The sequence below is a fragment of the Ischnura elegans genome, chromosome 1 (assembly GCF_921293095.1).
Source record: "Ischnura elegans chromosome 1, ioIscEleg1.1, whole genome shotgun sequence".
In the NCBI taxonomy this organism is placed as follows: Eukaryota; Metazoa; Arthropoda; class Insecta; order Odonata; family Coenagrionidae; genus Ischnura; species Ischnura elegans.
Genome location: NC_060246.1, coordinates 149,443,182 through 149,930,989, shown reverse-complemented (window position 1 = coordinate 149,930,989; position 487,808 = coordinate 149,443,182). Strand labels below are relative to the sequence as shown.

General features: G+C 37.5%; 14 protein-coding genes, 2 long non-coding RNA genes and 1 other non-coding gene across 18 annotated transcripts; 8 read left to right on the top strand and 9 right to left on the bottom strand.

Annotated features, from left to right (window-relative positions):
• Positions 1–7,979: 7,979 nt before the first annotated feature.
• LOC124172233 lies at positions 7,980–28,298 on the bottom strand. Its single transcript, XM_046551656.1, has 7 exons — positions 27,126–28,298; positions 26,339–26,551; positions 14,412–14,637; positions 12,185–12,336; positions 11,257–11,389; positions 10,328–10,608; positions 7,980–9,231 (listed from the first exon to the last, which is right to left on the bottom strand). Exons 1-7 carry the CDS (start codon positions 27,870–27,872, stop codon positions 9,073–9,075), a joined length of 1,911 nt encoding a protein of 636 aa, XP_046407612.1. The 5' UTR covers positions 27,873–28,298; the 3' UTR covers positions 7,980–9,072.
• Positions 28,299–48,276: 19,978 nt separating this feature from the next.
• LOC124172219 (vesicle-fusing ATPase 1-like) lies at positions 48,277–117,623 on the bottom strand. Its single transcript, XM_046551638.1, has 12 exons — positions 117,503–117,623; positions 117,276–117,373; positions 74,979–75,312; positions 74,013–74,334; positions 70,331–70,530; positions 69,063–69,287; positions 64,478–64,588; positions 63,124–63,312; positions 62,236–62,526; positions 59,082–59,266; positions 53,170–53,328; positions 48,277–51,692 (listed from the first exon to the last, which is right to left on the bottom strand). Exons 1-12 carry the CDS (start codon positions 117,512–117,514, stop codon positions 51,557–51,559), a joined length of 2,262 nt encoding a protein of 753 aa, XP_046407594.1. The 5' UTR covers positions 117,515–117,623; the 3' UTR covers positions 48,277–51,556.
• On the top strand, positions 86,442–93,179 carry LOC124172226. The gene is made up of 2 exons (XR_006868089.1): positions 86,442–86,913; positions 92,567–93,179. It is a non-coding gene; the product is annotated as an uncharacterized LOC124172226 (long non-coding RNA).
• Positions 117,624–118,042: 419 nt separating the features above from the next.
• On the top strand, positions 118,043–127,284 carry LOC124172207 (cystathionine gamma-lyase). Its single transcript, XM_046551632.1, has 10 exons — positions 118,043–118,148; positions 119,193–119,359; positions 122,529–122,610; positions 122,988–123,193; positions 123,305–123,436; positions 123,556–123,691; positions 123,773–123,925; positions 124,159–124,351; positions 125,516–125,710; positions 126,997–127,284. Exons 2-9 carry the CDS (start codon positions 119,210–119,212, stop codon positions 125,661–125,663), a joined length of 1,200 nt encoding a protein of 399 aa, XP_046407588.1. The 5' UTR covers positions 118,043–118,148; positions 119,193–119,209; the 3' UTR covers positions 125,664–125,710; positions 126,997–127,284.
• A 265-nt stretch (positions 127,285–127,549) lies between these two features.
• Positions 127,550–127,622, bottom strand: Trnas-aga. Its single transcript has one exon. It is a non-coding gene; the product is annotated as a tRNA-Ser (tRNA).
• A 5,888-nt stretch (positions 127,623–133,510) lies between these two features.
• Positions 133,511–169,818, bottom strand: LOC124172198 (histone H2A deubiquitinase MYSM1-like). The gene is made up of 12 exons (XM_046551621.1): positions 169,560–169,818; positions 169,132–169,417; positions 163,474–163,692; positions 162,401–163,031; positions 161,702–161,934; positions 157,997–158,153; positions 150,729–150,898; positions 148,489–148,704; positions 139,909–140,125; positions 139,194–139,413; positions 134,156–134,366; positions 133,511–133,978 (listed from the first exon to the last, which is right to left on the bottom strand). The coding sequence occupies exons 1-12, from the start codon at positions 169,634–169,636 to the stop codon at positions 133,844–133,846; spliced, it is 2,772 nt and encodes a 923-aa protein (XP_046407577.1). The 5' UTR covers positions 169,637–169,818; the 3' UTR covers positions 133,511–133,843.
• Positions 169,819–169,971: 153 nt separating this feature from the next.
• On the top strand, positions 169,972–230,520 carry LOC124172181 (integrator complex subunit 1). The gene is made up of 35 exons (XM_046551599.1): positions 169,972–170,082; positions 170,161–170,376; positions 170,595–170,959; positions 171,786–172,007; positions 175,300–175,628; positions 175,890–176,025; positions 176,158–176,354; positions 178,478–178,640; positions 179,367–179,663; positions 182,038–182,151; positions 182,412–182,558; positions 183,465–183,676; positions 184,029–184,181; positions 186,049–186,226; positions 187,290–187,501; positions 188,500–188,812; positions 191,472–191,840; positions 192,354–192,530; positions 192,778–192,967; positions 194,093–194,327; positions 194,639–194,811; positions 200,783–200,982; positions 201,429–201,599; positions 211,028–211,217; positions 211,512–211,744; positions 212,723–212,949; positions 213,084–213,213; positions 216,440–216,725; positions 218,050–218,217; positions 219,061–219,211; positions 219,944–220,136; positions 221,019–221,143; positions 221,983–222,200; positions 222,391–222,675; positions 230,351–230,520. Exons 2-35 carry the CDS (start codon positions 170,211–170,213, stop codon positions 230,464–230,466), a joined length of 7,041 nt encoding a protein of 2,346 aa, XP_046407555.1. The 5' UTR covers positions 169,972–170,082; positions 170,161–170,210; the 3' UTR covers positions 230,467–230,520.
• Positions 230,521–230,621: 101 nt separating this feature from the next.
• Positions 230,622–239,957, bottom strand: LOC124172189. The gene is made up of 4 exons (XM_046551610.1): positions 239,187–239,957; positions 238,762–238,955; positions 236,200–236,641; positions 230,622–233,012 (listed from the first exon to the last, which is right to left on the bottom strand). The coding sequence occupies exons 1-4, from the start codon at positions 239,598–239,600 to the stop codon at positions 232,170–232,172; spliced, it is 1,893 nt and encodes a 630-aa protein (XP_046407566.1). The 5' UTR covers positions 239,601–239,957; the 3' UTR covers positions 230,622–232,169.
• A 70-nt stretch (positions 239,958–240,027) lies between these two features.
• On the top strand, positions 240,028–240,489 carry LOC124166717 (DNA polymerase epsilon subunit 4). The gene is made up of 2 exons (XM_046544412.1): positions 240,028–240,270; positions 240,349–240,489. The coding sequence occupies exons 1-2, from the start codon at positions 240,028–240,030 to the stop codon at positions 240,487–240,489; spliced, it is 384 nt and encodes a 127-aa protein (XP_046400368.1).
• An 11,063-nt stretch (positions 240,490–251,552) lies between these two features.
• On the bottom strand, positions 251,553–277,618 carry LOC124172161. The gene is made up of 10 exons (XM_046551581.1): positions 275,906–277,618; positions 275,118–275,414; positions 274,410–274,649; positions 273,544–273,670; positions 262,347–262,823; positions 257,770–257,923; positions 255,802–255,926; positions 255,613–255,715; positions 253,323–253,588; positions 251,553–252,525 (listed from the first exon to the last, which is right to left on the bottom strand). Exons 1-10 carry the CDS (start codon positions 277,269–277,271, stop codon positions 252,411–252,413), a joined length of 3,270 nt encoding a protein of 1,089 aa, XP_046407537.1. The 5' UTR covers positions 277,272–277,618; the 3' UTR covers positions 251,553–252,410.
• Positions 277,619–277,719: 101 nt separating this feature from the next.
• Positions 277,720–279,559, bottom strand: LOC124172170 (eukaryotic translation initiation factor 3 subunit G). Its single transcript, XM_046551590.1, has 2 exons — positions 279,412–279,559; positions 277,720–278,778 (listed from the first exon to the last, which is right to left on the bottom strand). The coding sequence occupies exon 2, from the start codon at positions 278,775–278,777 to the stop codon at positions 277,929–277,931; it is 849 nt and encodes a 282-aa protein (XP_046407546.1). The 5' UTR covers position 278,778; positions 279,412–279,559; the 3' UTR covers positions 277,720–277,928.
• Positions 279,560–284,496: 4,937 nt separating this feature from the next.
• Positions 284,497–324,096, top strand: LOC124172148 (calcium homeostasis endoplasmic reticulum protein). 2 transcript variants are annotated; one of them, XM_046551563.1, is made up of 14 exons: positions 284,497–284,706; positions 285,132–285,302; positions 288,326–288,714; positions 292,720–292,955; positions 293,626–293,700; positions 295,123–295,234; positions 297,069–297,284; positions 299,562–299,823; positions 305,648–305,811; positions 309,465–309,598; positions 314,619–314,792; positions 320,119–320,514; positions 321,415–321,559; positions 322,953–324,096. In XM_046551563.1, exons 1-14 carry the CDS (start codon positions 284,682–284,684, stop codon positions 323,079–323,081), a joined length of 2,628 nt encoding a protein of 875 aa, XP_046407519.1. In that variant the 5' UTR covers positions 284,497–284,681; the 3' UTR covers positions 323,082–324,096. The 2 variants fall into 2 exon arrangements, with proteins under 2 accessions (XP_046407519.1, XP_046407527.1); XM_046551571.1 differs by having other exon boundaries at positions 284,498–284,706; positions 299,562–299,691.
• Positions 324,097–327,917: 3,821 nt separating this feature from the next.
• LOC124172142 (CDK5 regulatory subunit-associated protein 3) lies at positions 327,918–335,503 on the bottom strand. Its single transcript, XM_046551550.1, has 11 exons — positions 335,418–335,503; positions 335,070–335,244; positions 334,499–334,737; positions 334,124–334,394; positions 333,911–334,029; positions 333,747–333,831; positions 332,754–332,818; positions 332,421–332,570; positions 332,086–332,297; positions 328,364–328,535; positions 327,918–328,283 (listed from the first exon to the last, which is right to left on the bottom strand). The coding sequence occupies exons 1-11, from the start codon at positions 335,421–335,423 to the stop codon at positions 328,212–328,214; spliced, it is 1,566 nt and encodes a 521-aa protein (XP_046407506.1). The 5' UTR covers positions 335,424–335,503; the 3' UTR covers positions 327,918–328,211.
• Positions 335,504–336,085: 582 nt separating this feature from the next.
• LOC124172140 lies at positions 336,086–336,860 on the top strand. Its single transcript, XR_006868060.1, has 3 exons — positions 336,086–336,324; positions 336,401–336,621; positions 336,711–336,860. It is a non-coding gene; the product is annotated as an uncharacterized LOC124172140 (long non-coding RNA).
• Positions 336,861–340,282: 3,422 nt separating this feature from the next.
• LOC124172133 lies at positions 340,283–342,311 on the top strand. Its single transcript, XM_046551542.1, has 3 exons — positions 340,283–341,016; positions 341,098–342,001; positions 342,084–342,311. Exons 1-3 carry the CDS (start codon positions 340,556–340,558, stop codon positions 342,234–342,236), a joined length of 1,518 nt encoding a protein of 505 aa, XP_046407498.1. The 5' UTR covers positions 340,283–340,555; the 3' UTR covers positions 342,237–342,311.
• Positions 342,312–342,413: 102 nt separating this feature from the next.
• Positions 342,414–464,053, top strand: LOC124172124 (carnitine O-palmitoyltransferase 1, liver isoform-like). The gene is made up of 14 exons (XM_046551531.1): positions 342,414–342,759; positions 374,038–374,240; positions 442,674–442,796; positions 444,474–444,614; positions 445,201–445,357; positions 451,276–451,512; positions 452,722–452,906; positions 453,223–453,362; positions 455,228–455,427; positions 455,516–455,669; positions 457,162–457,403; positions 459,606–459,762; positions 460,441–460,557; positions 462,322–464,053. The coding sequence occupies exons 1-14, from the start codon at positions 342,632–342,634 to the stop codon at positions 462,508–462,510; spliced, it is 2,373 nt and encodes a 790-aa protein (XP_046407487.1). The 5' UTR covers positions 342,414–342,631; the 3' UTR covers positions 462,511–464,053.
• Positions 464,054–465,349: 1,296 nt separating this feature from the next.
• LOC124172115 (solute carrier organic anion transporter family member 1A2-like) lies at positions 465,350–480,488 on the bottom strand. The gene is made up of 13 exons (XM_046551524.1): positions 480,025–480,488; positions 477,669–477,876; positions 477,402–477,578; positions 476,575–476,784; positions 476,013–476,138; positions 474,139–474,339; positions 472,725–472,940; positions 472,314–472,500; positions 471,122–471,311; positions 469,115–469,296; positions 467,598–467,701; positions 466,794–466,883; positions 465,350–465,920 (listed from the first exon to the last, which is right to left on the bottom strand). Exons 1-13 carry the CDS (start codon positions 480,142–480,144, stop codon positions 465,595–465,597), a joined length of 2,337 nt encoding a protein of 778 aa, XP_046407480.1. The 5' UTR covers positions 480,145–480,488; the 3' UTR covers positions 465,350–465,594.
• Between the last annotated feature and the right edge of the window lie 7,320 nt (positions 480,489–487,808).

Below are 487,808 nucleotides of genomic sequence, written 5' to 3'. Positions count from 1 at the left end.
GGATCATTCCATTTCAAATCACCCAGGCAATGTTACTCAACATTTTTAAATTTCGTGATTTTTTTATCATTGGTTCCATACAAGTAGACAATCACAAAACACTATTTGAAAAAATTTACAAGCCATACTTTTTTTTGGTAGACATTTTTAAAAGGGCGGCTGGGCAAATTTTGATGAAAAACATGGTTTTCATGAAGTTTAATTTCGGAGTTATTTTAAAATATATCTGAATAATTCAAAAACCAGTGTGTACAGCATGGAAAGAACTTTAGGAAACCATTTTTTTTAAATTTTCTATCGTAAAAGACAGTCAAAATATTTCTGTAAAAACTCCGGAAAATTTGTCAATAATAACTTTTTAACACCATAAATTTTTTGTGAAGGAAACAAGACATGCTAAAAAAATGTTAATTTTGAATTGAATACTTGGAAAACTTCTTGTAGTACTTATTAGTTTTAGCTCTGAGAATGCACTCTTTTTTTTTCTTGAGCTTGTCAGTGCCGAAAGCCTATTAACATCGGTTTTCGCAAGCCAATATCTAAAAAGGGACTGAATGAAAACAAGTGAAAATTTTACAGAATGTTCTTTATACGCATGAAAATATCTCACAAAGATATGACTGAGACTCTACAACATTTAGAGTGGAGCAGTGAATTTCAGTAAAAATGCAACCATTCTACACACCCCTATAGTGCAAGCAAGGACTTGTGCAGTGCAAGTTAGCACTCAAGGGCTTCATTAAATAATTACATAAACAATGAGTTTTATCTATAACATTAAAATTACATCTAAAATTGTATTTTTTATTTAGGCCTCCTTTACATTACAATAGGTATTTATTTTGAAATACAAATATTTTACATGGTCTGCCATGTAAAATATTTGTATTTCTGCCATGTAAAATATTTGGCATATGTTGTAACCACTACGTATTTGCGGGAGTACGCTGCAGCTCAAAGTAAGGCAGACCTAAATTTTTTTAAATGTCGCAGATTTTTAGACAAATTCACCCATTGTGCCAAATGTTTATCTTTTTCCTTTCACTTTAATACTTGGATCCTTTCCATTTGACTTTTGGTGCGTATTCGGCTGTGAGTGCTTTGTCGGTCACGTCATATACCCGCCACTGAAGTAGCTGTGACTGACAGCCTGCTACTCTTAAAAGTGACTCATACTTATTATGACCAATGCGGCAGGAAGATAAAGTGCATGTTTCTGTCATTATGACTGAAGGGGCAGTGAACGTGCAAAATGCTCAATGCTCATTACCACTATGATCCACAAATTCTTAATCCTTCGGATCTCCAAATATCCAATCAGCATATCTACCACTTCGACCATTTCTGTTTTAACTGCCTCCAATCCTTCCTCTACTCTCCACATCTCATCACTTTTGTTTACTATCCCACACAATTTCTTGGTATTCCTATATTTGTTGACAATGCATTTCGCAGTGCATATCTTGATGCTCTAAAGCAACTCAAGTCCCGTGTTATTGGCGAGAAGAAGGCTGCCATTAATAACTTTCTAAGTAAATCAACTAACATTATTAGAGATACTTGGAAAGTAATTAAGGAGAATACTAACTGCCCTGGCAGCACTAGCATTGATTTTGGAGGTATATTGGAAGATAACCCTGAAAATATTGCTGATAAATTTAATCAGCAATTTTGTTATTTGCCTCTTTCGAATCGGTCTACTCGACCTATTTTGCAGTGGAGGACTTCTCCTCATCTTTTTTTCTACATCCCACTGACCCTCATGAGGTTCAAAGAACCATCATCTCCCTGGGTAATTCCTCACCCGGGCCTGATGGCATTCCTCCTAGTATTATAATAGCTTCATCAAACTTAATTGCTCCTCCATTGACTGATATCATCAATCTCTCATTCAGCTCTGGTGTCTTTCCCTCTGCCCTAAAGCTGGCCAGGGTAATTCCAATTCCCAAGAAAGGCTGCCCTTCAGAGTCTATTAATTTCAGACCTATTTCCATTCTATCAACATTTTCAAAGATCTTTGAAAAACTCTTCCATCATAGATTAATTAAGTACCTCCAGAGATTTAATTTAATTTCTGACTCTCAGCATGGTTTTAGAGCTGGCCGGTCCACTAATTCTGCTATTTTCGAGTTCCTAAATAATGTTATTCTTGGACTGAACAATAAACATCACATTTTAGGCATCTCTTTTGACTTCAAAAACGCTTTAAACAGTGTGGATCATGAAGTTCTCAAGTCCAAACTTCAGTGCTTGGGAATCACTAATAACTCTTATAATTGGATATCATCATTCCTTAGTGACAGATCGCAGTTTGTGAGTTACACTCATCAATCACTTGCAGGAGTGGTGGAAATTAAATCCAGTCCCTTGAAAGTACCGGTTGGAGTACCTCAAGGTTCTATCCTTGGTCCTCTACTGTTTCTCCTCTTCATTAATGATCTTCCTAAACACTTCTCATATTGCTCCACTGTTATGTATGCTGACGATACTTCTAATCCCTTATCCGCTAGTACTTTACCTCTCTTGGATCATTTGGCCTCGACTACAAAAGATGAGATGTTGCAGTGGTGCCACCTTAACAGAATGGTTCTGAATGAGGCTAAAACCACTTGTATTCTCTTTCGCAACAAGTTCTCTCATGAGATTCCTACTCTGCCTCCTCATTCGGATTTCTCCACCTCGTCCACCGTGAAATTATTAGGTCTACAGCTTGATGACACTCTTGACTGGTCAACTCATGTTTTTGAAATTAATAAGAAACTTTCAGTAGATATTTGTATGATAAGGAAACTCTCTCCTCTTGTTTCTATATATGTTCTAAAAGCTGTGTACTTTGCCAAAGTACACTCACTATTGTCATATGGTATCATGTTTTGGGATAACTCCCCCACTGCAGCTAAAGCCTTCTCTTTACAGAAACAAGCCATTAAGGCCATCTGTAAAGTTCCAATACGAACAAGTGGTCGGCCACTGTTTGTGTCCCTCAGGATCCTCACACTTCCATGTGTTTACATTCTCTCATGTGCCATGTTTGTGAAGTGCTATCCGTATTACTTCCGTGTTAACTCTGATTTTCACTGTCACAACACTAGATCAAAAAGTGACATTCACAGTTATCTGTATTCATTTAGACAATGCCAGAAGGGACCATATCACTCTATTGCTGCAATCTACAATAGGCTACCCTCTGATATGAAATCCCTTTCCTCAAAAAAGGTTTTTAAGAATAGATTGAGAAACTTGCTATGTAACAAAGGTTATTATAGTGTCCAAGAATTTTTTTGATATTTTGTAATCTGTGTTTTGTGATTCTTTTATGTCTCTCTGTATCTTGATGAAACCCATGGATAATTGTATCCCTACGGAGTTAATAAATATATTATTATTATTATCTAGTCCACCATAAAGCATCTATACTCCACTTCTTTGTCCTTCTGGGTTTTGGTCTTTCCACGATGAAATCTATGTGATTTACGTATTCCATTAACCTCAAATTCTTCCAAGTGTACTTGTAACCATAATGATGTCGGTGCAAACTCCTTTGGCCCATAAAATTATGCATAGTGCTCTCTTCCATGGGTTCTTATTCCTAATTCCCCTATCTCCTTTCCATCCCTCACTGCAGTATTCCATTCCCCCATAACTTGGAAAATTTTTCTACCCAGGATTTTTTAAATTATTTCCTTGAACTATTCATTTCATCATCTTTTTCTTGTTCTCCATGGCTACAACTCAGCATGAGCCTGGTCCATTGAATAAGTTTGCAAGGTTTATTTGATTCTACTCCATTTTTTCAGGAAAGAGATAGTAGTCAGGATTTCTCACATACATTCTAACTGTATGTTTCATGTTATTCCACCACATGGACTACCTATCCTCTGGTTCTAATCCTTTGACATATCTGACATACTTGGTGACATGCCCACTTAGACTCAAGGAAGAGCAAAAATTAGGGAACTTAGTTGGTAAACTTCTTGGTTCCAGATTCTTGAGATAATAACTGAAATCTAAGTGGAAAAAAATTGGTATGGAGATAATTTTCACAAGGGCCAACTAGAAAAATTCTCACTAGCTGAAAATGAAAACTTCAGACTAAGTCAGATAAAATATTTTGCAATACATATACACAATTTAACCAAATCATCTAAATTCTCAAAAGCCATGGCAGGCAAATAATGTAGTATTGAGCTAATGAAATGCTTAGTTAATAGTGTGTGATACATCAAAGTAAAATGTGATTGATTCAACCCATTTCTATTGATTGAAATTCATTCAACCTATGTTAACAGCATACTATAACCCCAATTTGGCACTGGTCTTTGATTAACTTTCACAAAACTAAATCAATAGACAAGCATACTCTATCTTAAACATGATTGACTTAGGGAATGATATATTGCTATGTCATTCTCCTTGTACCCAGCATTCTAACACACACACCTCTCATATTTCATCATCCAGTACTACCCCAGGCATCTTAGTACATCAGCCAATATTTTTCCCAAATGCACCTCAGCTGCTACGTGGGTTATAGCAAATTCCTACTTCTTAAAAGTAAGTGAATGAGTACCCAGCAGGACTTCTCCCCAATTAGGCCACTAATCACATTCCACTCATCCAGCAGATGGTGCATTTTTTCACAAAACAAGCACATCTGACAATGCCCACATTATTGAACTAACAAAAGGACACTGAAGATGGCCACAAACATCCACATTTTTGAACATGAACAGCAATTATCAGCCCCTTTCACAAAGAATGACATCCAGCACTCTTACCCTTCAAGCAATGTTCTTTAGCAACTTCTAGAGGGCCTACAGGCAGAGATGGGCAAAATACATGTCAAATGTATTTTAGATACAAAATACAAATTACTTTTAAAATCTGTATTTCAAATACAAAATACAAATTACTTCTAAAAATTGTATTTTCGATACTAAATACAAATTTAATTTCAAAATACTCTATTAAAATACGAAATACATGCCTTCACTGAAGTTCTTACCAATTAAAAAATTAAAATAAATTCAAATATGAACTATTTTTAGAATGAGAGGCTCAAACATTCTTGCAACGTATCTATAGGAAACTGGCAATTTGACCATTATCCATGGCGAAATGTCTTAAATAAAATGGAGAAAAATGTCTCCTGCACCTTTGGGAACAGCGTCAGATTCTACAAGTCCCCTCCACAAATTACTCAATGCAAAACTTCGTTTCGCAAAATACTCCACACGCGACTACGTTTTGCAAGTATACAAGGGCCTATGGGTGTTACAGAAGTAAATTAAGCGGCAATATATTGTCCCATAGATGACAGGCTAATACAGACTCATTCGGGATCCCTGCCATCTCGTCGCACGCTCTTTCTACTTATGCACAAAAAACATTGCATGTATTTTGATTTTGAATGTATTTTAAAAATACAAACTACTCTTTAGATGTATTTTCGTTACAAAATACTCACAGAAAATGTATTTCCGATACAAATTACAAAAGTATCGAAAATACGTATTTCAAATACAAGTATTTTCGATACTGCCCATCTCTGCCTACAGGTACATATAATCGATTTCTGAAGGCCTCGCGGCCCAGTGGCGCAGCGAGGGGGGGTTTTGGGGGATAAAACCCCCCCAGAGCTCAGAGAATTTTTTAAGTATAATCCATTTCACTTAATTGGATTGATATTACTAATTAATAGTGTAAGGATTAATGAAATATCCCTCAGAAAGCCGTAAAACTCACCATTTATGTTAAAATTTTGCAATTCATTAATCTCGCAACTGCTGCTTATCCTGGTGGGTATTCCATTCCCCCACACACTCCGGTATTAGTTGCACCTAAACCCCCCCCCCCCCCCCCCCCCCCCGCAACCTTAATTCCTAGCTGCGCCCCTATCGCGGCAACTCTTTTGTTTTTCTGCGACCCTCTCACAGCACTAGCCTTGTCAAAGCTTATCTGATTCTGATCCCAGCTGCCAAACCCCACACCTTCATCCTCTCCACACAACTAAACACAACTGGAACTACTAAATATAACCAGGCAACACTGCCCCTGACCAATAGCCATGATTAAAGCTAATGCCGATCCACCTTTCTTGTAAATAAATTATTTATCTAAATGAATGCCAGTGTCCTCCTTATGCTGCCAAACCCTGAAGGTATTAAATCCCTTAACGAGCTACATGTTAACCAAATAATAGGGACACAACAATGTGCTTGGGTCTGTTTCAGTTTGCTTTCTGGTTTTATCCTTGAAAAGTCTTTAGGAAGAAAAGCTGAGTACACAGTTTTACAAATTAAGTGACACGACTCTACTTGTGACTTTGATGAGTTATTTATGGTAGTTTTCACAATAACCACACAAAAACCATGGAAATTTTTGAAAATCAATCCTTGGATAGGAAATACTCAAGAAAGAATCTGAAATGAGAACCAGGATCAAGAATTGAATCGGAGTCATCACTTACAAAAAAGTGTATTTAACTCAATCCTCATTTAAAGTATCACATTTTAGAAATACCTATTACTTAATAAGATCAAAGGACCTTTCTCACAGCAAGACATGAGACTGAAAAATTTTCTTTCTCCAGACTGTTAAACTCCTAGGGATACAGAGTAATTTTCATGTTCCATAGAGTACAAATAGAATTGTAAGATCCTTGTTCAAAGCATGTTCTCATGTGAATAGGAGGGATTACTTTGAAACCAATATTGTCCCTCTACTCATAAAAAGCATTTATGTTCCAGCAAGAATACAAAGATACATAGGCAAAATTTCTGCAATAATACATACATGGTGAAATGCAGGGAACTTTTGAAAGAACCTACTTTTGCAGCTATTTTTGTGAGAATCAATAGTATACAATAAGTTTTTTGAGGACTGAAGTTACCACTGACAACATCTTACACTCTACCCCAACTGGTGAATGCCAATAAATCTCTGAAAAATTTATGAATGGGCATTATTAACTTCCATAGCCATTTATCTCTGGATCAAAAATAATATTTATGCCTTCTTCACTAAGACAATTAGGTCTTAAAATATTTTGCTCACCTCAAATACTGTTGAGGTGTTGAATGACAATTACATATTTTAAAAATCTCATGATTTTAAAAGGAATTCTCATTCTTCGAAAACCATTTAACTCTTATCATTTACATATGTTTCAGTTATGTCTTAAGTTTATTTTATGCCTAAAATTTTTGCACCAGCAGTGAAGTCCATCAGAATGATGATTTCTTAGATTAATTTTATTGCAGTTTTAGGAAGTAGGTATGTGAGATACAACCTTGGGAATGCTAATCTACATTTTAGGTTATAGGATAACCCACTAGAGGAACATTGTCACCCGGGAATTTTTTTCAACCAAATATACGTCAATTGGACTGTTTACCTGTATGAAATCCTGTTTGACTGTATGAAATCACCAACCACCAAGTCTTTTAATTGTTGCCTCAATATAAAAGATCTCCACAAGCAATCAGTTTTTACCCTCCCTCACATTAACTGAAGGTATGGAGATAAATCTAAGGGGTTAATATTTTTATAACAAACTCCACATGAAAGATAACAACAGAAGGGATTTCATAATGACCATGCCTATGTAATATGCATCATTAAGTCAGCATCACTGAAGAACAGGTAGGTGAGGGAAACAGAAGATAAGAAAACTTCTCATTTACTGCACACAAATGAGCCCAAACAGAGGAGATTGAAGGTATGGATGGAGGGAGTACTTAGCGGGGAGGTGATGTTGAAAACAGAGTTAGAGGGTAGAATGTTAGGTAAATGAGGGAGAGGAAGGAAACAAATAAGATTTTTTGATAGATTGAAAGAGAGTAGGCCTTACTCTGAATTGAAGAAAGGGGATTTTCCTACGGTGCTTCTCAAGTACTCCATGGAAACATAACTTAATTGGAAGAATATAATAATAATAATCATTTAAAAGGATTTATGGGAGTTGAAAATATACAACATTTCAAACAGAAATTCAAAAAGGTCAACTTTATTTCATGGAATTGAAAGAATTTCACAAGGTCACGAGGTTTAGTCTTCATCATTGGCATTTAAAAGGGAAAACAGCAAAATAGAAACACAAAACTTTTGCTTATAAGTAGAATGAAACATTAGCACATTAAGACTTAATAAGAGTGATACAAGAAATTTTAAAATTTCTTGTAAAAATCGAATGAGATGGAATCAAGAAAAAAATGAATAATTTCCATAAAAATTACAATGAGGATACTTTCCCAATAGAATCAAATCATGTGCATAAACAAATACACACTATTATTCCTGAACAGTATGGACGAAGGACACTGGATAACAATCTACACAAATAAAAACAGATGCCACATAGGCAGTAGACTTCGTATCATTGACTATACTTCTGCCTGGAGAAAGCTGCCAAGAACAACAATACTGGACTTGAATGCTCCATTAACAGTGATGTACATTTAATTGATGACTTATTATCCACTCCAACTGAAACACACACCAAACTGAAAGTTTCAAATTAAGGTTCATGACTTCATGATACTGAGTTGAAGAAGAGATCAATCTGTTTCCCAGACACTAGTTCACCAGTTAAATGAAAATAAATATGTATATACATATATACTCATATATATTCACAGTCCGCCAAACCCGTGATTCAGGAATGGAGTTTGGAAATTTGAGCACTTTTAGGACAGTAAGTAACTTAGCTGTAATGAAAGCAACTTATAATAGAGCTAATATAGCTTAAAGCTATAACGACAGTTGGTAACGCAGTCAATGGCTGCCTACAGAAGGTTTCCTTCTGAATTCATTGAGCCAAGTTGGTAAAATCCTGAACGAAGTAATTACAGATCACGAGAAACAATTAACCAACAATGGAAACAAAAAAATTGATAGCAGTGAGCCCAACCACTGGTTATCTTGGGCATCAATGCAGCATGACTTGCTTCAAAGCAGACAGAGGAGTGTTATGGTGTATTGCCACTTAGAAGTACAAGCCAACTATCAAATAGTTGATCATGAATGGTTTAACATTGGTAGGGCAATGAAATATCAACAAATTAAGCAGTTTCAGGTCCAGACAAAGTCAGATGATACCATGTCATCGTGTTGACGCAACTGAAGCCGACGAACGTGAGTATACATCTTGAGCGCAGGACCAAGCTTTAGGCCAAGACCAGTCAAAACATCACTACGCTTCATTAGGAGCAGTGATTTACCATCTACCTCCTGAAATGTATCACAGAAAATATGATATAATTATGAAATACCAATAAATTAAACAATTGATAGCAAGAGCACAGAAATGCAATAAGATGGTGATTCATAGAGTTAAGACTAACATGAAGCAAAATAATGTCTCTTGATTAGAAAAAATTAAAGTTCCTTGCAGCAATAAATAATATTCCAAATAATGAACGTGTAGGTGGGCAGAGAGATAGAAATATGAATACCTAGGAAAAACACACGGCTCAAATGAAAACAAGTTTGGATACCATTATAAAATACCAATCATCATAATACATATGTATTAGAACTAACAGAAAATAATTGGATTAAAAGGAATTAAAAGAAACTGGAACTATTTACTTTCTAAAAGAAAGAATTTGCAAATTATTAATATTGTTTTAATTTAAATAATTTATGATTAGCACCATGATTGTGTGTAGAGGGCTTAGTAGGCCTCCCTTAATTAGTATATGGGCCATGGATTTAGTGATACAACAATTTCAATGTAACTATTCTGAAAATTGAATATTATGTTAGATTGACTTTTTCTTGTAGGATTCCTTGTTAATTGTTTAACTTGCTTATCACCAGCGATTACGGTAAAATTGTGTGCGAAAGTCATTTACATGCATTGCAACCTGAGTGCTCTGCTCTCATTCAGTGTTGCTTGAAAATTGTTGAATCTTCCGCTGTTTTTGTCTCAGCTCTGAATTAAATGAAGTTACAAGAAAAAGTCAATTGTACGCATTTCGGTGGATGTGCTTCAGAGTAAAGAGTTAAGTCTGGGAGAAAGTGAAGAGTCCCTGAGGGCAAATATTGTGAAAAAGTGCTACCATCTTTTATTTAAAAAAACACTATTAAAGTAACGCAAGCATTTTTAAGAGACCTTGAATAGGAAATCATTAAGAACAAGTGCAGGCTTTCCCAGTGTAATACATTGCAGAAGGTTATTTGGAATTTCCACCAGATCAAGTTCATCATTGAGAGACAAAATTGAGAGACCTTGATTTGTGAATGGTAAGATGGATGAGGAAATCATTATCACGGGGATATTCCATTTCAGAAGTTCAAAAATTTTCATAAAAGAATAATTTACCTGCTCTTTAAAGACGTGAGCTTGCTCTGCAAAACCAACACTTCGGAAATACAATTCCACATCTATTGGAGCCCAATTAGATGCATCTGGTGCAACTTTTTGCTTCACATTGATCAAAGAATTCTTGCTTTCACCTTCCCCATTTTCTAAACATGGCTTGTTATCTGCATCAATATCTGAAGTGCCATTCTCACATAAACCATTTTCTGCAGAAGAATGACTATTACCTTCTGGAATTGGTGATTCACGGGGAGTGGGAAGCCCACCAACACCATTCACACCTAAAATTAAAATAAGACCTTAATTCCACAGACAGCTATTAGAGAAATATACATGCATTATGAAATATGACCTTTCCTCAATGAAGGTATAGGAATCTCTACTAGACCACATGATATTACTTAACACTGTTGATTCAAACAGTAGCAACTACATAGAAATGTGCCTTCGTGGAACCTTGAAGATCTCAAGATGAAATGAAATCGGTAAGAAAATTTTATTCTCTCAGCAACATGTTCATCTTGCATTTACAAAAAGCTCAGTTGAAGGTGCAATGACACAACAATTTGTTGCTCAACAAGCTACATAATTAGTTGCTTAATCATAGGCTGAAATGCATAAACCTTGAGCAACTTCACCAAAATCTAAGTTTTTCTGGCACCACATTTTAAGCTATCTTACACTTCATATTTTTCCCTTTAAATTCTCATGATTTCTCTGTCCCCACATAACCATGCCTTTCCCTTATTTACCCTCGAAAAATAATAAAATGGTATCCACTTACAACAGGCCATAGAATGGAAAAAGTGTGCATTGCAGTGAAATGTTTTGAGAGAGCCTGACATACATTAAAACTGAAAATTAATAATGTAACTAAAAGAGTGAACAAAATTCAGATGATAAGTAAGAATAAAAAATTATTTACTCACTTTGAGCATATGCACGGTCTTGCGCACAGTGGTGGCAAAACCATTTGCCACCTCTAGGACGTTCACTGAGGGCTGGGGTGTGGCAGTAAATGTGATACCACTCTTCACAGCCATCACATGATATAATGGAATTCTACAAAAAACAATAATTACATATTTTTCTTTCCAATTGAATTACATAAGTTTCTAACAAAAATAATAATAAACCAAGATTATAGAGTCCAATAAATTTAAAATGCACGTAATCACAAATAAATAACCATTTGGCCAGGAGTGGACACCAAAGAAATTTATAAAAAAATGATGAAGCAACAATTACTGGTAATAAGTGTTATTGGTATTAAGATAACAGTGTTTTGATTAAATATTTATCTGGTCCAATGGACAGAAACTCAAGAGGAATTCAGTTAAACGTATTTCTATTAGTGATGACATCTGGATAACATAAGTGTGAACTGGTATTCAACATTCCTCAATATAGATACGTAAAATGTCCTTGATTAGAGGATATTACTATGCATAAGTGGTGATGGAGCCATGGATAGAATTACTGATGATTTTATTCGAGCACATGAATAACTTCCAGGTGTAAATTGGTCATTTACAGCTGGAAATGGCCGCAGGATAACCACTTTTTCTTATTGGATCATGCTATTTCAAATTGTAAATAAACAATTTCTGGGAGGAAAATTTTCAAAGGATTGTACACAGAAGATTAAAATTGGTATAAATACTATTGTGAGCCTAACTGAATAATGTAGGGAAGATAAGCCAACCACAATTCTATTCCACTCTTGCAATTGATGATTATGAATTCCAAAGACAATGAATTTTGTGAATCATACTTCTCAAGAAACAAATCATGCAGGTAAATGTCAAGAATTCAATACTTAGGATTTTCTAAAATAAAAAATAAAAATATCCTCACCAAATCAGACACGCCTTCACATATGCAGCAACTTCTGCAATCAATACACTGCCAAGACTCAATGTTATTCTGCCTGATGATCCTATTGGGAGAGTCTCGATTGGGGCTACTTGCTACTCCATTATTAAATTGCTCTAAGCACCTGGGATGAACTGAAATGAATGATACTCATCAGCATTCATTTAATGCAGAAAGAATCGATAATTAAATACATACACTGGACCATTCTTCATGAAAATGCAGACCTTCAATGAAATATACTCAACAAATGAATTCAACCTCTCGTCCAACAGGCATTCAAAAAGTAGAAATATATAATGTGAATTCTAAAATATTATTCATGAAGTTCATAATAGACTTACTATGGTTGTCACATTGTTTCAATGTGAATGAATTTCACAGGTCATAGCAATGCAGTCAGTCTTTGGTTCCCTACATTATTACCAACAATAATCCCTTAAAAAACTACAGTAAAGCTAATGGGGAGGATGTTAAACAATTGAAGGCGAGAAAAAAATTACAAAAACATTATGCTCCATGAAGGCCAATTAAATTCTAAAGCAAAGGTGATATACTTAGCAATTCATGAATGTTCCCCTTGCATAGCTTTAAGAGAATCCAAAGGGTGAAGATGGCAATTCCAATCTGCTTTACCACCTAATGTCACAGGTTTTACTTTGCAATTAGGTACAATCATTGACGTCATGGCAAAATTAGCAGTGCCGGAACACACTTTCCTTGACTTTTTTTAGAAGTGAAATATTGCTCTTGTGTTTTTTCATTGCCAGTTATCATTTACATTTTATCACAATTTTTTTGCTTTGGTTACGAATATGCATATGTATCAGAAATTTTGAGGCAACAAAATTGATAAAAATGCTATTTGACTACTATGTCTTTTGTTAACCAGTGCCAGAACAGCATTCCAGGATCATGACACCACTGGGTACAATAGTGTTCACAATGATTTTACAGAGTTACAGTTAGGTAGCCCACTAATCAAAAATGAGAGATTGGAGAAGACAGATGCATTCATGATTACTTCCCAAGAGAGCATTTAAACACTTCACTAAAAAATAGCTGTAAAAATTTCGACTCAATCAAGCCCATTTACAACAAATCTACTTACAACAATGTCCCACTGTTAACTAAGGGAAGGCCACTCCCTGCCAAAATAGGCCTTTCGCCATGTAAAAACTTTCACATTTAATGAAGGCATACTGAAAGGAGTCCCACTTGAAGTTGGTTTTGCATCAAGACATTTTGCATTTGCTAACTCTTCGAAGCTGATATAAAATGTTACAGCAGTGTCCTATTTGTTTTAAGAGACTAAGGGCTCTAACAATAATCCTAGCAATTATTTTCACCCACAAAAGCTAGAGGAGGAATCTAACATTAGCATAGGAACTCCTCTTCTCAGACTAATAAGACACACAAACTACCACCCCACCATGGGCTGAGCAAAACTTATCTTTATAATGCATTAAGCAACTCCCACCCCTTCTTCCTAGCCACTCCTCCTCAACTTCCCCACCAACCCTTCCCGCTTTTGTCAGTCTTCGACGGTTATCTTCTGCAAATTAAGCTACATTACCTAAGAGCGCAATCTTATATATGTTATTGTGATATTGATCATAATGGAGGGCGATAGAGGATGAGGAAAGTGATAAGTTAAAATGCAAAATTTGAAATTTTCATGGACATACACTACGAGATGAATGAGACCAATGACACAAAAAGTATGAGATGTCAAGCAATTACATTAAATCGATTGAAAAATCAGGAGAAATTAGAAAAAAAATGAGCGAAAGACTCATGGAGATCATTGAAAAAAAAACCACCACTCTCAACATGCAGATCTTAATGATTCTGTATTTAAGCTGTATCTTTAAAAAAATCTCTGCAAGTCCAAAATCCTCCCTCCTATTCCCTAACCAGCTTCTTGCTGCTTTTCCCAAAATCCAAGGCAGGGTTCACTCTACCATTCAGCCCACTCCCTTCCCCTCCTTGTGTTACAACCCCTCTGGTTCTGCATTTCACCAAAAATTTATAGGTCAACGCGACTGCAGTTAAAAATGTGGTGTTCACACACCTATAATGTACACACCAGCAGCCACTTTCCTTTGGGTATCACACATTCAAAGAGGAAAATATGTATTATTTTTAAATTTCCCTCCACAAGGACGAACTCGGTATCCACAAAATCTAATACAGCCACCACACTCACCTTTATTAGTAATGCAATCCCTGCAATCTATTAGTCTTTCAGAGCTGCCTCGGTAGTTTGGCCCCTGACCACAGACAAAACAGTGTCCTTCTGAAGTGAAAGGGATTGCAGACCTTTTACTGTCATTGCTTGCTTGTGACAGTGGAGGAGCTGGAACTCTGTGAGCTCTGAATACTTGATCCTTCAGATCCAACTGGTGTCGCCCAGAACCTCCAAGGTGCACTCCCTGTTATAAATTAATAAATAAATTAGCATCACAACACAATTAAAAATTTACCGTAAGAATGACATTATGAAGAGTGATCCATTTTTTACAACTAAATGAACATAAATAAACCAACCACATTTGAGACGATTGCGGAATCAGAAATTTTAACTCAAAGACACTTGTTTTGGCAACAAGTGCATGAAAATTGTGGACCAAGAAACACAGTTTTAAGGAGACATGGAAGTTTTTTTAGACCTACTTTGGCATCAGCCAACTAAAATATGTAACACAATTAATACACATAACATGACCAAAGCTGGAAATAAAGTAGGGATCAACTCCAGCTCAGCAACATGTCCAACTAAACGTATCCCTCTTGATAATCTTTCTGAATGTTAGCATTGTAGTTGCATGGTTTCAACAATTTCACTATGACAGCATCCTGGAAGAACATCAAGAGAGATAGGAGAAACATCACAAAAGCCTTAAAACTTTCCTATGTCCAAATAAACATTAAAAATAACAACCGAAATAGGGAACCAAAATAAGATGCAATCAAATAAATGACCACTAAAATTCTCCTTCCTTCAGACCAACAGTAAGAACAAAAAACATGCCAAGACCTAGGAACCTTCTGCATGCATGTTATAGAGGTAAATGCTGGATTGCAATGTCAGACTTCTTCTTAAAAGTTCAATCTTAACAAATCGCCATCTTTGTACAATGACTGTTTTCTCACCCCCATCCACAAATGACTAGTACAGGAAAAAGAATTCCTCCATAAAAATATACAGAGCAAGGTAGTCTACAAGGTAAAGTAATACAGCTTGGCCACCCAGAATGGTCTCATGATAGGTACAAGGATTGATAGAAGGTTAGGGGCAAGGTTGCCACATAAAATAAGAAAAGGTCAGTGGTCAGTGATGGAGAAAAGGCTTCTGCTAAGACAGGGTTCATGAAGAGTCAATGGCAGAGAGGGTATTTCCTAGTATTACAGATGATTTAAGTCAAAGTGACAATATTGTATGGCAAGGCGAGGGTGCAAGTTGTCCCTATGGATGATAGCAAGTCTGGTTTTGCTAATCATATATGCAAAATGGGTCAAACAAGCTATTACAAGCCATAATTTTACATGTTTGAGGCAAAGGGCCGTGATTTCCTAAAACAGTTTGTGATCGCGAATAGTCTGGATAAATATCTTTCATGCAATAACTGTTTGTTCCCTACCCATTCACCCCTCCTGAAAGTCCTCCTTCCTAAGCGAGTCACATAGCTTTCAACTAACCCACAACTAAGATCACTCATTTTTCTTCCCTGGATAGAAATAACCCATTAGAAATAATGGCGATGCTATCAGTTAATAGGGTAGTTTCCTTCATCAAAGAAAACGAAAGGCATTGATTGCGATTCGTTACCCAACATTAGTGTATTCATAATATACAAATTATTTCGTTTTAGAAATACCGGTTAAGACGAATGGCAATGGTCCATTTTTATCCTCATTTGAAAAAGGCCAGTTTGGCGCCCATGCGATGCCACTCCACATGACGTCACAGGGACCGAGTTTCTACACGAGAGGATAGGAGTTTTACATCGTCTGAGGTTACCAATGCATGCATGAGGCACAGAGCTCAGGGAAACATGTCTTAATAATAACCTATTAAAACTGGCTAGGGTCGGAAAGTTTTCTTCGTTTGATAAGGTATTAATAATCCTTATTTAAGCCAAGCGCTACCAGCTAGCAGGGTACTCTGCTACCTGCTAGCATCCTGCGTCGTACCAGCGCTCAAAGCCTCGCCCAAAGGTCACCTCACTTGCGGCAGCAGGAACCAGAACGACGTCACATGGGCTTTTCCCAGCATTCATACTTAGCCGTCTCGTTTTCGCGCGCTTGAAAATTTTCACTTTTCATTTAATCGCGAAAAATAGATATGGTCATTTAAAAGTCTAAAAGTGTGAAATACGTACTCCAGGAGTAATAATCTTTCAACTTAGGCAATAAAAAAATAATAGGAAACCACCCTATTGAGAGACTTACTACACAAAATGATTATAGCAAAATTTAGCATGAATATATCTTGATCATCTATTTCACCTTTCCAAGAGAGGACCCAAGCACTCTACCCACCACCACCACTCTCCCCAAATTTTTTTGTTAGTTGCAGGGGTGGCTGGTTCAGTGGCATTGACAATTCAACCTCAAGTCAAAATTTTCAGCTCCCATCTTGCAAGATTTTTATGTCCAGTACTGTGCCTTGATAACGACATGCTTAATTGTCAAAAGCTGAGTCAGGAAAGGAACAAGTGTGGAATTGACTACAAGTATTATTACTTCAAGAGAATGTAGGGATTAAAATTCCAACAAGGACTCTGAGTCCTTTCTGATAGAGGCATGAAATCAAAGGTCTATTTTTATTCTACAGCCCTATGCCTGCAATCATTGCCAGTTTGATCTGAAACACATTTATTACACCTATATTTCATTCACCAAGAATTAGAATTCATTAGCCTTTCCTTAATACTATTACATAATGATCCTCACACCAGCTATTTTCTTTTCATAATGTCTCCCTTGCAAACACAAATCTTAAGAGAGGAGTAATCATCTGCCCATAATTGACTTGAGACATGCAAGGGTGTGTCCATAAAAAATTATTTTGAAATATGCAGAGGGGGGAAAGGGAGGGGTCACTTGCACACGAAACACTTAAGATTGCATCAGCAAAAATATTTGTGGGGTTGGAAACCTTTAAGTCCCAATGGCTAAAGCACTGGAGCCAAGATAGGACAATCAGTCACTTTCAAGAATTACACTTCCAGCATATCCTCCTCCTGTAAAAAAATGATGAATTCAGTAAAGCAAGATGTTACTGTCTTACAGACACTATGTCAAAAGGCATTATTCTCCTACTCCCACATCTTGTGGATGAAAGATAATGTTGAGATTATGTTGGTATCTTTGTTGCTCAATAATAAAAAAACTATAAGGTGTCGAGTGAAAAATCTTTATAGAATCACATATGAATCTAATGAATTCACAAGGTCTCAATACTGGTGCCACCTCTTCATTGCCACTCACTCTAGTTGAGTGCTCAATTAATACTGAATCCTGAACAATACTATCACCTTTTTATCCATCGTAGGGATAGGAGCTTCCAAGGAACCACAAAATAGATATCTTCATCCATCATTTCCTAGAGCACATGGTAATTTCCCCATATTTTTTCAATAATTTTTAGCTGACCCTTAATGCTTACAATTCTTTAAAAAAATTAAAAACAAATATATGGCATCTCTAATGGGGAACATGCATGAACTTTGTTTCTCCCGTTATTGTAGCCTATCTTATAGAGACTTTTCTCACCAATCCGAATATATAAACCAAAGTTGTCTACGTCAATCACAAATGCTGTAAAATGCTAATGAAATTCTAAAAAAAATCGACGAAAGTCACGTGACCCGGAACGCTTTCTCATTGGCTTGACGTCACCGAACAATATTCAGTCTCAGTGGCCTCAGTTCTCCGTAAAATTCAATGTCTAAATACTGCTGTTTTTCAATGAATACAGATCTTTAATGTCGTTAGGGAGTTGTTGATGGTAAAAGAGGGGGATTGTTGGAGGAATGAGGTGAAAAGAAAACTGATTGACAAAATGACTGAAGTGGGATTTAAGAAGGCGCAGTCAGACAATTTACCTATGGTTGACTCCTTTATGGTGGCCGCCTTCCTTAAAAACAGTGATTCTTTCGTCACCGCCGAGATGCGTGGAGTGAAAGCAAGCAGGTAAGCAAGCTATTTAATGCATAAGAAAAATTTTAAGTTTTAACATTGTTTTCTGTTTATAAATACTTCGTTTTGAAATAAAATAAACTATCCTTCTTCAGCGGTTAATTATTAGTTGCCCATAATTTTAATACCAAACTTATCATGCGGTTCTCTTATATCAGCTCCATAGTCGTTAGAATATAAGAAATGAAATAATAGACTAATGTACAAATATGTTTCAGGTATGATTAATGCCTAATAATTCTGAATTATTACAACATCTTCACTCACCAAAAATACGATTCGGCATATAGCAAACTAAATGTGTCTCATAATATGACACTATCTCTGAAAAAAAGAAAGAAGGAGCTGCACTTTGTGTTGCTGCTCCTGATTATGAGAAGACAAAGAATTTTTCTTGTCTATGGATTGAGTATGACCATGATTTTGTAACGAATGTTGAGGCTGCCGCCGCAAGGTTTTGGGAGAAAAATATTTTTTCTATTCTTTTCAACAGCTGTAAACATGATTAGTTTTTTTAGTTACCCCAGAACTGGCCCCATATGCTTCTTGTTATATTTTTGTAATAAATTTATTTTGCACTCCCTTTCATTGTCGGCATTTTTTCAAGTATGCTACTTTATTAATGGAGCCTGAAGATTAATTAAGCCACAAGATATAATAATCACATCATCCATCAAGGTAATAAGATTGTGATCTATACAGGCATGAGGAACTAACATTTTAAATTCCCTAATGCGTCTGATAACACGCTCAACATGAATCCTCAAGCTGGCAATATTTTCGTCTACATTACTTCATTTTGGTGCTCTTAACTTCAGACTTAACACTGGGGGGTGGAATTAATGTGCAGCCTTTTGTACCAAGAAAGCTATCAATGTGTTTGAAACCCCGATCAGCCATCACAGCACAATGAGAAGGCAAGTATTTAAAGTAATCACATTGCTCTACAAGCAGTGAATCAAATATCCGACCTCCAAAGCCCTTAGATATGTAATTTATTAATCCATCAGGTGTGCTAGACACCAAGTACTTCAGAATATTTGCAGACTTGTATTCCGACCATGTTAGAGCTTGTTTTACAGGGTCCGATGGTTTTTCTATCTCTACTTCTAAGCAATCAATAATTGATTGCACATGGCTATACCTTGATCGAAATGGTATGGGCAGTAACTCTAATATGTTTTTCTTAGCTGGCCATATAATGAGCTGTTTCATACATTGGGATATTTTTGGAACAGCATCATGAAACACCCTACTTGCTGTGCTGAATGATATGCTAAAGTCATCAGAGAGAATAGTAAAGCATTCATTAAGTCTAATCTCTTTTAGAGTTAGCATGATCATGGACATATGTAAATTTGTGTTTCTCTGAAGAGGTCCCAGAATGAAGCAACAGTTTTCAGGTACACCCTTGTATAGCTTAGGGTTTCTATTAATAAATTTATTCGTGCAATTGCTACTTCCTTTCTTTCAACTGAGTCATTTTCATTAAGAAATTCAGCTTCTGAGTCATTAGATGAATTATCAGAAAAACTGAACTCATCTTCTTCACTCATATCCTCCTCAGAGCTCGACTCCTCACAAGTTTCACTGACTTTCCTTCTCTTCAAACTTTGAATATATGTGTCTGGGTATTTACATATTTTATTTTTTTGGTGATGTCGCCCTATCAGAAACACATGTCTTTATTTGCATTTGTTTGCTCCTGAATTTAGTGCGTACTTGAACCCCAACACTTGATGACACTTGAGAGGAAATACCTGAACTACTCTCCCGGTCATCCTCTGACTCACAATCAGCTTCAAGTTCACATAGTTTGTCAGCTTCATTGCCACTGGAACCTGTGCTCAATTATTTATATACATGAATTGAAAAATGCAAGTATCAAAGCTCCATGCACACGTACTTAAACCGGTAGAAAAATGCTCAGCAAGGTCAAGCCGAAAACCTTGCTGCTCATGCTGCACCACCCCGCAAAAGTCTCCATCAACACGGTAGAAAAATCTTATAATTATACTTTTCTTGAAATATAATAACACTTTTTCCGTTCATTATTAAGTTTTTCCTTTGATGTGATTGTTTGTAACTTTTCAATTTATATTACGTGGCAATAGCATCCTTTGGCTCAATTCAATCTTTTTTAACTCACAAAAATAAGATTTGCAACCTTACTGGCACGTACGCTGAAATGATCCTCACAACAGAAAGCTGTTGATAATTTCGAGATAGAATTAACGTCTCTTCTGCAGGCTCTAAACCATTTTAATCTCTTCTTCGAATCTTTCGGGACATTAATGAAAACCTTCTTCGGCGTGGAATTTGAGGTATTTGAGCAACAGGGCACGACACAAGATTTGTAAAACTTTCTCTCTTTTTTCTCGTTTACATCCATTATGCTTGTTATGCTTGAATGAAATAATCAATTAAGATTAGTGAAAATCACTAATTAAGAAGGAAAAGCAATAATTTACTCGAAATGCCGTTCCATCATTCATCCACTTACTTTCTTGTCAAAATATAAACAATGGTCTCTAGCGATATCGTTCTGTGACGTCACGCGTCCATTGCCCCATGACGCAGTGTTTTCAGGCTGCCGAGAAAGAATTATTTTTAAAGAGTGATATCTCAGTAAAAAACCACAGGTCACCTGTGAAATTTTTACCAAATCCATTTTAGATAGTGGTCTTCCGATTCATCTGGTTATAAAAAATTGTGCATGTTCCCCATTGTTTACTTGTGATTTTGCTCCAATTTATATCTTTCATACTGAGATTACAGCTCCTATAACAGATGTTAATGTTATTGTTCTTCATTTCTCACAGCTATGAGTTTTTGTGAATCAATTTATATTCTTCGGACTGTATTTCTAACATCATTTTCAACTTCTCGGAGTCTCAGCCTTCAAGATTTGGTCTGCTATCTGGACTTCATAGACTGCAAAATGGCTTCTACACGCCCGGTGTGCATGAAAACAGTTCTTGATTCTGAGGAAGGAATGAAATGTTGCAGTTCCTGCCATCGTTGGTTCCATAGAAGTTGTATCAGCATGCCCAAGGCTGAATATCTATGTTTATGCTCCAATAGCGCTCTTAAATGGTACTGCTCTAGGAATGATTGTTTGGATACTTCCAAGCAGCCCATCTCATTGCTCTCCTCTCAAATGACCACTGCTCTCGCTAACCTTGATGACCAGCTGGAAAAAAGGTAACAAGATCAACGTAATTTCAAAGGATGTGATTGATATTAAAACTGAGATGACGGCCATCAGAACTAGGTTACATATTCTTGAGCCCAGAGTGGATATCGTCGAGGAACAGGTACAAAGGATTGAAAGTAACATGAAATCTATTACGTCCTCTTTAAGTGACCTAGATCTAAGTGACCTTGAAACTACAATTACCGTGTTAAATGAGCACACTCGCTGGGCCAAAAATATTATGGTGTACAATTTGGCGGAATCCTCAGCGGTGGATATCAATCTTAAGAAGAGTCATGATCTCAAACTGGTAGTCAAGCTTTTTGTCCCGCCTGTGCCTACTTTTCCATTGACAGGAATTAAAACTTTCCGTGTAGGTAGAAATCAACCTGGGAAAGTCAGGCCAGTCAAAGTTATAATACAGAACCAATCTGACGTGTTTGCTATAGTGAAAAACTTTACCCCTGCAAAGATAATTCGAATTGATCCCATTTTCTCTAACGTTAAATTGTCGCAAGACAGAAAACTTGAAGAATCTCAACTCTGAACTGAATGACTGTCTTCTCGAGGTGAGAAAGGTCTTACAATCAAGTACGCAAGTAATGTGCCCCAGATTGTCCATGCCCAAAAAAACTAGTCTCTTCAAACGCAACACCATCTTAATTGTTATTTTCAAAATGTGAATGTCCTAAGAAGCAAACTACCTCAATTCATTTTAAATATCTCTGTTACCTCCTATGATATAATTTTTCTCGTAGAAACTAACTTGTCTCAAGATATTGCAACATCTGAATTAGGATTGGATCTCTTTAATGTGTACAGATCTGCAGTAACCAGTTTAAAGCGGAGTTGGGTGGAGTCCTAATCGCCGTTCATAACACCATTCCCAGCCTATTACTCTCCATTCCTGCTTGTGGATCTGAATGACTATTTGTCTCTCTGACCTCCTTATACAGCCATTTTCTACTGGGCTGTGTTTATATTACCCCCAACCAACCAGCTTCCACGTATGCTGATTTTAGTGACTGTAGATGAAGTTATTACTGCCCATGGCTAATCTGAAAACGTTATACGGCTGGGTGATTTCAACTTACCTGCTTTGAACTGGTCTTCCCTGACCATGCCAAGTGATCGTGAGCCACAATATTATATCTATAACACAGCGATTATTCACAATCTTCAGCAACTTAACTCTGTTTCCGACTTTAGAGGAGTCTCCCTCGACCTTATCTTTTCTACTGTATATCTGTATATACCTCTCCCATAGTTCCTGCTGAAGACGTCCATTTGGATGAAGGTAGACATCATCCTGCTTTATCTTTTCTGATGAACCTGAAGAAAATACGTGCGCAAAATACTCTTGAAGTATACATTTGACTATAAGAGACGCAATTTTGATGCTATTTTTCGTGCAATTCAAAATATCAACTACCCACTGCTGGAACCAACGTCAGATGTCGAGAAATATTATAATGATTTCTGCACGCATTTAAGTCGTCTTGTAAGGGAGTTTACAGAAATCAAAAGAATCCATTCATCTTTTCCGAAGTGGTTTTCGAGGAAACTCATTCAGTTAGTGATTATGAAAAAAGTTGCTCACAAAAAGTTTAAATCTACTGATCTTCCTTCTTACCTGCAAGATTTTCATGACCTGAGAAAACAGTGCAAGGATCTAGCTGAAGAGTGCCTACAAGTTTACATTAGGAAAGTTGAAAATACCATTCCTCATGACAATAAATCCTGCTCACATGTCAATAGCCTTAAATAATCTCCTGTCTCATCTTCAAATCAAGAGAGGCTATCACTGCTGATGAATTATGTGAGCTCTTCTCCGAGCTTCTCATCAGTATTCAGCAATGCTAATATTATTCCTGAATTCGATTTTGGCTGGAACATGGCTATCTCCAACTGTGTCATCACTCCAGGAAATGTTCAATGTAGACTACAATCTCTTGATCCCAAGAAAGGACCTGGAACTGATGACATCCCTCCAGTGGTGTTGAAGTACTGTGCACCTGTCCTGGCTCCTCATCTTGCTGTCTTATTTTCATCTCTGCTCTCTCAAGGAATTTTCCCATCATCACTCAAAAATGGCTATGTAATTCCTGACTACAAGTCCGGCGATCATGGCAATGTACTTAACTACAGACCAATTGTCATCCAATCTTTCCAAAGCCCTAGATAAGGTTCATCGGGTGCTTTCCATTCATGCGACTCACGCGTCGACTAGTGTCGACTTGCGGTAACTGTTTACAACTCTCCCATTCCTAGGCGTAATCGTTTGTTGACTTGTGTCGATGAATGGAAAGCATCCATCATAGCCTTTTAATAGCTAAGTTAGCGGGATATGGTGTACATGGTTCTTTGTTGGCATGGCTGGATAGCTACTTGCGTGACAGGGCACTGATAGTTAAATGTGATGGATCAACATCTAAGCCATTTCACATTTTATCTGGCGTGCCCCAGGGATCGCATATAGGCCCTCTTCTTTTCAATTTATTCATTAATGATATTGATAAAGCAATTAACTCACACTTCCTCATGTTTGCTGATGACATCAAAATATTTAGTTATGTCTCTTCACCCTTAGAACGCAGCAATCTTCAACTCTCCCTCTCCAACATTGCCAACTGGTGTGACATGAATGCAATGGAACTTGATGTTCAGAAATGTTTCGTAATGTCTTTCAAACGAGGCCTTGGAGTTGTCCAGCATGACTACACTATGTACATCACTGTTTTGAAAAGAGTTAATAAGTTTAAGGGTCTTGGAGTCCTTATGTCGCCTTCACTCAGTCCCTCTGACCACATTTCTCATAATGTTGCACTTTCCAACTCTCTTCTGGGATTCATATTTAGATCCACGGTGAACTTCAGCTCTCCTTTCCCCATGATCAAGCTGTACAAGTCCTTGGTACGCTCGATAGAGTATGGGTCTGTCATCTGGTCTCCCTACCAGCTCAACCACAATCGTCAGATTCAAGACCAACAAAAGAAATTCATAAGAATGCTTGGTGTCCAACTTGGCTCTACCTTTCGTACTACACCAGTCAGCGATTTGGAGAGTCGTTGTTATCTCCTCCCCTTTCAAGTGTGGCACCAATATGCTGACGTAATTCTGTTTAAATTGGTGAATGGCCTCATCGACAGTCTGGTACTCCTGGGTGGTATTGACTTGTCAGTGCCAAGGGGTCTTCGTTCGATGACAATCTTTCGCTGACGGTTCTCTTCTACGTACTAAACCTATCACAGGGGGCTCTCCCACCTTCTTAAACAGGTAGTGCTGCTGCTACGTACTTGGATTTCTTTAAAGAATTTCCAGCTTAAATCAGAAAAAAATTGGGATGTTTTCATAGTTTGGACCACAATTGCTTGGAGTTATTTGATTTTGTACACATTTTTTTAAAATAATTAATTGTTATACATTTAATATTTTTGTTCTAGTTGTTGTTACTTTCTTAATCATTTGTATTTTGTAAAACGGTGTTATCTGTTGAGATAAATAAATTCTTGTTCCATTAAGAGTCAAACATGGCATAAAAATTTCTTTATGCAATATCAATATTTGGGCTCTACTTAACTGAATGACAAATGCAGCAAAGGAAAAAGTGTTACTTCCCATGGAAGGCAAAGCCTTAAGGATTATAATTCTTGCAGCTATCCCTAAAAAAAACTTTACCTTTAATGGTCATTTTCAGGGAGCATTTGATCTAGTAACCATTCAGATTTCGCCTCGAAAGGAACAGAAGAAAAGATTTAAGCTTGAAAATCAAACGTGGATGAGGCCTTGAAAGAAACACTACTTCTGAAAATATATGAAATACCAACAAATATAGCTGCAAAGTAGCACTTTCGGCTGGTTCACTCAGTAACTGATTTATTGACTTACCTGAAAGAGCGGCATTTCATGGACATACATACATTCTAAAGAAGAAAAAATTGTCATACACAATATTTTAAATTATAGACATGATGAATTGTATGCGTGCATCCCTGAATAAATACTAGATTAAAAAGACACATGAAGGAACATGAAATGAAAATGGAGTCAATAATAATGTGACAAATTTGAATGGATAAGGAGATATTTGACTCCATAACCTTCAAAGAAATAACATTTCATCAACGAACCTCATGAAATGAATCCATGAAACAATAAGCGCGAGTCCACAACTTTCAAATGAATTAATACCAATACAGTTTAATTCAAGGGCATTTTACACTGCAATAATTCAGGAATAACAACCACACCAAGGTAACCAAAAAATCTTAAATAAGTTGATAAAAGGCATACAAACAAAAATACTTACATTACAGAACTTGCAATTCCTGTATGAGGAAAGGAGGTTTGCTACAGCTTTGGAATAAAGAAGGGAATCTAAGTTTTCCATCCATGAAACTCATGGCAAAAAGTTTTGTGTACAAACTGTGTGTTATGAGGTGAAACCTGTGTACTAATGTGGTAAAGCACACAGCTGTGCGCAGTTTGTACATACATAGTTTGCAAACAGAAATTCTCACCTTGGTCCTGCAAATTTCTCAGTCAACAGTCAATATTCTAATTTCCCCCCAATGTTATACCACAGAAATAATGAACATCACAAAGATCCCAAATGACCAAAACTAGGACAAACAAGACCACTTTGGAAACCACAAGAATTGACTAAAGTCATTCATGGTAAATAGGGGACAATTGCGGGGAGAATGACGAGTCAGATACCTCGAGTAACTTACCCCGTGTCCATGAGTGCCATTTGTGCTACTATTGCTGCTATTACTGCTGCTACTAATATGTGAATGGTTATTGCTCGAATTATTGCCATGATGAACGTGAACACTATTATGATGTTGATGATGACTGTTTTTATTGCTGCTCCCGGCAGGTCGCCCACGCTTCCTCGGCGCAGGAGCTCGATGATCAGAGGGGTCAAAAACAATCTTAGCACGCTGAAATGGATCATATAAACAAGAATTAGTTTTCTTTCTGCATAGAAAACTTAGACAAAATTCAATCTAAACTTTTGCGAAATCCTCGAATCCGTTGCAATTGTAAGTGGGTAAAAATACGATTTAGAGTGTTTGCAACATGAAACATGATTTCATGTCTTCCAATAGATATACGCGACTCAACCACCTTCTATTTCACGAAATAATTTTTCCAGGCTAATCTATATTTACGCTACGACAGAAGCGCATGATAACTTACGACAGCGAAAAGAGGTCGTTAGAGGAATGGGAGTGTCGTCTTGAATCATATTTTGAGGCCCTTTTCAGTAAAGAATCTAAAACATTTACTTTACTGCGAGTGAAAACCGTTATAAAAATATATAAACTTTTCAAAGTAAAATAACTTAACCTAGACCTAATGACCTCTTTTCTCTTTACGTCGAGTCACACCTGTTACGAAATTGTCGCATCTTAAAAAAATTTACCTAAATAACATGGAATCTTAAGCATAGTAACAAGCGCAAAATCGGAACAGCCTCAAAATGTTCAAACTTGGTGCTAGATAAATAATTACCTTCCGACGCACACCAATCCGGAAACCGCTGACCGTGACAGCTCCTGATTCACTGGCGCTTGTGTTATGGCCCTCGACGTTTTTTCCGTTAACAAGATTAGATTTAGGTACTGTCTTGTTTGAGCTGTTGACACCTTCACTTTCTTCAACTCGAGGTTTCTCTTCAATTTCCTTTCCGTTTTCTTGTTCTACTTCGTCTACGTCCTTAATGTCATCCGGACTCGCTGATCGATCTTTGCCGGCCGCAGTTAGCACAAAGTTTCCATTCTCCAGGCGCAAGATGTTTCCTGCTCTCAATTCACGGAGAATCATCGAATCCAAAAACTTCTTGGAGAAAGGCGCGTCTTTACGCTGAAGATAAGTTTCAATTTCATGGTATGAAACACCGGTAGATGAATAAGAATCCCGAGAAGATAACTCCGTCAGTGCGGCTGCAACGAGAGCGCTCATCCGCTCAGAGTTTAGTGTTAGTATGCTACTCGACTCCGGCCTGGTTTTGTAAAGCGCGTAGCGAGACCACTTAGCCGCATTTCTATAACTTATATTTCCTTTGTACTCCACTTTTATAACGACGTCAGCTTCAACTAAGCGTTCCAAGTCCGCTACTGTCTCAGCTGGTTCAATGAGAAATTTTCGCATCATATAATTGCATATCCTGTCCACGTCTGGCCGCGCTTTTCTCCGCCGCAGCTGGTCGATGGCATCCAATATTCGCTTTTCATTTTTAATCTCGCACATTTCATCCATTCTCAGGTTAATGAATTATTTCCAGTGTTCAGAGTAACAACTTGGCACAGAATTCAGAGCTCCAACTAGTTCACAGCACATCAAAATAAAAACTTTTTTCACTCGCACCCAGACACGAACTCACTAACCGCCCGCGTGCGACTACAACCAAACTAATCCCAGCCAGCCCCTGCGTGCTGTGGAGATAGCAGCAACTCACGACGCCTGCGTAATGGCGGAAGTGGAATTGTAAGGAATTCTGGGAGAGGGCGTCGTCACTCCGCGAAGTGGTCCACCTTAAAGATAATATTATTTATATATTTATTTAAACCTTATTAATCTAATGTGCTAGGGTAAGGAATTAGAAATTCATCGATCAACTGCGGTTCTCATTCCCTGTATGTCATTATATTCCGCCAAAATTGTGACGATAACATGATAGAATCTGAAAAAAGACTTGAACTGCAATAGAACATTAGGTTAGCTAAGACGTTCGCTTTCATCCCTGATTTATCGATTGTTTGCTTTAAGGAAAATTACTCAAATCTCACAGTGTCTGCTTTCTGTTCTTTTGACACCCTGAAATTTGACTGATCTAGTGGGGAGATAAAATATTATTTGCCGCCGCGGTTATTTGGCTGCGTGCGGTTCAATACATGCGCAACCGACATCACTACTTACTGCCGCAGCCGCTTGCGTTTGATGAGGTCAAAATACCATTGCGTATTTTTTTCCAGAAATTTTCCTTGATTATCAGTTTCAACTCTGACGAAAATAGTCACAAGTCAAGTAAGCTTTAATAATATGATGAGCATTTGTTTCAAATGCAAATGCTTTCTTCGAGTAATATAGACTAAAGTAAGCTTTTCTTCATAGTGGCCTTCTTCTGAAAATTATACTACTTTAAGACAATAAATCTCATACTTAGATACATATAATTTGTAATCGCACGTGAATAACGCGGATGACTCCCGCGCATTTAGTATTTTTCAACCATTGAAAATAGCACCTGAAGGACTCGTAATTGAACCCCCATTATACTGAGGCCGATATTCATTGCTTCAAATATTCGTCATCACCAAAGGCCCGTAGCGTAAAACGACCGTAAACAACCGTTTATTCTTCGGTACTATTGGATGCGCAGTTACGAAAGTAGTTTATGGTTGTTGTACGCTAGACCACTAGAACACGTCTTGATCAAGTCCCGAATTTCTTCCAAAGATGGCACTACGTAATCCACACTGCAGCTCCGCTACCCGTCTGCGGGTTCAGCGCGGCAAATAAGTAAATTCTCAAAAAATCGTTAGAATATGAAGCCAGTGGCAGACAATCCATGATTATTCTGTCGTTTTGGATCAAAATTACTGTCATTAAAGTCTATCTCTGTAAAAATATTCTGACGCCAAGGAAGGTTATTAAAATTCGGATGCGTTCTATTGGAATTGATAAAATCTTATTTTTTTGTCCAACGCCATTGCTAAGCGAGAGCGCATGATATTCACCAGGGTTTGAACCCCTCAAGCACCTCCGTATGGGGGAATAGGGATGCCTCTTTCCTCCAAACAGAGTGGACCCTTCACCATCTCAGAAAATAATATTCTGGGATTCAACCCTGACAGTGGCGTAGCCAGGAATTTCGTTTGGGTGGGGGGGGCAATACCAGGGGGAAATTTTTTTGAAAAACACGGTACTTTAGAGGGTTTAAGCTAATTTTAACACTTTTCATACTAGAAAAAACTCCATTTGTTAAAAAATATTTTGTAAATTCATGATTCTTCAATATTTTGTTTTCTTTTATGAAGGAAAATAATTGTGTTTTCATATTTCGGGGAGGGGGGGGGGGTCGGACCCCCACCCTGGCTACACCACTGAACCCTGACACAGGATAAAGGTACATATAAGATATCAGGGTCATCCTCCCAAAAACGTGCATCTTCTACTGGTAAAATTAAAAAAAAATTGTTTCAATAAAAACCAAATTTGTGTAATTACATTTGTCAATAATACAATCTAATGACGTAAGTGGCAGAGATTGTTAGTAATATTAACACTATTTTTACTTGTGTGTTGCCTATAGACATGATATAAATGTCCACATATTTGACAGAAGAGGAATATTATGTGTTTCCCCCCAAGAAAAATTTTATTTTATTTGTCATTGGGACATTTTGTAACATAGTCATGCGTAGACTATGCATATATAGTCAGGGATGGATCCAGGATTTTTTTCTGGGGAAGGCACAGTAGCCACCCCAGAGAAAAATCCTGGATCCGCACCTTATTATGCCATCTTAAGATACAACAATGACTGTAAGAAATATTACTCTTTTTACATTAAGATGAAATTAAATGAATGAGGCTTGAGCCTCATCAGATCATTAATGGATATATGTAATGCACAAAACATAACGAATGTAACAATAAATATCATAATTTTTTTTTAGCATCTGGCGGGGGCACAAGCCCCTCCACCCCCTAAATCCGCCTATGGTTATAGCATATTGTCATGTCCACCAATTGCAGAGTTCACGGAAATGACATCTTTGTCTATACGTTAAGTTATAGCTGGGACAGACAATAGGCTAGAACCCTGTCCTTACTACATTGAAATTGCATTTTATAAACAAAATAAATATCAATAGTAATTTATAAAAGGTGCAGAGACACCTCTTTTTACTTGTCCACAGAAAAGACTGATGATCTTGGCCCCTTCAACAAACTGAACTGAATTGTTTCTTCCCACATTAAAACATTCACTAAACCAAGAATAAATTCAAATAACCCAATACAGCTGACAATCTCCTCTACGCAGTGGTTGTTCAGGGCTGCAACCATCTCCAATGAATAATTCCCCCTTTTTCCTGTGTGTCCATGGAAAATACTTTTTTGGGTAGGACAAATGTTTTTTTTTAATTTTATGATAAATATTATGAAATAAAAGCAACCCAAAAAAACTTGGTATGTTATCATTGTTTTAACTTGCTTGATGATAGATTTTATAATTAATTATTTAGCAAAGCTTATCAATACAATAACACCTCTGAAAATCTTTGTAGGACTGTCTAAGGACATGAACATCATAGTCTGTGGGAGTTCAATTTGGGAATAGAATTTTTTCTTTACTAATTTGTCACTAAAAGTAGTAAAAGGGTACATAAAATAATAAGCCTGTTTAGTTTTAATATTATTGGTGTTTTATGGCAGAGCGCAGACTTAATTATACCTGCGACATTATGCATTATATCCGTAAATATGGTTGTCCGCAGACAAAAATATTTTGTGTGATTATGAGTGAATGATCCATCTATAGTGGCATCAGGGGTATATATATGTTATCTATTGATGCTTTATGTTATTTCCGCTCAGATTCGAACACGTAATAACTATCCTGAAATTCTACAATCTACAATTGTCTTACTTAAAATGTATTCAAGTATGTGTTTGTATATGCATCATAGTCATATTTTTGTTCCTCATGAGCTATGGTATGATAGGTATTAATCATGTTTTGTTCCTTGTGAGCTCCATTGAACATTTAAGATCATGAATGTGACTGCAAGTAAGAATTTGGATTGTAATGAGAAAAATGCAGAGCTATAAAAATTTTTGAAAACTGACATGCCTGGAAATACATTTTGTCCAAATTGCAGTCAATATTATTGAACTCTTCTTAGCTTGTTATTTGGTACAGTTTCGAGTTGAATTCACTTTCAGATTCTGCTGTAATGTTAAAAACTGCTTTGGAGTGTTTGAAATCTCAATGAAAATAACCATTTTGAATTGTTTGACAGGTGACATCCCACCAGCTAATTCCGTCGGAAACATTACGGCTTACAGAATGTTCACATTTGACCTTACTTCATTGGCGTTAGATGATGTCAGAAGGCTGTCCTCTATAGATTCTAGACTATTATCTACTAATTTCCCATGGTAAAGCATTTGCAAATTTTTAATGGTCCCCATATCCATTGGTTGCACCAAGGATGTTGTGTTTGGAGGCAGAAATTCCACCTGATTAAATTTTAATTCACTTTATCAATTAGCATGGGCCATACAATTATCAAGTACGAGAAGAACCTTTCCTGATTTTTGTGCTAATTCCTTAACCCAACTGGCCAACCATGGCATAAAGAGGCTCACAGTCATCCATGCATTGTTATTGGCGTGGTACTACACTTGTAAACAGCTTATTCTGAACCCTTTATAGCATCGAGGCTTAGCACTTTTCCCAATAACCAGAAGAGTTTTTTTATCAGTTCCCCAAACATTTGAACAATACAAAACAGTGATGCCATCTATCGCTTTCTTGGAGCCCGTTAGTCCTAAATAACTGTAACAAAGAGAGCCATTCGGTATTTCTCGGTAATACAGCTCCATTTCATCAGTGTTGTAAATCTCATCAGTACAAAAATTTTGGAGTAACCTGGGCAGTTTGTTCATTTTCCACTCCTCTGCACTAACAACATTAGCACTTTTTTTTCTTCGTGAGCTCTCTTGAATTTTATTTCATTTCTGGTCTTCCATCGAGACAGCCAACCATCTTTTGCCTTAAAATGGTCATTACCAAGTTTCAAAGCCAGTTCCTCTGACTTCTTGTTCAATATTGGACAGCTGACGCAAACCCCTCGTTCACTCACAATGGAAAACCATTGATTTAAAATATCCTCGACATTTAGATCCTTTCTTTCTGCTTGCTTTCCATTGTGGCTCCATTCTTCCCTTAGTTTACCATGTTGCTTCAATAACCAGGCTATCATCGATTTCGACGCCCCAGTTATATCAGACAAATGGCAATGACTGAATTGGGGATAATCTTTAATTTTGACCAGTATAGCAAGTTTTCTGCCAGTAGAAGGTTCTTATGTGATATATTACTCAAGATAGGGAGTGTTATTGAATTATCTGCACTAAAACAATATCACTTATTCAAACAAACAAAAAGCTCTTGGTAAGCAAAATTGTTCATCTCGACCAGTCTCCTCTGCTCGGCATCACCATGTAATCCCTAGAAATTGGCCTGTTCCCACTCGTATACCCTCACCATGGGTGTTGCCACTTCTTTCTCACCATCCCGAGCTCATTCTATCATCCATAGCCCAGCTATCGCCACAGGAGTCCTCTCCTCTTGAATACAACACTACCTCGAATGAGGTCTCATGGTCAGGAAATGGAATCCGAACCCACTAACGTATAATATAACAACAAGACCTTTAAGAATAAGGCAAGAATATGTACACTAGTGGAAAAAGAAGACTAAATTAAAGGAGGAAAATATGAAAAATTGTATTCTGATATGAAAAACTTTTATTTCATCGCCAGCATAGAGTCAATGTCGCCAACTCCTAGACCAATAAGTGGCATGCTGTCCGAGTTAAGCAGAGAAAACTCGAGGATATTCTTCTATGTATTTTGTTCTGTTCTTCAACATCTGCCCCAAATAACTGGTGGACCCATTAACCGGAATCTACTGTACTAAACATCTTTCCCTCAATCACAGGTTCTGGCATTCTAACTTCCCTCAAAATGTATGTACTCCATTCAAACTTTCTCCATTCTCTATCCACCTCCTCTCACCCAAAAGATTTTTTTCTCCCAGCCAGTGATGCCTACAGAATTTTGACATTTGTTTTTCTCTGCCTCCATCTCACATCCTCCACAGCCACATCTCAAACACACGAAGCCTGTTCTTATCTTTTCCTAGTGTCCACATTTCTACTATGTAAATCAGTGCACTCCATATCAGATTCATCACCAGCATCTTCTTTGAAGTCTTCCAAAACAATGTTCAATAGCGATAAATGAAACTGCCCCTCAACAAAATATTCTGGCTATGGGCTTGTATTTGACCTATTATGTGATGAAGACTCAAATTTTCTATCACTGGTGACTGAAGATGATTATTTTTTAATGAAGATGAAGAATCAGGGCATCAAATTCCATGATTAATGGTCAAATATGAAGTAATAGAAGAAAACTTCAAAAACCACAAAAGCATCACTCTTATGTGTAAGGCCATTACGTACGTTCATTTACTTCCCAGCAATATTCACCATCATGGTAATGAAGTCACTGGATGGGGGATAATCACAAAGAGATTTTTTATAGTATTATATAATAAAGCAGAATAGGTATTCAAGAATGACATTATAGAGCAAAATTTTTCAGCAGTAAAGAAAATTGAGTCAATAATTAAACCATCAAAAATATCGAAACCTATATAATAATAAAATTTTTATCTTTTTCCTAGATGCCATTTTTCTCAATGCTGATTCTATTTTGCAAAGGCACCAGACTGTTTATAGGGAGTTCCTGTGAGTTGAGAAAAATGACAAGATGGTAGTTGCCATTTTTACAATGCTACCCTTCTATCAAACTAAAGGCTCCAATATCTCCAGCATGTTATAGAATTTAGAAGAGGTATTTTTAAAATGTATATCAATTAGATTTCTCAAAAATTTGTGTAGATAACTATAAAAAAATCATGAAAATCCACCATTCATCCATCGGTCATACTGGTGCATGCAGTATATATAAGTCTGTATAAAAACTCCTGTAATGAGCTACACTATGGCTTTAGGTATGCATTATTCGTCAGTCTTACGGATAAATAGATAAATAACAATGTTTCCATCTCTTCATTTGAAGATTTTTCTTTAGGTATACGAAATAATGTAGAAGTGGGGCACAAGATGTCATTTCTTTCAAGGCAGGAGAGACATCCTTATTGAAAGTCCCCTCATGAAAACTCTATAGAGTTTTTATCCAGTTGAAATGCAGCAAAATTCTAACCCCCACCCCCACTTTTACTTTAGTTAAAACCCCACTACTACTAGAAAAAGCATCACTAACCTGGTAATGTGAGATCTAAGCCTATTGAACAACTATTTTACTTATATAATGTAAATAAACATTTTATATTTATATAGTATCACAGCAGACTCCCGATTATCCGGCTGCGGTTTATCCGTGCATGAGCTGCTACAATGTTTCCCGCGATTTTTGTAAAAAAAAAATAAAATCGGACGCAAAAGCAGCAGGAATTTGTATTTTAATGCATGGCTACTCAGCGCCCATTTTAACGATTCGAATTCCTGTGAAAAAATGGAATTATTTTACTCACTTGCTGACAGGGAATGTTTCAAGTTTACTCCGACGTCTGATCTAGCATTGCAGACGACGATCAGCGGCGGGAAAAAAACTCTGAAGTAATTTTCGAAGATTCTCTAATTGTAAACGCATCGTAATCGACGAAAAATGTTATCTACGGTCATTATATGTATATTCAATATTGCAAACGCGCAATCATTGCACTGGACCAGCATACGGTTGAATACGGCTCAAGGGAACCAGAGATTTGGTCGCACTCGGCCATATTTACGCCGTGACCAGTCAAGGTCAATCTGGAGAGGAAGGGAATAGTAGAAGCGAGGGAAGTGGAAGTAGAGACAGCATGAGTCATGCGAGACGCGACGTGGTGCCCGACGCTGTAGTTTCTGACGTCGTGCAGTGCTTTTGAAGCATTCGTGTAAACCACGTTTATAGAGCCGTGATCTCGCAGCCACGGATGCGCAGTTTTCGAAAACTCGGTATTATACGGAACAGTAAGAATACGAGTGCAATCTCGTTATCGCCGCTAAAAAGATCGCTGTCGGGAAATTAAGCGGCTAATGATTCCGGAAAGCAATCTAAAATAATATTAAAATGCGAAAATAATAACAGATTGATTGGTTTACGTATATGGTGAAATTTACAAGAAATGTAAGTGAAAGCTTTGATTATTCGTGTTTTCCGATCATTCATGCTGTCACTCCCCATCATAAGCCCGGATAATCGGGAGTATGCTATAAATAAATAGCCAATGATGGGGAGAGGCAGCACGAATAATCAGAAGTAATCCAAACTTTCACTTGAATATCATTTAATTTTCATAATCCGTATAAATTAAACGATTAAATATTATTTATGCACATCGTCTAATATTTAAGATTGCTTTCCGGAATCATTAAGAGCTTTCTTATCCTGACCGCGATCTTTTTAGCGGCGAAAACGTGATTGTCCTCTCATTCCTACTGCTATGTGTCATACTTGGTTTCCGAAAAACCACGTAACCGTGGCTGCAAGATCACAGATTCGGAAAAGTGGTTTCCACGAATGCATCAAAACCACTGTTAGTCCAGGAAATGAAGCATTTTGGCTTGCAATTTTTTCAAACTGTATAGATTTTCTTGAAATTTTCACAATAAGTAGGGAATATACCAAGGATCAAAATCTGTATCATGCCGACGGGTGCTTTTACCCTGGGGGTGGTTTCCACCCCATCTCGGGGGTGGAAAATTTTAATCATATTTTGACCACAGGAATCGATAGAAAAATCAATTCTAAGAATAAAATGTTCTTACCATTTTTTGTGTCAAATCAATATTTTTCGAGTTATTCTCGATTGAAAGTAACAGTTCTTCGAGGAAAAAATCAACGATTTTAATCGGGTACTGGCAAATAGCTTAAAAAGTATTAATTTTATTAGGAAATTGTCAGTTACAAAACTGTAGCTTGTAAAAAATTAAATAAAAATCTTATTTTATATTTCCTTCATGACCAATTCGGACCGAGCTACAACTTGTTGATGGTTATATCTTCTTCCATGGTTATATCTTTTGTTTGTCATACGCTAAATTTGAAAGATTCAATACCAAACAGTGGGAAAAATGTATTTTTCGAGGAAAACTTATGCAATCTGTTTAAAAGTATTTAAATAAAACTTTCTTAAAATGAGAAAAAAAAAATTTTATCATGAAATTTGAACAAGTTATGATTAAAAATAAGATCAGTCCCGACTTTTTTCTACGAAAAAATCAGTGAAAACAACTCCTTATTACCACACTAGTCAAAATTGATCAACAACCTTCAGAATTTCTCTTTATTTAAGTATTGTTAATTGATCCTAGAAGTTTGTTTAATTTACAATTCTAAATTTCGAAAAAATTGCATGTAAAAGTGAAAAGCCATTTTCTACAATTTTGTTAAAAATGCTCTTTTTTCAAAATATCTCCAAAAAAACTGGAGATATGAAAACAATGCAAGAGTAATAAATTGTAGCTTCTTTATTTTCAAATATTTTGGTGTGTTTAAATTTTCTGTACAATAAATATTTGGTGAGATATTGATAATTAAAATCTCTATTTACAAGGGAGCTCCACCTTATTTAAACCCTTAAATCCCTCCCCCTTCAAAATTAAGGACTCGAAAAAAAATTAATTCACATGACCTCGTAGTCAGTAAAAACCCTACAAAATACTGTTTAAATTAACTCTCTATCATCAAAAATAAAGGAGCTATGTTTGAAATACCAATCAAATTTATTTTCGAAAAATTCCAAATCCACAATTCAGAGCATAACATTCCTCATAACCACCCAGTCAACACAACAATTATGGCCACAGTGTGGCCATACTGTGGCCACACTGTGGCCACACTGTGGCAAGGCATTGTGGCCATAGTGGGTTGCCATTATGGCGCCATAATGGTTTTGACCCCCGGCCACACTGTGGCCACAGTGTGGCTAGCCATAATGTGGCTTTAGTGTGGATAGCCACACTATGGCCACATTTTGGCTAGCCACAATGCTCCACCACTAATATATTAATATTTATACATATAATAATTCCTTTTTAATAGTATTATTATGCCTCCTTCAATCCTAGCTATGCCCATCAATGTAAAAATAATGATTTTTTGGAAAATTAGATGCAAACCAAAAATTTTAATTTACCATCAATTTAAATAGTAAATACGATAAAATGCCCTCTGGTTGGCACCCCATACCCCAAGTAGCACTTTGCGATATAGAGTATCAGAAAGGTAAATGCAAATAAAAGTTCCTACTCAGTAAATGATGTTTGTAAGTACTTTATTATTGCAGTAAATTAACCATGAATAACATAATATAACCATTAATGATCGCCTAGGTTAGCCGCTAAAAAAACATAACAACATTGCAGATAGAACAGAATAGATATTTATTATGCTCTGGGAAAAAACCCTTGGAGCAAAAAACACAATTTACAAAAAATGGCTCATCAAAGCAAAAGTTCATGAAAAATGTCAAGTAAAGTTGTTTGATACGCATCTATAAAAAAAAGAAATAACACGTAACAAGGATTGAAATTTGGCATCATAGGCAGACGGAATATTGGGCAATAGTACATAATACATAATAATGATACATAATAGGCTGTATTTTCGTGGGAGTTTATTTTAGCTCTCCACTGAGTAAATCCATGTACAATTTAATTTTAAAAGCATGGATGGAGCCCCTCTGTCTAAGATCCTCAGGGAGAGAATTCCAGAATTTTGATCCCGTTATCAGAAATGATTTCTGGTAGATATTAGTACGTGGAGTAGGATAACATAAATAGTATTACAATAGAACAGATAAGCTAGTATTACAATATTGCCTTGGATTTGAGACAATAACATGTTACACATCCACCTCAAGTTATTTTAGCTAGGCTTATGGACCAATCTGTAACAGGTAAAATCACATATTTAGTCATTACAACATTTACGGTAGTCTATCTAATCCTCTCCACATTTCAACATCACAGTACTCACGGAAAGACGCTGAAATAGATTAAATCAATAAATAATGTGGAAGCCTTTTCTCTTGAAATAAATACATATTATTCTTTCTTTAACACACTTTCTTTATATCAATGAAATCAGCCAACTCTCATTTTGATAACTCATCAACAAGTCTGCATCTATAGCAACCGTAAACAAACTTTATCATCTGTGGCAGTTGTGGCTTTCCAAAGTGTGGCCATAGTTGCATATGTGTATGGCAAGCCACACTATGGCTTGCCGCATGACAACCACAGTCTGGCCATAGTATGGCAAGCTGTGGCTAGCCATAGCCATAGTTGCCACAGGTAAACCACAGTTCGGCCATACTGTGGCCATAATTGTTGTGTTGACTGGGCAGTATATACTTTGTGTGCTTTACGTTAGAAGCTAACAATGCACTCAAATTTGCTACAAAATAAACACACATACCCATAAGATGTATATATACATACACATATGTGAGTATGTGCTCTCGCTCACACTGACCTGTGTGCATGCATTTGGTGGGAAGACTGGAATCCATACAGTCTCCGTTTGATTGTGTTTCATGTAATCTATATATATAAAAGAAAGTCAAAAATCATGTTAGTTAGAACACTTATAACTCGAGAACGGCTGCACCGATTTTAGTGACATTAGGCTCTTTGGATTCGTCTCAGCCCCGGATAACATATAGGACATTAAAAAATAGGAAAAGTTCACAAAAAAATTCAACTTTATTTTAGAGATATGATTTTAAGAGTTGATTGTTAAGACGGTCAAAAAAATAAGATTTTTTTTTCGTTTTTACTAATGTATTGACTGATCTTTTTAACAATATTAAAAAAATTTAAATGTTCAAACATATTAAAAATATAAGAAGTAATATTAAAATAGTATTAATATAATTGAATTAGAGGTAAGCTCAGCTCGAATTGAGTTGTCAACAAACACATAACTACCGTGTGTGTAAACAAATCTCCAAGCAATTGTTGATTATCAGTAATGCCCGTGTACTCTGCATCAATTCAAATCTTTTAACTTTGTAATAAACGAAGACGAAGTCACCAACCATCTATCTGAATATTTAAAGTCCTTGGACGCACCTGGCTTACCACGGCACGATTTACAGCTAAAGGTAGGCTCTGTATTCATGATCTTTCGAAACCTAAACCAACCAAAACTATCCAACGGAACGTGTTTGGTTATTAAAAAAACTGATAATGAAAGTGATTCACGCCACTATACTCAAAGGAAAATTCAAAGATGAGGAAGTTCTCAATCCGAAGATTCCATGATCCCAACTTATATGCCCTTTTGAGCTTAAGCGTATTCAATTTCCAATTCGTGTTGCATTCGTGATAACGATTAACAAATCGCATTGTCAGCCTTTCAGTTTTTGTGATGTTTGTTCTCAAGTGTCAGTGAAAACCCATGATTTTCTCATGGTAAATAATATGTGGTATGTTTACGAGTCGGTAAACCATCCGCTGTATTTCTTCCTTCGCTTCAAGGGCGCAACTAGGAATTAAGGATAGGCGCAGCTAATACTGGCGGGTCTGTAGGGTATAGAAAACTCGCCAAGGTAAGCGAGAGGTGTGGGGGCCCTCCCCAGACATTTTTTAGGATAAAAGGTTCAAAATGGTAGGTTTTGCGGCTGTGTGAACAGTTAAATATTTTGTGACTCATCCGTCCCCCTAATATTAATAACCAAATGTTTTATAAAAAGATTATCTGAGAATTTGGGGGGGTTTTAACCCCCTAAAACCCCCCTCGCTGCTTCGCTTCGCTAATTTTATTTAGCTCCATTCGCTTTATCTTGCGCCTGATAACAAAACAAAAACTGTTGTTTATTAGAAGGGGCTTGACGCAAGACATTAAACCCGAATGTGTAGGGTACACCGTGGTGCGTTTACGCATGCAGCACGTTTACGCAGTGCATTTTTTCCAAGCAGAGATACTATAACTGGCGCGCCTAAAGTCATTTGATACGAATGCTGCTTCATAGGGTCTTTTCTTACACTATTTTGAGCATCAGTCAAGCGTCGGTCTAGCGTTGCGTTAACCTGCCCCGTGAACGAGCCAAGTTTACGCTACGGACTTAGACCTTAAAACATTTTTTTACGGTTAATAACACAAATAGCCAACAACTGAATTTGTATAATTTTTATTTCATCAATATTTTCTCATTTAATTTATACTAAATCAAATATGATTAAAATGATACACTTATTTATGATTAAAATGATACTCTTTATTTATAAATGGTGCAACTAAACTATAAGTTCATTGAATGTTAGGCGGTACGAAGTTCGCCGGGTCAGCTAGTGTCTACATAAATTAACATTTATTTGTTTATGTTACCATGACAAAGTTTGTTCTGTTTATCCTATTGTTATATCTTTTCTGTGCTGTGATTAAAATCATCGGAGAAAAACGTGAATACATAATAAAAGGAGTAAGAAAGTGAATGAGAAGATACAATGTGGTAAATAATTTATATTTTTATGGTAAATATTTTTTTTACATTAACATTCAAGGGATGAAATATTCTGAAATTATTTTCCAAAATAAAAAAAAATTATACAAATAATTTAAACTAAAAATTACCCATTTTAGCTTAAAAATATAATTTTATAAGTTTTAGTTTTTAGGGGTAGTTTTCACCCCTAAAAAATAAAAAGCGCCCTTCGGCATAATATAGATTTTGAAGTAGGGAGTATAATTAGTCCAATCCCAAATTTTTGTGCAAATCGATTCAGTTTGAAAAAATTGCAAGGTTTTGCACTTTTATGAGCTTCATTTCCTGGACTATGTGCGACGTCGGAAACTACACTGTCAGGCACCACGCCACGTTCGCGATGCATGGAAAACAGGAACACGGAACTACCGAGAAGGCAACGGATGTGCAATCACGCCATCGCGCAGCAGCGGCTCTAGGAAACCAGGACTTATGGAAAATTGTCTTCGCAGGCGAGTGTTCGACTATGACTCATGCTATTTCTACTTCCGCTTCCCTCGATGCCTTCACTTCTACTATTTCCTTTCTCTCCAGTTTGACCTTGAATCGTCGCGGCGTTAACATGCCCGAGTGCGGCAACATCTACAGTTCCCTTGGGCCGTATTCAAACGCATGCGAGGCCACGGCAATAATTGCGATTTGCGATATGAAATACGCAATTATGTATCGTTAATAACATTTTCCTAATTTACGATTGGTTAAACATTAGGGAATCTATAAAAATTAATCAAGAGTTTTTTTCAAACCGCTGATCGTCGACAGCACTACTAGAGCAGACATATAAGTAGATTTGAAACATTCCTTGTCAGCAAGTGAGTAAAATAATTCCATTTTTTGACAGGAATTCGAATGGGTAGAATGGGACCGGTGTAGCCATGCATTAAAATACAAATGTCCCGCTGCTTTTCCGTCCGATTTTATTTTTTTTTTAACAGCAGAAAAAATTGTAGGAACTCATGCACGGATAATCCGCAATACGGATAAACTGCAGCCGGATAATGGGGAGTCGGCTGTACACGTATAATTTCTAACTAAAGGCGTATTACTGATTTCTTCCAAAAGAAATTCAGCTCATGCAACTCTCCTTTATCTTTTACCTTCCTGATTTTGAGCCATGCATGCATTTTTTAAGAATACATACGTTAGAGTAACAGCCTTAATGTCACAGCTATTCCAGTGCATTAATAATATGTTTATATTTTAGTTTTAAGGTTTTCGCAGCGATTAGATGCACTATTATAATTCATTTTCGGGAATACGTCTGCTTTACCAATACTTTTTTAAATACCTTGACAACAATGGACCAGTTTTTCCAACGGTATGATAGGTGTTTATATTTTCATTCTCCTGACGACGTTCCCAGTAAGTGGAACGAAACGTTGAGTTAAATATTAAGCACGCAGACGTATTCCCGAAAATGAATTATAATATTGCAATATGTTTATATTTCAGAATACATTTAACTAGCTCAACTAATTAATGAAAACAAAATTAAAATAAAATGAATAATATCATTGAAAAACAACCCAGACTACTATCCACATTTATGAACAAGTTGTAGTCATTTAAGACAGCAAATTAGGTTGGTTTACTATTTTGGCATAAAATGAAACAATATGCATTACAACAGTTATGCAATATAATGCATATATTTTAAATCATGGTAAGAGTAGATGTGTTGTGCACAATGTTATAATGTGCAATATCTGGTTAGGAATGAGCTTTGCATTGTTTAGTTTTTTTTCACAGTGAAAGTTTATATTTTCAATCAAGGCTTTTTAGGGAACAGGAATCTATCCTCTATATATTTTTACGCCATTCGTTGAATCTTTATGCGACTGAATAGCATTCCTTTGAATAAAAAAATCACTACCAAATATGTTAATTTATTTGTGGAGTACTCATATATTTGCATTAAGACTGTGCATTACGGTGTTGCTTATTTTTTATTTTCTCTCAGATTTTTGATTTCTACCTCTTAAAATATGCTATGGGGTGCAGAATGTATATCCTAAAAAATTCAGCTCAATTGTTTAACATTTAGAGGTCGCTCAAAGAGCATAAATGCAATAACATTATATTTTCCAGATTTTTTTAAGTATTACTACCATTTTCAGGGGTAACGCACGATTTTGCAGTTCTTTAGGGCCAAAATTTGCTCCATTATAACGTCCACGCAACAGTTTTCCAGAAATACAATACTTTTCCGCGAGCTACAGCAGCGCGTCACACCCCTGACGGCGAGGTTGCTCGCAGGCCGCATCACGGTCAACTGATAAGTCCTGCGCCCCTCGCACCTTCCCTAACGAGAGTCGGTGGAAGAAGGGAGGAGTTACCTGTATTGTTTTACATTGTTACAAATGCACGAGAATTTCGTTGAGATTAAGCAGAATAGATGGAACCATGGAGAATGATGTTTAGAGACAACTATGTGTATGTTTTCTTACCCGAGTTTGCGTGTTTCACACCCCCTTAACCTCATCGCAGTCGGATTTTGAATGGCATAGAGTAAATTTTCGGAATCGAGAAGCAATGGATAAAAACAATGTCGTTTATCGCGCGCAAGTCTACTGAAGTATTCCTAATCGACGTCCCAGCAGCTATAGCCGCTTGTTTCGCGAAAAATAAGCTGCCTTTGATACGCGAAGTGCTGCAGGTGTTCTATCACCACCACTTTACCCTGAAACAGGGAGTGTGTGCAAACACGAGACTAACGATAAGGTTCATGGTACCATTCCGGACTATTATGTCGAGAATTCAAATTATTCAAGAAATACGTGGAATATATATAATAGAGGCACTGTGCAGAGAGCTGTAATAATTCAAGATTTATTTTTGACGGCGACCTATGCAACAGCTAAAGAATGATATGGAATTGAATGAAAAATTGGATCGGTTGTTTGATATTGCTGCGGTAAATGCTCTGGAATTTATTCAAAATGATGTGGATAAAGTGCTCTTGAAAATACAGAGGCGACCAGGATACCTACCTGCTTCAAAAGGTACTAAGTTAGCACTTAGAGAGTTTTCAAAATATTTTTCTTTCAGAAAAATTTCCTTACAATTATTACTTTCAAGTTTCTGCTAGCACCGAAAAACGAATCTCCCGCATCATAGACAAATGCACATTATATGATATGCATTGTAAACTGGCTGATTAGGGTGGACTTGGTTTACCGGAACAGCTATAACGCGCCTTTGGCTTGCCAAATAATGAGATCCTTATCTCGCACTATAGAGAGCCAGAGAAGTCAGCGCGTCGAGTGGAGAGGAAGAGAAGATATGACGAGTAGATAGAAGAGAAGATAGATGGGTAGGAAAATCCTACATACACCCCAAATTGCACTGATCTTTGATGACTTGGGCATTAGCGCGAGAGGAGCGACAACGGTTCTTGTTGCCACTGTGTTGTGGTAACAGGGGTTACTGTCTACTAAAGGAAATATTTACTAACTCATTGAATCAAGTAAATAGATATTATTTTGCATATTACGTCATGAAATGGTTCTATAAATCTCATGGCCGATTGATAAAATAAAAACAACATTAAAGATTCCATAACTCACCGGAACTGCCAATGGCCGGGCCACTGGTGAGATTGTTCATTACTTCGTTGAATAGTGGAGATTAGCGAAAATAATAAAGCATTATCAATTCATTCGACAAGCGTAAATAGTGTTAACTAACTACTTTCATATCTTAGATTCTCATTCTATCATATTTTTTTTTTATTATTAACATGAAAAATTCTTTTTTTATCATTAATTAGGTTCGAAGAACGGTTACGGAGTTATTTTAAAGGATAAACTACAGCAAACACTCGGAATGAAAAACACCAACATAGTATTCGACTCCTCCTTTCTTAAGCCGACTTTCGCTGGCAAAGGCGCGAGGGACGTAAGGCAATGACGGTCGCTGACTGTGAATGTGGCCTGCGAGCGACCAGCTCGCCGTCAGGGGTGTGACGCGCTGCTGTAGCTCGCGGAAAAGTATTGTATTCCTGGAAACCTGTTGCGCGGACTTTAAAATGGAGCTAATTTTGGCCCTAGGGGCTGCAAAATCGTGCGTTGCCACTGAAAATGGTGTTACTTCAAAAAATCGGGAAAATATAATGTTATTGCATTTATGCTCTTTGAGCGACCTCTAAATGTCAAACAATTGAGCTGAAATTTTTAGGATATCCATTCTGCACCACATAGCATATTTTAAGAGGTAGAAATCAAAAATCCGAGCAAAAATAAAAAATAAGCAACACCCTACTGTGCATGCATTGAAATGTTCTTCCCTAGTAAAAATTTCAGCAAGAATATTTATCAGGATCCAGCTATATCTAGCAAGATTCAGTAATATTCACAGGAAACAAAATGCAGTTGGAGTAAACGTGCAAAGATAAGACAAATATGTTAAACACATAAGGGTTTAATTGTTACCAAAGATCATAAAATGTCATTTTCAACAACATTTTTGGAGATGCAGCTAGATCCAACTAAAGGTGTCCAATGGCTACCTGGAATTTTTACCACGGTTTGCAGCAATAAAATCTTTTTTTCCACTGGAAAATTCTCAACACTATGCTTGTATGCAAAGTTTCTCCCTTTTCTTATTGGGTGCATTCAAGGGAGCGCTCAGAGCTCTTGCTCACTATGGGAGAGGACAGCTGAATTTTACAGCCTCCCTGAACAGAAATAGTTGAATGAGTGGTACATAGGGGCTTTTGAATTATCTAGCAACATATCATTGGCCGCCTAGAACTAATATTTGAGCCTTCACCAATCATCTAGGGCTCAAGTAAGAGGCGGCTGTAAAGACCTTTCTGAGAAATGAGCTCTCACTGAGCCACAACTTAGTGATCACATTCAGGGGATACTTGCACTGCTGCTGCGATAGCACTCTGAGCAGTTACTCTCCCTGAGAGCACCCATTGCCTTGTAAAAGGACAAGTGTTTTGATGAATTCTTCTCAACCAGGTTAACTCAGTCGTATAGGCCAACGTTTCGGAAGACGACTTTTCTCCCATTTTCAAGGCATGCTATGCAATGAAAGTCCAATTTGATACTTACAATTTCATTCCGTAACAAGCCTTGAAAATGGGAGACAAGTTGTCTTCTGAAATGTCGGACTATACAACTGAGTTAACTAGATTGAATACCCGAGAAGAATTCATCAATACAATTCACCAGGAGAAATTAAAGACAAGTGTTTTCTTCAGTTTCTTTATGTACTACTGCAAAAATAAATGCACACTCATCATTGGCTCCCGCAAGTAACATACAAACATTCAAAAGTGATGCTATTGCACTTGTGTATAAATAAACGTTCAGGTATGAGGGTCAACAAAAAAGATGAACCTGGTCGTTTGTTTGTTCATGCAGTGCTAATGAGCATACTTGAACTCGGGATTACTGTTTTTGGGATTAATATTCGGTTAATTATATTCAATGCATTAATTATATAACTGAATCAGAATAAACAGTTTGTAATTCACAGAAAATAGCCAATGTTGTTGCAGACCACTTCTTTAATTACTATCTTATAAACCTTGACATTGTGTACCTCACCAAGACATTATACACTAACCTAAATTTCTCAAGCGTGATTCTTCATGGAAATTGATATTCTGGTGGGTGAAACTTTTAACTTCAGATGATCCTCAAAAAATAATTCGTGCCAAGGTCAAAAAGGAAATTTTTCAGTAGGGTTCATTTGTCGAAATAAAACTGCACATACTTCACAAAAATTAGGGTTATTTGAACCCCATCTGCTCCAATGGGGTAAGGCCTTGAGGTACACCCTGCTGCCTAGAGGAGAGTCAAAATTGCAGTCATTACTGGTCATTCACCAGAGAATACAGCACAATCCAAGATGTTACATCCAGCTCCTGATTTAGAATTTTTATATTTACTGACCTTTTCAAGACTACCTTTAACAAGAGCCAAAAGACCACTGCTCATTGGAATATGTATTTTCTTTTTCAAAACTTAATTTTAGTAAAAACTCGGGATATCTGAAATCGACACACAAAAAGATAATGGCAAATCCTACTAAAAAGATCAAAGCAATAATAAAATTTACATTCATCAAATTCTGATCCACAAATACACACGGTTAACATATATTTTACTATCAATTGGAGCTAGGGCAATAGAATACTCAAGTATTATGCTACCTATTTATGTTACCATCAGTGATTCATGTAACTTGAAGGTGGTGAAATGTTGCACTGAAAGTAACGGAGAGAAATTCTGGCAACTAATTGCAATTTCATAAAAATATGAATATCCAATCTGTTAAAAAAAAACTTATAAGAAATTTTCAAAACTTCAAACATGCCCAGGTTTTTCTGGGTTTCCCTCACGATTGCCAAACTAAAAATTACTATATGCAGTTAGTCGAAGCTTAGTTTATTCATTGGAGGAGGATCAAAAAATACTGGAAAAAGTACGGTGAGATCCAAAAATTATTACTCCCGCAGGTGTTTTTTGAACTTAATGGATAATCATTCCAATTCAGTGTTTCTAATATCAATTGCCAGGTTTCTCCTCAAAAGAAAATCTATGCAAGGAAATCCATCATTTTCTTCCTCATGCAGTAAACAAAGCCAATTTCTCTCCCTCATGCTAGAATTTATCTCAAATATATTAGCGACTGAGAGGCAGGCCAATTTTTTGGGCAGTGAGGGCAATGGGCACCGGACTTCCAGAAAACCAAGGAAAGACTAATACGCAGAGCCTAGCCTCCGGGAAATTCAGTCACTTTCAGATCTCTGTGGTGTATGCTTTTGAGAGTAAGTTAGTTCTGTTGCCAAAGGTCCGTCGCCTTCGTTCACTCGTTGTGCCGTGGTGATCTTTCCCTGTCTTTTCCATTTTCTAATCTTTTACCTATTAACTTAATTCCTTTATCCGTCACCTCATCATCATTCCTTTACAATCCTTATTCTTTCATTATCACTAGTGAAAGAAACTCTGTTCCTCTGGCAATAGTTAGAAATGAACAGCATCTACTTAGTGTTTGGAGTCGCTTTAATCATATTAATTTGCAGGGAATAAGTTTCATTTTTTTAACTCAAGTAATTTGACCAATGTAAATTAAGTTAAATGAAAGAGTAGGTAACATAGTATTGATCTCAAGCTCATTTGAGCTCAAATCCCAATGGTCAATTTCAACAATCTACACAATCCTATTACAAAAAAAACTAAAAATTTTGTTGGCAGTTCAATTCCTTATCTCTAAGCATAGGCTACAAGAAAAATTTGGAGGTAAATAAATAGGCACAAGGGATAATTAGAATTAATATAACTTTTCTTCACTCTCTGGAAATATTTATTACGAAATAATAAATAGACATTCAAAGTAGGACATCTTTAAATACACAGCGAGAGCGATCATCAACAATGTATTAAATAGAATCATATTAAAAACTCAACGGAATGTAATTTACCAATTTATCATCACCAACATATGTAAGAATCTATCAACAAGCTCTCGAATTTTCCATTGAGAGTTTAAACTCTGGCACTGGTTTCCATCAAAACCCTTTACCAACAATTAAAAATTCAGGGGCAGTTCAACGACCAAAATAATTCCTGAAATTTCAAGAATAGGGTAACAAGTCTTCCATATCAATGTTTATGTGTACATTATTGCTCATTTGGTAGATCAAACTATCAAAAGAACCCTAGGCTCCATTTTCAATATACAGTCATATACATGTACATAATGTACTATACACATCAAACACATGATTCGTATGGAAAAAAAATTAACTCCCATACCGACAAACTCATTATGTACTTGGAGCAACAACAAGAAATGTTTACTTTTACTGCAAAGTTTACGATCACAATGCCTAAATTTGCCAATCTATTAAAATCTGTGATCATCTATTTCCACAAACTATGGACCAAATTAGACTAATGATCTGTGGTGTGTATTAACAACTATGAAAGACATTGCAGACAAAATACACAAAACACCAATCAAGTTATTAACTATTCACTATACAAAATTAAGGAGTATGCTGTAGTCATGCACTATAGCATTAAATTTGCAAAACATCAAATAAAATGAGCCATGACAACATGTAGAGATGAGATCCAGATAATAACATTTTTTACTTTAAGCAATCTAAACATGTTTTACTAATTTTTGTATTCCTACACTTCAATATGAGAATGTTTAGTCTCTGCTGGACTTCCAGTTATTAGTAATTACATATAGAGAATAATTAATAATAATACCATTCCTAGAAGCAATTTCCTCAGAATTTCCAGTACATACTTTTTAAAATGATGTACAGTCACTAATAGAATGGCCCAAAAACTCAATTATGACACGTCACTGATAACATAAACCTTGATGACTTCATGGACTACCTTTTCCAAGAACCTCTTCAAAAGAGCGCCTTAAATTTTTTTTTTTACTTCTTTAATCATTTGCAAATTTATCCACAAATCTCAGTTAAAAATAACTTGAAGTTAAAAAAGAAATATTTACAATGAAGGGCATAATGAGAACCTAAACATTTACTGGGTTGCAACTTTAATTCTCCAAATCGAAACCTAAGAAAACATGGTAATCAGCTTAATGGCCTTGTTTTTATTAACTACATAAGAGCACTGACTACCTTCTGGTTGATTTAAAGTTCATTGAATTATCCACCAATCTATTCTGTAGCCAGTCCCCTAAATCTTTCCCTTACAATCTTCTTTCCACCCTTCGCCAATTGAAACGATGAGTGTTTCAATAGAATGGGTGGAAAGAGATTCAGATAAAGTAAGATTGGGAAAAGCAATGCTAAGCAAAACATTGCAAATGGATTTTTCATTTTTCTACCTACCAAATTTAGCTCCCCTCTCCATTACCACACATAATAAGAGCTCTGCAATTCTGAGTCTGTGTGGCAACTTGGTATACCTGGGCAGGCAATCAAGAGATCAAATGAAGTCCTTATGAATAAATTTACTAAATCACTATCCACAATTACAGACCTAGAAGGTATCAGAGAAAATACAGAATAATAAAATTATTTAACAGATAAAAAAGAAACAGCTTTAAAACACAAATATAATTATATCTTGCTTAAAAGTAGCCCCTGTCTCCCCTCATGTGCAAAAAAATGAGGATACATCACCAATTTAAAGGCAAAGACACTGACAGACTAATTAAATTGTAACCCTGAAGATTTATGATGCTCAGCAGGAAAGTTGAATGGACAAGAGCAAGGTATGCACTGCGGAATGTGAAAAATAATATATCCTGAATGATTATCCCCAATGAGCAAACCACTTATGATATATATTGCCATGGCTTGGAGAGGAATGTTAAAAATTAAAATGAAACAACAACCTAAAAATTAAAGTTGCCTGCAATCACAGTTTACAGAGGAAACACTTTAAAAGCACTTCACTACAATCAATCCTAAAATAGATGCTTACAATGAAACAATGAACAGAATCTACTCCAACTGCATTAACACCACTTCCTATCATACATTTTAGGTTCCTCAAGAGATAAAACAGAAAACTGCATCAATTTTCCTATGTGCACCTTATTTCAACAGGGAAAGCATTTACATTGGCCTAAGAACTCCTTTCAGTTTGAAAATTTGGGAAATTATTTAAATTCAACAATTTACATCTATATACATGAATGATTATAAACAAGGAAGAGGTATGAATAAAGAAAAATTAGTAGGTCCTTAAACTACCAAAAATGGACAAATAAGGTATAAGTAGAAAACTTATACAGGGAGTTAAATATGAAATAATAATTACATATAACTGTAATAATATTTTTAGGTATTGGAGGGATATCTAATGCTGCTACCTTAGGAGAGAAACTTATACATTCAGAAAAAATATATACAGCCAGTCTAAGACTGACAAAGATTGAATTTTACCACCCATCAAATCTTTACATAATTTCAAACGTCACATTATTACATAAGGTTATAAATTAAGCTAATAAGAGGTTAACACAAATAAAATTATTCACAGTAAGAACTAATGTGTGTTTAGGAACTTATAAGCCTGAGAAAAATGTAAATAGTGAAAGCAAGTATGGGTAAAATACATTAACAGACCTACCAGAATACTGTACAAAAGTCTACTTGAGACATTTATCGCTTTATTCATAAGCTGGTTTAATAAGTACACATTTCATGGTTGCCATCTGTATTCCTAGACAGCCATGGGCTACATACCAATTGTAGCAAAAGCGCAATATTTTACTTCAGAGATGGCCAATCACTGAATGCCTTTCGTTGGGCATTGAAATTTATAAATTTATGATAAATTTGTCATTGATAATCTAACCCTCTAATAAAACTGGAAACCTGCCTTGGGTAATGCAATTCTTCATCAGTATGAAGTGACAATGGATCAATATCCCCCACATAAAAGGAATGCAATTGATGTGAATAACTGTTTTTCAAATAAGCTTCTCTTTCCGCATAACCTGTATATATATCAAAATCCTGATAATGAAGCTCTAAAATTAATCAAAGCAGCCAGCAATAAAAATCTCAATTTAGAACGAAATAGGTTATTAAATATATGAGCTAATAAATTCAAATTCAACCTAACTAGTGCACAGTGGTGCCCATGTCAATGGCACCTTCTTCTTCAAGTTTTGATATGAATTTAACAACTCGATATTGCTCCTCCATCTGCCTGGCCATGTCAATGAGTGCCAATACCTTCTTGACTCCCACAAATACCCTAAAAGAAAAAAGAGTGAAGGCATTAGTATTAATATAAGGAATAAAAACTTAGGCTAAACAAAAAATATCAAAACAATATCCTCAACCTTCTCTCAGGAAAGGACATAAATAAGCCTGTAACAGCGATTTACATACTCTGTTTTTATGAATACATATTTTGCAGAGTACCTCCTCCCATGACTTCCAAATTGGTACACTATTGATGAGAAACATCAGGATGGTCACTCAAATATCAACCCAATTTTTCTAGACTTTTCCAGGCTTCAGACTTGCTTGCATTTGCTTGATATGGGCCTTAAATGTTACAGTTATGCTTCAAAAGAACCAAGATTGTAATCTATAAAAATAACTCTCGACATTGGATAACCAATGCTTTTATGTTTGTAAATGTTAGTTTCAATGGGCTCTCCAAAAGATAAATACATATCAGCTGCTGCCACGACAATCTATACCATTTAAGAAGAGGCAAACTTGCAGTATGCGTAGGTTTTTCTACCATCACATCCACTACCAACCTAAAGATAGCAATCAGGCACCTGAATTGGATTTGAATGCATAGTACATAAATGTATACGACAGTGGATAAATGAAATGTTAGCAATAATGATTTTGACTGATATGTGTCAAATTTGAAGTTTTTCGCCATTACCTAAAATACTACCAAAATATCCCTGGGGTGATAATCTACAGTCTGGCCACCAAGAGTTTCCGATGACAGGTAGAAGGGTCTAGAAGGGGTAGGGGGCAAGGTTGTCAGGTAAGAAAGGAAAACGCCCACGTCACTTGTAAGCAAAATGGTTGCGTGAAAAAAGGAGCCTGAAGGGATGAGCGTGAAGGTCCAAAAGGAAGAATCCCTTGCATTGGTGATTTGAAGACAGGCCATGTTGTGGTGGTTCAGGCTTATACGGTGCATCATATGCAAGTGACAACGTTCTATGGCTAGGCGAGGGTGTACGGTGCACTTGGGGGACAGCAATTGGCTGCAAACCATGCTGGCACAGGATTTTCTGCCCCTCCTTTTGGACTGTCATCAGAAAACTCTCGCCAGCCAGACTATAATCATCTCTGGTGAATTTCCATACTAATTGATAGTAAGTTATGAGTGAAGTTCAGAATGCCTTTGCTGTGTAGAGCTACCACAATAACCTTCAGAAGAAACACTTATTTAATTCTGAATAACAATTAATATGACTTTATCTATTCTAGCTCAATGATTGTGAGACCATGTGTGAAATTAATATCGATTAAGATTGAATAATTTTTTCTCTGTGGATTTTTTGCACAATAAGTATTAGATATTCAAATATTGACGCTAGCCTTAAATGTGAAATTACATTTGAAACTTTCAGTAAGCATATTCCTAATCACTTCCAAAGCTAAGTATATAGACTTATATGTACTCAGTATATCCCACAAAGGAATAACACTTAAAACTACAAAGAGGAACCAGTTGATTCACATGACATTGAACATACTTGTGGCCATGGATTTTCTTGGCAATACTTTGGAGCTCCTTCTTGCTGAACACATCTGATTCTTCCAAAACAGCAATCAAATGTTCTGGTGTGTTCAGGTTAGGCACATGCAGAACAGCTGTGAAGGCAGGGATCATCTCCATCTCCTCCAGCACTTGACTGATAGACAGAAATAATAGAGTCAATAGGTATGAGAGGACCACAAAAAGGCATAAAATATTTTACTTTGAAACAAGTACAGGAAATAAAAACATCATATTATCAGAATAAGCTCAATAAATATTAAAGGCGTATTAATACTTTCTTGATTTCTCCACTATGTCACGCGGCATACACCTGTATGTCTCTGTATTAATACTGATTTTGGGATCATAGTTTTGGAAATCTGTAATATGTAGTGAATGGTTTGAATGAGCATGATGTTCAACTTAGCTAGAGTACATTTCAAATATCTTTGTGACTGAGAGGCAGACCCAAATTTTTCGTGGGGTGAGGGCAGTGGACACATAACTTCCTGAAAACCAACCGAAGTGTGATAGGCGGAGCCTTGACTACGGGAAATTCAGTCACTTTCAGACCCCCGTGGTATACGCTTTGTGAGTAAGTTAGCTGTGTTGCCAAGTGGAAAAAGGGGATTTTGACACCGTCTTTCCTTTTCATGGCCTTGCCCGCTTCTCTCTCTTGCCATTCCGCATTTCTATTGTCACAGATCCCACCTCCAGCTGCGACGCCCCTCAAAGCATTCCAAGCTTGCACGACTGGGGCAGTTGCAAAGATATTTGAAAAGGATCATAGTAATGACATAAATAAAGGCTTCAAAGTAGCTATACTGCCATGGGAAATTTTCTCACTCATTTTGAATGTCTTCAAGTTTTTAATATTTTTTTCAAATACAGCAGACTCCCGATTATCCGGCTGTGGTTTATCCAGGTTGCGGATTATCCGTGCATGATTTTCACTCTCACTCTATTTTTTCTGCGATCTTAAAAAAAAAAAAAAAAAAAAAAAATCGGACACAGAATCATTGGAATTACTGCATTAGTGCGAGGGAGTATTATTTCCCTTAGAATCCCCTTTGTAAAACGGAAAAAATCGCGTGCTAGCTGGATTCACGGGAGCACCGTGCTCCAGTTTTCCAAGCCTCGCCGTGCGCGACCGTGCTCTGTGATCACGAATACATGTCCCGCAGCAGTTGCAACCCGGGAATCTTGTGCAAGACGCGACCACGTGGCGTGGTGCCTGACAGTGTAGTTTCCGACGTCGAGCAGTGGTTTTGAAGCATTCATACAAACCACTTTTCTGTATCTGTGATCACATAGCCACGGACGTGTGGTTTTCAAAACCATTCCTTACATGGTGCATTAAAAATACGAGTACAACCATGTTATTGCCGCTAAAAAGATCGCGAACTGGCAAAGAAAGGTTTCATTGAGTCCGGGAAGCAATCTAAAATAACAGAATACCTGCATAAATATTAATAATGTGTTTGTTTTAAGTAAATTAAGAACATTACAAGACATTTAAGTGAAAGTTTGGGTTATCCGTGTTTTCCGATTATTCGTGCCGCCTCTCCCCATCATTAGCCATTAGGATAATCGGGAGTGTACTGTACATACATTTTTAAGCCTTTTTGATTCTTTTGCAGGCATGCTAGTATTCCACCAATCAATTTAACTCCAATACTTCTGGCACTTTCAATTGATGATAATAATAGAGATATTTCACCCAAAATGCATACTAGGCCATTAATAGCTCAGTAACAATCAGGCAGACATTTTTGTCATAGAAAGAGAACTATTGAAGTAAAACACAAAAGAAAAGTGATAAGATCAACAAATATGAACATTACAGTAGAACCTCACTTATGAAACTTTCAGCGGAAAACCAAAAAAAGTTTCATAAGTGAGGAAGTTTCATATGTGAGGTTTTTCGGTATTCAGCATGAAATCCTTTCCTATAGGGGCCGGTTTGTTTCCAGGATGCAATTACTCATTTGGAGGCAAGAAATTGAAGCCTAATAATCTTATTTTCACACAAGCAACACCACAGATGATGTGTTACTTTAAGAGAAATATAATTCTACATTCCTGAACAACATTATCTGCGGTTGAACATTCTGCATTCTGCATAGCATTTCTGGTACTGATCTGCAAGGCTATCATACTGGAGAGATTTCGGAATGATGACACTAAATGTTCACAGAGAAGCCAATTTTTTAAAAAAGTTGACTCATTAAAAGCAGTTTCAGGAAATTCATTTCACCACCTATAGGCTAACCCATGATTGTAGATTAAAGAAATGAAATACCTAAGGAAAGTCATCCAAATTAACCCCATAACTAGGGAGCAAAATTTCACTAATGTATCACGAAGGCTTCCCACCCTGTGAACCAGGGTTCATGTCATGGCCGAGGCAGAAAGTTTTCAGAGATGGCTGTATCCCTGCTTGAAAGTAGTGTGGACGGAACTTCCAGTGCAACACCATGTCCGGCAGATGGAACATTAAGCCCTGGTTAAGCCTATTGTTACAACCTGGCTAATTACAACACAGGGTTTCTATACTCCCTCCCTTACCTCATGTCGAAAATGACCCCAGCTGTCGGTTTCTTCCCTCTAAATACCATGCCATAGATAATATGGAGCACCCGGCAGTGGCGTAATTATGGTGGGTCGATGAGGGGATAGATCCCCCTCCAAAGCCGCAGAGAATTGAAAAAAAAAAAATTTAAAACAAAAGTCTAGCTTTGATAAACAACAACTGCATCTACTCAAAGTTAAATTTTAGGAGCCAAAATGATGTAAAACATATTTACAGGCATGCTCTTTTTTTAAATTTTCCGGGAATCCTCGATGCCTCGGGGGGGGAGGGGGGGGCGCCCCTCAGGTACTACCATCACCCCGAAAGCATATTCCTAGTTGCGCCACTGGTATCCGGGATATTCCGTGACTAATTGTAAGACTTTTCCGGTGCTTAGATCACTTTTTTTAAGTGAGCATTTGAAATAACCGCACAACTGCCGTCAGTGATGATTGAACAAAAATATATTTAAGAGCTCGAAAAAATCTCCCCTCTCAAAAATGTTTACGCACTAAAAAAGAATTTTTCCGTGAAATTTTAGCAATAGTAGATTGAATCTACCGGGTATAGCTTCTTTGTCGGCATTCTTACGCGAATTCAGCGCCGGGAACTTCGACTCACAAGCCGTGTGACTCATCTTCACGTAATATTTTGCTTCCCCATATCTGATCACAACACCAGACTGTTTTTGTACTTCGGTATAATGGTTATAAGTCATTCCAGAGTCGAAAGGAACTGCCTTATCTTTCGCGTTTTGAATTTGACTTTAATGATTACGTTACGACTGACGACGCGAGTTATTCTCAGAGGACATTCGTACTAACTCTCGTTCAGTTAAAAAATAAACGCTTGCCAGCAGGCAGACTCAAGCTAATAGCTACTCAAGGTCCAACTTTGTTTGATTTAAACCCACTGAGATACAAGTTAGGTCAATTTTGATCGGCGCGCCGCGTAAGCAACTTTCCCCCGGCTCAATTCGTCCCGCGGATGCGGGATTAGCCCGCGGAATGAGACCATGCATGCTGTTTTTACCATCGTGTTGAATCACCATCGACTTACATCTATACTGCAAATACGATAATCTCTTTTGGATGACCTTGGAAGCCAAATTTTTGGTACGGGAGGATTTTTAACGGCTCATTTAGGTGTTATTTCGCTGGGGCGACGGAAAACAACCTTGGAAAATTCTAGACAATCTTCCGTTAGAGATAGATATTCCGAATTAACGATCATCTACTGCAGTTAAAATTAATATCTAATAAACAGCATCGCTCATTATTAAAACTTAGTATTCTTCATTGACATATCTATGTGATGAGCACATACTACCCCTGCTCCTGTGACTAAAATCGGCGCGCGTACCGCAATCTTCTCGTAGAGCAGTTATCTGAAAAGTCGTATAAGTGAGGTATTTTATCTCATTGGACTGGGAAAATACGTTTCGTAACAGAGTTTGTCGTATAAGTGAAAAGTTTCATAACTGAGGTTGGAAATACATGGGTTCATATGGGGTTATTCACCGGACCAAAAAAAATCGGCGTATAAGTGAGGTCATCGCATAACTGAGGGTCGTATAACCGAGGTTCTACTGTATATCTTAGGACTTAACTTTAGCTTCTTTAACATTAACTTAAAAAAGCATACTGAATGAGAAAGACTGCAAATACATGTAACTAATATGTACAGTCACTTTCAAAAGTCGGTCCACATACCTGGTGCAGCCGTCTCCGCTATTCTCCAAAGTCGACCTTCACATATTCCTTACGCGTTCCTTGTCTAATGGGGATCAATTTTACTTGATAAGGTTGTACAATTGGTGCAACGTGACTACTATAACCCTCGCAAGGAGCCCCAAGCACGATTTCAGAGGTAGGAAAGCCCCGTGAAGCCCCCCCCCCCCCCCCGATTCCGATGCATCACGCAGCATACACCTGTATGTCTGTATTTCATACTATTTAGACATGCGAACTTTCGATCAATATGAAGATTTGAGTTAATTACCTCATGATACCTGGAATATATTAAGCATAACTTAAATATTTGCTTATGGAAATTTTAGCAAAGACTGAAATGAATGTAATACCGAAGTATACATAATAATTTAGTACACATTAATATTTTTGATTTATCATGCGATGAGACATGTAGAAAACTGTAGGATAATATATGTCCCAAGAAAATGCTTAGGAATAATGAATGCGCCTATCAGAGTGTTTAAAATACTTAAAAATAGAGCAATATGCATTGATAGAATTTGGTAATAATGTGTTAAAGGCATAATCTAGACGGTTATTTTGTAGACAACATTTAGAATACTCTTTCACAGTCAGACTTAAATTCCGATTTTTGTTTTTTCCATGTGCGTTGCGACGCAGATACATCTTGGTATTTTTTGGTGCAAGCCAGAAAACTCAGACCATCTATCTCAGAATACTGTCAGGGCGTGTCACTGAGAACTTAAGCTTCGCTTTGTGTTCTGGCACTGGGATTCGGGGAAGTCACGAAGAATTTTGGAATAGAGAAAAATGCATTGGTAAGACTTTCGCGGACGGTGACAGTAAGTCAAACTGGCCCTTTCAAGGTACAGAAGGCATAGGCAATACCCGAAATTCGAGCTCATCGGAAAACGTAGTTGCTGACGCTGGCCGTGGGGACCGACTTTTGAAAGTGACTGTACCATAATCATGGCATATGTGATGCCTTCATCCCATTTCATCAATCATTCGATGAGATTAAGATTTACTCTACCCATACCGTACCTAATATCAAGTAATCATTTAGGTTAATTTAATATTCATTCTCAATCTATTTCTATGACTTTATTCCTTAATTCCTATGAATGACCTGAAATTTAACTGAATAGTACCGAAGTCTTAATTTTGATGATAACATAGACAAGATAATAGATGCAGAAAACACTGCTCAAATTATCAGCAAATGGGTACATCATATACATAGCAAACTGATCATAAGGGATTCAATTTAGATGGGATTATGTCATCTCTGAGTAGATAAATTAGAAAACCAACCCTAAATATCTACACCTGATAAAGAGAGCCAATTAATCAGCCTAAGGATCCCCCTGCCACATGCCTTTTAGGCGGCTTGTGTGGTATTATGTAAATGAAGGAGCAGATTCAATTATTTTGCTCCATTAAATCATAAATCGATAAAAAAGGAAACTTAAAATAACTTTACGCAATTACAATGTGACAAACATTAAAAAAAGGGGAAGATTTTTGACAGGAAGCACCCGATAAGAAAATATTCATGGTGTATTCACAGGTATTTTCCACAACAGCTCTGTAATACTTTCACTCAATACGCCAGCTTACCGTCGACTACTTGTGCAGAGAACTAATAACTTGCGCCCCTTAGGTGGCTCTTTCTTCAGTAGAACCAACAGAGCTTGAAGGGTGAGATTGGAGTAGCGAGGTCCAATGGGGCCATAATCTAGCAATCTCTCAATGTTGTCAACCAAAATGCAACTCAAAGATGAACGATAAGCATCATCAAATACCTGGAAAAAAAGGTGTGGAATTATTTGAAAGTCGCAAACAATTTCACTGCTTGCACATCAAATGACATGCACTATAGAGATGTAGCATAAATATAAAAGGAGCCTATTACAAAAGGTATTTAGGATTCATAAAATGAAAAAAGGCAAAATAATCATATTTTTCCAAAGAAAATTAGAACAATAACAAAACTGATAGGAAAATAGAAACAAAACTTTACAGCTTTACCAATAATTCAAAATACAAATGAAACAGAAAAAAAGATGATGAAGAATAGAAAAAGATAGAAGCTCTTTTGACGTGACTATAGTTTTTGTACAGTGAGTAATACTTTTAGCTTATTAGAACTAATCAACATGTTCAAAACTTAAGATACAACAAAACCAACGAAAATAATATTGGATGAAAATTTCCACTATATCACATGATAGGCTATATCCAACTTGGTCATCAGGGAAACAGGCAATTATAACAAGTGCTAAAGTAGACTCTCGTCAATGTGAACAACGTTATTACGAAGCTAATCGTTGGTCCCAACGAAAAGGCCTACGCAATCTATAGTAAAAGAAACGTTATTAAAAATTTTCGTAATTACAAAATTACAAACCTCAGTCCCGGTCCCGGCAGTTACAAAATGAACTTTATTACGAAGTTCCGCGAATAAGCAAAAGCATTTAGGTGGATAAACACTATCATAAGTTTTAATAATTGTGCCACGTTTAAGTTCTCCTCATGTACTGTACCCAAGAGTGTCAGTTATGGTTCTTTCTTCAGTATACACGCAGCATCATATAATACGCTTCATTCCAGTGGAATCATTGTTACCCACTCATAACCGCTCGTAAATTGTATGTACAGTTAGTCCTCTTCCTATGCACAATCTATTTACAAACTTTCAGAGATACGAGCATTCAAAAATTTCAAATTTCGGATTTGGCGCCTTTCGATTTGGTCGATGCGACGCGGTGTTGCATAGAGGAACTCGCACTTTGTGCATTATCTGAACAAAGTATGTATCATTGAATCCGGTGTGAAGTTAGGAACTGTTCAGCATTTCACCCGTTCTGCCTTACTTCGGAGAGCGATTTTTTTCAGCTCCTGCTCCAGGCAACCTTGCCTCCTACCCCAACTATACCTTTCTGTCTGTCATTGGACAACTCCCGGCGGCTAGACTGTAGATTTATCAACTTACGAACAAGGTCTCAGAAAGCATATAGTTCGTATATCGAGGACTTACTACATTCAGGAAGATATGAACCCTCGATTGAGTTATGCAGCATTCTTCTATTGAGAATCTGAAACAAATTCTATCGTTTTGATATATTTGCTCGTAATTTAATTGCATATATTAAATACTTTTTCTTTTCGATGATTCCTAAAAGAAACATTCATACAAACTTCGTTATTATGAACCTCTGGTTTTTTGGTCTCGTGAACTTTGTAATAGCGAGAGTCTACGGTATCTATTTCAACATCAATTAAGCATACTCCTCTCATAGTTGCCATAGCAGTCCTTTGCCTCTTTGAAAGAAATTATGAGATTTTCAACACTGATAAAAGGGAACTCTACAGTAGAGATAAAAGAAAAAGTGAAGCAGCAATAAGAGTGGTAGGATAATAGCTTTTGCTATCACAATCACAGTCCCTAAAAGCCATTTAGCTCAAATAAATAATCCCTGATGCTGTCACAAAAAAGAGATCAGGTCACTTGCAATTGATGATTTTCATACAGCAAAATGATTCAAGTTTGGCTAAAATGACCAATAAGTACAATTCAAATTCTAAAATTGATATTCACAAAAAAAAAATATTTTCACTATGCATAAAAGTAGCCATTTTTTTTTCATTTACACAGGAAATCATGCAACTCATATGTGCTATGGTCATTTTCCACATAAAATTTTTTCGTGTAATATTTGAATGATGGCAGCTCAAAACTATGCAATTTTCAGCTAATGATGAATGAAGGAACACACACATCTCAGCACGACTGAGGGCTTCAAGAGAATTAAAAGATTCAAATATGAGCAAATAAAAAAAGATTCCCAGAGAATAAGTTCGTGATCCATTGAAAAGCTACTACATACTAGATCTAAATACTTTTCGATCAAAAGAAGACTCCCTTGATGCAAGACAAAACATTATAAAACGGATCATGAAAGACCATTATAAACTCTTAGAACCTTAGGTTCTTAGATTACCGAATAATCAAAGTGCTCCTTGATCCAATTGCAATAATCAATTTTTAGCTCAGTCTAAGTTTAAACTAGGATCAATTTGCCCGATGGCTTGCATGAGTGCAGTTTAGGGGATGCTCAAAGTTTCTAGTCTAATTTGAAGACGCTAACATACAAGCTGTAATGGTTAGGAGGTTTAAGCCTGATTCAGGCATCTCACAGTTAAGGCACTGTTAATTGTATACATCAGTTCTAACAGCCTGATGTATGAATACCAAATGGTTTCATATGTTGAGGATGATTACCAAGTCTGAGAAAATAAGAAAGACTAAGCCTCCACTGACAAAATTGTTGTTTACCTATTGTTCTTCCATTTTAATCCCATTGTAATCACTCAATTACTTATTTACTAGGACATAGCGTATATAACTTATTTCTCCATTCTTGGCATATGTCAAAACATTGAAATTGCTTGGGCATGAATTAAAATATCTGATTCAAAATGTTCACATTTCTGTTAATAAGTATTATCTGGATCAATATGATCTAAGTTCTGCAGGATTATGGACTGCAATTACAGTTATGGTAGGGAAAAGGATTGTACTTAAACAGAAATACAGATTTGGCCCACATACGCAGACATTAAGGCCCGAAACTTAAGTAACTTAACTAAAAGTTAGGATTAAGGTTCATTCAGGGGAGAAAAAATCTGACTCATATAAAACAAACCTGATACAGGAAAATACAACTTAGCATAAAAATATATCTAACTTAACGAATATAATGTAACTTACCTTTCTAATATACAGGCACTTGGCAGATTCTGTGTAGCCCACCATTTCTTCTGGACTGCAAACTTTGACAAATGGAAAATCTGATATTTTTGCAAGCTGTGCTGCAAGAGCAGTTTTTCCAGAATTTGGAGCACCTTCCAAAAGGACTGAAACAAGCCCAGCTGACTCTGGAGACCTAACTTGCTCAATCAATAGGGACCCATCTTCTAGCACACTGCTCACTGGACGTCCCCATATGACAATTCCTCTAGCAAGAGCTCGCTCCAAAGCTTCTGAACTGGTGCCAAAAGCCTGCAAAAAATAAAATATTTAAATACAATTTAACTTGAAAGGAAAGCAAAAATCTTTACAGACTTATGTAAATGATGTTTATGTAAATGTTGCACTTTTCAGGTAGCTCAAACAAATTCTCATGACTGCCTTGGAAGCTAAAGGGCTAATATTTCAAATAGCGAGAACCAAATCATTTATGCAAGAAGTATAGATATTGAGAATTTCATTAGCAACTAATTTAAACTCATAATGAATGGATTGGCCTTCTGAGAGAGCTATCAAATACATCAAGCCATGTAACAAATGGCTTTTGTGCTGTTGACAGCCCATGGTAATCACAGCTGTCCTTCATATCTGGAGCAGCAATAGGGTGTCAATAATGAGAAATGCACTGAGCTACCAGTAGACGCACTTACGAAAGCACTCTGTGCTGAGCTTCATACACTTGGGAAATAACAGCACAGAGAAAAAATTAGAAAAGGTTGGACAGCACATTTTTTGTCTTCTCCACTACTTTATGTCCAAATTTTCAGTACATACTTTTTCAGTACAATATTAGGAAGAAAACAGTAACATCAAAGAGTCAGCATTAAGAACAATGTGTTTAGTACTTACAGGCTTAATATCATTTTCCAGAGCATGAAGAAAATCAGAACGGCAAACATTGAGTTTTTCCATTGCCTCAGGATCTACTTCAACCTTACTTGTGGCTTTGATAAGACGATTCATAGCAGTGGATTGTGCAGCACGAACCAAACCCTCAATTTCAGCTCCACTGAAGTTTTTGGTAAGGGTAGCCAGTTCCTTTGAAAAAACATTCAAGCTGTGCAAAATACACCAAGAATAAAATTTACCTAAAAGTTATACATAACACGATAACAATAAGTGATGAAAATTTAAAGTATAAAGCCATAAATGACAAAAATAGTAAAATAAATTACTAACAGATACAAAAAAAGAAAAGCAATGAAAAATTTAACACATTACATAGAGCAATGAAAAGGTAGCTTAACAGAAAACTGATAGTGAAAAAGTGAGATCTTAGATTATCCTGGCGCATCAGGTGCAGAAACAATAGGGTAGTTTCCTTCATCAAAGAAAACGAAAGGCATTGATTGCGATTCGTTACCCACCATTAGTGTATTCATAATACACAAATTATTTGGTTTTTGAAATACCGGTTTAGACGAATGGCAAGGGTCAAATTTTATCCTCATTTGAAAAAGGCCAGATTGGCGCCCATGCGATTCCACTCCGCATGACGTCACAGGGACCTATTTTCTACGCGAGAGGATAGGAGTTATACATCGTCTGAGGTTACCAATGCATGCATGAGGCACAGAGCTCAGGGAAACATGTCTTAATAATCACCTATTAAAACTGGCTAAGTTCGGAAAGTTTTCTTCGTTTGATAAGGTATTAATAAACCTTTTTTAAGCCAAGCGCTACCATTCAGCAAGGTACTCAGCTTTCCGCTAGCATCCTGCGACGTATCAGCGCTAAGCCTCGCCTCAAGGTCACCTCACCGGGCGGGAGGGGGAACCAGAAATACGACGTACGGAGATATTTCCCGGAATTCATACTTAAGCGTCGCGTTTTCGCGCGCTTGAAAATTTTCACTTTTCATTTAATCGCGAAAAATAGATGTTGTCATTTAAAAATCTAAAAGCGTGAAATACGTACTCCAGGAGTAATAAACTTTCGATTAAAGCAATAAAAAAATAATAGGAAACCACCCTATTCTCAGGTTCTCCATTGGTTAGCTGAGAATGAGGAACTCCAAAATTTTTAAAATAGATTTTTGTAATCTTTTTTTATAAAGATGATTAAAGAATGTTTAAAGCCTCACAGTTTACCTTAGAATTCACCATAAGCAAAACCAAAATTTTGCCACTTTGTCCCACCCCTCCCTTTGTCCAGACATAGATCTGCCACTGATAGTACAAGAATAACATATTTTAGGACTAACCTTCAGATCCACATCAGCAGATAGCTTCTTGTACCTCTTCATCCTGGCAGTATGTATATTCAAAATTTGGAATCTTCCAGTCTCACTGGGAAGACCAATCTCCATTTGAACCTATAAAATTGATTAATCATTGTATTAAGTTAGTCAAATTAAAGAACTAAAAATTATAAAAACAGAGAAAATAAAATACAATCATGAAAAAATACTACATGGTTTCAAAATCAATTGTTCAATGATCCAGATTTAGATAAGCCTGCGCTTTAATAATTTATAGGGTAAGCATCAATTAAAGCCTGTACATATTAAGAATACCAAAATTTAATATTGTAAAAAGTTACTTTGGAATGCAAGACAAAATATTAACACCCAGCACAAACAAACAAAATGTAATTGAAAAATAAGAATATATTCAATCAATTACTCTACAGGTTGGATTGATAGAAGTGGGGAGTGCACTTCAAGCAATGATTCTAAAAAAAATACAGAATGTATATGAAGAGTCTCACAGCTAAGTTTAAAGCTACTGAATGCATCCACCAGGTTGCTGACAGTTGGTTAGCTTCTAGATATAGAGGTTTGCTGCAATATAGGCGATATTTGTCAAATAAGCACATTAATGGATAGCAATGTAAAATGACATCAATCTATCCTTCAGTAAGGTGCGCTGTTAAAATGATACTGAAACCAAAGAAAAGGCCGTGAAGAGGCAACGGGAAGCCAACAACAAATATGCTTCCCATCACCTGGCAAGTCAGCAGCTCTTCTTAATGTGAGTGAAGGAAGGAGGGATATCATTGGGATTGGTACAGTGACTCTCATTTCACTGCAGGTGTGGTAAAATTAACTTTGTGCTTGTAGTATTACCATGTAGATAGAAAAACCACCAATCTTATTATCATGAGGTGTTGAATACAGTAGACTCTCGTTACTACAAAGCTTGCGGGTCCGAAAAACAGGAGGTTTGCAATAACCAAGTTTGTATGAACGTTTCTTTTAGGAATCATAGTGAAAAAAAAAACTGTCCAAATTTCTTGTCCCTTCAACATCCGGTACTTATAGCTGCACTGCGAAATACCTTCAGTCATGTGTATAATATACGTGATTAAATTACGCGCAAATATATAAAAACAAGAACATTCGTTTGGTTTTGTCTATAAAATAATGCGACATGACATAATCGAGGGTTGATATCTTCCTGAATGCAGTAGACCCTCGGTATACGATCGAGATGCATTCCAATACCTTCTGCATAAGTTGATAAACCTTTGTAAGGCATTGACACGTGCGGTTATCCTGCAGAATGCAACACTGCATCACAACTGTGCGTTAACTCACGATTGTGATGAGCTTATCTAGCTGCGCGTGCGATACAGCTAGAGCCAATAAAAATTGCTATGCATGGGAAGGAAAAATGGCTGAAACACTGAACAGTCCCTGACTTCACCATGGATTAAATGATACTTTGTTCCGAATATGCCCGAAGTGCAAGTTCCTCTACGCCACACCACGTCGCACCGGCCAACTCCAAAGGCGCCAAATTTGAAATTTCGGGCATGCTAGAACTTTGCGAATGTTCGCATCTCTGAAAATTTGTAAATTGAATTTCCGTAAGAAGAGGACTTGATGTACGCCAAATTTACGAGCAGTAATGAGTGAGCTACCATGATTCCATAGGAATGAAGCTTATAATATGATGTTGCGTGCATATTGAAAAATCTCCTACTGAAGAAAGAACCATAGTTGACCCTCTTGAGCACAGTGCAGGAGGAGAACTTAAACGTGGCGTAATGATTATAACGTATTGTCGTGTATATTCTCTTAAATGCCGTTGCTTACCAATGGATCTTCGTAATAAAGTTCTTTTTGTAATCGCCAGGACCAGGACTGAGGTTCGTAATTTCATAATAACGTTTCCTTTACTATGGATTAGATTGGCCTTTTTTTCGGGACCAACGATTTGCTTCGTAATAACAAGAACTTCATAATAATGTTGTTCGTATAATCGGAAGTCTACTGCATACTCCACTTATTTTAATAAGAGGGCTATAATTGTTTTTACCTACGATGGGTCATGAATGGAAGATAAAGTGATAGTTTAAATTTATATCATTTACAATTATTAAATACACTTTCGGTTACTTTTCAACATCTCAGCGATAGGATGTGCCCACGGACAAGCTTTACAACACCTTCTGCATAGAAAATTGCCACCAATAACTTCCAGTGAATTTTACCGTTGTCCTGACGCTCATTGTACATTTGAAAATGCTTCCCTTTGAGAGACATTCTCATTCCAGCGAAAATATGGAAGTCAAACAGCACTAGATGGGGAATGCACGGCTGGTAATCGAAAATGTCTCATTGAAAATGCTCAAGGACCAGTCGGCCTGCATTAGTGCTGAGAGGAGAGGCATCGTCATGGATCAGAACACTTCCAGGGGTCAGCATGTCTCTTCTTTTGCTTTGAATGGCTATGTGCAATCAGCATAATGGTTCATACTGAGTAGCTGCATTTTTTGTTGCCCATGCTCACATGAAATCCACAAGCAACACAACAACAAAATAACCTCAACATGCTAAAAATCAGCAAAATGAAGAGGCATGAAGAAGAAGACTTTTGGAGTGGAAGCTATAATACACACAAGATCTTTAAACAGCAACACTGAAGTCAGGAATATGCTCAGAAAGAATTACAGAAAGCATGTGAAAAACTTCCTGCAGTATATTGAAAGGATAGCAATGGTAAAAATAATAACTAAACCTGAGCTACCATCGAGGTACAGGTTCACATGCCTATAAAAGACTACAAAGATGAAGATGCACAAGATGTCAGGGAAGTAATCAAACAGGTAAGAGGTGAAGGAAATTATTTTAGTTGATTGGAATTCAATCGTTGGCGAAGGATAAGACAAGACAAAATGTAGCTATACAAAGTCACCAGTGATCAGATTTTTAAAGAAAATTTACTAAGGGATTTGGAGAAGGGCATTATGATTCCAATTTCCAAAAAGAAGAGAGCTGAGAAGTGCGATGACTTAAGGACCGCAAGCCAGATAACAGATGCACTGAATATTGAAAAGGATTCCTACAGGAGAGTAGGGCAAAAGGAAGAGAAGTTTTTAAATGAAAACCAATTTGGATTTAAAGAGAGATGGGGATTTAAAATTTTGATGGCCCACTGAATGCCATCAATTGAAAACATCCCTGATATTAACTCTAAGGCTTTTCAAGGGATTAAATGTGAGTTTGTGCTATTTCAGATAGAACACCAGTTACTGCAGCACCTGATAGTCGATGTTTCGAGACTGTAACAATCTCTCTGTGACGATGGGGGTAAAACAATGGAGTCGAACAATAATGGAAGACAATTCTTGTTGACAAGATGGAACAAAGAATACGAGAGTATTGATGAATCCTTCTCGGGTTCTCAGCCAGGTTAATTCTTTCGTATAAGCCGACGTTTAGAGAGACGACTTGTCTCCCATCTTCAAGGCTGTGTTACTCTTTGGTAGTCCAATTTCACACAGAACCAATACGACCGTTTACCTAGGACAACAATACGGCTCAGGTGTCATCCGATTGGCTCTTTTGAAATTCTTCATGTTCTTCCCTTATGCTTTTTATACAGCTGATTACAGGTCTCCATGTATTGCTTAGATGAAAGCTGGTGTCCCGACTGAAATTTTTGGGATTGAGGCAGATCTCAATTGCTTCTTTAATTATGCGGTCCCAGTAATGTTGTGCATGGCAAAGAATTTTTGTATCTCCCCATCTAATAGCATGGTCTTCATTAATGCTGTGTGCCGGCTGCCGACTTTTCTGGTTGTGCTAATCTGAAAAATATTCGGTGTTCTTTTAGTCTTGTCTCAATCGTTCGGCCTGTCTCCCCCACATATATTTTACCCCATTCACAAGGAAATCCATAAGCCCCTGGTCTCTTCAGGCCGATTGAATCTTTCGCCCTCACCAAGCTGAGCCTTTCAAGAGACAAGTTGTCTCTCGAAACATCGGCTTATACGAAAGAACTAACCTGGCTAGGAACCTGAGAAGAATTCATCAATAGTATTCACCAGGAGAAATTAAAATTGTTTAATACGGGAATATGGTGATGAAGTGGTGTTTGGGTGTACATGTCGTCGCTCCTGATGTTTTCGCCGGAAGAAATTATAAGAAAGTGTTTGCATTTTGTATCTACTAAATTTGTGAAGTTAAGGAGTAAAAGTGGACATAATAAGACGCTCATCAAAATTCATCTTCTGGGCAGAGTGAGTTCCCAAAACTAAGAGGGTCCTCTAACTACTTCTGCAGCCAGCCGCCAAATATATTAAGGGGCCTTTCCAATCTTTGTGAGCACCAATGTTTACTCTCCCTCTACTGAAATTCTGAATATCTAAGGCAATAAACAAATGACATTGTAAAAATTGGAAAAATTTTTTCAATTTCAATCATTTCCTCTGAAAATCAAGGTTTCTCTAAACTTACCAAGGAACTTAATTTTATTAAATGCACACACCTTAAAATATGACCTTGATAAAACAAAAAAAATCAACATAATTCACTGCAAAAAAGTTGCTGAGCTACAAACCTCTAATCTTCCAGGACGGAGAAGAGCTTCATCAATCATATCTCTTCGGTTGGTCATTCCAATGACAAGGATATTATTCAATTGTTCAACACCATCTATTTTGGCCAAGAGCTGGTTAACTACAGTGTCATGCACTCCTGTAGCTCCAGCAACAGAACCTCTTGCTTTACAAATGGCATCAATTTCATCAAAGATTATAATGTGGAGACCACTGTTGGGACCCATCTGAAATTAGTAATACCACAAAATTTTAAAGATACATTAATAATGTCACACTAACATAAATGAGGAAGAAATTAGATGAACAGAAACAGATTTGCAAGAACATCACACTTTTAGCACTTTTAATGATAAGAATGTTGGATATCCAAGAGGAAATATTAATCCTCCCAATGGGTTCATACTTCATTGTGCACATTCATATGATTTTTATGCAGCAAATTTCAACAAAATGGCATTATTTTTACATTGGTATTATCAAAGCTGGAAAATTATCAAATTTATCCAAAATGTGGTTCATTATTTCAAGCCCAAAATATACTACAAAATGGATATGACTGAAGGCCATAGCCATGGACAAGAACCAGCTACTGACAAGGTCCAAACCTAAATTGGTTTATTTAAACTGTAAAATTTAACTTTAACTTAAGACATTGAGTGATAGATTATTTCGATAATTTTAATATAATTTACAACTCTCAAATTTTTTGGCCTTAATCAAACATTTTTAATATAATTGCCTCATTAGGAGTAAGGGAGAATATGCACGGAAAATGTCTCAATCAAAATATTTCATGAAATTGACATATAATGGCAAATATATCCTACAGATAAAAGCTATGACTGCAATAACACAAAAAAGTACTATTAAAAGGGATCATCAGTGATTAGCTTCCAATAATTAAGTTGGGTGGGACCCCTTATAGACCTTAGAAAAATCAACAACATATTGATCAGAGAAGTATTTTCAATTGGAATTAACTTATAAATAACAGTTTGGAGACTGATAAGAAATCAGTAAATATTGAAGTGAGTTCATGAAAATGTAAAAAAAAACAAAAAATCAAAGAATTTTCAATGATATGATTGAATTCTCAATAGATAATTTGCAATGGGAAATCACCCAAACTAATTATTACCTTCCCACAAATAATGTAAGAAAACAGGCCAGTGATATGCTATTGAGACAGCAGTGAATAGAGGCAAATGCAAAACAATACTGAATGATCTAGGTTCAAGGCACGTGCAATAATCATCCTGTAACTCACTCGTTTCTCTTCTTCCTCTGCATCAGCAAAGAGCCTCCTCACGTTAGCTTCTGACTCACCAACATACTTGTCAAGAATTTGAGGACCATTGACAATTTTTGGCTCACGAGCATTCAACATCTGACCAATCTGCCTTGCCATCAAAGTTTTACCAGTACCTGGAGGCCCAAACAGTAGAATTCCTTTGACGTGCTTGCATCCTAGAAAAAAAGTAAAACATAACTAATAAAATATGATATTTTAGTTTCAAAATTACAATGCAAATAATAATAATAATAATAATAATAAATTTATTGGTGCCAAAAGATATGCAAAAACATATATAGGACCCGTCAAAAAGGATAAACACTTACACAAGAGATTCTGAATGAACAATACATAAAAGAATGTTACACAGTTACAACAAAACAATTAAGAATTGAGGAATTCCTCAATAGAATAAAAGGTATTGTTTAAAAGGTACATCTTTAATTTAGAGGAGAAATTTCCTTTCACCTTTTCATCTTTTAATGAGGCAGGTAGGTTATTATAAATCCTGCAACTCATGGTGACAGGACCAGTATTAAAAATACAAAGGTTATGTTGTATCACAGCATAATTGTCTCTGCTTCTCGTGTTATGATTATGAATATCAAGATTCTTTATAAGTGTCAAGTGAGAATGGTGATTTCTTATAAGCATCGCAGCACAATAAATATAAATACAAGGTAGGGGAAGGATTTGTAACTTTTTAAAAAGATTGCGACAGCTGTCTCGTTTCCTAGCTTTGCAGATGATTCTGACTGCCCATTTCTGTAATTTAAAAATACGAACAGCCTTAGGGGATAGACCCCAGGCTAAAATACCATATCTTAGCCTGCTGTAGATATGAGCAAAATAAATAGTGATAGCTGTTCGTGAGTCGGTTAATTGCATCATGCGTCTAATGAGATAGCATCCAGATGCAATAGAGGATGAAATATGATTAATATGAGAGTCCCAGGACAGATTTTCGTTAATGATGAGCCCAAGAAATTTGGTGTCATTGACACGTTGAAGACTGACGTCTTCAAATTTTAAATAAAGGCTGTAATCAATTATTTTTTGAGCAGGGTGGAAAAAGACATATGCACACTTGGCTTTATTTAAGTTTACTTTGTTGGAGAGGCACCACTTTTCCATGTCGAAGACAGCATTTTGAGCAGTGACTACAGGATTATCATCATTTTTGATTAGATGATTTGTATCATCAGCGTACATGAAAATATTTCCATTCAATGATGAAGGAAGATCATTTATGTATAGTAAAAAAAGGAGGGGCCCAAGGATGGAGCCTTGAGGAACACCCCCTGCCACCTTGCGATATGATGAAGTATGTTTGGACATCTTGTCATGTGTAACAGTTACTGATTGAGTCCTATTTGAAAGAAAAGATCTAATGAGGTTGTTGGGGATGCCCCTTATTCCATAGAAGTGAATTTTCTTAAGAAGAATCTCAAAGTCAACAGAGTCAAAAGCTTTAGTGAGATCATAAAAAATCCCAATGGTATGTAAATGATGATCGAGACCATCAATGACAGCATCAATAAATTTGTAAATGGCAAATTCAGCAGAGAGGCCACCTATGAAACCAAATTGGCTTTTTGATAGAACATTGTTCTTGATTAAGAAAGACATAATCCTCCTTGAAATGATACTTTCAAGTATTTTTGAAAAGACTGATAGTTTAGAGATAGGTCGATAGTTATCCATAACATGAGGATCACCCTTTTTGAGTAAGGGAACCACAGTAGCCATCTTAAGTTTATCAGGAAAGATGCAGAGGAAAGAGAGGCATTGACCAGATGCGTGATAGGAGTGAGAAGTAAGTTCATGCAATTTCCTTTAAGAAGGGAGCATGGAATCTCATCCCATCCAAACTATGAAGGCTCTTGAAAATTTCTAGGCTTATACATAATGATGTTACATACACAGATATATTTAGTACAAATTATACTATAACAACAATACTCCCAATTAAAAAACAGATTCTTGAAAATTTGAAATCCACCAAGTAGAGATGTAATCATGACCTTTGTTCCATTCTGAATCCATGTCAAATAAAAAATAAAATAAAAAATTTCAGTACTTATATGTACCTGTATAAGCCCTATCAGAAAGATGAAGTAAGTAATGCATTTGGATACTCATAATGGATTTTTATATCAATATTGATAATATGAAGATGCTCATATGTACTCCAGCTATCAGAAATTAAGATGGAAGTCTAGTGTAATAGGCCAGAACCAGCCAGGTAGTCTTATCACCAACAAAGACTAACCAAGGGACTCGTTAGGGTTAAAAGCAAATATGTATTCTTCATTAACTTATAGAAAAGCACCAAGTCAGTTTCAATTAAAGCCATACATATCTGGTGAATATGGGATAAAATTAAGATCTTTTCAGGGAATACTAATTAGGTTTCCCATGAACGAAATACTAATTCAACTTTTTCAATATCTCATATCTAACAACTAATATTTTACACTATTACAATATCTAACCAGGAATTAAAAATAAGGACAGATTGTAATATGATGATGATTTTCAAGTCAGATATCAAACCACAGGCAAGACCAAACCAAAATAAGTTCATTCATTCATACAGCAAAATCTGACTTTAACTCAAGACTTTGAGTGATAGATTATTTTGATAATTTAAATATAATTTACAACAATCAGATTTTTGGGTCTCAATCACACATTTGTTGCCTTCAATCCAGTAGGAAATCAAGAACAGTTCCAGGTATTTTAATTATCTTCCTGAATGTTAATTTTAAAATAATTTCAATATTTTTTGTACAAATGAACACAGGCTTGAGATTGTCCACTAGGAGCGGACTCAATCAGAATTGTGAATCAGATAATAGGTCTAACAATTTTGAGTAGCTTGAACTTGCTCTCTTAATACTACATAGTAAAATTAAATCAATAAATATTTCCCAGGGCTGGGTTTTACTTTAACACAATGTGTTTCGTTGTCACAAACAGCATTATCAAGTGGAACGTAAGTCTTAATAGTTCTTCCTAATACACATCTTGGTGCTTGAAGGGAGGGGATAAGGTGGAGGATGGAGTTTGGGTGTCGAGAAGTGGGGATATTGAAGGTTGTGGGAGAAAGGGTCATTTTTTAGGATCTCGAAAGGGGAGCAGAGCGGGCAGAGGTACCAAAGATATTGCTCTCTTAAATCGTTATTGACCTTGAATATCTCTGGATTCTATTAACTTCTTGAGTAGTTTTGAAAATGAGATTGAGGATGTTTAAGCAGGGCAATTCAAATTTATGGATCACAATCATTCAGGAGCAGCAACAAACTCTGAACAGTCAGTTTAAAACATGGTGGCTCCTAGGTGGACATCAGTTTTGGCCATGGAGGAGTCTAATGCTTGCGTTAGCACAAAGCACTTTGCATTCCCTCCTTAGAGGTTTGCCCACCACAGCTGCTTTCCCTTCTACTCGCTAGAGTTCTGCAACATTCAGGGGCCACCAAGTTTTGACCGGATTGTACATGCATTAATTCTCCAACATATTTAACTACAGTTAGGATGCTTTTCTTAAATGAATTGATAACCAGAATACAAAATTACAATGAGGGGAATAGAGTAGCAAGTAGGAATAATTACATCATGGAGTAGTATAACTAAAACTTCTGACATTACTTACCTAACTGCTCAACCACTTCAGGTGGAAAAACGCGAGATGCAAATGCTCTTCTGAAGATGGCATTGAACTCATTGTCAAGACCTCCAATTCCCATTTTCTGGAAGTCCCATGATGGATTGATGATTGACTGCCTGGGCTGTAGACCAACAGCTTGTCCAATTAAACGAATTGGAGAGCTTTCTTCCTTCTCAAATACAATAGCTGTATCTCCCAGAAGAAGACCAATTTGTGCTTGAATGGGTTTAGCTTTCTGTCCAGCCTTTATTGCATTCAAATCTGCAGCTTCTAAGTTCTTCACCACAATAGTTAGTACTGTTTTATCCTAAAAAACGGAAATATCATACACAATTTTATTTAAATAATAGCTTCAAATTTACTTTCAACCAGCATATAGCAATACATATTATCCATTAGTCGAGAGAAATTTAATGAAATTAGGGGTCTCTAAATGCAAAAGCTTTCAAAGAATTTTGAGAAATAAATACATGAAACATAGATTTTAATCATATAATTGAGTATTTAGGATGGCTTCACGGAAGGAAAACCACAGAGATCATAGAAATATGTGGTAAGCAATGGCATAACGAGAAAGTGGGTCCGGAACCCCCCTCTCCCCCCCCCACCTGAATTATAAAAACAAAATTACTTTGCTTCATAAGAGAAGACAAAATATTGAAAAATCATGAATTTACAGAAGATTTCTTTGAAAAGTGAAGTTTATTCGATTATGAAAAGTGTTAAAATTGGTTTAAAACCCTCTACTTATTACCCAGTTTTTCAGAAATTTCCCCTCTGAGTTCGTCCCCAACAAAATTCCTGGCTACGCCACAGGCGGTAAGTTTAATTTTTTCAGGAATTCAACTATAAAATGGCATATTATTTTGGCATCCAATTTTAAGTGCTCATTTTAAAACCATTACCACGAATACTTTGGTAAGCATTAGAATGAAATAACACTTAACTTACCATATAATTAAAGAGAAGCTGCTGTTTAACAGTAAGAGCTTGTCCAGCAAACATTTTCAAAAATTCTAGGGAGAGCTGCTTTGTGTCAAATGGTTCCTGGGTTATATGCTTCTTTTGTTTGAAGCCAACTTCCAGCGTGGCTGATGATAGGAATTGGGGGGTTGGTGAATTAGGATCAAAAAAATATGGCCGGACCTCAAGCATTTGATTGACATCAAGCCCAGCCCACTTGCGGCTGGGAGCATTGAATCCAATACAGCCATGCTCAATGTCATTCCAATGGCGTATGCTGAAAACATATGGCCTTCCACCTCCCGTGTTGATTTCAATGTGTCTGAAAAAAAGTAAAAAATTAAAATGGAAAAGGACATTGAGTTCAAGCAATGTTCCTAATCTTTTACCAAATTGACCCTTACAAAAAATGCAATGATAATGTTTTAACACAGGGTTCCCACTCTTACTAAATTATAAAATTCACGGTTTTTTCCAGATTTTCACGGTCTAAATATCGTCAAATTCACGGTCTGTTGATAAGCCATTTTAGGCAGAAATATTGATGACGTAACAATCACCGCCCGCACGTTAACTAAAAATTTATCAACCACGACAGGTGCCGTGAATCCAAACATAGCAATGAAAGTGCTATTTCTCATGACGTCACCTATCGATATCAAAATTTAGGTGAAGCTTAAGGTTGTGAGTGGCAAAATGGAGGGAGCAGTGAGGTAGCGAAGTAAAGAAGTGTCTGATTTTTCCCCAGGGTTAATGAATAATTTGTTTGCCGGTCTTCCAATCACAGCCTCAAGATCAATGTGTCGTCATGGCACAAGGCACCAATAATTGCACTTCGAATATACATGTGGAGATAAATGTGTGGACAGTGTCTGTATGTGGCTCGGCCTTGATTGAAATATCTTTTTTTTCTTTTGATCTGTCAATTGTAGTTCTTTTTCCATAAGTACGAGAGATTTTTAAGGTTTTATGATGAAATTCAAAGCTATTTCCAGGTTTTTTCACGGTAGACAAAATTCACGGCTTATTCACGGTTTTAAGGTTTTCACGGTTGAGTGGGAACCCTGTTGAAATATCTTTTTTTACTTTTGACCTGTCAATTGTAGTTCTTTTTCTATAAGTTTGGGAGATTTTTAAGGTTTCATGATGAAATTCACGGCAAATTTCCAGGTTTTTTCATGGTGGACGAAATTCACGGCTTATTCACGGTTTTAAGGTTTTCACAGTTGAGTGGGAACCATGTAACATTACGATTGAAATTGTGATTCCCAATTTTTGATATTTACATAAAATAATAACATGATAGGTAAGAATAAGAAATCCAAAAGTAACTGCCCTTCAAAGACCAAAACTTGCTTAGAATACTCTAAGACTACATACATATCTTCCTATAATTTCCAATTCAAACAGTATGGTGAAAATGAAACAAATAACAGTTAAATAACCCAATTTTTAAATAGGGTTAAAATAAATACAACAGACAACTTGTTTGTAGGCTGAAGTACAATTATTTGGATTATAAAAATTCTCTCGCGGCTGAGCTTTAAGCCACCGAGTGCGTCCACCGGGTTGCGGATGGTGGGTCAACCTCTAGATATAGAGGTTAGCTGCGATATAAGCGAGTTTACTTGTCGAATAAGCAGACTTGGACAAAAAGTGGCGGTAATCCGAGGTGGTATGGGTCTATCCCTGGGTGAGATAGGCCATCTAAATGATACATTAAACCTGTGAAGATGCCGTGACTTGGCGATGAGAGGCCGCCAACAATTATGCCTCACATCACCCGGAGGAGAGGGCTGCAGCTCTTCTTCATATGAGTGAAAGTGGAGATCATGATGGTCAGTACAGCGACACTCATTACACTTCAGGCGTGGTAACACTTACTTTAACGGCTGTAGTACTGCGATGTGGAAGGCAAGGGGAAACCACCACATTATTATCCCGAGGAGTCGCAGCTACTCCAACTTAAATTATCTGACATGATGGAATTCTCTCAGGTAAAAAATTCCGGAGGTAAACTAGTCCCCCATTCAGATCTCCGGGCGGGGACTATTTGAGAGGGTACATCGGTCAATTGTGATTAAGTTATGAGGATAGGTGCACGGAACGTGAGATCACTAAGGACTTGCGGTAAGCTAGAAAACCTTAAAGTGGAAATGGAAAGATTGAATATCGACGTGCTAGGAATCAGCAAAATGAAACAGCCTGAGGAGGGAGACTTTTGGAGTGGAAGCTATAGGATTATACACACAGGATCCCTGAACGGTAATGCTGGGGTTGGGATAATGCTCAGAAAGAGTGCCGGAATGCATGTGAAAAGCTTCCTACAGTACAATGAAAGGATAGTTATGGTAAAGATAGAGACTAAGCCGGTAGATACCCTAGTGGTACAGGTCTACATGTCTACAACAGACTACGAGGATGAAGTAGTAGAAGACATCTACGATGATATCAAGGAAGTAATCAAACAGGTAAGGGGAGAAGAAAACCTTATTGTTTAAGGTGATTGGAACGCTGTCGTCGGCAAAGGCTAGGATGGAAGAATAACCGGAAAATATGGATTAGGAAATAGAAATGAAAGAGGAGAAAGGCTCCTGGAATTCTGCACAGAACATAAATTAGTGGTTGCCAACACACTCTTTAAGAATCACATGCGAAGAAGATACACATGGAAAATGCCAGGAGACAAAAGACGATTTCAACTAGACTGTATTTTAGTGAAGCAGAGGTTTAGGAACCAGATAAAGGACTGTAAAACCAACTCGGGGGCAGATATCGACAGTGATCATAATCTAGTGATGATGAAATGCCATCTGAAATTCAAGAAATTGAAGAAATCAGCAAAGAACGCCTGGCAATTACAGAAACTAAAAGAGCCAAAAAATCAACAGGCCTTTCAAGAAGTAGTGGAGCACAATATAGGATTAGATCAGTCTGAAAAATCAGTTGAGAATAACTGGACTAACATAAAAAGTGGGTTTCAGGAGGCCACTAGGTAAGTTCTAGGGAGAAGAAAATGTGTTAAGAAAAAGCCATGGATCACGGATGAAGTCCTAGACCTCATTGAAGAACGGAGAAAGTATAAGAATACGAATACTGAGGCTTCAGGCTTGCTACAAGAGAATGAAAAATGAGATTTGCCGCAAAGCGAGGAAAGCCAGAGAAGCATGGATGAGGAACATATGTGAAGTCGTACAAAAAAACCTCGTACAAGGGAAAGTGGAAGCGGTCTATAGAATAGTGAGGAACCATTTCAAGGAACGAAACACAAAATGTAATACCATACGGGACAAGAATGGAAACATTCTAATTGAAAATGAATACAAAGCCGAGAGATGGAAGGAATACCTGGAGGAACTATACAACGGAAGCAAACTTAGCTCAAAAGTTATCGAAGGGGAAAGTGAAGTTGAAAAGGATGACATTGGAGCAAGCATCTTAAGATCTCGGAATTTGACGCTGCAATAAGAGACCTGCGAAAGAATAAGGCCCCAGGAATAGATGACATTCCAGCAGAGTTAATAAAAAATGCAGGAGAAAAGGTTTTAACTCAACTATATAAAACTATCTGCGATATGTACTTCAACAGGAGATTTACCTAGTGACTTCGAGAAGAACATCATCATTACCATACCCAAAAAGAAGAGGGCTGAGAAGTGCGAAGAATTTAGGACCATAAGACTGACGACACATGCGGCGAAGATTCTGAACAAGAATCATTTACAGGAGAATAGAACGAAGAGCAGAAGAATTCCTGGATGAGGACCAATTCGGATTTAGGAAAAGCAGGGGCACAAGGGAAGATTTTGGCACTTAGGATGATCATAGAAAAGAGAATGGAGAAAAACAAACCGACTTACATAGCATTTGTCGATTTAGAGAAGGCATTTGATAACATGGAATGGAATTCAATGCTTAGAATTCTGAAAGAAATCGGCGTACTCTACAATGATCATAGAATTATTCATAGTTTGTATAAAAACCAAGTAGCTGTGATCAAATGTGGACCAAACGGTGCAGAAGCAAGAATAAGAAAAGGGGTGAGACAAGGTTGTGCGCTTTCCCCCTTAATTTTTAATGTTTACATAGAGAAAGCCATCAATGAAATCAAGGAGAAAGCTTCGGGTGTCAATATCCACGGAGAAAAAATTAGTATGCTGCGATTTGCTGACGACATAGCAGTCATAGCCGAGACAGAGAAGGATTTGAAGAAGACTTTGACAAACATCGAAAGGACAATGGCCAGATATCAGCTGAAAATCAACAAAAAGAAGACTAAGATATTTGTTTGCAGCAAAGGAGAGGAGGCTAAAACAAACATCAACCTAGGAAAGCATAAGCTTGAAGAGGTGAACGAGTTTTCTTACCTGGGAAGCCGAATTACCAGCGATGGACAGAGCAAGAAAGAAATACTCATCAGAATAAAGCAGGCGAAGAGGGCTTTCTACAAAAAGAAGAATCTTCTTACAGCTGAAAATACCAGCATAGAAGTAAGGAAACAATTCATCAGATGCTACATATGGAGTATTTTTCTCTATGGAAGCAAGGCTTGGACGTTGACAGCAGCAGAGAAGTCAAGAGTGGAAGCATTCGAAATGTGGTGCTACCGAAGAATGATAAAGATAAAATGGATTGACCGTGTGAGTAACGAGGAAGTGCTAAGAAGAGTGGTAGAAAAGAGAAACCTCCTAAAAACCTTAAGCAGAAGAAGAGACAACTTAGTTGGCCACACTTTGAGGCACGATGGTCTGATGAAGACAATCGTTGAAGGACAAGTGGAAGGGAAAAAGGGCAAGGGACGGCCCCGAATGAGCTATATAGGACAGGTTACAAAGGATGTAAAAGAGAAGAAATTTGTAGCTATGAAAAGATTAGTGGATAGGAGAGAGAAATGGAGAGCTGCATCAAACCAATCTTAGGATTGTTGACTAATGATGATGATGATGATAAAAATTCTAGTAAAAAACCAATGATGATTATTCCAATACGATATTTAGTATTTCAGAACTATGGCTGATCAACCACAAGAAGGGTAAAACTTAATTATAGGAATGGGTTGATGTAAAAGGCAGAACTTCCTCTCAAATCCTGAGATTCCCCTCTGAAAATTCATTTTCATTTATCATTTAAAGTGGTCTGTTTCACTAAGAATATTTAATTACTGCTTGAGACTTCATTTAACAATAACAATTCACTACTGGTCATATTTTGCATTAAAGAGCAAAATCAATATCAAATACTTATTTGAATGATAATAACTTGTGTACATCGAGAAGCTACCTACCTTTGACTAGTAACTCCTAAACCTCAACTGGAGCAAAAGCCAAAATTTAATGATTGATTGTCTCTTCTATACAAAAATTTAATTGCCATATGAATAAAAAAAATCTCTCAACCAACATACATCTAAAAAAATTAAGACCCGATATTTTTTTAAAAGAAAAGTTTCACGAGGATGCAATCAGGGCATATATTAAGTCCCTTCTGGGAGAGGGAGGGTAGAGACCCTGGTACTTGGCTCTGTCCAGAATATTCATAGTTACCCTTGTTCTCACAATTCCAAGCCTTGGGTAAAAGAAGTAAAAGACCACTTGCTTAATGAAGAATAGAATTTTTATTCCCTTTTTATGAGGCAGTTATGTTTTATCTTTCACCATTTACTTTTAACTGTGCTTCAAGAAGCTACACTACATAATCACAGGATTAGCATATAATTCACATTTATATACGTAAATGTTCCCATAAATTTCAAGTTTAGGCATGAAGTAAGATTAAAATTGGTACAAAAGGAACCAATAAAAGGAACTTAATGGCGTTTGAGGTTCTTCCAATAAATTAGTATACACATATAATGCCAATAAGAATACTTAGAAACGTGACAAAATAACGTAGTAACGTTGAAATCGGTCAATTCGCCACAAGTAAATGAAGAAATTAAAATATTTATTGGTAAAAGGTGGTTTTGTTATCCTCCCTAGTGTCATTGAAACATATAATATCATCCTTAGGGCACACTGATTTCCGATATTTATCCAGCCAACTGAAAAGAGGAGAAGGCTCAAGTCATGAATAATAAAGGACCCTTCATTCAATGGTGTAGAGTGGCGGCGCAACCTGGCACCTAAGTCCCGAGGCTTGAGCGGGGAGGGGATGGGGTCAACCGCAGTCGAAGGCTGATCGAACTCCTTGAAGTGCGAGCGGTAAAGCAAGGGGACAAAAAAAGTTCAACTTCGACCGGAAGTAACCCTAGTCGATATATCCTCGGGAGAAAGGGCAAAACTTGTATTTATGTGGATTCTAACAACATATCTTGGAAATTTGACACGCTTAAAGTCGGATTTGACAACCTCGCGGAGGCCCGACTCTACAATCCTGTTATTACATAATCTCTCACGCATTTCTTACCAAGGGGATCGGAGTTTTGTAGCGCGCTTGGCGCGGAGGTTCGAGTACCTACTGACTTTGTACGAGGGGGCCAATTGCATTATTCCACGGAGGAAAATTTCAGGATTGTAAAATTTCCAGCAAACTTTGCCCAAAATTAGGTTTTGGTAACCTGAAACATGATTTTACGTAAAGTAATCGAGAACAGTACTTTGTAGTACCATCCACATATAGCACTTCGCTACGGGCATTTTAACTCCAACTGCATTCTCTTCTCCTGCATCGCATCACATTATACAATTATACATTAACTTCTGACCAAATCATATCTCCAGTTAAATGCCCCCTATCTCGCAGGAAAGATTGAAAAACACATGTTGAAATGTAACATTTGGTTCATCGTTCTCTGAAGCAGTATAAAAAAGTTTTCGGTGCCCCCAAACATTAAGCATGCGTTCAGACTGCCAATAAGCACGGATAAAAGAGCAACAAAAGAACCGAAGTGTCTCCATGGAGTTTTTATCTTTCAGTCCATTTAAGTTAGATAACAAATGCATCGATTTCAGAGGACGGGCCTTCTGGCGCATTTGCGTCAGCGGCCAAACCCACTCTAGCAAAAGATAAGAGATATTTGCGATCCATAATGCTTTGCTGCGAACACTCGCAGTAGTATCTCGTCCCATGCCCATTCAGGCGCTACGATATGTAATTAAGGATGAATCACCTTAGTTCTTGATCTTCACCATGAGAATGCATGTTTGCTAGGAGAGAGAAAATCTTGGAACGAAAGCGTGAATCGTGAAAGGCAAAACACTCCAAAACTTTTTCCACGAAACAATAATCACCAAAAAGTAGCATCGAAGCCCGAAAAAAATTAAGATCACGCTATTAATTCCCAAATGACCAAGATGCCGACTTGAATGAAACAACAAGCTTAGTGCCAAGCGACACGTAGTCTAAAGAGCGAATGAAACTGCATGCCTTGAAAGAAGGGAGTCGTCGACCTTGGCTGTCTGCATCGATCAAGGTGAAGACACATCGTGCGTCGTGCTTTGGCCTCATATCAGCGATGCTTTTCACATCAACTAGACATCGTAATATGAACGCAAAATGTTTAAGCAACATCGTAATAAGAGCGCTTCGATACATAAAACGACGCGTGTAGTCGGATAGTATCACGGGACATTCAATATAAAAATTGCGAATCCACCGTATATTTTTCATTGAAATTTGCTAACGAATCTGCCGTGCTGCTGATGCCTTCACGTGTTAATGGAGCAGTGAGAGCAACTCAGCGAGGGCAGAATATCAATCAAGATCAGTAATGGCAGTGGTTAGGGCCAACGTGACTAAATAATAATTTTAAAGCACAACAAAATCTCAAGACGCCAGATGAATGTTAAATAAAAGCACCGAGAATGTAATTATTCCCATCATTATCTACATACTGAACTGAGAAAGAATATGCCGCTATGAAATGAACATAAGATAGCTGAAAGGCGATTGTATCATACTACGAGAAACAGAATGCCCTGTTGAATGCCGAAATGTTCTGGCTAATGGCCCAAAAGCAACTTTAAAAATTCCTAAACGTACGTGTACAGCGGAAGGTTAAAAAAAATTGATTTTCCGATAGTCGGCGAACCAGGAGCTTAGAATATCTACCTACTCTCATCATCTGAGGACTTCAAGAAGTCTTCAGCCCATTTATCGGTGAAAACTCATTAGTTAAAATAGGCCAATACAAACTCAATCAAACGCTTCGGAAGTTGATTACATCTCATCGAAGACCCAAGTTGTGAATTTTTCGTTTAATATAGCATTCTTAAGATTTCCAACTACAACTTATCGGCGAAGTTGATGCAAGAGAAGTGCCCTCTTCTCTTTTGCAACTTTCGATAGGAGGTTACTGATAGCGCACGGCTAAGCATGTCGAAAGAATATCAATAGCCTTTGAATGTGATCATGGTGAGAGTGATAAAACAGACTATTTTTGCTACAAAAACTAAATTACAACGGGCGATAATTAGAGTAATTTCGAAATTAATGAGCGTGCACATTGAAACAAGAATTGACGCAGTTACCAAGGGAGGGTTAAAATAAATTCACAAAGCAACTTTAAGATCCTCCAAGTCGAAAACCATTTGCCCTTTAAGAGGCAGAAGAGAAAAAGAACGAATAAGATTTTATGATATACAATTAAAAGTGTCAGGGGCAATGGCTCGCGCTTTAAAAAAGTTTTATACAATAAAAGCACGAGGCTGTACTCCAATGTGAAGAAATAATGTAGAGCTTTTTTGTGGCACATTCACAGCTATAATCGTAATAGTTCGATCAGCTCTACAACAAGCTAGTAGAAAAAATATTTCCAGCAAAGTTATACTCGCATGAACCCCCAATACACCCACTAAGTAAGGACTAAGAAAAGATGGCTACGAAAAAAGAATCAAACACGCCTGGTTCCAATTCATCAGATGGTTTCATGAATTGTACGAACATCAGCCTTGTCAGATCTCTTTTTGATCAAAATCACTTTCTCGTGAAATAATTCCGGAACATGGGAAAAAACACAAGGACTGCTTCCGAGATAGTTGCCGTCACATAAAATACGCAAAGATAGACAAGCATACGAAATCATACGCCGAGAGTACATAAAAAGTTGAGATGGTTAATACATCGAGAAACAACAAAATATGAATCTTTCCGATGAAATGGCAAAAGATATAATTTTTTACCCTAACATTAAGATGAAGTATAACAGGAAAATTACGTTTGAATTATTACGGAGGCTTCCGCGGTTCCGCGGCAAAACATGAATCAACGCGGTGTAAACCCGGAAAACCATCACCAAAATTACGTTTGATTAAGTTAATGGAGAGCACTGCCAGATACATTTAAGATAAGGGAACTCTTAAACCAATGGACAGTTGATTTATATCACAATTTCAGGAAGGATTTGTCACGTGATGTGAAAGATATTCACCGGCGAAATATCAACACGGGAACCGCAATATGTTCCGACAGGAGAGAAAGCCACGAGCAAGAAGTCAACCCGCGACACACAGTCATCAGCATATTCCCGAGATTTTTCCACGCCAAAGAGTGAGATCGATATTACTTGGGAGGAGATATCTTTTTGATGCAAATATAATGGCCGGCCGCACGAATGTTTCTCTGTAGGTCACATCAACCACCTAAAAGTCCACTATCCGTGACATTCAAAACACGCCAATATGGCAAGAAACGGTAATATTCACATCGCCTCGCAATTAATATAGGCATGCATGGCAATTAATAAATGTCAGCTAGGAATTGAGAAATGACACAGTCTCACTAAAAGACCGGTTTTCCCAAGCATATACCTGTAATAATAAATCAAGAATTCAAAAACTTTCAAGGGTAACATACAGACGATCGATTGAATGCGTTTTCTGAGAAATAAAACAAGTTCCGAGCTTTCGGAAGTGCGACATTTCTTACAGACACCAGTTCACCCATCAAAAAATTGCGGCATTAAATTTGTCACATATAAAAGAAAATAAGAGAAGACGATGGGCGAGTTGTTCATCGAAACGTTGGAAGGAGAAATGGAGGACCTGACCCGGTGTGAAACCCGAGAAAACTTCACTGCAATTGTTCGCCGGGAAAAATCCAAAAATTATATAAAAGAAGTTTTATTTGTGTATGCCCGTAGAAGCATAGAAAACTTTAATCGTGACGCGCAGAATAAGACAGTAAAGACCAAGAGTTTCATATTGAACAGAAAAATAAATAATATTTTACATAAATTATACAGAATATTCATTTCAATAAGAGAAAAAATAACGGCGTAGACATTATGACTAAGGGTTGCTTGGTTTATTCATTATTATGCAGAGGAATTTTTATTCAAGTAACGTCATCATCCTGAGTTAGTAATGCGAAAATTGTTTGACGCAGCTCTCCACTCCACTCTCCCTTCGGCTAATCTTCTAACCATAATATACTTATTCTGATTTACAACACGTAACCTCACTGGTTTTAATACCACGATAATTCAACTAACTTTATTGAGACTTAGACGCCAAAGTGAAAAGTCTATCTTTCTGACACTGACCTTTTGTATCTGTTGTATAAGCTGAAAATGATTGTTACTTATGATGTTAATTTTTTACATGTTCATTATTATATTTATATAATTTATTTTGCTTATAAGCCCAATGTAAAGGCCTTAGTGCTGTTTTTGGTGTGACATAAATAAATAAATATTATATCCTACAACGATTGCATCAACACACGTAAATTAAGTTCTTGGGATGAATCTACACGCTGACGCGTGAAAAATACTCTATAGGTCTTTGCATTGTGACTGAAGAATTATTCTGTGCAACGGCTCCACTGCCAATGATCTTCTGTGTAATTTGATGGACTCCAAATTACTAATGACGTACATTGAAATTAATTTATTATTACAAATCGGTGACAAAATAATAACATTAAACAATAAGGTCTACACCAGAGTAGCCATTAATCACATATAGTTAGGCAAAAAAACACGGTTCACCACTGGCACGAAGGTATTAGGTAAAATATCCTATATAAGAGCTCATGATTACCATGTATTATTTCGAAATTATTGCAAAAAAAAATTATGCAGGAATTTGAATTTATATTAAAGGATACAGACAACTGAAATAAAATGATTCACAAAGTAAAATTTCAAAATATGAGACATAGGGGTTGGGGGAGGGACCTTGTGACTCAAGAAGCGTGCAGTGATTATCATGAAATAATTTTTTCAATTATTTTTTCAGCACGATATGAATAATATTTCTAATAAAAAAGTCATTGTCTATAAACAAATTAATGAACGCATGTCAAAAAGCAGAGAGCACAAGTATTCAGCAGTTAATTCGGTTTACGTTGGTCACTCGATTTAAATCCCATGTAAAAAGGTCAACGCAAAAAGTAGATGCAAAAAGGTCGACGCCTAAAGATCGCCTACAACATTGGGGGGCTTGGCCTCTTCCGGAGGCAGATACGCAGGTCTCAGTCTACTCCCATCATTAAAACAGCACGGAGGGCATTTCAGCAATAATGTTGAAGTTCGTGAAGAGTAAGAAAGGGGCAAACCTCCTTGAGGTCAAGGGTTTCTTATATAAAAAAGACAAGCACACTTATAACGGAAGAATTCTTTGGTAGTGCGTCAAGTGCAAGACGACAAGCGTAAGGTGCGAGGGCAGATGCAGCACCATTGGAGACAATGTTGTGTCCACATCTGGAGAACACAACCATCTATCCCGCTAAAGTGACAGGGTGATGGCAGCAGAAGCGATAGGGATGAAGGAAGATCCACAGCGTCAAATTATAAATGACGAGCCGAAACGCGTTAGTGCTTCGACGAAGCGGACATCACTGAACTCCACCGATCAGGGGCCGAGATGCAAATCCGAGGTATCCACACCACTGCGTTCCCATTCTCCGAACAAGGCGGAAGCACAGAAAATCCAGACGACCACCTCCAAGGGCAAGAGCGTCCAGCTATGGTATAGTAAACCAGGTACAGAGAGGCTCTTGGGCATTCGCAGTCCGTTAATACATTGGCGGATACAAATGGGGGGCGAAGGGGGAGCGCGCCCCTCCTTGCGGGGCCACCTGATTGCCTAACATTGCAGAACCAAAATTGCTACTTTTTTGTATCATAAGATAGCATTATCTTGTATATGTGTATAATCATCTTGAATGAAACTTTCTCAAACTTTGCATGCGACTTATTTTTCATTCCGATAAAAGTTCTCAAGAAATATTTGCGCCCCGTCCCTCCTTGAGTTTTTTCTGTATCCGCTACTGCTTTAATATTGATACTGGCCAAAAATAACCCTCTCCCAACTTCAAGTACCTCAAACTTCTCCCATCCCGTAATATTTTTCTCTCTTTGCGGTAGAAAATAGTCGATTCGACGGTGCATGCCGATTTCCTTTTTCTTCCGTCGTCATCACCATCAGTACATACATCATTGATTATGAAGGTGACAAAAATTAGCATTTATCCATTCCTCTACAGAGAAAAGTGATTTCATAAACGATGTGATTTTCTTCCCAATTTATCGTATTGCTCGAACACTAAATAACGACAATATCAATTCCCTTCCTATACCTTCCGGCAGAATATCTTTTTAAAATCCCCTTCCGGGATAATAGTTCTGCGGTTACTTATTTCGTAAAAGGATGATGCATTTAATTTTAAAGGAGTTCCTTTTACTTGAACGGCCTCCTTGATTTTACTCCACTCCTCACCTCCCAAACTTCAATTTTAGCCTAAAGAGGATCAAGTCACACGCCACCATAATAGCAAAACAAATCTAAAGTGCACCTAAAATTTTAGCAATGTGTACTCTTTTCAGGCAAAAAAGATCATCGCCGCACTCAAACTCAGGTGGCTTGCGGAGCAATGAATTCATCTTCACTTATCCAATCATGAATAAGGGTTAAAAATAAAGATTGGTATCCAAGACATCCAAGTAAAAATGACAAGAATCACTCATGACAACAAAACTCGAAGACAACGCCACTGGCATCGTTAAAGTTAAAATCAACCGAGCATCGAGATTGAGGTCAGAGTCAGCTACTAAAAAATTTAATTAATGCAATTTACGCATGAGTAATTATATGTTATATTATTATGTATGTTACAAAACTATAAGCATAGATGGCGGTAGCGATGTGAAAAAAATTGCACGTAATGTTACAAAAACTTACTTTTCTACGCTACGTCTAAAGGTCTAAATACCGGCTAAAACTACGAGGAATCACCCCATCAATTCAATTTATAAACATTTGCGTTACTTTGATAGCATAAAAAAACTAAAATCTACTTCAAATCCAGTAGCTAAGAATAAATATCAACTACAATACAGTGTCGCAAAATATGCTGAGAACATTACATGTCAATCGGATACTTCTATAATGAATTTGCTATAGGCTGGGCGATGATATTATCAATCATTAACACCAAAATTTGATGAGCGAGTTTCGCATGTAGATCTTTAAAATGTGACACTGACTATACCAATCGATCCTCGGACGAAGCAAAGCCCCTTTAAGGCAAAAACATAAGGGGAGAAAGGGCGATCACCCCGGTTAAAAAGAGTACGGGCTCGGAATTCCATTTCTTGCTATAACCACAAGATAACAAAATATATTTGTTATATAAATGTATGTAATTGAGGGTATGACCAAAATTATCATAGAAATACTCCATAGACAATGAGGAAAACACGGCCTTCAGATTTTCCGAACCCGCACGTGGTAAAAAATAATAATCTATACGTTTCTTAACACGCGATCTATCAATTATTTAAGTACGTCAAGGCTGTCTAAACATGTCATGGGTGCAAACGGTTACTCATGATGTCAATCTAGTTGCGTCACTCTCGTGGAGAAACGGGAAAATAAGCTCAATGAAGATCAAGCATGCACAGTACGAACGGAAATTATAACGGAAACCCACAGGATTCTTGAACGAAATCATTAAGTGGCTCCCATAATTGAATGAGACTTGATTAAATGAGCAATTTTAGTGCTAAAATCGACAGAAAGTCTTCAGCAAAAAATGAGGCTCTTTATCAGCATATGGGAATTGATTACGCATGAGGAATAACTAATAACTTCGTCTTAAGAGAACAAAAGCGTTTTTTATTTTAATTTCATCATCACCGACACGTAATGACATTTTAATTGCCAGAAGATTCCGACCTACCTATCAATGACTCACCACTAATCGAGAAAAGAGCGCGCTGATAATCCGGAGAGACAGAATAGTGGTATATCACTTTAAATAGAGCTTATGTAACAGGGAGACGCTGGAGTCGACGGCACACCGCTGAGTTGGCATGTAAGGGACTAAGAGGCTTCGATCCTGTCTTTCGGAAGCATCGCACGCGATTGAAATAAACCAGCAGAGGCCGCTGCCCGGAAAATTAACCCCGAAGCGTTCGCTACGGCCAATTAAACTTATTCTCGGAATTACCAAGTTTAACTTAAAATTGCAAGCAAGAAAAAATTGAAATCAAAGGCACATAAAATAAATGACAACGCTCTTTGGTTTCAGTATATGGATTAAATTAAAACTACAGGAATTCATTTTCCATAATTATATTACATTAAGGTACCCCCTGCCATTGAAATATCAGCAGAACGGGAAGTGAATAAGTTAGGATATTTCACTAAGTAACCAGCAGTCGGTATAAATTTTTTTCCATGGATTGTCAACAAAATGTATTACTAAGTCAGACGAAAAAAATTGATCGCTTATCGATGAATAATATATTATGAGAACATGGGGAATGGTGAGACTGATTTTACACGGCGGCAAGCTACTTCTTTTCGAATTACCTGACAGTTATCTGTCACAATATTTACGTCGCCACTTGAAATCAGAAGCGAAGGGACCGAATATCGATCATGAAAACAACGCAGTGAAACAGAGCGAGCGAGGCGCTACTGACCTTGCATCACGGGGCATGGTTAATACAATTGATCCAACACAGAGAAGAGATATCGAAAGAGGGAGAAATCGTCGACTTTTCGATAAAATCAACATATACGCGCGATTATTGACCTTACCGACGATTTAACGGCGGCAACTGATCATGGGTTAAAAGCAATATAACAGTTATTTTACTAAATGACCATTACATGGAGAAGGCTACCAAATTTCAACCCCGCTCTCTGGTGCGTTTACAGAACGAAAGAGGCCCAAAATGCCACTGCTGCCCTGAATCGTAACACCCATTCTTTATTTGGATGCCTGCTGGAAGTTAGCCCAAAAATCAATGAATGCAAAGCTTTACTCACTATATGGGGCATAGTCGTGAGACTACGAAACGAGAAAAAAATAGCTTCAGAGCTAGTTTCAACCGTAGAGCTAAACGGGACTAAATACTAAAAAATACTCGATGATGTTCCAAATTTAATATTTACATAGAATAATTCAGTCAACTTCAAGAAAAAAATAACAGCAAGTTTTTTACATGTAACCCACGTAGGCAAAAAAAAACGTAGACGAAAATGCACTAATGTGGTCAATTATTCTTATTTATATTTTTCAATCATTACCCATTCTCCATCCTTTTCTTATGACCAAATATGACTAATAAGCTTTGTTACTAAACCAGAGCCCAATAGGACAGCTTTTTAAGTAGAAAAAGTAAGCGAGGAAAGCAAATGGTAAATTCTCTCCACTAAACTTTCACCAAACATCACTTAATATAACACACTACCTCCTTTAAATCAGTTTTCCCAAAACATAAATGAACATTCATAAAATAAAGTCAATGTATGCTGTAAAAAAATACTAATTCATGAATGAATGCCGAATGCAAACTCATTTTCGAAGTTAATAAGTGGATGATCGCATGCGATACCTATCAATCATCATGTGGTGCGTCGATGATTCATTCGGATTCGTAAGATATTGCACGCCCTCGAAAACAAAAACTTCCCTCATCACAGCAGGATCTCCCTGAAAGAGCAAAAAAATATCTGCTCAATGCAAGAGCGATCCCAACATTAAAGTCAGCCTCGTTCGAGTAAATAATGAACCGTCTCTGATAGCTTAATCGGTGATACGTGCTTATCGATACAGTACCGTCTCTTATCAAATAATTTGACGATGGCAATTGAGCGAGTTCAGGCCTAACCTCGAAAAAAAAACGATCACACTGGAATTCCAAGATGAGGATATCTCAACTCTTAAGAGGTTGCTGTTTGCATCCGACTTAATTACGAGAGAGCACAGGTTTACCGAGTGAAATTGATCAAATGATCTTTTAATCAAGCAGAATGCAATTAGAGATCAAGACATTATATAGTAAAAAGTAAACCACCATACAGCTACAAAAGAAGGTGTGCCAAATCGCACTGAATTAAAATTCTAAACCGCACAACGTAATCAGAAAAATTACCAGAAAATGGGTCCCACATATAATACTATTTTGGTACTACACCGTAAATTGCGCGTAAGTGAAATCGTTGTTTTATATTAATTCTTTCAGATCAGTTTCTAACAAATTACTTGCACAAACGAAATATACATCAATCATTAAACCATATCTTCATAATTTTGGTACAAACGGAAGGAGAAAATTATAGGATTAATAATGTTACATGTAAAGATAGGGTTAAAGTAATGGTTTAAATAAAGGTAGAAAAATCATTCATCAACGCCATACGTATTCATGACGCTACTCTTCCATCAAACTTTTGGCTTCAGCACACTTTACGATTTTCCGAATTCAAGTAGATAGTTATGATAACTGGGGTTCAAATACTATCTCCCCGAAAAAATAAAGCCACGTGAAAAAGGAAACTTCGGAGTGAAGAATCTGGGAATTGCAAAATGTGGCACCAAATTGAGTTTTTCTGGACTTCTTTGTAAAGGAAGTTGCCTAAGGGAAGACCGCACTCGGTTGTATGGGCTGTTGGGTATATTCCGTGGAAATCGTTCTTTTAAGGACGTCGCGTCGACTCGCTAAAAGACGCCGAAGGTGACGTAGCAGTTTATCGACGGGGAAATTATAAAGATATCAACGACAAATCTATGGGAGGGTGTTTACAGCCGTAGAGCAGCGTCAACCAACATAAACGTTACTATACTCCTGGAATAACAAAAGATTACAACTAATATCTGCACATATTTCGTAACAAGCTTTCCTGTCGCGCAATTCTTATCGCTCGCCCCAAGCCTACGCAGTTTCCGGAAAAAAAATAATTCAAGATATGCAATGTTAAGCGCAAAATATTCATTTCCGTCACATACTGGGCCCGCTTTAATATCTTGAAAAAATTAGGTGAGTTACCCAGATATTAAATTGTCAGAGTAAAAAAAATAGGCATTACGAAAAGAGAATTGGATTAAATGAGCAATTGAGATCAGCCGAGAGAGAGGTGCTAACTTCGTTTTTATAACGGTAAAGTTTTAGATACTTCACAATGACCCAACATCAACCAAACAAAACTGAATACATCATCAAGGTAACTCACATGAATTCCCACGTTCCCAGAGCATAAAAGACGTGGTGTCATATTATCTTGTGATATGGGATTTCATGATCACATTGACTATATCTGCAACAAGTCAAAAAAGATGCTCGGCTTTATATCAATGTTTTCTAGAGATATTGACAACCCTTCTGCACTACGTTCTCTTTACAGCTGCCTTGTAAGACAACTGGTGGAATACGCAAGTCCCGTGTGGTCCCCACACACTTGGTAACAAGATAAGACTGGAGGCCCTGCAAATACGTTTTATTCGTCTGGTTGGTGTACGAATGGGTTTCGGCTATATGGATGTTCCCTGTGGAAGACCTATCCAGGGATTTCAATCTTCCACCTCTTGACCTGCGGCGTGATGTAACCGATGTAGTCCTGCTAGTTAAAGTTATAAATGGCTACGTAAACTTTTCAGATATCCTGGCTGAAATCGACTTCGGAATCCCAACTACTACAAGATCCCGTGACATTTTGAGCCGCAAACACCATGCAACCAATTTCGACTTCAACAGTCCTCCTGCAAGATTTACCCGCCGTGGAAATCAAGTTGCGTCCGAATGCGACCTCTTTTTTGACAGCCTCCATAAAATCCGCAGGCGGGCCTCCCTTCTCCTGGTTCCTTAATACGTCGTATTTCTCTTGTTCACTTTACTTTGTTTAACCTTCTTCGTTGTCACACTCCCCTTTGATATTTTACTAACATTTTACCATCTTATGTTTTCATATACCACTGTATATTATCTGTAAATTAGCTGCTGCCGTTGAAAATAAATAATTAAACATGATGGCTTGTGTCAATGCGTACCCGGTGGCATATACCACTATATTGTCCACTACAGCAGGGATATGCACCCTTTTCATGCCTGTGGGCCGCATATTCAATTGGGAATGGACTATTACAGTTACCTGCGAGTCCCCTTTTCAAATTGACAATGCTGCATGGGTGGAAGTCATCACTATTTTCCCAGGATATTTTTGTTACAGTTACTGCATTTATCTTCAGTAATAGACGCATCAAAACGATCTCAATTTTATAATATTCACTTTATTAATTGATGAATAACTATTCGTCCGGCTTCGGGGTCCACATGACGGGGTGCCCATGGGTTGCCGATCCCTGTTATGTAGCAACCACATATCCACGTGGATAGAAGAAGAATTTATCGCTATACCAGAGGTAATCGGCAATCATTCGAGGGATCCAGGTTGAGGTCCAGATCAAGTCATAAGATATTTTTCCTTGATGGAATTTTCGCTCTTTTTTAATACAGTAATAAGTATGTTTAATTGAATTTCACCGCCGGTTAGTACAAGGTTATTTCCTTAACAGATATGCGTAATAAATCTGACATTTTTACAAATATTCGGAAGGTCATCATGATAATATGCACACAACAGATACACGGCAAATGTAAAAAAGGATCTGAAAAAATGCTTAAGCAGCTATTTCTCGGTAACAAATTAACTGAAAACCTACGTTTATAGGGCCAAAAATGCTCACAATCTCCTCTCCAACCAAAACCTGCATTTTTGCAGACCCTTCTGGAAACCAACTACACATTCCGTAGCAAAGGGACTCGAGCAGAGCAAGATGGATGTGAAGAGGCTTGCAAGGAGGCGTCGCATCTGCCCCCTTTTACTAACAGAGTAAATAAAAAAGTAACTACCACATATGCAACTATCACTCTTCGCACGCGAACATTTGAGACAAGCCGCTGAGGGTAGGACGACGCTGGAATCACCAAGACATGTTTTCAGACTCGTCTGCGGGGCGCTCGGTAGAATCTAATGCGACAGATGGGGAGAGCAACACAGACCCCCTTCTCCGGACAGCACTTCCTTCACCGGCTTCTTCCTCACATCCCCTTCCCAGCCCTCGCTCACTTTATCGAACCAAAAACGCAATCCACAACATCGCAACCGGAGGCCGACAAATGGCTTTCGAGCCGACTAACCACTTAGCTGAGAAGATTTTTAACGGATCTATACACTTTTTTAGGCGCGCAAAATAATAAAACGGCTAACATATTCTCCTCTAAATCATCACCAGCATTTCCACAACATAAACAGGCAGTGTGAGAGAGAGAGAGCCAGTTTCAATGACGTTCACGACAAAATAATCTATCTCAGTGATAGCTAATCTCTTTCAATAAACTAGAGTGTAAACGAGAAACTTCAATCAATTGTTCACTGGTCCATGAAATGATTACATCATGAATTCGTCTGCATACAAAATATTCAAGATACCAAAAAAATAGAGAGGTCGGCATTAAAATATGCATCGATAAAAGATTTCTCGGCGGTCTCCTGCGCTTATAATATCCACCACATCAGGCAGCATTCTTTTGTTAATTCGCATTTTTTTCCTAATGCTAAAACTGGATCAATTTTAGATTTTTTCTATTTCCTCCCATGGCCTTTAGAAGACGACGTCACTAGCAAAAAGAGAATTGGCGGGCGTCATCCATGCGTTTTCCTTTTGCCTCTCTTCCTAATCAGCCACGATTTGCATTAAATCTACTTTCGATTTTTGAATGCTTCACAAGTACTACCATATTTCTCAGGCACAACCTCATAACAGCCTCCAGTAGCCATATTTAATTCCATAAAATGAACTTTAAAATGATTTCAAATACTGGGAATCGAAATATAATGGCATTCCAAGCAAAAAATAATTATATACATAAACTGCTTATTTTTAACCGATAATAACCTTTTAGTGGAGATGACGGATGCCTCGGGTGTGAAATTCTACAAGGAGACACACGCAACGGCAGCAATTTAATAATTCGAATTTGGTACGTATTACGAAAGCAACCAATAGCACAAAAAATTGACATTCTATTCACGCATTATAAAAGACTGACGAGCGTCATATCTCGTCTATTAGCATGCACTGGGTCGATGAAATTCGCTCCCAAGTATTCCAATAACGATTACATAACATCTGATCACGCATGGTGGGGATAACACAGGAAATGGAGGGGAAGTTGAAGCACAATGAAGAACGCTCTCCGTGCAAGGGAAGAGTGGCTCGTCAGGTAAGGCGAGTTATTTTTTTCCGCTAATATCATGAGTGTAAACGGTGGTGGGTCGGGGGTGAGGGAAGAGTTTTGAGGTTGGGACGGCGACGGTGGAATTTCTGGGATGTGCACAAAATTCTCGTCGTCTCGTGGCTCCATTCGTTAAGTGGAGAGTGCTCGGGGAATCCCAAAGGAAGAACTACTCACGGCGTCGGAACATCTGCAAGCGGAAACTACGTTCCACATGCACGGGAAAGGGTACACCACAAACAACCTCATTTAAATGCGATAAAATCCACCAAATAGCAGAATACCGCGGTGATTTTTCTCAGGTAGAACTATGTGCGGGCATATCTTGCTTATACGCTAGCGGATAACTGAAATTACGTAGAATAACTAACGTAAGAATTAAAATTAACTGATTTGGGCGTTACTTGGTGGAACGATGAGATGTCCATGGTGAAACAAAACCCAGCACTATTCCACAAACTTCTTATTATTTGCAGTCTACTAGTTCCGACGTTTATACGGTCATCATCAAGGCTAACAGAGCAAGTTAGTCTTGATAATGACCGTAATAACGTCGAAACTAGTAGACAGCTAATAATAAAAAGTTTGTGGAATAGTACTGGGTTTTGTTTCACCATGAACGTAAGAATTTCACGGATACAGTAACTTCTTGAAATATGGCATTGCAATACAGTAATCACTACAAAGGTTTTCAGAACTATCAACTTCTGGTAAGGCAAGATATTTTTTTCCGCTAATATCACGAGTGTAAACGGTGGTGGTGGGGTGGGGGCGAGTTCAAGGTGTATTGTCCAAGGTGTGACTTTGTTTTTGGTGTAATGCATACAAGCAAAGTTACTTATTTTGTCTCCTTGACAAAGAAATGAAAAGATTTTCCATTATCAAATTACAGAGTACGCTTAAATTAATTCACTGGTTCGAGTTCTCTCTCATGACTCACCTAGTTACAACTTTGGTTCTCTTGTTCTCCTAGGTTTGAATTGATGGCCTAAAAGGAAACAATTCCAGGGCTTCTTCTCATCCCTAACATGTTGTGGGTGAAAGAATTATTTCAGTGCACTGTTTCATTTTGCGTTAAAGGCCCTTGTCTCGAAATAGCCCCGATTCACCCGCAAAACGGTTATAAGGTAACGCAATGAGTGCTGAAAGCCCTATGCATCGATACGTTTGCCTGTTCCTTTAACTGGTTTTCACTAAGAAAATAAATATCGAAACAAACTGCAATCGGAAAAAATGATAATAATATGATAATAACAATGATACCTGTAATGACCACAAGTTCCCCCATTTACGATCGTTTTGATATAATTGGACAATGCGTTAAAAAAACCCACACATTGGCGGGACTCGAACCCGCGACCATCGGTTTGGCATGACTCTACTGCCACCGAGGCTAGCGAACACTGAACTCCTTGCCCTCCTCTCTCGGAATATTCAAGGTGTGACCTTATTCTTGGTGTAATGCATACAAACATTGGATATTTATTGGATCCCACACCGAGTAATCTTAAATATTAGATGCATGGTTGCAAAAGAGACCTTAATTAAAGTGCGCACCATGTTTATGCAAAATTAATAATATTTTGGCTTAAAGAAGGGATCGTGACAACGAAAAAAAGCACAGTTATATAATTGGATCCATTAAAACCTGCACCGAAAACATGAGAAGGATAGAAGCCGTTTGAAAATCAAGAATCGGAGATCGTAGGATGGCATCTTATAGCACATGGGAACGCAATGAAGCTTCCTAAAGCTAGAGAGGACAAGGATTTTTTGTTATCGCAGCGAAAGAAAGCGAGGACAGGTTATATGATGACTCTCGACAAACAAAATTTAACCGAAGTTCAAAGAAAGGTTAAACTAGGAAATAAGGCATGTGGTCGCAGAACAAAGGAATTGCATGGAGCGGCTCAAGAGGAGAAACAAATTTTTAATTTTTCTGATTTTGAGGAAGAGAAAAAAATGAATCGTAACAAGCAGCGAAGAATATGTCCCATTCACGTGTGGTGTACCGAGGACATAGTGTACCTAGGAATATTTGCAACTACCGGCAAGTTTTGCGACCTAGCGGCTTTAAACTAAGCTATTGTGTGAAAGATGCGCTAGAGTGCAAAACAGGTCAATTATGAGTCCATTTGGGTTATCCTTACAAAAAAGACGCTAGTTTGAAGTTTATGGCGCTGAAAAGTAAATATTTTTAGTTGTATATCCAAGTCTTTTACGGAAATCATTCACATTAGCAGTGGTTATCGTAGTACAGGTTATTGACACATAATTATGAGTTTGGACACTCAATTTTTTTGGTGCACGCTAGTGAGCTATGCCTGATGACGGCACATTTAGTAGAAATCAGAGGCATTTATGGTAAATTAAAGAGAAAATTAGAAAAAAAATTTTAAACGTCCATTCGGAAATTATTAGTTTCCAGAGTTTTGGCCCTTTCACTTTGACCCAAGTTCCAATGAGAAAATTCCCCATGAGGGATTTTGATTTTATAAATTTTACTCCAAAATCAATATAAACGGAATTTAAGTCAGGAAATAATAATTCGGTCAGTAGTATGTGGAAGGGAACGGAGAATTGTAGATAGTCAACCTGATTTCCAACTGATAACATGGACAGTGAATGAAAGCTTACGTCGATTACTTATCGTATCACATTTCCGTTTGCCTCTTAAAAGAAATTTAAGGCATGCCAGCCATTTTTTTAAGACATGCACAAAAGTATACATGATGGAGTATCATTCCCGCAGAATAAAATATTATTAGAGAAATCTGGAAAATTCTGGATCAGCGTAAGTTTCCCCACGAATTGAACACGATCTACACACGTGTCTAAGAACTAACCACAATGTTTTCGACGTAGGTCCACCGACAAAATGAGATGGAGTCAAGTTAAATACCGATGACATCACAGTCCCACTACATTTTTTTTAAAGTGAATAGGTAGAAAACTGGGGCAACCGATTTTCTCCAGGAAAATAGAAATTTTTGTACAGCAACAGAGATATGAGGAGGAAAGAGGGAATTCGGCGTACACGTTCTTCAAGATACTTGTAATTGTTGTTGCAAAGATGGCGTTGAAAACAGTTCCCCTGTTCAATTGATTACCGTAAAAAATAAACATCGAACCTGTTTTCAACTGCATATTCCACAACGTGTTGAGCGAATTTTCTCATTTCAATTACGGTAAATTACCCTTGGGCTCCATTCCAAGGTAACTGTATACGAAGTGGGCCCGGGGGGAAAATACCTTGAATGCCATCGACAGCCATTTGGCCAAATTGAGCGACGAAACTCGATTGGCAAGATAAATGATTGGGTAGGAAACTAACCGCAAACGAATTCCTGCTGGATATAAGGAATTTCTGATGATCATCAAAGAAATGGCGAGACACAGAGCCAGGATCTAATTCTCAAGATGGATATAAAATCGGGCGACAGAAATGTTTAACCGTCGTAAAAATCTTTGAGATACACCAAATCAAAACCGTTTAACGCAATGAAAATTAAGCCGTAAAAAAAACAAGTAAATAAATTATTTAACTATATATATTATTCACTCGAAATGTGGCAAGCATGAAATTAACGCCATTTAACACGAAAATAGAACCGGGACAAATATTACAGACGGATGATAGCATTGAATTCAACGGCTACTTTTCCAGGTGAACATTTCATAAAATGTAAGTTCATGTAGTTTTGAATATTTCCTTTGTTTGCCTTAAGAATCAAAAACGAAAAACATAAATAGTCGGACATGTGTAAATGCACGGAAGATCATGGAAAAATATGCTTTTCCATCAATTGTTCTACGTGGTAACACGATCCGTCATGGGTCAATTGAAGGTTAATCGTTTTTTCATGATCTGTGTAGCAAATAAAGATATTGAAAGAATTTGAAAACATAAAAAAAATTCGTAATATAAACATGAAATTATAAATTTTTAATTATAGGTACACGTAAATTAAAAATTTTGTCGAGCGTTTACAAACTACCAAAATTCACTGTTACCTCAGTTTCAGAAGCACAAATCACAAAAAAATTTAAAAAAAATTCTACCAAGGAGTCCATCACCATTCTGAAGTGCATTTTTTAAATTTCCAGAGTGATGGAACATGAGAATGAAAACTGAAAACTCTTTAACAGTAAGAAAATAGACTTTCTTCAAGTCTAGACATCCCGGCAATGCGAAATACAATATTGCTAATAGCCCGGCCTAGATTGAAAGAATAGCCTCCCCAAACCACATTTTAAAGACATACAGAATGCCAAGTTAGTGATGACTAGCATATAATTGCCATCATGGAATGAAACTACGGATAATAATTCATGATTTTGTTTTCTCTCGAACGGATGCAACTATGGCATATTATGCTGGACCACTGCTGGACATTGTCGCCACGGACGCTTTCGAACTGTGGAACTATGCTGCTTGATCAGCTGACGTTCTGTTTAAAGAAAATGCGGACGAATTTTTCTCGTAACGCCAGTTATAAAAGTACAACCGTAGTCATGACATTACCTTTTGTATTTCCCAATAGCTGAGGATATTTACTATAAAGTGAAATTTAAAAAAATAGTACGCAAACCAACGCATTGCAAAGGGAAGAAAGCATAACGAATACCAACTTATTTCTAGAGTATGTTTCATCATTTCCTAATAACTGACAGCTCCCATTTTAAATGGCATCGGTATTCATGACGCGGAAGGTCACTGGCTTTCAGTCTCGATTATGTATACGAAGGCTCTATCGGCAAAATCCGAAAAGTTGGATCGATGACCAGCTTCATGCTACAGCAAGGATGATTGTAATGCATATTGCCAAAAGTATAGTAAGAAAAAAAGAGATTAAGATTTTTTATTCGTAGGACGAACTTCATAATTAGTGCCCAATCAATATTTTAAATATAGCTCATCACATAATAATTACCACAAAAAATAAGAGGGAAACACTTTCAGGCTTGCCCAAATAGAAAAGGTGCCTTATGAGACCTTTATGGCTATATCATTATTATTATTATATTAGTTTCTTATCATTATCTATTTATATCATTATATTATAGGTTTGGAAAAGGTTTCAGCATATGGACGATAAAAAAACTTTTTCGGAGTTCCTTCATATTGGCATCAACAAATACTGTGAATGGGTGAATATACTAGGAGAATATGGGCTGTAAGAAAAACAATAAAACTTTTACCCAACAGAATCAAACATTAGGAGCCATGGCTTACGAAGGAAAGGGAAGACTTACGAAGAATAAAGTGGTGAGGAGACACTTTCGATACCTGTACTAATTATTACAGACTTCCCTGGATTTTTCTTTGCAAATTTATGTGAGAATCGTGTTCGTTTTATCTTGAAGGGAATACATATTTGGCCACGAGTCATACGCCATTAACGATGAGCAGCCGCTTGCAGGTTCACGCTCAGGTCGACGCTAGGCACTTGAACGACGTCATTATAGCGGTGCGTTGCATTATATCAAATATCGTCAAAGTTAGAGTAAACTAGAATTTAAAAAAAATTAACATACGCCGAAAATGAAATTTCATGCGGTTAGAGCGCAAAGAAAACAGCGCTTCAACTAGTTTCTTACTCGGACCCCGCAAAATGAATATTACTGGCTTTCAACTTCCGACCTTGCAGTTCTTGGAGAAGTTATTGAGTAAGCGCAAAAAGTCTGAGGAATGCAGTTACGCATCAATAAAAGCTCTAAGGCGAAACATCGGAGCCGGGCGAGCGAAAAAATACGTATTAGCGCACGCTATTTCCACCTCGCCGTAAGCGATAGACTTCACTGTCACGGGAACCCTAGGTACCAAGATTCATTCCAACTTTAAATAGCATTCATTACAAGCCCTCGTCCAAGTCTCGTCACGAACTCACAACCAAGGACAATGGTAAGGTTGCAGACAGAAACAGTCAATGCATTCCCAAACCATCGATGACATTATTGGCGGCGTCAGATAGGCAGCGGAAACACAAACTTGGCCTCTCTAACGTCAATCGACATTCAAAATCATGGCAAGAGCCAGATAAACTATTAATGTATTCCTTGCGGAAAAACACTAGCACATTACACTGTAAAATACCTGACGCTCAGCAATATTTCTTCAACCCTGACTCCCGAAATAGATTCCTTTGGATCCGATATGATCGGTACACAAATTCTAATTATGGGGTCCACGGAGACAGAAACTCCAATTATATAACACGCGCCACGCTAAGGGCAAGCAGTGAGGGATAGCACTAACAACTCATTCCTAGTGCGATACGTTTGTATACGTTATGGCACAAGGATTTTCAGAATGGTTATTCTTTGGCAAGCGAGCTGAATGAACGAAGTGACTTTAAGGTCCCTAAAGCTTCACCTAATAACTCATTACATAATCAGGGTGGCCCTACAAATATCAAAATGATTTTTCCTGACTTTTCAAGACTATAATCGCATTTTTCCAGACAGTATCGTCACCTATCAAAAATCCATTTTCTGAGGTGATAAAAATATGGTTCAGGACAGTAAATTATTGACCTTTTTTATTATTACTTTAATATTGATAAAAAATTAGCTGACAACAATGCATTTCAACACTTATGGAACGCCTTTTTAATGACACGCAGGGAATAGGATGTTCAAATATTGAAGATGTGTCTATTCATAAAGAGGACGATGACAACTCGTCAACTGACTTTAAAAGCTAATATGATTTTTCCAGACGGTATTGAAAATTTTCTGGCCATTCTTGACTTTCCAGACACAATAAATTCTCCAAAATTTTCAGGTTTTCCAGAAGAGTGAGGTCACACAAATAATAATATTTCAGCCACAACCAAGATGAGTGTCGAATTGAAAACGTGGACAAGAAAAAATAGGAGAACGATAAGCATAAAGATGCGCACTGAAAATCAATCGTCGAGATGCAAGAGCGAATGATTTACTGTTCAGCAAATAGAATTCATGTTGTCACTTCTGCGCCGTTTTTACGCGGCATTGTGCACGTCTTACTCACTCTCATCCACATTTCACCAGAAGAAGATAAAAGAGAGAAAGGTAAACCGTGAAGTGTTCAGTGTACAGAGAAATGTGTGTGCTTACTGCAGAGAAGCCAAGACGAAAACAAGGTGTTTGTACGTACTCCCCGCGAATTGGTCATAGGTCGGGAGGAGCAATATAATACATGGTAATCAAAATCACCTATCATTGCATGAAAATATTTTGCTATAACGTCCAAACAATGCATCAAGGAAACACACCATAAATAATAGTTATGACTTAAAATATGAAAAGAATAAGCATTAATATTTTCACCTAAACTATTGCTTGCATTACACATTTTTGTTTCAATTGTTTCCTTTAAAAGTAAAGGAAAGGCTAACGAAGGTATATTATATAAACGTCATGGCGCAAGGGTTTTCAGGTGTATTCTTTGGCAAGCGAGCTGAAATCGAATCGAAAGCGAGCTCATCAAAATATCTCATTAGAAGCTCTTAACGAATCACCCCACGGGCTGTCCCCCAAGGCGCATTATGGCAATATTTTAATTTTTCGATGATTTTCGCATTAAACCTGTAAATATGCTACAGAGTTAAATTGATACGGGAGGAGAATGATGTGATTCACATATTTAAACAAATTTTTATACGTCTCTAACGAACCGTAAAAGTAATACAAATTTTCTTACATCGAAAAAAAAAACATTATTTCTATGGAGAAAAAATTATAGTCAAAGGTCTGTGGAAAAAATAAACTGAATTTACGTCCAACCAACTGCTGCTGAGGAATAAAATAATTTCGCGTTGAATAAAATGCGCGCGCCCCCCATTATCCTACTTCCCTCGAGCGACTTCTCAAAGGAGCGGCATTGTGCACGTCCCACTCACTCACCTCCACATTATCACCAGCAGAAGATAAAAAAAGAGAGGTAAACCGCGAAGTGTTTAGAACAATAAGAATTATGAGCTTACTGCTGAGTTGCCAAGACGGAAAACATTATTTGTAGATACTACCCGAGAAATGGTAAGAGGTCGGAAGGAGCTAATGATACTTGATAATCAAGGTCACGAATCATTCACAGTTACAACATGAAAATTATTTACCAACTCATTCACGCTATGAAACAGGGAAATACACCTATATAATAATTATGAAAAGAATACGCAATAACATTTTCACCTTAACTATTCCTTGCATCAGCCACTTCCGATTCAATAGTCAATTATCAAAACACAGCAACGTTTAAGGCAGATATCCGTGAAGCAGTGACGTCATGGTAAAATTAGCAGTGCCGGAACGCACTTTCCTTAACTTTTAGTGAAATATTACTCCGTGTGTTTATATTACAAGTTATTATTTATATTTTATAACATTTTTTGCTTAAGTTACGAATATGTATATGAATTTTTAGTAACCTAAATTGCAAAAGTGTTATTTGACTATTACGTCTTTTGTTAACCGGTGGCGGAACGGCGTTCCGGCACCATGACACACCACTGGCGTGAAGCTATTTACGAATCACTCCGCTGCCTGCTACAAAGACGCAGGCAATGTTTTAATTTTTCGATGATTTTCCAATCTAACACGTAAACATGCTACAAAGATTTTAATCGATAGGAGTAGAAAATCATGTTGATTGTTAATTTTAAATATCTCTCTAACGAGCACTAAAAGCAATAACAATTTCCTTAAAAAAAACATTATTTATACGAAAAAAAACTTGTCCGTGGAAAAATTAACTGATTTTTCGTCCAACAAACTGCTGCTGAGGAATAAAATATGCTAGCGTGGAATACGGCCGCAGTAAGCGCTGCGCCCCATTCTCCTACGTCCCTCTCCCGAATTTTCAAAGGAGCCGAGGGAACAATTTTCCAGGGAAACAATGGATGAATATGAATCAATAGCACATTAAAAAATTAGAGCTGTTTAACCTGTGAATTCTGGCGACTTATTCACACTCTGTGTCTGCATTTCCTATGTGGAGGATATATATATATATATTTCCTATATGTAAAAATAGTGGAGGCAAGCGTCATGTATGCATTTCTTCCTGCGTCTCCGGTACGAATTCCCAACTCACTCCGATGATATTTTTAACAAGCGACTCGCTATGAAACATTACAATGCATTATGTGAGAGAAAATTAATGACAATAAAATGGAATACATTTACCAAAAAGCGTTACACCAACAAATGAGATTGACATATTTCTAATGCTAAGAATGCAAACACACGCCAAAGATTTTATTCGGCGTTGGGTGGTCAATAATTTCACGTTATACAATTTCGGGTTTTGATTGATAGATATCCTCCCAGTAAAGGTTATACATATTATTATGTCATTTTTTATTTATCTGAGAGATTTTATACGAATTGGACGTTATTACAGTTTCTTAAGAGCAAAGATAAACATTTGATATAATGTGCAATTCATTTTCTCCTACTGTACAAAATCTTACACTTGTCTGAAAACTCACGCTTGAGCCCGTCTAAAGCTAACCATCCTCCTTCCATCCGAAATAAAATGCAATCAACTATTTCCGTAGAATTACAAATTTATTGGCTACCAATCACTCTTCATTCGTTGGCTCATTACAAAGACGTAGTTTCTCCAATGATTTGCTACATCATCGTATAGTAAGTCTAGATTTCGTAAGGAAAATCTGCCAACTCATGATTTCTCTGCAGATCGTGCAACACCACTCCCAATCCACCTTCTTTTACTTTTCCTCCTCCATCTTTAACCCTGAAGGTAATTAGGAAGAGCTTTAGCCCTCGGAGTGTGGACTAGTTAACCGTGGAGTATATATACGCTGCAATAACAACCAGAAATACTAAACGGCGTTCCAGAGAACGATTACCAGTAGGTACCTAGCACTGTTAAAGATTATTTCCCGCGAGCGAGGAAATGATAATTAAAAACAATGTTTTTGGGAATTAATGACAATGAAGAGAGTTATTTAAAACTGGCAAGCAAAAATTGACGCAGCGGTTTAGCAATGATCAAGAAAATAGATCTAAGACAAGGATTTTAAAATAGGAGTAATTATAGCGAAAGGTATCGTGAAGAGAAAATAGAATTGCAACACTGCATTGCTATCACCGGAAATGATAAGTCGCAAACTCTTACGAAAAAACTGAGGGCGATAAACCATGTTTTAAAGAAAATAAATAGCTGAGAACTTCTCAGACGAATACTGATGTTAAATGAAATGCATCAATCTTTTACTTAAATATAAAAACTGAATGGTGTTTGTTCACAGACTACTCAATAAAGGAAAAGATAATGAAACGAATGAGACAGAAATAAGAAAAAAACATTGCTGATAACTTAATATCACACAAAGGCTATAAAAAATGGTCGCAATAAGCTCTCGAATTATTGTTTAAAATATCTGTAGACGAAAACTTATTTCCTGCATCAAATACAATCAAAATTGAACGGCACAACCGCACGGCTTTACCCATTTGCCTGATTGCATCAATAGATTACATCACAACAGAGAGCGATGAGAGGGATGAAAATTGAGTTCCCGGATTGATCAGCCGGATATGAAGCTAATAAAAACAGAAATAGAAGCTACAGTAATCATGCGAGATCCAACTCTTGAGGGCAAAACGCGTCCCAGGTATACACGCGTATACTGTGAATTCACTCACTGTTACTTCGAATTAAGACATTTTTACTCCCAATTTTCAACACTCGAATTCAATGAAAACTATGGAAACTAATGTGTATTTCACCATTAACACTCTCATCTACCGTGGTAAAGAAAAATATAAGACCTTATTAATCGCTTGGCGGTACGTTGTGAGCTTTGACTGGCGTGGATGAAAAAGTATAAATGTATGAGGATCAAAGCTCTATTTAAATACTTCATAGCCGTTATCGTGGATTCCTGCAAGTTCTAACGGTCATTAACAATCAATTTCTACATCTACATAATACCCTACGAGCCAAGTCTAGGGTGTTTGGCAGGGCGTGATCAATCACCGGCATGGGACCCCCACATGTACACCACACAGTCCAAAAAACATTACGCATACAAACAAATTATGCTACCAAATTCATGCTCAACTTACACAACTACCACGATTTCGCAGAAAATTTTCTAAACATTATGTACGAAAATGTACCTTTAGCTGTGCGACAACACAGGTATTCCATGTACGATGGCGCACCAGCTCATTTTAGTATTTACGTCCGTAGCGTCGGCTTCTCAATAGTACATTTGCTGTCAGATAGGTCAAGTTGGACCAACGCTTCCACGCCCTCTGGATATAAACACATTGGACCCTAATTTTGGGAATATGAAAGCTTTTCTGCATTCAACCCCAATGCAAAGTGTTCTCTGTCTCCGTGCCCTAATTATGGAGGGCTGAGAAATCAAACGCAACACATACTCCAGCGCATACGACATTCACTACGAGGGATGTAACATGCATCAGTGCTCATTTAGGGCACTATAGAATACATTTGAGAAGGAGTTGCATGCGGTATGGTGGTACATTCTGTTTTTGTGTGCTTCCCTTGATTCTCAGAGACAATGACGGGAAACATGAAAAAAAAAACTCGTCACTGGACCAATGTTTCTGTAACATTTTGCTTTCGTTTAAGTGTGAGGAATGTGTCCTGCAATTTACACAGCACATTTTTGTAACTCACTATATGGCTATATATTAAACACCCCTAATAGTCCCGTCGTTTCTCTAACATACTGACAAATCAACCGTCCCAACGAAAAATAATTTTCAGTGGTCACTACTGTCGCAAAATGTCGTGGAACTACCAGACTCCTAGGAGCCGTCGGAGAGGGAATTCGGCCGACAACGATACAAACGTTATGACTCTAAAATAATCGCGTTGGAGACCCATAATCGGACAGTAGGGTCCGACTATTTTCGTCAGGCGACAGGTCTACATACGTTCGAATCGACCGCCACCGTGGTTAGGGCGATTTGGTCCGAACGTGTGTAGCGGGTTTTAACATTCACGAAGGACCGCGGAAATCGAAAGGAAATCCGGAAGTAGCATAAAAAAGTAACGTAATCACCACTAAGAACAATTCCTTTTTTTATAACCATAATGGCAAACTTTCTAGGATTTCACCCACTCGAATTTCCTGCGGCTAAATCATCAAGTAATAATTCGAGTTTCATGGCGATAGGACATTTACCTGGGAAGAAATGAGGAGAAAAGAATAAAATAGAACAGCCTCCTTGCATTAACAGTAATTTTGTTTTTAAACGGCGACCAATAATTAAGATGCTATGGCCAATCGGTATGGGGTACTCATAAAGGTCTAGTGATTAGCCCATCAGTTTGTTGTTGGAACACCCACATAAATATTTTCAACGTCTGAATTCGGTTGGCTCCAATTCACTCAAATGATGTATCCAACATCTAAATATGACCAAAAGAAACGCACGAGAAAACATTGAACGCACACGCTGAACCATATATGTATGCTTATTTTCTCAACGCACCACATTCGAAAACTACCCGAGTAATGAAATGCTGTTGCATAGGTAAAGGTACACAGAGTAAATACAGATATCCATTTACTTAATGCCTGCGAAACTTTTCCACTCGCTCAAGCTGATAGCGAAATATCTAAGCACTAACCTCATTCAGCGCCCTCACATGTATACATAAAGAGTACAAGCCATCCGGTGCTGACTAATTTAAGAGACTTAATTTTCCCAGGAAATCAAAACCATAAGACCATCGATTAGTTTTACAAAGGAAATAAAACCCCTTATACACTTGTTTCAAACCACTATTAGAGACAAAAGTGTAAGACCAGAGAAAACAAGGGCGGAAGGTGACACCTTAAATAACCACCGCGTGTAAAAAGATGGGGGTAAGAAAAAATATTTTATTGTATAATAAGCTAAAACAGCGTAGGTACACTACTGATCGCGAGGCCTGCAGAGTATTCAATTCCAAATTGTGTTAAAAGAAGACACCGATATAACTACCGAGTTTATATATACCAAGGTATTACGAGAATGGGAAACGGATAGGGGCGATACTTAGTTAATTCTCTAAGGCATAATGGAGAAACGAATAAAAATATCAGATCCTAAAAGTGGAACAAGAGGAAGTCGATGCAAAATCCCTGGCGTTAGATAATTGCTGTCGATCGGAAGTCTCGTATACATAATTACGTAATAGCTCAAGTTATGTAACATTACCTCCGCGACGATCTTACGTAAAACTCGTGAGCAAGAAACCCTTTTTCCAGGCGGGCGGTAATTTCAGTGCGTGAAATGCATAACACACGAGATATACACGAGACTTGGATAATATTAACAAGAGGTCAGACGTCTTACAAAATACGACTTACTTCCTCTTATCCGAAAGAACGCGCAGACACTTCTAAGCGCTTCATGGTTAAATAATGTTGTACTGAATAATTGTCCGAGTTCATCCGTAACACTTAATAAGATGCTAAAAATTTAACGAGATATCACAAAAATTGATACGCCACCGAAAAGAAAAGGGTAATGAAAAAATGGCTGCGACAATAGTGATAAATACCCTAAAGCTAGCGGAAAATTCCATGGGACAATCCTTGAACTGGCCATTCGCAAACTTCTCCTCTAATCAGCGGAAAAAATTTTCACTGAAAGCAACAAATAAAGCAAATTTAAAATTTGACGAATCCTAGAATAAGTACACTATCCTATTTATAAATATGAACATTTTACCCTGGAAAAATACTTCATATTAGCTTCATTCGAAAGAAACTGGCTTACAAAGCGAGACCACGAAACTCCGCCTTTTTCAATGCCGTATTTTTTATGGTATTCGGAATGGTGAACATATCTCCGATCTGGTAGGTTGCATTGAATGGGCCTTAGATTGACTTTAATTAATTAATTTTCATGCGGTACTTTTAAATAGCCTTATATAATTCCAAAATAGCGCAGCACCTTAAGGATGGCACAGATTTATCCCGAATTCGGGAAAACATTCGCCAAGCAATGAGGGAATAAGTATTTTTCGCAATTTAGTGTGTAACGAAACATCTTCCTCTTCATTCTCAATTACCATTTACATCATGACATGTGATTAATTCCTCATGCGCGTGCATAACTGCATTTTTGTTACCATGTCATTTAATCAATCTTCTACAGAATTGTCCTCTAGATCAATGTCGATCAACGAAATATCCGAGTGGCTCGTTGGCTAACTCGAATATCAACTGCGAATGAATTACTAAATATCCAGCATTCTCTTTCCAAGTTCCATTTTCCTAGTATTTCATTTGTTTTTTTGTGGGGTAAAAATTGCACCAAATGACAAAAGTTAAAAATTATCAAAACGCTAAGATGAGACAATGCATATTTCATTAGGTACCTTTCAAATACTGAAACCTTTCCTCGATAGTCATTTCTTTTAGAGCCAGCGGTACCTCGATTTTTCTTCTAGTCCAAAATCTTAACATTGATAATTGATTTTCCTTCCATTCTTTGGTTCACACTCCGGTCTGAATAAACAATATCGGAAGTTGGACTAGATAATACAGTGACATACATACCCCGCGCGTAAATATTTCCGTTATTTATTTTCCGCCATGGATTGAATAGCACTCGCACTAACTATTAGTGAGCTTAAATGATATTGAAAAATAGGAGAGGAAGAAAATCGAATTATAGAAATACCATTGGATTACATAACCATGGATGTACTGTTGTATTAAAATGTAGCGAATTCATTTCCATGGACAATGCGTATTATCAAATAATATAAATCTGGCCGACGCCTTACAAAAAATAAAACGATAAAGCCTCGCAGAAAATTCAAAAACTTTATACTCATCATGTCTAAAATGAAGTGCCAAAACACGTATGTACAAGGAAAGTGAAGAAAGTTTTCGTTGATGTCACCCATATCTTGCACTTGACAGTTTACAGCAAACATTAGTTTCCATTACATTCCCAAGCGATGAAAACTTGTAAAATATTTCAAATCCGCGTATTACTAGCAAATTAAAACCACTGCCACCTAACTTACATCAGGTTCATACACGGAAGCAGAAGGTATCATAATAAAACATGTAGTTATCTTCACTTTCCATTTAAATTCTATCTCAAAATATGTCCCTCTTATTCACACTCACGGCAAGGTGATTTAATCCGAAATAGGCTGCAAAAAATGTTCAAATTCGGAAGATAAATACTACCATTAGAACAGGCCTTCGCTCACGCTAAATTTAGTGACTCACTGTTCGGCAATTCTTGCAGAAATTTTGTTACGTGCGAATATGAATATTTGAAGCACGTCCAATAACTACTCATCCCTGTAGGTCACCGAAGTCATTTAATTGCTTAGTTTTCCTCAGACCCCTCAGTTCAACCTGATTAACTTTCATAACCATGTTGCTGGCATGCAAAATGTGAAAATTATCTTCTCCAATTCATTAAAGCCCATCCACATTCTCCGTTCGGTAGAAAAGTATGACATGACAAGTGGCTGTATCGGTACATGATATTATAATCTAAAAACGACTTTTTTATTTATCCAAGGCTAAAATTACCATATTATGCGACGTTGCAATTTGCTTGCCTCCATTCCTTAGGATTTACCGTATTTCCAGTTAATGTACAAACAACCGCCTCTTGCACTGCCTCTCGCATCTAAATAGCCTTTTACATCGTGGTTTTCAACAAATTTAACGATTGGGAAACTGCATACTTTTTATAAACAGTATGCTGATATTCTACAGTAAATACGTATTACCGCAACATACATTTTTCCGCTTCAAATTCAGTTTATACACTAGAAAATGACTCCAAAACGTCTCCCGAGTTTCGCGGGCTAAAAAATACCGCCCCCACTGATCTTACGCCGCGCCGTGAATCCAAGCCCAGTAACGTAGTAGCTGCAGGTTTGGAAGAGCAACGTTGCGTTTAAAGGAGAACATGGCTGAAAAAAGGAAAAACTACAAGTGGTGCATTGTTCCTCTGTGCAATAACACCCCAGAAAATATTTTCGTCTGCATTCCCACGGAGGAAATTAGAAGAAAAGCCTCGATGCACGCCGTCCGTCGGGATGAGCGTTACGGAAAAATAAAGAGTATAAAAATAGAATGATAAATTTGTGTGTTATGTGTGCGAAGATAAATTTAACACAAATAATATTTCGTCGACTGAATAACTTGAATCTGAGATTTTTCTATAATTCGACCGCCGTTGAATAAAAACTTGATACTTGTTTCTCGATGGGTACGATGGACTCGAATTATTTATGGTACTTGATCAAATTCAGTTAAGGAAGGACATGGAAAAGTCCCTGATATGTAAAATCAAGGGAGGAAATATGAAAATAAAGAGCAACGTTGTTCCCCATACATTCGACTGCCAGCAAAGAAGACATACGTTTTCTCCTACTGTCGGCGTCAAAATGATGTGAAGCTGTACTTCGCAAATTTATATCTAGGCTTCAGGGCATCCTATAATAAAAAAATTTACGTTATTTTTAAGAATATTTTATTCTAAATTCTGATTTATATTTTGTTTTACGAAAAATTCAAAAATGTAGACACGCCAGGGCAATAAATGACTCCGCGTACCGTAGAAGTAGCCGTTTTGTCAACTTCATTAACTTTGTAGCTCAACCTAGGGAAAACTACTGGATTTACAGCATTCATCTTCCACAACAAGTTGTACACATTAATGCAGATTAATAAAATGGCTTTTGCGCATTTTTAGAGCGCATATTTTGTATCAAATTAACGAAAACGTTTAAACATTATCTCATCCAACAGTTTACCCCGAAAGAAAAAATAAAACTGATAGAAACACTTTTTAATTTATTTGTAATTTTTATATGATCCAAAATATGTAAAGATATTGTATTTGTAAGTGTTAATCGAATCTATTAATGCAATGTTGCCAAACGGGGCCGCGGCGGGTAAACCTAAGGAAGATGCTGCGAGAATGGATCGGAGACGCATTATAAAGGAAGTTGTAGATGGAAAAAGAATGGAATCCAGAGGTGGTCATAAAAAATTAATCATATACTTAGCATTCTTTGACTTTATTACTGCGTCGTCGTTTCTTGCTTTTCAGAAAAAAATCTCCCAAAATGTACTAAGGACTCTTAGGCCGCAGAATATTCATATTGCCCTGTAGTCACAATAAATTACTCCAATAATAATGAATCATAACCACGCCGTCGCTTGTACTCAAGTATGCAGCCTCTACCATGGCCGTGCCTCCGCGTACTGAATAATGACGTCACTTTACCACCAGCCAATCATCGGGCGTTTTCGATTCTCACTTGTATTTGAAAATTCTCGTGAACTTTGATGAATTAAATATCGCAAATCACGTCATAAAATAATAAAAAACTTTCTCTGTGATACTCAAACATATATTTTTATATACTTTTGGGGCTCTAGATTATAACTGAAATATGTGCAAGTTCCCTATTACACGAACGACCATTCCCAGGATAGTAGCATCCTACCCAGCCGGGACTCGAACCCGTGAACTCTTATTTGGCAGGCGAGGACTACCCCGCTGCCACCGAGGCCGGCACGCCCAATGATCGGAAGAAAAATCTAAGTCACTGTCGCAGATTGGCCCAAGGAATTCTCTCGCGAAATGATCTCCAATCCTCAAAAAGTAATTATCTATTCCGGAAATATATGCATCCTTATTACTTCCTATAAGCATCACCTCAAGTGTTTTCATAGCCAAAATAAATATATGCTGCCACCTTAATCAGTTTCGTATAAACCGATTTAATGATGCAATACCTTAGACTCTAAGGCTAAGGCTTAAAGGAAAATATCATAGATGAAACATCACGCACTAGGAGGTAACTCCGCACAGATTCACTCTGCATTTGTCACTACGATCAGCCTACTACACTGACTTCGTTGACTTGCAAGGAGTGAAATATCAAACTTCACCTTCAATAACCTCCGTCTGTATTTCATATCAATGGCTATAGTCATACATACGAAAACCTACTGAAAACCCCACACCATAACTTTTCAGCATAATGGACAAGAAATATACGGCAAATTTAATAAAATGTACGATTTTCCAATGCGTGCGTACGTAAACAAAATGCCAGCATAAGCATTCCGCGTACCACCCATGCTCCTCTCGAACCTAATTTACGACTACGCGCGACGTATTACGCTTCTCCGAGGTAGTAGGCTAAATAAATTCCAGTGAATCATACCTTAAAAAGAAAAAATAGTTTCACTTCTGTTGATAGCTCTAAATATATCCTATTTCCATTGCTTCAAACCATCATTTAGGAATCGAAATAGCTATGACAACGCAGTTATCCACGTTTCATCCAGGATATAGGGAAGTTATTTGTACCCATTTCCAGAAATGGCAAGGATGATAGTAACAGAGAGAGGGGAATGAGTAAAGGTACAAGTCAAAACGGATTTTCCATGCCGTTAAATACAATGTTCAGGAAAAGGTATGGATAGATTTTTCCAATACATGTTTGAACTATTCGTTGAGGCAACGTGATTAGCTCCGCGGAACTCTGCTACTATATAGTTAACATCATCTCATGGCTAACGCTAACCAGATACCATAGGTTGGTGGTATTATGCGATGACACCCTCTGAATTACTGGCAGTTAATGAAAACGAAAATAGTAAACCAATGAGTTCTACCTTAATTAACCATGTAAATTACATTCCGCCTTAATTTGATGAATACGAGAATGGCTCATTCCACCAGTCTGCATCCTAAATATGGAGTGATCAAAGCTCATATGAATACGACTTGGATAAAAGGGAAAAATTTCCATCCCTCCGAGAAGGCAAAATTGATTCCCGGATGTTTATCCTTAAACGTACGACACCCGCAACACGTACTTTCATTCTCAACGTATGATTGTCCATCAGCCAAAAAAGAGGTAAGTACTGTTGAATTTTTAAAAAAGTATTCTACCGATTACGGAGGGTATTGATATATAATAATACGCCAAACTCCCAAATGGACCTTTCATTCACACAGTGTAGAGTGATCATTGGAAATAAGCAAGAAACAAATTTGGGGGATGGGTTTAAATAGGTATCATACATTGAAATACCTTGGCATTAGTTATGCTACGTATATGATAAATATATTGTAATTGATGATATCCAACACATTATTGATGAGAAAAATAAAGAAAAAATTTTATAAAAAGGCTATGAACTTGGCATGACCATATTGATGAACTTGTCAATCATACTGACACACAAAATCTGAGATAGACGTTTTAATGAAAAAAAAGTATCCTCCTCTCCTCTTTCCATGAAATACTAACAGCAAAATTCATTGCTGTTTAAGCCATGAGCCACAAACAATCAATGAAGGCCTTACTAAGCTATACATGGAAAATGATCATGTGAATGAAATAATTCGCCGAGTATAATGGAAAAATTCCTGAAAGAGCCATCACACGTTATCATTCACCGTGTATAGCGGCCTTCAGACTTTGCTTAAAATAGTTTTTAAACCATTGAGGAATTGATTTTCACTTATAATGACAAAGAGCTGAGAAGCAGGGGAGTGAAAGCCCTACGTCACTCAAAAGAAACATACCCTGGTTTGGAAGAGGTCATATCTGCTAAGTTACTGTCCACAGCACTAGCCTAGATGTTCTGAGAGACAAGTTTTCTAGTCTATTGACTATCCTTTACTGAGTTTCCAAATGTTATCCCCAGTAGATAGATTTAAATGGGGTTAAGTTAGGCTAGGCACATAAGATGTTGAAGCTATCCTCCTCCACAAGGATTAATATTTTAAACTTCCCCTCTTTCATCTGGTCAATAGAAAAACATGTAACTCAGAGACTTAACCACGTAATTTAAGATATTTGAGTTGGCAAACCATCAACAAACTTCCATTTAGTAAAGCTTTTAACTCCTTTTTCTCATCTATTCCCTTGTATCATTCCTAAATTCCTTCGCCCATCACAATTACTGAAAAGTCTTTATTAGGAAGAAAGAGATCTAAATAGATTTAAGAAATTGAGGGTATTTTCATCTTGTCCTGGCCGACCTTTCCTTGTATATACGGGACAAAGCACCACAATTCCAACTTAAGCCCAAGTCCAAAATTGATAAACTTTGGTAATTTTATAGAAGCTGGTGTAATATTTTCCATTCTAAAGTCCTTCCATCCAATTTCTCTTTAACGTTATCAATATTTTGCTTCCCAACACCACTAAATATTTCCTTGGACCTCTTTTTATCATTCATCATCATCATCATCCCTAACCACATCCACAGAGTGAGGATTCTTTGCTCATCATATTTATAACCTGTACACATCTCAAACCAACACCATCTTTCAATAAAAGAGCACTTAACCAGTTTTTTTCTTTTTTCTTTGCTCTTATGAATCCCAGAAAATCAGCATTTTTTTGTGGAAACTTAATTTGTGAGTCTCTACATTTCAATTGCACAGGACATCTTTACTTTCCTTCTTACCTGATGTCTGAAACTTATCACTAGCAATACGGTACCCTTTCCAGTATACTTATGAGTTTCTATCCTGTTTCCTTAAATTTTCATACACTCATTTCAACCTGAATTCCACACACCAATGTAAGATGAAGAGTTCTCAAATATTTTAAATATTTATTTAGTTTCAGCTAAAACAACTATCATCTGCAATCTTATGCACTTTGTCACACTTACATCACTCTTTCCAGATACATTCAAGTGAAATGATAATGTGGCCATTCAGCCTCTCTACTTCCTCATACTTAACTCTACTTCCAGTTCAAATACATTATTCACTTCATCCACCACTCTCTCTCTCTTGCTGAATGACATATTATCCAAATGATCAAAAAATGAATTGTCTAATTTCCTACAAGTATCAACATCACTCCCTGCAATGACTTTCATCAATCTTGTAGCTAATCCTGTGCATGCTAATAAATCAGCATACTACCTAGGAAAATATTTTTCCAATATAATTTTACATCAAAGAAGATGTGAATTCTAAATAAAACATTTAGATTGTAGCATACTCCTTGCATTAAACTTTTCAATGCGCATTAAACAAATAAAAACTATTAATTTACAATTTGGATTTTTGATAGAGGAGTTCCAAAGCTCCACAATGGAAATGTTGGAGAAATAAACTACTTTGGATAACTATAAATACTCGACGTAGCTCGTTCACTCTTTTGCATATAAAATGCATAAAAATATATAGGACGTTTGCATAAAGATCAGCTGAGAAATTAGCGAGGAGTGAAATACAAAATCTAAGTCAGTACAGATCGATCCCAAAGACAGGAATGGATGAGAGTGCGCAAATTTACACACATACAATTCGTAAAATTATAACACAAGAATTGCAGATTTTTGCGCAACCTTGCGATGTCAAATGAGAGATGTTGAACAAAAAACGCAGAATAGCTTACAGGCTAGGCTCAACAGTTTACTCTCTAAGACTCGCTTTGAGGCCGTGCGATTCTTTAACAATGGTGATCGTGAATTTAATACATATTTTACAGTTGAAAATGCCTGAAAATTTGTCCTGGGCCTGATTATCAACTGTGACATACTAGGGCAATAGAAGTTAGGCCATTCACAAACAAAAGTGACCTTTTCTCGTGGATTGAAATAGATGTGGAAAAATAATTTATGCGAGAAGGCCGCCGAAATCTTAAAAAATTATCATTACCAGGAACAGCACTGTTTTTTACTAAAAAGTCCTACGTAAGTAATGACGTGAGAGGACTGAATGGTCACATGAACCGACGAGAAAATCGAATGAGGACGGCATTCGCATGACTGCCTTCGAAATGCGTTTTGGATACTCACTTGACATCTTTTCCAAAATGTGAAAAGTCAGCGAGATTTACGACGGCACAATTCGTGAACATCAGCTCGTCGGTTGGACATTTGGTCGCTTTCATAGTCTAGAGAGAAATCAAATTAAATCATCAGTCCAATGTCAGGAACGAACAATACATTAAGATAAAATTAAATCACCAACGGCTTCAAGTAACAATTAATATTGATAATAAGATATTTCTGTAAAAACTCACCATTGCCGCCATTTTTGGTATCGTTTAAAATTTATATCCGTCGAATTAAAGTGATAATGTTTCCTACAGTCCGCAGTGCAGATCATCAACCATCTTCAAAAGCTGAACAAGTGAAATACGAATGGCGCTTGGTTCAGCGGTAGGAGTGGGAGGGCCAACTCATGTCATGATTTTCTCTTTTTTAGTAAAATAAAAAGAAGAAATTGCTTAGGGATTTTCTTTTAAAAATTTATCGGAAATATGAAATCCTATTTTCCAATAATCAACCTTTAACATATAATTTTCCATTGACGAAAAGAGTTTGCACCAACCTTTTCATTGATTAAAAGGAAAATATATATTATCCGCATTATCTCCGATTTAACCACAGGCAAAATTATGCGTCTTATATTTTGATATTGATGTCATTCCTCATTGATATCATAATAATCTCATAAATGGTTCAATTTTGAGAGGAGGTCATGCAGATCGATACGGTAGTTGTCTCGAAATTTGCCAGATGTCAGGGTGGCTTGCCTCTTCCTCCGCTCTCCGATTCTCCTACTCCTATAAAAAGAATTTCCTGCCAAGGTGCGTCACTCCGTTTGAGGCCGCAGACACTATACGTTGGCCGGTGAAGACAGGGTGATTCGGTCTTTGCTGGTTGGTAGGTGAATGGACCTTTAACTTATTTTGTGTTTTGAAACAGTGCCTTGTTCTGAAATCTTTACTGATGCATTAAGGTGGCAAAGCCATGAAACCGGTGGCATCTGACATATTTCAGAGAACTTTGTCTCTTATCCGTCCTTTAGTTAACGGTAAACATTGTGGAATAAACTTGCCGTTTTTTTCGCTTTTTCATTCTTGCAATAATAGAATATGTGTATCTTCTTTGGCAATTCAACTTTTAATACTATTTGCTTACACTATTTTATTCTGTCAGCTTGATGGATATACCGGCCAGAATCAATTTTCTTCATAAGTCTGTTGGCAACTCCTCAGCAACAATTTTCTCATTGAAGTACATCTTGTGTAATAGGGGGAAGTTATTTCTGCGTCCACATGGTGTAAATGTCAGTTTGCCGACGTGCATATTTGACTTCTTATTACCAGCTAATGCTTTTTTAAACGAAAATTACGTTAGACTTATTTGTGTTTCAGCGATTAATAGGTCTCGTATCCCCTCTGATATGGGTTCTCTTTGATCGCTTAATGTGTATATTTACTCCATTTGGCGCACATGGATTAATTGCAGGCGGTAGTTAGAACGGGATTTCTGCTAGATTTCACGAAAAATTCGCATTTTCTCCAGTAGATGGCCAGGTGCCCAAAATTTCGTTTTTCAGTTATTAAATAGCCGCGGATTATGAACTTACACAATGGTAGAGTTTCGCGATTGTTCACGTGTTTTAATGTAATCTATTCCCTAGATAAGGTTTCAAGTTACATTTTTTCAATTTTTAGAGTTAAAAGTAACAGTAATGTTGACTTATATGACTTGACTTTCCCCAGATTTGAATTTAACAAAAATATAATTACCGATACAGTCCTCGTATGTAGTTGCTGTTTGCCATATGTCAGCTTTTAAAATGGGTTATATTGACATCCTTCGAGTTTAATATGCTTACTTGTAATGAAAAAATAGTATTATATTAATTGTTACTTTCATAGATGTGATAATTAACGATTTTAATGAACTTATTCTTCATAGGTTGCAGAACAAGTACAATGGCAGAGGGTTTTCTACCTTTTAGTCCTGGATTTGCGACAAAGGCGATTCATGCTGGACAGAAACCAGAGCAATGGTCATCAAACGCAGTCGTTCCTCCAATTTCGTTGAGCACCACGTTCAAACAGATAGCACCAGGAAAGCATAAGGTATGCTTGCCATCATCACTGTGCCTCTTGAAGTATTTTATTCTAAGAAATCTTTGGGGTACTTTGGAATTTTAGAAGGAAATATATTATGCTTGGATGCATGTTCCCCTCTCTTAGGCTTGTGGTCTACCTCCCTGCCTAGCATGATCCAGAAGGTTTGAAATTAAGTGTTTGAGCAACATCTATTTTCACTGACTGTGGTTGTATTTCTGGATGAGTTATATTAGAAATTATTAAGTTCCTGAATGTAATGCTTTCCCATGGTTGCATCATCTGAAGAAATAGAATCTTATTTTTGTAAGTTATATGGGGTAAGGTGAATGTTCTAATTTACATAAACACATTAATTCTTTAAAAAATTTAATGTATGTTTTTGTAAATAGTAATGTTGCAAATGACATTTTCCAACATTTTTTGGGCCCTCTGCTGTCATCCATCTTATTAATATGGCCAAACCAAGATTAATTGCTGCCTTAATTCTACCTCATCAACCATGTCTTTTTCAATTTATATCTTCTTCATTATTGTATAATTTTTAGCTTTATCAAGTCCACTCTTTCTGGTGCTTATTGCAATGTAATCTGTCTAGGTTATCAATAACCTATTTCTATTTACTTACTTAATGTCCCATGCCTCTGCTCCATTTGTTATTGCACTTTCTACTATTTTGTGAATATAGTCTTACTGACTCCATTTCCTGCTAATATGTTGGACCCATGATATAGACTTAACAGCTTTTATGATAGTCCTACCTTGGTAATTATGGTGTTTATCTCTTTATTACTACTTCTGCTTTCATCCAATATCACTCCTTAGTATCTTCTTTGCTGTGGTCACACCCTTTACACACTCGTTTTCTTGGGGTAGATTTGGTATTTCATCACTTTCAGTATTCTGTCTTCTTTCCCTCCCTACATCATCCATTTACATCCCTTCGGAGCCAATACAATAATGCTGTCAAGGATTTCAAGAACTGTGTTGTCTTGGAGAAAAAGGCAGCAATTGACAAATACTTAGGGAACTCAAACAACATTGTCAGGGATACGTGGAAAGTTATTCACCAGCTAACTAAATCTTCTGTTGGTACCTCAAACTCCAGCATTAAATTCAGTGGTAACACTGTGGATAATCCACAAAAAATTGCTGATTTCTTCAACTCACAGTTTTGCTATACTCCACCTCCCACAAACATGTCCCCTGTCTGTCCTCAATGCAGGACCTCTCCCAATTCTTTCTTCTTAACACCCACCGTTCCCTCTGAAATAGTGAACATTATTAAATCTCTTCGCAACACTTCTTCAAAAGGTCCAGATGGTATTCCCTTATCTGTCATTAATGCCTCCTCACAGATGATAGCATTGCCCCTAGCTAATATTATAAATCTATCCTTCACTACTGGAGTCTTTCCCTCTGCACTGAAGCAAGCCAAAGTTACACCTATCCCAAAAAAGGGTCCTTCCTCAGAAGCATGTAACCACAGGCCCATCGCTGCTCTGTCAGTATTTTCTAAAGTTTTTGAGAAGTTATTTCATCAGTGACTTAGTTGCTACCTTGACTCCTTCAACCTAATTACTGACTCCCAACATGGATTCCGAGTTAGTAGATCAACTGATACTGCTATGTTCCAGTATCTGAACTTACTACTACAGGCCTTGAACCAAAAACAGCATGTCCTAGGAGTCTCGTATGATCTCAAAAATGCTTTTAATAGTGTTGATCATAACATTTTAAAATGCAAGCTAGAAAGTCTGGGCGTGACTGGTGTCTCTCTAAACTGGATTACCTCCTATCTTGAAAATATAACTCAAGTAGTGTGTTATTCACATCACTCCACAGCTGGAATAGTGCAAACCATCTCAAGCCCACTGGAAGTAAAAGCAGGTGTCCCACAAGGATCAATACTTGGCCCACTTTTGTTTCTTATTTTTATTAATGATCTTCCTCAGCAGTTTACCTGGAGTCACAGTTATGTATGCAGATGATACAACTAATCTGTTGACTGCTAGCAATACTTCAGATCTAACAGAATATGCTAAAACTACAACTCAGGAGATGTTGGAATGGTGTCACCTGAACAATATTGCACTAAATGAAGCCAAAACTTGTTATATCTGCTTCCTTATCAAGAACCCTCACCAAGCTGAATATTTACCCTTGAATCATCTGCTTACCTTTTCAACTACAATAAAATGCCTTGGAATTCACCTCTCAGATACACTTGACTGGTCATCACATGTTTCTGAACTGAATAAAAAACTTTCTGTGGGTCTTTTTATGATAAGAAAACTTGCACCTGTAGTGTCCAAAAACACACTCAAAGCTCTGTACTATGCCAAAGTACACTCTCATTTATCCTACGGCATTTTGTTTTGGGGAAATTCCTCTCTGTTGTCAAGAACCTTTTCTCTCCAGAGGAAAGCTGTTAAAGCTATCTATAGAGTCCCCATTCGCACACCAGGCAGACCACTTTTTGTAAATTCCAGCATCTTAACTCTCCCCTCAATCTATATCCTTACCTGTGCCATGTTTGTTCGAAATAATCCTCATCTTTTCCCCGTTAACGCCAACCTACACAATCACTACACACACACTCCAAAAACAATATACACACCCTCCAATACTCCTACAGAGTCTGTTTAAAAGGTCCATACCACTCCATTGCCACTGTGTACAATAAGATTCCTATCACCATCCGTTCCATTTCCTCATCAATCCAATTCAAAGCCAAACTGAAAAATATGCTAATTGAAAAGAGCTACTACAATCTAAATGAGTTTTTAACTGGTGTTGTGTAATAACCTATGACCTCAATCCCACTGATAGCTGTGTGTTTGTATAGCTTGTCTGTATCATTTCATTATATGTTAGCATTTTATGCTGTATTAACTTGACAAAACTCATGACTGTATTATCCCAATGAAGTAAATAAATATTATTATTATTTTTGTTAATAGCGAGCTCATACTGCCCATATGCATCCTTAAGTTTCCTAGCCTGAGGTCATCCGTATCTTTAGACATTATTTATAATATTCAGGCCTTGTATAGAATCATTATGGATATACATCTGGTTTCATAAATGAAGTTTCAATGCTAGTTAAGAGAGCTTATTTGGTTAATGTGGTGTTACTGCTGCCCATTGATTTTTTTCGTGTCTTTATTTTCTTCAGGGATTTGAATACTCTCGTAGTGGTAATCCTACTAGAAATGTTCTTGAGGAATGCATAGCAAGTTTGGATGGAGCAAAACATGGTAAGCATCACTACCAAAATTGTTTCCTATGAATTTGCCATGGTTATGACTTGACTTGAAAGAGCATAATGAAAATTATTAATGCTCAACTACATATTTCAACTTTTCTATGGTTTGAATATTCTTTTCATTCTAATGATGCTCAGTACTTCTGCACCAATTCATATCAATAGTCGCCGATCAGTTATCTAATTAATCTGATATGTAAAATTACCTATATTCATTTATGAAGCTGTTTATCTATCTTATTTTTGAATTATTTGCTTTTATACCTCTGCAATATGTAATAAATATGAACTTTTTTGTTTCAAAGTACATAATAATAATTTACAACTACTCAGTGCCATTACTTAATTTGAATTAATTATCTTTTTTAGGATTGGTGTTCTCTACTGGATTGGGTGCTCTTGTGGCAGTAATCAATCATTTTAAAGCTGGGGATCATGTTGTATCAGTAGATGATGTGTATGGGGGTACTGGAAGATATTTGACAGAGGTAGGAGAGAAATTTGGAGTTGAGACAACTTATGTGGATGCTTCGGACATTGAGAAATTCAAAGCAGCAATTCGTCCTAATACTAAGGTATGGTCTTACTCCTGATACATGAAAGTGTAGCCATGAAATCAGCCAAGGCCTGAATTATGGCAGATTTTCTTCTGCTCTTGAGTCTTAATGTGATGTTCTTAATTACAGTTAGTGTGGTTGGAGAGCCCTACAAATCCAACATTGAAAGTTTTGGATATAAAAAAGATAGCAGAAATTGCACACAAGCACAAGGATATAATTGTGGTTGTGGACAATACCTTCCTCACTTCATACTTTCAGGTTAAATTTTCTTCTTTTGTCTGAAGTACAATTCCAGAAAGTACTGATTTAGGGTCAAATCTATTATTGATTCATTGGAACTTTTTTTAAATTCAACTGGTGCTCTTTCATCATTCTAGAGACCACTGGAACTAGGTGCTGACATCGTTATGTACTCTCTCACAAAGTATATGAATGGCCATTCAGATGTTGTGATGGGGGCTCTGTGCACCAATCGGGATGACCTTCATGAGAGTTTGAGATATTTACAAAATGGTTGGTACCCATTGTATTGATGTAACTATTCTAATTTATGCTGGTGATTACAAGTATAAGAGCATTTTGTTTATATTTCAGCTCTCGGAATCGTGCCTTCTCCATTTGACTGTTACCTTGTAAATCGAGGATTGAAAACATTGTCACTTCGCATGAAACAACATATGAGTAATAGTTTAAAGGTTGCTCACTTTTTGGAGTCTCATCCATTGGTGATCAAGGTGATTCACCCAGGTAAGTTTTTACTATATTGTTCTGACAGTCTCTTTAAAGTACAATGAATTTAAACTAATTTTGGCCTCTGCTAATTTTTTAGTTTAGTTCTTTTGCGATGTAGATTGTTTTCTCTGTGATGTGAGTGAGTTGTCAATATGATGTAACCACAAAAGTAACATTCTTACCATGTGATGAGTACTGTTATGGTTAAAGGGAAAAGGATTTTATGAAAATAAGACTTGATCTTGCAGGACTTCCAAGCCATCCTCAGTATGAAATTAGTCGCAAGCAGAGCAGTGGTTGCAGTGGGATGTTATCTTTCTACATGGGAAATAAGGATGGAAAGCCTGCAACATTGGAAGAGTCCACAAAATTTTTGCAGAGCCTCAAAATATTTTCCCTTGCTGAGAGCCTTGGAGGATATGAAAGTTTGGCTGAATTACCGTAAGTTTTGTTTCCTGTAGAATATATGGCTGTAGTGTGCCTCTACACAAAAATAAGGCAAAATATTCAATAATTCTCCAAGTACATTTGAGAGCATTTGTAAAAGGCTTCTTCTTGCTCTTTGATCATGATGTTGATTCTAGAAAGTAAGTCATGAAAATTATTTTGTAAAATGTAAATTTTGTTTAAATTGTGGCCTTGTGTTGTGATGTATACTTTTTTCATTTTTTTACATTTTACATTCTGAAGTTAAATTTTTCATTTCATTATGGGTAGAAACCATATTTTAGCCTAAGGGATTCATTTTTCAATAAATTTATGTAGATGTAAATTTATTTACGTATTTAAATAATGATAAATTGAATACAGCAGACTCCAGATTATCCGGCTGCAGTTTATCCGGGTTGCGGATTATCCATGCATGATTTTCACTCATGCTTAATTTTTTCTGCTACCTTTATTAAAAAAAAATAAAATCAGACGCAAAATCATCGGAATTACTGTATTATTGCTAGGATACACCAAGCTTATTATTTCCGTTAGAATCCCATTCTTAAAGCAGAAGCGATTGCATGCTAGCTGTATTCACGGGAGCACCGCGTTCCTGTTTTCCAAGCCTCGCAGTGCACGACCGTGCTCCTTGATCACGGATACGTGTCGTGCAGCAGTTGCAACCTGGGCAACTTGTGCGAAACGCGACTACATGGCGTGGTGCCTGACAGTGTAGTTTCCGACGTCGAGCAGTGGTTTTGAAGCATTCGGGCAAACCACTTTTCTGTATCTGTGATTGCGAAGCCACGGATGTGTGGTTTTCGAAACCAGGCCTTACCTGGAGCATTAATAATACGAGTACAACCATGTTATCGCAGCTAAAAATATCCTGGCGAAGAAAGCTCTCATTGAGTCCGGGAAGGACTCTAAAATAACAGAATAACTGTATAAATAATAATATATTGTTTTTTAAGGCAAATTATGAATATTTCAAGACATTTAAGTGAAAGTTTGGGTTATCCGTGTTTTCTGATTATTCGTACCGTCTCTCCCCATTATTAGCCCGGATAATCGGAAGTGTACTGTACATGTAATTAGCAAAATGACTTCAATCTTAACTTCATCTCTGTAAAAATGCTAGTTATCCTCTACAGGAGTTTTTCCATCTTGCAGGAGTATTATGACCCACGCCTCTGTTCCCCCAGAAAGGAGAGAACTTTTGGGGATAAACGATTCTCTGATCAGAGTGTCTGTTGGGCTAGAAGAAGCTGATGATCTCTGCAATGATCTTGATCGTGCCTTAAAAGCTGCCTTTGCCTGAATCTTGATAATGTACTGAGATCCATTGTGAAACAATTGTGCTGTGTTGTAAGTATGGATGTATTTGTGGCTATACAATTTTAGAGGAAGTATACTAGTTTGAGTCAATTCTCGCTAAAATTGAATGATTGGAGTGGTCCACGCTGTTGTTATCTATGAAATTACAAACCTTAGTTGATGGTGAAAGTGGTGTTGGGGGAGACAGGACTATTGCTACTCAAGATTTAAGGAATTTTTCAAATTAATGACGTAATGTATCCTCACTAAATGTAAGCTGTAATTATCAATCTTTCCTGCCCAACAGCTATGTCGTGAAAATTTCTGAATTTGCAATCTGTCCCTTGCCAGATTTTTTTGTAGGGAGTAATTGGGGGAGTAGGTGGCACATTTATGGCAGGTGTACACTTTTTGGACTGCATACGTAATGTTTGTCATCAAGTGACAATAAAAACATTTTTTTCTCTTGTGGAATATATCAACTCTGTGGCATGAAAAGTGATAAAATTCACACAAATGTCAAGGGGAGGAAATCAAACCATGGAAGCTTTCCAGGCCACTATACTTTTCTGGTTCCTTGATACTTTCGGAAAGCCAGCTGGCCGTGGTTTGATTTTGGTCAAGGGGAATTTTTTCTCTTAGCAATTTAATTGAAGTTTTCTCACTAGTTATAATATGATTCTTGCTATAAGTGGAATTCACTAAAACAAACTTTCACTTTAGTTAATGTTTGCACAGTGGTTCATTGCCCTTGAGATATACTGTAATGCCCTTGTAATACTGTGGCATATGGCATATGCTGTGGAAGGAACTTTTTCGGTCAATATTAATTTGTAAATAATCAGAGATGAGAGATGCAAAATGTAACATATATGTACTGCAATACATAATTGATTAAGTTCCCTTGCTTCTATTTTAAACTTAATGAGGATAATACTAAAGTGACAACTTCATTAACCAGTGGACTATGAGACAATGTGTGATAAGATTTTGTTGCTAACCTTTTTTGTTGCTTTCTATCGTGACTAGTCCAAGAATAAGTTTAACCCAGTGAAATGCTTCATGTAAATTCTTATTTTGACAGAGGTAGGATGTATTATTTTTGTAGTAAAAAGATTCACTAGCTTTGTTTATGATTTATTTTCGTTTAAATATCATAACCATTGATAAACAGTAGGTGAAGACAACAGTTTACATGTTGCTCCTTATCACCGATAGTTGTCAGTTGCAAATAAGTGAAGCTTTGTGTGGTCAAGTCTTTTGTAAGTCCCATCTGCAATTGCTGTTTTATTATTTTTTTATTTCATTGAAGGTTAATTTTGATTTGCTTCTTACAGGTGCAGCCACAGAAAAAGGAAGAGCTTGCTGGCAAGCTACTGGTGTCTTGGAACCAAAACATATTCAGTATATCTAAGATATTTAAGCATATGTACTTATATCCTTGATAAAATCATCTTCTGTCTGTGCAGAAGTTGACTTATTTGTTAAAAATGTGGAAGAGCATCTGTCAATTGTGATAACGTCATGGCTGATGTGTTTAGTGTGAATGTGCAGTTGAAATTTTTTACAAAGATAAAGCAACTGAAGAAAAGATTACTTAAATGAAATATGTATTTGAAATTTTATTTGCATTATTTATTGGTTTGACATGAATTTTCTAAAGTTTTTTGTGGTGTTAGTAAATGCATTTGCAACCTTATAGTTGTAACCTAAAAACAAGCAATGCAATTATTCAGGAGCAATGCATTTCATTCGGTAACAGAAAAGGTTGAACCCCTGGAATTTCCTGTAGTATGCGGTGTGAAACTAACTGAACGAATGCCTGCTGGCGGTGATGAAAATGACAACAGTAAAAGAGCATGCGAAAGATCCACAGAGAAAATAATCATCCGCCTTGACCGGGATTCGAACCCGGATCCCCCGATTTCTGGTCGAGTGCTTTAGCCAGTTAAGCTACCGAGGCGTCATTCTTCCCTTTTAAACTAGTAAAAGAGCAGCTTCTTCCTTGTACAAATGGGATTAATATTCTGCAACAATTTAAGTGACAACTTGAGCTGTACCATTCTGTTTTCGGATACTCTTTGAGGTATATGACAAAAGCACAGCATTTAAGTGCATGCCTCTGGGAATTGTCGTATGGAATGTTACATCCTTATACATAATGTGTGTTCAGTAAACTATTTCAGGGTTCCCACTCTAAATTATACAATTCACGGTTTTTTCCAGGTTTTCACAGTCTAAACTCTATCAAATTCATGGTCTGTTGATAAGCCATTTTAGGAAGAAATATTGATCACATAAAAATCACTGGTTAACTAAAAATATAGCAAACGCAATAATGCCGGGAATGCAGACGCAGCAAAGAAAGTGCTCTTATGATGTCGCCTATCATTGGCAAAATTCAGGGCCAGCTAAAGGTTATGAGAAGGAAAATGGAGGGTGATAGGGAAGTGAAGAGGTGTCTGTTTTCTCGCAAGGGTTAATGATCACTTTGGTTAACGGTCTTCCAATCACAGCCTTGAGGTCTGAGCGTTGTCACGACACACGGACCAATAGTTGCGCTTGGAATATATGTGTGCAGATAAATGCATGGACAGTGTCTGCAAGTGATTGACCTTGAAATATGATGAACCAATCGATTTTCCTTTTGATCCGTCAATCATAGATCCACAATCAAGTTTGAAAGGTTTTTAACACGTTCGCGGCTATCGTGAAATTTGCTGTTTCTTCCCCGTGGGCGTCAATTTTCGTAAAAATTAAATCGATCCAATCATGTTAAAATTAATGCACACTTCTTTTGTATAGTTGAAAATGATGAATTGCAATAAATTTTGGAAAACCTATGCACCGATATTTAGTAATTAATTAATCCCCTTTTGCGTATGCAACCACGCATTACACATTTTATTTTCTTCTGTATTTATTTATTGTCGCCTAAAACAACTTCAAAACGTACAAAATGGAAACAATGAAATAATTTATACACTTACTATTATTATAAGCCCAGAATGCAATATTTAGCTATTAATTAATCCCCTTTTGCATATGCAACAACGTATTACACGTTTTATTTTCTTCGATATTTATTTACTGTCACATAAATACCTTCAAAATGAACAAATAAGACGTGCTTTTAGGTATGAAAACGATGAAATAATTTATTTACCCTTCTTATAAGCCCAGAATGGAATAATTTAGTTATAAGTATCGGAAAAAATTCGGTATTTCATAGTTTTTTTGCAACTGTTTCGAATTTATCTTCTGAGCCTTCATTACCCTCTTTCTATTTCGCTGTGATGCCTTGCTTCGGTTGTATTGCTTTGGGAACAAAATGCAGCGGGAGGAAATCATACATCTCGTTCCTGCTGTCATTGTTAGAGGTTCTATGCTTTCAGAAAGTCGCGAAAATGCTTATCCCCAAAATACCGGGAAAACCTCTACCTTTGTGACGCTGGCGACCGACCGCTCAGTCCGTAGCACCCGATACGAAACAATGGCTTTCCCTTTCTCTCGCCTTTCGGGGTGGACGTTCCATGGGATTTCGTAGACTTAAGATGGGCCTAACCGCACTTGTCCGGCGCTTAGAAAAGGCTAGGGCTGACGATATTCCGCACCCAACCTCACGCCTCCTAGGAGAGGGGTGGTGGTTGGGGCGGAACCTTTGAATCTATTATTTCCATAATCTGCGGATAAGAAACCAAATTATTATTGGCATAGGTGAAGCTTTGCTTACAATTTTATTGCAGGCAGACCCACTCGTGGGTGCAGTTATTATCGTAAGCTTACCCACAATTGGGTGTTGCAAGTAACCCTTAGGAGGCTAATCCGACAGTTTCGTTTTTGAATAATCTTGTGCGGCATCGCTTCTCACATAGTGGCCTTATCGCAACAACGCAATCCACACGTCGGGTTTCAAATTAGTCGAGCCGAGCGGAAGGCCTTACATGTACAATGGTGACAAAATTTTCCTTGCAGTGAGAGAAGAACTTTCAGTCTTGGCTAATAAACGAGTGCCACTGGATATACGAGTCCATTTTCCTTGTCTTTTTGTGGAGCAGTGATTTTTGAGTTATTAGTGGCAAAGAAAAATTAGAGGAGATGGCTTACTCAGATGCATATCAATTTAGTTCTGACTCCGATGATTCATACATTCCATCCGATTTCGAAGGAGACAGTGAATCTTCATATTCAAAGGACGAAATTGGAGAAGATTCACCTGAAGAGGAAGAGCATGCCGCGTTATCAAGCTCCGATGAATGGGGAGACTGCATCAATCGTACAGATGGTACCTTGGAGAGGTCGATTACATTTTAGGCAGTACCTGCCTGGAAAGTCTCATAAATATGGAATAAAATGCTACAAACTGTGTAGCCCTGACTCATTCACGCATAGTTTGCAAGTGTACTCTAGGAAAAGTGAAGTGCCAAACACGATGGAGAAGGTTGGACATGGTCACAAAGTTGTACTGCAACTGATGGAGGGACTTTTTGATGCTGAGCGGACATTGTGCATTGATCATTTTTAGACAAGTATGGGCCTAGCTGAAGACCTTTTGGGTAGGGAGACCTATGTTTGTGGCACAATGCGGGCGAATCGGAAAGGTAATCCACCAGAGGTTCGTCAAAAAAAGTTGAAAAGGGGGGAAATTATTGCAAGGCAAAGTGGAAAAGGTGTTAGAATGATGAAATGGCAGGAAAAAAGACCACTTATGATAATATCCCCTAATCCCGACCTTGGTGAGATTTTGCAACCAATCACGTCGAAATCTAAGCGAGGGGAAATAATGAAACCGAAAGCCATCATAGTCTACAATAGCGCGAAAAAGGGGGTAGACATTTCCGACCAAATGTCTGCTTATTATAGTTGCATCAGACGATCTCTCGAGTGGTATAAGAGACTGGCATTAGAACTGCTTCTTGGGACATGGATGGTGAATTCATAGGTTTTATATAATAATTATGGCCAAAATAAAAAAAAAAAAATGCTAATTTTTGAGAGAAAGTTATTGATGGATTATTGAAAGAAGATGTCGTCTTTAGCGATGTGGCTGGGGGAGGTGTTTCGGCTTCGAAGAAGTGAAAGTCCTTGCACAACCTAAGTAAATATGAAGGTACTGCGAGGATAGGTAGGAAGAGATGCCTCAATTGGTACGAGAGAATACGTAAAGAAAAGGGAACGAAAGAGGCAAGCGAGAGGGCAAAAAAAGTGAACACATTTTGTGAGGAATGTGATGGACACCCTACAATATGCTTGGATTGTTTCAACAAAATTCACCATTGACATTGTCAAAGAAAATAAGTGAATATATTGAAAATAATGTAAATAAGTGATTATATTGAAAATAGTTTGAAATTATATTTGAGATTCGTTAAGTTTTCGCTGTGCTCATTTGTATTCCCCATTTAGAAAATTGTTTCCATTGACCCAATTAGGATAACCAAACTGAAAATGACATTTATTATAGTTTTGAAATGTTTTCTCCATTTTTGTTTTCGATCTAAATAATTTTTCCGGTGTGTGCTACCCTCTAAATATCTACGGAAGTGGAACATCTTCGATACGTGAAAGCCATGTAATTGAAACGGTGAGTGTAGTAGTATTTCAACGTGTAATCAAGGAAGGTAATCGTCCTTCTTGTAGGTCCATCTTACAGTCTTATGGAAAACGAAAAAATCATTTCTAGCGATGTATAATGCCACGTAAATAGTAGAAATATTTTAGTTAACCTATCTTCATCGTAAAATGTGAATAGAGCAAAACCAACTTGATTTATATTTCGATATACTTTAGATAGACGATGCAAAACATAAAATTTACGTCTAGAGATTGCTGTGTCATAGAAAATAATGGCTCAATAACGAATCAACTATATGTAGCTCTCGTCTACCTTCAATATGACTGCAATATTCTTTATTTTCTTTTATTATTGAATAAGCTTCATAATATTGCCTGTGGAATTGATATGAATGAGAACTTCGTACGTAACACAGCTAGAATTTTTTAAAACGCCTATAATCGACGGATAGGCAACCCGCAATGCAAGAATTACGTATTTCATAAAATTATGGAAGTTGATTACCGATGATCGAGTTCATATGAATATCTTTCCGATTAGTTAAACTAAAATTGAAAATATTTCACGCACAAATGCAAATACAACATCAAATACTGAATCTTTACATCATTGCCCGCCATTTTACTTGCTACCTTTCTCTAGGCAAAAAGTTCGGTTTGGCATCAGTAAAAAGTTTACTAAAAACACCTTCATGGGCGATGAAGAACGTAATAAGTCCGTCCTCATGGGTGTACGTGGCCAGAAGCTCCTTTAATTCGCATGGGAAACGTGACCACCGGTGGGTCATGCCGCCCATAGAGCTTAGAAACGCATGACCCACCGGTGGGTCATGCCGCCCACGGGGATAGACCAGCCATGACCCACCTGAACGTGTTAAAGTTATATGACAAATTCCACGGCTATTTCCAGGTTTTTTCACGGTAGATGAAATTCACAGCTTATTCACGGTTGAGTGGGAACCCTGCTATTTCCATGGAAGGGCCAGGATCAAAGGTAAAAAATTGGTAAAGTAATAGAGAAATTCCTAGTAATAAAATATGGAATTGTTTGGTAAAAGACAAGGTCTCCATGACGTATTAACACTCATGAAGAGAAAATAGCATGGGTGAATGATACTCTACAGTATAATCTGATATGGTTGATTTTTGAAAGGCTATTCAGTTATTTAGTGGAGATAGACAGAACCTTGATACAAAATTGCTGAACATAAAATGACTTCCTATTAAAGAGGACGCATTTTTGTAAGACATATTTTCAGGCTACCTGATTTTTGATGATGAATACGTAGGTTCATTTCAAACTCTAATACGTTTCATTTCTGAACCTTACATTCAATCCATTTCAAGAAGGCCTGATAAATGGAGATGGAATTCCTAAGTTGAGGAGGAAAAGAAATGTACAATTTACAAATCATAAGGGTGGCTTGGGCCCAAGATGGTGTATTTATCCATCTTCACGGGCCAGTGGACAGGCCTTCGGCCTTTAGCATCGAAAAATTCAAGCAGTGAAAACACAGCCTTCGTAAGGAAAAGGTTAAAGTTGCATCCCCGAAAATATGGCTATCTACGAGGTGTTACCATCTCACAGCCAGGCTATCTTCACACTTAATTCTGCCAGAGCTAGTGGACGAATTAGCAATTTTCTTTTCAGCAAAATATTTCATTACGTGACTTTGGATACCCAAATATGATGATTTCACTCAATAGAATTCACGGCATCATACGGTGTCTATTCTTCGAACTTTCTGGAATTAATAAGGGAAGGAATGGAAATGGGTTGAAGTCTAAATTGTGCGTGCCCCATGTCCAAAAATACTTATATTCCATCTGAGGAGATCTGCAGTTTTATGAAAATTATGTGACACATGAAAAATAACGATTTATTTTCTTCGTTGGAATACGATTGCCCAATATTTCATTCATTGATATCCAATTATTATGAAAAGTTACCAACATCTTATTAGTATAAAATTAAACACTATAGATAAAACACTAAGTTACATAGATGTAAAATCACCATCCAAAAACTCCACAACACGATAAACTGGATAAACTTGGTGCTAAGTCAAATAGTCAGTGATCAGCACTTACATCAATCAAGATGGGCCCAGGTGTGGCCATTATTAAACAAGGGAGTCAGGTGAGGGTTGACTACATATTTTGCACCTGTTTACAATCCTCGATTAAATATCTGGTAGATGAAATACATTAATCAATTCGTGGAATAGATTGATTGGTTAGGTATTGATAGGTGAGTAATCTGAAAAGAGCTTTCCATGCTGGTTAGCCTTTTATTTAGTTTTCTATTTTAAATACAGATCTTAAAATTTCTGCCATCGAAATCAAAATATTAGCTCAATACTGCTCATTTTCAAACCAGTTCAATAAAAAATGGCCTGATAAGCATTTTCTAAGAGTGCATATAAAATTTTTGAAATAAAATTATACAAATTCCTATGTACAAGTATAAACTATGTGCATGCTACAGTTAGCAATCATTTTAACTCAGTATGAGTTATATGCAAATGTTGGTTATGAAACCAATGGTACATAAATATACAATAACTAAAGAACATTTGCAGTATCAACTGGGGAGTTAAAGAAACAAGACTAAGTAGTTTCATTACTTAAATAATTCTTCATCTGACTCAATAACGTCTGCAAACCAACAATGATGTCTTCTTGAATATTGCACTGAGGTTTTGGCTGACTCCGAGAAATAAACGCAGTGGCACTCTGTAGAATCTATTTCATGGGCAAATAATACGAACAAATAATGAAGTCCAGCAGTACAATAATTAGAACACATCCACTTGAGAATCATTCATTATTTATAATTATATGCATGATAGAATACAGTTTTAACTAGAGAATAATGCCAAAAAAAAATCTGGCACATGCAATCAAAGGAAATTAACTTGCCTTTTCACGCAGTGTGATGGGCTGAAGGAGGGGTGATTTAGCAGGGGAATCCAAATCAACCTCACCTGAGGAAGACTGTTGATTGATCACAGATAGCACACTTTTTAAATTGGACAGGCAGAGTTCAGACCCTTCCAATCCAATTATTTTACAGTCTAATTCATAGGGAATTTCTTCTCTGGGCTCCTGTTTATTTTCTACAACAATACACCTGAGAATTTAAAATACATAATAATTGTGATTCACTCGCAATTTGCAAATATACATACCTTCACGGAGCTAGAGAAACAAAAGCGCAAATGAACAAAAGTTTCTGAATAGTGATGATTTGACAGTTATTACTTCAATAGTTAACAGTGCACGTGAACACCACCAATCTACTTTCACAAATCATGGGTTTTACAAAAATAGGCAGCAAGTGAAAAACTCTTCAGAAAATCACACAGTACATGGGCGTACCCAGCGAGGGGCAGGAGGCGGCAGCTGCCCCCAAGAAGCAAAATTTGCAAATGTCTTTAAGGAAAATAATATTTTTTCAAGCAAATAACTTTAAAAACCAATAAAGAGCTGTAACAGTTTCCTCAAAATGTTGATTTCATTCACCTTTTCCATGCTTAAACCTTACCTACAACATGAACAACCATAGCTTGCCCCCCCCCCCTAATTTTGATCCTGGGTACGCCCTTGACGCAGTAGCATAATATGCATATCATTCTCTTTGCATTTTAAACTTAGAAGGTTTCTGATGGAGATTAGAGGAAAACTTTGTGCGGAAAATATTAGTTGCTAAATTTTTTTCCAATCCTTAGAGCTTATACATATATTAGCATACAGCAGCCAGTATTTATACAGGGCCTCTTTAATAGCTGGCAAAGACATCTTGTGTCCGACCAAAGACATCTTGTGTCCGACCCTGTTCAGTAAGTTATGAATAAAATATCCACAACTTCATTTTTAGGGGGACAGCTTTCTGACCTCTGTTAGCTATGACCATGACATTGATTTTACTATTTGTACACATACCAAATAGCAGCAAACACAAGAAAAAGGAGATGCTGGAAAGCAAACAAAGTTCAGCTGCCTAGATCAAACAATAAATTATCCTGAGGCTTGTTTATACAATGCATTTACCAGCCTAAGTAGATCTGTAAAACATGTACACCATTAAAATTGCACCATGGAAACACCCAAATTTGTCTAAATGCAAAAATGCATGTCCTGGAAATGGCCATTATTTTAATTTCGTGAAACTAACCAAGCATTTGCCAAGACATGCATGTACTAACACAGGTTAATTCATTGTGTTAACACATCATTAAACATATTACAGGATCCAATGGTGTCATGAATAGCCTACCAAAGGAGTTCAATAGAGTTCTAAGAACCTTCATAAAGAATGGATTTATATAGAGGTCATGAAACTTCACTCAAGGTTAAAAAAAGTCCTTTGAAAAATGGGTTCTTAACCTGGTAACGCCTGAATTAAAAATTTCATCCGAACTTTTTCGTAATATTTAATTTTAAAAAGAATTAAATTTCGATTAATTAGGTCCACATGTTATATATACTTTCATCACTAGAGGTTTTCAGGACACAGTCTGTTACCATGTGGTACCGCTGGGCCCTTAAGGGGTAAAAAAATCAAAATTAAATAAGCATTTCGAGTTTCACATTTTAATGCCAAAAACGTCAAATAGTATTTTCTTTTTCGCGTAAAGAAAGATTCATTTTCATCCAAATTTACTCAAAAATTTCGAATTTTGCTTTAAAAAAGCAAGCTTTTCTGAAAAACGTAGTTATAAATGTGGTTAACTGCTTAAAACTCTCAAAAATGCCTTACAAATTACAATAAAAAAACAAAAAAGGCACGCATAGTATTGCACTACCAGCTGGTACCATATGGTACCACTAGGCGTTAACGGGTTCAGGTACAGATGAAGAAAACTTAAATGTTTTAAATAGACTGCTCAGCTTCTGTATCCACTTTCCTCAATAAATAACCTAGAATTGGCTGAGAACAAGATGGAAAATTTCCATTTAAATATCACACTACCACCTCAAAATATGCATCAAGGATTTCAACTAGGGATGGTCGGATCGGATATCTCGGATCCAAATAGCTGCGGCATTGACCTTCATTGGATACTTCGGATCTGAATTTGCTGAAGGCATTGGATCTGGATCCGAAATTTTGAATTTATGCTTCAGTGAATACAACGTCCCATATGAGGGAGTAGAAAGACTTCCGATCCTACCTTCACATGTGCCATTGCACTGCTTTGCGTGTCCTACTCATGAACCATTTTGTTTGAAAGCTCTCGTAGGGGTTATGCAACAGAATTTCAACAGCAGAAATTTTTACGCCAAAATAATACACGCACATAGTGTGACTCTTACAAAGAGATTGAACAACATGGTATAATTTTTGGTTTTTTCCCAGCAAACTACTGCTGTAAAGTTTTCTTGGCTTTTGCACCAGGTCAGGTCCTCCTCATCTCCTTCCAAGGAGGAGGAAGGAGATATGGAGGACCTGACCCGGTGCAAAACCCGAGAAAACTTTACTGCAGATTGAACAACCATAGGGAGAAATTCAATGCCATAGGATAACAACCACGTCAAAAGTGACTATGTCGCAGATTAAAAAAAACCCTCGGCCATCCATCACCCCATGCCTCTGATATTTTTTTCTTTTCCGAGACAACACAGTCCATAAATCATACCCTCAAAGGAAAATATCAAGTTACACGAGATCGATGAAAGCGTGTTTCATCTCTTCCCCATCTCACACATTGACCTTTTTCATCTCACCTGCTTCAATTCTCCGTTTCCGGAGAACAAATGCTAGGTGAGTGACTTACTGAACTTGAAGATGTCTCAATAGTTTTTGGCAATTGGATGACGTGCACGAGATTCAAAAAAGAATGAGACCGAATGCGTTGCATTTCTAACATATTTAGGTATTTTTAAGCTCAAATTGATCGAAACAAAGTTTATTTAGTTATAACAAGACTATACCAATATTCAACATTGTTCAAACAGCACAATTTTCAAAGAAACAGGTGTGGCATCAGTACCAACAAACAAGAAGATGTGGCCTGGAAATGCCAACTGTATATATCACATTGGCAGCCTTCGCTTTGAAGGCAACAATGTCACAAAATAGTAAGATCTCACATGTTTGTCCTTGACTCCCTAATTAGTAGCCTCATTGCTTGAAAGACAGGGGAGCGCACTACTTCCCCTCAACCTATCCTTTATGCGCTTCTGCTGCTCAGCCCTTCCGCTCGCCGAGTGGTCTCCTCGTTCTGTTCCCGCAACTCATCGCACATGATACTAATGTTGTTCTAAACATTGTTAATTGTATTGCAGATTGGGCAGTTGCAATATAATTTAATGATACACCGATATAAATGTATTTAATGGTGTAGAAAATGCATTTGGATCCGAAAATATCTGAAGATCAAGCTCCGAAAGTCAAGGATCTGATCCAGATCCAGGTCTGAAAGCAATTCTGGTTCCATTCCTAATTTTTTCGCCTAACACCAATCAGAATAGGATTTTCCAACAACCATCAGTTGCCGTACTGCACCAATAATCCACCTTGCACTGACCAAACCTTCCCACGGAATTCTGTACTGAGAAAAACTACAAATCAGTCATTATTGATATCCCTTTTGGCAATGCTGCTATAAACGTCTTCCATTGTGTAGAAACATTTTTATTGTCATGAAGAGAACCATGTGGGTGCAATGTGACGTGAAACTATTGTAAGAGCAAAATACAACTCACCACAACTGAAGCATTTGTGGGTGAAACACAAGTCAGTATGCGATGAGAAAGTGACAAAATTCAGGGGAAACTTATGAAAGGAATATTAAAATTCAGTCAATTGTTAATTCGAAATTGAAACCTACTTTCACTTCCAAATGCAAGCGTAACAGTTTATAACCTGAGCATGTAAAGATTTTATCATTTTTTTTAATTATTTGAAAGCTTATCAAAATGATTTTTTTATCAGTAAAAATATTAAAATGTGCACGTACATCTAAAAAAGCATTCCTTTGATTGTATGTACCCAGAAGAAACCTGAATAAATAATTCATTTTATAGCAGAAATTTGATAATGCATTTGGTTCCGAAAATATCCGAAGATCGGCCTCCGAAAATCAAGGATCCAATGTGGGACTGAAAAAAATCCTGGATCCATCCATCCCTAATTTCTATATATGAGTTGAAGACCCTATTGAGTACGACCAGATCAGATTTTTACCACATGCCGTGCAAATGCCATGAGGTGTACTTCAAAGAAATGGATGGGCTAAACAAAGCAAGGGTAAAGATTCACCAACCCCACAGACAAGGTACATTTATTTACATTGAAAAATCTGCCATTGTTGAACACACCATCACCATTAAATATCGTCTGAATTTCCATGCAACAAAGGCTCTAGCCCACTCCCAAGGATACTGGAATTGGATTATTAAGGAAAACTTTAAATCAGGCTAGAACAATGGAATTCCAATAGAGACCTTGGCTTTTCAATTAGAAGCTCATGGAAGGCATCATTAAAACTGATGGCTGACTCAAAATCTTCCAGTTAGTGCATTAACCTATTGATCCCAATGACTACACAATGGTGACCGCTGATTTTGATTTGAGATTCATCATTTGCCTTCAGAATATAGGCTAGGTCAGACTACAAAATGTTGACAGCAATAAAATGCCTATCTCAGAGGAAGAATTGAGAAGACATCTTGACTTTTGCAATTGATTAGTTTTCCGGGAGTCATAAATTCTGATATTGGGTAATATGATTAGATACTTGATACTAATTACTTATGTAACTTAGGTAACTTGAGGTTACTGAGTCTTCACAGGATTTTATCAACGTTAAAAACTTATCTATAAAATAATTCCAAAGGATTTTTCTGCATTAGTCAACCACATATAATGCATAAACTTATCATTAAATTAATAGCATAGTGAAAATTGGCTTGATATTTTTAGATAGAATATTCAATGAAAAAATAGCCTTACTTAAATGATGATGCCAAGGACCCCTTCTGAACGGTATGAGGTGAAAGGATGATCCCCAGGAAAGGGGAGCCTCTGGAACGCATGAACCATTCCTGAGCATGGGCCTGAGTTTCCATATCTTGCAATGATGGTAAAGGTGGGAAAGTCGGATGGGAGTGATACCAGCCAACTAACTCCAGTCCCTCCAGGTCCAAAGCTTCCATCGCCTCAGTCTGAGATACTGAAATAAAACATAATGAATGAACAGGCATAAATTTTAGGAATCATGGAAATAAAAATTGTGAATTTCATATTATAATTTAACTTTTAAAGGATGGCTTTAAGTCAAAATGCAAGTGTAACCTATTTTCTGATCTTAGCGAGTATCATTCCAGGAGCCTTAAAAAGAAATTTACACTATCTCAGCGACGAAACTCATTATAAGCTGATTTTAAACGAAGTGTGTCTTGGTGGTCCCTAAAGGGACTGCAAGGCTACAAACAAAACATTAGGTGGTCCCTTTTGGGACCGCATGGACGATAAGGTTAAACCACGACCCGGATTCCAACATGCAGTGTCCCCCTCAGATCAGAGTTTTTAAAAATTATTTTGTTTATATCCATCATGGAAATTTTACACAGAGTTAAACCTGAAACCATTGTAAAACAATAAACATGCAACAAAAATGCAAGCATATATTACATGAAAGTTTTTAGGAGATAGAGGAAACATTTACCAGGACAAATATCACAACCAATGTTGGAGCCAGAACTTCGACATGGTACTGCACGGCATACTCTTAGAGTCTCTAAGCCTTTTTCTGCCCCTAAATCAGCCATTTCATGGGTTTTCATGTAACCACCAAGAACACCAGCCACTTCCGTATGCATTAGGTGGGCATGCAAATCCACAACTAAGAGTGCCTCCAAACACAGTTCCAGAGCAAAAGGAGCCTGTTAAGTAACAAAAATCTATTACTAGAAAAACCTTCAACATTTCACAAGAGGGTAGAATAAATTTTAGGAGCTAAGACAAAATATTAGATAACTTAATGAAGGCTACTAAAATCTTAGGTATGCTTTGTAATCTTTTTGCTGTTATATTTCACATAAATACCACATATGTATTCCCCTTTCTGTTTTCATAAATGGAGAAGTTTTTACCATCTTCATGTTTTTAGGAGGAAACAGCTTAAACCAACAACAAAAGAGGATAAATACACAGCACAGCATACCTCAAACATACCGAAGAACTGCAATACAACAAACTAACTTAGGGAAAAAGTTTGCTATTATGAATAACCATGACTGCTAATTTCCGGGTTCTCCAGCCGCGTCTGTCGTTTATGGTTGACAGTCAACCATAAACGACAGACGTGGCTGGAGAACCCGGAAATTAGCAGTCATCGTGAACAACGCCGCGGAAACCTACGCACGAATTTATTATGAACAACATTTGCGAGTGAAAATTTTACCATAAAGTATAAAAAAGCTTCATAATTAACAAATTTTTGATAACTAAGGCAGTCAAACTCTTTCCAAAGGTACAAAAATTGTTAAATCCACACTATAGCAAGTGAAGTTTAGTTCATCCATGGTTTAGTGTTCCTCTGAGCCCCAAGCAGGTGAAGGGGGGAGAGAAAGAAAAGAGAATGGCTGCCACTTAAACAATATGCTTTCTCAGAGAAATAGTTGGAGACAATACTTGACTCAAAAGATGTCGACTTGGTAGCTTATCGACATACTCTCAAAGTAAAAGACCTGGAGAGGAAGGCAAACTTAATGAGTTTTGGTCTTAGCTCTGGATGAAGCTCTCTCAAATGAAGAATCTATTACTGTGATACCAAAGATCAGGGTGAAGAGGGTGGGCACAATAAAATCGGTGATGCTAAAATGACCATTTGTGTATACTCTTTATCAAAACAAATCACACAAAATCAGAGAAGCATAATTGCACTGACCATCTATGACACAGTTAAGTGCTAGCTCTGCCAGCAAGGGATATTTTTTGAGCATTCCATAGGCTTGTATGCGCCCTAGAAGAATGCCTTGCCTAAGAAGAAAACTCGAGGCTGAGTACTTGGGTTGTTTAGCAATATAATGCGCTGAGGTGAAAGCTCAAACAGGCTGCATGCCAGCATGTCCAGTCCCTCACAGAAGCACAGATAGTGACATCAAGTAGCACACAGCATAAAAGGAGGGAAAGCAACTGAAATTCCATGAGGCTTCATACTTCGCAGTCTGGTTGATTCATTTGCAACAACACCAAGATTTACCATTGCTCCAGTCTAAGAAATTTACCACCGCCTATCATTCCATAGAATAGGGTGGTTTCCTATTATTTTTTTATTGCCTAAATTGAAAGATTATTTCTCCTGGAGTACGCATTTCACGCTTTTAGATTTTTAAATGACGATATGTATTTTTTGCGATTAAATGAAAAGTGAAAATTTTCAAGTGCCCGATGACTAAGTATGAATGCTGGGAAAAGCCCGTGTGACGTAATCCTGGTTCCCACTGCCGTCGTGTGAGGTGATCTTGGGGCGAGGCTTTGAGCGCTGATACGATGCAGGCTGCTAGCAGGTAGCGCTTGGCTTAAATAAGGATTATTAATATCTTATCAAACAAAGGAAACTTTCCGAACATAGCCAGTTTTAACAGGTGATTATTAAGAGATGTTTCCCTGAGCTCTGTGCCTCATGTATACATTGGTAATCTCAGACGATGTAAAACTCCTATCTCCTTGTATAGAAACTAGGTCCCATTAAGCATTAGAGGCATCAAAGAACCGCGATACAGTTTTATCAGTAATTGTTTGAATTTTCAGCGGAAAATACCAAAATTATAGAATGTTCATATAAATGCACTAATTAAGTGCATAGAAAAATGGCTTTGGGTTGCGCATTGGCAAAATGATTGACAAAGCAATGCTTTGCATGATTTTTATTTAGTACAGCGCTCATAAATTGTTTGAATAGTTGTTACAAAAGTAAGGAAATTTAGTGAAGCACAATAAAAAGGCACATTTTGTCTGGATTTATGCTTATGTTCATCGGATAGAAATTTCTCCATCGTCACACCAATCCCGATCCTGTATAAGTGTTGACAATAGGTATGTTAGTTACGGTGGTGCAAAAAAACTCAAGTTACAAATTCAGTGTCGCTATAGCGCGGAAAAGTTGCGATACGTTAGTACAAGAAAAACAAAAAGAATTATTAAAATTGGACGTCATCTTCCGTTCCCGCAAAGTACCTGAAAAAATGACAAAAATGAAAAAAATTGTTTTTTTTTTGTTGTAAAAATAATATAAACTTTATATATTTTTAATGCTATAGCTAAAAATGATTACAAATAGTATAGTTTATTATTAGTATATACATATACATGGCTTTAAACAGATGTATCCCATCGTGCAAGATCATTAAAAATGTATAAATATTGCAAATTAGGCAATTTTTCAGAGTTGTGTCATAATAACTTAAGGCAAATTTTAGTGAAGTTTTAGTTATCCCAGTAGATCAAAAAGAGACAATATAGCTGACCACTAGACTTAAAAGGCAAAATTGTGCTTTAAAAAGGCAGCATGTTAACCCAGCATTTTAAATGAAATCGAGAGTGAAGATGTTGAGGTTTTAAATGACGCCCCAGTTCAACAATCAAGGAGCAATTTGATGACTATGAAGATTACACGTCTAGTTCGACCCAGAAAAATTAATCACCATGGCAAATGAGGGTAAAATTACAAACTACAGCTTTGCATTGTGATTGTGACTGTGCAGCTGCTGTTATAGCATCAAGTGCACTTGAAGACATTGGTGTTATAACTGAAGGAGATACTTCTAACAATAAGTTCATTGACTGATGTGAAATTAGAAGGGAAAGGAGAAATACTCTGAGCGATTTACAGCAAATCCATCTTCATTTAGGTGAACTACACGGGTAATACTTTGATGGAAGGATAGACGATACCCTAGTAATAGAAACGAATTATTCGAAAGAGTACCGTAGGACAGTTAAAGAGGAACACCATTCTCTAATAAAATAACCGTCCTCTGTGTATGCAAGTCATATTTATCCAAGCTCCGGGTCTACTAAAGACATTTGGCCTCCATATTATCTCATTTCTCTGATAAAGGAGTATCGTTGAAGTACTTATATTTAGTTTTGCTGTGATGGCACGAACACAAACATTGGATGGAAAGGTGACACTGTTAGAGAGATCGTAGGACACATTGGACATCCGCTGCAGTGGGCAGTTTGTTTATATCATTTCATTGAATTACTTTCCCGCCATATTTTTCAGTATTTGGATGGTGAAATAAGTGGCCAAAAATCTTTATGTGGGAATTCGGACATAAACTGAATGGTTATGGAAAGCTTCCAAAACGGCATTTTCAAACAATTGAAAATGAAATTCTACAAGTGGATGAATAAATTTTCAGCAAGGTCCAAAGATACCTTATTGACATAAGTCAAGCAATCACACGTGGTGACTTTCCAAATGACTTAGCAAACCGTGATCCTGGACCAATTTCACATGCTAGATGGCTTACCTATGCAAATAGAGTTCTCCGACTTTACGAATACCCGTCAGATGCTTTTAAAGATATAGTTACTTTTATTGTAAATCTTACATGCCTGTTCGTGTGTACAGAGCAATAGAAACCTCTAGATACTTGTCTGAAGATTAAAATAAAGTAGTTTTTCCGGTTATTGAACGGAGCTCTTACTTTGCTCACCCAGAGAACGTATTGATGGCGATGGTTTTTGATTACAGAAGGCACATTAGAGAGCAAGGGCTAAAAGGAGTATTATAAGCCACAGACTTAACCAAAAGGCAAACCTATCGGAAACTTAATTACAGTGGAACCTCGTTAAAGCGAGTACGGGCTATAGCGAGACCCCCGCTATTACGGGCCATAGCGAGGGTTTCACCGCCGGAAAAACTTACACCAAGATTCCTTAATCTCTGTAATTGACGCGATCTGTTAAATGGCGATCTGTTAGAAATGAAGTTAATGTAGTGCTCAAATTTATGTGGTAAACTGCAGAAACAAATGCAATATGTTATTTCACTTCACTGCCGCTTAACCTACAGGAACAATAAACATACACCAATGGAAACATTTGAGGCATTAAATAACCGCGATACAGTTTCATCAGTTAATTATTGAATTTTCAATCGAAAATACCAAAATTATAGAAAGATTACGTAAATGCGCTAATTAAGTGCATAGAAAAATGGCTTCGTCGGTTGTGCATTGACATAATGATTGACAAAACAATGCTTTGCATGATTTTTATCCAGTGTAGCACTTATAAATTGTTTGGATAGTTAGTCGTAGTTTGAGTAAGGAAATTTAAAGATGCAAAAAAACTTTGCCTTTCGCCTGGATTTATGCTTACGCTTATCAGATACAAATTTATCTGTCGCCGCACCACTCCTGTTCCTGTATAACTGTTCGCAACAGGTATATTGGCTATTATGCCCCTCATCTGGTAAAGCGACAATTCGCTATAGCGAGTGTTTATTGGTGCACCGTGGGGTCTCGTTTTATCGAGGTTGCACTGTACTCCTACCATGGACTTCAAAGCAACTGATTGTATAGAATTTATTGACTGGAATGTAGTAAAACTATCTACTCCACCTCTTCTTCGGAGAATTGCCAACGAAGAAATTGCTTCCTTCATTGAATCAGGCGATAAAACAGATTGGGATATTAAAAAATTCCCGTGTCACACGCAAACAGTGGAGCCGTGAGTGAAATTGTTAACAGGCATCCCTTAAGCTTTGTGGTTATCGATCCAGAGATGAATTTATTAGGGCTATATTCAAATCAAGGTCCATTATGTCAGACTTAACCACCAAATCGTAGTACAAAGTAGCATTCAAAAACAAAAAGTTAAAAGTAGGACAAAAATGTTAGTATTGTAATTAGCACTAACCCTCTTTGGTTGGATTGAGAAAAGGGTGTGGGTGGAACCCGAAGTAAGGCCACCTCCCCGCTGCGAGTTCAGGGATGTTTAAATATTATTAAATCAAATCTTAACAAAGGAAGAGCTGCATAATCAAACATGTATATTAGACTAAAATATTACCTCAAGTAATTTTTACACAACTCTGATTGCAAAATTTATACATTTTTAATGATCTTCCATGGTTGGATATAACTGTTTGAAACCATCTATATATTAATATTAATAATAAGCTATGCTGTTTGCAATAATTTTTTGCTGCAGTGTTAAAAAATATAAAGTTTATTTTATTTTTTTACCACGAAAAAAAACAACAATTTTTTTCATTTTTGTCATTTTTTCAGGTGCTTTGCGGGATCGGAAGATGACGTCCGATTTTAATAGTTCTTTTTTTGTTTTTCTTGTACTAACGTATCGCAACTTTTCCGTGCTATAGCGACACTAAATTTGTAACTTGAGTTTTTTCGCACCACCCTAATGTTAGTGGATGTTTGCTCCACCTCCGGTAAAGTGACAATTTGCTATAGCGAGTGTTCAATTGAGCACTGAGGGATCTCATTTTATCTACGCTGCACTGAATTTGTATAGTAACATTTTCTCAGCTGCAAGAGGTACAGTCTTTGTCCAAATATTTTAAATTCAGTTCATTAGTGCTTTGATTAGTAGATGCAATTATATATTTGATGTAAGCTCAAGATTAGTATCAATTTGATAATTTTTGGGTCCTTTATTGTGTCATTTTGAGGTTCTAATTTAATTACTTACAGTGGAACCTCGTTAAAGCGAGTACGGGCTACTGCGACACCCCCGCTATTACAAGAGTTAGCCGAGGCACCGTCAATAGACCCTATAATAAGCATGTCTAAAAAATTCGTTTTTACGAGGCCCTTTAGGAGCTTCCATTCGCCAAGGCGAGGGTTTCCATCGACGGAGAACCTTCTCCAAGAGTTCCTAATCTCTGTAATTTCTTGCGATCTGATAGAAATGAAGTTAACATGGAGTGTACAGTCTCAAATTCATGCAGTAAACTGGCGTTCGATAAATAAGTAGTTCATTTTGGTGAAAATGTTGCGGAATTAACATTCGCGAGTGCTTGATTTTCTTTTGTTCCTCGGGCGGCAGAAAGCAGTCGGCAGCGTACCCGCACGTCCGTGAGTTGCGTGAATAGAAAGCATTTGATGGCAGACACCATGGCCAAAAACACCAAACACTTCTAAGCAAGAAAATAAAAATGATAGAGTAATATGAGAGTGGCGTAATTAATTTATCTTCCTATTCGCTCTTCCCAATAAAAAAACAAAAGCGCCCAAGGAATGCTGACTACGAAGAGTTAGAAGTAGCTTTGTTCGGGTGGTTTTTCCCTCTTCAATCTGCAGGAACTTCTGAGAAAGGGCTATGCCTAAGCCTAAAGCGGAGTATTTCAGGGATAGATTGCAAATCAAAACCTTCCGTAGTTCGGAAGGTCGATTATACTAATTCAAAGCACGAAAGCGTTATTTCCCACATATTATTATTGCGTTAGCATAATTGCTGGTGATGCCTGCGGTGTAAACCCGAAGTCGTGGAAGAAAACTCTCAGATCCTAAGTATCTTAAGAAGTATTCCCCGCGTGACATAAAATAGATGAAACGAAACTCTTTTACAACCTACTCCCCGACAAAACCCTTGCAGTACGAGGTACTTCTTGCAACGACGCTTCCGAGGTAGGTAGTGCGACTTAGCGATGATTTAGGATGTACGATGCAATGATACTCAGCGTGAATTTATCAGATGGACGTATTTATTCTCTGTTGCCGTTACAAGTAATAGTCACGATCACAATGTACTATTCAAAATGGTGAATTATTCATGTCAGTGGTTGGAGTCGTAGTGGTGCTCTCTTCCGACACCCGGGCGGCCGAGCCTGGTGGCCGCTGGAAGAACTCTCAGAACAACTGACTCTCGTTTGGCGCCATGCATTCGGCCCTGCCACAGATGGCATATGTGAAGAGCTGATGCTACGCTTTCAGTTTATTTATTGTAAAAATTCTGCATTCCTTTTTCAAGTTTTTCAGTCATTATTGAGAATTTTAAATCAATAAATTCAAAATCGTAAGATTTTTTGGCCTTAGAGTCCATCAGATGCGTATGCCTTTCCGTTTCTTTGCCAAAAATAATACCCATGTGAGTTATATTTGTCGCAGTTTCTGCATCTTGCTTTCGTTTTATTTAAGTGACATCAGCATAATACCTCCGTGATATTTTTTCGTGAAATAATATCACGTATATATGTTTTCTTAAATTACCAATTTTAATTCAAGCCGTTTTCATTGCAGTGCCGTGGTAAACTTATTGTCAGTCTATTATTTCAAATACGTCGCAAGCATAACATTCAAAAAGAGACTTTTTTAACAACGGCAATTTAGTCACATCATTTTGCATGCTTAGCAAACTTTTTACCATAGATAATGAAAACATTACATTATATGGTAGATAAAGTCTTCCAATGCAGGATCGTTTTACAACCTTCCACCATTTTCGTCTGCATAAACAAATGCAATACGTGATTTCACTTCACTGCTGCTTAACGTGCAGTAACAATTAATATACACCAATGGAACTATTTGAGGCATTAAATAACCGCAATACAGTTTTATCAGTTATTTTTTGAATTTTCAGTGGAAAATGCCAAATTAATAGAATGATCACGTAAATGCACTAATTAAGTACATAGAGAAATGGCTTCGTTGGTTGTACATTGGCATAATGATTGACAAAGCAATGCTGTGCATGATTTTTATTCAGGACGGCGCTTATAAATTGTTTGAATAATTAATTGTTTTTTAAGTAATGAAATTTAGTGATGCAAAAAACTTCGCCTTTCGTCTGAATTTATGCTTACGTTGATCGGATATAAATTTCCTTGTCACTGCACCACTCCTGTTCCTGTGTAACTGTTTACAATACGTATATTGGCTATTATTTGCTCCACCTTCGGTTAAGCGACAATTCGCTATAGCGAGTGTTTATTTGAGCCCCGTGGGGTGTCGTTTTATCGAGGTTGCACTGTAATTTCATTCGTGTTGTGTTCCATACATACGCATAAAAAATGATAGAATGATAGCTAGACTCTTTGACAGATATATACATGCAAATATAAACACGAGGGAGAAGTATGAAAGACACACCTGAGATTCCATGGGATAATTTAGGCTGCAAGTCAATGATTTAAAACAAGGAAATTATGAAAATGATATGAACAAATAATTAAAGGTATGGAATTATCTTCAGGCAATTGACAATAAAAAATGTTTAGGAAAAACTAACAAGTGTTCTTTAAGGCAATGTAAAAATAACTCACAGGATGCTCATCAGAATATGATGAACAGCGTACAAGTTTAAGCTTTGATTCACCACTGGCATTTTTCATACGCCCAGATTGGTTACTCCGTTTATATGATGGATTAGCTTTTGTAAAAACAATAATTTCATCATCACTTTGCTCCATTCCATCAACTGTTCCCCCATGGATTATAGTATAACCACCATCAACACCTTCTAAAGATGAGGCAAGGTCCTAGGAAATATAAAAAAGGAGAAAACCATTGATGAATGTGCACTTACACCAACTTATTCACTGGCTAGAGGTTTGATAGCTTTTTCATCAGATTCAACAATGATCAGCAACTACTAGGTACTTTAAAAATTAAACATGCTTTTCAATAGAGAGAAAAGATACTAGGTGCAATGTTTAGTATGGTTATTACATACTTCTATTACATACTGGAATCCTGGACAAAAGAAATGAACTATGTACTTGGGCCTGGATGGAGGGCACCACTATTGAAACTCGGCTTCATACATACGAAGTATTGTCACGATGGATAGTCACAATCTGAAAGCAGACCTGATTATTGAGGCTTAGGAGACTTTTTGATCCCCTACCTTTGAGTGAATAACAATAATAAAAACATAGTGTTGCTACCCTAAGATTGACATTCTGCAGCCCTCCATTTCTCCCTCTCCCAAGCTAGTTATTTTACCTACCAGTGGCTCTACTCCACATATGCTTCTGGATCTGTATAAAGAAATTAACCCTTGGTCCTTCAGTGAGGACTTAACCATCAATTTTTCCTTCCATTGTGTCTCACATATAACTGCTGAGCCTCATTACATGGCCAATACATGGCATTCTTCTTCGGCATACAGTGAACCACAATGTCCTTTCTTCTCCCATACTCCTAGGTACAACCTCATTTCTCAACCTATCCATGAATTTCTCTTCAGCATCATCCTTCAGCAACAGATCACTAAGGCCTCTACTCTTTTATGATCACTTTTTCTGATAGTTGAGTATCTGAATCATAGATTGCAACTGCCCACATGAATGTTTTCATGTACCATATTCTACTACTCTACTGTCCCAGGTAATGGAGCTCCCCACATAGGTGAATGACTCCACTTGCTCCAATATCTCTCCATTGAGGCAAATGTTGGCCACAGTTTTCTCTCTTCTGCATACAAGTACCTCAGATTTCTTCCAATTTATTTTCACATGGTATTCCTGAAACACTTTTTCAATTTTGGTCATCAAGTCCTGTAGGTCTTCAATGCCTGCAATGAATGCTATGTCATCTACAAATTGTAGAATGTTTACTTCATCTCCATTCACCTTGATGTTCTCCCATGCCTTTTATTGCTTCCACCATATACATAGAGCGATGGGTGAAAGGTGATATCCTTACTGAACCCCTTTGTTAATTTTTGTCCCTAGATTTCTTTGGTCATTGTAGTCTAGTCCAAGTCTCTCCATCATATTGAACATCTTTTCGCATTTGACATTATCAAATGTTTTTTCCAAGTCCACATAGGCTACATACAATGGGTTTCTTACATGGATCTTCTTGTCAACCAGCAGTTTAAGGCATAGTATTGCCTCCCTTGTCCCTATATTCTCCCTAAATCCTAATCAGTTTTCCATCAATTTTTCTTCGACTTTGCCTTCAATCCACCTTTTATCGGCTGAGTGAGGATTTTGGAGGCATGTGATATTAGGCTCAGGGTTTGGTGCTCCTCACAGTTTTCAGCCCTCGCCTTGTTTCATGGTCACCATTGCACTCCACTTGAAGCCTTCTAACCAGTTTCTGGATATGTAGCAGTCTCAAATTATTTCTTCTTTCGTTTCTTTAAAAGAAAAACTAAGCAAGAGCCGTTTTGCTAGAGTAACATTATGAATTATATCTAAAGCAGTCTTTCTATCATATTTAACTATAATTTGAATTATTATGAAAGGTAATGAAGAAAATTTTGATTAAGTTCATGCATTCATCACTGAGCTTAGTTCATAATTAAGCAAATAAATGTTATGAGTCTTCTTTGACATCCTTTACCATTTTTATGGTAAGTTTTTCTATGCCTGACTTATCTCAATGATGTCGACCCATTTTTCACGTTAATTTATCACAATAAATTAAAAGATCATTTTCAAGAAATTTTTTGTGAACAGTACAGCCAATATAGAATTCAATTTCTCTTATATATATATAAAAAATCTTTTTCACTATTTCATCAAAACTAAAACAAGAAAATAAAGCATAGTACCATTCCTTTCCTCTTCCTAGGCCTCATTGCTTCAATTCTAGCCTGATGCCTGGCACTTATCTCCTCCCTCGTAGGACCTCTATGCACATCAGCCAACTCCTCACCATCAATTAGGCAAACACCTGGTGTAGGTGAGGTTGGGACATGGGGTCGTAAATACCTTGCTTGCTCTGAGAACAAAAAACACAGCACTGATTAGGAAAATGTCAATCATGGTGGCAAATAATATTTTTAATATATCAATTTGAAAAAATATTATTTTATATCCAGTCCAAAAATGGAGGTGCATGAGCCCATATAAGAAAATGTGCTTTATGGAAAAGAACTGAACGGTATATGATGGAAAAAAAAGTTTAGACTATAAGTTCCATGGAAATGGTTTGACCACATGATTGTTCACATGCAACATAAATATTGACTGCTTTTCCATACCAAAGAAAACTGACAAAGAAATATGACTAAATCATGGAAATAGTATTATATGGTAATCCATTATGCATAATGAAGTTTTCTAAGCACTACATAAGAAGTGACTACAGGGTTTTCCTCAAAAGTGATGCATTGCATTTTCTGCTGATGCAACTGCACATTGCAGACTGACTGGATCCATTGAGGTAAGTGTTGGGAGGTCAAAATTTTCCAGGGATCTGATAGCCAGTTGCCTCTGAGCTCATAGATGGTGAACTCATGTAATTTTATGAGCTGCTATAATGAGACCTCATTGAAGTAAAATAGAGAAATCTCTAGATCAATGAGCACCAATCAATTGATGCTTGACTTAAAAAGAATATGCTGGAAACTTCAAATTCTGAAACAAGCTTTGGTGGAAGACATCTTCTGCTGATATCAGTTGAACTAAAGGTGTTCCTGGAGGCATGAGCGGAGGTTGATGATGAAACTTGCTTGGGATGCCTGTCAACTTTGCAGACTATGGCTATCGTCGTTGATGCCAAAGGGATTGTGCATCATGTATGTGTCTCCTGGAGAGACCAAGAAAGCTCAGTTTGCTCACGAGGTAGATCCACAAAGTGATCTGCACCTCACTTGAGATCAGGAATTTGAGGATATTGCACCATGACAATGTGCCAGCATATATGTACCACCTTTGTTATCACCCATTGCCTGACAGGCCATGAGCCATCACCATACAATACTTCTTTTCATTTCCCTCCCTCATAAGTGAGTTGAAAGTGTAACGTCTGATTTTTTGAAGTTGTTATTTTGGTTGTGAAGGGTTTGTTTGGGAGAGGGGATTGTTGAGAGGGATGTGAAAAGGAGAGGTTTTGTGGAGAGAATTGAAGTAAATAAAAAAGGTTATGAAAATTAATCGTCTTACGTTACAGACGTAAGTGAGAGCCCACGTTTTTCTGGCGACGAGGATGGGATGTTTGACACAGGTTTGGAAAAATTAGCCTGAGTGAAATTGAGAAGACGCAGCGGCCGGGTTGAGCGTTGGAACGGTTGCTGGTTCGAGGAAGCGGACTGGAGATGGTATTTGCTTCAAGGAAGGACGCACATTGAGAAGTTGGAGCTGCAAGCAAAGACGACTTGGTGTTTTTCGGAAGAAGTGGAAGTTTAATTCGTTGGTGTGGCATTTTTGCTTCGGGAAAGGTGAGTACCCTTTTTGCCGGATGGTGTGAGCTTACTGGGTGCTGTTTCTGACTTCCTCATTTTAGTGAGTTGTTTAGGTGATAGATTTGCGGAAAAACTTAAACAATGTCGTATTTGGCTAGAGTCCCTAAAGATGTTTTGTGCAAAATCGCATATGAAGTAGGAGCTGACATGGGGAGGGAAGCTAGAGTCGTAGAGTACAAACAAGCGATACTAAAAAGTAAAGATTATGATGAGGAATTTGTTAAAGAGATGCTGAAGTTTTTGACTGAAGAGAAAAGATTGGAACGGGAACGAGAGGTAGAAGAGAGAAGATTAGAACGGGAAGCGGAAGAGAGAAGATTGGAACGAGAAGACGCTGAAAGACAGAGAAGTTTTCAGTTAGAAATGGAGAAACTAAAATTTTCACAAACCAATTTAAACCGCGAGTGTGATGGATTGGAGACGGAGTCCGCTCAGAGGACACTGCCGAAAATAGATATAACTCGGCATATGGATAAATTTGATCCTCACGGGGAAAACATTAGTTTATATCTTGAACGTTTTGAAAGGCAGGCAGATAGGGCCGGTATTCCGGAACACCAATTAGTATTTTACTTGACGGGATTACTATCAAACGAGATTAATGATATAATTTCTCGAGAACCTAGGGAAAAAGCTGATAGTTATGAATTTGTGAAAAATTTACTGCTTAAGAAATACAAATTGAGCTCAGAAATGTTCAGACAGTTATTTTACAAGCAGTCCAAATCAAATGGTATGGCGTGGAGTGATGTAGTATATAGAATGACTAATTATTTCCAAGGATGGATTGACGGGATGGATATAATTTCTTTTGAGGAGTTAAAAGGACTGATGGTGACTGATCAGATGAAAAGAAAAGTACCCATAGAGGTGCGAGATCTCCTGATAGACGAATGGCCAAATTTTAAGGATCCGAATGTATTGGCTGAGAAGTTGGATAGTTTTGATGCTATTATAGAAAGCATGGGACGGAAAACCACGGATCATTACATTAAGGATCAACAAAATAAAAGGATCCAGTTTACAAAGCCGAAGACTGTTTCTGTAAATTCTGATGAAGAAAGGCGTGACTTGGCTATGGAAAAGATGCCTAAATCATCGTCTTCGGGACTTAATTTCGAAAAGAGGTTTCAACCCAAGTGCTACGGGTGTGGTTCCACTCAACATTTTCTCGCAAATTGCCCAAAGAAAAAAACGAAGGATAACGAAGAAAAAGAATTCGTTGGTTCTTTAAAAAATGAAAATAATAAAAATATGTTTGGCAAATACTTGACAGAGGGAATGGTAAATGGGTATTCAATGAAGATATTACGAGATACAGGTGCAACAATCGATGTAGTGGCTCAGAAATATGTTGCCCCACACATGTATACAGGAGAAACTGTTTGGATACAGCAAGCTTTAGAAGTACGCGATCGTTTTCTTCCTATAGCAGAAGTAGAAGTAATTGGAGAGTTTGGTCGAGTATTTGGGAAGGCTGTGGTAGTACAGAATGATTTGGATCGCGGTGTATATATTTTGGGAAATACCACCGCAGAACTAATTGAAAAATGTCAATTAGAGCAACAAGAAAAACATTGGATAAATACGGTGCAGACTCGAGCGGCAAAGAGAAGAGGTGAATTAGAAGCGGAACGAATAAAACATATGGAAGAAGGGAAAAATAAGGAATCTTCAGAGGAAATAGGCGATAGAGACTCAAATCAAGAAGGAGGATGCCGGTTTGAAGTCGGCAGAACGCCGAAAGAGGCGAATAGCGTGATCTCAATAAGACAAGATGAATTAATTGAAGCACAGAAAAATGACTCATCGCTACAGGAATGTTTTCGGGAATTAAAACCCGCAGGGGCAGAGAGCAAGAATGAAGAAGGATTTTTTCTTAGAAACAAAGTGCTTGTTCTGAGAAGAAAGGATAAGTTAAACGAAATGAAGAATTTAGTTGTTATACCAACGCAGTATAGATTTCAGATTTTACAAATATGCCATGAGACAACGCTAGCCCATTTAGGTGTTACAAAATCAAAAAGTCAACTATCGCGTTATTTTTATTGGCCAAAGTGGTATGTTGACCTGGAAAATTACATACGAACGTGCGATGTATGTAAAAAGGCTGGGAAGGGAGGTGACAGAAAGAAAGCTCCCTTAACCATTGTTCCATCTATGCCAGAAGTTTTCTATCGAATTAACATCGACACTTGTGGACCACTACCAGAAACTAGTTCAGGAAAGAGGTATATTTTGTCGGCGATATGCGTGTCTTCGAGATTTCCCGAAGCAATAGCGATTGAGGATATTTCTTCACCAACGATTGTGGAGGTATTAATTGACTTATTTTGTCGAATAGGCTTCCCACATGAAGTTCAGTCGGACCGTGGAACGTCTTTTACCAGTGAGCTGACTACAAGTTTCTTTAACAAGTGTGGTATTAGTATTGTATATTCATCTATTCAACATCCTGAGTCTAATCCGGTTGAAAGAATGCACCGAACACTCAAAAAGGTTTTAAGAGCTATGAGTGTAGATTTCGGAAACGAATGGGACAAATATCTGCCGGCTGCCTTATTTGCATTGAGGACCACTACACATGAAAGTCTTGGATTTGCACCAGCCGAATTGGTATACGGAAAAAACTTACGTACCCCATTAACGTTGATACAAGAAAAATGGTTGGAAGAGAATCCGGAGGAACAATCAGTGGTGGAGTATGTGTTAAATTTGTTGAATAAACTGGAGAAAATGGAGGAGGAGAAGCTTAAAAGGAAAATATATTACGACCATCATGCAACTCACAGAAGTTTTGAAACAGGGGATTCAGTTCTGGTATTAATGCCGGGAAGGAAGAACAAATTATCTGTACAATGGATGGGTCCTGGTGTTATTGAGAAGAAGCTCTCCGACACAAACTACGTGGTCAGTTTGCCTGGGCGACGGGCAAAATCTCAAGTATTCCACGTGAATATGATAAAAAAATACCATAAAAGAGAAACGATGGAGGTGATAGTAAATTTTTTATCACAAGTCCCTGACAGTGAAACGAAGATTGTTCAGGACAACAACCCCAAAGATCTAGAATGTATCAAAGCAAGTTCATTACCTGATCGTTTAAATTTTTCTCAAATTAGTAGTCTTAGGGAATTGTTGAAGATGTATGCAGAAATATTTACGGATAAACCCGATATTACAGATATAATACAGCATGACATCGAGTTAGTCGATTCAGAGAAGGTGCAAATCAAGCCATATCGTTTGTCACCACGGCAAACAGAGATTTTGGAGAAGGAGGTGAAAAAGATGGTGGATATGGGAATAGTCACAGAGAGCCCTTCCGAATACACATCTCCAATGATTTTGGTGGAAGTGCCGGGGAAAGACCCAAGACCATGTGTGGATTATCAAAGATTGAACAAAAAAATTAAAACACAGTATTTTCCGGTACCTAACGTAGAGGAATGCGTGGAGCGAGTAGCTCGAGCTAAGTACATAACCTTGTTTGATTTAACTAAGGGTTACTGGCAGATTCCCATGACTGAGCGAGCAAGTATTTACGCTGCATTTATAACCAGTTTTGGAACTTTTAGACCATTACGAATGACCTTTGGATTGAAAAATGCTCCACATGACTTTTGCCGTTTAATGACTGAAGTACTTAGAGGATTAGAGAAATTTGCTGTGCCATATATTGATGATGTAGCTGTATTTTCAGAAACTTGGGATGAACATTTGAAACATCTTGAAGCAGTAATGACAAGAATCAAAGCTGCAAATTTAACAATAAAACCAGGAAAATGTAGACTCGCTCAGTATTCAGTGAAGTATCTTGGTCACGTGGTAGGACAAGGTAAACTGTCTCCGGTAGGCACGAAGATTCAGGCTGTGAGACAGTACCCGACACCGAAGTCCAAAACAGAGGTAAGAAGTTTCTTGGGATTGGCAGGATATTATCGAAGATACGTTCCTGATTTTTCTCGTATAGCAGCACCTTTAACAGATGCATTAAAAGGAAAATCCAAGAAAGGCAAGATAGAATGGACTGAGGAATGCAATCATGCATTCAATGAGTTGAAGAAGATGCTGGTGGCGGAACCGGTGCTTAGTGCACCAGATTTTTCCAAAGAGTTTGTGTTGCAAACGGATGCTTCGGATTTGGGAATTGGCGTAGTTCTTAGTCAAGCAGATAATCAAGGACATGAACACCCAATTGTATACTTGAGTAAGAAGTTCAATGAAACCGAACGTAAGTTTAGCACCATCGAAAAAGAATGTGCGGCAATAGTTTGCGGGGTAATAAAACTCCACGTTTATCTAGATGGCCACAGACCTTTTAAGGTAGTGTCAGATCACAATCCTTTACGATGGCTAGATATAACGTCAGGAAGTAATCCAAGGCTGTTGAGATGGTCATTGATGCTTCAACAATACGATTTTGAGATCGTGCATCGGCCGGGGTCAGCTCATAAGAACGCGGATGCGCTAAGCAGGGCGATGGGCGACATCAAATAGATTGGAAGTCGGTAAGTGTTCGGGTGTGGCACCATCTGGCAAGGGGTACTCCAACGGCATCGCAATAAAATTTTGTCCAGTGATTGAAGCATTAAAACATTTATGGACAAATGTCTTAAAAGGGGGAGGAAAGACTGTAACGTCTGATTTTTTGAAGTTGTTATTTTGGTTGTGAAGGGTTTGTTTGGGAGAGGGGATTGTTGAGAGGGATGTGAAAAGGAGAGGTTTTGAGGAGTATTGTGGAGAGAATTGAAGTAAATAAAAAAGGTTATGAAAATTAATCGTCTTACGTTACAAAAGATGCACATTTGGACACCAAGAGAACATCAATAATACCTTGATAACGCATTTCCAGAGCTTCAATGTTTTAGATGACAAGTTTCAGGGTGCTTTCTAGGTGTGGAGGGACCACTGGTAGAGGTGTATCAACGCATAAGAAGATTATTTTGAAAAATTTGAGGTCATTGTGTACGTGAATTGGATCAATATTTTTTTTGTAATTTGACACATTACTTTTGGAAAAACCCTGTGTGATTGCAATCAGGCATGAAGTTGCAAAGATATAAAAACCAATTAAGAGATATGGTATGAAAATATGTATCATTTTACTTGACTGAGATTCCTATGTGGATCTCCCACTGATGCCCAATTATACTACTACTCACGCCAAAAAGTCGTCATTCTAAGGTACACTCTCACAGAAGTTGGCTATGAAGAATGATGACTTATTGATGCCATTGGTAGCACACCTGACCAACGATTGAAGGAGCTGGATTCAAATTCAGGCCGAGGGTTGGGGTTAACAATAATAAAATTTAGCCAATATGTCAACTGGATGAGGAAATTTTCTCAAGTGTGCCAATGCAAGAATTCTACGTTACCATACTAGCCATACTTGTTATGGCAGACCATCTAAGTAAGCCACTTTATGCAATACATACAAATAGAAAGACATTATTGACATGACAGAGATAAGTATAAAAGAAAGACATTAAAAGTACCACCAAACATGGGTGACTGAGTAATTAAAAATTAGAGAAAAGCAATAACCAATATATCAATGATATTTTTCAAATAAAAATAAAACTACAGTAAAAGAATCTAGTTATTCAAATTAAATAAAACAAACATACCACAACCAAAATTGATGGCTCCAGTTTGTTCTAAATAGGCATGGATGCGTCCAATACAATTCACATCCCCACAATTTCGTAATCCAGCACGAACAGATGTTTTGGTGACATATTGAGGGCGACTGTTATACCAGCATTCAAGAATATGGTTGCGAATCTGTGGCAAAACACATATATCAACCTCATTGTGGTATACAATAAGAGAAACATACATCTATTTCCCTTCTACATTTAATGGTACAAATATGGTATGATATATTCATACATAGTATATATCAAATGAGAACTTTAAAAGTATTTTTAAAAGTCTAATACAAATTTGACATTGTTTGTATTTAAAATACGTAGATATTTTGTGTATGCATCAATCTACATAGAACATGGATGTCCCTATAAATTCCTCAAACAAAGTGCTGAAAAAGTTTCATTCAAAAAAAGCTAGATAATAAATTAAATTAAGCAAAAATCCCATCTTCAATTATCATAATTACACCAGCATAAGCCAAAATCTCTTATCCCATAATTATTGAAGAATAGAGGTTCACTGATCCCTAAAAATGAGGTGGAAGAGGGGACTTCCTAGTTTCAACCTCGCCTGAATAAAGACATTTTATTATTATTATTAAAAATTAGCACAAGAGTCAACCCATAAAAGTATTACAATAAAAAAGAAAATCATGATTATAACACTACAGTTGGCACCACGGAGGAAATGATAAAATGAACTTCCACAGAGTTGAGCCTGAGACAAAGGCAAAATTTCTTCCTTTAACCCTTAAGTGCACGCACCTGCAAGTATAGCGCCAGTGCACGCTTGCTGCTTTTTTTGCCACACTTTTACAATACTTTACTTTACTTTTACTATACTTTTCACTTTTTTTTACTTTTACTATACGCAAATTTCTTGATGATTACTAAGATTAATTCTTCTAAAGGAATTGCAGACGATAATCTAGACACTATCAAGTCAAAAAATACACACACACAAAACAGGAAATGGATATGCCAAATTGTTATTGCAATCACTAACATTATAAAAATAACAAACTTTAAAAATAAAATTAATTTTTCAATTTTTTCATCCTTATTGACCATCACTGTCTCTGTAATGACATTCGTGATCTTTTTTGACGCAGGTGGAATAATTATTGCATATAAATCGATAACATTCGTATATTTGCCGTCTTCTAATTTTTATATTTTCCACGTGTAAAACAATGACCCGCCCTACATTGAGGTTCATTTGTAGAAGCAGATACTTCAGGAATTTTCCCAAGTGTCATTGCTAGAAAAGCCTTTGTGTCTGCTGGAAGATTACCTTTTATCACCCTGGACTTCAGATGCTCATCTACAAGGCTAAACGCGAGAGCTTCCATGAACATCATTTTTGATCTTCGATGGATTTTTTTCAATATTATTAGCTACAAAAATCACTTGGTCGCTAAGAGTAGCCATGTAAAAAAAACAGAGAAATTGTGATAGAGGCCACCTTCGTGTTCGTCTAGAAGGGGAGTAATTTACACACTTCTGGTCCACAGAATCGACACCTCCCTTGGTTGAGTTGTAGTTTAGGATCATTTCAGGTTTCGCAGTTTCAAGATCGATGTCCTCTTTGGAGTACATCATAGAAAGCAGAATTTCACATTTGTTTGGTTTAGTGCAGTACAAAACAAGAATGCAGGTATCCTGGAAACAAAGAAATGAAGTTCCAGCCTATCGAATTTTGCAGGGTAGAAACTCTCTGTGAATTTAAGGTTTACTTCACGGTACCTAAGAAAGTTAGACCATACTATAGGAAATATATGGCTAAATCTAGACTTGAATAGTAATGTTTTGCTGTTATTTTCCCATTTGAATTCCCGTATTCCCGTTGCTATCCCGAACGCAGTTCTGCAAATCATCAGGCCTGTTCCATCTGTTTTACAAGCTCTTCTAGCATCTGGCTTGCAACTTTTATTTACAGAGAGAGTGTATTTAATTCCAAATAAAGATATTATTTCTACACGGGAAGTAGTGATGCAATCTCTGATTCTCGAGTACACATGAGATCTCAGTTTTCCTTCAATATAAAAGTTGGTATTCTCGACATTTTTTTCAATCACGTTCAGTGAAATCGTTTTCGGCAACAATTCGAGTTCGGTTGCAGCATTCTTTGGAAATGATGTTGGCCCTGGTGAAACACGAACAATGTCTTTAGCTTTTGTTTTGGTGTTAGCAAATTGTATCTAAGAGTTCAGCCAAAACGTTTAACTTTTTCCGTTGAACTAGATAAACGTTGAAATTATGTAGGCGGCTAACAAAATTTATTATCATCAGACTGCTAACTATCGCTCGAATGTAATGCATCTTCAAAAACATTCTTCCTCCCCTTCACTTTCATGTGAGAAATCAAAAAAATATTCATTATCGTGGTTGACCTGCCCTCCTATCTTCATTTTCAAGGTTTTGAAGCACTCATTAGAACTCATCAGGGTGATAAATACATTCTGACCTTGGAATATCATATACTCTACATTATTCGCCACCGACTCAATTTGTTCACAATTCGATAAAATCATAATACAATTTACATCCATAAGGAGGTTACGATTCCTGAATCTTGTTATAATGCCTTTGCAATATTATGTTCTTTTCCCGCAGGTAGATACACCAAGTGTCGCCTTCAAACTCCAATGCATAATACATTATAATAAATGTGCATAACTTATTTTTCGGTCACTAGTACAGTGTAAATAACACATATTTACACTGATGTAACTCATATTTGAGTATGAAGATGAAATTTTTAAATTGCGACATGTGGTTTGAGGTTGTGATGAATTATACAAATAATAATGCAAATGCTTAAAAAAAATATAATAAATATGAGACAACATATTAACATAGTATTGGAAAAAGAATTATGCTTCCAAGTTGCCAAGGTAGCGACAGATTATCAGAGGTTCCTTAGTATCATGTTAACGCCATCTAGTGGCAAATCACCCGAAATTACGTTGTTCTCACTTTGTAAGATTCTAATGCAATAGTTGATCGTCACATTGAGCAAACATATGTTCTTGGTAGAGGGAAAAGTACAGAAATAGAATACCAAAGTGTGCCACTGGTGATCCATGCGCAATAAACGTGCTATTTCGAATTTTTGAAAAATGTGGCAAAATCCCTGCTTAGCATGCATCTAAGGGTTAAGGGGGTTCTATACACGTTCAAATTTTTTGGCACAATGGTCATTAAGATTTAGTGTCGAATGTGGCCACTGCAGCCTGTGGGAAACCTAAATGGGTGGATGGGGGACTCAGCAGTGACTGATGTAGGGGAAGGCGAGTCAGTCAAGGAAAGTAAACATGCTGATAATAAGTGGTGACATATTTCAGGGGGAAGAGAAAAGTCCTGCACTTCTACCAGAGTTAGAAACTCCACTGGAGACAACTAGCCCACCACCAACTAAACTTAAATTTCTTCTTAAAAGGTCATTATTTTACCTTAAGTGTATCGCCAAGGTTTATGTATTATTATACAATTTGAAAATGACTACTTTAAAAGTTAATTTTTCAGGGTTAAACAAGAAAAGAAAAACTTAGAAAGGTTGACAATTATGAAATACCTCAATTGAAGAAAAAAACCTATGATTCTTGTCAAGGGTACAAATATTAAAAAATTATCATAGGAATAATAATGCACTAACTAAAGCATCAAAAAATCAATTACCTTCATGTAACGCTTAGGTGTTTTTGTTGAACGGCCTTCAAAGAACTCAGTATGTATAAGTTTCTCCTGTTCAGAGATAGACTGCATATCAGGAAAGAACTCTTCAGAAGGTGGTGGAATTGCTGCAATATTGTCCATGATGTCCTGATGACATGAATTCTTATCTTTGCGGTCCTTCATGCTGACTGCAGGAGCTATTTTAGAGGTCAAGCCACTACATTCATCTTCAAACCCTGTGTTACAGCAAATGGGAGAATACATTCTAATAATCCCTCTTCAAACAAAATACGATGAACACACTAAAAATTGCAACAAGATTTCAACAAGGTTCAATTTCAACAGAACACAATTCTAACAAGTACTACATAAAACAGACCCACTGACTCAGACTTTATGATTTTCAAAATCAACCCTTAGAAACCACTTTTACTTTTTCCCAAATATGTACATAGAGGCTAGCAAAACAGTTCCTTCGCAAATGATATGCAACTCTCACTTAACAACTTTTCTTCATGCAAGTTAATTTTTAATATTTCAACAGCTGAGCTCACACAGTTTTACGAAAAAGCAGAACGTAAATGCCTAATCACACCTCTAATTATGGTTTGAAAACAGTTTAAGTCAGCAGTGTAACAAAGGGTTAATTCCTTCAAATCACCACTTCAAGAAAAGGAATCAATGAAAATAATTTTTATTTACCCAAAGATTTAAATCCATCATATTTTTTATCTTCCTTTTTCTCAATTTCAAGTAAAGGTGAACTTAATGGAGCACTGGATGGATTGTCAGCTATCACATCTGAAGTCAAACAATAATTAGAAAAATCATTGGCAGTTTGAGGTAATGCCCCATCAATTTCTTCACCGGTAGCATCCACCATGACAGGCTCATTATCACCAACTTCAATTTCACTGTCATCTGACTCACTGCCCTCCTTGGTGATCCGAACAACCTCTTCACCAGATGAAAGCTTATCTGGTAATTTCGGAAGGGTTTTGGATTCTTCAGTCAAAGCAGATTCATGTTTATTTGATAAACTCTTCATCTTTCCTTCTTTCTTTTTGTTTGTCTCAGGGTCAAACTTCTCAGGGGAGAGTTTAACTTTGTCCTCAAAGGTCAAAGATGTATTTCTCTTCTTCTTTTCCCGTCTTCTCTTGTCTTCAAAATGCCTCTGGTTTTCATGTTTCCTTCCGTATGAACTTTTACTTTGCACATTTTTTCCTGTCCATGTTTGGCTTTTGATAGAGTCTTTTTTCCTATCCCTGCTTTCTCCGGCACGAGGCAATGAAATAGGTATGGTTGGTGAAGCCGTGGATACTACTGCTATAACCTGAAAGGAATTCAATCAATGAGTCACAAAAAGTTGTTATAGCAACAAGACTTCCCAAAACTAAATCCATGCCAACATACCAAAGGGTTTATATAATTCCATGATATAGTTAAGGGTTTTTGGGGATAAACCTACCACGAGCCTTTTAGAATTTTACAAAATAACTTGAAATCACATGTCAACTTATTCATCCATTACATTTTTATAACATATTCATAAATGTTTTGTATTTTTATTACTAATAATTTTTATCACAACTATGGTTTGAGTAAATAACCTCTTATAAAAGTGAATTAGAAATACATTTGAATTAGGACATCAAGGTAATAAAAAAAAACCCAGATTATTTTTTTCTGGACACATTATTAATTGAGAAATACCATTACACAGATCACCATAAAAGGTAAAGATGAAAGCAAGAAAAAGGGAGCACCATACGTACCTCTTCCATCGATGCAGGTATTTGCATGTCATCAATAATTTCTGAGAAACTAAACACTTCTCCAGTCTGCTGATCAAAGTTGGACGAAGAATTTACTTCAGTCACAATAGACTCATCTGACCTGCTATTGCGTTCCCACTTCACATAATTTTTAACCTGAGTGCCAGTTTTTGTACCAATAAACTGCGCTATTTTGTTCCAGCTTTTTCCAAACATTTCCTGAAATGATAATTACTTTTAGCTTATTTCTAGAATAAATCATCCACCAAAAGCTTCTCATTTTCCTACTAGATATCTGCTACACCACATATAAATTAAATAATATAAAACTAGAATGAAAATTTCAAGCACCAAACCACAAATTACTCCAATACATTCCATACATTAGTTATTTTCTTTCCTCGTTTCCTGAAGCAAAGATTTACCAAAGGTTACCAACAAAACAAATAAGCAATATTGTGTAATTCTTTACTTCTCAAATTTTAGTATCACGATTTACAGAAATGGATGGTAAAATCATGAAAAGAAATATGTACATATTTTTCAAATTCATTCATAAATATGGAGTGGAAATCAGTAATCATTTGGTAGGCATACACATGTAACCATTTTCCATTTAAGTTACAATGTTCCTTTAGAGGACATAAGCAAATTAACATCTCATCCATTGTTCCTTGAAGATCATAATGAAAAGATTGAAAAGCAAGAATTTAGGCATATTAAAATAATTTTAATGTTTCAAACGCATCCTCATGGCATAGTCATTCAGAAAGGCAGCTGGTAACTAAGGTAATTTAAGTAAGAAATCCTTGTGGTGATGCTTGCAAAAAATATTACTCACATCATAAAACTTTTCCCTTGAACATGACATGAGAGTATTAAATCTGCATTTTCTGAATTTCCTTTGCTAATTTTTGCTAATTGGTTCAGTTACCTTCATGGAAATCTTGAAGAACTATGTAGTAATTACATACAGTGGAACCTCGTTACAGCGAGTACGGGCTATAGCGACACTCCCGCTATAACGAGAGATAGCCGATGCACCGTCAATTGACCCTACAATAAGCGTGTTAAAAAATTCGTTTTTACGAGACCCTTTTGGTGTTGGCTCTCGCCATAGCGAGGGTTTCACCGCCGGAAGACTTTCATCAAGACTCCTTAACCTCTGTAATTGCTAGCGATCTGTTAGAAATGAAGTTAATGGAGTGCTCAGTCTCAAATTTATGTGGTAAACTGTCGTTCGATAAATAAGTAGTTAATTTTGGTGAAAATATTATGGCATTAGCATTCGCGAATGCTTAATCTTCTTTTGTTCCTCGGGCGGCAGAAAGCAGTCGGCAGCATACCCGCACGTCCGTGAGTTGCGTGAATAGAAAGCATTTGATGGCAGTCACCATGGCCAAAAAAACACCAAACACGTCTAAGCGAGAAAATAAAAATAAAGGAGTAATATGAGTGTCGAAATTAAATTTATCTTCCTATTCGCTCTGCAAAATTAAAAAAAACAAAAGCGCCCAAGGAATGCAGACGATGAAGAGTTATAAGGAGCTTTGTTCGGGTGGTTTTGCCCATTCAAATCTGCGGGAACTACTGAGAAAGGGGCTACGCCCAAGCCTGAAGCGGAGTATTTTAGGGATAGATTGCGAATCGAGAATTTTAAGAGTGCGGAAGGTTGATTATACTAATGCGAAGCACCAAAGCGTTATCTCCCCTCACAACTCCCCTGGTGATGCCTGCGGTGTAAACCTGAAGTCATGGAAGAGAGGACTCCGATCATAAGTATCTTTAGAAATATTCCCCGCGTCATATAACATAGACGAAACGGAACTTTTTTTTTATATACAACTCCCCGACAAAACCCTTGCAGTATGAGGTATTACTTGCAATGATGCCTCTAAAGGTAGGTAGTGCGCCTTAGCGATGATGTAGGATGTACGAAGCAATGATACTCAGCGTGAATTGTCCGGATGGACGTATTTATTCTCCGTTGCGGATGTACAAGGGTGAACTATTCGGGTCATTGGTCGGAGTCGTACTGGCGCTCTCTTTTGTTACGTAGGTAGCCGAACATCCCCTGGTGGCCGCTGGAAGAACTCACAGAACAACTAACTCTCGTTTGCAGTGCCGTGGTAAACTCGGTGTATCATTTCAAATACGTCGCGAGCGTAACACTCAAAAAGAAACTTTTTTTCAACAACGGTAATTTTAATCACGTCATTTTTCAAGCTTAGCTAACTTTTTACCGTAGATGATGAAGATATTACATTATCTGATAGAAAAAGTCTTCCAAGGCGGGAACGTTATACAACCTTCCACCGGTAGAAACAAATGTAATGCGTTATTTCACTTCACTGCCGGTTAACGTACAGAAACAATAAACATACACCAATGGAAACCTTTGAGGCATTAAATAACCGCGCTACTGTTTTGTCAGTTAATTTTTGAATTTTCAGTGGAAAATACCAAAATAATAGAATGATCACGTAAATGAACTAATTAAGTGCATAGAAAAATGACTTCGTCGGTTGTGCATTAGCATAATGATTGACGAAACAATGCTTTCCATGATTTTTATTCAGTGCGGCGCTTATAAATGGTTTGAATAGTTAGTCGTTGTTCGAGTAAGGGAATTTAGTGATGCAAAAAACATCGCCTTTCGTCTGGATTTATGCTTACGTTTATCGGATAGATGTTTATCTGTCGCCGCACCACTCCTGTTCCTGTATATCTGTCCGCAACAGGTATATTGGCTATTATTTGCTCCACCTCTGGTAAAGCGACAATTCGCTATAGCGAGTGTTTATTAGTGCACCGTGGGGTGTCGTTATATCGAGGTTGTACTGTACCAATTTTAGGAGACTACAGAGTACAGCCAAGAGTTAAGAATATGGTGGTATAATAGGGTAGCTTCCTTCATCAAAGAAAATGAAAGGAATTGATTGCGATTCATTACCCTCCATTAGGGTATTCATAATATACAAATTATTTGGTTTTAGAAATACCAGTTTAGACGAATGGCAACGGTCAATTTTAACCGCATTTGAAAAAGGCCAGATTGGCGCCCATGCGATGCCACTCCACGTGACGTCACAGGGACCTAGTTTCTATACAAGTAGATAGGAGTTTTACATCGTCTGAGGTTACCAATGCATGCATGAGGCACAGAGCTCACGGAAACATGTCTTAATAATCACCTATTAAAACTGGCTAAGGTCGGAAAGTTTTCTTCGTTTGATAAGGTATTAATAATCCTTATTTAAGCCAAGCACTACCAGCTAGCAGGGTACTCTGCTACCTGTTAGCATCCTGCGTCGTATCAGCGCTCAAGCCAAGGTGGCCTCACATGGTGGCGGCTGGAACCACAACTATGTCACACGGAGTTTTCCCGGCATTCATACTTACCCGTCGCATTTTTGCGCGCTTGAAAATTTTCACTTTTCATTTAATCGCGAAAAATAGATATTGTCATTTAAAAATCTAAAAGCGTGAAATACGTACTCCAGGAGTAATAATCTTTCGATTTAGGCAATAAAAAAATAATAAGAAACCACCCTATTGGTGTTGCATGTGAATTGTAAAGGGTGGGAAAGGAATAAAACGAAAAAATAAAAAGAAACCTAATATAAGTTAAATAAACAGACAAAAGCCTGCATGGTGCAATAGATGATCTTACCTCATCTTCAGAAGTTACTTGAAGGGAAATTTTGTTCAAATTTGACACTAAGAGAGGCAGACAATAAGGTCAATACCGATAAAAAAATGTCTACCAGGTTCAATATATACCACAACTGGAAGGTTAAAATAATCCATGTCCAAGTGTGTCTAGCAGGCTGAGGGATTGTACCCCATTTGCTCCAGCCAATGAGAGCTGTCCTCCAGTTGACAGAAAAAGCATTCTAGGTTACACCAGAAAATTCATTCGTAATACTAAAATAATGAACTTAAGTTAAAAATTAATTCAATCAAAAATATTAAATTTGACAAAAATACTACTTTTGCCAGCACTTAGAGGAAAATGGACATCAGGAGGAGCATTGTGTTGGCAAAGGAGGCGCTCAGGAACAGGAGGGAGCTGATGAGATGACCGTTGTATAAGAATTGAAAGAAAAGGTTAATGAAGAGTCTGATCTGGAGTCTAGCACTGTACGGTGCAGAAACATGGACTCTTAGAAAGAAGGACGAGAAAAGACGGGAAGCGTTCAAGATGTGGGCCTGGAAAAGAATGAAGAAGGTGAGGTGAATGAGAGTAGGAGGGACCACTGTAATGAGGAGAGTGCTGGACATGTTGGGTGAAGAGAGAGGGCTCCTAGATGAGATATGGAGGAGACAAAACATATGGATGGAGCGAGTACTTATCGGGGAGGGGAAGTTGAAAATATTGTTAGAGGGTTGAATGATGGGTAAACAAGGGAAAGTAAGGAAGAGAGAATAATTTTTAGTCGGGATGAAAGCAAATAGGCCTTACTGTGAATAGTTCTAAGTCTACTATAATCTTAATAATACTTTAATTGGAAAATACTCAAATAATAATAATGTGACTGCATTGAAGGGCATAGGCAGAGTTTTGGGGGCAGAGGGAGCCTGGCCCTCCCCAAATTAAATGGTAATAGGGTGGTTTCCTATTATTTTTTTATTGCCTAAATCGAAAAATTATTACTCCTGGAGTACGTATTTCATGCTCTTAGATTTTTAAATGACGATATCTATTTTTAGCGATTAAATGAAAAGTGAGAATTTTTAAGTGTGCGAAAACGCGACGGCTAAACTGTATGAATGCTGGGAAAATGCCGTGTGACATAATTCTGGTTCCCGCTGTCAGCGTGTGAGGTGACCTTGGGGCGAGGATTTGAGCGCTGATACGATACAGGCTGCTAGAAGGTAGCAGCCTGTATCGTATCAGCGCTCAAACTGCCTGCTAGCGGGTAGCCTAGTACCCTGCTAGCAGGCAGTGCTTGGCTTAAATAAGGACTATTATTACCCTATCAAACGAAGAAAACTTTCCAATCTTAGCCAGTTTTAATAGGTGATTATTAATGCATGATTCCCTGAGCTCTGTGCCTCATTATGCATTGGTAACCTCAGACGATGTAAAACTCCTATCTACTTGTATAGAAACTAGGTCCCTGTGACGTCACGTGGAGTGGCATCGCATGGGCGCCAATCTGGCCTTTTTCAAATGCGTATAAAATTGACCATTGCCATTTGTCTGAACTGGGATTTCTAAAACCAAATAATTGGTTTATTATGAATACTCTAATGGAGGGTAACGAATCGCAATCAATGCCTTTCGTTTTCTTTGGTGAAGGAAACCAACCTATTTGTCCGATAAAGTACAAAACCTGTACATTCAAGTACAATGTAAAATAAAACATCAAAATTTTAAATAAAGTTTAGTATTAGATAACTTACTTACAATGTTGTTTTCAAAGTATAATTTAAACAAATTTTACATGAACACTTATGGACTATGGAATACCACCCCGTTTCCATGGGGGAGTGAATTTTAATCATTTAATGATGAAGAACATTTCAGACTAATATCTTTCATCACTTACAAAGCCATTATATTTCTCTTTGACACGGAATATCCAGCTCGTAGCCAAACAGATCAATAAATGCTAAAGGAAATGTCACTTTAATAATTAGCCAATTGCTTACCAATCCTTTCTCAATCAGAGACTTCTCCCTTTCCGTCCAACTCAAATCGGATTCTTCCCATCGAGATGTACTGGGCGTGCTTTTAGTCGGACTTTCAACGCCACTCAAAGAACTAAAGCCAAACGTATGTTGTCTCTCCTCTGGCAATAATCGATCACTGGTTCCCCTTGATTTATCATCCGCCGAATACCATGGCTGCGAGGCGTCTAGCAGCCATTGAGGAGCAATATAATCGCTAAGGAGATCTGAACTTTGAGCTCCTAATACTCCTCCGTCGTAGCAGTGCCTACAAAATGTACATACAACAACAATAGCCTATGACTTACAAACAATACTCGTTTTCTTAAGGACAACGAATGAGGCCAACCACAAGTATACTCTAATGAAAATTAACAATGAGGTACAATTAAGATGTAGTGTATATTTACAAACGGCTGTCTTCTTTGGGGAATAATGAATCAAGGCTGAAGTCCCCCAGCACATCAACTTCATCCTCATCGGCCATTGTTCCCAGATGACAAATCTACACTATGATATCACTTGAATACATCGGAGAATAACTTATCCCGGGTCAAGTGACAGAAGTAATTAAATTTATCCATTGTTTACTTGTAGTACAACGCTCTACCCTTGGCCCTCCAACATAAACATTTGTTTTCATTCGATAACAAATGACACTCGTAATAAAAATATCTCGAAATGTCGAAGCGGTCGGAATACGTTGTTGGATCGTAGTGGAGAGGGTGGGGAGTAGTGTTTAGTTAGGGCAGCTGTGGAAGGGGACGTCAGGGGAGTTGCTGCATCTCGAAGGCAATTCGATAGATCGGAAGTGTACTCGATTATGCATTTGGGGAATGGTAGGGGGATGTTTGTCGGCGAATATGGCATACTGAATGAGTAAATGGTGTTGATCTTCTGTAAAACTTTACTCCTATTGTGTTATACGAACATGTAAGGTGATGCGTTTGAATCAGAAGTCAGTAGTATGAATTTGTTTAGTTGGTAAACTCAATGTATTTTCTCCTTCAGATTATAGTCTGTTGTAATGCCTACGGTGAAATAAGAGTGTCTCAACCAAAATGGAAAGGGGAAAATCTTCGGTTGGACGAGGTGGCAAGGGAAAGACTCAGCAACATCCCAGTGACATTTTTGCGCTCGGTTCTAAATCCACTAGGCCTGAATCTACCGAAACAAAACGGCCTGGAGTGCTACACAATAGAGCAGGAAACACTCATCCTGCACAAGGTTAGCAAAACCCTTAAGGATATAATGTATTTTGTTATTAATGTATGCTAGTGTATTGGCCTTTCAATTGGGGATGCATGTTTTTTTTACTACACCAAGATTTCATTCAGTATTTTACGTGATGTGCATTGGATGTTTACATATGTATCATGCGTATTTTTATTGGTATTAATAAACATTAAACTGCTTTTGATGAGTTATTAATTTCTTCTTTGCAGGTGGAGAGAGGAAAAGAGATGGCACATCCAGTGCAGTTGTTGCTTCTGCTCTGGTTCCCAAGAAGACCAAAATTACACATAAGACAACACCTCCCCCCGGCGAGGCATGGGAAATGGTTGCTTTAAGTGACTGGGACAGTGGCACAGGTGGAGCAGAATTGGCTCCTTTGGTTTTAGAAGCTGCCGATGCTGATGAAGCCGATCGTGTCGTAGGTCTTCTTTGTGGAGCAATTCGACATCTCCGTGCAAGTCAGCGCTCAAAGGCTACAGTAGCAGCTGTATCAAGTACTTCTGCTGGTGGTGGAATATCGCCCAATCCTCAGCAAGACCTACTACTCTACGTTAGTCTTCTGTACATCGGGAAGGTAAATAACGTCATTGATGATTTCCTCGAGTAGTTCTTTACCCAGGTAGCACAAGTGATAATATGTACACAGAATGTTGATGGATTTAATGGATACTCTCCATCTTGAAATATGTGATATTCAATGCCGAGGAGAATTTTCCATTGGCATTTGATTTTGTATCTCTCGAGAGGGCCCATAGGCATGGAATTTAAATGTACTCTAGGTAAGTATCATCCAATTCGTAGACTGAAGAAGTCCTTTGAAACAATGGTGTCATTCGGTGGCTATCACTTAGAATTTTTTACTTCAAAAGGGTAATAGCATGGATTTAAATAATGCAAATTAATGTCTGATAGTGTGCGCACAAGGAAAACTAAATTTTCTTCGAAATTATAGGGCACTGCTCCATTGCTGAATATGTTTTCAAATTACCTATCTTTAAGAATCCTGCATTTATTTTATGTATCTGCAACCCAAGTAAAAGACAGGCTTTTATACGTCAAGCATGACTTCTTTTGGTGAGTATTGCTCGAATAACAATCAATCAGGGATTGCCTGAGCCACTATTATTCAGAAGAGATATCTACATGGTATACAATAATTCTGCTTTGAATTTAGTCAAAACCATATGTGATGGATGAAAGAGGTGGGTGCAGAATCGGGTGTGTAACTGAATAAAATTCTAGATATAGTAAATCAAATTTGCTAGTATCTACGTGATAAATAATTCCTCTCACAGTATTTCATCTTCAATCATCAACATCTTTGGCATACCTTCGTATAATTTCCCTTTTTATGGACAAATATTATTTTCTGCCTGTTAATTTGTTTCATTGTTGAACAGGTGAGACCGTCACTGTTTGCAGTTGATGTAGTGTGCCATGCTCTGTGCAGTCTCCTTCGCAAAGATCCTCATTCCGGTGGAAGCAGTGCTGTTGGTGGTGGTGTGACACCTGGGCTACCTCCCTTCAAGATAAAGAACAACCCATCTGTTCCCATCTTGGCTGCAAATTTGCTGCTGCGAGGCTTCCAGGAAAAGAAGACTTGGCCTGAAACCTTCTTGAAGGTAGGGGCATTACTTCATTATCACTCACTCTTTCGGTGTTTCAACCAAGAGAGCCATTTGGACTGGTAAGGATAGAGCTCATTCAAACCTATGCCATTGGTGTCAGAGTAACACATATTCAGTTATTTCCCATGGGTCTCCTCGAGCCCCAAGGATATTTATTTGTGGGTATGTAAAGGATTTGTCCGAGAGTTGAACCCAAATCCCTTCCGTCATAAGCCAAGACTATTCACTAGACTACCATACTCACTCCCTCCCCTCAGATTTTATCAGATTGGGTGTAATAATTGTCTTGCAATTGGCCTTTACTTGGTAGCACATGGGGTAAAAAATGTTCATGGGAGCAGCATAGAAAACCATTTCAAACCATAAATTCTGTGCTTTAATGAAATGGTTGCTTAATTGCTTTAATTAAATGGTTGCTTAATTGCTTTAATTTCAGCAATTACATTGAAATGAACGAAGAAGAAAGGTTGATTGTTGAAATTGAGACCTTTGATGGTGAGTCAGTTTTTCTCCCTAGTTGCTAGGGGTGGCATTCTCTGCTAAAAACTGATGACTACCATTTCATTCTTTCATGTTCATAGTTTGATAAAGCGTTAAACTCATAATTATCATTAAGAAGTTCTTTCATTTTTGAAGAGACCACATTTTTATTTATGCTGGGCATAATGGTAGCCTTCTTTCATTCACTCAACAATTTATTGCTTTTTGCTATTGAAACCTAGAAACATTAAGTAAGGCTCATTAGTTTCCTCAGTTTCTTTGAGCCATGTATTAGATAACCTCACCTAGACAATTGGGTTTCTTACAAATGTTTTTCATGATTCATGCGTGATCTGGTTTAAAAATTTTTGATCAAGTATATCTTGAGAGAAGTTGGGCTAAATAAATGGGAAGATTTTTATTTACGATTGATTTTGATAAAATATGGCTTATTCTGAGAGATATAAGAAAAATATTTTGAAATTTTATCTGAATACGTACCAATGCCTTATGAAAATATGTACAGAGGGGAGAAAAATCAACATAAAGCTCTTTGGCATCTGAATGTAGTCATCTCATCAACTACTTGAAGACCTCTGTCTTCCTAAGTTTTGTCAGCTTAATGTTTTCGTACAACGGAATTTGTAAACTACATTCCCCTTGTACCAGACAATCTTTCACTTGCATCTTAGTATGACAACATGGACAGACCTAGCTAGGAATTCTTCCTCGTTGAATAGAGAACATTGGAAATTCAGCTAAAAATAGGTCATTAATTAAATTGCAAAAATAAATTCTCTTTACAAATGGTAAGTAATGATAATGGGTTACTCATTTTTTATTAGCAATATTTTGGTTTGTAACCAAGTCTTTTGAACTTAAAATGACAAAATCTGTATCGGACTAAAAGATGTGATAAATTGGTACGTAAATTTACATTACAGTGAGTCCTCGTTCTACGTCACCCCGTTTAACGTCATTTCGCGATAACGTCATGAAAATTTTGAGACCGTCATTCGTTTATCGCACCTACGCTTCGCGATAACGTCAAGTCTTTTAAATTACGTGCAAAAAAAGGCAAAGCGGCGGGCGTTGCAGGTTGTTCGTTTTGTGGGCGGTAATACAGTCAGTCTAAGCAAAGTGTACAGCGGTGTGTTTATTCTTAATTGCGATTACGTTTTTGGCAAAAATTTCTGCAAAATGAATTCTTGCATAGGTACGCAAGGTTGTACTTGACATAATGGTTTTCAGGAACCTAAAAAGTGCTTTCAAGGCATTTTTTCGTGTAGAACTCGGAGTTTTTGTCGACACTTTTTTTTGCCGAGTTCACAATAATTTTGGTTCCTGTAACTGAGACGATGTTTCAGCGATGATGATGCCCAGACGACGCTCGCCCGGGCGACCATCATAGCGAAGCCGAAAAGCAAATGCTGGAAGATACAAAAATGGAGAAGGATTTACGTCACTGCTGCTATTGTCGTCGATGAAGACAGGAACTCGTATTTATGCATTACTTTGGCATTCCCACCATAAAAATGCCCCAGATATGATACGCCAACATTTTTTTCGCGTAGGAATTGTGAGGTCTAGGAGGAGCCGATATTCACTTTTTACATCGTTTCTTATGGGGTATTATGTTTCGATTAACGTCATTTCGTTTTTCATCACATTTTTCAGGAACAGTAAGTGACGTTAAACGAGGACTCACTGTATTTCATTCTAACCATAGTTTTGATGTAAAAATTCCCACGCATTATTGTGGACTGTAACAAATTATTTCACACTGAATATAGGAACTGAATAAACAGCAGAAAATGCCAATGGTAAAGTATTTTTTAGACTTAGAAATAATGTTAGTTCCTAGGTAATAAGAGAACATTCAAAATGCTATTTATGGGTACTGCACTTTTGTCTGAAAATTTTAGTCCAAAATTCTGTTTACTCAATAATTTGCTCAATTTTTAGGATCAAATACACATGTGGGCACCCAAAAGTTCAAGACTGAAAGCTGATGGGTTATGTGGCTCGATCCTCTGCTTTCACTTAATTTCCTGAATTTCAAGTACATAATTGCCCTTGAAATAGGGGCGGAAGCAGAGGCCATGATGAATTGCACATGATGTACAGTCATAAGACATCCTCTGCACCACATACTTGATTCTGCAAAGTTTTTGAGACTAGAAAAATTTCTATAGTGTGTGAGCAAAACATTATCATGTATAACCAAGATTAGATTAATCGAACCTATGATCCATAGTATCTTTTGTAACCCATTACACCAACAGAATGAATGTGCTCTTGAGCAGTTTCAATTTTCAAAATGTCAGCTGTGTTCACAGATGTCCCAATGAGTAAGTTCAACAAATTCAGTCACTTGAACACTTGCTACAGACTATTCATTCTTTTCATTTTCAACCAGAAGTTCTCCACTTCGAAAGTAAGGGCTCAAGGCTTGATGTTTTGGAGCAATTTGAAATAGTACAAAGTGATATGAATATGCTCATGAACAAACAAGTGTTTTTTACCCACTCTCCTCTCCTTAAGATCCCCTTCCCAAAAACAAATGGTTAAATTCTTTCCTCACTCACTCCTTAACGGACCCAAACTTCCACAGGGTTTTTCCGTTTGCCCACCCACTCTCCCTATTGTGTTGACCATTTTCTTCCGCCTGCAAATTCTTCCCAGTACCCCTACTAATTCTCACTCCTTTCCTCAGGAACTATGAATGTTTTATACAAATGGATGCTATGTATGGATTCTATTAGAAGTTCATGCTCTAAATTTAATCTATGTTGATTATTTGCAGCTGTATGTTGAGGATAGCATTGGAGACAGGATATGGGTTGATGCAGAAGAGTGTCGGCCCTTTGTTGAGAATATATTGACAGCCATTGACACAAAGGCCACACCTTTGCACTCACGACCTCTACTTGGTCCTGGAATGGCTCCTCCTGATCCGGTAACTTTAGCTCTACCCATTGGTCGCACAGAAGGCTGCTCGTCTCCATCCATCATAGGGCCTGATGAAGATATGAGTTTGTCTGTGGATGGTGGTGGTGAGATGAGTAGTGTAGCTAGTGGAATGAGTGTTGGGGAGGGGGCAAAGGAAAAAGCAGACATCGCTGTAATTCCCAGGTGAGTTATTGGTTTTATGTAAATATTACTCCCGTTACTGAAATTCTTAATTAGGTGCATTTAGCTTGTGCATGAATGTTTTGACTGCTATCAGAGGAGATCATTGATCTTGTATGGGACTACTATAGCAAGAATTATTTTTACCATTGTACCACTGAAATACAAAATAGCATGGAGAAAATGTGAAATTATTATTTACTTGATAGGGAAAGCTGTCTGTTCACCGATTAGTCTTTATTTCCTTCATGAAAAATTCAATAGGTATGCCAATTCTTCTGAATCAGTTGAGCAAATTGTGATGGATGCTGTTAGGGAGCAGCTGAATAGACGCCAGCCTCCAGAGAATATCACTCGAAATTTTCTTCGGCTTCTCACTTCCTCAGCTGGCTTGGTTGAGGTAACTATGATTTTTTTTACAGATTCCATTTAAAGATTATTGTAAGATTTGTATGCCTCATTCTTGGTGTTTAATATGTCCTTGAATATTAGCTACATTTTCAGTTTATTTTCCATAATGCCTTTTTTTCAGGTTCGACTTACTGCTGCCTCTAGGTTGGAAATGTGGTTGCAAAATCCCAAACTTACTCGACCTGCTCAGGAGTTGTTGTTATCTGTATGCACAAATTGTTCATCTCATACTCAGAGGGATGTGGAAGTCATCAGCCATTTGGTCAAAATTCGTTTGAAAACTAAGGCTCTCATTAACCTGTACCTTGGTGGAATTAGGTGAGTATCATAGCATATTTTTTCCATTACAGCCAGTAAATATTCATTGTATACCTACCGTGTACTTTTTTATATTCCTCTGTAATGTGTGATTAATAAGGTATTATCTCATTTTTCATAATTTTAGTTTTACTGACCTTATTTTGCCTTCTCTTTTGCAAATTACTTAGTATGTACCAATTTTTTATTTAATTTTTTTCCCAAGCGAAAATGTCTTCATTGAGCTTTCTCTTTCATTTTCACTGTTATCATCTCCAGTCATTCTGCATTTTTCATTATTCTTCTGTAGTTCTGTCTTCCACCACCTGTTGTATGTTGTGAGAAAAATGTAAGGTTCAGACTCACAAGGGGAATACACGACCTTCGCATCGGCGATCGAGCTCAAATTTCGCGAATCGGTAGTTTATGGGTACAAATTTAATATGCCGAAGCGAGACGACGCACTTCTCGTAAAATTCCGAGAAAAAAGCAATTAAAAATCGTTAAAAATGAAGGTACGTTATATAAACTGTTTTGAACGCCTAAGTTAAACAATAGGGCGACAGCCCAGTGGATACGGTGTCCGACTGTGGAGGTGAAGGTAGCGAGGTCGATGCTTGCTCAGGGAACTCTTTTTTGTGTTAATTTTTAAGAATTTTATTGTTTAAATTTTTAAAGTTCGTTTTCTTATCTTCGTTAATACTATGGAATATATTTTTAAAAGAGTTTTTTAAAATATTTAAATCAGGAATGGATCAGCTTGGGATTAGGAACTGAGGATGAAGGGTGGATAGAAAGGCTGATCTATCGGAATGTTGAACGCGTGGTTCGCAGCTAATATAGTTTTTATCGATGAGCAAATTATTGAACATGCATGTTTGCTTCGAAGCTCGCTGGCACGAGACAATTTTTCGTAAATGTAAATGACGTGTGTTTTCCTTCAAAAATTATGGACAGTCGTTGCAGTTGTGGAAAAAACGCCTTTTCTACTTGTTCGTGGTGCCGCAAATCACTTTGCTTTGCATGTCTTTATGATGAGTTCCATCCTGAAAATTGCAAATAAAGGATTAACTGGAGTGGTGAGGCAGTGTACTGGCCTTCCACATCCAAATCTCGGTAAAGAATTAAGGGGCATTCCTAAATTCAATCCCTGCGTGTAATGTGGATTACACTAGTTGTGCAGTACACCGTCCGTCGGATGGGACGTTAAGCCGTGGTCCCCTTGGTGCCTTTCGTTAAGAGCAGGCTAATGCCGACGCCGGGTTTCTATCCACCCTTCATCCTCAGTTCCTAATCCCAAGCTGATCCATTGCTGATTTAAATATTAAGAAAAAAAACTTTTAAAAAAGTAAAACTCTTTAAAAAAAAAAAAAACTCTTTTATTCCATAGTAGTAACGAAGATAAGAAAACGAACTTAAAAAATTTAAACAATAAAATGTTTAAAAATTAACACAAAATAAATTCCTTGAGCGAGCATCGAACTTGCTACCTTCACACCCACAGTCGGATACCGTATCCACAGGGCTACCGCCTACTTGAATAAATAAGGCGTTCAAAACGGCATATATAACGCAGCTTCATTTTTTACGATATTTAATTGCTTTTTTCTCGGAATTTTACGAGAAGTGCGTCGTCCCGCTTCGGCATATTACATTTGTTCCCTTAAACTACCGAATCGCAAAATTTGAGCTCGATCGGCGATGCGAAGGTCGTGCATTCCCCTTGTCAGTAAGATGCTGATTATGTCCTCCAAATTACAGTCATCTAAAGATTTTCCTTCAATATCACTCAGCAAGTGATTAATGAATTTAGAGGAGAAAGTGCCCAACCTTGTCTAATTCCTTTTTACTGATTGCTTGTGCAGATTTTTCATCCCATGATAAAAATCTGTCAATCAAGCAATCATGAATAAAATCATGAATACCACTTTTAGAATTCTGTAATAGTTAAAAAAAAAATACAATCTTATGGAATTGTCTTTGGCTTCATCAGGTTTTGGAGAAGCCAGTTTATTTCTCCGTTTTGCATGTGCAGTATTTTGCATATTTTTTCTTGTGAAGAGGAGACAATCGATTTGCACTTTAAAAGATTTGCATTCTCTTTATAATAGTTAACTATGAATTTGCAACAATTATCTTTTTAGAGAGCTGATTGGTGCTAATCCTGATAATTTAATGACTGTATTGAAGCATACAATATATAATGAATTATCAACTGCAAGAAATCCAAATAATATGGCTATGATAGCTGTAATATTTCAAGCATCACCGGAACAGGCTGCGACTCTTCTCGCTGAAATTTTTCAGGTAGTTTGTTGTGGCATTTTTCATCCTTTTTATTAATATTTTTTAATAAGACTTATAGTAATATAACAATATAAAATAAGGAATAAAGTAAATACATTGTCAACTACTCAACTTAAATTAAATCTTTTGACTATCGCATTGATTTCATAGGCAAGCTGAAGTAGCTTATGAAAAAGATTATCTCCTTTAGTTTTGTGTTTCTTACATTTCATGATTATTTGTCCACTAAAGCATGTTCAAGGATATTCATAAAATAAATGACATGCTATGTGGAGGAGATAATCACAGGTGCCCGAATTGGGATAATTTAATTATATGTATTTGATAACTTATTTTAAAAAACTGATGCCCTGGATAGGTGGGTTTTACCCAGGTGGGATTGGAACCCTCATCCTTCAGGTTGGGAGGCAAGGGCTTAACCCCACTGTCATCAAGACTGGCTATTGTTAAAATGTGTAATAAGTAGTTATCTTTATTTTGCTAGAAATTCAAAATATTGTATTGACTGAAAATGCATGAAAATACAGGTTTCAAATCTTGAATATTTTCCAGTGCACAGGGATTCAAAGATATGAATTTTTCATTTCGAGTCGTGGGTAATTGCTACTTGTAATATTCATTGTCAAGGTTGAAAGCATAGTGGCATATATCTAAGTACGAAGTTGTTTATTTTATCAATAAATTTTATTTTACCAAATAATAATATGAAATGTTTTTAAAATTCAGGATCTTCTTATGAACCGAGAAGATTATCATCGGCCACTAAGAGCACTTTTACGTGAAGTTGTTCGTGTCCTGAGGCATGACGTGGATCTTGGAGCACTTGCTAGAGGTCTGATGCGAGAGAGAACTCCTCCACCTGCTTTAGCTACTGCTAGTGGTGAAATAGAGCATAGGGAACGAATGTTTGTGGCCGTTGTGGACTTGGTAGCTCTTTGTGTGTTCCTAGCAGTATCACCTAATGTGAGAGAAGCTGCAAATTTGATTGCTCGTGGGGACAGGCGAGAGATAAAAGTGATACAGGTATGGAACACAGTACATACTTCTTTCTTTGGAGGTAGTGGATTCAAATTGCTTCTAGAATTGCATGCAATTTCATTTATTAAGTTGAATTTACTTTTTTTAAATATTTTTTTGTGGTAATCATGAATTTTTTGTTCCTTCTCTTCATTGCTGGACCATGGCCACCTAATTTTTGCATTACTATACTTCTATATTTCTGCATTTTTTCAATCATAGCAAAATTACACTTTTTCATTTTTAATATTTCATTCTTTGATTTAAAGTGTGTTAGAAGCTTGATATAGTGGATTGCAAGTTTTGTAGTTGTGCATCTCTCTGAAGGAATATGCCTTGTAATATCCAAAGTACACGTGAGCAGGGACTTCTTGGCCATCTTAAATCCATATTTTTCTCCATATACATCGTAGGCCATTTGATGGTACGTTTCCAATTACACCCATGTCTCGTATAGCGCAATTTCGATTAGCGCAATTTCGATATAGCGCAAATTCGTCCCTCGGGGAAACATTGCAACGCAGTGTAGCCTAATCAAAAATCTTAAACGCTCTCGTGATAAAACGTGAACTTGCAAGTGCACACGAAATTTCTATCAATTTACGCATATTAATATTATTTCTTGCCTCAAATCTTCTTTTTTGTTTATATATTAATCGAAATTCATTGCTGCGCAATTGCCAAAAGTATTACTCGTCATTGGGTCTAGATAGCCGGCCTACCGAACTAATTTATCTCGTCTCCTTAACAGAATGGTAATAAATAATTTAGATCGTTAATTAAGCGTGGGGCTAGTGGAAATGAGTTTTTTTTTCAGCAATACGGTTTGAGACGTATTTTTGCCGTCGTAGGTTACCGGGCGATTGACTTCCAGTAGGTAGAGGGTCTACGCTAAAGCCTTCAAGGTCAACGGTATTCACGGAGCGGTGACCGAGTTGCGCATGAATAGCATCAACACATAAAAGGGTCCGCTATAGAGTCTTAAACACAATGGCTTCGTTCCCTCCCCGCAGTCATAGCCCTTCTGCGTCTCAGGAATACAGTTCAGCAGAAGAAGGTGATTTAGATAGAGCCATACAGGGTAAAAACCAAGAGAATATGGCAAAAAATAGGAATGCGTGTAGAAAAATCAAGAATTTATCAAGAAAAACCATTAACCTAGAACAGGACTTGAGAGAGGTCAATTGCATTGAAAATGGAGAGCGTCAAAGCGATATTGCGCGGAAGTTTAAACTCACGATGCCTTATTCTGAATAAAGACGAAGCTAAAATATCAGTGACCTCAGCCGCACCAACTTCAACCAAGCGGTCTACACATACGGAAAGTTCATGGTGAATCAGTACAAAAAGACGAGAGTGGTAATCGCTCCGAGACATTAAGTGAAAGCTCCGGTTGGTTCCAGAATTTAAACGGCAAGCAGGTATTTTCAGTGCGGCGATATCAGCTGGTGAATCTGCAAGTGTTGATAGCGCAGCCACCACAACATTTTCTGATGAACTCCAAGCTGTTATTGAAAGTGGCTCCTTTCCCCCTCAACTAGTTTTTAGTGTAGATGAGACGATATTCTTTTGGAAAAGAATGCATTCTCGTTCATTCATTTTCAGGGAAGGAAAACCTGGGTCAGGTTTCAAGGCATTTAAAGACTGTTTCACGTAGCTGCTAATGACTCGGAGGACTTCAAATTAAAATGATTTATCATTCATAAACTCCGCTAGCTATGAAATGGCATTTAAAGTTGCATTTTCCTGTCATTTCGATGAGCGACAAAAGGGCCTGGGTGACACAATAGTTGTTTTTAGACTAGTTTGAAAAATCATCAACTGCCGGCAACGCATTACGATCCCCTGAGATAGCAGATGTTAGCCCACCCGCACGACAGGAAGGAATTTCGAAAGCACGTAAGAATTTTTTTTAACGTGAATAAAAGTCTTCGAATGCGTGCATACTATCTTTAAAGATGTTTTTAACTATAAATATTTATAGAAATAATGTTTTCTAAGGCTTTTTATGGGAATATAGATGTTTTAGAGGAAATTCAATACCCAAGACCTATGCTACCAGGAACGCATCCCTATCTTCCCTATGTTAAAACGCTCTCGTATAACGCAAATTCGTATAGCGCAAAGACCCCAAGGAACGCATCCCTTGCGCTATACGAGACATGGGTGTACCTGTTATAAGGCGATTCTTACTATAGGCCATACTCACTATACCTGGCTTCCACTTATTAGAATGAATGAAGTTTGACTTACCTCTAATATTGCAAGGAACATTTAATATTCTTCTGCACTTATGGTAGGATCATGAGTCATTATGGTCATCATTATCATTGATCATGTCGTTTGGAAGACCTTTATTTATTTCACCATGTTATTGCAGGCTTTTCAGATGCAAGTTGCAAAGATTCAAAGGGATGCTGTCTGGTGGCTTCATGAAACTGTCCCAAAAATGTATAGGCCTGGGTCATCTGAGTTTGTTCATGCTCTTCATAAGGTTTGTTCTGAATTAAGTTAATATCTCTACACCTTGTAATTCAAGTGTGACTATCTATATCAGTGATAATTTTTTATGTCCATTAGAAGAGTCTAGCTGATGCTCCTCAACCCCTTCTATTTAGTCTATCTTCCACCTAATTAATTGCTGATTATTTTCTCTGTTTTGCCTCTTAATGTTAGATCTCCTACAAGATAAAAGTAGGCCAAGTCATTTACTCAGTCAGCAACTGTTTCTATCTTAATTTATTTTGCTTGCAGGTCCTTTTCATGGAACAGCCTGAGCAATATTACAAATGGGACAGTTGGCCTGTTGAGAGTGATCGACCTCTAATGCAACGCCTTGCAGCAGAAGTTCCTGTACTACAGAATACTCTAATACGAATTTTTGTCATTGGCCTATCTAAGGTACTCTATGCTTTTGCTAAATTTGGCATGCTATCATTTTTTAAAAATGTTTGTTGAGGTTTGATGGAGACCACCCTTTAAAATGCTACAGAAATGATTTGATTACCTCTTTAGTTTCAATTTAAATTATTCACAAATTTCTATGCACATAAATGGTTTTAATATTCTCCAGTGATTTAAGTTAATTGTCTAGAACGAGTTGACAAAGGGAACGGGTTGGTGTGGTGTCTAGAGTGTTAGCTTTCCACCCCATGGGCTTGGGTTCAAATCCTAGTGGTTGCAGAGAATTTTCAGAGGCTGCCCAATATGTACCTGCTTGAATGTGTGTGAATGCCAAAGCTGGGTTTCTCTCCACCCTTCCTTTCCTTACCCTTCCCCCATGGCACAAATAACATTAGCTGTTGATCACCTCCTCCCAATGCCACTACCACAAGTTGACAAGTACAGGTGTATGTTTACTAGGAGGTCATGCTAATTTTAGCATGCAGCTGGCCAGCATGGAAAGGCTGGAAACCTCTGGTATAAATGAAGGGATGATACCTTAATGGGTGAAATATTAGGCTGATATGTTACACTCCTGAACCAAGTCTTGGTGGATTCCTGATTGTGACATAACCTTGTGGTAAACCAATGTGAGTTTACATTCACTTTTATAGCTGCTCATTCTTGAGGATGTCATTATAATATGAACCTTCTCATGTATGCCAATTGGACATGTTTGATAGAGTCAACCCGCTCTACCCACCTCAAATTTGTAATGGAATTTCTACATTTATTAAGTGTTTTTTGTAATTCTATGAGTTATTTTGTAATCACCATCAACTTCTGTGTGATAATTTTTGAAGTGATGCTTACTTGTTCTGCATGTATGCATGTAAACATCCATTCTCTATTGCATCATCATAGGAACATCCACTGAGTGCTCCTGATACATTGGAACTGGGAGATCAGCTGGTGAAACGAGCTGCTGCTTTAGCTGCTGCTAATGACATGAGTCCATGCACAAATCTCCCACATCCCCCTTATACAATGCTGTATGCTGATAAATTGGAAATAATAGATCTTATATTTAATCTCAGTGCTTATCATCACCCTGAAAATATTAATCTGCCTGCAGGGTAAGTATGGCAAGTAAAATCTCTTTGCATTATAAATTACCCTCATTGGTTTTCCTTATGACGACTTCTAAGGGTTGATGTAGATGAAGATGCAGCTCTTCTGGGCTTTATGCCGTGTTGGTCCATATTTCTTCTGGACTACATTTTTGTCGATATTGCTGCTGACTTCTTCAGATCACTGATGTAAGGATGCAGCATCTTATCTACATTTAAATCCTAGTACATATTGCATAATGATTTATTCATCTTCAGGTTTATGCCTGGTAGTTATAATTTTTCCATTAGTATTTAAAAATTTTTGCTTTGTTATATTGGAGTATGGATGTGTACTAATTGAATTTTTTTTTCTTAGGTACTGCCCTCCTCAGCTAGCAATATCAAACTTGTACTGGAAAGCATGGGTGATGCTACTCATCATTTCTGCTCATAATCCAACAACTTTTGGAAGTATTGCGTGGGAAAAATATCCTACTCTTCGCACTTTTATGGAAATGTGCATCACGAAGTTAGTAGAAGATATTTTTATAAATATTTGGCTTAGAATATTGTCATTTTTGTCCACTATTTTAAGTTTTTATTTTAAAAATACAGTGAAACCTCATCTGTTATGAACCAAATAGTACCAGAGGTTATGTATAACACTGGTGTCTAAACGTTAGAGGTACCCATGTCGCACTACCCTCTTTCTACCCTATTAAATTGGAATCCCACTAAAATTCTCATCTACAGGTCTTCCTAGTCAAATACGGTAGGGATGTGGAAGTTTTTATTTAAGATTTGAGCAAAATAAAAGTACTGCTCGATTCCCTCTCAATTTTGCTATTAATATGCTATATATGACACTGACGTTTGCCTGGAGCTCGGAAGAGTACGCCTGTCATAGGCAGACTGTAACTCACTTATTTCAAATGAGGACTTTTTTCTAAAATTTTCTCTATCATGAGCTTTTTGTGTAGTGATCAATATTTATAGATCCGAAACCGATATAATATGCAGAACACAGTGTGGAATAAATGGTAGTACGTATTATTTTTGTTGGGCTTCTTTAAATTAGAGGCTGAGAAGCGTATAATTTTTCAATTTATACAATTGAAAGCTTGTTTTCTCAAGAAACATGGGGCGAAAGGAGGTTGTGCTAAATTGGACTTTTTTGGGATCACTGTGCCTTTGGGAATATTGAACAGAAATTTCCATTCAAACCATTTTTCCCTCCAGCATTGCACCTCCACATTCAATTATCATTTCTGTCAAGAATGTTGATGTTCAATTGAATTGCACCTTACTTTTATAATCCTTGTATTATTTGAATTACCATAGCCTTTTCCCTACTGAAGACGTAAATATACGTGTGCACATTTCTTGACCCGGGAGACGAAAGCTGTATGTTTTCGTCTGAGATTTTCTTACACAAGTGAACTAATGCCGAATATATACGTTTCCCAGCTCTCCCCCTTTTATAACCGTCGCGGGTGTATGACGTCTTTGTTTCAGGACCCAATACTGCGGGTTTAGGCTTTACCCTCGGAATCCGGAAGCAGGTACCCTGACCCCTCGTCTTATATTACCCCTCTTAGCGGTAAGGGTCATGCAATTGTTTATCCTGTCAGTTTATGAAATAAATATTTGTTCTTTTCTCAAGAAATATAAACTAAGAATTGAATTCTTTGTCTTTTGAGCAGCAATTAAAATTTTTAAACGAAATCCTACGATAAATATTAACTTATATCTCGAGTTCTGTATAAACATCAACATAGAATTGTTGCTTCATTAAATGCGTTAATATTGACCTTAGAACTTTGTTTAAAATTTGATAATGCTTGGAAAAAAATGACAAATTCAATTCAAAGTCTGCAATTTACGTGCAAGCAACAATTATCCATGTGCCAAATACATATAAGCAATCCATAAGTTGACCCTGAACCAATGCCACAGGTATGCTCGTTAACCTGGAAAGGAGGGAGCACATCTACCCTCGGAGTCCGAGATAATGTGGTGTCCTTGCTGGGAGGGGTCGAAAAAGGCTGGAGCTGAAAGCAAGTGTTTATCCGTGAGACCCTTCTTAACAAATGTCCTCCAAAAATGCTCCGTACCACGAGAAAGAAGAGTCTCTTGGAGCTCAGTACAGCTGTCATGCTAAGACGAAAACTCTGCTGTGTCGAAAGGGTTAAAGCATGGAAATTATTTACTTATGATAATCTATATTTATGAATCATTGTAGTTTTGTATATCTTGTGTTCTTGATAGTGATGGTTTTTAAAAGGTCTTTTGATCTCTCTTAAAAATAAGGTGATAGATCTTTAAGGTTGAATATCAGATCATTTATTTTCTTTTCATGGTCAATTTTATTACCTAATACAACATTTGTCTTACAGCCATTTTAATTATCCACCACCAACCATTGGAGGAAATGAGACCATTGAAGATGTTCGAACCAAAGAACTCCAGACATCATCTCTTGAAAAGCAACGCATATTGGAATTTGAGTCACACCTTGCTGCTGCATCCACTAAAATGGCCATCACTGAGCAAACCAGTCTGCTCCTGTCTCAGGTAATTCAACATACATATTTCATTATAGCGATGTAGGTATTTAAAATCTGCGGTGTGAACAGTGGTGAAATTCACAATAATTGCCTTGGGAAAAACTTCCCCTGATCCAGGAATCAAACTATGGACCTATGGCTTTTCCAGTAGCTGTGTAGACCACTACACTATTAAGGGTCTTTGATTCCCGTGACAATATACCAAAGTTCTTAGTTCTAGAAAGCTAAATGTGTGTGGTTTGATTGCTGCGTGAGGCAAATTTTTTCCCATGACAGTAATTGTGAATACTTGGATATGGTTGTCTTCCTTTAAATGATTTGGTAGTTTAGTGTTTGTAAGATATTGATAAGAAAGAATCAGGTCTGTCTATAATCTGTGAGCATTTATTGAAATTTTAAAAAAATATTAGGAGAGAGGGTATTATCACTGATCCCAAAGGACCCAATAAATGCTCCCTGGCATACAATTGGGTGCCATTTATCAGGACCTTAGGAGCACATTATTTTGAAAAAGGGGCTTGGCAGAACTAAGGATGATGCAATACATAAATCCGTTTATTTAAGGAATCTGCTGTGTTTGTCACTATGCCTGTTAGTCACATGCTACAAATTCTTTCCCACCTCTTTATTTCAGTATGGATTTTCGAAGAAACTAAAAATATCATAAAAATATTGTTTTCATGTTCTCAAAATCTGTAATGTTCAGAGTGAAAAAAATTTTCTGTGAGTGAAAATAATTGCTTTGAAATTTGCTGTTATAACATTTGAGTATACTCCATCTCATTGAAATGTAAAAAGATAAGTTTTTATGGGCACTAACCAATTTTAATGGAGTGCCTTAGCCTTGTGGGCAGAGAAAGGTGGCCCAGAAAAAGGAACTGGCCCCTTCACCATGAATGTGTAGATTTCTTATGCCATGTTGTTTTTCTAGTTACTTCTTTGCATCATTTGTGCTCCTTCTTTGATCAACTGTACCTATTGGACAAGCAATATATAATTCCATTTATCTCAGTATATCTTGTATAAAAATGTGTATGCTAATAGTTTATGTGAATATTTTTTTACCATAGCTGATTACTATGGATCCTACTGGTACACCTCGGAAGCCACCTCTTCCTGTTTTAGAACAGTTGCGGACATTAAATACAACCCTCCGAATGGGTCATTTACTATGCAGAAGTCGACGCCCAGACTTCCTTCTTGATGTGATTCAGAGACAAGGCACATCTCAGTCCATGCCGTGGTTGGCTGACCTTGTTGAGAGCTCTGATGGCGCATTTAGGTATGTGTTCCAACTTAATTTGCTGGGTAGGACAAATCCTGGATGCCATATTTACTTTGATAATGAATTCAGAATTAGCATACAAATAATTACCATTTATCTATTCTTAACATCATGCTGTTGTATCTAGATACTAGCACTTCTCTACTCTTTATAATTACCGTATTTATCTGATTATAGTCCCTCCTTTTTTTTCAAAAATGTCCATGGTAAAAGTAAAGGAGGTGCTATATTCAAACGCATCTTTTTAATTTTTTTCCCGAAACAGAAGCCTCAAAATTATGTGGTGGGGGACTTTATACAGAGGAGGATTACATTCAGAGAAATATGGTACATATTGTTATAATTGATGGATAGGAAAACTTTAATGATTTCAGCTAATAGTACTGTTTTCAACCTAGTAATAATTTAGTTTATTCAAAGATACTAAACATCATAAAAATGTCTTTATACAAAAGGTTATCAGTGATACTCATGGATTTGACTTGACTGTATACCTTGTAATGAAACTTGAATAAGGAAATCAGTATTTTACTTTTGGAGTACAACAAAAATGTTATGTTAATATTTACCTATTATGTAAATTTCGAACCCATGAATTTCTTCCTCCAAATTATAGCTTTAAAAAATCAGTTCTTATCCGCTTAAAAGAAAATGGGGTGAGTCGCTGTAATTATCTCAAAAATTTCATATCCTTGCATAACCTCTATACCTCTGACTCAGTAATAATTTTTTTTGTACATGCTGTCTTGGTTAGTGATGTTTATCAATTTTCTGTATGATAGGTTGAAATTTTCTAAAAAGATCCATTTCTAATGTAAAATCTTACTTGGAATGTTTGTTTAATAATCCAACATTCTGAATTAGATGCTAAAATCCCATTTTTATGATGTTCTAATCCATAAATTAAGTAATCCTAATTTTTGTTTGTACTCTTTTACTCAAAATAACTTCTTTAAAATGACATCACCTTCATTGTCTGCTGTGCTTTGCTTCAGTCACTTGCCAGTACAATGCCTGTGTGAGTTTCTGCTCTCAGATGCCATGGCTGGCACTGAAGAAGGTACAGCAGCCACAATGGCAGAAGGAGTTGATGTCAGTCAAGGATCATCTAGAGCCCGTGAGAAACATCATAAGCAACTTCGTCTACTCCGGCATTTGCAAGCTCTTCTACAGGGCTCAGGAGGCGAAGAAGGCATTGAGATATCAGAAGGGGAGGCTCAGGACTCTCAGGCAGCTTGCGAAGTGCTTGAATATTTCCTGCGTCGTTTAAGTTCTCAGCAGGCATCCTCTAGGGCTCAAGCAATCAAGGTGGGTTTAAAAATGTTTGCTCTAAGAGTGGTTTCTGGCGCTTGCCTTAGGGTATTTTGGCTGAATACTCAAGGAAAATTTTTTTCTTACACGTTGGGAAAAATTTTTCAAGAATGTATATGTTTGTTATGGTTATTTTTTAATTGTATTTATTTAGGAAATCAAAATTATCAGCTTGCCGTACGTTTCTCTATATATTTTTTATTTTCACTGTGTTAAATTTGGTTTGTCCATGGCTCGTTCGACAGTATGCATATTATTTAATGCTATGCCATCCAAATGCAGTCAGCTGGAACAGTAATTTTGCATTTATTATAAAATAATTATTTAAAATTCTACCAAATGAATCTTGTAACAATATATAATGATTTCATTGTGAGTTTCTTCATTTCGTTAGCATTTCTATTGGAATTTGGGGGCTTAATCATCAGGTTAAGGGTATAAGCTGTTGAACGAGGGAAAGGGGGAGTGGGCACCCTTGGTTTTATAATGGCTCATGAGTAGAATTCAGCAAAGCCTTAAAAAATAAAAAAATGTAAAGAATCTGGAAAGTTTTCATTTGAAATGTGTGCACTGAAGACTATCTCAAAATTTCAGGGAGATATGAATTCTTCAGGCTTAGCTATAGCCTCAGAATCATGATGATCTGATTCAATTGTATTATAATTTTTATATCGTTGAAACTCTTTCAAGCCAGGATTGTATTTTAATTAAATATCTTGAAAATTTCGTCTGTGCTTTACATCTTGTTGTTTTCATACTTAATGTAAGCAGAATAACTAGTGTGTAAATCATTGTTTAATTGATATACTTAAAGGAATATTGATAGTTAATTCCTAATGTTTGATGAATTTGCACAAGGTTTGAGAACAGTGACAAAGCGTGACATTCAAGCTTACAATTAGTCATGGTATACATGGTTGGTGGCCAGTCTACAGGGTTTTTTTTTCATTAAATTTAGCCTGTGTGGATTAAAAAAAACTCATAATAATTGTAAGGTCAATGCTGTGGGCCATATGGCCAAAGGCTTGCATGGCAAATGGCCTCAGAAATCCCAGGGCTGTTTCCGAACTTTCTATTTTCCTTGGACCCTGCAGATACACGAACTATAAAATGAGAGACCACTATGAGGCCCCAGCAGTGGTTATGGCCTATGTTTCATCTTGCACATATCAACACTCTCAATATAGTAATTATCAAGGTACATAGGGGGTTGGAAGCCCCACCTCCCTCCCTTTTTGTTTAGTTTTCATATTTTAACTCTAGCACTGCATTCTGTTCTGCCTCATACTACCCAGTCTCATTATCCAGTATTACTTGGGTAATCAGTATGCCTCTGCACCATGGGTACTTTTAAATGTAATAATTGATTTAGATGGAAGCAAAATTACTCAATGTGTACAAATATCCATTCATACATTAAGAAACTGACTTAAAAATTATGTAAGTATGTAGTGCTTAAAATATGTTGGGATTCCGAACTTTTCACTATTTTTAAAATTAACTTTGTTACCAAGAATTAATGCCAAGTATGTACCAAAGTTCCAACCATGGTCTTGATGATTTACAAGAATGTAGAAATAATGTTTGAAGACCAGAAGATAATTTTGAATATCATTTAAGGGGGGTGAACAGATGAATTTATTTCCGTAAAAGGATAATTTAGTTGATTTTGATCATTAAAAGCCATGCAAGGTGGGAGCAAATAAATCATGAATATGAACATAATAGCATGATGAAACAAGGGATACTTAATAAAATATATCTGATATAACAGAATAAACCCTCATGGTAAAGGAACAAATGTTAGCTATGTTAATATCAGATGACGCAATAAATCACAATTGGTTTTCAGTATAAACTGTGAGACAGAGGAAGGTATTACTAACAAACTATCGTAGTCATGGCAGCCTTATACTAAGTTATGTATTAGAATTTTTACTGCTAGGCAGATATAATTTCAAAGAAAACTTGAAAATGGGCTCCTCCTTACGTCAGAGAACTATAATTCAACACCATGCTCTTTGATCCAACTGACAAGGGTATATGTGGGGACTGCTTCTTTTCACCTGCGGGAGCCAATGGTCACTCAAAAGTTGGAAAGAAAAGACAGAAAGTCATGATACAATGCCTTAACGCTGGTAAATGGAGTGCGGATGTGCTAATGAGATGTGGCACAGTACTTAACACATGTGAACTGCCCTGGTACCTTCAGATTTGTCTCTGTGCCAACAGCTCTGGCCTCAGTGATGACAAGCTGACCCAAGTGCAGTTCAGTGGAGGTGATAGGCAAGTGTATGCATGGAGAGCAGAAATGCCGCGAAAAGAGATTGTCCAAAACAAGAAAAACCATGGCTTGTTTTTCATCTTTTTACATTGTTTCTTCAGCAACAAATGAAACAATTGTTGTTGGGCCTTTACGTTAAATCGTTTTCTGATCATTTTGCATGCCCTCTTAACATTTTGCATTTGGGTTTAGTCATCGGCATATCCAGAGATGACTGGATGCTTTGTTACTGTTCAAGAACTAAGTTTGCTGTAAATTGGCTTTGATTTGGAATTGAAAAGTAATTTACTGAATTAAAATAAAGGCCTTTCCATATCCATTACATGTAAGACTTTTTACGAGTGCTCACTGTTTGTAATGATTTTTCTTCAGGGCCTAAAATTAGTGCTTAATCCAGTTGGTCATGAGGATGAGGAGCCCATGGAAGTTGAAGGAGAGGCTCCAAATGTTACTGCTCTTGCAGCTCAAAGAATACCTACATCAAGTGTTGGCCATCTTGATGACATTAGTCCATCTGGAAAAGGGATAGTCGGTGCTGCATCTAGGGTGGCTCTGCATGATTGGCTTTTGTGTCGCTTGCCCCAGCTTCTCCATTTCCCTAGGGTTCGACCTGGGGTTGTGAATGCACTCCGTCAAGCTTGCCAAGTAGAGAATGACCCCAGCTTGGTTGATGCTTACATACAGTTTTTAGCGATGAATGCGGCTCATGATGACTTAAATGAGATGTCAGATGTGGTTGTGGTAAGTAGTATTACTGCTTAAGAAGGTAGCTTCTGGTTTTAAGTACCATATGTCATTGGGTACCATGTACTTTAGACCACGATGAATTTTGCAATGATGTAATTTGATTTTGGGTGATAATTTAATGTTATTAGTATTATTTTTTATTTTTCAAAATTTGACCCATTAATATGCACACCTTATGGAGTTGATCATTTTTTTTAAATTATAGTTACAAAATCTCAAATTCAACTTTACCTTTTTCTAACATAGGTGGCAGGTGTTTTTTTTTTCAAAAGTTGTTTTAAACTTGAGTTGAGAACTTTTTTTGAAAGTTAATTGATGAAATTTAATACAGAATTATCACATGTGCTTACCTTAATTGATTTTCACGGATATGCAATCGCTTTAAAATGAATTTTTCATTTTTTTTAGAAACTAACTACTTTATTGAGAAGATTTATTCCTTAACAGTTTCTTCTACTTACCTGAAATGTATTGGTAATTAATTGAAGTTAGTAATTTTCTTTTTAGGATATGGCCCAGCTGATTGTGGAAAGAAGTACTATCATTGGAGCAATATTACCACCAGTTGGGGAAGAATCCCATTTCAGTCAAACACCTGGAGGGGAAGCTGATCCTGGTTCAGAGGCTCCAGGATCAGCAGCTCTTCATGCACTGAGTGTCATTTTCCATTCGTATTTAGAGAAGGTTTGTTAGCATTGGTTCCATGTAATTACAGCTTTTTTATTTGCTGTCTATTATCTTTCTGAAGGTGCTTCGAAGAAGTTAGTTTTACAAGTAGATAAATTACAATTTTAAATGTTTAGAAAGAAGCCCTGCTGTAGTTGTGTTAACTATAATTGTAGACAAAGGCATCATGAATTTCTGTCATAAAAATATTCTATTATGTAATCTTTATACATTGATGTTAATGTAAATATAAATTTTCATGTAGGTAAGGCGTGATGCAGCTCTCAGAAGAGGAAATGGTGGTGGGACTGGTACAAATGGATCAGAAGCCTGCTACCCGTGGTCGGAAAGTATGGATCAGATCCTGGTTACGTGGTCAACAGGAGAAGAGTGTACTTTGCATATTCTTGTTGTGCAAGCAATTATTATACTCCTGACTTATGGACCTGGGCATGGTATTTATTTCATACCCATTTATTTTTGATTCTGTAATTTTCTCATGGTTTCAGAATGTGTATTTTGAATTTATTTCATTTATTCAATGGATTAATTTCCATCCAGTCAATTTTTATGTCCGTCACAAGTTAGTTAGATTGACATATTTAAAAACATGGGGAGATTTTGTTTAGGCTTAACAATGAAGCCTGACTTAATTAAGTTAAAATTTTGTGATAAGAAGCTATTACATGGCTTGAAGTCATTAGTCATTGGCTAGTTAATGTCAACCTAATAGTTAGAATAGTTTACATGGTGATTGCCATTGGAAGAATTACTTAACATATAACTTGAAGGAAGGGTAGGGGGTGATGATACCTACTTAAGGAATTATTTGTCGAGGTATCTGTATGTAATAGTATTTAAAAAATCATATTTATCATACCCATTACTAGTAATTTAATTGGATGCATTACGCCATTGAGCCTGAATAAAAAGTAATTATCCCTAGGCTTGAATGGTTTCATGAATTTGGCTCAATGACTAATAGAAAATGAATAGAATACTATAGACAAGCTTTACTGATCATGTAAGAAATACTCTGTCCACCAATACGTACATTAATTGCCTTTACCAATAGTTGATTTTGTAGGTAGATATTTAGTTATGCAATTGATATTTTTTCTGACACATATTTTTTATACCATTGAGATTTATATGTTTTGATTTTCCCCCCAAGGATATTTTGATGGTCAAGGGTTCAGATCCTTGAATCCTCTGAAGATATTTGAAGTGACAGGCAATATTTTGCAAATATGATATTTATTCATGAGTAGAGTTCGTAAATGTGGGTTTGAAAAAATCCATTAGTTTGTGCCCTTGGTATTATGTACATTTTCATTGGTCAGTATAGCAATTTCATACATTTAGCTAAAATTTTCTACTAGAAGAAAAGCATGGCTTTTAATACTAATAATAATTTTTAAATTGGTAGGCATGCCATTTTTCACTTCTAAATATACCACCCAATTTTCAAGCAAAAAATTCCAGAATTGCAACGTGTCTTTTTTTACATAATATTATTTGGTATTGAAGTGGTGTTTTGCCTATTTGCTTAATGAGGCACGATTATATTTTAAATTTAGATGTGGAGCTGTTTAATAGCTTGCTGGATGCATGGTTTCCACTTCCTCCTAATGAGCCACCAAGAGCCTTTCTGGTGGACACATCTGAGGAGGCACTGCTAGCTCCAGACTGGTTGAAGCTCCGTATGATCAGGTCACCCGTAGAGCGTTTGGTGGATGCTGCACTGCAAGACCTTGATCCATCACAGCTAGTGCTTTTCATTCAATCATTTGGCATTCCCATTGCATCAATGAGGTAAATACGTGTAAATTAAAGAGAAAGTCATATTTTAGCTTAGTTTACCTGTATGCAGGCTGCGAGTTGAGAAAGTGTGGACGTATGTAAATATATACTCACGTAAATGGTGGCTATATATGAATAGATATGGAAATTTTTGCATTCAAGCACAGTTAAGTAAAATGTTCCATCCTACCATACCATCCTAAAATGTTCCATAGCTATAATTTGTTATATGTTACGTATGTATGTAATATGTGCAGTACATTGTTGATTTTTAATGATTATTGGCTTCTTTTAAGAGCAATACAATTTTTTGTACATTTCAGCAAACTCCTTCACACATTAGACACTGCTGTGGAGACTGACCGTTTTGCTGTAGGTGAAGCAGTGCTGGATAAAACTTATATGGCACAATTGGTTCAGGTCCAACGCCACCGCGGAGCAACTGGAGGTTATAAATTTGTTCAAGTCCTTCGATTGCAAGAGCCTAAACTTCCAGGTAATTTCTGCTGCCTAAAATTTGAAGAATTGTTAATTGCTTTTAATTTTTGAAACTTACATGTATATTTTATAAATTTCAAATATGTACAACTGTTGAAAATTGACATTAACCATTGATTGTATGTGTCAGGGTTCCCACTCAACTGTGAAAACCTTAAAACCGCGAATAAGCCGTGAATTTCGTCATGAAACCTTAAAAACCTCTCAAACTTGATTTTAGATCTACGATTGACGGATCAAAAGAAACTGTCCACGCATTTATCTGCACACGTATATTCGAAGCGCAATTATTGGTCCGTGTGTCATGATGACACACAGACCTTAAGGCTGTGATTGGACGACCTTTAACCAAAGTGATCATTAACCCTGGCGAGAAATCAGGCACCTCTTCACTTCCCTGTCACCCTCCTTTTTCTCACTCACAACCTTTAGCCGGCCCTAAATTTTGCTAACAATAGGCGACGTTATCAGAGCACTTTCATTTCTGCGTTTTGCATTCCCGGCATTTATTGCATTTGCTATATTTTTAGTTAACGTGCGGCCAGTGATTTTTATGAGATCAATATTTCTTCCTGAAATGGCTTATCAATAAGACTGTGAATTTGACGCAATTTAGACCGTGAAAACCTGGAGAAAACCTTGAATTTTATAATTTAGTTAGAGTGGGAACCCTGTGTGTACTTTATAATTTGCTTAAACAAATGTGAATTCAATAAGTAGATAATTAAAAGTTACTAACTGCAAAAGCAAAACTGTTGAATATCTATTGCAAGGATGTATCCAGGATTTTTTTCTGGGGGGGCACAATTGTCTGTCAGGCAAACACTCGTCTCACGTTTGGGATCAAGGCAACAATTATTTCACACAACATACAACAATTATTGCACGAAATACTTATTTTAATATAAAAGTTTCTAATGTGAAAATATTAAGAAGTTAAATATATAAAAACAACAGTTTTCTTGTATGTTTCCTGCAGAAGATCATCAAGAAGAGTACAGTAAAAATTCGATTTTACGCACTTTGATTTTACGTCAAGTCTCGTTTTTACGCAGTGATACTCAAGTCCGGCCGGAAAGCATAGGAAATTGCAATGGTGAAATTTCGATTTTACATCTTTTCTTGATTTTAAACAGTTTTTCGATTTTGTGCAGCATAACCCAAGGCCCAAAGAGGCCGCTAATCTTGATTTTACGCAGTTATCTTTCGAATTGTTTTGAAAATCCCGACTTTAGCAATATGAAGTTAGGTTATTTATTCGTCTCAATGAGTTGCAAAAATGAATACAGGAACGGTTGAAATGACGTCCCACTGTTGAGCGTGAAACTAGAAACATCGCGAATCTAATTATTGCTTCCCCCTATGCTCTCTCAGTAATATTTCTGGCTCCTTTATGAACGCGAATATCGCTCTTAGTTCAAATTTGCCGTAGAAGGATATCGAAGCCTAAAACATACGGCAATCGCCGTGTATGCGTAACTACTTTTGATTAAGACAGATGATCGCCGGAGATATTAACATTATCACCTTTCGTTTATTATTTGACTTATTGACTGACGCTGTTTATAATATATTTATTTTAATTACAGTAGATGGTCGTTAATCCAGAATTATGAACTACGGAATATGTATCCCTAACAGAAGGTTTTCTAGAATTTTGCCAATGCTTTTCCGTCGCCCCAGCGAAATATAACGGCGAAATGAGCCATTAATAATCCTCCCGTGCCAAAATTATGGCTTCCAAGGTGATCCAAAAAAGATAGTCGTACTTCTAGTATGGACGTAAGTCGATGGTTATTCAACAAGGTGGTAAAAGCAGCATGCGTTGTTTCATTCCGCGGGCTAACCCCACATCTGCGGGACGAATGGAGGTGAGGGAAAGTTGCTTGCGCGGTGCACTTATCAGAACTGACTCAACTTGTATCTCATTGTCAGTGGGTTTAAATGAAACATGATTGGAACTGAATAGCTATTAGCTTAACTTCGTGTGGCGGCAAGCATTTATTTTTAACGGAACGGGAGTTAATGCCCTCGGAGAATACCTCGTCATGTAATCATTGAAGTCAAATTCAAGACGTGAGTGATAAGGCAGTCCCTTTAAACTCGGGAATGGCTTAGCACCACTAAATTGAAGTACAAAAAGTGTCCGGTGTTGTTATCAGATAAGGGGAAGCAAAACATTACGTGAAGATGAGTCACTCGGCTTGCGAGTAGAAGGTCCCGGTGCTGAATTCGCGGAAGAATGCCGACAGTGAAGCTATTCCCGATAGATTCAATCTACTAATGCTAAAATTTCATGGGAAAATGCTTTTTTAATGCGTAAAAATTATAAAGAGGGAATATCGTTCTGGACTATTAACCATTTTTTATTCATCACTGGCATGATGGTAGTTGCGAGGTTATTTTAATAGCTCACTTTAAAAAAGTGACCTAAACACCGGGAAAAATCTAAATTTCAGAATATCCCGGGTCCTGTGTGCTCCATATTATCTATGGTATACTATTTGGAAGGAGGTAACTGACAGCTGGGGTCATTAGCACCATGAAGTAAGGGCTGGGGGGATAGGAAACCTATGTTGGCATTAGCCTGGTTGTATTGATAGGCTCCAAAGGGACCAGGACTTAATGTTCCAATTGTTGGACAGAGAGGTGCACTGGAAGTGCCCTCCACATTACACTCAAGTAGGGATACGGCCATCTCTGATAAGTTTCTGCTACTGCCAGGACTTGAACCCAGGCCCACAGTGTGTAAAGCCTTTGTGATGTATTAGCGAAATTTTGCTCCCTGTTAATGGGGTTAATTTGGATGACTATCCTCAGATACCTCATTTCTTCAATCTCCAATCTTTGTTTGTCTGCAGGTGGTTTAAAGGATTTCCTGAAAACTGCTTTTAATGAAAATATTTTCGAAAATTAGCTTCTCTGCGAGCATTTAGTATCACCATTCCGAAATTTCTCCTGGGTAACAGAAGTAATCTTAGTGCCAGAAATGCTAGCAATTCAACCATGTTGTTCAACCATGGGAAACATTGTTCAGGAATGCAACGTTGTTTCTCTTAAGGTAACACGTCATCTGTGGTGTTACTTGTGAGTTAATAAGGTTATTAGGAGCCTTCATTTTCTTGCCTCCATAGAGTAATTGAATAAGGGGAAACATATATCTGACGCGATTGAAAAGGATTTCATGCTCTCTTCCATAAAACCTCACGTATGAGACTTTTTCTGGTTCTGGTTCTGGCTTAATTCAGAACTATACAAAAGTGTATGACTAAGCCTTCTAAAAATAAAGAGCAAGTGTTATCCTGAAAACTATACTCCTCCTCAATACCAACTCTTGATTTTACACACTTAGATTTTACACAGTGCCCATATTTCGGTCCCTCCGACTGTGTAAAATCAAAGTTTTACTTTACATCATTAATAACATGTACCTAATGATAACAGGGCCAAATTAAAGATCTTGTCTATTTTTTCAGCATCCACCCCTCCCCCCCCCTGGGGCCGTATTCTGTAACTCCAAACCGATCGGTGCGGCACCGATTCGTCGGGTGCGACGTCACACCGACTCCCGGTAAGAAGTCGTGTGATTCTGTACGAACCCGGTCGGTGCGGCACCGACGAGAGGACGGGAGATCGTCGGTAGCCGTACCGACAGCAAAGAGGTGTCGGTACGGCCACCGACTAGTGGGTTTCATGAATTCCCCGGTGCGCATTGTACATTTTATTTTGTTTTTACCTCATCACCGAGTAAATAATGAGGTTTTCTCCAATGTTATCTTTTTCTGCCCCTTCGAATACGCCTCTATAATTCACTGTGTCATCATCTATATTAATTACCTTGACAGAAATATAAGATAATGGTTAATAAAAATGAGGTTTGCTAACATATAATGACTCTCTCATTTATGTTACCGCACTTTCACTCGCTTATAATAGGCTTTATTTCTCTCTATCATCATTTACTTGCTCCTTTGACATAAAAAAGATATTTTTGATTAAATATGAGTTTTGCCTCAATGTTATCACTTTATCTCACTCTGAATAGGCAACTATTATTTCACTCAATCATCATTTGGCGTTTCTCTCGGCATAGAAATAAGATCTTTTTATTTAAGTATGAAGTTTGCCACAACGGTATAAGTTTCTTTCATTTTTAACGGGCAACTATATTTCATTTCATCGTCAGCCATTGATTCCCTTGACGATAAAAGAAGATATTTGTTAATAAGTATGAGGTTTACCGCAATATTATCATTTTCTCTCACTTGGAATGCGCAACTTATACATATGTATTTCACCCAATCACAATTTATTTACTTCCTCGTCATTACACTTCTTTTAATTGCACCCAGCTCCATATTTTTATAACAATTTCCTAACTTGTTCCTCTAATATTACATTTGCATTTGAATCCTACGTTCACGTTCCATGGTATGCTATTTTCGTCTGCTACGGTGCCAATGGCATAATCTTCCGTTGATAACATTTATACGGAACTTACTTAATGACAACTATATTACCAAATCATGAATAAATAGCATTATACGGAACCAATATTTAAAAAAAGAAACTACGATCTCAAGGATAGTTTCAATAATTCATTCCAGCAACAACAATCTCCATCACATACAAACTTTATTGTGATGTTGTAATATTGTTTCCTTCGATTCTGTAGGTACAGCATTACTACCACACATTATATAAGCATTGTTAACAACTTATCCAATATCGTTTATCTTAATCTAGCAATAAGTCGTAATTTCCGCAAATAAAAAGATTGAGAATGATGACAACAAACTGTGCCAATGAGTCTTCACTTGTTTTTACCCTTCTTTCATTGGTGGAGACACGTGAAACTTCGGATATATTCGGATTTTCCCTGTTTGGGAAGGAAGGGGAACCGTACCGACTGGTTTGAAACCGACGACCTTACAGAATCGCTGAAAGTGTCGTCGTCGGTGCGGAATCCGTTGTCGGTACGGTTTGATGTCCAGTCGGTGGGCTTGAAAGGGAAACCGACCGGTGCGGCACCGACGAAATACAGAATACGGCCCCTGAATCCACCTATGATCCATTGACTGAACTATTATTTTCACTGATAAAAGCTAATGAGAACTTAAATTTCAGGTAGTTCAAGAAACAAAATTGAAATTTTCGTAAAAGAAATTTGCTTGGTGCAGCTTAACCTTGGACCTGTTTACTCAATGTGGCCTGAAGCACCCAACTCTGTGGGCCCCCATTTTTAGGGGATTAAGGGTAGGGGTGCAAAAAATAAACTTTACAGTGTTTAAATTGGCCAGAAAGGTATCTCATGAGGTAATTTCACATAATATGTACAAAATGAATTTTGTGGAGCTGTTTATTTTTCCTTCCATCTACTTTAAGTGGAATTATTCCTACCATATTGGATAATATTGGCCATGATGCGAGATAGGCCCTTTAGTTAATTTACATGGACATGATCGATGTACTTTGTTGGATTTTTTGTTTCATGGCTAAGTTTAAAGCAATCTAATGTGCTTTAAAAGTGATTAGAAGTTTCTTTGGGGGGTAGAATTATTATTTTTTTACCTTCCAAAAAAAAAGAAATGTATAATTGAAAATTGTGAAAAAGTTTTTGAAAATGCAGTGAGTGATTATAAATTTATTTATGTCCTTGGAATATTGTATCCATAGTGAATGCCTCTCTAGCTCATGTATATATTTAAAACCTTTCTCTCTGCCTTAAGCCCACCTTTTCCACCCAAGTAAAATGGTGCTCCATGCAGTTGGCTGCTTCTGATCAAATGAACATACGGTCCATGGAACGCATGTACTGAGTGACTGACTTGTACACAACATATTACATCTTTTTCAATCAAACTGTCTTTACTATAACAGAAAGTGGTATTTTGTGTTTTGTACTTGAGTGCCTCTGGTTTAATTATGTACACTTATAGTTTCTTTTCACTCTTCTGTTTGTATTGTAGAAGTTACTCATATAGTTTGCTCAACAATGAGGAAAAAGCTTCCATCCATTGCATCAGTTCCTCCAGTCCACATGATGCAACATCAAGGTGCTGGGTCTCTTCTTAAACCTGAGGATGTTCCTACCCTCCTAAGCCAACTCTACAGTCCCCTAGCTTCTGATGCTGAGTGTGGTCATGCTGCATTTAGAATTCTTCAAAAGGTTGGCTATATCAGGAATCAATGATGGGAAATTGATAATTAACAATCCAATATTGAAGGATTTTATCTTAATCTTATTTTTTAACGTTGTTTAATTTTCAGTGAACTCTAAAAAAAGAGATTGTCGAAGGTTGTTAAATTTCAAACTGATTTTTAAGTTGGTAATTAAATAATTTTTGTGGCCCTTAGATAAAACACTTGAGTAATCAATAGGAGTTATCTGAAGTTGATATTTGGTGTAATTTCAGTTATAATTTGTGAAATTTGCCTAGTTATTCATCTAGAAGTTTGTTATCCCATTGCAGTAGGCAGTTTGTCAATTAACTTATTATTTCTTTCCTCTTTCTTAGCAGATTCGTATATCTTGACCTTTTAACCTAAATCTTAGTTGTTACCATATGTTTTATCTTTCATATTATCTTGTTTGAAGCTTTAATTTGTCTTTAGGCTTTAGCTGCAGAGCGGCAGATTGGAAAAGGAGAGCCTTTGAAAGCAATTGTAATCTTCAACTTGGACAAAATATTATCACAAAGTGAACAGTATGGAGATTTGGCCCGCTGCATTATGGCTGTACCTCAGTATTCTTGCCCTTTGTTTAGGCTATTATTGCTACCTTTGGTAAGTATACTACGGTTAATTTGAACTTGGTTGCCTTTATATTCTTTATTTTGACTTGAAATTCCATAATATAGAGTTAGTACATATATTAATAGGGAAGTGCACTAATTTTTTTTTATTGCTGAATTTGGAAGTTTAGCCTAAAAAAGAAACACTAGTATAGTCACTTTTATTTCCTGCATCTTGGGTATGCACTTTAAAACGTTTTGAAAGTTGGAAAATTTCATGTTGCGCTGAAACACAGCCCATACACAGTATTTTGCCCATGATATATGCATATATGATAACAATCGATTTTTGTTAAAGTTAATCTTTATTTGTTGAAATTAGTACATTTATAGGTGATTCAGATATAAAGGTACACGGCAGGTCGCGCGGCGTAATTTATACTCCACTGGTGACGGGTTCATCTTGCTGATCTAAAAAATTAGCTATTATACCTCGAAATTTGAAAACTCGCAATATAGGCAGTCAAAATACATTGTAGGAATACACGAGACCATTCTAGCCCAGAATGTACGTACAATGTTGAAATCCTTGGTTTTCAAAGATTGACGTATTTTATACGCCAGCGCGCCCGGTCCAGGGTTATCAACTTTTATTTCATCCTATTTGTTAATTGAAATTATATTTCGGAATGGTTCTTTTAGCACTGCTACTGAGGTGAACCGGTGGGTACTGAGTACAAGGTACTGAGGTAGGTACTGAGTAAGTAAAGTCTCTTTGGAGTAATGTGAATTACAAGTGTTCGAGATATATGGCATTTCATATTCGTTTTGTGTTTTTATTAATTATGTCTGTACGCATATTGTTGCTTGCCGCAAGCCTTTAATGGTATGTGCTCTTGCAAGAGTGGTTTTCATTTTTAATGTGGAAGTTGGTCAGTATAAGCAAAGAAAAAAAAATTAACATTTTAGTGCACACCAACCCTTGTAGTCGTCGTATCTGTGCATTTGTAATGACACTGCTAAAATACCTAAACGCCATTATGATGAAAAAAAAATAGTCTCATGTCAATGATTGCTGCAATTAAAATTAATGATAAATTTGACGCCGTACGATCACAATGAAGACAAAAAATATAATGCCATGACAAAGTCTTGATCCCTGGTCGTCAGGGTGGGAATTGTACACGCTACCACTACCCCAACTGACCCGCCGGATCATGGAAGATGTTTTGGATTTATATATAAGACTTGTAAAAAGTACCGCATGAAAATTAATTAATTACAGCCTAACTAAGGCCCTAGTTGAAAAAGACGGAGCAAGGTACGTAGTCTCCCCTTGTTAGCCTTAACGCCTCGCATTTCTATGGAGCGTTGAACCTGTCCTCCTTTTTCAAAAATTCAGTGACCATAAATACATCAAAGTTTGGTATACCATCTATAAATCGTTGGAATTTTCCTTCTCGCAACCAAGATTAACTTTTCTTGAACTCATCCTGGACAGCGAACCATTGCAACAACCAGCCAGCGCGGAAATAAGGCTAATATCCCATGATTCTAGTTGCGAAGGGCGAACGTTCCAGCCGGCGTGAATACATATGCAACTAATAAGTCTTGCAGCAAACGTCTGAAATAGGTTTATTAGTTTGACTCAGTCCTTACAAAAAAAGTTTTGGCATGATAAATGGCAGTGTGCCAAAATATACCCAGCGAAAAATAAATACCATCATCTGTTTATTAAAGATTCAATGTGCTACTCGCACTACTCTTTCCAAACTTGAAGTTGACACGTAAATGAATATTAATATATTACGCAATGTTGAAGTCATTTACTCAAAAGAGAAGCAGTCACATATATATTCTGAAGATATTTTATGACAGCAAAAAATGGATACCCTCAAATTCAGTAATTTTTCTATTCAATAATAGTGGTAGAACTAAACGGCGTAGAAGCTGCCTTCTGCTACTGCCTTGTGACATCACGGCCAATATTCAACATGGACACCGGTTTTAGCGGCCTTTGAATTTTTCCATATTTTGGACGGTCATCTCGAATCAAGTATTCACTATTGGGATTTAAACTGTGGTTTTACGACATTATGTTATTCTGAACTCTAATTTTAAAAATGTGTTTGGTGCATTTGAAACACTAGTGTACTTCCCTATTACTCTTTGGCCATACTTCATCTTAATTAAATTTCTTAATTACCTTAAAATATTTCAATTTGAGTGCCATTTATTTGTAAATATTATCATGGTTTTAATTCTTTTATAAATAAATACAGCAGACTCTTATTAATTCATTTGCTAGCTTTTTGTAATTCAGAAGTAAAATTAAAATCTTTATCGGAGGTGTATTCAAAGGTATGTTAAAAGATGTATATTACAAAATATCCAGTACAGAGTAATTACAAACTTGAGTGCAAAAAATCCACGGAGAAAAAATCTTCGTCTTTACTAGGATTGTCCTTACCAACTGATGCCCCAGGCTCAATAGCTGTAAAAGTAAACATAATCATGAAATTTTGACATTAACTGTAGTATTTGTTCCTACATCCCAATATATTCTCTAATATTACCTTGCTTTGACTTAATATGATATATAAAGCTTTTCGTTATGTAGTAGACACCTACGAAAACTTTGATGGACGCTCCAAGAATCAAATTTGATAGCCTGTATTTTCAAGGAAAACACAGAAATTGGAGGTAGTGGGAAAGAGAATGGAGGAGGATAGCTATGTGGTGAAACTGTGAAATCGAATCTATTGATGCTCATTTTGTACTTGGAATTAGTAGTTGTCAAAATAAGAATAACGAGCGTGCTGCGCCCGCTCCCAGCGGGCTTCCCCCGCTCTTTTCAATGCAGGTCCACAGAGGGATAGGCACGTTTCTAATTTTAAAATGTAGAAAAAAGGTAGGGTCTTATGTACAAATTCAATTGGAATGTTCATGTACAAATTGAGGTTAGAGGACCTCTTTAAACACAACATTGGAAGTAATTACACTATCCTCTGTTAAACGCACATGATGACTCATACTTGCGTATCAACAGGAGACTTGAATGTGGAATCAGCCGCATTTTGATAAAGTTATTTAAAGAATGCGAGATATTGTTGCAAATGAACAAATGTATCAGTTTGTGCGCCGTTAACGTCAGGAATATTTACAGTTTTTTTTCTAAATTATTTAAAAACCAATTTTAGGAAACAATAGCAATATTTAGGAAGTAAGATATGCCGTCACATGTTCTCTGATAAATTCTGTGCATTTTGGTACCTCATTTGTAGAGTTTGGTTGCGTATAAATTGAGAAAAAGGTATCTATACAGTAGAAATAATGTAAAAGATTACCGTACAAGCGCGTGTAAGAGGCGCACCTTTTTTCCCAGACATTGCAGCCGAAAATAGGGGTGCGCCTCTTACACAAACTTCTTATCTTCCCCCCTCCCCTTCCCCGGTCGCAAGTCTAAGGGGAACTGAGTGGCCTTGGTTTTCAGCGTGAGTCAGTCATCTGAAACCCTAGGTCAAAAACAAGCGGCAGGCAGGGGAGTTTCTCCCTTAGTGACGTATTTTTAAAATGCTCCCGTTTGCTTTTCTTGTACGCATCGCGCCGTCACGTCAGTACCCCAGAGGTGAACATTGAAAAGATCGCGCGGGGTGACTCGCTCCGGAGCGCGCGCTAAATTACTGCCACGAGTGGGCATCCCGCGGCAGTTGTACTGCATATAGTAATCGCTTATCATACATATAGAAACGCGTAGTTTTGAAGGACATACCTGGTTAATAGTCAACATCTGTCTTGCCGAGCAATTTCCATTACGCTGAGCACCTGAGTTTTTGCAACTGAAAATTATATTGGTGTCAAAACCTGCGGTTTAAAAAATTCGAACGAGTGTGTTCATTGTTGGACTAAATGGTGGATAGAAGAAATCGGAAATACTTGTAAGTGAAGAGCGCTGAAGGAGAGGTCGAGGGGAAGGAGCGCGCTCCCTCCCCTCCGTATTTCAAGCTACGAGGCTATGAGCGAAGGAGCAAGGGGAAAACACGTCCGATCTTGCATGTGACGTTGTTGCATTTAACCCCTTCCCTGATTCGGACGAGATATCTCGTCCTAAGAAGACGCGCAAAAACTGACGCGGCTGAGTTAACTCGTCCTATGTCAAGTTCGCTTCTTCTTTCGTGATCTGGACGAGATATCTCGTCCCTTTATTAGAAGTACGTAGTTTTGCCGCGAGAGTGCATACGTGTCTTCACAATGCATGATATCCTGCAAACTTCTACGTTTTTTCGAGGTCCAAAAGAGGGGAAAATCTATTATTTCTCGTAATGTTTATGTTTCTAAACCTATCGTATGTCGAGATGTGATAAATGAACAAAGAAACTTATTTAATGCGTTTTATAAATTACTGTGATGACTTTTCACAGAGTTTTTATCAATCGTTGGAACAGCCGAGGTGAGTCGGCAGACAAGTGCCGTCTTGCTATTCTGAGGGTCGCGCGTTCGAATTTTGCTATCGGAAAGGATGTTGTAATATTTTTATTCAGTAAATAAATTGATTTGAAACATTTTATAAACACTACCAAGCAAATCTATCATTACTTACTCTTCAGTGTAGTCGACGGGACCTCGTAAATAAATTACGTCCAAGCTGCTATTCCAAAGGTCGCGTGTTCGAAAGCCATTTCTGTAAACTACGTAATAGAAGTCGGGAACTTTCTGATAATGTTCTTTTTCAGCAATATGGTGTCAAAATCTTCGCACCGAAAATCAACTTGCTCAGTGATGTTTTATTGCCTTTTTTCTCTATAATGACCAACTATATCTTTGTTTTTTAGTTTTCAGTTTATTATTTAGCTACAAATACAACTGATTATTATTTCATTTCTGTAAGTTCGTCAATATTTGTGACCGTGCATAGATTTGAGATGGAACCTTCGGCTATTCAGCAATTTCTCCCTTCCAGGGAAGGTATATTTTCTATCTTCCAACCCCCTTGTTTATCCATCCCTTCTCTTCATCCATTGTTTTCTCCCCTCCGCCTTTCCTTTTACGTAGCCTTTCCTTTTACGCACTGTCGAGGCCGCCCTTTCATCCTTTTCATCCTCCTCCCCTCCGATCTCTCATTCATACAAGCACTGCACCCTCATCGGTTTTTCCCTACTGCCCTCCACTTTCCCTTTTTACAGCCGCACATGACCCAAAACACTCTTTCTCACCATTTTTCCCTTCCCAATGCCTCTGACCCTCATGTTTTGGTTTCTTTGCCTCGGTCCTTTTACCACTATCTGTTTTTGGTTACTTACACTCCTATTCCATAAAATTCTAGTGTCAGTTCTACGGAGTCTTTTGGAGTGTTCACAGCTAACATTTTTTTCCTCTGCGAATTACTGTACAAACAGCTAGATTCGGCATAAAAACTATTGTCCTCTGCGAGTCCAGCACTGAATACGTCTGGTCAACAATCATTTATACCGGGAAATGCACTACTCTTGACAAAGACTTTGAAAGTAAGCCAATGTCCTCCCAAAGGGTATTGTCACTTATGAAACCACCATTTGAAAAAGGGTATTGTGTCACGACAGACAATTATTATACCTCTCGACAACTAGCGGAGGAACTAGTTTCTCATTCTTGTTATACTTATGGAACTGTGCGCGGAACACGAAAGGGGATGCCAGAGGGGCTGAAGAAGAAAAATATAAAGGAGATGTGGCAGCTTTCCGTAAAGGAAAACATTTGGTTCTTCCCTGGAAGGACAAGAAGGAAGTAACGTCACTCTCTACAGTTCACAACAGGGAAATGAGAGAGGTGCAGAAAAGGGGGGCAGTGGTTATGAAACCAAAGGTAGTCATCGATTACAATGAGACAATGGGGGGTGTTGACAGGGTAGATCAGCATTTGGCTGACTATCCAATCCCAAGAAAAAGAGGGAAAAAATATTATAAAAAATTATTTTTTCATTTGATGGAAATTTGCTTATTGAATTCATATGTTTTATATAGAAAAACAGGTGGTGATAAAACACATTTGCAATACAGGCTGGACCTAATAGATAAAATGATTGAACTGTACTTCCCAAGTGTTCCCTCCCCTAAGGCAGGTAGGCTACCTGCAAAAGCCCATCCCCTCCCAATTACCGAGAGGCATTTCCCAGACATAATCCCACCCACGGAAAATAAGTCAAACCCAACTCGGAAGTGTGCTGTGTGCTCCCGAAAGCGAGATGCGCGTGGAAAAATGGTGAGGAGGGAGAGTCGCTATTTTTGCCCTGACTGTAATGTGGGTCTTTGCGTTGCCCCTTGTTTCAAAGTGTACCGCACAAAAATAGACTTTTAGTTTGTATAATATTTTACTGTGTTTCAAATTTGGAGTTTATATTAATATTTTTCTAACTCCATCGTCTGTTTTTATTGTGAGTATTTTTTGTGACTATATTTATTGTGAAATATTTTACTTGATTTTTATGCAGAAAGACATGAAATTTTTTAAAAAGTGATATAATAAGAGTAACTTTTAAAAGAAATGACTTCGTAAAACACTTAAATGAATGTTATTTATTTAATATCTACCTGTAAATAATTAAAAAACGTAATAAAATAATATGACATTTTTTGTGATATTTGTTGAGAAATATCCGTCAGTGAAGGGGTTAAAGCGAAGGGGCGGAGGCACATCAATGTGATATACGCAGTTTGCGTTGCCTGAAGTTTCCAGTCCGTCTCGTCTTGTTTGAATGCACTTATGCTACGCTTGTTTCTTCCGAAATTGTGCTGTTTGGACTATGTTGAATATTAGTAGCCTTGTTTTAGCTATAAATCTTTGTGTCAATCAATTAGAGCTCAAAAAACTAAAATGCTGTAAGATATACGTCGCGTTAGGTCTAATTCTTTTTAGAACCTCGTGCGTGTCATACAATTGCTGAAAGATATCGAGATATCTTCGAGCTCAGAAGGTGACTCACGTAGCATTTGACCTCCAGAAACTCGGAGAATTGAACGAGGTAGACCGAAAAAGGTCAGTTGGTGAGATGGGGTAGGATGAAACACGTTTCCATTGGTCCCCTTTAACTTGATGATTTCCTATTTTCCTGTGGAGTCTCGGAAAGGAAAAAAACGACCGAGGCATTGGCTGATGGAGGGCCGAGTGTAGTTCCGTTAGGCCCCTTGCACACACACCGATTTTGGACGGCCGGTAAAATATCGGCCGATATTTTACCGGCGAAGCGTTGCTTGCACACACGCCGGATTTTTACCGGTCAAACGATAAGTTGTTATGTTTTTGAGCCGGCGCCGGCGATCCACAGTGACAATGGCCGGCAGCTAACCGGCAATTTGCCGGTGCCGCCGCATGGTCGGTATGTGTGCAAGCTCCAATGCTGTCCCAGTGTTCGCTATTGGAATGTGGACGGCCGATATTTTACCGGCCGTCCAAAATCGGTGTGTGTGCAAGGGGCCTTAAATGTACGACGTGGTTATTGTCCTACGGCGCTGAGATTGCTCCGATTGTTGTCCAATCTCTTGGGAAGGTTCATGCTATGTGGCTGTCGTGTTTTGCCTTAAAATTTTCCACGGCTGCAATTCTATTGCAATACTCCTTAGAGAGCTTTTAAACAAAATTGTTCGTGAGTAGGACAAGCAACGTAGAGCGATGGCGTATGCGAAGAGAGGATTGGAACACTTTCCACTCCCTCTTATGCCGCTATTACTGCCGCAGTTATCAAAATTTTCTCTTTCAAATAGTACTGAAAAAGGAAATTTCGATAACTGTCGAAATTCCAGGCATACGTCTGCAACACCGCACGATAGGGTAAAAAAAAATGCTGCAAAATTTTTTTTCTTTATAGCTTCGATCCTCAAAATAGGGGTGCGCCTCTTACACGTGTGCACCTCTTACACACGCTTATACGGTACAGGCGGTCCTCGACTTTCGTACACTCGACTTTCGTACAATTCGCACTTTCGTACGTTCAAAATTGACACCTTTTACTCGACTTTCGTACGCTAAATTCGGACTTTCGGACGTTGGTCTGCAATTGTTTTAAAATTCCCGCGATGTTTATTGCGCATCCCAACATTCAATTGTTTCAAATGGCAGTATCGGCAGTATATGCGAACAATACGAACGTATATAATGAAGGGAACTGTTGGTAATTGACTCTAATCAAGGTGATTTATTTGGGAGAGAGACTGCCTGCTATAGGCTCCTTTATCAAGAGAAGAAGAAAGCCTTAATTGAAGATATTTTTCAAAAGAAGTTGACTAGACATCATCGAATAGCTTTCAATAAAACTAGTAAGACCTTCTTTCTAATTGTGTTTTTTCGTTTGAGTGCTGTTTAATTCATGTAAACCTTCAGCAACGATATTGCACGAAATATCACCCGAATTCCGTTTGTCTTTTGTCTTTTTTGAATAACATGCGGAATATACGCGATCACGAATGTCACCTGCCAAATATCGAATTTTGGTGTAAAAATTATAAGGTATCCAGAGTGCGGGTTCAACAAATACATTTTGTTATGCTTCTTGATATGTCCTTTTATTTATAGTGGACGTAATAAGTGGAATGTCAACTTAAACGCCAAGAGGAAGTTTCACTCGATAGCCAACGGAGTTCTTGTTTTTTAAACTTTTATTTGCATTTTCTGCGTATTTTCGAAAGAAATTAGATGATTTGAGGAGTTTTATTAACATATTATGAAAATTAAGTCAATTGAAATGAATTCCGTGAAAAAAAAGGTTTTAGTACATATACTCCGCACTTTTGGAACGTAACCCCTACTTAGTATGGAAGTCAATGGTTCGACTTTCGTACATTCGACTTTCGTACAAGTTTTCGGGAACGCATTGTGTACGAAAGTCGGGGACCGCCTGTATATATTGGCCTCATTTGTCATTATCAGAATCATTGGAGTACATATTTACATTGGAGTCTCATAAATATGTAGCACATAAGGAGAAACCAGAATTTTTTTCCATGTTTGCCAATCAGCCTTCTCTTTTTGAATTTTCCTGATTTCCTTATTGGGTGACCACTCTGATAGTCCCGCAAGGAATGATCTGCAATGAATGAATGGTGTACAATCATCTCATCTCACATTTGATAAAGTATGATTTAATGCACTTGTACATTATTTGATCCAATCTTCCAACTTATTGATTATTTAACAGCTGTACCCCTATGTAATATTATAATGATCGAAACATTGAATAGGCAGCATTGATGGGAATTATATATTTTTGTGATATTTCCAAAAATGTTAGTAACATTGATTTTCTTCACTTCATGATGTAATAACAAGAGTCTGTAACTGTAATGAGACTATTATGAAGTTCCTTTATCGTTATGGCTGTGCTGAGGTAGATAAGTTTAATTATGTTTCAATTGTGTATTCAGTACTGTAATTATTTAATTTGCTATTGTATTAAAAAATCTAAAGTGTAGTTTGCTAAATTTTTTATTAGGTTGGATTTATTTTTTGCAGGATGAAGCTACTTCATCTAGGGAACTCATTGATGCCCAGTATAGAATTTGCTCTACAATACTTCATGTAAGCATTTCATGTCGAATAGACTCACCTGTAAAAGGAATATTACAAAATTTCATTCGAATCAGAAAAAAATCCAATCCTGGGACTGTTATCAAAAAGTTGCGTAGGCAGTTGAATCCTGAAGGTAAAATACAATTACTCTAAATTATGTTTCTTCACAATTTATATATTTGATTTTTAAAGAATGGATTTTGGCTCATAAGCATGACTTATCTTATGCTTAGGTTGGTTCTTATATTTTTATTTCATAGCATGTCCAAGATTTCAAATGGATAAGGTTTCAAGTCATACGGAGTGCTATTAACTGTTAGGAGTTTTGAAACCCTGCATGAAAAAATAAAATTTTCATTTCTGTTATAGTTTTTTTGGACTTATATATAGCATCAGAATATTGATACTTACGTTTTTCTGTTTCTAGATTTACAAAGTATTCCCTTACTTCAACTGGAGCGTCATGGTAAATGGATCTTAGAAGAAGGTCTACAGCGTCGTCACACCAGTGAGTTAGTAGAGGCAATGGCCTCTCTTCTTCTTGATCAAGATGAAAAAGCACCGGTTGCATGCAGAGAAAAAGGCATGAGAAAGGGTCTGTTTTTGGATTGGCTTGCTACTTTTGAGCCGGAAATGATTGGCTCATGCCCAAAGCTTCAGGTTTGCTATGTTTTTATATATCACTCAAAATTTGTATCCATATAAAAATAGCCCATTAGTATTAATTAGTTTATATAAATATTTCAATTTGGATTATTGTCAGCTTTCATGCAAGATGAAAAATGTAACCAACAAGGGGATAACATATTTACCTAAAGGTAATTTCTGGGAGTATCTGATTAATGCAGTGACAAAGACTTCAGATTATTTTCATGGTTGGTAATTACATTACTGGCACTGATGTTTCAGATTCTCCAATTTCATATGCTCCCGTCAGCCCCTTAAAGTGTCAAATATGCCTTTGGGGACAGATAGGGTGATATACTCTTAAATAGGAAAATACTTAATATTTTATTTAGCCTTTAATGGGAATATTTTATCGAGTTATCTTTTCATTTATAATCTCTCATTAGCTTACAAAGCCCTTTTTAAGGTATTGCTTTCTTTCTTATCTTCTACTGTACTGACCAGCAGTAGAATATAAGATAGAAACTCGTAGCATTTCTTACCCTTGGTGGAAAAAGTAAAGAGTAGTGTGATGTTATGTTTTCCTGATAATTAATTATGGTCCCAGAAATTCTCTCATAAAAATATTTTAAATTCGTCAAAACTCTCTCTCTCATTTTTACGTTTGGAAATTCATGTAATGAAATTTTTTTTTTTTTTTCCAGCCATGAATGGTGTCATGGTGCCGGAACACTGTTCTGTCACTGGTTAAGAAAGGACATGATAGTCAAATGACATTTTACCAATTTTGGTGTCTCAAAATTTCTATTAAATACATTCTTAACCAAAACAATTTTTTAAATATGTTTATTCTGTATTTGCTGAAATAATTGAAACGCAGAGTAATATTTCACTTGTAAAAAAAGTTAAGGAAAGTGTCTTCCGGCACTGCTAATTTTGCCATGACACCACTGCCAGTCATGTCAGAGAATTAAATAATTCATTTTAGTAAATTTTGTTCCTTTTCTGTAGATGAAACTCCTATTTTCCAAGTCAGATCCTGAGTTTCCAACTTCAGCTCTCATCAAACATGAGTCATTGGAAGAGTCATCTATGGAATCCAATGTAGAGCGAGGGAAACTGATCAAAAAGGGAACAAGATCATTCCGGCCATATCTTCTTACTCTCCTAGCTCACCAGGCGGGTTGGGGCACATTACATCAGTGTGTCTCCTGCTTTTTAGAAAAATGTGATACCAGGTTAGAAAAATATGAAGTTCAGTGATTCTAAATTTTCACCTTGGTCAATATCACTTTTTTTAAATATAAGTTTTGAGTCACTTTGCTTTATCTTGTGATATTATAATAAGACTAACATTAAGGTTGCCTTGTAGTTATGATCCAGGTGCAGTTCTTGACTTTCTATGGGCCCTGATGAGCAACCCTAAGCTATGGCAAGGGCGGGAAAAACTCACCCCGAAGCATTATACATTGGAGGACATTCTGGGCTTGACCAAATCTCAGGTGAGTTTTATTTTTAGCTGGCTTGGTATTTCTAAACTTGGTAAATAATTATTGTGAAAAGTTCTTGTGGATGTAAATGGGAAGAAAACATTTTTCTATACAAATAATTTGAGTGCCTTTTCTTTACATCTTTTTCTACCTTTTGGTGCCTCACAGCTAAATAAGATCAAGTCAGTCCGATAGCCAGAAATTTTTCTCAGAGAAGTTAAGTTTACCACAAGTATAGCAAGTTGGGCTTCCCTTTTAGTTTCTGAGGGCCAAAAATTTAAAAATTCCAATGAAGCATAGACCACTTTCTTGTGGCATTTGCCTCAATTGCAAAATATGAATAAGTACAGTGGAACCTCGTTAAAGCGAGTACGGGCTATTGCGAGGCCCCCGCCATTGCGAGAGATAGCTGAGGCACCGTCAATTGACCCATAATAAGCATGTAAAAAATTCGTTTTTACGAGGCCCTTTTGATGTTGGCCCTCGCCATAGCGACAGTTTCCATCGCCAGAAAACCTTCACCAAGAGTTCCTAATCTCTGTAATTTCTTGCGATCTGTTAGAAATGAAGTTAACATGGAGTGCTCAGTCTCAAATTTATGTAGTAAACTGTCGTTCTATAAATAAGTAGTTCATTTTGGTGAAAATATTGTGGCATTAAGATTCGCAAATGCTCGATCTTCTATTGTTCCTTGGTCGGCAGAAAGCAGTCGGCAGCATACCTGCAAGTCCGTGAATTGCATGAATAGAAAGAATTTGATGGTAGACACCATGGCCAAAAAACACCAAACACGTCTAAGCAAGAAAATAAAAATAATAGAGTAATATGAGAGTGGCGTAATTAATTTATCTCCCTATTTGCTCCTCACAATAAAAAAAACAAAAGCACCCAATGAATGCAGACCATGAAGAGTTAGAAGGAGCTTTGTTCCGGTGGTTTTGCCATCTTCAATCTGTGGGAACTTCTGAGAAAGGGCTATGCCTAAGCCTAAAGCGGAGTATTTCAGGGATAGATTGCAAATCAAAACCTTCGGTAGTTCGGAAGGTCGATTATACTAATTCAAAGCATGAAAGCGTTATTTCCCATCATAATTGCTGGTGATGCCTGCGGTGTAAACCCGAAGTCGTGGAAGAAAACTCTCAGATCCTAAGTATCTTAAGAAGTATTCCCCGCGTGACATAAAATAGACGAAAGGAAAATCTTTTACAACCTACTCCCCGACAAAACCCTTGCAGTACGAGGTATTTCTTGCAACGACGCTTCCGAGGTAGGTAGTGCGACTTAGCGATGATTTAGGATGTACTATACAATGATACTCAGTGTGAATTGTCCGGATGGACGTATTTATTCTCTGTTGCGGTTACAAGTAGTAGTCACGATCACAATGTACTATTCACAAGGGTGAACTATTCGCATCAGTGGTCGGAGTTGTACTGGCACGCTGGCGCTCTCTTCCGTCACTCGAGCGGCCGAGCATCCCCTGGTGGCCGCTGGAATAACTCACAGAGCAACTGACTCTCGTTTGACAACATGTCGTATGCATTCGGCGCCGCCACAGAGGACATATGTGAAAAGCTGATGCTGTGCTTTTAGTTTACTTAATTTAAAAAAATCTGCATTCCTTTTTCATGTGTCTCAGTCATTATTGAAAATTTTAAATCAATAAATTCATACTCGTAAGTTTTTTTGGCCTTAGGGCCCATCAGATGCGTATGCCTTTCCGTTCTTTGTCGCTAATGGTGTGTGTGTTACCCATATGAGTTATATTCGTCGCTGTTTCTTGAATCTTGCTTTTGTTTTACTTAAGTGACATCGGCATAACATCTGCATTATATCTTTTCGTGAAATAATATCGCGTGGATATCTTTTCTTATAATACCAATTTTAATTCAAATCATTTTTACTGCAGTGACATGGTAAACACAGTGTATTATTTCAAATACGTCGCAAGCGTAACACTCAAAAAGGAACTTTTTTAGCAACGGCAATTTTAATCACACCATTTTGCAGGCTTAGCAAAATTTTTACCGTAGATAATGGAGATATTACATTATATGATAGACAAAGTCTTCTGAGGCAGGATCAACCTTCCACCGTTTTCGTCTGTAGAAACAAATGGGATAAGTTATTTCACTTAACTGCCGCTTAACGTACATGAACAATAAACATACACCAATGGAAGCATTCGAGGCATTAAGTAACCGTGATACAGTTTTATCAGTTATTTTTTTGAATTTTGTAGTGGAAAATACGAAAATATTAGAATAATCACGTAAATGCGCTATTTAAGTACATAGAAAAATGTCTACGTCGGTTATGCATTGGCATAATGATTGACAAAGCAATGCTTTGCATGATTTTTATTTAGTACGGCGGTTATGAATTTTTTGAATGGTTGGTTGTTGTTTAAGTAAGGAAATTTAGTGATGCAAAAAAACATCGCCTTTCGTCTGGATTTATGCTTACGTTTATCGGATATAAATTTATGTCGCCACACCACTCCTATTTCTGTGTAACTGTTTGCAATAGATAGATTGGCTATTATTTGTTCCACCTCCGGTAAAGCGACAATTCACTATAGCGAGTGTTTATTTGAGCACCGTGGGGTCTCGTTTTATCGAGGTTACACTAGAAATAATTAAAAGATTATCAACTTATAATTTTAATACATGGTGATTTTATTGGTCAAACTTTAATTAGCATCGTGGGCATTCAGTGATACTCAATATATTTTGGATGCCTGAAGGAAATTAGGAAGGGTGCTGAAGCCAAAGCAGCATCTTTCTAGTTTTGTGCCTGTATGACCTAGGTTATTGACCTTCAAATGTCAGTTTTTCTTTGTTGTGTTGTCAATTGTTTATTTTCTCAGTTCTATGGTTCTCCTTATCACTGGGCCTTGAGCATAAAATTTGAATCAGAACTGGTGCTTACTGAAATAATTCGCTCACACACTAGTTAAAAAACATTTCTTGAGAATATTTGCATTGTAAAGATTAAGTAGAGTGATATTAAGGAACCAACCACTCATGAGGTAACATGATTTATTATTTTGCGTAGTTTACATAATATCTTAGTGAGAATTATTTATGTTTTTTTGAAATTCAATCAATAAAAATGAAATGATTAAGAATTGAAATAGAATTGGGATGTATAACCAATGCCAGGAGACTAACCTTAAATGAAACCAACAAAAAAATGGAACTGACTAATCCTTAGTATTTTTTTTAACCCTCTACAGCTATTTGTGTTGGTTGAGTACATTGTTGAAGAAGCAGCAAATGTCGGATCTAAAGGAAGCACCAGGAGTAGTAAGCCTGAGGATGGTGGAAATCAGACTGGGGACACCCTGTTCTCGCAACTTGGAGAGGAGGAGGAGAGCATTGAGGTTGTGACATGCAGAAGAATGCCTCTTCTACTGCAGTGTGCTTGTGAGGACCCTGCAAAATTAGGTGCTGTTGCATCTCATCTTGCATCCCTGGCTGTTGCTGTAGAGATTAAAACTATGTCATCTGAGGCAATTTCAGGTATTGTGAAAAATTTGCTTCATGATATTTGTATATATTTTTAATATGAGTTATTATGAAGTTGCTATTAGTTTTTTATGCGTTTTATTTATTTTTAATGATTACTTTTTTTAGCTATTAAATTCTATCTAATTAAGGCTGTACACTCACGTTAAAACGAACAACGTTATTATGAAGTCATTGGTCTCGATGAAAAGGCCAATCCAATCTATTGTAAACAAAACTTTACTACAAAGTTTTCATTATTACAAAATTACAAACGTCAGTCTCGGTCGCGGTGGTTATAAAATGAACTTTTTTGCCAAGTTCCATGAATAAGCGATGGCATTTAGGAGGATATACCCTTTGCAATGTCATAATCATTGCCCTGTGTTTAAATTCTCCTCGTGCTCTTTGCCCAAATACATCAACTAAGGTTCTGTCTTCAGGAGTATATCCTTCAGTATCCATGCAATATCATATACATAATAAGCTTCATTCCCGTGGAATCATGGTGACTTACTCATTACCGATTGTAACATTGGCTCTTTAAGTCCTCCTCTGATGAGCATTCAAAAAATTCAAGCGTGCCCAAAATTTCAAATTTGGTGCCTATGGAGTTGGTTGTTGCTACGTGGTATGGCATAGAGGAACTCACACTTCGGGCATAGTCTGACCAAAGTATCAATGAATCTGCTGTGAAGTCAGGAACTGTTCAGCATTTTGCTCGTTCCTCCTTCCTGCGAACAGAGATTTTTTTGGCTCCAGTTGCATCACACGTGCAGCTATATCAGTTCGTTACAATTGTTAGTTAATGCAAAATTGTAATTCAGTGTTGCATTTTGCAGGAAAACCACACTTTTTGATGCCTTACATAGGTTTAATAACTTACGAACAAGATCTCGGAATGCATCTTGTTTGTATATCGAGGATTGCCTGTATTTTTTCATAATTTAATCATGTATATCAAACACATGACTCTGAATCTATTTCACGGTGCGACTGTAAGTACGGGAGATTGAAGAGTTAAGGTGTTTTAGCTAGGTATGTTTTTTTGCGAAGATTCTTAAAAGAAACGTTCTTAAGAAGTTTGTTATTACAAACCTTCAGTGTCTCAATCCTGTGAACTTCGTAATAACAAGAGTGTTATCAAATCAGAAATGGTGTTACATTAAAAAGGAGATGATGTCTGTAATTGAGAGAAATGGACTTATTTCAAAGCTAACATGGACTTTTATGAATTGTGATTAAATTGTCTAGTGTTCATTATAAGTTTTAATTTTGTGTGCTCCAATTATTTTGTAGCCAAGATATATGTATACAGTTTACTTTTTTCTACAAATAGACCACCAGAAGGACGTTGCACGTGCGGCTCAGATACTTCTAGTCCAACTGTATCTTCACATGCCGAGTGTACTGAAGAGAGTTGGAGGCATCTGGTGCGGTATTGGGGATGAGAACGTCATAAGTGGCAATAGGGACTGTGGCCTTATCGATGGAACTAGAATATCTGGTATGTTTAATCATGTTCAGTGGGAATGATTGTTTGAAAAACAAAATTAAGTAAAACGTTAGTATTTTTGTTTAATTTTTTACTTGGAGTTTCATATACTTTTAATAATGAAATATGATTTTTATTTACGAAGTACATAAATGGCTAGCTTTTATGATTTGCTTCTTTTTCAACAGTTTTCCTCTTTTCTAGAATGATTACATTTATTGTTAGTCGTACTCAGACTTGAGGGACCAAAATGAAAACACTTTTTTATACTGGAATGATATAGCAGGTCTTTACTATGTTATTTGATGATTATTGTATGGTGCAATGCTTCTCTGGTCATGATATAAACTTCCGCAGGGTAGCCTGAAGAATATTCACTGCCTGCTGGGTGAAAGCTTTATTCCTGTGTTGCTGAATAACAGTGATTACTATTTAAAAAATATTACTAGTCATAGTCATGCCAAAAATTTAAAAAAATACCTTACCTTTCAACATTGTATCATGCGTAATGAGAGTGATGTAGTAAAAAAAATTGCATCACAAATATCAACTTTATCACTTAGCCAAACTTCAGTGTGTTTTAGATTTGTGAAATAACAGTCGAGAATCCTCTAAAAACAAAAGGAACCCATATGAGTGTAAAATGACAGTTAAAAGCATGTATCCAAATCTTATCAATGTTAGTCGGATATCATGTGCGTACATATTTCAGTGATTGATTCTCAGAGTCATGGCCGATTATTTTTCTGTAACTCATATGTTTACTTTAAGAGCATTGAGTGATTTTCTTCTTTCTGTTATAGTATGCTGGGGTTTTTACTTCATGGAATAGTACTTCATATTATTTTTCAACAGATTGGAGTAGCAGCATCCTTGATGGAGTGTCTCACACATTGCTGACTGCTCTTGGAGCTACAAATTCTGCTAAAGACTGGAGTAGGCGAGCTCAAGAATATGAATTATCTGCCAGAAAAATGGCCTCTGTTCATCCCCTTCTTGTTCTTAGGTAATTAAACGTTTTTCTTTGGGTGAACCTTAGGATACATTGTGGATATTAAAATACAATTGGGATGTATAACAGTGCTTATGAATTAGCTTTGAGATAAGTACATTTTGTCCTTCATTCACATGTTATTCAGTAAATAGTGTAGCCAAAATGAAACATTTGGCAAACCACTTCTTTAATTCAATTTAGATCCTCTGCTTTGGGTAATGGATGCTACAATAGCCTACCATTCTTGGAAAGAGTTGTTAGGTGATACATTGAAAGTTCATTTAATTTTTAGAGATGAGCTATCTTTAATACATGTCTATGACTTAATTTTATTCATATCCAGCCGTTGAGTTGGTATTTGATGTTTTCGTGTGGTACAGGTTTAATTATCGTCTAAGTGCTTGATCCATTCTGAAAACATTAATTTCTACCTAAATTTATCTAAAATCATTCATGATATGTATCTTAAAGGATATTTTATCCTCCATTGTATGGTTCTCTGTTCACTGTGACAGTGGCTGTTAATCTCTACCTTTATAGTTGGTAAGGGGAACCTTATCGATTTTAAGATTTCACTTAGTGAGGTTATGCCTTCTCCTCTCAATTCATATACATGACTGCAAGTTATTAATGGCTTTGATGAATTTTGATAACCCTTTATTTTCCTTTGAAAATGTCTTTATAATTTGTGTAACATTTAAAGTTTTCACTTTTTTATTTACTCTAATATGTTATCTCCAATAGGCAGCTTCCTATGCTAGGGTCATCCCTCCAAGGAAGAGTTCATTTTGATTGGGGAGTTTTTCGTTCTCGAAATCATCTGACTCTATTTCAGCAAGTATTAGGACTTCTTGAGCTTTTACAGCCTCGAATATTTGCTTCTGAATATTCATCTGGCTTGGAATATACTTTGGATGCCTTCTTCGCTCTTTTTGCTGTGAGTACACATTTTTTTATTTTTAACATTTTGGTTGATAGGTTTCATGTTACTTTCTTTTAAATATAGTAGAAGTTCAATTTTATGAAGTTGAAGGACTGCAAAATATAAAATTTGCAAATCGGTGTGATTGTGAACTTGAGGTTACCCTTCACATGAAGGCAACCTCCATTCAACAGCTTCAACCTCATATTAATAATATTTGCTACATCAGGATGGTGGGGGTTGAAATATGAAAACATTGTTGATTAATCTATTAAATACAAATATATATATCTATACAGTTACAGACAGCGTATTGACTTTAGCTTTGTTAATGACTCAGTCAAAAATTCTGTTTCCATAATTAAAGATGATAGTATCTTCTGAAAAAAATTGCTATTGGTGAAAGTGAAATAAAATCTTTGCTATTAGCGGGATTTAGCTTTCTTCACGGAACCCTTTTGTTTACAAGCGATGTGGGCGTTTCCCTTTCCTACCTGGCAACCGTGCCCCCTATCCCTACTAGACTCTTCTGCCTGTCATCGGACAACTCTCGGACTGTAGGTTTATCAACTAACGAACAAGGTCTCGGAATGCGGCTAGTTTTTATATTGGGGACTTGCTGTATTAGGGAAGATATGAACCCTCAATTGCGTTATGCCAAATTCTTCTATTGAGAAACTGAAACGAATTTTCTCGTTTTTATATATTTGCACGTAATTTAATTGTGTATATTATACACAGCTTTTTTTTTCAACGATTCCTAAAAAAACTTTCATGCAAACTTTGTTATTACGAACCACCGGGTTTTCAGTCCCGTGAACTTTATAATATCGAAAGTCTATTGTATATGTATATTTTTTTAATCCTTAACTATTGTATTCTTTAAATTCAAATTAGCACCATGGACTCATGAAGGATGTGGTGACTCTCTTGGTTCGAGTGGTGACTCTTATCCAAGGATTTATTTCATATGATGCTCAGAGGGCTTTGAAGTATCTCCAGAAACATGCAAATGTATTGAAGTAAGTACTATTGAATACTTTATGAATAGTTAATCTTAAAGAAAGTATCAACAATATCTATTGCTTGGTAAAGTATTCTTTAGTTTTTTTATTTGATGACCATTTACCAGTTACCCTGCCTTTGTGCCCTGGTCAAGGAGTCTATTGAGTAAATTTTGGTAGTTTTCATTTCCACAAATAGCTCTACCAATTTCAAAAGTATTCTTTCCTCATAAGTCCTTAAGTGCTCAATCTCTCGGTGCTTTTTCTCATCCTTCACATCCAGTTTATTCACCTACCAACCCTCATCTTGGTTGCCAAAAAATGTAATGATTTGTATTCTTCAAAATAGGTTTAGGATAAGTCAAGAAATTGCATCACCATAAGTCAACAATCCTAAGATTGGTTTGGTGCTGCTTTCCATTCCTCTCTCCTCTCCACTAGCTTTTTTGTAGTGAATATTCACTATGAAAGCACCATGGTAAGGCAAGAAATTGCATCATTGTAAAATTTATTAAAATATGAAAACACTGACAATATAATAAAAACTTTTTAAGTATTTAACAATCAATGTTGACGATGGGAGGAAAACAGTGAGTCAGGCGATAATGGACAGCTAAACTATAATGGACCTATTGTTGTTGACAGTGAGGGACAGAGAATGGGGAGATGGATGTGAAAATTGTGGCGTGTGGGTGTGCACGTCGTCGCTCCTGTTGCATTTGCATTTCGGGATAACTTTTAAAAGTGTTTTAAAATGGTAGTAATAAGATATTTGTGAATTTTATGGGGAAAATAAAGCATTACATATAATTTTAATATTTTTATGGTGTAATCAATCTTCTCCATTTTATCTCTAGTGATCTTCAGCTGAATCATCCTAATTTGCCAAGCTTGCGAGCTTTACTTTCTGGCATTTCACTCCCTAAAATGGATGGAGGCGAAGGTGGGAGAGGAGGAGAAATGCTTCTTACGGCTATAGCTCCTATGCAGTCAACTGTGGAGCCTAGTCTTCCTCACTGGAGTCAAGCCCAGTTAGCACCATTACTTTCAAAGCTGGAGAAAACAAATGGCGAAGGTTTGTGTTTGATTAGCGATTGATGTGAATGCTTTGAATAATACTCAAGTAATTTCTATCCCTGAATTATTAATGATTTATTTCCTGTTTACAAAGATTTTATTAATGGCTAAATATAATTCAAATTGTACCCTTAGTGGGAGTAAAATGCTTCTTTTTAATTTACTCTTTGTCTTTTAACCTGTTATAGATGTGCTTGCTGCTTTACAAGAATTGGAGCATGCATCTCTTCGCCGTCCCTCAATTCTCGATCCTTTCATGGAATCTGTTTGCCAGTTAGTACTCAACCTTTCTAGTTCTATTCGTACTCTTGCCTTAACTCTACTGCTGCGTCACCTTCGCCATTCGCCACCAAAATCAGCGTCACCATCTCCTGTACTTGCTTCATTTGTACGCTGCCTTGACCATTCCAACCCTCCAGATGTTCTTCTGTCAGCATTGGACAGGCTACCAGAAGTGGTGGTTTGTGCTCAAGGTAAGGACTATATACACGAGGATGTGAATTATCTTTTTTGTGTGTTTTTAAGCAAAATGACTGGTTGTTGTTCTCTTTCATTATCTCAATGATGCTTTCACCGTAAAAGTTGGAAAAGTTTGGTTGGATATCAATGTTCCATATACAGTGGAACTTGGTTAGTACGTTTCTGAAGGGACCACGAAAAATGAACGTACTAACCAGGAAAACGTACTAACGAGGAAAGTAAATAATAGCAGTCGGGGTTATTGCAATCAGTGAAAAAGTCGTCATAATTACAATTACTATCGGTAGTTCTCATAGGATCGCCTTCCTGAACTCTTTTCATATTTAAAATCAAGGAAATGGGTGCTACCATGAAAAACAATACCACGTGAATAAAAATAGCAATTTTTCATGGACATCCCGGAGACGATTTCATGATTACGGCGTCTATCTCCCGTGATTAATCCTATATATATTTACGGAACGAGGACGAGTGAAGCTCAGACAAGTCATTTTTATTTCTCACAGCGTACTCGGAGAATATAACAACGACCCGGAGTAAGTCGACTGGTTTTTTAAACATGATAAAAATTGGGCAAAATTATATTGACTTTCAAATTACGGCAACAGCCGTAGACATTCGCTTCTGGAATGATACCATTTCGATTGTAAAATCGATCGATATATCGACTGATGACACGCAAGATTATTAGATTACGACGTAATTACAAGAAAATTTTATATTAAACATTTGAAATTTACTTTCAAAATTTGTCTAATGTCGTCTGCTTTCGTTCCGAGATCAAGTATTTTTAAGCTAAGCTTCGCGTGGAGATCCAGAGGATCGTCTGCTCCCGCAACAGTAGTCAAGTAAATACGCACGACGTCAAGTTTATGGAGCAGTACTGCTTTAGATAATGTGGGAATTGTCTAATACCGTTAAGACTCATTTCTTCATCATGATAACTCGTGCAATAGCAACAATTGCCCACTCACGAACTTTATGCGCAGCAGTGGGCACTCCCAAGCGCTCCAAAGGCAACAGAAGGTGAGGAGCTCGGGGTGGGGAAAATTGGGGCTTCTTATTGGCTGTCGTTTTTCATAGTCAGAAATTCCCGAAAAATATCCGCATTTTATTATTCAGCACGTCACAAGAATTCAGAAATGCATTTGGATAAATTACGGTAGAAGAAAGAGATGTGGAATGAATGGAAGAATGTAAATGGCTAATAATAGTAAATTAAATCATGAATTCAGACGTTTGCGACCCTTAAGAAGACACTAGAGAACGAATTGCGGGTTGCGTCACGGCAAGCAATTGAGCGTACTAACCAGGAAAGCGCAATTTTTTCAAACGTACTAACCAAATTCTTTTACCTGTATTTTGTTCGGATGGTACCGGGACCGAGGGAAATCGCCGTACTAAGGAGGAAAACGTACTAAGGAGGAACGTACTAACCAAGTTCCACTGTATTTTGTTGTGTGTGGCATTAGGGTGGCATTGTAAATTTTTTATTTCCCTTCTGGACATCCCCTCATTTCGTAACATAGTGAGGAAAAAATTTGTGAAATATTATCATAATGGGTCTTTCCCTTGGCCTTCAACCTTGTTTCGGTGGAAAGGCTTGCATGTTCCAATAACCCCTAGAGCTGCACTGGCAGGACTAATTCTCAATTACTCCTGGTTGGGCCACCCATGCCACATAGGTCAAAGGGTAGGGGGCAGAGGAAAGTTCGTGCACATGACTGTCTTGTAAAAAACTTTTGGAATGGAATAGAGGAACCCCTATAACTCCCTGTAAACATGGAGTATAATCAAATTAGCCTAGGAAACTCATTGAATGGGAACAGTCTGTTTAGAGCAGGTTTTGTTCAAGGCAGCAAGGTTGGCAATGTCCTCAAGATCATGAACATATGAAACCCTTACGTAGACATCAGCAGCAGCATCTGAGAAAGAAGAAGGGAAGACCAAGAAGATGGAGGAGAAGAAGGCAGCAATCAATGCAGGATAATGGGATGTTCGGACAGTGATGAGGGAGGGTAAGCTAGAAAATATATCTTTTTTGGTGGGGAGGGAAGTCAATGAGGGATAGCTATCGTATTAAATGGAAACGCAGTAATATGATTATAAGTATAGATCAGGTAAGCAATAGGTTTTGGTGATACAAATTCAGGTATGACCCACCAACCTTGTGTTGGTTCAAGTTAGCGTGGCTGCTAGTAATCATGAGAGTAAGAGATAGTTGTGATGTGTAAAAAACTTGAGGAAATTATCATGGAAAACCCTGTTGAGAAAAATGTAATGGTACCGGAACGCCTCAGTTGGAGAAGGTAAGAATGGAAACAAAATGGAAGAATTAGAAATCAGGAATAGGGAAATAACAAGGGAAAGGAAGCAGCAGAATATTTGATGAAGAGATAAGTTATTCATCTCAAACACTTGGTTCAATCATCATGAAAGACGAAGGTATATATGGGAGTCCAGGGCATATGGGAGATATCAGATAGACTACATAATGATAAGACAGAGGTTTAGGAATAGTGTGAAAAACTTGCGCAGCTATACCGTTATTGAAAGTGGTGGGGAGGAAAGTCAGCGCGAGGTAACTTGAGTATTAAACGGAAAGATGGGTAAGCACAAGGTAGGTATAGACCAGGTAAGCGATAGGATTCTGGTGGTAAAAATTGAGGTGCGACCCACCAACCTTGTGGTAGTTCAAGTTTTCATAACCATTAGTAATCGTGGGAGGAAGAAGTAGATGTGCAGGAACAGCTTGAGGAAATAATTAGAGAAATCCCAGGTAGAAAAATCTAGGAATGCGGAATGAGAGGGGAGAGAAAGCAGCAGAATTTTCCAGGAGAAACAAATTACAGTGCAACCTCGATAAAACGACACCCCACGGTGCACCAATAAACACTCGCTATAGGGAGTTGTCGCTTTACCGGAGGTGGTGCAAATAATAGCCAATATACCTCATATTACTCCTTTATTTTTATTTTATCGCTTAGACGTGTTTGGTGTTTTTTTGGCCATGGTGTGTTCCATCAAATGCTTCCTATTCACGCAACTCACGGACGTGCGGGTATGCTGCCGTCTGCTTTCTGCCGCCCAAGGAACTAAAGAAGATCAAGCATTCGCAAATGCTAATGCCACAATATTTTCACCAAAATTAACTACTTATTTATCGAACGACAGTTTACCACATAAATTTGAGACTGAGCACTCCATTAACTTCATTTCTAACAGATCGCTAGCAATTACAGAGATTAAGGAGTCTTGGTGTAAGTTTTTCCGGCGGTGAAACCCTCGCTATGGCGAGAGCCAACACCAAAAGGGCCTCGTAAAAACGAAATTTTTAACATGCTTATAATAGGATCAATTGACGGTGCATCGGCTATCTCTCGTAATAGCGGGGGTATCGCTATAGCCCGTACTCGCTTTAACGAGGTTCCACTGTATTCATCACAAACACGAGGTTCAGCCATCATAAAGGGCGTAGGTACACATGGAAAAGTTCAGGAGATATCTTATACACTACAAGGGTTGCACCAAAAGTAAGGTTCCCAGTGAGCTACTATGTTGAAGGAAGGTGCTAGGCTAATTCCCACAACATTGCTGTGTGCAGTGGCTCCCCTACTGTCGAGTCAGCCCGTCCACGATTTATTATGTTGTTTAGTATTGGCTTCGTGTTCATCGACAATGGAAGTGTTGGTCCCCGTTCCTGCCAAGTGTGAGGTTCGAGCAGTAATCCGATTTCTCCGTGCAAGGAAGTTACCGCCCCTGGAGATTCATCGGCAGCTGATTGAAGTTTATGGTGAAAAGTCCATACATCACGTCCGCCAATGGTGCAGGGCTTTTACTGAGGGTCGCACAGAAGTTCATTATGAAGAACGGAGTGGAAGACTGCCGGTTTTAGAAAGTCCAGAAGATCAGCAATGGGCTGCTCATAGATTGGAGTGTCACTGTCCGTGTACTTGTGGAATGGATTCCTGAAGTTTCCCACGGCACAATTGAAAGAAATTCAACAGAATTCTTGGGTTATTGCAGGATGTGTGCTTGCTGGGTCCTTGGGATGCTGACTGACGAACACATGGAGCAATCCCTTGACAGTGCTCACAAATTTCTTCAACAATGTTTGGGGGGGTGGGAGGGGAGATCAAGAAGTTGTTGGACTCCATTGTTATGGGAGATGAAGCGTGGGTGTTTCATTATATCCCCAAAATAAAACTATTAGGTGGAAAATGCTTCAAGAGCAACGATGAAGTCCGAGCAGAGGTCACACGCTTCCTCAACGGATTGGCGGGAGACTTCTCCAACTTAGGGATAGAAAAGCTGGAGCTCTGTCTTTAAAAGTGTGTAAAAAAATGGAGACTACGTTGAAAAATAGGCAAAAGTGTAAGCTTTTCAACGATGCAAAAATTAATAACAGTTAACAAAGTTGTGTAATTATAAAAAATATGGGAACCTTACTTTTGGTACAACCCTCGTATGTCATGGTAAGACAGAGGTCTAGGAATAGTGGGAAAAAGTCTTGCAGCTTCCCTGAGGTGGATGTAGATTCAGACCATAACCTAGTGCTCATGAAAAGCAACATAAGATTAAAAAAACTGTGGAAAATGAGAAAGGTGAGGAAATAGAACGTAGAAGCCCTGAAGAGGACTATGAGGAGAGAATACCTGGAACTGGTGGAGAATAGTATCTGGAGGAGATTCGGAAACCTAACCTCACATGCAGCAAAAGCTCTGAACGCATGGCAGGGAGGATGTAAAGGTACGTTCACAGATGCTGCCATGCAAATGTTCCAGGTATGTACATTCACAGCAGCGAAAGGGCTAAAATCTTCAGGCCCACTTTCACTACATGCGATATTAAGCTAATAGTCCTATTATCTATGTATTCTACTGCTTTCTTCATCTGTGGTAGCAGAAATAGAACAGTTTTCACAAGATCCTCTGACCAAGACCCTTCCTCATAGATCCTGTGCACTAGTTCAAAAAACCTTCTCTTATCATGGGACATCTCTCATATCGAAGTCCACCCTCATTGCTTGCCTAGCCTTCATATCACAAAGGGCTCTCTAGATTTCAGTGTCTATGATGCAAGGCTGAAGATTATCCTCCTCTACAGCATTTTCCTCTACCAAGTTCAATCTCTCAGGCCTGTTCCTGCTGTCATATAGATCCTCCACATACTCCTATCTAATCTGAACCTTGGGTGGTTCATTTAGCATCCTTTCATCTTTACCCTTAATTTTTGGCATGGCTGTATTTCTTTTGCGGCCTGATAGTGACTCTACCTTGGTGTACAAAATGCCTACATCTCCCTCCTTCTGAAACCTTTCCCAAACCTCACACTGTCTTCTTCACCAAGCCTCCCTTGGTTTCTCACCACAATTAATTGTTTATTTGGGTATTCATTCTATTGCCACTCAGTGCCCTCATTCTTCCACTTCCTTCTCTCCATTTATTTTATCATTGTCTCTGTTATTCATGACTTCTTTATCCTTCTACTGTCAATGTATCCAGTGGACTTCTTGGCTGCTTTGACTTTTCCAATTTAAATCTTATTCCACCCTCCCTTAACAGCCTGTATATCTCCAATCTCCTCCAGATACTATTCTCCACTAGTTCCAGGCAGTGGTGCAGCTAGAGGGGGTTTGGGGGATAAAACCCCCACCCCAGAGCTCAGAGAAAATTTTAAGTTTAATTCATTTCACTTAATTTGATTCATATTACTAATAGAATAGTGTAAGGATGAATAAAATACCCCTCAGAAAGCCGTAAAACTCACTATTTATCTTTAAAATCCCACAATTTATTAATCTCGAACCTACTGCTTATCCTGGTGGGTATTCCACCCCCCCTCTCATAGTCCTCTTCAGAGCTTCTACATTATATTTCCTCACCTTTTTGATTTTCCTCATTTTTAATGTTACGTTGCTTTTCATGAGCACAAGGTTATGGTCTGAATCCGCATCCACCTAAGGGAAGCTGCATGAGTTTTTCACACTATTCATAGACCTCTGTCTAACCATAATGTAGTGTATCTGATATCTCCCCATATTCTCTGGACTTTTCCATGTGTACCTTTGCCCTTTATGATGATTGAACCACGTGTTTGTGATGAATAATTTGTTTCTCCTGCAAAATTCTGATGTTTTCTCTCCCCTGTCATTCCGCATTCCTTGTCCATTATCTCATATTTCGTGTGCCTCCTTTCCCTCCCCGACTGAGGCATTCCAGTCCCCCATCACTGCTAGAGTTTTCTTACCTGGGGTTTCTCTAATTATTTCGTCGAGCTGTTCATACACCTCATTTACTTCTGCCTCATCATACACCTCATCCCTATGATTACTAGTGGGTATGTAAACTTGAACCACCGCAAGGTTGGTGGGTCGCACCTCTATTTGTACCACCAGAATTCTATCGTTTACCTGGTCTACACCTACCATTTACCATACATCTTCCTGTTTAGTACTGAAGCTACCCCTCGCTGACTTTCCTCCCCACCACTATATATAACCCTGTAGCCATCACTCCAATAGTCCCCACCATCTTTCCACCTCACTTCGCATAATCCTAAGATATCTATCCTCCCTTTTGATATTTTTTTTTAACTTCCCCACCATCATCATTGTCCTCACATTCCACGTCCCTACATTTATAGCAGACTTCTTCTTCTCCATCTTCTTTTCTGCTGCTGCTGGTAGTGATAAGTCTCTGCAAAGATCTCACATGTTTATGACGCCGAGGACCTTGCCGACCTCGCTGCCATGAACGACACCCGCCCTTTGTGGACGGGTCTCGTTAAAGAGTTTCTGAGTCTCATTTGGATGTACTCCATGTTTTCAAGGGAGAGATAGTTGATAGGGTTTCCCACTTTCATTTCAACAGTGTTTTTTACGTGACACCATCACGTAGACTACCTTTCGTCTAGCTCCTACTCTTCGACCTATCTGACATGGGTGGCCCTACTGGGAATAATTTAGATTTAATCCCGCCAATGCAGCTCTCGGGGTCATAGGAACGTGCAAGCCTTTCCACCACGACAAGGTTGTAGGCCAAAGGAAAGGTGAACTTGATTAATTGAAGTGATTTACGAAGCTTGAATCAACTGCATGTTAGGTGTTGCCTAACTACATGCACATGTAGGTACACCAGTTTGATTCATCGTTGATCATGAATTTTTGAAATGTTTTAACAGTAAGATGAGTTTTCCATGAAACATCAAGGGGGAAATATAAAAAGTTCATGCAAGTAAAAAAAATACGTTTTATTATATACACTCGTTAAGTTTTTAGATAGTTAATTAGCTATTAAAATTAAGAAATGTTAATTTCATAAGTTACAATGTGTGCAAGAGCTTCTGAAAGACAGTGATTGTATTGAGAGGGTGGTATATAATCTCTCAATCTGGGGCAATATCATGGAAACCTTGTGGTAGAATTCGATAATATGTACATTTGTTACAGCTCATTAGATATTTAATAAGTCAATTTGTATGATTACAAAGCAATTGTGTGTTGCTATTGCCCTATCTATTTTTAAAATGGACAAATATGTCAAAATTTTATAGCTGTAAGTGGGATGCTGCAGGGATATTACAATAACAATAGCACACAAAACTCATTAATGGATTTTTCAATTTTTCATGATGATCTAAACACATTATCTTTTCAATTTGTTTCAGAACATGCTGTCATACTTCTACAGAAGGCGTTCAACTTGGGAATGTACTCCTATATCAACACAGCTCCCCATATAAGCAAAGCCATTGCAATGTTGAATGTTCAGTCTGGTTACTGATGCATATATTTTCTGTATGTACAATTTTGTAAAATAAACTTTATTGAAATTAAATGCGTAATAATGTCCAGCATTAAATATTTTACCCATTAAATTACCCTAAGTAATAATTAGGTCAAAATTCTTCTTACTTCTTAAGTAATTGCACAGTCATAAAAGGATGAATCCATTTAATGGTCTTGTTTCTGATTGGACTCATTCATATGTTAAATATGTTTAAAAGTAACAAGAATATATTTGCTACATGATCAAAAAATCACAAGTGATTGCCATTTTCAAGTAAAAATATAAATATTTCATGCTGTAAAAACTATTTACAAAGATTGAAAAAGATATCACAATGTTGAGCAAACCATGATTAAACATGGTCACGCATTAAGCAGTACAAAATGAATTCTTCAAACATTGTAGTAAGTAAAAAGTCCAAAGCAAAGATAACATGGAATATATATGTATTCACATTGGCTCTCCAGTCGCAGTGCTTGCTGTTACACTCAATTAAAAATGGCACGTAAAAGGAACATTGTCTAGATAATCACAGAACGGAGAGACAACAATGTAACATGTTTTTTCACTTATCATCACTTGAGATCTTAGAAAACTTGCTATAAAATGAGGAAATAAACTCCTACCGATGACTTATTATTTTCATAATAATATTGAACACAATAGTTTTTAAGTAAGAAATGCTTCTTCACCATACACTATTTCAGGCTTTAACACTAAAAGGATGGTAGGGGTCATTTGACTCATTTCTAGAATTCAAATTATTTTTTCTCTCTTTAATATTATAAAAACTTTGGGGACTCTTGATTTTTTCATTTTTATCTGAAATTAAATAAATTGGCATAGATTCAACAATAATATACATTGGACCTATAACTTTGAACATATGTATATAATTACCATAATCTTTCAAAGTTAAACCAAGAAGGACAGCTGGGGATAACTTGACCCACAACTGGTTTTCCTGCTGTTCTACTTTCTCTTTTGCCCTAGGGTTTTTATTTTCATGCATGTCAACTTAATTAGCATGAGTCTAGCTCGGCAGATAAAGTGCTTGATTTTCAACCACCAAGTTCCTGGTTTAATGTTGCGTCCCTTCCGCAGAGACATCACCTCGATAAATAGCTGTGTCCTTCACAAAGACAGTATGAACAAAAAACTGAGTCACAAGAAAATATATGCAAAATTGGGAGGAAAAAGTTTTGGGAATCTCAGCAACAGAACCCTAAATCTTATGCTGTAATCAAATAAGTAACATGTCTCCAAACATGACTCAAATCTCAACAAGCACAAAAAAGAAAAAGGTTCCAAATATCACCAAATTGTGCCAATAAATCATCCAATCTATTCATTGCAAAAAATTTTGTGGAAAGTGCACTAAAGAAATAATTGTGGGTCAGATTTCATTATGCCAATTGACAAATTTTGAATAGAACTTATGTATGAAGTGCAAACATGGTGGTTCATAATTTGATTTATGTAAATGTGACAAATAGATATGATTCAATTCACGATTATTTGAGTTAACTGTTGTTGATTTTTTACTTGAAATATTTTTATAAAACATTTAAAAGTATTTTTGATGAAATGATTTATTCCCATTCAATAAATCTTTGTGGGTCAAATGACTCCTATCTGCTCTGTTAGTGTTAAATATACAGTTTATGGTTGATTCTAACTTCAAATGAAACTGTTATTCACATTAGAAACCCACCAAAGTTTTTTGCAGGTGTAGACGAAGCCAGAGGAGGAGGCGAGGAATGCCAAACATCAGTCATACTTTCATCATTATAAATTGATACTGCAGGAATTTTGTTGAAAGACAGACTAGTATAACCATCTTCATTAATTCTCATTGGACAAGACTGTATTTTATCAGCCATTGAAACTGAATCTGTTGGTATCACAGCACCACTTTTAAGCCTTAAGGAGTTGTAGGATACTGAGGATCCAGGAAGTGTTGTCATGCTAACAGTCTGATACCCAGTGTCTTGCATACGACTGAGACAAGTGTCATCTGCACGTATTGAATCAAATCTTTCGTAAGTGACCTGTGATATTTGTTGTTGATACTGAGAAACAGATGCAACACCAACTTTCTGGGATTGTGTGATAACATTCTGCAGGGAATGCGAAGAGGAAAAGCCATTAACTGATTTACTTTCTCCCATACTGCATCCTTCCTTTGATGAAGAATAGTCGTCCTGACTCAGGGGTTGATTCCCATTTCCCGATGAGGCTTGTGCGCAAGTCTCTTTTTCATTTTGCTCCTCTTCATTCAACTTATCTTCATCCTTTTCAAGTAATGGGGCAAAGCTGTAAGGGAAAAACGGCCTTTGTCTAGTCCTACTAGAAGGAGGGGTGTATTGAGTCTGCATATCATCATATTTGCTTTTCATCCTGGCCTCATCTTGCGGAGAACATTCAGGATTCAAAGAGAGCCTTTGGGATGCGATTGGAGATATATCAGGAGATGATGTGGCTTTCCAAAATGTTGTCTTAGAACTTTCCAATATGCCAGAGTGGATTTCACTTTCATCCTAGAGGAAAAAAGATATACAAACTATTAGATTTCACGGTTTTCTACAGCATAAAATTATTAAGGCCGCTATACACGGCGAATGATTTCATTCGCATGATCATTCACTGTGTATGATGGAACAATTTGCGAATGAACCTTCATGGGCATGATCATTCAGTGAAAATTAAAACATGCTCTATTTTGCTCACATGATCCTGTGAATGATCATCTCCATCATGATTTTAGCTCCACAGATCGCACCTTATTTAGAGATCATATTCAAGAAGTCACTCTCCGAAGGGAAGTTACTGCCAGACTGGAAAATTGCAAGCGTTACACCCATATTCAAAAAGGGAAACAGACATGACCCGGGCAACTACCGTCCAATTTCATTAACATCGATTATAGGCAAGATACTGGAGCATATCATCGTTAGCAATATCATGACTTTCTTGGACAGACGTAACTTCCTCCATGACTGTCAGCACGGATTCCGAAAAGGTAGATCATGTGAAACACAGCTCACGCTCTTTCTTCACGACGTTATAAAATCTGGTGAATCGAAAAGACAAGTTGACGCACTGTTTCTAGATTTTAAGAAAGCTTTCGACACTGTACCTCACAACAAACTTTTATACAAATTACAGTCATGCGGATTAAACGAAACAGTTTTAAACTGGATACGCGACTTTCTCAGAGATCGTAAACAAAAAGTTGTTCTTGACGGAATTAGCTCCGATGTTGTAAACGTTACATCAGGTGTTCCACAAGGAAGCGTAATCGGCCCCCTGTTGTTCATTATATACATTAATGATCTCTGCTCCCGCATTAGCAGTAAAATACGTTTATTTGCTGACGACGCTGTCATCTATCACGAAATTAGTGATCACTCTGACTATGAAATTCTATCATCTGACTTAAACAACGTTCATTTGTGGAGCCAAGAAGGGGGACTCAAACTTAATCTGAGCAAATGCATGGCGGTACATTTCTTGCGGAATTTGTCCAACTCTAACCACGTTTATGCAGTGGATGGCATTAATGTAAAGGCAACAGACGAAGTGAAGTACCTGGGAGTTACGATAACCTCGAACCTCACGTGGGGAACACATATAAAGAATATTTGCGGCACAGCCCTGAAGAAATTAGGATTCGTCAAGCGTATTGTGGGAAGATTTTCGGATGAGAAAGTAAAGGAAAGGTGCTATTTCGCTCTCGTCCGACCGCACCTTGAATATGCAGCGAGCATATGGGATCCGGTGCAGAAAGACTTAATCCGCGAACTGAATAAAATTCAAATGAAGGCTGTGCGTTTCGTCAAAAACTGCTACGGGCGTACAGACAGTGTTACCTAGATGTTAAGCGAGTTAGGCTGGGAGCCGTTGGAGACTCGGAGGCTGCGCACTAGGCTTAGATTGCTTGAACAAATGAGAATGGATATCTTTAAGAGCGATACAGAGAACATAATATTAGAGCCACACTATATTTCCAGGTCCGATAGAAGTGATAAATTAAGAGAGATGTTTTGCCGAACGGATAGATATGCGAATTCGTTTTTCCCCCGAACCATAAAGGACTTTAATAAACGCTAGTCCCAACTTCGTTTGAGCACTAAATTTTTTTTTTTTTTTAAGCTGTAAACGGCTGGTGTCCTAACACCCCCTGCCACACGCCTTTTAGGCGGCTTGCGGGGTATTATGTAGATGTAGATGATCACGTGATCATTCAGCATGATCATTCACTGTGTATAGCAGCCTTTACACATATATTAGCCAACATGTAAGGCTTTTGGCTGGCATTAATAATATGTGGCTTTTTCTGGTGGTAATAATTGTTTAAATTATTCATAGAAGCATATCTTGCAAAAACTAAACCAGGAGAAAAAAAAAGAATAATTCGTATAATTCAATGAACACACTTAGACGAGGATATCAATGTTTAACTTGTGGAATACGACCCAAGAAAAGAAAGAGGAGTACTCCAAGATGAGTGTATTCAGGGGTAGTGAACATTCTAATAACTGCTGTGGAATATCTCTTGAAAATTTGTGAATTTTCTGTGAAGGACCACAAAATATTCATGCAAAATGTCCAATGTTGAGTAGCTAGACAATTTCAAACAAAACTGTAATGTCTCCTCATACAGGGAGGCATGGTTATGCTTAGGAGTTGTCAACTCTCACATCAGCAAGAGGTCGGAGCACTCACTGCCTCAAGATGTGCCCAATGTCCACAAACCTTGTGTGTGTGCCATTGTCACTTGCTTACTGATTGGGACGTCTGACACAAATGAAACAATCACTTGTTTTCATTCTACAAACTTATTTTTCTGTAGGAAATGTTTGGATGTGCCACTTTTTCTAGCTATTTTATTTCCTGTTACATATCGAACAAGCTGTAGTGTATTATTCAGTTGATTGGGGAAGTGGATAACATATGTACATAATTAATGAGTCAATTTTGGAGGTAAGTGAAAATCATAAAACCTATCACGAAAAACAAAGATGACATAGGTTGGTTAACAGGGCCGGATTTAGAATGTGGCCAGGGCCCATTTTCGTTGGAGGCCTGGAGGTGCCACTAGTTACGTTCAGAGCTACATTAAAAATACCAACCGATGAAGTGTTTTTATCAGCTGGGTAAACTATCTATTAACATCAATGTTGACGACTACATGTTACCCAAAAAACAATCCAGCTTCACTTTGAATCCTCTCATGCATGAAGGCATTTTCTGTTTTTCCGATTCGGTGAGATTTATCTCTATGTTGGCAGAAGGCCTTGGTGGGTTGCCCAGGGCCAGGACTCCCCCTTTGATCCGGCCCTGTTGGGTAATTAAGGGGTGAATATACATAGAAGACATTTTTGTAAAGTAAAAGGATCCAGGCATTGTGGGGTTAAAGAAAGTCCAAGCATAGCCATCCACTGAGTTACTTTCTGTAAGCCAATGAATTAGTAACTACAGAATCTACTGAAACGCTTAAGATTAACCTTAACTTCGTAACTAAAATGCAAATTATTCATTAAATCAAACATTTTTCAAATGCCATAATGATATCTCCACTGCACAAAAACTCAACAATCGCCCACCGGTGGGCGATTGTTGAGCATTTGTGCAGTGGAGGTATCGATAATATAGTGGTAAAATGATTGGCTGATAAGAATAGGACATTAATCCTTATTTCCCAACTTCACTTCAGTAACTTACCATGCTGTCACCACAGTCAAAATCAGCAACTATAGTTCCACCTTTTACAGGTGATGAAGAGACTGCTTTTTGATGTAGCAAGGAATTGTGGGTAGGCGATTTCTGTGAACAGCTACTTAATGAGCCAGCCTGTGAAATGCTCATGTCCTCCACATTAAATAATTTACGACGCGTGGAAGTACTAAAACTTTCTGATTCCACGCCTATCATTGATGAAGATGCAGAACCAGAATCTCCATCATGAGGCAAAGTGTACTTTTGCAAAGCATACACGAGTTCTTCAGGAAGATTGAGGGGCAGTGAAAGCTGAGTTTGAGTACAGGCCTCTCGAGTTGGAGGTGCACAAGGCTCTTTGTGCAGCATATTTCCAAGTTGCTGAGTCCTGGGGCTCAAAACACTTGTATCGTTTGCTGCACAATCAGATAATCCCCTCATCAGCCCACTGAAAGTATACAAATTATCTTTGCAGAATATATCACAGAAATTTTAATACAAATACATAAAACTAATCATGTTACTCCTAATTTTCTTTCAGTTTTCATTCAATTTTGTTAACATATAATTGAATGGTACTAATCACACAGGCACATCGAAATAAAAAATAGTTGCACACAAAAGTACAACTATATTTTATTTAAATACTATCCAGACAGCTATCAGAATACTATCAGATCAGGTTCCACCTACAATACAAGTCTAGAAGCAGAAGATGGCATACAACGCATTTACTTAGGCTCACTAAGTTTTAACCCTTATAGTGCCAGCAGGCCAATCAATCGGCTATTTGTTGAGGAGATTTCTCTGCGGAAGGTGACGCAACATTAAACCAGGAACTTGGTGGTTGAAAATCAAGCACTTTATCTGCTGGGCTAGACTCATGCTAATCATGTTGACATGCATGAAAATAAACACCCAAGGGCAAAAGAAAAAGCGACAGCAGGGAAACCAGTTGTGGGTCAAGTTATCCCCAGCTGTCCTTTTTGGTATAACTTTGAAAGGATATGGTAATTATATACATATGTTCAAAGTTATAGGTCCAATGTATATTATTGATGAATTTATGCCAATTTATTTAATTTCAGATAAAAATGAAAAAAGCAAGAGCCCCCAAGAGTTTTTTTATAATATTAACCCTTTTAGCTGCTGTTCAATCTCCGAAAACCTCCTCACATGCGGCGAAAATGTTAAAATGCGTTTCCTGGGCCCATGGAGCAGGTACTTCCAGGATGGGTGTGGTACACCCTCCGAAGGGTCGCTAATCCGCGGCCCTATCCTTGACGAGCTCACCCACGCAGGACCGTCTCCTCGACCCTACGAGCAGGCAACTTACCTCCCGAAAAGTGACCGCTCTGACTGCAATTTGAAAATCAATCACTCAATCCAATCATCAAAAAATGATTGTTTTCATCGCAATCCTGCCAATCAAGCATGTCTTTTAACCGTGTTTCTACGATGAAAAATAATGATTTTGTTAACTTTTCTAGAAACGTGGCTGCTGACAACCGGAAAAATGACCATTTTAGCAAAGTTAACAAAACCGTTATTTTTCATCGCAGAACCACGGTTCAAAGACGTACTTGATTGCATGATTGGCAGGAGTGCGATGAAAACAATAAGTTTTTGATGATCGTATTGAGTGATTGATTTTCAAATTGCAGTCAGAGCGGTCACTTTTCGGGAGGTAGGTTGCCTGCTCGTAGGGTCGAGGAGACGGTCCTGCGTGGGTGAGCTGGTCGAGGATAGGGTCGCGGATTAGCGACCCTTCGAAGTGCTTCAGCGAAAGTGCTGACCGCATGGCAGGGAGGAAGAAAAAGTACGTCCACAGCAGTGAAAGGGTTAAAGAGAGAAAAAATAATTTGAATCCTAGAAATGAGTCAAATAACCATGGTTGGTAGGAACATGGTTGCCAAGAGCAAGCACATGAATTTTTGTTCGGTGCTTTCCTGGCATATTAACTGGATGTATAATTTTGGAATTTCGTCATGCTCCCGAATACTCTCATTCTGGATTCTAATCTGTTACTCAATGCCAAGGAGAATTAAATATTTCCGTTAGATGCACAATTTTAGGAGTAGGATGAAAATAGTAATGTTGACAAGGAGATAGTGATCATGTAATCTTCATTACCAACAAGTTACAGGATAATGTGCCTTGGAGTTTTTATTATGCCATCAAAACCCAGTTTTATTATATCATCATTACCAAAAATTATCTCATAGAGGCTGTTATGCATTTAATTGGCCTGCCTGGGTGCGGGAGGGGCAGAAGAGAGCAGGCAAATGCTGCGCCAAAAAGTGAGTCAGTTTAGCACTTCACCTCTGTAGAATTCATGAGGTACCACTAACATGCATAAAACATTTTTCAGCAACAATTATAAGCAGAGCAATCATAGGGAAGCATGTACACATGAAGATTGGATTAGTGTGTATCAGCTTTTTAAATTAAATGTACTTAGGCTAGCCATGTATTTCATTGCAGGAGAAGGAAATCTGGCTATCAGTCTTGAATCGAAAGATAATGAAAAATGTGCACATATACAAAGATTAGGAACAGCATACTTACCACTTCTTAGCTTCAATCCAAGGGCTAGGGGCAATTACACGGCCTTCATAAAACCTGTCAATGGCTTCTTGAATTTTGGATTCCAACTCTGCATCATAGTGTTCATGCATGTGATGATTAACATGCAATTCCTCTTCTATAGGAACAGGAAAGAGTGTTGCCTGTTCTTCTATATTCCACTGAAACTCTTCTTCCTGAAAAACAAACAAGAATCAGTAAACCTAACACCAATCCAAAGAAGAAGAGCGAATAATAGTCCAAATAGGTACTTGTCGCCGAACATCATGGATGCACAGTATAAGCATGCTATCAAATGAAACATTCAAAATAGAAGAGATGGCTTCATATGTTTTTGCAAATTCTTAAGTAAATTCTACTTAAAATCAAAAGCCGATAATTTGATTTCAGATATATAATTTTCTTACTTCATAATCGGAAATTTTGGTGAATATGGACGGACTACATATTGGCAAATGCAGTCTATCGAGTAACACGGCATCGAAAGGATTGATTGGTACTCTAACAGGAGTTTTCTTCCCGTTGGTGACAGGAGTTTTCACAGTCCCTTGTTGATTGCTATTTAACTCAATAGCATGCAATGACTGTCTCTTCAAACGAAAAACCCTTAAAGGAGTGCAGTTTGCACTACCCTCTTCTGTACGGGGAGAACTTCCTTTTATGGTTGCTTCATTTACTTCCTTGAATATCACTGTTCCTTCAGTAGATTCAGGAGATGTACAACGGTTGAAGTGCACGTTTTCATCATTGAGTCTGAGTCGCTGCTTATCACTAGTGTGTGCAGCATACTGCAATTCCTTTGCGGACTGTGGCGATTCCATTTCAAACCTAGGTCCGAAAATACTTCCTTGTGCCGCTTGAATTTTAGCCAACGCCGTAGCTCACTAATATCAGCGTACGACAGGTACCATTCAGAAACATTATCTCTCGCGTACTTAGGCTAACAATCCCAAATAGCGGATATTTTACTTATGTATTCCATAATCCAACGGATAGCGAGATAAATGGAAGAAAAGGCTCATGTAAAGATAAAGTACATCTCACATAAAACTTGAATTATGAACCATTTAAACATCCGCTACGGAGCTGCAGCGTAAATAATCTATTTTCCACACTTTTCGTGGATTTAAAAGGGTTTAAATCGTTTAAATGTAACAAGTGGGGCAGCACCGTCGAAATAACGGATCGACGATTAAAAGAAACAAAAGCATCAAGAAAATTGCAAGAAATCCCCGCGAAATACGCGACATGGAAGAAGATAACAATGAAGTTTTTGATTGGAAACAATCAGACGAACCACCGATTGATAATCTGGAAACCTTCGACAGGGAAATAGAAAATGATGCAGATGGAGAGAAAAATGATGGAGAAACAGACAAAAGTGAAAGAATTTCCAAACTTCCGATATCCAGAGTGAAGCATATTGTAAAGATGGATCCTGACGTAAATAACGTCACATCAGAAGCAGTATTTCTGATTTCGAAGGCCGCTGTAAGTATCCTAAACATTTAATCGTGTAATTCGAAATAAATAGATACCATAGATACTTAAAGAACTACCTTTTTGCAGGAGTTGTTCATCGAGTCCCTAGCACGAGAGGCTTGTTCCTTCACTGTGCAGTCTAAGAAGAAGACCATTCAAAGGAGAGATATCGATGCTTCAATAGGAGCAGTGGATGCGTTATACTTTCTGGATGGTACATTAGAGTAGAATCTGAGACTATTTTGTGATATTGTGATTAAGAAGTGCTTCATTTAAGGTATTGACAATTGTTTTATCGATATGAAGCTCCATACAATCAGTTGCCATGATGCACGGATTGGTGTTGCGATATGGGGAAAACGACGAAGAAGTACATGATGATGTATTGCAGGGAGGCCATTTTCTTATTTTGACTTATTTGCCTGTTAAATTATGAATTTACAAGTTATTAAAAGTTTCCTATGAGTTAATGTTACGTCTGTACAATTGATCATTTTCGTGTGAAGATGAAGTGTATATGGTTGACAAGGAAAAGAGTATGAAAAGATATGCCGGTTGGAGAAATGAGTGGAGAGTCGCGTCAAATCAATCCCTAGGGTTGTTGAAGATATGTTGCCGTCATCTTCAAATATTATTCTGTATTTTATTGTTTACGGAGACCGCATGTTGGCTTTACATTAATGATATTCTGCCTTCTCCCTTGAAGATTGGATAGCAAGTTTTTAAACTTCTCTCTAGTGGCGATAAGACATACTGTATTAACTTCTTCCCATTTTTGGGCGTTGCCGCCAGTCTTCTCAGGCCATCATGCAGGTAGTTCTTTGTACGAGCCTCCTTCACTCTTCCCCGAATCCTGAAATCCCATAATTTCTGTTAATTATGTATTTGGACTTCTCCTCTCCCTTCTGGTCCTTCCTTTTTTGTATATTTCGTTAATCTGGTTCATTGTATAAAGTTATCTTTCCTATCTCGCCATAATATTGGTATCGTCAAATTTCATGTCATGCCTTGTGGTACAGGGTTGCTCTGATATGAGAGCCAGCTGAAATTGTCAGTTATATGGGTTCTGGAATTCTCTATCAATTGTACTTTCAATGATGGGAAAGTCTTAAGGAATGATTTTCCTCGTATTAGCAAGACCCCTTGGAAACACCAATAAGTCTTGCTTGTTTCTGTCTTTGGCCTTGGGTATTGTCACCAATATTTGTGGCATGATTGAACTTTTGGTGATGCTGTGCTTCTTCAAATCTCTGACGACCCATTATTTGGTTCCTGCAGTGTGAGAGAGGATGTTCCATGCTTTTCTGTCTTCATTTCTTATCTTTCATGTGAGTTAGGTTTTTTATAATCTTCACAGTTCTGCTCAGGCCTTCATCTTGTCAATGTTGATCCTTCTTCATTACTGCCATAAACTGCCTCTTTTCCTCTGCCAATGACTCAGCATTCAAAGTACGATGGGTACTATGAAACAGTATATTCATCAGCTATACCTTTTGTATGAGAAGGTGCTTCAAGATGACATTGAGCTATTAGTTTGTGCACTGAATGTCCCAGCTCCCTCCGTATCCATAGTAAACTGTAGCCTTGTGCTGTGTTCAAATGGATTGGGAATTCTTAAGGTTTCTATTTGCAATGGCACTATGTAATCAATGTGTTATCCACATAACAAAAACTATGAAGTATCTCTTTATCAACAGTGTTAAGGGCTGTAAATGTAACGTAAAATGTTCCATGTATGAATAGGTTTCCTGACAATGGTGAAACTGTTTCCGAACCTTCTCTAGAAAGTTATTCCTGCTCCTAATAAAACATGAATTACAGAGGTAATACTCTACTTATGATGGGGAATCTTTCGCTCCAATTTTGAGGATGTAAGTGAACAGCAAAGTAACATAAAAAGTGACCAAGAGACCATTTTTGCTGACATTAGTGCTCTATAAGACAAATATTAAATGGGTGGAGTTTTTAACAAAGGACTGAGTCTTTCCTTTGTATTAATGAAGTGATTGAGAAAGGTATTTTGGAAAATACGGAGGAGGGCATCGAGTTTACGTACTATTGGTTACAGTGGAGCTACCTCCTGATGGATCCTCAGTCCATGTAATACAATTTCAGTGTTTTGGTGGCATGGGATAGAAGAGATTGTCTCTCGTGAGGAATGGAAGATCTCTTGATGACCTGCTTACCTTGCCATTCTTTCTTGATGGTAGGATCCAATTTCAGCTTTTGGTAAGCTAGTTACAATAATTTGTGCTATTTTCTTTGTGTAGTACTTACTCAGTCATTAGGACTATAGAATTTCCTTTGTCTGCTTCTATTACGAGAATACTCCCAAGTTTTGTCTGAGCCTTCGCTCTGCAGGTGACAAGTTGGTTTTGGTGGTTTGGCTGTTTGGAGATCGACATAGACATCCTCTCTGATCTTGGCTTCATCTTCTCTTAAGAGCTTATTATGTCGGACTTAACCTCAGTTAAATTTGATGAGGCCAAGACAGTAATGAGAGTGAGAGGATATTACCCTAGCAGGGTTCATACCGGTCAAGGAAAAAAAGGCAGGAAGTCTGGGAGATTATGGTCAGAGATAGCTTAAATGGTTGAAAAGATAGTTGAATGTGAAGAGCATTACTGTATTTAAAGGGTGCAGTGGGCATTTTGTTTTGTTTTCATTCAGAAAGAGGGAGAGAAGAAAGCAAAAAACATTCATTTGTGCAAAATTTGGATGACCTGAAGGCCAAGAGGCTAAGTTAGCATCTGAGCAGGCTGCTGAAATAATGCAAATTATAATCAGATTGCTGCAGTAATTGTAAGTCAAGGATTCTTCAAGGGTAAGCTTCTCTTTCCTCTCTCCTGCATGTTCCATTCATTGAGAAAGAAAAATGGTGGAAGATGCAAGTAAAAGTTTTCGGCAACGGCAAATTTATGAAAATAATACGATACAAAAATGAAAATTTGTTCTAACACAAACAACTAAGTTTAACCAAGAAAATTAATTATGAACTGTTAACATGATCATGTGGTTTCGCAGAATATTTTGTTACAACAGAATTTTTTTAAATTGTTGTCATCTCTAAGCACAGGAGATGCAATACATTTTCCGTCTTCTATGAAAGATATAACGTATCGGCCGAAATAGTTCTCACTTATATCACCTGTTAAACATTGTGACTATGCAATACGTGATTAATTGGAAATCAAATTTTCAAATTGTGATCTAGGAAATGTTTGTTGCATTTTAACCCTTTCCTGCCGAAGACTACGAAAGCAAAACTTTACCACGCTACGAGTAGCATAAGAACATTTTAAAACTCTCCGTATGGAGCTCTTTTTTGGGGGTGAGTTGCCCGGGTACACTCGTCCCTCGGATGTGGGACCCAACTCAATGGGGTGCCCGGCCATTATCCCTGCCTCTCACCCGACCCTCGGACCCTTCCTTAGCGGGAGTCCGTGGTCAACTTATTATTTTACCGGTGTTTTCTATAAATAATTATTGATTACGATTTCTGAGAAATTACACTTACATAATAATAACTGACATATTTTTAAGCATTGTGAAATTTTAAACGGGTTTCTATCGTTGATAGTAACTTAGTTAGGACCTTTTCATTTTTCAGAAGGTTAGATTTTTGAAGTTTTTTAGAAGGTAAGGTGAGAAATTAGAGGGGGAATGCATTCTCGTATGGGCAGGCATAAGTACTAAGAAATGGGTTTTAGTGGTAACGTTTTCATAGAAGTTGAGGATGCATTCAGCAATAAAGGGAAAAGGGTAGGGAAAAAGGAATGCAAGCCTGAAAACCCATGAAAGAACTAGCACAATAGCATATTGAGGATCGCTTTTCTTAGAATCGGAGAGGGCCATCGAAAAATTAGGTGAAAATGTCATTAGCGCTCAACACCTGGACTGTATGAATGCACGTGCGATATCATTGTGAGAGTGGAAGGTTTAGTTTTTCCGCGAGGTTTACCCGAGACATCGCCAGTCAGCTGAGCACATGTTCCACCCAAAATGAGTAGCTAACAATAGGGCATACAACACAGGTACGAAGTTGGATGCACAAGTTACATTACTTTGGAATACCGGCGTATTAGTAATTACTCGGGGGAAAATGAATGGATCAGAAAATAAAGGGTATGTAATGTAGGAAGTTATTTAGATTGTAACATTCATGAGCGATAAAACAATAAAACAACAGCATCTCCCCATTACATATTTTTCATCCCATAAGATGAAAGAACAAGGTATTAAAGCATTCACATGAAAAGTTCGTTAAAAATAACACTAAAATTTCATTAAAAATTTGCCTACGCACAGAACAAAATGAAGAATTCATTACAATAAATAAAAAATTTGAGTTTGCAACAAATTATTCTTTGCAAAAACCATTGCCGTTTCAACCACTTCACCGCAAGTTCCTGCTGTGGGAAGGATCATAAATGAGTGGGAGGGTCGGGCTCAATTGCCTAAGGGGAGGCACAAGGGTCTCGCTAAGCTGGGTCTCGGGCCGGGCCTGAATACAACGGACCATAGCTACCGCTGCGGTCGGTTCCCATCCCCCGCGACAGCTATACCCGACATCAGGTCGTCTGTGTAGAAAAGTTTGCGACAGCTATACTCGACGTCAGGTGTTCTACGTATAAAATGCCCATCGGCTCCACCCGACGTCCGGCACGAAAGGGTTAAATGTTATTTTAGAAATCCCCCCTCCCCACCTTCCCTTCCCTCCACTCCCCTCAACCCAGAAGCACTTAGCTGATTGTGAGTCACACTGTGCGAGTGGCTCTCTGGAGTGAGCGGTGAGGTAGCTCCACAAAAAGAGTCGTTTATGCCATCTCTAGTTCAGAGGTAACATTATGGCCCAAGTAGAAATGTTTTCAATGGGTCTCAACGGGCACACCCTCAACTTGGTGGGGAAAACTCTGGGATGGGGCCTAAAAAAATTAAGCCTTGATTATGTTGATGTGATTGCCAAAAAAAGTATCAATTTCATGCAAGTCGTGGTTGACACCTTAACAATAAAAATGACTTCTGCTCAGAAACTATAGACTTCCTCAGGAAGAAATAAATTAAGGAAAGTTCTTTTAAATTTAACCATTTGGTTAATGAAAATGGCACTGCAGCATTTTCCTTCCTTGACCCTTTCCTGCCAGAGCCTACAATAGGAAAACGTTTTCCGTACTTCGAGTAGCATGAGAATATTTTAAACCTCTCCATACAGAGCTTTTTGGGGGGGAGGAGTTGCCTAGCTATTTTCGTTCCTCAGATTTGGAACCCAGCTCAATGGGGTGCCCACCCCTTACCCTGGTCACTGGACTACACCCTCTAACCCTATCATAGCATGCATCCACAGTCAACTTATTGGGTTACAAGTGTTTTTTTCAACCAAACAGGATATATATTTGAATTTCAATGATTTACTCTTCTAAAAGAATTACTAACATTATTTTAAGCATTATGAAATTTTAAACGGGTTTCTAGCATTGTTGTAGTATGCACAAAATGTATCATTGAATAAACTATTGACAATATCACCACCTCGCAACAGATTCCTGCGGTGATGATGATCATAAATGAGTGGGAGGGTCGGGCTTAATTGCCATGGAGTGGCCCTAAGGACTCGCTAAGCTGGGTCTTAGGCCGGGCCTGAATACATTCGACAATTGCTACCTCAGCGGTCACTTCACTCGCGTCAGCCAGAGGTGACATGCGGTCGTTTGCAATGAAAAATCTGGGACAGCTATACCCGACGTCAGGTCTTCTATGTATGAAAATGCCCAATGGTGCCACCTGACATCCGGTGTGAAAGGGTTAAGACTGGAAGTTATCGTAAATGATATTTTCCCAAGAGGTTCTTCAATCTCCAACTTTACAGTGTTCGAATGTCCAAGCCCTCATAAAAAACTTTAATGGTTGAGGCATATGTCATTCTTTAATTGTATAACATATTGAGCTTCTATGACCGTTGGTTGTGTAATAATGAGATGCCCTTTTTCTGCATTGATAGCTGAAACTTTTTGTCCTAATACGTACTTTACATCTGAGGTAAAACATGGGAGAACAGTGATATATATATGTATATGAGAACTTGACTCACAAAAAAGTTTATAACAGCAGTCCAGTCTCTCATTGTTATTGAGATCCGTGAAAGTGGTTTTATTTTTTGCTAAAATTCGTTTTATAACTATGTGATTTTGGTGTTACAGAAAATCTTGGCAGTATTATTATAATGTTAAACTTTTTGCACATTTTAGGTGTTTTACTATTTTTTGGTGCACAATTCACGATTGCCTATTCTTTTACATTTGCATTTTACATAGTATTAAATACACTTTCAACAGTACAAAGTTACTGATAAAACCAAATGGTTCAAGCATTAACATTAGAGCGAGCAAGAAAAGGTGCACCGTGAACACTTTCCTTGATTGTCTTTGTAAGGAAGACTAGAGCAAAAATTGACCAAATAGTACTGAAATTTGTTTTCAGTTTCATTACAATAATATAGACCAATAACACAAGCTCTTCCTGCTTCTTTTTCCCTATAATCAGAATGTATTCTTGGTGAATACGATTGGCAGATGGCAAATCCCCACTACCCTTCATGTATGTTCTTCAAGAGCCTTTCCCGAATATTTGGATTATCAAGTTTCTTTACATTAATGCCAGCATTTAATAATGCTTCTGTAGTAGGGTCAACAAACTCCTCTTTCGCCTCCTTCACTTTCTTTGACTAAGTATCTGTCTGTCAAATGATAACTGTCATTTTGGGGGTCCCCTTTCTTTCGCACGTTTATGTGTATTGCAATTGATGTGCTTTAACACACTCAATGCTCAGAAAATGTATCATAACACAGCGCCACGCGGAAAAAATATTTTGCCATCATATCAGATATTATGTCTTCCTTAATCGTAAACAATCATACATAGTTCAAAATTATTAAAATTTGCACTATTAATAAAGAAAATATTAAAAATTATAATAAATATATTATAATAAAAAGAAGGCAAAAAATCTGCTGCAAGCAAATGACTTGTATACAGTCACAGGAGAAGACACACTGAGACGCTGGGCACAATTGCAGGGTCTAGTAGAAAACGCGGAGGCAAATGGCGGGCCGAAAAACCTAACGGGACCGATGCCTTGTATTCAAGGCATCCGCGTCCTAGGCTAGCACGGGATGCCTTGAATTCAAGGCATCCGCATTGAGTGTATTAACTAGGTATCATGTCTTTCAGATTCAAGTCTTTTATCACAAAATTTACACTGTAATACTTTGGCTTTCACATAAAATCCTTCTGAGCCGAATTCACTTGCCCAGGTATGAACAGTATAATATCAATGGGTCAAGAAAGGCCATAAAAGAAGCATGTATAACTAATCACAATCGGATACAAATAAGCTTGAACAATTGAACGAACGGTGTGTTGAAATGATTTTTTTTTCCATTGAAGTAGAGCATCGAATATCCGAAGATCCGTCTGCTAATAATTAGCACCCCCTCTCCTCCAATCCTTTCTGTTCCTTCCTTCCCTTCTCCCACCTGCTAGCGCTTCGTGCTTTCAAATAACAATAGGTCTTTGTGGATGACTTCAAACGAGACGAATTGCACCATTGACTGCACGGCGCTGTCGACGGCCACTGTGGTCACTGGCATGATGGTGCATTGTCTACGGTGTGAAATGTAGGCAGTGCTACATTGAGGCTGCTTTCTGACGATATAACTTTTTGCCAGCCGCCGTTAATGGCAGGACGGCGTGAAATTCAGGCCGCTTTCAGAGGAGACGACTCGCTTGCCACGCCGTGTGCCGTGAGCGGTGGCAAGTCGTCTCGTCTGAAAGCCTTCCGTTCCCAGACAGCAGCCATGTTTAAGTCCACAAAATTATAAAGTTAGACCCACACTTAAGTTTTTCCTACAACAAGTTATCCAATAACACTGTTTACTTTGTCACGGTGAGTCACCGGAATTACTGCTCGGCATTGACTCGTTAGCTCTTATATTTATGCTCTTTCGCAGCCGCATTAAATTTATTCCAGCACTGTATTGATTCAGAGTATCTAATTCTTCAGGAGAGAAAACACGTTATTCAGTACATTTCCGAGAAATTCAAAATTGATAAATTTGAAGCGAAGAGAGAGGTCATGATTAATTTAACGGCAAATTCCAGTGGATACATCACTACAGTGTGCGATTCTACCCAAATTCGATATGCACGAGATAAAACAAGCAAATTGACCTTGGAATCGTAATAATATAGAGCGAATGAACGTCAGTAGCGTTTAAAAATGAAGGCTTAGGCTTTAATATATAATGACCCATTATATGTGATTTTTTTGCTAATTCACCTGAAATTGCAAAAAAATGCGAAATTTTGTTTTTATTTACTGATTTTGCATTATTTCCCAATATCGCGTCTTGCAAATTTCACGGAACTGTACTCATTGGGAATGGTAGGTCACCCCACCGAACACATATGACAAACATTTTGCGAGTGTTCATCTTTCTGTGTCTCTATATGTAGTTGTCTTGTTATTTATTTATTTATTAAATCTCAGAAAGAGCTTGGGCCGTCATTTCCTACGTCGCAGGGACCACCGAAAGGATTGCCAGGGCCCTGAAAAAGCACGGCGTCACCACCAGGTTTAACTGTACGACAAAAATTGGTGACTTGCTGCCCACAGCCAAAGACAGACTACAGCACGACCTTCATGAAGGTGTTTACAAGGTCCCTTGCTCGTGTGGAAAAGCGTACATCGGTGAGACTTGCCGTTCACTCAAGATACGGATGCAAGAGCACCGAAGGGCAACGAAAAACAGGCAATTCCAGCTGTCTGCCATATCGGAGCACGCCTGCACCCCTGGACATGACATTAAGTTTGACGACGCCAAGATAATAGTGAAAGAAGGCAGATATTTTCCCAGACTCATCCGCGAATCCATTGAGATAGCCCGGACGGACAATTTTAACAGGGACGACGGCTACCATCTGGATGCCCATTGGAGGAGGCTCATTAGGCGGACCAATAAGAGAGCGGCAGCCACAACTGGCAGGACTGACCCCCTATATAATGAGGACAAAAATCGTGGACCGGCATCATCTTCGACCTGAAAACGCTGGCAGCAGTGCCACTGAAACTGTTGGAAGGTATTAATAAACCTTTTTTAAGCCATGCGCTACCAGACAGGAAGGTACTCAGCTACCCGTTAGCATCCTGCGTCCTATCAGCGGTCAGAGCCTCGATCAAGGTCACCTACCAGGCGGGAGGGGGAACCAGAAATGCGTCGCACGGACTTTTTCCCTTCATTCCTACTTACGCGTCGCGTTTTTGCGCGCTTGAAATTTTTCACTTTTCATTTGATCGCGAAAAATAGATATCGTCATTTAAAAATCTAAAAGCGTGAAATACGTACTCCAGGAGTAATAATCTTTCGATTTAGGCAATAAAAAAATAATAGGAAACCACCCTATTGCTGAAAGCTATTGAGATATCTTTGAGCTCAGCCCAGTGAGAAATGGGTGGTGGAACCCACGTGGAAAATTAACGTGGAACCCACGTGGAGAATTAACGTGGATACCACGTGTTTTTGGTCGTGGAATCAACGTGGAACCCACGTGGAAATTTGGTGGAAAAATTAAAACAGCAGTTGGTGCTGTCCTAAAACCATTAAAACCTCAACCACTCTATATCTAAACCTTCTATATATGTGTCTACGATTTTTCATGTGCTCTCATGGCTGCCTTTCCACGAATTATATAAAAATAGAATGTGCGATACATTTTCACATAACTAGCGTGGTTTCAGGATGATAAATGACGCAATGTCACCAGAGAGTTAAGTTACACAAATTAGAAATTCTGTTTAACATTTTATGATAATCACCACAAATCCACTTGAAATCAACGTGGATTCCACGTGGGTCCAACCACTAAATATCCACCACCACCAAATATCCACCACTCAACGTGGATTCCACCACCCATTTCTCACTGGGAGTAGGTGACTCACCTAGCATTTGGCCTCCAGAAACTGGGAGAACTGCACCTGGTAGACCGAAAAAGGTCAGTTAGTGAAAAGGGGTAGGGATGAAACACGTTCCCATTGTTCCTGTGTAACTTGATATTTTCCTTTGAGGCAAGTGATTTATGGTCTGTGCGATCTCGGAAAGGAACAAAAAATGGCAGAGGCATTGGCTGCTGGAAGGCCGAGTGTGGTTCCGTGAAATCTATGACGTGGTAATTAGTCTACGGTGCTGAGATTCCCCTGATTGTTGTTCAATCTCTTGGGAAGGTTCACACTACGTGCCTGTCGTGTTTTGTCTTAAAATTTTCCACGGCTGCAATTCTATTGCAATACTCCCACGAAAGCTTTTAAACAAAATTATTCGTGAGTAGGACAAGCATCGCAGTGAAACTGCATAAGCGATGAGGGGATTGGAACTCTCTCTACTCTTATGGGACATTACATTCACAAAAGCATTCTGGAAATTCCGGATTCAGATTGAATTTCTTCAACGAATTTGAATCCGAAGTATAAGGTGAAGGGCATTATCTATGGATATTTGGATCTGTGGTATCTGATCCGACCATCCCCAATTAGCACCATAAGTATATGACTACAAGTGAATACATACATACTTATCTCCAAGCACCTTGCCTATCGTGAAAATTTAGCTGAAAAATGCAGCTTAAAGTTTTGCATGTTGCATAGCCTTGATAGCTGTCAAAAGTCCAGGCATACGTCTGCAACACAGCTAGATAGGATTAAAAAAATGGGGAAAATTTTTTTTCTTTAGCTTCAATGCTCAAAATAGGGGTTCGTCTCTTACACGGGTGCATCTCTTACGTGTGTTTATACAGTACACAGGGACATTAAAATAAAAGGATGTCAAAAGGGATCGAAATTGATAACAAAATAAGGCAGTAAAAGTTTAGACTGACAATTAAAAACCGCCATGATTAGTATACTTGTCACACCTTGTAAGGGAGAAACAGGCCATGATGAGTACACGGAAGATTTAAAAAAGTGGAATAAACATTTGATGCACCAAAATAGCATGTCTGCTCCTTCCTGACAATTGAATAATCTGGTCATTCTAGTGTTAAACCCAAGAATAATTTATGAGGTGAATCCAAATGATCGGGATCAATTAATGGGCGTGAATGCACTTTCCCCAACCCATTGATCTTCTGCAGCATCAATATTCATCTTATCACATGTAACAAGCAAACAACATCACAACACAAGGCAATTGTTAGTGGATAAAAAAAAATAAAAAATGGGAATTTTCATAAAAATACCATTGAGTTTTCAACATGACTTTACTGCTTTCCTAAAGAAAATAGATGCACTTTTGATATTGCTGATTAAAATAGGAATTTTTATGTCAAATTTTAAGCAAACAAGGACCATCAGATATCAACAATTTTAACATATGAGTACACAGGGTATCCATTGCTGCTATTGCTTTCAAATTTTAGAGTTTAACATTACACTTTTCTCAATATTGATAGCATTGTCCATCAACTTAATTGCTTCCAAATACATCTCACTGCTCCTTTTAAATCAAATCAGAGCTATTGCACGCATGCATTATTATAATTTCTTCTAATTTCATCATTTTAAAGGTTTCGGAAGTATTTAAAATGTACATACTTCATAATTCTTCAAGACTGAATTCAAAGCTACTGAAACATTAATCCAAACACCACTGCCAAACAAGTGATTAAGCTAAATATGTGATTTTTACAAGGTTGAAGTAATTTTAGAGTCATTTCAAAAGGAAATTTGTCCAATGTTATTTTCCAAAGTTAGTACCTAACTTATAAAAGCCCCCATGAATGTTTATTAAGATATATAATTGAACATTCTTGTCCCATGAGCACAGCCAATAGCAAAAAAATAACAGAAAGAGACAGCTTGAATACGATCCCAGCACTGAGAGGGGTGATTGCACTTTCCCCAACCCACTGATCTCCTGCAGCATCACAATGCATCTTATCACATGTAACAAGCAAACAACATCACAACACAAGGCAATACTTTTCTCTTTTGATTAAATGCTGCCTAGCTCATTCAATCATGTGGATACCAAAAGCCTTAATCCCACTATTCCAGATCATTTACTCAGTGAACATTAATGTAAAAATGCAATCAGGCTTCACTTCTTTCTTTTGCCTTTACGTTTGCGGGTTTGTTCTTGTTTCTGAGAATTATCTCCACTTGCACCCACTCCACTGTATAAAGTATTTATAAAATGGTCCAGGTCTGGATCACTGTAAAAGAAATGTTTTTATATAAAAAGATTTTTTAACATTCCTCAGTCTACAACAATTATCTTTATTCCAAAGCAATCATTTTCTATTTCTAGGTGAAATGTACGTGAAGAATGTGTTTAATTAAATAAAGCGATGAGTTTCAGTGAACGCATTGAGGCAATACTCGAATACTAGAGTCCCAAATATTATAAGCACATTTACTTCACCACTGGGAAGATCATATACACATCTCGCATAAGAGCAGGTATTTTAGAAATGCAAGAAATAGGCAAGCATCATTTAAATCAGTAGATATTCCATACAAAATAAGTTAAAAAATTGTCAAATTTTTATGATGGACATAGATTCTTTTAAAATTTTAGACTTTTTAAAAATTTTAATTCTCGACATTGAATAACCCAAGATGTCAAATTACAGGAAAGAGGTTTGCTCTTTGCTACCAGGCTCTTGATCTATCATCTTTGATATCTTAACACTAAGATATATTCATTAAACTGCCTCTATGGGAATGAGCCAACAATGTAAAATGTGCAACAAGCCTAGAGTGCCAATAGGAGTAAAAAAAATGTAAAAGGAGGTCCCACAGATAAATTTAGTTTAAATACAGAAAATTTTGATCTACCTGAAAAATTTTGCCACAAAATACAAATTACAGAGCAATAATTCAAATTATAAATATGAGCTATTATTATAATAGTTTAAGCTATCCATGCCATACTATGTAACTAATAATAAGGAACAAAATTCAAAATGATTTTAAAAGGTTAAAGATGGATAATTTAAAGACACAATACCTAGGACTCTCAGGAGATCTAGAAGACTTAGGGTTATTTCCAGATGGATGGCTAGCAGATGTTGATGGAGAGCCAGCAGGTCCACTATTTCCACCTCTTTTTCCGAGTAAAATCCTATATTGAACATTGTGTGAGTTGGGACGCAAATGGCGTAAGTTATCTCCTTGGCAAGCAGCCCATTCAGTGATGTCATAAATGGCTCCTTCCATGCATGCGTAATAATGCCACAAGAAACCCATCATACTGCTCTCAGCCCAAATATCACCCTGTAAGATAACATGTAAAAAATAAAACGTCTTCCGGACTGAGACCACAAAAATTTTCTGCATTAATACTAAACACCCATAATTGTCCACTACTTATTAATGTAACCACCACAATAGGTTTCAATACATTGGCTGATATTAAGAATTTGAGTTTGAATTAAGATATAGCAAATATTCTATTTTAACATGAAAATTTTTTAGGGATATCCATGATTTTTTTCCGATCCGGATCGGATACTTGATTGCATCTGTCGGATCTTCGGATATTTGAAATCTGCGACAAAGTTACTTTTGACATGGTTACTATCTAGAGATGTGCGATTAGTATTCGCGAATACTCGAATACTAGAGTGTATTCGATATTTGAGATCTCAAATAATTATGCTACAAGTACGATCTCGAATAATTTGAATTTTGCGCCATACAGTGTCGCACGCACATAGTTGGTAGTTGACGGCGGAAACAATGTAGAGGACTCTGGTCGGTTAGTGCATGCAGCAGTGTTTTAAGCAAGTTGACTTACTACATCAAATTCGCGGAAAAGAGTGGTGAAATGATATTGTTCGACGTGGGGAACCAAAAATGATCGGGGGAAAAATCCGAAAATAAACGTTTAGTCTGGTTAATGCAATTCTAGTATTCAATGTATAAAAAGAAATATTGAGTGAATACAACAAAACACTGTCAAGATACGCACTTCCTCCTTGGGAGAAAGAGGTACGTCGGGCTCTTGAGGGGACGTAACTGAAGCGCCCGTCTGGGATGCCGGAAGGGGCCTGAGAGGGCTTACAGACTTGGGTTGGGAGACTAGTATTCTCCCAGGCAACAAATTGTCTACTTTCTCTGCCAGAAAGCTTAGAGACTTGGGGCGGGCGACAACTCTCGCGCAGGCGCTTTATGAAGCTCCTATCTCCCATTTTTGAGAGAAAACAGAGTTATAGACTTGGGCTGCTATTCTGGATAAGCGATGTAATAAATAGCTGACGCTATTCCACGAGTCATTATTACACCGACCCCGTAGAATAGAGCACCAAGTCATTTCTAGGAGTATTCTTTTTGGCTTTACGTAGTTCGCACAGAGAAAATAGAATCCATTATTCGCAGCTTACAGATAGCCAATGTCACCTCATCAGATGGGGAATGTTAGGATTATGTAATGCAGCAGTGTCGCAAATTCAGGGTTTCAATCCATTGTTTGACATTGGGTACACGGCAGATTTGGTAAAAATGACACTTATTTGTGGTTATAAATTTAAAAAGTAGTAAAATGATCGAAAACCCTAACCAAATCACACAACAGGTCACAATAGAAGCCATAAACCTTAAAAATAGCATAAAACAGAAATTATGCTTAAAATCGCAAAAATCAAGGTGCTCTACGAATGAGTATTGTGCAAGTTCTAGGAAGAGTAAGAGAAAAGAGGAGTCTTCTGAAAACAATAACAAGAAGATGCAAAAAAATAATCAGCCACATAAAAAGACAAGATTCTAAGATAGTATGATGAAGACGGTTATTGAAAGACAAGAGGACAGATGGGAAAGCAAAGGAAGGCCTGGGATGAGATACATGGAACATGTGATGAAGAATTTAAAACAGACGAATGATGTAAGAGTTAAGTTATCCGACAGGAGAACTTGGTAGATAACTCTGTTACACCAATTCCAGGATTGATGACGAAAGCTTTCAGATGAGTTATATGGTTGTTTGCTGTTTGCTTTAGATAGTCTGTTGTTCACTGAAAATATATTTAATGTTTGAACTTTCATTTTTAATGCCTGCTTAGTTAGTAGTGTCCTTAATTTGTCTCAATAAAAATTGGAAAGAATTTCCTAACACAGTGGAAGAAAATCACTTTGCAAAATTATTACACCACACTCAAATGATAAATTACATTCATTAACAATAATAATAATCAGTTCCATAAATAGTCTAATAAATGTAAAAAAAATCACATAGTAGATTTCATCCATGAAAATTGAAAATGAATTGTAGCATTTTAGAATGGTGTTACTCTTCCATTTACCTCTCGAGCGGCATGATGAATTTTACATTCTGAACAAAGCCGTGCAGCATAGCAAGGGCGTGGCACACTGATGCGACGGTGACGCTTACAGCATTTTGTACATCTGAAAAATTACCAGCAGAAAAAATAAGGTAAAAAAAAACTTACACAATATAAAGGATAAAATAAAGTTCAGCTGAGCATAAATACCTAATGGTATTGGCAGCTTCTGCCATCTTTTCTTGCAGTTGAGATAATAAGTCACTAAATTCACTCCACGCATTCTCAGCCTGCCTAGTTTCTATCACACGTAGGTCGTATGCTTGCCTTTTCTCCTGGAATCCAAATCATACATTTAAATAATTGTTATAATTCTAAAAGAACTGCTAACTATACAAGTTTGAGGATCGCTCAATGAAGTTTTTGCTGTGGATTGCCTCTAGTACATGCTAATTCTTAGCCACAAAAATTCTTATTTTAACCCAGTGAATTTCAGCACAAACACAGCTAAAATGTGAGGATAAATAGTCAATATATATGACTTCTCCAACATCTCCTCATTTAAGAGAACAAATTTTAAGTTCCTAAACCCAGTTGAAATATTTCATGTTAGAGTCAAATAACTTTCAGATAAGAATTCATGCCATCAGCAAGGTTCACGACAACTTTCTATGTTAGATTTTCCTGACTATTCCCAGATTACCAGTCTAAATTTATAAAATTTCTTTGACTTTATATCAACGGTCAAGTAGTCACATGATTTAAAGAAAATAGCAACACACACTGACTGGAAAACCACCTCAATAGGCGTAACTGCCAGGCTTTTACAAGGAAAATAGAAGAAAAAAGAGATGCACATTGGAGTAATTTGACCACTGCATTTCACCAAGCCCCTAAGACCATTTTTGTTAGGAGTAGGAACAAATTCTTAGAACGAACGAACACTCTTAAACAGTTTGGCAAAATATTTCTCTTCTCAAATGATGTTCTCTGAGAAGCTTTAAAAGATATCTGTTCTCAATAGCTCAAGCAATTAAAGCCAAGCACGTACCCTTCTAGTTCCAAACGGCTTATACACTATTCTTCGAGTAGTTTCTTACAAAATTGAGTGGCTGTCCTTTGTACTCTATTATGTTCATGAGCGAAGTCATCCCGAGCTCGAGATATCAAGTATTCCGTGATATAAAGTCAAGTAGCTACATGTCGGCACTAACCCGTACTGCCCAGCTATGATGGCAATAAAGTACCAACCTCGCTACTCTAACTCAACAATCCTCTGAGCATTCAACCACGAATTTTGTATTTTTGCTGCACTTCTGGAAATTTTCTCCGATCATTATCTAACTTCCCTGACAATTACCAGTTTTTTTTGGCCTCCTGACCCCTGTAGTCATGATTTTAATTGCCCTGAATGGTATGAACCCTCATCTGGCTTTTCCAACCTACTAATAAGCATCAATTCAAGATGGCGGGCAGTTTGGTGCAGGAGGAGTTTGGGGAATTAAAAATGATAAGTGAACTAAGACCTATTTTTATAACACCAGGGATGAAGTTTGCTGGAATCTTGGCTAAGCCAAATATTTTTTCATGGCAAACTTCATCCTTGATGTATATAAATTTGCACCCATCTGCGAGACTTTATGTCACTTGTTTCATTCTAAGACCTGTTTGTTTTAAATTAAAATTGAAAAAATATTTCCTGGATAACTGTTTCTATACTGTGAACGAATTCTGGTCAACGGGCAAATGATGTACTTTGCATCCAATTATTTTATTTTACAATTAAGTCTACAGCCATTTAACTGCTATACTTTATTTAGTGAGGGGTCTTACATTGTACAAACATATTTTCCTGCACAAATTAAACTATAACTATTATTCTTAAAATACGGAAATACACATGTCAAATAAAAACTTTGACTTGGAACAATGCATATGTTTTTGGGAGAAATTGTCTCTTTTAAGGCTTTTAAAATCAAATTAGCCCTCGTAAAGGGCAAATGAGTAAAAAAATAGACTACAAAACTATACCATAAAAAATATTAACATTATTATACACTGGTCTGATGGATTTAATGCATCAAATTCAAAGTTTCCAAAGGTTTGGATATGAAGGGTCAATTCGTCTTCTATTTCACATAGGAACAATTAGAAAATAACAAAAAATAATATATTTACCGGTTCTCCAATGAGGTCAAATGCATGAACTAAGATCTTAAAGGCTTCTTCTGCTCCTGGTTGCCCATTTTTATCAGGATGAACTAAAAATGCTTGCCTTTTGTAATACTTTTTCACATCATCATCAGAACAGTTTGGTGTAACTCCCAAAATGCTACATGGAAAATGAATCAGATAATGTAATATACAAATAATGCTCTCTTAGGGTATAAAAACACAAGAAGAAATATATTTCAGGGTAAGTGCAGAAGTGCACCTTTGTTTCCTGTTTAAAAGCCAACACAGATAACTTGGGACTTTCAAACAGATTTTAAAATTTTATTAATCTCTGAATATTGTTTATTTATCTCCTTCCAAAGTCTACATGACACAGTTATAGGGAGGAATTAATTCCACCACAAATGCCATAAGTAATAATTGAAAGCATTATTAGGCCATAAATAATACCTAAGTAGACAATCCAGCAAATTTTCCATTTCACAAATGATTTCAAAAATACGACTCGACCTCAGTCCCCCAGAAGTAATGTTGGTCTTTATGAGCAAAGGCAAAAAAACTCGACACCAAAGCTAATAATAGTAATGTTTATATGATTAGGGTCTGTTTTATTATATATTTTTCAACAGTATCCTGCAATTGATGGAAATACTGGATGTCAGAAGTTACATGGAATGATTGATGGGGGACAGGACATGGCCGAATGGGATAACATTCATAAAATTCTCATGCTATATACTGGTAGCCTCCCGACTAAGTTGATGCCTTTAATTGCTTGGTCACTTTGGGCACAATTTTTGGGCGTTCCAGTGTATGATGCTATGAAGTACAGGCAGTCAATTGCCCTAAAGTGAAAAGGACCTGCTGATTATCTATGGCGGCCAACAATGGATAGGGGGGAACACAGAATGACAAAAAGAAAGAAAAAATAGAATATATTTCCCAGTATTATAAAAGAGATTTCTTCAAGTCATTCATGGTGGTGCAAAATCTGCAATCCTATTTTTGCTTCCTAAATCTAAAAATGCTGTCCCCTCCACTTGAAAATAATTTGAAGCAGCCCTCTCGGGCCCTTTCTTGCAGAGGGTCTTACTTATGCAGTGGGCATGCAAGTGTTTATGGGCCAGGGACTGGGCTGGGACCCGCTTGTGAGGACACCTCTGCAGTGTCAGTTATGGTCCTAAAAAAATTCACCTTTTTTGCACCAATATATTTTTCACGCCTAACCAAGAATTCTGAAATTATATTTATTGTATAAAATAGGACAATGTATGATTTGTTTGCATTTCAAAATTACTCAGGAATTCCGACGATGTGAAGATCGTAGATTGTTTAAAACAAGGTGCAGTACATATTTTACAATAATTCATGTCTATAAATCTCATTCAAAAGAATCTATTTAAGTCCTCTATCAGGGGCGGATCCAGGATTTCTTTCTGGGTGGGGCACAAGCAAGGCCTATCCTGGATTTTTTTCTGGGGGGGGGGGGGGCACAAGGATACCTCATAATACAAAATGAGTGCAATGATAATGGGATCGTATTAAAAATCTTGCATATTTTTTAAGGGTCTGGGGGGGACACGTGCCCCCGTGCCCCCCCCCCCCCCCCCTAGATCCGCCTATGTCCTCTATCACAGAAAACATTCAATAACGTTTAAATCGATTCCATGACAAATGACCATGTAAAACCAAAGCAAAATTTTTGAGACTTGTTAAAAATTCTTGAAGTAACGTGGTTCAATATTACAAAGTGCCAATTTTTCAATCCCTAAGACTCCGTATTTCCATGAGTTTACTGTCATTACCACTCTTCTTTTTCAAAATCTAGGATAATAAGCTATGCTACTCAACACTTGAGAGAAGTTCTGTTAACCCTGGCTATGGAGTCTTTAAAACAAATACTAAAGCTCACCATACATTTTATGCTTTTTCCAAAAATGGTGCTTCATTATTTGGGGGGAAGAGTAGGGGACTTTTCAGCAAGGAAAACATAGAAGTTACTATAAAGAGAAGTACTTTTACATAAAAGGTGACAATATTTCAGACTGCATGTAAAAAATAATTGCCATTGAACAAGGGTGCACACATACGAGTTTACCAGAATCCTCAATGACCTCTGTTTTATAACTCTACTAGCTGACCCGGCAAACTTCGTACCGCCTGATAATCAATGAAAATTTAGTTACACTACAGGCATCCCCCGAGTTACGTAAGAGATGCGTTCCGGCAGACTATGCGTAAGTCGAAATTTACGTAAGTCGAACCTTTGCGTTGGCGCTTCAGAGATTGCTGTATAACAAGTTGTATCGTACAGGAATGAGCGCAACCACATACGCCACCACATCCATCGCTAGAACTGCAAATTTTCACGTTGATTGCTGACTTGGGATTTATAAGCGATTTTTCTACAGAAATTAATGAAATTTCCTTCGAGGAATGACAAAAAGGGGTCACTTTGTTATTTTTAGCACGTAAAAAACTCTATAACTATTCGATATTTTTTCTACCATAGGTTGTACGAGCGAATATCTACTTCTTCGCGCTCGCATTTGAAAATTAACGTAATCATTTGAAATACGGTTATCGCTTACGTAAGTACGGATTTACGTAAGTCGAGACATACGTAACTCGGGGGATGCCTGTATTTATAAATCAAGAGCGGCTATATTGATTTTAGTTATTTTTGACTCATTATAATAAGAAGAAAATTCAAATGACTAATAAAATTAGTATGCATTGCAATGCCTTAGTAAGACATTTTCTTTATTCAATCAATATAGGGTAGACCGGGACGTATGAGGATTTTTTACAGTGAAATTTCTAATTTTCATGTTTTAATTTGGGAAATTTTAGAGTTTGTGGTCCTATGAAGCATTAAATAAAGTCTAAATTCCATGCATTCAGTTGCTGGCCTATTTGTGCTTTTAACCATAAAAAATTCTTTTAACTCCAAGTCTATTGTGTAAACTTGCCTAGTTCTTGGGGCAAGTTTAAGCAATGCCAAATCGATACTTGACTGATGCTCAAAATCTTGTGAGAATGCCCCAAAGAGAGAGCAGCATTAATATGAAAGCATAGGTATAAACTCAGTTCGGAAAAGTGCACAGCATTAATATGCCCCATGCGTAAACCTGCCCCGGTCAACCCTACACAGTCGCCTTTATTCTCTTGAGTAAAGTACCTTCTGATATTCAACTGTTTCTGTTTTCTTGACAAGTGTAAGAACAAATAAAACAGATGGTTTACCAACACATGAACAAGTCACAAATATTTGACCATGAGAAAAACATAGGTTTTCTATATTCAGACCACAAACACTCACCTTGTGATTTATTTGTCGTTGCAAATGCAACACCAATTGGAAATTGAGTTCGTTCAAAATCAAAGGGCATATCGGTTGGGATAATGGGAATCCTTTGAATGAAAATTTCCTCATAATTGAATTTTCCTTTGAGAATTGTAGTGTGAATCACATTGATTGTTAGTGTTTTTTTTAATCGCCAAACACGTTCCTTTGCAAAGTTTTATTTGATTTAGTTTTATATGATTTTGGTTTATGCATCATGAACACTGAGTCCACCTTCAGCTGTAAATTGTGCGATGGTAAGCCAGGCACATCCAAGAAGTTTGAAAATTCAGGCAGACAGTTGGTAAATTTGTCGTTTGTTACACAGTCGGTGTACCTTAGCGAATGCAGAATACATACGATTTAATTCAGAATAATGAAGTTTGAGTTATCCACATCTTCCTTCTTAGCCACCGAAGTTTCTCGTTAAATAACCATTGTGATTTTTCTGGTTATCAATCATGTTGGGGAACACTTTGTCGATGAGCTCATCTTTCAATGAAACGATACAGCGAAAATTCAGAGGAAATAAAATCAATCTGCTCGATTCGTCAACTAAAACACGGCCATTACCGATTATCATCAATTGCTTGGAGATTTGTTTACAAACACAGTAGTGATGGGTTTGTTGACGACTCAACGAGTCGTTGACGAGACATAATTAAAATGGTAAGAACAAAAAATCATTCAGATTTGACAACTTGATAGTTTTTCCAGTGATACAAACTCCTAATAAACTACCTATACATTCAGGATTAGTTTTTTGTGAACTTTTACAATATTTTAATGTGTATTCTGTCATTCGCAGCAGAGACAAATCCAAAAAACCAAATATAATTAAAATCTGTTGAGCCGTTCTTGAGTTATAAGTGGTGTAACTAACACAATTTTCGACCTTCTTTTATATGTATAGATTAATTGCACCCATCCAGTAAAAATTTGGATGACTATGAATTAAACTATGAATTTTAATCTGCACATGAGGCTAAGCAAACAAAACCTCTGTTTGTTTTAACAATTTGTGCATGTCCTTCTAATAACACCCTCAACTTGGTATTTTTCAAACATCTTACTAATTTAAAACCTTTTAAACAATTACTATCAAACATAAGGTTATTGAGAATAATTATGGGTTGAGAGATCAAATCATGAAAATATTTCATCAGATTAAATTTTTTTTTGGTCAAGAAAAATAATTGAAGAGAAGAAAATAACAATTAATTTTAATAACAACCTGTACGGATCTTTTCCTTTACAAGCCAAAAGCCTCTTCATTGCCTCTTCTCCAGTGCTCGGAAGTGATATATTAGTCTCCAGACTTCCTGGATGATGGAATCCAAATTCTCCCCTACCAAATTTGCGTCCAGTGCCCTTATCTCTCCCACTGAATGCTCCATCTTTATCATCATCATCACTCTCCCATTCCTGATCCCATGTATTTCCACTCGCACCACCCCACCACAAACCCCGTCTACCAAACCAACTTTTCACTCTCCAACCAGTTTTACGGCAACATCTTGCTGTGCTCCTCCACATCCTCTCAATCCAGGAAGATATCCACCACTTCGACTTTACACTCCCTAATCCATTTGACTTCCTATTGCTAGTTGAGCTCTTGGATCCTCGACTAAACCAAGGAGCAATTCGATCATGGAAGGCACTAGCAATTTTTATGCGAGTGACACTCAGCCACTTCCACACATTGTCACCCCTAAAAAAGTTAGAAAAATATGATCATGAATACAACAATATACCAAACTTAATTCGATAAAAAGGCAAATGAACCAATTGGGTTCATCGTTGTTCAAGTGATAAAAAGGTAATTTAACACCCAAATTACATTACACAGAATATCAACTCTTTCTGCATTCCCTCTAATCTAATACAGTTTCTGTCTTCCAGGAAAGTAATTGAAAGAAGACATGCCTAATGAATAACATAGAAGGTTTGAGCAAAAAAATGCTGCATAACAGAAATATAACCTTTCAAAGTCATAACAGAGATAAAATAGATAATCACTAGATGAACTAAATGAAATTAGGAATTCATTCCTTCAGCTAATGAATAGGTTCATAATTATACTGCGTACTTATGCTATTGGTGCCACATTTCCAATTTTCTAAAAAAAAGGTTTAAATTAGATTTTATACATATGTAAGGACTGCCACCTAAATTTTATGACTGATTAAAGGCTAAGTTACTGAATACATATTCAGAAGTTTCCTCCATATGATTTGATGACTCTTCACATGTTTTGATCTCTGCTAGTAAATTGCTCCAGGACAAGTGGCGTAGCCAGGGGGGAGGGGAATTAAAAAAAAACACGGGTACTAAGTTGAAGGTCTTAAACTAATTTTAGCACTTTTCGAAATAAAAAAACTTCATTTATCAAAGAAACCTTTCGTAAATTCATGATTTTTCAATATTTTGTTTTCTTTTTTTATGAAAAAAAGTATTTGTGTTTTTAAATTTTGGGGGGGGGAAGTGGAAGGGTGTTCTGGTCCCCCTTGACCTCCATTAAGAGTTTGGTTGGTCATATATAATCAATGCAATGCATATTTCATTTGTCCCCAAACAAAAAGTGAAATGTCCTTGTAAGAGCAGATATTCATTGAGTGTCATATTAACTGAGGAAATTGCAGTCTCACCGGCTGGCTAAATCAATTCAACCTGGAGTGTTTTACAGCAAAATGCCACAAACTATCGACATAAATATAGTGCAAATTTTTCCATTATGCATAACCTCATTACACCCATGCCTCGCTTAGCACAATTTCAATATAGCGCAAATTCATTCCTCGGGAAAACTTCCCAACGCTACTTAGCCTAAAATAACCTCAACATTCTCCTTGACCGGGATTCGAACCCGGATCCCTCGATTTCCGGGATACTTAAATTCGTCAAAGAGAGAACACCTATATGTGTTCAAAGTTCGGACTTTACTCTCCGGCTGTGGCGCCGTGCGCACGATTTGGACTGCTCGTCGCATAATATGCTCAGCAGTCCATACCACCTTGTCCGGTATAGTCCACAAATTTCCACAGGGATGAATGATACCTCGGTAGCTTAACTGGCTAAAGCACTCGGCCGGAAATCGAGGGATCCGGGTTCGAATCCCGGTCAAGGGGAATGATTTTTTCTCTGTGGATTTTTCGCACAATTATGCATTGCGGGTGACTCCCGTAAAAGTTATCACCGTGGCTAGTCCCGGTATACTTAAATTCCTCAACATTCTCTTGATAAACGTGAACTTGCACTAAGTAGACACAAAATTACTCTCATTTTATACATGTCAATAGTATTTCTTATTCTTTGTTTATATATTCGTCAAAATCCATTGCCTCACAATGGCCAAAAACATTACTCTTCATGCGGTCCAAGTGGCCAACCTACGAAAGTAACTTTTTTTTTACTGAATGATATTAGTTAATTTTGATCATTAACTAAGTTTGGAGGAAGTCAAAATGAATTTTTTTTTTAAACAACACGGTTTGAGATGTATTTTTTGCCATACTAGGTTATTGGGCAAATTGACTACAACATGAAGGGCCCAGCTTAAAGCCTTCCATGTCATAGGTATTAACGGGGGAGAAATGGAGCGGGAGCTGAATTGCATATGAATAGCATCAACACCACAAAGGGTCCGAGAGAGATTCTCAAACACGTTGGCTTCTTTCACTTCCATCAGCAAAATACTTGTGTGTCTCAGGATTACAGTGTGGCAGTTGTTCAGCAGCTGAAGGTGATTTTGATAGAGCTATACAGAGAAAAACCAAGTGAAAAATGGCAAAAAATAGGAATGCGGATAGAAAAATTAAGAAGTTATTAAGAAAAAGCATAAACCCAGAAGAGAAATTGAAAGTGATCTATTGCATTGAAAATGGGGAGCGTCAAAAGCAATATTGCGTTTAAGTTTAATCACACTATGTCGACAGTCCGCACTATTTTTCTGAATAGAGACGAAGTTAAAATGTCAGTGACATCAGCCACACCAACTGCAGCCAAGCAGTCAACACGTACACGAAGTTAATTGCTGGATAAAAAAATGGAAAGACTTCTAATTACCTGGATTTATTAAAAATGGTCTAATGACGTTTCTCTATCATCGGCAGTTATTTGTGCAAAATCTTTGGATTTATTTGAATCTATAGAAGAAGATGAGGGCAATGATTGCTCCATATCAAGTGAAAGCTTCAAGACTAAAGGGCCTGGGTGAGACAAGAATTGTTTTCATACTGGTTTAAAAATTTGTCACCTACCAGCAATGCATGGCAGACCCCTAATCTAGCATGTATTTTTTTCTTAGATGTTAGCTCACCCGCAGATATTTCAAAAGCACCTACGAATATTATTTAACGGGAAAAGAAGTCTTTGTATGCGTACCTATTATCTTCAAAGACATTTCAAACTGTAAATGTTTTTATAAATAAGGTTTTCTAAAGCTATTAACAAGAATATATATAGTTTACAGGAAATTCGGTACCCAACACCTATGCTACCGGGAATACATCCCTATCTTTCCCAAGTTAACCCCTTTACTGGGGAGCGCGTCTCTAGACGTGCACCGAGGACGTTCGTGAAACGGGGAGCGCGTCTGGAGACGCGCTATAGAAAAAGAATTTTCCTTCACTGGGCAGAGCGTCTAGAAACGCAATTCTTTCTTGCCAATGCTCTGCATGGGTCTGACATCTAGCGTGATTTTTTTAAACTCGGTTCTAATATCTGCAGGGGCACAAACATGCTTTATTTGGGTGAAGGTTTTATGGTATTTTTGGGTCCAAAGAACCCCTAACGGTTCTTTTTACTGCACTTACCCCTTGTCACATTTCTTACAGAGAAGTTTAGTTTTAGCACGCATGTTTTTGTGGATAGACGTGTTTCATTTAGCAGTGTTTTTTTTCTTAGTTTTGTCGTGCGCAGTTACGAGGAAATTTCGAACATTTGAAATTTCTTTGTATATATCGCTTGTTTTGTGAGTGGCAATTCAGTTACAATTTGCTACAGTGTTTTCGGTGCTTTATAAGTTTCTATATTCAGTTTTCTTTCTTTTGCACAGCTTTCAAACGTGTTTTATCTATTATTTGACAATCCCATCGAGTACTTTCCTCCTCCAGAGTTTTTCATCTTGCGTGTGCTCCCATTCTCGGTGTTTGTTTTTTGGCATTTTCATAGAATATTTCATCAGTGTTTAGTTTATAATTGTTTTGGTAATTTTCCTTAGTTATTGCTATAATGGCTAAGAGACCACCTACTCTGCCTGAAGATATCATAAATGAAATGTTGGAGCTTAGTGAAGAAGAAGAGAGTACGGAGTGACAGTAGCGCGGAGGAAGAATATTCAAATGTGTCAGTGGGAACGACCACCGCTGGTACTAGTGGCACATCTACAGGGTTTCCTCACAGAATCCAAGAACTGCATGTTGATTCTGATAGTGAAATAGATAGTGAAGCTGAAGAAGGTGATGAGGAAGACCAAAATTTTCCGCTACATTCTAGTGTGTGGGTTGAAAGCGGACTTCCTAGGCCTAGGTTCCCGGCTAGATTTGAGGCTGGTGTAAAAGGAAACTTGGTTGGCAAGGATGACTCTCTCGAAATTTTCGAACATTTTATTGATGAAGAGATCTGTAATTATATAGCAGAGCAGACAAATTTGTATGCCCTGCAAATGATAAATGAGAAAATTCTGCATAAGAAAATGAAAAGGAGAAGCCGTGATAAGGATTGGGTTGATACCAATAGGGAGGAAATAAAGTTGTTTCTTGGAGTGTTGCTTTTGCAGGGAGTTATCCAGAAGCCCACACTATCAAGTTATTACTCCCGTAACCGACTTTTAGCAACCCTCATCTTTTATGAGATAATGAGTGAGAAGAGATTTTTTCTCCTTTTGAGAATTCTGCATTTTGCAGATAATGAGCTATTTAGTGACGCCGAACGAGTTTCTCCCAAACTTTACAAAATCAAGCCTTTTTTTGACCATTGCATCAGGAAATTTGCTGAGAGTTATATTCCAGAGGGAGAACTTTCGATTGATGAAAGTTTACTGCTGTGGAAAGGCCGTCTAGGATGGAAGGTATATTTTCCAAAAAAAAAGGTCACGTTTTGGGATGGAATCCTATAAACTTTGTGAGGCAAAAAGTGGGTATGTGTGGAATATGATGATGTACAATGGAAAGGACACAGAACTTGTGAAGGATGTAGGAGGAGTTGATGTGAGTAGTTTTACGAAACCATCACCGGTAGTTCTAACCCTTGCAGAGAAGCTACTGAACCAGGGGTATCTCTTAGGACTTGACAATTATTATAGCAGTCCTGAGCTCTTTGATTTTTTGAATTCGCTGGGAACAGACGCAGTAGGAACCGTAAGAGTAAATAGGAAGGACTTGCCAAAAACGGTAATGGATAAAAAATTGAAATCGGGTGAAATTGCCGCTGCTTTTAGAAATAAGTTGATGGCACTGAAGTGGAAAGATAAGAGAGATGTATGTATATTGAGCAGTGTGCACGATGCAAGTACAAAGACTGTGCGAGACAGGAAAGGAAACTCAAAACAGAAACCTCTCGCTGTTATTGGTTACAATGAGTCAATGAGAGGAGTTGATCTCTCAGATCAGTATATGGTCAACAATAGTACAGCACGGAAAAGAATCGTGCGAAAGATCCACAGAGAAAAAATCATCCGCCTTGACCGGGATTCGAACCCGGATCCCCCGATTTCCGGTCGAGTGCTTTAGCCAGTTAACCCATTGGCTTAAAGAGACGGCGATTCGCCGGCCTGCGGGACTTTGCCGTAAACTAAAGAGCCGGCGATTCGCCGGTTGAATGCAGCGCTGTCTTTCAACACGCCTAATTAATTAACGGAATAAAATATTTGGATGAAATCTTAACATTTGTATCACAGAAACATTGTTCTTTAGGTCAAATGCATTTGCAGCTATCATTTTACAGTATTTTTACTCTTTACCTCGAAATATATAACTGCCATTTTTTAGGGGTGCGTCATTCCGCCAGTTATCTTTACTCACAGATGAAGGCCTACCCGCTGCCTTTCATAGGCACTTATTATTCACTGTTTATGCAATTTTTTTCAAAGTGATTACCTTTAGTATTTATCGGAGGCAATTTTTTGACTGTCTATTCATCTCTGCTGACGATAAGAAGGACGCATAAACGAGACCACTTCGTTTTCGTGGACTCAGACGCACCCATTGAAATGACTGAAATTTGGCTTCGTGCGTGCATGACATGACCGACAAACGGCTGTAATGATATTACTTTGTAATGTCTAGTTATCAATTTCACGAATCACTTAGTATTATTGCCTTGCAAGTGAGCAGTTCATTTCGGATTATGAACCTCTCTTTCTCCCGCAGATGGCCGCAGAGGCCCGTCTCCCTTTCAAAATCACCTATCGGTTTACTATCAATGCTGACGTAGTGTTGTGTTTCACTTCCACTGCAGGTGCCTAACCTGATCCTTATACAGGTGTTTTATTTCTTTATACTTAGCTGACAATTGTGTTTTGATATCGGATTCATGTCTCTGGTAATATAATACGCAGTTATTTGAGAACCTTCTTTTCTGGGTTGAAAATTGGTGAGAAGCAATTACTTTGTTTTCGTTCGCTTTTTTATCAATTTGCTTCTTACTCAGACCTTTGTTGCTCACGTTACATTATCAGAACTAATCACATTGTAAGACATTCTTCTCTTCTCTACGGCTATATAAACCCTGGGTTTGGCATTCAGATGGTCAGTTCGGAAGCACGTAAGGCTTTATTTCGTCGGTGTTTGTGCTCCTAGCGAAAATGGCAAGCAGAAAAATGAATTACTGTGAGAGTACCGATATCGAGAATGCTCTGTTTGACAGTAATAGTATAGGTAGTGGTGATGAAGATTCGTCCGATGAGCGGGGGAGCACCAATGAAACCGCGGACTGTGAGACAGGTAGCGAGGACTCTAGTGAAGAAGAGGTTGAGCGTCAACCAGTAAAGAAAAAAAGTAAAGGAAGACAGCTGAATGTGGAATACATGTAATAACCTCGTGAAAAAGTTTAATTTTTGTGGTGCACCTGGCATGAACTCGAGAATGCTTCGGCATTTTCCGGAAAATGCCAATGAACGGGATTATTTTTTACGCTTTTTTGCAACCTGACTTTTGGGAGTTGATCTGCTAAGAGACCACCAGATTTGCTGAAACGTTTTTGAATGCAGCGATGAATCGCAGAAGTAGTTTGATGGGCGAATGGTTTCCAACCACTTCTGAAGAATTACGAGCATATTTTGCATTGTGTGTTTTGATGGCACAGGTGAAGAAAAATAAAATTCAAAAGTATTGGAGTCCGCGAGCGGTCACTGAAACTCCTTTCTTCGGTAAAGTAATGCCCTATCAATGCTTTCTATTGCTGTATAAATTTTTGCATTTCACTGATAATTCAACTCTCGATGAAAATGACAGGCTAAGAAAGATTTCTCCCATCATTCAGTAAGTGAACAAAAAATTTCAGTCTATATATATTGCCCTTCACAAAATCTTGCTGTCGATGAAAGCCTTATGAAGTTTCGCGGCAGACTTAGTTTTAGAAGTATAACCCCAACAAGAGAGATAGATTTTGGATAAAGTTTTACAGCATTTGTGAAAGTTCCTCAGGATATTGTCTCCAGCTTGAAATATAGTGAAAGTCGGTGGGAGTGTGAGCAGAGCTGTGTTGCTCTTCAAATACCCGAATGCTTCAAGGATTTTTATACCAAAAAACCATGAAGATAACGAAATTTACATTAAATAGTATTAGTTTATATTATTGTTCAGAGTACCTACCAACCAGAAATATACATTTAACATTAAATACGAATAAAAACAAAGTATGATGGCAACTTTCACTCAAGGAACTGATAAGTCAAAATTTTTTTTACAGATTTCCTGAAATGAATTCAACGTTTGATTGTTTCCATATAAGTGATTTGATCACTGTTAAAAAGAAATATATATAAAAACACACATACCACTATTACTTTTTCCAATTTTACCTTCGAAATTTCACTTTGTTGCATTATTACAACAATTGTTGTAAAAAGTTACAATTTTGCTATTGTTAATAATATCGCTTTGTAAATTCAAACTTCTTGTAACAAAAAATTAAATAACGTTCGAAATTGTTTCATTGTAGTTAAGTGAAATTTTCAAGTAAATAGCAACATTATATGCGTAGATAAAAAATATTATTCATTTAAAGAATTTGGCTGAAATAAATCGTAATCCTCGGTAAGAGAAACGCTCAAAAAATACTAAGCCAATGGGTTAAGCTACCGAGGCGTCATTCTTCCCTATGGATATTTTCGGACACTACCGGACAAGGTGTTGCTTAGTTGCTTAGTGTTGGCTAGTCCCGGTATACTTTAAACTAGTCTAGAGCGAACACCCCTTGTGTTCTATGTCCGGGCCTGCTCTCCGGCTGTGGCGCTGTGCGCACGATTTGGACTGCTTGTGGCATCATATGCTCAGCATTCCAGCAACACCTTGTCCGGTAGTGTCCGAAAATATCCATAGGGAAGAATGACGCCTCGGTAGCTTAACTGGCTAAAGCACTCGACCGGAAATCGGGGGATCCGGGTTCGAATCCCGGTCAAGGCGGATGATTTTTTTCTCTGTGGATCTTTCGCACGATTGTGCATTGCGGGTGACTCCCGTAAAAGTTATCACCGCGGCTAGTCCCGGTATACTTTAAACGGAAAAGAATGATGAAATATTATCATAAGATATTCAGACATCTTCTTGATTTATGCGTCTTCAACTCTTATGTAATATACAGGAAGAATGGAGGAAAAGAAACTCATCTCATATTCAGATTAGATCTTATTCATAAGATTTTACACAAATACGGAGGAGCAACATCAAAGGCATCTGGAAGCCGCTCAAAAATTGACCCACCCTTACGGTTATCAGGAAGGCATTTCCCTCACCCAAATTCCCCAACAGCAACGAAAAAGCATGCCCATAAGAGATGTGTGGTGTGTTTGTCACACAAGCAGAGAAGGGAAACAATATACAGCTCCAAGGACTGCAATGTACCTCTCTGTGCCGCGCCGTGTTTCCAAACGTACCACACGAAAATGGGAGTACAGTGGAACTTGGTTAGTACGTTCCTCCTTAGTACGTTTTCCTCCTTAGTACGGCGATTTCCCTCGGTCCCGGTACCATCCGAACAAAATACAGGTAAAAGAATTTGGTTAGTACGTTTGAAAAAATTGCGCTTTCCTGGTTAGTACGCTCAATTGCTTGCCGTGACGCAACCCGCAATTCGTTCTCTAGTGTCTTCTGAAGGGTCGCAAGCATCTGAATTCATGATTTAATTTATTATTATTAGCCATTAACATTCTTCCATTCATTCCACATCTCTTTCTTCTACCGTAATTTATCCAAATGCATTTCTGAATTCTTGTGACGTGATGAAAAATAAAATGCGCCCATTTTTCAGGAATGTCTGACTACGAAAAACTACAGCCAATAAGAAGCCCCAATTTTCCCCACCCCGAGCTCCTCACCTTCTGTTGCCTTTGGAGCGCTTGGGAGTGCCCACTGCTGCGCACAAAGTTCGTGAGTGGGCAATTGTTGCTATTGCACGAGTTATCATGATGAAGAAATGAGTCTTAACGGTATTAGACAATTCCCACATTATCTAAAGCAGTACTGCTCCATAAACTCGACGTCGTGCGTATTTACTTGACTACTGTTGCGGGAGCAGACGATGCTCTGGATCTCCACGCGAAGCTTAGCTTAAAAATACTTGATCTCGGAACGAAAGCAGACGACATTAGACAAATTTTGAAAGTAAATTTCAACTGTCTAATATAAAATTTTCTTGAAATTACGTCGTAATCTTATAATCTTGCGTGTCATCAGTCGATATATCGATCGATTTTACAATCGAAATGGTATCATTCCAGAAGCGAATGTCTACGGCTGTTGCCGTAATTTGAAAGTCAATATAATTTTGCCCAATTTTTATGATGTTTAAAAAACCAGTTGACTTACTCCGGGTTGTTGTTATATTCTCCGAGTACGCTGTGAGAAAGAAAAATGACTTGTCTGAGCTTCACTCGTCCTCGTTCTGTAAATGTATATAGGATAAATCACGGGAGATAGACGCCGTAATCATGGAATCGTCTTCGGAAATCTATGAAAAATTGCGATTTTTATTCACATGGTATTGTTTTTCAATGTAGCGCTCATTTTCTTGATTTTAAATGTGAAAAGAGTTCAGGAAGGCGATCCTATGAGAACTACCGATAGTAATTGTAATTATGACGACTTTTTCACTGATTGCAATAACCCCGACTGCTATTATTTACTTTCCTCGTTAGTACGTTTTCCTGGTTAGTACGTTCATTTTTCGTGGTCCCTTCAGAAACGTACTAACCAAGTTCCACTGTATTGAGTGAAAAAGATAAATGTGTATATATATAGTGTAAATAGTAAAACTAAAATCCAATGTGAATGTGTAAAACAATGAAGAAGCATCCTGGTCGGTAAGTGATTTTTTTTCTATAAAAAATTGCGTGAATAAAAGGAATTTGTTATAAACAAAAAAATTGTTAAAAATTTTTTTAGTTGTTTAAAAAAAATTTTTTTTTTTCAATATTTGTACTCGAAATGCAAAAAGGTATTATTGTAGAAAATTTCAAATATTTCTATCGAAAGGTAAATAACCCCCACCAGGTAGGTGACTACTAAAAAATTGGTCCCCATTAAAGGGGTTAAAATGGTCTCGAATAATGCAAATTCAATTAGCGCAAAGACCCCCTGGAACGCATCCCTTGCACTATGCAAGGCATGGGTGTACTCAACATAATTACTATATGTCACAATCACAAAATCATGACTTAAAATCCAATTACAAATGGGAGAATATCATTAGTGAATATATAAAAAAAGAGATGCATTACATGCCAGCAATTATGATTCCTCACTAATTTCAGTTTCACAAAAATTATGATTCAATCTTGTTGAATTAATTGGTCGTTGGTAAAAATTACATATAGTAGACAGTTTGATAGTTATATGAATAAACTTAATGAAGTGGAGAGATAAAATTTGAGATTCATAAACTGATAAATGCAATTGCATGAAAAAAATGAATATTTCAATAACACTAACACAAAAGATGGGTAGATAAAATAGAACTAGTAAAATGCTGAAAACTACAGAAAGATGAAAATGAATCCAATCGTTCATCTTAATAGTCTACAGCCAACAAAAAATCACCTAACATCACTCCTTTGATGCAGGCATTAAGTTTGAGTTCCTTCATCCATTAGGGATAATAAATTAGTACTTTTGGAACTATTCTAATGATTCGACTTATACAAAAGATAAGGCATTCTAGTGAAATGCATACATTCATACTCTACACTTTAGCTATTAATAGGAAAATCTTACATATTCCATAAAAGGTGTGAACTCAGGGAGAGAATATCAGATAAAAGATGAAGGAACCAAAGAAGAGCCTGCAGTATGATGGTACCCCACTGGATCACATGCTGCCTTGCTGTTCGGCAGAAATTCACTTGAATACAATGGAAGTAAAAATTTCAAGTAAGTAACTTGGAAATGATTATATGTAATAGTAAATTATTTTTTCAGAGTCATTAAGGAGCATTAAAAAACAATGATTGATTTAAAACTTATATACGAAGTAATTACCACAGATTTAGTCAATGATGAATACTAAACACCATTATTTTTCTCAATCTTGAAAAATCATGAATGATTAAGTTACATAGATGACAATTCAGTTTATTTAGAGGATGATATTTCACTGAGAAGTCATTTAAAAATTTTTCTTTTGGAGGACATCATTTGCAAGGAGACTGAGTTCATAAGGAATGAGTAAAATTATTTGTAACCCAACAATTTTTATATTTTGGGTTTTATAAAGGGTTACATTTCTCTATTTTCACTACTACATATATTGAAAAATGTAGCTGTGATAGCAAGGTAATAAAATATTACCTATCAATGTGGTTAAATATTTAGAAAAGTATTCAAATATTGGACACAATGAAAATATACAACTGCAGTGAACATGCATTGATGTTAGTTACCATTACCATAATATTGGTATATAGCATTTCAGAAGCTTATGAAAAATTATATTTTGGTTGCTTGTAGCTCAAAAATCATCATCATCTTGGCGATAATTGCTGCTGAGAATTAAATATTGAAACAAAATACAGTGATTTATAATCATAGGTTCTCAAAATCCAAAGAGGAGCAGACACCCATATTCCTATCATATAACTTACTGAGTGGAGCTTGACCTTCTCTCCTTCGATTTCTCTGACCTCTCTTGCCCAATAATGGTTCTCTTGAGGTGCGCTCTGGAGGAGGAGGAGGAGGTTGAGGAGCCCCTTGGCCTCCGCCACCACTTGAGCAACACCCACCCCCACGGCCACGCGATGATGTTCCACCACTGTTGAAATTCCTGCTGCTATCACCTCCAGAGCTTTTAGTTGAACCAGAACCAGATGAGGAAGCTGATGTGGCTGCAGGTATTGAAAGAACATATTTTATGCAAGAACATTGATAAGAAACTCGGTGGAAGCTTACATTATCCAAATTTTTTTCATGCCCATGAATCTATAACAATGGATTTCTCTCTTTTTCTCGTGTTATAAACCACCAATAAAGTAGGTGAAACATAGCATTTTAAAGTGCCATAAATCTTAATTCCCATGTAAACCCTTAGGTGTGGTGACCTCCATCTAAAATAGTAGAAGCCTGATATGTTGACACACTATAAAGATTTTTTTCAGGTTCATAACACTGAAATAATGATATTAATTTTTCATAAGACATGAAATAGATTTAGAGCAACAACGTTGGGCTACGGAGCATGCATTAGTGATAATTGACATCTAATCATCATGATCGTTGGAGATTATGCTTCATGATTTTATGAGAATTCTCGCAATCGTTAAATAAAAGGGAATTATGAAGAAATTTTGCCGCACCTTTCCTCTCTTCTGAGCAGGCTTTACAATTCTTGGATATGCCAGTCCCAACATTGGCCACTCCTCCTGCATTACCTCCCTTAAAAATGTTTTTTTCTCCACTCAAGTGACCTGATAAGCCCCATATACCAGCAGTGCCCAAGTTGTTATTTATGTGAAGAGGTCTCTTGGTTCCTGATTGACCTTGGTTCTTCCCAGCACCACTCCCCCCAGATGCTTTGTAATTGTTCAATGTTGGTATACTTGATGCAACACTATTAGATGTTGACAATGGATCTGCTGCCTCATCATTACAACCTTTGAAGGAATAACAAGAGATAACTGCCCAGAAAATAATGTGAGGTGTGATACGAACTAAATAGAGACCAAAACTTTAAGTTACTTTTTCAAATGAAAACATGAAATTAAGAGAGCACATATGTATTTCTTAACAAATGTATCAAATTAAAATTATTTAAATTTAGGTTAATAGAACGCCTTACACAAGAGCATTCATGCTTTCACATTCTAGTTCGTAAATAGGTAATTGATAAATTCATTCTGCAAATTTCTCACTGAAAAGAGAACGAACAAAACTAATCTAAGATCAAGAGGACGCCAATATAATTCGACACACAGCACATGAACACAAATTTAGATAATTTACCAGTTCCGAGTCTGAGAGAGTTTGAGGTAATTTACCACAGTACCAACTAGACTCTAGTTCAATACATGCACTTCAACGGGGATAAAAATTGCCAAAGGACAAATGAAACTCTCAAATTAAAGAAAAAAGTACCAGAATTTACCTTGATTACTTCCCCCAGACTTGGTCCGACTTAATCCTCTGCCTCCCTTCTTCACACGCTCATAATCAGAAGAGACATTAAGCCTAATTTGAGCTTCTGCAATCTGTTCTCCCTTCAAATTCCTCTGACACCTGGAAGTTTCATTCCTGCCACAATCTTCAACTTCCCCATCTCCACAATCCAAATCATCTAAGGAGACCCACCTGCGAGGCAGGGCTTCCCCGGAAGACTTGCCCAGCTCCCCTTGAATAATAAATTTATCGCCAACACCCGGAACATTATCTTGGAACTGATTAAGTTTCACATTTGCCAGGGAAATTACGTGCTCGTCACTTCCAGAGGAATACTGCCTCTTAAGGCATCCCTTACGACCACCCCCACTTCTATTTCTAGTAATTCCTCCGTTTGCGCCCTTTACCTTTCCTTCGGATGCATTTCCAACAGGATTGGTCATAGATTTATTCGCCAAAGTCGGGCTGGAATGAGTCTTCGTTGGTGGTGTTTTCGACAAGACATCGGAATAGGAAGGTCGTGCTATTTTTTCCTCAATATTAATGCGGCATTTGGGCTTCTCAGCGGTTAGAATGCCATTAATTTCAACCTTTTCTTTCTTCAGTATAACAGACCCATCTTCTCTTAACTTTGATTCCGTATTTCTTGGAGAATTGTGATTTCCGAAAGGGTTGTAGTTTCCACTAGGAGCAGGAACCCACTGACCGACTAAATTGTCAATCAATTCAGTCTTCTTAGATTGATTCGGAACAACATGGTCTTCAATTCTAACTTCGGTCTCCTTTGCCATCAATTCGGACACAGAGCTAGCAGGAGGCGACCAATTGTTTGACTTTGAAGTATCATCCGTAACTTGAATTAATCTCACCTGACCTTCCCCAAAGAGATTATAATTCCTTGGGGTGCCATCAAAATGATCAGGAACGCTTTGATACGGCACAAACCCACCTAAAGTCCTAGGTGGTTGTCCAGGGGTGACGTACGGGATACCACCAACATGATTTTCACATGTCATACCCTCAGGATTAGCTGGCGGAGAGCCGTGAACGTTGTAAAAACTTGGTGTGACTTCCACGTTGGGAGAAATCGAAGTCGGAATAGTTGGATGCTGGCTCTTAAATTGCATTGGTCCGTCATGAAGGAAAACAGGGCGAGCATTATTGGGTTGATAACAGTGGATTTGAGGAGTACTATTGTAGTTCTGCACGTAAGACTCACACCACGATTGAGACGAAACAGAGTTTGGAGAAGCCGAGAAGCCTAATTGAATATAATGTCCTTCACTACTTTGAAAATCCGCAGTCATATGTTCGATCATTTCGTCGATCGACCTTCTCTTACGTCCTTCTCCCATAGCTAATATGTCAACCGTACATGCTTTGGCAGATGCTATTCCGTCAAACAAAAATTTTAAAATAAAATACCTTAATTTTTACTGCCGTGAAGCTGTAATGATTGAAATTTGGCAAACAACGATAGAATCCAATGATTTGCTAACAACACAGGCGAGTTAGAAACGAACGCATAGTATTTCTTATAAAAATATGCTGAGTGCAAGACGAGCAAAAAAGTAATTATGCAAACATATCTAGGCAGTACAATACACAAAAATTCATTTGCTCTTAGCATGCGGCAGTGAAATTATTACACACAAAAGCAAAACTTATCTCCCTCACATCCGGCGGGTACACTACGTAAGTCAATTCAGAGAGTGACGTAAGCAACATGTCTTCCAAATTGCTCTCATTCGTCGTATAGATGAGTAGGAGCGGGTCGAAGCTTTTGGTAATAATGAAAAACAATTACTCTTCCGACAAAGAATTTATTAGCACAATATATACAGGTTTCATCAATTGGAGGGTGAAGCTATAATAAGGAAAGACATTAGACCCAACTCATCGCTTATACCATGCCGTAAAAACTGTAACATTATGGAAAACAAAGGAAGATATTCATAGGCTGATACATTTCAAGTTATAGCGCAAATAGCTACAAGGGAAAATTAGATTTATTACTGTGGAGTTTGAGGCTTCGACCACTCAACACTTAAAATCAAATGGTCGTACCCGTGCCCACTGAGCTTGGCAATAGCTTTAGCAGCATCTTCTTTGTTTTTGTAGTGTACGTAAGCATAACCTTTGCACAAGCCTGTTGCTCTATCTTTGCCGAGATGCATTTTACTAATCTGTCCAAATGGTTTCACCAGTTCCTCCAGATCAGCATCTTGCGTATTTTCAGACAAGTTAGACACACGGATTGCAGCATTAGAGTACTCCTCCGGTTTCATCGGTCCACCATCACGCCTTTTGTTGGCACCATCACGCATACTGGGGGGCACATATTTACCAGTAGAGCTACCTTTGGCCGATTTATCTTCTGTACTAAGGGAAGTACCCGGGCCTTTGTCATCGGCGAGCATTCCAGCGGCGGTGTCTTTATACGGGCATTTAGTTGTCCAGTGATCTCCTTTGCAAAAACGACATTTCACCACTCCCTGATCCATATTTTTCAACTTCTCCAAGGGGTCATCGTCTTGCTTATCCTGCTCCTCTTTGTTAGACACGAACTGCATGAATACGTCTTCAGCTACAATTGTCGTGGCAGGATTCGGGCCTGGCTTGTCGTGCTTAGATGCACCATACTTAGGCCATGTCTTGCGCTGCGCAATAGTCTTGGAAACTATTCTTTTTTCAATTTTAAAGGTTCTTACATACTTCTTCGTTTTCTTCTCTTCTTCATCATACTTGTATTCCGTAACGGTTTTGATTCCCTTAGATATAACTTCCGTAGGAGCAGGCAGAACACCCGCATCATCATCTACATAATCTGCCCAGGATTTGTTTTCAGTTTCTGACGGCATTCTGTCAATAGAAACAATTTATTAATAATAATAATATTAATTAGACATAAAACAAAACACAATTCGCATTAGTCTTCGTCATGATTGGTAAACAAAATATCACAAATACAGAAAATTATTATATAATTTGTGCAATTTCTGAAAATATTCAGTCACAAAATATACAAAAAATATTAAAAGATACAAGAAATTATAATGAGCATTTTGGTGAAATTATGGACAATATTAAATCACAAAAAAATTAAATCACCCTTGTCGCTATCAAGGAATTCCTCGATTGAGTAGAAGGCCTTTTTTATTAGCCAGGCATGCACAACTCTCTTGAATTTGTTAACACTAACAAATTTAGCTTCGGAGGGTAAACTATTAAACAGGTGCGACTTAGTTACATGAAATGATTTATAAGTTTTAGATAGTCTACAGTAGGGAACATTTAGTCTCTCCCTGTTCCTGGTGAAATGCTGGTAGACATTTCCTCTTGTCCCCAAGAAGTTTTGATTGATCTTTACATCAAAAAGACACTTCTTTATATATCAAGAATGAAATGAAAGCATATGCCAACGACACACTAACAAGAAACGATAGGGAAAAAAACCCAGCGGAACAAAAAATCATTACACTGAAATGAACTTACTTGACTGGTAGTGTTAAATCACAGTTAATCTTAAGACTTAAATCCTTTTGAAATATTTACTTTAAATATCATACACTCAACGTTGACACCTCGCGTTTATGAACTCAGCCTTACTAAGGGAACTGTAGATGGCAGAGGGATACAGATACCAATCGCGAACAAACGAATCACCTAGTGCGTCTGCGCGGATTTCAAACATCGCGTTCCATAACTCAGAGTAAACTTACCCTCATAAAGACTTTTATTACGGATTCATTCGTACCCAATCGAGTGCAATATATATATATATGTCTTATGTGATGTGTCAAAGAACTAGCAGGGCCTTGCATTACGGAGCAAGTTAATAGAGCGTCGACGTACATTTATTGCATTATATTCTAGAATGTCGTTGATCCTATATACGGCAGAAATAATGCTTAAGCGGTGAGAGAAATTTTATTTTTTATTTGTAGGTGTCAAAATCTAAGGTTCATATTTCCAATAATTCTTGTTCAAGGTCCAAAATACCCATCTATGCGTTAGTACACCGTCACTTGGGTACCTAATAAGTAGAATGAGTTAATATGATTACTAGTTTGTGGTAAATTCAGGGATTTACTATGTATTTCATTATTCTCTCCTCTATGCTTCTATCAAAGACCTTGAAGTACTGTTGATGAGTCTCTGACTTTTGACCAGCATATATCAACAGGGCTCCTACTTAACCGTGAAAACCGAGAATAAGCCATGAATTTAGTCTACCGTGAAGAAACCAGGAAATAGCCGTAAATTTCGTCATAAAACCTTAAAAATCTCTCTAACTAGATTGAGAGATTTTCAAGGTTAGATAGTAGAACTACGATTGACAGATGAAAAGAAAAATCGATATTTGGATCATACTTATAAGGCCGAGTCAAGTGCAGACACTGTTCACGCATTTATCTACACACATGTATTTGAAGAGCAGTTATTGGTCCGTGAGCCATGGCAACACATTGACCTTAAACCTGTGATTGGAAGGCCGGTAACCGGTTAAGTGTTCATTAACCCTGGTGAAAAATCAGTGACACTTCTTCACTTCCCTGCCACCCTGCTCTCTCCATTTTCCCACTCACAACCTTTAGTCTGCCCTGAATTTTGCTAATGATAGGTGACGTCATGAGTGATTACACTTTCACTGCTGCATTGGCATTCACGGCGTCTGTCGTGTTTGGTAAATTTTTAGTTCACGTGCGGCCGATGATTGATACGTGATCAATATTTCTGTCTAAAATGCTTTATCCACAGACTGTGAATTTGACAGCAATTGGACCCTGAAAAAAAAAAACTGTGAATTTTATAATTTAGTTAGAGTGGGAACCCTGATCAAGCATTGCAGCAAAAGCCACTTTCTTGTCATATAAAAAATTTTATATTTAGCTACTATACATTCTTTCATTTTCACATCCTCAGCGAGAACCCTCACATGATAGGTCACTTTCCCTGAATGTGCCCAATTTCCTTGGAGGTGAAAAAAAATTTCTGCATTGAAAAGATTCAATACAGGAAATATCTACAAAGCACAAGAGGAGGTCAACATTCCACCACCTGGAAGACTTTAGACCTTTTGTATTAATTATATGCCCATTCAATTGGTTATCAAAACAACTAACTTAACGATAGCAGCTAATAGATAATGATGGTATTGTTACATGGCTAAAAGTTGCATTGTTTCTGTTTCATTAATTTTAGCACTGATTGGATCTTGAAAATTCGGACATTGGCTCCAAAAATTGAAATTGGAGTCACGCTAGTTAATGCAGAGATTCTAAATAATGTTGTTTAGGATTCAACCCACTATCAAATTTATTTTACACATAAATTATTCCACAATTTTTTGGCGTGCTGCTTTTTAATCATTATTGCAGTCCAAGCTCTATTGGTTAGCGGGATGGAGGAAGAAAACTCCCATATCCCTGCTGATTTACCTTGTTTCGCGAGAGTAATTGCTATTTACTTTAGAAATGAAATGCTGTTCTAACTACTTCGCCAAATGTATACTTTATCAAATTGTTTTGGTGGCATTAAGAAATTTCAGAAAATATTTCAATAACCATTATCTTAACTGGTCAACAATCCTAAGATTTGTTTGATGTAGCTCTCCACTCAATTCTCCTGTCAGCTAATCTTTTCACATCCACATATTTCTTCTTTTTCGCATCCTTCTCTCCTTGTTCCATATATTTCATTCAAGAATTACCTTTTCCATTGTTGCCATCTACTAGTCCCTCAATTAATCAAATCAAATTAATGTCCTCATCAGGCCATTGTGTCTGAAGATAGAGCCTATAGAGTCATTTGTCTTCTTCTTAAGGCTTAATGAGGCTTCTCTTCTCTCCTACTCTTAGGACTTCACATACTTACTAAGTCGATTTTATCCTCATCATTCTTCTTTAGCGCCACATTTTAAAGGCCCCTACCATGGATTTCTCCACAGCTGTCATTGCCCATGCCTCACTTTCATAGGGATGCATACTACCAATGTAAGTTCTTATATATTGTTTCTTTAATTCTACTATTAAATTTCCTGCTCCTAGAGAGAGAGAGCTCCTTTCCTGTAGATCTTCCTTATGGTGGAATTTTTTCTTTCGCAAAGCAATTCTGCTAGTATGTAATTTCTTTCTCGATTCTCCCATCGCTAGCTATCCTGCTTCCCAAATAACAGAATTCATCAACATCTTTCGGTTTTTGTTTCCCTATTTTAATGTTAGACTCGACTTCTTCTTTTCTGCTGCTTACAAATACCTTGATTTTCCTTGCGCTCATTTTCAGCTGATATTTACCCATGACCCTACCCCTATGAACCAGAATCTTTTTCATATCCTTCTCTGTCTCTGCTAAGACGGCTATGTCATAGCAGAGACAGAGAAGACAGAGCAGAGACAGAAAAATCTTCTAAAGCTAATTTTTTCCATGGATATTCACTCTTAAGGCGTTTTCTTTTATTTCATTAATGGCTTTCTCAGTGTAAATGTTGAAAATTACTGGTGTCAGAGCACAGCCTTGTCTCACTCCTTTCCTTATTCTTACTCCTTCACAGCTGGACCCTGATTACAACATCGCTACTTATATTTTTGTAAAAACTGTGGATGATTCTGCTGTCATTGTAAAGAAGTCTAATTCATTTCAGTGTTCCATAATACTCATGTACATAGGCGGATCCAGGGGGGGGGGGGCACGGGGGCACGTGCCCCCCCCAGACCCTTAAAAATATGCTAGATTTTTAATACAGTCCCATTATCATTTCGTTCGTTTTGTATAACGAGATATCCTTGAGTCCCCCCCCCAGAACAAAATCCTGGATACGGCCTTGCTTGTGCCCCTCCCAGAAAGAAATCCTGGATCCGCCCCTGCTCATGTGAAAACAAAATTAGTACATCTATATGAGTTTGAAATTTGTTGGGAAAAAGCATGTCAGAGTTCATAATAATCATAAGCCAACAATCCTAAGATTGATTTGATGCAGCTCTCCAATCCACTAACCTTTTAATGGCAACAAAAATCTTCTTTTTCACATTCGTTATAAGCTGTCTAACTCATTTCGGGTTGTCTCTTGCCTTTGAAGCTTTTTACTGTCCACCTGTCCTAGACTATTTTTTTCAATAGTGGCAGGACAAGTGGGAAGTTCAATTCGACTATTTTCTTCCAAGGCCAAATAAGCTATCCCGTCCTCTTCTTACAGTTTTGATAAACTTCTCCTTATCACCATGCTTCTAAGCACTTCCTCATCAATTACTTGGTCGATCCATTTTATCTTCATCATTCTTTGGTAGTGCCATGTTGCAGATACTTCCAATTTTGACTTCTCTACTTCTGCCAACATCTATGTGTCGTTCCTAAACTGAAACAAGCTCCATATACGTATAGCATTGGGTGAATAGTGTCCTTACTTCTATGCTGACATTCTCAGCTGTATGTAGGCTCTTCTTGTTGACTCTCCTCGTTGCTACAGCTATGTTACTATTTTTTTCTGAGTAGTCCATTGCTGGTCAATCAGCTTCCCAGGTAACAAAACCCTTCCACCTCTTCGAGCTTTCCTTGAGCACCCCCCACCCCCCGAACAAAATCCTGGATACATGCTTGTGCCCGCCCCCCCCCCCCCAGAAATAAATCCTGGATCCGCCCCTGACTGCGATGTTATCACAAATTCCAGCGTACCAATTCATTCTCCGTCGGTAACGTCCCCTGAAGCCTTTGATTTCAATGACGGATTTCTTCATATAAATATTAAAAATCACGGAGAACAGTGTATATGCTTGTCTCACTCCTTTCCCGATTTTTGCTTCTTCACAGTTGGGTCCAGATTATACCAAATCTACAAGGGTTATAAATAAACTGCACAATTATTTGATTTCTTCTTCACAATTCGATGTAGAGAACTTCACATCCTTTCAGAATTCTAAGACCTGGATTCCATTCCACGTTGTCTGAGACCTTTTCAAAGTCGACAAGTGCTATGAAAGTCGTCGTTTGGTTTGTTCTTCTCATGAATTATATATTAGTACATTGCGATAGAATACACGGTCTCAACACTAATAATTATACCATGAATTGAAGATATTATCGTGAGGCTCTTGAAAATTCAATGACACGATTACGTTGAATAGCCTGTAATAGTAAGGGAGGGAAACGTACTTGAAAGGCGTTAAGGGCACTACTCATGGGGTCATCTATTGCATGAACACAGTAGAAACACAAAGCAGACAAAAATGTAAAAAAAAACAAAAAACAATTATGACACGAGTACGTTTGATTACAGAGTCTTCCTTAGGCTAATGCATCAAATTACGCATCCGAAGTCAATTCACGATGACCAAGTCATAAACATTCGTGCCCACTTTTTATACCATAGATTATAATCACAACACGCATTAAAATTCTGTGAACACCTATTGAAGGACAAAATGTCAAACTATAAGATGCATGATCCAAACTCACTAAAACCAGCATGGATAATATATTACATACATAATTTATACTCCACGAACACCACTTTGTAGATTTGTTTTACTGGTTTCATCTGTTCATACAGCCGCAAAAAGTTTCATTTTGCGAGCGGCAGGGTCGCAGCGTGAACATCGAACGTCTTTTTGAAGATATGTGAAGTACGCTTACGCTTCATGGCGATCGGCGTAACGGGCGAAAGAATGTGTGCCCGCCGATTTAGGGTGTATGTGAGTGAAAAAGAGATTATTTGAGATTTATTGATACAATAATATTGTTGCTGTGAATTCAGGATTTTTTCTTCAGACATGGAACTCCCTCAGCCACCCCAAGGTACTTGTTTTTATTGTGCTGTGAATTGTGTTCTGCAGTGGAAGTAATGTAAATTTGGATGGATACTTTGCAGGAAAGTTGTAATGATACCATTTTCTATATTGTAGCGAAGTTGGAGGATTTTTTCAAATTTGTTGGTCATTAGTTATAGCGTTTCTTCGTGCGTGTATTTGATAAATAAAAGTCGTTTGGAGTCTAAATTCCCGCGTTGCCGGTCCACTAAGATTACATGTTATTGTGTAGTAGACGACTTAAATTCAATCAGAGATTTTCACGTAATTAATTTTGGAGTAACCCCTTGTCATATATGACCGGCTTTACATATCAATTTGCTAGTTGCTTCGTATTAACTTAAAATATAGCATTTACTATTAAATAATTGAACTTATTATGGGTATGTCACCCATTCCTGTGTTTATTTACAGATCAAGAGCTCCGAAATATTATTGACAAACTAGCACAGTTCGTTGCTCGAAATGGACCAGAGTTTGAGCAGATGACCAAAAACAAACAGAAGGATAACCCTAAGTTTGGTTTCTTATTTGGAGGGGAACATTTTAATTATTACCAATACAAGGTTACTACAGAACAAGCAAGTGAGTCTGCTGTTTACTACTGCACACTTATTGTTATACTACTGTGTGTTTTCCTCACTGTAGGCTTGATGTGCATGTAGTGTTGTTTGTTGTTGTTAAACCAATGTAGGTTCTAGTCTTTAAAAATATTGATAGTATTTCTTATTAACTTTTTGTGGTGAGCGCATGTTAGCAATCGATTTAGTCGTCGAAATTCTTTACAAGAATTATTCAATACTTTTGTATCAGTGCAGTAATTTTGGCCTTGTGCCTTTTTTGTCAGCAGTTTCATTTGCTGATTTAGTGATTCAAAGTTTAAAATATCTCCCATTTTTAATTGACATCACGTTTATCTACAGGTTATTATTTGCAGTTATTTCTGTTTAAACGTTTTATCATAAATCTGAGTTGTAATTGTGATGCATTTTATAACTATGGGAAAAAATAGGCCCCCTGTTTTATCCACCTGCTTCTATGTTTTTAATTTAGACTAAGAAAAACGCAGGTTTATTGCATGTTATGACCTTGTATTCACTGCCAGTGATTAGATTTTGCTGATCGGTGAGTGATGCAATGATTCCTTTGGATATGAAAGAAAACACTTAAGATATGATGTTGGCTTGTCAATGCCTGGCTGTGGTATATGGTACTAGCTGGTAGTGTATTTTTGAACTGATTTTTTAAATGCATGTCTTTATTGCATTTTTCTTTTTTCTAAACTTAATCCAATTTTAAATGTAGTTTAAATACCTTTGAAATAAGGTTTAAAAAAAGCCATTTTTACATCCTATGATCCCCACAAGGTACTACTGAATACAAAATGATGAGAACCTCTTTTTAACAAATTTTTTCCAGGTTAGATTTTAATAAGCCTGTCAAATATCAAGATAACCCTAGTAATCTATTTGGAATCTACTGCTCAATTATGTCTTTTCCAGGAGTATTAAGCCACTTAATGGGGAATTTTTTTTCCATCATTCATTAGCTTGCTTTTTTATTTTTGTTTATTTTCATATTTCTATAGATTTTTGCACTAGCTATGCCACAGTCACGCATCTTCCCCATGTCTTTGACTCGTCCATTTTTTTCCTTTGGGCTTTTAGGAATTGACTTGAAAGTAATATCTAAATGGGGTCATTTACTCCAGAATTAGAGAAAATGGCTGAAAATTTTTTTGCGCTTCCTAGCAATTGCTATTATTATCTCGTTGCTCTGTGTTAAGTTAACAATTGTACGAAAAGTGGTCATGAAGCTGGATTATTGAGGTTTTTAAGGTCATTATCCATAATAGTTGATTCCTATTAGCCAAAAAAATATTCTCACTGACTGGAAAAATTAGTGATTTTCTTGTGCTGTTTCTTTTATCAAAAGTTCGAGGAAATATATAGAACAAAAGATACCAATCTTTTATTTAAAAAAATCAAATTTGTGTGGTTTGAAATATTTTCCTTATTGCTCTGAAGTGCTCTGAGAAAAAAGTGGCAAAATGTGGCACCTTATTGATCTTGTAACGTTTTAATTAATTTCTCTTAGTTTCACGTCACTTACAAATATTTTATTAAACTTTAAATGATACAGACTCGGGAGCAAGGGAACACCCGTCCGCCATAACTATCACAATCCGACTCCCCTCTTCATACTCCCTCCCGCGCCGTCAACAATCACAACAATTACCTCACTCCACCTCTGCTGCTTATTATTGCTTGTATTACGTCACACCAAAAACCAAAACAAACCACTCAAAATTAGGTGTTACAATCTATTATTGTTATGTGAATTGATTGAATATATTTTAAGGACATAATTGACTAACTATGTTGTAATTGTCTATGGTAGTTCATGATAGCTTTTTGAGAAATAAATTCCAACGATATTTGATCTGAAACTAAAATATTTTGAAAGCATGTATATATTTCAATAAAATAGGCTGTTAAAACTCAGAAAAACTTCCTTTTGGGCTATTACCTTGTCGCAATGAAATGCCTTGCATGTTCCAGTACAATCAAATGAGCCTCGGAAACTCATTGAAAAGGATCTGTTCACTAAGGGCTGGTGTTTATGGCAGCGAGGTTGGCAAGGTCCTCATGGTTTCCAAAATGCTACACCCTTTCAGAGACTTTCAGACTGATTGTGAATTGAAGACGGATCTATAAGTTAGGAGGGAAGATGAGCCAGGGTGATCGGCAAAATGCTTCATGTAAACCTACCTTGACGTTAGAGTACTTTCGATAATGCCGAGAAAAATCATTTAATTGGAGCTTGGGTCAAAACTGTTTCAAAAGTTACTATTTACCAGTTATGTATTTCAATTGTTGGATTTGGACTTCGTCTTTTGTGGCAAGATATACTTTGTTCACCAGCAAGGGTAAATCATCACCTAGAAACCGATACTATGGCCGAACAATTACACAAATCCATTTGAGTAGAATAAGTCTTTTTTCATTGAAATTCAAAACAGCTCAACCTGTAGTTCTGAAAAATAAGTTTTCAAAAAGTCAGTGGAAATGAAAATGAAAAGGGGTTATTCTGACCTCTACTATGGTTCTTGTTTTAAGGGAAGATTGCTATTTTCACTCAGATTTCATCCGCATGTTTCCTCTGCATACTTCGGCTAATATGAGGGGCTCTCAACATTTTCTTTCGCTCAAAAACTGCCTCTGTGGGGCTCTACACATGGTAAGTAATGTGTAACAACTTACTGTGGAACGCCCATGCTTTGAATATGAATATCATTTATTTATTTATCATCATTTGCCAGGCGAGATTTGAACCTGTATCCTTCAATTTGGCAAGTGAGGACTTAACACCACTGGATATGGGGATATAATACAGAAATTTTAGAATTTACCATGAGTAAGGGATACTGGAAAAAAAGGAGAAAAATGTTAGGTTTGCCCCATCCTGCCTCATAATTTTTTGGTTTTCCCAGCCTACCTTTGTCTTCTCTCAAAGCCATCCCCGGCAATGACATATTTTTCCATTATTATTAGATGTAACATAATTACACGTATGTAATCTCACTACTTTTAATTAATTACTTTCAGTATTGAAGCATAAAGGAAGGACTCGTACCAACTCAGCTGATCTCAATGCAGGTGCAACGCAGCTTATGTTGCCTGGAGGTGGGGGTGTTTCAGGCAGCTCTACTGTGGGGGTTGTTCTGCCAGGAAGTGCAGTCACTCAAGGACCAAATGCCTCATCCTCTTCCCCAATTCCTTCAGGCCTGCAGGCAGCACAGTCAGGGGCTGCTGCTGGTTCCCATCACCACGTCGGCTCTTGGATGGTGTCCCCACGTCAGGTGGCCCTTGCACCCCCGCCTCCACCTCCACCACCACCTCCTCCACCTCCTATCACGGAAGCTCTCACTCTTCAGCAACAGGCACTTCACGATCAAATTCGTCAGAGTGAGCAGAATCTCGCTGCTCAGCATCAGGCAAGTTTTTTTTCATCACTGATAGTCGTGGCGAAAATGTTGTCAATAAAATTCCTTTATGTTATAGAAGCTATTGATGTATAAATGTGTCTTTGAGAATGAGGGTGTGGAATAGGATGATTCGAAAGAGTTAAAAGTTTTATGTCAAAGCTATACTGCTGAAAAATTGTGACAGGTGAGTTCTAAAAAAAAGTTTAAAAATTATTGAAATTGGATAATATTTTACGATCTCGCAAAGTATTTGAATATTTGAAAAATTGGGAATATCATCCATTTTTTCATATTATTTTTTTAACGCCTAATGTTTTTCTCATGTGCTTTAACAGAAGAAAATGATGCAACTGGTACTGTATATTATAAAAAAGAAGTAGTTTCTTATTTAAATAATATCTTCCGACCGTGAAAATACATACACTATACAAAATATGCAATTTTTGAATGATTCGAATGTCAAGATGAATTAATGTAATACAGAGTGGTTCTGTGTTAAGACAGCAAGTCTGTCATTAATTCATTGGATACTGGATGGATAATGTGTTTAGTTATCATTAGGGACATGCAAAAGGTGGGGTTATTTTATAGCCAAAGTGGTGTTATTTTTCTACAAAAGCGATGTTATTTTGCCCTGAAATCGGTGTTATTTTAACGGCAAAATAATTGATGTTGATTGAGAGCCATCCTTCCAGTGGCCCACCCATTGCCCTAAATTTAGGATATTATTGACCAGGAATAATTTAAGCAATAATATACATGGAGTATTGACTGAATTCACCTATTTTACATATTTATCCTTCACGTATACATATATCTAGCTTACATAGAGAGAATTTACTTTTAAATGTCTGTAATTTCAAATGAAATATTGCTATTGTGATCAAGTTGTCATCTTTTACATTTGTTCTCTTATCTGTTAACACAGTGCTATAGTAGGAAAGAAATCTTTCTCAGTCCATGCTTGCAGAAGGGATCCAAATTGCTTAAAGGCACTTAGATGCAAACGATGTCTCAGACATTTGAGCTCCTGGATTGCTTTAATTACACCCCATGAACCCCGGGAATTTTGCTTTTGTAGTAATTTATGTAATTCTCCCAACCCCAATATCAACTTCTCTGTCTCCATTGAATCCAGGCCATGAATTTTGTGTTTTTAAGTCAGGGTTCATGTCTGTAGACGGAACTTCTTGGGGATCAAAAACTGAGATCTTTTCAAATACCAATTTTTCTGCTTAGGTCTTCTACCATAAGAGAACTAAGTTTTGTTGACGCTTTTTCAGCCATCTGCATAGGTATTGACTTTACAGCAGCTGCTTTAGAGGTTTTCATGTTTTGCAGATGTAATAAGTGGTTTTATCTAAAAAAAAAAGTACTCTTATGAATTTTCTCGTGGCTCATTTTTAACTTCCTTAACTCTTTCAAAATGGTGGAGTTCTCTCCTTAACATGAATGCAGGACTGTGCTCCATGAGACTCTTCGGTCCCCTCTGTATTTATGTTGGACATCTGTTAAGAAAGGTCTTGCAGATAATCAAACACACTCAACACCAACCTTTTCTGATCCTTCCTAGTGGGCATTTTGCATTATCTTGGACTCTGAGGGTAGTTGGTCTCCCTCCTTTCGTGGTTTATAACCCTACCAGCGGCATTGGTTCGCTGTCAACTCATGCTTTGTTTATGTGAATTAGCTATATGGATGATTGTTGCTTGCACGTAAATTGCAGACTTCCTATTGAATTCCTCGATTTATTCTGAGAGTTTTAAAATTTTGAATGAAGCTCTACCATTAGTATTAACGAATTTAATGCATTAACAATTTCCATGTTGTTTTTATACTGAAATCGAGATATAAGTTAATATTTATGTTAGAATTTTGTTTAAAAATTGTAAACGCTACCAAAAGACAAAGAATTCAATTCTTAGTTTATATTTTTTGAGAAAGAACCATATTTTTATTTCGCAAACTAACTGAATGACCAATTGTATGACTGCGGTCCCTTGCCAATAAGAGACGAGGGTCTAGGTTAATGCATCCGGATTTCGGCAGTTACAGATTTTGCCAGTCCATGGTGTTGGCCTGTGTTGGGTCCCGAAACAAAGACTTTGCGAAGCCACGAATGTTATAAAAGGAGGAGAGCAAGGAAACGTTTTTCGGCATTAGGCCTGCGTAGGAAAATCTCAGACGAAAATTTTTGCCTTTCGTCTCCCGGGTCAAGAAACGTCCTGCTGCATATTTACGTCATTAGCAGCGAAAGGGTTAACTCTTTATAGAATGTGAGCAATTTCGTGTTAATTGCAATTTTCTCTAATCCAAGGGCGATTTTCACCAACTCAGACGCGATTTTCATCATTTTTTTCCTTCTGCTCTGCATGAAATTGTTTTTCGAGGCGTATATTTAAGCCGTAATTTTTTCACGGCATTGGCCGCTCACCGTCGCGGCTAATTTCCGCGGGACGCTGTTCCCGTCACAGCGCCGTAAAATCCAGAGAGTCGTCTTGTCGGAATGTGGCCTGAATTTTACGGCGCTATGCCGGGAACGGCAGCCGGCGATAAGTCGTTTCGGCTGAAAGCTGCCACAATGTAGCTCCATGTGTATTTCACGGAATAGACGGCGCACAGCCACTTTTTGTGGATTTCAGACTTTTGCTTTACTCCGGCCCTCATCAACGGCAGGGCACTGTGCTTTCAAATAACCATTGGTCTCAATGCATGTCTTCAAGCGAGTCGAATCGCGCAGTTGATGGCACGGCGTCGTTGACGGTCAGCAAGGCAAGGTTCAATCCGGCCCGGCAGTGCGCCATTTATGACCTGAAATATACACCGTGCTACCTTGAGGCTACTTTCAAACGCGACGAATTTTCGCCGGCCGCCATTCACGGCAAGGTTCCGTGAAATTCAGGCCACTTTCAAACGAGACATCTCTCTCACTTTCAAACGAGACACTCACGGCGCTGTGCCGTGAACGGCGGCCCATGGAAATTCGTCGCGTCGGAAGGTGGCCAATGCAGTGAAAAAATTACGGCTTAAATGTACGTCTCAAAAAACAATTTCGTGGGAGGAGCATGAGCAGAAGAAAAAATGGTGAAAATCGCGTCTGACTTAGTGAAAATCGCCCATGAACTGGAGAAAATCGCAATTAACACGAAATTCGCCTATTCGCGGGAAACCCCCGGAATTCGCGTTATCGCATTTGCGACTTTAGCATGTCCCTAGTTATCATCATCACTACTGTCACTAGTCAAAAATTCTCAGGTCAGTTTGATACATTCTCCTATCAGCTAAGTGTTTAGTTGTACAGAGTGTAAATATGAGACTTCAGGAACATTGGAATCCTGGAAGTACCTTGGGTACATTAATTTGTTGGACTAAAATGCAGATATCCTGGGCAAAGGATTGTTTGGACCTCAGATGGTGAATCGTTAAGGTATGTTAAGGCAGTGGTGCAGCGAGGGGGGGGGGGTTTTTGGGGGTTAACACCCCCCCCAGAGCTGAGAGAAATTTTTAAGTTTAACCCATTTTACTTAATTTGATTGATTTTACCAATAGAATAGAGTAAGTATGAATAAAATATCCCTCAGAAAGCCATAAAACTCACCTTTTTGAACCATTTATCTTTAAAATTTCACAATTTATTAACCTCGCACAGTACCGCTTATCCTGGTGGTTATACCATACCCCGCACACCCCGGTATTAGCTGCAACTAAAAACCCCCCCCCCCCCAAGCCTTAATTCCTAGCTGCGCCCCTGTGTTAGGGTATTGGAGTATTGAAACAACTCAAAATCTAAGGTGAAATTTTTTAACAAAATCTATTCTTTTGGCTGGGTTACACATTGCGTGCATATCAGTTTTTACAGTTCTTCTATTTAAATGTTATATGTTTGATTAAACCTTGAATTTTGAGTATAGAATTTTTTTAATGATACTTTATTTAAGAAGTCAGCTTTTCATGCATCTTGTTGATGTTAATGCTATCATTTCATCAAAATCCTTTTCTGTTTTGTTTGTGCAGGTTCTTATGCAGCAACAGCAAAGTCAAATAGAAGAAACCCTTCGTAAGGCTCAGGAAGATCAACTTGCTAGGCTTGCTGAGGAAGGAGGGGTCAGGTTTGCGGAGTTAGACACAATACTGCAGCCCATCATTGATTCTTGCACAAAAGATTCAATCTCCGCTGGAAAGGGGTGGATATTTGCACGGTCTTCTTCTCCAACATGTAATAGAGTGGTGGCTCTCTATTTGTTGAAAAAGTGAGTGCATATCTAGAAAAGTTATTGTGAAAGTATACTCTTTGTTCAATGGATACCATGCGAAAACATCCCTGATTTGTTATCTGCGTAATTTTATTTTTACCTCGTTGATATCTTAATTCAAACTAAGTTATTTTTGTATGATAGATATTAATGATACTCGAGCAATTTTATTTCAAGCCTGATAATGAATTCAAGGAGGTTATTAACAAGAATCATGTACAGGGGGATAAAAAGAAAAGGTGTCAGAATTCATAGGTGAAGGCGAATTCAAATTCAGGAAAATCAAGGGCGCAATAGGAGAAATAGTTAGTCTTGAGGCTAATTTTACCGTTTTTTATTATACCCTCAAGATATACGACAAGGTTAATGACTCTAGTTACTCATTTGTGATGTATTCAACGAAGTGAAGAGAGTGATTGAATAAACTGTTAGATTGATATATTTACTTCCAGTAAAATTAATTGTGCTCCAATTAGGTCATATTAGGCCAATTAGGTCTTATTCCCTGAATAAATATCTGTGTTTGATTGAAATTTGTTGCTATTAGAGCTCAGTTAAGTAATAAAAATAATGATTGTTCTGCAAACACCACCTTTGAAGATATCATTGTTTTATTTGTATTGAATCTTTATAATTTATTAAAATAGTTGTGCAATTTTTTTTCCAGGGTCATTGGTCCAGGTGCCCCTTTCACTCAGAAGCTGCATATCATATACCTAGTCAATGATGTTCTTCATCACTGGTAAGTGTCACTAAACCACCATTAGTGTATTTTTGTGTTATTTCATGTGCTAATTGTTTTTACCCCAAGTTTTATTTTGGTGGATAATGGTATCTCGTTCTGAACCTAGCCCTAACATGTGAATATCACGTATTCAAGGTGGAGAGGCTAGTTCCTTTCCCCGATTTACCTCTTTGGTATGTTGCCAGAAATTCTTCAGAAAGGCTGATTGTAAGATTTTCAAGATATGAGTGTCAAAAGGCTCACTCTGATTTGAATCCAATACTTTCTGCTGGGGTTGGCAACAGAAACATAAGTGCAAAAGTTTGGTTCTGCTCATAGAACCCATCGTTGGGTTCCAAAATGGGTTTATGTTTTTTGTGAGAACCCATTTAGGGTTGTCAAATTCAGTTCCCCCCCTGTCATGACCCCATCTTGGTTTTTGCAGAAAGGTTCTCTTCTGGGAGGAGAAGCCAATTATGATTTCAAAGAAAGGATTCTGTCACAACTGAGAACCCGTTGATAAATTGTGAGAAAATTACTTGTACAGAACTGGTTCAAGGGGTCCAGCATAAGATTCCAAAAAATAGCAATACAAGGGTTTTTCCATTCAAAAATTGTTAATAACTGAAACTGGGATAATCAACACAAATATTACACTTGTCTCAACTGCAGACAATTAGCATAGCAACCGTTTTTATGATGAAAATTCTTTCTTTTTTCATTTGGCTGTTGATGATGAGAAATGATGAAAAGTTACGTAGCGTACACCTCCACAATAATCATAATAACCCTCTTATCATAAATGCACATAATTTTGTTTGAATAAGGCTCAACAATTTTTAAATATTAATGACTATGTGTGTATGGATACATTTATTTGTTCGCCATTGCTAGGATGTCTCTAATATACTTTTCAAATACATTCTAGGCTTGTGAAAGATCTTGTAGCTAATGATTTATCGGAAGTATTCCTAAGTTTTCTTTTTGTGTAGTGCAGTTTTTATAGTAAAATTGTTCACATCACTTTCTTGAGTGTGCTTTAAAAAGAAATGGTCATGAAATTATCAGGTGGCTTGCTTTTATGTCAATTGTTTTAATCTTCCCATCAGGAATTTTTTTATGCACTAGGTTTTGAGTTTATAAAACTTGGCAATTTGACTGTGAATTCCTTTACATGAATTTGTCTCTTTGTAATACTTGTATTGAGGATGCTGTATAAATTGTAATTCAGCAGAGGCGAGCTGGATGTATGTTGCCATTGGTTTTCAATGTACAATCTTTTCTTCTCATTACTCTTTTTAGAGAAAATCTTGTTCCTGGAGAGATAGGAATGAATGGAATATTTTGCTTAGTTTTTTAGAAAAACAGTTGCTAAATGCTTAAGAATTTATTATGCTACATTATATGTATGTTGCTAAAATCTTAAGTCTTTCTTTACAGTGTCCGCAAGAATGCTGAAGACTTAAAGAAGGCTTTGGAAGGAGTTGTTGTTCCAATGTTTTGTAATGCTACTCTCGGTGTTGGAGAAGAGCAGCAGTCCAAATTAAATAAGGTATATTTTTATTTCTCTTTGGTATCGCATTTCAATTACCGTATTCCTCCGAATATATTCCCCCTCTGAATATAGTCCCTCCCTTAATTTTGAGGCTTGAGTTTTGGGGGAAAAAATGGGTTTGAATATAGTCCCCTTACCTTTTATCATGGGCATTTTGGGAAAAAAGGGGGGATTATATTCAGACAAATACGGTATTCACTTGCTATATGCTTCGGTGTTGCAGTTGTTTAATCAGTCCTCATCCCAGTACCCATCATGTGTATGCACATAGTCTTTTTTGTCCTGAGCTTGGCCAGGGTGGGGTTCGTAGACCTTCTGCAACCTGACCTAACCAGTTGTGCTTAAGTCAATCAATAGTCTTGTCTGCTTAAGGAGTTCTTTGGTTAAATAAAAAAAAACATACTCCTTAAGTTCAGTGGAGCACATGCATGCTGAAGTTGAGGGAGCTGGAAGTTTACTTCATTGTATGTGGGCCCGCTCTAGTGAATTTTGAATTGGATATCGAACCATACTTACGGTGGCAATATTATGGTAATTATTTGTGAACCTCACATATGTATTGAAACAAATTTCTGATACCATTTAGAAAAGAGCAACCATCCAAAGCAACAGAGACAACTGTTACTTTTCTCTATGTCAGAGCATGCCACCTCAGCCTATTTCTAAACAATTCTTCACCAGAGATGCTCTAATGAACATTACAATTCAACTGTCTTCAACACAGTTTATTGATCTCTCTTTATATCTATGTGGCTACTCAAACCCCAAAAGGTTTTTGTCCTTGTCAACAGCTCCTCACCGTCTGTCTTTGTCCTGCATCAGCATTCTTGCCAGGTTTTTCAAAACGTCATAATCTTCAGATATTAAACCTACATTGTTAGCAAAAGTTAAATATTGTATTTCTCTCCAAGTTTTCCAGTCTCTCTCACCATTCCCCCTCCCTCAGCTCTCCATCGTCCTTTTCCAACAGTCTTATTCAGTCTATGTCCATGAACATTTCTTCTTTTATGTTCGAAAATAAAACTTTTCTTCTTCTTTTATCACCCATTATAATTATCAATATCTTAAGACCCTGTGATATATGATTGCTCCCTTAGGTAATGCAGCACTAGATTCAGAAGAAAGATGCCTGAGACTGACAAACATGGGAAGGGTTGCTGTGGAGTATTTGCGGAAGGGTAGCTAGGGAGGAGTGGGAATTGCCCAGTGCATTGCAGGAATAGGTTTTGCTCAGCCCGTGGCAGGGGTGGGAGTTTGGGTGTTCTAGTTTGAGAAGAGGATTTCTGGTGCTGATGGTAGATTTCTCCTCAAGCATTCGTGGATGAAAATGGATATTGTTGGAGCTCTCTGTGTCTTAAAATGAATATCATATTGCTATAATGATTTATAACAGCTTAGAAGAGGTTATAAATATTAAATATATCTTGCTGTGAGACCAACTTCTTTATATAGGTGACCCTAATCCGTTTGCCTTCAATAGAATCGGGAATTTTTCGTGGTAAAAGGCCTTTTCTGATGGGGAAAGGCCTTTGCACTGTTAAAAGCTGGTCTTCATAATAAATTGGCGGCTGCATAATAAATCATTTCCTTGTGTTTAGTCTCCATGCTTCCAAATTGTTGATTTTTTAATTTGTGGCATGACCCAAATTATGGTAAGATTTTTCACTGAAGATCGTTTGCCTTTTGGAAAAAATAATAACACTACAGTTAATCGAATTTATTTTAATATTAATAAATGCTGCATTCATTTTAAAATTATGAGTCTATAGTCTTGTACTTAGTTTTCAGCTTTGTAAAGTTAACTGAGTACATATGTCTTTCTGTATTTCAGCTGTTAACATTATGGGAGTCAAAAAGCAACTATTTTGAACCTTCAGTGATTGAGAGGCTGAAACATCCATCTCAGTCATGGTCAGAGTATCAGGCTAGCCTTATCACTGAGCATGCCGCTGCTCTCACTCCTGTGACAACGGCAGTTCAGCGAACGTATGAAGGCTACCAAGCCCAACATCAAGCTTTTGTTCGTCATGCGACTCAGCAGATCCAGGTAATTGATATTGTTATTATTTATGTATTCTACTGATTAAGGTAGGTTTGCAAGGAGTATTGAAGTAGTATTCTGGCAGTCTACCCTCCCTTCATTCACCTCCCTCTTCAATCCATAATGAGGTCTTCTCCTTTCTTTCTACATAAAAGTCCTATTCTCTTCCTTCCTCTGACAGACAGACACGTATACAGGTGGTATAACTCTATTTCCTTGAGAAAATATTAAATTATATTTTAATGGAATATATATGTTCCTTAAAAAATATGTAAATAGAAGTCAGGAAAAATGAAGACAACAGAAAAAAATTCTAGGCAATATGATTAAGAAAGGAGAATTTACCCGTCAAAATAACGGGTCTGGTACTTCTAGTGTTAAGTTAGTTAGAACTAGTTAAGGACTGTGCTAAAAGTATGCAGCAGATGTCAATTAACATTTTTATCATCCAATTTTAGGTGGTAGATAAAAATCTGAGTTTAAGATTGCTTGTTCATATTTTCGCAAGAGATTTTTGTGGGAGGGTCCTACAGGGTGCGTTCCTAAAGTAATGCAATTATTTTTTTAAGAAACTAATTGAATATATTTGCAGAAGCACTTGAAAATTTTCAAAATACTGCTCTTGGACTTCAACACATTTTTTCTAGTGACTCTGCCATGACAGGTATGCACCCAGGAAGGTTTCTTCAGGCACCTCTGGCAAGGTTCTCGTCATGACTGTTAGTGTCTCTTGTATGGGCAAAAAATGGGTTCATTTCTCGGCTGCTTAATCTTAGGTAATAGGAAGGAGTCTGCTGGGGCGAAATATGGACTTTGGGGGTTTGGGGCATTGTTCGAACCTTGTGTTTTGCTAGGAACTTGCGGACTCGTAGCACGCTTTGGCAAGGTGCGTTGTCGAGGATGGGATTATCAAGTAGCGGAGATGTCTTTTCTTGTGCTGATGATCCTTTTTTTGGAGTCTTTCCTGCATGTTCATGTAAAAGGTAGCGTTAAATGTCTGTCCTTGAGAACAAAATTTCCTTATAGACCACTCCTTTGCTGTCTAAAAAGACAATAAGCACTGATTTCACTCTTGATTTACTCATTCTTGGCATTGAGGGCATTTACCTCTTCCTGGCCCTTCTTAAAGGCCTTCAATCACCTCAAAACGTACAAGTTGGACAGAGCAGAGTCCCCGTATGCCTCAAAAATAATTTTTTTTGTCTCCTCAGGAGATTTTTATCAATTTAGCTCAAAACTTTAAATTGTCGATTCCACTTATTTCGAGACGCAGTTGGCATGCAGAGGTTTACAAAAACTGACGTCCTGCCACTTCTGCAGCTTGGAGAGAACGGAGACTGGTATGGTGGAAAGCTTAGTGTTGACCCCCACCAACTGCAAATGGTTTGATACCACTCCGACTGGAGCGGCACAGGAAATTTAATTGCATTACTTTCTGAATACACCATGTATATTAATGGAATTTATGTGCAATGGTTACCATATAAATTACTTTAGACCTGAACGAGCAAATTTTTGCGGGTTAAGGGTAAAATATATATTTATAATTTTTGTCCATTTTTACCTATAAAGGTACGTGTACATTGTAGAGTTTTTAGCTAGATTTGCTCTAGCTAGAGTAGTCTACCAGAAAAGTCTACAATGGAAACATCTCTGAGAGCAATCTAGCTAGTGCAACTCTCAGCTCTTGTGGTAGAGCTGCTCTCATGCTTGAGCAGCAGTGTGAACATATAGGTAGAGTGTCTTGCTAGCCTGCTATCGCTCTATCAAGTTTGCCAGGTAGAGTATTTCCTCTCGCGAGAGGAAATCAATCTCTCTGATTCAATTCAGCCGTTCAATAGTTATGCAGAAGAATGATTTGGTTCTTTCGTGGAGTCTCAATCGAATGAAATGCCCTCAAATTGCTCTCACCACGTGAGTTGCCTGGGTACTGTAGACGTTTTATATTTATATAATTATATATTTTTTCTCCTCTTTAAAATTTATAATTATAATAAAATATAAAATAGAAAATAATTTTATCTGGAATTCAATGGTTGCTGAATCTGTTCATTACTTCATAAATAACTAGGATTTATAAGTTCAGTGTTCTGCATCAATCAGTGGAGCCATGTCATTCTATTAAAGTCCTATTAAAATTGTTTTAGAGAACATGTTCTCTTCAATCTATCTCCTCTACCCTTGATGGTCTTTTTTTCGTATGTCGACACCAATATGATATCCATGCATGCATACATGTTTCTAATTTGTTTTTGCATATTTTTTTTTCAACAAAACCTTAAGCAACTGGAGCAACAGAAACAGCAAATGGAGCAACAGGCAGTTGTGGCTGCTGCTGCTGCAGCTGCTGCGGCTGCCGCTGTGGCATCAGGTGTTGGTGTAGGGGGCGACGGCTCGGCTACACACATCGCAGGTGGGCACATGCCAAGTGACATGCAGGGCCAGCAACAGGGGCCTTCGTCAAACCAGCAGCAGGGTCAGGGTGGTGGGGAATTAAGTTTCAACCTTCCCCCTCCCGGTTTTGCCCCCTCAGGATTTCCTCCAGGTAATTCATGTGCAGGACTGTGCATGAAGCAAGCTCCAATAATGCCATGAGCAATGGGCAAGTTACTTAACTCCGATCGATAGCTGCAGTACGATATTAATTAGTATGTGCCTAGTAGCATTTTGAATTACTCACAATTTAGCATGTTAAGCTTTCACAATAGCATATAAATGGTGTTTGCCATTGATATATTCAGGTGAAATCAGTTGAACACAATGCTCAGTTATTCTAACATACAATTTGGATCTTGAGGAAGTATGAAATAATCAACGTTGGAAAAATCCTTGTTTTTTTAATGTGCTGCTTTACCGACACGAGTGTGTTAGATAGTTGGAAAGAATTTTAATTTGTGTAATATGAATTAGAATTTCATTTCATTTTTAGTTCATAATAACATTTTTATTTAGAATAAATGTAACTGCAAGGGAGTATTCATTTCGTTGAATTATGACGTGCCATAACAGTTTTGGGAGTGGGTTTGCCCTGCAGTGGGATTGGGGAAGGTAACAGTCATTTGGGTAGAGAAAGGTTGGTAACTGTGGAGGTAGGTTCATATGTGGGTGAAATTACAGAATCCAGGAAATGATCAAAAAGAGGAGAAGCATTTGGCAAATCCATGGCAGCAGAAAGTGGGAGAGTCAGAGTTAGGGGGATTTTGATTGGCTAGATGATTTTCAGCATTCTGTCTGTTCCATCCATTTTCCACCCTGTGAATGAAGCAGCTCAAAGAAAAAAAATGTTTTGGAAGAGAGTGGCCAGGAAACCAAAGTACCTTTTAGTTAGATATTTGATTTTGAGAGAATAGATGAAATCAAAGAATAAAGTTTGTTTTCAAGACTAGACCAATGTGAATCTCTTAGAAATAGGCATATAATGGCTTATTTGATCTCACAGAAAATGGCTTTGAATTAATATATAAAAATGGAAGGTACCAGCCAAAATATGACTTAGTATTATATACTATTTTGTATTTCATGTTATTTGCTCTGTATAGCATTCAATTTCTTATAGCATTTGCTGGGGACTGCTCTGAGCTTTGAATGAGACACTATTGCCCTCTAAGTGGGTTAGATTTTACAAGATTTACTCCATTAATATTTGTAGCAGTATATCTGCTCCTAATATTTATCATTATCATGCAACATGGATGAAATATTTGCGCATTGAATTTTGCATCATGACCAGCAAGAAAAACCTCTTTGTTTCTTTCAATGGCCATTATTTTAATATTTGTTGGTGCTGAAGAAGTTATTTATGTATTTGTTATTGTATCGTGTGATATCTTTGGCCCTGATGCAAGCATGATAGTAAATATGCTGGTGTTAGTGACATACAGTTTTGGTAAAATCAGATCAGAGGCCACTCTTTGCGTTTGTGGAGCTGGAGTAGGTAAGTGCTTTTGGGGTTAAAATGTGCCACAGACTACCAAACTTTTGTGCTGGTTTCAGTTCACTTCCCATTTACTTATCACAATATCCTTTTAAACTATATTTTAAAAAATCACAAAGAAAGATGTTTTATTGCCCCTGGATTATATCCACTTTTCTTATTGGCAATATTACTTTCTCAAACCTTATTGCTATTATGGAATTGTGCCATAATTTATGGCCTGGTAATTCTAACAAAGAAAACGGTGACGTGTATGTATATAAAATTTATTTCCATAGTTCTTTACTAAATTCGTAGTTTGTTGCAGAAGTATTAATGTGGAGGAAGTAGTAGGAGAATAGGGTATGGGTTGGCTCAAAAGGTATGGGTTTGGTTGAGGACGAAAAAGGTGAGATGAATGTAAAAAAAAGGGATTAGAAAACTCTTGAAATGGCAGGTCATCAGTGTAAACTGGTGGAAGGGATTAATTGGAGATTGAAGGCTTGGATTTAGTATGTAGTCTATGGCAAAGGCTATGATGGGGTAGGATTTTAGGGAAGTGGGTAAGGAGTAGGAAAGGAAGAGAGTTAATGAATGAGATGAAGAGATAACCTACTAATACCCATGCTGAGCTGGAGTAGGTAAAAATGGTGGGTTTGGAGTCCTGTGGGTGTGAAGGTTAATATTGGTTTGTTGGATTCCTTGAAACCACCATGACTGGTATATTGGTGTTGTGTTGATAGTTATAAAAATAATAATGATTATAATTAAACTTTAATTTTTATAAAAATTGCACATAGTATCGAGGTTATTTCTCTGATGCAGTATTTATTCCATTTTAAATACATCCTAATTAAAAATTTGTTGATTGTCTTCATTCTACAAATCTGAGATTGGTTTATCATAGCTTCCCTCTCACCTTTCTTTTTAGTTACCTTTTAATGTTCGAAATTTGTAATTTTCCAATTATTTTTTACAAATGTGTAATTTATCAAATTACCTTTCACTGTGGTAGTATTTTCTTGTTTTTATTTTGATCAATCAACTGATGAAGTGGTGAAATGGCTTTTTTGATGATATTATCAGTTGGCTATTCAGTGAGTGTGTTTCAGGTTTCCTTTTATCCTTTCCATATCAAAAAGTCCATGGATAAGTAATGGTCAATAAGGTGCCTTGTTGATCCACTTGTTTTCTCGGAGTGGTTAGTAATCCCAGTATAAGTTGCGAACTCATAGTTTTTACATCATTTTTTTTCTCTAACTCTGTATGGTGCCCAACCAGTTCATCTTCGTAGATAGTTGGCAATCTACATTGTAATTTTCCTTTTTCCCTCCCTCAGTTGTAATTGACCCAACAAGTGTATTTTTCCTTTGAACACTAAAGAATTCATGTGAAAAATTGAAGCAAAAATCCATAGAAATGACATATTATTACATTATGCCATGTCTGGCTTTCCAGTTTTCCCTGCCCAGCAAGCACAAGTGTAGCACAATTACATAGAATATACTTGGATTCTATGGAGAGGCATATTCCATGCATATATGCATATGATATTACATGTGCTGGCTGGGTGGCTTTCATTTTTTTTTAATTTCTGGACTACTATGTACAGTGGAACCCCGATTTATCGTTCCCGCATTCATCGTTTTCCCGCATTCATCGTTCGCTGCTCCTGGTCCCAAATTAAGTTCCATAAAGACAATGTAATTTTTTCCCACATCTATCGTTCCCCGAAGTATCGTTTTCCCGCATTGATCGTTTGGAGATCGCGGTCCCGTCGAATAATTTTCCCGCATTCATCGTTTGATAAAAATGAGACGAAGTGTTTACAACGTGTTATTTATGGCTATTAACAACAGACACATAGTTTGAATCTTCCCCAGGAGATTGAAATGCGATAGGGAGAAGCAGAGTGCCGTGGGATAGCTAGCGCCTTTCCCAAGATCCGGTATCCCCCTCCATTCAGCACTCGCCTCCCCCCGGTTGAAGCTTTCTTCTTCTCCGAAATAAAAAAAAGGTCCCAGCTCGAGCAGGGATCGTATTACAATGACCTTAGCTTCGAAAGAAAATATCAAGTTGCTCAAGAACAAAAGAAACCTTTTTCACGCCTCCTCCTCTCTCAACCGCTGACTTTTTTTTAGCCGACTCGCTTCAAAGGTGAAGGTCAACTGCTGCATGAATCACCAATTAGCCCAAAAGGTATCTAAAAATGAATTTTGGCAATTGGTATTATACTTTTATTAAATTGAGATATTAGTGATGTGCACCTAATTCAGTAAAGATTGATACCAAACACGACGTATTCCTAATGTTATTTAAGCATTTTAACCAAGAAATATTTGGAATAATACGATGATGATTTCTGGCGAATAACGATATCCTCGCAGCTGATAGTATGCTTCACGGCAGTTGATATGATTTTTTTTTCGATTATTTGTCTGGTTACAATTTACGAGTTATGCTACAAGTCTCACTCGTCTGAGTTGCTAACGAAGCGATGTCTTCTCAGGATATTTTGTTTCTCTCTACTAGCAATCTGAATTCATATGCTCATCTCCAGCTTCGCTACTTATTGTTAGAAATGAGTGGGTAAGTTGCCATTTCTATAGGATAAAAAATTTCATTGCGCAGTCATATGGTCATGCTTCACCCTCTGCAGTAAGCTCTGCCTACGCCGTACGCGATAGCATTAGTGCCGAACTTCACCTCGTACGAGTGGTTCCGTACTTTCCGGGGTGGGTTGACTTAAAACCAGCGAGTGTTTTCCGTGTGGGTTCAATGGAGTCCGGTTTCATTTTTATTAGTTTTATTCTTATTCGTCTTCGGACCATGGCCCTTCCGAAGACACAAGTGAGAACTTTAAAAGATGGACTGAAAATAATTGATGATGAAGAAAAGATTCCGGGCTAGAAATGCGTGAATATTGCAGAACGCCTCGGTATGTCCGGTAGCACATGATGGCAGGGGTGGGGGTAGAGCGAGATCCCTGGTGAAAACAAGAAGTGGGATGAAGCCGAGGATCAGGTGGGCGTGCCGCTGACGATTAACGCCACATTGCCTCAATCATATTAAAAATTTAATTGCTAGAAAGGAACATTTCAAATAATAAACTATTTTTGGCCTTCTTGATCCATTTCATAACCAATCACTGCGACGGCAAAATCAGTTGTTTGAGGCATAACACGCACATTTCTCTCGTAAATACGTGTACTTTAAATGACATTTAATGGATAAGAATTTTTACATCAGACAGAAATGCATAATGGCCGTGAAAATTCCGAGTGAAGTGCAAACATTTTTTAGCAAGGTGGCTTGTTCCTTTAGGATTTTAGAAAGAGAGATAAGTCGAATCAACAATATGACCTAAGTGTTTCGACGAAGTAATAATATTCCTGTAATCAGCTGGAATCTCGTTTGAATCCATTAATGAATGTCATAATTCGCAAAAATCCAGCGGATCCTGGGATATAGGCAACCCGGACAAACGTTCCCGCATTGATCGTTTTCCCGCATTCATCGTTTTTTTCATCCATCCCCCTGAAAAACGACAGATCGAGGTTCCACTGTACTTGCATAATCAAGCAACTTTCCCTTCTCTTTGACTCACATGAATTTTTTTTATGTTGTGGCGTCAACTAAAAAAATTCTTCATCCATTCATTTACTGCAGAAGTACAGATAAAGGTGATCGTTGCTGGTTGCTTGTCACTTAAATGGATGACCTTAAGGGGCACCATATTATGTCACCTAATACATAGATGAAAAATTGGTACATCACTACATGGGTTGATTCCTGAATGTAAATATTCGTCCTTATTTATGCTGTTTCACACATGAATATGTTCACTTTTGCCAAAAAATAATGGTTGATTGTTTTTTTTGTCAAAATTCCAAAACTTTCACCCTGAAATTTAAGCAAAAATCAACCGATCAGAAATGAAATCAGATATGAAAATCGTTATGGGTTAGCAGCTTTTGGGAGGTATTAAGATTCCTTCGAGGAACAGGTGGCAAAATCAGATACCCGGTCAATTAGGACTTTACAGATTTGAATTTATTTCCTTTTATCTGTTCTCAGTCTATATCCTCCATAGTTTATTGTGATGCATGCCAAGTAAGAAATTTGTTATGGATACAGGTGTTGAGAAAAGTACATGGTGCATAAAAAGTAGCTGCTTCATAGTAATGAGAATTATATATCTCTCAGATATGAAAAGTTACTCCTCCGTGGACATTTTGATTTTTTGAAGGCTTTATAGTGTTATGAAGAAGATAGTCGCTAATGGCAATGTTCATTAGTAATACAAGGAGTTCATAACGACTTTAATTTTTTTACGCATTGACTTCTTTGTTTATAACCTTTACCTTGGGGCTGACTTGCACATTTATTTTGTAATTAAGAAGTCTGCAATTGCCTTTCAATACCAAGTTAATTTTATTGGTTAATTTTTGTGTAGGGCTTGAGTTACCTGACCTAAGCAAACCACCTCCTGGGTTTCCTGGTGGACCTGGGGCAGCTCAGCCCCCTGCCCCTCTCACACCTGAACCAAGTCTTGACGACCTGCTTCCAAGTGTACCATATTTTGAACTTCCAGCTGGTCTGATGGTTCCTCTTATCAAGGTGAGGACATTCTCTTCTCCTCCAAATGTGTGTATTTTATTTATAACATGGTAATTTGGTTAATACCAACATTTATGTAGTTAATTGTTTAAGAAATCACTTGGGCTATTCAAGCAGGTAGCTTTTTGTTTAGCAAGAATAAAAAAATATATTAAGAGCAATATCGAAAATCAAGCAAGAATTGAGTGCAACAGAATAGCAGGACTGAAATCTTTGTTGGAATTCTGAGCGTATAAATTACCAGAAATGTAAGATATGACCATACTATATATTTGTGTGAATAGTGATAAGCGTTAACCATAGTTTAGGTGGAGAGCTCTTTGAAGAAAATTCTTTAGACTCAGTTGTATTTCCTTAGCGTGAAGAAAACGGTATGCCCCAACCCTGCCTCAAATATGATCTAGGAACTCACATGTAGGTATATTCTGGTCACACTCACAATCAGAATGATGAAAGGTGTGAGGCCATATTTATAATTATTTATTTCACACGATAAGCACTCATTTTGTCTCCATATTGGTTGACGGCTTTTATCATACCTCTTACTTTAAGTATCAAAATAAAACTTGAAGAATGTCATGCTTATTGTCCTCAAAATCTGATGAGTGAAGTTAGAAAAATTTGAAGTTTTATTTTTATCACTATACCTTTTATTGTAAGTATTAAATTTTGCGAATAAAAATTGTTTTAATTATAAAATTTTTTTAAAGCTTGCTTGTATTAAAGTGGCAAATATAATGGTGAGCGCGAGGCCATCCCTTTATTCTCAATATTTGAAATAGAGTACATGTATTCGCGAGGTTTACACTGAAAAATCAAGAATTCGATAGATTTGACCATTACTAATATAAAGTGAAGGTAACGATGCCAATTATAGCTTCATCATGAAATTTAGATCGCTCTACCATAACGACGCGAGTTGCGACTTTTGTTGGCCCATTAAGCGCAGTGGGTAGCAGCATTTCTTTATAGTAGTCTAATCCAGAATACTCCATTGCAATATTTGCGGTCGCGAGCTTCGTAAATAATTCATTGTACTAGCATCATTTCCATCGTGTTCTGGATAGACAACTGCAGATAAGAAAACATCTTGTAAGGCCTTATGCAGGAGTTCTCGAAGTAAAATACGTCACGATTTTGTAAAATGAGTTTTCGAGAAATTATATTCTGCACCCCTCAGTTCACTGGCTTCGCGGATAACTAAATATTAGTCTACTCTAGTGAACTCATTAAAACAACCCTTCAATATTCATGTCTTTTGAGGGACCCTGCCAGGATTCACGGATTTGGCCATCACTCTCCATCGCGTGGTCGCAGTTGACTGCGAACCGGATAGACAACTGCCGATAAGAAAACAGCTTGGAAGGCCTCATGCATGAGTTCTCAAAGTAAAATAAGTCACAATGATGATGCTGTTGACTGCCAACCCAGTTTTTGCAATATAACTAAATATGGTGACAGGTGCGACACGCTTCCAAGCTTTGCAAAGCCGCTGCATTACCTGCAAAATGGTCCTCTTCAATGTCGCCGATCCCTTACATCCATTCGACAGACCAAAAACTCCACTAAAATCCAACGGTAATGCCGCTTTGCTGCAGAAATGACCCCACGGTCGAGAGGTTGCAACTTAGCTGGTGCAGTAGGGGGGAAGAAAATAACGCGCACATTTCTTATTGTTAGTCCTATGTTAGGCCCCATGCAGCGATTGAGGAAGAAATCTACTTTCCCCATTAGTGCATCAACTCCCGCCAACCACCGCTGAATTAATCCCGCTGTCATTCATGAATTTTTGCTGCTACCGCAGGGGTGAGGCATCACTCTCACCAGTGGCCCAGTCTAAACATGACTGTTTAGACTGTGCCAGTGGCGTAGCCGGGGGGGAGGTCCAGGGGGTACAAAATATTCATTTGAAAAATGAAGTTTTTTCGATTATGAAAAGTGTTAAAATTTGTTAAATACTCTCTACATAGTAGTACCAAGTTAGTACTTTGTTTTTCAAAAATTTCCCCCCCATATTTTGGACCCCCCGAACGAAATTCCTGGATACACCACGGACTCTATCATTCTTAAAACAGTGGGGTTTCACATACTTCCCCTCTAAAAACGGAGGTAACTTCTCCAAGCCATTACTATTGGTGCATAGGAGTACTATAAAAAGTTCTTTGCTCATTTTTCCCCCGCGGCCCGCCTATTCCTTTAGAGTACGGTCAGGAAGCAAATTATTAAAAAAACGCTTTGTGAGTATTAAATATGTCCTTAGAACTGTTTTTATTCAGCTATCCATTCCCAACTTCTTCCTTGCTCCTGCAAGATGGGCCCTGAAATGGGGATCAGCTCCAGAAAGATAGTTGAAGACATTTGTCCATTGACATTGGTAATGGAGCGTTTTCGGTTAGGCCCCTGGGACAATGTCCGACCCTTATGCAAGAATTGTCTGCAGTATTGATGACCGAATGCGACTGTCGTCTTCTTCATGCAACAATCGACGGCCGTCGCAAACCTTTTCCTCTGGAGAAAATCAACACCACTTCACATCGCGTTAGGACATCGCTACAACCGTATGACAGAGACCGACCTTTAGAATAAAGCACTCAATTCAAGTAGTGTCTAGATCAATGGGAAAATGTTGGCTTTCGTCTCTTAGGTGCGAATATTTTTATGCAAGATTGCGGCATATGCAAAAGTTTCTCCTAGTTTTTAGATGATATTGAAATAAACAATGTGCATGAAACAAGAGTTACTACTGAGTCATATTCAAGATAATTAAGAGAGGCAAATTTTGGCTTTCATCTTCTAGCGCGCACATTGAATCTTCCGTAATTTAAAGAAGTTATCCAAGATGGAGGCGAGTGGAAAAAAAGGCTTCTCGGAATTTACGCGTTGTAATTCTGTAAAGTATCTTAAACAACCGTCAAAAGAATGCGATTGAAGTACATAGCTCTAGATTTCATATCTTTGAGCGTGTAAATATTGGGACATTGAGTTATTTACGAAAGTCAGCGTTAACATTTTTCGCAATTCACCGCATGCCGCGAGTTAGGGTCGGCGGAAACACACCACGAATGGCTACGGTTAATAACGTCGAATTCTGATTGGCTTATTCAGTGGAAGTCTCTGATTGGCCCTACAATGCTACGAATATTAAATTATTCATATGAAAATAGAAATTTAAGTGGAAAAATTTGTTATTGTGAGGTGAATTTCACTCGATCGCGCCAAAATTTCATTTCATTGATCGGGAGTTTCCGTAAAAGAGGAGTTCGTTTATCGGGGTTTTTCACTACTGTGTTTACATAGGCAATTGGCCGGACCAATAGCATTTGTTCGTTGAACGGAGTTCTTCGTTTAGCGGGAGTTTGTTAAGGTAAGGTTTTACTGTATATTCAGACAAAATATATTTTCAATTATCTCCAAGCATTCATATGAAAAGTATTTGAAAGTGTATAATTGACTATGTAGGCACCTATCTAGAGGATTATGCTACTTCAGCCAATAAATTGCTGATAATTCAAGCCATGTCTTAATTATTTTGTCAATTTTTTTTTCCTATGCAAACAGAACATATGAAGCACATTGTAGTTGTTGAATTTGTATCACTTCAAAAACGTACTTATGATTAAAACTATTTTTTATGTCTGTACCATTATTGTTAGCTGGAAGATGGAGAGTATAAGCCTTTAAATCCAATGGACATCCGACTTCCTCCTCCTGCTCCCCCTAGTGAGCGTCTTCTGGCTGCTGTGGAAGCATTCTATGGACCACCATCTCATGACAGACCTAGAGACAGGTAATATATTGAAAAAGGATGTTAAATGGTATCGCCTAATTATACCCATTCTACAAATTCTACCGAAGTATTCCCCAATCACTTCCAAAACAAATTGATCATTTTATACTGCTTAGTTGTTACTTTTAATGAGACATATGAGGAAACATAGCCTCTTACAAAAAAAGTGATTCATTTCCATTTTAATTTTATTTTCTCACAATTTTGCCTATTGGTGCTCATTGCGTTATATTATTTTGTATATACAGTAAACTCTTGATTTTACGAAGTCAGTGGGACCGGAAAATTGGCACTTCGTAAAATCGAGTTTCGTAAATTCAAATCTTTTTCATAAGTCACGAAAAAAATGTTCGCTTTTGTTTCTTCCGCCCTATTTTGTCTTTAGTGGTCTTATTTAAATGTTTTCGGTGGTTATTCTCGGTATTATTCTCGGTATGATTCACAGAAAAGGCTTTTTGTTATCGATTTATGCTGTGAAAGATCGTTAAATAATTATACCACCATAAAATTCCCATTTCTCGTTCATACTTCAACATCAACGATCGCTTAAGAAATTCCCGACCATTTTAGAAAACGTAATCAAATAATGAATTGCAAAGTTTATTATAAGAATTTAATGTTATAAATATGTGGTTAGGAGCGAATAACAACTATTAAGTCCGCTTAAGATATATATTTGTTTCCAGCACCCACGGAATTTTAGCGGCAGCCGGCCTAACCGCCATTTATGTCGCCCTCTATCGCTCAGTGACGAGAAAAAAAGAAAAACAAGGGTCTTAGCCCGTTTCCAAAATAACCTTCGTAAGTTAATATTTCGAGTTACTTCGTATTTTCAGCAGAATGTGCTCTATTTTCACTGAGATTCAATTACGATCATAAATAACGAAGGATGTGATTATCTTCTGGCGAATATTTGAAGTAAATTCTGTTTGAGTTCTCCGTCCGACTACTGTGTTCCATCATCTTCGCAGACGTTGCCATAAAAGACTTAATTCTTCATCAGGACTGTATTCTTCATACCGGGTGTGAGGTGATCTGTTCATATAGTATGTTTCTCTCCTTTTATGCCGACAGGAGCAAGGTTCCAACCGGAAAACGACAGGAGAAACATCTTACAGTATCGGAGAAATATAGATAGAAACGTTATTATCCACATTGATTGTTTTCCTACAAGAGACGTTTTATCATTTCTCAACGTGGTTAAGTATTGGTTCACTAGCGTGAATTCCCAAAAAATGACACGCAAAAACCTGTACCGTCACCTCATTTAGTTTTCGTGTTCCTTTCTCCGCCGTATTGAAAGTTATGCAAAGGATCATTGACATAGAGAAAAGATTTTCTTAGTTTTAGCACTAAAAAATAGTCGCGCCATAATCGTAAATAAATATAGTGTGGAAAGAGCAAAGAAAATAATTTCAATTGAAAAGTCAGCTGAGAAGAAGAGAGACAATTATAAGCGCGGCACCATTTTCCTAATAGTGGAAGATACTTCTTCCGCCTCTCTCCGGTGAATAACTTCCCCCCGTTGCACGTAAAGATGAACCATGCCCTTCTCCACAATCGGGGAACGTTCCCAGTGGGTGGGGTGAATAAGAGTGGGATGGGAATTGCCTGAGGGAAGAAGTGTGGTCATCACAAGGACTGGTGAAGGGGGCAGGACAAAGAAGGGTGGGGAAATGGCCTTCAGCTCTGCCTCAGTCTACTTTTGGGGGCCGTATTTTTTTGCGACGCACACAAGCTCAGTCACCTTAGGGAGGGAGTGAATGGGAAATGCTGGGGAAGGAGGGGTTTGGGATGCGTAAGGTGGGTGTTAGCAAGATCAGCCAAAGGCGGCAGGAGGGAAGGGACAAAGGCTTTTGAAAGACAGAACTCCAGCATGGGAGAACGGGGAAGCGCGTGAGAAGAAAGTTCATGGTTAGACTAGGAAGTGCGTCTTCATTACGAGAAGCCTGAAATATAAATTGGCGGTAAATAGAGCCCAATACTTAAGATATTTAAGTTGTTCATTCACAAAGGCCAATATATACACGAAAAGATATTATGGCGCGGATTGCATGTATCAACGTCCATTTCGGGATGTTATTAATTTCTGTTCCCATTTATAAAAGTAGCAAATAGATTTGAAAGAATGATAATCATGAATAAAAATATCTAAATCGATATCCAAACGCACATGAGCAAAATAGATGAATGTATACATACCGATCCATCGCAAGTAATACCGCTCAAGCTTCTTCCGGTACAGGACTTTAAAATCTTGGATAATGCCTTGGTCCAAGGGCTGGGACTTGCTAGTCGAGTTCGGGGGTAAAAAGAGGACTCGAACATTAGCCAATTTTAGATCTTCCACGTATTTATGAGCGGTGGCATTATCCATTATTAAAACAATTTTGCTGTTCTCTCCAGCAATTTTTCTCTGTAGACGTATAACCGTTTGCTCGAAAATTTCTCGGGTCATCCAGCTGTTTTTATTTGCATGGTAAAAAACGGGGAGGGCTTCCAATTTTACATGTTTTAAGCACCGTGGCCTTTCAAATTTCCCAATGACAACGGGCTTATTTTGTCCGTGCCCGTTTGGTTGACGCACAGCCTCACAGTAACACGCACTTTACTCTTTTTCCCCCCATGGCACCTTTGCCCTTTGAAACCCAGGGTTGCGTCAGGTAATGCATTAAAAAATAGCCCAGTTTCAGGGGCCAGCGAGGGTGAGCTCGTCGAGGAAAGGGTCCCGGATTAGGGACCCTTCGAAGTGCTTCGGCGAAAAGTAGTCAAATAGTCTTCGAAGTACGTTCACAGCAGTGCAAAGGGTTAATTAGGGGTGTACGAAATACTCCGCGCGACCTTCCTGGCATGTTAAACTACGAATTATTGTCGATGCTATGTTTACGAACAGGCACGTAAATAGGGGCATAATGTCAGCCGCGATATTTTAACTGAACTCCTACTCCCCCTAAATTCCCACAGTGAGGTTTTTGGCGAACCATTTCTCTCCAAAGTTGCATTATCATTTACGATTTCGCACTTTTGATGGACCACAGTTGGAAGCGCTGATTTTTTAGCTACTTACGCCGGCGTAACTAGTTTTGTTGACAAATTTTTCGCCGTAGTTCGTATAAACGAATGCCATTTGTTCCTAGGGACCGAGCCGAGGTTCGTAAATTCAAAAAAATTTCGTATAATCGAAACTTCGTATAATCGAATAGCGCCATGTATTTAGCATAGGCTTTTCACCGGGACCGCAATATCACTTCGTATAATCGAAAACTTCGTAAAATCCTGCTTCGTAAAATCAAGAGTTTACTGTACATATCTTATTCAAACTATTGTGAAGAATGTACTTTTGGTTCACTTTAAAGCTAACAATTAGTCTAAATTAATGATATTTAATATTCATTGGGTAAATTGATTTTCGTAGAATGGTATCTAGTGGGTCGAGCACTGGCCTCTGGTAATAGGGAAATAAACTGCCACCAAACCATGGATGAGTATTATTCACATGCCAGTGGCGTTGCCTGGGGTGTGTGCTATCCTTGCCTATTGAAATCAACCTTCAGATAGAATAAAGAAGTGAAATAGCAACTATGCAGGCTCTTTTGATTATTTGACGGTAAGGTTAAAATGATAGTTCAGTTATATTTCTCAACTATTTCATCTCTGAATAGGGTAGTTTCCTTCATCAAAGAAAATGAAAGCCATTGATTGTGATTCGTTTCCCACCATTAGTGTATTCATAATATACAGAATATTTGGTTGTAGAAATCCCAGTTTAGGCGAATGTTAATGGCCAATTTCAACCCCATTTGAAAATGTCTAGATTGGTGCCCATACGATGCCACTCCACATGACGTCACTGGGACCTAGATTCTGTACCAGTAGTCAGGAGTTTTACATCATCTGAGATTACCACTGCATGCATGAGGCACAGAGCTCAGGGAAACATTTCTTAATAATCACCTATTAAAATTGCCTAAGGTCAGAAAGTTTCCTTTGATAGGGTATTGATAATCCTTATTTAAGCCAAGCGCTACCTGCTAACAGGGTACTCTGCGACCTGCTAGCATCCTGCATCGTATCAGCGCTCAAAGCGAAGGTGGCCTCACACGGCGGCGGCTGTAACCAGAATGATGTCATACAGGTTTTTCCCAGCATTCATTCTTAGCCGTTGTATTTTCGCACACTTGAAAATTTTCACTTTTCATTTAATCGCAAAAAATTGATTTAGTCATTTAAAAATCTAAAAGTGTGAAATACGTACTCCAGGAGTAATAATCTTTCGATTTAGGCAATTAAAAGAAATAGGAAACCACCGAAATTTAAGATTAAGGGTTTTATTATGCATATATAGGGCTATTCCACATTAAGTATAGTGTGATTTCAGAGAAGTGACTATCATTGATTTTATTGAAATATTCAGCAAGCAGTTATGCATGGTTCAATTGATGGCTGGTAAAATTTTACCTTCGTTTATAAATTACTTGCTGATATATGGGTCTTTGTTTAATCTTATTCCGCATCCTCCATGGTGAGAGTTGGCATTTTTGTCAAATTCAAGATGTTGTACTTCCCGAAATATTTGATGAAGAGAAATGAAATACCGTTCGGTTGTACAACTTTTGCATCTCTATTGATATAAATAAAAATATAGTGTCCATACTCTAATGCTGCTTAGATAAATTCACCCAAAAATGGCCTCAAAAACCAAATGAATATAACTTGGAATCTCTGGAAATAAACACTAAATACTCATTAAATTTTTCATGTGGTTACATATAAGCCATATTTTTTTGTAAAATAGTTAATATTTGCCATGGCTTTACTTTTCAAATTGAGTGTAAAATTTCCAGTTTTTGCTGAGACACTAAAATAGTGGCATTTTCGGACACTCAATTTTTTCTTTCTTTTCTTAAGGTGCTTATTTATATAATTTTTCTCCATGTGCTTGCTGTGTATTACATTTTTTTATTACTAAATTATGTAATTCCAAGTCTTTAAAACTTGTATCTCTTTTTTGCACTTTCAGTGAAGGGTGGGAGAAATTAGGCCTGTATGAGTACTATCGTGCAAAGAATGCAGCCAGGCGGAAAAAAGAAGATGATATTCGTGATGGGTTAAGGCCCTTAAGTAGGTCTCCATCACCTATTATTCGAGCTCGTTCTAGAAGCAAAACACCTCCTCCAAGAAAGAGATACAGAAGGTGAGTCCAATGTTGAAAGAGTCAATTGATCACTGATTTCCTGATATCCTCATCTCACATTGATTCAAGTTTTTCATTCTGGAATCCTCATGCTAAGTTGTTCAATTGTTACTTATAGTATTCAAGAATACTGTAAGTATTATTTATTAATTCAGCAATTTTAGTTTATATGGAAATCAGGTAAATTTTATCTCTGTCTTATTGAAGGAATTTAAGCATTTTTCCTGTACATTCCGAGAGACGAGAGCTGAAAAATTTCGCCCAAGATTTTCCTACACAGGTGGACGAATGCCGAAAATACAGGTTTACTTGCTCTCCTCCTTTTATGACATTCGTGGGTTCACAAAGTCTTAGTTTTGGGACCCCACTCAGTGGAACACAGGCCGTACCGCAGAAATCCAGGAGCATGTACCTGGATCCCTCGTCTCATATTACCCCTCTTTGTGGCAAGGGGCTGCAGTCATACAATTCTTCATGCAGTTAGTTTGCGAAATGAGTATTTGCTTCTTTCTCAAAAAATATAAACTAAGAATTGAATACCTTGTCTTTTGAGCATTGTTTAAAATTTTTAAATTTAATTCTAGCATAAATATTAACATATATCTCGGTTTCAAATAAAAATCAACATGGAAATTGTTAATGCATTAAATTCGTTAATACTGACGGTAGAGCTTCGTTCAAAATTTGAAAATTCTCAGAATAAAATGAGGCATTCAATTGGAAGTATGCAATTTACGTGCAAGCAACAATTACCCATATATCTGATTCATATAAACAAAGCATAAGTTGACTGCGAACCAATACTGTTGGTTGGGTAATAGACCACAAAAGGAGGGAGTCCAACTACCCTCGGAGTCCGAGATAATGCGGAGTCCCCACGAGGAAGGATTGAAAAAGGTTGGTGTTGAGAGTGGGTGATAGTAGGAGAGTGGGAGAAGACCCTTCTTAACAAGTGTCCAACATAAATGCTCCATACAGAGGGGACCGAAGAGTCTCTTGGGGCTCCTGTATTCATGCTAAGGAGAAAACTCCACCGTCTCAAAGAGTTAAGAAGTTAAAAATGAGCGTTTAGAATATTCATAAGTGTACTTTTTTTATATAAAACCACTTACAGTAGACTCTCATTAATACAAACAATGTTATTACAAAGTTCTTGTTATTACAAAGCAAATCATTGGTCCTGACGAAAAGGCCTATCCAAGCTGTAGGAAAAAAAAATATTATTACGAAATTTTCATTTTTACGAAATTACGAACCCAGTTAGATTATATCGTCACAATAGTGAGTTAGCGCATACGTGTAATGCAGTGTTGCATTCCGCAGTATAACTGTACTCCTCGATTCCTTGCATGCAGTCTGGCCGGTGAGAGTTGTCCAATGACATCACAATAGGAGGGGCAGATAACCCTGGGCCAGCACGGTTTACAGCCAATCGCTATCCCCCAAACGCACCTCATACCTTCGCCTAGTCATACTACGTTATCAAATGCATATGAAGCACTGAAACAAGCCTGAACCACCAAAACAAGCCCTTTCTTCAAATCACCAAAACAAATGGTTCTTCCTCTGGGTCCTTCACGCTCGTCGTCCCTTCCGGCTCCTTTCTTCACGGAACCCTTTGTGGGAGTTTCCCTTTCTTACCTGACAACCTTGCCCCCTACCCCGACCTAGACCATTCTGCGTGTCATCGGACATCTCTCAGCGGCCAGACTGTAGGTTTATCAACTTAGGAACAAGGTCTTGGGACGCATCTAGTTTGTCTATCGGACTTACTGTATTCGGGAAGATATCAACCCTCGATTGCATCACGCCACATTCTTCTGTTGAGAAACTGAAACGTATTTTCCTATTTATATATATTTCAGCATAATTTAAATGCGTTTATTATGTACTGTTTTTTTTCGACGATTCCTAAAAGAAACATTCATACCAACTTCGATATTACGAACCTCCAGTTTTTCGGTCCCGTGTACTTCGTAATAACAAGAGTCTACTATGTTACATTTGCAAAACTTGATAACCTCTGAAGTAGCTGCTGTAAAGTCAACACTAAAGCAGATGGCTTAAAAGGCATGGTAGAAGACCTAAGCAGAAAAATAGGTATTTCAGAAGATCTAAGTTTTTGATCCCCAAGAAGTTCCCACTACAGATGTGAACCCTGAATTAAAGACAAAAAATTCATTGCCTTGAGTCAATGGAGACAGAGAAGTTGGGGTTTGGAGAATTACAGAAATTACTGCAAAAGCAAAATTCCCAGGATTCGGTGGATAAAATTAAAGCAATGCAGGAGCTCAAATTGTCTGAGACATAATTTGTATCTAAGTGCCTTAAAGCAATTTGGACCCCCTCTGTAAATGTGGACTCAAAAAAATTTATTTCCAGCTATAGCACTGTGTTAACAGATAGGAGAGCAAATCTAAAATAAGACAATTTGGTCACAATAGCAATACAGTAGAATCCTGATTTAAGGTTTTTCAGCGGGGACAAAATTTAAAGCACTAAATGCGGAAAAACACTAAATGAGGACCTGCCATTTTTTTCAGGTTTTAGGGCCTGTAATGATTGGAATGGCTTTTTATGAATAAAAAATATTATTTTAAGTAACTAAAAGGTGCTAAATGCAGCAACAAATTCATTGATTAAATGTTCTTTGCCCAATTAAGGTTGGATAATACTTTTCAGGAATCAGCTAAAAAATGGGTAGTAAAAATAAGTAATGAGAGGATGACAATTGTTTCAATGAAATATTTTAAGAAAATTATAATATTCATCAACTTAAAAGCATTCCCACGCGGAATATTATTATGGAAATTAGTGATTCCATTTTACGCATATTTCAGTGGCCTCGAAGAAATTTTAAATTTTTTTCTGGAAAAGTGACATGTAGTGACTATGGCATTTCTAATATAATAAAAAAAGGTGTAAGTAGGTACTCGAAAAATCGTCATTGCATCAGTAAAGATGAGTGAAATAAAGGGACAGCAGAAGATCGCTAATCCCGAATTATAAACTACCGAATATATAGGAAAAGGAAGGTTTTCTGGAATTTTGCCAATTTAACGTTTTCTGTTGCCTCGGCGAAACGAGCGATTTATGAGCCTCCTGTGCGCACATTTTGGATTTCGAGGTCATCCAAATAAAGGAGAATCTTTTTTCTAGTATGCGTACAAGTCGATGGTGATTCAACTCGATGATAACACCAGATTCGTTGTTATATATCCGCGGCCTCATGCAGGTCGAATGGAGCCCGGAGAAGTTGCTTACGCGGCACGCTGATCACCTTGACTCCGACTCACCATGTTTCTCGGCAGCTTTTAATAAAATTTGGTTGGACCTTGAATAACGATTAGCTAAACTGTGTTAAGTTAAAAGGTTTAATCTTCAACAGAACTGGATTTCATCTGAAAAATTGTCAGTGCCTCTGCAGTTTTGGCAATTTCGTCCGAGTTATGGTGTCACAGTCAAGCACCAAGGGATTCCTGCTGGATTTTCGTATTTTTCCGCGCTCATCTATTTTACCGTGATGTGTGGTGATTTTTTTTCCAGCATGAGCGATTTATTTAGAGTCATGGACATGCCGAGGCCAGCCCTCTTATTCCCAACCGAGAGGCGGGTTTTCAAACACGTTCCGGGAGAGAACCACAACGTCGCCTCTCCCGGAAATCCACTTCCACACTATTTCACTTCAATTCACATACATAAAAAATATATTCTACATTTAAAACAAAAAAAAAGAAACCCTTCACACAGATTTTATGCCGAACTCTGTTAAAAAAATGCCAAAAATGTGAGCGTGCGAGCAGACGTAACCCCAGCCGCAATGTTTTATATTGACGCGTCGGGCCGGCTCCGGACCGTACCGCTACAATACGGACTAGTCGAAGATTGTTTATGTAGTTAATTTCTTTACACATATATAGCTAAGACTAATAAAATTAAATTTAAGATTTGAAATTTGCAATCGGTTTATTATTACATATTTACGCCAACATATTTAAAGTGGGATTACCTCAGATCGGAGGATTTTATGATTCCTGATAAGTTTATGTTAGTAGTCATGAAAGTGACATGGAATTTGCGACAGGTGCTTGTTGAAAAATATGGAGGGGCAAAATGTTGATGTTCTAGTGGGATTGTGAAATTGTCGTGCCATTTTCCTTCCATTTTCCGGTGGTCTCATCAAGATTACTTTCACGACTTACATACCTTATTGATTTACGGATAAATAACTTTTTCAAATGTTTTGAATCTTGTTTAATCATGTCCTTAATCATAACTTTTGTGAATTTGATTGAGTTTTTCTCATTACTTGACTCTTTACTCTACAATGCATCATTTCCACAGATGCTAATGCATGTTACGAAAAAAAATATACCGTATAAGCACGTGTAACAGACGCACCCCTATTTTGAGCATATAAGCTAAAGAGAAAACATTTTGCTGCATTTTTTTATCCTATCGTGTGGTGTTGCCGATGTATGCCTGTACTTTCGACAGTTATTAAAATTCCCTCTTTCAATACTAAAAATTAACGCAGCATTTTTTCAAGTAAATTTACGAACCTTCGAAATGGTTGACTTGAAGTGGCTGCAAAATCTCAATTAATAATGGGAAAGGAAAAAAAGAAATATTGTGCAATTTCTTGATATTGCTCCTATTCATTCTGATTTAAAGGTAAAAATTATCAAATTAAATTTTTTTCCTCAAAACAATAACAGTGTGTTAATAGTACTCCATGGAAACCTACCTTAATCGGTAGAATACTTTAATAATAATAAAAACCAGTTATACAAAGGCGGAAAGTTCTGAAGCAGAGCTTCGGGAGACCAAAGGGAAAGTTGGCAGTCACGTAAGGGTCTCAAAGATGGGGAAGTTATTCTCCCAAATCTCTTCGAGGATGAGTATGTATTGAGGAAATCATAAGAAGAACAGGAGAGAACAGAAGCATCATGAAAACCTTCATAAGAAGACGTAACACAATCATAAATTTAATCTAATTTTATGTTTTTAAGCCTTAAGTATTAACATGTTCACTGCTGCTTTGGTCATAATGACTGAAACTTGTGCTCCATCTTTACACCCCTTTGGTCATAATAACTGAAGAGTGAGTCACTCTTTTGGCCTCTCGTGGCACGCCATTGGTCACAGCTACTTTGGTGCCAAGTATGTGGCTAGATTGACACAGCTCACATAGCCGAATGCGACTCAATAGGAAAGGATCTCAGTACATATTAAAGAGAAAGGGAAAACACCCGACGGGTGATTTCATCCAAAAATCCACAGCCTGGAGCACGTTAACTTAATTGTTTCATCCATCCATTTACAGTAAATCAAGAAGCAAGAGTCCAGTTGTGGAAAATGAGACTCATGGTGAGTTGGCACGGGCTACCTCCTCTCCCTCCTCCTTATTGCCAAACTCGAATGCTCTCAATTCAATGGGAATGCCCATGCCCCTCCTCCCTCGGCCGGGCAAAGGATCCCAGGGTCCTCTGCTAACGGCTGCAGAAGCAGCTGCAGTGGCAGCAAAGAACAACAGTCCAAGTAAAAGGAATCCCGGTGCACTGCCTACTCCTGAGCTGTCATCCAACAGTCGTCATCGGAAAAAAGGAAGTGACCTTGGACCTGGTAGGTCACGGTCAAGGTCACGCTCAATATCACCTCCATCAGGTGGTTTATCTGGAAAGAAGAGCCCTGAGAGGAGTCCAACGCCACCATCTTTCATGTAAGTGCATTCAGCGTTAATGGATCAGCTGATGTTTTCTCCTTTGAATGGGATCTATTTGTTTGATGATAGCTGTAAAAGGAGTTTATTGCCAAATGATGTCTCCTCCAGTATTTGTCCAAAGTTAGAAGGACTTATACCTAGTACTGAGGGTTGGCTTGGTTGTATTCTCCCAATTGATGTTTGATAGTAATGGCATAGTATTATAATATTGGTGCTAGTGATTTTTTAAGATTGCTTGCTTATTCCAGTAGTCTTATGGTTTTCTGAATTGTTGTTCTCGAAATGAATTCTTTCGCAAAAAATGGAAGTGTTTAAAGGTTGTAAAATTATATAAAACTTTCGGAAATGACTTCGTATCCACAATTGTCTAACTAAAAGAAAAATTATTTTCACTAGTTCCTTATTTTATTGCTATGCTGAAACTGTTTTCACTGGCAGTAACTGTGGCATCTAGCTTTTGAGTAAAACTAAATTCTAATCAAGAACTACTCTCCATCATTTCATTATCACTCAGATTTTCCTGCTCTAAGATATATTTTATTCTAAAACCTTGTTTACTCTTTTGCACTATCTTTACTTTTCACTCTATGTGCAACCCAATGGACACTTTCTCACCTATTCACTGTTTCCCATTCACTTCTTTTGTGATGAAGTTTATCTCCTGGCATAGAGCTGAGTTTCAAAGTAAATCATCTCTTTCTGTACAAGAGCCTATTCATGACCATTTGGACAAGAGTGGAGGTTTCTGTTTTTTCATTTAACTGGTTCTTATAATCAAGGTTGCTCATTACAAAGGTTAAAAAAGGAGCCTCCTCATTTTACGCTTTCTTATACAAATCTCATTATTGAAATAGAAGTGATAAACTAACTCAAGCATTTTTACTGCTTACTTTACAGGGGCTCAACATATGGTGGTAAAGGTCCTGAACGGGTTCTAGATGAGAGCAATAAAGGCCATCAAATGTTGCGAAAAATGGGTTGGGGTGGAGCTGGTCTTGGAGCCAAGGAACAAGGCATTGAAACACCTATTTCAGGAGGAGAGGTAAGTACATATATTTAAGTAGAAATATTTAATGAAGAACTTGAAATAATGCTTGTACATGATGTGACATACTATCGTGCCAATATGGCTTGAAGTCTTTTCTGCTGGCCCACACAGTATGTTTAATACTACTCTCCATTACCTAATTCTAGCCAACATTTCCTGTGATCCTAATTTAAACTAGTGATTCAAATTTAAAAGCTTACATCTAAATAAAAAAAATAATGGCAAGAAGACAAAACATGAGTCAACAGAAAGCTTCTGTTATTTTACTTAGGTAGTTCAAGTAAACAAAGGTTTTCTGAATTTTCACTATATGCCTTAAGAGTGAAAAAAGTTGCCTGTATTTTGACTTGTTGGCTGAGGGTTTAACTTTGGCAACACGTAGCTTTATTTTTATCTCACATAATACAACAGCACCTTGCTTGCAGGAGACCCTCCTGGCGTACTGCACACAGAAGTAGGCCCTCCTGGACAGCACAGCCCAGGCCTCCTTTGTTTTCTTTCTTTGATATTTTAATAATATATTCCCATGTGACATGTGATATTCCCAAAGGTCATTCTGAAGGTGCTCCTTAACTCTTTGAAATTATTTCATGATTTAATTTTACATTATTTATTTTGAGGTTAATATTTAATTATGCACTTAATCACTTTGTTAACTACTGTGGTATGAATATTCTTTGAAGTACATACCCATTTTGAAACTGTCTGGATAGTTTACTTTCTGTTTGGGAAAAAGCCTGGAAGATTCAAGGAATTTGATTAAATATTTGAGTGACTACCACCCTGTTTACACAACAACTGTTTGGGTGTCTTGTTCACATTCTTGAAAAACTGAAACTCTTTTTGGGTGAAGGAAAACTTCCTGTAGATTCCTGAATTGCTGTGGTAGTTGCTCAAAAAGTGTGACTCATGAAATGTGTTGCAAGTTCTTTATTCATTTGGTAGCTTTTTATAAGTTTCTTTGAAAAATTATAAATTGAATAATTAACTTCAACCATAGAAAAATTATGCGTAGTTTTCCGCGGCGTTGTCTAGATGATGTCTCCATGTTCCTGGGTTTCACCGCGTGGATTTTCTTTGTGACGACAGTTTCGCCGGTATTCCAACCGGCGTCTTCAGGTCGATGTCACTCTCAGGTAGATGTCACTCGATGAAACTGTCGTCACAAAGAAAATCCACGCGGTGAAACCCAGGAACATGGAGACATCATAGAAAAATTATGTATTGTGGTAACACTTGGCATTGGTTAGCTTTGTAAGTAATCTCAAAAGGTGTTTATGTGGAGAAGCAAGTGTAGTGAATTGTGGTATGGATTTGATGATGACAATTGTCTGTTGCTTATCTCTTTATTGTATGGGCTGATCAAATTTTCTTTTCTTTTTCAAAGGTGAGAGACCGGACAGATCAGTACAAAGGATTGGGTGTCAACCTGAATGATCCATATGAAAATTTCCGTAAAAGCAAAGGACAAGCATTCATCAACAGAATGAAAGCACGTGCTGAGGAGTGGTTGTAGTGTTGAACAGTTTTGTGTGCATGTGTGAGTATGAGTGATTAGTGCCTGTGCATCTCCCAATAACAATCTGTTTCATTTCATAATGAGCAGGACAAAAGGAATTCTAATTCAAAGTGCTATTGAGTATGAGGACTTGTGTTACAAAAATACTCATGAACACCCAGGAAAATAAGTTTTGAAATGCTTCGAGTTTTAAAATTCAGTTGTTTCCTTGCTGTGTCTGTGAGACCAAGCCAGTGCTGTTGAGTGACTAAGCAGAATTCAGACATCCTCATTCATTTTTTCATCTGTTGGTGATAGCGGAGTGGTGTTTGAAGATTGTGGTGAGGTGTGAATGGATGCATTAACAGGGGTGATTCTTCATGAAATATGGAGTAATCATTTGCTACATAGTATGAATCCTCTGTGGCTGAAGTGTCACTTATTGCATTCGTTTACCTGTTGTCAAAGTATTTCGAAAGGGGAGATATATAGTTATTTGCCCGGCTAATACGCACCCAAGTAATGTTTTCATCAAATTCTTTAAAACGTTATCTATTCTTTCTGGTGTGATGGTGCTCGTAAAGATCAATTAGCAGTTAAGGTGGTTCGGAAGTCAGCAGTCTTGTTTATCTGTTGCCATTAAGGTGAAGAATCCAGTAACAATTAGATGCTTCTTCATTCATTTCCAAACAAGTTCAGCGAACTGGGATAGTAGCTATCTTTGTGATTTCTGTTGTTTTGTTTTATTAGATGTTATGTGATAATTGGTGAACTAAACTGAATGACCTCAGTTGCAGAGGATGGAATGCCTGTTTGTTATAAATGTTTTTAAAAAGTCTTCTATCCTTTCTCAAAAGAAAATATCTTACTTATTTTGTGGATCCAGCCGTAGTCTCATATTGCCTAGAGCTCTTATGACTACAGGTTTTATACTTGCTGCCAAGAGTGACATGATCACTCAATCTATGCGAATGGAAAAAATAGATAATTATGCATATATCAAATGAACTAATAAAATGAAGTCTTTTAGAAATTTGAATTTTTATTTAGTTTAATAGTTGTTGTTGACTTAGTGAGAGATTTGAACTCTTAGATTCAAGTAACGTTTTTTTTGTTGCATGGTTTGAAAGAGATGTATCAACAGCGATTAGTATGTATGTATATGAGTTTAGAAAAAGGGGAGGCATCATCTTGTGAAATGTAAAAATTCTATTATTTTCCCAGTTTCATTACGGATGTCTCAACCTTGGTAAGAATGTGCCATAGTTTTGTATTCACGGGCTATAGTTAACAGTGATATTTACTCGTTGTATTCAATTATAACTTTAATGTATTTAGGTTCCAAGGTAAATTTTCTCTACATATTTTTTCCTCTAGCACAACTGTTATTTTAGGTTTTATGGCAGTAATGATTTTGAAATGAACTTCATGATATCTTCTAGAAGAGTTACCTCAATTCTGAAAGAGTCCAATCAACAAGAAATCTATCTTTCTTCAATTATTAACATAATTGTCTCTGATGTTTGACAGATAAAAATCAAGATAATTTATTTTTCTATACATTCAAAAATAGGAGCCAACAAATAGATGACCCAGGTTGACAAAACATATTTATTTTAACAAAGAATATGTGAAATTGAGGATAAAACTTAATATTTCAATGCAATCACTTGCCAGAGTGATTCACAAGTCCTTTTAGTTCTCTGAAGGAAAAAATTGACGTTACAGTGAAAACAATCATTCATCTTCCTCATGAGTCCACAATCCTAAGATGGGTTTGATGCAGCTTTCCATTCTTCTCTTTTACATCCTTAATAACGTGTACAGTGTAACTCATTTGGGGCTGTCCCTTGCCCTTCTTTCATCATGAGGCCACCATGCCTCATGATATGCCCAAATAACTTTTCCTGTTTTCTTTATAGTATTTTTGGAAGACTTCTCTTTTCTCCAAAACTTTGCACTTCCTTGGTGGATGCTTATTATGGTGTCATTCTTCACACTTCAAATGCTTCCATTCTTTACTTCTCTGCAGCTGTCTTTGTCCAACCCTCACTCCTATGCAGAAACATGCTCCATATCTAGCAGCTGATATATTGTCCCCTTACTTCTAGGCACCGGCGCCGACTCCATGGGGCCTGAGGGGGCCCAAGCCCCCTCAAAAATTAGATTTGGGTGTGAGGAAAAAATGTGCCATACTTGTTGATCTTGCCCGGGGTGTCCAGATATCGAAATTCGAGCTATCAGGGTTCTAATGTTGATCATGTGACTCTTCTAAAATGCTTAAAACTCACTACTTATAAAATTTCTCAGGGCAAGATCCCCGGTTTGGGCCCCCCCAATATTTTTTGTAAGTCGGCGTCCATGCTTCTAGGGTTGTATTCTCAGCTGTCAGTATATTCTTTTTGTGAAATGCTCTATTCACTAATGCTATTCTAATATTTCTTTCCTATGAGTTACATAGGGCATGGCAATATTTCCACTGAATTCTGTGGGAATACAGAATACCGTATAAGCTCGTGTAAGAGGCGCACCTTTTTTCCCAGATATTGCAGCCGAAAATGGGGGTGCGCCTCTTACACAAACTTCTTTTCTTCCCCCCCTCCCCTTCACCGGTTGCAAGTTCAAGGGGAACTGAGTGGCCTTGGTTTTCAGCGTGAGTCAGTCATCTGAAACCCTGGGTCAAAATCAAGCGGCAGGCAGGGGAGTTTCTCCCTTAGTGACGTAATTTTAAAATGCTCCTGTTTGAATTTTTTGCAAGCATCGCGCCGTCACGTCGGTACCCCAGAGGTGAACATTGAAAAGATCGCGCGGGGTGACTCGCTCCGGAGCGCGCGCTAAATTTATTGCCGCGAGTGGGCATCCCGCGGTATTTATACTGCATATAGTAATATTAGTGTCGAAACCTGCGGTTGAAAAAATTCGAACGAGTGTGCTCACTGTTGGACTTAATGGTGGATAGAAGAAATCGGAAATGCTTATAAGTGAAGAGCGCTGAAGGAGAGGTCGAGGGGAAGAGGGCTCCCTCCCCTCCGTATTTAAAGCTACGAGCGAAGGAGAAAGGGAAGAACACGTCCGATCTTGCATGTGACGTCGTTGCCTTTAAAGCGAAGGGGCGAAGGCGCAGCAATGTGATATACGCAGTTTGCGTTGCCTGAGTTTCCAGTCCGTCTCGTCTTGTTTGAATGCGCTTATGCTACGCTTGTTTCTTCCGAAATTGTGCTGTTTGGACTATGTTGAATATTAATAGCCTTGTTTTAGCTATAAATCTTTGTGTCAATCAATTAGAGCTCAAAAAACTTAAATGCTGTAAGATATACGTCGCGTTAGGTCTAATTCTTTTTAGAACCTCGTGCGTGTCATACAATTGCTGAAAGATATCGAGATATCTTCGAGCTCAGAAGGTGACTCACGTAGCATTTGACCTCCAGAAACTCGGGGAATTGAACCTGGTAGACCGAAAAAGGTCAGTTGGTGGAATGGGGTAGGGATGAAACACGTTTCCATTGTTCCCCTGTAACTTGATATTTTCCTGTGGAGTCTCGGAAAGGATAAAAACGGCAGAGGCATTAGCTGATGGAGAGCCGAGTGTAGTTCCGTTAGGCCCCTTGCACGCACACCGATTTTGGACGGCCGGTAAAATATTGGCCGATATTTTACCGGCGAAGCGATGGCACACACGCCGGATTTTTACCGGTCAAACGATACGTTGCTAAGTTTTTGAGCCGGCGCCGGCGATCCACAGTGACAATATCAGGCAGCTAAACGGCATTTTACCGGTGCCGGCGTGTGGTCGGTACGTGTGCAAGCTCCAATGCTCTCCCATTGTTCACCATTGGAATGTGGACGGCCGATATTTTACCGGCCGTCCAAAATCGGTGTGTGCAAGGGGCCTTAAATCTACGACGTGGTTATTATCCTACGGCGCTGAGGTTGCCCCGATTGTTGTTCAATCTCTTGGGAAAGCTCATGCCATTTGCCTGTCGTGTTTTGCCTTAAAATTTTCCACGGCTGCAATTCTATTGCAATACTCCTGCGAGAGCTTTTAAACAAAATTGTTCGTGAGTAGGACAAGCAACGTAGAGCGATGTCGTATGCAAAGAGAGGATCGGAACTCTTTCTACTCCCTCTTATGCCGCCGCAGTTATCAAAATTTCCTTTTTCAAATAGTACTGAAAGAGGACATTTCAATAACTGTCGAAATTCCAGTCATACGTCTGCAACATCGCACGATAGGACAAAAAAAGTCGCAAAATTTTTTTTCTTTATAGCTTCGATCCTCAAAATAGGGGTGCGCCTCTTACACGTGTGCGCCTCTTACACAAGCTTATACGGTATGATGTCATAAGCCTATCATAAAAGATATTTCTTTCCTGCTTTGGCCATTGCTGGTTAATATGCTTTTTGAGTAGCAAAACTCTTCAAGCTATTGTTTTTCTAGTTTAATGTTCGTTCTAGTCCCATCTCTTCTGCTGCATACTAAAACCTTTTTTATCTATTGATTTTCAACTGATATGTGGTCATTGTCCTTTCTTTAATTTATCATTCTTCTCCAACAGAATTATTTACTTTTATAATTACTTATGCTGCATGTAGGGCTGAATGAGGAGGATACATAATGTTCTATGTTCCACCATGTTCTATGGCATATTAGGTTTACAGAGGCTTCAACTTGGCAAACTTAGACTCATGACAGTGAGTTATAAGTTTCAAGCCTCAGTAGGCTTAAACCCATTTGGCTACAAGCCTTTTTTGAAAATTGTAAGCTACACCCTCGCTTAGTATGAATTTTATTTTTGTAATATTCCTATGTCCACTTTTTCCTAAAGGACTTCAAGATAATTTAAACACAGGAAATGAATTAAACAATAACAAATTTTACTATAGGAAAAATATGTACAATAGAGGTGAACAAAAAATATTTGGTCATATAACTCACCACAATCAAATCATCATACCCTTATCCAAAATAATAGAAAAAAATATGAATGTTAATGAGTATGAAATTTTATAAAATCATTCCTCATTAGGTAAAATCAAGGTAACAGATTTTATATAATTTCTTGAGTACATATACAATTTTAATAATTCAAAACCAAAAAAGAATTTATAAAAATGAATTGGTAATGCAATTATGTACAAATGTTTTCATCATAGTGTGTTGGCTCCTCCCATTATATTACATGGACGATTTTTATACTTTTTAGAGATGTCTGATTCAATCTGAAAAAAACAGCAGGCACTTCAATAAAATGTACATTGTAATTAAAATCAACATTTTCCCTTATTAGCTGATTATTCACCTCCTTTTGTAGTTCCTTCGTTTTATTTATGATAAGTCTTAATTTAGGTTGAATAGCAATAGCATCCTTAATTGCTTCTTCTTTCTTTGTTTTTAGAGCTTTTTTAGATAATTGCATTTTCTCCATAATTGACAATTTCTGCTTCAGGGAATAAGCCAGCTGATCAACATATCTGCAACAAAAACAAATGATGGAAATAAGTCATGAAAATATTCTCAGGATAGATCCAGGATTTATCCTGGATTGGTTGGTTTCAAATTTATAGAGGATGATACAAAACTAAATCAATGGGGAACTTGCATGAATTTTTTTTATTTCACAGGCAGACAGAAAATTATTTTCTAATTTCAACAAAGAAAACCGCATGTAAATCTGAGTTTTCCTTCGCGAGATATACAATGATAAATATAAGGAATTTTAAAGTGCGGGAAAAACTCCCTCACCCCCCAAGCCACTGCCGATGAAGCCTCGATGACGTCAAAGGTTCCTAAACATCACACGAAGCTATTGTTGTGATTGTTTGCAATAGTTGCCAGCAGTTGTGAGAGCTTCGTTTGTAAGACGTGTTGATTATTTTCTATTTAAAGATAAATATCCGACGATAGAGGCTCGGAAGCCCCCATATTTTGCATTATTTATAATATTAATATCTGAGTAAGGGCATAAAATGTAAAACTGGAGCAGTTAAACCAAAAATTTTATAATACCTAAATAACATCGTTGTAGGAGTCTTGAGCCACGACCTTTGGAAGGGGGATACGTTAATTGTAAGTTAATGTAATCGATGACATATCATTCATTTAAGTATGTAATTAGAACAATTTTGATGTTTACTAACGTCCGCTATGCTTTTATATACAATAACTTCATCTATTTACTCGTAGGTACTGGAGAATTCATCGTTTAGGACAGCCTGTGCTTGTATTATGAGGTGAATTCCAGTCAATGCAACTTTTGCTCGCTGATTGGAGACATCAAGGAACATTTTTGTGCCAAAATAGTGTTATTTTAAACGTGACATCACCCATTAAGCTACTGCTAATAATCACGGTGCCAGTGGATGTACCACACAAAGTTTGACAAGGTTGAAAAATATCGGCCAAGAGTTATCAGTGTTCCATCGTGATAGAATTGTAAAAAGTGCTATTACGCTATCGATAAATGTCTAACAGTAGTGTAAAAATTGTCGGTGGCGTGTTCATCTCCGTTGTCCACCTTAGACATGACATTTCACGATCAAGCTATGAAGATCGAAATTGTGTGTGAAATTTGTTATTCTATTATTTCAACGAATAGTAGTGAGAAAAGTCACCTGTGTCACTTGCGTTCGCTAATTTAAGGCTTTAAATCAGTGAATAAATAGTTGTTTTCATCATAACGAGCTGTTATTGTAAGTTGCACGTGATGAATATAAGGATGGTAGTGACTTCCACTTTTTGATAATTGTATTTGCCTATTTTCCATTATATTCTTATTGCATATACTAGTACATTGTTTATGGCTTTACCTACATAATTGAAATAGGTTGTAGCTTGTGTGTGTGTGTTGGCAGCGGAATCGATTCGCGATCTCATACGTGGATTGTGTGCCGACTGTTTTGCTGTGAGTTCGTACCGTAGGACCGATAGGACTATATTCTCCGCTAATACGGCGTTGCCAAATTCAACAGCACAGCTCGTAAGCTTATGATCGTTATCCTCCAATATTACAAGTTTCTTTTACATCTCGATTTGCCGCCGACGCATAGCAATAATTCGTAATAACAAATTCCATGAGGGTCGTGGCATCAATTTTGGTGTCCTGAAAAAAAGGCTGGTGACCTAACACCCCCTACCATACGCCTTTTAGGCGGCTTGCAGGGTATTATGTAGATAAATTTCTGGTGTACTATTCGAACGAGCGGCATCGTTATCATCCATTTTTCTGGCAACTAAAACATACGAAGTGAAACGCTTGTACTTTATCATCCCAATGTCGCATTATTAATATCCCAAGTAATAATCGTGGCACACTATGGATAGGAAAACTTGCCCAAGAATAACAGAACAAATAAAGTGACGATGAGCGGCTAAATACTCCATCAACACAAATTTTACAGCATGCGCTCAGCGTATTTCCCAACTCCCTACGGTTGTTTAGGATCCTATGACGTCACGCCTGGCCTCGGCAACGCTCAGGTGTCTTCGCGCAGTGGTCGGCTCAGAGAAATTTTTCTCGATTTTAAAGTCAATTTTTTTATATTTATTTTGATGATGAATGGAGAAACTTTTGGTATTTTTGCGAGCTAATGCATCCATTTTACTTCAAAATAGTTTTTAGAGCAATCGACGACCCATGCAAGTTCCCCATTGTAACACAGAAAAATAAGCCACAAAGCTAAGATGAAACTATTTTTATGGGTCACCGACATAATGTAGAATTAAAAGAAGTGGAATTAAATTATAAAATGATGCATGTTGCAAAAGCATTCAAAATACTTTAAAGTGAGAAAGTAAGGAGCTCATAAAAATGCCTGCAAGTTCATTATCATCAACATATTAACTGCCATTCTGGTCCTAATGATAGGTAACAGATGGCTCCGACCATGATGCAAATCAAAGTGACCAGGAGCAGATCGCTTGGAACGTAGGCTTTCGTAACGAGATGCATTGTTGTCAACGGCTTTCGGGAGCAGCTTCATCTTGGGCTTTGTCACGCAAGCTTTCGTGGCCATTGCAGGTCACATCATCAGGCGATGAATGAAAGATCGGAAAAAGGTTGTCAATTAATATAATCGACAACCCTCCTCACTCCACCGGAGTAGTGGGGGAGGAGGGCGATGCTGATGTCAGTGGAACTCAGCCCTGTCCTTGAGCAACGAGCAAACCATTCCCCATTGTGGTGAGGTGGGCAGGTGACTCATAGCTGAAACCATGGTAGGCACATTGTCGCCGATGTTTCTTCCAGAAGATTCTCTTCCACGTCTGGCTTACATTAGTTTAACGCCGTCCACTCTGTTGGAATTCTGGGGGCATTTCTCAATTTCAATTGATGAGTTGACGAGTATATTAACTGACAACCTTTTTCTGATTTTTCATTCATTGCCTGATGATGCGACCTGCAATGGCCACGAAAGCTTGCGTGACAAAGCACAAGACGCAGCTGCTCCTGAAAGCTGTTGACAACAGGAGAAGATCGGCTCTTTGTGAATTCCCGATGCTGTGGGTGACCGGGGGAAATTTTTCAAGGATGGACTGTCAGTGATGTGGCATCAGTATTTAATTTATTTCTCATCCAAACCATTGAAAAACATGAAAAGAATTTATACTGAAATACTGAGTGCATTTTTACACATCCTTCAATGTAAAAAATTGCAATAATTACAAATGCTGACAAAAATTAAATAAAAAGTTCAGGTATTAAAAATGACCCAGAAATATAACTCAGAAAAAATATTTATACCCATACAAAAAGAGTTGAAAAATAATGAAAATAGCACACCCTTGACTTGCATTTGGCATAATATGGCAATCAATTTCAAGCTAAAAAAAATAAATCAAAAGAGCAGGATTATTTACTGTAAAGCAACTGAGATTCCTTGTAAAAAAATAGGTACTTTCATAAGCATAAATACACTTTCACTACAAAGAGTACTAGAGAGTATGTAAATTCAGAACAATTTCTAATATCATGACCTTTCAATTAACAGGAAACGATAGGAAGAGCATTGATTTGACTTTTACCTTGGAGAATGTTTGATGCTATGCAACTGACAGACACGCTTATCCATTACAGCAGCTATGACATCTTGGGTTTGTTTTAACATGGCAGAAGTGGATCCAGTAGTTTGCATTTGTAATGTTGCAGGTGCCTCTGACATTTGGCTCAACCCAATTAGGTGATCTGTGTCACTTGCTGACATTTCTGATAGTCGGATAAGCAAAAAGGACTCCAACTAAGTTTCATGGAGCAATTGAATTGAGAATATATAAACTGTAGCATTAAATACTATAAGTTAGGTCGAAACTTAATACAAAGTTACATCCATATTAAACAAAATATAACTAAAAATACACACCTCCAGCAGCTCATCCATTAATTTATACCTTGTTTCAGGATTATCCAAAATAGTGTAAGCCTCTTTCTGCTTAGCTACACCACCTGCCATTCCAGTTTCTTCAACCACAATGCCAGATTCACTCAAAGCAATATCATTTAGGTCTATTTGCTTGAACAAAATGAAGAGTTAGGCATATATATTTGAGTGAATTACCACATCTTTACATGAACAAGGATCAACAAATTTTACCTATAAGACTTTGACATACTTTTATGTGAAGGAAGATACACTTAAGTAATGCAAGGAAAAATAGAACAGAACTTCAAGCCAAAAACCATCTGTAATTCTTACCTTACTAACATCATCTACTGAATTCCAATCCACTGCTTCATCCACTGATCCCCAATCAATGCCACCTAAAATTAAACAAATTAAAAAAAATATATTTAAGAAATATTAAGATCATACTGCAGTAAAACAACTTTGATTTTAATTTGAATAATATTTTTTGTCAAAATTTAAAATTTAAATTAAATAAAAAATAAATCTAGCTACTTCGTCAATTTTGGCTTTCCTGAAGCCCCTGCATCTATGAAAGTTTGCTTCACAGTCAATGTAAATCAAACGCCTTGGAAAATCCGTGAGGCTGATGGACTAACTACTTTCAATAAAATGAGAAAATATATCATTGAAAGATTAGGGTGAAAGATGCTTTAGGTCTGGAAGTAACAATTAATGCAAATAGAAATCCTTTTGAGTAGGCAAGAGCCTCATAGACACACCGTCTCATGTTAAATCACCAAATTTAAGGACTGGAACTGGAATTCTGGGACTGGAATTAACCTGGAAAGACTTCGATTTGTGCCTTGAAAAAGCTTGGCTTCAAGGCCTCAATAAAATTACTATTACATATGAGCCAAGAATTTTACCCAGCAGTACACTGAGTTGCCATATGGTGCATCACTAAATATTACATTTTTGAAGTCACATGAGACACCATATGGTACATAAGGCAGGAAATGTGTTAACCATGGGCTCTCATCCCCTGTCAGCAAGTGACAGGAAAGCACAGCATAGGGTAAGCAGAAATGAAAATTTAAGAGTACAATTCATATCATGAGAACATAATACCAGAATTTGGGGTTATGGGGTTACAGAATTTGAATGAGCAGAGTCTGGATAGTACTAAACCCTCACCAACTCGATCAGTACCGTAATTATTGGGGCAACATAAGATAGCACCATAATTAAAAAGTTATATCACCTTACAGAAGAATAGAAAAACTAACAAGTTTCCCATGGATCAAGATATCAATAAAGAATCGCCCCACTATAAAAACTCACCATCCCCAAAATCTATTTGATCTGGTACACCTTTTGAGGCATCATCCACCGCTGAAAAATCGATTGATTCTTCTCCGAAGTCAATCTATAAAGAAATTAAGAATACCAAGTGTAACCTAGAGGCATATTTTTTGCAATACATACAAGAGTGAATTCATTGTTACCTTATCATTGTTTTCAACAACTTTTTCCTCATCATCAAATGCAATATCTAATTGAGGCTCTTCAATTTTAAGGGGAGGTTCACCATACATCCATTCATACGTAGTAACATTTCCATGTTCTAGAAAAAAATACATAGTACATAGCTTGGAGGCACAATATTATAACCTCAAAGGCAGAATGAACAGGAGATAAGTAATTTTAAAAATACCAACCTATGATATATTTCAAAATAGGTAAGCAACCTCCAAGATGTTCTTGCCCAATAATAAATATAACAAATGCTTCATAAAATTCCTGAGCAGCCTTTAAAGATTTTGCTTTCTTACAGGCATCATTCAAAAGCTTCGGGAGACTGGAGAGACAAGCAACAAGTTCACGCTTAATTTTGATACCTTCAATTCCAAGTTGTTTACACTGACTGTTGAATTCACTTTGAATGGAATTGGCATTTTTGGTGTAGTCGGCGTCCTTTTTTTCGCACTCCTGCCGAAAGAAACCAAGGTATGCAAAGAAAATTTAATGCTACATTTGACCGATTACACAGGATCACCATGATTACCAAAACCTGTATTTGAATCATAACTCACCAGCTGTACTTGTTCAAGTTTGACAAGTTGCTTTTTTAAACTTGGCACTTCATAATTTATGTTTCTTATCAACATATTAGCAGCTTCAATAAGATAAACATTGTCTCTTTCATAAAGTTTAATTATTTCTTGCCAATCTTTCATCCTTTGAGAACCATACATTCCAAATATATTTTTTGAGTCTTTTTCAGTTTCTTTCAAAATTTCTACAATTTTTTTGCAATGAAAATAGTTTATGTCTATAAGGGAATATATTATAGTAAATTATTAAATTAATATATTATTATAAGGAAATGAATTAAATCACATATCTCTTTTAATAATAGCATTGTCGAAATTGCAATCGGCGCTAATGATAATTCGCCTACTGGTACGACGACTATAAATATCACAACGCTTAAAATAATTATTTAGGCAGTGGTACTCGATAAGTAGGGGAATACAAGGGCTTCTAAATAAGCCATCTGGGGGAATGACATAAAGAAATTTTACAACTAAAGTAGACAGAAACCAATGCATCACAGAAGGTATTTGCCAAATACTAGCATTAATCAAGGTGAATACAACTCACAGGAGCCAGAAAGCAGTTCAGCTATCCCTTCATGCACGGGCATGTCCTGGATGGCATTGTTTATCTTTTCCCGTATATTGATTATTTTATCCTGCCATTCTCTTTTACAATGCCTTCTACTAATCAACCAATCCACAAGTTTATTTTTGTGGATATCAATTGGAATTAGCTGCTCCTAAACGAATCCGGGTAAAAGAAAAACACCAGCATCAAAACAGTTAGATGTTTTCTTATTGACATATGGGACAACATATTAACAATTTTCATCCACTAAAATCCGTTATAAATTATCTCTACACTGCATATTAGGTTTCTCTTGATGAATACATCCACCTAATAGATAAATACCTCCATTTCACAATTATCCTTTTTTAAGTTCACCTCCGTCCAGAACAACACTGCACAGACTGCACATGCCAACACACCGACGAACGCAAGGCACGGCGAGTTTACTTGAGGGTGAGGGGGGGAGAAATTCGCGGCGAAGCGGGGTCGAGCCGCTACCCCGGCCACCGTGGCGTAGCAATCGCGTGACGTCAGGATAACAGCCAATCGGCAGCGACTAGCAGACAACAGCAAACCGTTTGTAATCGTTTGAATCTAAACATGCCTTCGTCTCAACCGGTCTCATCGTTGTCATGCTTTTGGATACGGCGCGCGGAAAACTCCTGATAACCCTATCAAATTGCATTCATTTCCTCGGAAAGAACATCTGTAAGTACATAGTGAGAGAATCTTGTAGTATAAGTTGGCCATTAATGCACTGAAAGCCAGTAGGTGAGAACGGCGGTTCCGCTGTGTATCCCTGTTCTTCCAATTCACTTTCAAATTAATGAAATAATCTGTTTTTATGTGACATATCGTACTTAGCGTATAATATTCTTATGTTCTTGGAGTATCTGTGGATTTTTTTCATTAGTGTCATACTATATATGTGCTGCAAATGGTGTTATGACGGGGTAAATGCAAGTGCAAAGGGTGGGGACTTAAGTACGATTAGGTCAATATTTTCTTCCATGCGAGAGACAGTCATTCACTATAAGATAATTTTCCACGGGAGTACCCTTATATTAGGGAAGCTGGCGTGATGAGTAATCCCTTTGAAGATAGTCCTTTCTATTCCTCCAACACTTTGGCAAAGATATCCCATCTTTATTTCAGATTTGCGGGTGAAAAAATGTTCACCATCGATGACCCTCCACATCTCCTGAAGTGCCCACGAAACATGTTCATGGAATATGACAATAAAGAAGAGGTATAAACATAAGCAAATTCTTCAAAATTGTCAGTATTATGTAAATAACCATAATTAATTATAAATTTTGTTGTAGATGACAGTTGGTGGTGTAGCTATTACAAGGGTTGGAAATTAGACCCACAATGAGGAGATTGTGAATCTGAGTAGAAGACTCACTGAGAATATCGTTCACTTCCCCAAGATATCCACCTCTGCTCTTAATCCTAGGTGAAGAGAGAAAATGAAAGGGAGCCTTGCCGCCCATGTATTCTGTCGATTACTGTCTTCTCCATTTGGACATTTTTGTTCGGTTAGGTGAGTATGATTTCATATAGACATGAGAAACTGAAAATAGATAACTTTAGTAAGGGGGACATTCATGTTATTTTTACTGTCTATTGCAGGGTGGATTGATTAAGGTGTGAGTGTGACTGCAGAAATCGTTCATTTCATAAAGCAGTTTTGCAGCTTTAATGGAAGTGCCCAACAGAAGAACTCGAATGGAAATCTTGTGGCCCCTTGCATGATAAATGTCAGCATCTGGAATTTTAGGAAGAAGGTACATATTGAAAAAGTTGATATATTTGTGATTTGCCAATTCTGTGCAGTCTCTATAGTGGGTATTTCTATATTATGTTTTATTTATCAAATTGCATTTCTTTGGCAATTTGCATTTCTCTGACCAAGCATTAGCCTGTACCTCTCCTGATGTTTTCACAAAGTTGTATGGTATGGTTTTTTTGGAAAGTATCTTTCCCTGGTACTCATTTAGTCTGTTTAATTACTCATGCACCAAGATTCATTAGAACACATCAGTCAGATTACACAACATAGTCAACATTCTTAGCACACCTTACAAAATTATTCAGTACATATAATGGCCTGATTTATTTCAACAATCAACAATGGAAATATCATTCAAGATATGTATAAACATACTGTTTTCTGTGTAAGATGAAGGAGATATTATTTCTTTGTATCTTATGAGACATTCTTTTCTCTGTCTTTTAGGGAAGTGTAATGAAACTTTGTCTTAAGGCCTCACCCTTAGTGAGCAAGATATGAGAAATATTAGTGAAAACAGTAGTTACAGTTTTTGCTACCAACTTTAATAAAATAACCATTACTCAAAGACAACGAGTACCAAAACCTCTAATTTTTGCATGGCAGTGGTAATACAGCCAACTTTTTGAACAGAGGACGGTAAAGGGCATCATGTTTTAAAAAATTCATAGCCTAAATGCCTCTTTTTTTGATCTATAAAAATGGCCATTGTCTTAGACGAGGAACTCCAATGTATTCAATGAGATAGGTAGAGAAAGTATGACTCACTTTTTGCATTTTTCTTTCAATTCTCCAAAATTATTGTTGCTGTGAGAACAATATTGGTGTCAACAGCATAGGGAATGGATTGGAACCATTTATTTGTAGAAAACTATTTATATGACCATTTATGTCTGAAAGTAATATGATAGTCACAGGGAAAGAGCTTAATGGAACTCCTTGATTTAGGCCTGTACCCAGGCAAATGAAAGTTACACCATTTCCTGAGGTAATGACTAATTGAATTTGGTCCGACAAGTAGGTTTCAATCAAAATTAGCTATGACACAAAAACCATCAAGTCAAGTTTATTGAGTATCAATTGGTGGTCCACAGTGTTAAAAACTTTTGAGAAATCGAAAAATATTGTAGCAACTTCCATTTTATTATCTAGTGCATTGATAACCTGGTTTTCTAAGTGATGGATTTCAGAAGATGAGATTACTGTTTCCTGCCCTTGGTATTTATGGTTAGGAAGTAAATACCTATGTCCTTATTGATGTTGAGGGAATATGAATTATTTAATCAGTATAACTGCATATATCAAGGGAGATATTATCGTGGGAAGAAATAGATTGCTAGACATGTGAATCTCATCTATTTGTCAGCGTAAATGTGAAAATTATAACTTCATATCTCAAATGAAACTTGCCTAAAATTTGGGCAATTTGATGTTTGGAGGTAGTTAGGCAGTCTCGGAAGTATCTCCTTGGTATGATATGTGGAGGTTTTATGAGATAAAGAGGTTCACTACAAAGAGGTTTGCCTATAAATTTACATGTAAAACTGACCGCAGGGGTGGTATGAAGTGTGGAGGTTTATGATGTAAAGAGGTTCACTGCATAGAGGTTTTACTGCATATGTACATAATCCTAACAACAAAACACATTCGAATTTGTAAGGGAGTCTTAAATCATATGACATTATTGACAATGGTAAGATATTTTCATAATAATATGTTTTGTACCTTGGCTTTACTTCAACTCCAAAAGTCACCTCAATTCAAGTGATATGTAATAACGTCCCTTTCACTATAGTAATTTCTCCTGTGTTTCGAAATTTTGATTTGATTACTAATTTTGTGCAATATGGATTAAAAACTGGAATGAGATACCATGGATTAGTAGTGGTTTTCTGTTCATCGTACTCTACACTGTACAGTGCAGTATAATCTCCTAAGTTTGATGTATGATAAGTACATTTGAGAGATTCAGCCATAATAGTGTGTGTGGAAACCAAATTGGAAATAGGAAAGATTCACTTTGTTACTTTTCATTGATACGAATGCACTTTGAGATATGAATGGATAATTGCAGCTGAAAATTTTTCCAACCGGTTACAGTGGGCTATATGCTTTTTGAAACATCCTACCATGTTCTGTAGGCAACTAAAAATCGTCAGTAATAATCCCGATTTTGTTGACAACCGAACATCATCTATAGCCGACCGGGTTCTGTAGGCTACCGAGAATCATCTGCCTGAGTGAATTCTTCCCATTTCCACTTTGATTTCCACCCTTACCAATATGTCTGAAGCCTTCTCATTTAAACTCAACTGATTTGGGCGTTACTTAGTAGAATGATTCATGGTGAAACAAAAACCAAGTACTGTTCCAAAAACTTTTTATTTGGTATCAACTATCTTGTATGATGTTGGGCACGATATGGTGGAAGTTCTTAATATTAGTAAAATAAGACATTGCAATATTTCCACTGACTTTTATAATGACACTAACATTTCGTCATTACAAACAACATTATCAGGTGTTGCTTGATCATACTTGATAGCGTTGTTTGTAACGACGGAACACGTAGTGTCATAATAAAACTCAGTGGAAATATTGCAATGTCTTATTTTACTAATGCTATCAACTAGTTTCAACATCATTACAAAGACAATTTGTCTTGATAGCAAATAAAAAGTTTGTGAAACAGTATTTGGTTTTCGTTTCAACTTCTAATTTAATTATATTGCATCAAACGTAGGACATTATACTGTAGTACACATTACGTTATATAGCCTGATATTTACAATAAAATTTTGTACATTAATTGTTATGATGGAAGCTTATTTGTTAATATAATGACTAGATTTTCAATGTATGAATATTATTTTAATGTGTGTTGGTTGTAACCCATGTTTATTGATTTGAGCTTTCCTAACTTTTTACAATGTTAGTTTAGACTGGTAGAACGTACGAGTGGTACGTGGGAGTTTCGTTCCAATTAATTCTTACAAACTAATCCTTATCCGCTTTACGTGTGAATTTTGTGGACTCCTTTTCCTGCTTGTTAAAGAATAATTTCTGTTGTAATAACGATTTTTCATGTACAGACACCAGCTCAAATAAAGGCTTTTGAAGCGTAATCGGATTTTTTACTTATTTGAAGCAGTAATACCCCTATCCTTATAAGATCCCTACAAAATCCTGTCCCTAAATTCGCGCTAGTTAAAGGAAATAAGAAATAATAATAAGTAATACGTAAATACAGCAATATATGCAGACGACATTGGCAGTCAATTCCGATTGGCTGTTATCCTGACGTCACGCGATTGCCACGCCACGGTGGCCGGGGTAGCGGCTCGACCCCGCTTCGCCGCGAATTTCTCCAAGCGTACAAGCGCGTACAAGCGCGCAAGGCGTACAGCATTTGGAAAACAAGAGCTGCGTGGCTGCGTCAAGGATTGTTTTGGTTTTTATGCTGTTTCGTGTGTTGTGCTAAATTGTCCATTTTGTTATTCTCGATCATATAGGGGATGGAAATTTATTTTTATTGCCAATTGCAGATATTATCTCACAGTTGAGGAGCAATAATCTCTGCCGTATTTAAGTGTTATCAATCTATAGTTGCTGTATGTAATCTTTGCTATTTATGACAACGTTTTAGCGTAATTCTCATAAAAAAACGCGTAAGTTTGCATGCACGATGCCTAAATTAAAACAGCCGTCAAAATTGGAATCGATCTCGATCAAACTGGTAGCCAAATATTTTCAGGCTTCATTTACTCATATTGAAAGTTTGAAATGTGAAGGTGGCAACCAAGAAGATGTAATCTCCAAGGAGTTACTTACTGATGTAGAATCACTACTTGATGGAATACCAGGTCCTATTTTAGAAGTAGTTTTAATTGAAGTTATACATCAGTTGTTGGAAAAAATAACCAGCAGGAAAACCACCAAAGGTTTGATTGTTGCCCTGGATGCTCTTTTACGACCTAGCTTAAAGTCAGTCGACTTAGGAAAGCTTTTCTATGGAGCGAGGCTTTCTCGAAAAATTTCTCAGCCATGTGAAGTTCTTCTGCCGAAAAAATTAATGCTGATGAAAAATTTATGTGAGTTGGACCTCATCAGCCGGTGCACGGATGATATTTTATTAACTTTAGCCAGGTGAAATCCGTCGTCTACGTTGTCAACTGTTGTGCCATTCTTTAAAAGTATTTGTAATCACATCAAAATTTGTATCTACAGGTGCTGCACATCTTTGAGAAAGCTTGACATATCGTATTCTGACCTTGTGACTGATGTTGGACTACGCTTTTTGTGTGGCGTTACCGATAATAAGGAGACAGAAAATAATGATGGACCTTTGACGGGATGTAAAGAAATCGAGTGGCTAGGTTTGCAAAAACTCTGGGAAACAACAGTTGATGGTGTCATAGTTGTCGTGGAGAGTATGCCTAAATTGAAGTACCTTCGGTACGACCAGCTCGGTGAAATATTCTTGAGGAAGCTGAACGGTAATCAGTCCTCGTGTTCTCTCTCAAAAATGCCCAAAATTTGTAAGGAATATGGGTTAACTCTCTTTGATCAAACCTACAACGTGTTTACACCTTCGGAAAGTTTAGTGAGGTTTATTGCAGATTGTTGTCCAAATCTTCGTACTCTTCAAGTTTATTCTCCCGATAAATATTTACCTTCGTTTGGAATTTGGAAATCGATCGAAAACTTCGCGTTGGAAATCGATGGAGTTTGTGGACAAGGACTTATTGGTTATTTTGAATGTATAGGTTTAAATCTTGTTGTCATAAACATAAGCTTTGATTCTCTTGAGTCAAGGCATTTGAAAGCTCTTGGGAAGTGTTGTTTAAACGTGAAAGAATTAACATTAATGGGAAGTGAAATTAATGAGAATGAATTCCTTAAGAATGAGAAATATTTTACCAAAATGGAAGTGTTCAATATGTCCATTTGGTGTGATGAGGGAATAACTGGCAGCCTTCTCTTGTACTTTTTCTCTTACAGTGGAGAACTGAGAGAGCTATCACTCTCTGCATCAGCAGGGTTTCTAAATGATAATTTCTTTCAAAATCAAATTTTAGCTAAGTGTCCATGCTTCAAAATTGAGGTGATTTCTATCTTCGGGAACCCCAGGGTGAGAAACTTTTTGTTTGCTACATTTTTAATTTAATTTAAAAAAGATTTTCAGGTGGTAATAGAATTAATTATTTTTTTAGGTACCCTTGACGATTAAAACAGCGCGTAGACTTCTGCGCCTTTGTCCAAACTTGAAAAAAATATCCTTGTCCCGTTGGAGGGTTCCAGAAGCAGCCATCAAAGACTTGCAAGAGGAAATGAAATCGAGTAATTATGATATTCTCATCATATAGATATAAATATTTTAATGGCTGTAATGCTATTTGTTGTTCAGAATTGTGTATTTAAAATTAAAAAGTTTGTCATAGTGAAAAGTTTCTATAATTGAAAGCGCGCCCATAAAGCGTGTTGGAGTTCTAATATCCGTCACCTGGTGGAGCCACAAGTCCTGCGACCAACAAATACCAGCGCGAGCTCTCGCCGCTGCGAAAACACTGGTAGTACCGATCAGCTGTGAGAGTGTATACACACGCGATGAGGAGACTGAGATGACAGGCGCCAGTGACCAGGTACGGAATACCCTTTTAGCGCTGGACTCCGCAGTTGACCCTCAGGTGTAGTTATTGGACCAAGGAGAAGAACACTCTTCAGGCTATTGTGTTGGAAGTCGAAAGTTACGTTGATCGCAATGGCTGAAGCCCGCAGTGCTGTCAGTGAGCTACGAGTTCCGCCCAATTTAGAGGATGGAAGAGACTCATGGAAAATCTTTTTGAAAGAAACGAGGAAGTCTCTCATTAGAGGTTATTACAGAAAAAGGTAAGCATTTTGTGCCCGGAATACTTATGTGAATATCACATCGCCCTGGGATTTCGTTATTGATTACTCCGAGGGAGCTGCAGAGTGTATGTTTTCCACTTCTCCTTATGCGTGTCTTATGAATTTCACTGTCACGGGGTTATCCGTCAATGTTATCCTTCGTTTTGAATTGTCGATGAGCGTACATATTACTATAACCCGTAAGCAAGTAAATGCGGGAAATGTCTTATTTTATCGATTAATGTTGTAAGTCCGGAATGATGTTAAATAGCAGCGCGGAATCTGTCGAAGGCGCTCCATTGATAATTTGGGTTTGAAACTCTGTTGAATTCTTACATATGTTAATGTTTGTATCAAATTTTTTGACTGAAATTGGTGAGCGTCCTGTCTTTATGTTGTATTTCTTTGGTATGATTGTTCTGTTGTTGAAAATGAAAGTGAACAATCGTTAATATACTTAAAAATTAAATCTCTCAGTCGAAACGTAGTAGGTCTCTTTTATTGCATACTTAGTGGCCTATATGCTGTCTAAGTGAGCGAAGACAAATCGGAGTTTGTCATTTTGATGTTGCGGAGTGCAAAATTCATGTATAGTGTGAACAGAAAGTGTGAAATTATACGTTATTCATCACAAAAGTCGCGAGGCCACCAATGCTTCATTTCGGCCTCTGCGTCGATATTATTTTTTATCTTCTTAAAGTTTCATACTGCTATGCAACAACTCCTTTAACCTTATCTGTCTGACTTTAGATCGTGAGAATTTCGTTATCGTAAAAGGTTCCATTCCATCGACTGAGGTTGGCTTTCGGAATGATCCTAAGTATGTATCTGCTATTCATTAGAAAGATTTTCTTCCTCAACCTGTATAACTGAAAGATATGTATTCTTGTCGTGATATTACTTACCCTTTAAATAATCGGGATGGGAGTGACACACCGAGGAATATAATTGGATGCCTCATAATATCTATGATATTAACGATGAATTGGATCATTTTCTTGCTGTTTTCTTTGTTGTCTGTGCAATTTAAGAATAGCTAAATAATTTTCCGGAAAACCACGGACTTACCACGAGAAAAAGAATAGGATGTTTCAGGTTTACTGAATGATAGTGGATTTTCGTTTGATTCACGTCGGTATTTCATCCGGATGCTATATTATAATTAACAGCGTAAGTAAATCCGTTGATAGGGTTTGTTTGCAGAAATAAAAAAAACTAAGCTTTCGATCAATATATTACTGCTGCAGTTACAATCTCCGTTATTACTTCCCTACAACTTTCAAACGGCATTTGTTATCACCCCTAATTCAAACTGCGGCCCGCCATCTGCGTAGCGGGTACTTGGTTCCGTCGAGTTCCAGTGAGAGGATCAGTGGAGGTAACATGTTCGCCGCATCAGGGGCGCAGCTAGGAATTAAGGCCGGGGGGTGTGTAGGTGCAACTAATACCGAAGTGTTTTTGAGTATAGTACACCCACCAGGATAAGCGGTAGGTGCGAGATTAATAAATTGCGTAATTTTGAAGATAAATGGTTGAGTTTAACGGCTTTCTGAGGGATATTTTATTCATCATTACACTATCTTATTAGTAATATCAATCCTATGAAGTAAAATGGATTAAACTTAATCATTTCTCTGAGCCCTGGAGGGGGGGGGGGGGTTATCCCCCAAACCCCCCCCCCTTCGCTGCGCCATTGCGCCGCATGAATGTTATGACCGCCTGCATATGTGTTTCGAGTTATAAACCTGAATAAATGAAAGCCTCCACTCGGTAATTTAGTCTGTAATCGTGCCTTGCCGTTTGGCGTATATGGGTATTTTCACGTCAATTCAACCCAGGAAAGTGACATTTTCAACCCGACCATGTCAGATTTATTTCAAATTTGGTGTATTCAATGATGCTGGTAAGTGATGGAAAAATACCAATGTATGGAGGTAAATGATGATTTTGACAAAAGTGACAGGTCCGCAAATGTTGGGAATTGGTCGTAATTTCAGCGTGTCTCTCTAAAGGTAAATGACTATAATTCCGGTTCTAATCAAGGTAGAAAAATGTAACTTATGTTTCTGGACAGGAAATATGTAGGGCTTTACAATGATATGCAACATGGCCTATTTATAAGATTTCAATACTCGTGGCCATTGACCTTGACCTTTGACCTTGAATGTTTAAACACCCCCCCACCTTCAATTTTTTAAAAAAAGTATTTGTTATTGCTCATACATTTTACTACAGGTGGCTTGTGTCCTAGTAAAGTCGTGGATATAAACCCTTCTTAGGTTACATACCGCGGATAGGTTTAAGTCTTAAGATTTTTTTTTATTTTTCTTAAGCTTGTGAAATAATTGTAAAATATACTGTCATCACTATTTTCTGTCCGCAGTGAATTATATACGCTCTAATTTTTTACTGGGTCGTTAATATTGTTTAGTTTATCTCTGTCCAACTTAATATGTAAATATAAAATACTGAAATTTTGTTTATCATATCAATCACTTCACCAGTATTACAAATAATAATAAGATCCCCGTGGAGAGGAATGCTAGATAACTTTGGGGAAAGAGCCAACAGAACACTGTTAAGTTATTATTACGGCGACTATAAAAGCCTTCTTGAATTTCCCGCCTTTGTGAATGCTGTGTCCGGTATCGGCATTGATGTAATGAACAATTGCTAGTCCTTATTACATACGAAAAGCGCTTGAAGAAGTGATAAGACCCTATGCTTGAGGACGTTACCAGGATTCCTTCCGAGTTAAATTGTGGTGCGTCAATCCAATATTTTGCGTATTTTCCTTTGAAGTTAGAAGAACGATTTGTATTCGGGAATGTTATTTTCGGGGTCCTTATTACCAAATGCTCCGCGTCTTCGTATTTCCAGGAAAAAATCGTTAAATTTTGCTTTGCAACGTGGGTGTTTTAGCGCTTTAAAAAACGGGTAACTTATACAGAAAAAATACTCCTTCCTTCTCTATGTTCCTCATGAAAACTGAAACTCATTCCTATGCTTGAATTGAAAGATATCCCTGGAAGAGACGCAAATAGTTGTAACCACGTTAATTATTTGATTATTCCGCGAGTGCATGATCTCCTAAAAGGTATGATGCTAGCTAATCCGCGGTGGTCCCTAAAATATTTCTTCTTCATTTAAGTTGTTGGAATATAATGTTCATAGTCATAGAACTAGTACGTAGAGCTTTAAAAGATGATAAACCCCTGAAGATAAGATAAGTTTATGCGGGTGTTGAATATAAAGTTGAATCCAATTAATCTCAGGATTGTTGTCTAAGGGGACTCCTCATCCATCAGGCCTTGTTTCACCTTTTTATTTTCATAATGCAGTGTTCCCAGGCCATTTTTAAAAACCTTCCACCTTTCAACCCTCAACAGGAAAATCCAAACAATGACACAAATCTGTTTGGGGAAATTTGAAAGGTAAATTTAGTCATATTTTCTTAAACCTAGTTGATTTTTCGCGAGGGGGACCATCATTATTGAGCAGAATTGACATTATATTGCGTTGGTGATGCTGAGAAGCTTTTTATCTTGGCAACGCGTTTCAGTCTCTGAATATAGTAATGCCTACGCTGAGAATGAATGTTTGCTGCTAATCCTGGGATTTGGGCTTATAATTAGTTTTTGCAATTTTTTATTTTGACAGTTTACGGAAAGTGTAAACCAGCGATAATCTACATCTGCGTCTACAAAATACCTTGACTTGGAATGTTTAAAAACCAGAAGCTATAGTTTCCTACTCATTTACGACAGAAGTTCGTCAATGGATTTGGCGTGGAGAAATTGGGACTCTTGCGGAATAAAACTGAGCACCTGACCATGATTTCCTTCTTTTTCTACGAATCTATTTCGACCTGCTTATAAAGGTCAAACAGAAGATTAGGCAGACTCAAGATAATTTCCTTCAAATATCCTGAAATTTTTAGATGCTCATCAACCCGTGCGGTAGAGATAAATACTTTCCTTCGTCACATCCTCATTCCTTCATTTTTATGTAATCGCTTCTTATGCAATTTCATCGCGTGTTGGGAGCTCGGAGAGTGGCGAAGTCTCGAGTGTTGTCGTCTGGATATGAAAGTGTTAACTCTTTTGAAGAACCTTTATTTATCAGGAAAATAGAGGTGGGTTCTCATTCAGACATAATTTAGCCATTTCCGTACGATCATCATGTTATGTTGCCTGAAATTTGGGACCCTGGTTAGAATTTCATAGTCATGGTTTGTCATATTGAGTGCTCGTTGTTAGTATCCCGATAGTCAGTGACGAATTGAGGTGGGTTCTCATGCAGACATTTTTGAGTATGTATGCGTTATTGCTTTGTGAAGGATAAAGAAATTTAAGGTTGAGTTAAATAATTTTAAATTAAGACACCTTATGATATTTCATATTTAGATAAATATGAATATTGATGCATACGTGGCAGAGAATAATGACATTCCGCGGCCATGCACTCGTGTATGATTTCTTTCTCTACTAATTCTGACTGCAGTCTTATTTTTTTCTGACTTTCCTCATGTAGGGAAGGGATAATGGGGTAGGATGAAGGTCTGGTCCCCTATTTTATATGCCCCAGCTTATTGTTTTTGATTTTTTTCTCCGTGAAACTGATTCAAATTTGTTCAAATTCAAAATTCAAATCTGGTTAATGTGATGAAGTATAATAACGGTGTGTTCCGTATCTACGAGGTTGATGGGAAACTGGCCCTTTTTTCCTCCCCTTTTCCTTAGACCTACACTCAATTAAGTGAAGTTTCTTCGAACGTTTCACGGAATTAATACCGTATCTGCACACAGATGGGCTGAATTTCGCTATATATTTTGGTGAACTTTTTAGGCTGTTTATACTATTATAACTCGTGTTTATTCGATATTGTATTCCTGTATATTTTCTCGTTTTAACATATTGACCTCTTTTTATACGATATCGATGAATGCATTTTATTGTATAAGATGTCGATGCATATTTTCACCGTCCCTTTTTCAAGAGCATTGGCGATAACCTTGAAGTACGGTTTGTCGTCGACTATTACGTACGCTAGGAGCATCTAGATCAGGGGTCTTCAACGTTTTTTTTTCATGCAAGGGTAAAAAATCGATTTCACATCGTCCACAATGCTCGGCGTCATTTTACCTACACGCCAATAAAATAAAATAAAACTCATTATTTCAAATTGCTATGATCTTAATTGGTTAAAAAGTTCAATCAATCAGTGCGAGTTTTTGCATTGTTTTTGACGAGTGTGTCGATATTTGGTTCGTGATACAATATTTTAGTCTCTAGGTGCAGCGGGTTGAAGTACCTTGATCTATGTGGTCGCGTTGGATTTTTGGTTCTCGACGGTCTAACCGTGCGCATCCCACTCGTGTCATTGTACTTGCCCGACCCCGCGAGCGTGGGAGAAATAAATAATGGAGCCTAGGTCGGTTGGATGGAAGTCTTGCGAGGTAACAACATATTAAGCCATCATCTTACCAAACTCATTGATCAAAAATCATTATTACCCGCTAAGATTAGCTTGTTCAAGTATGGACCTATAGTTACTGTCTACCTACTTGTCTAAACCCTATACAAAATAGTGAAACAGGAAAGTAGTCTCCGATGGCCGTAACGTTAGGTATCACGTCATATGTACGAAAAAGATTTCTTTATTGGTTTGCTGGAAGGGGAGGATTCGCAGCAGTGCTTCTCAAATGCAAATTGCTCAAAGAATATGCTGGTTTATGGACGCAAATTTATTTTGTTTTTAATATTTGTTTATTTAATTTTTTGTATTTAAGTTTCTATTTGTTAATTTTATGGATGGTTTATAATTTATTGAGACAGAAAGAAGATGGTAGGAAAAGAGAAAGAAAGATTTTCACACCCTGTATCAATTTTAAAAACATGCCATTGTTTTCAGAAACAAAAGAGGCAAATAGTATTCAAATAATTATGTCTTATTGGCTCATAATAATTGTAAAAGTTTAATAAATATCAATTTAAATAATTCTGATCAGTACAATCCCATTCGATTGCTATTCACTACGTCAGCTTCCCATTTCATTTTTAGCACCACTTTATTCGTATCAGAAAAAAACGTATCAATTATAATATTTCTCTCTTCAGACCTTTCACCTTCAAATTCACTTCACCTATAGGTGGCATGTGCCTTTAGTAAGTACTCAGCCAATGTTCAAACTGACATCAACCAGAGATTCGTTTTTCATATTGTACAAATAACAGACCTACACCCGTTCCATTCCAATGCATCAATTCTGTCATTCACCAGCCATTCTAGGAATAAATTTACCAAAAGTATATTGACAACATTTAGGATGTTCTTATCTCCTTGCTTTTCTGATTCATGTTCCAAAAATCTGTTCCTTCAAACAAAACACCCGTTACGAAAACTCCCACCTGAACTTCTACAAAATGGGAAACACTTGAAGTGGGGCAGATGGGGGTAAGTTTCCCAAGGGCTTTAATTATATGCGGCATATATTATTACCAAGTATGAAGGTAGGGGTGTTCAAAAAATTGAACTCCATGCACATATGGTAGTGTAATAGCACTCTTAAAATGTAGCATGTTGTGTGGTGTATTTTGTGTGAAAAGAAACCTCACCTCCTGCAAGTCACCAACAAGCGCCTTGCAAGGTACCACAAGAAAATTATCAGCGATGCAGATTGGTACATATTCTGCATGATGATTGAGCATTATATGAAGTTTGTCTCACTATTTCAAGTCAACCATCCGTAAATTTACCTCGCCTCGCACGATTTCTGCTTGGCAAGCGTCCGACACCTCTAATGCCCATCCATATATCCGTATTTTATTTCAATCACTCTACCACTTTAGCTCCCAATGTTTCACGGCCTTCTGAATAATATATCTCCAAATTTATTAGGTACATTTCTCCGCTTCCAAACAAAAGTTTTTCGGCGGGTTCGGCTTCTAACTAAACATACCGCGAAATATTTTATTTTTTCATTCAAGACTATAACCTCTCCATTTCCCGCTCATGCTTTCATATTTGCCGGAGTTAACAATGCTTACCGTCTCAAAAAGTAACTTCAAATTACTTTACCCTGTCATACATTAGGCAGTCATATATATAAAATTAACGAAAACAAATACTACGGTTGGCTGGTGAAAGTGAACCAATAGTCCATTGGATTTCATTGAAGTTTTTGTGACAATAGTTAAATTTGAATGGTAAAAGGATAACAAGTTAATGACTAGCAAAGATGACTTGAAAAAAGGAGGAATAAACTGTTTCTCTTCAAGCATACTGTGCCATTGAAGGCTATCCGGGATTAAAACCGAGCTGCTATTTCTTTCATTTTTACCGACTTTTGAGTAAATCGAGTGGGCACTAACTCTGTGGGAAACCCAAATAGACCGCTTCAACGAGGCACGGCAGAAGACCTACGTGGAGCAGACGGATTTCACAGTGACTCATCCCCACGACCGATCAATCATGCGTGAATGTCCCATCTGCTTCGAGTGTGGATATAGGATGATAGGATCGACAGACTCAAAGCAATCAACGCAGCAGGGTGCAGCATTCGTGCCTCCAACTGAAAAGGAAGCAGCGGCACCCGATTTCAACGAAAGGGTTAGGGGGTCGCATCTTTTTAAGAAAAAAAGCCGCCCTCAGATAAACATCGGGGTTAGCACAGCTACTTCGGGGTATACTGACGGAACTTCCCTCGGAAGATTACTACGCAGGTGTCCACTTCTCAAATATGGGAGGTGACGTCCTCGCGGGAAGGAAAACTAATTTCCGTCTGCGCATTTTACATTCCATCCAGAATGTTGCCCCGATTTATTGCCCTACCACCCCACTTTGGTGGAGGCTATCAGGCAAAAAGAGAGAAAATTTTAGGCGGTCATTCATTTGGAGGGGCGGAGGGGGTGACATTTCGGGGATCCATGTCGTGGGTGTTCACTTAACACTTATTAAAGGGCTTTAAGACGAGGCAAGAGTTCACAGGCTCTGATTACAGACTAGAAGGGCGATAGTGTGTGAGGGAGTAAAAATAGGAACCCAAAAATTAGAGTATGAACATGTATTAAACGTGCGTGCGTTGTTAACGTATAGTCGTTTGTTGAACTGTCAAGCCCGTTTTTTATAAGTTTTATGAATCAATCCTCATTATTAGTTATAAATCCTAAGATTGGTTTGACGCAGCTCTCCATTTCTCTCTCCTATCCGCTAACCTTTTTATAGCGACGTATTTCCTCTCTTTTACATCCTATATATCCTGTCCTTCGTTCCCTTGCCCTTCTTCCCTTCCACCTGTCCTTCAGCGATTGTCTTCATCAGGCCATCGTGGCTCAAAATGTGGCCATTTAAGTTGTCCCGTCTTCTGCTTAAGTTTTTTAGGAGGCTTCTCTTTTTTCCCACTCTTCTTAGCACTTCCTCGTTACTTACACAGTCAATCCATTTTATCTTCATCATTCTTCGGTTGCACCACATTTGGAATGCTTCCACTCTTGACTTCTCTGCCGCTGTCAACGTCCAAGTCTCGCTTCCATAGAGAAACATACTCCGTCGTTAGCATCTGATGAATAGTTTCCTTACTTCTTTGCTTGTATTCTCAGCTATATGATGATTCTTCTTTTTGTAGACAGCCCTCTTCGCCTGCGCTATTCAACTGACTTTTTCTTTCTTGCCGAGTCCATCGTTGGTAATTCGGCTTCCCATGTAAGAAAACTCTTTCACCTCTTCAAGCTTATGCTTTCCTAGGTTAATCTTTGTCTTAGCCTCCTCTCTTTTGCTGCAAACTAATATCCTATTCATCTTTCTATTGATTTCCAGCTGATATCTGGCCATTATCGTATTTATTAAGAATTACGAACTTGCTTACGTTAGCTTCGATTCAAGTCGACTCTAGCATTATTCTTACTTCCGCCCATCTCAATCCACATATTGTTTTTCCTTCTAAAGACCGAGATGAAATTCGATGTAGGGAAGGAAAACTCTTCATTCTATCAATATACCTTCTCTTCATGATGGATATACTCGTCTTTACCCGCCTGCCCCACGGCTTCCTCCCTATTATGGTTTTCAGTGTCCCGCTGTACACCTTCACCCGTACGCGCCGTCTCCTCTTCATCTCCTTCAATAGTCTTTTTTCTTCACCCACCTTGCACAGCGTTTCCTCAAGCCCTAAATCTATCCAACATTCTCCTGCAGAAATCTTCCTCTCCTTCTATCCTATTTTCCACGTTACCACGCAAACAGCGCCGCGTTTTATATTAGACTCTTCAGCCTTTCCACTATACCCTTCAACTATGTTATTTTCATCAAATCTTATTTGTGTGAACATCAGGCTCTTCCAGAGCTATTCTCTCCCTGAAAGATTTACTTCCCTGTCCGTTTTATTCTCACTTATCACCTTTATGGTGTAATTGTTTTACCTGCTTACGTGTGAGGCTATCTACCTTGCTACGAATGCTCACCTTCGTTTCTCTAGAGACTTTAGGGAACTGTATGACTTTTTTGTTTTTTTTTGTAAGTAATATTCAGTGGTAGTATGATATACCAATTATTTGCCAATCAACAAGATCTAGATCTACTTTGCATATGACGCGTTAAACTATATGCGAGAAATATACAAATAAGTAAATACATACGAAATATATAGCTGTAAAACCGAGCGAGTAGAAGAGTTACAATGAACAGAAGTCATGTTTAGGATAGAAATTATAGGATATTATAGAAACTTCGAGCCTGGATCATGGTTCCTATTGGTGTTTTGAGTACATTTCGGAGGCTATTGAACATGTGTATTCATCTACATCTACGTAATACTCTGCGACCACCTCTTGAGTGTTTGGGAGGGGGTTATGGATTTAAAGCCTCAGGTAATTTTCATTGTACGATTGAAAGGGAAATCAGAATTCTAATTTTCTCAGGTACCGAGTTTATACAATGGCTGTCGTTAGTTTTACTTCGTTGCATTACATTTTTCTTCGGTCCAAGGTGTAGTGCGTTGGAGAATCGAATTCCGAGAGCCTTCCACGCTCTTTTGGAAGTCTGCAAACCAGTTTTAGTGCAATATCCTACGGGCCATGGTTTTGAAATCACCTTGCGTCTTGCCACATTGTGAGGTTAGACCTAAAAACTGTATACGTCCTTTATCATCTGGATTTATTTAATAAATATAAGTGTTAATAAAAAAATTGTAAACCCATCATCTTTTCTCGTCATACCAGTCTGCGAATGAATTGCGCTCCTATTGAGTTAAATTTCTGAAGATTTCACAGAAATCCTCTCATCGTGATGGTTCCATTCAATTGTTTTGGTCTCAGTAGCGGATCCAGGATAGGGAAAAGGGGGGGCTAAATAAAGGGTATAGTCCCAGCAGTAGTGGGGTCTGAACAAAAATTACCATTCTATCTAATGTATATTGGATATGCAAATGCTATAACCCTCCCCCCCCCCCCCCAATAGATCCGCCACTGCTTGGTCTTATAATGATTTGGAACCTTTTTGATAATAATATTGGAAGCTAGTGGGGAAAATCGCTGTTGGAGTGTTACTCCTAGATGCACAGCTACAGTAGTGCTTGCCAATAGCAAATTATATGCGCTTAGTTGCCTAAGAAATGCGAGGTGTAGGAGAGATAAAATTAGCAGGTTGTATATCCCTTTAAGTTCATTCTGAGTAACTCGTGGCCCTCCCCAGACCTGATTTAGGATTGCTTATCGTTTCCGAGGTTAATAATCTGGGATTATCTATAAAACCACTCTGAGAATTTCGTAGATCTGTGTAGCACCGAACGAAAAAGAAGGAGGCCATATTTTGATATTATTTTGGACAAGCTAACTTTTCGTTTTGTCTCCTGGGAAATAGCTTGTAAGAATTATGCATAACAGGTTTTAAAGTATCATGATAGGGAGATTGTTAAGTTGAGATATTATGTCCCCAAAACTTTCTGGGGATATTTAACCTCCTTACCTCCTCTGATGGCATAAGGTCTTGATTATTCTTGTATCATTATTTATGTAATGAACTAATTGGAGTTTTATAGTGACCCGGAGTCCCAGATCTGACACCAACAGAATAGTGTATCATTGGTCTATTCATGTCGAGTTGTGCGGAGGTGATGTACTCTATTGCTGCATTGTGTCGATTTTTATATGTGTTCACTTGGGCCAACGAAATAATGTCCACTCCAAAACAACCAAAGGTCTTACGAGAATGATTTTGAAGACAGAAGCGGAGCGAGCGGGGGCAGTGACCCCAGTCCCATGGCCCCTGTTTGCAAGTTGGACCTCCTCAGGCGGAGCAGTGAAATTCCGCTTTGATCGAATTTTCGGATAACTTGGGAATGAGATAATTTTTTTCTGCGCCGCACAGCTCTGAGTAATTCGTTGACTGTCGCGATGGCTATTAAATTAGAATACAATGAGGTAAATGCAATTTGAATTTATGCTGACCTGAGTTTTGTTTTTTTTAATTAGGCTTAGCCAAATAAGTGAGATGCAGACTATTAAACACGTATAAATAAACGGAAATCATTTATCCGTATTATGTAAAGGTACATCGAGAATCGAGGGTCACTTTACAAAAATCGCCTCCGGTATGATTACTTCATCATTGTAGGGCTTATCTTGCATCGGATGCACAATCGACATGCTAGTTGGTTTATGATTTCAACAAATTTTCATGTTGCCGATGTATGAAATTAAGAGGATGGCGATATAGAAACCAATACCCTTAACCAATTATACGAGTCTTCCAGCGTCTTCGTAATCTTCTATTGGAAAAATAGGCACGCGAACAAGGGCGGAGACTTTGACTCAATTCCGCATTCAGCTTTTGAATTTATTCGTTGTATTAATATCAGACGTGGTACTGTCCCTATGGTTTTCCGTCGTTCTCCCACCTGTATTCTAAAGATTAAATTAATCCTCTGTTTGTGGGTGGTAGATCTTGATCTATTTAATGTGACGGACTGCCTATCTTAAATCCTGCATTCGGAAGCTGATGATTAATTTGCTGTTGATTTATAAGTTAAGTATGAGAATTTTGTTTGCTGAGGGTAGGCCGAATTAAGTTTGCAGTGATTACTCGGTTTTATTTCGGTATGTTTTATAATAGAAATGCCTCGATACCCTGATTTATATGTCGTTTTTTAAGGTGATTGAGCCGATCATTAGGCTTTCATTTTTGGGATTTCTCAACAAGGAAGCTGAGAAATCGACTGCGCGTGAACGACATCGACCGAGGAGCCGGTTTTTTGCCTTCATAACTGGGTCATTACGCTCGAAGTTTCGGCAAGGACGACCTTTCATTTTCTCTCTCTCATCGTAATCTTGCCAAAATGCGTTAAGGACTGCACGGATGGTGAGAGGCGACCGTCCAGTTGTTATCAGTTAGGTTGTTAGTTATGACTTAGGTTGGAGCTCCTCGCTCTGGGGGGTACTTCTGGTGAGGATCGTAAAGTTCCAAGATTTAAAGGTGACACGTATTTGTCTTATGAATGGGAAAATACGTGGAGGTAAGGGTTATCCGTGAAACATTCGGAGAGCAATAGAATTCCTCTCGCTTCCCTGTTATGCAATTTGGCTAATTAACCGGTTTTCCTCATAAAATTCTGGCTCGCTCCGTGTTAATGTGATGAAGTAAGTTGAACTCCGTTAATTATATTAATTGGCTACAGTAAATTCATTCAAATCGAATTTTCCTTATTCTGATATGTCTTAGAAAAATTCATTTTTATAGTCTTGAAGTCTTTAGATCGTTAATTTATCTTTTGTATTCCTATTTCAGTATTTCTACCTAGTTGAAATATAGGTGAAATAGGTAGGTAGGTGAAATAGGTAAACGTAGGTGAAATCTCCAGTGTCAGAATTTCAGTGTGTTGTATGCCATCTCCCTTTTTCATTTTTTTAAATCAACTTTAACGAAGCGATAGTGTTTATTTTCCGATTATAAGGTCAGATACAATCCGGTGGATGAGTGGTTGCAGACGCTACACTAATGCAAGGTCCGCTCATAATAAGTGTAGAGTGAGGCAGAGCAGATGACCTCACATACCGGCCCCAATAGGCTGTTTTACGCGAGGTAAATAATAATCTACTGACGAATGAATCTTACATATCTGAATGGGATATCTTTAGGTTATATTTCCCAATCATTAATTGGTAAATTAGTTAGAAGCAGGTTTACAAAATGGAATATACTTCCCCGATTCAAATTACGATGGCGAATTATATCAAAAAATCTTTCACCTCGCCCCCCACGGAGATTGATACTGGTATTTAATTATGTATTAATACGGTAATATATACCAGTTATGTGATATTTAAGGCGTTACCAACCGGGAAATTTTTAAATTTTAAAAATTTACTTATTTCCAAATTCCCCGCAATCAAGCGCATATAGGCCTTTACCACGGAGGACTTAACAAAGCACGACACAAACATCCATGCCCTGGTCAGGGTCACCTACCCAGGCGGGATTCGAACCCGCGAACTACGGTTTGATAGGCAAGGACTTACCCCACCGCCACCAAGGCTGGCATGGTTAATTGCATTACTCTTTTCGTTTACCATTTACTGTTATTTACATCTTTTCGTACATAAATTAATATTATGGATACGAATGTTTATATTTAGTGAGTATTTTCTTGAGTATACAACAAAACCGCAATATTTTGGGCTCCCCGCCTCCAACTTCGGCATTTTTCACAAGCTTTAATGCTATTTATCTACCATTTTAAACGTTAAAATTTCCCTCGTGCAAACTTTCATCCCAGGGATTGTTTAAACATATGCGTCATGCAAATGCAATTCTCGTTTATTCGTCTCTGAGCATGTACGGGAGAGGAAAGTAGGATTGATTAATTGTGGTTGGGAAAATTATGTTATTTGAGATGCTGTGGAATGAAGTATTTTGACTTCGATGCAGAGGAGACCGGTTGAAATATGGAGAGATGATTGCCGAGGCGTGGGGCAAGGTAGGTATTTTTGTTCGATTTAATCGTTAAGGATTAAAGCTAAAGAGATAATACAATATCCCCACAACATATCACTGGTGTCTATATGGTATTAATAATTTTCTATCTACTACTTCTTTCTATTACTACTGAATATGAATTTCCTTTTCTCGCTAAAACAAAGATTATTCGAGGCATCGCTTTAAATAAAATAATGTAAAATATGCGGCATTCGTGGGACTGGCGTTAAGAAGTGGAAACGTAAATTGCGCGTAAGCAATGCTTATGGCGCTGAAATGTGGTTGTTGTTCATAACGAAGACAAAATGGTAATTTCATGCTTAAAAAGCAGTTGTTGGTGAAAGACGAATCGTTAACGAAAATCAAGCTATAGAAATATAGTACTGCAGCTCTTCCTTTCCCCACATAGTAAATTTTAAAGTTATTTTGTGTTTAAGATATTGGAAGAAGCAAGAGACGATGCAACTATGATTTCAATGCTAGTTTACAGTTGTTAATTTTATAGGTTTTATAATAACTACGTAATTTGCTTCCCAGGTGATAAAAGCCCGCTAATACTATTCGAAAAAATCCATCCAAGGACACCATAACTCTGCAGTACGGATATTTCTGAATATCCGAAATGTAGAGGAATGTAATATTTAACTTCAGACGGATGTCTGTGCGCTGGTTAATCATTGGTTTAATCACATCACGGGTCTGTTATATTTTCTGCATATCGAGTTATGGTTTTCAGCTAATCGCTGATTCAGACTTATTGCCTGATTCAAAACTTGCTGAGTAATAGTTTCAGACCCAAGGGGAAGGTTGGTAGTGGTTTTGTCCATACTTCATTGCATCGTATTTTCTATTCCTCTTCAAATTAAAATAACATACCTATGTGCATTGGGAAGCAAAATCAATTAACGCTATTAGTATGCATTCATTAGTAGTGAGGTTGTTACTTCGTGACAACTTCTCATTTCTATTTAATTGAAGGTCACCACATATGTAGCGTGAAATTGTCATTTTCGACTTCCTTTTTGGGGTGATTCAGCTTCCCTAAAGGTCTGTGCCTGACTGTAATTATCTCATATGAGTGGCGGATCTATGGGGGTGGAGCGGATCTAAGGGGGCAATAGCCCCTAATTGGGTCGAAAAACACACTAGATAAAATGGAAGTCTTTGGGGCAGAGCCGGCCTTAGGGAGGGCGACCGGGGGGACTGCCCCGGGCCCCGCGCTTTGGGGGGCCCCGCGTTCGTGAAAAATATTAAAATATACGATAGTTTGAAAACGCAATTTCAACTATTACTGTATTGTTAAGTCCGTGCTAGACAAAAAATAATATTATGAAAAAGGAATAATAATGCAGTAATTTAAAGTAAAAAGCTCGCTTTTTATGTTTATTTTACGTTATAATGTTATGAATAAATATAATTATAAATTTAATTTGTATTATACTATTTTGAACTCAACTGCGTGATGGTATCATAATGGCGTAATTACGAAGTCTGAATTTGGGAGGGGAACACATACTTAGCCAGAGAGTGGTTGGGATTCAAAATGCTCGAGTTTGTAGATGGGGTATAGAGTTTAATATTTTAAGTGAAGGGCCCCGCACTGAAGGTTCGCCCCTAGCCCCGCACCTGCTAGCGCCGTCACTGCTTTGGGGGTCACCACTTTGTGCAAAAGTATTTAGTTTAATATTTTCCTACGTATTTACCTACTTTAACGAATTGAAATATAAATAAGGTCTAAACTTAGAGCCTATTTTACACGCTTTTGGTATGTTTCAATCAAGTGATAGATCCAGAGAGGGGGTAGGGGGGATATAGAGCCACCCTTGGGTATCCAATTTACACTAGATGGAATCGTAATCTCAGCCCCCCCCCCTTTGTCCCTATCCTGGATCCGCCACTGTCTCATATCTGTGTGGCAAAAATTTATCTGCTTTGTAAGTGTTTAATGTGAATTTTTAGGATTTGATAACGCGAATTCCGTAATAAAATTTCCATTTCTTGTCTCATTTCGCTTGTGTTCTCGATTGGCTCGTTGGAGAAGGTGTTCTGGCTCTATTTCCCCCAATTTTAAGCCATATGTTATGACTAGGGCTCTGGAAGTAGTTTAGAGGACGGTAATGGTATGTCGCATGTTAAGATGTGGGCTGCAGCGGAGCGCCTGGCATGCACCCACAGAGAAACTGCGTCTCAACATGTAGAGCGCCCGTCGAGCTAACGCAGGGGTCGTTCACCCATGCGTCGAAATCGAAGTTTCATTTTTGAATCGTCGTTTTGAGAAGTTGGTCAATGATTGGGGAAAAACTTCTGCACAGTCAGCCGCCCTCTCACAATATCGAGAACTCATTCTCAACCATTTTCTCCACTCATTTTAATCATGAATAATGAAGTGGGCTGATCGTTAACATATGCATTCAGTGCAAACTTGAAAATTTCCTGGTTCGGTAAATCACAAAAGAAAAACTGGTGGAAATAAAATTACTTCACCGTTAAACACGGGTGAAACACACGTACTGGTTTTGTATGTTTTAATAAAACATTCTGCGGGCCGGTTTAAATGAACAATTTTCAATAAATTCCATACTCTAGAAAATATTTTATTATGAATTCTACTATTCATGAAAAGATGGACTGATTACTTTAGCTGAAATAGGACATGGAAATGCATTCAAGTTGTGACGGAGCGTCTCCCTTTTACAGTATGATGAGTAGTCGTTACCGAACTATCATTAGAACCAGTCAGTTTATCGGCTGAAAACCACGTTCATGTAAACTATGTTGGGTAGGCGTTGAAGGGGAAGGAACAGAATAGGGCTCATGGATAGAATTAAAGGTTTTCGTTGCGAATTAGAGATCTATGTGGGGTGGAAGACAATCCAGGGTGATTAGTAAATTTCAATCTGCCTTAAAATGTAGAATCATTATCCTACATCAGCAGTCTGAATATTGGTTTGACATCCGCTCTCCATATCAGCTAATGTTTTCATATTCACGCTTACGTTTTTTTACATCCCTTGTAACTTGTCATGTCATTCATACGGGTTATTCTTGTAACTTTTTACCCGTCCACTTGCCCCTCGACGATTGTCTTCATCAGGTCAGCATTCCTCTTGAAAAAAGTTGAACGGCGTAAATGAATAATGTAAAATTAAAAGGGCGAAGGAGATTACCTTATGTCTTTTCGCGGAAATATTCATTAAAGCCAGTGAGAGTGATGTCCTGCCCGTTTAAGAAAGTGTCGTAAGACCCAACAGGTATTTGCGGGTCCTTATATCGCTCCTCAAGTGTTACGTCGTCGGCCCCGGTTGTGAATTACGAATCGCATAGGACGGAAAGGGGTCAGTGCCAGCAGTCCTGACATTGCGTTGGCTCCGCTCTCACTTTCACCATTTCGGCCGAGCGGCTAACCGCGGTGGCCTTGAGCCCTAGATGCGAGTATCCCCCTCCGCGAGGGTGTGAGAGCTCCTTGGCGTTCCTTTTATTCACACAACCTGACCACTCCCCCCCTCTTCTCCCTTTTATTTGCTCATTGTACCCGACGCGTCGCTTCTGTTCCACGTACTGAGGCAGCAGCATCAGCCTGCGAGCTGAGTGAGTTAAGACAACAGTAGCCAGAAGCCGTGACTAACATTGAAACCATCCAATCAGGCTTTTGATGACGACAATTATTCTTCCATCCTCCCCGAATTGCACAATTGCACTTCCTCTTCGACTTCTGGAAGGACTTTTTCCTTGATTTGATTATAAATCTCACTCTCTTTCCCCCCCCCCCCCGCTCCTCCCCTCCTCAGCTTAGTTGGTACTCGCACCGTCCAAACCCCATGTCCCTTCCGTATCTCCTCTGCAAGTGTCCTCTGCTCGCCTATGTAACATCAACCTGTGCCGTTGACACTTCGTCGTTCCTATTCCTCTCCATCCACTTCTTTTTCATTCTCCTCCACGCTTGCATCACGAATTCCTCTAATATTTTCTTGTCAAACCGTCTGGATATTATCTGGATATTGTGTGGAATGGAAAGAATTGGGAAAAGTATTTACTTAAGAATGATGATTGTTGAACCACCCACATTTTGTGTTCCTAACCTATTTTTTTTCTTTTTAACCTCGATGGATGTCTCATATGATGGCTGAAAATTTTCCTGATAAACTGCGCGAAATGTTTTTGCTGTGGATCGCGTAGTCGCGAACTTAACTCCTTAATGCGGTGTTGTTTTCCTTCGTTATTCAATCCTGGGATTACTCTTAAGCTGGAGCGTCCTCCCACCTTATTCCTTCGCTCATTCTCTTCCCCACCTGACGGTGCTTCCCCCGTCCTCCTCGCCCTCCCTCGAAGCCTCGGAATGTGTCCCCCGCACCTCCCTTCGAGCTGCCTTCCGCCTTCGCCACCTCTCGCTGATCGTGTATATGGACCCGTTTTCACGAGGACGACCGCCCGAATCGCTCTGCGCCTCGCGGAGGGACACCTCTTCGGCATCTACCCTTTGTACCTTGTTGTCGCTAGGCTGGTTGTTTGAGCAAAGGATCTTTGAGCGAGGTCGCTTTTGCAATTGATGGCTATCACAATTCAGTGTCCTTTTCGGGCGAGATTGGAACAAAAGTCACCATTGTCATTATTAATTGTGTAGTACAATGCTTAGATTTTCATTGTGATTCCTTGTATTCATACATATACTTTGCTCACTCATAATTACATATTTCCCATATCCTGCCTGACGTGGCTCTAACTACTTGTCTCCTCGTTGAATTTTCCTTTGATTGTCCCCTCAATAGTATTTTCACGTAATTGCTGTGTTTGCGAATGGAGCCAGTCTTTCTCGTTCTTATTTGGTATTGTTCCGGAATGTACCATTCTCCTTTCTTTCCGATTTTTACTTCAATAATTTTTGGCTTCTCCGTTACTCTTGGTTAAAGTTGTCAACTTTCTTGTCTTCTGCCATCGCTCTCTTCCCTTTTTCCGAGAACGAAACCTTTTTTTAATTGATAGTATTTAGAAATATTTTTCACAAGAAATCAGTATTTTTTCCTATTTTATTCAAAATTTCATTCATGTAAAATGTCCACAGGCAATAAGAATTTGTTTTTGTTTTCCATTTTTCGGCTGAAAATTAGGACTTGATAACGCTTAAAACACAAATATCGAAAAATATTTTAGCGACATTCTGGCTAATTCTATATCAAGCTGTTGCTCCTTCTCCATAGAGCTTTGGGATACGGGACAGGAGGAAAATGGGACTTGTTATCTTGAGGAATATTTTTCCAAACCTGTTTTTTCCCCTCGGCGCCAGTCACTCTTCTATCTATGTATTTTAGAAGGTTGCTTCTGGGAAGCAGTTTTCGTTTTCAAAGCCTGTTTTGGATTTTATTCTATGTGTTTTATTGTTTCATTTGCAGTTTGGGAAATATATGTTCACGAGGTCAAATATGTCTTGTATCTTATTTTTCATTCGTTTCGTATGTGTATGTATTTTTGGTAGAAAAGTTGTTTAATTATGAATGTAAGACCTATTTTGGGAAATTAAATTTTATTTCTTAGAGTATCTGTATAATCTACCAATCTACCAAAGTCTACGCCATGTTAAAATGATCGTATGAAACGTTAAATATTATTATTTTAATTATTGTCAATTAGTTCGGTCAAGAAACTACAGACTGCCATTGTTTGTGATGCAAACAGAAAGAATTTCAAGCTTCTGAGAAGCCGAAAGCCATGACGTGGCTTTATCTTAGATTCACGCTTCACGTCGCAGAAAATTTGGCCACTTGCGTAATTATATGGATTCAATTTCAAACTGAAAATTTCCAAGGTGATTACGACAACGCCGAGCTTGGAACTTTAAGGGAATTGGTAAAAAAACAACGGTTGTGAACAAATCGTGTTTATTGTCATTGATTTTATTTTCTCGTTTTACCTTCAGTGTGAAAAATTCAATTTTTGCTTCACTGAATCCATGTGCACTTACTTATGATATGGCCATCGCATGGCTATCCAATCTAATTCTTTACCACAGCGTTGGAAGTGTCGCGACGTTAACCGCAAGGCTGTTTGGGAGAAACTGCAAAAATTGCAGGAAAACCGCTGCAAATGCTGAGTAGGCTTTTAAGCTAAATATGCATCAATATATATATCTATTACCTATGTAGTTATGAATATATTGTATTTTTTAACGTATTAACTATGCCAAGTGGTTGCGTATTTTCTCTTTTTGGAAGTATGCGGTTCCGAGTACTATTTGAATCAGGTGACGTGGATAGTTAGCTTTAAAGCGTTTCTTGGATATACTTATGGAAAGTGGAATGCGTCAAAGCGTTGTCCTTGAGTCTTTGTTTGCATTCCATTAGCCTTTGACGAGAAGCCCGAAGGACATCGTTTTTGGGGCGAGGGTACCCATAATACGACTTTGCAGAGTACACTCACTCCAGGGATGATTCATATTTTCTTTTCGCCTGATATCATCCATATGGAATTTTTAATGCCAAATGAATGGCGTTTGTGACCGTACGTTAAAATAGGCCGACAATACGAAATTATTCAGCACAGGAGAGCTCCAATAAAATCCACTTACCAAAACTTACTTACGTGTAAAGCACAACTTCTTGGCTCGCATTTGCTGCAGTGGAATCTTTTGGCCGATAGTGTGAATGTTTCTTATTACAAAGGCAGACAGTCAACCCTCACTCAATTTTTTTCAACGGATGATGAAAATGATGATCTGATTTTCTGCACTGATATTGAAGGACTAATGAGGGAATTAGCGATTACGAATGATCCAGACAAATGGAGGCTATTCATCGACTCGTGAAAGACAAGTTCAAGGGTTGTTTTACTGAACAACGGCCACAATTTACCTTCGGTTCCTGTTGAATATGCCACTGTTTTCAAGGAAACCCATATTCCAGATTTTTGTGGCAGCTCTTTACACCACCTCCTAAACCCCCTCCTATACCCCCTTTTATACCTCCCTTCCCCTCTTATATTTTATGTTATATTAATCCTTTACAAAATGGAGACGAACAGAGTATTCGTCCCTTAAAAACTTTCCCATTAGCTACCATATCATATGCCATAAAAAGTGAAGAAAAATGGTTATTTCAATGTTTTTTAAAGTTATTTTTTCAATTTTCACCCCCTAAATCTTTTCAACCCCTGTCAAGTTTGTCTCTATCGTGACCCTGATAGCCTTAAAACGTCAGTTTTTTCAATCAGAAGCAGATAACATTATTAAAAGTCCCTTGAAAAGCGATAAGTTTAGATAATGGGTTGTTTCCCCAATTTAGGGGTTGCTCGTAAAAATGGAGGGTGTTAGATAATAACGAAGGTCATTTTCGGATTCAGCGATCTAAAATTAGCCAGAAACACCCTAAATTGTGGCCAGGCATTTTCTGAACTTTTTTTTTGCCGAACAGTGTTATTTGTCTCAAGTCCGTATCTGCCAGTATGCGTCGTTCCAGAATATCCCAAATTTGCTGATATGTGGGATCCTATATTTTGTCCCATTTGTTGTATTTACTTCGCGGAATTTTTGCATTTCAGGGCTCTCATTTGTGATTCCCGGTGATACCTGGCACGTCTGTAGTTGTTTTCAAAGTCATACGATATGCCTACCTCGTCCTCATGAAAATTACTGGCCGGTTTAGATATTTTTACGGAGTAGAACGAGTTTTATCAGGTTAAAAAAATTCCCTCTCTCTTTTAATTTTTTGGTAATTTTTTAAATCTCAGGTTATAGATAATACTGCGATGTCTTCGTATGTAAGTCTTGAGAGTCGGTGTAAGTTCGCATCTTTCGCTTTCATGTAGTAAAAATTCAATGTATTAAAGTTTCAGTTGTTCCTCAGTGACCATATCACATCAAAGTTGCATTACAGCTGAAAAATAAGTAAACAAAACTTCAAAAAATTTTTATATCTTAGTCTATAAAATCTATAGATCTTGAAACTCAAATAAAAATACCACCAGTCGATGCTTTATTCTTGGTGCTATATTGCATGAAAAAATTTAAAACTTGGAATTTAACCGTGAATTTTTATAATTCATGGGCAGCCACTATAAAATCAATCATAAATTCTGTCCAAGGCTCGTTTTTCGGTATTTTTTCTCTGATATTTGAAATGAACATCACTCAGAGTAATACTGCGAGAAAATATTTCTCAATTGTTTCATTTTTCTCTGCGGCAGTGGGTCAGTGGCGCAGCGAGGGGGGTTTTGGGGGATAAAACCCCCTCATAACTCAGAAAATTTTTAAAATTTCACTTAATTGGCTAAATGTTACTTATAGAGTGGTGTAAGGATTAATTAAGTACCCCGCAGAAAACCGTAAAACTCGCCATTTTTAACCATTGATTTTAAAAATTTTCTGAGGGAGGGCACTCCCATCTCCCGTAATCCATACCCCCTCCCCCCCAGCATTAGTTGCTTATAAAACTCCGTCTAGACTTAATTCCTAGCTGCGCGCCGGCAGTGTGGAACATTTTCATCTCGTGGTTACCAGATCCCTTGATCCATTTCGATGAGTAATTGTTCTTAGTAGAAAAAATTATTTTTTAGGTGTGTCTGTTATTGTTTTGAATGCTCTTTGCAGAGACAGTTTGCTGTTGTTCTTTCGGGGAGGGTTTTTTCACTACTATTAGAGGCGCCTTTTGGGCATTCAGTTCCTATTTTCTTTGGAAAACCACGTTCATGATATCCATTTTCAATCATAACGAGGGATAGGGGTTAAAAACGCCAGGAGGCCTCCTAGAGTTTTTAAGCCCTTCAAGGTAACATAAATTGAGATTATAATGTAGTTAATGGCATTATATATTAATCGAGGAAAACCTTCAATTGCATTAAAAATTTTAATTTACGTTACGGATCGTAACTTGTTTTTTTGTGAATTAAAATGGTTGCTGGAAATCTGTGATAGATTTTCTATGCAATGAATTAGACTATTCTATTCGTCGATTTTTTCTCCAAAGTCAGGACAGGTGGTTGTATATCGTACGACTTTAAGTCGTTTACCTCACTATATTCTATGGATCATACGGTTTCATCATTTGATGTTATCTAAGAGAGTAGGTGCACATACCTCTTCTACACATCATGTACTATCATGAACGCCTGCCGTATCTTATCGCAATATCGTTTCTGATATCCCACCGTTCCGTATTTATGTGATAATGTAGATCATTAAGGAATGCCATGTCATACTTAACGACGAAATGGCTGATGATTTGGGAAATTTGGCCAGATAGCAACCTGCTGATATGCTCCCTGTTATGTAGTAGGTAGTCAATGAAAAAAAAACGGTGGTGAGTGAGTGGGTCATGTATATTTGGAAATAAGAGTAACCATTGAGTCAAGTGCTGCCTATTAGTGTGCTGTATAATGATTAAAAATTTCTTGTCATTGTGATTGGAAATGAGTCCTCCATCATTTAATGCCATTTTTTTTATTTCCAAAGTTTACAATTTAGCCGCTATCTCATCTGCACGAAATCTCTGTGAGTGGTAATGATCGCCAGTTTTTTTTGTTACGCCTCTAGAATATCCTTATACAATCAAACTCATATCGATGAATGAAGGCGGATTGTTGAAAAAGTAGCTCTTAAATGTCGCAATTACTTGCTATAAAAATCCTTTGGTTCTCCCATTTGCATCTCTACTTGGGCCTACTATTCAATGTGAGTAGTAGGAATACGTAGAGACCCCACGTTTTGCCATGTTTTAGCGATGAGAAAATTTGATAAATGATGATACACCTATAATAACGGAAGTAAATGAATATGGTGGTTTCCTATTATTTTATTATTGTCTAAATCGAAAGATTATTACTCCTGGAGTACGTATTTCACGCTTTTAGATTTTTAAATGACGATATCTATTTTTCGCGATTAAATGAAAAGTGAAAATTTTCAAGCGCGCGAAAACGCGACGGCTAAGTATGAATGCTGGGAAAACTCCGTGTGACGTCGTTCTGGTTCCCGCTGCCGCAAGTGAGGTGACCTTGGGGCGAGGCTCTGAGCGCTGATACGATGCAGGATGCTAGCAGGTAGCAGAGTACCTTGCTAGCTGATAGCGCTTGGCTTAAGTAAGGATTATTAATACCTTATCAAACAAGGAAAACTTTCCGACCTTAGCTAGTTTTAATAGGTTATTATTAAGACACGTTTCCCCGAGTTCTGTGCCTCATGCATGCATTGGTAATCTCAGACGATGTAAAACTCCTATCCTCTCGTATAGAAACTAGGTCCCTGTGACGTCACGTGGACTAGCATCGCATGGGTGTCAATCTGGCCTTTTTCAAATGAGGATAAAATTGACCATTCCCATTCGTCTAAACCGGTATTTCTAAAACCAAATAAAATGTATATTATGAATACACTAATGGTGGATAACCAATTGCAGTCAATGCCTTTCGTTTTCTTTGATGAAGGAAACTACCCTATTGTATGTAGTGAGGATTAGTGGTCTGAATTAGCAATTTTGTCGGTTCGCAGGGTCCTTTTCATATTCACCGTTTCAAAAGTTGTACAGTATTATCACATCCATTATTGTCGCTCTCTAAAATACTAGATTAGATATCTCGTAGCTTTAATGAAGCGCTTACGGTTTCAGACTGAATGTGTTTAAGTTCAAGGACAAGAATTGTTTTTTCACCTGGTAATTCCATACTTCTTTAGTAAATTGCATCACCATTATCTATATGAATTAAATTCCAAAATAAATGATAATTACTCGTGTAACTCCTTTAATTAATTATGCGTGAGGCAACAATTCGCTGAACATTCCAGTCATACTAAGGGCTTCAGGGGATTTGATAACACTAGGTAACCCTTGCGAAAACTTTACGCTTTCACCCTATCTGGTAATAAGTTTGTTAAGGAAACGGTGTAGTTGGGTTTTATATAGAGAGGAAGGTGTACTAATCAAGAATGTGTACTTTCTTTATTCTTGTTTTCTTGCAAAAACATACGAAGCATGTGAATACAATACAGGCAAGAGAGTTTGATATCAGTGGGAACAATCATGGCGTCTGTTACTGAATAACGGCATGCAATTTACAAAACTTCTTACAAGACAATATTTGAAGTAACAATGTTGTCGCCTGTAACGTTTTGGTCGTGAGTTTCATCATCACGAGTTTTGAAACCTTTTGTTGAAGGCTAGAATAAAAAAATTGTGGATTCGATACACCTGTACATCGAGCGAGTAATCGACATGGATAAATCGAATCTTTTAAGTCAAATTAATGGGTTAATAGTGAAATTTGAGATTGAAGTAGCATTTTTCGGCAGAAGCCGGTGATTCAGTTTAAAATATAATATTTTATCTATCACTGCAGTTGCCGTATTATCGGAGCATATATACGGAATGACAGAAAAAGACGTTTCCATAGTAATATATATGATAGGAGGAAGGACAAGAGAATATTGTGGGGTCAGCTCTCTGTTGATCTGATGAACTCTCGGGAATGTGGGTCTAATTGGTTTATCAAATTGGGAAAAAAACTTTCCGATCGTTTAAATGTTTGCTTATGTTTTTTGTGAGAATTCTGAGAGGGTCAAGCAATTATTTGCTTAGTGGCAGCGTGAAACCTTCCCTCGAAATTTACGATCATTCCTTCGGTAAACATTGTTACTGTCGGGAAAGAAGCTATAATTCTTCGCGCTTTTTCGCATATAGCCATTTCTTTTACCAGAGAGCGCTGAACAAGGTAAATTGCTTATCTATACCTTTTTCTGGCGAAGGAAGGAAGATTGTATTTCACTGTGACCATAATTATTGGATTTATATTTTCTATTTTTCTCACATTAGAAACCTATGTGGTTCATCTGCCTCAATCACCTTTAACGTCCATTTGCATGTTTTGGAGGAGAAAAAGCGATCGCCTGTCAATTTCCTGTCAAAGTGTATAATATGCTGAATTTTATCAGAAAAAAATCTCCTTACGACCGCAATAATGCTAGGTAACCATCTTTTAATGGCTAAATATGTGGTCATAGAATGGATAATGTATTATTCCATTCTTGAAGTTGAGAAAAGAGTTGTACCCGAAATTGCAGCGATGTGTACCTCGCGGAATATAGGCTAAGAGATGACAATGTTAGTGGCGGTCATTCCTCGAGTTTCGAGTTTTGATAAGATATGCGTTTTTACCTTTCGAATTTCCTTCATTAAGTATTCTTTCCTTTCTTCCCTTTATCAAGTATTTTTTTTAATGTATGGAGAAAATGGCGACAATGTTTTTTGAAACCTACCGGTATAGGTTGAATTATTTAAAAGAAGGCAGTATTTGACGAAGTTACGAAGACAGTAGCCGCTGTCACGTTGAATTCCCTTCTTCAGATCGATGTAAGTCCAATTATTCTTTATTGTTTCCATGTATTATATTTTTTCCCTCTCCCACCGTGGTGAAATTACGCGTCATCGCTTAGACATTAAAAATTTATTCACATACAATGATGATCTTTTAATTAACCTGCTGTGACGTTTATACACAGTGAAGATGTATTTTTTTTGTAATTTGCGGATACTACAAGGCAAATTATTCTGCTGATTACTTACATTTTGTGATTGTGTCGTCTGAACGTGAGGGTGCATAGACATTCCGAGCCGATCGAAAGAAAAGCCTAGCCGATGAAAGCGCGCTAAAGCTTCCTATCGAGCGTTAATGCCTCGAGGCATGAAAATAATCCACGGTAGAAAGTACCTGCATAGTTAGGTATATTCTAATCGCGGGGAGTTGCTTAGGCCTGTGGGTCTGTGAACCTAGGTGTTAAGGAATTGATGCCAAAGCCATCGTGATACCGTCAGCCTGAAGGCAAGATTTCTCCCAGTCTACTTTCGCGTGGCATTGGAGAAGTTTCTTGTGGAATGAACTGAGTTCCTCCCATTAGATGAGATCTAATTACTGTCCTAGCGTGACAGGCATTACTTGCCCCATACGTACCTGCACTTGAGTCTTTTCGCGAGGTATGTAGTGAAAGTGTTCTTTAGAAATATTTCATTTCACATTTCGAAAAATATATCTTTTTTTAATTTATCGGGATGAGTTTTTCAGCTCAAAGCCAAATTATTATTATTTTCCGAAAGAAAAGATGGCATAAATAATCAATAGGCTATTTAAAGTCATGCTTTTATCTCCTAGTATTAAAAGACGGGGAACTATTAATAAAAGGACATAACTTAGAGCTACCATGGTGTTTTCAGCTAAATACTCAATGCAGGTCTAATTTGGGTCAGCAAAATTATGCACTAACAATTATCCGTAAATTCATCTCATGATGCTCGTCGAAAGTGAGAAAGCAGAGTCTATAAGTTGATGAGCGCCGTTACTCATTCATGTAAGTAATTGCGTGGTGGCGGCAGGGTTTATCATTCATGATCCAACCCATATTACGATCGGTATTACATATTTTTGGGTTACGAATCTCAGTTGTTTTTGCTGTTTTACTTTTATTGTATTTTGGATGTTGAATCGACGTTGAGTTTCCGGGAATGCTTCAATATTTTAATTTGTTCACATTTCTTAATATATTGGGCATGTCGGTTACCAAGCTTGTATTTGGTGATACCCTACCTGATCGAAATAATTATGGCTATCTTAGAAAGAAATTATTACATGTCATATATACCTTATAAAATTCAAAGATTTCAGAAAACAATATTGAGAAGTAGTTACATCTCTCCTGTTTTTCCGTGGCACTAAAGCGCTTCTTAATATAGCAAAACACGTAAGTTCTCTTAATTTTTAGGAACACTTTGTCCGTGATGATGTCTCATGCCCGCTAATCTTTCAGCAAGAGGAAATAATGCGTTGAATGCAATACTGTATCTCCAAGATAAGCCCGTCATCGACACGGGATGGCGCCAATGTTACTCAAATATTTTATATCTTTCCTTGTGACTTATTAGGTAATCGAAGCCCTTCGCAGGGAAGCGAATATTTCGGTCAGTTTATTTTTTGGATGTTCGATAATTTTTTACGCAAGAGTTCTGCTTCCCTTGCCGTCTGAAAAGTTTTACCGTTCTCAGGATTGGGATTTCTTAACCCCACGAGGAATGTAAAGGTCGCTCCTCCGGCGGGGAGGGAGAGGAAAATAAATTTCCGAGGAAACGTAATCGCGGTGTGCATGGGTGAGGGTATTGCGTGAATGTGCATAACCGCAACCGAAACGTGAGTGTGTCGAAGGATCGTTGATCCCAAAAAACCTGGAAAACAATGTGGTCTACCCGAAGGGAGTTGTAGGGGGTGAGAGAGGCATTTGGTCCGCAATTCGTGCCGATTTTAGGGAGGGCTATAGGGAGACATGTCATTACGACATTAGAAAGGCGAGGAGCAATCAAGACGGCGAGACTTTCCGGTAGTTTTTTTGTGCTGTTCCCCCTGAGAGCTGGTTATTTTAAGTGGGCCGAACTGGTAGTTTTAGGAACTCGTTTAGTGTGATGCTGCTGGCGTACTTTTGTATAAGAAGTATTGTTTGCCAATGGGATCATGCCGAACGATACGCTTGTTTCGTCGATCGGAGAAGAGAAACGACAACATTGCGGCTCGCTGTTCTCAATGCTCCAGTGTCGTCGGATCAGTAGTTGGGGTGTAATTATACCGAATGATTTAAGCAATTGATGTACAATGTGTGTTGGTTATGGAAATTTAATATTTTACCTTCATTTTCATCGGACTCAATTCAGTGGTCCACCATTTTTTGAAGGCATCTTCGTGCAATGACAGAAATGCGGAGAAGTTAAAATTTTTAATCAGCTTTGGTCTTATTCCTCGTATTTTTTTCACGTCCCGTAAGAAGAAACAGTCTTGCTCTGCAACTAGTCGGGAAAAATAGCCGTAAAGTTGAATTATTTTACTACCTTCATTTATAGATGTCTATGTTTTTGGACCTTTCCCTTGGGCTACAACCTTGTCGCGGTGGAAAGGCTTGCGCGTTCCTATGACCCCTAGAGCTGCACTGGCGGGATTAATTCTAAATTATTCCCGGTAGATCCACCCATGCCAGATACGTCGAAGGGTAGGAGCCAGACGAAAGGTCGGTAGAATAAAATAATAATAATGTTTTTGGAGAGCTCCGTGATAAAATAATTAGTCATTAATTGTAAAATAAATTTGTGAAACTGGAAATTATTGTCGTTACTTGCTCTTAAAATTTAAATGGATTGTTATTGCTTGGCTTGCGGGTCGAGTGGCTCAGTTTAAAAAAAGCTACGATATTAAAATTTAATTTTCATAATTTTCCGATCTTCTGTCAAGGTGACTTACAAGGAGCTCTGCCTTTTCATCGGAATTATTTTCGGTAAAACGGATATTCTTTCCTGAAAAAAAAAACTAAATCATCGATTAGGTTGGCCATCAACTGCGTACTCCGGAGGCCAATGGGAATATAGTAGTTGCTGGGATGCATATTTTTAACGGCCGTCGACTATTGGTTGAAAATGGATCTGGTAGTTTCCAGTGTTGTAAGTGTTCTCTGCTATTTCTTCAGTTTCATAAGTTAATAAAAAATATCGCCCTGTTTGCGAAATTCAAGGTTACATATGCATTCTAATGCAAGGCATCTGTATGTTCTCCGGATACTTTCCCAATGCAGTTTCTTCCATCGTTATATGGTTTGGTTTTCCCTTTGATACTGTGAAATGAATCAGATAGCCTCATATTATTATTATTTTATGGCGGCAAGATTAGGTTAATGCAGTCGTGAAGACACGTCTATGAATGACTTGTGGTGATGATAGGGAAATGGGATTTCTTGTTAAGTGCAATTTAGAAAAATATCCGGTGAAGTCATTGTTTCCGGTGAAAGAGAATATTTCTGTGACTTTTTCTGGCATATGCGCATGAAAGAGGCAGGAAAACGAAATCACTTCACATATCATGCAGTGGTTGGGGGTTCTCCTATTTTCGCGTCTATCAAGGAGGCAGAGCAAAGCTTTAAGGTGTATCAAACATTGAAATATTTACTGCCACATGGGGAGGTGGAAGTATATTGCCGAATGATGCGTGTTATAGATAATCCCACGTGAAATAGGTTCTATATGTGAGGTGACTTTCCTTTAGTAAATTAAAGCGTACACACCAAGGAAAGTATTAACTATTTTCTGCTCAAAATATTCCTTCATTTTGTATTTTTAGCACTTTTGAGGTAAGGGTTACCCCATAGTATTTACTTACTCTATGGTTACCCTTATTAAGTCCTTATGTTGACTATTTGAGATTTCATAAATTTTTTTTGGATCATAGCAACAGGGTTTGGTCACATAAGAAAATGATTCTGTAACTTAGTTGGCGTCTTTCTTCGAAAATTCCTTTCAAAGCTGATTGGAAAATGTATGTTCTTGTGTAATCGAGTACTATTTTTTGTTTTAATACGTAAATTTACTTTCTCCCAAATTCAATTTATGTTACTCTGCTTCAAAAAGTATTAAATTTATTAAAAGTATTAAAATCCAGAACAAATTTCATTCTTAACTCATGACTGGCGTAATTTTAATTTTGTAATTTGGTGTAAGTTTTCTATTTTATTATGTAAGATGAAAACTCGGCGAAATTTCAAATACAGAATAGGGTTGGTGCTTAATTTCTGAATTTCGACTTCATATAGCATTTAGAATTTACTTAAAATCCTAGTTAAAATTACTAGCTTGTTTCGTGGAAGTAGTTGAGCACTACACCATGATCCATTGACCGCCTATTCCCGGGTATGTAGAGGAAATTTTCTCAGATCGGAAGGAAATTTGGTTCAAGAGTAAATATTGCACTCATTGAAATAATATTTTTTCGGAGCAAATTTTTATATTGTGTTTTATAATGCCTCTCAGTGCTTACTTGCTCGAGATGCATACTGTTTTCAGAAATTTCAATCACTAGACAAGTTACGTAGCAAGATGAGCTAAAATTCATGCGCGTTAGTCGCTCTAATTTGAATATAATGCAGAGCTCCCACGAGATATCTTTTATCCTGTATTTACTTTTGGAGATGGAAATCGGTTTGAGAACTTCTAATTTTCGTGGGCCAATAATAGTTTTGCGAAATCAGTCGGCAAAAAAAAAATGTTTCGAAAAATGCTAATGACGTTTACCTGATGAAGAGGAAAGTGCCTAAATTGGAGCTGTAATATTTTAATAGATACCATCAAAATGTTGTAAAATTGCATCATTTACTCAACGTTGTCAGCCTAGTCTAGTTTAGATTCCTCATCATCGCGACTAAGTAATCAGACTTACCTGAAAACTTTATATTTTGTTGCGATTTCCGTTAGTTCCGGGCATGTTGAAGTACCACTATAGAACGTCTGTTTTATAATCCTTTTATTCTGTGTGAACAGGAATGCCCTCCGGAATGGCACGTGGCCGACGTCCACCAACAACCTCCTGGCCGTGTTCCTCATCGTCCTGGTCCTGCTGCTGGCGGACCCTGCGCCGCCCTCGAGGCCCCTCTCGCTTCGCCCGCCGCCCAACCAGCAGCCCGTCACCTTCTTCGCAAGGATCATCTGGAGGCTGGCCGACTACGCTCCCAATTTCATCCGAAGTGAGTCCTTTCTTCCCCTACTAGCTCTTTTCCTCCTCGAGGCCATTAGCTATGTACGACTTCACTTGCAGTACATTCTTCTCGTCCGGGTAATCTCCTCCATTTCCATCGTTGCCGACGTTTCGATGGAATCCTTTTCCATCGTCATCGGGGACGATTTTTTTTTGCAGTTCCGATGCATTTGCGATGATTTCATGATTAATTCGCAATCAATTATTGGTAGCAGTGAGCGTGTGATTCCCGTAATAGTACGTCAATGAATCAGCTCGGAACCTTGTGAAATTAACTCAAAAATTAGTGTGGGGTTTGGTCGATTTTGAATCAACGGGAAAAGTGCTTTTTTTTGGAACGTGAAGTATCGTAGTATTTTGTTTCATGCGCTTTTCATCCGTATTTCAACTCAACCCATGAATCCAAGGGGACTGCATGAAAGAAGCCCGATTCCATTCCATAGAAAGCCGATTTCTGTTGCCTCTTCGGACCCATTTTAATACGGATTCAATTATGTCCGCGGCGCGGTGATGATTGCAATGCGACCCACTTATATACAATATTTTGCAGCATAATCTCTGTCATTGGGAGGAATAGCAATCAATCAATTTGAGGATCAATTTGTCCGTCCGCGACACGAGTGGCGACTTTTGTAAAACCATTAAAATGCGCGGTGGGTGACAACATATTTTGAGGCTGACTTGAGGATCCTCTTTTGTAATATTCGTGCGTGGATAACCAAAGAAGACATCTCGGTATGAAAAATATGATTTGTAAAATATGGGTAGTAATTGTAAACTCCAGAATGGGCATAGAGGCATCTAAGAACCGACCCAAAACAATGTCAATTGAGTATATTAGGCAGTGGGTAGCGTTCCGTATGCGTTATTTTTTTCTTAAACGCCCTGTAGGCAGTAAGCTAAGTTTTCGTTAAGTGCTTAGTCGAATTTATCGCAATTTTGTTATAAACTGGCCCTTATAGAGTAGAACTTCGATTAATCATCACTCGGGAAAAGTTGGTCATTGCCATAGACTGATAAATTAAATTTTTTAAACAGACAATTTTCTTATAAGATTTTGCTTACTTTTTCATATTTTCTTTGCATTTTTTTGAGTTACCATTCAAACTAAAAACTAGTTATTTGTCGTGGGTGGGGAAGGCTCGTGCCAAACGCGTTAGTAGCTTCTGCTGGTGGACGAAGAAAGCAGTTGTAGGTTAACCGTATGGTACTTGTGTTCAGCATTGGTTTAACCTTAGGTCAGTTCGTAGGTGGCCCAATTCGAATGTTTGTTGGATAGTTTTACCTTTTAAGATACAAGACTGTTCTACCGCGAGAGGTAGATTCTTTTTCTTCTGTGGTGAATTTGTTTTTCAGATCGGCGTACGCTCTTCATTTCTTCAGTAAGTCCTTAGAGCATGGCCTTTTTCCATAATCCGCTCACCAATATTTTTTTTACCGAGACTTCTGAGTGCTCTCTTCACTCAAGTTCTTCCCGTTGCTACCGCCTACGGCTTCAATTTATCTTTCCCACAAAGTGTCCTTTCCTCATCGACCATGCCGATTTCCTCATAGGTGTTGTGTTGTACCTTCATTTATCCATCCTTTAACTTAAAGTTAGGAGCTTGATATGTTGGGATTACCTTCCTTAGCCACATATTCATTTCTCTCCTCATTAGCAGGTAAGTGAGAGTGCGAGGTGTGAGAGGAAAGAATCGTTTTTACGAAACTGCTCCGCATATATCTTTGCTTCATGTGATTGGCACCAATCGGTAACCCCCTTTTTCTATTTGATTGGTTTCACAGCTATCGTATCGCTTTTAAATGGGAAAACCTTGGTTGTGCTCGCGGAACGTGGGAAGCCGGCGTATATTTTTACGCACTAAATGTAATCCGTGCAGCGGACGCATTCATTTTCACCGTTCAATACCGGTGATCAATAGTTACGAAAGGCTCCTCTTCATGGCATTTCGATGCATAGCGTAAAGCGTGTTACTTCATCCAAAATGCTACTCCATTGTTAGAGAGCAGAAGGAAATTATTTGAATATTATTAAAGATTTAGACTTAGATTAACGCAGTGAATGCAAAATCTCAGGAAATTTTCTTGGGAGAGAAATGAATCAACTGAAATTAGGTCGATTGGTTTCTCTTCTCTTGATGTCCTTATGTATTTATCACTTATCATTACCTATATGCTCCTTTAATTCGAATTTTAGCGTGGAAAGGTGAAGTCAGTGCTCACCAAAGGCTTTAGTATAGTGCACACCTTAGGCTTGTGGATATCATAAATTAAGGTAGTGGTAGCCAGTTCCTTTCCCAAAGCAAACTTGTGCAATGAAGATTTTTGGTTGGGGATGATCGACCTGGAACCCTTAGATAAGTAAAATCAACTGATTTGGGCGTTACTTGGTGGAACGATGAAATATTCATGGTGAAAACAAAAACACAGTACTAATCCACAAACTTTATTTTTAATTTTATTTTATATTTAAAAGTAAAGTTTGTGGAATAGTGGACTTAGATAATTAGTTCAGCACTCTATCCTCTCGATTCCCCTCTGCTTCATGTCGTTGGACAACACTTCATGTTTCGCGCCGTTCCGTGTAAACAGCTCAAGTCAATCGTATTGAATAATGCATACCTATTCTCTTCGGCTCCTCGGCAGTTTCATCGAGGAGAAAACGTCGTTGTTCCGAGGAAATGTCATCTGTTCGTAATCATTTCTATCGCAACGGAGGGTTCTCGGGTATCCAAATGGATATATTATTGTTGAGCTGCTCCGAGGCGATGTTTTGATGACATATCTAATGCTATTTAGGGTGAGTGATTAGATGGGCAATCTTCAGGATGATCTTAAAGATTTTTATGATGATAGAGTATGTTATCGAAGCTTCGTTGCATTTCATCGAATGACTTGGTTATAAACCCAAGAACTCCATATAACGAGCGTTTATTAGGTAAACCTGAGAGCCTCTAATGCCATGGTGAATATTTTGGATTCTTCGACTGACTCCACTGCTGGTTGTATCGGATGTGCCAATAGAAAGGTCACTTTCCTTGTTGAACTCGTCGTTCTTGCCGATCAAACACGCGGTAGACACTTTTTATTACGATTAATCAGGTGAAAACACGGAACGCCTCTTCATATTACTCTCAATTTGCTGATTAAGAAATTCTTCCGCAAGAAAACACAGCTTATATATTTTAATGAATTTTTTTATCGAATGGTATTCAATGGTTTTTGCGTCTTTCGTAACGAAGTCTGTAGGTATGTACGACCGATAATAGCTTTCAGCTGGAGCACAGCGAGGTGAGTGCCACGTGGAGGAAGTATGAGGATTGTTGAATTTAATTAGAACGTTAAGTTATGCTCGTAAAAGTGCGATGGACACCAATAGACACTCGGGCTACATACCCAAGATTTGTCATTCCACCTTTAGTTAGTGTTGTTTCAATTTTTCTCTTGTGTTGTTCAACGGCATTTCGTATGTTTTGCCAAGGTTATTTAAACAAAGTAAAAACGCCAGAATTGAAAAACTCTGTTACAATTAATCTATTTTTCAATTAGAGTTGGTGCCACAATTGTTGATTTGTTCGAGGTATAAATAGTTTATTAAATTTCATTACCTTAATTAAGGCTTCTATTTCATCCGGAGCCGGAGTGCTACAATACTTATTCTTACCAAATTATGCATTTGAATTGAGTAATACACAATCCTTAACTTTGCTTGATTGTATAGGTTTATTCTTCCATCATACCTTTGCTCTTATCGATAGCCTTAATTACTTCGCCTTTCTACACTTTTTTCGTATCTAATGTTGAGACATTTGAAAATATCCTTTTTCCCATAAGCTATTGACTTCTCTGCGCAACATAAAAATTAAGCAATTTTTTCATTCTTTTTTGTCACTACAGTTCAGGTATAATTGATACCAGCGAAAAAGGGGTTTCAATACTTTGAGAAATCACGTGACGCACGAATTCGCCTGATTTATCGCTGGTGACATAATTTTTCAAGAAATTCCATTCTCTACCTCCGTTTCTGTATAAATCCAGTGCTTTCTGTATGGTATCTTTTACCAAGGCTTGAATCATTTAGAAGTATTTTAATATCCTCAGGCTTGACTCTGTAAAACTTTTTCTCTGTGGAAAGTGAAACTATTTCACTTCGTAAGGGTCACTATTTATGTTTTCTCGGGCTTCGTCTTCACTATGGGCTCCTCTCGCGTTTCGTCGCATATTTAAATCTTCGGTCAATCTTGCTCATTAAATACAAATAATGAACCTTGTGAGTTACTTGCTTGTATTTTAGATTCAGAAATGCTTGCCCCTTCATTCGACTGGCCTCTTAGTGCATATCTTTCCTGTAATACACCTTAAATACCGATGATTGTTTATCACGTTCTGATAGGCGATGATTTCTCCTTGAACATTTCTCATATTTCCATGGTAGTAGTCTGCACAAGTTGCAAACTTTCTACTTTGAACCCTATAGCAATGGAGAAAGGGATTCAGTTTTCAATTTTGGATCTCCACTCCGTATAAATTAAAAAACGAGTGACTTTCGAAGTGTCTTTTCTAAAATCAAGAGCGGAAGGAAACAGATCGTTGGGTTTTTAGGTATCAAGTCGAAACTTAATGCTGGAAACGAACAGATGCTTTTATTTTTTCTATGTTCCTTTCAAGTAGTGATCGTGGAGATTTTATTCTTTGGTTTTACGATCACTTTGCATGCCTTTCCAAGCCACATGAATGTGTTATTTGATTGACACTCGAATTTTGGGAACGTGAATGTGCTGATAAAATATTTTTCTAGTCAATGTTTAAAGATAAGGTACCTGACAGATCTGGTGTAATAAGGTTCTCTGCAATTAGTCATCATCTAAAAAAGTCGGAATATTCTCTGAATCTATGTCCGTCTATATGTAACGCCTGCATTCATCCCAAACTCCTTTTTATCCCTATTTAACGAGTATTTCCCACTCTATTTCTTCCATTCACCCATCATATCGATTGCCTCATTGTCTCACTTTCTGTAGCCTACTAGATAACCGCGGCTCTATTGTACGCTTTTACGCAAGGTTCCTGTGATCAATTCTATCCTATTACGTAGAAATTCCTCTTTTGCCAATAATACTCTCTTTCTGTTACCGTCGTACGTACTACATTGGAACTTAGAGCGTATGTTTCAACTGAGCAGTGGTTTCTTTCTCTTAAATTTCCATTTTTTTATTTCCTCTTACCTGAAGAGAAGTTTCTGTTATTAGCTGTCCGTTATTCCACGTTAAATTCACGAAATTATCACTATTTTTTTGGCATTTTAAATGCCGTTTAGTCATTTTCAGGCTGGGGAAATCTGTGTTGTGGTGTAATTTTCCGCGTTATGTTAGAAGAAAGTAAATTAAAATATCTTCAGGCATGGAAAAATAAAGATAATCAGACCAGCAAAATTCCCTGACGGTGAATCGTGCATTAATGTTAACAAAATCACATTAACGGTGAATACGTTTCAATTTTCTTGGACGTCAGTAAGACCTCGAAGATTATTTTCTAAAAGTTTCAAATACATCGTATAGACTGTTTTGGTGGCCGCTTTGGTGGATCCCTGAACGAAAAATAAATAAGTAGTCGGTAATAATCCTCATATTTTATTTTAATTAGATCGTTTTCTTCAACCCTGTGCATTTATCAAGCGGACAGTGACGCGTTGACGCGATAGACTTTGACGCGTTGAAACCGATCGGGCTATTATAACATTTGTGGAATATGGACAGATATTGAATTATTGCCCGATCACAATGCGTCGGGTAACGAGTAATAAAAATACTTTTGATAAAATAGAGAAGATTGGCAGAGTATAAGTAATGCAGGGGTTTCTGTATTAATGTATTCGTAAGTAGGTCACTACGACTAGGAAAGTAACGGAGGTAGTGGCCTAAAAATACACCCGTGGGTACCAAAGTGATAATTTAAGCCACTGTCTCTGCCTTTTTTCAATTCCATCTGAATTTCAGCCCGAGCGATAATTCAGATAAGTCATTTGCTCGATAAAATGGCTACATTAACCGTTATCATTATTATTCGTTTTCGCTACCATTATCATTCGTTTTCCCGTCCTCCTGTCTTGCCAATGGATGGCTCTGGTGACTGGGTTTTAATGCCGAGGTGCGTGTTCTCACTAGTTGTCTCATGCCTTGATACCCTGGCTGAGCCGTTATTCATTTAGTGTGGCCTCCAAGCGAGGGAACGTAAATGCGTCCCCGGCGGCCACGCATGCAACAATTAACCGCACGTCACTGCACCTCGCAACCTCTTCTCCTTTTTCCTACACTCTCATGGTCGCCGTGCGCGCCCCGCGGAGGCGCTTGTAGATAAATAAAGAGACACGCCGCTATTTGTGCCGCCGCCCGTGGCGTCACCACGTGCGCGAAAAAAGGATAGTACCTATGCGAGCCCAAGGACTAGGATAAAAGCTTTGACTGCGTGTGTGTGCTTTATCTGTTGGGTCATGTTGGCTGCGCAAAAGAAATAACCTCTCTCATTGACAAGGGAGAAATATATTTTTAAATGCACGCTCAGATTAGCAGTTCTTTCTTTAACATTTCTTAGGCCTCACCCATATTGATTCCCTCATATATGTTTAATAGGTGTCTTGCGTAATATTACACTCCGCTTTTTTTGAATGCGGAAGATAATGTTAATAGAAGTTCTTGTTGTAATTTTTTAGGGCTGAATCTCTCTCTCTCTTTCTCGAGTATAAAATTATCTGCATCTCCCTTGAAGTAATAAGTATTCGAATTATTTTATAGTCAAAATCAAGCACGAGTTTACAGTAGAACAGAGAATCTCAGAGATTTGAGAAATCAGCAGGCGTAGAAGTGATATTAGCGAGAGAATGAGACCCATTTTCTGTGTCTCCACGGGCGTTTTCCTCTCGTCGGAATGCTTTCTTTTTCAAAAGTGCTGGATGTAAAAGGGGACTGAAACATTGTTCCCGATTTCACGCCTTAAAACATATGTTTAAAATATTGGTATTCTCGCCATTTAGCCGATTCAGTATTCCAAAGGGCTGGTAGCACAAAGTATATTTCATTTCCTTGATGTATCCGTTCTGGTTAAAACTCGTCGAGTCTTCATTTTGAAAAACATTCCTTAATAGTATATATTATGTCAATTAAAAGAATATTTTCTTTACTTTTACAGAGTTGTACGTTAATTTTTATCTTGTTATAGCAAAATTATTTGTCGCCATTTACGAAGAAAGAAGTGGACCATTAGCAAGACAAATAAGACGCAGAAAGAAATGTCTTGATTAATCTAAAATAAATCTTTAAATATTTATATGATATTTTCTTTAATTAAAAAAATATTTACATCTTAATAATATTAATGCATTAAGACAGAAACCCCTTTTAAAAAATTAGTCCTCCCTTACCCAATTTCGAACCAACAGGCATTGTGTGTATAATTATCAAGAATGTCATTAAAAGTGAGCGGAATAATTGAACAGTAACAAGGGTCGTAAGTTTCGTTGAAAGACTCAAAAAAATTTTATTTATCTGAGAACCGGCATGCCTCCAACTCGAATTTGGTGTCATATAGCAGTCTTCTTCTGAATTTATATTTTTTGTGAATGGAAATTTCATGTTTCCCTCCAATTTATCCATTTCACGTTTGCCCATTTTAACGCTTATCTAAATTCTTACCCTACAACCGCCATCCATGCTGTTGCCTGATCAACAGTTGTCTGAGGCTACAAGTGTCGCGAAAAGTATAAATCTAAAGTTATCGACTCGTGCTCGAGATCGAGGGGAGTGAACTCGTCATGAGATACAGTCTATTCTTGGGGGAGAGGTCTTAAAAATATTGTCATTTTTTATCCTGCTTTTTTTTATTGATTTTTTTACTTGTTTGTTATACACCGATTGTTAGTGAGTGCTCTGTGAGAGATAGGAATGGAAAGAGTTCCTTTGTCACTGTCACTACATTTCAAATGAAACTCGGCTACAAACTCTATTACAGAAATCGATCAACATTAAATAAATTAGGGGTTATGTTTAAATTTTAATAAGAAATCGATTTTTTTCTCAATCGATTCTCAGTTCAGTAAGAATACGATTTGAAACCAATTTTGACTCGGTAAATGTTTATAACCTGTCCGTTGCGAAGCTACTGAGTGATACATAGTTTACTGTGAATGACCCTGGTGGTAGGTGTAATTTGTCAATTGAGAAATTTGATTGATCACATAAGTATTTTTGCGCAGTTTAATGAATCGGATATGTTGGTAAACTGAGGAATTGTTGACTAAGAAGGGGTACTTGAATGCGGAAAATGAACAAAATTTACGGAACTGCATCTGTGCCCTATTTAATATTCCACACTGTCGCCATGCTGTCGTGTGCTACTTAATTCACGAGTGGGGAACGACCTGCCTTGTTTAATTTAAATAATTAGTCTAGTTAAAACCAATGTAGGATGTCAATGTATCTTCATTCGTTCTCGTTCGTTCTTCGTTGAAATCGTTCACTCGTGATGACGAAGTTCCGTGAATATTTAATGACATACTGTCTCCTGAGCCAAAGAAATAACTTGTTTTAAGAGATATGCACTTGCACTTTCCACTTGCACATTAAAAACTTGTTCTTTTATTATCCTTCGCCTTAATTCATTGATACTCGACCTCAACTGATAACGGTAATGTACACGACCTGTGCTCAAATGGTAACACTCCTCGTATCGTACGTCAACAATGCATACAATTATCAGTTTTTTCGCCAACATCTGCGAGAAATTGAACTATTTCGATTAGAATTAGGCCAGCGCTGATCAAGAGTGCTAAATATGTGCATTATTACATTTATAATTGTTTAAAATGATGTAATGATATTTCATGAAAAGGAGTGGCTTGATTTTCCTTGTTTCCTGTTTGGTACCTTTTTATTATTTGATGAAAATGGAAAAGAAATAATAACAGTATAAGTTTTTAGCGACATATTATTTACTTTAGCCAATATTAATTAGAGACTTGAAATACAAAAAAAGGAGTTTCTGGATTGTGTAGTGACTGTTGCGAGCTGCCATCTACTCATCCCGAGGAGTCGGGTTCAAGTGTGTGTGATGGATTTTTATTCATGGTAAACTACTTATCCATATTTATGTATTGGCCACTTCAATTTTGTTCGGACAGGCGAGGGTAGAGCTCACATCAGAATACGCTACTGGCGAATGAGGAGTACACATTCAGGGTAAGAAAGGACAGTTCCTCTCCTTGGAATGCATCACACAATTAGGGATTTTGGGGAGGGGGGGGGAGGGGGTTGGCCGAAGGCTTCTCCCGGGACCATTGGGTGAATCGAATCCGAAGTCTTTCAACCCCTCGGGGTTTCCTTTTAAAACCGAATCTTAAATCTACTAAACTTTTTCACTTCACCTTCAGAAGAGGCAGGGATTTGAATGAAGTGTTTGAGTGAGAAGTCTCGACGTTGTGGGCACCACCAATCCTTAATGTTGTGAATGGATCTCGAAGAGAGCAATTGGCGTGGCCAATAAAGGTTCGGGGAAGAAGAATATCGCCCTCTCATAGTGCATAGCGAGGTAGGTACCACTAACGATGTCAGCACTTTATTATTCCTGTAAAAAGGTAGAACCATTCTATGAATATGAGGTGACTCTCAGATCATTTTAATCCCAGTTACTATTTCCGACTCTCTTTTATAGGCAAGGAAGTCGAAAATAGGCGTGAGTGTTAGCTAGGACAGAAAACGATAATCCATAGGCTGTGCTTTTACCCTATTTATGCGGACGAAAGGATTGTGCTAGAAAACCAGATTGGACCCCTAGTCACAGAGGTAATCGAAAAAAGAGTAACGAGAAGGATGCTACTATAAAAAAATAAATGCTTCGGTCAGTAGCGAAACAATCTACCCACCAGGCCACCGCGCTACACATTTTTTTTATGAATGGCGATAATACCCACTTCTCCAGAGACTTGTCCGCGGTAATTGCTCCGAGGGGATCGCATGGAAGGAGATTATCCCCGCATCTCTTCCGCGGCGGGGCTGCTGACCTACTCCCGGAGAACGATTTGAGGGGGAGAGAGTGCGCGCGCGGAAAAATGTGAACTGTGACGTATCTCCCACACGTGACTGGGGGGTGGGAGGCCTCGGGTGATGACGACACGCGCGGCGTGCAGCCTACCACGAGGTCCGCTAGCCAAATGGACGAAGAAGAAAAAACAGCATGCGGGGGGGAGCGGTTTATGTTGTGTCGACACCTTTCCCCCCTCCCTCCATCACCTCAAAATCTCCCGCGACCCCTTCCCCCATCCTCCTCCTCCCCGGTTGCACTTTCGCCTCCACTCTCGTCCCAATGGGAGTTGCCAAACGGGGTCGCTCTCAGTTCCCCATTACTTATTTGTGCAACATCGTAAGATCTTAGGTGGAGGATTGCTAATTATAGTCTTCCATCCCGGAGATTGTCTCGAGTGTGTTGGATATTTCGTGCCTATGCGTGGCCAATCCCGCAACCCGGAAACCAATGCGGGCTGGAGCCGCTTCTCCCCACCCCACATTAGCCTGGAGGAGAGTGCAGTTTTATTCTCCCGCTCTTGCGGTAATAGGAGAGTGGGCACGAGAATGGGCTCGCTCGGGAGGTGGGAAAGATGGGAATGTATTAAGATTCATCCTTTTCTAAAATTTTGAAATACCTGGCTGGTAGCTATCTCCCATGCGATTCGATCCTAATAGGGTAGTTTCCTTCATCAAGGAAAACTAAATGCATTGATTGCTATTCGTTACCCACCATTAGGGTTTTCATAATATACAAATTATTTGGTTTTAGAAATCCCAGTTTAAACGAATAGCAATGGTCAATTTTAACCTCATTTGAAAAATGCCAGATGGGCGCCCATGCGATTCCACTTCACGTGACGTCACAGGGACCTAGGTTCTACACGAAAGGATAGGAGTTTTACATCGTCTGAGATCACCAATGCATGCATGAGTCACAGAGCTCAGGGAAACATCTCTTAATAATCACTTATTAAAATTGTCTAAGGTCGGAAAGTTTCCTTCGTTTGATAAGGTAGTAATAATCCATATTTAAGCCAAGCGCTACTTGCTAGCAGGGTACTCTGGTACCTGCTAGCAGCCTGCGTGGTATCAGCGCTCAAGCCTCGCCTCAAGGTCACCTCACAGGACGGTAGCGGGAACCAGAAATACGTCACACGAACTTTTCCCATCATTCCTACTTAGCCGTCGCGTTTTCGCGCGCTTGAAAATTTTCACTTTTCGTTTAATCGCGAAAAATAGATATCGTTTTTTGAAAATATAAGAGCGTGAGATGCGTACTCCAGGAGTAGTAATCTTTCGATTTAGGCAATAAAAAATAATAGGAAACCACCCTATTCTTAGGTTTGAATTTAATGCATTAATTCCCCGTGAAAGAGGATTGTCACTACCGCTAGCTCGGCATTTTTTCCTAAAGTAATGCTTGTTTTCAATTCATGCGATCATTTTGAAATTTCCAGGGTGTATGGGGTAGACCCTTGCCAACATGAATTTTCCCTCGAATTTGAAAGTTTTACCTCCGTATTTTCTCCGAGGACGAATATATGCATTTGAAATGCAGCATGCATAATGTCAAAGAAGAAGAAAAAAATAGACTGGTTGAATGGGAGTTTTAAACCTTGTTAAAGCTTTTCTCGACACCAGAGGATGAAATAATTTCTTTTGTATCAAACCAACCAATATCGCCGGCCTCAGTGGCGGCGAGGTTAAAGTCCTTGCCTGTCACCGAAGAGGTTGCGGGTTCGAGTCCCGCTTGGGTAGGTAGCCCCTATCTAGGGCATGGATGTTCATCTACGTTTGTTTGTGAAGTTATAAACCACGCTGTAAAAGGGTTCTGTTTTCGGTGGTACGGTGGAATAAAAAAAATAACTCTAGTCTGGGAAGCTCTAGTCTAATGGCAGGGCCACATTCTTTCCCTAGTGTATCTCGCACTGTGTAGGTTCTATTTTGGTTTGATGTCTGAAGGCTTAATCCTAGATTTAAACCCGGTGCCCTTTGCTACTACATATTAGAGAAGCTCTTTGCCATTTAGACCACCACTCTCCACATCGATAGCGTACAAAAATATATTAATGTATTATAACCTTAATTTTTCATAAGTATAAAACTCTTATATGAGTTTTAGGGTTCTTGATTGTTTAGCTTTGTATTGAGCTGCTAATTACTGTAACTACTCGTATGCTAATATAATCCTCCGCATTTACACATATTAAAGAAACGTTGATGCCATTCGTAGAAACATTATTATTTAGTGCGAGGAAGTAAAATCAAATTTCAGAAAACAATTCATAAGAATATAATTTAATCGTTTTCTGCGCACGTTCTTGTGAATACATGAAATTAAAGTTTCAACTGCATTTTTTTAAATTGGAAATTAAAGTTTTCGGTCTCATTAATTTTTCACTAGTTTTTAGAGGTATTATCTTTTAGATGCTTGGTGAGGAGCAGGGCGGACTAGATGACCATTATTGATCGCTCCGTACTACCGATCGATGCCACGAATTAACCACCGATCGTAGTTAATAAGTGACATCAGTTGTCGTGCAGAATGTTGGTCAATCAAAGCTTATGCAATCAATAGATATGTTGTTTTCTCAATCGCAAAATTTTGACCCGTGAATGTTGACCCCTCCCTGCATATTGCACTGTATCCGGGACTTGAAGACTACGTTAGAAATACTGACACATGATGGATGATCAGTCTGCTCATTGGATATAAATGAGAGGCCAGTGGGAATGCTCTATAAATACCTCTATTTTGCTCTTCGCTGATACATGGGAAATTATCGATCCTTAACATGAACCTGGGCTATAAACTATGAGCAACTATGTTATTGATGATCTATTACGTATTCATTCAATCGATTACATCTCGAAAAGGTGAAACATTGATTGTTTGAAAATTTTATGAAAGGAAGCTCTCTCTGATCAGCGAATGTCCAAGATCCATTTTTCAGATGTTAGAAATGCATGAGTCATTTCCTTTAAGGTAATACAGGTGTTTTTGTTTGTCGTTGTGAGAGTTTTCATGTTCTATTTTCTTGAGTTTGTATCCAGCCGGACCTACTGATAGTACGCGTAAAGAATTATCTTTATTGCAGACACGCCCGTTGATATTAAAAGGTATGAGGTTATTAATCTGATTCAGCGTGCCATGCGTTTTCTTGGTGGAGAAACTAACATTTCCACATGGTTAGGATTTTCGACGTTTCATGCAGCAACTATGAACCATATTTTTGTGACACGATCCTCGAAAAGGCGATAACGGGGGTAAGTGGGCAGAAATTCAGAATTTCTAGCCGAATTAGGTATTGCAAGACTACTTGGAGATAGTAATAAAATGATTTTTTGGAAATTAATCATTTCTATGTTTAAATAAAATGGTGCAATATGCGCTTAATAAGGAGCTGAGTTACGACTGAAGTAATTTTCAATGCGCAACTATAAAAAAGAGATATGAAGGAATTTTTACATTCCTCACTACATAACTTGATCCATAAATTTTTGGAGAGTAATATTTCAATGTTTGCTATCCTGACTTCATTAATTATGGATTTCGTCTTCTTACGCTTGTTAATAAGAGTTCGTTTATATCTTTTTTGGGCGTCTTTAGATGCTGACGTGTCGTAATTATTGCATTTTGCATCTATTTAAGCACTCATTTCACATTGCCTCTACTGAGGAACTTTACTTATAATCATTGGATAAATGCAGAATATTATTATTTCTTGTTATTTATCATTGTTTTTTGAAGAATATTACTATTTCTTCTCGTCATGATGTTTGGACACCTCCACCTTGAAGGTGTACAAACATCACTACGAGAAGAAGTAATAATATTCAGATTGGGGAGGAACACAAGAAGGTCTTGGGTTCCTCCCCTGTATGACTTACTCCTTCATCCTATCTATCACGAGCGTACTCTTGAGACCCTTCTTAGATTCCGTATTTCAACATACCAGTGATCATTTATCTCCTCATGTTTCATTCTTCGACTTAAAAAGGGCATCACTGAGTCTGATACTTCTCTCGACCTTTCCTTTCCCTCTTGTTCTCCTGTCCTCCGATGTGACGCCGGCAATCAATATTCATTCTTTTTATTCGCATCTCAACTCATAGGCGTTCACTTTGTGTAAATGAACTTTTCGTTAAAGGAAGAGTTCTTTAGATGGCATCGTTGAAAAGTAATTGAACAGTTTTTTAATGTTGAAAAATGTTTAAGCTGGTGAAAGGTGTACGCTTTATTATTATTTTACTCCGTATTTCTATTATTTTTCCTCTTCTATTCTTGACCTTGTTTAATACATTTTATGATATTTCTTGGAGTTTAGGTCAATGTAAAACAAGTTATAGCCAACGTTTCGATTTATTTAAAATCATCCTCAGGGCTATGAAAGAGAAAACATGAACAATATAAAATACAAAGATGACAACGATATACAGTATATTATATATATATATATAAGAACAGAATAGAATACACAAAAAATTTTGACATACCTCTTAACTTTGACATATTTATTGATGTTGTGTTACTAAGGTATTGCCACACCTAGTTACTATTAATTTTGATTAAAGCATTCTGCATTTTGATTAAAGTATTTCTGCATTCAGAGAGGAATTTTGAAATTATAATATGTCATATTCCAGTGATTAAAGCTGTATTCAGTAAATAATAACATTTTGTTTTCTCCTTCTCAATAGTGCCGAAGTGGGTGTTGATTTAGCTCCTTTATTTTTATCACGAGGACAAAATTACAATCGGAAGTCGCATAAGCTATTACTCCGTAGAGTAATTTATCCACCAACATATGAGCAAAGTAAATAACATAAAATAGACTGTTATTTGAAAATGAAATTGACTAGCTTGTACAGGCTCCAGGTATGTATACATTAGGTCGAGAGTCATCTTCGAGCATTATTTTCATTTTATGCCTTTCATAGGTCAACGTGTCACGAGTAATATGCTTCCATGGAGAAATTTATTCTGCCTACCATTGTCGTGGTCGTCAAAGCTACTATACTGCGTAGTATTGGATGATTCTTCTCTATGACCGAAAGCGTCGGCGAACAAAGCACTTGCGTCCTGCTTCGCGTTGTACGTGATTATAAGAATTTCCGAAGCTTATTGTTCGCTTTGGTATGAGCTTATTTATATTGCTGCCAATTTTGCTGGACACTCTAACCATAATAAAAATTTAAATGACCATAATATTATATCCTTTGTTTAAATTTGTGTATTTCAAACAAGATAATGATGCTTTTTAATTTTAATTCTTTAAAATCTTAATTAACTTAATAATTAGTTTTTCCATGTTCTCATAGTTGTTTTTTTTACAGTAAATGAATCGTAGGTATGGATTGATTCACGCTTGAATCGAAGCCGCCAAACATGTGTTAGGTGTTGGCAAGGCTATTATAGGTTGTGGTTTTCTTGTTAGTTATTCAATTGCTTGATATGTCTGACCTCAAGGAATCACTAGTGCCTAAACTGTAGAACCATTAACTTCCTATTGTCTTGGATGATGATTGGGAGAGGTGGTAGAATAATCGGGATATAAGAATATTCCAAACTCTCACTAGTATTCTTGATAATGTTCATAATTCGCTTACATTAAACAATGTATTATTATTTATGCCCTTAGTCAGTTATTTTAGATTGCTTCAAGGACTCAAAGAACCTTTTTTCACTCCTTGCTCCCTTCGGTCTAAAACGTTGTCCACGCAGGCGAGTGCCTGGCTCTGATTCATGCGATTCCCTTCGTCTCCGCTTCTAACTTCCCCCGCTGTCCACTGCTCTCTTCCACTCCCGTTTGACCTTGAGTGGTCGCGACGTAAACATTGCCGAGTGCGACAAAATCTTCGGTTCCCTAGGGCTGTTTTCAACCGCATGAAAGGCCGCAGCGATCATTGCGCGTTTGCAATATTAAAAATAAAGTTAAAGATCGTAGTAGGTAACATTACCTTAACTTAAGATTGGTCAACCATTGAAGAAATCTTATAAATGAATCAAGAGGTTGTTTCCGCAGTTCGTCTTCTGTAATAGCAGAGCGGAGCGCCGAGTGAACTTTAAACATTCCTTGCATTGTAGTAAAGAAAATAATTGCGTTTTACGAAGAGAATTATAATGGATACGATAAGCCTAGTGTACCCTTGAATTAAAATATGATAATCCCAGAATTTTTGCATCCGATTTTGTTTTCACAAAGATCGCGAAAAACATCGAAGATAGGTAAAACGCACACGCGGATAATCCACTGCGATGGATAATGTGCGCACGTAAATCGGGAGTATACTGTATCGTTGTTTCCCCGTGAAATGTCATGGTATTGAAAATGTCTTATTTTTGATTAACGTTATCAAGATTATCAATGTTAGCAAGAGCCTGATGGTGTTTTTAACAACGATATCCGCCGTGTGAGATTTGTAAAAATGTGAGAGTAAATGTTAGTGAATCATTTCAGCATAGTAAGTTTAGCGTAAGCAGGGCTCTACGTGCAACTGCACTCTTATGGATGATAACTCGTGACGCTGTATTCATTCGAGTCCATTAATCCCCGAGATGCGTTTCGAAACACTCATGAAAACAGTCCTTGGGGGCCGGAAGCTGTGTCACGCGCGACCCGTCTAATCGCCTCTCCGAGGTCTCCTCTCCCTCCCGAGTCTTCTTCGCTCGGAGCGTGTAGCACGCAGGAGGCGCGCGCGGTCTGTCGCGATTCATAGAGAAGTGCACGCACTCTACCAATGTGGCAAGGGCCTGCGTAGTAACGGGAAGACACGCATTTGATCACTTCTGGTGGATACTCGAGGATAGGTATTCTTACGCAAACAGGTTTTTCATTTCCATTCAAATCCCTAACACGTAGTCGAGTACCCACGTATTCGTCTGTATTGCTAGTCGATAAAATGGACATCAAAAGGAGTACCTTTATAAATACTTCACGACATGAGGAAGATACTCGAATAGCTGCGTGAGCACTCAATAATACAACGATGTAACTAGTTTTTTTGCGTGAATACTGTTTCTTACCTGTGTATTCGTCTCAGCACTTGGGCTCCCGAAAGAATGTGTGGATCGTGGAAGTTTATTCGGGGTTTCTATCGAGTCATGTTCTCTATCACGGCCGATGTTTCGATGAACGAGTCGTCCATTGTTATCAGGGCGTGAATGCATGGATACTCAAGTGTCTCTTTAGATCATCCTATGCCTGTAATGGTAGTCAAGTATAATCTGGGTACTCAAATTCTTGCGTTTCAGTACATTTGGCGCAGTTCCAGCTTGTGGCAATATGAGTAAGCAATTATCGCACCCGTATCTTCTTATGTATTCGGAAAAATTGAAAATTGAGGATGAAAAATTGAAAGTGTAAAATCCTAGTCCCCCCTCCGTCCTACTCGTGCCCGGGAAGATCTCTGAATGGGTAATGTCGACGATATTATTTGTGAATACCGATTGAAAATTTCACTTCCTTTTAATTTATTTATTATGAAAAAGGAACGGTGTGTGGATTTAAATAAAATTTGTTTAGGCATAAGTATTTCAATGATAAATGAAGAGCAAACTTAGTGCATGTCCACAGTAATTTTATTTGGTACGACGCGTTTCAGCGACCTTACTTCGCTATCATCAGGTACAATTTTGTACCTGATGATAGCGAAGTAAGGTCGCTGAAACGCGTCGTACCAAATAAAATAACTGTGGACATGCACTAAGTTTGCTCTTCATTTATCATTGTATCATAATGTTCCACAACATCTCGCCGAACACCGTTGAATACATAAGTATTTCATTTCGCTGACTTTTTCCGTGTTCCATATTAATAGTATTATGGTTGGGGTTTTTAATGTTTTCCTCAGATTTTGGCTACTGCTCAGCCACATGTTTTTATCCGCTCTGTGGTTTATATGATTACATGAGAAAATAATATTGCTAATATCTTGAAAACCGTGGTTCTCTCTCTCTCTCCAGAGCGGCGCATAGTCGGCAGTGCGCCTGAAGAAGACGTACAATGCGTAGTTTTGGTATCTACTTTGAGGCGCTTACCAAACGGCCCACGCGACTATCGTTCATAGTTTCTTACGGTCATGGCTTGAGGATGTGGGTTGTTTAGTTTTAGTCACGTCCGCTTGATAAAGCGTGGCGGTCACTCGCGCCGTTGAGCTGTCACGAGCGGCGGAGTTTATCGAGAGCGAGTCGATGGATATTTATGTCGAATCGTTTTTCTGCCTTTATTTCATCGTTCATTTTTAATTTTTTTTACTGCTCTCAAGTGTGACTGGGAGACGAGACGTTCTTAATGGTCGAATGTCTTGTTTTTTTCTCATTCCGCTTTCTTTTTTTTCAAACCGTGGCAGTTCGTCCTCGTGAAATATTGCTTTGCCAACCGCGGAGAGGAGATCTTTCTCGTCATCCTTGGCAGTTGGCACTTTCCTTCCGAAGCCAACTGCGGAAAGTGCCGATCTTGGCCTTGTATCTTGAAATCATGATTTTCCCTGCCTCGCTCCTGTGATTGGGTGAGTCCTCTTTGGAATTCGGCCTCGACTGCAAGAGGAGCTAAATTGCAATGCTTGGTTTCGAGGAAATACCACTATCTCTGTACCCAAAGTATCCAAAGTGATGATGTAAAATACCAATAAATGATTATATTCATTCATTTTCCGTCAATTTGTACGTGAACATTTGAAAACCTATATTTTTCCATGTTCATACTTAGCCTAAATATATGTGTCGTATCCTTCAAAATACCTTTGAAATAATAAAATATCAGCGCCAACTCCGATTCCCTTGAAGAGGAATGAAATAATGATCTAGTAGAAATGAAAATAAATAATGTCACAGGGTGGAAATAATCCTTCTGGTTGGCCCTTTTAGTGAAAATATATGTGTGAAATGGCATAGAAAATATCTGTCAAGGGGTATGTGGAAAATATTGATTATTCTAGGAAGTGAGATCAATAAAAGAAGTATTGACGTTGGTAGGGAGACATTATTCATTCAGCTTTTACTTAAGATAATTACTGAGGAGTGGAGTAGGAGAGACCCTCCAAAATTGTACGAGATCGGTATTTTTGTATTGGGATGCGAGAGCTAAAATGAATGATGAAATTAGGGGTTTGTATATTATACCTAGAGAAGCTGAGTAAGTAGACCAAAGTGTAAATTCGTACTGTTTTGGGGATAATAAGGTGGCATGGGACATAGATATGGATGTACTGTAAAGGTGAAGATTGAAGTGTTTGTCACGTGAAATAACGCTTACGATTAGTGACGTGTGATAGTGGTAACAAAACTAGCCGATTTATCCCGCCTCCGAGAGGATGGTGGTCCTCTCCTGAGCACATTTCCACTCTCACAAAAACTCGAGTCTTTTCCTTCTCGATGAACCCAGGAATTGGTGGAGTACCTACTCTCACGTTGTGGAAAGGTCCTAGATCGTAGTCACTGAAGTGAAAAGGTATTTTACTCGTGGTTGATGAATGCGACAATGAGTACTTCCTGTATTATGTGGTATAGAGCCTGATTAACTTTTACACTCCTAACGTGCATGTACGGGAAGAGGAAAAAACTCCACTCGGTGCCTGGCGTGCTAATTTAGAAGGGAAATTGTAATTAAATCCGGCAGAGTAGGGCGACCACTGGGAATTAAAATCCTGCACGTAAGTTTAACTGGTGAAAATAGTTATTTTTGTTTTCTCCCATTGTATTAGCTGAAATACTGTTATATATTGGATGTACCAAATATCAAATATACGTGTATATCAAATTCAAGTGTAAAAAAACGTTGAATATCGGGTGTCACACAAATTTTAAAAAAAGTATGCAAAATTTCTCGTAATTTTTTACCTCTTGATTTTTTCATTATGAAACGCGTTACTACTTGAAACATTTTGGAAAAAATAGAAATTTTGGACTCGGCAAAATACTTGTCTAGGAATTTGGGCTGACTAAGGGGATTTATTGGGCAAGTTGCGCCTCAGAAAAAATGTAGAGGAATGAAAATTATTTTGGGAATTTTTTAAATCTATAAAAACTATACATCGGTACGAGGTGAATGCCTGGAATACTTATATGATTCTTTACTGGTAATGTAAAAGCTAAGTCTCATCATTTTCAGTAAAAAATGAGGAGACTCATCTCTTCTCAATAATTAGATTATTTACTCTTTGTTATTTGCTGTATATTCTACAGTGTAGAAGGCTCTCTTATGGGTTTACTGTTGGAATGCATACGACCCCTTGTTCGATGGAGTAAAGTCCTTTTTCACGTATCCCATTATGGCTATTTTATATTTTTTCATCTTGCTAGTACTATCCTCTTTTAATTTATATAGAGCTTTAATTTTAGTTTTCCACCAACATATCATCATTGCTGAACAGAGAGAGTAAATAGAGGGACGCTCTTAAGTGCGATTTTTATCTGCTGATAAATTCATTTCATCATAAAGCATGGCTATTTCTTTTGGCTGATAAAAATATCAGCGAGGACAAAGGCAAAAAACGTTTTCCTCATTCAAGGACGATGTTGCGGGAATGAGGAAAGTCCCCTATCTCTTTCTTCCGTATGGAAAACTCATATGATCTCCAAGGCCCTCTGACTCCGCACGGACAGTCATTCTTCCATTAATTCTCGAGTGAATGCAACCACCCGGGGATAGTGAGGGCATCCAATAGGACACCACAGTACGTGTCACGTCATAATCAGCGTTCGTTATTCAGCAGAGATAATGCACTTACGCATGACATGGCGATGATTTCAATAAGGACTGATGCAAGAAAGCTGAATCTGGAGATTTTTCTGGACTTTTAGCTGAATCATGGAGATGAAAACAAAAAAAGTACTCTTTATGTTTGGCCAGTGTAAGAAAATGCTGGAAGTGAAGGGATTGGGGAAGTACAGAGCAGTTGGTTTTAGGGATACTATGAAGGTAATAATGAAATCGGTAATGAGGAAGAATCCTCTCGCAAGGTAGGGAAAGGACGATTAAAGAATGCATTGGGAGGAGGGGGAGAGGTGTGACGAATTCCGAGACGAAAAAAATCGTCAAATGATACGACATGTTCATTACTACAGAAACATTTTCAGTATGAGTTAATCTCATAAAAAAAAATCTCTGCTAATAAGTATGCTAACATTTAATGCGTATTATTTTTTCTACTGTAGAATTTTAGTGAATACCTTCTGTTAGTATCGGATCAACGCCTTTCTCACTAACCTGTGTGTTAGAAGTTAGTATACCGTTTAAAAATAGCATCGCATTTAATTCGCAATTTTCGCTTAATAGGCATTCGCACTGTTTTATTTATCCTTTTGTACTGTTTTAACGACTTGATAGTGATAGTGAAAAGAAAGGAGGATTTTCTAACCCCAGTTCAATGATTGTGCTTCGAGTAAAATTCTTATGAAGTGGGCCTGCAAGTTTTTTTTTTCTTTTTACGATACAGAACATTTCGAGATGGTGGAATTGGGCGACGACCATGGGGACTGGTCATTTTTTTAGCGTTGGCATTGGCCCACAATCCCATCGAATACTCTTTCGTGGGGTCGTCTCTCTTGACCTTAAAATGGAGAGACACGGTTCAGCTCTTCTCGCGGACATTCGAGCGTGTCCTTTTAGACATATTCTTCGCATTTCTGACTTTCGGGACTTTTTATTTTTGTTTTATTTTCGTTTTTGTGGGGAGTGAAGTGGTCAAACCGATGGAAGTTCTCTGTTGATGGAAATCCGGTTTTCTTCGAGGGGCGGAAGTTCAGGTGTTCCCCGCATCTGGCGAACGCGTTGCGGGTTTCAGGTAAGAAGTAGCCCTCTCTCTTCGAACCTCCTTGCAGTGATCGTTTGTTTCATTTGAACATTCACCCTCGCCATTAATATTTTATTCTAATTTTTGTTTGCGCAGTCTGAGATAGGTCTCCATTTCTCACCCGTCGGTTGAGGAACTTCTCGTATCCGCTTTCTGTAACTAGTGATTCCTATTCGCTAAATCTACTCGCGGCGGGGTAACGTCTTTGCCTGCCAAATAAGAGGTCGCGGGTTCGAGTCCTGCCTGGGTAGATTTCCCCTGTCCAGGGCATGGTTGTTTGTGTACGTTTAATTGTTAAAATTTGTTGAATACCCCGATATAAAATGGCCAATATGAGCTGTATTCGGTGGTCTGAGAATAAAATAAAATAAAAATAAAATAAAATTGGGCATTTCGTAATTGGCTTCAAGTAAAATTTTAAATAATTTATTAGAAATTTGTATACCTTCTATTTATTTTGCAAGCAATAAATGAATAACGATTGGGAACAGTGTCTTAGGGAAAACTCCTTCGCTGAAATAGTTTCACATTAAATTCAGAACGCGGGATAGTCTAGTATGAAAACGTAAGCTACTGCGCTAGAAAAAAATCACATTTCGTAAAATTGTTGGCCCTTGAGTAAATTGAAGTCATAGTAATCATATTTATGTGAATTATTCAATTACGAGATGAAAACCACCGTTTACTCTGATGCCTTTGCGTATCTATTACTGTAAAAAGAACTGGGACATTCATTTGAATAAATGATTTGAAGAGTTTCCTCTTGTTACGGATACTCATTGATTGTACTTACAGACTATGCCACCGTGAGAAAGGAAATTGATGTAGTGCGCAGTCATTCATAGGATTACAGGACCTTTTATCCGGGATTGCGATTCCTCATTTTAAGAGGAATCGCTTGCATCGAAGTAATTCTGGGCGGAGAAACAATATAAGTTGTGAGGGGTTTGGGCATGGTATCCTTGGAAACCGCCACGTGACACGGGGCTAAGTATTCTCGTCCGTATTCCTTCATATATCTTCTCAGCCGCGCTGCGTCGATGGGATTAGTAATGGCAATAGATAATCCTTTCAATAATTCTTTGGGCGAGTTCGCCATCGAAGCTGTAGCTTCCGGGTGAAGGGATTCGAATGCAGTTAATTTATTTACCGTTGTAGTAATTGAGCTTTGATTGCGTCTGAGGTCATATCGTGATCCGTGAACTCCGCTTTATTGGATCCATTACGAGGCAGTAATGGTGGAAGTAGGTCTCACACTCATTGCCTTCGGGCTTACCGCGTCTCCATTTGCATCATCTAGGTCAAATTATTTTGCAAAATGTGGAAAAAAGTAAGAACGGGGCCTTGTAAATTCTGTATGTTAAATTAATATTGTGCTGGAATCAGTGGCGTGTGTTGGGTCTTATTTCGGGGAGACGCCCTCGGCCCCTCCCTTATACAAAATCCCTGAGGGGAACATCATTAGCTAATCTAAGCGTTGGTTTTGCTTCAATGGAGAGCGTAACCTCGGGTGGCGAGAGGCGATCGCGCCTGTCGGGACACTTCAGGAAAATTTGTCGAATTCAGTTCGCCGATTTCGTCCCTCCAGGACTGCCTATCCCTCTCTCTCACGCATATTCGGGCTAATAATGCCTAGCCATAACTTACGATGGTGGTTAGAAAATAGTAGAAGGGCAAATACCAAAGTAAGATTATATTAACACATTTTTAAATAAGGAAACCCCATGATATTTTATGGTTTAACATGACAAGCAATTATATCTATGACAGAATCTCACTGTATGTTGCAACCATGCAACTCCCGCATGATTAACCCTCTTAGTGCCACCGAAATTTGGTGGTTCTAGCGAAAAGTACCAACCTAAATTTAAGAGTTTTGCAGCACTTTATGAAAAACACAAGATGAAGTTACTATTTTCGTTAACAATGTAATGTTTTTTTAATTTTACTAAAAAGGAATTATTTCTTGATTATAATATTCCAATACATTGGATAAAGGATAAATTTAATTATTACGACAATATTAGTTTGGAAATCCGGTCTACGCTCGAGCCGATATATCGGCTCGTGGCACTTTTCGCCCTTGGAGCAAAAGCCGATGTATCGGCCCGTGGCACTAAGAGGGTTAATTGAACTAATTCAGGCTACGGTACATTACTTTTTGTTCTAATTAGTTTTTTATTTTTCTCATTTCGGGGATGAATTTTCCGAGAAAACATGCAGGAAAATAAATGTGTTCGATTGAGTGCCGTCATTTAATAATACTTTGAAATATGAGTGGTCCTAAATTCGTGGCTGAAGCAACGTTTTATTAATGGTTTCGTTGGGAAGTTGATATTTTTCGTTGTTTACGGCGCCATCACGGTCCTACAAGAGTCATGGTATCCTGATATATCCCTCCACTCACTCTTATATACTCCCCTGGATCGAAGCATTACGTTCGCTGGAGTGTTCACTCAACACACGGATAATAATAATCTATGTCGCTGTTTAGTATTTTTTGCCTTGAAGCCCCTGCATGTGTGCCTCTAGTAATCCGGTTAGACATAAATACGTCCGATTCTTGCCGGTGAACATTCTTAATGAGTTACCTAATACCAGCGAAGGTCCCATCATATCTTTTCCCCTTGCCATTTCTCTGTTGCTATCATACTCATGCATAGTCACAGGGAATACGGAGATCCTTGCGTTTTAAAATCTGAAGACTGTAGGTTTTTCAGCGTCAGGGTGCATGAAATAGACGACCCGTTCATTTTGTTTAGTATATAAAATGCGATATTTATTTCTTTAACTGTTTTGGAACTTCCTTTAGCAGAAGCAGTTTTAAATCCTTCGAGAATAGTTAGCGAACCAATACTCACTTTTGTTTCGTCGGAAAACATACTTCTCCCTACTCATTCTTAAGAAGTCCTATTTACTTAGTTTTCATCTACTGTGATATTCATTATTTTGATCGATTGCATTGATAAAAGTGTCATGGATTAACTTGGCCATCTGTTTATTCTGTTTTTGACGCCCCGCCCGCTTATGGTGTCGGGAATCCATCATGAGCTCTCAAATATGTCTCGGGACGGAGCCCCGCTTAAGCAAAAAGAATGAAACTGCCGATGTTGTCAAGGAGATGATAGGCAAACGGATGGGAAATATCCGGTTCACCCGCTTATCAGTCTTTCTGATTCCAGCTGTAAATGCTCGGGAAATGTTTTATAGTGCAGGCACCCCTCCATATACTGAAAGATAATGCCCGTCGATCCTTGAGTATATCTCAGCTGTCGAACCCTGCGTTGTGAGATGAGAATGCTTTTTTTATCGGAGCAATTCTCTATGTTCCAATTCTTTGTTATCTATGAGCTATTTCCTTCGGTTATAATTCACTCATATCACGTATACATACTTCCTGTGCTGTTGTTGGGGGTCATTGAGTACAGATCAACAATGTTTCTTAAAAATCTCTTTCTTCTGACCCAGCCCATTGTCGTAAGGGGGGAATCCAAGATTTCAATAGAAAAATTCTATGCACAGGTAAGGCCGAAACAAATGCCATTATAATGCCGTTTAACTAATCATCAATAAGCTTTATGCGTGGAAAACATCAATTATACTTCTCCGGGCCTTCACCATGGATATACTCTATCTTGATTCATTGTTGTATGTATATGTTGCATCGATTATTTTGATCCGCGTTCTAGTTCATGCACAACAGGCTAATCGACATCCTGTGATGTTCAGGTTACCCAATGTTTGCGAAAACGGGAGAGGTATCTTTGTTACATTCATTTTACTACTTTTTCAAAGTAGATGTCAGATTTATTTGTTGAATGCGTAAGGTTCTTTCTCATGCCAAATATTTCAGGAATTGGTATTTAAATGAAATTATTAATGTGGTAATTATAAAAAAATAAATATATTCTTACAGAGAAACATTCATTTCTAAGTACAGAGTCCTGCTCCCCACATTCCGCAAATAATTTTTTCGCCACGAAATTCATACCATTGGGGGTGCATCTTAATGTTCTGGAGTTATTGGTATCAACGTATTCCTTAGCTCATTCGTTATTACAATTCTTATGAAAATAGTCATGCTTATAAAAATGGTTATTTTATCGGCGTTGCCGCTGGGTCTTATTCTCGTGCTTCTTAGCTTTAAATGATTATAATGAACCCTTTTGTGTACTGTAAAGCGACGTTATGTTTTTATTTTCTCTCTTATTCTTTTATGTATCTTAGAGATTTTTTTTCCTTAAACAAAGCATTTTCGATTTGTAGTGGAGTCACCTGCTTCTTGAAATTTGTTCTGCATTTGAAATACCTCATGATTGCGCTGAGTTTCGAATTGTATGGCGCTTTTGGCTGTGCCAAAATAGTTGTTTTGAATTCAAGTTGATATTATGTAGATAGTCCGTGACACCTGTTCGTTTCAATCGATTTGAAGTGTTCTTTGGAAGTGATCGTAGAATCAAGTGCCTTTAGGATAAAACTGGTGAAATGCGGAAACGGGCGAATTTTATTTGGAAAAGTGAGCGTCATCATGCAATTTGCAGCAAACATCGATAAAGAAGCAGGAAAGTCCTCATTGCTACCCTTTTATCTGTAAAATTTTGTGGAGTGATTATTAGAGTGTTGTTTCATTGGACCGATAATAGACGTTTCATTTTTTCAACATCATCGACCACACTTGGAATAAAATGAAAATATCTAAAACTGGAATAGCCCAATCGCAAATCATCTCACGATATTAATCAGCTGGGAAGGAGAAGAATAGACCAAAGGCTGTTGCTAGGAAAACTTACAAGTTCGTATGCACTGAACGAGAAAACGATAAGACATTCCCACTTTGCCCCTATGCCCTCTTACTGTGACGCAGTATCAACGTGAATTGAATCCAGTAAACACTATCAAGTTAAGAATTTATGTGCTTTTTCAGTCGAAGTTTAGATACTGATAGGTATTGATCATCCGAAAGTATCTGTGTCGGACGAAATTTGTTTGCCTGACATATTAATGTATTTATATCGGGAGGGAAGTTTTCAGTAAATCGAGATATTTTTTCATTCAATGGTTTATTGGGCTATTGCTTCATGTGTTAGTGCGGAACTGCTTGTCAAAAATGTGTATGACGCCTATAGTGTGCCCCTTTGTTTGCAGAAGTTCTGTTGAAATTGCCTTACACATAGGGGAAACGGGAATCACATGGTTTCCACCTTAATTCCATTATTTAAGTGTGTTATTTGCTAATATTAGAATACTGAGTGTGCGTTATTTTTTATTGAGCGTCTCGGCTGGGACTAATGATGGAGCCCTCATTACCAGAGCATTCGGTGGTCCTCTCCTGGAAGATTTTAGGGAATTGCATAGCCGGCAATGGATTTTGACGCTATTCTGACTCTTAAAAATTAGGTAAAAGTATAGATTAAAGATAAAAATTAAATGTATAGCAATTTCTTAATAGAAATACAATGAAAAGTGAGTATTTTACAGCTTATTAAATTTATTAATGTATCATGGTTATATTATCTATCTAGTGAATTTTTTCCTTGAAACTGCGCTGCAATAAAAAAAACTCCACAACAACCTTTTCGAATAACCCTTTCAAAAAAGCATCCGGTTCTCTTTTATCTCCAGACACCTTTATATATTTTTTAATATCCATTATCTTTTGACACTGAGTATGTTGTAAATAAAGAACCAAATGAAAACGTAGAATTTTATTTTAGCAAAAAACGTTGGTTCAGCCAATCAGTCTTTTTTTTTAATTACACCTTTCATATACGCTTGGACGCAAGACGCGAGCGTTGTGTGGGCCCCCTAAGCTCCGGGCCCTCGGCGATTGCCGACCAGCCGACTCGGCCACCCCTGCTGTGTCTAAATGCTAGTGTTTATGATATTATGAATTCCGGATGGAATGGGTGACAGAAAATATGAGAAACGGTACCTGAAGGAGAAAGTCTGTGGTGTTTATAAATTTTTTAAGAAAATTTGAAAAATGTAATGGAAAAGTGTTATAGAAAGCGATGGGCTATCACCATTTCGTGACACATGAGAAGGTTTTCCAATCAGTGCAGCTTTGTGGCTCCAGAGTGGTGACCTACAGAAATGAAAATGGGCCAAAGAAAAGATAAATTTTTGGTTACGCTGCCTCATTTGCACCCCTTCGAAGCCTTTGAGGGTTATCGGAAAACCTATTAGAGACGCTCTAATGAGAATTCCCGCCAGTTATGTGGGAAAAGTAAGTGAAATTGGGCGAGGCAGTGGGAAAATTGGTAGTTGCTATCTTTAAATGTCCATGAAATTTGGTCCCTTCATGAAACGACTCGCTGTTTAGAGAGAGAGTTTATTTTTGGTCGATTCTCGCTTGAGGAAGTGAATGGAAGGGAAGACCTCTCTAGCCAGATAATGGCTTTAACTGATTTCTATCGCTTTCTTCCGGAATCCTTTTATCTTGGCGCTAACTATTCAAAATTACGTGCAGTGTTTAAGTTAATTACTGCTACCTTTATACCTACTTAATTTTTTCGAGGATAAATATTTCGTTCATAGAATATTTTTGAATTGCTAGTTAGTGTTATTGATAAATTGTACATTATTCTTGGATATATTTTCGCGTTAATCGTAAGTCACGGGGATTATATCCGTAATTCTTACTTCATTTAGTTTCTTGTATGGGACAACAGTAATTACTCAAGTGGCGCCTCAAGAATAGCGGTTGGAAATCCCTGCTAAGGTCTAATTTAAGGCCTTATCACCCCTCCCATCCTCCAATTTCGGTAATCCTTCGATCGATCGATAATCCATACATTACACGGAGGAAATATTCTCATTCTTTCTTTCGCGAAGAGAAAACAGTTTAGAATGGCATTAAAATAATATTCCCTTATATCTTTGCTATATCGTGTCTCTGCCGATATAAATTGAAATATTACTTACTATTGTCTGTATTTTTGCTTGAGGCTTTCGGAGCGCTGAATTGCAGAAATACTAGTGTCTGTAATTTGAAAAAGTTAGATCTTATGGAAGGATTTGCATGAAATAAAAACATTAGCATTTGTTAATAAAATACTTTATGTATACTTTACGCAAGTATGAGGCATTTCTGAGAATATATGAGTAACGTTAGGTCACGAAATGGCTGACCCTTTTTTATGGCAAAAATTAGCCTTAAAGTATTCTACATTATCATTATTCGTGGAAAGGACCCGGAGATACCCTGTCAGAATATTAAATAAATATATTTAAAGACTTTTTAGCGAAAATATTTAAGAAAAGTTTGCAATGCCGATAAATAACTGCTTTTTCCAATCGCGCGTCGCGGCCCACCCGCGCGCCGGGAAACCTCGAAATACTGTGACTCCTTTGGATTGTTCAAGTTATGTAGACATTGTCTTGTTGAATACAGCTTCTTTGAGATGTGCACATTGTCACTGAAATTGAAATATTCTATATCGTAAATATTTTGATGATTTTCGATGGAGAGAGTGAACCAATGCACGCGTAACTGTGATAAATTTGTTTTTCTTTGAGTAATTGGCGGAACAATGCTGAAAATTATGAATATCTTTCTGAAAGAATGGGGATTCTCCGGGTAGGTACTATGCATTTATTTCAGGAAAGAGCAGAATTTTGGATTACCTTCTGTCCCTTGACCCTCTCCTCCCACACCCAGAACTAAACTACCCGTAGAGGGTAGTTTAAAAGGGACGTTGTTAGACACCGCGCCACAGTTGACTGCACCTTTCCTTAATGCGGTTCATACGTATTCCGCACATTTTTACCTGCCTCAGTAGATGAGTACGTCCGTTTTCCGCACATCGCCCAAACCTGCCTTGATCGCGACTGTCCGTATTCCGCACACTACCCCTCACCCATCTTTCCTGACCGAGAGCTTCCAAACTTCGCATATTGCTACTATGCCTAAGGCAATAGGTTATCTCTCGGATCTTAAATGGGCACATGGTTATATATTTCTGGCACCTATAGGAATAAGACTTGATTGGTTCTGAAAAATATTTGTTTGTGTTTGAGGCATAAAAACGTAACTGACCGAATCTTAAACCAAAATAAAATTTCAAAATCAAGTTTCATTGAAATTGATTTAAAAAAAACAGCAATACTGTAACATCACAACTTCGCACCATGTAATTCACCTAGTAGGAATATCCCATAATCAGCCCCCACACCCGCTGGGAACTACTATAAAACAGACGTACGGATTAAGGCACCCTTTTTTAGACCCTTTTTGATTTGCGGAATACAGACATACGAATTAGGCTTCAACGCTTGATACGCTTGATACGGGGGGGCTTTTTTTTGACCAGTTTTGACGGTCATAAAATATGCGGAATATGCGACCCCTTAAAGTATATTTATATTCATTACTTTAAGGAAGGGAAATAACCGCTAAATACGGTCACGCAATACGGCATACCACCGTGGGGCCGCAATAGGGTTGTTTCCTTCATCAAAGAAAACGAAAGGCATTGATTGCGATTCGTTACCCACCATTAGTGTATTCATAATATACAAATTATTTTGTTTTAGAAATACCGGGTTAGACGAATGGCAATGGTCCATTTTTATCCTCATTTGAAAAGGGCCAGATTGGCGCCCATGCGATGCCACTCCACGTGACGTCACAGGGACCTAGTTTCTATACGAGAAGATAGGAGTTATACGTCGTCTGAGGTTACCATTGCATGCATGAGGCGCAGAGCTCAGGGAAACATGTCTTAACAATCACTTATTAAAACTGGCTAAGGTCGGAAAGTTTTCCTCGTTTGATAAGTTATTAATAATCCTTATTTAAGCCAAGCGCTACCAGCCAGCAGGGTACTAGGCTAGCCGCTAGCAGCCTGCGTCGTATCAGCGCTAAGCCTCGCCTCAAGGTCACCTCGCAGGGCGGGAGGGGGAACCAGAAATACGTCACGCGGAGAGACTTCCCGACATTCATACTTAAGCGTCGCGTTTTCGCGCGCTTGAAAATTTTCACTTTTCATTTAATCGCGAAAAATAGATATCGTCATTTAAAAATCTAAAAGCGTGAAATACGTACTCCAGGAGTAATAATCTTTCGATTTAGGCATTAAAAAAATAATAGGAAACCACCCTATTATTAAAGTATTTCTACGCCTTGTCTGCCTTTCTGTGTCACTGTTTTCTACTCACACTTTCACACTCTCCATCTATCTGCAACGGTCTATCACTACGTCTTCATTCGCTCACTGTGGGTCGTCCGAATCCCGTTCTGCCTTCCTCTCTTCCTTGCCTTCTGTTCGGTCCGTTCCAGCTTTCACTTTCGTTCCGAAGACGCGTGGCTCGCGCGCTCTCGACTTTTTCCCTTCGGTGTTGCAGGTCTGGAAACGGTAAAGAGGTCCGTTGTGACCAAGGGCAAGCGGTCAGTCCGTGGGAATTTATATTCGCACGTGTGAGGTGGAAGCCGCATGGAGGCAACTTGCATCTCTGACGATTACTTAGGTAGCGCAGTTGCCTCTACTTTGACGTTTAAAGCTTAAGGAGGCTCCACCGATAAAATTAAGTAATAGCTGTTTTTATGAAATTTCTAAAATATTTTCCTCCAATTGTGTTCTTCATCGACAAAAAAATGGGACTTTCCATTTTGTTGTGTCTGAAAATTGCATTTGGATATTAGATTTTTTCGTAGAATATTATTGTTTTGCTGGGCTAACAATAAAAAGATAGGAATAATGGTGGTAACAACTGGAAGGTAATGTAATTGCGACAAAAAAGTAATAAAATTCGTTGTACAGTGAGAATCACGAAGAAATAAAACAAAGACACGCTACGGAACACTGATTTTGAGTGGTATACTTATATTGTACTTGCAAATGAAAGGTGAAAATAAAGCAAAAATATTTATCTGCGTGAGATGTTCGCTCAAGATTGGTTGGCTTAAAGTGCTTCAAAAAGCAATAGTGCAAGAATATATTCTCGCTGTAAAATATCAATTAAACTGATTTCATAGTTAAAAAATTATTTTGTCTTTTTACATCCAGGTAAGTCATCTATGAAGATAAAACATTTTTCCAACAAAATATGCCAAAAGTTTTTACTTTGAGTGAGTCATTGAGCGATGGGTCCGGAGATCTGCCTCGTGTTGTGGCTGGAGACAGCTTTTCATATCTTGGGCCCAGGTTCAAATCTCGGTGGTGTTCGACATTTTCAGTGGAGGTATGACCCTTTTACGTGCAATTCGAACCCTACTAGCTACCTCTGGGGGGTTTGGCTGGGGTTATTTACCTGAGCACCCGCTGCGCCACGTATTAATTGTTTGTTGACCGTAAAATGTATGTATGACCGTAAATCCGTATGCATATGAAGCTCGCTTTATCTTTCGCCAACTATGAAGCTACCATTCTGCAGCAGAAGTAGTTTGACCATAATACGTTACGTTTCTAAAAGATTATTACATATAAAATTTGGAAACGCGTTTTTACTGTGTAAAAAAGTTTGCATATGGAATACGCTACTCGATTAGGAATTTAAACCTCAGCGTGACGATGACACTTTTCCATTAAGAGAGGCAAAAGCTGGGTCTCTCCACTTCCCTCCATCCCTTTCTTCTATGGCACAACTTATCCCTGCTGTTGGTTACTAGGGGAATATGTTTGACTCTGATCTGAATTATTTTGACCGGTTCTCATTACGAGCGATGGATTCCAGCTGGTTGACGACGTAAAAAATAATTTAGGTGTTCAGAATTTTTCACTTTGACGTCTCATTAGGAGGCCTCGTCGTCGGAATTAAAGTTTCTAAAACCAAAATTCTGACTGCGCTGTCAATCACTCTTAATCAACCGCTCTCAATGACAACCGATTGAAATAATTCCGATCTGTGTAAAAAAAACCCTCCTGCTGGCAATATCCAGTCATCCGCCGAGGTACCAAGTCTCTCCCATTCCAAGTGAATTTTCTTCCGTTGCAACTCATGTGATGCCAATTTGCCCGAATCACTCTGGGAATTCAGCCAAACCAACTTAGTAGATGCCGCTGTGAATTATTAGGCTTAGTTTGCATTCCCGATGTAAAAGCTCTCCGTTAAGGTCATTAGTAAAGCCTGTGTAGCATTTTAATGACAATGCTTATGCATCTTCATACTGATCGTTATTGGTGGACGAGTGCATTAATTTACTTCAACCTTGGTTACATTGCGTACAATAAGTACTGCAAATGATATTTTTATTTCAGATGATATTGACACTATTTATCAACTCTTATGTTGGTGTGCCAGCTTACGCAAGAGCTATGCTTTAAATTTAGAATCACGAGAATCTACGTGCTAAAAATTGCCTCATGCTAACAATTGCGGAAACCTTTATCTGAATGCGAAGTACACTCATGTTGGCTGTCCATGACGTATCGTTAGTAAAGGTTATGATTAACGTTGCCCAGGTGTGAATATCTGAAGATGAGGCTCCGAGCAAGTTTTATTCGTCATCGACGATAGTTAATCACTAGGGAATGTCTGTGGATCACCGGTGTGAATGTTACGTTGGGAAAGAGCTCATTGCCCTCTGACGCATGCGACGTTTAAGTAAATATTCGAAAAAGGCCAATGGTAATTTGTGAATAAACCTTAAAATGGAAGGTTGACATCATTGATGTGAATTCAGGTGTTTTGACCTGCTCCTAAGGTTGGTGCCGTATGGAGCTGCTATTTCGTTTTTTTTTTTGAGAAATATGATCACATAGATCGAGTGCTGAAGAAAAAAGATCTGACGTTGAGGCCAGGTGGTCTCTTAAATTGTAATCTATGTGAAATTGTGAAAAAGGTGGCCAATGGTTTCCTTTGATGAACTATTTACACGGTCATGTAAGGTATCGTGAGTCTGAGGTACCTCACTTGAATTCTTTTACTTGTCACACGAGCGCAACAAAGGGTTAGGAACTGGATCGTTATTTTTTTGTTCCCAAACCATTATAATTCTCCTATCTTTCGCAGAATTGTCATAAATAACTTAAGAATATACATTCAACGATGTTATAATTCCCTTTTTTGTACAATGTTTTATATTTTAAAGAATTGAGCATTTTGGGAAGATTGGGGCTAGGTCTGAAGAGGCATCTTTTGAAATGGCATTGTCCTTTGGCTCGCCGCAATTCTTTAACTTTTCGATCGATCGGCCTCGAGTAGAATGTGTTTCGTTGTAGTGGCGCTCCTTCTGAAATTTCAAGGAGATAGCGGAAAGTTTCAACTAGTTAATCGCTATAAAGTCAAAACAAAATGAGGAGTGATGCTACCTTTTACATTTATTTGTTCCACATACATAACGTGCCCCAGCCTTCAAATAGCAGAATTTCTGTTCGTAATGAGCAGTATTTGTGGTCATTTATACCAAAGCAATCGTGAAGGACAGCCAAGTTTCTCCTAGTGGCCGTATCAGTTTCAATTACTTATTTTTTTACGACATTGAAGTCTTAAGAAGAGCTGGAGGGGAATCTTTTATAAACGGTAGAAGAATTGGCCGCATCATAGGACGCGATGATCTGATGAAAATAATCGTTGAAGGAATAACGGCAGAGCAGGGCGTCGGAAGTTATACATGGAGCACACGATGAAGAATATAATAAAGATGTATGATGCAAATGTAATGAGAATGACTGGTTGCAAAATTTGAGGTCATATTAATCTAAACATAGATTAAGTATGTAAGTATACGTTAAAATTAAATTATTAAGAGCTACCGTCGTTTCATTTTACTTCTCGGGCATAATATTGGTGTGGGAAATTTTCACTTAAGCAACCATTAAGTATCAATTAATTTCTTTATCAGTGTAATAGGTCTCTATTTTGATCAAGTGATAGCCTCTTATTTATGTTGTTTTTGTTCATATCAGGTATCTTTCCTTTACCAAGAGGAGAATAATGAATATCGGACCAGGGAGACTGATTTGCTATCCCCCATTTTCCGTACGAGAGTTGCTTTTTTGAATGACTGAGCGTTTGTTTCACTGATGTGGTTATTCTTGGGTTGTAACCTTGTCTTGGACGATGTTTGTATAAATTTGAAAATGATGATAATCAGTATGCGGCAATTCCGACGTTGCCCCCGCGAGGCTATTCCTTAAAAGTTTTTATTTTTATGACCCCTTTGTCTCCTCGCGACGTCATTTTCCTTCTATCTGTTGTTTATTCATATTTCACTCACATGCTTGCAGTCGCTTATGCTTTCGTATTTAGGCCGTGTCCGTAGAAAACATTTCCGTAGATATTATGTTGAAAGAAGCGTTTTTCAACGATGAGGGTGAAATATCGAGCGGGACAAGAGGTTTTTGTATTTAGCCATGGATTATTTTTGCCACGAAAACAATTTATTTCGCTGGAAACTTCACCAATCCTGAAAGAGAGGAGAATCTAATGGAATGCTCGCCCTTTAAAATATACTTTAGTGGTAAAACAGGATTATTGCGACCCGCGACCCGCTTAAGAATTTTCCAAATTTAGCAATGAATTTTGGGCTAATATAGTTATTAATTTTCGTATATATTTATTTCCGTTTGTCTCTTGAAAATACTATTCAATTGAGGAATTTGTCTTCCTAACTTTGTTTGGCTAACCTTGAGTACGTATCGTAAGTATTACCTTTTACCCAGTTTCTGCGTGAATTTTAACATTTGAAATACCTTTGATTGACGGACACATTCTATGTCAATTACTGTTATGGGAAGAATGACTTGATATCAAGCTTGAGTTATAAAAATGACTTCTAAAACCGATGGAAGGAAAATCACCTCCATGTCTCTTCCTATTTTACGCATAAAATTATATACTGTATGTATATACAATTATATACTATACAATACTGTTTTATCAAACTCTCTTAACCAGTTGGTATCTTGCAAATAGAGCAAAGCTAACGGGTTTGACCAAATAGTTGGTTTTACGTATTTTTTAATTAGTGCCACCTTACTCATTCACCCTTCCTAAGCTTGTCTAATGCCTTTCTAATAGTCTATGTTCGGCAATAATTTAATACTCGCGGAAGTTTGCGTAAAGAAGCATGGCCTTCTATAATAATTTTTTTCATGCAATGGAAAAATAATTTTAAAAGCTAATTTTATTGAACCATTAATTATATATTATATAGAATATCTAAACAGTCGATACCTGTATTGATAAAATATTGTTGATAAAATAATTATTTGAACGCATGAAATTAATACAGGGGTCATTCTGCTCTTGGACAAATTTTCCCGTGAGTTGCTGTTTTTATATTTACACTCTGTGTTTAAGTTCTTATATCTTCGGAAATCGTTCATCGTCTCATTTGATGGTAATTTTTTGTGGGTAATGATGATGAAATGACTTGATTTCAATCTTTGAAATCGGCCAACCTTACGTAAGTACGTGATAACGGAAGGGATTTCAGAAGACTGGAAAGTATCCAGTTGCGTAATGGAAAAAACGCGGTAGGAATTGCCCTGCTGACGACATGGATTCAAGTTTGTAAACGTTGTGAAAGGCCCCTCTCAAATTTTCTTCGTGTAATCATTTTTCGATTGTTATTTTTTTTCTGCTTCGAACAACCTGTATTTTTATCTCAGAATCTTCTGAATCTGCTACGGAATATTGGCTGATAGTTTCTTCCTCTTCGAGAGGTCTTTTTATCTCTCATAACTCAAGGCCGTCTCTAAAGATTGTCAGGAAGTTATCTGATAAGATGCTTGGCAAAAGATCAGTGATTAGAGGCACATCATTCTTTTTTGAGGTGTTTGCCGGGTTATGAAAATTGTGTAGTTAATACTTTTTGATTAAAATATCACGCTGTAAAGACTATAGCGATTTTATTTCACAGAGTTTTTAGCCATCGAATGATGACCCTATTCGTTACAGATTTAATGAGCCTACAATATTACAGATTTTAATTTATGTGTTTGTTACATCCCACCCTATCCTTTCAATCGTATTATTTTTTCCCCTAATGGCCTTGCTCGCAGGGATTATGTATACTTGTCTCCCCTTAGTTGTATGATTATTAATTCTAGGCTGAAGATAAGTACTCGCGAATTAGTAAAAAATAATAAGTTATGGAACATTTTTTTATATTTAACGATTTTCACCGTGAAACTTATGGCTGTCGACTCAGAGATAAAAATGTCAGTTGTCCCTGGTCATGAATGGCAAAAAAGTTGCCAAGTTTTTTTCCAGGATATAATGTGTATACAATTAATACGAAAATTTAATTATTTATGCTTGAATAATTTAAGAAGCTTCAGTGAATTCTGAGAAATTATCGAGGAGCGCCCCAGAACCCAATGTTTTATTGAGGTTATTTCACGTCCCGCTCACGTACAATCCGCGATTCACGCTTAGCCTTGGAGTATTTAAATCCTAACTGCCGAATAGGGATGCGATGTTTCCTTCGGACATAATTTAAAGCAATTCTTTTGCTAAGAAATTTTTCAAATACTCATTTTTTTAGTTCGTTTGAAACATCCCACGAATCATAAGCTACACTCATATGCATGCCACTTTCCTGGGAACTTGGCGATTGCCTTAGAAGCACACTTTCTCCATTCGATTAAATTTTTTCCTCGCTCTACTAAACGTTAATTTGCCGTCCTTTGTGAGACTTATATTCTTTCACCTAGAAAATTAATTGATGTTTTTATCCTTACCTTTTGATCATCGCTAGCCTATATCGTAAACATATTTCGTTTCGGTTGTTTGTACAGAAATACCTATACGTCATAGCAACCTCCAAAATTCGTTTATTTTATTGCGGCTTACTTTTCACTCCTTCTCTCGTCTTCAGTTGGTTAGTTCTGTGATGAACACCTTGTACTGGTCGAATGGGCAAATCGTAGCACAATGTTACTGAACAGATTGCTGATGTTTTACGTGTTTCCATCGCCAAACGTGGCTAATCAACTTAGTAGCATGATTACGAGGCGTACTTCCTCCCTTACATTTCTATTCTCGTGTCGAAGCGAAAAAAATGAGTAATCAGCCGAATCAACGTTTTACAAATTCTTTCGCTCACTCACTGCCAGCATTGCGCAAGTCGGTGTGTCGGAGGGCAATAGTTTTGGAGATGGATGTCGCATCTCACATATTTTTGTTTTGCACTTGTGAATATTTATGATTTTCAGTGCATATATTTTCGACGACTTTCTTTTTAATTAGTGTTTATTCAGTGCTTTTGGCATCGGTGTTCAACTATTTAAAAATAGATTAATTCACCAGCCATAGCGGTTTTTTAAAAGCTGAAATAGGAAAAAAATGCTTAATTTTTTAAAAATGTCTAGGTAATTTACAAGCAATATAGTAGTGTTGTGCGTTGAGCGATTGGGTGCTGAGTGAGGGGTCCCGGATTCAACCCCGGATGGAGCCTTCGGGCACCCCCCAAACAAAAAACTTCTGTGTGCGAGCAGTAGAGCCAGCATTGTGAAATGGGGGGTTTACTAGAGATTTCGGGGCCCTTCCGGGGTGTATATAATATGGTTGTGTTTATTGAAGCCACCTTACCTGTTTTTGGCGCCATGCTTTTTAAGGCTCAAAGGTTGTTAACCGGAAACCACCCCCCCCTGTCGCGACGCGTCCCTACGCCACTGTGTGCGAGTTAGCCTAGGGAAAGGAAGGGTGAGGTATTTCCTTACCTTTGATAATAAAAATGAAATTTAGCAATTAAAATAATAAAATGAGAATAGTATTTTTATTCTTCGTGAAAAACGGTTGAACATACCTTACAAATTATAATCCAAGTCCTTGAAATTATGCCTTGTGCACTGCAATGTACAATGTGCAGCGGTCACCTTAGTGCAAACTCTTCACTTGACCGTCAAAACACAACCGAGCCCGGTGGCAAATACGTCTCCGTAGAAAGGGTTTCTTTAAATGGCCCTAGCGGTGCTATTATGATGAGGGTAGTGACCTCAAGGTTGAAAAAGGGTGCGTCCACTATCCAAGGATAAGACTAATGGCAAAAATTGTCCCTAATGTAAAGTCAGTTTTATACTTTTTTTTCGCCTAGATCCTGGGTTCCGGCCTCTTTGCACCCTGTGCGTGTGAATTCTCATGACTGTGGCATAATTCGGGTTGAGCTCTATCCTGAATCACTGATTGAATGAATGTTATTTCCAGTGCTACTTTGATTCATATTTCACGGGTGCGTTATGGTCTGGAGAAAAGTTCCTTTGAGAGCTCTGATCTGTTTCTCAACTTAATTTTCTTCGAATTATCATTTTGTTTAATACTCAGTTTTCATATTTCACGGGTGCGTTATGGTCTAGAGAAAAGTTCCTTTGAGAGCTCTGATCTGTTTCTCAACTTAATTTTCTTCGAATTATCATTTTGTTTAATACTCAGTTTTAGTAGTATTTTAAAGAAGGCACCACGATAACTCACCTTATGCATTTGACGTACTGCTTTATGCATAGATATGAAAATTTCGCTTGCTTTTCGATGGTAGAAGAAGCTTTTGTTTTCACCTGGTATTACTGCACCGCAGAGCTAGTAATGGCTTATTATATTTTTTTCCCTTCCTTGCCTCAAGAGGGCTCATCACTCCATTTCAACCGGTCCTATTTTGTCTTATTTCCCGAAGTGTCAATTGTTTAAAAATTCTGATATCGTATTGAAAATTTGGGGAGCATAAGCTAAACCCGTATCAACACAAACACACGTCTCTCAAATGCGTAAATTGTATTGTATAAAATATAGATGTAAAATGTTCAAATTTTAGATATTGGCAAGTATTATACATGGTATGAATGTAAAATAATGGTGTGTAAAATACATGATGAAAGTGTAAATGTTAAGCTAGCTATTCGTCTTGAATAATGACTCGTCGAGCGGGAAAGATGTGACCCCTCAAGAAATACCCAAGTGATGGATGACTGGCGTCAACATTGCGTACGAGAAGTTCTCCGAGAACACATCCCGTGCATCCGCCGCGCTGTGCAATAATTTGATCGATTGTCCGCGATGAGTAGGTGGTGGTTTGGTCATCAGGCAGGGGAGCGGGTGAGTCGGAGAAGTGGATGTGAACGGAGGGAGAAATATAGTAAGCGCGTGAGGGGCACACAGAGGTGGGGGGGGGGGGGAGGGAGAATGTCGAGTCACGCGAGAGCTTGGAGACAGGTCATTGCGTGTCGCGTCTCTCCTAAGCAGTTGGAAGGGGGGGGGGCGTGGCAGTAGGAGGTGGGGTGGGGGTCAGGCCGTGTTCTCGATCGCCCACCTTTCCGAGGGACGGAGGCGATCGTGGGCACATAATTGAAGTCGTGGCAACTTGACGAGTGATCAATTGCGTGACCCATGATCCATTAATAATATCTTGGAAACAAATAATCGTCCTCCATCCTTTCCATTCGCTTCGTGTCGTGTTTAATCGTTTCGTATTCAAGGTGCTTGTCGCCTTCAGTTGTGGATTTTTCCCCTCTCAACTTTTATCCAACTAATATTGCTACCACTATCTGCGTCATTTTGTAATCATTTATTTTTCCCATGATTTTTATGTCATTTCTCCTGCAGCTATGCATTTGCGAATCATTAATAAGAGGAGTTTCATAATGAACGAAGTACTCCTCAATGGTTTTAAAAATTTATTGATATTTACAATTTTTTTTCACTCTAACCCATCCGTTCCTAATTAAAATCCCTTCCATTAAGCCGTCTTTCTTCTCATTTTTATCTCATCAGTAGAGATTTGCAGTTGTGGATTTTTCCCCTCTCAACTTTTCCTATTCAACTAATATTGATACTACTATCTGCGTCATTTTTTAATAATTTATTTTTCCCATGATTTTTCTGTCATTTCTCCTGCAGCTATGCATTTGCGAAGTATTAATAAGATTGGTTTCAGAATGGACGAAATACTCCTCAATGGTTGTAAAATTTTATTTATATTTACAATTTAATTTTTTTGCATTCTTACCCTTCCGCTACTAATCAAATATCTTCCATTAAGCCCTCTTTCTTTTCGTCTTTATCTCATCAGTAAAGATTTGCTTAGCTTCATGTAAAAGTAAAAAAATTCATGTAAAATATTCTGAAGTTCAATTCCTCTCCGAGTTGTACGCAGTGCCAATGCGTTGCTAGCCATCTCCGCCAACGGCTTAGGTTCGAGTGTAGCTTAAGAAATATGTGTACCATGGTCAATTTCCTCGCTGTTGTAGAGAATCATCTCATTAGTAGTCGGAGAACTTTAAGACCAAATGTTGCGGCTCTGATTTTTCCGGCATTGGTGAACCCACGAATATTTAATTCTTAATGATATTAGAAATTTACTCATCTGGCGTTCCAAGCCGAAGTTATTACTACTAAAGTGTTATATTTCAACGACAACTTAAAGAGGATTTATTACTTTATATATTACAAACAGAGAAGAGTTATTAATGCATACGACTCGGGAAAATTAGGGGTAGATCATAGGAAACCCATATCTTTGATTGCTAGGAAAACCTTTTTTCATGTGCTGAAATTAAAAATATAATTCACGGTCATTCTAATAGAAGCCCTATGTGAAAAAATTAGACGAATATTTTGTATTGAGTCCTTTTTATAATATCCATATACTTACCATGGATGGTTTTATAGTGGTAATAAACCACTTGTCATTGGTACTTACTTTTACCCTTGTGTTCGCTATTTACATTTATTGTTGAGATTAAAATATTTTAGCGGGCAAGAACCCCTAAAAAGCTATTTTAGAATCCTTAGAGTGGGCCGAAAGATTACTAGTAGCTGGGCGGAAATGAGGTTGTCTACAATCTGGCAAGAACCGAGCGGCTTCTTTTTATGAAAACAAACAATCATTGAAATCTGCGCTTCCGCAGATACACTGGCGCTGGTTTCTCTCCGCTAACGGAATGTCGAAGTTTCCGACATAAAATGTGCGCCAGGAGTGTTTTTTTCCCAGCAGCCGCGTGAAGCTTTGATCATGGAACCTATTAATATACGAACTGTTTTCCAGGATGAAGTCGCGGTCGTTGAATTTTCTTCTACGGGCCTTAAAAGTTTCCGCTGGCAGAAAGTATCTTCATTCGAGAACGTCTTGTCAAAGGTGTAATCTATCGTTCAATCTTACGACACAACGTTATGAGGATGGCATAGAGCTTCGAAATAATGGGCTTAACTTAGTGGACTGCCATTATGGGAAAGAAATATCTCTTTTTATCATCCAAAATTTATTTACTTCGTGCATGGTTTTATTATACTAACTTTCGCTATCGAGGTTTTTAAAAACTTGGGTTTGAAAACGTAGGCACGTGTTGTTTGATATTATTTCCGTTATATGCAAATGGGATATACTTAGCATACGTATTTGGCAAACGGTACACAAATTTTCGCCTGCTACGAGCGATTGTGACTATATCAACCACAGGACAAGGGAATTAACTTTTCACTATCAATACATTCTACATCGGCCATATTGGCCAAGTGAAGAATATTATGTCATTATAATTATTAGATAGGCAATGCAAATAATATGTCATACTTTCGAAGCCTTTTTCAGCGTAAAATTAAGAGTGACTGTCAGAAAGTGAACATATTTTTCCTTTCCATCATTTGGTTACGCCCGCTGGGAACTTGCGGAAATTAATTTTTTTATACCGGTGTATGATGGGTGCTCATTTATTTGTAGTTACTCTTCCTGATTTAGTCACAAAAGTATTTGGCTTCGTCACCATGCCGCCTCCAAGATATTTTGGTTACCGCCATCCGAATTTCTTTACCAATATTTTTCGTAAATTTTTCCTCGTCATCATTCCATCGAACTCATGGCCTCTCTCTTTAGTGCTTTCATGCTTTTCTAATAATCTAGCCAGTTCTGCTTCTTCTGGCCACTGCCACGATATCAAGATCTCCATATACTCCAATAGAGCTATTGCTCTGGTAAACTATGGTGGAATTTTGTCTCGCTAACATTTGATGGTCCACTCTTGTTATATGGGTTGCATAGTAACCTCTTGATAATCGAATTCTAATGGCAATGAATTTCTATGACCTCCTACTTACAGCGTTGACTCAGGGACTACTCCTTCCTACCTTTTTTCTAATGTTATTTGCAAGGGGACTGGATAGAGGAGGCCCAATTCCGACCCGTAGAAGGCAGATTTCTGTTGCCAATTCGGTCGCATTTTAATACGGATTCAATTATGTCCGCGGCACGGTGATGTGTGCAATGTGATCCACTTTTCTCCTATATTTTGCAGTATAATGTTTGTCATGGCGAGGAATGGCATTGAAAAGTTATGAATTTGATCGATCACATCATCATGTATAAACATTTCGGTTAATAACGCTAATTATACTTCATTTCCCAGTGAAAATCGGATCAATTTGCCCGTCAGCGACGCGAGTGGGGAGTTTTGTAAACCCAATTAAATGCGCGGAGGTTGACTACACTTTAGAGGTCGAATTGAGAATCCTCTTTTGTAATATTCCTGGTTATGTGCAATAACATTTGAAAACACCTGTATTTCACTGAAAGGGTCTGAAATGACGTCTTTTGAATATTTGAATCTCAAGTTTTGGTTATTATTTGGAAGTCTTGTATGGAGCAACCTTTTAAGGATACGCTCCTTTTCTCTCGTGAGTTCGAATGGAAATCGACCTGTGCCGTGAAGTTCGGTGTGTTCTGGAAAGGCCAAATGGAAGAGGGCGTCAGGTTTTCTTGTATAAGGGTGCTATTTTTAGCCTTGCATCGCGTGTTATATGTCTCACTCGAGATGCGTTTCGCCGTTGGCCAGGAATGTAATTTATTGTTGCGGGAAAGGTCGGAGGGTACGCCGGGAGCTTCAAATGTTTAGCGACCTCAAGATTACGAACCGCACTAATGGTGTACTGAGCTCCTCTGGGTCAAGTATCTAGTTCTTTTGACTTTCCCGTTAAGCATAGGTTTCATTCCAGCATTCGTGGACGGCCCTCTTCAGACCCACGTACATTTTTTTTATTTATGAGCGTGGGTGAGAACGCTCCTGTGCGATATCGATATGTTTCTATAAATAGAGGTCGCTGCCATAACGTGTCAAAAAGAGGAGACGTTCAATGATTCAGTGTTGTTGTATGTTTTTCTAATTTCAATCCTGATTCTAAAGGTAATATATCTTTTGTAATTCCCACTCTATTTCTGATCAACGAATGGACTTGGCGGCTAATCATTATAAAATTTTTATTAAAATGCAGTCCATTTCAATGTACATAAAAATCGTTACCATTTTATAAGTTGGTGTTATGATTATATGTTTTGAGTGTCGAAGTAGTTGTAGAAGTAAGGGCGTGCTAATACGTTTACGCTAAGCAGACCCTTGAAAATCGTTGTCCTCTTGGTCATCTGTGGCAATTTTATGCATTTCAATTCAGGATAAAACATGCATTTATTTAATTTATATATGCCTGAAACACCGAAAACAGTACATTTGACTCTTTAAGTTGGGGTTTTAACTTAACAATCAAATGTACACGAGCATGCATGCCCTGGATAGACAAAACCTACCCAAGCGGGACTCGAACCCGTGACCTCTTGTGTCGCAGGCAAGGATTTTACCATTTATTCCATATCAATCATTATTTAGGCTTTATCGGAGTTTTGAAAATGATTGCGTTAACCAATTCAGATTTTGTTGGTCACAACTTTCAATGCACTCAAAGATTGGTTTATTACTCTTTGAAATGAGTTGAAAAATACTTATTATTATCAATTAGAACCTACTACAAAGTAAGATCTGGCAAACCTTATTTGTCTGCGTCAGTTCCCGAAATTCCCTCATTTCACGGAAATATCTTTGATTGATTTTTTAAAATTTATGTTGATAATTATTCTGCGCTCCTTGCCAGTTTTGTGTGGATGTAACTTTTTCTATAATTGCACAACCGATTATGCGATTGGGGATTTAAGAGCATTCAGGCCGAAGCGTGGAGCTGCATTGTTTCCTTTTGTATTGCATTTTTCTCTCCAACCACTAAAAAACCTTAATTTGAACATTTCACAATCGTCCACGTAGATTTATGCGACAAAGAATGTTTTCAGTCATGATGTTACTCCATAATAAGTGCCGTGCAATAGTCCTTTCTTAGTTCGTGATTCCGTTTTTGTTTCATGTCTCCAGAATTATTTTCCCTATTCTGACGGAAGGATTGCTGCTATTTAATGTTACCCAAGGCTAAGTTTTATTTAAAAATATTCTATAAATTATTCAAAGTCCTTGACCGCGAATGACATGAACATGACTCTTGCGGAAGCAAAGAGGTCTACGTTCATTTTGCAACAAGGTTATTTCAGCCGTTTTGTACCATTTGACCTTAACTTATTGCTCAACATATCTCTTCATGTTATTTTTTGATCCTTATCCTCAAGGGGCAATGAAGTGACTCAGAGCTCGGCTTTGACTTATTGTTGGAAGAAAATTCTGACTTTTAGTGATATTGGTGCGTGTTTCCGTCACTTATAAAAAGGGAATAATTAAGGAATATTTGTGGTATCATTCTCTAGGCTTTGATCCGGGTTGAAACGTATACCGGTCTCAGTTTCATCCAAAAACGATGTCACATAACATTTTTTAGAAGAATTATTTTTGCGAAGCATTTTACATTAAAATTGTGAACGAAAATATTATTAATTAAAATTGTAACTAAACTTATATTAATCGTTTATAAAGCGATAAAATAAGGATTAAAACCTTTTATTGCATTGAAAGTCATTACAATAATTCTATACTTTCACAGGTTCATCCCAAAAGAAATTGATTTTACTCGTCGAGATACTATTTAAGTAAGAAAATCATTCTTTAAGACGGAATGTAATAATAAACGAATAAGTTTTCGAATCTTCTCGTATTCTTATGCATGGCGGTTATTTGGGGCAAGGTTATATAATATTCCTCTTACTCCGTAACTTCACAAATCAAATTTACACACTGACTGCCAAAACAATTTACAGGTACTTACGTCGAAACATCGGGAGCGAGAACGCGAACACCCGAAAGCCACTAATTTCATTGCAATACTCACGTATTCTTGTTCCGCGTCGTCAACAAGGATTGCTGTCCATTATTGTTCTATTCCATTGTTTTTCTCCCATCGTCATAGAGAGATTGTTACAGCTTTTACACCAAGTGGCCTTGCTAGTAGCCAAATGAATTTTTTTATAAAGCTGAAGTTTGCTCCCAAAAAAAGGATGTATGAAATTGATTTCTATGTATGCAATGATTGCTAATTTGATAAAGCGAACAGCGCCAAGGGGTTATCCAGTAAAATATCACCGTGATGGAAAAAAAGGCTACAAATTTCACCGGATAAGAAAATGTACAATAAAATTTCTTTCCTAGTGTATTCGCAGTACATTCTCTTACCTAGTGAAATTCGCAAAGTTAGTATTTTTACCATACTACTTTGATGTCATTAATATTTATCATATATTATTTCATGAATCATTAGTCCTATCAGAATTACTGTGATCGCCGTGTAGGAACTCCTTGTAATCTCCTTCCCTGAGTCTTTTTCTATCCACGCTAGTGCGTTAAGTATTTGCATCGACTAGATAACATATTGACACTTCTCCATATTTGGATTTTTTCCTTCGCGTTGGGAAAATTAGATTTATGGGTAAGATAAGGATTGTTTTGAGAACTGATATAAATTGCCTAATCTAAGTACTTGGATGGATCTCATGATAAAATATCTATCGGTTATGGGTTCCAAGGTTCCCTTTTATGTTAATTCATTGTTTTTTCACTTTTGAGTGCGGGACATGAATTAGTTTCCTCACTATCTCTTAAGGCCTGGTTACACGGTACATGAGAATGTACAAGAAAATGTGAGAATGTCTGAATCTCAGAATGAACGCGAAAATGCACCGTGTAACCACGCAAAATGTAAGAATGTATGAATTTCTGAACGCCTGCTCTAATTTCGTTCAGACAATCATACAATTTGAACTCAGAGTCACCTGGTGGCAGACTACGAAAGCGACGCATTCATTTCATCTGGCTTGTATAGGCGACTTTTTTGTTTACGTACGGCCCCGATAGTTATTTCGATTTGATGTGATCTTGCTTGACTTGGATATCTCACTGATCGGATATGGGTAGCGAAAGAATGGAACACAAGAAAAGGGGATGGGTAAAAGGAAGGATCAGATGGAAAGGCGCTGAATGTATGAACCGCGAGAATTGTCCAAGATTGAGATCCAAATGATCGTTAAAAGGTCATAAAAAAGCATGTGATAGGCAAAGAAATAAGATCCAAGTACTATTTACGCTGTATTTACTCAAGTTCCTGTTTTTGAATCGAGACCGACTGCAAAACGAGTCGAAATTTTAGGTGTTGCGTTGACATGCAGCGAACGTTATGGGCATCGCAGTAATAAATATTGAATTTACCTTGCCAAAAGCCTCATATTTCTCGTATATTCCTGTAGCGTGCGCCGATTCACAGGAGAAGGATGGAGAGAAATCACGACACACTAGCTTTCAAGTCTAAAATTCAACTGCCTTTATTATGTCCTGTTTATTATATCACAAGGCTTAAGGGCACGAGAAATTTTGAAAATGTGCTTTTATTATGGAACACTACTATCCAACAAAATTTTAACGATATCGGCGAAAGACACTTCGTGAATATTCCTTGTTAAGGGCTCCTTATGACGAGAGGCCGGCCGCCCATTACATTCCTTATTTTTCACCGTGGTTTAATCGTAATCAGTATTTATTCTCGTAAACAGCCACTTTCCTTATAATTTGATCCTACAATGGGTAGAATGATAGGTACATTTATAGAGTTGTTTACAAAGTGAAATAAGTAACTTGATAAAATCCTGCGGTAACCCTGATTTAAGAGTGTACTTACGTTGAGGATATCCCGTTGACAATATAGATAATGTATTTGACTACATTCTGTGGATCATCAACCACTTATTCCTCTTATTTTTGTCCCTTCGAACACAAGCAAAAAACTTCTCCGGCGAGTAAATAGAGGTACTAGACGTCGGGGCACTTTATATGGTTTTATGAGATACACGATTTATATGGTTTTCACACGTTTTTCTATTGAATGTCCATGCTGCAATATACTTACTGCATTAAGCAAATGATGTAGGTGTGTAACGTAGATCACAATCTGCAATCAACTTATTTTAATTTAATCTTTCCAAAGCCCCCCAAACAATCGCCTTTATTTATTTCAACAACGCCTTGGCAACCCAATATATTCACAATCCGAAGTTTGACGTTAAAGCAGCAATTATATTCGCCAAATTTGCGTTTGAGTCCCTACATAGACAGTTTTTCTATCCACTTCCTCAGTCTGTCAACAGTGGATTCCAGGCCGTGATGTAACGCGCGCACGCTCCGTCACGTGTTTTCAAACAGTCGATGAAGATTATTTTTAAAGACTCATATCTCAGCTATAAAACATTATTCATCCGCGAAATTATCGGCAAGTACATTTGAGGTAAGGATCTTATTATTCTAGTACTTTTAAAAAAGTTTGCATGTTCCCCATTGGTTTATATTTGAAGTTAAAATAATTTGTTGCGCATTAAAAAATGTACGAAAAAATGTCCGAAAAAATGTACCGTGTAACCACCTACTCGTGGATCTTGTCCATGAGAATGTACAAGAATCTGTTCAGAAAACCATTCAGAAAAATGTACAGATTCTTGTACATTCTAATGTACCGTGTAACCAGGCCTTTATAATCGGCTGAAGTTGTTAAAAACGAGTCAGCAACAATGTTGATATTCATTATTAGTGTTTAATTTTCACCCCGAGAAACGAGTTTTCAAAATTACCTGTGCACGATTTTTGTTCGAGCTTGTGTTACTTTAGTGCGCTGAGCGTGTGTTAACATTAGTTATGAAACAATCGTGGTAACGAATATTTACTTCTAAGCTTAATTTGACCTCGAACAAGCACGTTTACACGTACCAATTTAATAGATTTTTACTAGTTCACATTCATGTAGGTGAATGGTTTCACAATCGTCTGTCATAACGTATGCTCTCAAGGCATTGTGGGCAGAGTAATAATTCTGAAATTCCTGTGCTCCCAGAATATTTTTCCCTTGAATATATCTGTTTTACGTCACCTGTCTAGCATCTGGTTATTTTGTCCTTAGGTCTTTGGTCGCAGAACTGGCCGCCACCCCAGCAATATTTCGATTAGTCACCAGTTGAACGCATAAATTGAGTCACCGTTGACGTGTTTGTAGTACTCTGCATCGTCTGAGTGATAGAATTCCATCCGTGACCCGTCTCGGGCGGCGACGTTCATTTGTTCTTTGCGAGTGTTCCGGCCGCCCATTCACTCCCACCGCCCCCCTCGTTCCCACCACCTCCTCCCATAGTTGCCTCGCCAGTCAGTTCTCGAGGCCCATTGCCCCGGCAATAGACTGCAACACGCCTTGTCGTGGAAAATGTCGACCTTGCCAGAAGATGATGAATACTTAATGGCATCTGGGTACTAAAGTTTCCAGCAAAGAAAAAGAGAACTCTCCGGGAAAATGTAGGTATATGGCAAGTTTATCCAACAAATTTGCATGAATTAAAATTTTTTTATTATTTAAAATTATTAAAAAAATTACGACTGGAAATTTGCAAGCAGACGGTGCATGTAAGAATAAAGGATTATTTTCTTATTTAGAGGGAGATACATGCAACAGTAAGTTACATTTGTTACAATTGAGAATATTTATAATGATGGTAGAAGATGTTGATAAAGGGGAGGCTGGGTAGAGGGGAAAGCCCCAGCTCCGCAAGCAACCTTCTTCTATCAATTGGCACTCATGGGATATATGTGTTCGGGAATTCTCCAATAATTGTATCGTATTCGCACAATCGAGAAACGTGGGATGGGTAGCCAATTCTCGCACTGCAGCACCCCAATTATCTGTAAGATATATAATGAAATCTGGTTGAAAGTAAAACCAAACTCTATCTTTTTTAAATTTATTCATGATATAGCAAGCGGAAAACCTCTACTATTGGGGAGATACCACGCTTGGGAATTCGATTGCACAACGAGAGAAAAAAACAATCGCCGTTTTCCCTGTGGTCTCCTGTAGTGTTTCAAGAAATAATTGATTTAAATGCTGAAAAAACATGACATTTCATGCATGAAACCAATCCGTCAAACATGACATCCTTTCAAAAATGAAACGTTTTTCTAAATGTTGTGGGAAAATGTATCTCTTTTTAATTGCCCATGCGTTAATGTTTTCAAATGTGTTAGCGTGGAATATACTCTAAATCATTCAGAAAGATATTCTCATTCCAAAAAAATTATCCCTTAAAACTAAAAAACATTGACGTTGCAAAATCTAATAACCGGAAAGATCCCAATACGTTCTTTTCTGACACACATTTAACATTGAATTTGCAATCATTCAAATAAAACTTTGATTCGTGATTTGAAAACGTTTTTCACTGCATTGTTTTCATTTGGGGGTCAGCTGAGAGTGAAGTTTTCGTTCGGTCTCTTGACCGTTTGTGTCTCGGTGACACGAGAGATGACGTCTGTCTCGATGAGACGGGCGTCTGACCTCCGATCATCGGGAGTGGCGGTGTTGTCGAGGGGAAGGGGCGGGGGGCGGGTGGTCGTTGGGGCAGGTCGTGCCGCACATCCTCCGCTTGGCCTCCCCGGTCCATTTCCGCCTTCCCTCGCCTCGCGAAGCTATTCGATCGATGTATTTGAATGTTGCAAGTCCCCGAGCGACGCAAACAAAATGATTAAAATTGCTGTCGATGACTCGTTACTCACTGAAGCTGACGGGAGAATGACATGCTACCTTACGAGACAGTCTGCTGTGTTTGTCTGATTAGTGTCGGATATCTTTTAATTTTAAGAGGACGCATAACTCGCCCTCAACCCGGATTTTTCGATCACCACTTTTCTTTACTTTTTTTTTAAACTTACGTCATCATATCAAATAGTTAAGCTGGTGGTTATCCTGACGGGTTAGGAATATATGGAGTGGCTTCTCTTTATACCGGTATTCGTCCGACATTCTGAAATGAAACTAATTTAAGGTATTATTGGCAAATATATTTTGATTATTTTTATTTTTAAAAGACCAAGTGTAGCGTTAACAGCGTGTATTTACTATGCTTAGCACAGTATTATTGTAAATGTTAACGGGCATTTCGTTTTAGCGAATCAAGTTCGCAACGCTCTCATGCTCCAGGATTTCTACCGGCCCATAAGTTTCTCTGGAAGTGAGATCTTATAATTTACAAAAAATGATATTTTCTTCTACAACCACTTTCTTAAAGTGCTTGTGATGCTGCAGGTTTTGTTTTTCGCCTATTTAAATTAGAACGATAACCACTGTCAGGCAATGACAAGTTTTATGGTTTATGTCCGATACTTGTTTCTTCTGTAGGAGCCATAGTATTAAGTACATTATATTCTAATCGGTTTGTTCTATAATCCTCATAATCCTCGATGCAATGAATGACTCAGGTGAGTCATAAAATACGATAATCAAGAGTGCACAGATTGAGCGACAGTTTACTTATCGAAAGCTTCCGCAGCGACTGCGTGTTGACTGGTTCCATGTCTTTCTGTTTGCATACGTAGCTGAACCTCGCAGTCGGAAGGATCCAGTTGGTGTATAGTAAATAAACCAGTAATCGTGCCTCTCGGGACATGAGAGTTTTCTAGACTTAGAAGCTTTATAAAAGTCTGGACCTGACTCTTTTTATGGATCGTTCTGATTTATCCCTCGTGTTATAGCTCCCGTAATGTATGCGCCACTCATAAAAAACGACCTATTCGCTTTGTAATGGCCATTGAAGTGGCGTTATTTATTGTTGTGGTGCATTAGGGGCAAACAAATCCGTAATATTTTAATATTATCTTTATCATTCTTCTCTCCCGCACCAGAAACTGGATTCATCGTCGACTGCAGAAAATATCTCTCTTCAAGCCTGAAATTTTCTTTGATCCAAACTTACCAGTATGGAGCACAGTATATTCATATATTTTATTTGGGAGATTCCTAAAAAAATTCCCTCGTATAAGTATTTTATGACCTTAGTATGTAAGCGTAATATATATTTGAATCCTAAATTAGCGGGAATCGATTGGGAAGGGTTCCTTTAAATGAGCGTGTATGCTCGGAAATTAAGAATTTAAGGGCTAAAAATAATTAATCGAGCTATTACCAATTTGAAATAGTTGCAAGCCGTACTGAAAATATGAAATTATATAATGAATTAGAGGTATATGAAATGGGAGAGGAGGTGTCTTATTTATGAAAGGACAAAGGAAATCAAACCGCTACCGGTCACCGCAAGTTCTAGAGTATCAGTGTATCAGTAAACAATATTCTCTTCGCTAAATTTGCGTCATAGATTTTAATGAGGTTTTGAAGACGTGTGTAGCAATGCCCTCATGAAGAACTCGTAGGATGGAAAAAGTAACCTTGATGCGATCCTCGGTTCATAAGAGAATGCTTTGATATCGACAGATAAACACCATTTCGCCAGAGACAGATAGATGTCTAACTGAGAGGAGAGTATCAAGGTTCTCAGTCGTTGGATCAAAGTGGAGTATCATCGAGTGAATGGGATTTCCCAAGTTCACAGATGGAATTGGCACATATGTGAATTATAAATCAGGGTTATCTCGATTTAATGAATTGGTGTGTGTTTTTGACCACTCACAGCCTCTCTTCTTGGTGAATTAATGGCAATTCACAACGCCAAGGTAAGGTTCGTCATTTGATGGGTAGGTTTGCTTAAATGCCACCAGTGAGAAAAATGAAAAAGGTTATGATTGGCAATATTTTTTTTGTTTGTAATCAATTATCTTAACAATTAATTGGCAACTTCAGAATAATCATTGATGTAATTAAGCATTACTCTGTTGGCGTACTTTTTTCCATAAGTTGATAATATCTTGAGCTGTGATGGCTTTCCTTTTAAACTAAACCTTTTTATGCTTTTGTAACGACATTGTAAACAGCGTTGAATAAATGAATGCGCATACATTACTTCGCGAGGCAGCGTTCAGCGTGACCACTCGGCTCAGAGAAGCGTAATCGGCTTTAGCATCTCAGCCTGTTGACCTATTGTGTCGATTATTTTCGTTGTTCAGTTCTACTTGCAACGTGTTAATCGTCATTCTATGGTGATGCGCAGGTCTACTATCATAAATTGAAGAATATCTTATGTTGCCAGCGACGTAAATTCATAATGATTAGGTAAATAGTGAAATGACGCGTGTAATATTCAGAAATTGCATTTGAATGATGTGCATAAAACAACTGATTTGGGCGTTACTTGGTGGAACGATGAAATATTCATGGTGAATCAAAAACACAGTACTATTCCACAAAATTTATTTAAGCTGTCCACTAGTTTCGACGTTTACACCGTCATTATCAAACTTATCGTCGAAACTAGTAGACAGCTTAAATAAATTTTGTGGAATAGTACTGTGTTTTTGTTTCACCATGAATGAATGATGTGTGTTTTTAACTGAGAGATTATGTAAAGTTTTTAATTTGAAAATAGGTCATATTTGAAACGATTCCAAAAGTTTAACGGTCGTAGAACGTCCATTTAATTTTATTAGATCATATCGTTTCGTTATTATGTATGTGCAAAATTTATCTGTTGATCTGTGGTGAAGCTTAATTTTATTTTTCAAGCATTTTCAATCGCGAATTACATGAAAAGGTGGCTCCTAGAGATTTTGTGTCCTATATATATGTTATAACAACTATAGTTTCTTGTTATCAACGCGTACTTTTATAGACATTTCGATGTAGACATATCGATTACTTAAACTGACATGTTTCCTTCGGAACGTTGAAGCTTTTTTTCCAATTTTCAATTAAATTTTGGTACTTAAACTAACATAAATTTCCATGGCCTTTTGAATAATGAAGAAAAGAAATTTTCGTTTTTATTTAAACATCTTATGTGTGATTTATCATCCATTGGAATTTATATCACCCGTTTCTAATAATAATTGACTCAATTTCTGATAAAATTCATGCTATTAGAATGTAATCGTCGTAAGTCGGAAAAACTAACGTATTCAATTAAACCTGGGGTTTTGTGAATGCGAACGTAAGTATTGGCAACCGGGGTCGAGTATTTTTTTTTGCTCTCAAATAGCGGCAAAAGATTTCCTTAATAAACTAGAATAATGCGAAACAATTTTTTTTACTCCAATGAAGCATGACGTTTTAATTTGTACAGTGGTTTGAATAAAAACTTAATGATAGTTCTTCCGCATTAGGTAACGGAGGCTGAGTTAGTTTGGTGAATGGAAAGATATTTTTAGTAATTTTTGAGCTGTTTTGAATGGTTCGCATGCGGTTGAAAATTATCAACGTTAAGTTTTCATTGAAATTCACTTTAAAATTACGGTTTGCCATGGCTTGTTTTCTTTCCTTCCACTTTATTCCTCAACATGTAATCGATTGCGAGTCGTGGCTTGCGTGCAGTAGGCTTTCTCTGTGCTCGGGCCGGCGCGCCGGAGTAACATTTTCGACCGAGCACCCTCCAGATTGCGTTCAATTAGAATTTCCGTGCACCGCTGTGGCCTTGGGGAGAGCAAGCATCTCTCGGCTGGCGGCGATGCTTGGGTAGAGTTGCAAGGCCAGTCGGCGGTCCCTCAATTGAAGGCTTTACCGGGCGTCCTTGGTCAGGGTATCATCCTCTTGTGTCTCATTGTGAGTCTTTGTGGGAGTACATGAGCGGCGGATGGATTTTTTATTACTGTAGTGCTTGTAGGCGAAATGCATTGGGATTCATTCATGCCGTTGCGATCTTACATGGAGTAAGGATGCTGTTTTCAGTGATTGCTTTGATTTTCGCCTAACTATAATCACTATGTACTGAGATGTTTTCTACCTTCTCTCTTGCTTTCTCGACTCAATATCCCTTAATTTCCTTAGTTTTTTCTCTTTGCTCGAGTTCACTTCCAATTGTCAAATATTTATCTCAGACGTCTTGGTGAAGTAGTTTAGATGAATTATTTCCGCTTTAGAAAAACAGGCGGAGCTGTAGTGAACCAATAATATATAAACAGGCATGATACAGTTTTACGTATTAAATCGATGATAAATAATGATTTTCTAATTAGAAAATAAATATGGTTTCTCTCTCAATTATTCAATGCTCATAAAATAAACCTTCAATGCTACTTCAATTTCTTATCTCCGGGAACTTTTGCATCCTTGAACTTGCGAGGAGTCTAATCCTTTTTGCCCAGTGCGAAATCAGTAATGAAAAATGGAGAATATCTGTGTTTGTCTGGGATTCTTCATGAGAGACTTGGGAATTCTGATAAAATGGGAGAGATATTGGTTATGGAAATATTTATTCTTATTAATTTACTTCCTTTAAAAAGCTATTGAGAGTATGTTTGTATAACTGGTATTTTTTAAGGTTATGCATCTACATTTGGCGTAATATTTGTTGCCATAGAGTCTCCGTATATTTGAGTTTTGTTTAAAGTAGGACGTACTCATAGCTTCTTTTGCATTGATTTAAAACTTTTCGCCATTTTACTAAGATTTATCGGACATAAATTGGATAATTAATTTCATTTGATTTACTTTTAAAGAATTGAATGTTTGCCGATGTTTCTGTGAAACCATGGTAAAGTATGAGAAATTAAAAGTTCGTTATAAGTAGTCTCCATGTCACCTTCGAAATGCACTCTAGTTACATCAAATAACCACGTTCGTAACATAGCATGTGAGAGTTTCATGATGCCTTTTTTTCGTACTTGTGACGGGACTCTGTCGTTTAAAGCGGTACCAAGACTTTTACGCGAGCGAGTGCTACGCCTCCCGCACCCATCGGAGCGTGGAGGTCGAGTGCTGCGTTTCCTGGAATGTGGCGGCGAAATAGACCCTCTCGACCCACCGTGGAACTCAGGTCGCTCAGGAACTCAGAACTTTGACAACTGCGATGGCATTGCGCCACTCACAACTTATCTCTTTGATAAACTCTTTGTAATTTAAATCAAATGTTAGGATTTAAGTTTTTCGATTAAAAGTATGTTCATCTTAGTAAGAGTGAGGAAGAAAATTTGAAGATATTTTTATTGAGTATCTGGTGTTAGGTCTTGCGTGTTAAAAATCGTTGTATTAAAGTTGCGGCTAGAATACAGTGGTCATGCTTTAGGTGACCTATATATTTTGTACTATTTATTAAGAAGATGATGCTCGTCAGGAATTAGTATTGTAGCCTCGGCTCTCTGCATTAAATACCATAATCGTGACTGTCATTTATTTTCCGTCAACTACGCCTCATGTCACATCCTTATTTGCCGGAAAAATGAAGTGCGATTGGTGAATAATATTTGCGGTTGTTTACGATGTGCGAAAGGAATAATTCCTCTCTGTGAATCCCAATGAGTCATCTGTGGGAGGATATTTTTGTGACAATGTTTTTTCCACTGTATGAAGGAAGTAGAGGTATCAGTAAATATGTATCAATCCTAATGAAATGTTTATACAAACCTTTGCGTGTATCTCAATTCATGATAATGATGTAGATGAATCACATGATATTTTGGAAATGGCTTGCGCTTATTTATGACAATGATATTTTTACCTTGCTAAAATCATAATGTGATTGTTACCTAGCCAGTTGTTTGTGTCGATATTATCATATTTAGGGCATTGATTCTGTCAAAAAATGAAATAAATATCATTTGTAAATTGTGGGTGTCTGCTGTAACCTAGGGAATCATGTTAATCGTCTTATTCTTTCGTAATTTAATATGGTAATCACACGCTTGTTTACAAATACCCCACTTTTATAAAAGAGATGTAAATCTGAGAATAATATTAAAATGATCATATACTTAACATAGTGATTGTGCTAATTTCAAATGAAATTTTCGGTAAAATCACTGTCTAAGTACATTTTATCGCGGTTTAAGTAATTACTGCTTTAATTTTAAGTTATAATAAGTAAAATATTCAATAAATATTTTCTGCCTAAGTTATGCCGCCTTTCAGAATCTCATTGGGAAAAGAATTTTTGTCGAAGTAATTCAGTGTACCTATTGATCTTCACTTTTCCTTCTGAATTTGCTTTTCAATAAGTAAGGTAGAATGACAATGTGAAAAAGCTGTGTTGTTTGCATAAATTGGGGCTGTGAAGCGAATATTTTTTCTAAATAATTCTCATGATTATTAAATTCCTTTTATTAGGATTGATTATGCGACAAAGAAGTGTTTACTATCGAAGCAAGGCTTTAAGTTCTCATTTATTTTGAATTACGAATGTAGTGTGAAAATTACAGCATTTTCGCCATGACATTTGGCTTCCGATACGTTCTCGTCTTGTCAACCTTAAGGGACGACTATTAAAGTAACTGAATACAAAGTTGTGCTTGCTATTGGTCGCAAGCATACCCAAGATTTTATTTGAATGATGCTAAATAACTCACTTTGTAATGTTACAAAAAACTTTATTATTCCGTCCTTGGGTTTCAACCACTAGATAGTCATTATCAAGGTGAGCTAATGGCTCTCCGCGAGTTCACCGTAAGGAGATCAAATGGTTGATCACCTTGATAATGATTATCTAGTAGTTGAAACCCATGGCCGGATTAATAAACTTTCGTGGAACATTACAAAATGAGCTATTTCGCACTATAGATATGTGTGGTCCGATTCGTGCTAAAATAAAAAGCTATTAAAGTAGCAGCTATGATTTGATACATGATTTATATGATTTCTAAGCACTTTTCATCAATTATTGAAACTGCTGATGTGAATTACGACCCGGTTGCCTCAATTATGGTTGCCAAAATAATTTTTATATTGCATTTAAACGCTGAGCTTCGCGCCCAAATCTTGGGAAGCAAACAGGTCTATTTCCAGCGCTAAGTTCCTGGCGTTTGTGTTTGATTCCTTTTAGTCGTACTTCGCCAATATTTCATGATTTTCTCCCAACTTTTGTGATGAGAGCATGCCTTCTATCAATCTATTTTCAATTGACCCATTTTTTTTTCGAAGTTACGGGAGGTTTGTGTTGTTTTAAAAAAATCCATCAAATTTAGCGGTCTAAGCAATTTGTTCTCGGTTACTGTTAATACTGGATTTAGATTTTTCATATCAAAATTTCAAATTCCTGGAATAAGAACTGCCAACCAAGATAGTGTCAAGCGCTCATAGTTGGGCAACTTGATTTTACGCGCAAAAAACGGGTACCTTTTATGAGAAAATAATTAAATACAGGAAATACTATGTAGCCGAAGAATTTGTAAAGTATATTTTCCAAAATAGAAGCAATCTCTCCTCTATATGCTTTTTGTTGCATTGTTGCATGAAATTGATCGTTTTGTTCAGACGATAGAGCTCTTTAAACTCGGATGTCTTGTTTTTTTTTACAGACAGTAGTTCAGCATTCTCCATGTCGCAAAAAGCGTTTGTCAGAGCAGAGCGACTTGTCAGGAGGCTTTGAGACTTTGAAAAATATCTTTCGCATCGGCCTCGCAGCCTGTCAACAGTGTTCTCATTAGTGAGATCAATTAAATGATTAAAGTGATTTATTTTTCCTTCTTAGGAACCAATCTTAATGATGTCTGGTTTGCATCAGTTGTAATAAAATGAGCCTTTACCTTAGTTTAAAGGTGGCTAGTAGTTCCGATCATTAAGATTTTTAAGACTGATGATGAATTATTATTAACGTATTCAACCGATTAAGGTAGGTTTCCATGGAGTACTTAAAGCACGCGTCTGAAGCCTCCCTAGAAGCATTCTGGGAGCCTCCCTTTCCTTCAAGCACTTCCCTCTGACGTCGATTGAAGGCGATTTTTATTAATGGAAAAAAATCATCGACTTCAATCTTTACAAAAATTAGCTGGGCACGATAAAACTGTCTCTGTATGTATGTAGCGATGTTGTTTTACGCAGATTTATTTGGTTAGCCATTCTCTTCAACTGCATGAAGTTCCGTGTGATCACTCTCTACCTGTACGTCATATTCGTCTCAGTTAGTTTTTTTCGCGACGAGAAAGGTTTTGAATGAGGCTATTTTTAACTACATTTTCACGTTGTTCCATTGTAAAGTATTTAATTAATGAACGAATCGTGAAGACGTAACATCGCTTCTTGTCGCAATCATTTCATTTTTTTTTAATGGTCTGTGGAGGGCGAGTCTTTGGTGGCAACACTGCTTATTTCAAGTCGATTTGGTGATTGTCTTAAAATTTTTATGCAAGTTATGGAATATTTTTCGTTCAATTTTCTCTTTGGTTGGCGACTCGTGGAATAATTTAGTGACTGTAAAAGTAGTGCAAATAGTGTAATCATCGTATCTATATAAACATTACTACCCTTGTTATCAAATTAATTTCGAATACTCATTTTTTTGCCATCGGGATTGATTAATTTCGTGCCCCTTGCAAGATTTCTTGCAATTGACGTAGAAGTCACAAAAACTGTCATTTCTTCTCATGAACGATTTAATATTTCTGGTAATTTCAAAAGTCTCCTATCTAGCTTCCTCAACAATCGAACCCAAAGGGTTATTCTTTCTGGCTCATCTTCTCCTTGGTCTCCTCTGACATCTGGGGTTCCTCAGGGGAGTGTCCTTGGTCCTTATCTGTTTAACTTGTATATTGATGATCTTGCCTCTTTGCTACCTTCTTCCCAAGCTCAAACTCTCCTTTATGCTGACGATTGTAAATTGTTCAAGGAAATTCAAAAACCATCTGATTGCCAAGACCTACAAGATGCCTTACGTCAGACATCGAATTGGTGTAATGTCTGGAAGCTTGCATTAAACCCAGATAAATGTAGTGTGATGTCCATTTCCCTAAAGAAGATAACTCATCAATTTGACTACAGTATTTCTAATCACTCGCTGAAACGTGTATCAACATCTAAGGACCTAGGCATTATCACTGATGATAAATTAAATTTTTCTCCGCACATACAATCCATCAAGTCTAAAGCAATGTCCCTCTTAGGACTACTGTTCCGTTTCACTGAAATTAAAGACCCCCAAGCACTTCGAACTTTTTTTTCATCTATCATTCTTCCAATTCTTACCTACTCTTGTCCCATCTGGTCTATCTCTTCACAAACCAACCTCTCATCCCTGGACTGTGTCAGCAATTTCTTTGCCAATATAGTAAAAAATAGAATACAGCATTTACGCAACATGTCCACTCATGCTATTCTCTCCTCCCTCTTCATCCCTAATCTCACTACCCATAGACTCACAGCTGATTTAAAACTTATTTATAAGATTCTCAATTCCACCATCGACTGCCCAACATTGCTCTCTTTTATCAATTTTAAAGTTCCACCCCGCCCTACCCGTTCTCATCCCCTAATCCACATGCCCATTCCGAGACTTTCACTCACTAAACGTTCGTTTTTCTACCGCATTACTTCTGTGCTGAACTCACTCCCTCCACACATCGACCCCTTTGCACTTCCATTGAAATCCTTCATAAGCCTTTCCCTATCCTATCTGTCACCGAAGTAGTCTGTCACTGCAGTTTCTTGTTGTCCTTTTGTTTTTGTAAATGTAATTATTGTTTTCTACATGTTATATTGCGTCTTCGTCCTCTAATTTATGTATTGTTACGTGGCCACTATAAAATGGCATATGCTGTGTGTGGTTATATTTCTTTAAAATAAAATAAAAATAAAATGAATATTTTATGCGATTGAATTATTTTGTCGTAATTTACGAAGCATTAGGTCTGTCGTGATTACTTGTGAAATGTGCAAAGCTTGAATTGTAATTCCGAGGCCATTTTCATTGTGCATGTTAGATGATGTCATCTCTCTTTAGTATCTTTCGACCCATGAACTATTGCTTCAATTTAATCTTTTTGCCCCATTTGACGGAAAAATGAATGCAATTGCTATTCAAATGCTCATTATAGTGTAATTGGGAACGGGGCACCATATTGATTTCCTCGCGAGTGATTTCGTCTGGTTTAAATTTGTAATAGCCCATCGTGCATCCAAGACTATCGTCAGAGATTACAGAGACTTGTTTGCTCAAATAGGAATCAAAACATAAGGGGGGAGGAAAGTTACAATTGCTGCAATCCGATTCATATTTAAGCACATTTATTTTTATTATTTTTATTAGATTTATTTAAGTTATTGGCATTGAATTCGGTTGGAATACCTTATATTCGTTTCCTTGCATTTTTTCACCAGAAATATATTGAATACTATACTGTGATAACGGCGCTGGACTATCTGACTTACCTTGTGTCTGACCTCAGTTTCTCACTCTTTGGTCGGACTGAAGTAAATTATTAGTTTATTTGTGTGAAAATAATTCAATTTTATTTATGATAATCAGAGATTATTCGTATTCCAAATTGTTCATCAGGTACTTTATTCCAAATCTTCCACATCCAGTGAAGAAATGTCTGATAAGATATATCGACGTGATTGAAGGGAATCCTGCGCTGATTGTCAGTATTTGGTAATCGGGCCGCGTGCGCTGTTGTCTAAAGGACGAATCGGAATGACAGCACAGGAGGTTCCTGCATCAATGCACCTAAATTAGCACAGCAATACCCTCTATCTAATTGAAATTATAAAGGTTCGAACTATGCTCATCTTTTTCGGGAAGCCGGTTCAAAATAATGGTGATGCTCGGTTTACTTTAATTGCAACAATGCTTGTTGTGAAAGTGATGTAGTGAAATAATTATTTTTATATTGAATTCATTATTATATTGAATTATAGTCATTATTAGCATCCCAGATTTTTGGAACAATTAGAACATGCGGCCCATTGCTGGTTGACATTAAAAGGATGCGGACATTATCGGGTCAGTGTTTGTTCTCCTCATTGTTCCTAAGGGTTCAGACAAGCATTGGCGTAATGGAAATCAATGATACATCGACGATTGGTTGATCATTGTTTATTTTTTTCTGCGGGCAGTAAGTAATACGCGCCCATTATCAGCGTCGGAACTAATGGATTATTTTAGCCGTCGGAATTTGACAACATAAATGGTAAATCAAACGCGCATAATCACTCAATCTCAACCCTCGACTTTGTTCTCTCTTTTCCTCGATGAACCCCTTTAGAAAACAATTCTCCGTCCACATCAGTGGTGGCTCTAACACTCTGCAATATCTCTCCCTCCCTTCATTCGGCCCGCGCGCAGCACGGAAGGGTCCTTGCGCAATGCAGCGGCATCCACGTCTGTAAGCGTCCTCACCGGGCGAATCTCCTTGAACCCGGCTCCGCGGGCCGGCGATCGCGCGCTGAAGCCCTTTCGTCCGCGTCCATTTACTACCAAGCGGAGCGGGAGGAGGGGTCGTGCGTGCAATATGACGCAATAGGCAGTCGCGGGGAACAACCCGACTTTCACCCGAGCTTTTATGATGCCTCGGGCTGGGATGGGGGAGAGCTCCTCATTTGCCCCGTATAAAAAAAAAAAGAAATACGAAAACAAAGTACGCGAAACACCCAATGCTGCGCCAACGTAATGGCGAATGCAAGGGGGTTGGGGTAGAGGTGGCAGCGTGGTGATGTAATTCCTTTCCGCCTCTTGCACCCAGTGAGCCTCGCCTCCTCCCAAGCCGACGGCCTTTGGTCAATTATCGCGTCCTTCCCGAAGATGGGCGTTCGAGAAGTGAAGACGATATTGCCGCTCTGAGTGAAAGGGTTGCAGGCAAACATATATCACTCGCTCGTTTGCTCACACGTGTAGCCATTTAAAAAAAATGACTTTCCCATTTCCTTCTGTAGTTGTTTATGGAAGACATAGTTTTAACTAGCTTCGAATGATGGAAATTTATACGTTTGGAGTGCTGTCCTTATTAATTATTGCTATATTTCACAGCATCCTTAAAAAATTGGTTTGCATTAAATGAATCGCCAGTATGGAAAATGAAAGGATAAACTTTGTTCGGTTAACTAATGGATTTAAAAAAGCGCGTCCCGGGTTACATAACATGGTTAAATCGTCAGGTTTATGTTACAATGTTATAACCATGTTATGAAACCCGGGTCGGGCTTTTTTCCAATATATTAGTGAACATGAACGAACTTTCATTTTCCATTATCGAAAGGTTTCACAAAGTTCAGCTTGAAACCATCAGTTATAAATCACCCATGTTTATTGTCTATCTTGCTGCTGCGTTTTTTTAAAATCTCTTTTGTGTGAATAGGTAGGTTGCATTTTCTCTCTTTATTTTCGTAACCTTTTTCATTCTATGAAGCTCCCTCTGGCTGTAATTATAATTGGTTACATATGCATATCCCTTTTGCTCGTTGTCTTTTATTATGAAAAAATAGTGACATGAATTATATTTTAATCAGGTGATTCGTCCTTTTTTTACACCTGTGGCAGTGAAATGTAAGTATTATCGAAAGAGAGACCATTCCACCACTTCTGAGAACTCAGTCAAGAACCTCGCGGAAGATAAGCTTTGTGGTTACGATAACTCGTGGACGCGATATAAGAGGAAGAATATTACCTTGGCATTTTTTATCGGGATCGGAGTTATTGAAACTGATCTTGCGGTTCATGACTATCCTTCTCCTCTGCATCGAAATTAACCATTCAGTTGTATCTCGTGTGCCTCTAAATTTTTAGATTTGTAATGGAATTTATAAAAACTTCTCTTTTCTCTGTGCTGTACATCCTCACCTACATAATACGTCTAGATTTTACCTCAAGCTTTAGGCTCGATGGAACGCTGTGGACCCAGAAAAATTGTTGCTACCTATTTTTATATGAAGGTCATCCTTTTTTTTTGCTGGTGACATTTCTGTCCTGAATGACCGAAACTTAAATTACTTTCAGCAGGCAGAGTGGAGCGCTCAAAATTTTCTCCTAACAATATCGAGTTTCCGATATAATTTCACTATCAGATCGTTGCCCTATTCAATTTGATCGACGTCGAAATTCCCTATTTTTTTTCAATTTTAGCCCGCTCTCTCATGAAGGAAAGTCAGTCTTTCATCTTAAGAGCTAACTCAATGCCCTATTGCGATAGGTAATGTTTGGATTAAAGAGTGCCAATAGCTATTGATTTTCACCGAAGAAGATATTTTATTATACTCTCAGGATTTTCTTCTTTGTTGGCGTTTACAATCCATTTCTAACCAGTCATCGGTCTCTTCTTCTGTGGAAATAAACTTCTTTCTTGAGGTAAAATCAATCTTTTGGACTTCATGGTGATAAATATCCATTTCGTATGATATAACTCGCGGAGATGAATAGTATTCTCTCTTGCCTTATTCTATCTAAAAATCCCACATGAAGTTGGCCTATGATCAGTGGCACCGACTCCAAGGGGCCTGAGGGGGCCCGAGCCCCCTCAAAGATTCGTTTGGGGGGGCGGAGCCCCCTCAATAATTCAAGAAAATAATTAAGTTATATTATGCTTTGTGAAATCACATAAATATATTTGTTATTTTTATTTCCCATGTTTGACGATAGTTACCTTTTAAAATTAATTCAACAATGTGTGTTGAAACAAATAATTATAAGGTTAAGCAGGTTAACTGAATCAAGTGGTGTGAATCATGGTAGTGTTTCTGTGCTGCGACACACTTTGAATTTAACCTCTTCCCGGGGCAAGACCTCCGATATGGGCCCCCCAATATTTTTTATAAGTCGGCGCCCCAGCCTATGATTACATTTGATAGCCTTGTACTCAAAGACTATGGGTTCCAGGTTAAAATGAGTAGTCATGTGGCAGTATTAACAGGATGTTTGAGTATTTAGCAACAATGAGTCTAGTTTTTAAGCCTCTCTTCGTATTAGCTCATTGTGTGGAAAATATCGGTCTAGTTTAGTTTGGAAAAAATCTTATGTTAATAATATCGTGTTGGGGATGGATTAATATTTCAAAATCGAAGTTTGAGATTCTGCGGATTTGATATTCGAGAGAAATCATTTTAGGAGTGGGATTGAACGAAATTCATTTTCTTTCTGTGCAATATTCGTATAGCAAGTCAGAGATTTTTTTACGGTAGTTTTCTGTGCATTCACAATCCCCTTGAATAGTGATCGATGTTGTGAATTTTTGGTTTGACGGCCTAACTAATGCGTTATATGATGCTAGAGTAGACTCATAAAGTATAATACTGGCTATTGACGGAGAAAAATATTTTTTCAATTTTCTTCCTTTCTTTATTTTCTTAAACCTCTAATTTTTACGATACCGAGGTATTTATAGTAGGCGAAGTGTAAGGGTGGCAGCGTATTTTTTAATCTTCATGTAAATGAAATAATGAAAATAATAGATGCTATTATTCTTTGCAGTTATCTTGCTGCTAATGTAATGGGAAATTTGTAAGCAATTTTATCTGGATGTGGAGAGATTTAGTTCCTACTTGAGTCATGGGTTCAGTGAGGAGTGTCCCCTAGGAAACCTCATGATGGCGCAATTGTACCTTAATCGGGATCTAAAAGGCACACTGTGCAACGTAAGACGTCAAACGGTTGGCAATAAAACTATCGCCTCCCCTTGTAAGTTTTCCCAGACGAAAGAGCGTTCAATATGTGAGGTATCGCTGATGCGACTAGATTCTTGTTTGCTCAGACGCTCGATAATTCGATAATTAAGGCTCTGCGGTCTCTTGACCCAGAGGGGCCTGGTAAGGCGTATGAGAGAAGAGAATTAATTAGAATGGATTGAAGTTCGGCGTCAGCGATCACACGCTAATGAATGCAGAGCGGCATGAGATGCTTATAAACTTCTCTTGCGGCTCTAATTTGCACCCATTCTCTTCCATCAATCGCTTCACTCTATTTAATCCAAAATCTTCTGGGTGTCATATGGACAAATAGAACTCGTGATTTGCCAATATCTATACAAATGCTTGATCGATCACTGTTTGAAAGTTCCTCGCACCTATAATAGTAATAATTAATTATTACCAGATTAAAGTAAAGGGTATTTGCTCTTTTCCACAATTATTTCATGTGACGACGCATTTCGGCTCACAGAACCAACATCTGACATCGGACTCTGGTACATTTGGTCTTGTACTAGATAGCTTTTGAGTCGACGCGCGTCGTACACATTAAATAATTGTGGGAAAGTGCAACTACTTACATTTTATTTCATTATCTGGAACTTCCACTATATCTCGCCTGAATCAGTTGAACTTATTCCAAATTATTGCCAGGATGACAAGGATCTACATTAAGACGTTTGGGGAGTAGAGTTTTGGGGGGTTGAGTTTTCATTGCTTGAGGTACTAACGTGGATGGGGTCGTAGGATTAAATCTCGGCTGTGACTTTTCTCTCTTATTTTTAGGGAAATTTCTTTTCCATCCCTCAGGATTTTCATTCACCGTGTGCTTGCGTGGTTAACTTACTGTTATGGTTTAACCTCTAAAATGCTTTCTATTGACATTGTGGCCTTAGATGAACAATTTTATTACCCTTGAGCTAAAAAAGGAAAAGTAATACTTTCTCATTATACGAATAATATAAGATTGAGATTTTAAAATTCTCATTGGAGATAAAAAGTATTCTTTCTCCTTAATCATGGAGTTCCACAAAGTATCAGCCTCTCAAATCACTTATGTATATTGAAGTTGTCGACACCTTCCCTCGGTATACCTCTAGTGATCACAGAGTCAACTCTTTCGGTGTTCTGGACATGGATCCTTTTTTAAAGTAATTTAAATTGTGCAAAACAGTAGTTTTTACTCCTGCTTTTTTCTAAGAGAATGTCAGTATGTGGGCTTAAGTTGTGATTATTACCGTGATTTAATGTGTAATTATGTTACGCGTGTGTAAAAATCATCCTCTTCGCTTCAGCTATGTTTGCGGTGAATTGACTTAAAAATCGTAACAATATCCTCTTTCTTTAGTTCTTAAAACTGCATATAAATTTTACTGTGGCTGCCAAATTGGCGATCGGGGCTAGGATTAAGCTCCAAGTGTTTGCTGTACCACTTATTACAGTAATTTGACGAAATACTTGGTCAAACTACTTTTGCTGCTTCTGAACTACTTTCTTTGTGAATACAATAGCCGCGCCTGAGAAAACATTGCATCATACGGAACTGGCCTCTGCGAGAAAGCTTCACTCATGGTTATAAAAATGTCGCTCATGTTTCCCTAGTTCCGACAGAAAATATTCACTTGCCAACATTGCAGATCAAACTAGGACAGATGAAATATTTTGTGAAAGCAATTGACAAGACAGGAGCTGAATTTCAATTTTCTCTTCAAAAAAAGTCTTCGTTTTAGTGAGGCTAAAACCAAGGAAGAAATTCGTAGGCCCCTAAATAGGAAACTTTTCCAATATTCGACGTTTATGAAACACCTGAATCATTACGAAAATTGAGCTTGCCTTGGATTCTGAAACGTGTGTTAGAACTTTTTGGGTGACAAAGAAGTGATGATTATGTCGCCCATGTCGAGGAATTGCTGTCAGTATATTAGGCCATGGGGTGTAACATATCACTAAAAATGCATTTCCTAAATTCACACCTGGACCTTTTCATAGAATATTTTGGAGCAGTTTCAAATTAACATAGGGAACACTTCCATGAATATATCACCAAAGAAGAGGAGATTTTTCAGAGAAGCTGAATGCAGGCATGTTGGTATGTATATTAGGCCTACTGCTGGTTTTTGTATGAGAAACTTCTACCTAAGTGTATAAAGGGAAATCAAATACCAAATTACTTATGTTATTCATCGTCCTTCACATTTGTTATTTTTCTCTTTGTTGATGTGGCATTGAGGGCGCCAGCCTGGTAGCGTACCTTCTGAACTGTTGGCACAAATTTTCATTATTTTGTCTATGCCGTCTTCTTAAATATTTTTATTATTGCCTATATAAGCTGTTGATATATTTTTACATCATTCTGGGATATTTCAGGTAGGGTAAGATGAAATGGGAGCTGAAAAATGAAGAAAATAATTGAAAAAATGGCGAAAAAAGGAAAGGTTTATAATTTTTAATGCGTTTTTTAAATCATTAACGGAAACTAATCCCGCAAAATCTACATCCTTACCATTAATTATCATGTTTTAGAACTTTTCACCTCCCAAAAACCTAATAAAAAATATAAATGCTGATATAATCCTTTTCATTCCTCCAAATTATTGCAAAACAGATTAAAATTTGAGGGGGGGCTTCCCCCCGAAAATGGTGGGTGATGGAGGAAAATGGATGTCATATTCGGATTTAGGAGGTCATTTTACATACATATCAGCAGGAATGGTTCCAGGGCTCGAGAAAAAAATTATTTTTTTGCCGTCCAGTCCAATAGCTATTAGTGACTTCTCGCTGAGTGCACATGTCCCAGTTTAGGCTATAGTACTTATTTGAATTCCTAGCCTTTGAGAATTTAAATTATGGTCCTTCTAAGTGAAGGTTATAATAGTAATTGGTATATCTCTGTTAAATTGTCGGCTTCAGTGAAATTTAGGCTATGCTCTTCACTGCTAACCAAGATGTCGCGGGTTCGATGTCGGGGTGTGATTTTCACTATCAGGGCGTGGATGTTTGTGGTTCTCCATCTTGTTAATAGTTAGAGGTGACTGTTTATCCTGATTTTTCCCGAAGTTATCGGTATTTTTCACTTGCAGTATGAAATAATCTTGTGCAATAATAATCTAAAGGAATTCCTTAGTCCACGTCTCAGTTGCTTATTTCTTGAATTTCAGATGCCCCGCTTTGGCTGCAAGCATGCTTTTTGTCCTGGATAGTGTCGGCTTCTTTCTTCATCGTTCTCATGAAGATCCGGCAGTATCTCTTGAGGATGCTTCTTTCTTACCATGGCTGGATGTGTAAGTAATTGTGTTGATTTTTTAGTATTAACGTTTTTGGTAAATTATCTGTGGTATAGATATTCTTGCGACTTAAAAGACCTGTCAGTATTGATAGCACATATGAATCAAGTTAACTTTCTCATTTTTCTATCAATGATCATAAAGTCTCTGTTGGCGTGAGCTTGTGTAAAGCAAATCCCTACTTCTATCCTACCCCTCGTTATGCACTAAATACGTACTATTCTGATAATGATGCAAAGTAAATTCTAAAATAAGAATTGCACAAAAATACTCTTATAAAAAATAATTACAAAAATGATTAATTGAAAAGATATTACTAAATAGCTATGGTTTTTATACAAAATTGAAAATTTGAGAGGTATGTGTTAAGCATATCAATGTATTTTTAGAGTGTAGAGATTCGAAAATTTGTGGGAAAATCCTAAGGGTATTAAGTGTCATTCATTTCGGGAAAAACCCATTGCAGAAAAACATAAAAACTGTAGCGTTAGCTAAAGCTGTGAAATAAAATTTGACTTCAATTATCTAAAGTAAAAGAAAGAAAACTTTCTATCGATGCGTTTTGTTTTCATGCATTCATTTTGTGCTGAGGCGAAAGATTTCAAACTCGAGTCGATTTAATTTTGAAACCGACTGTCGGCATATTTTCTGATTTTGGACATCCCATTCCCAATATTTCATTCGGAACGTGCTCCGTAAGTATTTGAATGCATTTTATGGTCGTAATTTGACTCAATTTGTTTTAAGGCTTGTATTTTAAAGCGCATAACCACCTTTTAATATTAAGTAAAAATGATAATTTGATAATATATATGTTATGATATTACCGGTAAAGCTGCTTCATAGTCCAGCAAGTCTAGAAAAGTAAGGTAATACCATTTTAATATTCGAGTGGGAAAATTGGTGGAATACATGCTCAGTATTTCAGCCCTAACATTAGTACAAATATTGCAGCCCTTCGTGTCTCCCTAACCCAAGCTGGTTCTCTTACTTTCCTGAGGCTCTTCCTCTCCGCATGTTTCTTGGTCTGTCTCACGTAGTAATCCTTGGGGACTTTTCCACCAATTTTTCCTTCCATTATGTTTCCCACGCAACTGCTGCCTCCATTACATTGCCAATCCACCGTGTTCTTCTTTGGCGTGCAGTGATAAATAGTGTCCTTTCTTCTCCAATGTACCATCTCATATCTCATCCTATATGTCCATTTTATGATTAATAAAAAAACGAAAAATGATTATTTTCAGAAAAAAACCACTGCGGAAAACACCCGCACAAAAATATTAACGAAGACTTAGAAATGAAATTTGACTTCGACCACAGGATACCCTGCTAGTATCAACCACGAATTTAGGTAGTGCATATATTTGTGGTACAGACCATGATTGCGGCATCACATGCCATCATCATGGTTCAGGTCTTGAAAATGGGTTCTCATGATGAAATTATGGTCTGTGCTAGCAATTTATGTATGTGGAATGTTCGAAGCAAAGTTTCCGTTCCAGTAAGATTGAACGTTAAATATAATATGGCATCTCGTGGAGCTACATTATTGTTTGAGAATTGTTTATCTTCTTTGTGTTTGTAATAATTGCCTTAATGCCTCTATTACTCCGTGGCTGCTTTCGTTTGTGATAGCATTTTTTGTGTGTGTTTTTATTAAATGTATAATTACAGATGCTCCGCCCAAGAAAGTGCCCACAAAAATAAAAATATGGGCCGTGTGTGTTCGCCTCGTATCCGGTTATCAGCCGTCCCTATTCAGCTGCCAGAGGTCATTGCCCTTGCTGCCTGTGCCTCCTCTCAAGCAGACCCTTAGTAAGTGTGCAATTTATCCTTGGTTAAGTCGCGATGTCTCATTGAATTCAAAGTATCATTCTTAATATTCTCTGTGGCAGTCATATTTATAGTGCTTAAGCTGGAATTTGCCGCGCGTAGAAACTCTCTAACAAGATTTCGACTCACTGTCAAATTGATGGAGGGAAATAATTTCTTGAGTGTGTCAGTACACTTGAAGCGTTGTTATTTTATATCGTACTTGATTGAAGTGTGATCGCATGGGTATAGTCACATAGTGTTAACTGAGTATAAATTATGGCTTACATTATTCTTAAAATTATGACAAAAATTGTGCATTATACTAAATTTTCTACTCTCCAATGTCCTCAGTATGCTCCTATTTAAATTTAGAAAATGATATTTAAGGCGCCATAATGTACTGAGACTGCTACACACGTTTTAAATCATTTTTCTTATTCTTGGAACCGTATGGCTATACTAAATTTTAACGGAGTCGAAATATGGACAAGGAAGTTCCAAAAATGCTTCTCATGAACGTTATTTAATTCCCAAAGAACGGTATTCTGCATCTTGTAACACAATTTCAATTTTGATTCCCTCGTAGAGAAACTTCTTGCAAGCTTGAAACCTCTTCACACCGAAGAAGAACTTAAGAAGCTGAAAGAACAAGCCCTGGAATTCGAAATGAATCTAGGAAGTAAATTACAAAAATTATTAGTTTTAAAAAGTTGGTGGGCACCCAACTATGTATCAGATTGGTGGTAAGTTTCCTCTATCTTCAGAAAACTTTTTAACTTATAAGTCACAAAAATGAAGTCCAGAGATTCAATTTATGTGTAGTTTAAGTGTTTTCCTCGACATTACAGCATCCAGGTCATAATTAATTGGCTAGAACTCATTGTACTTTTAATCGCTTGATCAGAGGTAGATTTGAAGGGTATAATATAGTATTATTTATTTTATGAAGCCTTATTTTATAGACGTGAAATTTTAATTTTCTCGATTGAGGGGTAAGCATAATTATAAAGACCAGCGAATGAGGCTGATTTGATTAGCAAAAATGTATGTAGTTAATCTTTTATCTTTTACAGCTTATTTTTTATTCGATATTACTTACATAAAAAGTACGCACAGTTCAAATTCATCAAATTCATCCCTCTGTAGCAGTCTTCAACTTATGAATGTATGTTCATTTCTTATTCCACCGACAGTGTTCTCCCTTGATGTTATCTTTCGAACTTTTGAAATCTACGTGGACTGTGATTTTCCTCATAATCTTAGCTAAATAATAGAGACATGTCATTTATTCGTATGTACTTTATGGTTCTTAAAATATTATTTTTTAATATAGCGTTTAAAGTTATTAACTTTATATTTTACCACCCGCTCATTTCTCTAAACCATGATTTTATTGGATCGCAATCAATTAATAACTTAAAGTGTCAGATATATTCCATTAATGAAATATATTGGTTTCCTTTTGAGGAAATAATTCGTGGTTTGACAACGTTGGTCCGGACGAAGAATTGGTTGCCTTTTGAGTTTAATTTTGAGGAAATAAATAATAAATCGAGGAAATAATTTTTATTGATGTTTTCCCGAGGTCAGCATTCGCATTTAGTATGCTCCATTTCAATGTCGAGAACGTTAGCTTAGTTATTTGATCAGATCTCTTCCCTTCTGTAGAAAAAGCAAAATTATCACTATGCTACTCTGAATTTCTCGCTCTTTCGTGGTTTTGGGGAAGGTTAAATGACAATTTGCACATCTTCGCTTCTCTATAATTTCTTAAGTGGTCTGCTGCCTACTTAGCGAAAGGTTGGAGAGGGAGGTGATTTCTTAAGTAGCCGGTGTGAATCATCGCAAGTGAATCTTCCGGAGGAAAGCGCCAAACTTACTCTCATGTAAATACACCAAAATTATGTATTCGCGTGACATCGAGCTTCGAATTATTTTACTGCGTAACGTTAGTACGCAGAGGGCAGTGATAGAGTTGGAATGAATCTTTGGATACTGGTTCACTTTGCTATTTGGAAACGTTTTATAATTTCAAATTATTGTCAAAATGATCTCGAAAAATGCATTTACCAAACAAACGCGGCATGAATTTCGGAAATCAGGAATCCACTTTATATCGTTATGCGCGTAGAAGTGAGCGTGAGCAGAAGAAAAGTAAATAATAATATATTGCTAAAAAATTGTAAATGAAATGGGATATTTTATGAATTTGACCGCGTCTGCCTTTCTACAAAAATATGTTGGTCGATTAAATGACAGACGACTCATCTATCTCAATCTCAGCTCAAATGTGATATTTTATTCCTGAAAACTTTTTTGTTCTGGCGACTTTTCCTGTCCTCCTCATTTCAAATGTATTATCAAAATAATGATAAACGGTGATTGATAATATCAAAATACACATGGCTACTAGATTTTGGTTGCTGATTTAAATCTAAATAATTCTCAGATGTATGAGCTTTGGTTAAAATATGGTAAATTACTTTAAAAATAATTTTAAGTTATCAGCGGGCTTTAAAAAATGTTCAATAAGTCGAAGGACATGGATAAAATGGGGAAAATAGAATCTTGTGGGCGGTAGTTGGCTATGCGCAAATAATAAAGTTTATTGAATTCGAGATGCTTGTTCCAAATAATACTTCTTTGGGTTTTGGAATCTATATTTCGCCGTCGAGGTGAGGAAAGCTCAGTACACTCAGCAACATTAAGTTATTTATTTCGAAACTCTTACTCATGAAAATGGGAAACTTGAGATGGGATCACGCGTCATTCCTTTGCGGTTTTACTCTCGTTTATGATTTATGAGAATTTCTATCGCTCTCTGTTTTCCCCTTCCGCCAATGAAACTTATCCCACAGAAACCAAGTAATATATTGTTAAAATACAGTAATTAGTGGCAATGAATAGGTACTCCTGATTTTCAATAGCAGTAAAGGATAAAAGATGACGCCTAAAAGTGCGCAATTTAAACTGCTGATTCCAACTCTGTTCAACGAGTGTTTTTCCCTGTACACGTCTTTCGAATTAATTATTTTAAACATTACAGATCTACTCAAATAAACAGTGAATTTTGACCGAAAGAAAGAATGAAAATATCCAGTTGTGGGTAGCGTTGGCGTGGAGTTGCGCGCATATTCAGTTTCTATGGTAACTATCGTTGATTGCTTCCCTGCATTAGAGTTAAGGGTGATACTGAGTTCGCGGGTGATCGAATCACTCTTGCCACGAAATAACATTCATTCATTTTTTATGAACTTATTTCTGTGCTGGCATTGATTTTTCGGAGTCCCCTCAATGGAAAGCAATATTTTTGAGCGTGGTAATTTTTGTATCTAAAATCTTTGTTCTTGTTGTCAGCCTTTGATATATCTATGCAATGGATTTAGTTTTTGGGAATTTTACGCGAAGGAAATGCATATTAAATGGGAGGTGAGCAACATGGAAACGTTTCTCTCAGCTGGTTTTGTCATGGTAGTTCTTACATAATGGTCACCCCGCCGAATGGATTGCGTGACCGGTGGTGAAAAAATTAAACTTTCGTTCAGATACGTCACTCAACGTGATTAGATCTAACCTCACGCATTTCTTGCCTTGAATAAAGGGACTACGCGGGGGCTGGATGCAGACCACACGACGGAGAAATAGTCTGTTGCGTGTTTGCATTTTCTTTGGGTTATCCGTGCAACCCACGAAAATCTTTTCAGCTATCGGCATGAGAAATATTAGTACGTATTATATGCAAACTAGCTCTAAAGATTTATTTTTTTTTCTTTCTGATTCATGTACCCCAGGTTTAAGGCTTGATATCCTTAATTATCCTTGATGATACGCTCTCCAGGATCCACAAATTTATTTTTTATTTATCTTTCCATACATGGCTATTTAATGGTTGGTATCTTTTCAGGCAACATGGAAAATAAACTATCTGTGGCCTTTGGTATAATTTTGAGACATTAAACCCGTAAGTTTAGCAAGCATATGCTAAGGTTGATCAACAAAAACAAACATAGAGCGTACTGGTTGTGGCATTTTTGTAGAAGATTGCTGTTTCTGTACTATTATTAAGTAGCAGATTGCTGTGCAAGAGTGTTAGAAGGCATCCCAACCCCGATTCTCTAATCTCGCATAATTATCTTTTAAAAAATATTGTATAACTTTATGCACGATATATTAAATTTAAATTTTAAGTTAATGTATTAAGATGAAAATTTCTATTACATCTCTGGACATTTTTCACTCAAATTAGAGCTGTTATTGAGGAGTTTAAAAAGAATACACAGCCAATTGGGATTGTATTGTAATTTTTGTGCAAAGAAAACAATTGCAACCCTTCAGTATTAAAATATTTTTGATTCTATCCCGAAATATGATGATATATTGTATTTTTAAGGTAAGTAATAAATAGTATTATAGTTTATCTAATGGCTGTAGAATAAAATAGAATTATATTTGCAGTTAGTCACTCGTGCCCATGATGTAAAATGGTGGAATGTGTTTTCTACAGGTAAGCGAAATATACTGATGGATAACTACGTGTAGCTGCCGAATGGAGATAGTTTGATTATATTATTCTAATAGATATTGAGAAAAAGACAGCGTTTAATATTTTTATTTCGGAAAGTATGGTGAGTCTCTAGTGTTGATAGATTTCGAAATGTTTCCAATTCCAACCTCACATTGTGTTACTGTCGTGAAAAAAGTAATCACGTTGTTGACAGCCTATCATAAGTATTAATTGGGGTTCAGTACTTCTGTCAATATCGGTTATGAAACGAAAGTAACTTTAAATGTACCGCGTCTCTCAGCATATCCCCCAAATCTATTTTTTTCCATTTATAGGATTTTCATAAAAAATATGATGAGCCACAAATTAAAAAAAATCTTTCTATGGTTGCGCTATCTTAGATATGCTACGTATTAATAACAACTTTATGTTTGGAGTATTTACGTATCCAGTCACGGGATTTCTCTTCATTATTATTGGCGTACGATAGCAATATGTACCAATAACATTTCAACTCTTACCTCCTGTCAGTCGCGTTCGTAAACGGTAAACATACCCTTCAATCACCTGGAATGCATAATTCCAAGTTTCGCGGACGCTAATTCTGCATATATTTGTATCAGCGCCTTATATTACTTTTCCAATCGCTGTGGAAATTCAACAAGTATTTTGATATTTATTTTACATTAGAAGTTTTTTGCCGCGTAAGTTTGTTGGCCTCGCGTAAATATTTTCACCGCATGTGACATTTTTTGTTTTACCACCGCCGCTGACAGCATTTTTTGTTTTAATTTTTAAATATCGTAAGTATTCCTTTTTACGACTATCTCGCCCAGAAAAAAAAGCATAACCCCTGTTGCGTTAGGGTTTGGTCATCTTATTGTGATCAAAACTGGTGAATTGCGATGGTTGACAGGTTACAAACGATTATTTTTTTTCACGAAAAAAGTAATTTTTATTGATTGATGAAAGCGAGCTATTTGCCGAACATTATTGTCAGTATATGTTTCGGTTATAGAGAAATTTCGGCGGTTTTTCCTTTAACAATTACAAAATATCAATACATAGGCACAGTCTTAACTAAGACTGTGACATAGGTGACGAAGAAAAGCTGTGAATTATTACAGAAAAAGAAGATTCCAGGGTAATCAAGCATGAAATTAACCATACGCGATTTTATTCGCCTATTATGTAGGTACCAAGACCGGAGTCTACAATTTATTCCTCAAGAACCTAAATTTAATTTCATAATCATAAAAAATAATTGCATATACGCATGCGTACATTTCAAGTACTACTTAACTCAAGGCTCACGAGCCTCTCCACCCTTCAAAATACCTGCGCAACTTAACAATTATGAGAGAACTTTTGGCATCGAAAGAATAGGGTGGTTTCATATTATTTTTTTATTGCCTAAATCGAAAGATTATTTACTCCTGGAGTACGTATTTCACGCTTTTAGATTTTTAAATCACGATATCTATTTTTCGCGATTAAATGAAAAGTGAAAATTTTAGAGCGCGCGAAAACGCAACGGCTAAGTATGAATGCCGGGAAAACTTCGTGTGACGTCGTTCTGGTTCCCGCTGCCGCAAGTGAGGTGACCTTGGGGCGGGGCTTTGAGCGCTGATACGACGCAGGTAGCAGAGTACCCTGCTAGATGGTAGCGCTTGGCTTAAATAAGGATTATTATTACTTTATCAAGCGAAGAAAACTTTCCGACCGTAGCCAGTTTTAATAGGTGATTATTAAGACATGTTTCCCTGAGCTCAGTGCCTCATGCATGCATTGGTAATCTCAGACGATGTAAAACTCCTATCTACTCCTATAGAAACTAGGTCCATGTGACGTCACGTGGAGTTACATCGCATGGGCGCCAATCTGGCCTTTTTCAAATGAGGATAAAATTGACCCTTGCCATTCGTCTAAACCGGCATTTCTAAAACCAAATAATTTGTATATTATGAATACACTAATGGTGGGTAACGAATCGCAATCGATGCCTTTCGTTTTCTTTGATCAAGAAAACTGCCATAGTACACTTTAAATTTTTTTAGCTGTCATCTTTAATGAATAAAATTTTTTTTAGCCATAAATTTTCGTTCAGACGAAATTTACAGAAATTACTTGCTTTTTCATTTATGCTTCCTCCAACAGGGAGAAATATGTGTACCTGCATGCCCGATCGCCACTTGCGAACAATTCCAACTTCTATGGCTGTGACCATAGCCACTGGCAGCCAACTAGCCTTCCGAGAGCCAGAGCTGCCACAGTGGCTCACCTGTTTCTTGTCTTCCGAAGGATGATCGACCGAGAAGAACTTCGTCCTCTCTCGCTGCGGTCGACCATTCCGCTCTGTATGGCACAATATGAGCGCATCTTTTCCACCATTAGGTGAATATCCAATGTGATCATGTGCATTGAAATTTAATTTTTTGTCTCCTCCAATGTCATTATAAAAAAGTGATGATGATTTGGAATCTAACAGCAGTGATAAAATTTTATCACTGCAGTTATTTTAGTATTTTGTATGAGGTCATTTTCAAGTTGATTGGAATGTGGAATTTTGTCACTTCGTTGATAAAATTACTAGATTCATTTCATCTAAAATTTGTAATCGTCGTCATCAAGTCATTAGTCAGAAAATATTTCTGTACATGGGGTTAACATGAAGAGGGATTGCTTGTATTGGGGGAGTCAGTAGGAGGAGTTACCCCTACGACAGAGTTTTAAACCTTTTGGGCTGGGTTTTAAGCCCTTGATTCCTCCTACCTGCTGGATGAAGCCTTACTAGATATGTATAACATAAAAGGATAACATTTTCACCTTGCTGGAAAAATCTAATGCTTAGCAAACTACACATGTGGACTTTTAGTGTAGTAAACAATTAGTGCATTATATTGAAGTAGGATGCTATAGAACGAATTTATACAGTGTGAGAAATTTTGGATGTACTGTTTTCACTTCGGTTCTCCTTGAATCGAACTTGTGTCAGTTTGATCAATACTGATTGTGTAAAATACTTTAGATGCGTGAAGTGTTGCCTCTGTATAGGGGCAAAATCTGAAACTAGTAATGTTAAAATATTAACGAGCACAAACGTTCTTAATGAGTATGAGGCTCCTCTGTTCTTGTTTTACCTGGTATTACTGTATTACTTTTCCTTAGTAGGAGAATTATGGTTAAAGTTTTTATTTTTATTTGGCTATTAAACATTTACATCTAAAATTGGAGAAAAAAATCATATTTTGAATTAGGTTTATTACTTGATGCTCGAAATTTGATTCTTGTATTTCTTGTTGAAAAATTCTTATAATGTATTCACTTTTGTGCTCCCTTTTTTAGTGCACTCTTCTGAAGTAGTGCGTGTCTGCCTTATGTTAGACTGAGGAGATGAGGGATATGGTGTGCAAATCATATCTGTTTTTCGATCCAATGTTGGTTAAGGAGTTCTAATTCTGTTCGATATCTATAAATAATGTAGTTGACTTCTTTGACTTGTATTGGAAAAACACTTAAGTTATCAGTTTGTAATGCTAGTTATAGATGACTAAAAATATTCATTACTCTCAAAGTATTGTGTTCACTTTTTTCTGTTTTTAGGAGGCCCGGAGAAGATGAAGATGAGCTAGTTCATTTTGACTCCTCAGAGTCTCGACATGTTGTGGTATATTCAAGAGGGCTATACTATCGAGTGGATGTTTATGACTCGCGAAATCAACTACTCAGTCCAACAGCATTTGAACAGCAGTTTGACTGGATTAATGAGCACTCATTGAAGCACAAAGGTGAGTCTTGATTGTAGCAATTGATGAAAAAAATTTATTCAGCCAGTTATTAAATGTTTTTAAATTACATATATTCCTCATCGACCTACGTTATCTCCATAACCCTACCTTGGTTATTTTTGCTTGCTTATCATTCTCAATAGCTGGATTTCATGGGATTTTAGATTAGTAGAAAATAGGGAAAACAATTCTTGAATATCTTGTGAAATTATTCAATGTTAAAATCAGAATAGGAACAAAACACTCATTTTTATATGGTGCATGAAAAATATTTCTCATATGTGTATGTAACATTTTCATTTTGTTAAAATTCCAGATTCAGTATGTATGGAATGGCGGCAGATGCCAGCTCTTACAGCTCTTCCAAGGCCAGATTGGGCAAAGATTCAAAAACAACATTTCTCCTCTGGCCTGAACCTTGAAACCCTTCAAACTATTGAAAAGGCAGCATTCATGGTAATTATTTACTTTTACAGTGAACAAAAAAAATGACTTTTTATGCAATCTTATACATTAGTGAAAAGGTATGAACACCAGCAAAAGAAATTTGCTGCAAAAAATATCATCCTACTGCACTGATATTGAAACTTTGAATTCTGGATATTCAGATTTGAGTCCCACTTAAGTGAAATGATTGTTTTACTAAAAATTTCTTATTTTGGTGTTTGTAAATTTCCTGTTAAATTTAGTTTTCACTTTGATAAAAAATATTTGATGACTAAGGGAAAATTATTTTTGAGTTTTAAACCTTGCGGAACAGGGATAGGTGGCTCATAGGTCACATATGGCTCATAGGTCCTGGAACAATTTGATTTGATCCACACTGGCAATAGTATCAATAATTGTGTATTCATATTATTGAGATTATGTGTTGAGAGTGTTTATTAATTTAATTTTGTCCATTGAACTACAATTTCACATAAGCATTTTGAAAAAAATGTTGATATTTGCCTCCATCACTGCTGTACCAATTTGCCAGTATAGCTGCTGTAAATTTTACAATACTACCCTCGCTGTATGAAAATTGTTTGAGGGGAAGTTATTTCTATTCCTTTGAATTTAATATGCGATTGGAATATTTTCTGTGAGTTGTGATATGATGCATTATTTACATGTATTTTGCTTAATGAATTTCTAGTATAAAAAGGAATCTCAGCACTTTTACATTATATGTTTAAACATAAGTGAGAAAATAACCAGGACATTTTTTTAGGAAAGTTTAGGAAGTTTTCAGAAAGGTGGGCATGTTCAGGCGTGGCAAAGGGTAATTTAAGGTGAGAGGATCCATTTAGACATGGGGGTTCATATGGGTCTGGATTATTTGGGATGTGGTTACTTGGAAATTCTGTTGGAGGGGCATTTCATTGGGGTAATTTGGTCTCTCTCTTAAATGTTAGTGGTAAATACCTTTTGTTTTATTGTCACCCATATTAGGGGTAGAGTCTAAAGGCCGTTTTACACGTTGCACGGAATTGCGCAATCTGATGTACGTGCGAAGGCGCAATCAAAATTGCATCGTGTAAAGCGGTGAATTGCTAGAACACATGCGAGAATGCGTGGATGCAAGATGGCAAAATAGCCCCTGTTCTAATTTTGTTCATGCATTCGCGCAATTCCACGCCATTTTAGAAATAAATGCAGCTCTAACCTGCGGCCTTAAGAAGACACCAGCCATAATATAACTTTTGAGCTTTCACCTAGGGCTATGATCCTAGAAGTTTTGGAAGTAGTGGTTTAAAGTCTTCTGATAGCTACTTATTGTATTTTTGTAAATAAATTTTATTCTATAAAATTTCCTGTAGGGTTTTTATCTTTGGCTACAGTCATACAATCCACCGTAGCAGGAAAACCATGAACTTATTTTAGCTATCTAATTATATTTTTCTAAATTAATTTTGTCCCATAAAATTTTCTGTACAATTTTGCTCTTTGGCTAGATTCATATAATTCACCCTGAAAAATTGTGAACCATGAACTTATTTTATATTAATTTCAATGCTGTCTTCAATACTGTGCATTCCTTGGAGGTGTGTTCATTTGTGTTTAGGGTCATTTCAGAGTTAGAAGCACTATGAAAAAAATAACCCTTTTTAATGACAATAAGAAGTAAGCTAATTAACTTATCATTAGCTGTGTATTATTTCGTCTGCTAAAATATATATGTAGTATGAGTCATTAATTTGGCAATGATATTATATCCACCTAGAAAATTATAATTATCTTATAATATTTTTGGGATCATTTTCTACATATTTTCTTGTGGCATTTTATGAAAGAAGTTTACAATTGTAATTATTACATTGAAATTTTATCTATTACAGATAGTGCTGACAGAGGAATCACCTCCACCTTTCTCTGAGAAGGCATCCTGGTTACTGCATGGAGATGGAGCCTCTCTTTGGTTTGACAAATGCTTTAATCTTGTAGTGTTTGGAAATGGCCAGTGTGGAGTAAATGCTGAGCATACCATGGCTGATGCTCCTATCATTGGGCACATGTGGGAATATGCTATGACAAAAGAGTAAGATACAATGCAAATATCATTTACATATTCTATTTAGTAGATGCTCTTTTAACAGTTACATATTTCTTATTTCTGACATTTGCAGAGTTACTGACCGGCTGTACACTGAGAAGGGACATTGCATCCCTCCACAAAGGCCTTTCCAGCAAGCGAAATGTAATCAACCAATTTGGCTTTTGTGGGAGGTATCAGTAGATATCCAGAAAAGTGTTAGCCAAGCCTATGATTTCTCTATAAAGGTGAGATAATAAATAGTATATTGTAAAATTATAGATTTTTTCTTGTGTTGTGGGTCAAAAAGCTACCAAACAAATAGGGTGGCTCAATGGCTTCCATACAAAATTTACTTTCCTCTCTTGCAGCTTATAATTCTTATGTCTCTTTTGGGGACAGTTTTACATGGTTTCTCATATGAATTTTACATGGTAGGCTCATATAATCTATTTATCCACTTTCCCAAGTTCATAAAGCATTTTGTTTGCCTCCAAAATGCTCTTGAATCAACTCATGACCACTTCACCACTGGTTTTCATTTAGTGATATTTATTGAAGTTTTATGTATTTTTCCATTGCAAACACTGGTCACCTCAAAGAGCTGGTGAAATCACGGTGTGCGGATGTTGCTCTTTATGGGTGTGGCCTCGGAATAACAAATATCAGTGGTAGTAGTCAAATATTGCCCATGAGCATATTTGTTGCAAATCCATTTGTTAGGAAGCATCTTTGACCCACGCAGTACATATCGATGGCTAAGTTCTAACAACATGTATCTCAAAATTTTTCCAGTCTGAGATAACACTGCTAATACTGTCAATAAAAAATAAAATTCAAGCAAAAAACAACTCTTTGTTTGCAAATGTATGCTTCTTTTTCAGTTTTATGTATTTTTAGTTTTTAATTTCAATTAAAATTATATACAATGAAAAAATAAACATTTTTTTGCTCTCCTGAAAAGTTGCTATTTTTGAGATAGGTGTTGTTAGAACTTAGCCGTTGATACATGTTAATTAGTGAAAGGACTGATCTTATTTGGAGATAAAATGTGCTACAAAATGCCTTGCTTGATGATGAATTGAATATTATTAGGGAGAGGAAGTACCCTGTTTTGCTATTTGTGTTAAAGAGAAATGTACTGTTCCTCTACATGGTCTCATATTTTTTGTCAAGTTTTAATTTTTAGAAGTGTCTAATTCAGTTTCTGCAGGACACAAAATCATAAAAAATAAGACTATGTAGTACCAATTGAGTCATTATCACTGTTTAGAGTCTAAATTTAGAGTCTTTTATATGATATGGTCTGCTTCAGTTCTAATCTTTTAAACCAGTATGAATTTAAACTTACCAAGAATTATGTATTGGTAGTCTTCGACAAACAGATGGGAGAGTGTATTGGTCATATAGTGGTTGGTGTCAATGTTTGTGGATCTACAGTCCAAATTTTTATGAGTTTTTCTGTCATTGGTATCATTCCGATTATTTAATTAAAACAGTACATCCTCTATCAAGGAAAATAGCTCCATGTATATATGGCAGTATATAAATACCGAAGTTGGAGACTTTCAGTAAAAAAATCATTTGACTCAAATCAATTATTGGCTGGCAAGCTTTCATCATTATTCTGTGGAGTGAATATTTTTGGTAATCTATTTTTCTGTATCCTCAGCAATTTCCAGTGTTGAATAATTTATTTTTGTTCATTCATTAATTTTCTAATAATAAATTTTTTTTCAGAACAATGCAGATATGCATTTGATTGTCAAGGAGCATTCGGCTTGGGGGAAAGGAATAATGAAAGGCTTTGGAGTCAGTCCAGATGCATTTATTCAGCTAGCCTTGCAACTTGCATATTTTAGAGATTCAGGAAGCCGGCAGAAATTTGCCTTGACCTATGAAGCTAGCATGACTCGTCTATTTCTTAATGGTCGCACAGAAACTGTTCGGTCATGCACATCAGAAACGGCTGCATTTGTCAGGTAAATTATCTTTTTCAGTCAGTTTTCAGTTATTCCATTACTGCGTCATACATCCCAGTGAGAAATGGGTGGTGGAATCCACGTGGAACCCACGTGGAGAATTAACGTGGATACCACGTGTTTTTGGTCGTGGAATCAACGTGGAACCCTCGTGGAAATTTGGTGGAAAAATTAAAACAGCAGTTGTTGCTGTCCTAAAACCATTAAAACCTCAACCACTCTATATCTAAATCTTCTATACATGTGTCTACGATTTTTCCTGTGCTCTCATGGCTGCCTTTCCACGAATTATATAAAAATAGAATGTGCGATACATTTTCACATAACTAGCGTGGTTTCAGGATGATAAATGAGGCAATGTCACCAGAGAGTTAAGTTCCACAAATTAGAAATTCTGTTTAACATTTTATGATAATCACCACAAATCCACTTGAAATCAACGTGGATTCCACGTGGGTCCAACCACTCAATATCCACCACCACCAAATATCCACCACTCAACGTGGATTCCACGTGGGTTCCACGTGGATTCCACCACCCATTTCTCACTGGGATGTATCTCTTTTTTATCAATATAACTTATAACACAAAACATCAATTTGTAATTCCTGTTGGAATTTTGTTTACACATTCAGCACCGCTTCAGCTATAATGACCGAAACTTGTGCTTTGTCTTCACACTGTTTTGGTCATTATGACTGAAGAATGAGCCTTTCTTTTGGCCGCGCATAGCACGCCGTCGGTCACAGCTACTTTTGTACTGCTCATATAACATGACCAATGCGGCGTGCATAGCCAAATGCACACGAAAACTCAAATGGAAAGGATTCAAGTGTTAAAATGAAATAAAAAAGAAAAAAACATGTTAGCACAATGGGTGAATTCGTCTAAAAGTCCACGGCAGGGAACATGTTAACAATATATCAGTGATGGCTGGTGGTTTTATATCCAGGGCGTGCATTAGAGAAGATATGCAATGAGGAAAAAGAGCATGAAGTTCAAATGAATGCTAGTAAATGGCACTGAATGCATTGGTGGACTAGGATCCTGAGCACAGGTAGTATAGGTGGCAGCTATACCGCTACACTACTTGCGAGTTACTCACCAAATAAGCGCGTGCGCACTCGTGTCGTGTCGAGTCTGCTCCCTCCCAGTACCCATTTGAACATGGCATGCCCCCACACTTACCTCGTCCCGCCCGAGCACCCAAAGGCGATCGCGTAGACCAAATATGCAGCTGGCACAATCGCTTGGATCGCACACTTGTAGAGCAGTGAATTCGTCAGTATGAACATAGAGTAGAACATGGGTATTTTAACTCTCCAAAAATTTTAATTTTGATTTGTTTGTATTTTAATTAAACCTTTGTTGAACTTAGCTTGTAGGTATCTATACAATTATTCATTTTCTCTAATCCTGCTCGAAAATTTAATCAATAGGATTTTATAAAAATGTATAATAGATACAAGATAAATCTATTTTTTTTAAAATTTGGCTTCTTTAATGCAAATTAAGTCGCTTCTATTGTTCAAGGTTCATAAAATAATCTTGTTTAGCTAATGAATTTCCTAAAATATGATGCAAACAAAAATTTGAGGAATTGCCCTACAGCACTGCCCACTGAAAACCACTGCAGTATTTCCAAAATATATCCATGAAAGAGAAAAATGGTTGTGTTTATAGTGAAATAATGTTGCCTTTATCTTACGTCAAATTTTGACCAGGCCTCTTTGATTAATGAATGGCTAATTATTCCTTGTAGTTAGTTGGGTACAAAGTCAGCTTGTAAAATTAACATATTGCATTTTTATAGGAGGCAGTAGTGGCTTTTGTTGACTCAAAGATTTTGTAAAATGAGTTATAGCTCTTGGATTACTTAAAGCTATTGAAGTAGAACACACGTACTATTCTTTCGATTTAGCCTTTATGTTAATATTTTTTTGGCAGAGCCTCCCCATCTTTCCTCTGCCATTTGAGTATTTCAGTTTGGGGGTGCTGAATTTATAATGTGTGCACCCTTGAAAGATATCTTTCAAATGAGCTGCGTACTTACCTTACTTCAATTATGTTACAGTGGGCTTGTTTTTGAATTTAAGTGTAATACAGTAGATTACTTGATTATGTAATAGGATTATTCTGCTCCATTGTATGAAAAAATGTGGACTTTTATTTCTCTAAAGCATTAATATATTTTTTCACTAGATCTATGTCTGATGATAACATTCCTCGGGAGGAGAAAATAAAATTATTCCGTAAGGCAGCTAGTGTACACCAGGAGCTATACAGACAAGCAATGACTGGGCAAGGCATTGATAGGCATTTGTTTGCTTTGTATGTTTGCTGCAGAGGCATGGGATATGTGAGTATTAATTATTATCATTTACTTTTCAATGGAGGACTTGAGCTTTTGTGAACTGTGTATGATTTTTGTAATTTTAAGCATTCAAAAATATTTATTGAATATACCTTGTTTTTACCATATTTCAAGGCTTATTTGAACTATAGTGTGTGGTGAATTTTTTCTTGGATTATTTAAATTTTACATCTTAAAATATGCCACTGGGATAATAGGTATTACATATTTTAAAAATATTTGGTTTGGTATTTTAATTTTAAAAATTGCTCAAGGAGACCAAATGCAATGATGAGACGACTGATTTTCTTAAATAGAGATTAAGCCATCATTTCTAAGGTTAAAACATACATTTTCTGATCTGATAGACCAAAGTTCACTCCTGTTTTATGTATGAGCAAATTTTTCATGGAATAACGTCTTAAAATATGAAATACAGCCTCCATTTAATGAAATTAATTTTTATTGAGTATGTGGCTCTTCTACATGCTAAACCAAACTGACTTAATTTTTAGCATATATATTCTTATCCTCAGCCTATTTTAATATGTCGAAATAGATACATATTTAAGTTCCGTAAAAAATAAACTTCTCCCTTTCTGTAAGCGGTTTTCCTACATAATATGGGGTAATGACTATGTATTAAACAGTTTATTTATTTATTTGATTTTTCTGAAATTCCAGAAAAGTAAGTTCCTCGAAGAAGTTTTGAGCCAACCATGGACTCTGTCAACAAGTCAGCAGCCTCATCAGCAACTATCTCAAATTCCTGACTGCAACCTTGAACCATTCAGGGATAAGGTAATCTGAAATATGTACATTTCTATTGATATTACAGATATGCAATAACACAATTAACGGCTGTTGTGATTTAATGAGAATTTAAGATGAGCTATGAAGCTATAATCAAGGGTTGTATAGAACCTTGTGTTAAAAGAGTGTGTCACTTATAAGTATCGTCTTTCCACTTTCCCCAACATTACTGGCCTAGGTCATAGAAAATGGGTCAGGATAAATGAACCCCCAAAAATAATTTTATGGCTACAGCCACCAATAGCTACACACTTAATTTATTTCAAAAGGTAAAAATACGGGGAAATTTTCCATGTGAAATATTTTAATCACTCAGCTGAACATGGTTTCAATACTACATGTTATGCATCAGTTAATATTTTCAAACTCAATCCATTCTATGTATTCGAGAATGGAGAGAAGAGTTGTTAAATTCCTGCGGATAAATGGCATGCTAATCGCTCCGTGGACTGATACAGGGTTGGTCTTGTCCTGCTTACAATCCGATAATCCCCTGACCATACTGCCTAACCTTCATCATGTATGATTTTTTTTTACCCATTGCTTCTTCGATTTAATGCATCTCTTCTCCATTCCATAGTATTTTTTGTCGAGTTATATTTGAAGTTTGCATTTGATAATGGCACTGATATAAATTTGGAAACCATGGACATTTCAATTATTAAAATATTTGGTGTGGAAAAATTACTTTTTTGCTTGGATATAACTCATTTCCTCCTGGGTAAGCCTGATTTTCTAATATATCAGCCTATAATGTTGGTTACAAAGTACAAATGTTCTGATGCTAGGGATCGAGTCAAGGAGCCTGCAAGTAAACTGTAGTGGAACTCTCTCTGTTTGGGATTCACTGCCGTCTGAGTTTGTGTTTGTACATGCTCAGATTAATGGGGTGGCCAACTGTAGCTGTTTGCCCTGAGTTCGCATTCCTAGCTGAGTGTTTGTCTCCCCCATAACCACTTAAAACAAGCCTTTTGGGGAGGAAGTGAAGCGTGGGGGTGCAGTGGGGGGCCAGCAAAGAATCCCTCTGGCGAATACTATACTGCCTGGGGCAACGCTGCCTCTATAGTGCTGGGCAGGGGCGCAGCCAGGAATTAAGGATAGGGGGGGTTTCAGGCACAACTAATACTGGGGTGTCTGGGGGTATGGCATACCTGCCAGGGTAAGCGGGAGGTACGAGGGCTTTCTGCCAGGAAAAAATTAAGATAAATGGTTAAAAATGGTGAGTTTTACGGCCTTCTGGGGGATATTTTATTAATACTTATACAATTCTTTAAGTAATATCAATCCAAATAAATAAAATAGATTAAACTTAAAAAATTGTCTGAGCTCTGGGGGGGAGGTTTTATCCCCCAAACACCCCCCCCCCCCCCCCACCCCCAGAGCCACTGGTGCTGGGCGCTCACTTGGCTGGCTACCCCCACCCATCAGCATTTGGGTCTCTGAGGCAGACTTACATGTTGGGAAACTTCAGAAATATTTATGAAATATAGTAGGGAATATTTGGGTTTTGTCATCTCCATAGGTCATACATCCTCTCACTGGGGCAGCTACAGTGTGTTCATTTTTTTGATTGCTTGCACGTCTCTAGATGAGTTCAGCCTTTAAGTGAATCTCACGCAAATGAACATTCCTTCACTCCCTGCCAAAATTTCTGGCTCTAGCCTTGTGGCTGCTTTTTGATGATTCATAATATTTCTGAAGTCAGTTATCGTATTGTCATCCATCTAATCGCATATTCTTTTGTGTTTACAGGTCAGCCCTGGTGGTGGTTTTGGGCCTGTTTCTGATGATGGCTATGGTGTATCCTACATGTTGCCGTCTGATCATTCCATCTTCTTCCATGTTTCCTCCAAGCATTCATCCAAGCTTACAGATTCAGACAGATTTATAAATCACATATTCAAAAGTTTGAATGACCTTAAGACTCTCTTTGAGGGTTGATTAAGGGACACGAAAGTGGGTGTGCATCTCAAGTGCTACTCTCACCAATTCATGTGATTTCAGGGAATTGAGTTCTTTGTGATATGATGGCAAATGTGCCTTCTGATGTCTGCTCACCAATGGTAAAAGAGATGTCCATGAAGTAACACTCTCTCTTGTTTGGAAGTTTATGGCTATTTAAAATTAGTGGGTCCGATAGATATGAGTATATAGTTGGGAATACAATGAAAGGAGTTTTCATAGATGATTTCATATGGAGGTATGAAATTTTCTTTGGTCCATTTATCTTTCCTGATCATCTCAAGGAATTATCTGCAATCAAAGGATAAGTGAGTGCACTTTCATTGTGGAATCAAAAGTGTTATTCCTAGACCTGAAGAAAATTGTTACTCTTTGAATTTTTTGTGAATTTGACCAAGATTAAAGTATTATCGCAACCCCTGTGTAGGTGGGTATTCATATTCTGTGCACCTGCTGACTAAAGATGGATGAATGGCAAAGAGGAATGTGATTTGTGATTGTTTTGCTATAGCAGTGGTACCTACTCTTTCACATACAATGGTATTGAACTTTTATGCACTATACATATATTTGCTCTATGAACAAAGGGTTTAATTACTTGTGACATGAAATATTTTGCTGTAAATAAGAAAATTCAATGTATTTTTGTCATGTTTTAACTTAAGCTTAAATTGAATCTTTTATGTCATTGGTCTCAATCTATGAACTGCGATACATAGACTTGCAAAAGTGGTACCACATGAAAGATTAATGGAGCTGTTTATATTTGTGGTAAACAAATAATCAATAACTGTGGAATTCACTGTCTGTTGTGGTTTGTCTATGGACTTTACATTAAAATATTGAAAATGTACATTTTTATATGCTCTTCCTTCAGTCAACCAACTTCTTATCTTGATCATTAAAATTAGCCGAGGGAAAACCCTGTGCTGATGATTATTATCATGTTGAATAAATAAAAATTTATATAATCTTAGTCAACTCTACTACCTTTAATGCAGCATCATTGAATTTGGTCTTTTGACTTCATCCATTCTTGCTTGCAAGTGTTGTAATACTGCGGTACCTTTCCCTTGACAGTCATTGCTTTTTAAATTGTTTTTGAAGAATTACTTTGATAATCCTTGTGCATAGTTGAATGATCTTAATAGATAGCCACCTAGGTGCATTGTAAATCTGCACATTTTTGGTATGAATGGTTGCTGATACATATGTGAAATGAGCTGTCATGTTCTAATTGGATGCGAGTCGTTCTAAGGTAAGCCTATTTTCAAAGTGACAGCCTGAAATATTTATCACAGTTTATGGATTGGTATTTTGTTTTGTGAATTGACTTTGATTGTATGTATATTTATCAATGACTGACCCAAATTGGCTATAGTTTTATTTTTGTGCTATTTGCACTAAGAGGAAGTAAGATGTGAATTTATTATTCGTTCACTTGAAATATGATTTACTAGGTATTTCATTCTGCATTCCACATGAATTAATTGACCGTGAAATAAATTTTTATTATTTGTTATATAGTGTTTTATTTTCAGCTAATAATTATCCAATTTCACTTATTTTTTCTTTGTTTATTTACCGCAGGTATTAGTATTGAATGTGCCGATAAATATAGTTGAAATATGTCAGCAGAGGCTACTTTGAAGTGATAAAAATTTGACTTTTTTTTAATGCATGAGATTACATGATCTTCTGTATGCATAATATATTTGTCTTCCAAAAGCGATGTGGCAAAAAGCAAAATCTATTGCCAAGAGATTCGGGACGGATATTTTTTGCTCTGGGTAGACAAAAAGATTGAAACCAGGTGGAAGAGCTGGATATTCTAACTTGCTATTATACTGACCATATTATTGATTTGGCTCATGTGAGGAGGTAGGGCCAGTTGAAAAGTTGAAAGAAGGAGCTTGTAACTGGTCATGCAGTTTTGAGCTATCCGATGGATATGAAGTTGGGGACATACGTTTTCCATTATCTTGCATCAGAGTTTTGAAGGTCTGGGTTTAAATGCTGGTTAAGCGAAATGGTTTTCCTGAGGATATTTCATAGTTGAGTTTTTATTCGTATCCCTTCAAAGTTATTTATTAGCCAAGAGTAGAATATAAAATCTCATGTCACTGTCAGTAATATTCTTATATATATCTAGCGAGACGGGAGGAGCTATTTTGCTTCTCATGTGGAGGTTGAATTAGTAAGCTACATAAATAATATTTATTAGAAAATTATGTTGAAGATTTAATGATTTTAAATAAAATAATATCCTTTCAAAAGACATGTTATGTCAATATTTTCCTTCTGTGGTGATTTTATGTTATTATTGTGTGATTCTACGTTTTTGAGACAATTTTTCAACTTGTTATGACTCCCACCATTCATGATGTATGTACTGAGCCCATCTTATGTATGTATGTATTGGCCCATCTTAGCAATTAGGTAATATGTGCCTTAGTCATGCACACAATTGGATATTTTTATGTATGATATGTATAGTGGCGGAAAAAATTAACGCAAAGCTCGTTGGCGTCTGAAAGCGGCCAGTTCAGGAACTAACTGTCTTCCAAAATTTTGCCCTCGTAATGCTCTCATACAACCGGGAGTTTTAAAAGCAATGTATCTCATATGCCGCGAAAATAATCATGCCCGTCGCATTATGACTAGGCGCAAAAGATCCAGCTACGAATTCTTCGCCATATTCTCCGAAGTATGCTTCGCCCTCGACTCACCTAGAATGGAATTTACTCTCGTCGGGACATCAGTGGACAAAGCCGACGTATTGGGCATTGAGACTGCCTTAGTGTTAGTAAAAACAGTATTTATTTAAAAAAAGCAAAAGAAAATAAATTTATTTTTTAAATAATAACAATAACAATGGCATTGCCATATTTCAACACTTATGATGGATTTCTATTCCAATTAATGTGTACTTGCATTCTTAATGTCATTAAAACACAGCATTCCTAGGATATATTATATGCGTAAGTTCAGGAGATACTTCTGTTACACTGTGGTAAAAGAATAGATTACTTTCTCTTAAACTAACACTTTCATTCTGTGATCTCATAGCTCTGTAGTGTTTTCATGATTTTGTGGTGATGGGTCTGAATTGGCTTTCCTAATTTCTGCGATATTACTTGGATGATCAGGAGCAATCATTTGCTGAAGTTCTGGTTGCAGGACTTCTTCATTTTCATATTTGTTTCTTCTTTTTTTCCTCCCCGGCCAAGGAGTGCCGTCACGACAATTTCTTGATGTGTCTTCGTCACTCATTTCCTCATTTCCAACATACTCGAATCCTTCATCGTCATCATCATTTTCATACAGTTCTAATCCCTTTGCAACAATGGCAACCCATACCATTAAGGTGCCAGAAATTATGAGTAAACCTGAAAAATAAGAACTAGTTGTGAGAAATGTTCACCAAGATGAAATGATATCAATCAATTTATTTTTATTTTTCAATTTATCTTCACCGTTGCCGGTAACAGCAAATTTTAGGCTTATATATCAGGGTATTCTAACAATCAACAATGACTATCAGAAACATCCATGCTCTGAATCGGGGCAATCAACTCCCAGGCTGAACTCGTACCCGTGACCTTTTTGGTTTGGCAGGTGAGGATTTTACCCTGCTGCCACAGAGATCAACATTGGCTCATTATTACCAGAAATGCCAGACTCTACACACAGAAATAGAATTTGCTAGCCATCAGAATCTCTGAGAAATTTTAATGTGCTATAGGTTGTGTGAAAGTTTGGGCTATATGCTATTTCATCAGCATTCTTGGAAGCATGAAATAGGTAATTAAGCTTATATGCATAATGAATTTTAAGCTGAATCATTTTCAAGTATTTTCAAGCTCCTGGATTAACCTTCAACATTGTCACTGGCAAATAATGATAATATTTATCGATACGTATTTAGCTGTGTACACAGCTAATGATATATGTACATTCAATTTGCGCTCCACCATACGTCTCATTGTAAATTATGCATACGTATAGTAAAATGACAGTATACATATATGGACCATTCTGTACAAATTTTTCCAAAACTTTATACTATATGTATGTTATTTGCCTTTTTCGTTGTCCGATAGTCTTGTTAAGCCAAATTACAGAGATCATGTATTATTTTTGCTTTTAAAACTAGAGCGAACCATTATACACTTTTCTTACTGTTCAACATATTGCAGGTAATGCAATTTTCAACTATGAAAACTTGCTGATAGTTACAGGTAAAATATTCTGATACTCACAAGATGTTAAAATGCTAGCTGACAAAGCAAGCATCTTTGAGTGGTGCATTTGGCATGTTCCAGCATTTGTCCAACTCATGCAAGCTATATCTGATGGAATAAAATAGAAATTATATAGGTACGGAAATAATAATTTTACTTGCAGTATGGAAGTTCATTATTTGCATGCACTACTCTAGTATGTTATTGTACAATTATCCATTAGAATATGTTGGTTTCAAGAAAATTATATAACATTTTTTATTCCTTCAGCAGCGGCAGGTAGAGCAAAGGATATCCAAAGTATAAGGAAAATATTATGAAATGGAGGCTCTCTTTTTTTATTCAGAAAAAGCCTGAGCATTTGCAAGGGCTGTTTGATCCCTTTTTAACCCTATTCTCATCTAGGCAATATGGAGCAGGATAGGATGATCAGATTAAAATGTTCAAGAGCGGGACTTTATAAGAAAAAAGCAGGTAATTTTGAAAAAAGTCTAACATCGAATTGCATATATTTAATTTCTTTTCATTTAAATTTGAAAATTGCACTTCATTTATAGATCGTTATTTATGTCATTTTTCATTTTTTTATTTATGTAAGGAGGAATTAATAACCTTATGTAGCTTTGGATTGCAAAAAAATCACACAAATACCTTCTCATGTACAAAATGAGTATGTTTCTTATGGACAAACTAACATGTATGATCTTCCTCACAGATTGTGGGTTAATATATGTATATATGCATGCAAGAATGGTTGATACTGATGTGGAACTGACTTCTGTGAATAGTTATGGGCATTCAGAATGAAATAAATATACATACCTTGCAATCCTATGTAAACAATTTTGGATGGGACGAATGTGAAAAATGATGTCACTGACATCTCTAACCCGAAAAACATTGGTTTGTCCTGAGGCAAAACACATCTGTAACAAGACAAAAATTTGCTTAAAAAAAATTATCGTCAATTTTTCGTGATAATATGGAGCAAAACAAAAACAAAGTTTTTAAAACTATCCATGCATTTTGAATGATTAGTTTTCCATGGATTGTACCAGTTTCGTGAGCAGATGAATGTTTCCCTGAAAAATGTATTGTGTGTATGATATGTAATTATTTGTGCCTGAGGGTGGATCCAGGAATTTTTTCTGGATAGGCACCAGGGTCTGACAGGCAAACGGTCTTCTCATTTTTGGGATTAAATACTACATGCGACAATTACTCTATGAAATGTACTCTTAAATTTAATATAAAAGTTATTAATGTGTATATATTTATAACTTTTATATAAAAATGTATAATTTATTAATATTTGCATTAAAAATCTCATCTATCTTTGGAGTGTCTGGGAGGGGCACGTGCCCCCATTGTGCCCCCATTAGGGAGGGGCATTGTACCCCCCTTAAATCCACCTTTGTTTGTGCCTGTGTTCCATATGCTGAAGTGAATGAACTGTTGTTCTGGCTTGGGAGAAAATAGAGGAAAGGTGTACACAATAGGGTACTATAACCTGATACTGCCTCAATTTTTAGATAAACTTGACATTTTGGACTAATATGATCATTTGATAGTCCATCTGTATCTCATCCACTAGCTGAAGGTCAGTGAATAAGAAAAATGACACCAGAAAATTTTTCTCCCAGTTTGACATTGCTAATCACATGATATCTTAGGCCATAAACAAATGTGGATGATAAAGATGTTGAATTTGTAAGGAAATTATCATTATATGATTCATTGCACAAATATTAGAATACTTCCATCAATGACAAGAACCATAAGAAATAGTCATATACACTCTAATCAGAGTGTTTGGCCCAACTACTCAGACAAAGTGCTTTCCTGGTAATTCAACTGTTAAGACATTTGAGACCTGAATTGGAAATATTGTATGCTATACTGTTGTGGCGGAGATCTTAGTTCTGAGCGCCACCACAAAGGACAGCCATCTGGCTGAGCTCATCGCCATGGGACCCTGAGGTCCCTGCTGATGCCACCAGGGTACGCAGAGCCTAGCACCAGAGAGGTGTCGCGAAGTGATTCTCACAGAATGCAACGCGGAAGGACTTCCGTACGCAAGAGACGATAGTGCATTGAGAGACATATCTGTATCGTTTGTCAACAGAATAAACGTGGTCGAATTTACTTTCATTTAATTTATTGAAGTCTACTGTTAAGTACCGAATTATCCAAACCCCTTTCACTGTATACGTACAGCTGCTGAGGTTTATGCCTGAGGGATAATGAAACCCATGTAGATATTGTGGGCTAAATAGGACTCAATGATGCTTTAGGTAGTAACAAGCAGAGGCAGGATTTTGTGTCAGTTAGATACTTACCTCAGGCAGAGTAAAAGTTTACCCACAGCTGCTGATGCAATGATAACTTGAATAAAAGCTAACATTGCTTGGAAAAATATCCATCCATATTGGCAAGCAGCAGAGCCACCAGCAAGACACGCTCCAAGGGTTGCCATATGATTGCCAGATTGCTGGCCAATGCAAGAACAATTGTTGAAAACCTATTATATATGAAATATTAAACAAAATCAACTTGTGTGCATAATTTCATCTTTATTAGTTCATATGATAAATTACTGCAAATTCAGGGAACATGAAATTTCTGACTGCCATTTCTTCTTAAATCTCCTAAATCACATCAATGAATCCTTGTATCATATCATGAACATGTACAATGTACAAGAAAGTATGTACAAGAAAGTACAATGTACATCCTTATGAGAATAATTTCTTCAAACAATTCGATCAACCAACATAGGTATCATCAAAATATTGGGTGAGGGTAGAACTTACACCACATGAAGTGGCAGGTATTTTAGTATCACACAATCAAGGTATTAGGGCCAGTTTCTTTCCCCGGGCTACTTTGTACATACTTTGAGGATTCACACTGGGGGTATCTAAAGACTTGATATGTGATTAGTATCATGGACCCTGTGGTTGGCCGCCAAGCACACTACCCACTAAACCACAAAATTCTGTTGACATGAATATTATATTGTATAATATTTTCCAAATTAATTTAAAAACCATATACCATAGTATGTATGTGTATCCAAAAATTTTGTTGAGCCTCTTTGTGAGTAGAGCCCACCTCAAACTAAATAGTATATTAATGTTACACTTTCAGTTAGGATGCCAGTTCCTTCACCTAGCCACCTTGGTGAGGGTTTTTTGGGATTATCTGAAGGCTTGAATTTGAAATTGAATATGGAACACCATGATCAGAAGCCAAATGCTCTTCCCAATTTGCCAACTTTTTCCATACACCCTGGAAGCACTCGTGTCATGGTGCCAGAACATGCTGGAATGCCGTTCTGGCACTGGTTAACAAAAGATGTAATAGTCAAATATGTAACATTTTAATCAATTTTGTTGCCACAAAATTTTAAATACATGTATACATTTGTAGTAACAAATAATATCTACAAATGATACCTAGAGGAAATGAAACTTCCGAAACTCTGTTTTTACTCATCATTACTGACAGGTATGGCATTAGCTTAGCCAGTACATACTTTGAAATGGTAGGGGAGGGTTTACCAGAGATTTTGGGGCCCTTCCAGGGAGTGACATCATGGCAAAATTAGCAGTGCCGGAACGCACTTTCCTTAACTTTTTTAGAAGTGAAGTAATAACCTGTTTTTTTATTACAAGTTATTATTAATAGTTTATTACAACATTTTTTGCTTTGGCTACGAATGTATGTATATATTTGAAATTTTGTGGCAACGAAATTGATTAAAATGTTATTTGACTATTACGTCTTTTGCTCACCAGTGCTGGAACGGCATTCCGGCTCGTTCTGGCACCATGACACCACTGCTTCCAGGGTGTATGGAAAAACCCAAGGGAAAGGTGGGGTCCTTGGGTTTCATAAACATTTTCTATTAGTTTTTTCTGGCAATGCCATTATTTTCTCTTAACAAATGAGAACTTTTTCTTTTACCTTTAGTAACTGATATTATCGTTTTATTTATTGAGGTCATCTTACTCCTTTTTGGCTCCTCTTTTAAAGGCTCACAAGTGGGGTTGTAACTGAATATTCCCCCCCTCCTACCCCCTACTCACCTCGTGGCTACACCACTGTGGTATGGTGTATTAACAATGCATGGCGGAATATTATGAAACCTCACTCTCTCCCCAAAACAACGGCCTTAATTTACTGCTGTGTGGAATTCAATTTCACAGCAGATTTGATGCATTACCCCTTTTTCATACTTTTTGTAATATCAGGAAAAAAAATCACTAAATGCGTTATATAGATCATATAATTATTACTGGGAAATCACATAAAAAGATGGAGATTGAGAAATTCTGACTCACTTGAATGTCCCTTATGTGATCATAAGATGAGCAACCAGCATAGCATGGTGAGAAATAGGTTTCTTTTCTCTCTTCATCACAGACGGGAGTGAATATTGCAGTCGTAGCTGTTACTGATGCAAGAAGCTTTGTGTCTGGTGGTTCTACATCACAGCGGCAATTGATGTTACATAGTGTCTCTAAGTCCAGTCTGAAATAAATTAGAAAGTTTTTGAGAAATTTAAAAACTAATCTGGACTCTGGTGAGGACCTTCACAAGAAATTAGGGTTGTGAATGCTTCCCATTGGAGTTTCTCAAGTCACTGTGAAAATTCTATGCCAGGTAACTACATATCTTCATGCATTGGTTATGAAATATTTCTGACAGTATGAATATTTACGAGTACAGGCATCCCCCGAGTTACGTAAGGGATGCGTTCCGGCATACTCTGCGTAAGTCGAAATTTATGCAAGTCGAACATTCTGCGTTAACGCTTCAGAGATTTCGATCGGTGGGGTGAATTCTCAGCGGAGAAATGCGCGGTACATTCTCGGTGGAGTTCCGTTCAATTGACTGCGATATTCATGAACTCTTCTGCGTATTCTTACGTTATTAGATACAAAATCAATAACATTGTAATAGTCGGCGAGTTGCATCTCAAGCATTGCCAATCAAAATGCGTAATATTATTCACCGAGTTGACCGATCGCGTAAAAAACACTATAACTATTCGAAATTTTTTTCTGCCATTGGGTATACGAGCGAATATCTACTTCAACGCGCTCGAATATGAAAATTAACGTAATAACTTGAAGTACGGTTATCACTTACGTAAGTACGGATTTGCGTAAGTCGAGGCATACGTAACTCGGGGGATGCCTGTACATAATATAAATTTTTAGTAGGCATTAAATTATTCGAAAATGTAATGGGTGCAAATAAAGAAATAGAACTTTTTAAGGTTCACTATGGACACGACCCGGGTTTTGTAATGCGGTTACATCTTCAGGTCTAAGATGTAACCTGAAGATGTAACCACATTACGAAACACAAGGTCGTGTCCATATTAAAATAATAGTGAATACTGTGCTTAACTGTGAGAGAATAAAACTACACATATTATTACCTATTACAACAGTTATGTAAATATTAGTGGAGTTTGAGGATTTCAGATGGGAATGGAATGTGAGGGTCAAAAGAAAGAATTCTTACCTGCCATTCACCTCTCCATTTATTTTTGAGGGACATACCATGAATAGTGTTAACAATAGGCATATCCCAGATAATAATCCCATTGATGCTGCCCAAGCGGCAATGGACGTAGCCTTAGGTTTTATTCGTGAAATGAAAAGGCCAGACACCACAACTGTCATTGCAATCAAGGGCGCTTTCAGCATTCCTGATACATATAATGGAGAGAAATAAAGTTATATATTCTACCTCATTTGAAAATTTCTGCTGGCAAGTAATACATGAAATTGTAAATAATTTCCCAAAAACATTTCCTTACAAGAATAACTTTTCAAGAGTAAAGATCTAAGAAATACATAAAAATTAAGGAAGAAAATGGTCTCGACTGGGGCATCTTAAAGATACATGAAATTGCGATTGTAAGCATGATACCTGTAATAAGTCTAGATATCCAAGGATCGTTAAACTTCCCCATGCCATGCCCTTGCAATGATTTCTGTTTGGGTATTTGATAGACTGATTCTAAATACACCTCTTCTATTCCCATGTAATTACTCAGTCCTGCTTCAAGGAAAACAGAGGATGCCAAACTTATCATGACCATTTTATTATGAATTAGACGACTTAAAGTTGCTCTCAGAGAGGTATCTGAAATGAAAAAAGAAGCATGATTAGCTAGAAATCTGAATATACCCAGGAATAGAGCTTATATTCATCAACTTTAATTATTTTTGGGGTCATCTTCAAAATAAGATTATGAGGCCATTGTGAGCCTTCTGAGTTTTTGTTGAGGTTACAGCACCTGCCTGGTGGTGGGGGGGGGGGCAGGGGGGGGGGGGGGGGGGGGGGAGAGAGGAGGGCTTAAGATATTGAACCTGGTGCTTGAATCCACCTAATATGGTCATTTCTACCACTAGATGCTGCAACATCACTCTGTAATGAAGAGATCCATGCCCCCCCTTCTTCATTACCCTCAATGTAGAGGAAATCTGTACACACCATTGTCCATTTTAGGTTGAATAAAAATTTTCCAAAGGGACAATTCCTAATCAGTATGATACGCGTTCAAAAGACTGTCCAGTGTGCATATTGAAAAATTTCAAGGCTAGTTACCCCAGGATATATTTTATCTTAATTAGTCGCACGTTAGCTCACTGGTTCAACCCATAGGTTGGTTTAGATGGCTGATGGTAAAAATCATCACAGAATAAGCCAACATAGGGATAAAAGTAATTTTTTTAAGGTTTTTTTTTTAGAAGTTTAGAGGGGGGTTAGTTCACTGGTGCTTTGATGATATACAATGCATCTCAGTGATAGTGCATCCACTTATACACATGCAGCTTCTAGATGTTCTCGGATTATATTCAAACACTTTTTATGAAGCAGATGAAATAAAAACTATCGTCGGATAGCTGCCTTTAAGCTTACCATCTTTTCTATTATTCCATGAATTAAGGGGGTGCCACTCACCCCCCCCCCCCAATCTCCTCCTTTTATCTGCCTCTGAAGCCTCAGGCAAGGGAGTTTCAATCATTCAAGGTAGGGTATATTATTCATCATTCAACAAAGATTTTTCCTGGGGTGTCCGAAAGATTCACTCAAGATTTGAACCCATGACACTTTTGTAAATAAGTGCTTTACCTACTAGGCTACATATGGGTCACCCAATATAATCATTTTAAGATTAAACTGTTTAATCACCTTACATTATATTCCCAACAGAAATATTCTGCAAAAGGTGACTTAATTGTTATGGAAGAATCAAAATTCAAGATAATATAGCGCAAAGCTACATTATTTTCACATCTTAATTCCAGGATTCATAAAAATATTGATTAAGAATTACCTGGTGGTGTGTCTTCATTTTTATTTTCACTTTGCAAAGATTCAGCTTCATTTTCTCTTGCATCTCTTGGCTTTGACTCTTCCCTCAAATTATTTAAAATAGTTTTTGCTGCATTTTTTACAGCTGTAGATGGCATTAGGTTGGGAAATAAGCAAATAACAGCACCTCCAGCAATCAGAAATGCACTTAGAAAAGGCCATCCTGAAAGCAATTTTTTACATCAGCATATGCATTCAGATATATTAAGTACATATGTACTTATATGTTTTGGGGAATAAGAAAATTTGCATAACTATAAAGTACTTAGAAATTCTCATTTGGGACACAACTCTTGCTTCAATTATATGGGAAACATTCAGAAAATACTCAGTCTTTTGCTAAGTAATAAAAATCATTTGAACATTTTTTTCAATGTTAGTTTTCATTGATTACAGAAAAGAATCATTTTTATAATCCAAATCCAAAAATTATAAATGAGTAAAATCAATGGCTTAATATCAATCTGTGGTCAATAAATGTAGAAATATTCTATTTTTGGAAATTATGCTACACCCATTCATTTATCCCTTGTAACATATCAAGATTGGGAATTAGGTGGATTCATATCGGTTGCATTACAGAAATTAGTATGAAAAAAAGGAGTCTCTTTCAAACTTGAATCACAAATTTTGATTCATTCTGCTCACACTTTATTGCATTTGTTGCCAGTCATGTTAAGTATGATAAACTTATAAGATTAGAAATTTAAAGTTTTTAAGAACTTGCATTGTTCAACCGGTAAATTTTATATTTATTCCATTGCCATTGTATTAGAAGAATTTTCTGAAAGAAAATTGATCTATTAACATTTTAGCTTCTGTTGAAGAAAAAAATGAAGAAATTGAACAATATAAGTACCACTCATTCCATGCCCTGCACCTTCAAGTTTAACGGCAAAACTAATGATTTTGTATGTCTAAACAAAACATAACTTTAGGTTAGTGCTCAAATCAACTTCAATATCTTTTTTCTCTTCAACCAGACTGTGGCTGCTGCTATTTATTTGCTCAACGGAGTCAAAGGTATTAAGGCTGAGTCAGCATATATATGCTATCGATGTTGGAAACTACTATTTACTATCTAATGTTTTCTCCACAAAAATGTTTCCATCCTTAAGCTATGGGGAGAAGTTGAAAAAGTCTGGTCATAATGCAGAGTATTTTATGCCTACTTCTGGTGAAAGATTTTGAAGGACTGCAACTGAACCTGTGACTGCACTGGAGCTGTATTCTACCAACTGCCATCTACACTGCAAACCCTGATTTGAATACAGCTGTACAGGACTGTTGCAGATGACATTAATTCTAAATCTGCCAAGGATATAATGGAGATTGAGCGTTCACTGTTCTTAAAACTAAATCTCCACATTGATGTTGCCAAAGCACTTTCATAATGCAGTAACAAGTATAAATGCAGATGTGCAGCTACCATTTTACATCTGATGCAGTCATAGGGGAATTTTGAGCTTAATTAGCAAAGCAAATTAAACTTCAGAGTCACCGCTGCAACACTTGAGAGATCTGACAGGACACATTTGTGGTTTGAAGGGTAGCAAGAATTGTGGTAATTTTAGTGTTGAACGCCATTTAACCTCCCATGTTGGTTAGCTCCAGGGGGAAGCCACTTGAGCAAACCATACATAAACTCTATTGTTTTCTTCTTATTGTCTTTGTTTAAATTCCTTTAAAATGTCCTGATTGGAGAAGATACTCTTTGTCAAGAATCAATTTCATGAACTGGAGACCATTTTTCTAATCTACTTGCCACTATTAATCAAGCCTTTATTGTTGATATTTAATTTAAAGGATACACAATACAGTCAAGTTTCCTCTTACCTAGCCACCATGATCCCAGTACTGATGTAAATGATGAGGAATCCTCAGACATTGGGACAGAGAGACATATCCATCCAAGAAGAGATCCCAGTTTTCTACCCACATATCCCAATCCAAATGCAGCACCTGAAACCATGGTTTGTGTAGGTATTTATACTTTTCTGGTGAAAATTAGTGAATTAGATGTCATATGCATCTTTATAACAAGTAAACCAACTGCATTATACTCTCTTGTTCCTATTGGATGAGATTGATAATTCATTGAAATTGATTTCAATTGAAATTAATTGAGATGGCATTATTATTTCATTTTTTATTATTAATTGGATATTTTAGCTACTCTAGTAAAGATAAAGGCAGCATCATATTATGGTTAACATCAACCAAACATGATAAAAACCAACCCAGAGAAATGTTTAGCATTGTTCAGTTCAAACTCGTATTATCTCTCATATATGTATATATATTAATGATCCACTGGCCATGGTGTCCTTATTTTAATTTATAATAAATTAATGCACTAGTTTCTATATTAAGAAAATGGTTATGAATTAAAAGTTACCAATGTAAGAAGGGCTGCTGACTTTGTCCACATTGTCATCTATGTATGTGATTCCATGAGACATCAGAGCTGTGGCACAAACTCCAGCCAGAAATTGGTACAGTATCAGAATGCTCACCATCACCCAGCAAGTTTCTTTGTCAACATCAATCATCTGTGTGTCTGTACCCATACGTGCGAAATTGCACAGTTGGGGTCCTTCTCTTGAAACTGAGTGAGTGAAGATGAAGTATGTTATTCACGATAGAAATAAGTAAAGATCATTTTAAAATTTCAATTTGTCTTAATTTTATCCAAGTTATCGATTTTTGTAGCAAGTGGGACCTGGCCTATCTAGCTTATTAAAATATGACATGATAAATGCTAGATGAGTTCTGTCAGGGATCATTTTAATTAATTGCTCTAGTTTTTGATGTAAGCAGTGGTAAAAGTTTAATAATGAAAATAAAAATGAAATGTGTACATCATGAGTACAAATGCATGACCAAATTAGAATAGGTTCCATTTTTTATGTTTTTCATATAATCTTGTATTTGCTCAAGTTGGGTGGTTACATGGTGAATTTCTGATTTCCTTCTCACCTTCATCCATTCACAAATTAACTATTACCTGTATACGAATTGCGTTTCTAGGCCTGTAGCTCTTGAATAGGGATCAAGGAAAAGGTTGAAAAGTTCGAAGAAAAGTTAAATGAGAATTATTTCAATGCAGGTATTCATTATTTGTCACTTTTTAAAATTTGCATGCACTTAAAGTTTAATTTTTGATTGAAAGTTAAAAACTCTGAATGGTTGCTTTATTGCTGAGAAAGAGCTGAATTTTTTTACCTGATGTTTGAATCCTTACGTCTCCATGCTCTTTATATGGAGTAATTAGAGTGCAACATGCTACTGCAGAAACAGCTATAATTCCCCCAAGTCGTGCTGGTCGGTTAGAATCTGCATATGACGCCACAATGATTCCTGTTATAACTTGACTTAACTTATGCCCTACCAGAATCCACTCTGAAAAGGAGAGGTAAAAATTTACCTGTAACTTTTTTTCTTCTGAGTAAATAGTGCATATTAAACAGGGCATTCAAAGTTTAAACTTACCACTTAGAATTAAGGGTATGTTAAACTGGAAAACTATTGTTGGCATCACTTCAGAGAGGTAGCTTTCCGTGGCTCCATGTATTATCAAAAGAGCTATTAATACAGCGGCAAACGATTGAGGTGAAGCCAACTTTGCATGGTTGCACCTCTCTGGAGGGCAGCAGAAATCGATGCAAGATTTGGGGATGATGCCAGACCCACATTCTACCTAATGAAATATAAAGAAGAGCTTTGTAGGATGAAAGAAAGTCAATTAAAAATGAATGATTAAAGTTGGACTGGGCCGTGTTGAAGTCTTCAAAATCAATCATTTTTGTGCATCATTTCGTAGGTATCCATTTGTTCAAAACTGCACAGTTAGTGGCATATATATCTAATTTGAAAGTAATTTTATTAGAAAAGTTTTACCTGAGCAGAGCTTCGTAGATGAATGCTGCGAAGCCATTCTAGGATTTTCTTGTGGAGGGCATAAAAAGTAATCAGGGGAAGACACACACCAGAAGTTTAGAAGAAGGAGTAAGGGCTGAGAATATTTAGAATACCAAGCAGAATGGGCATGACTAGGGGAAAGGAGAACTGAAGGAGGGAATGTCTCTCTTCTCCCTGGTTGGATCTAGCCCTTGTATGGTTTCAGTTGCACCATTTATAAATATTTTGGGAGGGTATTATTACTTTGGGGGGAGCTTGAAAAATGTTCACTGAAGGAATCAGTTGCTGGTTTTTGTACTAATTCATGATATTCACGGGAGAGATTCCTGCCCATATATGCCACTGCAACATACATGCACCAAAGATTTATGTACGGGATATTCAGCGTGGGCCAAATAATTATTTTGTTATTAATTGTTCTTTCCCCCAAGATGAAACAGGAAATGTAAGGAAAAACAACAAGAATTTTTGTCCCTGGATTTAGTCAACACGTCAAACACGGCAAGAGAAATGAGGGGTTGGTGAGCCATATCCCACCTAACACGAGGGCATTGATTCATGTGAAAAGGAACTATCTAATATTTGCATTATCAGCTGTTTTTTCTGAAGGGTTTTGAATTCTGTCGGTTAAGTTTAATGCAAGTGAGAAATACCTATTTAAGCATATTTTTTGTTTCATATATATCAATTGAACTGTGCATAAATTACATTTGGTTAGCGAGAAAAATGTTGAATAAATAATATATATATATATATGCTAATGAAATGTACATGTATAGAGAGAGTATAAGTTAAAATTGGCAATAGGACCTATAAAATAAGCATATCATCACCTAAAATCTGTTCTAAGACATTTTAACTGCACATTTTGTGAAATATAATAGGATTTTTAGATAGAATGAAAGGAAGTCTTATTGTGAATTGAAGAGGGAAGTGCTTAATGGAAGGGGAGGCTCTTAGAATTCTTCTTAAGTTCTCCATGGAAACCTACCTTAATCGGTAGAATACTTAAATAATAATATCACTCTTCTATAAATTGGATATTTATGTGAATGGGGTTTTCCCTATTTACTCAAAATTAGGAATTTTTAATTCTAGTGACCCTGCTCGTTCTTATAGGACTTTCCAAATAGATTTTTTAGCGATCCTTGCTAAATGTATCGTATCAAGGAAGAAAAATGAAATATTATAATTTGCGATATATTTCTCCGACTTGCCTGTAGCAATAATTAAGTCTGTATCGTACATGCCTTAGTTATGGAATTGAAAATTTCGACGATTGCTGTACGGGTGGAAAACTAATCTACTATGTTCCCAAATATAATTAAGTAGGCCAAAGGATAGAACATTCACAATATTTAAGCCCAGAGTTTTGTTAGAAATTCAGGAGAATTATAAGTTATAATTTGGGTGCGACCGTAGTTGGACCCCCTGGTCGGCGCACGATAAACTTTTTGAAAAATATGTAAAATTACTGCGAAAATACAATTTAAATACAAAACTTTATTTGTACTTACATCAAAAAGAAATAATTTATAAGAAATTTATAATTTTACAGTAAAAAACCAATTAATTTGACTTCGATTTTGGACGATGAAGCCTTTCTTTCATACACCAATCTAATACATACTTTTGGCCGTATAGAGGCAGCAATACGAAATATCCGCTAGAATATTTCACCTCTTTCAAAACATTCATCCACATTCTTCTTAAAATCCACAGATTCCATCGAAATCATGCTCGAACGTTTTATAAATGGGTCACTTCGATAATAAATCCGGGATTTGTTGAAAAAAATGAAGTAATCATAACGCGCGGCGCCAATTGGCGAATAAGGGGTTTCAACTCCGGTTCACCCATAATTTGATTAGAGCCAAAATTTTTAATTAATATTCTATATCTTTCAGACTTTTTGGTTCTCACTCACCTGAGATATATTGACTTCCCTGGGTGATTGCGATCGCCGTGGGACAGCGAATGCAACTCTTGAAAATGGTCTGGACTCCATTGAATTGGTACGTAAAACTGCGATCGGTCTGTGACTCATTGCATAATGAAATGTTTTGATGTATCAAGATGATACGTGCGTATGAAATCCATGTCCTTGTGGCTAAGTGCTACACATGCACGATGATGGATTAACACGTTGATGTCACCCAAGAATATTCGTCACCAAGTTAGTTGTTTTGAAGGCTTCTCACTCAAAATGTTGACAGCGAAGTTTCGATCCACAAAAAGCTACCCGATCACATTGCTCACTGTTTTTAGACGATGACTCTCGGAAATCTTGTCACTTCCTCAATTTATTTTAAACGATGTCCTCAAGTGTGGTGTGGCTTATTGTTAATCAAGCTGAAATTGTTCTGAGACTTCTGGTGACTTATCTGGATTTTGCCGTCTTTATCTCTCGTGGCAGATATCGCTCGTCTCTCATGGCTGGGGTGGGGCATGCCGCACATTATCAATGAAAGTAAACAATACGATGACGTATCGTAGTTTTCGTAGAAAAATATTTATTTTTATGTCGAGGGAAACGTTGCAATAGTTTTTGAGCTCAATGAAACTTTAGCGCGACAAAAATACCTACCGAATCGTTTCGAAGTTCGTTGAAAGTGCTGCTACCCCTGAGAAAACGTAACCCTTGCCTCATGAAATGTTTATTGTTGCCTCTTCAGTCTTTTGTGGAATAAAACAACCGAATTGTTGCTAATATGACTGCCGAGTTTCGCGTGATAAAATGAGCGAGGTGGATAGAGAAGCAATGTTTCGTACTTGAAAGTCTGGTTGGCGGTATTTTTACGGATAGGGAGCATTTGATTACCGGGATTCAAATGTGAGGGAATTCTCTCGACTGTTGCGTTTATACCCTTTAATCCAATTTCTAATGCGCCTAAAATTCGTCGCAGAAATACCTCGAGGCTCATCCTAAAAGATTTAAAATTATTGCTGAATTTTTAAATTTTATAAAGAAAATATCTCTTATCTATTAGATTTTTGTTATTTTAAGAACAGATAAATTTTTATGGATGACACACCTATTTCACATTTTTTGCATGAATCGTGGTTTATTCGTTATTTATACTCGCATTTCTACTCGTCGCAATTATGATATTTTTATTTTATCGATATTGTCCTATATAGGCTTCTCCGAATTGAGACGGGGATTAAATCACCTCTTCCTATTTCATGAAGTCCTTTTACTGACGACTTGTTGACTAGTATCGCGATATTGAGATCTTCGGTGGTTTATGCGAGTCTATGACCTTAATAACATTTTTTTCGGAAGCCATTAAGCTTTAATTTCCTAAGTTTTTTTCTTTAAATAATTAAAACGAGGTTGTATAGAATCTTGTTACTAATTATATTATTAAAAGTCTCATTGTAATTATTTTTAGCTAGTGATTCCACTCCAATTTTACTTAAGTAAAAAAATAAATGCCCCCCTCTTGTAAGGACACTTCTAATTAACATTTTACAAAGGATTTTACATTTTACAACTCCTTCATTGATGGAGGATGAACAAATACCATAATGGTAGAATTAGGCTAATAGTTAGAAATCAAATGGACTCGAATAAGTATTGATTTGATTTACCAGAAAATCGGAATATATTGATACCCTTGATACCTTAGATTCTATTAAAAATACAATTCAACCAGCACATTGGCAATCGAGACGATGCTGGAGAATGTAGTAGGCTTACAATCGGAGGTAAGCTGATAGCGAAAAAGCCCAGCGAACACAAAATATGTAGAATATTGCTGTTACAGTCGAAAGGTTCAATGGGGAACATCAGTTTGAAGCTTTCTTTGATGAATGAAGCATGTGTTCTTCTTATTGTCTCAAGATGACGAAATGCTAAATTGTTAATTTACTCAGCTTTGATTATGAAAATAAACCACCTAACTTAATCCTCGATGCCAAATATAATAATTTATGACATGAAATGTGGTCATTATTCATGGCAATTCCCCATTCTCGACATCGCCTTAGAGTGAACCCGCTTCTCGAAATGGAAAATCTCGTCAGTTCTACACTCGTCTTAATGCTACTTATAGTGGTAAATGTGATCATGGTGGAATGTTAGCGGTGGAGAAATTGACTCATATGGCATAAAGAGAACTTGCCAATCTAGTTTTGTCGTCGTTTTGTTTTTTCTCACGCTCCTATGTTGCTCGCGGCAAAAGTTTGCGAATAAAACCGTTTTGGTGTAACTTTCAATTGACTTAAAAATTGGTAAAATTTTATCGATTCAGGTTCTGAGTTATATTTTATATCTTATAGTTGAAAAATAAATATATTAAAATTTATATTTTATATAATTATTAATTTAAGCATTCAACGTATAGACAGGGCTTTTTTTTGCGAGAGTTTAAATAGTAAAATTCTGAAAGTAATATCAATAGTATATTATTTATGTGAGCTAGCATAGTTTTTTAAATAATTTAAATGTGAAATATGTCTCGCATAAAACAAAAAAATGTAGATAAAACTATATACCGGAAGCGTAACATTCAGTCAAAGAATTGTAAAATATTCCAACCATTTACGAACATCTTCAATTTGAGTTTTGAAATAGACATTAAAATGATTTCACTTTTTCTCTTTTCATACTTTCATTTCAGTGCCTCGTTGGATGAAGTTCCTTAATGCGATACCAGATAACTTTGTAAAGAACTTGAACTATTTATAAATTCATTACTTAATTCTCCATAACGCGGTTCCTCTTTAGTTTTTGTAGCCATGTCATCCAAGGGAAATGTATCGCCAACTCTTCCTGTTTTTTTTTGCAAAACGCGGAATTAATAATAATTATGGCAGTGAAAGTTGTATTATAATGCAATTAGAAGTTCCAAATGTGATTTCATATTTTGGGGGCTCAAAAAATGCTCCCGTTTTGCTCAAAATTATTTCTGAATTGCCGAAATTTTCGACAGTTTAATTTGTCATTTTAAATCCATTGCAATGACTCAAATCCTCTCATCATCACCAGTACACGCCTATCATTTGCAATACTCCTGAAAAGTTTTCTGGATTCACAAAAAAGGTTTTCAGGCTTGATTTTTCGTCGTGGAGCTGCCGCTGGAAAGTACTGATTGTGAGACAAAATTATTTTCTAAATATTTCACTGTGGGTTCTGAGGTAGAGCCTGTAGTTGAAGACAAATTAATTGGTAAAAAGTAGTTCGCCGCGGCAGAAAAGAGAGACGATTTAGTCAAAAAGACCAATCGGTGACAAAATACCGGTTTGGTATTGTGATACCAAATTTTATTTCTAAAACATCAAACGTTGATTTATGTCATGTATTTGGTATGAAATAGACCTACCACATGGTTGAGTGCGAAGTAGATACATGAAAGATTTCGTGCTTTCCCGGCGAATGGACTTGGTGAAGAGTTCTCGGGATCGCCACCGGGTCAGGAACTCCATATCTACCAACGTTTCGATGTCCGACTCGGTCATCGAAACGTTGGCAGATATGGAGTTCCTGACCCGGTGGCGATCCCGAGAACTCTTCACCAAGTAGATACATTTTTGCCTCTTACCAACTTTGGAGTTCAAACAGTGAAAGTAAATGCATACACTACCAAACATGGGCGAACCTAGCGAGGGGCATGAGGGGGCAGCAGCCCCCCTCTAGAAGGAAAAATCGCAAAGTCTTTAAGGAAAATCATGACTGATTTGAAACGAAAATTTTCCTTAAACCCACTAAAAATGATATTAATATAATGCATGTAACAAGAATAAAAATATTTCTTTTTCAAGCAAATAATTTTAAAAACAAATGAAATACTGATATAATTTTCTTAAAATATTGGTTTCATTCACCTATTCCATGCTAAAATGGCTTGCTCTCCCATAGTTTTGATCCTGGGTACGCCCTTTATACCAATGGAATTATATCCTGCGCTTCGGGCCGTTTACAATATTTTAGCACGATGAGAGGCATGGATGGGATGCTTTTAATAAAACTTTACTTCGGTAGTTTCCATAATGGAATCATGCATTTTCTACGTTAAAATATTTTATATTTCGCAGAGTTCGTTTGAAATCGTTTCTGAAGATGTTACGGCAATGGACACGGTTAATTTAGTCAAATCCGAAATTTTATCTACAGAGAGTGTGTTCTATTCTGCTGGCACTGAGAAAATAATGAGATATACGGAGTTATTGTCTTGAATCGTCGACCGATGCGGGCATTAAGGGTTCTCTCCAAACCCTTAGCATTCTGAAGATAACTCCAACTAAAATATTCCTTCATAATGAACAAAGTGGTATTGCAACAGCCATGGGAACGGGGATACGAGGCGTTTTGGGCATTGCAAGGACAATGGCTCTGAATTATTCGACGGTGGCAGTTTTAATTTTCACTCACATCTAGTAGCGGATGAAGGGTCATATCCTTTTCGATTTTTCGGTCCTCGTATTTTCATTATGGGAAGGAATCAAAAAATTCCAGGTCATCTCTTTGCGACAGATGAAGAGTTCGATTTGTGACGGTTCGTGTGTGGTATTTCAGCGAGGGTGGCGTGCATGTTACACTTGAAAACATTTGAAACGGCACAATCCGCATGGGCAACACGGATTGTTATAGCGGTTTGATTCAGTACCTCTAATCTTTGAAGGATATTTAATTAGACCGGCTCGTATTTCAAGTTTTCAGATTCAGTGGCGTAGTTGATTGGTTCTCCCTGTGTTTCAATGGTTGACAAGTCTTAGTATTTTAGAGTGCTCTATTATGACGTCAGAAAAATGGGTCTACTTCTATAATCTTGTCATTTCAACCCGTGTGCCCGAATGACTCTTGCCAATGCACGAATCCCTTTTGTATTCCTATTGTGCCCATTCGATTGGTCTTCAAAAGAACTTTCAGATAACGATGGTGACGTGAGCAAGATAGAGGTTTTACATTGTTTCTGTTTCAGTAATTTTTGTGCTAATTGGATCTTGAGAATTCGGACACTGATTCCACAGAATAGGATGGCATGGTGGAAATTGAAGTCACGATAATTAATTCAGAGGCTCTTAATAATGTTGTTTTTGGATACAACCCGCTTTCAAATGTCTTTAATCGATAAAATATTCCATGATTTTCTGGTGTGCAGCTTTTTTGTGATTACTAGAGTCCATCCTCCATTGTTTTGAGAGATGGAGAAAGAAAACCCTCACATCCCATCTCATGTTCCTTGTTTGCGACAGTAATCACAATTGTTTTTAGGATAATTGAATTGGTCTTCGATACTCCTTTGCCAAATTTAAACTTGTAATTTTTTTTGGTGGCGTTAAGAAATTTCAGCATATATTTCATTATGTGACGTATTATGAAATATTAAATTCATTTTTGTTTTGTTAATTTTTGGAGGGTTGCGGCGGTTCTTTCGTAACCACCGCGGTTGATATAAAGTCTTCTATTTCATCTTATGAATCACCTGTTGTCACTATGCGTCGTCTATTGGTTGAATTTGATATTAATTGGCGTTATGATAATTTATGCATCTTCAGGCTTCTTACAGTATTCGTCTGGTCAGGTTAGGATAACCATTTCGGCACGTGTCCAACACGAAATGCATGGGACTGTAGAAGCAAAGGAAGATATTCCGGTACCTGCGCGCGAGGAGTTTGGCTCAAAAATGACGGATACCACTCATGGGAGGAGTTAGAAAGAGAATATAACTCTAAGCGCCCACCGGGAGAGAATTCAGTTGCGTGACAGCTACGTACTTTTATTCTCCTCAGCGGCAATATTCATGTGCTCTTTTCTTTATCATATTTTATCCTCCACGCTCTACATCCTCAGTCACAACTGTAGCGTCTTACGTTAACAAGGCACATGCATCTGATTATTTTTCTTAAAACAACCGGTTGTTAAAGTTAAAGCCGAAGATGATTGGTTAACGCGAGTTTGTTCTTTATTTAAAAAAATCCTCCCACTGTTATTCGACGGAAGGGATTATTCATAAAAAATACCGTATTTCTCTCATCTGTATCACACAATCGTCCACACACACGGCAAAAGCTTTTAACTAATGGCAATTATTCTCGCGTATGGAGGTTCCATAACAATTTTTTGAGCTGATATAATTTGGATTTCATCATTCAATAAATCGGTTGAGCGTTGGTGTTTCTTTGGATACCTTCAAAAAGAAGCGAAAAAATGGCTGCGTGGTGAATGGATTTATTGATTTATAAATTTAAAAAAATAAGATTTATCACTATTTTCATTGACTCATTGAATGTTACTTATATATATGTGAATTTGAATCACTTTGGAGCAATATTTCCGAAGAAATGCCACTGTGAAAGCAGAATTTTACACATGTCAAAGTTATTTAATGTAAATAATTATGATGGAGTTAAAATAATATCGTGAGGGTGAAATTTTGAGTCTCAATTATTGCCGGGTACATTGAAAGTTAATTGAAATTAAATTTTTATTAAAGTTTCATTGTCTCAGCAAACATCAGAATTTGGGAGTTGGATTGGAGGGTAAAAATCATCGTAAGGTATTTCGGAGGTGTCGATGAGCATATTTTATATTTCATTCTCTTCGCTTTGTTAACATATATGTATATTTACTATTATCACAGTTGTGTTGTGACTGAACTTCTGGGAAAAGGTGGTGGTGTGGTAATCCCCCTCCCACAATCGGCTTCTGGTTTCCGCTTCAATCTCCATGTCTTCGCTCCGTGACTCCACTATCACCGCTCCTTCCCTGCCGCCTTGACCCCTTGCCCTAGGACATGGCCGCCCGAGCCCCCGTATCCTCACACGTTACGTTCTCACGAACGCGCCAGACTGTTTTTAGCCTTCAAACCTTGCACTCGTGTGTACAGCGGTGGGTTTTCTCACACCTCATCCCGTTGTGCCTCGACTATTACGCCCCTCCCAGCAGCCTCTCCCACCTCCGCTCTGAATTGTCAGGGAACCGATTCCGGTCGCGGGGCCGGGATGCTGGCCATCCATGCTGCTGCCGGAAGGTGAGGAATGGAGCTGTTGACGCTTCCATATGAATTTTGTATCGTCTTCACGCCCAAGGAGTCCGAACCAACCGATGGAATGGGGACACTGGAATGAAGTCTTTTTATGTAGCGTCATTGATTCTGCTTGCATGTGCACGAATGACTGTAATTTCGGAGTGAAACGAAGGAAAGAAGGTAATTTCGCAAGGTCAGTAGCTTTGGAAAAAAAACAATGGGGTAACTGTTCCAGAAAAGTACGTCATTGACACGGAATTATGAGGCGAACTTAATGCGTACAATATTTTCTCTCATACAGCGTTATTTATTACGCATGCCGGTCCTGTTTTAGATAGAAATTTCAGTTAGGCACTCGGCGGGTACTACATTATTTTTGATTATTGTACCGGAATTGTACTTGTAATAATGAACAATTTTTATAATTGAAATTTTAGAGTTCATTATAACATTTTTGATTCAATTACGCGTGTGAAACATAAGCTTATTCGGGGTGCAGAAATTTTTACTAACATTTTTGTTATGAATTACGTTAGCGTGGTGACTTCTTGTAAATCAGTAATGAAGACATTTTGGCATTAAACCCACGTAATTGTTGATGGAAAACTAAGATACAAATGCCATCATTTTGTGAAAGATAAGTGCTGCTCTTCGGCAAGGGTAATCATTAACAGGGTGCATATTTTTTCTTGAGTTGCTGAGAAAGTGTGAATTTCATGAAAGATTTCTCTATGTT

Coding starts and splice junctions, on each gene's coding strand:
- LOC124172233 (XM_046551656.1), bottom strand. CDS start 27,872: ATGGATGAAATGTGCGAGATTAAAAATGAAAAGCGAATATTGGATGCC. Junction 26,552..27,125: donor GGATTGGTGTGCGTCGGAAG/GTAATTATTTAT, acceptor GATCCATTTCAG/CGTGCTAAGATTGTTTTTGA. Junction 14,638..26,338: donor ATGGCACTCATGGACACGGG/GTAAGTTACTCG, acceptor AATTTATAACAG/GGAGTGCACCTTGGAGGTTC.
- LOC124172219 (XM_046551638.1), bottom strand. Junction 75,313..117,275: donor CATTTTGGAAAAGATGTCAA/GTGAGTATCCAA, acceptor ACTTTTTTTCAG/ACACATTGAAATCAACACGG. Junction 74,335..74,978: donor AGCTTCTCTTTAATTATATG/GTAAGTTAAGTG, acceptor TCCGTTTTTTAG/GATAAAACAGTACTAACTAT.
- LOC124172207 (XM_046551632.1), top strand. CDS start 119,210: ATGGCAGAGGGTTTTCTACCTTTTAGTCCTGGATTTGCGACAAAGGCG. Junction 119,360..122,528: donor TAGCACCAGGAAAGCATAAG/GTATGCTTGCCA, acceptor TATTTTCTTCAG/GGATTTGAATACTCTCGTAG. Junction 122,611..122,987: donor TTTGGATGGAGCAAAACATG/GTAAGCATCACT, acceptor TATCTTTTTTAG/GATTGGTGTTCTCTACTGGA.
- LOC124172198 (XM_046551621.1), bottom strand. CDS start 169,636: ATGGCCGATGAGGATGAAGTTGATGTGCTGGGGGACTTCAGCCTTGAT. Junction 163,693..169,131: donor CTCTGATTGAGAAAGGATTG/GTAAGCAATTGG, acceptor TTATCATTTCAG/GAAATGTTTGGAAAAAGCTG. Junction 134,367..139,193: donor TCCTTGGCATCATCATTTAA/GTAAGGCTATTT, acceptor TTAAATTCTCAG/GTGTATTGTTGTAGAAAATA.
- LOC124172181 (XM_046551599.1), top strand. CDS start 170,211: ATGGAAAGGGGAAAATCTTCGGTTGGACGAGGTGGCAAGGGAAAGACT. Junction 183,677..184,028: donor AATATTAATCTGCCTGCAGG/GTAAGTATGGCA, acceptor TTTTTTTCTTAG/GTACTGCCCTCCTCAGCTAG. Junction 187,502..188,499: donor AGCTCTGATGGCGCATTTAG/GTATGTGTTCCA, acceptor GCTTTGCTTCAG/TCACTTGCCAGTACAATGCC.
- LOC124172189 (XM_046551610.1), bottom strand. CDS start 239,600: ATGGAATCGCCACAGTCCGCAAAGGAATTGCAGTATGCTGCACACACT. Junction 236,642..238,761: donor TGGATTGAAGCTAAGAAGTG/GTAAGTATGCTG, acceptor GTATACTTTCAG/TGGGCTGATGAGGGGATTAT. Junction 233,013..236,199: donor TTGACTGTGGTGACAGCATG/GTAAGTTACTGA, acceptor TTTTTCCTCTAG/GATGAAAGTGAAATCCACTC.
- LOC124166717 (XM_046544412.1), top strand. CDS start 240,028: ATGGAAGAAGATAACAATGAAGTTTTTGATTGGAAACAATCAGACGAA. Junction 240,271..240,348: donor TTCTGATTTCGAAGGCCGCT/GTAAGTATCCTA, acceptor ACCTTTTTGCAG/GAGTTGTTCATCGAGTCCCT.
- LOC124172161 (XM_046551581.1), bottom strand. CDS start 277,271: ATGGGAGAAGGACGTAAGAGAAGGTCGATCGACGAAATGATCGAACAT. Junction 275,415..275,905: donor GTCTGGGGGAAGTAATCAAG/GTAAATTCTGGT, acceptor ATTCCTTCAAAG/GTTGTAATGATGAGGCAGCA. Junction 253,589..255,612: donor TTCATCATGCCGCTCGAGAG/GTAAATGGAAGA, acceptor GTTATCTTACAG/GGTGATATTTGGGCTGAGAG.
- LOC124172170 (XM_046551590.1), bottom strand. CDS start 278,777: ATGCCGTCAGAAACTGAAAACAAATCCTGGGCAGATTATGTAGATGAT.
- LOC124172148 (XM_046551563.1), top strand. CDS start 284,682: ATGGAACTCCCTCAGCCACCCCAAG. Junction 299,824..305,647: donor CCCCTCAGGATTTCCTCCAG/GTAATTCATGTG, acceptor ATTTTTGTGTAG/GGCTTGAGTTACCTGACCTA. Junction 314,793..320,118: donor CCAAGAAAGAGATACAGAAG/GTGAGTCCAATG, acceptor ATCCATTTACAG/TAAATCAAGAAGCAAGAGTC.
- LOC124172142 (XM_046551550.1), bottom strand. Junction 334,395..334,498: donor AACTTGAACAAGTACAGCTG/GTGAGTTATGAT, acceptor TTCTTTCGGCAG/GAGTGCGAAAAAAAGGACGC. Junction 328,284..328,363: donor CGAAGGAACTACAAAAGGAG/GTGAATAATCAG, acceptor TGTTTTTTTCAG/ATTGAATCAGACATCTCTAA.
- LOC124172133 (XM_046551542.1), top strand. CDS start 340,556: ATGCCTAAATTAAAACAGCCGTCAAAATTGGAATCGATCTCGATCAAA. Junction 341,017..341,097: donor ATTTTATTAACTTTAGCCAG/GTGAAATCCGTC, acceptor TTGTATCTACAG/GTGCTGCACATCTTTGAGAA. Junction 342,002..342,083: donor CTATCTTCGGGAACCCCAGG/GTGAGAAACTTT, acceptor TTATTTTTTTAG/GTACCCTTGACGATTAAAAC.
- LOC124172124 (XM_046551531.1), top strand. CDS start 342,632: ATGGCTGAAGCCCGCAGTGCTGTCAGTGAGCTACGAGTTCCGCCCAAT. Junction 451,513..452,721: donor CGCATCTTTTCCACCATTAG/GTGAATATCCAA, acceptor TTCTGTTTTTAG/GAGGCCCGGAGAAGATGAAG. Junction 452,907..453,222: donor GCACTCATTGAAGCACAAAG/GTGAGTCTTGAT, acceptor TTAAAATTCCAG/ATTCAGTATGTATGGAATGG.
- LOC124172115 (XM_046551524.1), bottom strand. CDS start 480,144: ATGAGTCACAGACCGATCGCAGTTTTACGTACCAATTCAATGGAGTCC. Junction 474,340..476,012: donor ACTGGGATCATGGTGGCTAG/GTAAGAGGAAAC, acceptor AATTGCTTTCAG/GATGGCCTTTTCTAAGTGCA. Junction 472,941..474,138: donor AAATGAAGACACACCACCAG/GTAATTCTTAAT, acceptor TTTTCATTTCAG/ATACCTCTCTGAGAGCAACT.